The 489,496-nt window shown below is 39.1% G+C and overlaps 4 protein-coding genes and 1 long non-coding RNA gene across 17 annotated transcripts; 3 read left to right on the top strand and 2 right to left on the bottom strand.

Annotated features, from left to right (window-relative positions):
* Positions 1 to 4,078: 4,078 nt before the first annotated feature.
* Positions 4,079 to 333,936, bottom strand: dock4 (dedicator of cytokinesis 4). Of its 12 annotated transcripts, none has more exons than XM_062982447.1 (55): positions 333,605 to 333,930; positions 197,759 to 197,842; positions 196,634 to 196,674; positions 195,888 to 195,943; positions 192,607 to 192,703; positions 188,863 to 189,011; positions 183,878 to 183,962; positions 179,157 to 179,308; positions 146,954 to 147,035; positions 145,799 to 145,859; positions 140,987 to 141,119; positions 138,527 to 138,615; positions 133,477 to 133,602; positions 122,927 to 123,051; positions 122,027 to 122,189; positions 119,959 to 120,065; positions 118,102 to 118,258; positions 116,641 to 116,738; positions 116,461 to 116,544; positions 116,268 to 116,368; positions 115,191 to 115,272; positions 113,619 to 113,789; positions 112,669 to 112,861; positions 108,967 to 109,094; positions 106,048 to 106,176; positions 104,831 to 104,965; positions 98,846 to 98,944; positions 89,189 to 89,283; positions 84,078 to 84,153; positions 81,820 to 81,920; positions 80,703 to 80,761; positions 75,205 to 75,353; positions 71,849 to 71,934; positions 62,071 to 62,097; positions 61,801 to 61,896; positions 57,141 to 57,201; positions 45,107 to 45,200; positions 42,548 to 42,696; positions 40,602 to 40,688; positions 38,461 to 38,565; positions 34,351 to 34,492; positions 32,344 to 32,510; positions 28,711 to 28,797; positions 26,198 to 26,374; positions 23,741 to 23,824; positions 21,687 to 21,806; positions 21,166 to 21,287; positions 20,535 to 20,655; positions 18,219 to 18,300; positions 17,899 to 18,008; positions 16,857 to 17,024; positions 14,563 to 14,635; positions 14,073 to 14,186; positions 12,667 to 12,728; positions 4,079 to 11,100 (listed from the first exon to the last, which is right to left on the bottom strand). In XM_062982447.1, the coding sequence occupies exons 1-55, from the start codon at positions 333,639 to 333,641 to the stop codon at positions 10,675 to 10,677; spliced, it is 6,204 nt and encodes a 2,067-aa protein (XP_062838517.1). In that variant the 5' UTR covers positions 333,642 to 333,930; the 3' UTR covers positions 4,079 to 10,674. The 12 variants fall into 12 exon arrangements, 10 of the variants coding, with proteins under 10 accessions (XP_062838517.1, XP_062838519.1, XP_062838518.1 ...); XM_062982449.1 differs by lacking the exon at positions 333,605 to 333,930 and adding an exon at positions 266,202 to 268,233; XM_062982448.1 differs by lacking the exon at positions 62,071 to 62,097.
* A 169-nt stretch (positions 333,937 to 334,105) lies between these two features.
* Positions 334,106 to 388,591, top strand: znf277 (zinc finger protein 277). Its single transcript, XM_003221203.4, has 12 exons — positions 334,106 to 334,257; positions 351,713 to 351,914; positions 356,062 to 356,150; positions 358,870 to 358,952; positions 361,350 to 361,441; positions 364,714 to 364,824; positions 366,890 to 367,022; positions 372,411 to 372,478; positions 381,732 to 381,828; positions 382,613 to 382,655; positions 383,373 to 383,547; positions 385,352 to 388,591. Exons 1-12 carry the CDS (start codon positions 334,206 to 334,208, stop codon positions 385,548 to 385,550), a joined length of 1,344 nt encoding a protein of 447 aa, XP_003221251.3. The 5' UTR covers positions 334,106 to 334,205; the 3' UTR covers positions 385,551 to 388,591.
* A 32,155-nt stretch (positions 388,592 to 420,746) lies between these two features.
* Positions 420,747 to 451,650, bottom strand: LOC103278910 (uncharacterized). Its single transcript, XR_506413.3, has 3 exons — positions 451,394 to 451,650; positions 424,552 to 424,750; positions 420,747 to 421,066 (listed from the first exon to the last, which is right to left on the bottom strand). It is a non-coding gene; the product is annotated as an uncharacterized LOC103278910 (long non-coding RNA).
* Positions 451,651 to 451,981: 331 nt separating this feature from the next.
* On the top strand, positions 451,982 to 465,785 carry ifrd1 (interferon related developmental regulator 1). Its single transcript, XM_016993856.2, has 12 exons — positions 451,982 to 452,180; positions 456,091 to 456,195; positions 457,835 to 457,916; positions 459,208 to 459,332; positions 459,437 to 459,594; positions 460,324 to 460,374; positions 460,469 to 460,647; positions 461,005 to 461,113; positions 462,782 to 462,916; positions 463,670 to 463,798; positions 464,183 to 464,278; positions 465,147 to 465,785. Exons 1-12 carry the CDS (start codon positions 452,129 to 452,131, stop codon positions 465,234 to 465,236), a joined length of 1,311 nt encoding a protein of 436 aa, XP_016849345.2. The 5' UTR covers positions 451,982 to 452,128; the 3' UTR covers positions 465,237 to 465,785.
* A 3,188-nt stretch (positions 465,786 to 468,973) lies between these two features.
* On the top strand, positions 468,974 to 487,074 carry lsmem1 (leucine rich single-pass membrane protein 1). 2 transcript variants are annotated; one of them, XM_008111147.3, is made up of 4 exons: positions 468,974 to 469,423; positions 479,024 to 479,149; positions 484,646 to 484,789; positions 486,816 to 487,074. In XM_008111147.3, the coding sequence occupies exons 2-4, from the start codon at positions 479,029 to 479,031 to the stop codon at positions 486,965 to 486,967; spliced, it is 417 nt and encodes a 138-aa protein (XP_008109354.1). In that variant the 5' UTR covers positions 468,974 to 469,423; positions 479,024 to 479,028; the 3' UTR covers positions 486,968 to 487,074. The 2 variants fall into 2 exon arrangements, with proteins under 2 accessions (XP_008109354.1, XP_003221252.1); XM_003221204.4 differs by having other exon boundaries at positions 468,979 to 469,423; positions 484,643 to 484,789.
* Positions 487,075 to 489,496: the final 2,422 nt, after the last annotated feature.

Raw genomic sequence — 489,496 nt, 5'->3', positions numbered from 1 at the left:
ATGGTCATTAAGAGTTGGAACAGAGATGAGATAGGTGAGTTAGAATTACAGGCACCACTTCGGAACAATGAAGGAACAGGAGTGTTATAAATGGAAATATAAAAGCTTTCATTGTTTGGAAAGTGGCAAACACAAGAAAATTAATAAGGGGTTTGTTGAGAAGTATAAATGCAAGTAATAAGCGCGTGGGTGAGGTGTAAAAGGACAAATGGCACTGAAAGCCATTTCCAATGCAGAAACAATCAAGCCATATCATTACAGAAGATTGTGATTAGAGTCATGTGGAATTACCAGATGGACATTTGTCCTAAAAGTGGCATACAGTGTAGGAGGAGGACAGCTATGACTTTTCCATTCTTGCCTCTCTTTCAAAGCAGCAGATGTTCAGACTCTGCCATTGTTGTCGGCATTCATAAAACAATTGCTTTTTCCATTTTTCTCATAATATTAGTTAATCAGAACATTTGCAGAGCCAAAAGTACTGAGAGGATAAATATAATTATTTCACTAGTCAACAATGAGAAACACGGCACAGCTGTTGGTGTTACCAAAACGGGCCAAAGGCTTGTTTTCATTCACTTATTCTATACTAATGAGTGTTATTGTTTTGTGTGAAACTGCAGCAATTTTGTTTAATCAAGGAATCATGTACAATTCAAATACAGAACTTGGAAGAGTTTATCTTATGGACCACAACACACAATCCTCTAGACAGGATCACTAATGAGAATTCTTATATGTAAGATGAATTGTTCAGATACATGTTCAACCAGGTGAAGAAGGCCTCTGAAATTCGATTCTTTTTTAAAGGGAACTGGATCTTCTCCTCCTCTTCCTCCTCCTCCTCGGTCAAGAGTTATTTTCTAAGACCTGAGTCAAGAGACTAGTTCACCAGTTGGGTGTATTCTCTTTGGGTGTATTCTCTACCTAACAGAAACATATTTCAGTCATCAACTCGTCAGTTATAGCCCCTTCAGAGTTCTGAGCAAAACTTAGAAAGTTTATTTTTCTATGCTCCAACACACATAATCTTCTACCCAAAAGATTCCTGTACCATTACAGTGCACTCCAAACTAGTTCCAGCTCCTTCTTCAATTTCACCTAACCAAAATCTATCATATCATGTACATTCCCGCTTCTTCGGGAGATGATAAATTCCATTGGTGCTGTACTACCTAGTTGATTTTTTTTTCAAAGCAGAGTTAATAGATTTGGCTTTAAGGAGTATGGTATTTGCTCTCTTCTCCATCACCCTTGTTAAATATACCAGTTGAGGGTTGGTGGGATTCTTGGGATTCTTTTGAGCCATTTCAGCTTCCAATATTGTGTAGGAAGATTCTCATATAAATCGTGTTGTTCTTCTGTATTTCAGACATTCCTGAAATATTTAGTGCTCCAGGCCTATGCTGTTTGGAGATCTTACAGCTCATTAGTAAAGTTTGTTCATCTAAGCAAGTGCTGTTAATATACAAAAGCCAGAATCCCAGTCCTGACCGATATATCATGTTAACCTCTTCATTTATGAATGTCTCCTGATTTAGTTCTCTTCGATCCAGTGAGAACATGTCACATCTCACATGTTGAATTAGTGCATTAATTACACGATCAACACTAGCATATTGCTCTGAAGCAGAGTTATTTCGAAATATCAATTATGGGCAGGCAGAATTTCTGACATTGTGAGTAAAGGCTTTAATTAGTTAAATATACCTGACTTTTCCATCTCCTGCCAACTTGTTTCTTTGGGAGGGGGGTTCCTAAATAGTTAGAGCTTTGTAAAAATATGCCTGGTAGAGAATTAATCTCTTGTTCTTGGGAAGCAAGGGGAAAAGATGGGAGAATGTTCATTGTTGTGTAAGCTATTTGTGGCCTGCTGTGCATGAATCTGCAACCTGTAGTAGAGTGGTCAGATCTTAGAACTTGGCCTTGAGTACCAGGGTTTGGAGTATCTTCTCTGGTCCTCAGAGTTGGGAGAAAATGTCAGGATGAGAGCACTGCCTTAGAAAGTAAGTGGTTAGAGAATATGCGTACAGTATATAATATCTCATCTGGTGGGAGTTGGTGTCCTTCTTTTGAATGTCATCATCTGTATACCTTTGACAGATTCTGAATGTTAGAAGAGACAAGTAACAAATGAATTGTTGCTGTTGTTGTTGTTGTAGCATAATAATGACATCACCAAGATGCCTCTTTTGACATCACAAAGTGTCATCACTAGGCCTTTGGTACCTATCTTGAAATATCAGTGCTTGGGATAGATGCAGCTTCTGTGCTCACCACTGTTATCACATTCCCAACAAAATTCACATTTTTCCGTGAAATAAAGTGTTCAATAGCTACAAATCTTGTTTTAGAGAGGAATAATGATCCTAGAGGGCTCTTTGAAACATGATTGCCCTCTAATATAAGGTGTGTACCCTGATTCCCCTAAAATAAGACAGGGTCTTATGTTTATTTTTGCTCCAAAAGATGCTTTAGAGATTGTTTTCAGGGGCAGTCTTATTTTTCCAAATTGACTTTTTAAATGAACTATATCTAGGGCTTATTTTTGAAATAGGGCTAATATTTCGAGCATCCTCAGAAATGCTGAAAGATCATTATAGGTAATATTTTCAGGTAGGTCTTATTTTGGGGAAACAGGGTAATACCTAGATGACTTGTTTTAGTTTAGAATGTATTTTCCGAGCATGAAGGTTCCAGTTTTATTACTAATTTTAGGCAGTCATGTGACTTGAAGTTGGCCCTGAATCCACATAAGCTATTTAGCTGTAATGTATTCACTGGAGATTAGAAATGATTCTTGATGGAAAATTTTACAGAATACATGTCAGCAATCTACTGACCATATAGGAAAATGCAGAAACAGTATTTATTATCTCCATGTAGAAAATACCGAAACCAACAATGTAAAATGTATATGTGCCTTTATTACCTGTTGACTTATAGTGACTCCATAAATTTCACAGGGTTTTCTTAGCCAAAGAATCCTCAGGGGTAGTTTTGTTTGTTTCTTCCTCTTAACTTCCTGATATGGATTGGCAGTCTTCGATCCAAGTACTAAGCAAAGTTAAACCTGGTTAGCTTCCATGTTCAGACAAGATCTGACGTCTTTAGGGTATGTAGACCAGTGTATGGCATCTCAAAAAGCAATAGCCCCATCCAAATTTTGAGGGGGACCAAACTAATCAAAATCAGCCCAAAATGTAGTCAAAACGTTGTCAATTTTCCAGTCTTCTTATATAATTTTCCCCCACTATGGCCCATTTTTGTCTTTTCCCTCTCCCCAGTGAAAATTGTCTTACTCTAGATACCTGCTGGGAGGACTGGCACTAAGCTGAAAGGAAATAGGGAAACCCAGGGAGGGTGGAAAGTGCCTACGAATCGAAACACCAAGGCTTCACCCCTGGAAGCTCAGGGTCCATTACCCCACTGCCTTCATATCAAACAGATCTTCCGTCATAAAGTGCCATAGGGATACTTCTGTAACTGACAAGTAACAGAAGAAATATATATTCATCCCTCCCTGTTTAAAGATCAAGATTTGGGGGAATATGTTCACAATGCCTTCCACCACAGAGATACTTTCTAAGCCTCTGGAGCATACAAGGTATTCCATCACTGCTTTATAGCAAGGCATGTAAGGCAGGGTGCCATGTCAGTGCTGCTAACAGCAGTAGGGTGTCATAGAATGGTGTAATTTCTCCCTCTGCCAAGTGATTCTCAGATAAACTGAGCAAATGAAAAGTATACCAATGGTGCCAATATGAATATTAAATCAGTGATGCAAAACATGTATTTAAGTCGGCAATAGAAATTTCCATAGTTCATGAACTGTAGCATAGCAGTCATTTACAGTCATGGTTACTAGTCTCCTAATTTGTTCTTTAAAACCCATTATGTCAAAGGAAGACCATTCCATTCCAGATGGTACCGAAGGAGCAGTTAATATATTCAAATGCAAACATGCTGCTGATGTTATTTTGGGGACATTTTTACGAAACAAAAACATAAATATTCCCATACATTACATAGATAGTTTTCCAAAATGCTGAAAATCATTAGACAGTTCACTAAGCGCTGTTAGTAAGAAACACATTGTAGACAAGCTTTATTTACAAGTAGCCTTTCAAGCTGTGGGTGGTGATGCCAACATATTATTTTCCAAAATACACTTTTAAAAATCTAAATACAAGTGGTCCACAGAGATCGTGTGTTATAACTGGAAAAGAAAGCATGTTTGGGATTTGGTGTCAAAACCACAATACTTAATCATCTTCCTATTTATCCCTCAGTGCATTTCTGTTGTTTGTTATTTTAAAAATAGTTGGAAGAATTCCTGCTACTCCACATACTTATAGCAATACTTATATTTACCATCTGGTAAGATCAGTGCTTGGAAGAATTGCTGCCCATGTTGGCTGAAGGTTTCTGTGAGTGCTACTCCACAAAAACAACTTGTCCAAGTTGAGATACTAGAATAGTGTGATAAATAATCTTATCTGTTGTGCCCTGTTTTCCTTTCAATGACAAGGCCCACAATTTTATTCTTAGTGAAGCGCTTGCAGCATTTAGCAAGCCAGACTAGGTTTGTCACAGACCTATTTTCCAAACCCAATGCAAGCCCAGAGGCTATTGAATGATCTTGGTTCAATCCCTGATTTCCATCTCTCACAGGACAGTCATGAAGATAAAACAGAGGCTAAGATCCATCTATAGATGCTTGAAGGACAATATGAACGTTTATATTATTTATAAATATATCCAATCTAGTATCAAGGATGCAATATCTCACCCTGTGTAAAGCCTGGGAATATATAAAAGGTTTTGGGATGGAGAAAACAAATACAATTTCTAGACTTTTAGAGGGAGGAAGAAATGTGTACTCTGCTACAAACAGAAGTAAATACCTCCTGATCAAGCTAATGCAGGCAGTCCCCAAGTTACAAACAAGATAGGTTCTGTAGGTTTGTTCTTAAGTTGCATTTGTATGTAAGTTGTAACAGGTACATTTTTAAATATAACTCCAGCCAAATCTGTCTATAGCTTTGGATAGCATCGAGAAAGGTTAAGACTTCACTTTCTGTCCCTGTGATAATAGGATTTTGAAATGAGGATTGGTGAGAAAGCTTCAGTTGAGACACCTTTTCATTCTTTCAGGAGTGAATTTCCCTTCCGAGGGTTTTATTTCTTAACTACGTGTCATTTGTAAGTAAGTTTGTAACTCAGGGACTGCCTGTAAGTCAAAGTAGAAGCCAAGCAACATTCACCACAATGTTAAATCATTTTAGAGGGAATGTCAAACTTTAATGTTTGTTATATTTATTATATAAAGAGTATTGTAAGTTAAACTTTAATGCTTGTTACATGTTCTCCCATTTCTTCAACTGCTGTTGTATTTCTGTGTGCTTGTGTATTAAAAGATCAATAAAAGCTTTATAAGCACAACTAAGCTAAAATTGCACAAATATTTGTGTCACCCTCATACACACACACTTTTCCACACTACCTACTGATGCAATGCAAGCAAGGACAGCTAATTGCCAAGTTGGCAAAATTGAGGGTGGGTAGAATTAAGCATAAAATATTTGCTCTGGGTGTGAGTTTCAGTTATCTATAAATAAACATGTGTGCTTATGATGATATGTACACTCATTCTATACAATTTGCCACCATTCAGCCATGCAATGATAAATGCTATCTTAGTGCTACAATGCAAATGAAGTAATTGTGTCACCTACCGTGTTTCCCCGAAAATAAGACCTCCCCAAAGAATAAGACCTAGCAAGGGTTTGGGGGGATTGCCAAATATAAGGCCTCCCCTGAAAGTAAGACCTAGCAACTGAGGCTGCAGCAGAGTTCCATTGGGAAGCATGGCTGCAGGGCAGAAGCAGCACTCATTCATACACCGGAGGGAGGAAGGGAAAGTGCTTGCTTTCTGTGCCTCCCTCCCTCCCTCCCTGCCTTGCCTTTCCTTGCCTGTCCCCCAGCCGAGGCTTGAAGAACCTTCCGTGGCTGCTGCTGCGCTGCCGTTTCTTCCTTCCTTCCGTCTCCCTCCTGGCCATGCTGCCTTGCTTCCCTGAGGCTTCTGATTGGCTCCTGGAGCCAGGGCAAGGGAGGGTGGGAGGGAGGGAAGGAAGAGGGCTTTCGTCCTGCTGCTTTTGCTCCTTAAAGGTACAGGACGCATTGGGATTCTCCTCTCATCTTCCTATCCTATGCCATGAAACTGATTATTTTATACTATTATTCTATTGCCATATTATTATCATCATATTCTGTTACTATTATTATATCCCATTATTATATTATCCTATTAATATATTTTAAATCATTATATTATATTTTTCTACTATTATTATATCATATTATTATTCTATTATTATTCTATTATATTTTCATATTATTATATTATTATTCTGTTATTATTAAATTCCATTTTATATTACCCTATTAATATATTTTATATCATTATATTCTATACTATTATTCTATTATATTATTTTATTATTTTATTATTATTAGCATATTCTGTTATTATTATATTCCATTTTATATTATCCTATTAATATATTTTATATCATTCTATTCCATTCTATTATTCTATTATATTATCCTATTATTATTATATTATTATGCTATTCTGTTATTATATCCCATTATTATATTATCCTATTAATACCATATTATCATTTTCTGTTATTATTATATCCTATATTATATTATCTCATTAATATATTGTATATCATTATATTATTATTATATTATCATATTATTATTATAGTATATTATATTATTCATCATTCATGACTACATTGAAACTAGAATAGAGAGAAATCAGCGTGGAAACCTTGTGAAACCTAAATTGCAAGAGGTACCATAGATTGTTGTACATGTAAATAATGGTAGTAACAAGAAATTCTTGATAGGATTCATAGTTTGTCTGGTTATGCTGGTTTGTGATGACAACTACTTTACAGTATATAATAAATGTTCATTTTGTTGTTCAACAATAAATGTGAGCTCTTCTTCATGGAAAAATAAGACATCCCCTGAAAATAAGACCTAGTGCATCTTTGGGAGCAAAAATTAATATAAGACCCTGTCTTATTTTCGGGGAAACAGGGTAGTAACAAACATGATTGTTAGAGACATGGAAAACATTAGGTACCCACAAAAGATATATCTTCTAAGACATATCCCAGAATCCACAGAAGTCAAGGAGGGACAGGAGATAGTGGAGAGGTCCTCCCGCTTTTCCACTAAAACCCATCTTAGGAGACTGCTTTTTGGGAAGCACAAAGGGCTGCGAGAGAGAGAAGTAAAAAAAAATTCTGTCCTGTTGGCAGTCAGCTGGCAAGAGTCTTGTCCTTGGGCTAAACCATTTCATGAGCAAAAAAAAATTATCTTCTGATATGCTGTTGCTAAATGTCTGAAAAAAGTATGCAGTTAAAGCTTGGGGTATAAAGGGAGGGAAAGTGCAAAGAAACCTGTTGATATCCTTTCCTCATTTTTTGGTCCAAAACAAAAATCAGAAATCAAGTTATATCCAAGTAGGGAATCTGAAGCTTTAATTCAATGGCAAACTGATATACAATGCAGCACTCAGTAGAAAACAGTGGTACAATGATGATCAATCCATTTTATTTTGTATTTACGTTTCTTCAGCAACCAGCATAACCATCTGTAAACATTTAACTACATTAAAATGTTTTGCTGCTAGCAGACATCAGTAATACGTGCACAGGAGTAAAACTTCTGCTTATTCTTGAATATATTTTTAAATGGACTTGAGGAGCAAATAACACTGATTCAGAGTAAGCTGAAGTACCAAGCAACACACTAATTCAGCTATATGTATAAACTAGGGAGGAATGAAAGTGGATTTGTTATCCAGTTTGTGACACTTTATTTAAATTACAATACCATTTTGTTTGTTTTTTTTTTAAAAAAAACATAAATATGTAACTAAGAGCTTCAAAAATCTGGTTAAGCAGACACATCAAAATGTTATGATCAAAAGCAAGAGCTAGTTCAAGAAATCTCAGGACTTCAAAATCAGCAAGGTACAAAGCTAAAATCCATATGCTCCTTTTCCAGTTATAAACACTTTTGCTAAACATAGATATTTCACCATATATTAATATATTTTTCTGACATTCAAAGTTGTAGAATCAATATGGCAGAATTGTTAAAAGCACATATGTACAAATAGTCTTCCCTGTGCCCCCACTTACATAAAGTATTTGGCATAATTATAACAATCATACTGCATACACAACTGTTCGCTTCTCCCCCCTCCCACCCGCCCCACATAGCTGTACTCCTTATTAAAATTAACCAGTTATATACAAAAATACTTGAACATTTATTATAGAAAACTTCTATAGCTACCATTAACAGCATATACCTGCTGAAGGTTTCAATGAAGGAATATAAAAAGTGGTCACTACGTTCCAGTTAAGCTATGAACAAGGCGAACGGTTAAATCAACACAAGCTTCCCAACAAAACAGGGAGATAACTTTATCATGGTATGACTGAAAATGACAGGTCATACATTAGGATATCAGAAACAGTACATATATGGGGAAACCAAGTTGTTTTAAGTTTTGACAGTCCTACAACTGAACATGAGTTTCTGAAAGGCTCTACAGGAGCATTCTAGACCCATCCAGACTGATTGAAAAGTTCCAGGTTTTGTTCTTGTTCTTTCCTATTTTACATTGGGTTAAAATAAAATGACCTGAGGCGCTAGTATAAAAAGTCTCTGATTGTACTGAGAATTGACAGAAAATATTCTGGAATAAATAAAATGTGTACAAATCAAAAAGAACAAGAACACAATCTGGTCTGTTTAATCAGTCTGGATGAACCTTAACTCTACCTAGAAAATATTATCTGGCAAGGACACTTCCAGATAACACACTGTACAGGAACAGGTCCAACGCAATGGAGCACTTCTTAATTATGGACAAATTTTCTGTTTGTACATATGTGGAACAGGTAGCAGCAGGGTGGAGAAATGCTATCTAATGAAAGGGGGGGGGGGGTCAAATAAATGTGTAGAGTCCATGTCTCAGTACTTTTGCTTTGGGAGATCTGGCTTTGCTTCTTGAGAGTCCAGAACTGCAAAGTTCCTTCATCCTGGATTTTTTTTCTTTCTGTTAGGCCAAGATGCCTAAAAGCAGTTTCATAATTTGCATTCCAATAAGATATACAACAATCATTGTAGACTTCGCAAGCATGTATTATATGCTGCTTCTTTAAAATATACAGGAAGATCTGCTTGGAAAAGCAGTGGAATCCTTAAATCTGCATATTTCAAAGGTTTTCACCATCTATTGAGAATGCCACACTAACAACCCTTTATTTGAACCTTTTGTAAGTTCTGATGCTAACTTACACTAGATAGAAAAAATATACCAATCAACACAGCATGCCATCTATGTTGAGAAAGTGTGCCAACTAGCATATGCCAAGAACCTCCTAAAAATCCTGCATGAGTTCCATGGTTGCTTGGAAGGAACTGAATTTGGGGGGAAAGCTTTTTCTCAGATGCTCCCAAAGCTTTTTGTCATGTACTGGACAAAAAAAGTTGCTATAAAGCTGTTTGAGTAACAAATATAATTCATCGTGTTCCTTTCTAAAAATTAAGACTGCTCTTATTTGAACCCTACATTTAATGCGCTTTCCAGTCAGATCTGATGAACACGTATTTGTACACAATTATCTCAATTCTTTACACTTCGTTTCCAGCACTGGCAATGGTCATTTATTGGTTCCCTAATGGACACAGACATTTGAACCACAAGAATAACTCAAGAATTAATTTCCTGTCTTGAAACAAAAGGTGCTTTTCTTAAATGAACCTTTATGTTGGGTACAGATTCAGCAACCAAATTCTATTCTATTTTATCAGCTATATGGAACTGTGAAGTAAATTGCACCTCAAGAAAATTAAAGTAAGTTCTGATGAAATTGTGCGACTCACATAGACAAATCAATAGCATAGTGCTAAACTTTTCTCCTTAAACAAAAAAGAAAATCTGAAAATGTATATCAATACATTTAATAAAATGCAGGAATATGTTCTTAGAAAGAAGGAACTTTGTTTCATGAAATCAGATACAACAATGTCTTTTAAATATTGTAATCTGATGATTTGACTTATCATCACTTTTGTTTGTGTACATGAATTAGCAGGCTCAAAAGAGAAGAGCTTTCAAACTATTTGCAAAAATTTAGAAATCATATCTTATTACAGGAGCCTTTTAATATACTTAGTTTAAACCATACTACTTTGCATGCTCTAAAAAGTACAGCATCATATAAACAAGGGGTTATGGAAGAGAAGTATAGTTTTGATTAAATTACATTTGGGAGGAAAAAACAAGCTCATTCAAATGAATATGCATCCGGTTTTCCAGTACTTAATACTAAGGTAATTATCTCAGTCTTTTTCCCTGTTTCTATAACATCTTGCATTCTGGGTTAATATTGTCATTTAACCAAAATGTGCAACATAATATTAAGCAATTAAAAAACCACTGTAAAGTATTTTTGTGAAAAATATTAAAGTGCCTATATTAGATGTGGTTTTCTTTTCCACTTGTCATTACAAAAATGACATTCTAGCTTCTCTTTTCTTCCTTTCCTTCCTTCTTCTTTTTCTTTCTTTCTATAATTGGGACACTTTTCGTGGCAGCGGCCTGGGACGTGGGACCTGTTCAGTTCTCTTGTTACTATTTTCCAGGTTGTTCGGTCGGACCAAGAGGGGTTTGGGGGGCAGTGCTGGTGGATCCGTAGGAATTGGGATGGTAAGACTGTGAGGTAGTGGGACGGGGCGCTTCAGTGTCCGTTCATACACGCTATAAGGTGGCGGAGTCTTACTTTCTTTTCTCACTGGTTCTTCAGAAATATTGCAGTTAGAAACTGGTATCGAGTGGTCAATGATGTGACTTTCAAAGCCAGACGTTTCCGATGTGCTACATCGACTAAGTGAGGAGATACCGCTGCTGTAACTTCCTGACAAGACTGGGGAGTTAGAGATGAGTCCGGAGGAATGGTAGTCCACAGGAGATGGAGTAAACGATTGTCCACAGTTCTGGATAAAATAATAATGATAATAATAGACACAGAAGAAATTAAAGCAAACATATGCAGAAGGGCAAGAAGTATTTTTTGCAGTAACATACCAATACATATGGATAAACAATCATTTACTTCTGTACAACTGTATTTGGAAACAAAGATTTCATATCTTCTAAACCAGTGGCTCTCAACCTGAGGTCCCCAGATGTTTTTGGCCTACAACTCCCAGAAATCCCAGCCAGTTTACCAGCTGTTAAGATTTCTGGGAATTGAAGCCCAAAAACATCTGGGGACCCCAGGTTAGGAACCACTGTTCTAAACCAAAAACTGAATGGTGCTACTGTTTACACATATGCATGTATTCACTTGCCAAACTGTAAAACTTCTAAAACCTCAAAACCCAGTACATTCAGTCACAGAAGTGATAGCATTCTGCCCTCTAATGCCAAGCATGAGTACTTACATGACAGATTTTTATATTTCAAATCTTTGTTGTTGTCCTGTGCCTTCAAGTCATTTCTGAGTATGGTGAACCTAAGGCAGGATTTTCCATGCAAGATTTGTTAAAATCTTTTTGTCTTTTTCTCCCTCTGAGGCCAACAGGGTATGACTTCTCAAAGGTCACATATTGAGTTGCCAAGACTGAACCCTGGTCTCCAGAGTCATAGTCCAAATGCTTAAACCATTACACTGTACTAGTCCTCTACCTCCCTAAAGTTATGGCTTTCAAGAGTATAGGATAAGTAATGCCAATAAACAGATATTAGGTTGGCACTCCTCACTGAAAGGATAGTTCAATGTGATAATTAACATTACAACAAACTTTGCAAACAAATAGTTGAGGCAAGACCAAAAGATTATTTCTTCTGAATTTAATTTGATACCCTTAGCTAACATTCATGATATGGGGGAACGCGATTTATGTCTTTTCCCATGCCACAGTAAAAATCAGTAAAATCAGTGCTTTTTGTGAGCCATCCCGAGTCCCTTCAGAGAGATGGTGGTGAGGTATAAATAAAGTTTTATTATTATTTATAATGTATGAATGGAATCTGTGATGGATTGAGTATCCAATCCAATGATTCCCTTAGACGGACATACACTTGACAAATGTTTTTTTTTTTTCATTTCTTGCTCAGTATAATGGACTATGTTCTTTGAGTTGCCTGAATTATTTGTGGTTCTAAGGTCCACATGAATCCAAGTTTAACATGATTTACTTTCTTCTGTTTCAACACAAAGACCTTTAGCTATATTAATTTCAGTTGATCAAGCATATGTTTGTTGTTCAGCTAAAACACCAACACAACTAAGGAAAGTCATAATCCAGGGATCCACCAACCAGTAGGATTTGGACCTACATTTTCTGAATAGCTGCCATCCATTCTGCATGCTTTTGGAGCTCAGGGGAATTCATGGATATATGCCTGCCAGTGTTTCTCTCACTTCAGGTAGTATGTATATAAGAAATGTGTGTCAATATTATAGCAGAGAAAGAAAGCCACCTTCCACAAAAGTGAAAAAGGAAGAGTTCTAAACAGCCAGTATAGTTCAAAATCCAAGAAAAACAGGCCAATACCTTCATTGGAGATCTTCCAGCAGGAGAGGGGGAAACTGAGGTTAGGTGTCGAGCTGGTGATGCTGTAAAAAAAGAGGTTTGGATGAATCAGTTAACTTTTACTTTTCTTTACTCAGAAATATGATATTCCGTAATATTAACATAAAGGAAATACTGCTTGTATTATTTATTTATTTATTTCCATCATTTCTATGCCGCCCTTCTCACCCGAAGGGACTCAGGGCGGCTCACAATCTGGCAAAATTCAATGCCGTATATAGTATAAAAAATAAAATATAGGCAATTAAAACAATCAATTTAGCATAATACAATAAATACATTTAAAACAGTGCAATAAAAATACTTAAACCATTCGTCCACAAAAACCTTGCACGTAAACCTTAATCCGGACTGAGTCAAAGCCAACATAATTCATTCATTAAATGCTTGTTCACAAAGCCAGGTCTTCACCTTTTTCCTAAAACTCAGAAGGGATGTGGTCTGCCGGATGTCACTGGGGAAGGAGTTCCATAGCCAAGGAGCCACCACTGAGAAGACCCTATCTCTCGTTCCCACCAGCCGCACTTGTGAGGCAAGTGGGACCGAGAGCAGGGCCTCCCCAGACGATCTTAAAGTTCTCATAGGCTCATAGGAGGATACACGTTCGGATAGGTAAATTGGGCCGGAACCGTTTAGGGCTTTGTAGGCCAAGTATCGAGTAGCTTTGTGCCTTGGAGGGTTTTTTGGGGGGCGCGGGGTTGGAATTACAATGTCCATCAACTATCTTGCCCAGCCGTGAATAATAACCTAGGCCTTGAAATATCATCTGGAAGTCAATATGTTAAGGAAGGCTTCTAAAGATGGGTGGGCAATTGGATGGACACACGCACGCAGGCATATATAATCAAGCAAACAGGCTTGATTATATACAAATTCTAATGATTTTGTCTGGGCTTTTACTTTCCTCTTTACCTATTATTTTATCAACACAAGTAACATGGGACCTGTTGGCTGAATTCACTGCACCCCTGACTTTTTTGTGTCCCCTCCCAATCTGAACTTGGATGGCATGTTAGTAAAAAAATGTTTTTGATAAAACAAAGAGAATCACACTTTTGGAAATAGTTACTTATCCACTACTAGATTCTTAGTCACAGCCTAATATAAATCGTCTCTATCTTTGCTGGCTATCTCTCTGCTTGACTTCCCTCTCTCTCTACTGGACTGGGAACTATTGGAAGCTGGCAAATCTGAACAGTCATTATGGCAGGAGTCCATATCCTTAACTCATGTTCTATGATTAAATCTTGAGCTTCAAGAGCTCAAACCAGCATGTCTTTCTAATGGAAAACCAATAGTAATCAGAAATGGGTTCATTCAACAGGTTGCGTTTTTCACAGCAGAAAAACTGTGCTATCTGTACCTACCAGTTTGTGTGGGGCGTGGTGGCACAGGAGGAGACATTAGCTTCCCACAGTCTGACATGTTTCTGGCCTCCTTCCCACTATCTAGGCTCCAGCTGCTGGGAGTGCTGTTTACAGCTGAAAATAGTAAGAAAATAGGCATTAATGTTCCAAACTGTTGAGAGTTAACATACAACAGCTGGTCAATATATCACTGATTTGAGAACACTTAGATATGTTTTAATATCCCACTGGAATGTCATACAGTGGCAATGGCTATAATCGCCAATCTGATATTTTCCAGCTATGTTGGCACTGCAGTTTCCATTACAAGAGTTGTAGTAAGAAGTACTACAGTTAAATTGATTTATGCTCCATAATAACTTATATTTTTGTGTGCACAATCTTTACGTGATACCTTGGTTTTCATGGTACTGCATTGCTGCATATTTGGTTGGAACAGCTTAGGATATATTACAAGACACAAGAACAAATGACAAAATCAAATACTTACCTTTCTCAGGACCGGATAAATTAGGATCACTTCTAGGCAAAGCGCCATCTCCAATATGATTGTATAGAATTCTCTAAAAATTCAGAAGAATCTATTTTTAAAACAGCACTTTTATCAAATGTCAATCTTTGCCAAAGTAAAGTTAAATGTTGGAATGATAGCTATTAAAAAGAAAGGAATTAAATATTCAATTAAAAACCGCTTAAATGTGGCTAGCTGGCATGGATTTTCCAACTACAAATTGTAAGATCATTTCTATTAGAGACAAAACCAACAAATAGAGAAGCAAGTGACATTAAGCCTCTTCTCTGCTGAAAAACAAGCAGTAATTACTCCACAAAAAGATATGATATGTATTGAATGAGATGAGTACAAAGGGCCAAATTCCACCCTCCTTAAAAAACAAAACAAAACTATAATACAGGAATTGACAAAGTGTTGCCCAAAATTTCTCTGTCCCAGTGTTCCCCCAACCTAAAAAGCATTGTTCCAGAAGCCTATTATATCTGTTTTCTATGTGGTTCATTTTTTCATTTAAAAAAAGCAAGCCAAGCTCCTTTTCCTCCATTAAGCCACACTCCTCATAGTACATGGCCCATAAAAACCTGCCCAACCTTAAAAGTGGCACCAGCCCTACTTGTAGCAGAGTAGTATGCATCCCAATACAACTATAAAAACTCTTGAAGTATGAAAAAGGTGATAGGGAAAAAAGTTTTTCTGTTTTGCACAAGCCCTCTAATTGTTTCTTTGCTGAACAGAATTAATCTTTATCCTATTCTGGGTACATAGAGAATAATCAACTACATCTGACTCAGTGTAATGGAAGATTTTTCTAGGGTGCAGTAAGGCCTGACATTGTGTTTATGTTGCTTTATGTTGAACTATCTCCTCAAAGTGGACTAATCAAATCAAGTTTGCAAAAGCAGCAAAATTAAGCATTGTCTATGACTAAAAAATATTTCATCAATGACACCGGAAACATAAATAAATTTCTTCATTTTGTTCTGAAGGCAATTTTGGAATTCGGACTGTAAAAGATGAGTCAAAAGACACACAAATCCAATTCAGAGTTAATATGTGCAGGAGTACAAAACTGATTGACATGTTTATATGGTGACAACCTTGATAGACCTTTGCAAGGACTAGAGATAAAATTAAAAGGGGAAAAATGTATGGGTTACAAACGCTAAACTGTTACTCATGTCCATTTTAGATCATTGGAGTCTAGTCTATACTTCTATCCAAAGCTTTGAAAATCAGTTTGCAAATACAATACTGAACAGAACTAAGAACATAGTGATTTTTCTGTAAAATATAGGAGAACAAGCAAAAGAAATAAAGTCACAACTAAAGTGGTGGAAAGAGATTGCTAGGCAAAATTACCAAATATCAAAAACAAATATTAGCTTCATAAGTAGAAGAAAACATGGGATATTCAAGAAAAAAAGGAAACAATAAAAGACTGCAGCAACTACAGCTAATATAGAATAGATACTAAATGTAGCCCAAATTAGTCTATTAGCAAGCATGGAGGCATTTCAGCTTGAAGATGCTGAGTAAGACAAGAGTAACAGCTCAGCAAGCGTCTTTTTCAAAACAGAAAGCAATCAGTCAAACACAATGACAATTTGGTCTGATCACCCAACGTGTCCATTTGTTCAATAGGAGCCAAACGGAATGATAATGATGAGATATATGTAGATACTAGGTAACTAAAGTCACCATCCTATCCCATGCTTATAGAATCTCCCATTCAAAAACCAGGCAAGTCACTGATGTAAGAAGATCTGGACCAAGTTTTGTGAGATGGAGGAGGATGGAGATTTGTGGCTCCAGGAGCAGACCTGGAATAGCATGGAAAAGAATGAGACAGACAGGTAGCAATGATAGACGTGTGGCTCAAGTCTTGCTCCTACCTTTAAGTGCCCTCAGTAAATGTCTCCAGTGTTATGACAGTAACGGTTTAGATTTTCAGGTCTATTATAGCAACTTTTGATATGATAATTTTAGCATCCCATGTTTTTTGGTTCAGAATGTAGCAGCAGACAGACCCTTTCCCATGTGTGCAGTGAGTCCAAGGCAGTGCTCAAAGCCTTTGAAAAATAACTTCATAATCTCAGGCGTAACAGTGTGCCATTTCTCCTATGAGAACCCAGAAGACTTAGCAGTCCGTGGTATTCTACAGCACCAAACCCACCCTTGGATTCAGTTTAAGGAGATAGGGTGAAAAAGCGACTCCTTGAGTCACTCTCTTCATACTGTTTGCATGAGAAAAATGTTTTGTTGCTACTTACCCTGTCAGGGGCTACTGAGGATGTTGGTAGATTGGGAGATTTTCCCGTCAGGTAAGCCTCTGGCAGAGCAGATACTGGGCCTACATGCTCTTCAGCCTCCCTTGGTGAATCTCTGATGCAGCGCGGAATGGAGGCTTCATTCCACTTGGCAAAGCAAGAGTTTGCAGGCTGGGAGCAAAAAGGGCACATTTCTTTCTCTGTGGCATGTTTTAAAAAGCCACTTTACATACAGAACATTTTTCAGGAACCCCTTCTTGCTCCAAAGGTTGCTACACTGAATTCAGCATTAAGGTTTGCCAAGAAGTTGCTGTCATTGAACAAGCAGCAGCTTATTGCAGCAAGCAGCAAGTTAGACAACCAGGAGGGACCAACGCATAAAACTACAGAGAAGCATGTAAGCAAGTATTCCCTGTCCAAGAAAATTAATTACAAAGATCCAGTGGGTTGGGGAGAACCTATATTATGTCTAAGTTGAGATTCTTTAAACTAGTATAGTGATCTCCTAATAAGGCCAGAATTTTACAATTCGCAGGTAGTTGGACCAACCATTTCTCCAAGACTCAGCATTAGAATGAAGTTGTTAATGACATGATATGAAAATAAAATGGACTGCAAGAATTTTAAGAAATGTTCCAAGGGTAAATGTATTAGTTGAACAGAATGCCTGTTTATTAGAAATGATATATGTAAATGAAAAGGGGTGAGTAGATTGAACTCACTTTAAATTACATTGTAGTGTTACTAATAAAAAAGCCATTATCTACTAATCTTTTCCATCACAATCTTTCTCTAAGATTTCTTCCAAGGAATTCTAGGAGGCTGAAATTTTCAGATACCAAGCTATCTTTTAATTACTATCTCTAAGAATAAACACCTATGCATTAATATTTGCAAAGGACCTCTGGTTCAGTCGGGTCTATTGCATCTTCAAACACAGAAAGACACCAAAGTATGAACTGGTTGAAGGATCAATAACATTTCTGCCCCACAGCAGCCCATATGCTATAGGACCACCACAAAATGGGGCCCTGAGAACGCCTACCTGTGAAGGCTCAGCAGCATTAGAGTAAATGGCACTACAGGGCCTGTCCCTTGGAGATAGGCAAGAATTTTCTCTGGAATGTTTAAGCTTGTCAGACAACAGAGGTGAGCCTGGAATACAAGAGAAACCTACAGAATCAGTACAATTCTTCCCATCTTTGATCTGGTGGATTAGCTTGGTGCAGGCATATAGAGAAAAGACTTCACAGTGGTTCTCTCCCACTGTAGGCTTTCAAATGATATGATCAAGAAATAGCAGCATCAAGGGCATTCTGTGCCCAGGAAGCCTCCATAAGGACCTCTACGGAATGAAACACTAACCTCTGGCACTGGATGGAGCAGAGCTGGTCACATTAGGTGAAGCGGAATGAGTGGAACTCAGGCTTGAGGTAGATGGACTTGGCTGGAAATACACAAGAGCCACAAAATCTCAGTATCATGCAACTTGATGATGGAAGCAACAACAACAACAGCAACCACAACCAACAGACATGTTCCAGTTAATGATATGGTACATTGCAGCCAAAGCTCAACACATGGGCTTCCAGGATTTTTTGAACTGTAAAAGCAAAGAGTGTGAAGCAAGAATGATTGGATGATAAGTAGATGGCTTATAGCGCAATTCCAGACTTATCCTCTCAGTGTTTGGTGGAAATCATTTAGAGGTACATGTGAACAAGAGTGCAGCCTAGATTCGCTTCATATTGTTCCACAACCATTAACTCCCCATTTAATTCAGTTTACTGCCCTCACAAACTATTGCCCTAGTAGTTCATGATAACAGTGGACAAGATAATGGGAATTTTATTCAACAGAAAGGGACACAAAATTAATTAAAAAAATAAGAGTATGCTTATTTTTTATTTATTGAGACAGACTATTTATCTCTTAAATACAGCCCAGAAAAGGCTTCACAACAAAATATGCCTGAATGTCTTTAATGAAATACTACTGCTGGTTGTTAAAACTGACCTTTGACACTGTTATCTTTCAGATAAGCAGAGCAGAGCTTCCAGGCCCCAGCATTTGACTGGGTTTACTTTATTTTAGAATGACAACTTGGGAGTCTTAGGGTGTTTTGGGACATGAGCATTTATGAAGAAGGATACAGGTTAAGAAAAGATGGAAGCACGGTGAAACCACTGCAACAGACAAAGTCTGCTTCTAGCATGCTGAAACTCCAGAAAGAAGTACTGCCTTCCCAATGCTATTCAGTTACAAATCTCAAAGTTGCGTTCTCTGTTACTCTCTCTTCATTCCATTTGAAAACTGAAATACTGCTTCCAAACCCACAGTTAATCCCTGCCTATGGAAATTTTAGTGCTAAGGCTACTTTGTTGATATTTTAACAGCAGAACAGATATGCAAAGGGACAGCCTTTGAGACAAACTGAAAGTAGTTTGCTAGCGTAAGCTTTTTTAAATCTTAAATCTACTTCATCAGATGGAGATCAAATTTACTTATTTTCTGCTGCCCTGCAGACTAGGACACGGAACAATGGCTTCAAACTACAGGAAAGGAGATTCCACCTGAACATCAGGAAGAACTTCCTCACTGTGAGGGCTGTTCGGCAGTGGAACTCTCTCCCCCGGGCCGTGGTGGAGGCTCCTTCTTTGGAGGCTTTTAAGCAGAGGCTGGATGGCCATCTGTCGGGGGTGCTTTGAATGCGATTTCCTGCTTCTTAGCGGGGGGTTGGACTAGATGGCCCTTGAGGTCTCTTCCAACTCTACTATTCTATGATTCTATGATTCTATGATTCTACCAGTAAGTCTACAAAAGCTTATGCTATCAGCTTCTTTCCCTCCATCACAAATGTGCTACAAGATCGCTTTGCATCCTGATGCTGACTAACACGGCTGTGGCTTTGAGTCAGTGTGGATATTAATAAATCAGTATAGTTATATGATTTATTTGTTATGTTAGCAAATTAGCAATTACTAGTAGGTTAAAAATGAATTACAACTGGCCACAATGGGCAAAAGTAGGGAATCCCATAGATTACTACCAAAAAGAAACTGATTAAAATGATATAAAATAATGTGTTAATGTTGCCATTCAAAATTATTACACGTAGTGAATCTAGAAATCTTTTTCCAAGCTCTCAGGTCATTTTATTGTATTCAGAATTAATCTTGCAACCATTAACTCCCATAGAAATATTTCTTAGCCTGTGTGGTCCTTCACAAAGATAGTCCAGTTCAGAGTGATCAAGTAGTATCTTATCTTAAAAGTGAATTATAAGTGGACAGAGCACATATTTCCTTTGGAAATTCCACTATAAATTATTTTTTCTCCTCCAGAGATTGTGTAAGTCACATGGAATGTTTTTTCATAATCTCCTGAAAATTGTATTCGTTTTTGCTAATTTTTTTAATAAAAAAATGAAGTATTACTACCATGGATTTTGTTTTATATCTTAACGGGTATTTTGCATCATAACATTCATTGTTTCAGTGGTCATTACCCAATAGAACGACTCAAGCAGGGTGTAGCAGAAATCCAAAAGAAAAACAAAAAATGAAGTTCTTGGTATTTCAAACTTTTTCCTACTACTCCTTGAATTATCGTTGTTTTCCCATTAAAAAATGTGAAGAATATTATGAATTCATCCAGAGCAGATGAGAGAGCACTTATTACCTGCATGTTGAAAACTTCATCAGAACTTTCGGACTGTCCAGTTATATTGCTGACCTCTGCAGAAGCTTGAGAGGATAATGATGAGGAAGAGTATCTGTTGACAGCTGGGTAACTTAATGGGCTGTTACAATCAAAGACGAGAACAAATGCCATCAACTGGGACTCAAATTTCAGCTCATCAAATAGCAATGCTAATAATCCAGAAGGAATTCCAGTATATTAATGCACAGAGCCATATATTCCTGTCTTATTCATATTCATGCCATTTTTAGACTTCTTGTTGACCACAGCAAAGCTACTACTGTATAATAGCAGGCTATTCTAGTGGAGTACTATTCAAAGTGGGGGTCCATGGCACAGTGCCAGGCCGTGAGCCATCAGCTACCACAGAAGCAATTGTAGTCAATGGGCACAAATACGGTATCAGGAAGATGTATCTGTTCCCGAGCCTGTCCAAATTTGATGCCTTCCTAACTGTTTTTTAAATACCATCAAGGAAGATATCCAAATAATTTTTTTTTACAATCACAATCTTATCAGCTCATATTGTCAGATATCCTTTTCACAACTGTCAAAATTTGGTGAAAATTAGATCACCCTCAAAAAGAAATGGGACATTTTTACCACTTACCTACGTCTAGGAATTACTCTGGCACCCTCTGGGCTCATAGAAACAGGCATTGAATTTCTAGATACGCGGGGGCTCCCATTCGGAAAATGGACTGGACTGGACTGGATGCATGCAGCAAATTCCTAAGAACATATTTGCATTTTAAGTAATAGAGATAAGAATTAAGAAGAATATACTGTGATATTTTGAAGACAGATTTTATATTTGCAAAATACAGTGCTTCTCTCCTACCTAGTATGATCTCTGGTTGTAGCAATCCCCAAAAGTATTTTTTCCCAAACCTTAGCTAAATGTTTAGCAGGAACAATAACACAGTGTAAGCTAAAGAAACTAGATGTTTTCAGTGCTTTGCCTTGATATGCTCTTTTCTTTGAGATATGAAATTGGAAGCATAGCAATACAGCCATGCAGCCAGAAGATGTCAGCATTTGTTGCTTAATGAATGTATTAACCATGATTGTGCAAACAGCCACCGCCAGCAGAATGCATCACTTACACCTCACAATATTAGTCCCACCTACCTGTATTCCCAAACTTGATTTCATCACAAAGAACTGGTCCACTAGTTTTTTATGTAATGGCCTCATATCTTGAGGGACAAACTTTTCATGCACAGCTAGTCCAAATTCTAGAATCTGGGCCTTTATGCACAAAAAAAAAAACAAGGAGAAGAAAGGTTAATTTTCTTTATATTTTTATACTTGTTGTCATGTAATTATACAACTCAGCCATTTTATTGATATCTTTCAAGAATGAAGTGTTATTAACACCAGTGATTGGCAAGTAAGTCAACATCAGAAGGGAGGGGCAATTGATAGGTTTTGGGAGAGAAGGTTTAGCACTTTGGGTATGTATCTTCTTGAAAATCTGGATGAAAAACCGGGCTGCATTTATTGCCAGGGAGTAACACTATGCACTCAGACCACTGCAGAGGCATTTATGAGAGAGTTTTGTTTATACAGGCCAATTTGGAACTTCACAAGAAATTATGGTCTATCATGACATAAGTTATTTTCAATATACCGTATGTGAGGCTCATTCACTACACCCCCTTCTTCGTTGACATATCTGAAATGTGGAGGTTGATGGAAATTTCCATCTGGTTTAAATTAACTAAATTTCAGTATTACACCCTATACCTAAAACAGAAATGGGAATCACCTGATTCTGTCATTTGACTGCAAGTTCCAACAATTGCAAGGGGTGACAGGAGTTGCAAACCAAAGTCATCTGGAAAACTGCAGGTTGCCCATCCCTGCTCCAAAGACTCATTATTCTTAATTGCCAGTTGCTATAACAGCCGAGCTTCATAATTCAATTTCAAACCATAGATCATTTCAAGGAAAACGCATTTAACATTACATTGGAGGAAAAACCCCAACATGCAGAAGTGAATAAACAATGAAATCCAAAACATCTGCTCTACTGGTGAAGGGAAAGGGTGGACAATCTTTGGCCCTCCAAATAACTTGACTGCAGCTCTTGTCACTCTTTGTCACTGTCTGAATTAATTATGGTTGCCAGGACTTGCTCCAGCTAGCTAGTGCTGGTCTTCAGGGTCAAAGTGCGGAGCCCTATAGCCAAGAAGGCCACCAAGTAGAAACCTAGAAATAATCTGGCAGTGTCAGAAACAAGCAACATCAACATCCTAGCTGGCCCAGGGGTACTAGGAAATATTTGGAGGTCAACAGTGCTTTCTTGGTTACGCCTGCTTTTGTTATCTTTAAAGTACTGCACATAAAGGCATATAAAATATTACAGAGGGTTGTTTTACTATTTTGCCTTTAAAAGGTATTAGCTGTGTGTGTCATAATGAACGTGATACACTGATGTAATACATATAGTTATCTAAAGGAGGCTCCTTGTGATATTGAGTCTGGTGCTTAAATTACCTAGCTGTACCGATCAATCAAACCATGCTGCCCAGTTCAGTTCACTGTCCGTTACAAAATGCAGAGTTTAGCTTATATAGATCTTTGTTAAGTGCTATGCTTATGGATTATTATAGCTGACAATAAGCAAGCTGCATTACAAAGGCTACTTTTGGGGAGAGGGGATGAAACCCTTCAGAAACATTGGCATTTAAAGAGCAATGAACTGCAAAGATTTAGCATTCAGAATAAATTATTTTTTAAAAGGACAGAATTCACATTGTAATATCATCCTAGGAATTATTTCTTAAAAAGCAGCATTGGTCTGGAGCCTCTTCGCTCCTTAGTTGAAGCCAGATGGCATCATTGTGACAACGAATTTCAAGCAGCATATTTTTTTTAAGTGCAAGCAATCACATGGCAAAATCTGCCTGCCACCCACTCTTCCATTTAGTTTGTGCTCCTAAACCTGAGAGAAACAGCCATTTTAAAAGATCAGAGAGTTGAGGTTAATAACATTTAGCTTGCTTGCTCACCCCTATCATTGCTTTCTGAACAGTCTACGAATCGAGGAGCCCTATGACAGTGGAACATTTCCATGTTAACACTTTTTCCCAGGTGCATATGCCAATTTCTTGCTACAACAGAGACTGACAACCTCAGCCAGAAGAGATAGCACACAGGATGTTTGGCCCTTCCTTTACCTGTTCAAGCATCAGTTCTCTCAAGCATGCGATCTTCTCTCCATCCTCTGGGTGAGTCAGGACATATTCCTTCACAAAAAATGCCTGAGCAGAATACAAGGTCATCCATGTTAGTTCAAAGTACATTGTGCTTACAAGAGCTCTCAGCGAAACCCACTGATACATGCTCAATTTACCTCGGTGACGGTACATGTTTTCAAGATGCACTCATTACCATAGGGTGAGTCATTCATCTTGAAATCTTAAGGAGCCAGATCTTTGTGTTCTAAAACCAAGGCTCTGTTATGAACGTCAGTTTAACAAATGTGCATATTTTATGAAACTGTTCATAATGGTGTCAATGTTTCTAGTTTTAGTAGTGCAAGTGTTCACTATTTTCCATTCCTTCCATTATAGTATTTTTTTTTTTTTGAAATAACCTAAAGCTGGGTGAGGGCCATTTAACTTTATACATTTCTCTAAGGTAGACGAATTTACTGTAGGACTCCCTCCAGAAGGAAGTCAGACTAACCATCTCTTTAGTATGCTAAAGATAAGCATTAAGGATTGTGTTTTAATAATGCCTTAAAAGTATCTAATGTCATTCTGTTACATTAAACACATCAGAGTGTGTCTTTGCCCGTGGACAAGAAACAAGCCAGAAATAACAAGTTTGCAGGATACCAATAGGATATGTTTGTGGGTTCCCATTTTGGAAACCAGTGAGTCAACCTTCCATTGGGAAGAAATGATTGTACTTGCTTCTGAGCTTCCAAAGAGCATGTCAGCATTTCCTAGAGATCTTGCAGTCGGATTATTAGAAGACATAATGGTGGGACTGCTTTATCCATAGGTGCCAAAATTCGGTGACTAAAATCTCATCCAATATGGCTCAGTCTATGGCCCTCCCTGTGTATTAGATAGAGCTTTCTTGCAGCTGAGTTGGTCACCAAAGGAAAATCACAGCCCAGTCTATATTGTTGACTGTCTTCAATTAGGCAATTAATATATTAGAGTGCATAGTAGTATATATGTATTGTTGGGCTTTCACATTGTCACCATGTGGGACAAGCTTTAGAGAAGATCATCCTATCTTCACTACCTTGGCTTATCTTTGGTGACTTTTTAAAGAAACATGTGCCTTTTAAAAGGCTGTCCCTTCAGCTCTCCCTTCCTACTTGCCAGGTCTAATCGTATCCTTCCTAGGAATTAATCATTTGGGGAGTTTTTTTAGACATTTAAATATATGGGTTTTTTAAAAAAAAATCCCTTTCCATGTCATAACTTTGGTTAATTTAATTTAAGTGCTTATATATGTGTGTGTTATCATTTTGTTGATTAATTTAGAGAATGTTTGTGTTCTGGACAGGTGATCACTTTTTTCTATATATAAAATATAGTGCAAATGACATGGTTGGGCTTGAATTTTCATTTTCTCATAGGGAAATTTTGGCTCATTCAGACTTCACCATATTTTTATTTGAATTCTTGTATGCAGCTTAAAACAACCAACAAATGGAGAACAAGTTATAAGTAAATCCAAAAATCAAAAGAAAAATGCAGTGAATGAGCAGCAGGAGCAACTGCTACCAAATGTAGAATATTACTATTGGGCCTTAAGAAGATCTCACACTGTAGTCCACAGCATCATCTTAATTGTCATTAATTTATTCTAATAATCATTAATGAGGAAACTTCCTTTTAAACAAAGGAACCACATTTGATCATGGTACAGGTACAGAGGATTGCAATCATTGCGGTGGGCTCCCCACGAGCATACAAAACACTCAACATTGTTCAGGCCTCCTCCTTCTCATATTCACATACATTCAGTCTTACACATCTACACACAACACAGACTCCATCACTTGTGCCCATTTCAGAACCATTATTATAAATAACATCATGCACCCAACACAAACACTCAAAGCTAAAATTCAGCTTGGGAAAAGCCTTCTATTTGTATCAACAGAACAGAATTTCCAAGCCCAATTTCACTAAGGAACATGAGTGTGTGTGTGTGTGTGTGGGGGGGGGAGGTTGGAGACACCAGGGTGAGAAGGATTACGACCTTCCTTCACATCAGAAGTACCCTCTCTAAAACAAAAAAAAGCACAACTATTAATGTTTTTAAAAGCCTCCCGTGCTCACCAGTGTTGGTGAGCAGAACTGCTGCTGTGGACCACATCTGTCCGATAGGACCTTAATAAGGTTTAGGAAGTCCCCAGATTACAAACAAAGTAGATTCTTTAAGTTTGTTCTTACATCCATTTGTATGTAAATTAGAACAGATACATTTTTAAGTGTAACTCCAGCCGAAATATGTTTTTAAGTTTTGGATAGCATAGTTTGTTTAGCTGGCAAAGAACTTGTAGAAGAACAACTGCTATTCATCCAAACAAAGGGGGTAGTATGGGATAGAGATTAAAGTAAAAAATTCATAAGACTGTCCAAGCTCTATGTGTAAGAACATCTTACCTCTTGGTACCTGGCAACTCCACCATTCACAGCTGCATCAATGACCCCATTCAAGCACATTGTGAGAGGGTTAATATTCTGCATCTGTCGAGTCTGACACTGACTGATCAGTGTTCTCAGTTGCTGGTTTTTATTTTCCAGCACTTCAATAGCATTCTCCAGAGGGCTCATTTCCACCTGGAAAACAAAAATGCACCCACCAATCTGTCTCTGTGCCAGCTATTTAATTTCTCATTTGCAACCACCAAAGTTGAGCAACAAAATCTGATTTCTGACATTTCAGCAAATATGTAATTTCTTCTCACTTTTTTTCCCTTCAGCAAGATTCAAAGATGCTCTGGGTTTCTACTGAGGCACTAGCAACCTTGAAGGAAGCTAGAATGATATGTAAAGTTTCTGTTTATAAAGTTAAAGATGGTATTAAAACCAATATTCAGGGCAATTACAAATTACAATGATATACATTTTTCTGTGAGCCTTGAGTGATAAATAAGTAGCCAAGCTATCATGCTGAATTACAAATATTAGAATTTATGAGCTTTACAGAATACAGACTTGAACAGTGGTCTACTTTACATAAATAAATTGGGGTTCTCCCCTGAAAACCACACATGTACACAGACACACAGGCAGAAGGAATGGAAAGACCATTCACAGTTACTGGCCAGGAACTCTGTTCTGGGAATAATAATAGAACAACAAGGATTCTGTGCAATTTTCTCCTCATATGCAATGTCCAAAAGTATTCTGCAGGAATAATTCTATGAAGAAAAATGCTTTTGGGGAGGGGGGTTGGGCATTGCAGTTTCCAGAAAACATGTGTTTTTTCTTGTAAGAATAAATCATTTGTAACACTTAAGCAATTCAAATACAGGAGAATGTCTCAAGGGCATATTCATTTTGTAGCACTGCAGGGAGAAATCTAATTTAATTATTTGTCCTCACTTCTTCGTTCTTGTTCAAGGATGAAATAGTCAGAGATTTATATCTCTGACACATGTACATACTTTCAGATAAAAACTTCTCATTCACAGAGATCAACTTCTGAAGTTGCACTTAGTTTATGGCTTAGTTCCTTTGGAAATGACCTGAAGCTGTTCAAAATGTAAATCTGAAATTGTATAATTACATATTGTGAAAGAATGTAGCAAGTTAGCAACACGTCTCAACCTGGTGCTCTCCAGCTGTGTTGAATCACAGCTCTTATCACTGCCCATCTAGTAGGACTGTGCTTAAAGATCATAAATAGTCACATTCCTACTGTAAAATAGTATTCAATAGGCATGAGTATTAGTAGACTGAAGTATCTGATATGGAACATAAAACTGAAGTTTTGGTTAAATGCTAATGTTATATCCAATTGTCCATCTAGAGTAGATCCAGAGAACCAATGGGTCAGTGGTCTAATTCTAATCAGGATTAGAACACACAGATTTAGATCTTGCACTTTATAATGGGCTAGAGACCCTCAATGTTAAGAAGTTATTGTACTATGTGATTTATTTTTTTAATTCTCATGATTTATTACTCCATCTACTGGAGCATGTTCATCTAATAAATCAAGTACACACACACACCCCTTAGTATGTAACTTATTTATAGAAAGTAGGTAAGTTCTGTAAGTAAGAAACTTACTTATAGAAATCTTTATTAAAAACATATTCCATGACTAAGAGATTAAAGTAAAAAATTCCATGATTAAGAAGAATCCTGAAAACAAATTATTGGGCAGGTTCCTCCTAATGGAACCTGAGTGTGAATCTCTTAACTTCAGATCCCAAAATAAATATATCAAGTATTAGCAGTTTAGAACTTTATCTTTATATACATCATGCCTATAGACACATCTTTCTATATTTAAATTTATTTTTCTTTTGTTAGAAGTTATTATACTGAGAGGTGATAAATACCCAAAGGGCTGTAATGTGGACAATGCAGCAAGCTTGTTTTCTGTTATTGCATTCCAAAGGATTGGACCCAAAATCAAATTACAAAAAAGGGAAACATTAGGAAAAATACTAACTCACTGTAGAAGGTACTGGATAGTAGAAATCAGGCCAAACGGAGAAAGACAGCGGTTTGGCAGTGGACTACAATACCTTGGAAGGTGTTGGGCTCGCCTCCATTGATGCTTTTTACCAGAGAGTGGACTGACCTATCAGGCATGCATTGCCTGTGGCTTTCTTCCATTGGTAGGAGGTTGTAGTAAATGTTTCCTTCCAACTCTATGATTCAATTATATCTCTACAGAGTTTGTACAATGGTTTTATTTTTATTATTATTATTGTTTCCACACATTTTACATCTCAGGAAATTATATACCACCGTCTTTCTCTGTTTGGCTTAATTTTCTTCTATCCAATATCTTCTATATTGAGTTAACTCATAACTATTTCATTTGTCATTCACTACTTTGATATCCAGTTTAATGCAGTGTCCTGACTGTTAGGATCCCTGTTAAAAACTTACAGTAACACTATCCTCCCCCATTTCCCCCATCTCCCCATACTCACCACTTCACGTTTCTCCACTTCAAACCAACGGGAAATTCCAGGCAAACTCTGCACCAAGATCAATGTAGTCCTCTCTACCCACAAACTCTGAGACAAAGAAAAACAAATTGCTTATCAGTTCGCTTGTTTTAATAAGAGAAAAGAGTGCCCACTGCTACCACACCTTCATTTCATTGCATTTAGAAACTATATTCCTTTCTCAAGGCATGTTATTTTTCTACTCAAGATGACAAAATGTAATAAGAGTTACAGAAAGAATGATTAAACAAAAAGAGAGACATAAACCAGCTCTTCTTATTCTATTGCTCTTCAGATATGTTGATGGAAAATTGAGATCCTGGCCGGAACGATGAAAATTAATGTCCAACATCTTTAGAGGGCACTGTTTTTTGGGAAGACTAATTCCCTTCCACTAAACATATAAAAAAGTACAAGGGAGTCCAGAGAAATGGACTAAAAAGAGGGGTCTTGCTTTCCATCCTAAACAGAACAGGAAGCAAAATAACAGTTTCGATGGAAATGTACAAGAGAAGATGATCTTCAGACAATGTTATTTGCCTTATGTATCTTTCCACTCAATAGCAGCAGCTAATATGAATAAGCACTAAGGCAAATATATTTACTTGCTAGATCTTCATTAAAGATGGTACAGTGTTCCCTCACTACTTCGCGGTTCACTTTTCACAGATTCGCTGTTTTGCAATTTTTCAATAAACTCTAAGAGACTATTATAAATAATAAAAAAATACAATTTACAGCCTAAAGAAGGGAGGAAGGAGAAGCCAAAGGGAAAGAAAAGGAGCCCAAGCAGCAATAGGAGGAGAAGGAGGCGATTTATCAACACACAATTGGTTGATAAAGACTTAAAATAGTGTATAACTACTAAAATAATGTATAAATACACTATTAAAATAATTATAGTGTCCCTACTTCACGGATTTTCACTTATTGCGGGTGGTTCTGGAACCTAACCCCCGCGATAAGTGAGGGAACACTGTTTTTAAAAATACAACTACTTCTGCACACTAAAGGGAGGTTTACATTGGTGGAGGCTAGTCCATTATGATAAGTGGTACTGTGTCATCCAGGGTCAGGTTAATTCCAACCTACCATATTACATAAAATCTAAAAACAACACTTACAATTACCACAACTTATTACTTATAACAAGCCAGGGTGGTGCTGCCACTGGCAATAGCTTATTTCTAAAATGGACTTACACTGCCTTATATCCAAGGATTATATCCCAGATTATCTGTTTCCAATTGGATTATATGAGTCTACAGTGTACATAATCTGGGATAAGCAGATAATCTGGGATCAGATCCTGGGATATAGGACAGTATAGATGCAGCCTTAGTTACTCATCCAATCTTGCCTTTGTAAAACTCAGCAGGCATGTTCTTCCCCACAAATATGTGTAAGCAAGCATACACATATTTTTCTCCTCCCTTTAGTGTGTTTTCATGAAATTCCAGCAGCCATAGAATCTATCTACCTCAGGCTCCACACAGAGGCCGGTAAAGTCCCTACGAGCCATTTAGGAAAGGAGGAACAATGAGAGTTAGGAAGGAAACATTGACAGACCTAATTATATTGAATTGTCTAATGAGCGACTTAAAGGAGGAGCAAGTAGCTAGCATGCTGGTGCCTGGGCTGGGCGGGGGGGATTGCTAATTTGCTAGTTTTGCAGTGATACTTCCGATATTTCTTTCACCGCAGCTCTGGTAGGGAAGGGAAGAAGAGACACATGGTTTGTTTTACTTGATTGGGAAATGTAATAGTGCAGACAGCAAAAAAGCTGTCTTGAAGAATGACTCATTATTTTATTTGCACACAATTCCGAGGCGCAGAAAACTAGTTGCTGTTCACTCCCCAGGAGTACTTTCTACCCTGGGATTCACTTTGTTATGCACCTAACTTTATTTGCATGCCATTTGGACTGAGTTGCAGCAGACAGGAGTGAGACAGCGATTATATTAATGTGTGCTTGATCTACTGATTTCGCTTGGACTTCATAACTCGGGACCAAAAAGAGCAGTAATTTGATGGATGGGCTTTAGAAGGGACTTTTGTGCTGTCAGCTTTGAAGATCGGTAATAATGGTGGTGGGTTGGAAAGGCCTGAGTGGCTGTGGGACAAAACGAGGACAATTAAGAGAAAGTGTGGCCACGAGTTGCGTATTGATTTTACATCTCACTACATCTGCATAAGACCAGACAAAAGCTGCTGGTCAAAGTCCACTTTAACAGAGGAAAAGGTTTGCAGAGCTGAAGGCAAATGTAGGTATGAAAAGTAGATTTAGCTGCTAATGATGTGATTATTATGTGCCTTCTGGTTATTAACATCTTATGGCAACCATAACATAAATGAAGTTTTCTTGGCAAGATTTGATCAGAATAGGTCTTTGCTTTCTTCTAAGCCTGAAAGAGGGTGACCTGGTGAAAATTATCAGCTGGGTTTCCATGCATTCAAATGCTGTTCTCCAGGGTCATAATCCAATACTCAAACCACTACACCATAAACCACTACACTATTTACTTTCTGCTGCTACCTGAGGATCTTATATGTTATTGATGTTAACATGTTATTACTATTTTAAAAGACAACCTCTGAGGATGCCTGCCATAGATGTGGGCGAAACGTCAGGAGAGAATGCTTCTGGAACATGGCCACACAGCCCGAAAGACATACAACAACCCTATTTTAAAAGATGTTGACAAGGAGAAAAATACAGACCTAGGACAGTTGTGTTTGCAGCCTTTGTAGACAGCTATGTCTTAGTTCACTGCCAAACTATAGGAGATGAGTCTCCTCCATAAAGCTGAATTTGTTTGCTTCTAGAGTGATGTGTATTATAACAGAGAAACACACTATGTGGTGCTGATTTAGATCTGAGAAAATTTGCACAAGTGCTGCATCCTCAAAAAATGGTTTCCCTCCTAACCCCACTTCTAATACACTTGGATATGGATTTCAATGTTTAAATTTGCATTTACAGAACTTCAGATTTCCCATTTAAACCAAATTAAGTGTAATAAAAAGCACTTTTATCTAGAAAACCATGTTAAATGTATGAACCCATACATTTAAAATTGGAGCAAAGGACTGTTTATTTGTGCTAAACTGACTTGCCAAAATATCAAACTCATTTTTCAAGTACTCATTCTCTCATTGGCTATTTTCTATGCTTTTAAACAAAATATATGCCTATATGTTTTCTCCAAGACTTCTAAAAGACAAATGGACAAACAAGCTACTTCTAGAGAGGCCTTACTTTCATTTCCCCCCTTGAAAATCAATTATAACTTTCTTTGAAATACAATATTTCCAGTATTTGTCTCATTTCTTATATGTGGCACAGATCTTAAATGTGTGTTTAGGGCATGTATCAAGTGGCATATAGGGATGTGAAGTATCCGTACCAAGCCTACATTCCAGACAGGGTGTAAGGTATAAGCTTCTACTGGTGAGAGGAAAATTAAAGTAACTTTCCACTAGGGATATTTGTACAAATCCAGTGACATGTAGGCAACTCTGCCACATGATCTGGTTTCCTACGACATCTCTATTCAAATAAAATATAGGAAATAAATCAAATGCATGTTAATTAAAGCTGAGAAAATGACTTACCTTGAATTCATTGTCCTTGTCTTTGGTCCCTTTGTGGAATGGCCTGTCATATCGGAATCGCCAGATGTGATTAACTTTATAAAAACTTTTGATGTTATCCGGAATGCCTTCTCTCTGCAATACTTCTTGGCTTTCCGGAATTGGTGTCACAGCATAGATTTGCAGATCTGTGTATTTGTTGTAGGTTAAGGACAAAGCAAGCTTACTACAAGCAAAGCTAAACCAACAATGCATGAGTCCAAAAAGGACAGTGAAACTGTACAAATAATGGACAGGCAAGTTTCTAAACTGCCCTGTTGGGAAAAAAGTCAAATTGCAAAAAAACAAAAATAAAAAAAACTTCTGGAAGCCTCCAGGAACAGTATTTTTTTTAAAAAAGCCTTATTTTGAGATGTACACATGGGTACATTTCTGTTTTGTTTTGCTTAATACCAGAAAATGGCCTGTCACTTCCATGTTCTGAAAAAAGCATGGGAGAAAATACATTTTGGGATGGGGTAATTCTAGGAACAGCCATTCTTTCCCTAAAGCAAAGTATAGAGCATTGTTTTGGTATGTCATGTATGTTTCAGTACTTATCCATTGGGATGTATTCCAAGAATACCCTGTGAATAACAAACCCTATGTTTTGACTACATGTGGACTTGAAGCATACCAGAAAAAAGCACTGGAGGACTAGAGAGGTTCACAATAACTTCCAGGAAGGAATATTTTTTGGCGTATGAGTAAGTAAAATCATGGATATGGAGTCCATGGAAAAAGGAGGATGGAATCAAAATCACAAATATTTGTATTGCGTCCTAATTTGAAAAAAAAAAAAAACATTGTGGAAGAAGTCTCTCTGTGGCTGTGCCTGAAGAAGGCAACATTGGCCCTAGATTCCTAGAGGTGACCCATCCCTATCTTTGACCCTATTACTTAGGATCACTAAGAACCATGGCAAATATATTTCTCGCCATGGCTTCTGGTATATCCAGATCAGTACAACGTCACCACTTGGGTGAAAATATAAACTGAATCATATATATGACATTATAGTAAAAATCAAATCTTTCCAGTCTAGCCCTCTTATCTGGTTGTTTTCTTAGACCAGGGGTCCCCAAACTAAGGCCCGGGGGCCGGATGCGGCCCTCCAAGGTCATTTACCTGGCCCCCGCCCTCAGTTTTATAATATAATATTTTATATCAGTTTTAATAATATAATATATTGTATATACATATAATATTGATGATAATCATATGTTATACAATATAATACTAGTAGTAATACCATATAATAATATTAATTATATGTTATATATTACATATTATTAGTAGTATAGTGGTATAGTTCAATATAGTAATATATAATGCTAATATTGTGTTACACTTTCCATTGAAATTCTAATAGGTTTATGTTGGTTAAAATTGTTTTCATTTTTAAATATTGTATTGTTCTTTCATTGTTGTTGTTGCACTACCATTGTGCAGTATGCATAGGAATTTGTTTGTATTTTTTTTTTCAAATGATAATTCAGCCCCTCAACAGTCTGAAGGATTGTGGACCGGCCCTCGGCTTAAAAAGTTTGGGGACCCCTGTCTTAGACCCTCTCTCCCATTTCTGCAAGCCTGGCGTTTCCCCCAAACATCCTGACACCTCATTCTGGTTTCTCAGTGATGCTACAGCTATCACAACTCAGCATCTGACTTTGTTGTTAGCATACACAATTGTATTTTCAATCATTTTTAAAAGGATGCTACTGTCTGAATTTGACTTTTATACGCATTCCACTTATTTAAATAACAAATGGATCTCTCCCCCACGGCCCCCTCCAGCAATTTGTGTGTATATGAGGCAGTGGATCCTAAAGTTAGGCCTCCAAATATGACTGGGCCACAACTCCCACCATCCCTGACCATTGGCCATTTTAGCTGAGATCTCTGGGAGCTGACATCCAATAACATCTGGCATAACAAAATTGGGAATCTTTAGTTTACAGTGCATTTTACTGTCAGTGAAGTAGATACATTGTGCCTCCGCTTGAAAGATGGTTTCATCGGGCTGATTGGCATGTTGCATAGCAATGGCATGTGGGAACTCATTTAACATCCGCTGCTGAAAGGCCTCCAGACGCTCATAGTCATGGCCTCGGCAAACAAACTCTTTGTTCTGGACAGAATAAAAAAGACAGCAAAGGGGATTCTATGAACGTGATACAATATTTGGAGGGGGGGGGGGCAGGAGTAATCAGCATTTGCTTTGGTATTTCTTTAGCTGCTTGAGCACAACCCACACTGCAAAATACAAGTTCGAGATCAAAACGTGGAAACATTTTCCCACTTAAAGTAAAATGCTTTCCACTTATATTCGATCGCTCAGATGTCCCATTACTGCATTCTTTTTGTTATGTTCGGCATGCTTCTAATTACTGCCTGTGATCATCCCTTGAACTTATTATGGTGCACAATTTTGTTCTGCATGATTACTTCATAAAAGAACTACTCTTAAAAGAAAGCTCGAAAGAAAGATAATGAGCTATATTCATAATCAATAAAACATGAAACATAACAGCAATCTACACTACTGGAGAGAAAGTGGCCAACAAGCCGTGAAGATATAAATAAGAGGAAAATAACCACAGGGGCTACAAAACAACACACTTATTCTCAGAAGAAACCCAATATATTTCCAGCTTCTTCTGCTTTGTCTCTCTTCTTCCTTTTGTAACTCTCTCTAAAGGATAATTACTTTTACCTCATCTCCATTCTTTGCTGTCTCATAGCCACCAAAATAAAATAAAAGCCACTCTATTTGGGAAGAATTGCAGAAGAGGAATCTTTAAAAGGAGTTGGAGAAGCACTAGTATTAGTTGCAAGGTGGGAGGACCCTTTAGAGCACCTGTGGATGTTTTCATCTATTGACTCATGAGACAATAATGTTTATGAATTCTAAAGACAATCCATGTTATTGATTGTGGAAGTTGTATCAGCTTTTTCTTTAGCTGAATACTTGAAAGACCCACACAAAAACTGCATAGATTACGGGCCTCTCTGTCAAATGAACTGGTTAAAACTAAACATTTATGAAATTGCATTGTATATTTGTAGTTTTATGTAAATTAACGTGTTATTGATTTTTAATGTATTTTATGTGTTGCATGGCACCATCATGTGCTATTTTGGAAGCCGCCCCGAGTCCCTATGGGAGATGGTGGAGTATAAATAAAGATTATTATTTTATTGTATGACACAGCAAACAAGATAGACATGCTGGATTTCATATCACAAAATCACAAGTCGAACACTTCCCAAGTGTCTAGGACTGTGTGATGTATTTTCGGATGATGCGCGCAGATCCCAGTAGGGTGGCCTTTTGCAGTTGGCCGATTGTAATTTTGTCAATGTCTATTGTTTCCAAATGCCAGCTGAGATCTTTTGGCACGGCACCCAGTGTGCCCATCACCACCGGGACCACCTGCACTGGTTTCTGCTAGAGTCTTTGAAGTTCAATCTTGAGGTCCTGATAGCGGCTGAGTTTTTCCTGTTGTTTTTCGTCAATGCGACTGTCACCTGGGATGGCAACATCAATGATCCAAACCTTTTCCTTTTCCACAACTGTGATGTCTGGTGTGTTGTGTTCCAGAACTTTATCAGTCTGGATTCAGAAGTCCCACAGTATCTTTGCGTGCTCATTTTCCACTACCTTTGCAGGTTTGTGATCCCACCAGTTCTTTACTGCAAGGAGTTGGTACTTGAGGCATAGGTTCCAATGAATCATTTGCACCACATAGTTGTGCCTCTGTTTGTAGTCTGTCTGTGCAATTTTCTTACAGCAGCTGAGGATATGATCAATGGTTTCGTCGGTTTCCATGCACAGTCTGCATTTTGGGTCATCAGCTGATTTTTCGATCTTGGCCATAATTGCATTTGTTCTGATGGCTTGCTCTTGGGCTGCCTTCTGTCTCCTTCATTATTATTATTATTATTATTGATGAGTTTTGCCCCCAAATATTATAGATTACAACAGGACTTTTAATTGTTCCTGGGAAAATCTAACCATTGTGCTGATTGCCACTAAAATCATAGAGAATAAGGGAGTCCAAAGTGAAGAGGCAGATTATAAAATAATACCAGGGCTTTGATTCTGTGGTCTCAACTGTATATCCATTTATGGAGCAGTCTATGTTGTACATTAATCAGAAGTTGTCAATGAAATAATAGGATGGCTAGGAAGGAGCATTAAAAAACCCATTATCACTTAAAAGTGATGTAAAGAAAGAGGAAAAGAGAGAAGATGAAAGTCTTATGATTTTGCAGGCCAACCACATGGGGGTGGGGGGCACTGGGGGGGCTATACACAGAACCGTCCTAATATATCCCAGACCCCAAGAGACACTCTTTGGTAATCTTACATTGTTTATTTATCTCAACCACATCAGACTTGTCCTACTAACATCAAAGGGGTCTTCTTCCACTCAACAGCGGCATCCTCTTCCTATGATTTTTGAGACATGGCTATGCCACCAGCGACCACTACTGCCAGGAATTGCAAATCCTACCACCGCACGAATTGTGAACTGAATCTTCTTCACAAGAACCCACCATTTCTGTATAATTTCCCTACTGCCTGTGGCAATTCCTATTTTCCTTCTTGCAAAAAGACATCAAGGGATGTACCTACTCATCCCATCCCATCGCCCTCTACTATATACCTTTGGGCTGGTTTGCTGCAATCTGATTATGCAATCTACTTAAAAGCAACCAGATACAAACAATTACCACCTTGACAACGACAGGAGCGTGAACTGTGCAGAATTTTCATCATGTACGACTGAGCCACTTTGTGTTGCTATGGTAGCAGAAAACATTTGGGGAAGCAGATATAAATACTGTACCTTAAGTCAACTTTAGATTCCAGGAATGGCTTTTTAAAAGGACTCTTAAATGGGCATTTGGCCTAGAAGCTTGGGTTTGATGGACCAAAAGGACACTGTCAATTGCTGTTAGATGAACTCACTGTATATGGGACAATTTTATCTATTTTTAGTTGCTTTTAAGGAATGAATTGGATTATCCTCCCAAGCTCCAAATCCCACCCCATGGATTGCTTCCTGAACAGCAAGCTCAAATACATCCATTAACATCAGCAGTCCTTCTCAAAATGGTTACAGGGAGTGAAGTCATGCCACTTCTTGATGTTATTTTGAGAGGGACTGTAAAGAAAAATTGAGGTATTTAGGGATAGTACAAGATTCTCCAATGCTTTAGGAATGAGGGAATATTTTTATGTATGGAGGGCTTGTCCACAATTGCCCACAAAAATTGTCCACAATTTGTCCCATTATCATTTTAAAATTAAGAAACGAGGGAGGCTGGTAGGAGCTCGAAGGGCCAAAAAAGTAGGATTTAGTAGAGATACGCTGCCCATAATCTACAATTTGAGTTAACCTCACCTGAAAGGTGAGCGTCAAAGCTTTCAGATTCCATTTTGGGACCTTGGCTAAAGATCGTGTGGCTTCAATATCCACCCAATATGCTTTCTGGCATATTCTATTTCTATCCCAATCCTATCTTCCATATCTCGCCTGACAAAGAATCCTGAAAAACTTGAAGGCTCCTCTTTTTAATGATATTTTGGAGGGCCTAATAAAGGTGTTACCTAAATCTCATTTCAGATTTTGCATTTTTGGACTCTCTTGAGACTTGTATCATTGATAACTATGCCACTACAATAAAATTCATGTTCGGCTTTCCCATAAAAACTACCAGTCAAAATCAAAAAGAAAATGTAAGGGAGCCACTGTTTGAATCAAACACAAGGTTGTAAAATTAATTTGAGCCCGAGAGTCATACCAGTGACATGAAGAATGATTACAGAATTATAAAATAATATGAATCTGGAAGACCTCACAAACTAAGGGCAATCCAGCTACGTTTAAATGTGAATCAAGCTGTTTTAAGTGACAAAATGGGGAGAGGCAGAAAGAGACTGACATTTGAATGGTGCAGAAAGAATTTCTCAGGCATCAGCACTAGAATTTGGGAGGCAGGGGAAGAAGCATTTGGCACTTGCAGAACATAATATTATGCTAAACTTAGTAGTGCCACAAAAAACAAGTTTAAAAATGAGATACTTACTCGTAAGAAAAAAGGAAACTTTTTCCCGTAAAACCCAACCCGGAAAAACTCTGGCTCCAAACGCTGCTGATCCATTATTTTGTCATACAAAGAGGCTTCCATCACCTGCATAAGATGCAATACAGTTTGAAAAACATCTACACATACTGTACTTCTATAAAGAACAGAATTCAATTGTATTGTTCATGTAAGCAGTCCCATACTATATATATTAAAATGCTTGTGAGCGGACATAACAATGCAAACATTAATAAGTTCTGATGATCACAAAATAATTAGAAAATTGAGGTGAAGACGGTAGTTGTACTTCTCTTATTTTATATCTATGATGAATTATAGACATGTTTGCTGTTTTCTTTCTCCCTCCTACACCCATGTTTGGTATATTTTGCTATTTTCCTTCTACCCTCCTACGTCCTTTACTTTTTGCAGTTCTACTTTGTCAGCTGAAAACACTTTATGACTGTTTTTTGCAAGCCATTCTATCAGCCTTTGTGGAGACAAGGAACAAAGAGAAGGACTAAAATCCCTCCTGCAAAAATTAATTTAACCCAAGAAATCTAAAAAAGACTATAGACTATCTTATCAACTCAGTCTCTTAACTCTGTAGAGCTGGAAACCACCCCCATCTAAAACTCCCAATGACTATACTGGGGTGGAGTCCCAGATGGTGCAGTGGGTTAAACCCTTGTGCCGGCAGGACCGATGACATGAAGTTTGGGTTGCTGACCTGAAGGTTGCCGATTCAAATCCAACCCAGGGAGAGTGTGGATGAGCTCCCTCTATTAGCTCCAACTCCATATGGGGACATGAGAGAAGCCTCCCACAAGGATGGTAAGTAAAGGTAAAGGTTTCCCCTGTCATTAAGTCCATTTGTGTCCGACTCTGGGGGTTGGTGCTCATCTCCATTTCTAAGCTTAAGAGCTGGCGTCCATAGACACCTCCTAGGTCGCCAGCATGACTGCATGGAGCGCTGTTACCTTCCTGCAGAAGCGGTACCTATTGATCTACTCATAGTGCAAATATTAAGACACAAATAGTGTTCAATTCAGCAAGTACTGCAGAATGTCATGCCACAGTCCACTTCAAAGAGGGTCATGACATGCAGCTGTTAATAAAATGCTGTAGTATATAAAAAGCTAGATTGCTAGATTGGCAGAAGCTGGGGCTAATAGCGGGAGCTCATTCCGCTCCCCAGATTCAAACCACCAACCTTGAAGCCAGCAATTTCAGCAGGTTTAACCTGCTGCTCCAAGGATAGAAAGTAAAACATCCGGGTGTTCCCTGGACAACATCCTTGTAGATGGCCAATTCTCTCAGACCAGAAGCAACTTGCAGTTTTTCAAGTCACTCCTGACACACACACACACACACACACACACAAAACTAAACTGGGGTGAACAATTATTGGGGATTATGAGGATCTTGGAGGGATGCACTCTCCTGCATCATCCAATGAACCCCAAGATTTTAAGATAAATCACCACTTATAGAGGGGGGGGGAGTCAATATTAAAGTGAAGATGTGGGGAGCTATAGTCCAAAAAGTAAGTTTTTCAAGCTATGAAAGTAAGATAGCTCTGCGTTTACCACGGAATCACATTTTAATTTATCAACAAGATTCAGAAAAGAGAAATGCATTAAGTTCTCTAATTGTTTAGTGAAACTATGCGTTTGCACAAAACAGTTCACTCCCATACAGTTTATATACAAACCATACAGCTACAGCTCTTTGTTTATTAAGAAAAAGTAAAATGTGTCTGCCTAAAAGTCCCACTGTCTTTAGTATGGATTGTTCTCAGGGGAGAGAACACAGAATTACTGCCTCAATATAATATAGCAAATAAACTGCATCCATTAAGAGTATCAGGTACCAAACAACAGAGCATCAGAATAATTTGGAAACAGAAGTTTCACGTTTCTGGGGCAACCAAACCAAAAAAGATGTTGAATCTACAATTTACTTTTTCTACATGTACTTATCTAGAACTGGATTTGATGTTTCCCTCTTGGTTAAGGAAAAGAGCATCATTGTTTTGATATGAAAGGTACCTTGAGAAAATTAAATGTTTGCCTTGTTGACTACCCAAAGCTGTTTTTATATTTATTCTTAATGACTCATAATACACCGAGCTTTATTACCCGCATCTTGCTGAGGTTTCTGTAGTCATAATAGCTTTCATACTGCTCAGCAATCTTCCTGCACAAGATTATGCCATTCTCCCAGCACTGTAGACAAACAAGGAAGAGGAACGTTCAACACAGAGAAGAAACCTAATGCTTTTTATTTGTTTCAAACAGATTTTCATGTGTCTCCAGTTGGCATTACATGCTAACATTAACCAGTACTTTCAAGTAACATTAACCAAATGGCAGAAAACATCTGCTTATGAGAACTGACAAGTGCCATCCTCTTTGGGAACATTGAACTGCATGTATTCACAAGTGCTGAGAATGCTTGCTGATAAACCACACCAGTGGAGAATACCTGGGATCCTTTCATACTGGACAGTTACGATATTATGATTCCACTTTAACTGACATTGTTTCATCCTATGGCATCCTGGCATTCACGGTTTAGGGAAGAATATTTACAATTCTAAGTGAGAAAGCTCTAGTACCTCACTAGTCTACAAATACCAGATTCTGTAGGAAGGATCAATGGAACTTCAAGTGAATCTCGCTGTATTAGTTCCCTATCTCCCTATACAAGTCCCACAACCTTCAGAGTTACAGCTGGTGAGAACCTTGGAAAATGCTTTCTCTGTGGCTGTTCCCATGTTATGGAATGATCTCCTAAGAAAGGTTTGGTTGACCCATTCCTTGCACTCCTCCTATGCTTTATATTGAATTTTATTTAAATTCTGAATAGCCTTATCTGTATTGATAAATATATGTGTGAGATGTCGTCTGTAAAGGCATTATGCCAGGCCCTATCATACATTATTGGCGTGAAGGAGCATAATGCAACTGCATACACAACAATTTGCCTTGGGTCTCATTCTACCATGCTGCTCCCCAAAGTTCAAGCCATTACACTGGGCTTGAGCTTTGGGCACCAATGTGTGAGGCACTAACATAAATTTTGGTGCCTCAAACATTAACCCTGGTCCTGAGTGGATATGACCTGCTGATTTCAAAAATGGCACCAGTTTTCCCCTATCAGCTCAAGTTTCTGAGATACAGAACATATGCCACATCCCAAATGCCATCTGCACCCATAGAAATCCATGCTAACCATATCATGGTTATCCATGAAATCCATGAAATCCATGATAACCATATGTTCTATTCAATACAATTTTCTGAATCAGCATCTCATAGAATCATAGAGTTGGAAGAGACCTCATGGGCCATCTAGTCCAATCCCCTGCCAAGAAGCAGGAAATTACATTCAAAGCACCCCCGACAGATGGCCATCCAGCCTCTGCTTAAAAGCCTCCTAAAAAAGGAACCTCCACCACAGACCGGGGCAGAAAATTCCACTGCTGAACAGCTCTCACAGTTCAGGTGATGTTCAGGTGGAATCTCATTTCTTGTATTTAAAGCCATTGTTCCACATCCTAGTCTCCAGGGCAGCAGAAAAATCTCAAACAGGCCAAAAAACCAAGGCACCAAGAATTTTTGAAGAGTTGGGCTGTGTTATCCACATAATAGGATAAATATCTGAGGCATGCAATTGTTTGCATCAGTCATGTGGTGTTCCAGGATGTGAAGATGCCTAAATTGATAGATGTCTATGTTTACAGTAAGGCATCAGTGGAAGTGGAAGGGCTAGAAGTTGAGAAGCTGGGCATTTCTATCCATAGTGGCTTCAATATCAAGGGAAGAAACCAGAGTTCTACTGTTAGACACATTCAAGGACTGGCTATCCAGTAAGATCCCTAACCTTGTTTTAGAAAAATATAGCATGAAGTGCTTTTCAAAGTCAATTCAGTTTCAGAACATTTTTCCATGGAGCATGTGATCCCCTCATTAAAAGAAAAGCTCAATATTTTTGTGGGCATATGGGAAAAATATTATATGGCATAAATGAAAAAAATCAACCCAAATAAATTACTTGAATGGAATATATAATTAAAACTTACTTTTCCTCTGTCAAAGTTCTGAATTATAGTGAGATGAAGATATTCTTTACGTTGCCACTCGGTCTGCATGGGATAGTTCAGAAATTCTCGCAGCGGCCGGTCTGACCATTCCAATAGTTCATCATATAATAACAGTGTATAAGCAGCTTCTGCCATGTGTTACAAGTAAACAAGCAAAACATTTGGTATAAAAATATCAACAGAAGAAAATAGCAATTTTTAAATAAAACAAAACATCATTGATTTACTCTGGCACATGTAAGACTATGGTTCCGTTTGGGCCTCATCTACACTGACCATGTAATCCGGTTTCTGAATGCAGATTATCTGCTTTAAACAGAGTTATATGAGTCTGCCACATATTCCAGTGTAAAGCAGATAATCTGCACGCAGAAACGTCTCTCCTTCCCATCAACATCTGACAGCATAACCAATGACATGGAAAAATAGTATTTCAATCCAATGGCTTTTAAATGGAGATAAATTGTCCACCTTGCCTTAAAATGTGGGATTTAGAGGCATGCCACTTTATTGATTCTGACCTTTTATAATGTAGAACACAAATATACCCCCCCAAGGAAATGATATGGGACGAGAATGTAATTAATTATAAAAACACAACTTGTAGTTATAAATATCACTATGCATCCAAAGAAAGTCAAAAGAAACCTGAGAATAATCAATCATAAAGTGGGGTATAATTTATTACTCATTTTCTTCTTTTAAAAAATAACAAGCAATTTCAGCAAATTTTCCCAGTGTAAAAAAACACATAGTTTTGGAAGCTAATTCACAATTCAAGACATTTTTTGTGCAAACTTCAAACATGGTTATTTTACACACACAAACACAAATCTTTCTACATGGAAATAATATTTTTTGTGCAGGAACAACCTCTGCAAATTTTGTACAAAATATGTCTCATACTATAAAGAATCTTCTCAGTCCAGAATTCTTCTTGACAGGGTATCTCAATACACAATAAAGATAGTACTCTAAATATAATTATTGTGTATTTCTAAATATTATTTCCACCCTTAATCAAGATATAGAAACCCTTATAAGGAAAAGGTTCAAAAATATGCCTTCTGAAAACAAAACATTTATGGAGGCAGGCAAAGAAATGGTGATCCAAACAACATTCATGTTTCTGAAAGAGGTCAATGAATGCCATCTAGGTCAAATTATGAAACACCATCCCTGTTACGAAGCTACTGATTTTAGTCCTATATCAAGTCTTTTAATTTGCATGAAAGATGCAAAGCAATCTAATTTGCAATTGTCACCAAGAAGCAGTATTGGTTGCCAGCTGTTCAGGAGAAGATTTAAAACTGACATTAAAAGTGAGGAGGTTTTGCCAAAAAAAATTGGAACACAAAACTGGCCAGGAAAAAAACCCTAGAAAGTAGGGCATAACAAGCAGCACTTGCACAGTCAAAATTAGTCATTTCTGCCCAAGAAGATTGCTAATGAGATTGTTTAACATTTCTTGATTTTTAACATCAGACAGGAAATGGGAAGAGGAGAGTAACATCATTCTATTACAACTAGTGGCAGGAGAACATTTGTCAGCATGTTTATAAACAATGCAATTCCTGAAGGAAGGTCTGCTCTCTCCCAACTGTTTGGGGGGTGGTGAGTTGGGTGATCCAGAAACCACATATACAAAAGCAACTCATTCACTCTCTAAGTCAGTGGTTGTCTGTTGGCCCTACACATGTTATGGACTTCAGCTTCCAGAATTTCATCCTGAATATTTCCGTGGTGGCTTGGGGCTCCAGAGAGGTGGAGTCAAAAATATCTGGAAAACCGAAAGGTTCAAACCACTGCTGTACAAGAAAGAATAAGTGACCAAATGTCTTGCCTGAGCTTCCTCAACCTATGTTGAGGATGTTTTGGAATCTAAGTCCCACTGGCATGGTTAATATTCAAGGATGCTAGAAGCTAGAATCCAAAACATTCAGAAGGTACTCAATTGAAGAAGCCAAGTCTCCAGAGCTATCCTCAAGTAATAAGTTACCACTGTGGTTTGTTACAAAGGCGATTTTACTATGTATCAATATTAAATAGACCTTAGTGCTATAGAATGCTGCTTGTTAAACTGTGGGTCCTGATCCCAAATGGGGACCCTTTGCCTCAATGTTGGGGTCACAAAAAATAGCAACACTAAAAGGTTTCTGAACTTCACCCATTTACACAAACCTGTTAGCAACAACATGCGGTGTTTACAGTGAACTCTCTAGAAATTGCTTCAATTATAGTCCACAAAAAGGGAGACCAGCCTATTTAGCATGCCTTGCAAATGCTGATTTATGTTTGATGGTTTAAAATCTATTTTATATACCAATACACCGGAGGTCGCATAAATATTTCTTGAGCCGAAAGAGGCTGCGAGTGAGAAAGGTTTAAGAAGTCCTGATATTGAAAACACCTCATTAATATTTTCCTTATAGAGGATTGAATGATTCAAAAGACCAGCCCCTTTCTTGTTGGATTTGCTTCTTTGTTGAGAAAAAAATGAGAAAAGTATTTTCGCCCATCATATGACAAAAGGTTTACCTGTAAAATTTTGTGCTTTTAAATGTAGATCATACAATTTATGTATATACCGAATATACATCTCCTCCTTGTTCAGTTCTGTTTTGTAGAAATTCTGTAATAAAAGGACATCGCAAAACACAACATGGTTACAAAAAAGAGTGAAACACTAAAATGCTTCCTAATTTACAATATTATTGCCCATCAGAAAGGCTGTTTTCCTGGAGAAAGGGATGCAAATGATTGTTTTTGTGTAGTTCTCTAATGAGTCTTATGAAATAATTACAGATATGAAAATAAAGTGCTGTTTTTTCTTTAAAAGATCATGTTGTATGAGAGGCTATATGTGGATTTGTCCAAACACAACAACTTTATACCACAGTAAATCAAACCACAGAATTAAAAACGTTTGGTATAAAAATATTATTCTGCATAGATCACTTTAAGTATTTTTTTCCTGATGGGAGAACTGGCTCATACTTGCTGTGTTCTGTGAGTGCGAAAGAGTACATATACTTATGTGTGTTCCTGTGTGTGGGTGTGTGTACAAAACTCTGCTACATAGCATATTTGCGCCTTTATGCACACACACACTGCAAGAATGACAGGCAGTTCGCAGCACTACATGCTGACATTAATATAATATGGTAAGAAGCCAGTCGAGGAAGCTAAACATGATATGTTTAGTCATCACCGGGGCTCAAGGCTGAAAATGGAAACACTGCTACTTAATAACTTGTCTGTGTCAAGGTGTAACGATTAATGTTCATCGAGTTTCATGTCTGCATGGAATGATTAAGTGTTACATATCTGAGACAAATAGTTTTGTGTGGGACTCCGGATTTAATATTATTTTAAACTCATGTTTTTTTCTCGTTTTATTGTTCTTTATCATCTATTGTTGGCTGCCGAAACAGAGTCACACAGAAGAGGAAAACAAATTGTAAAACAAACAGTTCAATGAAGACACATGAATTCTGAAGATCTGGTATTTCCAGAAAAAAGAGATCCAGTGAATAGTACAGAAGTGGAATATGGGAAACAAAATCAGTATTCAAGTTTCAGTTAAACTGGATTGCAAATGTATATAGGAATGGCTTGAATGACTCTTTATGGTTATAGATAGAGACTATATGAGTTAGGAGAATAGTGCTATATTTGCCGAAACAACCAATATCACTATACAAAGGGATCTTGTAGCATCTTTGAGATCAACTAAGAGGAAGAAGTTGTAGCACAAGCTTTTGTAGACCATCTACTTCATCAGGTGCATGGAGTAGAATCAGCTAATAGTATATACCTGTCCCAGCTTTGTACAACTTGCTAGCTCTTGCGTTGAACATAATGGCTATAGCATCAAAGAAGATGTGAGGATATTACACCTTTAGGATCCTACAGTACCCATCCATTAAAAAATGTTACCCTCAAAATCTTCCAGAGGGTGTAGAGATCAATTTCACAGTGTTTGGTGGCATTTTAGGTTGACAAGGGGTCCAGAACAATGTCACTTTCTTTCTTTGAAAAAGACGTTTCCTATACCGAGAACAGTAGTCAGGGATATATTGAGCCCCCCAAGTTCTGGGGACAGGACACTTAATAGTTGCATATCCCTGGCCTAAAGCAACATGCAAAGGACTAAAGCATACATTCCCTGGATCCTATTCAGCCCTTGGTCATAAATGGAGACCAAGTGGAGTGGGTGGCCAGTTTTAAGTTCCTAGGTATCATTGTTAAGGAGGATATGCCTGGGGCACCCATATGGCAGTGTTGGTTGGTTTTTATCCATAGTAGTTGATGTTTGTATCATTATTTTGCTTGGTCATTATTTGTTTTATTGTATGTTATGTTTTAACCGATTATTTTATTTGATTGTTGTTTCATTGCTTTTAGTTATTGATATGTGTTTTAAATTGTTATACAGTAGAGTCTTACTTATCCAACATAAACAGGCTGGCAGAATGATGGATAAGCAAATATGTTGGATAATAAGGAGGGATTAAGGAAAAGCCTATTAAACATCAAATTACATTATGATTTTACAAATTAAGCACCAAAACATCATGTTTTACAATAAATTTGACAGAAAAAGCAGTTCAATACACAGCAATGTTATGTAGTAATTACTATACTTAGGAATTCAGCACCAATGTATTGAAAAGATTGACTACAAAAACATTGACTACTAAAAGGCCGACTGCGTTGGATAATCCAGAACGTTGGATAAGCGAATGTTGGATAAGTAAGACTTTACTGTACTTTGTTTCTGTTTTTGGCTCCGCCCCATGTTAGCCACCCTGAGTCCCTTTGGGGAGATGGTGGCGGGATAGAAAAATCTATTGTTGTTGTTGTTATTATTATTATTATTATTATTATTATTATTATTATTATTATTATTATTATAAGAGGGCCCAGCAGAGACTGTACTACCTGAGACTTCTAAGGAACCAACAACTGAATGAAAAACTGCTCGTGACTTTCTACCGCTACGCTATAGAGTCTCCTAACCTACTACATCTGTGTGTGGTTTGGCAACTGCACAGATAGGAAGGTGCTCCAAAGGGTCACCACTTCTGCACGTAGAGAATCATTGGTTGCCCTCTCCTCTCTTTGGAAGAACTTTACAGGTCCCACAGCATTAAGAAAGATCAGAGCATTCTCACCCAGCATATTCTTTAAAAAAAAATTGCCATCTAGCAGATGGTACAAGGTGACAAAGACAAGGACAAACAGACTGAGAAATAGCTTTTATCCTAGAGTTGTGGCTATGCTGAACTCCATGGTTTCGTATTGATGTGGCATTAGGGGCTGTGTGGTGGTTGTTGGGATGTGGAGGGATGGGTGTGTTGTTTTGCGGTATGTACAGGGGAAGGCATTTAATTTCATTGCGCAATAGCACAATGACAATAAAGCTATTCTATTAAAGACTGTGCTAATAAGGCATATGCTAAGGTTGAGACATAATTTTCAATTAAAATATATTTTGAAGAAAACATGGGGGGTGAGGATACTCCTAATCCCATTATCAATTGCAACCTCTTCCCAAATGGAGACATGTCAAAATTGAACCATGGATTTTTAAAAATTAATCCCTGACCAAGAATTGTTTGGGGTCTTTTTTAAGTGAACTCCCAGCAAAATGTAGCATTCTGATTTTGTGTTTTTCATGACTACAAGAGAAAAAGAACTGCATCAATGGCATATTTAGAGCTAGCTCACACATACATGTATGCCAGCTGATGAGAATAAACTAACTCTTTTATTCAACCACATTTGATGACTGCCATCCCAAGCATTTCCACGGGCCCTTTCAGACTACATAATTGCAACACTGTGATTCTACTTTAACTGCCATTGTTTCTTGGAATCTGTAGTTTTGTGAGACACAAGAGCTCTCTAGGTGAGGATTTTGAACCCTCCTCCATAACCTACATATCACAGGATTCCACAGGACATTAATAAAGTGGAATCATAGAACTATTATTACATATGAAAACAAACAATGGCAAATAAAACAGTACATTGTTTGAGAAATGATACACATAATGAGTTATAAGGGACCAGTATCTCAAATTCATTTATGAGCCTATTGCAATACTTTTTTTGTTCTAGCTGTACAATTGTTTATCTTTTTGGGACATAGGGGAAGGGAATGTGTGCAAATCCATACCACAGGAAATGCTGCAAGTGAAAAGCATTGCTGAAATTTGTATTGGACTACCTTGTCTAAAGGGAGGAAGAGGTAAAGGCAGAAATACAGCTGTGCACAGAGAAACTAAGCAAACCTGGTTGGTACCAGTTCATCACAGTTTATGGGGAGATAAAAAACTGAAGTTTGTCTCAGACAGAAGGAAATAGGGTAAAAGATGAAACAGAGATAGTGAAAAGTTGTAATAAGATAGGTTTGGGGGAGTGTGAATGATCACATAGCATGGGTAAATGTGCTATTTAAGTGTGTCTTAATAAAGTTATTCTTTTCTTTACAACTGTACTTGGCTATTCCTATGAAGTTTGAATGTGCATCTATCTCAGTGGTTCTCAACCTGTTTTGGCCTTCAACTCCCAGAAATCCTAACAGCTGGTAAACTGGCTGGGATTTCTGGGAGTTGTAGGCCAAAACACCTGGGGACCTACAGGTTGAGAACCATTGATCTATCTAGTCATGCTTAGCACAGCAAACCCACAGAATAAAACCTCTTCTGGTCACCATGAAGCCCGAGTACACAATCCAGGGAGAGATTAAGAGGGGAAAGTGAGTAACGGGAGCCCAAGATCAACCTGGTGAGGAAGTCCATCAAAACAGAATTTGAAATCACCAAATCTGCACCCAGATTATACTTTCCTCTAGTTACATTCTAAAGAAGGCTCCTTCCGTTTTTTTCCCCAAACATTGCTTGCTTTGAAAGATCAATGACTTATCACTCCAGCTGGTGATATTTACAGAAATTCCCAGCTTATATGAGTTCCATATGAACCCCAACCAGCACTAGAGAGCATTTATGACAAGTTTTTGATAGGTTTAGGAGAAGCTAAATTGCACCATGTCATGAATAAATCAAGACTTGCAGAGGTAAATTGCTCTAAGCCAGGACAGCAAGCAATTCAGTCATCTAGATGTTTTGGACTAGAAGTCCTACAGATTCTTAACACTGCATGGGGCTTCCAGGACTTAAGAGTTGAAAGCATTTCAGGAGACTCCTTTGCTATGCCAAAACTAACACTGCAGCCAGCCCCTTCGTTTTGGCAAGGACAATACTATGGCAGTATTTGAAAGTATTTGAATCATTTTACTACATTTAAACGCATTTCAAAAGTTTAATCTGAAACAACTGGGGATCAGAAAAAGTTTTCAAGAATTTCATTGAATTCTAAAGCATAGTCCACATTGATGGTTAAAAGGCAGAGAAATTAAAACAATAGAGCAGTCTGAACCTATGGAGAACGGGTTTTTAACACAACAGTCCTACAATTAAACTGTCACTTCACCTTTCATACTCTGACAAGCTCTTGCTGTTAAGAAAAAGGTAAAGAGCCTATTTTTGCTCTTCAAATAAAATGCACAAGTTTGGCCTTTTCATAGCCCTTGTTCCTTGAACTCCACACACCCCATCTTTTGTATCATTCGTTCTACTCAAGCTTAGTATATTGCCTTCAATAGATTATTCTCCATCTTCTGCATTATTTTTTCTTCTCAAGCTTTTTATATTGCTTTCAATAGATTAATTTGAACATTAGTATCACTATGCTAACATAAGGCCCAGTGTGTCTGTGTGCATGTTCAGGGTTAACACAAGGCTTAAAGAACTGTATATAGGTGTATTTAGCCTGCAGAAGAGAAGGCTGAGAGGAGACATGATAGCCATGTATAAATATGTGAGAGGAAGTCACTGGGAGGAGGGAACAATGGCCTCAAACTACAGGAAAGGAGATTCCACCTGAACATTAGGAAGAACTTCCTCACTATGAGAGCTGTTCGGCAGTGGAACTCTCTGCCCAGGAGTGTGGTGGAGGTCCCTTCTTTGGAGGCTTTTAAACAGAAGCTAGATGGCCATCTGTCAGGGGTGCTTTGAATGTGATTTTCCTGTTTCCTGGCAGGAGGTTGAACTGGATGGTCCATGAGGTCTCTTCCAACTCTATGATTCTATGATTCTAATAGTGAAAGGGTGGTGTCCAACACAGCTTTTATTAACAAAGTGTTACACAAATTGATAAGCAGTTGTGCAAAGTCTTACATATCCATTCATGACACATCTAAGTGGCATAACTGTGTAGACAAAGGTGAAGGACAGCTCTGTTAATGGGGATTTTTTTATTCTACTAATGTTAAACTGGATTTAAGCCTATGATGAACATTTGGACGAGAGGGTAGAAATCATGAGCATTCATTTTGGAAACTAGGATGACAACTCCTGTTCAGCCAACAAGAAATTGGAGTTATGATGTTTAGACTAACAGCAAAATCCTACATAAGTCTATTTTGTGTAAGAGATGAATTCTAAATCATAATTTATTTGCTGGTTCAACATTTTGTTATTACCCTGTTTCCCCTAAAATAAGACATCCCCAGAAAATAAGACCTAGTAGAGGTTTGCTGAATTGCTAAATATAAGGCCTCTCCCAAAAGTAAAACCTAGCAAAGTTTTTGTTTGGAAGCATGCCCACTGAACAGAACACCAGAGCATGCAGGATTGGTAAATGTACATACCATAGAGTGTTGTACATGGAAATAATGTTAGTATCAAAAAATTCTTGATAGGATTCAGTTTGTCTGGTTATACTGGTTTGTGATGACAACTACTGTACAGTATATAATAAATGTTCATTTTTTTGTTTAACAATAAGTGTGAATTCTTCTTCATGGAAAAATGACATCCCCTGAAAATAAGACCTAGCGCATCTTTGGGAGCAAAAATTAATATAAGACACTGTCTTATTTTCGGGGAAACACGGTAGTAAATATGTTTTTTATTTTCCTTGTAGATTTTTTATTGTTTTGAACTACCCTCAAGGATTATTTATTAATTAATTTATTTATTTACTATATTTCTACCCCGCTCTTCTCACCCCGAAGGGGACTCAAGAATGGCTTACAATATGTCAAGATTCAATGCCGCACTACAATGTAAATAAACACATAGAAACATAAATGATAAAAACAGTTAAAATATATAAATGCAATTAAAACAGTTACAAAGAAATAAAAAAAAAACAGTGCCTCAACGCATTGTCATAATTAGTGCTGCATTCCATATGGCACTATTTCCCAAAGGCCTGGTGCCAGTCAGGTCTTTAGCTTTTTCCTGAATGTAAGGAGGGCCAGTCTAATGTCATTAGGAAGTGAATTCTATAGGTGAGGATCCACCACTGAAAAGGCCCTGTCTCTCATCCCCAGCAATCGTGCCTGTGAGGGGGTGGGATCCAGAGCAGGGCCTCATCGGCAGATCTTAACGCTCTAACCAGTTCATAGAGAGAGATATGTTCAGACAGGTAAGTTGGGCCAGAACTGTTTAGGGCTTTATAGGCCAAGCCAGCACCTTGAATTGTGCTCAGTAGCAGACTGGCAGCCAGTGGAACTGATGCAACATAATGCATTAAATGCTACTGGTAAACAAATAAGTACACCCATATAGAAAGAACAGTCATGTAACAATGGAGCCTTTCTGTTCACCAAGTATTTTATCATCACCCTGCTTCAATCACCATGGTGATTAAGCATATCCGTTAACCTTTACAGAAAAGAGAATTATAACTTTGCTTATCATTTGATAACAAAGAAAGATTTCTTTTATAGGCAGGTAAGACCATTGACCCGAACATTTAAAGCTTCAATTTTCTGCAGGGGGACAAACCCAACTGATCACAGCAGGACCTAATATCCAAGCAACATGCATAGGGTCACATATACGCTGCTATGATACAACCCTACAATCTGATATAGTTCAAGAACACCACTGGGATCTTTGGTAAGTTAATTCTGTCAGTTTAAATCTACATATATATCCTAAACTGAAGGTCTTTGCTATAACTGTCCATGTGGTTTAAACACGCAGGCAAACTTAGAATAAATATGAAGTTACTAAGTAATTTTCTGATTTGCTGGTTAGACTACTAATATAAGAAATGGTGTGAACAACTCTGCTAGATGAAACAATACTTACCCTCTGCTAAGTTTCAGTTTTTATGGAAAAGAGATTTTTTCCCCCTAAAAATAGGAAATGCAGAACAACCCTGTTTCCCCAAAAATAAGACAGTCTTAATTTTTTTTGCTCCAACAGATATTACTTTTTAAAATGTATAGCTAAATGTATAATTCATTAAATTGACTTTTAATGAACTGTAGGGGTTTTTAATTAACCGAGCATCTTCAAAAATCCTGAAAAATCATGATAGGTCTTATTTTTGGAGTAGGTCTTCTTTCCAGGGGAATTGATAGCTAACTTAGATTGACTTTTAGTGATTTTATTCGGAATTATCAACTGTTCTTTTCATAGGTGGACATTTAGCATCATTGTTTTTCGAAACTATACTTTCAGCATTATACCAACGATGTCATCACAAAGCTTTGTCATGTTTTCTTGAGGTTTTCACAAGGTTTTCTAAATGTTTGTAATTTCTGCCCTTTGGAAAAGGCAGTGGATCTTATAAAGCTAGCATGATGTAATTTATACATCTTAATTGGCTAATAAAGATATTGGGCTTCTTAAAAATGAATTTTGTATTTTGTTATATTGAGCTAAAGGGAGACATCTTTGACAGAAAAGCTTAAAAGGATTCCTAAATAGGACATGCTAAAATGTTCCTGGGAGTACATCATGATTCGTGACAACCTATCATTTCTTTTATTCAGAAACAGCTGTAAAAAGGAGATCCACTAGCAGGGAAAGTCTCCCATCTCCCACTTCCTTTATAAATACAGTAGAGTCTCACTTATCCAACATAAACGGGCCGGCAGAACGTTGGATAAGTGAATATGTTGGACAATAAGGAGAGATTAAGGAAAGGCCTATTAAACATCAAATAAGGTTATGATTTTACAAATTAAGCACCAAAACATCATGTTATACAACAAATTTGACAGAAAAGTAGTTCAATACGCAGTAATGCTATGTAGTAATTACTGTATTTATGAATTTATCACCAAAATATCACAATGTTTTGAAATCATTGACTACAAAAATGCATTGGATAATCCAGAACATTGGATAAGTGAGTGTTGGATAAGTGAGACTCTACTGTACTTCTTAATTTCAAATTTACTTTGAAACCACTTGACACTTTTATTTTGCCTTGGTGATTGGGCCATCTGCTACTGTATGCTAGTTATTTTCTGTTACATTTATCATTACATAACTGTAATCACTCCATCCTATAGAATCTTGTGATCTAAAGTTTGGTGAGGCTATACGAATCCTCTGCTGCAGCGCTGTGGTAAAATCCCCTGTACTACACCACCATAATTCTCTGGCCGATCATTTTAAATACTCCCCAAACATCAACCTAGGGTGGAGTCATGATTGTTGTATCAGAGAACTATAGCTTGCGAATGTGGAATCACTGATAACAATCTCTTTAATTTAACTTCTGATGGTGGGAAAGCTAACTGTGGTCCCAATAGTGACTTTTTCCAAAAAGCAGGCAGGCAGGAAATCACATCCTACAACTAGTAGAGGTAAATCTTCTTCTCCATAGATCTACGCTCTCCAAATCAACTACTTTTATTAGACAAGTCATGGCGACTTGCACATTTCCTGGCAAGCATTCAGGCTCTTGCCATACTCTTAGTTCCTTGGACAAGGGCCAGTGACTCTAATGAACAAGTGCATCATTCCCTTTTCTATGTATAAAATGCCACTGGTAACCATGGCCCCCGCTGACGGATGAGAGCTCTGCACAAGAACTGTCTAAAATTAGGCACAGCTTAGAGAATTTGCCAGTTCTGGGAGCTGGAGACAGTAAGGTACCCAAGCTCTGTCAACATAATAGCAATTCATTGGCATTTTAAATTCAAAGCACTTATCGTACTAGGAAAGCTAAAGAAATCTACTCTAACCTAATTTAATTTTAATTTGGAAAAAAACAGATGCAGCAATTAATGTTTTGCTAAGAACTAGCATTGTGTAGCAATTTTGGCACTGGCCTATGACTCTGCAAGCCAAGATATGAATCTCCGTTCAACCATAAAGTCACTGGTTGACTTTAGGCAAGTCACAGTCTCTCAGCCACAGGGAAGGGCAATAGTAAACTTCTTCTGAACATATCCTGCCAAGAAAACCCTAGAATAGGTTTATCTAAGGGTCACCTAGATCAGGGCTGTCTTAACAGCATTATAGGCCCCCCAGGCAAAGTGTTGAACTGGGATCTGCCTACACCAACTCACGGTAATACAAATATATTATTAATAAAATAAACTGTTATTTATTGGTACCACATAATAAGTCTACATTTTCTTTTTTTCCTCATTTCACTTTTTAAAGAACCTTAACCCTTCACCACACAAATAGAATTCTTGGAACACAAATAGCAGAGGCTCTGCTTCCAATAATGGAGATGAACACTCTCAGCAATCGTTGTCCCCAGCCATTAATTGCCTCCAGCGAATCCATTACAATATTTTGCTTCCACAACATTGCAAGTAATAAAACAGTAATATTTCTCTTGCAAATGCAAACATGCCAACTTTCCGCTACAAGTCATTATTTTTCTCCTTCTACCAAGTTAGCAGAAGATTTGACTGCTGCGTGATCAGAAAATTGGTGTTCAATTCTGGTCTGTGTATAGATTAGCATGGGCCCCCTATGCTCCTGGGTGCCTCTGGGCAATTGCCCAGCGTGTTACGACAGCACTGTCCTAGGTGGGAAATGGTTTGAAGGCACACAATAACAACAACAACAAAAGGCAGAATGGTATAGTGCTTAGAGTGTTACACTAGGACTCTGCCAGACCATAGTTTGAATCCCTGCTCAGCTTTGAAACCCACTGAGTGAGCTTCACCAAGTCAAACCCTCAGCCTGAGAGATAGACAATAGCAAACCTGCTCTGAATAATTTTTCTGATGATAGTATCAGTAGAGGTCAGAGTTGACTTGAAGGCATCTAGCAAATCATGTATAAGTTAACCTCTTATATAAGTCAAGGGCAGATTTTGGGTCAAAATTATGGTTTTGATATGACCCATGAATAGGCTGAGGGTTATTCAACAGAGAGGGGAGAGCAGCAATACCACCCAAGGGCTAGCCACCCCTGGCTACTGCGGTACCCCACCTAGGTGTTCAAAAAGGCCAGAATTAACTCCAAGGCAGAAAGAAAAGGGAGACAGTGCTTCTTTTAGGTTCTCCTAGTATAGAATAAGGAGTTTCCTTTTTTAATATAACACAGTGGTTCTCAACTTCGGGTCCCCAGATGTTTTTAGCCTACAACTCCCAGAAATCCCAGCCAGTTTACCAGCTGTTAGGATTTCTGAGAGTTGAAGGCCAAAAACATGAGGACACACAGGTTGAAAACCACTGATTACAGTTAAGTTACAGTACTTACATCGACTCATGGATAAGTAGACACAGGTTTTTTATTTACTAAAATATCAAGATTTATACAAGAGTATATAGGGCATTTTTGCTATATGTACATAGTTACATTACAGTGAAATTTATAAATATTCATGTTTATCCCAATAAGGGAACTAAAGGTGGCTAGCAACATATTGAAAAGCAATACAGATTAAGTTGAAAGTTTAAATGTTAAAATGTTAGGAGAGAGCGACGCAGCGCAGCTCCCACTATTCCTTTTCCACTTGGCCATTTTCCTGTGCTCATCAAGCCTCCCAGCCCTGAGTGAAATTAAGTTGGCCGATGGTAGAGTCAATACTGAAAGCCAAAGTCTGCCTGAAAACCATGTTGCAATTGCAAAGATACAGGCAGCTCAATAGAATGCTCAATGCTTGATTGTTCTTGCATTGGTGATAACTCAGTGGATGAAAGGTATCTTTTTCACATATGTTCATAGCTTTACTATTATTCAGTGATTATTCAGTGCATAAGAAGAAGCAGTTGACAATGAGGAATTAGAAGCTGGACAATGCTCTATGCCAAATACATACAGAAGAGCCTTGAAAAAATCAGGAGGGTTTTGAACTCCAAAGTTCCAAAATCCTCCATATAGCACAGGCACTATCTATGCTGCTTATGGGATTCTGGGAATTGTGCTGCAAAACAGATTTCTGCAAGCTCTGCAGTACAATAAGGAGGAGACTCAAGAACCATTTCTGCTCTCTTTCCCACTCCAGTGCATGTGCTTAGATGTATCTTCCCACGACTCAGGCTATTATTTATTTCCTGCAGTCTAGTTCATATGATATAGATCCATCCCCCAAAAATACAGACCGAGAGAACATGAACATTTGATGATTTTAAAATAGACTTTGAATGTATTGGCACACATTAATCCTGCAGCAGAATGTGTACTTTAAACCACAATCAGGAAAGCAGGGTATTAAAAATACACTCTTATCTAAACATTCGATCTTCAATGTGAAACAGAAATGATCTTCCAAGTCAGATACGTACCAACAAGCTGACAGTACAGCCAATCTTTTTTCCATCTACTTCTCCCATTTTCATGCAGTCCCTGGAGGCAATGAGAGAGAGAAAGAAAAATCATCAGACCAAACAGCGTGTGAATATTGTGCCAAATAATTAATTATGCACATCAGATAAAATTATGTTTTCAAGAGAAAATCTGTATTAACAGATTCAAATACACCATTGATTCTAGACTGTGCAGCAGCTGGTAGTCTAATGCAAAATAAGATTGTTGATGGACCAAGGAATGAATTAGAACAAATCAACCTGAAACTGAATGTTTATATAACTGCAATTATTGCACATTCTTCCCATGTCCATTCTCGCCTCCAGTTCCCTCTCCTTCTCTGTCCCTCTTGAGTTTCATTCTGTAGAATGTGATCCCCCTGAACCAAGGACTTATATTCCCTGGTCACATATGCTCTTTTATATGGAACATAATCATCACCACCCGTCAACAATCAGCATCATCTGGACTATCATTGACATTTCGCCACAAAGTCTACACTGAATTGGTGTGTCCCTGGGGTCAATTGCAACATTTGAATTGCTCCACCACAGACTGGCCAGTGTGTAGAAATACAGACTGGGATCCTCTAACATGTGGAAAGAACATGTTTTTATAAAGCTTGCTTGTGATAATGATAGCTCCTCGTGGCACAGTGCATTAAACCCTTGTACCGGCAGGACTGTTGACTTCAAGGTTGGGTTGCTGACCTAAAGGTTGCCAGTTCAAATCCAACCCAGGGAGACCATAGGTGAGCTCCCTCTATCTCAGTGGTTCTCAACCTTCCTAATGCTACAACCCTTTAATACGACTGGGGGTCATGTTGTGGTGACCCCCAATCATAACATTATTTTCGTTGCTACTTCATAACTGTAATTTTGCTACTCTTATGAATCGTAATGTAAATATCTGATTTGCAGGATGTATTTTCATTCACCGGACCAAATTTGGCACAAATACCCGATACGCCCACATTTGAATAGTGGTGGGGTTGGGGGGGGGGGTGTGTGATTTTGTCATTTGGGAGTTGTAGTTGCTGGGATTTATAGTTCACCTACAATTAAAGCACATTATAAACTCCTCCAACAATGGAATTGAACTAAACTTGGCACACTGAACTCCCATAACCAATAGAAAATACTGGAAGGGTTTGGTGGGCATTGACCATGAGTTTTGGAGTTGTAGTTCACCTACATCCAGAGAGCACTGTGGACTGAAAACAATCATGGATCTGGACCAATATTGCCACAAATACTCAATATGTCCAAATTTGAACATTGGTGAAGTTTGGGGAAAACTGACCTTGGCATTTGGGAGTTGTAGTTGCTGGGATTTACAGTTCACCTACAATCAGAGAGCCGCTTGAACCCCACCAATGATAAAATTGGGCCAAACTTCCCACACAGAACCCCCATGACAAACAGAAGATACTGGTATTTGGCAACCCCTCTGATACCCCCCTTCGCGACCCCTTCAGGGGTTCCGACCCCCAGGTTGAGAAACACTGCTCTATCAGCTTCAGCTCCATGCAGGGACATGAGAGAAGCCTCCTTCAAGGATGGGAAAAACATCAAAACATCCAGGAGTCCCCTGGGCAACATCATTGCAGATAGCCAATTCTCTCACAGTTTCTCAAGTCGCTCCTGATACACACAAAAATGATGACGACGACGACGATGATGATTATTTGTTACCTGCCTCTCCTCATGGCTCAAGGCAGGGCACAACACATACACAGATACATACCATAAAACATACATTAAAACGAACCGCCACAAAATAAATATTTTAAATGCACACTTCAAGGATTAAAATGCAATATAAATGGAATGTACATTTAAAATTCACAGTTTAAAATTAACTGGTTAGCCCTGGAAGAAAATATAGGTCTTCAATTGTGTCTTGAATTCTGACAGCTTATTTAGCTGTTGAATCTCTTTCTGCAGGTCATTCCACCATTAAGGGGCATCTGATGAATTGGTCCTCTAGATGACAGTTACCAGTCGGGTTCTGGCTGGTTGGAGTAAGCATCCCCCAAAGGACCTAAGTGTATGGGCAGACCATATGGGAGAGAAGGTAATCCTGTAGGTAACCTCAACCCAAACCATGATAGATTAGAGAGGACAGCTGCTTAAAGGGGGATGGGAGAATGTTGCTGTTTCTAATTCTATCTGGCAGGCAAAGTCCTCTGCTGTGCTTAAATTAGCTTTCTGGTTCCAGAATCAAAGTCTGTGTAAAATATGTGCATTATGAAATTGAAAGCACATATACAGTAATCTTGAGCATTTACGGATTCTCAACAAGATTGCTTATAACCATTTAAACGATTTGAATCCAAGATGTATGTTTCTGGCAAAGATGCACAATCAAGTGCATGACAATCTTACATGTGTTCGTTCAAAAGTACATCCTATCGAGTTCAGGGATGCTTACGCCAAAGTGTCCATACAAAGATAGAAATCTTTCCCCTCCACTTTCTGTTCTTATCTCAGAAGGAACCATAGTGTGTGAACATATGCTTCAGTGCAAATGGTACTGTATCATAGCTAAGAATCAGAAAGATCGCAATTAGGATCTTGCTACTGTCATGGCTGGGGAAACCATTCACTCATGGCCTCAGTCATGCTTCCTCCCAGAAGAATGTGGGATATCGTAATAATGCTGATTTATGTTTTGGAGATTTGATGTAAGCCAGAGGTGAGAATCTGAGGCATTCCAGTTGTGTCATGGGAACTCCCATCAGTCCCTGGCCTGTACAGCCAATGGAGAAGAATGATGGGGTGACAGTCCAACAACACATCTTGTGCCACACTTGAATCACTGGTCCTATAATAAAGCACAATGTGATGGTTGCCTCTGATGTCAGATATAGAGGACAGCACTGGAAGCAATTTCCTGAAGACTGAACCATCCTGCATCCCTTAAAGCTGTTAATCTTTAAGGAGTTTTAAGGAGTGCACTCGAAAGCACAATACAAATGTTACATATTTAGCAACATTGTAATTGCCATTGTTATTCCTATTGCCGCCGCCACCTACGTGTACAGTTGGCTCTCCATATTCCCCAGTTTTCCATCCACAGATTTCACCATCCACAGCTTGATATGCTGCCTGATGAGCATCAACACAAATGTTTGGAATAGTCATCAGACAAATAGATTATATGGACAATTTGTAACAAGCACAGCTGGATAGATGTAAGTACCTTGGGACTATTCATATTCTTTGGATTCGAATCTCCTATGGTTTACAATGCAAAAAGTTGGCAAGTGTCACCTGTCTCCCAGATCTCTTGTCTGATATACCTATTTGGCTTTATGTTTTCAGACTGCAGATGATAGTAATAATGCCAAAAATACAGAATCTAAAACAATTACTGTATTATTATTATTGACACAACAACACTGCATGACACAGCAAACAAGATAGATATGCTACCGCCAACACAGCTCTCAGCATCATTGGAGCAGTTAAGCCCCCCCCCCCCCCACGACAAGGTGGCACCTACGGGGGGATTATTATTATTGCAACATTTATATCCCGCCCACCCACTCCTGAGGGGGGACTCATTGCCGCTTACAACCAACATAAACAGAGTATATAAAAACAATTACAGTACAACAATTATAGTTAAAATTGAATTAAGTTAAAACATCCATTCATTCAGAGGCATAATCCGAGTCACAATCCAAGTCTGTCCGTTCTTTGTCATGAGTTCATAATCATTAATGCTGCATCTATCCCTGCTCAACTGCAGCAGCTCATTCGGATGTTAAAACGGCAGAGGAGTTGCGCAACCTCCTGTTTGAGATCCATCAGAAATAAAACAGCAGGGAATGACCTGAACCCAACATCACTCCTGACACAGTACAACAAGTAAAATCAGGGCCAACCCAAGACATTTTCCCATCTGATACTGAGAAGCAAATGACTCCTCAGTCAAAGCTATACATTGAAAGACTGCCAAGTTTATTTCAGCACCTGAAACATACAGTCCCACAAGTACCTTTCACTGGCAGTAAAAATGCAATAATAATCAATCAAGTGGCTAACAATGTTCTGTCCATGCACTCACAACACTCAAAACCAATTGCGTGAAGCACAGTCCTAGTTTTAATGATAGGGCTGACCCTGATGTGATTCAGTGTGCTTGTGTATCGGATAGAAAAGTACAGTTTTTTACTCCCCCCATCCCAAAAAAAGAAGTCAAAATCAGAGATCCTGACATCACAAAATCTATGGAGAGAAATCTTTTTGGACATAGGAAGCTAGCGTATAATTCAGGAAAAAGGTTAGGGTAGATCTCCTGTCATTGATACGCCAGCTTTCAATGGACAGTTTTTGAACCTGGGCAACTATTTAAGCATATGATTTGCTCTATCTGCACCCTGCTTATAAAAAGGTATGCCATGCATTTTTTCTTAGCATGTAGTTTGGCCCTGAGTTTAGCTATATCATTATATTTCCCAAGATTGGTAATAAATGCTTAAAGACAGTTTTCCATTCATATTGCAACTCCTGAAAACTTTATATTTGCTCTCTGTATGCATTCATATTCGTGTTAATAACAATTCCATCTAGCATTCAACTTGCAGACAGTTGAGCATTCCTTGCTATAAAACATGCAACAATTGCTCACCTGTAGTCCAGCAGCCTCTCCATGAGACGGGTTACAGTGGCAATTAATGAAACACCACTTTCTCTCCATGTTTCACGTTCAATTTTCTTCAGCAGGCTGGAAGGAATGAACCCAGGGCAGAATATCAGGATTTATTTTTACCAGTCTCCATAACAACCAATTTGTACTCAATACCCAAAAATGCCTTAGCAATATCTGCTTATTCAGAGATTTAAATATATACATATATTTCCCCTTTCATACGAAGCCCAGTTGCAAATATTGTCTTACCTGGGATAAGGACCAAAGAGTGGAATTCTACTCCAGGAAGCATTGACAAGGCAAATTGATTTTTTTAGGTTAGCCAACTCCAAGACAACACACAGAGAGATAACAGCCTATTTTCCATAAATAGATACAGATACATATATACACATATATCAAGAGAGAGAAGACATTCTACAGCCCTTACAAACAGAAGATTTGGGCTTTTATTATATTCTTGCCCTGTTATGCTCTTTATTAGAGCTGCATTTCAGGATTAAGAAAAGAAATGGAAGGTTTTGTTACCTAGAGGAGAGCATTTCCCATCTCACTGTTCCCTTTCGTTGAGATTTCAAATCTTCTCAATGTAGGATTTTTTCCCCCGTACTTTAGTCGACAGTAGTTCTGCACCCACACAATTTACTGCATTGTAAGTGCCACAGGAAAAGCCTTTTCCTGGGATTTTTTTTTTGAAAAAAAATACTTCCCTTTCACTTGGTGTTATTTATGCATTTCAATCTCATTCATTTAACCATTAAATAATTGATGGGTTCTCTGTAGCAAGAATTAGTCCAGTTCTCCAAGTCAATTAGAATTATGGAAAATTATTATCAGATGTAGTACAGAAGTACAGAAATATAACCCCTGACAATACTTGTGATGGATACTAACTAGCATTTACTCCTTCTTTAAAATCCTGCGGGTATCACAAGACACCCTTTGCTTCAGAAGTCCTCTCCCCACCCCTTAGCAAGCTAGATTGCTATATGGCAATGAGGGAAAAGGCTCTTTGCATAAGCTAGAAGAGACTGTTTCCTTCCTTATCCTTCCCATATTCTATGGATGAACCCGAGGTTGCCACAGAAACAGATTCTTTAAGTACTAAACATGCTCAAGAGCCCAACACAACTCGTTCTTTTGCAGAAATTTAATGGGAAAGGTCCGAGGTTTTCTCTCAGGGCAAGGTGTGGGAGACACCGTCCAAACTCCAAAACAGAGTTGGGCAACTGCCAAAGGTTACTCGCCTTGCTCCTCCCTATGGGAGGGAGATGCTGGGCTGCTTTAGGCTAAGGAGAGGCCCTTTTTAATAAAGGGAAGAAAGCATGCAGTTTAGCTGGGAGATATATTTTTAGAAATAAAAGAGATGGACACTTTTTTGGCAGCTGGAGGGATGTAGGTGGGCTGTAAACTGCATTTTGCCCATCCCTGCTACCGGAGACTTCCACTAGCAATCCAAGTTTGAGGTTGGTATGGGAGGTGTCTGTGTGGGAGCACAAAAATATCCCAGGGGCTACAGAACAAGAAAAATATGGTTTGCACTTATGCATAATGCTGTTTTATGTAGCCATTCACAAAGTCCGACATCCAGTAGATTCATTATGAGATAGAAATGACGGCAAAAATAGGTAAAATACATTCCTTTTGTTTGCCTGTTCTCTTTGCTGAGCACAGCAGAGGAAAATTCAACATGACAAGGCAAAAGGCATAATCAGTATGAGAAGAAAAGGAACAGGATACAAGAAAGCTGTAGTAGTAAACTGCCACTTTTATAGCTCAAGTCAAAACATCAATAGCCAAAGAGAAAGGCCTAATAGCATAAGAATGGCAGGGAAACCATGTATATGGAGTCCACCAACTCACTGAAAACCAGTTTTGCACACCAAATAATGTGTGTGGGCTTTACCTTCCAGCATGCAATGGGAAATGCTAATTTTTGGCACTTCCAAAACAGAATCCTGATTGTAGTGACCGTATACAAGATTAAAAATAAAACAAACATGCATCATCTTTTCTGCAGAAGTCAAAAATTGGCATAACATTCACTTTTTGAGATCTTTCCTCATTACTAGTCATAACTACACAGCAGTTAAATAACACCCAGCTAATCCAAAACTATCCTGGGCATTCATCCTAGTATAATCATCTTTTAATGTTAGCAACAAATCAGGTAGCAGTAGTGGCAATGTAATTCTAACTCTGGTCTAATGCCTTTATGTGGACAATTCAAAGTAGCGTGTAAGTAGAGGAGTGAAGTCATTTAATTGCTGAAATATAAAATTATATTTTCCATTCCTGTACCTAAAACAGTAGAAGTCTACTTCTCAAATGAGAGGAAAGATTACCAAATGACAGATGAGACCAATTGCATATTGCTTCAGATGATAATGACTTAGGTGGTGTGACAGCTGTTTTATATTACATATACTATTTCTGAATTCCATATTGCATTATGACAATCTACTCTATCACATATGAAGGGAAGAAGCTCAACAAAGATGTTTAACCATATATGGAGAAAGAAATGCCAGGCATTCAAATTGGTTCAAAAAAGGAAGAGGCACTAGAGATCATATTGCACACATATAATGGCTAATGGAGGGCACCAAAGAATTTCAGAAGTAAAATGACCCGAACTTCATTGATTATAGAAAAGACTTTGATTGTGTAGATCATGAAAAGATAGGGGAGAAAGTCCTTCAAGTCCCAAAACAGTGAAGAAAGCTGAGGGGAGAGAATCAATGCATTTGAAGTGTGGTGCTAGATAAGAGTTCCACACGTACCATGATATCCCAAAACAACAAATAAATGAGTCCTAGAGCATATCAAGACATTGGAGTCTAATTACTGAACTACTACTAAATTACTACATTGGAGCTGGACATTTACTTCCTTTTTCCTACTGAAAGTCATAGGAAAAGAGGAAGGTCACAGAGCAGACTAATTAATTCAGTAAAACAAAAAAGAATATATCACAACTTAATTTTGCAACACCTGAACTGGGCTGTTAATACATGGGTTTTCCAGGTCTCTCAGTCATTCCGTAGGGTCACCAGTAGTCAAGTCAGCTTAATAACACATAACAACAACAGCACAGCCTACATCTGGAATCTCATATAAAAGTACAGGCAAGGTTGTTTCTTGGCATACAATCCTGTGTGTATGTAACAGGCAGCCATGTATTTCTACTTTAGATAGTCTGGAGTTTACCTGGGGACTTCCAGAAAACACATCTGCAGCATAAACATATAAAAACTCCAAGGAACATAAATGAGTTTCATTTTTTTACGGAAACAAATCCCATAAAAGGTGCTGCATTCATTCATTTGGTGAAAGATCAAGAAATGGTTAACAAACAAGGTGTACTCTAACCTGAAGTTTTCTCCATCACTAAATATAAAGATAGGTGGAAGGCGAGAGAGCATCTCAAAATAAGGGCTGCTAGAATCTCTCAGAACGGATGTAGATTAGTCAGTTTAAACACAGGGCGTACTTTCCATTTGAATTTTCATCTCAAATATGTATGTATAAAGAATGTTCACAAATTCCTACAAACCCTTTGCTTCGCTGACCTTTGAAAGATAATGCGCAAAGCAAACATTTATAACAAAATTCAGTTACCTCAAGCAAGAGCTAAAGGCAGAAAATTAAAGGGTATTTCCATCTCTGCTGGCATTCTCTCTTTGCATACTATAAGCCAGAAATGATATTACATGCATACTGTAATATTTTATCAAAATCTTTCTTTGACCCTTTTCTAGAAATGGTTCTCTTCTCCAAATATCCACACAGGAATGGAACTTGCTTCACCTGAGCCTTCAACACTAATCCTAGCTTGACAAAAAAAAAAAAAAAAGAAAGAAAGAAAATCAGATAGAACTCAGATCTGAACCTGGATATTCGAGGTTAGGTGTGGCCAGGAGAAAATTTTTACAGTTAGAACTTGTGCACCAACTGTACCTATTCTTTGAGAAGTTGGATCTGCCTAGGGTGACATGCCTTGATTATATATTGCCTTTGGACTACTGTAATGCACTCTACTTGGATGTACCCTCACAAAGTCTTCAGCAAGTCCAAAATGCATTGATCAGACTGTTGACTGAGGTTGGGTACAGGATCATCTAACTCCCCTATTGAAACAGTTCCACTGGCTATCAGAATTCAAAGTGATGGTTAAAAGCCCTCCATGACGGAGTCTAGACCACTGCTTCTCAAACTATGTTCCCCAACCCCAAATGGGGTCCCATAAGACAAAATTGGGATTATGAGAATATCCTATAAAAATACAACTATCATTAGTGTAATATGAGTAATAATACTACAATGATTATTAATTCTCATAGTAATACTATTGGCAATAGTAAAAGGTTTCTGAAAGCCACCCAGTGGCTGCTTCAGATATTTATATGAATCTGTTAGCAACAACATGCGATGTTTACAGTGGAGTCTGCAGAAGATGCTTCTGCTCTACTTCATAAAAAGGAAAATCTGGCTGTTTAGCAAGCATTATAAATGCTGGTTTATTATCAGTAAATATTTGATTTTTATACCCATTTATATACCTGGGGTCATGTAAAAATTCCTAGAGGTCTGGGAGTGGAAAAGGTTTAAGAAGCCCTGATTTGGACTATTTGAAATATCATATCTCCTAATATAAACCAACATGTTTTTTAAGCTCTTCAAGGGGAGGTCATCTTTCAGTTCCAGCATTCTTACAGGTTTGGTTGGTAAGGGGAGAAAATAAATAAATAAAATAAATGTATTTTCTGAATGTGTTTTAAAACTGTTTTGTAACTCTCAGATTAAAAAGGTAAAGGTAAAGGTTTCCCCTGACGTTAAGTCCAGTTGTGTCCGACTCTGGGGGTTGGTGCTCATCTCCATTTCTAAGCCGAAGAGCCGGCATTGTCCGTAGACACCTCCAAGGTCATGTGGCCAGCATGACTGCATGGAGCGGTACCTATTGATTTACTCACATTGGCATGTTTTCGAACTGCTAGGTTGGCAGGAGCTGGAGCTAACAGCGGCCGCTCCCGCCGCTCCCGGGGTTTGAACCTGGGACCTTTCGGTCTCCAGCTCAGTGCTTTAATGCACTTCGCCACCGGGACTCCAAACTTTCAGATTACTCCTAGGTAAACGTGAACTGTCTACAAACGTCATTCTCAACTTCTGGAACAAGTCCAGAAGCGTTGCCTCAGAAAAATCTTGCAAGTCTCTTGGGAACACAGGTGGACAAATATCAGTGTGCTGGAAGAAGCAAAGACCACCAGCGTCAACTTCGCTGGACTGGCCATGTTGTCTGATTGCCCGATCACCATCTCCTAAAGCAGTTACTATACTCCCAGCTCAAGAACAGAAAACGTAATGTTGGTGAATTGGAAAAGAGATTTAAAGATGGGCTTAAAGTTAACCTTAAAAACTGTGACACAGACACCGAGAACTGGAAAGCCCTGGCCCTTGAGCATTCTAAGTGGAGGTCAATTATTACCAACAGTGCTGTGGAATTAGAAGAGGCACGAATGGAGGGCAAAAAGGAGAAACGTGTCAAGAGGGAGGTCCATCAAGCCAACTCTTGTCAAGGCCATCTTCCATCTGGAAATAGATGCCCCCACTGTGGAACAACATGCAGGTCAAGAATAGGTCTCTACAGTCACCTACGGAACCACCGCCAAGACCCTACAATTGGAAAGCAATCATACTCGGCAACAAATGATAGCTTATGATGATGACAACTCCTATGTAATGTTAATGTAGGATTACTTGCTTTGAATAAAGACGTTCCTTAAAAAATCTCTTCCATTCTAACTCACACTCTATATGCCTTTACTTGGTGTGTGTGAATGGGAAAATAAAGTCTCTGTAGAGTAGGAGGTGGAAAGGGGGCAAATTAATCCTCTCAGTGACCTCCTACTAGGTCAATGAAACTTGGTGCAAATATAAGTGAGTGGTGTCAGCTGCTAAAAATGGGAATGGGGGTTCCAGCTCTCCTGCTAAAGAACAGGAGATGAACCAAACCCATGAACATGATGTAAAAGAACATTTACAGTTGCTTTCATCTACACGGAGAAAAAAGCATCAGTCACTAAGAGATTTTCGACATATATTTTTGCATACTGTTTTGTATCTGAAATTATTTTTTAAATGCTTGAAATGCTTTTAACAAGTTATAAAAATTTGCACAAAAGCATTTGTAATTTTTGCCAGCCAGAAGGAAACTTTTGATTTCTCCCATTTTTTCTGTGCAAGAGTTAAAGAAGGAAAGAGATTAACATCCCTACTCTGAGATACTGAGGAGGAGTGCTATTTTCACACCAAAAAAACCCCGCAACATATTGAAGGTGGCACCAATTATGCCTAGAAGAAAGACAAGCAAAGGCAAGACCAGCTAGGATATGGAATAGTCAGTCCTTCAAGAAATAAAGCCTATTTGGCTAGGGATTTTTCAAATTATACAAATCAGAACTGGCACACAGTCAAATGTTTATATCCTGTTATCTTGCAATACATTCAGAAGCTGTAATAACATATTTAAGAAGGTGTAATAAATCTTTCAAAGTCTACTGATACTCTGATAGCAATTTGGTGCGGGCTATTCTTCTGTTTGTCAGACCATAAAGCAGTTTAACCATTTCATTATATTGTATTTCTCTATTGTATTTTGAACCATATGTCACTTGCTTTAGTCCTGTTTTACTTAATAACTAGCTGCCTGTTTGCAGTCTACAATTTAGGTTAATCATGCAGGGGAGAATGATAAAAAGGTTGTTTTACTTCATTTTCTAGGAGCCCCCAATAGTGCAGTGGGTTAAACCCTTGTGCCGGCAGGACTGATGACTTGAAGGTTGGGTTGCTGACCTGAAGGTTGCTGGTTTGAATCCAACCCGGGGAGAGCGCAGATGAGCTCCCTCTGTCAGTTCCAGCTCCCCATGCGGAGATATGAGAGAAGCCTCCCTCAAGGATGGTAAAACATCAAAACATCCAGGCGTCTTCTAGTCAACGTCCTTGCAAACAGCCAATTCTCTCACACCAGAAGCGACTTGTAGTTTCTCAAGTCGCTCCTGACATGAAAAAAAACCTCAATTTTTAGGGTCACCTGAACCTAAAGTTGATCTGGGCAGTTTTCAAGGTTACAGATTATTTATATAAAGAGAAAATGTTTTTAAAAGACAAAGAGAAGATTTGTAGTTTGAAATATTCTAATTTAATAACACTACATAACACGATTTTTGTTCCTGGGTTATAAATGTCATTTCCTAATTGGTTCTATTATTTTAAAAAATTGGAAAAGTTTATTAAATTGCAAAAACTTTGTTTTTGCTGGGCATCCTACCACACATTTTGCTATAGTTTTTCAATGAGTATCTCAGAGTTTCAACCAATTCAACATAGTTTGTGGCAGCTATATAAACTAAATTTCTGAAGTATTACAACTACTTTCAAAGTAAGTACCGCACAATTAAATAGGAAATAACACTTTTTTGTTACATAGTGTAATTTCAATAATTAAATACTCATGTACTTCCACTATTTTTATGTCAGAGTGATATTGTTTTCAAATGGCTATGTTTCAATTTAAAAAGTGGTAAAGTGAAACAACACCAAATGACGAAAGTGAAAGGAATAAACCATTCATTCCTCCAATTTTAGTGCCAATCTTAAAGAGATATCTCTGTTCCAAGTGAGATATATCTGTTACTCTTCTGAACTCTTTTGGTGACGACTGCCAGAAGATTGATAGCTGCAATTTTATAGGGTATTTCATTGCAGCAGAATCTAAGCAGTAGTATTCTCCAACCTTAATGTTTTAAAATAAAAATGAAGATGGCATCTGTGATTTGTTTCTGAGATCAATAAGTACTTCTAGTGAACAAGTGCTTAAAACAGAATTGCTGCAGGAAGATGGAAAATATAATGTGGTATATTATACCTTCACACTGGTCTGAAATGGCAGAGAAAAAAAGAAAGTCTGTGTGGTGTAGTGATGTGAGTGTTGGACTATGACTCTGGAGACCAGGGTTCGATTTCCCACTTGGCCATGGAAACCCACTGGGTGGCCCGGAGCAAATCATACATTCTCAGCCCCAAAAAGCTCTGTGATAGGTTTGCCTTAGGGTCACCATGAACTGAAAATGAGGTGAAGGCACACAAAAACAAAAACAACAACAGAGCACAGGGGAGGCTAACTGAACCATTCTCTGTGCTGTTAAATTACTTTATCTACACATGTACAACTCTAGAAATTTCGGTAAAAATATGACCCCAACAGCCTGGATCAACTTATGTAAATAGTGTGCTCTAACTCTGATCACAAAAGGAACCATGGCCTTCTCTGAGTACAGCAATGAAAAGCAAGAGCTTAGACCATCCTGGGAGAACCTAAAAGAAGCAATAGCCTTCTTTACTGTCTCCATTGTGGGCCTACTTCTGAACTTTTCCAATGAATGAGCAAGGAAATGGTGGGGTGTTTTTCCTTTTCCATAGTATGACCCTTGATTTATATGTGGGTCACCTCCAAATCCATAATTCCACCCCCCACCCAAACCTGTCCTCAACCTATTCATGAAGTTGACATACATATCAGTATATACAATACATTAGAGAAGATGATACTACGGAAATATGCCCCCTCTTGTTTTACAACTGGTTCTATACTCTCCTCGCCCCTTCATAGTTTTGCTCTTTGAGGCCCTCAGAGCAAACTTGAAGTTTAAATTTAAACAGATTTTGTGTAAATGCAAAAACTAAGCTATTCACTGGTTTCTAGAAAATGGCTCCAAATAGCTCTATCTTCCCATTAGTGAATCTGAGCATAAAGATATCTGGATGGCCTCTAGCCTTCTTGGTCTACTGACATTTGGCTGAGTCAGAATATCTGTTTCTATTTCTGCTATAAGGTTAAAGGTAAAGGTTTTCCCCTGGCGTTAGGTCCAGTCATGTCTGACTCTGGGGGTTGGTGCTCATCTCCATTTCTAAGCCGAAGAGCCGGCGTTGTCCGTAGACACCTCCAAGGTCATGTGGCCGGCATGACTGCATGGAACGCCGTTACCTTCCTGCCGGAGTGGTACTATTGATCTACTTACATTGGCATGTTTTTAAACTGCTAGGTTAGCAGAAGCTGGAGCTAACAGCGGCCGCTCATGCCGCTCCCGGGGTTTGAACCTGGGACCTTTCGGTCTCCAGCTCAGTGCTTTTACACACTCCGCCACCGGGGCTCCATTTCTGCAATACTTTCTTAAAATATTACAAACTATGATGATTTTTGGTGGTCTTTAAATTAAATGGATATAAGACAGGGGAAAAAGCTTTTGTAGTACTCCTATTCATTTCTTTCTGTTAAACTATTTTAAGAAAAATCATATAAGGCATATTTTGATTAGTCTAAACATATCACTGATTCATTCAAGGGGAAAACTGAAATTATTAAACCAATAAAGTTATGGTCATAATCCAATGCAGAGAAAATCTTTTTAGACCCAGTTATTTAAAACTTCCTACCCCCTCAGTTGAAATCAAAATACTTTGTACAGCCATTCTTTCGTTTATCCCAAGGACTGAATAACTGTATCTTCTGTGACGACACTACATTACAATCACATTAGTGTATATTCTATGGTGACATACTTAGATAATTTTAATACAGATGTTTTAGGTCAGAGAACTGGACCAAAATCAAAATCCAATTTATCTATTATTATATTTTGCTGTGAAATGCCTTCCTGAATTATATATCTTGCTTTATTTTCTTGTTTTAATATACACGCTATTATTTGAAATCTGGTTTAAGCATTTCTATTTTCAGCTTCCCCAAATGTAACAATTAAATGAATGAGAAAAGAACATCATACAATCCCTCCCACAGATCCTTGTAATTAAAAACAGAGGACTTGTTCATTTATTTCGATAATTAACCCTGATTAAAGAGACCCAAAGAGACAAAGCATCGCCTTCAGAACATTAAGCGATATCTCCAGTTCCTCTGTATAGAAAAATAATTCTCCAAGCTGACTTTTAAAGCATATATATTACTCACATACTATTGAAGAGTTCCCGGTATGTTTCATCACCTTTTCCTTCTGACATTAAGCTATCCAATTTGTCAATCAATTTTGCTTCTACCTGTAAGGAACATATATTGACGCTTAAGATGTTTTGTGGATACAAACCAACCTCTTGATTAACATACTGAAAAAATAAGATTTCTGCAAAGGATGTTACTAAATAATTACCCATATATGAAAAATTAAAGTGTTGCCACAATGTTTCCTCTTCTGCATAGGGCAGGTAGATACCCTATAAATAGGTTAAATAAACAAATAAATGTATATGTTGCTTTAAGTGGAATAATGTGCTTTTAGCTACAGGCATTTGCTGTCACTAAAAGGAGGCCAAGTAAGAGCAGCAAGCCTAATTCTTCATCTTGATAATCCTATGCCAATATTGGAAACAAATGGTGTAATATACATCCCAGCACAAAAGCACTATTTTTGCCTTTCCTTTTTTCCCCCATTAAGCATTATGTTGAAGTGAATTTCTTCCATGCTGCTTGATGGTCCAATACCGACACTTACTCTGTCTCCAGTTATATTTGGACAAGTGAGAAAATGTATTTAATTTTAATTCTAGGAAATGAGAGCAGTTGGGGACTACGAGTTCAGCAGCTGATGCTCATTGCTTAAACACGCTTGGGGTTGCGTTTTGTTATCAAGGAAATGTAACAAGGTGGCTGCGTGTAGTTAATATTGTACGGGGAAATCGTCTCCTCTGCAGTAATAGAGATAATTAGTGAATGAAAAACTAAAGGGGAGGCCTGCCATACAGTTATTAAAGAATGAATGATAGCTAATGCCTCTAATGAGAATTCATAATGCAAAGAGAAATCAGAATGTCTCTACACTGCTTATATGAGAACTGTTTTTCCATTAAACGATCATAAAATTACTGACAGTCTATGGTAGCCTATTTATCTGACATTTACTGCTCCACTTTTGTGCCTTTTTAGCCCCCTCCCCAGTTATTCTACTCCTGCTATTTTGCCATTTCACCTCATTCATTTAGATGCTTTTGCTTTGCTTCATTGGCAGCAGCAGGAAAGGGAACTCAGAAAAATGGCTTGAAGCGACACCAAGAAGCAAAAAAAAAAAAAAAAAAGCTGCAATAGCAGATGGTGCATTTAGTACTTTCTTACTTGGCGTCTCTAAGGCTGCATCAGTAGCAGGAGAGAAAGAAAAGATTCAAACTGTGGTAGGGCTTGGCAAGTCACAAGGGTCATCCTCCGGAAATGGGAATCTTAAAGTATGTTAATGATCATGGCAGACCTTTATCTTCACAATGCCGTTCCCACTAGTACAGTTCATAAGCGATATTCCTTGCATCATAAACATTTCAAGGTGGGCCTTTTGGAAGAATCATTGTTGTGGGATATTACATTCTTATTTCAGTTGCTCTTTCAGATGTGACTTTCCTAGTGGAAGAAATACCACTATTTTCTAAGAATATATGAAGAGCTATGCTGGATTTGATTTAAGACTTCTGCAGTTCAGCATTGTAACTACACAATGGCCTATGGGAAGCCTACCAGAAGGACACAAGTACAACTGCATCTGTTTTATGTTTTGGAGCACTGTGCATGAGAAAAGGCTGAACACGTCTTTCACACTACGCAGTAACTGCACTTACTGCATAGTATGGAATCCTGGGTTTGTAGTTTTGTAGTTTATGAGAAATTCTAAAGGCCTCTTCCTAAACTATACATTTTGGGAAGAATAAGATCCTGATAGATCAAAGAATACTTAATAAAAAATACTTCAGAATTCTGATACTGGTCTGTATTTTGTAACCATAGGAGTTATGTGACCAACTCAATAGCTCCTAGAAAATCTAAACAGATTCATACCAACAAGTATAAAGCAAAAAGTCTTTCATTTCCAAGATGTAGGGATGGAGGAGCCATCCCTGTGCATAATAATACAAAATAAACGGAATAGGAAATTGTTTAAAAATGGTTTGTTAAAAAAACTTTACTTTTGTAGGGTTGTTGTGTGTCTTCCGGGCTGTATAGCCATGTTCCAGAAGTATTCTCTCCTGACGTTTCACCCACATCTATGGCAGGCATCCTCAGAGGCTATGAGGTACCGCACAACCTCTGAGGATGCCTGCCGTAGATGTGGGCAAAACATCAGGAGAGAATACTTCTGGAGCATGGCCATACAGCTCGGAAAACACACAATAACCCTGTGATTCCAGCCATGAAAGCCTTCGACAACACATTTAATTTTGTATCTTATTCTTTTAATTATTGTTTTGTGGCTTTTTTTTACACAATTTTATAATTTATATTTTCAATACACGTCAATTAACAGAGCCCTAGTACATGTTTCTGTATGGTCTTTGCTTTAATTGAAACCTGGATGGCAGATTGATGGCAATATAGCTGTATACCCCAAGGTTTATACACATACACATACATACATACATACACACACACAAACACACACAGATTTAGGACATCTAGGTTTTGACAACAGAAGTCTGAACAATTTAAAAAGGAGACATTAAAGAGGTTATTAACGTTTGTGTTACAGTAATTAACCAATACATTTTCACTGGAGTCGTGTAAACTTAACAAATATGCAAAAATTTGGTCAGAAAAATGACTTCATTCCTTGCAGCAAAGGATAGGTATAGTCGTGTGCTTCTCTTTCTGTTCTGCTTTGATATTTTTAGCAATTTGATATGTGCGTGGGCCATCTCTCAAGATGGAGAGACATACAATTTTACTGATTCTTACAAGCTATATTTTTGTTTCCCTTTTATCACCAACAATTTTATTTTATGACAATTCAAAAGCCTCTCTCTTAAATATGCTTGTTCATTTTTTGCTGAGCTTTAAATAACTTTAAATGTTTCTTGTGTACCATTTGTCATCTGTTATGCTTTAATTAGTTGTGCAGTTAGGTTTACTGTGTCCTCACTGCCTTTTCTGTTAGTCAGAGCACAACTGCTTCATTCCTTACACTCAAATCAAAACTAATATTTTAATACAATATATTTTGTATTTTCAATGTTCTTATGAATATCCATAACCTTTCACTACCCTGTTGTTTCAATACATTTCAAATGATGATGATTAAACTACTCATTATGGTCTGGTTTTGACTAAATGGTCACTCTATAATATCACTGGAGCAAAATAAAATAGTAATAAAGATCTGATTTTTCAACTGTATGCCACAGGCACTTGTTGAACATTAACTGAAGCAAATGATTGGCATAGGCAAGGCATCCAGTTTGCTAAAACTGTTACAAATTGGATGCCTTACTTGTGGAAGCAAATTAAATAGTTTTAAGTGCAGTTGGTATTAATAAATAAACAAGAACAACAAATACCTGTTTAAAGTTGCCACTTCGCCTTTGTTCCCAGTCCATCATATCATGGAAAATAGGAATCATTACATTCCTAAGGTCAGACTGAGGTATCAGGGTCACTTCTAAAAAAGGCCCAATCAATGCTGGGATGAAATGGACTTTGTGTTCCCCTAAAATGAAAATGAAACCAAAGTGAATGAAACCATCTTTGTAAATCAAAATACTAGAAAACAGAAATTTTAAACCTATGAAAAACTGATCCATGTAGTCTACACATCTAGACCATACATACCATTCCTAGAATGGCTGATTTCGGAAACACACATAAGGAAGAAACAAGGAAAAGCAGAAGGAACAGCTAAATTATATCCAATGCTGTTAATCCGCTGGAGAAGTGGTTCTCAACCTGTGGGTCCCCAGGTGTTTTGGCCTACAACTCCCAGAAATCCCAGCCAGTTTACCAGCTGTTAGGATTTCTGGGAGTTGAAGGCCAAAACATCTGGGGACCCACAGATTGAGAACCACTGCACTGGAGGAATCAAAACCATCTATTGGAATTGATTCCTTTCTTCCCTTGCCATCTTTCCTTTCATGTCCTTTAATTGAGAGAATGGAAGTATAATAAAGGGCAAACCTATGTATATAGTTTATTCACATAACATAGACCAGTATACCTAATCCTACACATGTTCAAAAAGAAATACATTGAGCTGGTTATGTATTTAATGTTTTGGAGGAGAACAATACAACTATTCTGCCTTGGTCAGACCACACCTGGAATACTGTGTCCAATTCTGGGCACTGCAGTTGAAGGGAGATGTTGACAAATCGGAAAGCGTCCAGAGGAGGGCGACTAAAACGATTAAGGGTCTGGAGAACAAGCCCTATGAGGAGCGGCTTAAAGAGCTGGGCATGTTTAGCCTGCAGAAGAGAAGGCTGAGGGGAGACATGATAGCCATGTACAAATATGTGAGGGGAAGTCATAGGGAGGAGGGAGCAAGCTTGTTTGCTGCTGCCCTGGAGACTAGGACATGGAACAATGGCTTCAAACTACAGGAAAGGAGATTCCAGATGAATATTAGGAAGAAATTCTCACTGTGAGAGCTGTTCGGCAGTGGAACTCTCTGCCCCGGAATGTGGTGGAGGCTCCTTCTTTGGAGGCTTTAAAGCAGAGGCTGGGTGGCCTTCTGTCAGGGGTGCTTTGAATGAGATTTTCCTGCTTCTTGAAGGGAGTTGGACTAGATGGCCCGTGAGGTCTCTTCCAACTCTACGATTCTATGACTCTACATTGTGAAAGAATATCTGGACTTTCTTGCAGGCTCCTTGAGAAGATTCCCATCAATAAACAAAATACAACTTCTTAAGGGAAAGATGCCAAGACTGCAAACCACAATATACAGTTCAGGTTTTTTATGAAAGCTATGTTAGTCTTTGAGACCTAAGGAGCACTAGTGTGTTTGCATAATTCTCTTGAGAGACTCATGCAAGTAGTTACCCATCTGATTGCATACACGCATCACATAGAAGCAAAAATGCCCAAATACACACCTATCCTCTATTTCATGGACACAACAAAGGGAGTATAAAATTCACCTATAAGTAGGAAAGCTTGAACTTAGCTTCCATGAGCGGGGAAAACGGAATGTTTTAGAAAAAGAAAATGAACCATTAACAGCTAGTTTTATGGGCTTGCTACGGTGTATTCACTCCTAAACACACTGTGGGGTTTAAAGTGGTAACAACTTTTAACTTGCTTATGGCATGAGATAGGTTTTTTGGAAGAATCATTGTCATGGGATAAGAATTCTCCCTTCCCATGAAATTTGGCTCCATCCCCAAACTGTTAATATGGCAGCAACTTAAAGCCTCAGTTGAGCAGTTGGAAATATAGTTTAGATATCCAAAGAAAAGCACCAGGCAGTTACAAAGATAATGCAAACACGGTAAATAAGAGTTCTAGGTATGAATAGTTTTCCTTATCTCACTCTTTCCAAAGTAAAACAATGTGAGGAACGAAGGGAAATTTCATTTGGGTGAGTAGAATTTTTATTTGAGGGGTAGAAACTTCACCACCACCACCCCACTAGCTACCACTCCTTGTCGCAGTTCTGCACACTGCAAATTGTTATTGAACATTCAGACAGAAACTACTGTCATGGCATTTACTGATAAATCATCCATAACAAAAAGTAGATAATGTTAAAAGCATATTTTATTCAACAACTGGAATGTGCAACAATAAAGATACAGGAAGATGAAGTCATGCAATGGTCTAGTACACAAGGAACAAAAGTCAACTAGAAGTAGTAGGGATTAGCAAAAAAAATTGTGTATCACACACAAGATACGCTTCCAGTCCATTTGATGCTTTTTCTGCAGGTGCAATATTTTTCCATTTTCTATTTATTTATTTCCAATGTTTCTACCCTGCCCTTTTCCCCAAATTTTCTATACCACAGGTCAAACTCTTCCATTAGTATTTCAGGATCTGGAAGGCATTCATTGTAAAGTTCTGTACACTTGTTCAAGTTGGATTTTAAATGGCCACAATTAATAGGGAGGAACACTTGCAGACCTGAACTACTTCCCTGCACCTTGTAAACCTTTCTTGAAGCTGACTGTATAAAAAGTCCAGAAACGGGATGTACACATTTAGCCTAAAATATTCCATTGATGTTGGTGAAGTTGCCCGGATGTTGCTTTTACAAGTTTGCCTTGAACAGATGCGAGGAATCCTAACTTCTCCACCCATAGACTCCACCACTAATCTTGCTGTGTCAAAGATTTCCTGAAATTCTTTCACAGATTCTGTGCCTATCTCCCCGGCTTTTTCGAAGAGATTGTCGATATGTTGCAGACTACAAAATGTCCATATCTATTCTTTGTAATGTTTTGCTAAACTGAAGGGATAACGACAGAAGTTTTCTTTGAATGTGTATGGTTATTACATTCAGAACACCTAAAAGAAGGTGTCCAGCTTGAGAAAAAGTCTCACTGTTGTACAGAGGACTCTCTTTAGTCCTTCAGGTGTTCCCACCACCACACTGTTAAACTGTATCATGTTGCTCAATCCAATGGATTTCACAAAGTAGCAACAGGTTGTTTGCTCTTGACTCAGGGAAACAGTCTTTTATATTTTTCTTCAACAGTTCCAGCCTGATGGATGATGCTCTGAAGAAATTACATACAGATGATATTGTTCCTTAACAGATTCTGGCAGGTAGAAAGCTGCAAGTCTTTCCTAAGGCTAGATTTAATGAATGAGCACTGCAGTGGATGTAGACAGCCATTGGACACTTCTGCAATATAATTTCCTGTGCACCACTACTATGACCACTCATATTAGCAACTCCATCATAACCCTGTCTACACAAGTATTGCAAGTATTCAGCCCATATTTTCCAGTGTTTTCAAAATAAATCCTGCAAGTCCACCTCCTGCCATATTATTTATCTTACAAATCCTATAAGGTCTTCACTTATTCCTGCAGTTTCAACATCAACGTACCTTACCGAGAACACTAACTGTTCTGAGGTACTCACAACCAGGGCCATAACCAGAGGGTGAGTTTTAAGGGTTCAACCCCCCTGAAAGGGTTCAACCCCCCCCCCCCCCCCGAAACCCGGTTTACTCATGAATGAGTTGAGATAGTGCTTACAGTTCTGGAGGAACTCTAACTTTTGCTTCTCATAGATTTAGCATGGGGATTTAGTTAACAAGTTAAAATTCAGGGTTTTTTTTAAACCTGAAATTTGGGAGGGGGGGAGGAAGGAGGCTGTGCCTGTATACCTTCCCCTCCACGGCTGCAGGCTAAGTAGTGAATGTGTACTGATCCTTTAACAGCCAATATTGTAGAACCAATAATTGAATATAGGTTCTCCCTTTTTTCAACTAACGCTCAAGTTCCTTTGATGCCTATTATGAAGAAATTTCTGAATTTTGGCAAATAATTAACCAAATAAAAATAAAATTCTCAGCAATGTTTTGTTGAATTATCACACTCATAATAGATCAGCCTACTATGGGAGTAGAAATAATAATAATAATAATAATAATAATGATGATGATGATGACATCTGGCACAACAAAACATTGTATGGAAAATTCCTTGACAAAATTGAAGGAAAAGCTGACAAGGAGAAGACCTGGCTATGGCTCATGAATGGGACACTGAAGAAGGAGACAGAAGGCCTGATCCTTGCAGCCCAGGAGCAAGCCATCAGAACAAATGCAATTAAGGCCAAGATCGAAAAATCAGCTGATGACCCAAAATGCAGACTGTGCAAGGAAGCTGACGAAACCATTGATCATATCCTCAGCTGCTGTAAGAAAATCGCACAGACAGACTACAAACAGAGGCACAACTATGTGACCCAAATGATTCATTGGAACCTATGCCTCAAGTACCACCTCCCAGCAGTAAAGAACTGGTGGGATCACAAACCTGCAAAAGTATTGGAAAATGAGCACGCAAAGATACCGTGGGACTTCCGAATCCAGACTGACAAAGTTCTGGAACACAACACACCAGACATCACAGTTGTGGAAAAGAAAAAGGTTTGGATCATTGATGTTGCCATCCCAGGTGACAGTCGCATTGACGAAAAACAACAGGAAAAACTCAGCCGCTATCAGGACCTCAAGATTGAACTTCAAAGACTCTGGCAGAAACCAGTGCAGGTGGTCCCGGTGGTGATGGGCACATTGGGTCCCATGCCAAAAGATCTCAGCCGGCATTTGGAAACAATAGACATTGACAAAATAATGATCTGCCAACTGCAAAAGGCCACCCTACTGGGATCTGCGCGCATCATCCGAAAATACATCACACAGTCCTAGACACTTGGGAAGTGTTCGACTTGTGATTTTATGATACGAAATCCAGCATATCTATCTTGTTTGCTGTGTCATGATAATAATAATAATAATAATAATAATAATAATAATAATAATAATATCTGCACGCATCATCCGAAAATACATCACACAGTCCTAAATGCTTGGGAAGTGTTCGACTTGTGATTTTGTAATATGAAATCCAACATATCTATCTTGTTTGCTGTGTCATACTATGTTGTTGTATCAATAATAATAATAAACATAATAATAAACTTATACATTTATATACCGCTCCATCTCCCCGAGAGGACTCAGGGCAGTTTCCAACATGAACATAAATAACATTCAATTGTAAATAAAAACACCATACAATGAAGTTAAACATAGTAAACATAATAAACAACATCATAAAACAAAAACAAAACAATTCTATTAAAAACAGACACAACCTTACAAATCCAAATCAATATACTCCATCAAGGATTCAAATACCAGTAAACAAGACTTCAAGGTAGACATGGTCAATTATAAGGGATAGTTAACTTGTGCATTAGAAAACCAACATATCTGAAAGGCATCAGGCTAAGCAAAACTGATATAGATTGGCATGTGATTAAAAAAATATCTTTAAACAAATTAAAGATATATATCGGGATCCTAAGAATTACAAATAAGCTTACCTAAATTTTGCCACATGCTGAAGATCTCACATCCCATTGTCACTCGCATATCACCGTATCTGTGATTTTTTTTAAAAAAAAAAAAACAATCAAAGATTAGTTAATGGATAACATTACTCCATATATGTCTGCAATGAAGGTAATTTCTGTTCACACGTAGAATATAATAATAGTTTTAACCCAGAAGCATTTTAGGTAGCAACGAGGAAAGGGAAAAACAGATCGGGGGGGGGGGGGGGGGGGAGAGAGAGAGAGAGAGAAGTCATGTTCATGGGAAATAGTAAAAAAGCAGAGAAGCAGTGGTCTGAATATATGATCCAATGAATCATAAAAATATTTTTGATTAAAAAAAACTTGACATTGCATTACAAGTTGTAATGCCTCATTAATATCAGTAATAAACATGAAGACTAATACAAAATGAGACATAACATTGGCACTTACTAATGCTTCATTCATACTTTCAATAATAGAATTATTAATTTATCACATTTTACTAATGCCAACTTCCTACATCATTTTCCATATCCATGTTGTGTAGCTGTGAGACGACACCAGCATTAGAATTCAAATAGGAGCACAACTATGCAGAAGAGAATGCCAAATGTATCTGAAGCTTCCCTTGCAGCTTGCCTATTACTAAAGAAGCATGCTGCTGGCAAGGGACCATGTTACGCATTCATTCTTTGAATCTTGACTAATTCTTCCTCCCACTTAATCTCCATTAATTTGAATTAAATTATTTAAATTAAATTAAATAAGTTAGAATCAAGATATTTTAGAATTTATTTAGAACCGAAGTAGGCCAGAGACAATGTACTGGAAAGACTGTGTAGGTTTACAGAATTACCAAAATGCCAAGTTGTTTGCTGACACAAGTCATTCAGCCATGTGAAAGAACTACTAGTTAAATGTTAATAACTCACTTTTTATGACTAGTTCTCTATCAATATGTAAATAAATTATCTTTTGTACCCAGCACAAAAGAAGCTAAAGAAGCTAAAATATCACATAATGCTCTTCTCCGTTCTCTCATAATATTCTCTTCCCAAAATATAACATACACTTTAGTTGTTGGATGCTCTCTATTTTTATGGGAGACAATGATAATACTTACTTTTCCAATACCTTTTTCTTCTTCGAAGGTGTGAACATCTCTAATTGCAGACACAACTGGTTTATAAAAATGACAGCAAGATAAAAGTAGGAATCCCATATCTAAAAGCAAATTAAATTGGGTAATTTTCATTCTTTATAGTGACACTATTCATTAAACAGATAGTGTGGTTACTGATTTTCAGAGTGCAAAGCAATTTATATCACTGTCATCAAAACTACAGCTGCTATATCTTTTATGTCTATGTTATTACAAGCTAGGAACAGTCTAATGCTGTCACGGTAATTATTTGTTAAAATCAACAAAGCTCTTCATTTGAACTCTGGTTTGTAATGAAACACACATGACTGTTCCCATATGAAACTTTTAGATATCAGTATCAGAGGAAATATCAGAATCCTTGTTAGCTATAGTGATCCAACACAACAGAAATTAATTCATGATGCTATGCTTCATAGTACATAAACCACAGGACCAATATCCATGGTTTCATCTACCCACATCCATCAAAATATGTTCCTAGTAGGAATTTTCTATATTTTTCAGATAATTGGATAGTGTGCTTCCCCTGAAAGTCCCCCTAGAGTTGCTCTAGAAGACCTAGTGAAAGGATACTCTACGGCAGTGTTTCTCAAACTCTTCTCCTCCAGATGTTTTCGAACATCAACTCCCACAATTCCTAACAGCTGGAATCTTTGGGAGCTGGAATCCAAAACACGTGGAGGAACAGAGTTTGAGAAACACGGCTCTATCAAAACTTCTGCCAGAAGTCATTGTTTCAATAAGATTTGCTGTTATCCATGGTTTCTTATTTTCATATGACCAGGAATGCATCCCCTGTAAATATGGGATTGAATTGTACTAGCAATGAGGGTTAGGACTCTGCATGATTCCCTCACCCTTTATTTAATTTAACTCTTCATGCACTAGCAAGTAGTTATGGTTAAACTGACAAACAGCATTCCCTTTTATCCTTATCATATGGGGAAATATTTGGGTAACTATAACCTTAAGCTCAGTTACTTAGAAGCACTCCCTCCAACCAAACACAACTGGACTTAATTCTAGGAGAAAAGACACAGGGCTAAGACTTTCACGCTAATTTACTCATCTCTACACATTTATGATGGGATGAGGTACTGAGGTACTGTGTACAAAAGTCATTTTGATCTATTAGTAGCAAAGTAAACTACAGAGAAAGAATAAAAAGCATTTCCACTGGACAAGGTAAGAAGAGACTTAACCGTCTTTATGATCTCCAATAGAGTTATGACCAGCTATGGCACAATTCCTGGATTTATTTTCACTTTTGCAGGAGCACCTCTGTCGTCAGTGAAGTGTTTAAGCACTTTTGATTTAGAATGCATCTCTTGAGCTAGTGAGTTCAACTGCAATTCTCACACAATCAACGCAGGCTCCATTTGTGTCAGATGGTTTGAATGGAGGCACATAGCTCTATCTATATGGCAATCGAATTGAACATCTGCTGTGACACAGCAAAACGGGGCGATGCTCTTGTTCTTCTTGCTCTAACACAGTGCCATTTCTGATACAGTAAAGTGATTAAACGGTTGTTCCTGTTAGCTACTTTCAAAAACCTAAATTTAAGGCAACCCTAGTAAGAAATTGGACAGTGATGCCTCCAAGTCACCCCATCCTCAACCTGAAGACCATTTTGCCTTTCTTGCCTTAATCTATCCATCTGTAATGTGGTCTTTCTCTTTTCCAACTGCCCTCAACCATCCCAAACATCTTTTCTGCCGACTCAAGTCTCCTCATGCTATGTAGAAGCACAGAGGGACCACATGGCAGAATGGAAGAAACAGAGACTGCAGAAGAGAAGGCTGAGAGGAGACATGATAGCCATGTACAAATACGTGAAGGGAAGTCATAGGGAGGAGGGAGCAAGCTTGTTTTCTGCTGCCCTGCAGACTAGGACACGGAACAATGGCTTCAAACTACAGGAAAGGAGATTCCACCTGAACATCAGGAAGAACTTCCTCACTGTGAGAGCTGTTCGACAGTGGAACTCTCTCCCCAGGGCCGTGGTGGAGGCTCCTTCCTTGGAGGCTTTTAAGCCGAGGCTGGATGGCCATCAGTCGGGGGTGCTTTGAATGCGATTTCCTGCTTCTTGGCAGGGGGTTGGACTGGATGGCCCATGAGGTCTCTTCCAACTCTACTATTCTATGATTCTATGATTCTATGAGACATTTCAGATACAGAGTTATCCACAGTACAGGGCAACTATCAGTGCTTACCTTGTAATCAAAGCTCTCATTTAAAAAGTTTTTACGAAGGGCATCCGAAAGATACAACACTGTTGTAATGATAACACTATGAAAAGAACAAAAGAATTACAAGTTAAAAGAATTACAATGAAATTTGGATAACGACTAAATTATAAAAATCTATGCATTGTGTGAGTTTATATTCTTTTTTTATTCTGAAAAACGTTTATTCAGGCAACAAAACTAATTGAAAAGTGCAAGATGCACATAATAAAATCTTTAATATCTTGTGAAACAATTTACCAGATGCTGCAATGTGTATTTTGCTTCTAGCTCTTTGGTGTGACATATGATATATGCTGATTAATACATGTTTTCACGTCAATGAATTATGAATCAGAGTAATGGAAAAAAGCTATTCAATAAATACCTGAAAACGCTTTGTGCATCTGTCCCAACTCTAGATTTCCAGATGTTAGGCTTTGGCCATAAATCTCAGGTCCTGGACACTCTTCTCTGACCCTTAGAGTAGGGATTAGGGCAGGATGACTCTTAGGGCAGGATGAGATTGCTGCTTTAAAATGTGTGTGTGTGTGTGTGTGTTAGACTTGGTGTTCGAATGCCATCCTATGGGCAATTCTAGTTGATGGTTCAGGTGTTATGATTAATTGAATATACTTAATACCAAAGCATGATCTCAGACTCTAATTTGCCAGATATTATCAAAAGGCTGAGTTCAAACTGAAACACAGAACTGGCAGGTGTGGATTTCTCTGCTGCCCCTTAGGCATCTCAAAAATGTTACACAGTCAGCTGAATGCTATGGTGGATGAAAAGGGGAGAATTCACAAGAAGTAACATATTTGCTTCCAGATTTAAGAAACTGTGATTTAAATTTGAAAATTTTGTCAACATGATATATCATAGACAGAGGTAATGTTCAGGAGTGCTTATTATAAGCTTTGGCTGATACACCAGCTGCATCCCTTCCTAGAACTGGAATACCTAAAGATGATAGTGTACATGTGGTAACCTCATGGTTGGATTTCTGCGATTGGGCTACCTCTGTACCAAGATCAGAAACTCCAGTTAGTTCAAAACATGGCAGCCAGAGTGGTTATGGGTACATCTAGGAGTGAGCATATTACAATCATATTACAATGATTCCACTGGCTGCCAATTAGTTTCCAAGCTACAGCTCCTTTTCATTTTTGTTTCATTTCTTGCAGTCCATTATTTTATTTTATTTTATTTATATTTCACTTTTTCCAGAACTGGGTTTCAAGGTATCTTGCAACAAGTCCTTTTTCCGGATGTGATGCAAGATACCTTGGCTCAAGTTCTTTTCAATTACTTTCTTCATTTGAAACTGGGAAAAGGCCAATCCCAGTGGTTTTTTGCAATTTCCATCATCTGGGAAAGGAGATGCTATGCTATACTCGCTCATTACTATTGTCCCTAAGTAAAAATAGTCATCTTGTTAGTTGAGACGCAAGATCTGCCCTGCACTGTCCCCTGGGAAGCAATGAGGAACCTCTTCTTGACAAAACAAGACTTCTGGAAACCTACTCTCTTTATATGGAGAATCAATATAGAAGTCAGCAGTGCTTTACTTCTCCAAGCAAGAAGGTGAAATACTTCACCACATGTCTACCAATGACACAGACTGAATAAGATGCATGTCTTTCCTGTGAATATTATTTCGGTGGCTATCTCATTTACACAAAAATGATGGAATGTGTAACATGGCACACACATTTATGGGAACTAAATTCATTCATATTATTATCTTATTTAAATCCTGTTTTTCTCCTGAGATTGAAATTCAAGTCAGCTCATAACAAGATGCAATGTGTAGCATGGTGCATATGTATATATATGGTCGGCCAAAAGTCACAAAAACAGCTGATGTTTTAATAACTTTTACAAAATTGTACATGGAATGGAATTTCCTATATATACTGTATATGATGCTATGGTATTATAAATTAAAAACAGAAAAGTAAAGGAGTTAATAAATATTGAACGCTTTTGTGACTTTTGGTCCACCTTGTATATGTGTGGACTGTTTTGTGCCTTCCAATAATTTCAGAGTTATGATGACCATAAGGCAAAATATCAAGGTTTTTCAGGGTCTGGAAATGCATTGCTTGCTCAAGGTCACACAGTGGCAGGCATGTAGCTGGCGGGGGGGGGGGGGGGGGGGGCTTGAGGGGCTTCATTCCCCCCCCCCGAAATTCTCTGGGTGGTCCGCAAGAAGGCCTTAATAAATGTTATGTTTATTCATATCATGATCTGATCATCATGCTCAATATATCCCATATGGATGGGGATACTGGGATAACGATACAAAAGGTTTGCTAGGGTAGATCCTCTCTCACTCAGACTCAACCCCCCCGTGCCCCCAGGCCTGCACAGTGGATTTCTATGGCTGAGCGGGGAATCAAACCCTGGTCTCTAGAGTTGTAGTCCAATATTCAAACTATTACATCATGCTGTACAATACAGTACAGTTTCAATTTTCCACTTGTATATGCTGCTTTTCTCACAGGACCAAAACTCCAGTTAACTCACAACAGTATTAAGACACAGACAAGAGCACACACGCACACACAGAATATCAAAACACCATCAAATAAATTATAATATTAATCCACAGTTGGGTTAAAACTACAGCAGTCTTTGCCCAACGGTGGAAGGAAATTCCACAAATTGAAAGAAGGTCTTTATCTTGCACCCCTATTCTCTAATCATGCTGTTAATGTGGTGGTACTAAGAGGAGAGGGATCACAAAATCTGGATATACTCATGATTTTTCCAATATCCAGGACTTTAAAAAGCCCACTATCTTTATGTTTTAATACTGCAGTCCTATGCTAACAAATGCTATGTACAACAATTATGTAATAGATGTAATGATTAGTACTCATATACCGTATATACTCGAGTATAAGCCGAACCTAATATAAGCCGAGGTACCTAATTTTACCACAAAAAAGTGGGGAAACTTATTGACTCGAGTATAAGCCGAGGGTGGAAAATGCAGCAGCTACTGGTAAATTTCAAAATGAAAATAGATCCCAATGAAATTATATTGAGGCATCAGTAGGTTAAAGGTTTTTCAATATTTATCGTATTTCAAAGAAAAACAGTAAGCTAACTCTGTAAGTGGAAACGTAGGGTCAACAAAAACAATATGGTAATAATAATAATAATAATAATAATAATAATAATAATAATAATAATAATAGTTTTATTTGTACCCTGTCCTATCTCCCATGGGGACTCAGGCCAGCTTCCAACATAGTAACAGGCAAACATTCAGTGCCTATATAAACAATGCAGAGCTAGATATAGATCTATAATTATATATACTAATTTCACATATGCATTTCCCCTGAAAGTTTGCAAATCCACTCTATATATATGTACATTTCCCTCCAGCAATATTTGCAAGCCCTATATATTTATGTTTATATCTATCTAGAAATCTCTATGTGTGTGCGTGCGCATTTCCCCTGCAATATTTACAAGCCCTACATATCTATATTCATATATATCTATCTAGACATCTCTCTATATATAGATAATTATATCTGTATAGGATTTGCAAAGACTTGCGAACATATTGTTGTATCCCAGCCACAGGCTGGGTCACATTCAAGATGATGACACTGAAGGGGATTTTGGTTTCCAAGATGGAACAGAAGAGGATTCTGGTTTAGGGATTTTGCATCAGTCTGAGCCTCCTGTTAAAGACATGCAGTTTCACTTTCAGCAAGATGACCTGTTGGCTCCAGAAGAGTCAGATACCGGTCAAGCTGACATTCTTCCTTTGGGAGTTTTTGAGGAGGATTCGGCAGCTATGAGAAATAATGAGGAGGTAACTGGAGAACTAACAAATAATGACGGAGCCGGGGCAACTGAAGACCAGGTGCGAGATAACAGTGACCCTGAGCTGTCCAGGCAAGACCGTTTGTCTTGGCGGGGCTCTGAGCTCCGCAGAAGCGCTCGTTTGGCACGCAAAAGTCAGCTCTCGAAAGATTCAAGCTGTGGCAAAAGAAACGCCTTCTTAGGTTGCTTTTAAAAGCAGCTTGTTCGGACCATGCCCTTTGTCAGAGCAATTTCATCGCTTCATCCTTGTGCTGTGATTTCTAAGGACTACACTTTGCCCCTGGGATTTCCTGCATTCTTGGACCCTGTTTCTTGCTTTTGGAATCTGTATATTGGATCCTGTGGAGTAAGACTTTGTGCTCTGAACTTCATGTTCTTGGATTTTATGGATTAAGATCTTATGCTTTGGATTTCTTGGACTAACTCGGTGCCTCATGGATTCTTACTATTATTTTGCCTTTGAATCAATGGACCTTGCCTTTTGAACTGTTGGACATTTATGCATTATTGATTCCCTGCTACTTTTGGACATTTCCTTTATAACTTGGAATTATCATTGATTGCTTGCTTCATCTATATTGCTTTGCTTTAATAAAGACTTTAAAAGACTATTGTGTGTTGACTGGGTATCCTAGCAAGGTGAACTTAGCCTGAGGTGCGACACATATGAGGCGAAAATTCATATATAAAATAATGTATACACACAGATACAGATATACAGGTACATGGAAATCTCTAGATATCTATATGTTTATAGGATTTGCAAAGACTTGCAAACATATGAGGGGGAAATTCATATATAAAATTTATGTATATAGATAGATACAAATATAAAGGTACATAGGGATTGCAAAGGCTTGCAGGGGAAATGCCTATATATCTGTAGCAGAGATTAACAAATATTTCAGGGAAAAATGCTTCTATAAGATTAATGGGTATATATATATTCTTCCTGACTTGCAAGGGCTTCATTCCCTTTTCAAAATATTTCCTTGGTTAAGAGCGAGGGAGGCTTTGGAAAAGAAAACACTGATAAGGGAGGGTAAGATGAGAGATAAATATATAATATATTGCAAGCAACAGCCTTCAGGCTCCGCTGCCGGCTTGACCTTGACCCGATTATAAGCCGGGGGAGGCTTTTTCAGCTTATAAATAAGGGCTGAAAAACTCGGCTTATCTTCGAGTATATACAGTATATCAACATTTATTCTATGATTATAATAGTAATTATATTCAAACAGTCTTACTTGTTAGCAACTAAACGCATCACTGTCCAATCTTTTGGGAACATTTCTGGCCGTATTAATATCCGAAAGACAGTAAATATCTGTAACAAGAAATCCTAGGACAAAGAAAAATAACATATCTTAAACAAGAGGGAAAAGGCAACACATTTTATTGGCAACAAAACCATAACACTTGCAATGAAAAAGGAAATCAGATTGTCTAATTGCTTCTTTAAAAAACTTCATTGGTTTAGCTTTGCAAGAAAACGCAACAGAATAATGTCTTTTTAAGCGAGACATAGAAAGTTGAGCATGTTGTCAAGAAACCCATTAAAATCATATGATACAAACTAAATGACATTCAATCGAGCCTATCTTTATACAACACATCAGAATTTTTCACACTTTGGAGGGTATTGCATAGGTGGATCTTTATCCTGACAAACACCTTTATTTTTAAACTAATTAAGTTGTATAAACAGACATGCTTAAAATAGGTTTTAGGCTGTGAGATTAATTTCTACTGGATCTGGCTACCAAAAAACTCCAGCACATTGCAGCATATTGTGGAGAAGCCAAACATAAGCAGTATATGGGGGAGGGGGATCTTCAACCACAGCATCATTTCTCCAAAACTGTAAGCTGCAAAATAGGCCCATCATTCTCCTTGTTGCTTAGTGCTTCAGAGGAAGACTGGCAAATGAATAAACTTTGGTTGAACCTTTCCCACCATTACTGACCTTCTCATTGGGGATAACCTTTACTGGCTTCCAGTAAAGGTTCCCCATAACCATAAGTAGTAATAATAATAATAATTATTATTATTATTATTATTTTATCCACCTCTTCTCATAGCTCGAGGCGGCTTACAACATTGCTAAAGCACATAATCATTTAAAAACACTCTGTAGAATACCCATATTAAAACGTATTTCCATAAAATACGTATTAAAATATACAAAACCACCCCAGTGATTCTGTCTGCAAAAGCCTACTACAATATTAAACTAATTTCTAAAAACCCACAATAAACAAAGCCCCCCTCATTATTATAAGTAGTAAATTAGTAAGTCAAATCTTGCTTGTAGTTGTACAAATATTTCCCTTCATCAACTTAGTATACTTGTCCATCTCAATAGATTCATGAATTTTCAACAGCTGTTTTCATCATTCTTTATTTTCCATTCTTTGCAGTTAAGGAGAAATGCTGTGTAGCCTACTGGACCCTTTGCCAATGGTAGTGCTTAAACAGTCTCACCAACTACAGGGAGTTCACTCTAAGCAGAGATAAATATACACAAAGCAAAAGTGATGGTCTTGTGGTCCATTAAACAAAGACAAGGTAAGACAAGGCCGCATTTACTTACAAGAAAACAAAAGTCTTGAATCTTTTCAAGGTCTGGCTAAAGTAAGGAAATGGTAGCACACAGCTGGAGTAACATGAACACAAACCGAGGACAAGAGTCCAATCAATGCAGACAACCAAAGTACTACAGAGCCAGGTCAGGTGCAAGAATAAATCTAGACTTCATCTACACAGTCTGAAGTATGGTACATTGTATTTGCTGTTAAATATAAGGGCTGAGAATAAACTTCTGCTAGAATAATTTAACCAAAGTCATACATGCTTTTAAAAATTGCAAATGTCAGTTGCTAAGGCTATGTGATAATCATTCAAACCCTTAGAAATAGCTGTTTGCATTGGAAGGAAATCACTAACACAATTTTCATTGGTGAAATTTTCATCAAGCCTAGAGAAGAAAGGAAAGTGTTTTTAATATTTTGACTAGCTTGGCATGGACAAAGAAAATACTATAATTTAATAGTTAATACTAAGTTATTACATGTAAATCTTAACATTGGAGTCAAAATCTGGCGATTGAACCAGATTTTAATCACAATCTAAAATTTAACTAAGTGTGCTTTGCTTTGAGAAGGGTTTCTGTAGTAAACAATAGGGGGCAATATTTGCTCATTCTTTTCGTCCAGACAGAGCTTGATTAATTTTCATCCATGTTCCTTAATCACACTGAAGGATTCCTGTGGCTCTGCTTCCAATTTTGGATCCCTGGAAATGCAATTTCTCTTTATGTGCCTATTACATGTTTAAAATGGAGTTAGTGAACTCTGAAATTTTAAGAGAAAAGAAGTATTAGGGGAAAAAATCTCATAAAATTGAGCATACGTTTGGAAACAGCAACCTCCCAAGCCTTTCACTAATTATTTGTTAATGTATATATTTGCTAACCTTTATTCTATGTGTTTGTTGATTTGCCAGTTTGTATTTCTTTGGTGTGGGAGGGGTTATAGACATGTGATTGTACTGAGCACGTTTAGACTCCAGACTCCATTTTGTATTCAGCATGTAAGTAAGGTAAAGGTTTTCCCCTGACATTAAGTCCAGTCATGTCTGACTCTGGGGTGTGGTGCTCATCTCCATTTCTAAGCCGAAGAGCCGGCGCTGTCCGTAGACACCTCCAAGCTCATGTGGCCAGCATGACAGCATGGAGCGCCGTTACCTTCCCGCCGGAGGGGTACCTATTGATCTACTCATTGGCATGTTTTCGAACTGCTAGGTTGGCAGAAGCTGGAGCTAACAGCAGCCGCTCCCACCGCTCCCGGGGCTTGAACCTGGGACCTTTCGGTCTGCAGCTCAGTGCTTTAATGCACTTTGCCACCAGGGCTCCATTCAGCATGTGTTTGGTCTTTAATGAAAGCAGGTTGCTGTTTGGAATTGAATAGATAAGTATACTTCAATGGATACAGTATGATTATGGACTTCAATGAGTACAACTATACTTAAAGAATATGGACCATTGATTAAGAATGATACCCTGTGTACTCATAGAAGCTATATCCTATCTGTAACTGAACTTCAATAAGAAATGTGCTTGTATGATATCATAATACAAGATGTTTTTGAGTAAACAAGATATGTTATTTTTCAAAGACTTTGTTTTTTATTTCTGACAGCATACTTTAAACTAAAAGGTTTTAAAGGGGTGTATATGTTTTGGGCAATTACAACTGCAAAGAAACAACCATCCTCTGCTAATCAAATATATTTTTGTAGTGGCATGTCTTTATCCTTGGCAGTTTAAAAACATGGTTCTTCAGTTTAACAGCTGAGTTACCTGTGTGCCATTACATGAATGCCTGTGAATATCACTTGTATAAAGAGTTGACTTCTAACAAGGTCATGCTTTTCTTGACTAGTGGTTTTCAAAAGGTAATCTCCACATATTCATGGAGATTCACTTTTGCCAAAAGGATATGTGCCCAGAAACTGGGTGCAGTTATTTTTCAATAGGTTATGCAACAATACCTTTAAAAGAATTTTCAAGGTAAAGATGGAGTTCATCGCAACCAATCTCTATGATCAATACTGATTTAACTGATCAGTATCGGGAGAATGCTAAATATAATCTTAAGGAAGCCCTATGTTGTTTTAATCATGAAGGCTATTCTGTCTTCTATGATTTCAACCTAACTATGAACTTTTAAAAAACCTGCCCCATCCATCTCTTCCTCCCACTCCCTCTCCTCCTCTCTCTTCATTTTTCTATGTTGTCACTCATTTGGGCTTCCCTGTACATACAATTATCTCATTGTACAGAGAATGCTGGTTGAACAAAAGACCTTTTGAAAATCTGTATTTTTCAAGTTACATAAACGATCCAAATAATTTGCTGTTTCAAGAGGTGTGCTGAAGACAGGGTAAAGCAGTGGTTCTCAACATGGGGTCCCCAGATGTTTTTGGCCTACAACCCCCAGAAATCCCATCCAGTTTACTAGCTGTTAGGATTTCTGGGAATTGAAGGCCAAAAAACATCTGGGGACCCCAGGTTGAGAAACACTGGGGTAGAGGTTAGGGTAAAAGGTGCCTTGGGGAAGACAAAGTTTAGAACGTTAGGTTTGAAAATTAATTCACCAGTGTTAAGTATTAGAAACTAGAAGCATAAAAACTAGTTTAAATTTGTTTTGGTTATCATCAATTATCAGTTATCATTGCTGATCAAACAATTCATTTTGAACCAAACCTTGGGATTTACAGAGAATAATATGGAGGTTGTCACTGCTGACATGAGAATATATTTTGTTGTTGTTGTCATGTGCCTTCAAGTTATTTCTGATTTATGGTGACCACAAGGTGAGCTTATTTTATTTATTTATTTATTTATCTATCTATCATGCCAGAAGCGAACCAAGGGTACAGTTTCTAATGTATTTGTAAACACAGACGAAGTTAAATACTTGGCATTATACTAAATGTCCTTTGACCAGTAGCTGGCTACTTGGAGTGCCTCTGGTGTTGCTATGAGAAGGTCCTCCATTGTGCATGTGGCAGGGCTCAGACTGCATTGTAATTGTGATCTGTGGTTTGCTCTTCTCCACACTCGCATGTTGTGGACTCCACTTTGTGGCTTCATTTCTTAATGTTGGGTCAACATCTCATGGTGCCAGAGAGCAGTCTGTTTATCACCTTCCAAATCGTCCAGTCTTCTGTGTGCTTATTACCAAGATTTGTCTTGTTGCCTTGCTGTTAGGCTAAGTTAGTGTGGCTTGCCCAAAGTTATCCAGTGGGTTTTCATGGCCAAGTGAGGGATCTCTACCTGCTCAAAACACTACACCATCAGTACACATAGGTGCTTTTCTGTAATTTGGGATCACTACAAGGTCTATCGTGAGATCATTGGCTGAATGAGGTAGAAGTCTAAGGTGCATGGCAATTATCAAGTTGGGGAGGTTTTCCCAAAGCAGGGGATCTCATCCTACAACTTCTTCAATTTGATTTGTCTCTTCCTTTTTTCCTTTCCAGCCCAACCAACACAGGCACTTCAGTCATTCTTCAAATGCCTCCTTTGTAAAAGGCTTATAAGGAGTGATTTATTTCAGCTAAAGGATGTAGACCCCAAGTACAGCAATAAATGGATAGCTACAAAGATCAGGCAATGAATCCAGAGTGGAAAATTCATAACCTTAAAGTTTTGAGAGTTTCTACACAATTGAATCAATGTATACTTTTTTCCTCCCCATCCCCAATCAAAAATGCATTCTGCAAAGTTCAGTGGCAGAGCATGGGTTTTGCATGCTTTTTTATTGTGTCAGAAGCGACTTAAGAACTTACTGCAAGTCGCTTCTGGTGTGAAAGAATTGACCGTCTACAGAGACGTTGCCCAGGGGACCAGGATGTGTTAGCTGGGAGGCTTCTCTCATGTTCCCGCAAGCTAGAGCTGACAGACAGGAGCACACCCGGTCTCACAGATTTGAACCAGCAACTTTCAGGTCAGCAACCCAACCTTCAGGTCAGCAGTTCAGCCAGCACAAGGGTTTAACCCATTGCTCCATGTTTTGCATGCTGAACCCAAGGATTTCAAAATAATCAATGGCAAGTATCTAACAATATCATTCTTCTCTGAATCCATCTCACTGTAATTAAATAATTCAAAATATAAGGAGGAAAATGAAGAGGGACTGGTAAAAACAAAATGGGGAGATGGGGATGGGAGAAGGAGGGCAAAGCCAAGAGAAAAAGGTTTAGGAAAACTTTTCAATTACCCTATTATGTGATAATCCTTAAATGGGTTCATAGTAGCTAAACCCCAAAATACTATATAATCAATGTATATAGTATTATATATGCATACAATTACATGCAATATAACTCATTACATAATATAATCAACATGTAGGAAAAGTTAATAAAGAGATTCATAAAGTATCTCCAACATCTCCCCAGTTACCATGTTATTGAGCCTAACACATTCCTTGTATATCAACAAGATCTATACTACAAATGATGTTGTTACTAGCATATCAGCCATTATAGTGAAACATATAGAAGCATCTGCATTGCAGTATTTGTGAAAATGTATTCTAAAACATTGCTATGCAAAGTACCAGTCCCTGATGGGTTTCCAGGAAATAAAGAAACAACTGTAGTTAATGGGCACAAATAGAATACCAGTTGCTGGTGGATTAGAGAAATAATAATAAGCCAGTCTCACATGTCGGATAGTTTATGATGCACTATTCTTGAAAATATTGAAAGATGGAGGAGTCTATCGCTGCTTTGAGAAGTAGCTGAGATGAATTCAATATCCTTAGACAAAAATTGATCTATATGTTACATCTACAAAGCCCAAAATTTCAGGCTTGGGCCGATGACGGGAAGGAACCTTTGAGTCTCCTTTGTGGAGAGAAAATGGGGTATAAATAAATATAATAAATGATAACAACAATAACAACAACCACCTCCAGCTATAATGTAACTTGCTTTCTTTCCAAATAAATACATTCTCAGAACTAGCTTCTGTAATAATGGAACTGAGAGACTGAAATAGAGTAAGTGATGCATCTGTTGTGTGAACATCAATGTCTCTGCTTCAAGAAACAAAGCAGGGGAGGAAACTTTGCTGGACTGAGTCTTGATGGCATAAATCCAATATTATTGTAACTTGTAATAAATCATGATATCATAATGGATATAATGAAATGACTCTGTCTGGTGAAGCAAAGTCTGTAGCAGTTATGCTTCAAGTTCCAAAGATAATATCTACTCATGGGACCTCATGGGCCATCAAGTCCAACCCACTGCCAAGAAGAAGGAAAATCAAATTAAAAGCACCCCTGACAGATGGCCATCCAGCCTCTGCTTAAAAGCCTCCAAAAAAGGAGCCTCCACCACACTCTGAGGCGGAGAGTTCCACTGCTGAACAGCTCTCACAGTGAGGAAGTTCTTCCTAATGTTCAGATGGCATTTCCTTTTCTGTAGTTTGAAGCTGTTGTTCTGGGTCCTAGTCTCCAGCAGAAAACAAGCTTGCTCCTTCCTCCTATGATTTCCCCTTTCATATTTATACATGGCCATCATGTCTCCTCTCAGCCTTCTCTTCTGCAGGCTAACAATGCCCAGTTCTTTAAGCCGATTATTCTCCAGACCCTTTATCATTTTAGTCACCCTAATGTATATAATAATACTATGTAGTATTAATAACACTGTAGATCAGGGGTCCCCAAACTTTTTAAACAGGGGGCCAGTTCACGGTTCCTCCGACTGTTGTAGGGCTGGATTATAGTTGAAAAAAAAACTATAAACAAATTCCTATGTACACTGCATGTCTCTTATTTTGAAGTTAAAAAAAGCCAAACGGGAACAAATACAGCCTCAATGTTAATCATAATCATAATAAAAATAATAAAGAGGGTTGGAAGATACTCCTTAGGCCACTGAGTCCAACCCTCTTCTACCTTTGTGCACCAAAAGCACAAGCAAAGCACTCCTGACAGATGGCCACCCAGCCTCAATGTTGTTAATAATGATAATAATAATAATGCATCACACAGCCCTAAACGCTTGGGAACTTGTGATTTGTGATATGAAATCCAGCATATATATCTCGTTTGCTGTGTTATACTGTGTCTTTGTGTCAATAATAATACAGTAGAGTCTCACTTATCCAAGCCTCGCTTATCCAAGCCTCTGGATAATCCAAGCCATTTTTATCGTCAATGTTTTCAATATATCGTGATATTTTGGTGCTAAATTCGTAAATACAGTAATTACAACATAACATTACTGCGTATTACACTACTTTTTCTGTCAAATTTGTTGTATAACATGAAATTTTGGTGCTTAATTTGTAAAATCATAACCTAATTTGATGTTTAATAGGCTTTTCCTTAATCCCTCCTTGTTATCCAAGATATTCGCTTATACAAGCTTCTGCCGACCCGTTTAGCTTGGATAAGTGAGATTCTACTGTAATAATAATAATGAGGATTGGAAGAGACCCCTTGGGCCACTTAGTCCACCCCCCTTCTGCCTTTGTGCACCACAAGCTCTAGCAAAGCATCCCTTGATAATTAATTAATTAATTATTAAATAATAATTAAAATACCATTATAAACAAGCAAAGCTCTGGAAGGCGTGCACCGGGCAAGGGAGGAGGCGGGGGCCAGATAAATGGCTTCAATGGGCCGCATGTGGTCCCCGGGCCTTAGTTTGGGGACCTCTGCTGTAGATGTAATTATACTCTGGAGCAGTGGTTCTCAACCTGGGGTCCCCAGGTGTTTTTGGCCTACAACTCTGAGAAATCCCAGTCAGTTTACCAGCTGTTAGGATTTCTGGAAGTTGAAGGCAAAAAACATCTGGGGACCCACAGGTTGAGAACCACTGCTCTGGAGAATTTGATGTGTGTGTTGAACTTTGTCATTAAAATGGGCTTGCAGTCTTCTATGAGATGGGAAATACCATAGAAATAGCAATGCTACATTGTTTCAACACCTGTTCCCTACTATCGTTGTTGTTCAAATAGTTTCTATGGCAAACCTAAGGTGAATTGATCACAGCACCTTCTTGGAAAGATCTTTTCCAAAGAAGTTTGCTATTGCCATCCTCTGAGAAAATGTGACTTGTCCAAGATCACCCAGTGAGTTTCATGGCGGAGTGGAGATTTGACCCTGGTCTCCAGAGTTGTAGTCCAAGGCACAAAATTCTGTGAAAATAACATGGGTTTTCTTTTTTTTTCATGGGGGAGGGGAATAATACCAAATACATTATTGCCAAAGCTCAAAATGGTTATTGGAATTACAGTAGAGTCTCACTTATCCAACATTCGCTTATCCAATGTTCTGGATTATCCAACACAGTTGGCCTTTTAGTAGTCAATGTTTTTGTAGTCAATCTTTTCAATACATTGGTGCTAAATTCGTAAATACAGTAATTACTACATAACATTGCTGTGTATTGAACTGCTTTTTCTGTCAAATTTGTTGTAAAATATGATGTTTTGGTGCTTAATTTGTAAAATCATAATGTAATTTGATGTTTAATAGGCTTTTCCTTAATCCCTCGTTATTATCCAACATATTCGCTTATCCAACGTTCTGCCGGCCCGTTTATGTTGGATAAGTGATACTCTACTGTAATTTAAAAGATATTCATTTCTTGCTGCGTTTTAAAAAAATCATTAGTCACCATTACTCATAACTCAAGAAAGTGGTGTATTAATGGTGTGTTACTCATATAATGCCTTTAAGTTAACTCTTGATTTTTTTTAATACATTAAAATATTTAAAAACTATCTAAATTCCCTCAAAACAATGTTTGGGACATATTGAGTAAAATGGTAACTTTGTCATCATGGATCTTTTTTCACAAAAAGACTGCTATTATTGCCTCTTTACTCCCCTCTAGAGTATTGTGCTGTACTTACCATTTCTCTGAGTTCTCTGAGTTCTAATGTTATCACTTGGCCGTCTACTTGCATGAATCTGTGAACTATTGTTTATCATTTCTACAGCCATTTCCAATATAGCACAGACATTGTTTTGAATTTTTATTGCTTTATCCTGGTGAGATCACTGGCAAAGTGGAGATTTGTTTCTGCATCTTACACAGCCAAGACCAGCATACAGTTCAATGCATCATACTAATAGTGCCACATGGATGAGAAAGCATGCACTGCAGGTTTGAGATTTTCCATTAACTTTGCGGGATCTGTATTTAAAGTGTGCCAGGTCCCCCTAAGAGTAAATTAATTCCTTTCACTTTTTGAAAACCATACCTTGGATATTTAATTCAGTGATGGTTTAGGTGAGATCGTACAAACATGACCAAGAAAGGAAGCAGTAGCAGGAAATATTTACTAGAGGCAATACATATGCCTTAATACTTACTCTTAGCTCATCCTTTGTCTTGAATCTGTCCAGAAGTTGCTGATAATGCCTGTCTGTCATTTGTCGTAATAATGACAATAGACACGAAACAAATTCTCCCTAAAAGAAACAGATTTTTTCTTTTAAAAAAGGGCAAATATTGCATCTGAAATGAATGACAAATGGCAGAAGGACCTCCTGAAAATAATTACTTTTAACCATACATATTTGGTTTTTAGTTATAAGATAGTATTTTCCCAGAGTTTAAGGGAAAACCCTCAGTATCAAATCCTTCATTCACTTCCTGGCTGGAACAAATGAACACAATGGTTCTACCAAGCAAACATACATAGGAGTATGTTATTAAAAAGGAATTTATTTGGGCTTTTAACTTCAAAAGAATTTCCATGTCGCAACCCTAAGCACAATTTCCCAGCTGAGCAAATATCTCCCTGTGTTCTGATCTCATCCTTGCCTTTTAAAACAATGTTAGCATGACACATATGTCAATACTAATGCGGAAGTTGAAGCAAACCTCTTGCCATATGGAAGAAAAAAAGGGCTCTTTTTAAAATAAAGTCAGTTTAAATAAACTTGACTATGTCTATAACTATAACCTATTTGGATTTCACTCATGAAAGACCATCTTTCAGCTTGAAAATCAACATGCAACTTATACGAAATGCAAATGGACATCAGTTGTATTTGAATTCCACCAAAATAAATGCAACCTTATAAGAAGGGAGGTAACTGTGCCTTTTGGTTGTCATGCTGATATAACAGCAGAAGTGGTGTGAGAACATTTATAGAACGTCTTAGGTTGCAATCTGAAAGTCCCATTGGAAAGAATGGGATTTGCTTCTGAGAAAACAGGCTCAGTATTAAGCTACAGTGTTCCCTCATTTATTGCGGGGGTTAGGTTCCAGGACCACCCGCAATAAGTGAAAATCCGCGAAGTAGGGAAGCTATATTAATATCAATATTTATACATTATTTTAGTAGTTATACACTATTTTAAGTCTTTATCAACCCATCGTATGTTGATAAATCGCCTCCGTCTCCTCCCGTTGCCACCTGGGCTCCTTTTCTTTCCCTTTGGCTTCTCCTTCCTCCCTTCCTTAGACTGTAAATTGTAATTTTTTATAATTTATAATAGTCTTTTAGAGTTTATTGAAAAACCGTGAAACACCGAATCCGCAAAAAGTGAACGGCAAAGTAGTGAGAGAACACTGTATATGTTTCATTAAGGCTGTGCGCAGCATTAGACTTGAATACTGTGATGATAGAAACACCCCTTTCCTTAGTCTTGTACCCATAGCTAGACCACCTTTGTTTCCGAGATAGAAAGTTAAATCTGATGTTTCATTATAAGTCCACCTACGTATCATGGAAATGTACTTATTTTTTTTCCCATTCTGATCGAATTGAATGGGTCCCTGACAACACATGGGGATAGAACCTGCCACCTACACTCAAACTGGGTGGTATCTTTCTTCACAAATAACTCGAGAGCATTTGGCTCAGTATGTTGCCATAAGCAAACACAGTACTGCGTGAACTTGCTACATAGGAGTATATAATTGCCTTATGCTGTGCAATGAGTCACTTAAAAATTAAGTATTTTGATGTGGGATTTGAAACTTCCCTGCACAATGGTTTGCTAGATATTGTGCAAGGACCCCGAGAGACTATTCTTCTGTATTATAAATGAACATAGAGCTTTGTTAAAAGCAAAGACATGGGCAAAGGCAAACCCATTAAAATGAAACTTATTCAATGTAAGGCTATACTTAATTCCACAAGCCATATTTCAGCACTTCCACATGGAATCTATTAAATGAAACTAAATTAACTAACGTTCCAACAACAGGAAAAATGCATTGTAGAATTTAGCAAGTTTTCATAACTTAAATATAATAAAGTAGGAAATCGTAGAAGGACATCTTCTCAGAGCCAGACTCTGTATGCTCTTAAAGTACGTTCATTAATTAATGCATACACTACATTAAGACATAATTAATTAATGTCTTAATGTAGTGTATGCATGAATTCTGTCAATTTTTTTTCTGGTAGTAAGGAGTGAAAATTAAGGTGTTTTATTAGATTACTCAGCCCCACTCCAAAAAAGTATCTTGGTTTTTAGGCCTGTTCCTGGGGTTATTTGGGGCTCTGATTCAGAAGATTGCATTGGATAGATCTCATCAGTTATAGTTTCTTAGATATGGTTATCATGTTTTTTTTTAATGGGTGAACAGATGGTAGCTGGTAGATGTATCTCAAAAAATACAGCTTATAGGGAGAAACTGGAGCCATTTTTGGAACCAGCAGGTCAAATATACCCAGAAACAGGGCTAATATTTCAGGTAGAAAAATGTGTGCTGGCTAGTGTTATCTATTAAATGTTGACCTCTAATTTAGAGAATTTTAGATATATTCATTTTTCATATTTTTATGAAAAGATTTCTTTTAAAAAGGACTCAGTGACGCTAGGGCAGAACTAATACGTCTGCAAATCAGGGAATGAATGTGCTAAATGTATCCCTCAAAACCTTTGTTGAATGAACAAAAATAGGTCACTTGCTCTTTTAAAATTCTTATGTGCCTCCCACTGTGTAAAGTCCCTACTATTTTCGACAAAAGCAGAGAGCACAACCTGACATTATTTCACTTACACGGTTTTCACGCTGTTCTCAAAGAAATGAGATTGCAACCTTCTAACTCTCATTAACTACAACGTACAACGGAATGAAGGAGGACATATTATGCTATTTATACCTTGGGAAAAACTATTGGGACACATAATGTGGGAGATGCATGAACAGTCTCCCAACAGTTTCTCTATAAAAAAAAATAGGAAAGACCATTAGTTGTGAGAGCCACTAGACCAAATTCAACAGAGGAACAGCAAGGCAGGAGGGGGGCTGTTTAACTCCCCCCCACTTGATTATTTGTTCACTGAAAATTGCCCTGCCCAAATGGCTTTCCTTCCTCATGGAGAGAGATCCCACATATTTCTTCTGCCTGGTGTAGGAAACAATTGAGGGGAATTTTAAAAAAATGGTAGTGACTGAAATTACATCCAATGCTCCTTTTCAGTACAGCACACATATACCTGCATGTATGCATGCACAGATATAAATGCATAGGAAATTAAAGAATTTCATGTTTGTATCAAGAACTCATAGTCTTGAGATTGGATCATGTGCATTGGAATTCATATTCACTACCAAATCATGGCAACAGAAGATGAGGAATATCTACTACTTTCATATTTTCTAGGTAAAAGACATTCAAACCAGTGGTAACTGGTGACTTCCATGTAAGGCAGTGGTTCTCAATCTGTGGGTCCCTAGATGTTTTGGCCTTCAACTCCCAGAAATCCTAACAGCTGGTAAACTGGCTGGTATTTCTTGGAGTTGTAGACCAAAATGCCTGGGGACCCACAGGTTGAGAACCACTGATGTAAGGGGAATAGTGAATCTACTCCTGTGTTAGCCTGTGTTAGTGTTTTTGTGATATGGGGTGAAATGTATAATCTATTGTTGCTGTGGAAATGTATGCATTTCGTTTTGGCAAGCATTCCAGCAGTCAAGAGGTTAATTGCAGCCGAGCCCTGATTGACTGCTGGAAGGGCAAAGACTTCTGTTTGTGCTATGTGACAAGAAGATATATCACAGGTTGTGGAATGCAGAGGAGGTGCTTTGGTGTATAGTGAACGGACTCTGAGATGAAAAAGTTCCATATTTGATCTTGTGGATGCAAGATGTGTCCTGACAGCTCTGGAATTTAGCACTGTAAATATTAATGTAAATAAAGCTTTCAGTGCCGCTGAGATTCAGCAGATATAATCAATGAAGTTGTTGTGCTTTGTTGGTGCCACTTTCGCCGTTTGCAGAGTGGTCTGAAGGGTGAGCAGAGGTGAGACCTGGCTCATCAATCAGTCAGGGTCTCCAGTTCCCAGACAGCCTGAACATGGACTGATCTAGGTTGCTGAATGATGTTTCCAAAAAATTTTCATTAACTTGGATAGTGTCTTTAAATTTCCGACCAAAGCTAGAATTATTTCACCATCTCACTCACATGACAACCACCAGTACATCTTGTGGACTAGTAATGAATAACATGATGTTAAACTAGCTAGATCCTTTTAGCTATTTATTTCCCTGTTAGAATGTTTCTACCACATTTTTTCCCTTTACAGCAAAACAAGAGAGATATAAACTGGGTTGGCCTTACAGACTGATAGCCTGCACTTCTCACAGGTCTGATCCATCACAATTAAACGTGAGATATAATGGAAGAACCAGTCCAATCACATTTGGAGAATCATCCTTGTTTTTTTTTAATGTGTACTGTGATCCAGCAGTTTTTTATATTCACAATTTTAATGGTTTAAATGAATATTGAATATATCTCATTGCAAAGTCAATTTGTACCAGTTTTGGTAAGTGATTACTAGTTCCTTAGAGGAAAATCTAGTTAGGGGGATCTCTGTTTGGTGCTAACTACAGTTAAAAACAGCCATAAGAATTCTTAAAAGCCAGACAATGAAGAGGAAGAGGAATTTTCCTTTGGAAAAGGTTAAGCATTAGGTTAATGGATTTGCCTTCTGTTTCCCACCTCACTACATAAGCATTCACTGAAGCTCAGCAGGCTCTTTTTGTTCTAGAAGCCCGGTCTGACAGAATGCTTTGAACTAGTGACTTTCAAAGACATTTTTAGTCTAACCATATGTTTTTTGGAAACAGGTTTTTGCTGAAAAATGTTCCAGGCTGGCTGGGGGCTTTCAGTAACCTGGTTCAAAGAAATGTCTGTGTGATGTGGCTGTTCTGATGATATTAGCCACCTAAATCAAAGAAAGTGGAACTAATTAATCCTTGCTTAGATCCAGCTATGATCTAGCTCTTAAGAGGGTGAAGCAGAGTGCAACATACAATGTAGAGAACCTGCTTTTATTACTGGAATTCAGAACACTTAGAATGAGGCCATTGGTAAACTAAGACTCAACATGTCCATTTCATGCAAATTCATGTCTGCCTTTTTTAATATATGTGGCTACATCAACTAAATATTTAAATATTTCTGTCTGATTGTATATTATGGCACCTCACAGCACTGTAGAAATAAGCAATGTAACTATTTAAATATTTTAGAACAAAACAATTTACATTCGTAAAAATATTAAAACAAGTTAAGAGAAATAGGCGTTTGTAAAGAGCTATGCTTTAACTTGATGCTGGAATGAAGTCAATGTTGGAGCCAATTAGGTCTCCAAAGGAAGAGCCTTCCACAAACAGTGCATAATTGAGAAGGCTTCTCTCACTGATAAGTGAGACAAAAGGAGCCCATAGCATGCCCCTGGGAGGCAGAGAGAGAAAGAGATGTTACTTCAAATATGGGCATCCTAAGTCATTTAGAGCTTTGAACACCATCATCAGCAGTTTACAATCAGATCAAATTAGTAGCCAGTACAATTCCTTCAAGATCAGTGTTCTGTGGGTTAAAAAAAATAGTTTATCACAATCTAATTCACGATCGAAGTAATATGCATTAAGGGAAAAAATCAGCAAAAAAATATATTAAAATCCATCAGTTTGACCCAAAACCTTCCTTTGACTTAGACACTAGGTCAACTTATACATGATTATGTATGGTAGTAACCATAGCAGGTTTATTACATTGTTAGATTTCTTATTCTTCAAAAAGTTCATAAATGAATTCTAATCCTTTCTTTAAAAATGCTGAATTTAAACTCACATTTTGGCCATTTCTGCTAACTCAAGGTCAGCATTGTGTGGTTTTGATATGGGACTCTAGTCAGCATCCTCACTGCTGTGCTTAGAACTAGTGAGTTGTGATGTTGAAATACAACAGGAAGACCAAATTCACATGGACGCTGCTCCATTTATGCATTAGAGTAAGCTCACACACATACTTTGAAACAAAAGAAGTTCTCTACTTTTTATGTACTCATGTGCAAGAAGCAGTTTTTTTCTGAACACTTACTGTAACATCCTGAAACTGTAGCCTTGTCGCAGTCCCTGCTGGTTGAGGGCGGCTCGTGATCTCCAGGATGGTCCTCAGCAGCACATCTAGCAAACTATTGACTATGACATCTATTTCTTCCAAAATTGACTTTTCCTTTGATTTATTGAATAGGAGGAAGAAAGGGGGTGTTCATGTTGGTATTAAAAAGAAACAAAATAAGGTTTACATCAACCCAATTATAACCAACTGAATTTCTTGTCTTATTTCAGGAACATGTTAAACATTTCATTATGGCAAAGTTTCCCAAACTGTGCTCTTCCAAATGTTTTGGACTTCAGATCACTCAAATCCTAACAACTGGTTAGTTGGTTGGGATTTCTGGGAGCTGAAGTTCAAAACACCTGGAGGAGCACATTTTGAGAAACACTGCATGATGGATTTACTAACTACTGAAATATACTCTAACAAAAAAGCTGCAGAGCCATTCTCCAGACCTTGATGATTGTCCCATTCTGAATTAACTACCTGGTGTTTAAGAAAAATAGGAAAGAGAACCAAACAGGCAGATGTTTGACATAATTACCCACAATGAAATCCCTTTTGAGGACTTTAGTGTGGATGCAATTATTTAAATCCAACTCGTTGTCCTAACTATAGAAAATCCATTGAATCAACAAATGTTGACTTCATGTTTAGCAATTGATTCATAGGGGAGACTAGTTGAGACTAGGAAATAGATTTCAACCAATGCATTCATGCACAGGATAGGACAGGCTCCATCCCAACATATACTCGTACATCTGCAGGAGAATCCTGCAGATGCAGCTGTCCTAAGGAAAATATCTCTGAAGCAGGTAGTTTCCACAAGATGCTTTTCATATGTTCATTGCACTTACTTAGAATATCTGAGGAATGCTAGAGCTTCAGAAAATCACCACTGTAGTTATGATTCCCAGAATGCATTAGCTGGAAGAATTCTAAGAGCTGGGGTTCTCAAAAACTTAATATAAGGTGCTATTTTCTGAGATAGGTTTCAGAGGCAAAATGCAATTAAAGTTCACGACGAATACAAAGATAAGACTGTGCATGGACACACAACACAGTAGCAAAGCCAGAGGAACATTTAGGTCTATACAAAATGAGAAAAAGCTGATCTTCATTTATGAGAGCTAGCCGGAAAGCCATTGACAGACAGCTTATATTTTGCAAGCACGTATATGCTGCCTTGCACTCACTAATTTCTCTTTTCTTCCTCTTTGTGGATTGTTAAAGCGTGCGAAAGGGAATGCCCCATGATGTGAGGCTTCTCCATTTTCAGACTGGTTTCTACAAGTTCTGTCTCCTTCACATCCACAGGGGTGTAGCTATATGGAGGGGGCAAAAATGAAGGCATTGCTTCCCCGAAGAAGAATTGAAATTATCCTTTATTCCCCAAACATTTATCATCATAAACTTCTAGATAATCATTTATTGTGTTTGCATTCCCGTGGTGACTTTGCTTGCCTTTTTCTTGGTATGCCTAAACTGCATTTAAGGCTAGAATTTCATGGATACAATTATTATGGGGGGAGAGCAGTTCCCATTTTGCTCTCTTCCCAAATAGCTGTATCTTGAATCCAATGCTACTAAGTATTTCTAGGAACAAGCCCAATTTTCTATTTGACATGTACCACGGATTTCTGTGTTGGATGCTGAAGTAATTTATCATCATCATCATCATCATCATCATCATCATCATCTAGCAGCCAAGACTTTTAGGAATAACTTATCTGAGAATATCTGATATGTTGTTCTTTTTTTCAGTTTTACACAGAATGATCACTGCTATCTGAAAGCAAATTCAAATATAGGTAGGGGGAATTCTAATTTCTGCATACTTTTAACAGGGAAGGGCATTTAAAATGGCATTTTTAAACCACACATTTTTATTTTTAAGAAATTCAGCTACAAAGTGGAACATTAAAACATTCACTCCACAGATTTGGAATGCACTTTCTCATAAAGATCACCTTCAAGTGTCAGCCAGGAAATAGAATTTCAGCCAAGAAGGGTGGGAGGACAAGAACACAAGGAACATGTTCTTCACTGAGGCCCTGCATAACGGCTTTTTCTTCGAAAGCAATGGCATATTTAAACACTTTCTGAAAAGTATGAGTAACCTACAGGTTTACTTGGTCCTTAGAAACAGGTAAAATGAACTAAGCAACAGGAGCAGAATAGGTTATAAAAAGAAAAGGGGAAAGATTAATGGAGGCCAAATTAGCAGTCTTCAAACTACTCAAGAGCAGAAGGAGTAAGAGAGTTGTTTTCTCTGGCTGTAAAAGGTAGGGATATAACTAATGGGTATAAGTACAGTAGAGTCTCACTTATCCAAGCCTCACTTATCCAAGCCTCTGGATAATCCAAGCCACTTTTGCAGTCAATGTTTTCAATATATCGTGATATTTTGGTGCTAAATTCGTAAATACAGTAATTACAACACAACATTACTGCGTATTGAACTACTTTTTCTGTCAAATTTGTTGTATAACATGAAGGTTTGGTGCTTAATTTGTAAAATCATAATGTAATTTGATGTTTAATAGGCTTTTCCTTAATCCCTCCTTATTATCCAAGATATTCGCTTATCCAAGCTTCTGCTGGCCCGTTTAGCTTGGATAAGTGAGACTCTACTGTATAAGCATTTTAAGACCTCATCAGACCGACTTCTGGTGCGGTTTCCATGCGCTGGGGAAACTGAGCCCCATGGAAGTTCCACGGATGCCATCACATGATGTAAGGTCACTTCTGGTGAGTCTCCATGGGGCTCCTTTTCTGCAGCACATGGAAACAGAGCCAAAGGTTCTCCTTCAAGAGTTGGGTATTACCCGACTCCAAGCCTGAGAAAGTGGGGAAAAGTAGGTAAAAGATGGGGAAAAAACGTGGGATGGCTGGCCTTAGGATGGGGAAAGATGGTAGGGAATAGGTTAAGATGGTTCACTTCTATCCCCCTCTTTCTCCCCATCTGTCTAATGAAGTCCTTGGCCAATGTTGGAAGAAACTAACTTCCTAACTATAAAGCCATTTGTACATGAACACCAGACTGGCTTAAGAGACATAAGTTCTACTTCTCTCGAAGAACTTAAGCAAAGGTCACAGCAAAAGTCTCTGGGATTTTGTACTTACATCATTTACTGCAGAATCTGCAGAAGGTGAACTCCAAAATTCGTTTTAAATCTATGATAGCAAGTGAAACTGCAGGAACAAACCAACTCAACCTGTAGCAGTTCAAGAACTCTCTGCACCTCTCAATTTTTTCTGGAAATGCATCTCTTGCTAAAGACCTCACATCTGACCAATTCAAATAATTTTCATTGGGTCATAAAAAATAAGCACATATTATTTGTGATTTTAATAGCAGGGAACTTGTCCATCATTTGTCAAAATAAAAACTGCACATAATTATTTCTCTTCTTTTAACATCTTATATGTTCCTTTTTCTGTGTGGGATATTCAGAATGCATGAAAAAATAACAGGTTTTAAACACTTGTGAGATCTTAACCAAATAGAAATAAAGAAATATAGTAGTTGGAAGATACAACACTTGAAGAAAATATTGAGTGGGGGGAGGATGACAACTCTCAGCATTCCACAGCACTCTTTATGCTGCCTGACGGATTTGGGGAGTGCTACTTTAAAAGTAACAATTCCAAATTCTTTAAACAGAATGGAAATACACTGTAAATAGGGAGGTCAAAATAAGGATCCCACAAATGACATTATACTTCAATCTTCAATTTTCTAGCACAACATAGAATGAGGCACTGAAAACTAGCAAACAGTGTGCATAGGTGTTACCAGAGATGCATTTTTGGCATTATAGAAAATGAAACATTGAAAATCATTTACACCTAGAAATGTCATATTTGCTGTGTTTGCATTCCTTTGGTAATCTTGCCGGTTCTTTTTTTTTTTTTTTTGAATGCCTAAACTGTATTTCTAAAGGATTTTAGAAGTGTTAAATTACTGTAATTCTAAAAATTTGGGGACTGGTTGAAAATTTTGAAGAGGGGGAGATTTTATTATTGGGGGCGTAATATTCTCATTTTGCCTTCCCCTCAGTAGATACATCACTTCACTTGCTTTCCAGACATATTATTAAGCTTCTACTTACAGAACTATTTTTCTTTATGAAGCAAAATATGTTGCTAAGGATGCGTGCGCACATGATCAGGTCCTTCTGCTCTTGCAGATGCACGTAGAGGTGATGTAAAACTACAGGCAGCAGGATATATCTGGACTCTGTAAACACAAAAGAACAATATGAACACTCTTCTTCTATGAGATTTTTTTCTCCAGTCATTTAAAGTAATTAACAGAACAATTTAATCACATTGTCCTTTTATAGTGAAGAACACTTCAAAGACCGTTCAGAGCCAGTTCTATCATTAGGCAGACTGAAGCAGCCATGTCAAATATATTTCAGGTATCATGACAGGGCAGCAAATTACTAGTTGTTTACTTTGTTATTAAGAGTGTTTTTAATGGCAGAAGAGAAGTGAAGATACTGGTAGGCGTCTCTGGCTCATACACTGAAATATATTCTCAATATCTACCTTTAAGTGTTGTGTTATGTACCTTAGTTTAGGATGGATCAGACAAAATATAGCTAATATGGTACATGTACCCCTTAAAGCCCCCCAAAAGCATGCAGACCTTTATTACAAATCACCTGCAAATGCAGTAGTGTCTTTCCCCAGGGTGTTTTTCCTAGTCTCTCCAAAAAAAACAACAAACGCACAGCAAAAATGGAAGTCAGAAGCAACGTTATAACTCATTTGATGCTCCAAAATGTGTCAGAACAGATAGGCAGGCTTAGAGGAGAAAATGTCACTCTCTCCCTCTGCAATTGGCTACTCCTGAATGGGAGGTGCAATTTGATAAGGTGGCAAAGGCAACAAGATATCAGACCAGTCCAGCAGAGAACTGCATCCATATTAATTTTCACATAAGGAATTAGTTGACAAAAACCAACCAAACCCTACCAGATACGGTAGGCTTCTCATGAATTCACACATTCTCCATTTACTCCACACCTCTGGAATTTGGTAGCATTTACTTATGTTTCTGAGCAACCTGAACTAGAAATGCCCAAAACTAGATAAAATATGGAAGACGGTAACAACGGGAAATGGAAACGAGGTGACTTCAAAATCACCATTTATGAAACTAACTTCTCACTTGTCAGCTGAAATCAACCATTCTTTAGGTGACAAGCTGAACTACAATTGGTCTAATCTGCATCAGCAAGATCTTCATATCTCCTCCTGAAAGCCATGCCACATGATCCTAGGGGAAAGAACAATTTTGCATCTTGTAACACCAGTTGCAAAATAGTTCTTTACTATAGAATGGATTAGGAAGAGTGTGGCTTTTTTTTTGGGGGGGGGGGAGCTTCCAGATGGAGAATTCTTTCTGCTAGCATCCAAAAGGCAGTTATTCCACTTTTAAAAACTTAAAATGTAATGGTTGCAAAATGAAGTCAACACTTTCCACACCTCTGATAAAATTCTACGAGTTAGGCCTACTTGTTCAGTAAAGTTTTTTCTATAAGCATATAGAGAACAAAAATTGATAGGCTGAAAGATGGGGGACATGTGACTTCTAGGTGCTTGCTACCACTGGTTAGAGCTGAATGTGAGTTACACTTTCATAACATCAGTAAGACCACACATTGCCACTTCTTCTCTGGGTCCATTAAGACTACAGAATTGTAGTGCCATGATCCCACTTTAACTGCCATAAATCCATCTTATGGATTCTTGGAATTGGCAGTTTAGGAAAGAGCATATAGATTTCTCAGCCATAGAGCTCTAGAACATTGGTTCCCAAAATTTCCTGATCATGGAACCCTTCAGAAGACTCCCCCACTTTGGAAAATAGGAAAAGCCTGATTTCCATCTATAGGATCTATAGGTGGATGTGAAGAGGAGCATTGATCAGATAGCCTTTTGGGTTAGTGACAGCTATACATCTATCAGTCATACTTAAAAGTCATTCAGTGGCACAGATTCAAATTTCATTTTTAAATTGGAAGTACACTGAGTCTCACTAAAATCTTCATATTCTGGCATGGATGATTCAAAAAGATTTTATTAAAAAATCTTTAAGATTTTTTATGGAACCCCTCTGATATTTTTGAGGAACCTTAGGGTTTTGCAGGACACAGTTTGGGAACTTCTGCTCTAGAGACTCAGCAGCCTACAAATCCCAGAATTTCATAGAATGAAGACATGGCAATTAAAGTAGAATAACAGTGGACGAAGAAAACATTTTGTGGATGTGATTTCAGCATCTTAGAAACACCATGAGACTTAGTATTAGTCACTTTAGCATAAAACTTTTTCAGAATCCCCCAAAGGATGTAGGGAATACTATATCCAGACTAAAGTAATGAAGACTCAAGCAGGTACCATGAAACGCTGTACAACCATACAAACTCAGCTTAGTGCTGGGGGTGGCATTAAATGCCACCCCCAGCAACACTACATGTCTCTGCTTTTGTATCACAAAACATGAAACCCCCTCAGTGCTATACAAAAGTGATTAGCAGGTAAACCTAGCTTCGGAACAGAAAGTTATTTGTCACAGAAAGCTTCTTTTGTCTTAGAAGTTTGAAGCAATCTATTTTCTCAGCCTACGAATCCTTCCCTTGCCATGCTATTTTTCTATATTCAATAGCAAAGCATGTTATAATATTCAGAAGTGTTCCTTTTCACCCTCTGAGACAGGGGAGTTTAATTACATTTCACATCACAATGAGTATCAGCTTTACCTCAGGATATCATGCTTTATTTTTCCAGACCATAACATTTTAGACAAAGTGCTTCCTTTAAGTTTTTATAAGGCCAGGGCAGGAAGAAATGAGAAAGGCATTTTTTCCAGTTGGGGCTAATGGAACGTAAACTTTTAAAAGGGAGAGGGAGAATAACAGATCAGACTGATCAGCAGTTTCCAAACTTTTTTGAGTCATGACCCCATTTAATAGAGGCAAAGTATAATATACACAAACAAATCTCTGTACAGGACATGATGTGTGATTTTTTTTGTTTTCACTTTTTTAAATTTTCATAGTTCAACGTTTTCCGGTAACCCTACAAAAAACCTTGACAACCTCTTTGGGGTTGGGAACAACTATGATAAATCCCCCCTCCCCCCCCCCCTGCAAAGAAAGAAAGAAAGAAATGTAACAGTGTTTTCTTGAACAATGTGAAACAAACAGAATGTTGTCCATGGAACTGAGAGTCCTTCACATTCACTGAGGTTAGGGACACAGGCCCCCACAAAAGTGGGGGAAATGCTGTTTTTTTAACTCAAAGGAAATCCAATCTAGGAATTGGAGTCCTATATGGTCAACTTGCAGCAGAAGCTGGTTATGGAATCATACAGAAGGACCTAAAGATTCCTAGAGAGAACATTTTAATCAAATTGCTGAATGGTAAGAAAGCAAAATAATGACTACAGATTATGTATATGACTAAAATAGACAATAAGGCAATTGAGACAGTGAAAGATTTCTTATACTTTGGCTCAGATATTAATCAGAATGGAGACTGCAGTCAAGGAATGAGAAGATAACTAGGAATTGGAACGGCAGCTATGAATGAACTAGACAACATACTGAATTGTTAAAATATATCATTGAATACCCAAGTCAGGATTGGCTATGCCAGTGTATTTCCAAATTCTATGTATAGTTGTGAAAGCTGGACAGTGGTAGTAAGAAATTAAGCTCTTTAGGTGTATAACGTCTAAAGGAGCTGGTAGATCTCCTTTCTTCATGCTGTTTTAGCTAAAGAGTATTTGCCCTTCCTACCTGGATTGGTGTACAGTTCGCTCTCAACTGTCTTTCCAATGCACTGGAGTTTCACAGCTTGAAGGGATTCATCTGAATTTGTGATTGTTGGCAAGCTTCCTAGGGTATCACGCACCAAATTTGCCACCTCTCTCACATCAAAAAGCTTCAATAACTCTGAGTATACAGCTGGGAAGGAATTCAGAAAGACCACCTAAGAAAGCAAGAAGGAGGAGAAATAATGTGTTATGAACTTCAAAAGGGCAAGGATATGGGACACAAATATTCAGGGGATGGAGAATGGGACTATATCCTTAAATGTTCTTAGTTTGGGTTGTTATGAGTTTTCCGGGCTGTATGGCCATGTTCCAGAAGCTCAGGAGAAAATGCTTCTGAACCATGGCCATACAGCCTGGAAAACTCACAGCAACCCATGATTCCGGCCATGAAAGCTTTCGACAACACATTGTTCTTAGTTTCATTTATCAGAATAACCCAACTTTGGAGATTTCTCTCTTCTCCTCTTTTCTTTTTAATGTAAATGGTTCTAAATTCCATTATTGCTAATTAGCTAGTTTTGAAAAGGAACAGAAATACAAAATGATAATGGTTAAGAGGAACGATGGAGACTGCAGACTTTTTTTAATGTTAATAGAAGTATAATAGGGTGGAAGACTGGCAATATTCTTGGAAAACACTGAGGAACAAAATGAACCCATAGCTCTGTAAGCCCGGCCAAAAGCTTGACAGTGCTTGATTACTGCCAGACGTCTAATCCATCTTCTGCCATCAGCAAATTGATGGAACAAGATGACAGTAAATTGTGTCATTATAGCTAAAAGCAAACCAGCAGTATTGATTTATCATATTAGAAGCAAATCTATGTTTATATTTAAAAAAACACACACACATATATGTAATGTCGGCATAGTAGCAGCAGCATGATAAGGCAACAACCTGAAAAAACTTACTTGGGCCTGAGATAAAGCACTAGTCCCTTTGGTTTCTTGGGAAAGGAAGAATCGCACAGACATTAGCAGCTCTTGGATACAACAGCAGAATTCCTCTTCATTTTGTCCACCAGTAGCAAGCGAGAACAGCTTCCGAGACTGGACTATATACTTAAATATATATTCTTGTGCCTATGAATGTCAAAACATACATACAACAAATGTCACTATTACTTTTTAAAGCAAACTATTTTTTCCAGACCACCCAGAATGCTCAGTATTGTGAGCAAAAATAAGAGAGAGAATGAAATGGTGCATATAAAATAAAATGTTTTAGTTTCTGTCTTCTAAAAATGAAAACTACTAATTGTACTCTCTAAAAATGAACACATCTATCACTAAAAGGGATTACTCACTCGATAGATACTTGTTTAATTATGCCCCCATACTTGTGATATGATTTTTTTACATAATTATGCAATGTGTTAGCCCGTACTAATGGGACTTACTAAGACCAAAGAAAGATTCAAATTGAGAATGTTTTGGGGGTGGTCTGTCAGGAGGGAAGTGAGAAAGTATTTTCTCATGAGAATATGCAGCTTTATGCTGTTTTTAGTTCCATTCATGCTAGCATCTTCTAGCATGAGTTAATATTTGAATAGAAATGTTCTTGGAATCCTCAAATATAAGTGCTAGACTACATTAGTGTTCATGAAGAGATCATCGAAGTTGTACTAAAACACATCTGAACAAGACTTCCATGTTACAGAAGACTGAGTAAGATAATAGTACAATAGATAGATATAGTAGATCCAATTAATAAAGATGTGATGTAGCAGCTACCACTTATGTATTTCCCACTGAATTCCATAAGTCTAGTTTTGTTGGAACTAACCCTTGATTTAACACATTTCGCCTTGGGCATATCTTTGGAACATTTCAAAGCATATGTTTTTTAATAACATGTATATACATTTTAACGTATACATTTTAATGTGTTCATTTTAAAGCACTTTTTCAAATGTAAGCATTTTTCAACTGACAAGTATTAAATATTTTCTGTATTTTCAAAACATACACACGTCTTACATGCACTGTTTCAGACATACAAGTTTTGTGAACTACAGGGTGTTTCAAAAAGATGGACCTGATTTGAAATTGCTGTATCTCTGCAACCATGAATAGATCAAGAATGAAACTATTATCATTTGAAAAAGTGGGGTATGGAGTCTCAAATGATTACTGCTAGATGCCTCACCTAGTGCACAAACAGTTCCTAGCATCAGTCATTCGCAAGATGGTGACCCTGCAATATAAGGCCTGATGATATATTTGTGGAGTTATTTTTAGATTTGTGTCTCACTCAAAATGGTTAATACAACTTGATAACTCATTAAATAATTTTTGTGCAATTGTAACCTACTGCCATCATGAAATATATTACTTTGAAATTGTGCCCATCATTTTGAAACACGCTGTACATTGCTGACTAAAAAGGGCTAGTTTACGTAGTCTATGTTTAGATTCGGAAAATGTGAATCTTAAAAGTTTGTACTGGAATCCAACCTGAACTGACTTTTCATCCCTAGTTACCTTTAATACTTCCTGGTTGTGTGTTTGTCTTTCCAGTTCTGTTATTCGATCTACATGCCACTTCAACACCTTTATGAGGTCTCTAGAAAATAAAATGAAACTTACTTCCAAGATGAACGGTTGAATGCAATGCAGAAAATCATGAAGCCCACGTTAGATTATAAACATTTAATTTTTAGTGCTGCTTTACATATTTATGTTATTGTATATACAAATCACCTTTCTTCTCAACATATGCTTGAAGCACTTTACAATAAAACCATGAAAATAATAAAAAAATGAAATTAAAGCAACTGACAACGTGTATCCCTCCTAAAATCAAATGGCATTACATTTACATCCGTAAATGCTCAACAGAAAATATAGTTATTTTACTAACCATCTAAAAGCTAACAAAGGAATCAACCAAGCCTCACTTAGCAAAGTGTTTCATAAACAGAACTAATACACAGAATGGACAATTTTGGATTTCTATCAACTTCTTTTATGTATGTCATGTAATGTGGCATCTCGATTTACTCAGTGTATACAGTCTCAGACTCCTTTTGGTATTACTATGTAGCTAGCTCTTTAATATAAGTGGGAATTAATTTAAGCAATGTACATGAAGATAAAGGAATCTCTTTCCAAAGTTTAAGACATGTAGGGTAACTGGACTAAAGGAAAATTTGGCACACAAGGGTTCTTGACAATTTAATTATATTTTTATTATCTCTATGCCTCAAAAGTTATTTTTAAACTATGTTTGTAAGCCACCTTGAGTCTCAAAGTGGGGAAGAGGTGGCATATAAATAAATATCACATCTCATCATACTCTTGTTTAAAGGTTACATATAATCACTTTGCTTTAGGGGCAGATGCCTGCTTGACATGAAATGGCATTATGAGAACTGGGTTCACTGAAAAGTTTGTAGTGCAGTTTTTCTCAAGAGAAAGCAATTAATTTTGATGAATATGTTTGGCCTTCCTTCAGCCATTTAAAGATCACTCATAATTGCCCAAACCAAAGCTACTAAGATAGATAGATAGATAGATAGATAGATAGATAGATAGATAGATAGATAGATATAGTTCTACCTGTATGCAAGTGCTCCTGCAAAATGACTTTCAATGTAGGTGTCCATAACTGGCTTAAAATGATGAAATTTGCTGTCCTGCAGCAAGTTAATTATGTGGACCTAAGAATAACAAAAAAGTTAATGAATTTCATTTCTTTAACGTGTCAGTCATCAAAATTAAAATAAGACCAAAAAGATGAATAATGTCTTACCAAACAATCAAATACTTGGGAGCCATACTTTTGAGAATTTTCATCTAAAATTCCAAATAAAGTGTCCAGTGTATCTTGAAGAAACTAGATGAAATGAAAATTTAAGAAATACATTAGTCTACAAACATTCTTTATTTGTTGTTATGGGCAAAATAAAATAAAAGGTTAAAAAGACTATACCTTGACAATTTCTGACCCATCGATTTCCTTCAATTTGGAGAGGCAGCCTGCAATTTTTTCTGGATGGGCTCGCCATTTGAGAAGGTCTAGCATGTCCCCTGCATCGCAAACATTCAAAATGGCATAAATAGCACTGGGTTAAAAATATAATATTAATTTTAGAAATAACTGGTAGACAGAGGGGAGAAACATACATTCTCTCAGAAGTGAAGCCATGAAATTGTAATACAGTATTGATTGACGGTATTTATCTAATCAGTCCACTACATTTATGTGTGTGGGACCACAAGTTTTTTAAAAAAAACATTAGCTGATTATTCTCAGATTTGATTAACATGTTCTCTCTAAGAATCTAAAGGCCCTCCAGCACACCTCGATGGTCACCTTCTGTCTAGAGCAGTGGTTCTCAATCTGTGGGTGCCCAGGTGCTTTGGCCTACAACTCCCAGAAATGTCAGCCAGTTTACCGGCTGTTAAGATTTCTGGGAGTTGAAGGCCAAAACATCTGGGGACCCACAGACTGAGAACCACTGCTCTAGAAGACCAAGGTCTGAGAACCTTGGCTAAACAGTACAACCCCCTCTCCACGGAGATGAGTTCCAAAACACATACACTATGAATGCCTGAAATGATGGAAAATAAATAACCTTATACTTTAACTATATTTGGGTCAAAAGTGTACCACAGAACTGCACTGGAAGATCTAGAGAGACCCACAAATACTTTCACGGGGGGGGGGGGGGAAGGACAGTATTTTTTGAGAATATGAGTTTATCTTCTCTATATTAGAATGTGTTAAGTGTTAATTTTCATTATCTCATTAGTCAAATGCTACTAACACGTTGTTTTTTAATTAATACTTTTTATACTTCAAAGCCTTATAAAATAGAAAATGGCTAATATCTCCATAGCTAGTATGTAACAATAACACCCAGAATATGACCCACAAAGTAACATGTTGCTTTCTAACATCTTGCTTCTAAGTCAGTGGTTCTCAACCTGTGCGTTTTGGCCTTCAACTCCCAGAAATCCTAACAACAACTGGCTAGGATATCTGGGAGTCGTAGGCCAAAACACTGGGCACCCACAGGTTGAGCACCACTGTTCTAAGGTCTTAGCACATCACAGTATCTTCTCGTCTATCTGAATATTTGTCTCTCACTAAACCAAGTTTTAAAATAAAACTAAAATTAGATAACAATAAATGAGCAATTCTAATATTAGTATCTGTATTCATAATTGTAGTAGTTTAAAAATGTGTCCCACTATACTAAACCCATGCCAATTTGAGTTCTATGCACCAGTAGTCTTACAAATCTCTTTCTCCGCTAGCTGATGAACCAATGGTTTGCATCTTTCTAAGGTTAATAACAGAACACCTTACAGAGCATCTTAATGTTAACAAGCCCAGCATTGCATTACTGTTGTTTACACTGTTTTAATAATCAACATGTTGTGTTACCATTCTGAGTGAGTTTAGTTGAGCACAGGAAAGACGTAATCCAGAAGGACTCCTTAGTGGTTTTTACTACTTGGTGGTTGTTTGTAAGAAGATGTCCCTTTGAAAAGGGGAATTTGAGGTAGCGACTAGAATCCTGAAGACTTACATTTTCTTCACACTGCGAGAACAATTAAATTAAATGTGCACTTTAGCTCACTTCATAAAAATGAAATAAAAGGAGGAATAAAACTGTCACGTAAAACTATGTTTCATTGGAAAGCAATAAAATCTGATAATTACCTCTCTCCACCGGGTTCTGTCAGCGTACTGTTCTGAATCTTTACTATTCTCTTTCAGACATACTGGCCCTAAGTGACCTCAAATCCAATGACTTTCAGTACATTTACACATTGAAAACAATCAGTTCCTTATTCAACCCCCATCCAGTTCCCATGGTCAACTTCTACAATGACTTCCCAATGTGACATAACTGATGTCTCACAATTGCCCTCAAAAAGTCCTTTCCATGGCACTAAAACCCAAACCCTTGACTACTGCATCTAAATAGTAGTGCCATTAGATGATTTAATTGTTTTATCTCATACTTATATATATGAACCAGCCCTGTTACTTTTTCTCTCTGTTGAGTGGGGTCATCTGTCCCAAGGTCCTGCTTCGATATGCCCACTTTTATAACCCAAGTATAGTGAATTGCAATAATTACTTCTTCTCTTAATTTCTGCCTTCATTTCCTTCCCCTTCTTCATTCTTCTCCCTTATCTTCAAACCTAGCATCAAAGTCACTTTAGGAAATGGACATTCATTATTCGTTGAACATCACATCCATGGTGCTAAGTGCTAAATAAAACAGTGGTTCAAGTGTTCTGAACTTTAAAAAAGAAACAGTAATAAAGGTTAATGTTGCTTCTTCTATCACATGATGTTATATGACTGGAAGATGTAAACCTTTTGAAAGCATTTGAACCAGGCTTTTAAAAGATTCTATACAGAGAGACTGTCAATAAAGTACAGAGCATAGAGTCAAAAGAACAATACAATTTAAATGAATGAGCTACTAGCTGACAGTCTACTTGCAAAAACATCATATTGTTTTTTTTAAAGAAGTAACTCATTCTAGAAAATATTTATAAAAGTATTTCAGTATTTAATGTCTAATACTAGGTTTTGGTAGTTGGAAAATGCATTTTTTCCAGGTTATGCTTAAGCATAATTTAGGCCTGTAACAAATCACAAATTTTTGCATGGTGAAACTGATGCTTTGTGTGATCTCACTTGCTGTTGCCATATGTCCTTAAATATTTTTATTTTATTTCAACAACATGTTCAAAAACACAACATGATAAGGGAAGTGACATGCATGCTTTCAATTTAAAACCCCTTCAAACATCTTAAAATACTGAGGTCAGGTCCAGCCTAAAACATTCAATAACCCTTTTTAATAAAGGGAAAATACAATCACCTTTCATGTAATTCATATAACTAATAAAAGGAGATCATATATAATAGAAGTGCTTTTTATATACCTTTTTAAAATCACATAGTCATTTAAAGGGGAGGGGGGAGAAAGTAAGGATTTGCTTGCCCTCCCAGCTGAGTGTCTAGATATAGCAAATGATGCGATTGAAGAACAAGGGAAATTATTCACAGCACAAGATATGGCATTGAAAAACAAGAATTAGAGAACCAACAACATAAGCTTGAAACGACATGATGAAAGGCTATTTTACACAATAACAAGTATAGTATAGTATAGTATTCTGGGAGCTACTTCAATCTGCGTGAATCTAAGGGCAGCCTTAGGCATTTGGAGTATTCCTGCAAATAAACTTCATTTCTCTGATTTCTTACTGAAATTACCTTGTGAACAATGAGCTCGTGAGTGCCATCTGGCAGCGTCCTTCCATTTTCCTGCATCAGAGGAACGAAAGAAAAACCAAACAACTTCTTCTCCCCCTTTTCTTTTGCTGAAACACACATATACATTAAAAATCCACCACATTCCGAGCTGGAAATGATAAATGCACAGATTTAGTGAATATAAGGTTACACATACACTACGACACTCGCTCACAGTTAATAACCAAGATATCATAGCTACTAGGATGCTGGCAAAATAACTTCTTCTTGGTGAGCAATACCTAATTTGACTTCAAAACCCCCCAAAACACTTACAGGACACACTCCTAATATAATGATGATGATGATTTATAGACCGCCCTCTTTCCCCGAGGGGACTCAGAGCAATTATAACAGTCAAAACTAAGGATGGATCTAATGAGGATGTTCTTTTGATGGAATGACCTCTATCAGAAGAACTGGAGGAAGGGTGAATCTGCCCTCCCACTGCAACCTGGCAACCCTTCCCCATATTCTTTCTCCCCAAAGAAATTTGGAAAGGCTGTGGCAAGCAAAATTATAGCAGGGGAGGCAAGAGGAAGAAAGCTCAACTTTAGTAGCAGACCTTCATTGGCATTGCGTTACCTGTAGCCTAGCACTCACCGCATTGTTGTTATTCAAGTTAGTTCTGAATAATTATTTTATTTTATTTTAACTTCTGGTTGTATGTTGTATGTCAATGTGTTACATTTTTTGATACGGCCGATGGGCTAATCAATAAAACGTGTTGTCACTGCCTAGCACTCACAAATAACAATGAACAGCACCAATATATGCACATAAGTCTTCTTGATTTCAGTAAAATTTGAAATCCACTAGAGACCACCAGAGGCACAATATAGGAATATAGAGACTCACAATATAGTTTAAAAAAAAAAAAACTATACAAAGAATAATTCTATAATTCTATGTGGCCAGGATAAGAATTTCTCCTCTTGGCAGAAGTTCTTTGTCTTCTGTGTATGTTTTCCTAATACACATGTTCACATTGTTGTAGTAAATAAAGTTAATAATATATTCCTAGATACATCCATATTAAAGAATCATGTCACTTACTTAGGAAAAACATATACCTTGATTTCAAACAAATATACAGTGGACAAAAACTGAATATGCCTCAAGATAATGTGCTTTCAAGAATGCTTAGGAGGTACTGTCTCATAAGAACAAAACTTTTTATTGATATCTCTACCTGCAATGTTTTTATACAAAAATCTGATGAATAGCAAAGCTTTTGATTGTAACCAAATCCAAAACTACATCACATTTGAGTCTTGAGATCATGAAACATTAGTATCTAATTCATCCAGTGGTTTTTGCATAAAACCTTGCCAGGCATGTGTAGTATAAATTAAAAGGAGAATCAAGTCATGTTGATAAACTATTTTCCCCATAGACTACCATATGAAGGAAGGCATGGATTTCTAAAAGCTCATCATCTATGAATTGTTACTGTTTTCCATCACCACTTTGCCCAGGATTGAAGCAAAATTAGAAGACATTCTTGCCAATATATCTTCTCCCCCCCCCCCCCCTTTCTATAATTTGTCTTATCACACTGGATAAAAGTCTGGCAATTCATCAAGTTTCAGATAGTTTGGATTTCATTTCTCAGGGGTCCCAAATCAACATTGTCATTGGCCAGGGGCAGTGAGAGCTATAGATCATAACCCTTGGAGGGCCAATGTTGCATTCTGTTTGATAGGTCTGCCATTTGCATCCTGTCCTCATGAAAGTTAAGAAAATGTAAATCAAATACTATCAAAAGAAAAAGCAGCACAAAGATTAAGGAAAACTTCACAGCTACTTCCATGGAATGTTGCTAAGGCATAACTGTTCATGCCAACTGATAGATGGTGTTTGTAAGGTGGCAGCTGAACGAGCTCCTACTCAACCCCAACCCCAACCCCCTCAGACTGCGAATACTAGAAGCTTCATTATAACTCAGCCGGTATGAAAAGCATTTCATAAGTCCTCTGACACAGTGTAATACAACGTCAAAGAACTATCACTTATGAATAGGTCTTACTGGAACAGTGTCGGAATTCAAAGCGAAGGTGTGCTCCCCTGAATTTATCCACAGGAATGGGAAGTTTCAGCAGCTCAGCCCATCTAGGACTGTTGTTGTGGTACAACACAAATGAGTGGAATTCAGTGGCGGGTGGTTCTCCAGAGCCAAAGGAAATAAAATCCTAATGAAGAAAACAAATACGTTAAAGGTTTTGCTTCACTGGTAAAACAGATGGGCAATCTCTTTGAAAACAAGACACAAATGGTTTCTGTAAACCACAAGAAAACCATTCTCCATAACTCCCATAATGGGAGAAGGATAGGTAAGCCGAGCATCACCACTTTCATGATTAAGCAAAAATTGATCATTAACATTTTTAGGTAATTAAGCTCCCTTAGGATTTAGCAACTAAATGTGTATTATCAAGCACTAAGAAATTTTAAGACAGCTCTTGTTATTGAACCATCCCAGGAATACCAAATGCTGTCTGCAAACTACCTTTAAGAGCAGCTACCTGGGATTAAGCTACATAAAATACATGAAGGAGACTTATAAAATGTTTGAAACTGGACTGTTTGAAACAGCATGGGAAGTAGGCCGAAAGGTTGCAAGGGAAACATGTTATTAGCAGCAGCAGCAACAAAAAATGCTGGTGTTCATCTCAACTGAAATGAAAATATTCCATCTGCATTGCATTTTCATTTCACTTTCCTTGGCTGACCAAGTGGAATCCTAATGCTATACTTGTCCATTGCGGAAAAGACCCAGCTTAAATTTACTACTATTTTTACCCAATTAATATCTACATTATACATTTCTTTCAACGAAACAGCTGAATATTTGTCCCCAAGCTATAGAATGGAACTATTTGGAATAAAGTATAGGGAAGTTGAAGAAGAAAGTCTAGAGAAACATTACCTTTAAAATTTGACCACCACAGTCTACAATGTACATTGTTACTTCCACATTCCGGGCCACACTTTTTCCTCCTTTTTCAAATTCTCCTCTTTCTATCGTGATATATAAATCATTTCTCATTTCACCTATGGGAGATGGGGACAAAATCAAAAACAACATACTCTCAATCTTTCTTTCTTTCTTTCTAAAAACAAAACAAAAAAACAACAGAAGCAACAACAAAAATTGGACACAGTGCTTCTGATATACTCTGGCTTTCACTATTTTTGAAGCATGCAATTAAGTAGAGCTGGCTGAAAAAAAATGAAGAATGTTCACAGTACAATTAAATTTGTATTATGACAGTCACATTATCAGAACACAAGCTCTATCGGATAAGTATTTCATATTTCAGTGTTTTCCTAGTAGCACAACATTATGATGCGTTTATTCCAATCATTGGAGATCTATCTATCTATCTATCTATCTATCTATCTATCTATCTATCTATCTATCTATCTATCTATCTATCCATCTGAGGTTGAGTGGAGCCCCTGATGGTGTGACAGGTTAAACTGCTGAACTGCTGAACTTGCGGGCCGAAAGGTCAGCGGTTTGAATGTGGGAAGCAGGGTGAGCTCTAGGTTCTGCCAACCTAGCAGTTTGAAAACATGTAAATGTGAGTAGTTCAATAGGTACTGCTCTGGAGGGAAGGTAACAGTGCTCCATAAAGTCATGCCGGCCACATGATCTTGGAGGCATCTACGGACAATGCCGACTCTTCGGCTTAGAAATGGAAATGAGCACCAACCCCCAGAATCGGACATGACTAGACGTAACGTCAGGGGAAACCTTTACCTATACAGATTAGTTATGCTATGGCATTGTGTTTTTTACATGTGTTTTGTAGTATCTTCCTTACATTGCTGTCATGAGAAATAATTATTTCATCCCATCACCAATAATTGGGGCGGGGGAGGCTTGATAGTGAGGTTGTATGTGAAACGATTACGTTCCTGTAGCATTGGGAGTACAACTGTGGGTAAAACCTATGCTTGTAGTTATTGTATTGTTGAGATTCCTGCTGTGAGTACACTGAATTGTAACTGTGCTACCTTAGCATAAATCCTGCAAAATGCAAGGATTTGTAGTTTGGTGAGCAGCTGCAGTTCTATAACAGAGAATTTTCAAAGCTGTTTCTCAATTAGCAAATCTTAGGATGCTATATGATGGAACCTTGATGTTAAAGTGGAATCATCATGCTATAACAGTGTGGTATGACATTTTTGAAGAATGTTGATATTTAGTAATACCATCAGATGGCAGATTTTCTTAGCAACTATATAACTTTGCAATCAATACATATCAAATCAGAAAAGAATAGAATCATAGAATAAAAGAGTTGGAAGAGACCACATGGGCCATCTAGTCCAACCCCTCCCTGCCATGCAGGAAAAGCATAATTAAAGTACCCCTGACAGATGGCCATTCAATAGTTCATGAGTCTAGGTTAAATGGTTCTTTCTGCTGAGGGGCAGGCACAAGCGGTAAACACAGTCTCCTTTGCACAAAGCTTTTTGTAAAGACCTAAAAACGTGGATGTTCCACTGTGCCCTTGATTAAAACGTTAATGAGATAATATTTATTATTAAGCTATTGCAATAAGCTATGGCAAGAGGCATGCTTAGAAGCTCCAGAGGGCATAGCCTCATACATGATGGGCAATTGGGCACCATAACTTCCCTAAAGACTTCAAGGGATCGAATTAATCCCTATTCTGACTTTTTCCATCAGTGAAAAGCTGAATATTTTTGCTTAATATGTCATCAAAGGCATTATGAACATAAACAAAAAGTCAAGAATGAAGCAATTTGCTTTTTATACCTTTAGGAAATATTTTGAAACCAAATGCAAAACAGCACCAATCGCAACATTATACACTAGTTGCTAATTTTAAAGTATTAAACCATGTTAATGAATGTTACAGATAACATGAAAATGACGGTGAATGTTACATTTAAAGACAAAAAGCAAGCAAGGTTAGTTCAACCTAGCAATTAATTCCTAATTCATCCTTCCTGTAAATGTGTCAGACCTATTCTAGATTCTAAACATAGAGGATTCATTCAACTGTAGACGCAAAAGGGTAACATATTTCAATCTGGCGTCCAAGTAATTAAAGTGAAATGATTTGCTAATCTGTAATGTAGAAAGATAAAGGAGAAGGTTCTGTTGGGATGCAGAATGACAGCCGACACAAAAGACTCATTAATTGAAACTACTGGAAACAAAGGAACAGATTGGATCACGGGACAACACATATTTTGGCGGTCTTTTTCTGTCTGCATCCACACCAGCTTGCATGGCAAGGTTTAGAAAAAAATGGCTGGAGATGCCCTATGAGCATCCAACCAGTGAAAAGTGGCTGATGATGCCTGTGTCTAGGCTATAGAAAGAATCAGGATCATACCGCAAATACGGAGCGAAAGAATAAATTGCTGTTTTAATCAGAAGAACTCTGATATAGTTTGTAGTCACAATGGAACGTCCTACCTGAAAATACCTGAATATTTACTATATGTCTGTATGAAAGAGAGATTCCCAAACATATGGAGCAAGTTGCTGGGGTGCAGAGAAAGTTACAGCATACCCTTCCTGCTGTTTCATCAGCAGAAATGCAGAACTGGTCCCTCTCATGTACAAGACATTTGAGCAATCTTGAAATTCTACTCTTGGTAAGATTAGCTAGTAAAAATTCTGCATGATTCAAAGTATTGCTTCAAGTGTGAGGATGGCATTCCTGTGGCCAATTATGTTTCCCAGCACATGGACACAGATGCAATCAAGACACAGAATGGTCTACATGTATACTTCTTTTCATGAGAGTCTCTCGTGGTTGCAAATTAAACATATTTCAAAGGGGGAGACAGGAACTCAGATAATGGAATGCTTTTTGTCAGCTACCCAATTATTGCGTTCTAAAAAAATGGAATAGCGTGAAGGAGTTTCTTATTAGAAAAGAAATCAACAAACCTTGAAAAATGGGTGCTTCATATACAATATAAAAGGAGCTAAATACTCTAATTATAAAGAAATCTTCTTAAGAACAGTATTTCTAAGAGTGGTGTTTTAAAAACCACTTTCCAGGAAAATCACAACCAGTTCATGAGAATCCACATATTTTCACCCTTTATTCTTGGAATCAATGGTCCTTGCAATTTCATTTAAAAAAATAAGTAGAAGATAAAAGTACTGTATAACCAATTATTCAGTTCAATATTTCTTCTGAAACTCTAATACCAGAGTTATAGAGTTGTTATGATCATGGAGTTGGCCCTCATCACGTCCAACACTCTGCTCAATGTAGAATCTCCATCTAAAGTATCCCCATTAGGTACTGGTCAAGCTTCATCTAGAGATGGAGAACCCACCACCTCTCTCTCTCTAAGCCAGGGGTTCTTCCTAATACACATGTTCACATTATTGTAGGGTCAATTCATGATCCCTTAGACCGTTGGGAGGCCGGACTATAGTTTGAAAAACAAAAAGAACTGTGCATATCTTATTTGTAGTGCAAATATAAATGAAAAAATAGCACAATATTTAAAATGAAGAACAATTTTAAGCAACATATATTTATCAGTATTTCAATGGGAAGTGTGGGCCTGCTTTTGACTGATGTGAAAGTCAAGTTAAATAAGATTCTTGTTGTTGTGTGCCTTCAAGTCATTTCGGACTTAGGGCAACTCTAAGTCTAAAGTTTAGGGCAGGGGACAGAGAAATGACCTTGGAGGCCTTAAGTTTATGGACCCCTGTTCTAAGCAACAGGTTCCATTTTAAAACTGCTCTTAAGGTCAAGTTCCATCTACTATTCAATAGAAAACTACTGTATATTATCATGTATAAGTCTACAAAGTTTAGTCAAAAATCAATTTAAAAAAATGGGTCAACCTATCCATAGATCAATGTCAGTATAAATATTGTATCTTAACTCTTATCAAAAAAGGAACTACCCTTTTCTGAGTAGAGGGTTGAAAATCAAGGACTTAGTCCATCATTGGAGAAATTTTAAAAAGAATGGACCACCGATACTATCTTCATTGTGGCACCACCTCTGGCCTTTTTGAATGCATTGGTAGGGAAATGGCAGCAGTAGTGGCTAAAGGTAGTGAGCACCACAGAATAGCACTTCTTATCTATGGATCGGATAAAATCCACTATTTAAGTCCTAAACCTGTCTGTCTGTCTGTCTGTCTGTCTGTCTGTCTGTCTGTCTGTCTATCTATCTATCTATCTATCTATCTATCTATCTATCTATCTATCTATATGGCACTGTCTTGTAATTTCAAACTATTAGATCTGGTCCTACCCCCTGGGGCACCACAGAATGTTGCCAGCTCTCTCTTCGTGAGGTATTTAAAGCATACAATCATGTTACCCCTCATTCTTCTCTTCACCAAACTCATCATCATTATCCATGATACCAAAGGAAAAGATAGCACAGTGGGAAAGATTAAACCCAGGACATACTACCTCTACTTCTCTCCCTCTGCAACCAGGATCTAAATAAGATCTTGCCTTGGTTTCTACTTGGGATGGGGAATGGCAGGTGCCATAGGCCACCAGAACAAGGAAACGGCAAACCACACATGAGCATTTATTTCCCAACACTATAAAACTCATGTGGTCACTGTAAGTCATCAGGTGACCCGAAAGCACACATACACACACAATCCAACTGATAGTTCCAACTAGAGCAGACTCACTGAATCAATTGATTCAGTTGGTCTACTTTAGTGAGGGTGAACAATCAGATTAAGAACACAAATAATAAACCCAATTTCCTTGAACTAAATGAAATCTATTCTATGATGGGCATGATAACCATTCTAAACAATGTCCCTTATCTTGCAGCAATTCTTTATCCTATTGGGTCAAATTAGTAAGAAATAATTGCTATAACAATTCACTGGAGAAATAATTCATCCCAATGTTGTTACAGTGATCATTATACAGCAGGTGCTTTTTTAGCCAGCAATTCACATGTTAAAGTAGATTCAGTTCCAGCAACAAAGCTGAAGTTACTAAGACCTCTTTAAATATAATTCTGTTAGTAATACCTCATGTACAGGGATTGAACAAGGAGTTCTCTACTGAATTCCTGGGATGTTATACTTGATATCAGTTGTGTGGACCATCACTGATGACAGTGAACTAAATGTAGCCCTAAATCATTCTCAAGCTGAAGTGACCTTGGATAGAAAATGATTCCCCACTCCTGCTACAGAGTAAAGGTAGCAGAAATACCTGTTGTCTGTTCCGCACATTATTTTATCTAACTTCCCATCCTGTCAGAGAAGCAGGGCAGGGATCAAGTAGAGTTATAGTGAGCATTTCATCAACCCTGTCATTCAAACACACCCCTTTATTGCCCCATTTCTTATCACAACAAATAAATCAAGGCCATGGGGGGGAAAAAGAATGGAAGGGGTGGGTAAGATAAAAACAATTATGTATGTATTGAACCTACTAGCCACAAATGATCAGACACTCGCTCATGTGCTACTTCATCTTTCTGGCACACAGAGGGGCTTTTTTCAAAGAAAAACAATAAAAACCAGGAACTAAACACAGAGCATTATAGGTGGCATTACAGTTTCATGTGTGTTTATATTTCAGGTCTGATTTACTTAACTATAATATTCCGAACTTATTTCCTGTTGCTAACAGAATTAGAAAATCTTTGCAACAAAAGCATCAGGTAAGAAGAATGTAAAAGGTCTCTAATTCATTGTATATACTTCGCAATCATCATCATCAACAACAACAAGAAATACTTCCTAGAAACACCAAATAATATTACTGTTGTGAGAACAGTACTGGGTTGCATCATCAAAGTTATGACTTTCTCAGTGCTTTTGTATAGCCTGATTGGTCAAAAATGATAGATACTTTCTATTAGATTTGTAAGAAATCTACTAGGACAGGGAAAGAGGCTGAAACAAGTGCCCTGCAGCTTCTATGTGAATATTGTAGAAAAGAATGTCTGGTAGTTTTGAATTGAACAGCAAAGACAAAGAAAATCGAGATTTGCCAAAGATTTTTAAAAAGATGCAACAGATGCAATTGGTAATTGTGTGGAAGATTTTTTTTAGCAACAAACAATATCATTATCAGGATTCCTGATATTAATTGAGGCCCAGGGCTTTTAACTTTTCAGCTCTAGCTGCAAACCCATTCTCATACTCCCATTTTCAGTTTTTTTTGGAAAACACTCCTATTTGTTCAAATTGAGAGCAACTATTCTGACCTCCTAGTATAGTTTGCCCACTTGTTATGGATAGAAGTTTAAAATGAATGTGGTGATTTTAAAATTATTTTACTGCTTTGTGTTATTAATGTGTTAAGGTGGTTTAAGCATTGGACTATGATTCTGGAGACCAGGATTCAAATCCCTGCTCAGCAATGGAAACCGAATGTGTAGCCTCGGGCAAGGCACACTCTCTTAGCCTCAGAGGAAGGCAAAGGGAAATCCCCTCTGAACAAATCTTGTATAAATGGTTTCTAATCCAGTTTTGTTCTTAGAGACCCACATGTGAAACCATTAACCATAGTGTGTTATTTAAAAATTGTATTGATTTATGAAACATTCTCTTTCTGGAGGGAGAGGAGAGTGAACTGTATGTTCTGACAAGATTCAGAGAAGTCTGTTTTCTGTGGAAAAACAAACAAGCAGAAACATGTCAATTTTGTCCTCCTTCCCAAATTTCCTTTTGCCAGTAGGCAGAGATCTCTATTCAAGTAGAGTTTTAATCTTTAATTACCTTCATAGAGGAAACTCGAATGCACAGTCTGTTTTTTACTTTTACATTTTGTAACAACATTATACTGGTTTTGTTTTGTTTTCCTTTGTATTGTTTTAACTAATTATATCTATGAGTAGCTTCGACTCCCACTTTGGCAGACAGGTGGCATATAAATATAAATAACATGAATACCGTATATAATCAAGTATAAGTTGAGTTTTTCAGCCCTTTTTAGGGCCGATCCCGCCCCCCTCAGCTTAATTCTCGAGTGAGGGTCCTGGCTGGCTTATACTCACATATATACTGTAATCAAAGTTGGACAGTCTTATCTTAAATTACAGTGTTATGTAAATATTCAAAAACATTTAACCTAGTGATGCCTCCATTAATGTAATTTAGTTGGTATGTATTTTTATTTTTGAAATTTACCAGTAGCTGCTGCATTTCTCACCCTCGTCTTATACTCGTGTCAATAAGTTTTCCCAGGTTTTTGTGGTAAAATTAGGTGCCTCGGCTTATACTTGAGTCTATATGGTACATAAATTTAGTTACATTATTTTTTTTGTTGGTGGTATATAGTAACATGTTGGAAATGAATGAAAAATAATAATAATGATACAAAACATTTAATATCTCACCAATTGCCTAAAAAGAAATTCAGTCTCCTAACTCAAACATGTTGACTTAGAAATAAGTTGTGTGCCTTTACTTCTATGGAAGTGGGCACAGTTGTTAACCAGTAGAAACTTGGAAGGAGAAAAATGTAAAGTAAGTACAGTGAATATCAGGCAATGTATTTCATTATTGACACTTAATGTTAAGTCCCAAAAGCATTATTCATACATTCCAAGCTTCGGCCTGATCTCAAAATCGGAAGCCTTTTAAAACAAGTACCTACAATTAACAGAAATGTAAGAAAACACTTTCTTTTTACCTTTTGGGTAAACTGGCACAATCACATAGTTAAACTTAAACAATACAGGATCTGATTTCCGAAGGAGCATATTTTCTGTTGAAAATGCTTCCCTGTAGATGGTGCTCACATCCAACATCTGAACTATGCTGCATTGCTTAATTACATGGGTTCCTCGGCAGAAAATGAAAGTATGTGCTTCGGATATTGGAAAATAGTGTCCCACCCCTACCCTTCAGATTTCTTTTGTGATCCCATAAAAAAAGTTAAGCGTGAGATCTGGGAGGAGTAAATTCCTAGAGAGAATTTTTTTTAGATAAATTCCTTTCCCCAGATAAAACTGGGAATTTTCACTCAAGTTATTAGTGAGCACTACTTTTCAAAGCTTTGTGCAGATGGGGTCCCATTCCAGGTAAAACAGCACACCTTTTAATGGTATGATGCATTATTTATGGAATCTAGATATACATGGCACCCTTCTATTTTATTTTATTTCCTATATATATTGTCTGGCTGTGATTAGCAACATGAAATTCATGAGTGTTATGGCAGGAAAGAACCATTCAATAAAAATCTCATTTGCAGCCCTTTGTGGTATTCAAACAAAAGCATGAAGCCAATTATGGAGTTGATGAACTACTACGCTGAAATCTATATTTAAGAAAAATCTATTACAGCCTAAGCTGCACAGCCCCAAGCAGCAGAAATCCGCTGGTGGTTGGTCAGCTACTCACTGTTTGACTGTAATGTACATTTTCATAGTGGTGGAGCACACTATTTTGTCTCACAATGGGAAGTCGAGAGAAGGAAAATTATTTATAGCAGTCAAAGAAAAATGTGCTATATCATGTACTGCTAGAAAAGAATAGGACAATGCTAATAAGGATGCCTGGCGTTCGGTAAAAGGTATTACTTGTTAGCATTGGTTATATCAGTTTTCAGTCTGCTTGACATTATTATCTCATAGAGAGAACAAAACAAAATCAAGATGAACTGAGGATATGAACTAAATTAAGATGGGAGCACTTGACTCAGAGTCACAATTTATGTCTGCTTGACTCAGTGAGGTTTACTCTCAAGTAACTGGATACAAGATAATATTCTCATTGTAATATTTTATTAAATAAATCTCTTTTTTTCTTTGAGTACTCAGTGGAGGAAACTTGACTCTAGGAAATAAGATGAGAATGCAGCTATACAAATTAACCAGAGGTTTTGACAATTTAATTATTATTGACTGTAAGAAATAAACCGCTTCATCTATAAAGAATTTCATCCAGAATCAAACAAGCATCAGGAATTGATTATGGGGTAACAATATGAATTTTGCATAAGATTCTGGATAGATTAATCTGGGAATATTGCAAAGGGAATGAACCTGAACAACAAATAGGTAACTTACATGAAACACTAAGAAAGGAATCCTTTTTGGCTGCAAGATCTCAAGCAAAAAATCAAGCCCAAAAGATTATCTATTAACAATTACACAATTGTTTTATGTAAAACTGCCACCTGTGTGATTCACAGAAGTAAAATTCTCACTCACACTTCCATCTATACAGACCAGATGCTGCATATTCTCCTAAATCAAGGTGCTTTCATATTTTGCTCCCTTACCCTTCTGCCAACTGTCCTGTGAGCTTTCTTCATTCTAAACCCAACTATTCCCTCTTGGGAGGCCACTGCTACCTACCTAGATTTAGTTGGTTCCTCTCTAGGGTTTGCTTGGTTTGACATTCTGTGCAATTTTCTCCCACCCCATATTAGAAAGATACAAACTAAACATTATTGACAGAATCTCAGGGGATGGGAAACAGATTCTGTGCTCTTATCATTCACAGACTGGAAGTTTATTGATCGACAATAAGGACTGCAAGATAATGAAATTTCAAGACCAAAGGCTAAGAAAACCTGGCAAGAAAACCTGGACTCACCCTGAATTCACTTCTGCCTGTCTCCACCATATTTGACCAATTCCAAATTGCCTCACTGCAGCTTTGGGGCAATCTGGATTGCTGGATCAGATCAATTTGGACCAGCTCACTATCCTGACAGGACACTGACACTATCACCCTGTTTCTGCTCAGGGAAAAGGGATGGATTGTGCCAATGTCAACAGAAGGGTTCATGTGACCAGTAAGAAGATGGGAGATCCCCTTGCTTCTTCTTCCTAATCATGTGGGAACTTTTGTTGATGTCAGGATGGGGTGCCTGCAATGGCTAGGAAATGAATCTTAGGGTATTGCCACTTATCTCGGATCTGTATGCCAGAGCAAAGAACCTCAAGTCAAGGGAACTGCCAGAGATGATGCCCTGAGATTCAAAGCAATGGCATTAGATTTGGAAACCCAACAGCTGACTACTATGTGGTCCAGCTGGAGTTTCTTCTTCATTTGTGTTCTAATTGAAACTGCTCTTCATTCAGTTGTCGTTTTAGGAGTTCATGATCTCAGCAGAATCCCCCTCAAATACCATGTTTCAAATCGGCAGGTTATTTTCCTGTCAGCTTTTTTCAGTGTTCAGCTTTTACAACGAAACATAAAAATCAACTATGACACAGTTGATTCTGACTTTGGTATTTAATTATATAATCTTTATAATATAACATTCCACAGACATATGTATAAACCCCACTTGCCTAGTTTCCAACAGACCTCACAAACCTCTGAGGATGCCTGCCATAGATGTGGGTGAAACATCAGGAGAGAATGCTTCTGGAACATGGCCATACAATCCGGAAAACTCACAGCAACCCAGTGATTCTGGCCATGAAAGCCTTCGACAACACAGTTTCTTCATAGCTACCTTTCTATCGATATTATCTATCTATCTTGCATTCTTCTTTAACCTACCTGGCATAATAATATTGGAAAAGCCCAACTTCCTTGTTATAGAAACTCCATGGGTAAACATGGATGTGTAGTCCCTCCTGATTTGTTCAATGTCTCCATGTAGCAGTTGAAGAGAGACAGCCAGGCCTATAGAGGAAAAAGAGGGAAAGAAAAATGAGAACCATATATATAATGTATACAAGAATGGTCAGATGTGGAGTATATAAGGAGGGTACTCATGAAAAGCAGAAACAGTATTCCAGACTAACATCAGAAACTTGCAGGGTTGTGCTCATACAATATCCAATTTCTATGTCGGCATAGTCTTTACTACAAGAAAGGTGAGTGTCACTTTGTGCCAACATTTTTCAAGGGACTTGTGCAAACATTAATAGCAATGGCTGATACACCCACAGATTACAGCAACTTCATGTACCTACTCCAAACCATAGCTTACATTACATGAAAATAGAACTGGGTCTAAATAAATGGGCAATTCTTCCTTTGCATTCCTTAAGATCCTAAATATTCTCAAACTCTTTCGGTTAAGGGTACTACTGGCTATTTGGAGGACACAAACCTGATAAAATTGTAAATTTTGGGCTATGGATATAAGAAGATACATGGCTGAAATTCTCCAGAGTTCCACAGATGTGCAGCATCCACCAAACCCTGGCAATTGGCTACATCTGTATTACATCCTTTAACATCAAAGACCTGATCATGTGCTTCTCAATGCATTCCCAAATAATGGAAACCTTCCCCAGCCTATTGCTTTCTAAATGTTTTGGACAGCAACTCCTATGAGTCAGCACTAATGGACAACTATCATCAGGATTATAGTTCAAAACATCTGGAGAGCACTGTATTAGAAAATGCAGATGTGAACCAAAAAAAGTGTAGGACAGTGTAGACACCAGCACTATTGCACATCCCTAAAAGAAGTTGATGACTGTCCTTCACTTCTTACCATCTAACAGATAAATCTAGATGAGTAATTTCATTGGCTGAAAAAATGCCTTCTCAGAGACAATATAATTGCTATACAAACAATTTCTTTCTAAATATAAGAAATCTGCTAAAATAATAAGAAAGTCTGCACTTCCTGGTGCCATTTAATCCTGTTATTTCTCTTAAATACTTAAAAATTCAAAACCTTAAACATAATTAACATTTAAAGGTTTTTCCAGCCTCTTGCTTTCAGCTGTTTCAGGTTCCCATTGGAACCTCTTTTGTCCAGGAAGCAGGAGTATAACTATCATAAAGGCAGCTTTTAGCCTAGGACTAAATATTAGCAGCCAAGCATTTTAAAATACTTGTTTAAATACCCATTCCTTCAATATATGTTGTAGATAGTGGGCACAGCTAGAATGTGTTGGAAGTATAGTACTAGGATTTTCCAATGATGTCAGCCAGGTCATTCTTTTATGTAATTTGAAAAAACGTATTATGATGATAACTGCCTAATGGCAACAAACATACAAATAACCTTGCTGTCCCAAATTATACTTGGAATATGATGTGCTCCCGAGGAAAGAAAGTTGTGAATTTCCCCATTGGGAGTTCCCTTGTCTAAATGTATAACATGAATGCCAAGGGCATCCTCAAAGCATAGTTTGTTGAGAGAGGTGTGATGCCATGTAACAGCTACCTGAATACAAAATAGTGATTTATGGGTGAATGCAACTGCCATAGTATATGTCTGCAAGGAAATATGATCTTAGCATTGATGCTGTAGCACTAGAATAGTCTGACAGCCCAGTTTCCATTTGAAGAGGACTCATCAACCTCTTCAACAAACAAAGCTTCTTCATGACCACAAGAAACCATCTCACATATGGATTGAAAAGAATTCCAAGAGATGCACAGTTCTGTATCCAAATATTTATTTTGTCAGTGCAAGATATCATTGCAATGATTGTAACTTACATACATGGGTATATTAGAATACTTTGGCATTTATTAGAATACTTCAGAGTCCCCTTTGGGAAGATAAAGTGCGGAATAAATAAATAAATATAATACAGTAGAGTCTCACTTATCCGACAATCAGTGACACAACTTCATATATTTTATTTCCTTTGGTACTTCTTCTATCGAGGAGATATAATCCTTTTCACAGGCCATGCTGCTATGCCCAAATAAGTACTCAATTTCTCTTTGTTGATGTGTGACAATCCCTTTTTTACTTAAGACACTACTCAGGATCTTCCAAGTGCTGCAGTTTTTAAAAATTTATAAATAGGAAAATCTAAACATTTGAACCTAAAACATATTTCTATTCCACTATCGAGCAATAAATTAAACCTAATTGAGCAATAATTGCTGCACAAAAATTGTCTCCGCCAAAGTTTGATTGTGCTGGCTTTTCATTTATTGAGAACAAAGAGGGATGCATTCACGCTGTGTGTATTTATGTTAAATCACCAGATCTCAGCATCATTCCTTCTCTGAATTTCTTTCAGAGTGAAACCTTCAGTGACAATTGATACTTAAACACATCAAAATATAATATACATAATCTCTTTGCCCCAGAAGTGTAATGAAGGATTTAAAATGGCAGATTAATATCCTGCCACAAGAGTGTAAAGTAATTAAACAAAGGCACTCTACGGATGTTAGTCAGGGATAGTATAAACTACTAAGCAGTGTTGATATATTGCTGAACCTGGACAGTGAGTGAAGCAAGATAGCCTGATTGAAGATAGTCTGAAATTATTTAAAATGGAGCAACCACTTTAGGCAGCTAACGTTAGGTTTTGCAAAATGTCAAGACATGGTTAATTATGTGATTGTGGTATTTGCATTGTGAAGTCTCTGAAGAAGCCTTCATGATTTTCACTTTCAACTGCGAAATAAACTAGCTTTGCAGAATTTTGAGAATAGAGCAGTCAAGGTGGTTGCCTTTTGCTAATCAGTTGCAGACTGATTAGCAAAAGGCCCATATATGTTGGATAAGCGAGATTGTACTGTTCATAGATTAGAAAAAGGATAACCTTGGGCAGCACAGTCCTGAACATCTGTATGCATCAATAGAAACTAAAATATTACATTAAGAAATATTGTACTGACTAAATGCATGTAAATGGGCCAGAAATACATTGTTTACTAATGTGAATGAGAGAAACTTCTGTATGGTCTGCTTCACAATTGAAAACCAAATGGAAAACACAAGTTGAGAGTTTATTATAATGGCTGGGAAAGATTTGTGAACTAATTGAGATGGACACATTGAGTATTCTGATAGAAGAGGAATATTGGGATTTAGCAATGCTATAACTATAATGAGGAAGATTCATCAATTGTGGGATTTGTGAACAAGTAGTATGTTATTAAAAGTAGAAGTAGAAGGCTGAAGAAGCAACTAATCTCTGATAGGGATATCACTTGAAACTATGTAGATGTATCTTGTACAATGAACTTCTCCTGAGATGGGAGAATTCAAAATGACTGTTTGTTATCTGATGGGTCTATGGACCATAATAGATGTTGTTATTAAAAGTAGAAGTGTGACTATATAATATTTCTTAAAAGGAGCAGACTATAGTAGTTAGATTTTTTTAAAAAAAACAGAGTGTGAAAGGTCTGCAGATTAGTTTCTATGTTTGCTCGATAGTCCTATTTTAGCATGTATGTTTTGTATGTATGTATGTGTATTGATTTGTTTTATTTTCTGTGTTGATTTTTGTGTGGGTTGTCATCTGTAGTGGATATTTACTTATACTGTAGTTGTATTTGTTAAAAAGAGAGAGGTGTGTATCACTCTGTAAGGAAAATAATGTCACTAAGAAAATTTCAATAAACGCCATTCACAGTTCTATTCTACATTTCCCTCCGGATATGCCCCATTGAATTCAATGGAGCTTACATCTTCTAGGGTTAATTAAGTAAAGATATCTTAATTTATAAAGATAAAATAATGGAAAACTATATATAAAATTAGAAGTGTGAAGCAAAGGCTTGCATAGAGTTGATTCAAACTCTTCCAGATTTTCCATAATGCAAGCACACCTGAAGGTATAAGCTGAGACTCATTCCATTTCTCCTTACTTTGGTCATATGGTATACAAATGATATAAGGAATATTGTGAGTGTCAAGAGCAGCTCTATCTATAACTGAGATATATATTTCCATGAGATGCTAGAAAAATCCATACCAATGTTTTGTTTGTTTAAAACTTCTCCCCTCTCATTTCCAGCAAAAAAAAATCAAATGTAGTCAATTTGGTGTGAAGTTATTTTAGGGTTATAATTTAATAAGAATATACATGCCATATAAATCAAGTTATAGCTTGATTCTGGCTTACATTAAGCATCATATGTCTCCTGGGAGCACACATGCATTCTCAGCATTATAATGATAGTTCCAATTATAGCAGAAAAATTATCTACATCTCATCCAGTGAACTCTTAGTTATTGAACAGAAGCATTACTGGCATGAAAAATTCACATAAATTACCCACATCTATCTACCAGCCTCTGTGACATTTGGCTAATTAAAGGTAGTCATAGAATACTATTTTAGATTAGCGGTATATAATATAGAAGTCAATTTAGTGCACATCAAAGTTTAAATGCAATGCATATAACATATCCTTGACATGTTTTAAGATTTCAGTATATTAACTCTACAGGAGCATTAACTCTTTCCAACCTCTCATATCACCAGAGTTCACTGGTATTGGGCATTCCCATATATTCAGGGTTATATCATGGACAGCAATCCTACTCACTTCTACTCAATGTACTTATATTCTAATCCTATTAAATGTACTAACATCCAGAAAACAGACATAGGATTCCTACCCTATTCTCTTAAAGTCCATATGAGGTAGTTCACCATGCAAGACAGTAACTATATCATCTTATTTACATTTACTTTCTACTCATTCTCATTGTCAACTGTGGAATTTTAAATAAATACACGTAGAATTGTAAAGCAATCAAGAGAGCATCAAAGTTGAGGAGGGATTTGGAGGAATATGCAATTTCATGCTGCTTGCCAATGTGCACTTATGGCATCAGAGTAGCATTTCAATTTTTTCCAAGAAAACCAAGAAAGGGATTTACCAGCATTGGATCCAGTTAGGTTGTAACGAGCATTTAATTTTTTGATGATGTTTTCATGGATCTGATACCAATCACTTTCTGTGTTGCACCTGCAAAAGAAGGAATGTTTTAAACATTTTATAAACCAGAGTATGTATTTAATGTTCTAAATTTAGGTCTCTCTCCAATTAGGTAACACATATCAATACTATATCTTCTCAATTGCAAAACAGAAGTAATATCCATTTGTATGTGGAGTATTCTGACAATAGGGCTAAGGTAACATGCTTAAGTGAAGTGTTATACAAATATAAAATCTAAGAATGTATCCAAAGTCCAAGTTTGGGACTGGTTGAAAGCAACAAAAACCAACCAAAAAGTGCAATATACATCATATTGGTTTTTGATGTTTGACAGCCTTCTGATTAGACAAAGAGATTAGCAATAGAGAGGAATGGGTAGAAATTATAACAATGTGAGACTTGCAGAGCAACATCTTGCTTAAGCTGTTTGTTTAAGGTTTAAGAGCTTTGAGGAAGATTCAATGCAGGTAGTGGCCACTTTGAAGATCCTTTAAGGCTTTCAGAGAAGTTTCTTTTGTGTCAGGAGCAACTTGAGAAACTACAAGTTACTTCTGGTGTGAGAAAACTGGCCGTCTGCAAGGACGTTGCCCGGGGGATTCCCTGCTGTTTTGATGTTTTTACTATCCTTGTGGGAGGTTTCTCTCATGTCCTCGTATGAAGCTGGAACTGATAGAAGGAGCTCATCCACACTCTCCCTGGGTTGAATTCAAACCGGCAACTTTCAGGTCAGCAACCCAACCTTCAAGTCAGCAATTCTGCTGGAATCAGGGTTTAACCCACTGGGCCACCAGGTTCAGAGGAATTGAATCCCAAAGCCAAAAGGAATACAAGGAATCCTACTCCATTAGTAGGTCAGAGTAACTTCCTTTTAGATCTGGCACTGTCATCTAAGGGACTTAGAGATTCCTACAGAAATCATATTAGTCAAAACTGCAAATAATTAAACCTGCAAAAGTTAAACCTACACTGTTATTTATTTATTTTTTATTTGCAACATTTATATCCCGCCCTTCTCACCCCAAAGGGGACTCAGGGCAGTTTACAAGTATATATATACATACACTATATTATATTAAATGACTGTATTGCAATATTATTAGTAATATTGCATGTAATATAAATATACAATTATAATAGTGAATTATAATTATCATTACATTGTATTACATCATAATATTATTATTATTACATGTATATACAATATATTATAATATTAGTATAGTATAATATTATTATATATTATTATATCATTAAATTGATACAGGAGACATGGTGGAAAGATGCCTTCTTCATTCTGGTCCACTGTTGCACCATGATGCATATTTTAGATTTTGTACTTTATTTCCCAAAGCAACTTTTCCTTTGGTTGACTTCCAGGCAGCAGAAGTCATACTGTCTGTACTATCTATAGATATGAAGTAACTAAAGGTTTAAAATGTAATGGACTTTCTGTGGTGGGTTTACTAAAAATAGGACACTACTGGAAGCTAGCTGCTAACACCAATTCAAGCTAGAGAAATAGCTACATGGAGGGAAAATTCAATTGTTTTTACAACAAAACTTACTCAAATTTGACAATCCAGTTAAATAAAAAAATTCTATTTAGAATGTAATTACAATCCAAATTTCATGTGTGGTCTGCTAAAGAGAAAAGAATGCTATCCTTTTTAAAAATAAATAAACAGGTACATTTACAAAAGCAGAATGCAATTGCCAAGTAAACCTCTCTACTGCTGAGGAATCCAGCAGAGAACACTTTCAACTGAACTGTCAGAAAATTAAAGTAAAATAAGAGCACACTAAATTGCTCCCAAAACTATTGCTTCCAGCAGCTATAATTCAACACACCAAGGGAGGGGAACAGGCTTCTGCAGTATTGACCTTGAGACATTGAGGTGATTTGTAATCCAAGTACTAACCCTGAAAACAACAAAAGTTCTCCCTGAGTGTAGATGATATCTCACTTTGTGGTTTTCTATTACTTCCCAAAACATTATTTCCTGCTTCCAAAGAAACTAGTTCAAAAATACACACATTATAAAAATATGTAGAAACCTCGAAAGTTGTCTTAATCTGAGTCTATCTGAGTCCTTGGCCTCAGCTCGCACTGACTCTCCAGGGATGCGGATGAAAGTCTTTGCCTGGGATTGAATTTGGGATCTCTGCTAGCAAAACATGTACTACACAGCTCAGCTACAGTCTCATTGTTGGCCTATGATCATTTTTCAATACAGAATTGAAACTTAGCACGCAAATACAGCTGAAAATAAATACACATTAATTCTTTAATGAAATTTTGATAAAAAGAACAATGGTCTTCTGAGAAATACAAAGTTAGGGATCAAAACTACTTCCTACAGGCTCTGTTGCGATGAATTTCAAATAAACTTTTTCTTACATGTATACTTTTAAAACAAGGTCATCTTTTGTATCACCGGCTAGTAGGTCTGCTATGCTGAGGACTGCACAACCAAAAGGTCTTCGGTACTGTACATTGCAAGAATTTTTCTTTTCGCCAGCTCCCATTCGACCTGTAGAAACAACATAAGAAGGGTAGATAAAAGGTAAAGGTATCCCCCTGACATTAAGTCAAATCGAATCAGATTCTGGGGGGGGGGGGGTGCTCATCTCCATTTCTAAGCCAAAGAGCCAGTGTTGTCTGTAGACATCTTCTAGTTCATTTTCCCACTGAAGTAGTATCTATTGATCTACTGCTAGGTTGGCAAAAGCTGGGGCTAACAATGGGAGCTCACCCCATCCCACAGATTCAAACTGCTAACCTTCCGGTCAGCAAGTTCTGCAGCTTAGCGGTTTAACCCGCAGCCCCTTAGAGGGGTAGATAGCATTTTTCAAATGAGTACTCAAGAAAGAAAACAATAATATCGGCTGGCATCTAAAAAAACATTCATGATCTTATCAGATTGTACCTGAAGAAAGAGCACAGCATATTCACAAACCACTCCCAACAGACCTGTTCACAACTGCAATTTGTACTAGAGGTTTCATAGCTACCAGCCGCATGCTCTAACTAAAACTTTTCTTAGGAAAAGAGAATGCCAGCCTCCAAACATTAAAGGATGGGTTCATCTTTCTTCTAAACCAGGGTTGAGCAACTATGGGCCCACCAAGCCTATCCAGCAAGGTAAATAGTAACAGATTATGGGAGATGCAGTCCAAAACCAGCAACAGGAGTACCTCACTTACCCACTCCTGCCCTAGAAAAACCATCTGAAGGGACAAAAAGCAAGATGTATGCATACAACAATGTCAAAGCAAATATGTTTTGGATCTGTTGCAACATTAGGTCAGAGACGTGGCTCTTGACAGACACCATTTGCGCTTACTCTTATCTGAGAAATGGTCTTTACCAGAGCAGTCTCTGACATTCATGGAGCTCTCCATGGTGCTATCTTAGCATTATCTACATTTTCTGCCTACTGTGTGCTATCTCTACAACCCTGATAGACATTATGATTCCCCACTTGGCTGGTAACAGAAAACTCCTACCACAATTGAACAAGAAAGTCTATATGACAGCAAGTACAGGAAAAGAACTAGAAAAAAGGGAAGAAACAAAAGATTCTCAGAAGCGAAAAAGAAAAAAACCCAAGAATTTAAGAAACAACTTAAAAACAAGAACTATATCATTTTGCATATTCTTTGTGTGAGAACGGATACAGACATCTGCTGATTTTCATCCCTGTGCTCTCCAAACTTTTCACTGCTACTGCTTTGACAATTTTTCAGCAGCTTGTCTGCTCCCTGCCTCAATCTTTCCCTTTTCTAAAACCCCATGAGCTATATGTTTAATTTATGTGGTGACAAAAGGCACATTATTCCTAACAATCTCTGTTTTTGCTTGCTTCTTTTGCCTGCCATGTCTTCTTTGTGTTAAAATAAGCTGTGCTGCATGGCCATAAAAATGCATTGCGGTCCAACTGGTGTAATGAAAACACACAAATACGGAGTGTCTATTCCAGGCTTTGCAAGATCTGAAATCATAAGCAGCTGAGCAGATGCAACTCAAACAGAAAATGTGGTGAACGGAATACTAAGTCTTCCATTTAACATTCATAGCTAACATCTCTAGAATCTAAAACAGCAATCAAAGGGTGAATTCACAGTTATCTTCTACTCCAAGGTGACTTTGCCACCATCTCATAGTAGAGATGAAAACCCTCAATTAATATGCAGTCTAGTCTGTGGCCCACATTGGTGCTGTCATATTCTGAATAATCTTTAATTCTGGTCCAGTGTCTATTGGAAGGCCTGCATCACACTACAGCTCAGCCCTTTAAAATGTGACAAGCCAATGATGTAGAAGAAAGACCTATTTTAATTCACACCCAAACATCTGACTATACCTATAAGCAAACTATCTACCTGGAAAGACACAGAGGTCTTTAATTTATCCTCACAACAACACAATGAGACAGTACGTGTTGAAAAATGAACATCAAAATAGTATGCAGAAAATTTTGTCATGAGTCCAGATTTAGACATACCCTTCACACCTAAGTCTTCTAAACCACTGCTTCTTAAACTGTGGGTTCTGACAGCCTCTTTAGCAAGCCTTGTAAATACTAATTTGTTATAAGTAAATGTTTCATTATAATAGCTATTTTATATACACATATCTGGGGTCACATAAAAATCTCTGGGAAGGAAAAAGGTCATGAATAGAAAAAAAAAGAAAAGAAGTCGTGTTCTAAATGAGGTATGGAAACAGAAGATATGAAATATATTGGTAGATCACCAGGTGATTTCTAGATTTGTGTAGAATTTGATTAGAAGGACGTTCTGACTGCTATTTGTTTCAATCACCAGCACCAGCACTGAATTATACGGCTTATTATGAAGCAAAGAAATCTTGGGATACCCAAGGGTGGATTTTCACAGGGACTCAGAATGAATTTAATTCATTTCTGGTGCTCACTTGACCCTAAAGCAATCCTATCACAGAGTTTCCTTGGCAAGATTTGTTCAAAAGAGGTTTGCCACTGCCTTCCTCTGAGGCTGAGAGAGCATAACTTGCCCCAAGTCACTCAGTGGTTTTTAATGTTGGAGCAGGAATTCAAACCCTGGTCTCCAAAGTCATAGTCCAGTGATCAAACCATTACACCAAATTGCCTCACAATGCTCTATTATATTATTGCTTTTTTCTCTGACCCTTCTTTCTATCCCTTTTTCTTCTTTCCAGGTCACTCAGCTGCCTTGCTTCTGATTTTCTACTAAAATATTTTCTTTGCCTTTGAAATACTAAGAACAACTCGGCCTGGATTTCCCAGAATAACATTGGAGGACGGTTTTGCTTCCTTCTCAAGAAGTTTCTCATCAGTCTTACCAGCGAAACTGCTCAAAGTTTCCAGAAGAACACTATAATATTGCTTAAAAGGCTAATAATGTCATTTTGTAATTTGGCAAACTCCCATAGCAAAGACAAATACTGACTACTATCAATTAACATGCATTGAACAGTAGTTATGAATAGATAAAGGTGCATTCAGCATTCCACTATAGAAAGCACAAGATGCAACTATAGCTTTAAAGGCCAAGCTGGCAATATGTGGGGGGAAAGAAAAGAGAAAGAGAAACCCACTATGAATGACAGGTAAGGATTTCACCACTTAATTCAGTGAAGCCCACATGACAGCTTCTTTACATAAGAAGATTAACAACTCTTCTCTTCTATACTACCTCAACATTGTCTGTAGATTAAATCAGATTTGTCTAGAATAACGTTTACCATTGTGTTAAATCATCCTGGGAAGGGAATAATGTCTTTATTCATGTGCATTCTTGTATCAGCACTGAATGTTACAAAACTAAAGAAATGAAAGGCAAATTCAGGAACCAAAGCTGGTCTAGGATAAATGGAGGGGAAGATGGAAAGGTACATTAATTGCAATCAACATTGATTAATAATTTTAAAAAACCCCGGTTGTTTAGTAATCACTTATCAGTTACAATTAAAAAAGAAAGAAACAAAGACTGGTTACAAATAATGTGTCATTCTGACCTTTCCCTCCAGAAGATGCCCGGACTAGAAAAATACATTAACATACAATACAAATTGCTGCAGGACTGTGTCATTTCAAACTACAAGTAGATCCCGCATGTTTGATACCTCTCTGGTGGCAGAGAGCAAAGGACAGAGCAAGACATCAAGAGAGAGAGAAAGGTGTATATATGTAAGAAAATCCTCATATTTCCTAGAGAAGCAGAGATCAGGAGCTTTTACCCAGATACTGAGAATCAGGGTGAAATTCACTGGATAACAGTACATGTACCTGATGAGGTGGATTATACTGCACCACAACTCCGGCTATACTAAATGTGTACATCGTCAAGTGATATAGGAGTTTTTATTCTTTTTTTACAGCAACAGATGGTCATGGCTACCTAACAGAATATTATGTTGGTTATGACGAGAATTATTCTGTTATGCAAATATTGATACCTTTGAACAATATAGTGTTGTATAAACATAGTATATAAATAAACAGAGCGACTGCTTTCAAAGCACTGTATGGAGAGAATGCATTGCTGAATCATGAGACCTTCCCCATACAGTCTGAGACATAGTCCCGTTTTACAACTTGTATCTAGACCAGCCCTAAAATTCTTCCTAGGCCAACTCTGTGCATATTACTAATTGTTTAAACATAAGCAAAAGTACTACTTGTTTTTTATAGTATCAGAAGCTAATTGAGAATATACTGCAAGTCGCTTTTGGTGTGAGAGAATTGGCTGCCTACAGAGACATTGCCCAGGGGATGCCTGAATGTGTTACCATCCTGTGAGACTTCTCTCATATCCCCACATGGAAGCTGGGGCTGATAGATGGGAGCTCACCCCATCTCGCGGATCTGAACCGCCAACCTTCAAATCTTCAGGTCAGCAGTTCGGCCAGCACCATGGCTCCTGGTGGTACTACCTGGTGGTCCTAAAGAACTAACAACAATAATAGCAACTACTAAAACACCAAACCATTTACCTAGCTTAATTACATTTTATTGTTAATTGTTATTCATTTCCATCAATTCCAACTGATTGTGATCCCATGAATGAAAGTTGTCCCTATTATCAACAGTCCTGCTCACATCCTGAAAATCCAGAGATGTGGCTTCCTTGATTGAGTCTATCCACCAATAATGCAGTCCTTAATCTTTTTTTTAACATAAAGCTATGGGGAAATAAATGTACCTACCAATGCGTATAATGTGGACAGTGATGTAGATGTCCTTCCTGAGTTCACTGCTTCCCAAATCCTAGGGAAAAATGAAAATAATGTATAATTAATATGTGACACTTTTTTGTTATGTAATTAATGTATAGCAATATGATTTACAGATGTTAAAGGCTGAGCATCCATATCCAGAATTATGAAATCTGAAATATTCCAAAATCCAAAACTATACACACAGGTGGCTGAGATAGTGACACTTTTGCTTTCTGATGGTTCTGTGTGCATAAACTTTGTTTCAAGCACAATTATTAAAAATATTGTATAAATTACCTTCAATCTATGTGTACACGATTTATATGAAACGTAAATAAATTTTGTATTTAGACATCAGCTTTATTTCCATTTTTTTTCATCATATGCATATATGCAAATACGGGCATTCCTATATATATATATATATATATATATATATATATATATATTCAAATCCCAAAATCCAAAACACTTCTGAATGGATAAGGGATATTCAACTGATACTTTAAAATGTAAGAGAATGTGCTGATTTATTCATTTTATATTTCGTTCATTGTATTTAACCTCACATGAAATTCAAGACACCTAACAATAAGATAATATAGTAATATAAAGCTAAAATCCCGATGATATCAAGTTAATAGACAATGCACTTCCATCTAGGAAGTAGAAGACCAATCAATAAACAAGGAGATAAAGGATTGATTCAATATATTTTAATTGCCTAACCTTAGTGATTAACCACATGTTTAACCAGGATGATTCTGAGAGACATTAGAAGAAACTTGAGGATAATAGTTCTTCAAAACAAATTAAATATAGATGCCCAAACTATGTGATTGTGTGTATTAAGCTTGCAATCTATTCAACCTGATTATCTGTATGTTTACTTGTAAATAAGTCTTGTGTTTAAAGTTTAACTAAAAAGCCATTATACCCAGTGAAAAGAAACCGAGTCAAAAGAACAATGTCTCTAAAACATTAAACTGTTTTGTTTTTGGAACTTTCTCTTGGACATGACATTTCTATTTTTCCCTCCTCTGATTTGCACTTGAATTTTATAGCTGGGCAACTGGAAAAGAGACAAAGCTGCAATAAATAAATAAATAAATGATAAATAAATGAACAAGTGGAATGACTCACCACGAAAAGAGAACAATGTCTTTCTGGCTTCTCTGGACATTTTGGTAAACCATTCCGATTAAGCCTTAAAAAAAATCTCTCACTGCAAAGAGAAAAACAACATAACATAACTGCAACATTAAGACAATTTTGACATTATTATGCACATAAAGGAGCAAATATATTCAGCACTTTTGTTTATGTCATTATTTCCAAATCAACTCTTTCCATATTCCAAAGTGACAATAACTTTTCTTTTCATATTTTTTTTAAAAAGTTTAATACTTTTGGTATGCAGTTAAAATACAAAATTTCATGAAGCTAGGGTCATAGCTGAGAGCAATATTGACTTTAAATCAAAATCAGATGGTACTGCTAAGGAGAACTGCTGTATAAAGTACCGTGTATACTAATGTATAAGTCTACCTAATGAATGAGTTGATGGCAGATTTGGGGGCCAAAATTATGGATTTTGATGCAACTTAATGGATAAGCTGAAGGTCATTCCATAGAGAGAGGAAAGAACCAAGGCCGACTTCAGGGGACAGACAGCTCTGGCCACCACCGCTGCTATTTTCCTGTCCAGGTATTCAAAAAGTGGCAACATCACAGAGAGAGTAGAGGGGGTTGATGCTTCTTTTAGGGTCTCCCTGAATAGACAAAGCCCTCACCTTTCTCTACTCTACTCAGAGAAAGACATGGATCATTTTTTAAATATGAATTAAGGTACAATATTCACAACAACCTATGGATACGTTACCCCAGTTTTGGGGTGGTATTTTTAACTAGAATTTCTAGATTTAAACATGCATATATGTTAGGTACGTAATTCAATAACAATGAGAACTACAGTAGGATCCCCATATCCAAGACTTCATGTGGATACTCAGAACTGCAGATAACATATCTCTATTGAAATGAAAGACTTCAAGCCAAGAATACCAGAGTTGCACTGGAGGACCTAGAAAATACCTCGAGAGGACATATTTGGTCAGATATTGTTAAATGAAACTGTAGATACTGGTCCTGTAGATACAGGGGTTGTACTGTACTAAAAGACTATTTAACAGCTATTACAATATGAGTACATGTAGCCCTGTGTAAAACATCAGTCAGATAGGCCATTGTGATCTCATAAGATAAAAATATTCTAAAATAGAAAAATCAACATGGAGTAACAATGTACATGAGAGCATGTAAGTCATCCTGAGTTGGCTGTAAGCCGCCCCAAGTCCCTTTGGGGAGAGAGGGATATAAATAAAGATGATGATGACGACGACGATTATTATTAATATTATTATTATTATTATTATTATTATTATTATTATTATTATCATCAGAAGAAGAAGAACTCTGATGGAACAGATGAAATGCTGATGTTTTTCACCTTTCTGTTCCAACAGTAGGGACTCAATTTTTTGTGGAAAGCCCCAAATGCAACAGTACCCACCCAATTATTAGTACCAAAGCATATCTATGCTGTAGCCTACTGGAAATGTTTCTGACCAGAGATGACCATATCACGCTGTTTGCCTCCAGTTTACTACTTTTTTATAATGTACAAAACCAAGCACTAGAACTTCAGTAGGTATCTTGGCTCAGAGACCACTATCAACTTTCCTCATGATCAGCAAGGAGAAAATATATAGCAGTATAGTCAGGGTCTGCTCATAAGACACAGGGAACATGGCATCTTCCATATGCATTTCATCACAACTCCCATAATGAACAGACAGTATGGCCAATGGTCAAGGATAGGAGAACTTTACTCTGTAGTAATGTGATTTTTTTGAGGGCGTGATAAAGATTCTAAGTCAGAGGTTCCCCAGGTGTTTTGACCTACAACTCCCAGAAATCCCAGTCAGTTTACCAGCTGTTGGGATTTCTGGGAGTTGAAGGCCAAAACATGTTGGGGACCCACAGGTTGAAAACCACTGTTCGAAGGAAACCAAAGTTCAAATCCCCACTCATCTATGGTAACCTACTGGCTTGGTCAAGTCATGCTCTCTCAGCCTAAGAAGAGGCAATGGCAAGCCTCCTCTGAATAAATTTTAGCTAGAAAACCTTGTGACAGAATTGTCTTGAAGATGACAAATAACTGAGAAATAAGTGAGCAATTTACACAATAATCGTAGAGCTGAAGGACTTCTAACATCCAGTTGCATGCAGCATGTCACTAAATTTTGGGTGCTTCCAGAGGATGTTTTGTTTTGCAGACACTACCATGGGGCCCTTCTACACAGCCATATAACCCAGAATATTAAGATAGGTAATCCACAATATCTGCTTTGAGCTGGGTTATCTGAGTCCACACTGCCATATAATCCATTTCAATGTGGATTTTATACAGCCTTGTGGAAGAGGTCTTAGTCATAGAATTTTACAGGGCTACAGACATGGTTGCGTTTCATATTTTGCAGCTACATACCTCATACCTTCTTTTTACACTCCTAAAGATGTACATAGACAGCAAGACCGACACTCTCTCTCTCTCTCTCTCACACACACACACAAATTACACACAGAGAAAACACAAACTGAGAACAGTATAATAGTTTCACAGGTGTCTTTTGACTGCGAGTGCTAGGAGTCATCAAGCTAGAAGAATTATTATTTTGGCAAAACATAGCCATAGAAGCTGCAAGCTAAAGGCAGATAGACGTCTTCTTCCATTCGTGCTTTCGGCCATGCTATAACCCTTCCAAAAAAGAACATGGCCAGAAAAAAAGAGGAAGACTCTGTTGCCTTTTCCTTGACTGGCTAAGAATAGCTAGGGTTGAACAAATTTTATGGAAGAAAACAGCACAGAAGAAAAGATTTAAGATGGTCCCCATTTCCTCTTTAGTTGTAGATTTGGCAGCTGTACTTTGTCAAACGAAGCAAACAAGGACAAACTACTCAAGAGGAAGAATTGAATGTAGCTTCTGGCCCTCAGTCATCAACTATACACTCCATAGCATCAGTTTTATGAAAATGACAGGTGGCTCAGTAAACAATGCTGATAGGGGCAAACTGACAAATGTGAGAGCAAGCAGATCCCACATACAACACCTTTCGCATTTCTTTACTTTCCAATTCTCTTAAGAAGTGATGCCAAAGCAAACAAGAACCCCTTCTGGACATTCTTTTTTAAAGTATAGCTTTCTCAGCTGTTTCCTTGGCCTTTGTCAAGGTCAAGTGATTGTTAAACATATGTTTGATTCTATGTACAACAGTAAAAATAGCCAGTATGTCTATGCTAGTTTATTCAAAGGCACAAGAGAAGGGACATTGTTTTATTCTTTATATATTCCGTAACCCTGAGCACCCTCTAGTAAAAGTTAAGTTCTTCTGGGATGCATTTTAATGAAATATTTAACAAGCTTATGCTCCACTCCGGATATTCACAGCAAGTAGAAACACTTTTGTAACTTTGCTCTAAACAAGTCAAAACTAGCATGTTTAATTTCTAACTTTGGGGCAGTAACAGCTGTCAGAGCCTGGCAGGAGGTCATACCCCAGTTGATCAAGTTTCAGAGTTCAGAGGAGAGTAAATGTCACTTTGAAGGGGTCAGGTGAGCAACAGAGACCAGGACAGGCAAGGGTCAAGCCCTCTAAGCAACAGCCATAGATCAGAAGGACAAGAAGAAAGAAAAACAATCCAAGGCAGCATACAATTAAAATTGCTGAAGTAGCATTTGCATTGGGGTATGTGGGAATATGCCACAGGCATGATTTCTGAATAAGGAACTGACAAAACTACCTCTGATTATTCCTTGCCTAATAAAACTCCAGAAATTAATGGAATTGCCATTGATCAACAGGCAACTTGAAGGCAGATACACAAACATATGGGAAGAGTGAGAGAAAAGAACAAGACCTTACACTGACAGAATCCTCACATTGGAAGAAACCTAAATTCACACTGGCTGGGTTTTCTCACTGTGAATTAACAGAAGAGCTGTCACTTCTCACAGCAAGTGAAGAATTCTTGGTTCGATTCCTGAACATTGTAATGCTCCAAACATTCTGCTTTACCAGTAGGGCTCTTATCAAGAGCATACTTCCTAATTCAGGACTACGTGATGTATGCATATTGTACTTCTAGGTCCAGGCCTGCACATGGTTCCAATATCATATGTATTTGTGGGGATGGTCCTAATAGGCCTGAGTAGAGCAAGGAAACCTTTAGGACCATTGAAGCTTCCAAAGGCATAAACATCTAGCCTGATATCACAACCACTGATGGTCTTTGGATGGTCATCAGTATCCTTTTACTCCCCTCAACCTTGCACAACACCCCTCTTGGTGCTAGAAAACTCAACCATGTTTCTGTTAGGACTGTTGTGATTATGACCGTTCTATATCCAGTTTGCAGATCCAAGTGTACAATGCTTGTGATCCCGCCTACTTTAGTGCTACATGGAGGCCCAGTCACCACTCAATTTTAAATCTATATACTTTTATATAGATGTCTTATGTTTTACCAAGATGGTTGGATGTATTTGTATGAATTTTATATGTTGTATGCCACTTTGAATCCCACTCACGGGAGAAAAGTGGGATAGAAATGAATAATAATAATAATTAATAATAATAATAATAATAATAATAATATTACAGCAGAGTAATTTTCTCATGTAGCTTGTAGATCTGCAGAGTTAACAACCAAGAGAGAAATAAGTAGAAATCCCTGAAATTAATTAATAAAAAATACCTAAGTATAGCAATTAACAAAAAAAAGCATTATGGTTTTTGTAAAGTTGGCACTTCACAAATGACTTTTGAAGATTACATTTTTCACATATTTGATTTAAAAGTCTTCTCTAGGAATCTTTAGGTCCTTCGTTGTGATTTTTGGTCAACTTCTGAAGGTTGAAATTGAAGGTTGATCATAATCTTATACTGGAAAACCTAGAGATTTCTCAAGTCGTTCTGTGTTTTTTCTACTTTTATGAGGGTCTTGTGCCCCTAACCCCAATGAATGTGGAGGGCTGACTGCATCGTACTGACTTCAGTTTTCCATAAAAGGGGAGATGAATTTCCCCTCAAAATAGAAACAGTTACTGTAAATGCCTGCAATACTATCTACTGAATAATTTGATTCTGTGAAAGCAAAAGCACACATGTGCATCTACACTGCAAAATCAACTAAAAGGTGTCAAGCTTAATCTGTACATTTATTTTTCCAGATTAAAAATACTTAATCTATCACATTTCTGAACAGTCAACACTACTGCCATTCAAAACGATAGTCTCTGCAAGTTAAAGAAACAAAACTCATGCCCTTTTATTTAGGTATTCAAATTTGACTGATCGTCTAGCACACTTGTTTTTAAATACATTTACTAAAACAGAATGAACCACCCCCCAGAGTAACACTCTTGTCACAAATGTCACTTCCAAATTGTTACTGTCATCCAGCCCAACTTCACTATCTTCTAGAGTGCATCGTGGGTCTCCATATAAGGTCCAAAATGATTCAGATATGAAGATTACTAAGACAATTATCTGGGCAAGAGTCCCCCCCCCCCCCATGGTTGCATTTAATGTCCTGGCAGAATCGTGGAACACTGGGATTTGTAGTTTTGAACAATTTATTTAACATTCTTAACTAGAGAGAATTAGTGCCTTGGCAATGTAAAAACTGCAGGTTTCTGCAGGAGATGACAGATAGATAGATAGATAGATAGATAGATAGATAGATAGATAGATAGATAGATAGATAGATAGATAGCTGGCTGTTAATTTGAAATCATAGTGCTATAATTATCTAAAATGAAAAGACAGAAAAGGGCCAGCCCAAGAAATGTTGATATCTGAGGCAAAGGACTGGATGATACTTTTCATTTTGAAAAAAAATATTGTTGAGCGAACTGGAAGTAGAATCAATTGTAACAAGACAGCAATGATCCCCTGCAGCTAGAAGTATAGCAATGGAGATGCAGGACACAACTCTATTCTCCATCACTTTACCACTTTTCTCCATTGGGTTACCCAGGATTCACCACTTGAGATGTCTGGCTTCCTCCTAGGACTTACTGTGCTGTGAAAAATTCATAGTTTGAAACCTTAGAGAAACATATTGTCAGTTAGTATGTACAAAGCTAAACCAGAGGACCAGAATTATAGCAGTGTGACACTACTTCAGCTTCTATAGCTCGATCGTATGGAATACACAGATTTGTAGTTTGTTGTGGAACCAGAGCAGAAGTAGGGTAAATCACATATCAAAATACAAATTCCAAAATTTCATAGCATTGCGCATTGGCAGTTAATTATTTGATATCAAACTGCTATAATTTTGCAGTATGGATAGACAACATCCTGATATGGGATACAGCAGCTTCCCGAGCCAAGGAGAAAACACTCAAGAATTGCTGTGGTTTTGTAAAAGCTGCAAATATGTAAGAAAACAGATGCATAAACAGTGCAATCAGTTTCAGAACTCTGTGTTTTATCTGAATATCCTTTTCTTATTATTACTATTTACCCCATGTCAAAATTCAAATGGTTTCATTTGCTCCAGAGATAAGGATGTGTTTTCTATTGACTTTGACCTGCTATTAATGAGCATTTACTGTCAATGGCCAAAGCATATCCAAGTCAAGAATCAAGACAGCATGACATATAAGTCAGGACACATAAGAGTGTCTTGATTTTTCAAAAAAATACTCCATTTCACACTGCATCTCCTTAGTCCTGAACTACAGTCCTGATATCCCTAGAAACTAGGAATCTATTCAGCACCAGCTGTCTAAACAAAATGTTTTTCATTTTTACTGCTTGCTTCAAGAAAAAACCAAAACCACATGCAAGACAAAGCTAGTGTAAAAAATGCTGAAGAGAACTTTATTACTGGTCAACAAGAGTGGCCTGTGGTGTGATAAATTGCAGAAGTGGAAGCGTTTGTAGAAATCAGTTTCTAGGACATTTCAAATATCAGTAGCAAGTTACATCTCGAGTTCAAGAAATAGCTTCAAAAATTCGCAGTCTCAAGTGGCAACTACCAGCTACATACCCAAGAACACCATTTCCCTGAAGGTGACACATAACATTACATATAATTACATGCTTCTCTACACTCCAGCATTTTCACTGGCTTTGAGACATCAGAAATTGATTAGTTTTCCCAGTATCCACACAGCCCTAGAGAAAAGATATACATTCAGCCTTCCACATTTGCTGGAGTTATGGGCAAAAGCGTTTAAAAAGCAAATAATAAAATTACTATTTTTTAAACCTGAGAGACCATCTCTCTAGGAATATCTAGATCCTCCAGCATAGTCCTATGGTCAACTTCTGGCAGAAGCGTCATAATGAAAGACTTAGAGATTCTTAGAGACAATCAAATCCAGAAATAGTCAAATCCACAGATGTGGAGGATTGACTGTATGTGACTCCTCTAGCTGCCTACTCTGTTGAGGTGGGTTTTTGTGCACATAGTCCAATATTGCAAAGGAAAAGAGAATTTCCAGGACCTGGTCATCTCTTCTTTCACTTGTCCACTGATCAATTCCCTGTCCTTGGTCAACCAGGGCTTTCTGATAAGCCAATATGTCCAATGTATTGTATTTCAACAATGTTGCACATAGCTAAGAAAATAGGTGCTTTGGTTTACCAACACCACTGAAGACGCTCCATTAGCAGCACCTTCACATCTAAGTTTGTTTCTGTGGCAAGCATGTTTATAAGGCAATTTTCCCCCTTCTGTTGCTGGTCATGACGCACTTGTATCTAGTCAAGTTTTTGTAAAAAAATGCACTGAAGCTTCTAGAATACCATCTATTGCAATGAAATAATAACATCATTCTAACAGAAAAATTAGCTTCACAGTAATTAGGAAAAAGAACTGGATTAGTCTATCTATTGTGGAAAATTCCAGATATGTAAGAACAAGCCCACACATAAGCAGCAGTTCAGTAAGTGTGTGCTGATGGAGAACCATTCAGAATAGACAAATCTGTGCCCATGAGCACACACATTAGATAGGAAGGCATCCAGTGAGCTTAAAATCCCATATGCCTCTTCCCTGCTCAAAACTATAATTCATGTGTCATCAAGTTAGCATAAAGGAGTGTCAAGAAAGAAACTGGTTCAACCATTCCCTGGCACCTTTATGGGAGGAATCAGAAACACTGTTCCAAATCTCACAAAGTCAGGATAAGGAGGTATAATTCAAGGTAAAAAATACTACAATGCGGCACAGCATTAGTTATAGCTTCTTCACTGTTGCTGCAGAGCTAAAGGCTTCTTTTTCTACATTGAATACTGCAAGACTGCAAGGGATGCAACAGAATAAGAAAAACATAAGCAGGATTCAAACTGAAAAAAATCATAATGGATCAAGATAAATAAGATAAAAAATATCTCATATAAGGGAGTGTCTTAGCCTGGCCGATTTCATAGTTGAGGATATTAATTTCTAAACAGATTTAGGCATGACTTCAAAGCAAAGCAAAGAGGAAATTAGAAAATAAGCCTGTACATGTCTACTCAGAAGCAAGTCCCTTTAAGCTGCATGGAGCTTATCTATAGGAAAGCGTGCATAAGATTGCAATTGTTTCAATGATAATAATAATAAAATGCAGTATTGTTCCTACGGTTCTGAATGGGATGAGCAGGAAATCAAATCCAAATGTTGAGACTACAGTGAAGCACCTTTTCGAAGTCGATATGTATTGCAAGAACAAGTTTTCGAGGAACAAAACATTTCCTCTTTAGTAATGTCATTCAGTTTTATTTCACTCTCCCCAAGCATGTGACAGCTGAAATATGTCCTACGCAGTCTACTTCAGCTGCTTTGCAATGAAAAGTATTGGGGGAAGGGAGAGAACCCTAACACTAAGGAGATTAAGCCAAGCAGGTCAACAAGGGATTTGGGTGTTGAAATTTTGTGTCCATAACTAAAGCAACAGTATGCTTCCAACAGTGAAAGGTTCATCACAGAAATAATGTATTTCTCTATCTTTATCTACATCTGTGATGCCAGTTTAAATAGATTGTCTGAGACGGGGTAAACTATTCCTGTACTTGATATCTGTTATGCAAAATGCTTGTCTTCAAGGTAAAATATTAACCAACTAGTATTTTCTGTTATACTGTAATAAGACTTATTCCCATATTAACTCCATTGTGGTGTTGTTGTTGGTGGTGTTGTGTGCCTTCAAGTCATTTCTAATTTATGGTGAGCCTAAGGAGAACCTATGATGAAGTTTTCTTGGCAAGATTTGTTTAGAAGGAGTATTGCACTTGCCTATCTCTGAGGTTTAGAGAGAGAGTAACTTATCCAAGGATACCCAGTAGATTCCCATGGCTGAGCACGGGTTTGAACCCTCATCTCCAGAGTCATAGTCCAATGCTCAAACAACTACAGCACACTGTGTCTCGTACATATATCCACAAAAGGACCCTGAAGTGCAGACATGAGTAAGCTTGATCCTGTAGATCCTCATTACCAGCTAATATTCTTCTGTCCATGCGATCTTCCACCAAAGGAACCGTCGTACGCAATATGCTGTATCCATCTATGAATATGTTGTCTGCATAGGATGCACTATCCTCACACTGGACTGCACCACACAGCACCATCTTTGGGTGCATAACCAGCCTGATCACATACACTCTTGTTCACCCTTTGTGATATTTGCTACATGAAGGTTTACAGAACATCTTCAGCACAATTCAGTGGTTACATTCATGATTTGCTGACTACGTGAAGCCTATTAAACCTATTAAACATAAGCATTGATGCAATAACTTTATTAACACTACACAATTCTTCATGAAACAGGGTGTTAACTTCCCCTTAAAGCAAGGGAGACAAAGAAGAAACAAGGGGGGATGCTTTTGAGAAGGGCATAGTACCTACACAAAGAGCAATAAATGTGATAACCATGAAAGCTTTTAACTTCTGTTAAGAATGAGTTATCTTCACATGCACAAAAATATAATGAGCACTTTGCCCCAAATGTACTGTGTTTCAAGGATATTTTTAATTGGGAACTTTCAGTTGCTCCCAATTATGGTACTTTTAAAATCATTTCTAATGAGCAAACCAAACAGTCTGCTTTGGAGACTATGCGATCAATGAAGCATAAATTGAAATGGAAATTTCACCATTACATTACAGGAGTACTGCCAGTCCTATCGTGTGAGATTGTTAGCACAGCCTCTGATTTCCAGATGTTCAGACTGATACAAGCATCCTTTTTGTAAAAGCTTGTTCTCACCCAAGGCTGGCCCTACCGTTAAGCAGACTGAGGTAGACACTTCAGGAGACATATGTTGGATATCAAGAAAGAGCAACAAGTTACCAGTCTCATTATTATTGTATTTTTACTGCCAGAAATGGGGATGTGGAAGAGCATGTGTGGCATTTTTCAGTTCATTGGTGAAAACAACTTGCCCATCTTTAGTTTTCACATATTTTCGTTCAGGTTTCGAGGTTATACTGTGCCACCTTAGGCAGCAGAATGTTTTGGGTTGACTATCCTATTACCTTCTAAATACATGGAAGTCAGCGGGTGATGCCAGCAGATATGTGGAGGTGTGAAGCAGGCCTTTATTGTGATTGCCTTCCATCATACATGAAGGCAATACAACAGGAAAGGGTTTAGAGATGTTAAGTATAATCTTGCCATGTTATCCTTTCTCCCACTGGAGTACTCAAAGTGTCAGCTGCAGAACAGGGCGGCAGGTGTAGACTACCTTCCAATTTGCTAAAATGTAAATCAAGCGTGAAAAATATGGGTCACTGCTTTGAGCTGAAATATTTTTATCCTCTGGAATCTCAATTAATACACACACATTTCTTAAGGGAAGAGGGATCTTCTCCATGCAACTGAATATTCAAAATCCCAGTGTATACATTAGCTGAAAAATATTCATTTTAAAGCCATTTTTACTGTCTCTGTTTTGCTTTGTTTTAAAGGAAAGTAAGGGCAGTTTTTTGACCAAACAGCAGAGACAAAAGACTCTGGCACATCCTCCTATCTCTGCTTTCACGCTCTATAAATCACTCCTGCTTACACTACAGATGCTGACAACTACCAAGAGGAGCTGCCAGAAATAGCTTACCTGAGAGTTAGGAAAAAGAACAGAAGCTTCCAAACACGTTTTTGTTCCTAACCAGTTTAATTAAGCTGAGCATTGACATACGCAGCTGCCCTTCTGGCAAGAACCTGATGGATGGCAGTTTCACGCTCTGTGTGGAGAACATGTTTCCTGCATTTAGACTGCTTCCTACAGCAAATCATGGGCAGTGCGCTTTAAGAGTGGAAAACCTGTGATCCTCCAAAGGGTTTGGATTACAGATTCCACAGTCACTTTCCATTGTTCATGAGAGCTGGGGCTTCCAGCGCTGAACATCTGGATGGCCAAGGCTCCCCATCCCCCAATATAACATGAATGCAGACTAATCTTTAAAACCATCTGTGTACTTAGCGCCAGGAACCCTGAATGGCTATGGGTAAGCAGACACAAGTATACCTATATGTAATGATACATGTTAATGCTCACCCATCATTCACACAGGCATCCCTCACTTTTCACTGACCTGTTTTTAAACAGCCTGTTCTTTCGATCAACTTAAGTTATGCCCAAAACAGATGTCATATTTGCAGAATGCTTTCATGTTTTATTTTTTCTCTCAAGCAACTCAGTGCCATCTTATGACAATACTGCATAAAAATCATTCATGGTGCATCTCATCTTATATAATATTTGTGCTTATAATAACTTCGCATTGCAATCCGAGTTCTTTAAGACTACATTTCAGTTTTAAATCCACACTTACAATGCAAAAATACATTTGTAAGTTAAATCCAAGATTTGGTTCCATATTTCAACTATCTCCACTTTTTGACAGTATGCTGGTCCCAAACCCATTGACCAAGTGGGGGACGCCTTCATTTCTCTGCCGAATCCCCCAGCTCCACTATAATCCAATGATCTAGTGCAGCCAGAGTTTACAGGGTGAAAATGCCACCCACATCCCACTGGCTTTACTTTGGACAAAGGTACAGTTACCGGGTGGCGCAGCAGATTAAACCGATGAGTTGCTGAATGTGCTTACTGAAAAGTCAGTGATTTGAATCCGGAGAGTGGGGTGAGCTTCCGCTGTTAGCCCCAACTTCTGCCAACCTAGCAGTTCGAAAACATGCAAATGTGCATAGATCAATAGGTACCGCTTCGGCGGAAAGGTAATAACGCTCCATGCAGTCATGCCAGCCACATGACCTTGGAGGTGTCTACGGACAACGCCAGCTCTTTGGCTTAGAAATGGAGATGAGCACCAACCCCCAGAGTTGAACATGACTAAACTTAATATCATGGGAAACCTTTACATTTACCTTTTACAGTCCTCATAATAGCCAGAAATGGAAGAGGAAGGAATTTCCCCACAACAATATATTTTTATGAGCTTTCCCTTTGTGTAGTGAGGAGTTTCAGACAGCTTGGTTTTAGTATGTAATGAAGAGCTGTTAAACTTCAAAAAAGCTTGCTCTTGATACAGATAAGAAGCTCTAATATGGGATTGTTGATATAGATCAACTCCTCTGTCGGCATTTTTGGACTGTTCTTGAGAATCTGGCAATGAAAAGGTGTCAGGCTCACTTCAAAGGACCAGTCTGAACGCAGATCAAAGATAGCTGCTCTCAAATTCAATCTTTATTGAAGAATACATGACTTTGGAAAAGTCGAGAATGACCTAATGTTTACATACATCTAATTTTATCACTTCTGATGCAACGTAATATCACACGCAAATATCATCATCAAACCCCACCTTCGGGATCACATTTCTACCATGATTTCTATTCCCACACACTACAGCAATTATAATTGTTTATACTTTCAACTCTGAGTTCCCAGGCTCATTTTATCTTCTCCCGCCAGGTGCTTGCAGGGTTGTTTTATGTTATGAAGTCAGATTCAGGGCTTGGAAATTCAGCCCTGGGATCTGGCTCCATGACATGGCGCCCTCGTTTTCTTCGTCCTCCTCTTCGGTTCTTCTTTCATCATAGTTCTGAAACAAATCAAACAATAACTCTATGTGTCCATTTTGTCCAAAGTCCCCATATACTTTTTCAGTAAGCTGCGATGGAATACTGGGTGTACTTTCCCTAAACTTTTTGGCAATGCCAACTGGAAAGTCACTTCATTGATAACACCCTGTATTCTGAATGGTCCAATATATTTGGGGCCCAGTTTTTTTGAAGGTAGCCCCAATTTGATGTTTTGGGTACTTAACCACACTAGATCTCCTTTATTTAATTTATCGCCTTCCACCCTCTTTCTGTCTGCGAACGCTTTATACTTTTTGTGTGCTTCCTTTAAGGATGCAGTCACTTGACTCCAACATTCTAGCATTTGCGTTTTCCACTTCCCTGCCTCTGTTTCCTCATTTTCTGTCCACCTTGGCAACTGGGGTAAAGGCTGTATTTCATACCCGTAAACTACTTCAAAGGGGGTTTTATTTGTTGCTGAATGTATCGTTGAATTAAAGGCTAGTTCCGCAAAAGCCAACCACCTAGACCAGTCATTTTGTCTCACGTTAGAGTACATTCGAAGGAACTGCCCAAGCGTTTGCTGAGTACGTTCTACCGCCCCGTTTGTCATGGGGTGAAAAGCAGAACTTAGACTCCTTTCTGCTCCTAGCATTTCCAAGAATTTTTCCCAAAATTTTGCTGTGAACTGTACTCCTCTGTCACTGACTACTCTACTGGGACATCCATGTAGTTTGTAAATATGATTTATGTACAATTCAGCTAGTTTCTCAGCCGATGGTAGTTTCGTCAGCGCTATAAAGTGGGCCTGTTTAGAAAACAGGTCTAATACTGTCCAAATATAACGATGTCCTTTGCTAACCGGCAGTTCTCCCACAAAGTCCATAGCTACACATTCCCAAGGTCTGGTAGGTTCCGCTACTGTTTGTAACAATCCCATAGGCTTCCCTCCTCCCGATTTATTTCTGGCACAATCATCACATTGAACAACATGATTCTTTATGTCCTTCCTCATTCCTGGCCACCAACAATGTTTTACTATTGCCTTTGTTGTTTTTGTAATTCCTGTATGACCAGCGCTCTGGTTGTTGTGAAAACGATGCAGAATCTTAATCCTTAATATTGCTGGGATATACAGTTTCTTGTTTACAAACCAAAATCCCCCCTTCTGTTCCCCCTTTTCTGCGTTGGACGCGATCCATTGATCTCCTTCATAAGACTGTTTCAGTTCATTTCCCCAGTTTTCTTCCCCGCCGAGTTCAACAAAAGCCGTGTCCTCCTTTTGGGTTTGTGCTCTTGTCCTGACAGCTAAGCCCCATTGTTTGTCAGAGAATATTGTCCCCTCTTTTGCTGTGGTTATGCCTTCGTGTTGAGGCATGCGTGAAAGAGCATCTGCCAAGACGTTCTGCTTCCCTTGAAAAAACTTTAATTGGAAATCGAATCTGCTGAAGTATTGCGCCCATCTAATTTGTTTGGGGGACAATTTTCTAGGAGACTTTAAATACTGTAGGTTCTTATGGTCAGACCAAATTTCAAATGGGATTCCGCTTCCTTCGAGGAAGTGTCGCCAGCATTCTAAGGCTTTTAATATGGCTAATGCCTCTTTTTCCCATATTGGCCAACTTTTTTCAGTTTCGCTGAACTTCCGTGACAAATATCCACAGGGTTTTAAGTTCCCATTTTGATCTTTTTGCAATAGTACTGCCCCATACGCACAGTCTGAGGCATCGCAATGGATTATGAAAGGGCTCCTGATATCGGGGTGTTTTAGGATGGGTCCTTCAGTGAAGCATTCTTTTAAGGTTTCGAATGCCTTTTGGCATTCTGGCGTCCAACTCAGTTTGGCGCCAGGAGCTTTCACTTTTGCTGTCTCCCCTTTCCCTTTTGTTTTTAAAAGTTCTGTAAGGGGTGCGGTTATTTGCGCGAAACCTTTTATGAAGGATCTGTAAAAATTTGCAAACCCCAGAAATGATTGTAATTGCCTCCTTGTTTGAGGCACTCCCCATTCTTTCACATCTGCTACTTTAGCTGGATCCATAGCTAACCCTTCTGGAGATATCCGATACCCCAGAAAGTCAATTTGAGTTTTATTGAATTCACATTTGGACAGTTTTGCGTACAGCTTTGCTTCTCTTAGTCTCTGCAAAACTTCCCGGACCAATTTTACGTGCTTTTCCTTATCTTCAGTTACGATCAAGATATCATCAAGAAATATGAATACCCCTCTGTACAATAACGGGTGTAGTATTTCATTTATAAGCTGCATAAAGCAGCCGCCTCCGTTTTTTAACCCGAAAGGCAAAATTTCGTATTCAAAATGGCCGAATGCGCAGGAAAATGCAGTTTTCCAAGTATCCTCCGGTTTGATCCTTAATTTATGATACGCTTCAATTAAATCCAGTTTAGTAAATATGCTCCCTTTCTTCAATACGGTAATTAAATCCTTGACTAAGGGCATAGGGTATTTATTGTCCTTAGTAATTGCGTTTAAATTTCGATAATCAATGCACAATCTTAGGGAGTTGTCTTTCTTTCTCCTAAATAACACTGGGGCCCCGAGAGGAGAATTGGATGGCTTAATGAAGCCTCGCGCCAGGTTTTTATCAATGTATTTCCTCAATTCCTCCTTCTCCTGCACAGACATGGGATACACTTTTGGTTTGGGTAAGTTTGCTCCTGGGGTTATTTCAATTTCTACTTCTATATTCCTTTTGGGAGGCAATTTACTGGCCTCTTTCTGATTGAAAACATCCACAAAGTCTCTGTATTCAGGTGGCAATAGCTGTGGGTCTATTTCCCCTGCTTCCTCTTCCTCGTCCTCCTCTTCTGCAATTTTGCTTATCTCCCATTGCATCTGCTGTTCTTTGAATGCTAGGCTTTTTCCTCTCCAATCTACTTCAGGATTTGCCTGTTCGAGCCATGGTATCCCTAATATTACGTGGTATGTGGCAATAGGGGCTATCACAAAGGATATTCTTCCTTCCCATTTGCCTATTTTACATGGGATTTCCCGTATTTCCTTTGTAGATACTTCCCCAGCAGCGACTGATCCATCTAGCTGCGAAAATGCAATTGGGGAGTCAAGCGCCATCTGCTGGCATTTCAGCGCTCCTGCTAACTCCGGGGTTATAATATTTCTAGAACACCCACAATCCACAAATGCCTTGCAGGTGGCCCGATTTTCTAGCCCTGAGAGGCAGATTGGCACTACTATCATGCGGCTGTCCCGACTCACCAGTTTTTCTGAAGATTCTGGGGCCTGCACCTCCTCTTCCGCGCGCCTCCCGGTTGCTGGCTTGGGCTTTGGGGCTTTTGGCGGCTCCCCCTTCCGGGCCCAGCATTCTGCTGCTCGATGGCCCGTCTTCCCACATACAAAGCATCCCGGTTTAGGTTTGTTGTCGTCTCCTCTGGAGGGAATCCCCGGCCTCCCTCCGGGTCTTTCCTGCTTCCTCGTTTCTCCTCGACCCCTCGCCACCGGTCTTTGCTGGCCGCTGCCGCTCCTGAAGCGCTTTACTTGGGCCAGGGTGGATTCGACGCGCCCCGCTAGTTGAATCCATCCCTGGAGCGTTTCGGGGTCGTCTCTGTGCGCTGCCCAGCTGAAAATCTCGGGGCGTAGTCCCTCTTTAAATAATTCCACTTTGGTCACTTCAGACCATTCTGGTACCCTTTCCGCGAGGTGAAGGAATTCCTCTGCGTACTCGGGCACTGTTTTGTCCCTCTGCTTTATTCCTTTCAGCTGGTCTCGAGCCCTCAATTGCTCTAGCCGGTCTCTGAACCGGTTTTCCAGTGCGGCGAGGAAGCGGGGCACTGACCTCAGGCATGGGTCGCGTCTGGCATGAAGCTGCACATACCAGCTGGCTGCTCCTCGCTTTAGTGTGTTGCCGATGGCTCGAACCCTGCTTGCCTCGGAGGGGAATGTGTGTGCATTGTCTTCCATGTATCCTCTGATGCTAATTAGAAAAAAGTTCAGTTCATCTGATTCCCCTCCGTATTCTAGTTTGAGATCTTCCCTTCTAGGCATCCATTCTGCAGCCCGTTGATGCTGTCTGGGAGGCATGGGGAAGGGTTGCATCAGGTTTCCTCGGGCGGCTCCTTGGAACACGCCGCGCCCCACTCCGGTGGTCATTCTGCGCGGCTCCCGAAAGTCTGCCGCCGCTGTCGGCTCTTCCGCCCATCCGCATACTGGCCTTGCTGTAGCCCCCTCATCTCGCCTTTCCTCGTCGTACGGCACATCCTCCTCCTCTTCCTGGATCCCCCGCTCCTCTCCGCCTTCGTCTGCAAATCCACTGGACCCGATCCCTGGCCCCAGTGGCCTTTCCACCCCGACGCCCATTCGGGGGGTTGGGAGCTCTGTTGGAGATGGCGGCCTCAGAGTTCCCAGGGCTCGCTGACGCTCCACTTCTCGCGCCATTCTGTCCCGGAACTCCAGCTCCCGCCAGTATTCCTCATCTCCCTCGTCCCTTGCCGCCACGGGACTCTGCGTTGACGCTCGCTGGCCCCTCTGGCTCCAATCTCCTTCTTTACTTGGTTCTCTCTCGGCGCCATATCGGCTGGGCTCCTTTTGGAGATTCTCTTCCAATAATGGCACCAATCTCCCCACGGTTTCCGACAGCCTGGATAAATTAGTTTCCAGGATGGATAACCGCAGGGCCACGGTCTCCGGCATACTTCCTCCAGATCCCCAACTGGTTTCTGCAGCCGCAGAGACGCCTCTTCCTCCCCTGGGAATTCTCTGGGTCACGCCGTTCGGCCTGGGGTACCCCGTAGAGGAAGCTATGGCTTGCAGCGTTTCTTCTCTCTTCGGCCGGGCCCCTTGCAAAGGCCTCTCTGCCCCATTTGGGCTTTGATCTCCTTCTTCACTCATTATCACTTCACTGCGAATTCCGCAGGAGGGTGAGAAATGGATTCTCGACTTTAATGTCAGGCTCACTTCAAAGGACCAGTCTGAACGCAGATCAAAGATAGCTGCTCTCAAATTCAATCTTTATTGAAGAATACATGACTTTGGAAAAGTCGAGAATGACCTAATGTTTACATACATCTAATTTTATCACTTCTGATGCAACGTAATATCACACGCAAATATCATCATCAAACCCCACCTTCGGGATCACATTTCTACCATGATTTCTATTCCCACACACTACAGCAATTATAATTGTTTATACTTTCAACTCTGAGTTCCCAGGCTCATTTTATCTTCTCCCGCCAGGTGCTTGCAGGGTTGTTTTATGTTATGAAGTCAGATTCAGGGCTTGGAAATTCAGCCCTGGGATCTGGCTCCATGACAAAAAGGTTTTATCACAACTTCACCCTTGTTGGAGGGAGAGAAGCTGAAGGATGGGCATACTCTATTACTGTAGATCGGCAATTTCAAATCAGGATGGTGTGAATCAAGAAACTCATGTCCTCATATAGACTCACTAATTTGTTGGCTCCCTCTTTGACACACAAAAAGCAGTGAGAGCCTGTGATAGAGTCAGAACAATCAACTGTCTATCCTCTCTCCCTCCTGTCATGACATGAGAAAACACCTACTAAATCTTGACCCACTAAAGACCTGTTTTGCCTTTCTTTTTTCCTAGTGCCCCATTGCTACCAATGCATTTAACTCAACTTTTGCCCATATCTTGCAATGACATTCTTCAGTCCAGGTCCCAAATTCTTAACAGGAAATATATCATATTATCTACCCAGCAAAGTGTGAAAATAGACAGAAATCAATGTAAAGTACACTGGTGCCTCTTAACAACCCTTCCCCTCACACTCACTGCACTGTGTGTCATTTTTGCTGCTGTACAGCTTGCTTTCAGGGACAGAAGCAGGAAATGTCTGTCAAAAAGCTCCAAGCCCTAAGGCACTGGGACTTTTGCACGCTGAGACCTGTGATAACTCTGACAGCTCCATTCATGCCAATGCTGACTAATGGAGTACTGACAAGAGGTGTTCCCAGCCCACACACACACTTACATGAGACACTCTAATCCATGACTGTTTTCAATTTCTTTCTTGGGGAACCAGCTTGCTTCTAAAATGCCCAATATTTTCCACTTGCTTTAGACCCCAGAGGCCATCCTAAAGTAAAGGGTAGAAATTTCTCTCTGTTGTTTTAATTACAATACAACCTCTGTATTTACAGGATGAGTCCCTGTGGTTTCATTCATCCACATCCAACAAAATATATCCTCTCTAGGCATTTTTTAGATCAGTGGTTCCCAACCTGGGTCCCCAGATGTTTTGGCCTTCAACTCCCAGAAATCCTAACAGCTGATAAACTGGCTGGGATTTCTGGGAGCTGTAGGCCAAAAACATCTGGGGACCCCAGGTTGAGAACCACTGATCTAGATCCTACAGTGCAATTCTGTGGTATTCTTGGATGGGAAACCCTTCATTTAATCACTGTAGTTTTACAAGGTCTTTAGACTTTTCTGCCAAAGACTGCTGATGCCTCGTCAAACTACAGATCCCAGGTTTCCATACAATTGAGCCATGGTATCAAACTTATTAATTCTCTAGTATAGTGCCTGCCTCCGAAGAGGTTTTGTCAGTTTCCTTCTCTGAAATATAGCCTACAGAACCAGGTACTCATTGGCAGTCTCCCATCCAAGTACTAAACAGAGTTGACATGGGTTAGCTTCCAGGATCATATGGGAGCTGCTACATTTAGTGTATTTAGGTCCTAAACCTAAGAGATTGTCCCAGATGTGGGAGCGTCTGCCAGGATATCTGAACAGCTTGAATCAGAGTGGCTCAATTTGAAAAAGAAACTTACGAATAGGGATTTTTAAAATTTTGCATAATAGAGAGGTCAGAAAAAATCACTTTGTGGGAGACATTAAACTAATCATGTTAGTTCTTTGAAAGGGAAGAAAGAAACTGCAGTGACTATGCAGGCATAATAAATCTTGTTCTTTCTGTCTACATGGATGATATATCTGTGTTCATTTGAGGGCAGTGTGATATATGAAGGAAACAGCGTTTAAGTTGACAGAGAGCAGCAGATTAACCTGGTGCTGAACGAGCCAAGAACCGTCAGCCAGCCATAACAGGAGCCTCAAATCATATTGACACAGACCTGAAATATACACATACGAGCAGAATACCTTATCATAGCAACATCTTTTGCAAGAAGTGGCTGAGAATTTCCACAATTGTATCTGTCTTTCCAGGGAGATATGACAGAGTGATTTTTTAAAGTACTACACAGGAGTAAATTCTAAGGCACAGTGCAAGATAAGCCTTGGTACAGCAAATCTAATATACTATGCAAATATGCACTACGGATTTAGTAAACACCTGATGCCTGGAGTTTTCGTCAGATATTTGTAATTTAATGAGATGCTAGATGTGTGGTGGTTATTGGTGGCCAAGATTTTTGGTGCTGGTGATAAAAGATAGTATTTCAAAAATAAAAATAGACCATCAGCACCAGACAGCAGCCATTTTTACATGGTTCTAATATGCAATGCAATTTAAATAGCAGATACAAGAAACTCCCAACTATCTAAGTAATTAGGTACCAGAACACTGTCAACTGAAAAGTGGAACCCAGATCATGTTAGCTGGCAAATCCATTTGACCACTTTTTGTGTGTGTCAGGAGCGACTTTAACCCATTGCGCCCTCATGGACTCCATTTTGGCCATTGAACAATGAGATAGGGCTGAGAATCTATACCTCTCCTAAGGCGCTTGTTGGGACACAGAGGGCGGAGCTAGGGAAGGTGGCGGGGCCTCCTTCCAAGAGCCCGAGACAGTGCTGAGCCTCTATACCTCTCCTGAGAGGGCTTTTAGGACTAAACAGTGGGGCTAGGGGCAGGGCCTCTTCCCAAGAGAGCGAGACAGGGCTGAGCCTCTATATACCTCCCCTGAGGCCCTTGTAAGAACATGGGGGCGGGGTATAGAGGTTCAGCCCCAGCACTTGGGAAGAGGACCTTCCCCCTCCTCTAGCCCTGCCCCCTCCTCTAGCCCCACCCCCTGTGTCCTGGCAGGCACCGCAGGACAGGGATAGAAGCTTAGCCCTGCCTCAGAGCTCGTAACTCCGCCCATCCCAGTCCTGGCCACCCATTTGTGGCTCCACCCACCTCTCCCTCCCCCTCCCAGCCGTGCATCTTGGACTAGGGGAGAGGCTCACCCCGCCCTCTTGAGCAGGAGCCACGCCCACCCCTTTAAGCCACACCCCCTTTCCAGGGGGCACTGAGTAATATTTTTTCTGGAAAGGGGGCAGTAGGCCAAATAAGTTTGGGAACCACTGCTTTAAATCATGTTAATATTGTCAAAGGGTTGGTTGTATTTTAATTTTTACTTTTTTCGCTGCACTGGGTTTTTAAATTGTAAGGTGCCTTGAGTATAATTGTATATGGTAGGATGCAAACAAAAAGTGGAATGTAAATTAATCAGCACTGTCCCTGCCAAAGTGGTACGCCTTTAAGATAATTCACTATGATTCCGGTTTGCACACTAGAACATCAAACTACTATGCCCTACTCTCCAAAAAAAAATAATGTCCCTTGCTATTCTCTATGGAGACTGATGCATTAAAATAATAACTCTGTGTGTGTGCGCGCGTGCACGCACATGTGCGCACCTTCAAGTCATCATCGACTTATAGTGACCCTACAATACAATCTAATGAATATTTACACCCCAAGGTTCTGGAGTACCATTATCCCAAACTGACCCCCATTAATTAATTCTCTCTCAATGACACCATTATCCTGCCTATATAATGGAAACAGAAGTGAAGACTACTTCACCAAGTCCTCATGACAGATAATAAAATACAACAGCATTATTTTAATTACTGCAAAGTGTTATGTTGATGAAAAATAATAATTTTAAGGACAAGCAATACACCAGTAATTGACTTCTCTTTTTAACCACAGTGATGAGAATTCCTCTGGTGGGAATTCCTAAAGTGCACATAGACAAGCAGAATTTGTACGAGAACTGATAAAAACAATCAATACAGCTTTGATTAAAGAATCAGCTTTATCTGAGAAACACTATAATTGGGCCCTCCAGCAAATCCGAGGTCAAACTGCTTTAACACACTATTGCAAATGGCAAAATAATAGAGGTAAAGGTCTTCCAGTTTAAATGATGCATGTCAGTATGTGTGTGCATAATATGTAATAAGCATTAATAAAGGCCATCTCTTAACAAAGTCGTAGTTTTTCATAACCTTTGCATTTTTACATTAGACTAACACATAGAAGACCAAATACTATTAAAATACATTAGATCATATAACCTGCCTATAACATTGTAAATGGTACAGTAGAGTCTCGCTTATCCAACATAAATTGTCCGGCAGAGCGTTGGATAAGCAAAAATTTTGGATAATAAGGAGGGATTAAGGAAAAGCCTATTAAACGTCAAATTACGTTATGATTTTACAAATTAAGCATCAAAACATCATGTTTTACAATAATTTAACAGAAAAAGCAGTTCAATGCATGGTAACCTTATACAGTAATTACTGTATTTACAAATTTATCACCAAAACACTGCAATGTATTGAAAACAAGGACTACAAAAACACTGACTACTAAATGGCAGACTGTTTTGGATAATACAGAATGTTGGATAAGCAAAGGTTGGATAAGCGAGACTCTACTGTAATTCATACAACAGATATAAAACTATATATATTTGTATACACATACACACGAGCAGTATCACATTGGGAGATTAACACACAATAAGCCTTAACAACTATCCACCCTTCAATAAAACCAGCGGTACTTCTTCAGGAAGTCATCTTTTGGTCTTTACTAACATAATCTGAATATATAACATTAGTATCTGCAAATTTAAGATCATACAAATTGTTTCCAGTTTACATATGACTATGTCATAATTGCAACTAGAAATAAGAAAGAAAATTGCTTCTGCCTTATGGTATCATGCAGTTTTACAATAATCCAGGTCCCACTGACGACATCCAATGCAATACAGGTGTAATTATCTGCCATTATACTCAATGGGATTTGAAAAACTGTGACCAATGCTTGATAGTTGCTGTTGGATGCCTTCATTTCATTTCCAGTTCATTGCAACTATAAGGTGAATCTATCACAACGGGGGTTTTTTTGGCAACATTTGTTCAGGGGGTATTTGTTTTTCCCTTCCTCCGAGGCTGAGAAAGTGTGACTTGTATAGGGTCACCCAGTGGTTTTCCATGGCCGAACAGGGATTCAAACCCTGGTCTCCAGAATTCTAGTCTAATGTACAAACCACTGCTGGCTCTCATGCTTAGTTGTGAGGAACTGGCATTTATTTCAATCATTCAGACTAAATGTTACTGAATTGTACGCAGTGTTTATTTTTTGTAAAAATTACGGTAATTAGTGTTCTCGCTTAGTAACTCCACATAAACCTACAATATTATTACCATTATAGCTGCATTCAATGTTAAATGAGTTAATTAAGAATGTCATCAACACCAAATGAGGTAGACATTTCTCTTATGAGCTAGAAGGCACTGAACTGTGTAAGTGGTAACATTCAATCAGAAGTGAAATGAAGTTTTATGCACTCTTCTAAAGTATGCACTCATCTACGGCTCACATAATAGATCTACAACTCTCTGACTCCTCCAATCAGCATGATCAATATAAGAGCCAGTGGCCATGCTGGCTGGGGATTCTTGTTTATTCCCAGAGATGATAAGAATACAGAATGTCCCATCTACACTGCTGGCTTGTCACTCACAATGCTGGTAGATCCACTTCAAAGGACACTTAATATTTCTTTTAAAAATAATTTTATTGATGCAATTTCTAATACACAACAATTAAAATTCTAAGGGAGAGGTGGGGAGGGTAGTCAGATGGGTGAAGGGGATAGGATTCTGGGGGGGATTTGTTGGGGGGTGAATTTGGGTAGTTCCTGGGAAATAGGGGGGTCTGGCTTCGAGCCAGAGGGAAGCTAACTAAAACAGGGGGGAAGGGGGGTGACTTAAAGGACACTTAATATTTCTGACATTACTGTACTAGAATAGATGGTGCACAATATCATCCAACCAATTGAGATGTGTCTCAACATTCTCAGAATATTGTCTATACACCAGAAGTTCTACTTAATTGAACAATATTTAGATAAAACCATGAACACAGTAGGCCCAGGGTTTGTGGCAATGGACCGTGACTTTTGAAAAAATGCTATTTTTTAATCCTGAGAGAACAATCTCTCTAGGAATCTCTAGATACTCCAGAATGACTATGTTGTCAATTTCCAACAAAAGTTGACCACAGAATCACATGAGAGGATTTTCAAATGCCTAGAGAAGTGTTTTCACTGGGAATCTCTTGGTCATACAGTGCTACTCTATGGTCAACTTCCAGTGGAGTATATAGAGATTTTAAAGATAACATGTTAATTGAATTTGCAAATAATTAAATAGATAAAAGTCAAACCTGCAAATGTGGAGGACTGATTGCAACCTAAAAGTAAACAATGACAACTAAATGAGTTTGAAGGAAAATCCTCTGATTATATTGTGAGTCTACATTATATATCAATGAGTTGTTGAGGTTTCCACTATACCCAAAGATAGGTGTTTGTAGAGTATGGGGAAACTGCTGAATACTTTCTGTATTAGTTTTAGAAGCGGCAGATTGGTATGTATAGTATGAAAGTTTACTTGCCTTTTTTCCAACATTCCAATGTTGAAATCAGAGGGGCCCCTTTTATTTTCTTTATGTCTTTATTATCCATCCTGTCCTTTAAACACAAGCAATGACCCCACCATTTATTGATTTCTCGATTCTAGCCCATCTTTTTGACTCGCTAAGATCTAACTCCAGTACCTTCCCTAATTGGCAGGTCTCAAAATAATTTTGGAGGCTTGGTACTTCCCACCCCCCAAAGAGTAGAATGTCAAATTGGAAATACTTTTATTAGCTCCTACTACTCAAGTTTTAATTGAATCATCTCATTTCTTGATTATTTTGCTTGGAATACTGTATGGTACAGCTTGCAAAAGGAATGGAAACTTGGATAAAATGATCATCTTTACTATTTTAATTCTGTCTGATCTATCCCAGTTCCATTTTTTCCCACTTTGAATTTGCTTGTTGATGTTTTTCCAAAATTGGTTGTAGTTTATTAGTATTATATTGTTTAGATTCTTAGGGATGTAAACTCCCAAGTATTTTAACTTCTTCTTCTCAATTTTGTGCCCAGGGTGGTTTGCACTTCTTCTAACTCTTCCAGGGTAGGTTTTTGTGTAGAATTTCTGACTTTTCAATGTTTTTGAATTTTGAATTATTCTGGGGACTTCTTTTATAGATTTCTCTGGAGATCCTAGTACTGTCGTACCATGGCACTGTCTGCACAGATTGATCAATAGTATGATAAATCTTTGGTCAGTGCATAAGTTTGAAAAATAAATACATAAAAATCTACAGTTAGTCCTCCACATTTGTAAGTTTAACTTTTGGGATTTGATTAAGAAGTTCTCGCTATGAATCCATAAGTCCTCAGAAGCAACTCTGTAGTCAACATCTACTGAAAGTGAGCATAGTACCCCAATGAAAAAAATATAGATTTCCTAAGTCAACACTTCCCTAGGTATTTCTATGCCCTCCGGGATAATTATATGGTCAACATCTGCAGAAATAGGCTGTAGAATCATACTGGAGATCCTTAAAAGGGTATTGTCTTACGTAACGGTTTTCCAAATTTTACAGAGGTCTTGGGCCCCTGACCTCTGTGAAAGCAGATCTTTTGGGGGTTCTTTGCTATATACCTCTAGGTAAAGGTAAAGGTTTCCCCTGACGTTAAGTCCAGTTGTGTCCGACTCTGGGGGTTTGGTGCTCATCTCCAGTTCTAAGCCGAAGAGCCGGCGTTGTCCGTAGACACCTCCAAGGTCATGTGGCCAGCATGACTGCATGGAACGCCGTTACCTTCCCACCGGAGCAGTACCTATTGATCTACTCACATTGGCATGTTTTCGAACTGCTATACCTCTACACACTCAATTAATGTTGATTCTGAGCAAGAATTGGTGACCATAGCCTTCCAGATTTTTCACAGCTCCCGTGGCCCTAATGACTGTCTATGCTGGCTAGGGCTGCTGAAAGTTGCAGTTCAACAAATGACAAGTGCTAACATTTCTACCTCCCTGCTTTATCAAGTATTTCACGTGCTTCTTAGTAATTTGGGGACAGCGATATTTCACATACATAGCAAGCCATGCTGTGTAGACCCTAGCAGATGTGATTTGTTTTCTATTGCCCTTCTTGTACTTTACTTGCCTGGCTTAATTTGCTCCATTACTCTTTTGCTAATGGTAAAAAGTATTTCATTCCACCTTTCATAGGTCAAAGACTAAACCATCAAGGCATCAGAGTGATCTATGCCTACATCCTTCATGGGGGAAATGCAACAGCTCATTTATTCCTGCATGAATCACCATCTGTCTTTTCCCTCTTCTTCTATTGCTGTTACCGGGACACAGCTGCTAACACTACAATAGGATCTGATGCAATTACAGTTTTTTGGTAGAGCCTAAGGCTATATGACTTTTTGACTCTCTGAAACCATCTACTAAACAACTATTCTTTTTTTTCCCCAATGCTATTTTATCTCATTTTCATGTTTGCTTTATTGGTCTAAGTTCTCATAGAGTTTTCAAAACAATACATTTATGTGGCCCAAAGGGTTTTCTGGACCTGAGAGTATGTGACTTGTGCAAAACCAGCCAGGGATTCCCATGGTCAAGAGGGCAATTGATTTTTTGTCTCCAGAGTTGTAGTCTAATATTCAAACCAGTACATCATAGTGATTCACAAAGTAAGACCATGTAGGATATATTCCTTCATGCATGTGTTCCAAAACAAAGATAAATATTATCAGGGCTAGCTAGTAAAGTTTTTGTTAGTGCAGAAACCTCTACTACAATGAGCTGAAAGAAATTAATGGCTTCTCTACACTTTAGATTAAAAAGTATAACCAAAGTGATCTCAGTCCTGCCCTTTTGAATCTCAGCAAAGGATAGGAAAATATGGCATAGTTGCAAGAAAATTATGAAAGCAAACAGATAACACGTCTCTAATACAGGACAAAGGGGAAATTCTCACAAACATTAATAGGCAGTTTTCGGTGGCATGCCTTGGCACATATAATTCAATTCTTATATGTACCAGAAGTCACCACATCCTGAGAAATCTTTTTAAAAGGTTAAAGAGGTTAAAATCCACCAGAGAACAAAGTGAGAGGAGGGCATATTGCAAATAACACTCGTGGCAAACAATATAATCATTACAAATGTCATTATATTTATTTATATCCATCCTTTTTCCCAGTCCTGGACTCAACACTGGTTGAAAAGGTCAACACAGACACTGTTAAAAAATCACTTCATAAACAACACATTATGTTATATTATTACATAATAATCCAGTAGGCCCTCCACTTTTGTGGGGGTTAAGACCACAGGGCTCCTGCAAAAGTGGGGAATGTGTGAATTTAAAAAACTGTTCTTTTTTTTTTACTTGAGAGAATACCTCTCTAGGAATCTATAGCCTTCAGAATGAATTGATGGTCAACTTCCAGTGAAGGACCTAGAGATTTCTGGAGAGAACATACTACTATAGCTATTGCCACTGCTTTCTTCTATGGTTGAGAGAGTATGACTTGGCCAAGAGTTTCAGCAGTGCTTTGGGCCAGGTCTCCTGGGGGACATAGAAAGAGCCTCCTCAAAGACTGAGTGAATCCAGTCGGGTGTCCCCCAGGCAACGTTTCTTGTAAACGGCTAATCTTTCCAACCCGAAAGCATTGCTTTTAAACTTTTTTTATCCAATACTCAAAATACTCAAACCACTACACAATGTTGACTATTGGAAAATCAGTTGAAATCGAATGGCAATGAATTCTCTGTGTCATTTAGATAGGTAATAGATAGAAATTGCTGCATTAGAACACAAATACCCATCCTCTATTATTAAGTGGAAAAAGGACTCCATAAGCTTTTTAACAGTGTAACATGTGATACATAAGCATCAATACGGACTGGACACATATTTAGCTATTTTCTGAAAAGTTACACAAAAACACAGGTTGAGTATTCCTTATCTAAGATGCATTGGGCTAGAAATATTTTGGATTTCAGATTTTCTTTATGGATTTTGGAATATCTGTCTGTGTGTGAGAGAGAGAGAGCACACACACACACACACAAATCTATAACACTATGAAACACAATTATTGTTCCTGGATTATAGATGTCATTTCCTAATTGGTTCTATTATAAAAAACATGGAAAACATTAAGCTGCAAAAACTTTGTTTTTGTCTGCACATTGAAAGGTTAAAAATGGCATTAAGCAAAATGGCAGACAAAGAGCCTCGACTGAAAGAAATAATATTACTAGCTTCTGGAGTATAACAACTACTTTCAAAGCAAGTACCACACAATTAAACTGGAAATAACACTTTTAAAATAGGAACAGAATGTTTTTAAAATTTTGTTACATAGTGTAATGAAATAGCTTTTTTTATGAGATTTAAGTCTAACCAAAATTCAATCATGAGGACTCATGCACATGCATCAAGATTAACAGATGCCTCGATAACCTACTCTCCCGAAACATGGATTTATAGCCAAGCCAAAGGCTAAGAAAAAAAATAGGAAACTACCAAAATTCAATCATATTTCATATACATGTAATATTATACACAATATTTTGAATAATTGCCTGAAACAAAGATTTGATACATTGACTCATTCAAAAACAAAGTTGTCACTATCTCAGCCACCCATGTTGACAATTTTGGAGCATTTTCAGAAAAGGAATACTAAACATGTAATTATTGACTAGTGCATTTTCTGTTTAATATCTGTTTTTTAATGAAATAGTTTTCACTGTATTTCTTTTCTTCTTCTAAAAGTGCTCTTTGCATAATAAAAACAAATATGTGTTTACTAATGTACCTAAACGAATTCAAAGACAATAAAGTTGGAAGTTTAAAAAGATTTAAGCAAACAAATATATATTTACAGTGGCAGGAAACAATCACTGAATGAGAAACAGTGGCAAAGTTTGCTGTTAACAAGAAAGCTGAACAAGCTTACTGCTGTTGCTTTCACAAAGAAGGGATTAGGGCAGTGAGCCTGTGGTTTTTTTTATTCTATTTTACAGACCATGTGGTTCTAAGCACTGTGTAGTTCTGAGCACAACAATGGATAAGAGATGAGGCTTACTTTAATATGTTAATAATGGGTATTTTAGCTTCAGACAGCTGGTGAATTATTTATTTACAACTCAAAGTCTCCGTCTTCCTTCCCAAACATCGCACGAGTACATATCCATTATAAACAATTCCAGAAAGAAAATTCTCAGCAGGTAGCCATTGTAATGCAGCTTAAAATTCCACTAATGGCTTTTAATGCAGAAGATGCAAAGTCTGAAGAGCATTATAGATTTTCCTCCATTGTAGAAATAACTTCTTCCATGTTACAAATAATCTGGGCTCTCCCCTGATTTTCATGCCACATAATGCACAACTGAGTGTTATCCTTTGAACCTTACAAACAAAAGCATTGCTTCGTTGTAACAAAATAGACATTCTCAGACGTTCTGATAGTATGTTGGATAAACTTCTTCAACCTTTGGCACACCAGACACATTGGACTATAATTCTCATTCTCTCTACAGAAAGCAAAGTAGAAGTTAAACCTATCCCTTATAATAAATGCAGAAACATAAAAAAATGGAAACATCAAAATTTATGCGGATACAATGTATCTCATGGAAATGTGTTGTCGAAGGCTTTCATGGCCAGAATCACAGGGTTGTTGTGTGTTTTCCGGGCTATATGACCATGTTCCAGAAGCATTCTCTCCTGACGTTTCACCCACATCTATGGCAGGCATCCTCAGAGGTTGTGAGGGATACCTCACAACCTCTGAGAATGCTTGCCATAGAAGTGGGTGAAACATCAGGAGAGAATGCTTCTGGAACATGGCCATACAGCCCGGAAAGCACACAACAACCCTATCTCATGGAAACCTTTCATTTATATATTTTGAAAATATATGATTTATTGCTTTTTCACATAGGCTCAGAGGACTCTCATTATGTTTGTTCAACACAACTACACACTGCAGCAAACACACTAACATGTCGTGACACACCATTTGGAATCTCTGCTCTAACACAGCCAAAGGGCACAGAAGTAGATAAAGGTGGGAGGAAGTCACATCAGCTCAGTTATCCATCGCCACCATTTCCAAGTATTATGATCTCACAAAGTTTGGTGTCTTTTAATGTATATGCAAGCTTTAACAAAATGTAGCAGCACCTGTATGCCACAAGATATAACTGGTAATATGACTACCAGGCTCCTTAGACTAGCCACACAAAGATCACTTTTGTCAGAAGCTCAAAGAAACAGAGATGAGTGGAGAGAGAGCATATTATATTTCACCCTCTGACAATAGATACCTTTATGTGGTTTGAGTAAGGAGTCTGGCAAGATGCTAATTTGGGACAGGCAACTATTCTTTCCAGCTCAGTAGATAAATGCTCATCAATCAAAGCCATGTTTTACAGAAATACAGCCCACTGATCTAAATAGAACTTATTTCCAGACAAGTCTGGTTGTTGAAACTTTGCATAGCAATTCACAAAAAGTAATGACACTGAAAACCATCTCCTTTTTGCAAAACTTTTTCAAAATGATAAAGGAAATGTCCTCCTATCCTTGACTTTGCCTTTACTTCTCATTTAAATTGATTTCACCTGCCTTCGGAGATGTCATGTAGCAAAATTTGGTAGGGTAGATGGATTTATGATATCCTCTTCTACGCTTTCAGTTCTGATTAGCTGGTGAACCACTGCTCTATTCTAACTGTACTTAGTAACACATATCCACATGTACCTGTATAGCATCAGAAGCATCCCGTTTATATTACTGATACTCATTGGATGGAATCAGTATGAAGAATCAATGTAGAAGAACCAGTGGCAGCTGGGGGGGGGGGGGGGGGGGGGGCTGTCAAAACCAACAGTAGCCTGGAATACTAATGGCTGAGAACATGATCGGGATATGGTTAATATTTGTAATATTGGCATTACACATTCTTACTGTAGGCTGAAATTCACTTCTCTCCCTGCCCCTAGCATGCTCTTTAATGGAAGAGACATTTTGCTTTCCTTCTCATAGTGTAAGAATGGGGATTATTGGCAGTACATCAATGTGTAGGAAAGCCAACCAATTAGGAGTCGCTGCATTTTCCCAACATATTCTCTCTTAGGGACTATACTCTGAGCCAGAGCACTTTTCTGCAGAACTTCAGCTTCCCACCATTTTTTAACCACGACAACAAGAGTTTTCAGTCATTCCAATTGAAACTGAGCAGGAATGTTTTGGTGGCGTTGCAAGGATTCTATAGGATCACACTCTCCTTTGCCCACATCATGCTGCACTTAGTGAAAGGGGGCAAAAGTTCAGATAATCTTGATACGGCTGATTTGGCATTTAATTGTCTCTCGTTTGGATGTTTTGGCTTTTACTTAATCTATGCTCCATCTGTTTGGCATTTAATTATTTCCAATTTGGTTGCTTCGGCGTGCAGATCACTTTTTTGGAAGCACAGTGTGAGGTCGAAATATTTGCTTTGGGCTTTTGTGAGCATATGGATGCCTCCGTGCACGAGGGATTTGCTCATCCTGACCCTCCCTCACAGCCAGCAGGTCTGAAGAGCTTTGGAGAGGGAAATATCCTTGGGACTTGGCAGCCAATCAGCATTTAGGGGCTTAGCCATCATGGTGTGCTTTGGCTGCCAAGTCCTCTCTTCTGCTTACTCATTTGGGAATGAACAATGACAAGATGCATTGGGGATTTGCTTCAAGACGTTTCGCTCTATTGCAGGGTCAGCGGAATACATCCTAGCATCCACCTTAAGATCAGGATTCCTGCACTGTTTGAAATTATACTTGGTACTTATCCTCATTTCTGAATTTGTTGAATAATAAGGCTGAACCCTCCCTGAAAGCAAGTATACCCTCAACTGACTTCATTCCTGGTGGGAGGACTGTGCTTGTCCTTCCAGGACTTGAAAGAACTGACAGCACAATCACATCTTATATGCATCCACTTTTCAGGATCCCAGAATCAAAGTCAAAAAGCAAAATAATACAATCCTATGGGCCAAATATAGCGAAAGCAAAATGGGTGAAACAAAAACAGTTTTGAATTTTTTCTCTCCATGAAATTGGCAGCGCTACCTGATTGGACGATTCTCTTTGCTATCAAAAAGTGAGAAGATTACTTCCAGTTCTTCTCCCAAATTGGAACACATCAAGCTCTTCATCTGAACAAAGAGATGGTGGCTGCTTGCTGGAATAGGTGTGTCTTTCTTGCGATGACGGTGCTCCATCTAGGTATTGACATCAACAAAAAATAGCATTCAATTGATCATTACTTGAAATGAAAATATAGTACTATGGAGAATTGACAGCTGGTGGTTTCCATATCACTAAGTGATAGATACTTAACTTTAAAGGCACTATCTTTCAAGCAGCAGATGAAATCTGAACAGGTTCAGGATCTTGGATAGGCCTTTTTAAATTAAACTTAACAAATTACTACTGCCAAGGAGTAATATAAATTTAAGATTGCATTTTCTCACCATGTCATGGAATGTTTTGTTCACAAAACCTAAATGTTAACCTCACAAACTCATGTAATTTTAAGTGGCCGTCTTGTAAGGTTATACAGGGAATGGCTTGGCTTGTCCTTTGTAGGGGTCCTCAAGTTATGTCCAAGTTTGATCAATTTTAGTAAACAATATTAGCTCCATTGCATATATTATTTTTATTTACTTGCTTAACTTATATCCCATTTTCCTTCCAATAAGATACCAATTTATCTTAATTTGTCATTCCAGATTTAATAAATTCTTTTGTTCCATGGGGCTCACAGGTAACAAACATACAGTCGTCTCCTTTGACCCATGTTATCCTCACAATCTGTGGGGTTGAATGGATTGAAGGAAATGAAGGAACTGAGGAAGGAAATGCAGAGTAATTTGTCCAAAGTAAACTGTAATGCTTAACAGTGCTTTGTATCTTAACCATTTTTTTGTTTTAATTCTAAATCACACATGATAACAGAGACCAAGTTAGGGTAACTTTTTGCAACTGTTCCATTCCACAGGTTCTGAAAAGGAACAGCAATGTATGACTTAATTTCATTTAAGTTTGCCAACCCATGGATACTAAACCTCCATTTTGGCAGAAGACATTATTGGGTGCTATTTTGAAAAGGAAACACTGGCCTGCCTTGTATTTATGGGCCAATTTGTTTATAAAGCTTTGCTTAGTGTTCTGGCAAAATTATGGATTTCCCTCCACTATGGAAATTATCTTCCATGCCATGCTACAAATAATCTGGCTTCTTCTGCTGTTTTCATTACACATAATGCATATTTTAGTGATATATCTTTTCACCTTTGGAAAGAAAAGCATAGCTAGGCAGTAATGAAATGGAAGTTTGAAAAAGCATTTCATAATGTATACAAAAACCGTCACCTCAGCAATTTAGCTATTTAATACGGCTATTTCCAAGAATTCTCATCTGACATATTCTGATGCTTTAACATAAACATCATTTTTAAAAACAAAAACCAAACTGTGTGACTTAAAAAAAACACATTACTCTTCAACTAAACATACTAAAGGCATTTTCCTCTGTCAGGAATTGGATTCCTGAGTATGAGAGAATTAGACCTTTTGTAAATAATGCAATTTATTATTATTATTATTTCATTTTCACAGTTTTGTGACATAAAGGAAAGGGGAACAAAGGAAGAAGAAGAAGAAGAAGAAGAAGAAGAAGAAGAAGAAGAAGAAGAAGAAGAAGAAGAAGAAGAAGTAGTAGTAGTAGAAGAAGAAGAAAGGCAGGGATGGGAGATAGAAGAAAATGTAATATGTTAGCCACTGAGTTTTGTTAGTAAATTAATTCTAAACATGAGTCTATTGTATCATCAGGGGTGTGAAGAGAGGGTAATTATTATACAAATGTTTTAATATAGAAAGGAGTTCCGTCTATAATATCTTCTATTCCAAAAGCAAATAGATTATTGTCACCAGACATTCATATTAATCTTTCTGTCTTTTTATATTGCCCCATCTTTTCCTTATCTTCTCCTCTGAGCCTGTATAATAAGTGTTCCTTCTAATTGTTTTATCAGTTTACTTATACATACTCTATTTTCCCTTAGTTAGTTTTAATAATATCCACCATTTACATATCTTAGAGTCATTTCTTTTGTTAATACGTTGGTAATGCATATATAAGTACTAATTGTATTAATCCATCTTCTATGTATGTATGTATGTGTGTGTGTGTGTGTGTGTGTGTGTGTATATGCATGTATGTGTATGTGTGTATATATATATACAGTAGAGTCTCACTTATCCAACACTCACTTATCCAATGTTCTGGATTATCCAACGGATTTTTGTAGTCAAGGTTTTCAATAAATTGTGATATTTTGGTGCTAAATTCGTAAATACAGTAATTACTACATAGCATTACTGCATATTGAACCACTTCTTCTGTCAAATTTGTTGTATAACATGATGTTGGTGCTGAATTTGTAAAATCATAACCTAATTTGATGTTTAATAGGCTTCTCCTTAATCTCTCCTTATTATCCAACATATTACCTTATCCAACGTTCTGCCGGCCCGTTTATGTTGGATAAGTGACACTCTACGGTATATATTCTAGAATATCCACATAACTGAAATTATATACATTACTACTATGTTATAATTTCAGTTATGTGGATATTCTAGAATATATATACACACACATTACTATTATGTTATTCAAGGAACCCCGGTGGCGACGTCTGTTAAAGCACTGAGCTGCTGAACTTGCAGACCGAAAGGTCCCAGGTTCATAGCACTGGGCTATGATTCTGGAGACTACAGTTCGAATCCCCACTTAACATTTACATTGTGTAATGCAAAAGATGGTATTTATTTCCAAATAAGTTGTCAAGAATGTCTGTGTCCTTCAAATCCATGTCTCACATCAGTTGGGTGGGTGGTCAGAATTCTTTTGTGTTTTGGTTAATCTGTGACTAATTAAGTTGTGTTTATTGTAACAGAGTGGTATTTTAATAAGGTGTCATAATGTTAGGTTTGTGTCATTTAGTTAATACTATATATAGGCATCAGGGCCGGCCGGAGATTTTTTTTATGTAAAGCGGGGGTGCTGAAAAGCGCCCCCGCCACCGGCGCCCTGGCCCCGCCCAGCGTGCCCTGGCCCCGCCTCCCACGCTGCGTGGGAGGCGGGGCCAGGGCGAATAGCGAGGGGGCGGGGCCAGAGTTGGCCCCGCCCCCCGTGCCCTGGCCCCGCCTCCCACGCAGCGTGGGAGGCGGGGCCAGGGCACGCTGGGCGGGGGGCGGGGCCAGAGTTGGCCCCGCCTCCCACGCTACCCCCGCTCGCCCGTCTGGCCTTTTGTAGCAGGCCAGACTCAGTCTGGCCTGCTACACAAGGCCAGACGGGCGAGCGGGGGTAACGTGGGAGGCGGGGCCAGCTCTGACGCCGCTCCCCCCCCCCCGCCCAGCGTGCCTTGGCCCTGCCTCCCACGCAACGTGGGAGGCGGGGCCAGGGCACGCTGGGCGGGGGGGCGGCGTCAGAGCTGGCCCCGCCTCCCACGTTACCCCCGCTCGCCCGTCTGGCCTTGTGTAGCAGGCCAGACTTAGCGGAGGTTTCTCCAGGCCGCGATTGCGGCCTGGAGGAACCTCCGCTAAGTCTGGCCTGCTACACAAGGCCAGACGGGCGAGCGGGGGTAACGTGGGAGGCGGGGCCAGCTCTGACGCCGCTCCCCCCCCCCCGCCCAGCGTGCCTTGGCCCTGCCTCCCACGCAGCGTGGGAGGCGGGGCCAGGGCACGCTGGGCGGGGGGGGCGGCGTCAGAGCTGGCCCCGCCTCCCACGTTACCCCCGCTCGCCCGTCTGGCCTTGTGTAGCAGGCCAGACTTAGCGGAGGTTCCTCCAGGCCGCAATCGCGGCCTGGAGAAACCTCCGCTGAGTCTGGCCTGCTAGAAAAGGCCAGACGGGCGAGCGGGAGTAGCGTGGGAGGCGGGGCCAGCTCTGACGCCGCTCCCCCCCCCCCCCCGCCCAGCGTGCCTTGGCCCCGCCTCCCACGCTGCGTGGGAGGCAGGGCCAAGGCACGCTGGGCGGGGGGGGGGAGCGGCGTCAGAGCTGGCCCCGCCTCCCACGCTACTCCCGCTCGCCCGTCTGGCCTTTTCTAGCAGGCCAGACGGGCCAGGGCGCACTGGGCGGGAGGCGGGGCACCGTCAGGGCGGTGCCCCGCCTCCCGCCCAGCCTGACGGCGCCCCCCCGGGCCTGCGCCCGAGGCGGCGGCGTCAGCTGCCGCATGAGTGGGGCCGGCCCTGATAGGCATCATATGTGTATACAGTAGTTCTTTTTATTTTCTGTTTTGTATGTTGATGATTTGCTGTGAATTAATCTGCATGTTGTAACATATTTTAAAAAGAACTGCATTCTATGTTGGTTTTAATTATAATTAAGGATGATAAAGTAGAATATCTGCTCATTGTAAAGTGATGATACCCAGGGTACATTTACACAATTGAATTATTGCATCTTGACACCACCTTAAATGCTTTGGCTCAATACTATGGAATCCTGGGATTCGTTGTTTGATGAGGCATCAGCACTTTTTTGGCAGAGAAGGTTAAAGATCTTGTAAAACTACAACTCCAAGGATTCCATAGTATTATGCCTTGGCAGTTAAAATGGTGCCAAACTGCATTAAATCTAGAGTGTAAATGCAGTGTACAAGAAAGAGTGCATATTCCTATTACCCAATTCCAATTCCTTAATCAAAGTTAACAGCTAGGTTATATCTACTGCTGCTGCATCTACTGTGAAAATATCAATTAACTAAGAGAACTGGGGTACTTACAAGTCTATATAGCTCTGTAATACTGATTTCTTCTGGATCTACCATTGCATATTCCTTTCTTGGCACCAAGTCTAATCCCAGTTGCCTGTAAGTGAATATGGAAGATCTGGTTAGTGACGAACATTTGTATCTAATTTCAATGTGCTGCAATATTTCAAAATCAACAACGGTGGGAAAAACCAATATGCATTCTCTATGGGATGCAATCCAGCACAAGAACACTAAACAATCTCAGCTACTACTATTGTTTCACATGCAGTTATCTTGTAATCTTTACAAGAAAGAGAAGACCTAATTATTTTCTAATGTACAGACTCATTTCTGTTATAACAGAAAATGCAGCTGTAGGTTAAATAATAATACTGATGATGAGAAGTGACAGAGGAAATATCTGGAGAGGGAAACAATCATGATGAGAATATAATACATTTTGGAAATAACCATTCGTCTTTTGTCTATAATTCAAATGGTTCATCAGCTCTTTGTATTTCCCAAGACACATGGCTTTCTATGTCTTTTTTATATATCCTCTCACTTTTTTTGACCTTGCAGTTTACAATACATAGATTAAAAGTTCTGTATAGCTGAATAAAAGTCTGTGTGCTAAAGATTAAGGGGCCACCATTTCTGCAGCCCTTCATGATACATGGCAGGGTTATCTTATTATAGGAGTGGGTAGCTTCTAAGGAATTGTAATGAGAAGACAATTCAGAAGATGTTCATGCTTATTCTAGTACAGGTATGGGCAAACTTTTTTGCCTTGGGACCACATTGTGGGCCTAGCCAAGAGGGCCAGGTCAGGAGGGAGGGGGGCTGGGCTCACATTGGGTGGGGTGGGTCCAGGAAAGAGAGGGCCCCAGAGAAGTGAGGCCAGGAACCGGAAGGGCAAGACCCGAGTCATCCTCAGGTTGTTCTCCAAGCATAAGGATGGGGCTGCTTGCCCCAGTCTTATGCCGGGAGGAAGGCAGGACATCTGGCGACTGCCCCAATCATCACCCCTCCCCATCATTCTCCCTCGATCCTTGGGCTGTCCTTTTGGCATTATGCCGGGAGGAAGGTGAAACAAGTGGCAGCTCTGGAGAATGCTCTGGAGGGCTCTCATCCACTGCGTGCCTTCCTCAAGTTGTCCTCCCAGCATAAGGATGGGGCTGCTTGCACTGTCCTTATGCTAGGAGAGGAAGGAGGGCGAGACAAAGGGTGTCTAAGAGCACTCCAAAAGGTATGCGTTCCTCCCTTATCTTTTTGGCATTAGGAAGCGGCGGGCCAAGAGGAAAGGGAAAATGAAGAGGACCTGAAGTAAGCGCCCAGGGGGCTGCATCCGGTGCCCGGGCCTTAGTTTGCCCATCCCTGTTCTAGTAGTTTGACTCAACCTTCCTATAACTACAATATGACCCCATGTTTTCATAAGGCCAATACCCGTGATTTCATTTTTCAATTTCTTACAAAATATGACATCTTAAAGGCATTTTCTAAATCATCAATATATGTCTATAGGATATTCTTGGCTTGGAAGTCCTTCATTTCAATGGGTTTGCTATCTCCCTGTTTTGCATATCCCCCACAAATACAGGGAACATACTCTAAACAGTGCAACAGTTGCCTGAGTAAAAATAATGTTGCCAGATGGTATAAACATGATTAACTCACCTGTTAAATCTTTCAAAGCAGTAGAAACACTTTAAGCACCTTTGATTTTTAAACTGTACAAGGAGCTCCTTTGATTTAGTGGATTAAAGCTCTCACAGGAATGTCTACAGCTGCCTGTCACCTTACTTCTAAACAACCAGTCGGCAAACCGATTATGTAGAAAAAGATGCCAAATCTGTGTAGGAAATCTTTCTCCTTTTATAAAAATGCATCTCAAAAATCTCCTTGCTAACAAATTACATGCTATGTGAATTAATCTTCATCCATTAAACCACTTTCAAGGATGTCACATCATCATCCCAACTTTACTCCACATTCACTCTCAGTTCATTCAGCAAGGGCGCTTCCAGACAAGCATTTATCCCAGGAACATTCATGTTTAAAAATGCAAATGTTCCTGGGTGGGTATCCAGATGTTCTCCTGGAATTTTCTGGGAGAACACTGTAACCCCCTCCCCAAAAGCCCCCCAAACCCCTTTAAAAAGTAAAAAACTTACCGGGCCTCTATTACAGTGTTCCTGCAGCTCTTCTGGCGCATAGCAATGATGCACCAAGACAGTGGGAGGGAGCGATTTTCCTCCTCTTCCCTCCCCCCACTCTCCTGGCATGTCATTGCTACATGGCAGGAGAGCTGCAGGAACAATATAATGGAGGCCCAGTAAGTTTTTTTTTTACTTTTTAAAGGAGTTGGGGGGCTTTTGGGGAGGGGGTAGGTGTCCTCCCAGTTTTCCAGGCTAATTTAGCCCGGAAAACCGCGGGACTGTTGTCTGGACTGCAGTCCAGACAGCAGAAGTAGCGAGTTTATCCTGTGCCTTCCTGGAAGGCATGGAATAAACCCACTAACAAATTAATTAGCCACAATTAATTCATGTTTTCCGAAGTCGTCATCCAGACAGCCCCCTTTTTGTTGCAGGAACTCCCGCATTAAAGGGGCTGTCTGGATGGGCCTCAAGTGAAAGCAAAACTCCTTAGGCTATCAATGTGAGATTCGCCTAATATGCTAGGTACCAATACCATATTTAGGGCCACTGGCTACAACTGTTCTCTCTCCCCCCACCCAAAAAAAAAACCTTCTCCATGGACCAAAAACTGATAGTTCATAGACCAGTGTCAATCAAGCAACTACCACTTTAAGTAGCACTTACCTAAAAGATATTAATGTAAAAATTAGTTTCCTAAAGGTAAGAAGCCATAGAAAAATAATGTACACAGCCCACAACACATACCAGAAATATTGCAGAAAATATGATGACAATTGCACTAAGGTTTCTGTGTATTACTAAAGTTTCTGTGTAAATGTGTATGTATGTCTATCTCAAGACCTACTTTAGAATTCAGACTGAATTATTAGATACAGAAATACAAGGGTTAGTATTATCTCCACTTTTAAGAGAGGTTTGTGAGATCCCTAAGATAATGAAGGCACATATAAATGTATGGAACATAAGAATATACACAGTCCCGGCTCAATCATTACGCAGAGTAAGGCATTAGGCAAAAGACCTGGGTGTCCTGAAATAACATCAGATTGCTGGTTTGTTTTTATTAAATTTTTACTGTTAGGGATTGGGAGGAGGGTTTATGGGATTTTCATCTTCCCATACCATAATAATTTGCCTGCCTTTACCAGTGGAATGGGGGAGGGTGCCACCTCAGACAGCAAAATTTCTTGGGTTAGCCTTGAACATATTGTAAAATCAGAGTCAATGCAGGAATGTGACATTCATTTTCCATAATGCAAGCTTTTAAAATTCGAAATATACCCTCCAGGCCTGCTTCCTTCTCCAGCATCTGCTCCATTCATCTGCTAGGAGAGCAGATAACAAGGCCTCAACGGTTGGCATCATTCAAAGAATGACTCAGACAGGCCTTATGTCCCATCAGCTAACTGCAGGAACATATCCCTGAACTGGAATGCAAGTGCCAATGTGCTCCAAGTCTTATGTTGCCATTCTCCAAAGTAATATTGCACTAGAGAAGCCCATCATTTTGATTTCTTTCATCCTGACATGATGCATGAGTAGAATAGCAATGAGCTTGTTGGCTTTTCAAACCGCAAGGTATTGTCAAGAGCAGCAGGAGCCGTACCTGGCAAGATTCAGATCACAGTCAACGTCAACACATTCCTCGATGAATTTTTCATTTTCCCAAACAAGTGACAGTATTCTGCATTTAGTATCAGCAGAGCAAAAGCTTTGATAATGGCACGGATTCCACAAGCTCAAAGGCACAAAGAAAATGCTTGCTTACTGTAAAAACTCTAACAGGGAATGTCAATTTACTCAGCATTCTCAAAGCAAATATTCAGAAGGGAGAGAGAGAGAGAAAAAAAAAACAATGTTTTCTGAATGATTTTTGCCTATGGGTTTCCCCGCTCGTTTACATACACTGCTGGAAAGAAACTGATCTGGTTGTAGCTCTCGCAGGATAAAATGAAATCTTGCTGCAAGAATCTCTGCTGATACCAGAAGCAGAATCGAGGTGACTCACTAATTAGATTCAATCTAGAATACAAAAATGCCACCAGAAAAATCCAATATGGGTCAAGACAACACCAACAACAGTGTGGCTCCTCATACACTCATCTGGTGCACACAAGCTTCATGAAATAACCGGATGCTGCTCAGGACCACACACAAGTACACAGAGCTTGTCATACTTAATTTTTGCCGTAATTGCTCCCAGCAAGCCTGGCAAGCATGGTCAGTGAAGGATTCTGGGAGCGCTAGTACAGAATAGTACATTTTCTTAGAGAAGACATACATTAAGATCTTTGATAACCTCTTGTTAGGGTATTAGCTGGAAGATTCATACAATTCCCAGCCACATGAGATCACAGCATTGTAGAGTTTTTATGCTATGGATGAAGGATGGGCAGGGGGTGGGGATTGCAAAAGGTAGGTATGAGTTGTTTTTTGCTCATGTAATTGAACATTTTTGCCTTCTGTCTTGGATAGCCGCCTTTTACAGTGAATATAAAACGGCTCATGATAAGTCTCCCAACTTGACAAGGCTGAGCTTGTGGGGAGGAGGGGAAGGACACAACATCTGAAAAATGAGAGGAGGGGAGATAAGATCCTCATCTTTGCCCTTGAGGAAATACTTTCTCTTTACAGATCTTTCCGGATGCTATTCATTTGATTTCTAAAACTGGCTAGGAGAACAAAAATGTCTCAATGGTACCAATGATGGGATGGGGCTTTCTTAAGCTTTCGATCAGAAAATCAAGTTATTTTCAAGTTATTTATGTACTGCTCAGAGAATTCACCTTCCTTTTAATTACCATACTATTAACACAGTAACAGCAATAAAGATAATATAGTTTGTCTCTTACTCACTCGTTGCCCCAGTCCAGGCGGGCAGTGATGTGCCGTTTGACATCCTTCATCCTATCATGAGTGAGATGTCCCACCAAGACCTGCCGTCGCAGGTCTAGAATTTCATTCATTATGTGCCATAATCGGTGAAAGAGATCCCCTTCGTTTCTCTGTCAAATACATAATGACATTCTTAGATTCCCAAGCTCATTAAATTAGATATAAATGACTCTTACTGTGTTAGTTCCAAAACTTTTTATAAAAATGAGCTAAACTGAAGATCCATTTTATTGCTGTATGAGGCTATGACCTAAGTTAATTCCAACCAAATAAAGCCCATTTTTCATCTGTTCATAATCCATTACATCTTGGTGATGGTAATACTTATACTATAGTAGGTTTGCTTTCTCTTTCTTCTTTATTGTGTGTGTGTGTGTGTATGTGTGTATTTTACAGGGAAAAGGCAATATGTACTTACAGCAAATGTTTTTCCTGTTCCTGCCCTATCTAACCCTTTGTTGCAGTTGGCTTCCTCATTCAACCATTTGTTTATAGACCAAACTGATAACCAAGTACTTTGAAGTACTATGAAAAAATAAAAATAATTGATCTCTTCGCTTGGAATTCAATGGAAGGGCATATGCTTTGCATGCCAAAGGTCCAAAATTCAACCTTCACCTTTGAATGTGATTTTCCTGCTTCTTGGCAGGGGGTGGGACTGGATGATCCATGAAGTCTCTTCCAACTCTGTGATTCTATGAAACCCCATTCGACACAGACTGGGGGGAGAATCGTGTGGTCTTCCAGAAGTGATAAGTGTTCAGTTCCCAGCATTCTTCTGCAAAATGTATGCTAGCTAGGAATTGCAGTTCTGCAACATCTGAAGGACCATGTGATTCTCAATCAGTGTACATTGTGTTGGTGCTCAGCTAGAGGAAATCCTGCTCTGACTTTTAATACAGTCTCTGGCATTCTTACTTCTTTTGAAAGCAGATAAGCTACTTAATGCCTGTCATGCACTACCACTTGGTTAATCTATCTACTTTCTGCCTAAATATGAGTCAGTTCTAAATTGCAAAGGGGTACGTGGGCAAATAAATTTTGTTCTTATTGCTTTAAGTAGTTTCCAATCTGGGGAAACATTCAGAGGAACCTATCACAGGGTTTTCTTGGCAATTGCCTTCCTCTCATACTGAATATGATGTGCTCAGGGTCACCCACTGGGTTTCATGGTCAAGTGAGGATTTGAACCCTGGTCTCCAGTGCTGCAGTCAAGTGCTCAAACCACCATACCATGCTGGCTCTTACAAATTTGTCTCAGCTAAAAAAAGTTGTCATTAATCTCGGGATATCTGCAGGTGACATAGTAAGGAAAATAGATCAGGACACAACAGAAGCAAACATTTCTCCATACTGGGCCATTTTGATTTCAATCATATGATTCCATTCAGATGCAGCCATTGCCACCTGGTAATAAACATATAAGAAGGGCTGTGCATGAAATGACATAAAAAAAAACAACACTAACATGTCAGTTTGCTCTATTCCTATGATCGTCAATCTTTTATGGTAGGAATAAGAATAAAGGAAATGTGGTTATCCCCATTCTAGGCATCCACTATTGTAGTTGTGTGCCTTTAAGTCCTTTCTGACTTATAGCAACCTTAAAGCAGATCTATCATGGGGCTCTCTTGAAAAAGATATGTTCAAAGTGGGGCTGCCTTTGCGTCCTCTGAGGTTAACCGAGTATGACTTGCCTATGGGCACCAGCGGGTTTCCATGGCCAAACAGGAATTCAAACCCTGGTCTCCACAATCATTGTTCGATGCTCAAACTACCTGAGTATATTTGACTTTCCCAATGTACACTTGTGATACACTTGTATCATCTAGTGCAGGGACAGACAACTGCGCTGCGGGGTAGGACCCCCCCCCCAGAAAAAACTTTTTTAATCTTCTGTTTCTCCTACAAAATGACAACTAAAAGAGATATTGTATTACTTTTTCTTGTCATTTTGAAGGCACATCATAGGTACAGGAGAGAGAGAAACAAAAGAGTAGAAATTGGGGGTGGGGGTGTCACTGCTCCATGTTGTGGAATTCCCTTCCCTTCCTGCTATCTTTCCTTTTTATTTAAGAAGGCATTTATCTCTATGTACTATTTTCAAGCAACTTTCAGCTGGAAAAGTTCCTATTTTAATGTTTTTATATTTTGGGGATAATTCCAGAGGCTATGGGGGACTGCAGCATCCATAAATTGGAATGGCATGTGATCCTCAGGTCATACATTTTCCATACAAAATCTACCGTAGAGGCTTTCCCAAATCTGCTGCTGTATTTAAGCCTTTTCACAGAAACATGGCAAAATCAGAAAAGATTTACACCCATGGTTCAAGAAAAGGTCTATTTCCCAATGCCTGAAACCTACTTCCACTCACAATTCCAGCATATAATTTTGGGATACGCATGGGATTTGTACTTTTGATTTTTACTTCAAAATGTGTTAGGCGGTCATTCCTAAAAGCACCATGTCCCACTTTGAAGAATCAAGGACACTTTTTTCAAGCTACTTTTGTGCATCAAAGTGGGCTTTTTCTTTGTAAAAACATTTTCTTTATCTTGAATCAAAGTCCAAAGATGCAAGACACCATTAAAAATGCTTTTTGGTAACAAGTTCATTCCCTTGCCTACTACACCTAAATCAGCAGACTGCAATGTTAATTTCTTGACAATCTCATTAATATGCAGTTGAAATAGAAGATACCATACTTTTTTGTTGCTGTTATATTTCTTTCCCCCATTCATATTGTCTTCAATAAAATACACGTCATTCCAGACTTTTTGGAACAGGAATCATATATGTGAAGTGTTGCTGCATGTATAGCTACTTTTGCTGTTAGAGGTGTATTAACAATTCTATATGGTGGACAAAAGGCATATCTGTACTATACAGTTACATCAGTTTCATAAGAAATATCCCTTCCCTTTAAGTGTTTATGGGTCTCTCTAGGTTCTCCATTGTGATTCTATGGTATTCTTCTGTCCTAAATATGGTCAAAAAGCAGTTCCTATTATTCATAGTATCAAGTATCCACAGAGATTCTTGGACTGTATTCTATGTGGACACAGGGGTCATATTATACTCTGGGAATTGTGGTTCATGGGGTACAATAAGAGAATACTTTTATTCTTTATTATGGAACTTGACAGTTAAAGAAATATGGAACTGATATTTCTATACATTGTAGATATACTTAAAATATAGGACTCAACAAACTGGGAGAACTTCCCTTTCTTAAACCAGTAGTGTGTTAAAAATGTATGTGTTAAATTATATAACACTCAAAACAGGATATAAACAAATATAAGTATTCCATATCCACCATTCATTTGGGCACACCCTATTTCAAAATAGGAGGAAAAGAAAACACCTTTATGTATATCATGGACAATATTGCTAGTGAAATATGATGGTAAAAAGGAAAACTAAGTTTTTAAAAACACACAAACTGTTCTGATTAATTTTGGTGTGTAACTATGTTTGAGGAGCAAACTAGAATCTCAATTATCTTTCTGACCCTATCTCAAATTAAATCTCTTTAAAGGAAGACAAATATTTTAATAGGAGTATCTTGGGATTTGGACACATCCTAAACCGCAATCCTTAATTAGGCTCACTTAGACATAGATGTCTGATTCAAAGCCTAATTCCTCCAAATTGCCCTGAATCTAAACAATCTTGATATTTTAAACTATAATTATTTACCACATAAAGTTGTTTCCACATTGTGCCCCAATCTCTTAAAGTCGATGTCATCTCTGTAATGACAGAATCTTCTGTTGGAACAACCATTTCAAATTGCCTGTTAGAAACAAAAGATATAAGGTGTCTAAAAAGCATTTTAAGCAACATTGCTGCTATTAAACTTTAAAAAGAAACCTTTCAAACTGGGATTTCTGGTTCTACACGGAATTTCCTTCAATTCTCTGTCCTTTGAAAACAATATCAAAACCAACAAACAGTTCTGTTATGTGCGGTCAGGGAAGGACAAGAACATTTTGCTGCCTAGGGAAAAATTGTGCTTATACCCAGTCCGCATATAGCAGTTTAAATCATACTTCAACACAGCAGAGAAGACTACCATAGGATCATAGAAACATAGGGTTGGAAGAGACAACAAATGCCATTCAGTCCAATCTGCCATGCAGAAAAATATAATTTTAAAAAGTCCTGAAATATGGCCATCCAGTCTCTGTTTAAAACCTAGCAGAGAAGACTCCACCACACTAGGAAGATTTTGCTAATGTTCAGACGGAATCAAGATGTCATCCTTTCAAATATTTAAACATGGCTATCATGTCACCTTTTAGCCTTCTTTTCTCCAAGTGAAACATACCCAGCTACAATAGGTTTTCTTCACTGGGCATAGTTTCCAAATCTGTTCAACATTTTGGTCACTCTCCTCTGAATTTTGATACCCAGAACTGGACACAGCATTCCATTTGAGGTCAGACCAAAGCACAATAGATGGTACGATTACTTCCCCCAATCTAGACCAGAGGTTCTCAACCTGGCTTCCCCAGATGTTTTTGGCCTACAGCTCCCAGAAATACCAGCCAATTTACTAGTTATTAGGATTTCTAGGAGTTGAAAACCAAAAACATCTGAGCACCCCAGGTTGAGAACCACTGATCTAGACCAGGCATGGGCAAACTTTCTAACTTGGGGGGTCGCATGGTGGGCCGAAGTGGGGTGGGTGGGCCAGGAGGGAGGGGGCTCTCCCCAAGTCCCTTCACTGCCCTTTCTTCTCCTTCCTCTTCTCTTTTGAAGGCAGAAAGTGAAGGACAGACAGGAAATGTTTGGATCCCAAAAGGGTTGGCCTTGGTCAGGATGAGATGGTGGATGGGAAAAGAAAAGTGTATTCATGAGACCCCATATTGCCTACTCCTGATAGAGAAACTTAGTATCCTAGAGTTGGAAGATGCCCCCAAGGGCCATCCAGTCCAACCCCCTGCCATGCAGGAAGACACAACCAAAGCACTCCCGATAGAAGGCCTCTACGGAAAAGCCTCCAGAGAAGGAGACTTCATAATACTCCTAGACAGTCTATGCCATTCTCCAGGAAGTTCTTTTCAGTCAAATCTCTTTCTCTGCCATTTGAAACCATTGCTCCCTTGTTCCCTGGTCTTGAGAGCAGCAGAAAATCAGTTTTCCCCCTCCCTCCTCCTCCTCAATGAAACACGCTTTAAAATCCTGAAACATGGTTCTCATGTTCCCTTTCTACTGTAATAATAATAATAATAATAATAATAATAATAATAATAATAATAATAATAATTTTTTATAACTCTCCCTATTTCCCGAGGGGACTCCACTTTCTCTTTTAAACATCCCCCAGGAGGAAAGGAGGAAGGAAAAAGAGAAAGAAAGAAGGAAGGAAGGAAGGAAGGAAGGAAGGAAGGAAGGAAGGAAGGAAGGAAGGGAGAGAGGAAGTGAAGGATGGAAAGAAAGAAGGGTGGAAGGGAATGGAGGAAGGGAGGGAGGGAGGGAGGGAAGAGAGAAAGAAGGAAAGACAAAAGGGAAGGAGAAAGAGGGAGGGAAGGGGTGAGGAAAGAGGGAAAGAAGAAAGAAAAGGTAGAAGGGAAGGAAAGATGTACTGAAAAAGAGGGAAAGAAGGAAGGGAGGGAATGAAGGAGGAAATAGAGAATAAAGGAAGGATAGGATGGTGAGAGAGAGGAGGGTCTGAGAAAAGAGCCCAAGGGGCCGCATTCCCCCCCCCCCCAGCCTGGGTTTCCCCATACCTGATCTAGACACTATATTCCTACCAATGCAACCTAGAATCAAATTGGCTTTCATAGCTACTGCATCACACTGTTGACTAATTCAGTTTGCGGTCTACTAATACCCCTAGATCCTTTTCACATATACTATTCTCAAGACAAGTGTCACTCATCCTATATCTGTGCATTTCATTTCTTCAGCCTAAGTGTAAAACCTTACATTTTTCCCTGTTAAAATGCATTTTATTAGTTTTGACCCAAATCTCCAGTCGGTTTAGACCATTCTGAATTATAATCCTGTCTTCGAGATTAGCTACCCATCCTAATTCATATCATCTGCAAAATGTTGAATGTATTCCTCCAGATCTCAGAGAAGGAGGCTTGCTGATGCGATAATGGACTGGCACGTGAAACCACTCTGTGCCATTCAGTATCAGCCTGGGAAAGCTGTCTCACTTTTCCTCATGGTAAGGCCAGCCCAGTGCTGATGACTGCATAGCAAACAATCACTGTACTGAAACATCAAGCATTCTTCTAGGATCATCTTGGTTCATGCTGCCTTTCGGAAGTAGCATCAAGTAACGTCCCAATTTTGGGACTAAGCTACAAACTGTAATTAGTTAGAATTGACCCTTTCCCTTAACAAATATTGCAGAGTTGGCAAGCTATGGTCCATTCAGCTGCAGTCCATTTAGCCCTGAGTAAATTATGTTAATCACCAGTAATGCTTTAACTCCAGCAGGGCGGATGTATTCAGACTGTTGTAAGGAAAAGAAAGAAAGAATCCCGTGGCAGCTTAGAGATTAACATTTGTTGATCACACACCCATAGCAAACACAAGCTGCCTGCTTCTACTAGTCACGGATAGGGGATCAAGGGCTTGAAAACCCCTTCCCATCCCCCATATGAAATGCACCCACACACATATACATGCCTCATTTTTCAAGTTCAGCATTTTGCATTGCCACTGCTGTTGTTTTATCTATATGTGGTTAGGTATAAAAACCAATTTCCAATGTGTAACACAATTAATGGAAAAATATTGTCATTGAACTGTGGTTAGCTTCAAAAAATAGGAGATTAAGATGGGACGGAGAAGGCAAACCCACAGGACACTCCCTTCAGAAGTTCTTTGATGTGTCACAGGCATATTTTTCTTGGTCCAGTATTTTTATCTATCTCCAGCATGCTTACTTCATCAATTCACACTTTCCACACAGCCATTTAACATTTGCTAAAACCACAGAGCTCAGAATCTCAACCTACCCTTTGTTCTTAACACATGCATTTTTCAAGTGAATGTAACTGGATGGGAAGATACCCTGTAAGAGGAAAACAGTACAGTAAATGTAAGAAGCACCCAAAAGCAAAGAATGGAAATGGGCATAAATGAAACATATGCATATTTGTGAAAAACACAGACACACTCATTTATGACTGAAATAAAACACACTAGTGGAGAGCAAATTGCAATGGAACTTCATGTATTTACATCAAATAAGGAGACATTCAAAATATGTGGGTTTTTTTATGTGACTAAAACATCTTCCATTCTGGCAAATTAGTTACTGGTGAAAAGGAGATTGTATGCTCAGGGAAATGCTGAGCTTTACTTCACTCTCCTACTACTATGATTCCATTTTAGTGGCCAGGTATCCTCAGGTCTGCTGGTTGCTGAGGCATTAGTGAATTCTAAATACATCCCTCTAAATAGGTCCTCCAACACAACTCTATCATAACCTCCAGGGGAAGCATATTATAGAATCAACTAGAAGAACTAGGAATTCCTAGAAAGACCATTTCCCCCTAGATGCACTTAGGTAGAAACACAGATATGGTTTCCACAGTTACAGGAGTCTTATTGTACTTTGTTTCTCAGAAGTCTCTGTCTTTTGTGCCAGTTAACACCACTGGGCTACACCAATAACTTTATTTTTATATCCCGCCACCATCTCCACATCTCTCTACCTATTCATTGCATGAAAATTAAAATAAAAACAAGAATAGTTTACCTTGAGATTTGGATTTTTTAAGGCAAATCCTCTGTACCAGCCTACAAATAAATAACAATCATTATAAACTTGCATTTATCTTTAAATTAAAATTTCTCATAGATCTAAATATAATTCTTAATCCCACCTACAATAGATTCAGTAAAAAAAATGGAAAATGGATTAACAGAAACTTAGTGGTGTCTCTAAGACAAATGCTACCCAGTACAGTAACTCATCCTCCTCCTGTACCAAACATACAGAATCCATAGGAACATTCTTACATTATTCATAAACCATTACTCGTAAATTTGACAAAACTATCAACTATTAAAAACCAGGGGGAGGAGGGAAAGATTTGCTTTGGTTTTTGTTGTTGTTGTTGTTGTTGTTTTTAAACTAACTATCTGCTGTGATCACGAGGAGAAAAAAAACTAATTTGGTGATCAAAAAAGAGTGTGTGACGATTATGTGGTGGCAACAATAATGAGGTGAAACACTACCCCAGAGCAAGGGAAGGCTGAATCAAGAGATAAAATAAAATAATTCTTGAGGTTTGTGGAGTTCTAATTCTACACTTTTTTTAATCCAAAACAAATATGTGCTTAACGTTTTCTTGATATATATATTTTAATTAATTTACAAGTCTAGTTATGATTGATTTCTTGTCCCATGAGTCTTGAGACTTACATGGGAAAGAGGTGAGACATATATTAGGCTATATTTGGATATACATCTGGGCTGGTGACAATGTACAGATGTTGCTTTCCTCACATCACAGGAGCCATATGGTTCCCACAACAAGCATGGTTGCCTATTCCATAGCATACAGGGAGAACTGACTTGATCTGAAATGCTGGATGAATTTTATTACAGGATTATTGTTCTATTCATTCAATAACCTTTTGGTTATTGAAGCACAGTTTGCACAAAGCCTAGAAAAGCTACCAATTCCAAGAGTCCAGCAATCAGTATAGCTATTGGGTTTTGTAACTTTTACAAGCTCTGAGTCTTTTAGCTGCATTTTTCTATTTAGACAGATTATCCTCTACAACAAACATTTCATTCCTGCACTAGCATAATTACACAAGATGACCTTGAGCAATCTTCCCCACCTGACAATTGTATGCCAATGTCAACACTTACCATCACATTTCTCCAGTATTTGAACAGTGTCTCCAATCTCCAGTGATAAGCCATGTGGGACTGCTCCTCGAAAACTTGCAATTACTGAAAGAGATATTAAATTCCAATTAATCATAATGTTTTTAACAAGCTACATGTTTGCTATTATACATTCATACTGTAAGGAAAAGCACAACAATACTTCTATAAGCTGCACATTGCTGTAAGCTATATCAGTTATAAATATCACATCACAGGGCTTATTAGCAATAACCTATTTTTCCTCCTTATTCTTCACAATCTGGGACAAAGTGCTTAAGATTTGGAACAGGAATTAGTGTATATGGGATGGGTGGAAAAATTGTTATTCTGGAAACAGCTTCAAAAGTGCATGATATATTTTATAATGAAAGTCTTCAGCACTGTACTTGGATATATAGTGGCTCTTCTATGCATTTAGACAGGTTATATTTTATAGAATAATAAATAAGAGTAGGAACATTTCACAGAGCACCTCATGGAGCCTCCACATTCCCTGGGTTTAGGAGCACAGAACCCCCATAAAGTGAAAACTCAATGAAGAAATCCTATAGTAATTTCTAAGTCTTCTAGTAGGACGCTATGGTTGATGTCTGCTGGAAACTGACCACAGAACCACATTGGCAGACCTAGAGACTCTTAGAGAAGTGTTCTCTCTAGAAATCTTTAAGTCCTCCAGCATGACCACAGAAAGTTGACCGTAGAGTCACTCTATAGGACCTAGAGATTTCTAAAGAGAGCATTTTAATCAAATCCATTTACCAAATTAACAAAACTCAAAACCACAAATGTGGAGGGACAACTGTATATACCATGTCCCAAATCATGGATGTGATTTCTCCCATAAATACATTAGCCACATGTTTTACACCCTTCTATGTGGAAATAGCCACGTGCATATAAAATAAGATCGTATCAGGTCAAAAGGGTATAAGTACAGCTCTCTCCCAAAAATGTTCACATGCTAGTTTTTAGGTATAGACACAAAATCAGAATTAATTTCTGTAGTCTAAATAAAGGACAGTGCATCTCACCAAGGAGGGGAGGACTGCAGATAACTAGGTGATCTGAATGTTTGCTCTCTGCTCTCCAGTGTTAATGGTGGAGTACCTCAGGGCCCTTGGTCAATCTTTGTGTGGCCTTTATTCTTTAGATTAAGGGGCTCTTTTAAAAGAAAAAAAGTAGCATGCCTCAAACAATAGCCCATCTTCTGACAGTCCTTCCAACAGAGGCTTATCCAATGTAAAGCAGAATACACACCATGATGATGGATGTGGAGCCTGGGAAGATCTACTCTGCTCTCACCACTCACTGTCTTCTTTTGCAAGCTGGCAATGGCTTTCTGAGATACAAAAGCCTTTCCAGGCAAAACTGTACTATTTCCCTTCAATGCACTAATAAATGCTTGCTTTATCAGATTCCTTCTAGCAGTCTAAAATTAGCTAACATGGTGTTTTAGCTGTGATTTCAAGTACATCAGAAATCTTGACAGACTTTGTGGAAAATGAAGGCTTTTTCCAAAAATATAAACACAGGAACACAGGAGTAATATTAGTATCCAAAGTCTTGATACATATTGATATGTGATGTAGTGGTTTGCGTGTTGGACTAGTACGCTGGGTGTCCTTGGGGATGTCACACTCTATCAGCCTCAGGAGAAGGCAAAAACCCTCTGATTAAATCCCACCTAGAAAACCCTACAATATGTTCATCTTAGGGTCACCATAAATGAAGAATTATTTGTAAGCCCACACTATCAGCAACAACAAAATCTTGACACAGGAAGTTGGGGCTTTTGATTTGATAAATGCAGTAAGAGGTAAGATAATCTTAATCACCCTGTGCCTTTGCACAATTATTTCAAAGTACTGTGCAGTTACATGTATTTTAATATTTTCAACAAGATGAATGGAAGAGGACAAAGGGTGATCTTTGTTTGAAGATTAGGCAATATGTTTATTCTTAGGTTGGCCAAGGAGTGTGGTAACAGTCTGGACCAAGTGTTTTGCTAGCCTTCATAGTCTACAGAAGAGAGAACGGCCAGAAACCAAAATCAGTGACTATATGTTGCTCAATAGATGAAACATTGAGAGCTGGCAGAATGAAAGGAAATCCATCAGACTGGCTGAGAAAGCAAAACTCCAAGAAGGAGGAAGCAGCTGTGGAATTGCAGATGTGCCGGGAGAATTACTTATCAGCCCAATCAAGGAACTGCAATGATCTTTCAAGTCTCAGCTACATGACAAATTGTCTTTAAGATACCAGCTGCTCTCTCAAAGACACTGTTTGTAAGCCCCACAGTTGGAAGGGAAACTGGGCAGCACGCAAGGTCAGTGGCGCCCTTCAATTGTAATCCTGAAGGCACTTCCTCTTAAGACTCCCAGCTAAGAGCCAAGCAAAACAAGTACTTTTACAAAAAATGTCTTGGAAGAAACATGCTTGAAATTGCCCATTCTCAGTATAAACACAGTCATTACATTTACACATAGTAGCAATTTAAATGAATGCTTCTGTGCACGAAAATAGAAAGAAGGAAGGAAAAAAGTAAGTAAGTAAGTCGATACTTTTGAGGCTGTTGCCACTACTAATGAAGTGTGTCTGACATGATAATGAAAGCAGATCAAAATATAAATCTGCATGATATAACGGCAGAGTCTAATTTTTCAGCAATGGCAGAGGAGGTTAGATGCTAGGAAAAGGAAGATTTTTCAGCTGAGAAAGGATGGGTTCAAGGGCTTGCTCTTTGATGTCAAATTGTGAAAATACAGCAACTTGGACACTAAGATAAGTGAAAAGAGGAAGTTCATGGAAGTAACAATTTCTATTCTCTGTTTGCCCTTCAGCTGCCAGTGTAACCTTCACAATCACACACCACACAAAGCTTTTCCAGAGAATCAGGACAGGCCTCTTGAACAATGTGGATGGGGGGTGGATACCAATCCTTCCCTTGACTTCCTTCCATTCATTTATCTTAGGATTCATTCCAGGGCATTTCAAGAATGCTTGTTTTGTTTTTTCCTAGCCCACAAAAAAGTTGTTTAACCATGGAACTACAGGAGAGACACAGAACAACATATGATGGTGGTGGTGACTATCTGAACAGCAAAGGAATGCATGGATTGAACATGTTACCAGTCCATTTAATTTTTTATAACAGTTATCCTTCAGGATGCAGAGAAAGCCAAGAGAAGTTAAAATAATTCCTGGCATGCTGTTGGCCATCTAAGCTACTAGTTGTTCTATCTTCTGTCATATTATACTACTTTTTCAAAAAAAAATGTATTTAATATGTTCAACTGGCCCTATTTTTTTGGCTTCAGAATCAGCTTCAGTAATGTTCCAACTGCAATAAACCTTCTGTATCCAACAATTCTGCATCCACTGATTCCACCACCAATGGTTTGAAAATACCTTCCCTCCATAAGATACAAAAGAAAGCCTTAATTTTTTTCCATTTTATATAAGGAACACCATTTTATTATGTACCGTTTTACTATTGTACAATAGGTTTTCAGCATCAACAGATGTTGGTATCTATAGGGGGTTCTGGAACCAACCAACCTCTGATACCAATGACCCATTGCACTAGTATTGTTCAAGAACTCATCATCTGACAATTGCTTCATAAGGAATTCAATTCAAACACTCTACTAGTCATCATGGAAAATCGCTCATGACCAAGTATGATTGTCTTTCAGAGGTATAACCTTGACAAGAGATCCGTAAATGAGTGTGAAGACTTATTCTGGATTCACATGAGCTTTCACACTGAAGACATAGATTTCCAAATGGAAGGTGGTCATGATAAGGGTTTGCTTGACACAACTTCCTCTTGGCACATTCCTTTCTTTTGCCCTGTATTCCTGCCTCTTCAAAATCTATAGCACCATTAGTAACAGCTGACCTCCAGTTACATTGGTCAATACCAGGACTTCCCATTTCTTGGTGTACATACCACATTTTTTTAGGTTAGCTACAAGCCCATATTTAAATCTCTTTTGCTATCCAATGACATTCCATTTTCCATTCTTAAGTTGAGAATAAAGTAGCTGCTTTGGGATACAATGACCAGATATTCAGACAACGTGGCCAGTGATCACCCATGATTATGACCACCAAGAAAGTTCTGTCTAATGTTTGGATAGAATCTCTTTTTCTGTAATTTGAATCCATTGGTTCATCTTCTGGTCTCTAAAGCAGCTGAATAAATGATAAATGATACCCTCTTCAAATATTTAAAGACAGCTATCATAACACCTTTTTGTCTTCCCTTCTCAAAGCTAAACATACCCATCTTTCTGAGCTGTTTCTCATCGGGTTTGACTTCAAAATCTACCTGAATATGATCTACATGGTTCATCCCTTCTTTTGGTTTATTGTAAAAGATAAAATAAGATAACAGAACCCCCTCTTATTTAGATCCATTTGTATAAGCCTCGTTCATGCTAAATATCAGCAGATTACATGAACCTGAGGATCATTTTTGTACCTTGTTAAGTTTAGAAAATACATCTTTAATAAAGATATCAACATAAAAATATGAGTGTGAGTGTGGCTTTTTTTTAGCATAATAGCATACCTTATACATATCAGGTGCTATAGGCTATATTTCCGAGCAAGGAGACAGCAAAACCACCTCTATTTCCTGCCTAATAAAACCATATGAAATTCATGGGATTGCCATAAGTCAACAGGCCACTTGAAGGCACATACATAGATATTTCTACCTTTTAAGTTTTACCTTTAACTGTAAGAAACATGACAGACATCACTTCCATCACAAGCTTCCAGTATATGCCTAACAGGATTCATCTATCTGGATGCATTAGGACTCTCCAGAAGGCGGGAGATGGCATGTAATTACCTATTACTTTTGTGATACAAAAATATTCTGCTCATATAATGATTTCCTAGAAACACAAAGCTCTCAAGACCATATGCTCTGGGCATGAGATTTCCTGCAGCCTTTCACCTGGAGTCAAAAACAGCAAGCTTGTTATTTCATGCCACTTTAAAAAGCTACGTATGTAGTATACTAGTATAGCCTGGTTTGCTGCTTTCCAAATGTGGACTACCATACATAGAACCCTCAACCTCATCAATACTGAGGTGATGGGAGTTATAGTCCATTAGCTGGAGGAGCAATTGAGAAAAGTGGTGCATTCAAAATTTCAATCTGACTAATCTGGATTGCGCTCGCATACATTTGTATGGGAGTAAATCTTTCTAAAATCAATAGAGCTTGCTTTGTAATATATATATATGATTATGATATTAATTAATTTTATCTAATCTGTTATTCATAACATTCTTTATTTAAAAAGTACAGAAAAATACTTCCTACTCTTCGCTATTATTTTGAGCTGCTATCCAGTTGCAAACAAAAACAAATATGCGTTAACAGAAAAGATGAATTCTAAATTTTATTGTCATCTATACTTAATAACAGACACAACTAGATGCTGGGAGAGCAGTTCAAAACACTTTTATGCCATGGAAATCTACTGGATGACATTGGCTAAATCATATATGTCAGCCTCAGAGTAAAACAAAAGCAAACTCTCTCTGAAAAAGAAAACCTCATCATAGATTAAGTTTAATTTGCCATAATTTTTTTAAAATAAAAAGGCACAAAAGCAACTATCTCTGTAATGTGTGAAAACAAAGTACCTGGAACTAAATGTGCACATTAAGTGCTCCACTGAACGTGCACCCCAGGTTTATTTATCTTTTTAAGTCATCATAGTTCATTTTTTAATTGGTCAGTAGTCTGCAGTACTCTTCAGTCATTACCTGGAACAGTCCCTTATCTTTACCTAACAAGCTAAGAAAAATAGCAGTAAGGCCTGACTTATTAATTTCTTAAAAGGGCCTCTAGGCAGGTCTGTGTGGGCCAAAGACATGGAAAGGAAAGTGGTTCCTCTATCTACTGCTTTTATCTGCAGGGCTTCCAAACTCTAAACTGTTAAAAGAAAAAAAAAGAGCAAGATCCTATGTGGTAAGAGAGAGAAGAGTGTGAACAGAGGGAAAGGCTAAATCAGCACAGAAATAGTGTTAGGGAAAGATCAATGTTAGAGAAAGAATGGAATGGGCAGAGGCTGACAAGAGGAAAAGACAAAAGGTAGTAGAGGGAGAAGATCAACTAGGCATATTGGTGAGTATAGGAAGATATCCCTACAGACTGACATTTTAATACAGAGCTTTTCAAACATATCATGTTGGTAACACACTTTTAGACATGCATCATTTCATAACACAGTAATTCAGTTCTAGAAAACTAGAGGTTAAACCAACCCCTTTGAAATGAATGAGGACACAACATATTTCATGAAAACCTTCAATTTTATGTGTGTGTACGTGTGCGTGTGTATATGTATGCATATGTGTGTGTGTGTGTGTATATATATATATATATATGATTTGTAAGATAATTACATACAATTCCAAGACTTTTGTTGTTTCATGTTACGTTCGCGCGACACACCTACACACGAACGTGTTGTGACACACAGTTTGGAAAGCTGTGTACAGTACATTGGCACAGATCATATTGTATAGTAACCATGTAACAATTTAGACTCTACATTTCCTATAATTGAACCTACGTGCCTAAGCAGGTATACCTCTGCAGTTCAACCCACAATACTCAACAAAATTGTCCAGTAGAAGGAGGCCTTTGCTTTTTAAAAAGGAACAAAGCTAAATCAAAAGACAAAACTCCATTCACACAAACTTAAACTCAAAGCTGAATCATACATCACCTGTGAGCATTATGGAGAGATGACAATTTTAGCAAAGTTACTCACTATTTTCTCCATCATTTCTTGTATATGCTGGGTGGGGTGATAAGACCCTGGCCCTAGCAGATTGTTCTCAAAGTTAGAAGGCAAGAAACATTCTGTTTCAAGAAATTTTAGGACAACTGCAAAATAGTAAAAACTTCTAAAACTTCTTGAAACTCAGGCGATACTAGAATATAGGAACATCTGTCAAAGAGTGAGTGGACAAAAGGGCAAAATAAGAGAGCCATCATTTGATCCAGCACGTTCATAAGCACTGCTCCAAAAATACAGATGGAATTCTAAGAGACACCTGATGTCAAGGTCAGATTCAATACAACTACCCTACTGTCCAAGTAGAACTACTAAAAAGGCAGCAAGAGAACATAGCAGAAAGCAAAAGATATTTTGAGTTTGTCAAAGAAAACACACTGGACATAGGAGTGAGAAAGGGGGCAATCATGAAATACACTTAAGAAATTAAGACACTGCATTCTCAAATCCACTTTTGAGCAAACTACAGACAAGTGCTCATTGAACTTTAACTACAACTACAAAAGTGCTCCCAACCATCTGGTAAACAGGTTGCTTGATGACAGTCAACATTTAATTTCTTCTGCAATATCCAAGAAAGTAAATAGCCAGCATCAAACAATGGCTTGAGAATTTGATTATGACTCTGGAGACCTCCTGCTTGGCAATGGAAACCCACTGGGTGACATTGGACAAGTCATATTCTCTCAGAGGAAGGCAATGGCAACTACTTTATGAACAAATGCTGACAGGAAAATCACATTATAGGTTCAGCTTAGGGTTTCCACAAGTTGGAAATAACTCGAATACACATATAATATCAAAGGAATGGGAGTGTTCATTTTTAAGAAATGGGAAAACATCCTATCATTTCTTAGCTTTCCATCATTCACACAAGTTGATGCAAACACCATGCTTCCTGGTGCTAACAGAACAGCTGGTGTTGAAAACCTTTACTTTGTAGCATCTGTATGCATAAATAAGTACTAGATTTTTTAAAACAAAATCTTTGAAAGAAAGAATCAGAACTGTCTGGTTTGGAATACAATTCAATACATGTAACATTTGGAAGAAGTATCAATTTCTCTTCTATTTACATTAAATTTAATTTTCATATCAAATCCAGCACTTTCCAGTATACTTTGATAATTTCATATATTCATTTCTTAATAGTTTTGCGCTATACATATATATATAGGTTTGCTGAAAAAGACTCATGAAGTTTCCTGTGCATTTTGAGAGACAAATCCAACTTAGCCCATCAGAGCTTTTCTTCAGATCTGCTTGGATCCCAAATAAGTAGGCTCTGGGGTTACCTCATACCTTCTTTATCACACTGTAGCAGACAAATTCTTTTTTGTTCAACTGAAATCCTGCTTGTGGGTAGGAATGAGCAACAGCATATGTTTTTAAAATTGTCTCCAGACATTGCTTTTATGCCCTGTGATATTCTACTGTCCAATATGATGTGTACACACATATAGACAAACAGCCTGAATTGGTGAAGGAGACCTCTTCTGAAGATGACCTGGGAACATCACTGGTGCAAATGATCAATCCACAGTTCTGCATGCTTACTGCCCACATAATAAGCTATTAGAACTGTACTTACAACATTTTGCCAGTTAAATATTTTCCAGCTCTCAAAAGGACCTGCCAATTCAGGCAGGCCATTTGACAAGAAGGGCTATAAAAGGCTGCCTATTCAATTAGGAACATGTCTAAGCAACAAGGCTTTCCTGGATCTCGTTTGTTTCTGTGCATTTCTTGACTACCGACTTTTTTCCTCTGCCCTAATTTCTTGGCTCAACTTGCGAGCAAAACACTTGGTTCCTGGCTCATCTGGTAACTGCCAATATTAGTATCAACAGTGACTGATATAAGACATCTGAGAATTAAGTTGCCTCTTAGAACTACATCCAACATTTTGCTACGGCAAGATACAACCTCCCTGTTCCACTGTAAAAATCTATGTTGTCCCAAAACTACCATATATACTCGAAGATAAGCCGAGTTTTTCAGCCCTTTTAATGAGCTGAAAAAGCCTCCCCGGCTTATAATCGGGTCAAGGTCAAGGCGGCAGCGGAGCCTGGAGACCTTGCTTGCAATATATGATATATTTATCTCTCATCTTACCCTCCCTTATTAGTGTTTACTTTTCCAAAGCCTCCCTCACTCTTAACCAAGGGAATGTTTTGAAAAGGGAAAGAAACCCTTGAAAGTCAGGAAGAAGAATATATATATACCCATTAATTTTATAAAAGTATTTTCTCCTGAAATATTTGTTAATCTCTGTTACAGATATATAAGCATTTCCCCCTGCAAGTCTTTGTAATCCCTATGTACCTTTATATTTGTATCTATCTATCTACATTAATTTTATATATGAATTTCACCCTCATATGTTTGCAAGTCTTTGCAAATCCTATATACATATAGATATCTAGAGATTTCCATGTACCTGTATATATGTATCTATGTGTATACATTATTTTATATATGAATTTTCACCTCACATGTTTACAGGTCTTAGCAAATCCTATACAGATATAATTATCTATATACAGAGAGATGTCTAGATAGATATATATGAATATAGATATGTAGGACTTGCAAATATTGCAGGGGAAATGAGCGCGCGCACACAGAGGTTTCTAGATAGATATAAACATAAATATATAGGGCTTGCAAATATTGCAGGAGGAAAATGCACATATATAGAGAGAGAATTTGCAAACATTTCAGGGGGAAATTAGTGAAATTAGTATATATAATTATAGATCTATATCTAGCTCTGCATTGTTTATGTAAGCATTGAATGTTTGCCTGTTACTATGTTGGAAGCTGGCCTGAGTCCCCATCGGGATATAGGACTGGGTACAAATGAAGTTTTTATTATTATTATTATTATTGTTGTTGTTGTTGTTGTTGTTGTTGTTGTTAAGTTATTGTTAATACCATATTGTTTTTGTTGACCCTATTTTTCCATTTACAGAGCTAGTTTACTGTTTTTCTTTGAAATACGGTAAATATTCAAAAACCTTTAACCTACTGATTCCTCAAAATAATTTCATTGAGATATATTTTCATTTTGAAATTTACCAGTAGCTGCTGCATTTTCCACCCTCGGCTTATACTCAAGTCAATAAGTTTCCCCAGTTTTTTGTGGTAAAATTACGTGCCTCGGCTTATATTAGGGTCGGCTTATACTCGAGTATATATGGTAGTTCCAGAAAGTTTCTCTATGGGTGGGAAAGGTATATGAGTCTGGGTTGCAATAGCAGATATCACATCACTCCTGGTTCTGATGGCAGAAGCAATTATCTCAGTGCACTACTTTCTGGATCATGTCCTTAATCACAACTGAACTCTTGCACACAAAAGAAAATCACAAGCCAGAGGAATTTCTCAATTCCACAATAGAAGTGCTTAATTCAGTTCTCTGGATTCCTTAACAAGAACTCGAATCTTGTACAAATTGAAACTTCTAGCATATAAAATTGACCACTTGAATTGGTTATCACTTATATACTCACATAGAATTATATACTTTAAGGAGCTAGGCATAGGACTACAAATAGTAGACCTTCAATGAGTAAACGGAGAGGCTTTCCCCAATGCATGGGTTTGGGAATCCCTGGAAGTAGCATATTTCTGTATTACATATCATCAAGTTGAATGTATGTGACTTTGAAGCACAAACAAGAATTTACAGATCAGTGGTAGAGTATAAGCTCTACATTTAGAAAGTCTTAGATACAACCCACCAGTATATACAGATGGGAAAGTTCTAGGAAAAGGTATAAACTATGTACCTATCCACCTAACCTTGTTTTAAAATATAGAAATCAAAAAGAAAAAAAGAATATGTGGAGTGAAGAGTTGTAAAAATAATCTGTTAAATAGTGTGGTTTAAATGAGAAACTAAGTATACTTGCTGGAGGTGGCAAATAATTAGATTTATTTTACTACACAAAACAACTTGACTCAGGAAATCATCTAATTATAGATTTCTGTTGATTATACACAACATAAGACAGTTGGAATAATTATTATGTGCAGGACTATTAACCTCAGTAAAAATCTGAGTAGTTCTAGCACACACTTTTTCTATGTGTGTATGTGCACATCTGTATGTGTATATACCTACAAAAGAGTCTTGTGCAAGTTGACTTCTGGCATACAAAATTATACACCCCCTATGGTAGTAAAAGCCCAATGCCTGATTCTTTCCTGGCAAGCCACTGTATTAAACTATCAATGAACTGGATGACTACAGACATCTATTCACATTACACTGTATGAGCCACAATGATAAATCTCATATGCACTGTGAGAGGAAGCCTCATAGCAACTGCCCAAGGAAAAAAAAGGATAAGGTTTCCGTCCTCCACAAACGAACAAAGCTAAAGGCTCAAATGCCTATGAGGCTTTGGATATAATAAAAATTAATGAAGCCTTCCCAAGCATTCATAATCTTTAGCTGCCTCTCACTGCAGCAGAGAGAAATCTATCATACAGTGTGTGCATTTCTATACTGCAATCCAAATCGAACATAATGTGTGCTGCCTCCTGCATATCGTTTGAATGGATGGGTTTGGTTGCATGTTTCACCTACTTAAAAAGCAATTCCCATTGTATTTGTAGGTAACAAAGTACACACACAAGGAACGACTCTGATTTCCCTAAAAACACCCTTAACACTGGCATTCAAAAAGGCCAGAAGCTGTGTGACAGATAATAGAAATCACTAGTGCTTCTTTTAGGCTCCCCCAGGATTAACCAAGTTCACGCCTTGTGACATTCTACTCAGAGATGAGGATGGGTCATTTTTTATATGAGCTCGGGTACAGTCCTCACACTGCCCCATGATAAGTTGAGCCAGTTTTTTGGGGTTTAAGTCGTAGAAGTTAAAGTGGTGTCGCTGCACATTCAGTACTAATTAGTATGGAAGACGTAACAGTTTATGCTGTTTGACTAGGGTGGTAGTGGCAACATTTGGGCCACAAAAGCCCAAGCAATAAAGGAATGGCAATCTGAATTTCGAAGTAAAAAGGTAATCCTATACATTTAAAGTATCTATTTGAAACTCAAAAGCAAAATAGAGATGCAAAAGAAGTTAAACATGTAAGATGCGAATATTCATTTCAGCTCTAAATTCCACCAATCTTACAGCATCAAGGCACATAATCATAGTCCTGCCATGGAGGAGGCATGCAGAGGTCCACCATGCCTAGACCCAAATGCAGATGAAAAATCTCCATCCATTCAAGCTGCCACTGCTTTTGCCTTGGAGAGAGACAACAGGTAAGCAAACCTCTATCATGCTTAGACCAGAAACACTAAAAAAAAAAAGCTCCATTGACCCCAACTGCCACTGCCCTGGTAATGTAGAGAGGGAAGAGAAGGCAGTATGTGCTGGACCTAATCCCCTCCCACACTGCCACTTCCTTTTCTTTTCACGTGGTATCTTGATTAGATTGTAAACCAGAGGGGAGGGAATTGTTTTGTTGTTCTTTTACTCATAAAGAATCATACTGATAGTGATATGTAAATAAATGGCAACAACAATAACAGAGAGCAAGAAAATAACTATTGTCAGGCACTATGTACACTGTAATTGTGAAGACTGGGGGATGGGATCACAATAGCCATATTCTCCACACCTTGTATGCATTCAACTGCACATCTAGGAACAAATCATATATAGTATGTAGCTAGTGTAGTGTCATCTACAAATAGTTGTTTAAGTCTGGAGGAGGTTTCAAACCTGCAATTTTGAATCTGGAAGAGGTTTTGAATCAATGTTCATTCCTTTGGAAAAATATGTCATCTGAAGATGACTACGGTCATGTTCACAGTCGACAGAGTTGGTAGGGCTATCCCAAGTTCTGAGCTTTCAGAGCCTAAACCTAAGACTGATTGACAACCCTTGAGATGTCAAAGAGAGTAAGTATTTCAAATAAAAATAACAAAATCTAAAAAATGAGGGATACACACATGCACACTGAGTTTTTCAAAGCAGCGAGCTTCCCCTGAGATCCTTTACCCTCCCCATGAAGACCAGAAAAGAGTGTCCAGACCTTGAGATCTAGCAACTCTGGCTGTGGAAGGTAGTTCATATCATTTTAATTCAACCCACTGTTGCCAGCTGGTTGGAAACATAGGCTTGTTCCAAGGCTCTATAAACAAAAACATTCAGCTTCAGTTTCTGTTACCAAAACATACCTGGAAAAACAAATTTAAAAAAATCCTTCCTCATCAGTTTTGCATAAGTGTATCTGCCAAAGTAGGAATTCTCAATTCTAATTTTGTTCGGGCAATAGACAAGGGTGAAGGCTCCTTAAAACTTTATGCAATCAGGTTTAAGTGGCTGGCACTTTGCCTGCGGCCTCAAGTTTTAACACTGTTTCCTGGACTTCACATTTGCATTTCTAAAAGATCCACATATTCTTTTTAAAAACATCTCAGCGTTTGTTTACTAAAAGCCATCCAGACAGTAAAGCTGAATGATGGTGCATGCATCAATTGTCAGGATCATGCACAGGAGAGGTTATTAGCTTCTCTCTAAATCTGTCATCTGCTTGTCTGAGAAGGTGATATATCTCCTTCTCACCCTTCTGTTTCTTACAATGCTAACAAACATCCATAAAGATGAGTGCAGCAAGTAAGGATTTCACTTCCTCTCTCTCACATACACAAACACACACTCATTCGCTTTACCCATTCCTTTTTCATTGCTTGAATTCATGGGGTCATTATGTTCTTGTCAAAATCTTGGCAAACTTTTGGAGAGATTGAATAATTGCAATGAGGACTTGTAGCTCAAATCAACAAAAAAAAAAAGTTTAAAGAAGTCTGGGAAAGCACCACCCTGTTTTCCCGAAAATAAGACATCCCCAAAAAATAAGACCTAGCAGAGGTTTTGCTGAATTGCTAAATATAAGGCCTCCCTCGAAAGTAAGACCTAGCAAAGTTTTTGTTTGGAAGCATGCTCGGCGCCTGCCAAACAAAACACCAGAGCATGCAGGATTGGTAAATGCACATACGAGTTGTACATGGAAATATTGGTAATAACAAGAAATTCTTGACTGGAGTCACAGTTTGTCTGGTTATGTTGGTTTGTGATGAAAACTACTGTACAGTATATAATAAATGTTCATTTTTTGTTCAACAATAAATGTGAATTCTTTTTCATAGAAAAATAAGACATCCCCTGAAAATAAGACCTAGCGCATCTTTGGGAGCAAAAAATAATATAAGACACTGTCTTATTTTCGGGGAAACACGGTACCAAACTTAGAAGGCTGCACCTGATTGCCACCTTCTCTTAATCTCCAAGATATGAAAAAAAACATGACATTTCCCCCCACAGAAAAGGAGTGTTATATATAGCCTAGCCCAAATTCATTTATTACCTGCACGTTTTGTGTGCTCTCAAAGTTTATCTATACTCTTCTGAGACAGGCAACAGCAGTAAATTGGCATGGTTTGAAATCAATATACTGATTAGGGTGAGTGGCAGGGTTTAAAAAACAACAATAACAAGAGAGGAGAGAAACCCTTGAAGGTCCACAAAGGATGAAAATCTGTGACAAACCCTATAAAGGTAGGAAAGTCTGGTTAAGATTGATAATGGCTACAATGAGGCACAAGCAAGGCCAAATCATGGCTTTAAAAAACTAAGAAGAGAGGAAACATCTCTCCACTTCTCAACAGTATTATAGAAGCCCCAGGTCACAATGATTTCCCAAATAAATAATTTTCTTTGATTTCAGCTGGAGGCCTGACAGCAGAAACGTTAGCTCTCCCTGATCACAGCAGAAAGGAGAGCGCCCGCAGGAAAGAAAGAGAAAAACAGAAGTTTTGTTTGTGTTTATTTTAAGGAAACTACATTCCATCTTTGGTGAGGCAACTCACACTTGCTAACAATCAATGAATAAAACAATAAAGGTCATAAAACATAGCAGGAAAAATAAACCTACATAATCGAAAAAGAGTGAGCATTACTCATCAAAATATTCCACAGCTATCCAAAAAGCAAAATCCATAGAAAACTTGCCATGGCCACATCTATTCATTAAAAATGGTTTATTGCAAACAATGGGCAGTGTGGCCCTCCAGTTGTTGTTAGATTGCATTTCCCATTGACTTTTACTTGATGGCCATTACAATCCAAGAACAGCAAGAAGACTGCCCATCTTTGCCATGTGTATGCTTCAAGAAACCAGCTAAAATCTATGTCAAGATATGGCCCTCCCTAAGGAAGGCATTCTACAGTGTTGACAGCTGGTGCACATTACCCTAAGCCAAGAAAGTAAGTGAATAAGCTTCCTTTGGTGAGACTGGTTTCACACATGCTCACTGGAGCGGCGTACAGGGATCACACAACTCCGCTGCTGCAACAGCTCCACTGGCTGCCGGTCTGCTACCGAGCATAATTCAAAGTGCTGGTTTTAGACTATAAAACCCTAAACAGTTCTGGCCCAGCTTACCTGTTCGAATGTATCTTCCCCTATGAATCACCTCAGAGATATAGATTGTCTGGGGAGGCCCTGCTCTCAGTCTCGCCTCCTTTGCAGGCGTGACTAGCGGGGACGAGAGAGAGGGCCTTTTGAGTGGTGGCCCCTCAACAGTGGAACTCCCTGCCTAGTGACATTAGATCTGTCTCCTCCCTCCTAGCCTTCAGAAGGAAAGTAAAAACCTGGCTTTGGGATCAGGCTTTCAGAGAATAGTGAAGTGCAATAATAGATTTGGAATATGTGCAATGACAATGGAACAGCCTTAGACTACAATTTTTGGATGGCATGATTTTAATGCAATTTTGGAATATTTAATATGTATTAATTTTAATTTCATTTATTTTAAAGAAAGGCGGAGTATAAATAGGGTAAATAAATAAATACATTTCCCAAGGTGTTTCAGGAAATTATTCTGCTCAGAAATATTTGTGAGTTTTTTTGGGGGGTTTTTTGGTGGGGAAACAAATGAGCTTTGTGGGGAAATTGTGGGTTTTGCTGGAAAAACACAACTTCTAAAAAAAACCTGCATGTATATCAAGAAACAGTATTTTATTTTGTGTATATTTGTGTGTGTACAAGGATGAAATAGTCAAGATCTTGTCACTGTGTGCTTTCAAGTCATTTCTAACTTATGAAAACCTTAAGGAGACCCTACCACAGGGGTTTCCTTGACAAGAGTTGTTCAAACGGAATTTATATTTGCTTCCCTTATGATAATAGTATAACTTGTCCAAAGTCTCTGAGTTGGTTTCCACTGCTGAATGAAGCTTCAGACCCTGGTCTCCAAAGCCATAATCCAACACTGAAACCACTACATCACACTCGCTTTCAATCAAGATTTACTTCACTAATATTTATGATATCCCCCAAAATCCATACCTCTAGGCAGGGCTGTAGCCAAGGGGTGGGGTTAGGGGTTCAACCCACCGCTGAAAATTTTCAGGTTTTTAAAAAACCTGGTTTACTCATGAATTTTAACTGGTTAACCAATGAGTGTCCACTGAAGTTTATCTGTCTTGAGTGTCCACTGAAGTTTATCGATGGAGCCTGATTTCTAAATTATTTTGCATTATGGATCTACTCTTCATGATTATCTAAAAAAAAAAAAAATTTCACCCCCCCACCCCCCCATCCCGAATGTTTTTTTCTGATTATGGCCCTGACTCTAGATGCACCTTTTCTTTACTGAGTAAGACCTATTTAAGCTCTGGTCTGTTCCCATGCTGAAATTAAGTTATGCATCATACCAACTGTACACAAAAGCTACCGGAATGTGCAAAACTATATTTGGTTGTGAGTTTCCTTCTACTTCTGTTCAGCAGCAGCATCCATTTTCCTTTACAATGCCAAATGCATGCAAGTTTGAAGTCATTAGACATGCAGCAGCTATGTTCCCGCTTTCTAAAGTGTGAAATTTTGCTAATCACAGTTCTCACCCTAGCTGGTATATCACTTTTGTCTTAAAAGTAAAAGAAAATCTTTTCAGCTTTGCTCTTAAAGGCTGCTGATTAACTCAGCATTTTGTCCTGCTGAGACTGTGAAAGGCAAATGTCCTGTTTTGTATTTGTTCTACCAATGAGAATAACAACAACTTTCCTTGCAGCCCTTGACAATCAAAAAGCCTCTGGAGCCTATGCGCATGTTGATGAAGCTCATCACTGAGAAAGTCTTCTTGGGATCAGTTTCATCAAACACAGCAGGATTGATTCCACAGCCTGTTGAAATGTGTCTTTCAGAAATTTAATAGCAAAAGAGGGCATTTTTCTCTGGGGCAGGTAATGGAGTACTGGCTTGGCTTTTGAATTAAAAATGTAATATCATAACTTTTCAGAGTGCATGTGTAGGTGCCTTCAAGGCCTGCCTACTTGTGGCAACCCCATGATTCTCGTAGGGTGTTCTTAGGCAAATAATACTCAGAGGTGGTTTACTTCTGAAATATGCCCTACAACTCCTAGAATTTGTTAGGGGATTTCCATCCAAGTACTAACCAGACATGACTATGCTTAGTTTCCAAGATCAAACTGTATCTGATACCTTTGGATATGAAAATCCCAACTGGTGATTTTCTCTGAATCCCACCTGCACATCCATTTCACTTAGTTAGTTAGGCGATAAATAATTCTAATATTCACACTTTTTTAACTAGAGAAAGAAATCTTTAGCACCTTAGAAATTGAGAAAAGAAGTTGGTAGCATAAGCTTAGCTAAATCTGCTTCCTCAGATGCATTGGAGGAAACAGTTTACAAAAGCTTACATTACCAACTCCTCCAAAATGCCTCACTTGTAACTTAAAGAAATCTAGCAATTAACAAATTAATAGGATATAAAGGTGAGTTAGAGATGAGCTGGTTCAACTTCATCTTGTAGTTGAATTTGATGACTAATTTTACTTTTTACAAAATCTTTTAATTCCAGCCTTCCTCATTTCATTTGACTATGGTTTTTCAAAACAATAACAAATGTACACAATGTTCCTTGAGTAGTGAGGGCAAGATCCATGTTGTTTTTGTTATTCTCTTCAGTGACACCAAATCCGTCAAACACAACCCTGCAAGGTAGAATACCATACCAGGAAAAATGTCACTGTTAGCACATATATAACTCGAGTGACCTTCCATCTTGTGTAAAAAATAAAAAAAATAATCAAACTTGCTTGTCTGTTTGTCTTATCTCTTTCTTCTGAAGGGCAAGGTTTTGTTTTGGACTTGGCAAAGTCTCACTGGAATACTAATAGCAAGGAATCGGTGCTTCATAAACCTCTGAGTGACAACATTTTCCAGCTTTGCAAAGTGTTGTGTTGTGCTCTCTCTAACCTCATCCTCTCACTGTCTTGGGCTTATCTCTTTGACATTCAGCTTTTATTTCATTGGAAAGAAATGTGCACACAATGTTGTTTCACACAACACGGAAAGAGAGCAAGCCTTTAAAACATTTCCTCCATCAACAGGAAGTAGGAAAATATTTAGCTGAAGCTCAGTTTCATTCTCACAGCAACACTGCCAAATGAAAGATTTGTCCGGACTTCTTTGCTATTTTTTCATGCATATCTCAAGTACAATGTCATGGTGTGAACATTGGAAACTAAGGTTAAAATCTCAATTCAGCCATAAAACCAACAACTGGGAGAGCTTTGTCAGGATACAATCTCTCTTCCCATTCAGGCAATGGACCACTGTGAAGGAAGTATGATCATTCCCTTCTTAAAGAGGAACTCCAATCTTTTATGCAGGATCAGAAGATTGCAATGGTGGGGGGAAATCGCACACAATGCAAGTTTCATGATCTAAAAAAGCTTCTTCTTTTTAAAAGAAAGGTTATCTCAATATAAAAGGAAAACAGTATCTTGCATTTTGTTTCACATGATCCTGTAGCAACAATGACATTTTAGGAGAGGAAAGGGGAAATGGCCATATTCAGGCTAGACACAGTTATTCAGCCACCAAGTTCCTTCTGCCGTAATCTATTAGTGATATCTACCACTGCCTTAGGTGAAACCTACACTGCAGATTATAATAAAACTTTAATAATAAAACTTTATTTATATTCTGCCCTATCTCGCCGGAGGGTCTCAGGGCAGATTCCAAACATAAAAGGCAAACATTCAATGCCCAAACACAACAACAATACACCCATTATAATGAAAATTGACAACCCAACATATACAAACAAATTATGACTTAACAACTAAAATTAAATTAGAAATGCAACCTTTTATATTAGACAAAAAGCAAAACATTGAAACATCGAACAGAAGCCTTCCCAGTTCCTTGGGGGTAAACAGATTGATCATTGCTCAAGATTTCTATTGAGCTGGTGGGGCAAACAGGGTATGGATATGGATGGTAGCTATTAATCCAAGGAATAATGGTAGTATTACCATCTATTCCTCCTTCTCCTCGTAAGCCAGTAAGCAAAGGTATGTCTTCAGCTATTTCTTGAAGGCGGGGAGGGAGTTCCAGAGGTGGAGGGCAGTCATGGAGAAGGCCTTTTCTCTTGTTCTCACCAGCCGCGCTTGGGAGGGGGGTGGGACTGAGAGCAGAGCCTCCTCTGATCACCACAGTGCCTGAGTTGGTATATAGTGGGTGATGCTTTTCTTCAAATTGTCTGCTCCCGAGCTGTTTAGGGCTTTAAAGATAAGAACCATCACTCTGTATTTAGCCCAGAAGCAGACCGGCAGCCAGTGGAGCTGCCGCAGAATGATTCTCTCCCTGAACAGCCCTCCAGTTAGTAGCCTGGCTGCCGATCTCTGGACCATTTGAAGCTTCTGAACTATCTTCAAAGGCAGCCCCACGTAGAGAGCATTGCAGGAGTGCAAACAGGATGTGACTAAGGCATGGACTACCATGGCCAAGTCTGGCATCTCAAGGAACTAAAAATGTGGATGTTCTGCTGTGCATTTGACTAGACAATCCCCCAAATAGCTTGGCTCCAATCAGGACTTGAAATCTATTTGTTGCACTTTACTGTTGCCCTTTACCCAAAGATATTATTCCCTATCTTACATTGCTATCCTATCTTACATTGCTATCCTACTTATCGGACTTATGCACTTTATCCATTAGCCCTATTTTCAAATGTGAGTTGCACCAGCTTGCCCATCCATGCCTAGAAATGGACTTTATTACAGGTTCATTGGTGGTTGGTTTGAGATTGTTTTTATTCTATCACAACTGCTATGTTGTTTATAATTGTTGTTGTTTTATTCTGTTTTATGATACTGTGTATGTATTTTAATGTCATGATATTCTATGATGTTCACCGAGCTCGTCCCCATGTAAGCCGCTCTGAGTCCCCTTGGGGAGATGGCGGGGGACAAAAATAAAGTTGTTGTTGTTGTTGTTGTTGTTATTATTATTATTATTATCGGCACAGCTGGCACACAGGTTTTAACTGTGCAAAGGTGCTCCTGGTCACTGCTGACACCTGGGGTTCCAGGGTCGGTGATGAGTCCAGGAGCACCCCTACAGTCACCTACGTATCCACAGCCAAGACACCACACTTGGAAGGCTATCATTCTAGGACAACAAAGGATCGCCTAAGTAAGTAAGATCGTACTTCAACTACCATGACTCAGTGCTATGCAATCCAGGAGTTGCCGTTTTACAAGATCTTTAGCCTTCTATGTTAAAGAGTGCTGATGCTTCTGCAAACTACAAACCCCAGGATTTTACAACATTGAGCCATGGTAGTGAAAATGCATTAATTCTATTGTGCGTGCACCCTCAGATAGTGCACTTTCTGCATGCTGGTAAATAACCGGTTCTTTATTTTTGCAGATGAGGAACGTTGCCAGCAATGGTCCAGTTGCCAAATAGGTTGGTTCTGAATCCTACAGATGGTTGCATAACCATGAGATCAGCTTATTTTTAGGTCTAAGAGAAACAAACACACTTACTTGGACAGGCCCCAAATCTATGACACAGATCTAAACAACATTCCAACTGCAACCATTTAATCCGAATACCCTTAAATTGCCTATCCTTTCATCTTTCTTTCATTTCTAGTGCTTAAAAAATCCCTTATAACAGGTTCATATATCTCATTTCTCCACCCCCAAATTAAGTTGAATTTTAAAACACTGACTTAAAAGAGAAACAGAGGAGGGAAAAATGTTAAATGCATGCTGTTAAATAACGGTTTGTTCTTGTTAATTGCCCTTCTCCTTGTTGCTGTTACAATTACAACCAATGTATTTAACATAACAAATAGAACAAATATTGGTGGCAGGGAAATCCACATTTGCAAACTATTTCTCCCGAAGAGACTTACATCTATACAGGAAAGGATGAGGGAAAATCCCCATTCAGTCATATAAATAGCCAAATATTATAATGTTTGTTATTTTAAATATCTGTAAGAAATAGATCCAACATATAAAAACCATTAACTGATTGTTCTGTTTTTAAAAAGCAACGTTTTCCACTTCATTAGGATTATCTGAAAGGTCAGCCTGCAGTCACTTTCAGCAGGCATTGCAATTCATTAGTCCCAACAAACAGACGTGATAATTGTACTCCTTGGGTGGTTTGCCTGCTTGCAGTGAAAGAGAGAGATACCATTATATGGCCAACCTAATCCTGCCTAAATCCCTTAAGGCATATGTGTTAACCACCAATGTGTTGGTGGTGGGATTTATTTAAGAGAGATGGGGTGGGGGAGCAGTGGCGTAAATATATCTTTTAAATTACCTGTGTCACACTAATAACCACTGGGTTTTCAAAATGGCTATGAAAATTGACAGATCTTTAGAGCTGCCTTTGAGAAAATCTCCTTGGATGACAATTTAAGCTGATCTTATGCAAATGTACCTTGGAAAGACTCCATAGCCTTATGTTCCAACTACATGAGAGGGACAGGAAACCATTACGACACTGTTATTTGCAAGGGAAATAGCAGTGCTGACACTTCAACTTTTGTCTTGACCATAAAAGATTTCTGTTTGTCTACTACTAAAGAAGTCGGTTGTTTGCTTATATGAATACTCGCCTCTAGATAACTGCTTCTAGGCTTACACAGAAGACCACCAACACGGGCACCAGGAGAAAAAGGCTGCCAAATAATCCCCCCTACCCTGCAAAAGAAGGGGTCATCCTTAATACAGAAAGTTGAGAGAAACATGCATTAGAAAGTACTATAAAGAGACTTAAAGGAACAGGAGGAAAACAAGAAGAGGATGTAATTATTCTCCTTTACACTGATGTGATCCCAGAGAAGTAGGCACAATTATTGTGCACCAGTGCAAAACTAAGACTAACGAAAGAAAAAACAGAGTCCGTCTATCTGTGCGGGATATTCAATTCTATTATTGAACTGCTGCCAATTCAAGTACAGTGTTTTCCATCAGAATCTACAGATATTTCACATGTTTTTCAAAACTACTTTTGAAGAGTTCACATTAAAAGGCTATCCTTTCACATTCTCCAGATGACAGCAGGTAAACCCAGGTCATGGAGGAAAGAAAACCCTTGGCTACTGCTAAAGGCAGTACTCAGCTATGGGTCATAGCACACCTTCTTCAAAGCTCCTGCCAAATTTCCAGTTGGCAGCAGTGGAGTCTCTGAGGCTTGCTCCAAGCAGGTATCTATCTAATCAAGGAATGAAAGAAGACTGTGAATTACAGCAGCAGGTAAGGCTCCAGCAAACAGCAGATGAGGCTCAATGCTCGCAAAAAACAATTTCAAGATGTTCAAGTTCTGGAAGGATGATAAAGAGCTGCTTAGTGTCCGTTAAATAATTAATTAGAATATTTATATCCTGCTCGCTATCTTGCAACCTCAGGACAGCGTAAAATAAAACAAAACCGCATGGTCCAGCAACTTGATATTTGATGACAAAATTGGAAACCCAGGTCATGGAGGAAAAAAAACCCTTAACTACTGCTAAAGGCAGGGATGCATCTACACTGTAGAATTAATGCAGTTTGAATGCCCCACTTTAACTGCCACAGCTCAATGCTATGAAATCATGGGAGTTATAGTTTGGAGAGGCGTCAGTTCTCTTTGGCAAAGAAGGTGAAAGACAATTTCCATAGAAAGGAGGAAACCATGAAAATGAACAAAATCTGGTTACCGGTATTTTAAAAAACTCTAAAATCAGGACAGTAAATAAAGAACAACAGGGGAGTTCCAGACATGGAACAATCAGAGTCAGTTAACACCTCCCAACAAAAGATTCCCCCAGGCAGGAAGCAGCTAGGCTTTGAAGCTGCAAAGCTATTCAATACTAATCAAGGTGGCCAATTACGACATTCACACTTGCCTCAGGCAGACAAGAGTTCTTTCTCCCACTCTGGACCTTCCACAGATATATAAATCCCACTTGCCTAGTTTCCAACAGACCTCACAACCTCTGAGGATGTCTGCCATAGATGTGGCCAAAACAACAGGAGAGATTGCTTCTGGAACATGGTCATACAGTCCGGAAAACTCACAGCAAACCCAGTAATTCCGGCCATGAAAGCCTTTGACAACACAACAAATCCCAAACCAGACAAGATGATACATTATAAGTAGATTATGAACTTACTTTGGGTTTTGCGTTTCTTTTAGGTCATTAGAGGTGAGTTCAGAAAGCTTTACAGAGCATAGTAGGGGGTATCCAGGAAATTCATTCAAATACCTTATCATGAGAATTCAGTGTTGCTTGGGATAACTTAAGGATTATGCTACAGGGATCAAGTTAAGGACTATGTACAAGAAAGCTGAGTTCTAAGAATAAGAGGGAGAGAAAGAAAGGTAGGAACCAGGAAGGTGAGCTGCTAAGGAATTATAAAAATAAGAGGAAGCTAGAAGAACTGAGTAGACATGCCCACTGTCTCTTCATAAGCCCAGTGTTGTGGCCACTAGTACCACAGAAGTAGATCAGACTACTCTAACCAGGGTGAGCTTTAGGGAGCATACCATTCCCCTTTTAAAGCAGCTCCACTGACTTCTGACAAGTTTCCTGGCCCAATTCAAAGTGCAGGTGATTATCTATAAAACCCTATACTCTTCAGATCCAACCTATCTTCAAGACCGTATCTCCTTCTATGAACTGGCGAAAGAACTGAAATCTGCTGCAGAGCCCCTTCTCTTGGTCCCACCACTGTGTCAAGTACAGTTGGTGGGGACGGGAAAGAGAGCCTTCTTGGTGGTGGCTCCCTGGTTCTGGAATACCATCCCTAAACAAATTAGATTAGCTCTCACTCTTCAAGCCTTTTGGGTGAGTTTAAAAACATGGCTCTTCAGACAGGTCTTTGACCCTGTATAATCTATGGCCAGCTCGATGATGCACCAATTGTGCCACTCTGCACTTTGATTTGTTACTGCAGATAGTCAGTTTTATTCGCAGGTTCTACTGCATTTTAGGAAAACGTTACATTTTTATATTTCTTACAATTTTATTGGTGGGATTTATGTGCATTGTTTTTTATACTTAGGTCATTGTGTATATACTTATGTATTGTTGTTTATATGCACCACTTGGACTGCTTCTGTGAGCTGCCCCAAGTCTCTTTGGGGAGATGGTGGCAGGGTATAAATATAATTATAATTATTATTAGTAGTAGTAGTAGTAGTAGTAGTCTATAGTAAAAAGATAAGGGTTCCCCTGACGTTAAGTCCGGCCGTGACCGACTCTGGAGGTTGGTGCTCATCTCCATTTCTAAGCCGAAGAGCCGGCGAAGAGCACCGTTACCTTCCCACCAGAGTGGTACATATTGATCTACTCACATTTGCATGTTTTTGAACTGCTAGGTTGGCAGGAGCTGGGGCTAACAGCAGGCGCTCATTGGAAGGTGCCATCAGGACCCCTATGTAGTTTATAGAAGCAACCAATATTAACATCTGACTGACCTTATCTTTTGTAAGTACTTTCCCATGCTGAACCCTTGTTCCTGGTAGGGAGACCCCCTCCCCACCAATTTCCACAGTTTCAAAAGGTAGTTTGAAAGCAGAGAGGAGTGAGCAAGCTGGTAGTTTAGCATGTGTTGAATCAAACTGGAGGGGAAAATCTTTCAGCTCATGAAGGACAGCTTTTTTTTTAAAGACTCCTTTGCCTGTTCATTCTTACTCAGCGTTGGTCTAAATTTCATAGAGCTTTTACGGAGATCTCAAGATTTCATGGCGATTTAATTCCCTGCTTTTCAAACTTGGCAGGATTACCAGCCATGCAAGGGAAGAATGCAACATCTGGCAGGAATGGCAGCAAAAATGAAACATGAAGACTAGTCTCAAATGTTGGGCTGCAATCCTTCAAAATTTCAGCCATGTTGTGAGAATCAGCACAAGGACTAATAAAAACATTCTTAAATCATCCTGTTCTCCACTGGCTTTGATTTTATAAGTACTATGTGCCATAGCTTGGAAAACTTACTTTTCAAGACTATCAATATTCTCCAGCCTATTAGGAGGGTTCTAGGAGTTATTTCTTTATTTGATTATGACAGGGACAATTCCAGTTGGTTCTCTGTCACCTGACTTTTTTAGCTACGTTTTGAATGTCCCACTTTCTTGCTATTCCTTCCTTCATTTCCTTCCTTCGTCCCCGACTTGCTTACATTGCTGCAAACTGAATTATAAGTACAAAAGGAGCACTGCCCTTCCTGGTGGGCTCCTATCGTGCTGCAGTTTTCTTTTTAAACATTTCTTTAAAAATAGTTCTAAGACCATACAATTCAAAGCAGATGCAAAAGGAGCCAGAGCAGATAATCCCAATTTTAAGTACAAGTAAGCAAGATAACGGAGTCTTCACTGCTGCCAGAAGATCCAAAGGAACGAAGCCAACCTGGCCTGCCTTAGGAGGGAGTTCCACAGTCAGGGCGCTGCAACAGACAGACTTCTCCTGGGTCATGGACAGAGAGACACAAAACAGGATCTCTGCAGAGGAACTTAGGTTTTGAGCAAGATCCTATGACACAGAGGCAGGGAAGGTGCAGTCTGTGATTTGTATGATCCCCTGGTTCCCATTTTATGGTATCTGAAGCCTCCCTCCACCCCACAAATCCCCCTGAACCCCCATTTTTCCACTGTAGTTTTTGAGTGATTTCCACCCAAAAATCATGCCAAAATCTCCCCAAACAGGTCTCCACAATCATTAAAGCCATCTTGGAACTCTCCATCTCAAATACCTCCATATTTTCCAATACTCTGGCAACAGGAAGTATGACTTCTAGTAAATATCTTCCAGGAGAAAATGAGGAAAAGAGGAGTTTTTGGCACACTGAAGGGTGCAGCCAGCAGGAGGTTCCAGAGACATTCTCCCTGGCTCCCATGACTTAGCTTACCTTGTAATAGCCCACAAAAATAACTTTCCCATGGCTTATGAACCACAGAGCAGAAACCATTGTATTTCTGTTCTGGCAGTTGACTGTAAAACACTCCAATTTATGTCACTTTAGTTAACATGATATGTTTCCTAGTACAGGAATTAGTTTAACACCCTAAATCACAGCCATACACCAGCTTTAAGTACCAAACCCCAGATGATTTGAAGAAAGCTGGTAAGAAAGGAAGTTCAAACATTTTGCTTTGCAGATCTGTTCTAAATAATATAGTAACTTCTTTAAAGTGTAAACTGGGAAATGATTTCTGTAAATGTAACAAAAGCGCAAATTCTCCTATTCTGCAGTATACCAAATACAGAACAGTATACATTTTTAAAATTGCAACTACACACAGATACATGGTTGGTTCCCAGAGTATCTAGTTCCCCAAATTGTGAAGAAGAGTCACCTTTAGCTCAAATTTTTAAACCAAAAAATGCTTGCCCTACAAAACCAAGGGAAGGACTGGATTAAAGGAGTTTTGGTGTATGTTGCAAGTGTTCTGACCTACGCAGAGGAACCAGCTTTGACACTCACTTGCTTTACATTTAGTTTGGATGCCCCCCCCCCCAGATGTTTTGGACTATGGCTCCCACAATTCATAACAGCTGGTAATCTGGCTGGGTTTTCTGGGAGCTGAAGTCCAAAACACCTTGCGGAGCATAGTTTGAGAAACACTGGTCTAGACTTATATATATAAGCTTGAATTTTATGGTCTCTACTCCTTCAACATGAGCATGAAAGAAGATTGGAAGAGTTTATTTCCAAATATGATTTGCTTTGTTTTATTGTGATGTGGACACTTTCAACCATGGTTAATTGTAACTAGGGGTTAGGGCAAGGAATGGGTTACATGAAGCCTTCCAGATGTGGTGGGGTTTCAAATCCCATCATTTTTCAACTTTGCTAGCAGATCAATGGCCACATCTCCTCACATCCACAATAAAAAATAAGCCCAGAATCATGAATAAATGTCCAGACCTCCCAATTCTATTGAGTTGCAATTTATAGCAATTCAGTCAATAGCAATGAATGCTGGGTTGGTCCAGCACTTAGTGGAATACACTGGCCTGCATCATAGGTAAAATGAATCACTAGTTATTTAGACTGCATCCATTAAAAGATATCTTGTAGGCATCTGATTTAGAGATGGAGTGGTAAATTTATGTGAAGGCACCAACATGGTTTATAATTATTTCCAGAATTCAAGACATCCAGACCTACAGCAGACAAATTTGTCTGTCTTTAACTCTAAGCAAATGAAGGCAGTAAACTTAGTCCTGGAAATCGATGTTGATCACAAATGTAAGATCTGCTCTTGAAAAGTTCCTCCTCCAAACATGTTAAATGAAAAGCATAAATACACTAAAAACTAGCTTTTCTCTTGAGAAGCCAAAGAAAAGGAAATTGCTAAGATGAACAGTTAGTCATAGGCTTGCAAAATTCTGACCATTATCTCCATAGAAACAAAAGTGGAAATATACATAGGAATGCTTAAAAAGTAGTGCATGGAATTCACTGGAATTTTTAATCTTGTCATAAGACCCTTAAGTAGGTCACTGAAAGCTTAAAGATTTTTGACAGTAAGCAAAGAATGATGGTTAATGCCATGCAAATCACCTTGCTAGAAAAGTTGGTATTTTCTCCTCTCATTTTGGACCAAATCTCAGTTAGAGAAGGAAATCAATGCTCTAGAAAATGGGAGTATTAATTGGAAACAAAGTGGTATCAGTCAATCCCAGAAACTTCTTAAATCTTCACTGAAGGTCACTCTAATTTTTGCTGCTGCTTAATATAAAGTCAATGCAATGTAAAGACACTGAATTGTCATGTATATACTTAGAAGAGGGTGATATCAGCCCTCTTAGGGAAACCTTATGGGCTTAGGAAAACCATATTCCTTTAGAAAACACAGACAGGCCTCTGTCTTCCAACTATACCGTAAAGCAGTGGTTCTCAACCTGTGTGTCCCCAGGTGTTTTGATCTACAACTCCCAGAAACCCCACCCAGTTTACTAGCTGTTAGGATTTTTGGGGACTCACAGGATGAACCACTGCCCTAAAGTGATCTGAACATGTTCAGATGTCCTAAATGTCCTAAAATGCTGACTGGTTATCTGGAATGGACAAATGGATGGAAAACTTCAGAAAAGTGCCAATACTTCTGTAGTAATAGAGGGAAGGAGGGAGAAGAACTGAGGGAGACAGAAGGAAAGCACCCTCATGATTAGGTAAGGAAGACAAACAATTAGCGATGGCTCAATGAACACAAAATATGAGAGCATTAAACCTGGTAAAGAGAAATTATGCTTTCTAACTGATCAGATTTGGCAGAGCCTATTCTGAATAATTCTCTCTTGTCCCAGATTTCCAAATTTTAAAAGAAGTCTCAATGTATCTCTCCTCATCCGCCTTTCTAATTATCTTATTTTAGTTGCTGCAAACTAAGTTCAAAATACAAAAGTAATTTGCACTCAACTAGCTCAGTAGGGGGATGAATCTTGCCTTTCCCACTCAACTCAGGCAAAATCAAACTGCTACAGCATCTCCTTTCTTGTATATACTCCCTCCTTGCTTGAGCAATATGCTTGCCATCCTGACTACACTATGATGCTGCTTGGCCACATGTTCTGGTTTTAATATATGAGATACTGGAGAGCACTCTGAAGAATCCTTGGTGATCTGGCATTCTGAAAAACAGAGCCCTGTGCTGCACATTTTGTTGAAAGATTCTGTTGTAACATATATGAAAATCCTAATCTAGCTGAATATGATGGTATAATGTGAGAAATGGTTTGCTCAGGAAACATGTTCTCTTTCCCTCATCTAAGCCTTTCTAAAATAAGCACTGCTATTCTCTGTTGGTAAGAAGGAAACGGCGATTTACGTTTGTACATACTTTACAGAAGAGCTCTCTCAGTTCACTTGCCCATAATATACGTATTTCTGGATCACCCTTCTGAAACTCAGCAGGACAGTGTAGAGCAGTTCCCCAATAAACAATCACCACATAAAAACTGGAAAAAAATAATGATGTTTAAAGCAACTTTAAAATTGTACTGAGTTCCTCCATCATTCGAAATTCTTCACTAAGTTTACTTAACATACACTCTTAATAACCAGGTTTTTATCATTCTTTCAGTACTAACTGGGTTCCTCTTCAAGTATCGCATAGTGGTCCTTAGGGCGAGGAGTTTTCTGAGACACACTGTGTAATGTTTCTCTCCAACCGGTTTCTCCTTTCCACAGACAGATTATGCTTCTCAGTGGTTTCACTGCATAAAACATAAACTTTATCCTGTCTCCTCACTGACATAAACTCCTAGCACTGCAGAAGAGAAATGGAAGAAACAAATTCAATGCTGGATTTGTTCTCACAAGAAGGGTGGGTGAGGATGCAGTGTCAGGCTTCCACAACACGTTGATGACTATATAGCCCTGCTTCTTTTGGTGTGCATCTCTTGCACCCATCTCAGAGAAGCATATTGATGGTAAATGATACATTAGATTAGAGCCTTCCAAACTGTGTGTCATGAAATGTTAATGTGTCAGCTACAGTGTATGTGTCACATGAATGTAATAAGAAACCTCTGCATCTATGTGAAATAAGTAACAAATAATATGCTTTATATATATATATGTGTGTGTGTGTGTGTGTGTGTGTGTGTGAATCCTAAATGATGAGCCCAACTTTGAGGAATTGCTCAGTTCATGCTAGCAAGTTCATACACACCAGCAGGGCAATTTTCAACAAATCAGATTATGGATACTAACACTTTGTTGTGTGCCTTCCAAAAATGTATAGGATGAAGATCTGCAAGGGGCAAACGAAATCCATCATTTCATGTCTGATATAACAGGTTACATTTTTCATTTAATTTTTGTTGTTAAGCCATAATTCGTTTTTATATGTTGTGTTGTCAGTTTTCATTATTATGAGTTTATTGTTATTATGTTCAGGCATTGAATGTCTGCCTTTAATATTCTGAATCTGCCCCGAGTCCCTCCAGGGAGATAGGGCACAATATAAATAGATGATGATGATGATGATGATGATGATGATGATGATGATGATGATGATTGTTATTATTATTGAACCAAACTATGGAAGAATGGTGCACTACATACCCACACATTTTTTCTTAATCACATCACAATGCCTGGTGCAATGACAGAAGAAAATATTAGTGCCCTTAAAGATGGATGTGTGTTTTCACAACAAGAACCTTTAATTTCTCAAAATATATAAGCATCATCCTTTTTTGAAATGTGTAGAAGTACATCATGATAATTAGCCCATAATTTCCACCTCTAAATACATAATTTTTGCCCTATTAAATTAGTGACTTGAAAGCACAGGGTTTTAGAGTACAGAAACATTTATTCTCATATGAATTTTTCTTCTGAAAAGATCACCTTCACAGAATATCAAGTTCTTAGCTATTATTCAGTTCTTTTTGAATCAGTTCACACACATTATGCTTTCAATTCTTTTATCTAAAGAGCATTTAATTTAGTATTTCCAAAGAGTAACTTGGCTTTTTTTATGGAGATTAATTTTAGAAAGCTGCCTCTCTCTCCTCCCCCCCCCCCCCCTTCTCTCTTTACCTTTGAAAGGCTTCAGGTTTCTCTCTTTATGCTGAAGGATAGCAAACTTCATTGCCTATCTAGGTCAAGCCTGTCACTTATGAATGATCATAACCAAGGGCAAAATCAAGAGAAAATGAGTTCAGGAAAGAAGCTGTATTTTAAATATTGCTAGGAAAGAGAAACACAAAACAGAGAATACAGATTCCACTTGGTAGACAGAGGTAGTCCAAATTATTGCTTGGTTGACATTGGAATATGACTCTGGAGACAAGGGTTTGAGTGCCCATGCAGCCATGAAGCCTACTCAGCCTTGGAGGAAGGCAATGGCAAACCTCTTCTGAACAAATATCACCAAGAAAACCCTATGATAGGGACACTACAGGTCAGAAATTATTGGAAGGCACACCTTAGGAAAAACTGGTTGCTTAGAAGGACTCTTGTTAGCACCAGAATCCCACCACACAAAAAATAATTAAAAAAAAAAACACTTCCCCTGTGTACCAATGTTAACATTTGTTTGTTTTACCCTTTATCAGATGACTTTAAAAGTCATATTTTCAAATTGCCTATGAACATCATTTTTCTTTATCTTCTCATGTGTAGTGGATTACTCTTGGTTTTCTAGACACTCAGGTCATCAAAGTTCATTTCTTCAATGAGAATTCATTAGGACAACCTCAGCTGCACCACTCTGATGTTCACTATTGGCCTAACCACCTAATTCTTTAATCTATCAGAATGCATCCCCGTCCCTGCACATGCATTCAGCATGAGGCTGAGCACAGTAACTACTAGTCTTGTGCATTTGCATGCAATCGCTACCCATTTGTATTTATCCCATTTGTATGGCCCCGTTTTTGTTTCTGTCCGCTGCTTACAGAAACAGGTGCCTATACTAATGAGCTTATCTGCCCAAGGTCCAAAAAAACAAAGATTTGTCGGGCCTTGGGCGGCAAAGCGCCAGGGCCTTCCAGGGCCTACAACTGAGTGGACATGGCACTCGGCTGTAGGCCCATCCCACCGGGCCTACGAGCATGGAGCGCTCAGCTATATGCCTTGCCTACTGAGCTTATGAGCATAGAGCGCTCTCTGGGTAGGGCCTACAGCTGAGCGCTCAATGCTCGTAGGCCTGGCTTACAGGGCCTACAGCCAAGCGCCAAAAATCAGCCAACCTAACTGCTACCATTATCCCCTTTTCCCCGTTTCGCTGTTCTTTTCGTTCCGGAAGCAGTTATACCATTACATGCCATCTGAATAGACGGTACAAAACCATGAAAGAAAGAAACAAAATGGGATTCGGGCCCAACTCTAGTAACTACATTTTTTGTGAGCCCCCTAACCCACAACTGAAAACCATTTTTAAGTAACCAGAACATGTATGCAAACATGGTGAGGAGTTAATGAATAGGTATGAGATAGCTCAAACATTTCCAGATGAAAACTGAGACATGTGTGGAGAAGCAACATTACAATACAGTCAAGATGGTAGAAGTCTTCATGAGTATGAACAGAAATATCACACAGGCTTCAACAGTTTGGTTCTGCCACCTCCTCTCCTCTCTTGCTGAGTTAATTGACTGCAAACTATGTTGCATTTTGAACTATATCTGCAGTAATTGAAGTTAAGCTAAGAATAAAGGGGTGAGGTAGAAGGATCAGAGAAATTGGGAATTCTAAAACCACCTGAAAAAGTGGTACAACAGAGGATTAATAGGGGCTTTCCCTTCCAGATTCAGACTGTTGGAGGTACGATATCAGAGGGGAGAACAATCTACTCATGCCAAACGGTACTTTACAGATCAAATTGGGACATTACAATTACCTCCACAGAAATTGCTCAAAAATGCTTCTATGATCTGGCATAATGTAGAACTTTGTCCATATATTGTAACCAAAGAGTTAAGAGCGATAAAGAAATATGTCAAAATATGCTTTTCAGATCACAGTAAAGTAATCATTGGTGGCATCCATCTAAAAACTTATCTTAATTCTTCTTTAGGATCAACTAACGTAACCCCCACTACCAAGGCCTGAACAAGTATCATTTCTTTTACTGTAATTAATTAATTGAAAAATAAAAAAAACTGATTTTTTTAAAAAGGATTAACTAACTTAAAAGGCCAGTAACTCAATTACATCAAGAACCGGGATGAAAATTAGCATGACATTTCTGCTCCTACAAATGTTTCATTACAATGGTCAGCGTAAATTCATGGACACACCATATCCTCACCTAGAGTTTGTTTTTATTTGTAAAGCTTTAAAAAAGCTTTCTAAATTCAACATCTGAAACAGGAAAGGATGTTGGCAGATTCTTACTATGGGAGAATATCAATGGGTACTATTATCAGGCTAACACAAAGACAGTTAAAAATGAAAATAAAAATACTATTGCTATTGCACAATCGACACCAATGCATCTCTCATTCCCTGTAAGACATGACAGTCGAAGGTTTATCTCCATTACTGCATGATTTAATTCTGTCTGGTTTAAACAGGAACAATGAACATATGAAGCGACTCATTCAAAAATGTAAAAAAACACTACTTTCAACTTTCTATTTCCTGGAAGGAAATAAAGGAATCCTCAGGTGAGTCTGCTGCTCTCACATAGAATCACAGAGTTGGAAGAGACCACAAGCACTATCCAGTTCAATGCCCTACCATACAGGAAAATACAATCAAAGCACTCTTGACAAATGGCCATCCAGCCTCTGCTAAATAAAAAGCTCGAGAGAAGAGGCTCCACCACACTCCAAGGTAGCATATTCCACAGCCAAACAGCTCTTTCCATCAAGAAGTTCTTCCTAATGTTTAGATGTAATTGCTTTTCCTGCAATTTGAATTCATTGTTCCATGTCCTGGTCTCCAGAGCAACAGAAAACAATCTTGCCCCTCATCAATATGACATTCTTTCAAATATTTAAGCATAGCTACCAAGTCCCTCTCCCAGACTTCTTTTCTCAAAGATAAACATACCCAGCTGACTGAACTGATACTCAAAAGGCTAGGTTTTCAAACCTTTGATCATTTTGATCAGTCTTCTCTGGACACATTCTGTTGTTGTTTATTTGTTCAGTCACTTCCAACTCTTCATGACCTCATGGACCACCCCACGCCAGAGCTCCCTGTCAGCCATCACCACCCCCAGCTCCTTCAAGGTCAAGCCATTCCCTTCAAGGATACTATCCATCCATCTTGCCCTTGGTCGGCTTCTCTTCCTTTTTCCCCAGCATCATTATCTTCTCCAAGCTTTCCTGTCTTCTCATGATGTGGCCAAAGTACTTCATCTTCGTCTCTAATATCCTTCCCTCAAGTGAGCAGCCGGTCATTACTTCCTGGAGTATGGACTGGTTGGATCTTCTTGTGGTCCAAGGCACTCTCAAAATTTTCCTCCAACACCACAATTCAAAAGCGTCTACCTTCCTTTGCTCAGCATTCTTTACTGTCCAGCTCTCACATCCATAGGTTACTACGGTGAATACCATTGCTTTCAATATGCGGACCTTCATTGACAGTATGATGTCTCTACTCTTGAGTATTTTATCGAGATTCGTTATTGCTCCCAAGAAATAAACTTCTTCTTATTTCCTGGCTGCAGTCTGCATCTGCAGTAATCTTTGTGCCTAGAAATACAAAGTCTGTCACTGCCTCCATGTTTTCTCCCTCTATTTGCCAGTTATCAATCAGTCTGGTTGACATAATCTTGGCTTTCTTGATGTTTAACTGCAACTCAGCTTTTGCACTTTCTTCTTTCACCTTGGACACATTCTAGGTTGTCAATAACCCAGAACTGGACAAAGTATTCCAGGTGAGTTAAATACAGTTCAGACCAGTAAACCCCATTCATGTGAGCAGAATTGTGCAAATTGACCACTGAAGTCTTATAAAAACCAACTGAAATGCTGCACCAAGCCAAAAGCAACAGAAAAACACTATTTTTAATTAAATTAACTGTTGAGCTATCAACACAATAGAGAAGCAGCCACAACTGTACACATCTGGCTGAGGAAACAAAGCAGCTGTCACACCCATGAAAACTGTGTGAGGTTTTTAAAAAGAAATGAGACGATAAATTGTAAGGCTTGCTGGAAAACAAGTCTTAAAGGGATATTTATGTTAGTCTGTTTCAGCATCAGAGGGAGGGAGGGAGGGCTGGGAGAGGAGGAAAGAGACTTTTGCAGCATCCATAAAACAGTTTTATTTTAGCCGAGCGTCTGCGGATTACAATCCACTTCCTCCGATCGCTTGATAGAGACAGGCTAGGAAGCTAATTAGAAGCCGTTTCTCATCTCCAACATGCTCAGCAATTAACTTTACCCTCCTTGTGCACTTTAAATCTTACCAAAAGAGGGGAAAATTAAAAAGAAACCTTATGCTGGGATGTAGGGCAGTATTCTAGGTCAGTGTGCCAAGAGGCGCAGGGGAACGTTGCAGGCCGGACAACAGTGGTACTGTAATCTCACTGTTTGCCAGTGGGTGTTGCTATGGTTACAGAGCTCATTAAGGGGGTGAGACAGAGAGGGGAAAAATCCCTTTCAACAAGTGGAGAGCACAGGGATGGAACAATGCAATCCACCCATTTGGGATTCATCCTCACCAAGCACAAAACCTTTAGATTCAATCACCGGCTTGAACGAAACCCCATACACGCATGTTGGTCACAAGAACATTTTCCTGTTCCATAATAGTCATTTTGAGCTTTTATGTTTTAATTTGACCGTGTCAATTGGGAGAAATGCCCTGCGACATTCCCGCACAGACTATTTTAGTTCGGCGACCTGCCCTTTTCTCTCCGTCTCAAGGGATTGTTCTGCTCCAACCTTCTCTCTCTATCAGGCTGTTTACGTTTTCCTTTGGGGCTTTTAGCATTTTTTTCCCCCATCAGGGTTTCCCACCCCAACTTGGTATAGTCTTGGCTTGAGATTTTCAAACAGCTGCTGTCCAAGTCCTTTATTTTCTCATACATCCCTCAGTCCTCTTCGTTCCTGCCAATTTTGCTCTCAAATGTTGATTTCTTTTTGAAAAGGAAAGAGGGTTTGCAACCTGTTGTTCCCACTCGCTAAGACAAACAATTTGGGGAAGAAGATTGTAGCTGAAGGTGAGACTGGTTGCTACAGGATATACTTCATATTGTACCCTTCCCATGTTTTTCTGACAAACAGCTCGATCAGGGAGGTCTGGGGAGAAAAGGCCAACACACACAAAGTTCTTGAAGAAGGCAGTCATTGGTTTTAGACTGCTAAGTAAGTATGACTCTTTCACCATTTCATACCCACTGAGAGAAAAATGGTCTTGAGTTGTCAAAGGTTTTCATGGCCGGAATCACAGCGTTGTTGTGTGTGTTTCCGAGCTGTATAGCCATGTTCCAGAAGCCTTCTCTCCTGACGTTTTGCCCATATCTATGGCAGGCATCTTCAGAGGTTGGGAGGAAATTGTACCTCACAACCTCTGAGGATGCCTGCCATAGATGTGGGCAAAACATCAGGAGAGAATGCTTCTGGAACATAGCCATACAGCCCAGAAACACACACAATAACCCAAAATGGTCTTGGTCCTTTTTCAGTTCTTCAAGCTAAAGGAGATACTTGCGGCACACTTCTAAGAACCAGAATAACCCAGCTCCTCCTTGACTCAAATGGCACTATTTTTGGCATCACAGCTCACACCATGTTCTCATGATACATTCTGAGAATAATCTTCAACTGTGAATGCGGCATTGTCCTCATCAGAGAAAAGCCAGGGCTTCTCTTGTGTTGGCCCCTGTTCATCGGAGCACTTTGCCATACAAGTTTCACAGACACACAATTAAAACTATCTTAACCTGTCTTAGTCCTTAGTAATTAGATTTAATAAATTGTAATATTGAACCCATGGTGGGCCATCGGGTTAAACCGCTGAGCTACTGAATTTGATAACCGAAAGGTTGACGGTTCGAATCTGGGGAGCAAGGTGAGCTCCCACTGTTAGCCCCAGCTTCTGCCAATCTACCCATTCGAAAACATGCAAATGTGAGTAGATCAATAGGTATTGCTCTGATGGTGCTCCATGCAGTCATGACAAACAAATGATCTTGGAGAAGTCTACTCTGGCTCTTTGGTTTAGAAATGCAGATGAGCAACACTCCCTAGAGTCAGACACAACTAGACTTAATGTCAAGGGGAAACATCTCCATTTCTAAGCTGAAGAGCTGGCGTTGTCCATAGCCACCTCCAAGATCATGTGGCCGATATGACTGCATGGACTGCCGTTACCTCCCCACCAGAGTGGTACCTATTGATCTATTCATATTTGCATGTTTTTGAACTACTAGGTTGGCAGAAGCTGGGGCTAACAGCGGGAGCTCATCCTGCTCTCCAGAATCAAACCGCCAACCTTTAAGTCGGCAAGTTCCGCAGTTCAGAAGTTTAACCTGCTGCACCACTGTAGGCAATTACTTTAATTAGATTAAAAGACCTCACTTTCTCTTAAGGAAGCTGATGTATGCAGATTTAACCAATTGGTGACAAGTTATAAGATTAAGAGTTTGCTTGCTTTAACACAGACAAATAACAGTGAATGTTCAAGGAACTCCCCTGGAAACAACAGAATACAGTAATAGGTCAAAAAAGCAAGGGGAAGCTGAATCCCAAACAGATTTAAGAAAGGAAAATGAGTTATCTAGTCCCTTGCAGACCATAGAAACACTATACCAACTTATAAACATCAGCATATTTGAAAATACAACCACAGGATGTCTCAATTTCCAAATGCATTTCCAAGCAAAAACAAAACTAACACCCACGCCCTGAAATGTTACTCATCATTGGGCAAACATACCAATATGTACAGCTTTTTAAAAAATACATCCATCTGAAGAAAACAAGATAATTTCAAACTTTGTCTGAACACTGGTGTGATAATATCACTTTATGTCATTACTGATGACTATGAACCATTACTAATGACTATGATTCAGTTAATAAGTGGCTAATTTAACCACTTCGTAGACAAAGTTAAATAAGATCGCGGGAGATACCCTTTGCTCCATGGAAATTAAAAGGGTGTTAATTTATGTGGAACTTTTGTGGGCGGGGGGAGATAAGCTGGGGCTGGTGGAACCAGAAGAGAGCTTTCTAGCAATCAAATAACATCTCTCCCGTATAAGGAGCTGTTTAGTCAAAAACATCAGGATTTCTCTTACATTCTGTACCTGATTGTTGACTTCAAATGTATTCAGATGTAAATTGCTTTGTAACTTTTGTAACTTTTCAAATTTACACACACAGAGGCTTTACTAGATTGTATGATGTCTTGCTTGTCTAATGCAATTTTTATATATAAATTCTATTTATACTTACTATTAAACTGTGATTCACCGCAATAGCAGGATAACAGTCCTGATAGAGGGAAAGAAGTACCACTTGAATACCCCTTATCCAAAATGTCTAGTATTAGAAGTGTTTTGGATTTCAGATTTTTCTGGATTTTGGAACACCTGTATTTATATGTAGTATATATAGATATAGATAAGGAGTCCACAATGGTGCTGTGGGTTAAACTACTGAGCTGCTGAACTTGCTGACCGAAACGTCGGCGGTTTGAATCTGGAGAACGGGGTGAGCTCCCACTGTTAGCTCCAGCTTCTTCCAACCTAGCAGTTCAAAAACATGCAAATGTGAGTAGATCGATAGGTACCGCTCCAGTAGGAAGGTAACAGTACAGGCATGCTGGCCACATGACCTAGAAGGTGCCTACGGACAACATCGGCTCGTCAACTTAGAAATGCAGATGAACACCACACCCCAGAGTCGGATATGAATAGACTTAATGTCAGAGGAAAACCTTTACCTTTACTATATATAGATAAATCTTGGGAGATAGGACTCAAGTCTAAACACAAAATTAATTTATGCTTCATATACAGACAGCCTGAAAGTAATTTTATACAATATTTTAAATAGTTTTGTACATGAAAGAAAGTGTATACACACTGAAACATGAGAAAGCAAAGGTTTCACTACCTCAGACACCCATGTGGACAATTTCAGGTATTTTAGAATTCTAGATAACGGGTGCTCATCCTCCCTGTATTGTCCTGTTCACAAAGACATTTAATTTAAAACTATGGACAGTTTATCTAGAACAGTGGTTTTCAACCTGTGGGTCCCCAGGTGTTTTGGCCTACAACTCCCAAAAATCCCAGCCTGTTTACCAGCTGTTAGGACTTCTGGAAGTTAAAGGCCAAAACATCTGGAGACCCACAAGTTGAGAACCACTGCTCTAGAGCAATGATTGGGACAAACTTTGGATTTCTGGATATTTTAGACTCCAAGTCTAATCCCTTCCCAGGGCCATCCTCCTGAGGATCCTGGGAACTAAAGTTGAAAATATCTTGAGGGATTATACTTTCCCATCCAGACTTAAAAGAATATATAGCAAGAAGGCAGGAAGGAAATTAAGAATGTAAAGAAGACATTATAGCAAGAAAAACCCTTAAATTTCTAATTGTTAGGAGCTGTGATTCATAGTTCAGTAGCTTACATTTAAAAAAAAAACTTTTCCTCCTAGCAACTGGAATTTTGCCAAAGCAAGGGGACATATGAATTGTTTGTGCTTTAATAGACAAGAGTGATATTTATTATAGAGGAGAGCAACTCACTGTTTTGGGTGGGAGTAAATTGCAAACTCTCTTGCATGAAACATCACCACTGTCTTTGCTTATTAGCACAAGTTAATTCTAACTCTGAAATACTCAGGGAATAAACAATGAATCTTAGCTTACAGAAGCCTTTATGGCCAATAAAATTCTACAAAGCCAAATTTAAAACCTTTGCTATGTTTCTCCTCAGCAACCTAAGGATGTAATCTTTATTCATGGAGAATCCTTTTTGAGCACCTTGTTACGGTCAATATCATATGGTTCTTGTAAAATAACATTTACTGTGTAATGTACACCCCAAAACAAAACATTAAAAAGGCCACAATATGTGCACACAAGCACTGCAGACATCTCAAAGAGAGAACGACTAAGAAGAAGATAATGGGGAATACTACTCTGCATATTTTTCAGACAAATTAAAATGCACATTTGAGAATGAGGATGCTAATTTAAGTAAAACTACAATGCCTAAGAACTGTCCTTCTGGATTAGACCAAAGACCTGCCAGAATTAAGTATTTTGTGTTCCAACAGCATCAACAAAAGAACTATGAAATGACTTGGAAGGTTTTCTCCAATCTTAGGTCCTTAGGTGAAAGTGATAAGCTTCAATTTTGAGGTGTTCTGGACCTCTACTTAATGGCTAAGCTTACATATTTTTCCCTTTTGTGAGACATGTTGTCAGCAGACAGAAGGAACTGGCCACTGAAAGTCTGTTTTCACACTTACACACATAAATATCTGGGAGTCAGGAAGTCCTGGCACAATGAAGCAAACATTTTCTTCCTGAAGCTTTTCCCTTTCTTCAAGGTACAACTAATGCAATGGGCAGCTAATACACAACTTCAGGTGAAAAGGAAAAAATTGTAAGAAAGACATTTTGTGCCAGATAAGAAAGTGACTTGATAGTAGAAATCATCCTGTCTGTGAAGTCCTCCTCCAGGTACACAGAAATGTGACAAGAGGCACAAATATTAGCTGTATGACAACACTCAGCCAGACCCAAAACAAAGAGATTTTGTCCTGATACATCTAGGTATCACATTTTCTATTTTACTCACACTATTTTTGTAAAGAGAAGCTGGGGGTTTCAACCTTTTGTCTATACTCAGCTCTTGTTTACCCAGTCAGGAAAAACCAGTTAACAAAACCAACCCTCTGGCTCCAGTGGCTCTCTCATTGCACCCCCCTCAAATCCATTTACACACATGTCTTAGAGCTTTGCACTTTTAAAGCCATGGCTTTGAATGCCCCATCTCTGCCCATTTTTTTCCAACTTCCATGTAATAATAATAATAATAACAACAACAACAACAACAACAACAACAACAACAACAACAACTTTATTCTTATACCCTGCCACCATCTCCTAAGCAGGACTCAGGGCAGCTTACATATGGGACAATGCCCATAGACACAAATACAAACAACTCATCAAGGTAAAAACATAAATCAAAATATAGCCCCTCTGAGTAAGGGCCTCTCTCATTATCTTACATTTTACTGTTGCGTGTGTTGTTGATTTATTTTCTATGAAATAAAAGCCATTTTTCTTTCCTTAAGAGCTAAAGGGGAGGAGGAAAAGAAATCAAGAAGTTGCTTTACTCCCCATCCTGTTTGATCCAAATGGCAACCATACATCCTCCCTCAATAGAGTAAAGTATGCAGCAAACTGAGAAATTCTTATCTTATTTAGACAAGCAAAAGCAAAATGATTTCCCCAGATATGAAAAATTAGATTAGTTGCTAGTGAGTTGGAAGGTGTCCTTATAAGCCAGTGCTTGTTTAAGAGTAAGGAAAAATGGCACAAGACCAACACCAGAAAACTGTATTACTGAACAAAGGATGCCCCCCAGGCAAGAGACAAAACCTTTCCAATGCTAATTAGGGTGATTAACTGAAACATTAATGCTGGCTTCCCAGTAACAAAGGACTCTTGCCACACCCTGGACTCTCCACAGATATATATTTTTTCCTTTCCTTGCCTAGTTTATCCATGCCTCACAGCCTCTGAGGATGCCTGCCATAGATGTGGGCGAAACATCAGAGAGAATACTTCTGGAACATGGCCACACAGCCCGAAAGACATACAACAACCCTATATAGTACTTCTTATTATAGCTTCATCATCTTGCCCATGACCTGAAATCACATACTGATCCCCAGACTGATTCACAGGATTCACATTTGAAAGTACATACATACATATTCAAGACACATATTTAATTCTAGTGGTTTGAGTGTTAGACAAGGAAACCAGGAGACCAGTGTTCACATTCCAATGTGTCTATGGAAACCTACTGGTGATCATGGGGAAAACCATATTCTCTCTGCCTCAGAGGAAGGCAATGGCACCGATTTATTTATTTATTTATTTATTTATTTATTTATTACAATATTTATATCCCGCCCTTCTCACCCAATAGGGGACTCAGGGCGGCTTACAATAAAACACATTTGTGTATTCCTTCATGGCAGGGGGTTTCCCTAGATGGCCCTTGTAGTACATTTCAACTCTATGACTATATGACACTATCAGAACTGCAGCATGAACATGACATAGCTGGAACCAGCTCACCTTCTCAATATCTCAAATGGTGGGAAACATATGTCTTCCCTCACTACTATATTACTGGACTATAAGTCCCTTTAGGCATAGCCAGCATAGTAAGCATAGCTTAGAAGGACAAAAGAAGAAGTTGAATAGAATATTCCCAACTTAAAAAATAGGAAACTATTCTATACTTCAGCAGCCCATTGGTCTCTTGACCACAAAATTATCCACACCAGTGGTTCCTGTACTTAGGTTCCCAGATGTTTTTGAACTTCATCTTCCATAAGTGTCAGCTAGCATCATCAATGGAGAGGAAGTCTGAGGGTAGCAGTCTAATATCTGGGTATCGCTCGCTTTCACTCTAAATTTTCGGGCAGAAGCTTTTCTCAACTCCTATATGGAGACACTGGGAACTGAACCTGGGAATGATCATATAGGAATGTTTTAGTAATGAACTACACCGTTCCTCACAATACTAAAGAAGGAGGAAGCAGAGTGCATCCCCACTCTATCTTGTAGAAGTCTCCAATAGACCTCCAAAGCCATCAGATTTCCAATGTTTTTTTTTATTTAAAAAATCATAAAGAAATATTCACACCACCACAACTAAATGGCAGTTAATGTCTATTTTCTCCTCAATCCCTCTTCCCCACAAAACTGACAATTATCACCTGAAATTTAAACAAGAATCATGGCGATTCCAGTTTGGCCAAAACACAGCCACTAAAAGAAGCCAAGGGGATAAAAATTGGCCCTGTTCCTGGCAGAGCTGTCCATCCCAAAGTATAGGGTGCATATAAATGGTCACTTTCTCCATATTCAGCTATCCAGATTTTCTGAACAGTTTTGGTGACACCTTTTGAAATTACTTCCCAGAACCTATTCACTCGGCTTGATCGATCCATGAAAAATTTGATTCTAAACTCGTTTCAAAACTAGAGGGGGCAGTTTTTCGTTTTTGTTGCTAATAACGAATTTGGCCCCCAAAATTTTTCGAAATTAACGAAAATTCGTTATTTTCGAAATTAATTCGTTAATGGCGGACGCGCATGCGCGGTGGCCCAAAAACAGCCCGAAGGGGGGGGGGACTTAGGGGGCTCTCCCGCCCTCATTTTTTGAGTGATCTTCTTCAAACTTGGTACAGTGGTAGAACACATTTAACACTGATAGCTCACCAAAATGTGGAACGTTTCCCTTATCCTCTGATTTTTGGCAAATTTTCATAGCTTTTATAATAAACCATTTTTTAATAATTGCAGAAATCTGTTCCTGGTTTGAAAGTCTTATTTCCTGTTTCATTGGGTTGTCTTTACTGTGAAAGTCATTGTTCTACTTCAGAAACTTTGTTTTTGTGGCTGAAACTTTGTTAAATTGGTGGACCAAACCATAATATGTTCCATCCATGTCGCTTGCACAAAGTTCAGGCAGTGTCATAGATTTTGCCATGTTTCTATGACAGAACCAATTAGGAAATGACATTTATCACCCAGGAACAGAAATCGTAGTACACCATCAAATCATTCCTGACAGATGGCTATCAGCCTCTGAATAAGGAAATTAGTTCCTGGTTTGAAAGTGCTATTTCCTGTTCCATTGGCTTTTCTGGGCTGAGAGTGTGTGACTTGCCCAAGTGGGTGGCAGAGTGGGGAATCATGACACAATTGGAGTCCAAAATTCAAACATCTTCCTCCCTCCTTCTCTCTAAACTTCTCATACCTTCCAAGAATTCACATACTGTATGAAAGTTTGGTCAAGATGGTCAGAGGAGGGCAACTAAAATGATCTAGGGTCTGGAGAACAAGCCCTATGAGGAGTGGCTTGAAGAACTGGGCATGTTTAGCCTGCAGAAAAGAAGGCTGAGAGGAGACATGATGGCAATGTTTAAATATTTGAAAGGAGGAGGGATGAGGCTTGTTTTCTGCTGCCCTGCAGACTAGGACTCTGAACAATGGCTTTAAACTACAGGAAAGGAGATTTCACCTGAACATTAGGAAGAACTTCCTCACTGTGAGCTGTTCACCTGTGGAACTCTCTGCCCCGGACTGTGGTGGAGGCTCCTTCTTTGGAGGCTTTTAAGCAGAGGCTGGATGGCCATCTGTTGGGGGTGCTTTGAATGCGATTTCCTGCTTCTTGGCAGAATAGGGTTGGACTGGATGGCCCAAGAGGTCTCTTCCAACTCTACTGTTCAATGACTCTCTGATTCTAAGCGAGGACAAAAGGGGGTGGAGAATGTTAAGAGGAGAGAGGGCCTGGAACACCTGGGAATTGTAGTTTTAAAGCGGGCATAATACTATTGGAGAAACGTTTGCTTCAGCCCAATGCTTTTATAAATGGTCAATATTCAGAGGCTTCCTTCTCCTGCATTTTGAAAGCTATTATGATGAAATTTGCCAGAATGGAAGCAAAAATTAAGTACTCTTTGCCTATCAAGTTTCATAGTGTTTGACCCATCCACTGATTTTTGGGGATTTCTGAAGCAACATTTTTTTAAAATGTTAGCAGATCGATAGCCACGCCTCCCTGTCCTTCTTCCTTCCACTTTGATTGGCTTGCTAAGGCTTCTGGGAAATGGAGTTTTTTCTCTCGTTATGGCGAATTGCTTCATTAATGGTCAATATTCAGAGGCTTCCTTCTCCTGCATTTTGAAAGCTATTATGATGAAATTTGCCAGAATGGAAGCAAAAATTAAGTACTCTTTGCCTATCAAGTTTCATAATGTTTGACCCATCCACTGATTTTTGGGGATTTCTGAAGCAACATTTTTTTAAAATGTTAGCAGATCGATAGCCACGCCTCCCTGTCCTTCTTCCTTCCACTTTGATTGGCTTGCTAAGGCTTCTGGGAAATGGAGTTTTTTCTCTCGTTATGGCGAATTGCTTCATTAATGGTCAATATTCAGAGGCTTCGTTCTCCTGCATTATGAAAGCTATTATGATGAAATTTGCCAGAATGGAAGCAAAAATTAAGTACTCTTTGCCTATCAAGTTTCATAATGTTTGACCCATCCACTGATTTTTGGGGATTTTTGAAGCAACATTTTTTTTTTAAAATGCTAGCAGATCGATGTCCCATGCCTCTCCCTCCCTCCCTCTTCCGCTCTGATTGACTGAGAGGCATGCCAACATGGCTTCTCCTCTACAGCTTCATCCGAAGACATCAGAAACAAACGAAAAAAGGTACTTTTATTATTCAAATTCGTAATATTTGTAAGGGCAGTGAGCAGATGGTTCAATATTAATTCAAAATTGCTTACGAAACGAATTTTTAACGAATTTAACGAAATAACGAAAAATTTGCTCAAGCCTACTATTCACACTGCATAGATATAACAGTATATTTCACTTATTCCACTTTGAACTGTCATGACAACATCCTATGAAACCCCGGGATTTGGTGTTTAGGGGGGTTCTGGGGTAGAGAGCTCTAGTGTCTCATCAAACTACAAATTTCAGGATTCCAAGGAAAGCAACTTTGGCAGTTAAGGTGGAATCGCAGTCCTGTAATTTGGCGGCGTAAAAGGTTTTGCTCTCCATTTGTGAGCCAACTTTCCCTGAAAGCTCATCAGGCACCTACAGTGTTTTCTTTTCAGCATCAGGTGAAATTTGTTCTTTTAGGCTTTTAAAGGTTTAAACTCTTGGAACTCTGAAACTTTTTCAAATGTCTCTTCTCCTTCCTGGAGAATCTTAACTGTACTGCCAGCAACTCAGTGTACATTGCTATATAAAAATATCAGCAAAAAAATCAACAAATAAAAGTATCTGGACAATGTTAGCAAGCTAAAACACAGAAGCCTTTAGAAAATGTGCACATTGGTAGATATTTGCCCTAGTGAAATGGGGCTGGCTGAACTGATCTTGATAAGCTAAGAGGAATTATAGTTTTCATTCAAGCAGACTGCTCTTCGCCAACCCAACCAGACAAAAAAAAAAACACAATTTCAAGTTTATGTTTTTGATTTATTTAAATATTTATTTTTGCAGGCATGCATATTCTACACCAAAGAATCCCACAGTAAGAGGAAATATGTATCACACATGCTTCCTCCAGTCACCAAAAATGATTCACGACTTCCTTGAACAGCAAAGTGGACAAAGACAGGAGAAATGAAGGGTTTTACTCTGCTTTGCAGTCTTCAAGCAGATATTTAAGCTATATTTAACCCATAATCAGGCAGATAAACATGTCTGCTTCTTCTATCATGGTTTTCTATCACTATTCTGTTTTATTGATAGTTTTAAACACTATATTTGAGTTTTTGTGCTTGCTTTAGGAGTACTTAAGAATTCTCAACGGGAAAGCTCACCAATTGGAATTGCGGGTTTCCAAAGGATGTAGCTTTATTAGTTAAAATGGAATCGTCGTGCTGTATCAAATGTAATGCAAAAAGACCCCCATTGCCCTAAAAGTCTTGCTAAAAGGGAGGGAAAGTAACATTAGCCTGAAATATATTGTATGAAATCAACTGAAATAAATTTATGGAAGGAAAAGAAGTATCTCTGGAGTAATACGGGACCACCTTAACAATGTCAACAGAGTAGGAAGGAGACAAGACACTATCCTTCATTAAATTTTAAAGTTAAACATATTTCAGAAATCAAACTGGATTTAGGGAACTCATCCCCACATTGTTCAAGAAGCCTTCTCATCATTCCAGAATAACTGCAGGAGAAAAGAGAAGACAGAAACCTTTCCTACCATAAACCTCTTCAAAAATAAAATCAGGATGGAATGGTTAAAATCATGATGTAAATCACTGATGGAAATACTATTATTTAAGTCATTCATTTAAACAACCATTCATTCAGTGGCATAAAACTGATAGATCTTTACACATTAGGTGAACAACAGCAGAACTCTGATTATTTTAAGTTGATGTACAACTCCACAAGAAATGTAGTCTGCAAATTATATTGATAGTTTCAGGAGATATAGACTGTTCATATGAAGGCAATATTTTATAAATTCATGCAATAGTAGTGCATGATGGACCTAAAGGCACCTGTTGCCTTTTGAACTTAAAGGTTAGGTAGGATTAGCTCTGGTTTGTACTTGGGTAGGAGATGCCAGGTGAAAAAGAAGGAAATGACAAAACTATAACTGAATATTACTTGCCTACAAAAACCCTATGAAATTCATGGTGACACCATAAGTCAGCAGGCGATTTTAAAACACTTACACAAGGAGTTGAAGATATAATTATTCAATGGGTCAAGCTATGAATGCTTCATCAATACATGTAGAATAGTAACAGCACTTAGACCTAAATTATTATTCTCGGCTAGAGTAGATCCACTAAATAAATGGACATTTGGTCAGTCAACCAGTTCCATACATTTGCTGAGTTTGTTCTAATGGGAATAAGAATTTGAGTTAGTCTTGAACCAGACACCCAGTGACCACAAAGCCACCACTCTAATCTGTTTGCTTAAACAATGTTTGCTAGTGAGATACAATGCAGGATTTTGGCACTAAGATAGCAAAATCAGTATCCTACCCTGTTTCCCCGAAAATAAGACATCCCTGAAAAATAAGACCTAGTTGAAGTTTTGCTGAATTGCTAAATATAAGGCCTCCCCTGAAAGTAAGACCTAGCAAAGGTTTTGTTCAGAAGCATCTCCAGCGCCTGCCAAACAAAACACCAGAGCATGCAGGATTGGTAAATGTCCATACCAGTTGTACATGAAAATAATGGTAGTAACAGGAAATTTTTGATAGCATTCACAGTTTGTCTGGTTATGTTGGTTTGTGATGACAACTACTGTACAGTATATAATAAATGTTCACTTTTTGTTCAACAATAAATGTGAATTCTTCTTCATGGAAATATAAGACATCCCCTGAAAATAAGACCTAGCACAACTTTGGGAGCAAAAATTAATATAAGACACTGTCTTATTTTCGGGGAAACATGGTAGTATAGAAAAATATATTTCTATATAAAACATCAAGGATGTCTTACTTTTCATGTTTCACTAATTCTAAGATGGGTAACAAGATGTAATTTTCATGCAACATTAAAAACCATGTTAGAAGCCATCTCTGGCAATATGCACATATATGAGGAAACATTTGCATGGCTAGGAAAATATGGTTTGAAATTTCAATAACTATTTTCAAAATGGCTTAACGGCTGCCCTCTTTACTCTCACACTACAATAGCAAAAGCAGACATCCCAAGTAATGGCCTCAGGCCCACAACATTCATTCAATTTTTATGCATATATATATGCAAGTTTTATTGTGTCAATAAAACTATGCAAAATAATGGTTGCCTGCCAGCTCTCACTACATTTTAATATTGTTTTGTGGATAAACTACCCAACCAAGTCTATTTTCATTTGGCAGAGACCAAAAGAGACTGACTGGGCACATGGTATCTGAAATAATACTGTTTAGATACTGAATTAACAATTAACAGAGAAGCCCTTGCACACGATGCAAGTAGATATGAAATACAAAAACACCCACTACACTATACACTCTCTGTGTTTAGTAATATTCTTTTATCAATAAATGTTCAGGCAAGTGTTAAGACAACTGAATGACATGGTTCGAGGGTTCCTTATTATAGGTTGAACTGCCAAACTGCTTGGGACCAAAACTATTTTGACTTTTGTAATTTCTGGCATTTTAGAATCCTTGCATATGTATAATGAGATATCTTGGAGAGAGGACCCAAACCTAAACACAAAATTTCTTTTTGTTTCATATCCACCTTATACCTATAATAATAATTCTATGGAACATATTAGTAATTTTGTGCATGAAACAAAATTGTGTACACGGGACAACCAGAAAAACAAAGGTATCATTATCTGGGCTGGCTTTAACACAGTTCGAAAACATGCAAATGTGAGTAGATCAATAGGTACCGCACCAGCGGGAAGGTAACGGCGTTCCATGCAGTTATGTCGGCCACATGACCTTGGAGATATCTACGGACAACGCAGGCTCTTCAGCTTAGAAATGGAGATGAGCACCAACCCCCAGAGTCAGACATGACTGGACTTAACGTCAGCGGAAACCTTTACCTTTACCTTACCTTGCTAAAATTAGGGTGTGTATTAGATTAGCGTAATATGGTAATCTTAGTGCTGAACCAAAGCAAAAGAAGAAGCTGCTTCAGGAGTACCCGAAGACCCTATTTGAGGGATGTCATCTCTAATTTGCCATGGCTCAATGCTATGCAGTACTGCAATTTGTAGTTTGATGAGGCATCAGCATTCTTTGGCAGCTCCCATGATCCCAAACTACAGATTTCATAACTTCAAAATATTGAATGAAGGCAGTCAAAGTAGATTCATTCTACAGTATAGATATATTCCAAGGTTTTCTCTTCCATTGCTTAAAACTTTGGTATTCTAACACTTTTGTTTTTAAAAGAAGGAATTATAAACAAGCAGCCATTGTAATGCACACCTTTTTTGCCAAATAATAAAGTGTGAACTTTTTGCCACTGAGCATTACATTCACCAGCAAATACTTTTTTTGGTTTCAGGGTCTTGAAAATTGAGGTACTCCTTAGATTGGATTGCACATTAGAATCTAAAAACAAAGAAAATATTAAATGTATCAAAACATCTGTAAAATGTATTAAAGTTACTTTAAAAAAATCTATTGAATGCAAACCATTGAAAAGAATAACTGGAAACAGGATGTTAGAAAACAATCATGTACAGATGCACTTTTGATTATAACAAATGTAATTAGAAAACCCACACTTGAAATAAGGTGACAAGATATATGAGGTGCCTACTCACTTTGCCATCCAGATGCGTATCCTTCAATATTTTGCAAATCAAAACAAGGAGTAGAATCTGAGTTCGGTCAAGATAGCAATATAGTTCTGATTTCTTATACAGTGTTCCCTCACTACTTCGAGGTTCACTTTTTGCAGATTTGCTGTTTCACAGTTTTTCAATAAACTCTAAAACAATATTCTAAATAAGAAAAAAAATACAATTCACAACCTAAGGAAGGGAGGAAGGAGAAGCTGAAGGGAGAGAAAATGAGCCCAAGCGGCAACAGGAGAAGGAGGCGATTTATCAACACACGATTGGTTGATAAAGACTTAAAATAGTGTATAACTACTAAAATAATGTATAAATATTAAAATAAATATAGTGTCCCTACTTTGTGGATTTTCACTTATTGCGGGTAGTCCTGGAATGTAACCCCAGCGATAAGTGAGGGAACACTGTATATGTGTGTGTGATAAAGAACACACAAAGTAACAATAACAACAATAACTTTATTTTTGTACCCCGCCTCCATCTCCCCGAAGGAACTCAAGGCCACTTACATGGGGACTAAGAGAGACTGTAGCAGTTTGCTTTTGACTGAGACTACTGTGCAGGGAAATACTATGTTTGTACTTTGAAATTCAGTCTGCAGCAATGGAAGCAAGCCCAGGATGATAGGGGAAAGAGGCAGGTGGGGGAGTAGCAAGGAAGTGAGACATTTAAAAAGCAGCTTTAAACATGGAAAGACAAAAGCCTAATTTGAACTGTCCCTGTCAAATGGGGATAGTTGGAAGGCATAATACATGCAAGTAATAGAGTTTGAAGGCTCTGGCTCTCCCTTTCGCATTTCACCTGGTTTAAAGCTGTTTAGACAGAGGATTATGTCTAATTGGAAAAGCTATTTCCTGACCTGGCAACCCCATTTTGAACTCTGACGGTGGCTTTCCAGGGTTTCTGACATGATCCTTTCTTCCGTCTTCGAGATCCTTAATGATCTCTTGTGCAAGTACTAGCCAGATCCAACTAGGCTTAGCTTTTAAATCAGACAATATTGGTTATATCATGCTAGCATAATGGTACATGTATGGAGAATCTTTAGAAACAGGAGCATCCCTGAGAATGTTGACGCAGCTAAATAGGTGACATCAGCACTTTCAATTACATCTAGAAACTATATAGGAAATAGTAAAACATATGCAAACTAGCGATAATAAAAACTCTGTGGTCAGTAGGACTGTCACATTCTGAGTCAAAGCAGCATGATATTCTTCCCTTGTGCTAGGCTACAACTCCCATGGGAACTAAGCCGGGGCAGACTGCTTTGACAAGCTGTGTTCTTTTGAATCTCTCTCTACATTAAAAATCACCATAGCTTTTTTTCGTGTCAGGAGCAACCGGAGTTGCTTCTGGAGTGAGAGAATTGGCCGTCTGCAAGGACGTTGCCCAGGGGATGCCCGGATGTTTTGATGTTTGTACTATCCTTGTGGGAGGCTTCTCTCATGTCCCCGCATGGAGCTGGAGCTAATAGAGGGAGCATAGAATCAGACAGAATAGAAAACACAGACATGAAATCCATCTATGAAGATCAAGCCAAACAAAAAGCAGAAACCTTGCACACTGGTCAACACACATTTTGGGGCCTCAAATGTTCAACCTGTTTCTGGATATATTTGACCTGCTGAATCCAAAATTGTACTAGTTTTCCCATATCTGCCACCTACTGATCGCATCTGCTTACCAATAGAAACCATTACAAATATGTCAAAAAATCTAGAACTGATGCAGTCTATGCAATGATCAAGACACCAAGATTTTTTTTAGTGGGGTTGGGCTGTTTATACAAGGGGAGAGCTGTGAATCGTGATGATCTGGCAACAATTTGGGTTGAAGGAGAAAGTCTTCCTTTTCTCCCACTCTCTCTGAAATAAACAGATATACATTTATGCTCACAAATAAGTTCCTACCACATGTCTAACTCTTGTGACTTGCTGAAGATTTCCAAGCAACAACAGCCAACGATGCTTCCGAAGTAGGAAGAGAAATGGTGTATTACTGTGACTTGCCACCACCAAAAATAAAAGAATCAGCTGACAACTAAATCCCATTGATAGAACTTGATCTTCAAACATACTTGTTCCTTGCATGTATGGTAAATCCCACTCCAAAATAAAAGCACAGCATAATCCCATAAATACACCAGAAAAGAATTATAGCCATTATTTATAGCAAGCTTTAAAATGCAGAGTTTTCCTCCACTATTTACAGTGTTGCAACTTGTCTAATTCCTACAATTCCTTTTCCATGCTATTTCTGTCCAGCTTTTTGTTCCTTTCTAAGAACCTGGAAAAGTAAAACGAGGTGAGGAAAACAGTCCAATATAATTTTGGATTGGGTGATAAGTGATTTCAGTTCCAAGAAATGAATAAAAAATTACAGTCTATCAACTCAGAAAATAAAGGTAATTGAGGGACTCCACATTATTTCAGACCTTTCCAAACTTCTTAATAAGCCCCCTCCATGCATGGATTAGACAGTTACATTAAAGATATGAATATAATGACAAACTGAAGCCATCTATAAATGGACCGTGGTATGCTGCCAGCAGTTCATCAACATGCCATATATTCCTATTTAAAATAACTAGAAGACAATTACATTCCAGTTCAGTCTTTACTTCAAGAGGTATAGATTGTTAGCTCATAAAAACCAAACAAAATCTTCATCCCAAGACTAGAGTTCATTTGTACCCTGATTGGAGCTGATTATCTCTGGAGTTTATCTGTATAAACTGCGTACAATAGGCAAAATGTAATATTCTAATGATGCATATATTTTTTCTTCTTTACAGCCCCCCATCAGCTGAGAATGATCTCTGGTAGGTTTCCTAACTCTCCAAAGATGATTTGGGGCCACTTGGATGCTTCAACCAGGAGAAATGACCAATTTTGCTTTAAGGTGACATTCCAGTAGAAGAAGTTCGATGCCAGATGATGTTTAAAGTTTCATCTTACCAAGATGGCAAATGCAGACCTGAGATCCATAACTCAACAACAAATTTTCTAGGATTTTAATTTATTTCTATCCTACCTACCTCTCACCCAAAAACACACACAAGTTGAGCGCAAAAGTCATGGTTAAAAAGATACAAGTGGCTAGAATATGCATAACAAATTTTAAAATATATTTGGTCTGAAGTCAAACAACAAAGCAAACATACAAACAAAACCAAGAAGACATAGCAGAAGCTGGAATGTCTGAAGACAGTAACCAACTACAAAAAATTGATCAGGCAGGAAGCAGCCTTCAAAGGCTTTGAAGCTGCAAGGCCATTAAATGCTAATCAAGGTGATCAATTGCAACATTCACACTTGCCTCAAACAGACAAGAGTTCTTTCTCCCATCCTGGACTTTCCACAGAAATATAAATCCCACTTGCCTAATTTCCAACAGATCTCACACCTATGAGGATGCTTTGCCTGTGGGCAAAGCGCGAGGAGAGAATGCTTCTAGAACATGGCCATACAGTTTGGAAAACTCACAGCAACCTAGTGAAAGCCTTCAACAACACAAGAAATTGATTGTTTGAGGTTCCTTGTACCTTTGTTGGAGATCACTTCTAAAAAGCCATGATGGGTTTAAGGCAGTGATTCCCAAAGTGGGTGCTACCGCCCCTGGGTGGGCGCTGCAGCGATCCAGGGGGACGGTGATGGCCATAGGTGCATTTTTTTGTGTTACCTTTCTATTCTGAGTTCAAAAAATAGTTTCATAATTTCAAACTTCAATGTTTCTAATTTACACCTTTCTTTACTATATTTTACAAAAAAGGTAGAAACATTAATACATATATATTTCTGTTTAATTGCTATTAAAAATTTTAAAAAATAATTTCCAGGGGGCGCTGAGTAATATTTTTTCTGGAAAGGGGGCAGTAGGCCAAATAAGTTTGGGAACCACTGGTTTAAGATAAAGATTTTGTGATAGACTTTTAAAAATAAGGAAATTCCATGACAGAACCTTAGCTCTCCATTTCTGTTAGAGCAGTTTTTAGGTTCAAAGCCTGTGTTTTATTACTGTGAACACTTGGCAGGCAACAACTCTGCAAATGTGATCTTACCACATCCCTCTCATACAATTAAGACATCCCTGATTTTGAAATGAGGAAACACTGCTTTTCAGACAGGAAGTATATGATCAAATTTGGAACAGAATCACACATTCAGCAATATGTGACTGAAGTTTCCTTTCGTCATGTTAACCGTGATTCAGGGTTTTGTCTCTTGTGACAAATAAACAAAGGAAGTATTGGTTTGACCAGTCTGCATATCGCCAACTCTCAAGTAATCATGGACTTAGAATCATAGAGTAATAGGATTTGGAAGAGCCATCTAGTCCAACCCCCAGCCATGCAGGAAAAGCACAATCAAAACACCCTTGACCAGTGGTTCCCAACCTGTGGGTCCCCAGGTGTTTTGGCCTACAAGTCTCGGAAATCCCAGACAGTTTACCAGCCGTTAGGATTTCTGGGAGTTGAAGGCCAAAACAACTGGGGACCCACAGGTTGAGAACCACTGCCCTTGACAGATGGCCTTCCAGCATGAAGATGACTTTGGGCATGTTTGGCCATCTTATCTACCAAGGAACTGTGTTTCATTTTGCATAATTTCCCCGCCTTCAGTCTTGAAATGCGAATGATAAGAAATCATAATGTCATAGTTGGGCTGACAGAACAACCTGCCATCCAACAAAACAAATCAGCAGAAAGTTACATGAATCCAGCAGCTGTTTCAACTTGTGTTGTCATTCATTTCTGTGATACCCCTAATACTTGACACCACTCGAAAGAACTTGAGCAGAAATGCAAGACGAAGAGAAAATACGTGATTAGTTTGATAAGCGCTCATATAGCACACTGTATTAATATAACGTTAAAAGTTAGCTATTATTGTATTGTTGAAGGCTTTCATGGCTGGAATCACTGGGTTGCTGTGAGTCTTTCGGGCTGTATGAACATGTTCCAGAAGCTTTCTCTCAAAACCTCAGAGGTTTTGAGGAAACGTCACCTGACAGGATCAATTTTTAAATCATCAACTGGGAATCAATATTTATCCTTGACAAGCACACATCTGGAAAGATTTGATTACAGCATGCACACGTGCATTATCCAACACACAGAAACCTCACAACCTCTGAGGATGCCTGCCACAGATGTGGGCAAAACGTCAGGAGAGAAAACTTCTGGAACATGGCCATACAGCCTGAAACTCACAGAAACCTTAGCTATTAATCCTTGTTTCCAGAGTAATTCTTTTCTCTTTTTAGAATGCTCTGAAGAAGCAACCACTGTGTTTAAACAGGGATAGGATCTGCAAGCAAAGCAAATACATCATTCAGATAAGGAGAAGGGCTGTGCACAGAGTAGGAATACAGGTATCAGGAGAAACCCTGAAACGATTCCCATTCTAGACAGCCAAGATCAATGTGCCAAGAGACAGAAAGTAGCAAAAGAAAGCCGAAGAGGAAACATCAACTGACAGGATCAATTTGTAAATCATCAACTGGGTGTCAATATTTATCCTTGACTAGCACACATCTGGAAAGATTTGATTACGGCATGCACACGTGCATTATCCAACACTCAGAAAAAATTAATAAGATAAATTCGATGGCAAAGAAAAGTGAGCATTAAGCATGGAATAAAGGCATTCCTGTGCTGCTTGAAGGGGCATAAAATCTATTAATGTAATAGTAATCATCCATGCAGTAAAATGTTGTAGAACTTAGCCATGCAGGAAGCTGTTTGCTTCTTTTATATGAAGGCTGGCTAAACACAGTGTCCCCAGGACCACAGTTTAGTTTTCACCATGGAGACACTGTTTCACGCAGCCTCTTTATAAAAATTAGATGTGCTGAATATATCTAATTAGATACCAGATATGTTGAAAACCCCAAAATATTTCTAGAAAGCCACTAAAGCATTCATAACATATTACTGCCTTACTGCTTTCAGTGCACTTATGTTTATATGAACTGGAAATCAAAACATTTAAATGCTCTGTCTTTAGCATGCTGTGAACTGAGATAGGATACTAGAGCATTCTTTCTAGTAGATGTCCATCATCAGAGAAGCATAAAAAAGGGAAAATGCCATATACTGCTACACTCTGGTAAGTTCTACTCAAGAGTTCTGAGTTAAGGTCAGATAAAGCATCAGGCTATGAAAATGTTAACATTACAATGGAACCTTGACTTAAGGATGTCCCAACTTTAGCGTGTTTTGAGTTAAGAGCTGTTGCTTGGACGGTTTTGCTGTGACATATGAGCAGCATTTTGAGTTAAGAGCTTGCACCAGAGAGAGCACTAGCGAAAGAGTACAGGATTTTAGGGCTTCAAGGGAGCAGCCTCCATGCCTCATGCCCTTGTCCACTTTGGGAGATTGATGTCTGCTTTGCTTTTATATGCTTTGATGAACTTTGGGTTACTTGATTTTGTGTGGTTTTTATTCATATTTGGCTTCATGAAGAGAGAGCAAGAGAGGGAGAGAGGCTGGAATGAGTACAGTATGAAGGAAATGATGCTTTTGCCTCTTCACTTTGTGCTTCCTTGCCAAACTTTATGCTACTACCATTTTAAAGGTGATTTTTCTTTTTTATTGTTCTATGTGAATTGGGGGGGGGGGGCGCAGAACAGATTAATAGCATTTGAATGGGGATATTTGCTTTGAGGTAAGAGCAATTTGAGTTAAGAATTCAGTCACAGCACAAATTAAACTCTTAACTCAAGGTAACACAGTAATTCCAAGTGGATCAGTTTAAAAAATCAATTTAATTATTGAGTGTTTAATATTATTTTTAAATATATGGTCATTTTTAATGGGTTTTATCAGCAGGTTAAACCGCAGTTCGAATACGCAGGATGGGATGAGCTCCCATTGTTAGCCCCAGCTTTTGCCAACCTAGCAGTTTGAAAACATGCAAATGTGAGTAGTTCAATAGGTACTACTTCGGCGGGAAAATAACAGCTCTCCATGCAGTCATACTGGCCACATGGCTTTAGAAGCATCTATGGACAACGCTGGCTCTTTGGCTTAAAAATGGAGATGAGCACCACCACCAAAAGTCGGACTCAACTAGACTGAAGGGGAAACCTTAACCTTTTCTTTAATGTTTTAAGGACTGTCACCAGTGGCTGGGGGATTCTGGGAGTTTTATTCCAATTTTGTCTGAGTTCTTATTTAGATGCTAGGAGGAATCTTTCATTTTTAATTAGGATTTCTTGAGTCTCTTTTACCCAGTAATTTTATAACAGATTTCTTCTATCCTTCCTGAATCCCAGAGGATGTTCATGAATTTAGCAGCTGTCATGCATTCTCCTCAAACCTGGCAACTCCTCTTACATTTAGCTGGGGTCAGGCCAGGAGCTTCCTAAGCATTTGAGAGATCATAGCAACAGCTCCCCCCCCCCCCCCCCCCCCGCTGCCTAAAAACAGAAGCTGAAATGAGGTTATATTATAGGAAAATCACAATCAAGACACAAATATGCTTGAAAGGTAGTCTTGAAAACATAGAAGAAATAAATCACACAGAATATTTTCTGCATTTTCAAGAAGGAATCAGGTCTACATATACATGTATATAATGCAGAGTTTTGTGTGGTTTCTTTGCATGAGGCTATTAAAACAAGGTACACATATACATTCGTTTCATACATTTGTTGGAAAAGACAATACAGAGTCAGGATGGAAAAGAACGTCAGCAATTTTAAGATTCCCACCAAATTAACAATTCCTTCAGATCAGAGAAGGAAGGACATTTAGCCACATAAATGTATATATTTGTGGGCGTTACACTTACGACCTTGAGGGGGAAATATTGCAGAAGGCATTTTTATATCGAGGAGGTAGGTTTGGTGTGTCACAATTGTTCTTTCCATTCCTCTAAAGTGGAACCATAATCTACAATTTCACACTATACAATTATAGGACTATGGTTCCAGTTTAACTGCCATAGCAACATCCTATATCAGCCCAGGATTTGCAGTTTTAACAGAGGTATTTAAAATCCTCAGTCAGAGAGCTCGCATGGCCTCATCAGGCTAAAAATTCAGGAATTCTTTTGTCATGGCAGCAAAAGCAGAGTAATAGCATTACAATTGTGTAGTGGGAAAGTGTCCTCCTTCTCTCTTTTATGACCAGCAAACATTAAGTAAATACTTAAAGCCTGCATCTCCCAAAATCTTACTAGGGTTAGATCAAGTAGAATAGCCATAGGGACATCAATCTTGAACAAACATAGTGTTACCTCTAGGTCAGATATTTCTCTATACTTTGCCTGCCCTCATTTGTATTAATAAGACACACTATCTTGACTTTCCCATTCCTGCCATTTTCCATGTGTTTCTGATACAGTATACAACATGAGTAAATCCCAAATTAGCTACTGCAAAGATCTAGAAAACAACCATCCTATGAATGGTACAATTCCTGATTTAAGGATACTGCTATTCCCTTTAAGGCACTGGAAAAATAAATCAATGTGTATTGTATATAGAATAGAAAACGCAAACTGAATCTAGGTTATGTGCAGGTATAGTTTTTGTTGTCAACGGAAAGGGGTTCTTATTCATGAGAGTTGCCTTTCAAATAACCTGATGATCTGGCTGAAATTTATGTTAAAATGACAGCTAGAAAATATGCAAATCATGTTATCACATATGGTTTGCATAAATATGAAATCAGTCTGTCATAGAATTCTAACTTTGGAATTGAGGGCACATCATTTGAGGGATTGCTCACACCATTTAGCAAAATCTTACAATCTGTATTTCCACAAGTTTTAACTCTGCACTGACTTAGTCCTTATCCGCATGGATAAGGTACTTTACGAGGCTTTATCTAACTGTACTTTTTCCAGCATTTTTTCAAAAGTCTTCATATCTTTTCAGCCCCAAATATGATAAAATCAGTAATTGTATGTCCACGCTGAAATAAATAGCTCTCAATCATACCGTTCAAAACCAAAATGAAATAAATATCTCACCCATTTGTACTGATCTACTATACAATTATTTTAAGCATAAGGAAGCTTACATTATACTTTACCTCACACAAAGGTAACAAAATTTAGGAATTACTCAGAAAAAAAAGAGCTGGCAACCAGTGCGGAGCTATACCATCGCTAACAGTACAGGCACAATCCTGAACTGGCAACCCTACCGTATTGTGATGGTCATACCAAACTTACAGAATTAGATCAGAAGTGCATGAATTCTCCCTATCTCAAATGAACTAATTGTGCCTATTAATGGCCTAAGTAAATCATGAATCAGTCATATTGCATAGATGCTCTAGTATGAATTTCCACAATTGTTTAGTCCAACTCTTGCCTCCAAGTGTTTCAGACTTAAGCTTTCAGCACTGCTAATCATCTGCTATACTAGCTGGGGATTCTGGGAGTTGTTGTTGTTTTGTTGTTATTATTATTATTATTATTATTATTATTAAGCTTTATTTATATCCCACTCTTCTCAAGCTTGAAGGGGACTCAGAGTGGCATACAGAAGGCAATGATTCAATGCTGAACAGTTGACATTACTTTACATTACTCTCAGCACATAGAAACATTGTCTTTTTGGACTACAATTCCCAGATTCCCTTATCCAGCTAGCCCATGTTTGTTAGGGGATTCTGAACATTGCAAAGATCAGGCATCTTGAACAACTTTTCACACTCTCGCTCTCTCTCACACACACACACCCAAACATTGGCTTGTGTCACTTGCCATGTTACTTGTTTCTTACAGGGCATTAACTTCCAGCATGCTCCTCCACATTGGTCCTCTTGTTTTACACAAAGTGAACAATCAGTCAGTCATATAGGAACAAGCAAGCCAAGCGTGAGAGAGATTTCCATGGGGTTTGGTCACATGCCTGCCCTTGCCAAAAAGTGTTAACTTCAAAACAGACGTTTCCCTACAGTGTAGACATGGGTTACCAACTTTAACTGATGTTCAGGAATAAAAGCACAGTAAAGACTAACAGGACCAAAATATGAAATCCAAGAGGAAAATGCAATATAATGCTAACATTTTGAGAGCCATTAGAGGTGAAAGAAGCCATTAGAGGTGAAAGAAAATATATTTGAAAGCTTTTTCATCCTATTTCTGAATGCCATTTTGTTGCTTGATGGGGGTTGCAGACGTATTCTTACTTCTGCAAACCCCATCAAGCAACAAAACAGCAATACATAAAACAGAAACTGCTTCCCCAAAGATGAATTGCAGATCTCTAGCACTGAGCACAGGCCAAACACCCCAGACTCCATATTACAGCAATACTTTTGTTAGACCAAGCCAGAACCAACAAAGTGATGTCCATGCATTGAAAATGTCTCTTGAATTTGGCAAAAGATTAGAAAGAGCAGTTGGCAATAGGAAAGACAATGAGGAGACAAGGTGGAGTTAATGGTGAAATCTTCAACTTTGTGTAGACAAAGCTTTAAGAGGGAACAGTGGAGAACATTTCAAGACATCTCAATTAAACCATAATGATTTTAAGCCTATAGCTTGAGCCGTCCTTAGTTCTGATAAGAATGATTGTTCATTTTGAGAATATATCATCCAACTCAATAGAAACAGTCTCTATTCTTAATTGAAATATAGGAGCCCCTGGTGGCGCATTGGGTTAAATCTTTGTGCCGGCAGGACTGATAATTTGTAGGTTGAGTTGTTGACCTGAAGGTTGCTGGTTCGAATTCAACCTGGGGAGAGCACGGATGAGCTCCCTCTATCAGCTCCAGCTCTCCATGTGGGGACATGAGATAAGCCTCCCACAAGGATGGTAAAACATCTAAACATCCAGGCATCCCCTGGGCAATGTCCTAGCAGACGGCCAATTCTCTCACACCAGAAGCAACTTGCAGTTTCTCAAGTTGCTCCTGACACAAAAAAGTTGAAATATACAAGTTCCTATGTAGGTAGAAAATAAGCAGAAAGAAACTTTATTATCTTGAAAGCTTACATGGTAGACCATCAATGTAGAGTCATATTTGCTTTGTTAGGCTTGAGCTGAATGTATTTTTAATGTCAGCCACAAAAATTAGTGCTTCTTTAGCATTGTTGTCAATATTATTTATGTTTAAGCTAATACCAAGAAAGGTACTACCTCAGACAGAAATTATATTAAGTCTGTTAACTTCTCTAGAGAACAACTGTAACGCTGGGTTCTTATTTATTTGAAATGTATTTCTACTACTTTCTAGCTACATGTAGGAATCATACCTTACCCATTTTGTATTAATTTATGAATTTTCGGAAACCTTGCTTTTACACAGGCAAATCTTGAAAGGTTTCCTTGTTTTTGAAGCTATTACAGAAGCAATGCATTGATTAAAAAAATCTTATAGTTTATGCTGATGGGGGAAAATGCCCAAGCTTTTCTTAAATGTATTGGTTTTCTCCCTAAGTACAGACTCAGTAGCTCATATCTTAAATGCTTGAGACAAGAACGTAAGAGCCACAGTACCCATTTGACTAGCAATCTAGCAGCCACAAACCAGACAAAATGTAGTTCTTTTGGGGCCATCAGGTGTGTGTTCTCCAAAACCAAAGAGGTGGGAAGAGAATCTTAACAAGTTTTCTCACAGAATCCAATCTTTCTCATCAGAGCTATCACAGATACCAGAATGACAAGAGGGCCCCAAAATCTGTCAATTGTAATTCATTTCCCCGATGTCCATGAAGGGGAAGTACAAATTCTTAAGTTTGGCTTAAAGCTTTCACATGGGTACAACTTAATTTCATAATTTTATACCAGCTTTCTCATCCCACTTACTGAGATTGCCACACAAAATTCACCTACAAAGATCTGGGATACCGTTCCACTGAAAAATTTCAACCCTGAACTTCCTACCTCTAACACAACCCAAAAAAAGCTACCAGCAGAAGCCAATCATAACATTCCACACAGAGCTGTTTCACACTATTAAAACTGTCTAAGCCTCCGTGCTATCAGATTGCCACTGCAAATAAAATACAATGTTTAGAGGCTTAAAATGCTTATTTTTAATTATGAGTTGTGATCTAAAAATATTTTTCAGTAAGGAGATAGAAACGCAAGATGGAGAACCCAAATTAGTAAGTATTTTCATAGACACACAGATTCATAATTATTTGAACTAGTTTCCAGAGACACATACTGAGTATCTACCCATCACAAATACGTTTGTGTGATGAGTAGCACAGTGAAAACAACAAAAAAAGCCCCTGGAGCCTTAGAGACTAAGGACCTCATCTGATGGAGGTTTAGAAGCCAGGTGACAACAGGGAAAACCATGGGGAAGTGGGGGAAACTGTGAGACAGTGGCCAGCTTTGTCGCCTTGCTGTGGTTGGTCATGAGTTGCCATCCCACAATGTTTCCCAGCTGTTCCCGGTTTCCTCAAACACTGTCCCCAACTTCTTCAATGAGGATATGGTGTATCCTCTTTTCTTCCTTTTAGCACATTGCCATGACGGATCCCCACCGGAAGTAGCCCTGTGTCATATGATAAGCTCTGGCAGACTCCGTTCCGGCTCCATCCCAGCAGAGTGATAAAAGGAAGAAAAAATCTCATCTGATGATGTCCTAACACAACACTTGAGTTGCCACGGAAGTCTGTTTTTGCTGCAACAAACATGTCTTCCCCTTTAGAAACTCTTCCCTAGAAAGATGTTCTTGGACAACAACTCCTAAATATCACTACAGTCGTCAATTTGTCTGTGTGCTCAAAGAGAAGATACGATTCTAAAAAGATGGCATTGGCGGCAGGGACTGTTGGCCTTAAAAGATCTGAAGCATCACTTCTAATGTCACTGGATAGAGAACAATGCTAGTAGAAGGGTGATTTGATACAGCAGAAATCCCATAGGGTCTAAGATTAACTCAAATATCAGGTCTTCTTGTCCACACGAAGAAGTGCTAGTATCTCAGAACAGTCAGACTTCCACTCTTGACTGCAAAAACATATCAAAACAGGGAGAGGAAAAGGTGGCCTATAGGCTATCGGTGGCTGCTGAGTCCCTCCAATGTTTTAAAAGAACAGTTTTCAGGTATTTTCTCCTTTTCAAATGTCCCAAAAGTATGCAATGGTTTCACTTACCAAAGCCCCTAAACCCCAAACACCATCAAAATAGGCCAAAATAGGGGGAAAGGGCAATCCTAAATGCTATGTGCACTTCAAATGTGCCTAGCAGGCACCAGATCATCTGTGAAGGGGCAAAAGTGGAAAATTGGCTCCTGTCTCCCATACATAGAATCATAGAATCATAGAATAGTAGAGTTGGAAGAGACCACATGGGCCATCTAGTCCAACCCCCTGCTAAGAAGCAGGAAATCGCATTCAAAGCACCCCCGACAGATGGCCATCCAGCCTCTGCTTAAAAGCCTCCAAGGAAGGAGCCTCCACCACAGTCCGGGGGAGAGAGTTCCACTGTCGAACAGCTCTCACAGTGAGGAAGTTCTTCCTGATGTTCAGGTGGAATCTCCTTTCCTGTAGTTTGAAGCCATTGTTCCGTGTCCTAGTCTGCAGGGCAGCAGAAAACAAGCTTGCTCCCTCTTCCCTATGATTTCCCTTCACATATTTGTACATGGCTATCATTTCTCCTCTCAGCCTTCTCTTCTGCAGGCTAAACATGCCCAGCTCTTTAAGCCGCTCCTCATAGGGCTTGTTCTCCAGACCCTTAATCATTTTAGTCGCCCTCCTCTGGACGCTTTCCAGCTTGTCAACATCTCCCTTCAACTGTGGTGCCCAAAATTGGACACAGTATTCCAGGTGTGGTCTGACCAAGGCAGAATAGAGGGGGAGCATAACTTCCCTGGATCTAGACGCTATTCCCCTATTGATGCAGGCCAGAATCCCATTGGCTTTTTTAGCTGCCGCATCACATTGTTGGCTCATGTTTAACTTGTTGTCCACGAGGACTCCAAGGTCTTTTTCGCACACACTGCTATCAAGCCAGGCGTTCCCCATTCTGTATCTTTGATTTCCATTTTTTCTGCCGAAGTGAAGTATCTTGCATTTGTCCCTGTTGAACTTCATTTTGTTAGTTTTGGCCCATCTCTCTAGTCTGTCAAGATCGTTTTGAATTCTGCTCCTGTCTTCTGGAGTGTTAGCTATCCCTCCCAGTTTTGTGTCGTCTGCAAACTTGATGATCGTGCCTTCTAACCCTTCGTCTAAGTCGTTAATAAAGATGTTGAACAGAACCAGGCCCAGGACGGAGCCCTGCGGCACTCCACTTGTCACTTCTTTCCATGATGAAGACGACGCATTGGTGAGCACCCTTTGGGTTCGTTCGCTTAGCCAATTACAGATCCACCTAACCGTAGTTTTGTCTAGCCCACATTTTACTAGTTTGTTTGCCAGAAGGTCGTGGGGGACTTTGTCGAAGGCCTTACTGAAATCCAGGTACGCTACATCCACAGCATTCCCTGTATCGACCCAACTCGTAACTCTATCGAAAAAAGAGATCAGATTAGTCTGGCATGACTTGTTTTTGGTAAATCCGTGTTGACTATTAGCAATGACCGCATTTGTTTCTAAGTGTTCGCAGACCACTTCCTTAATGATCTTTTCCAGAATTTTGCCTGGTATTGATGTGAGGCTGACCGGACAGTAATTGTTTGGGTCGTTCTTTTTTCCCTTCTTGAAGATAGGGACCACATTCGCCCTCCTCCAATCTGCTGGGACTTCTCCCGTTCTCCAAGAACTCTCGAAGATAATTGCCAGTGGTTCTGAAATAACTTCCGCTAGTTCCTTCAGTACTCTTGGGTATAGCTGATCTGGCCCTGGGGACTTGAATTCGTTTAGAGAGGCCAAGTGTTCCTGGACAACTTGTTTCCCTATTTGGGGTTGGATTTCCCCCAATCCTTCGTCCATTCCGTGTTGCTGAGGTTGAAGATGGCTTTCTTTTTCTGAGAAGACCGAGGCAAAGAAGGCATTAAGTAGTTCTGCCTTTTCCCTGTCTCCTGTCGCCATCACCCCATCTTCTCCTTGCAATGGCCCTATCGCCTCCTTTTTCTTCCTTTTTCTACCAACGTAAGCAAAAAAACCTTTTTTGGTCACTTGCCCCTAAGGATCCAACCACTTCAACTGTATTGATCAGGTCTTCCACATTTGTTAAGATTAGATCAAGAGTTGCTGATCCCCTTGTTGCCTCTTCTACCTTCTGGACCATAAAATTATCTGCAAGGCAAGTGAGGAATTTGTTGGACTTTGTACTCTTGGCTGAGTTTGTTTTCCAGCAGATATCGGGATAATTGAAATCGCCCATGACTACTATATCTCTTCTTTGTGCCTGTTTGGTCAGCTGTTGACAGAAGGCTTCATCAAGTCCTTCATCCTGACTCGGAGGTCTGTAGTAGACACCCACGACAAGATCTTTTTGAGTCCCGGTTCCCTTGATTCTTATCCAGATGCTTTCAAGCTGATTTCCCGGATTACAGTCTTGCATTTCTTCTGCAACGTAACTGTTTTTGACATATAAAGCTACTCCCCCTCCTCTCCCCTTTGTTCTATTTCTGTGAAAGAGGTTATAGCCCTCAATGGTTAAATTCCAGTGATGGGAGTCATCCCACCAGGTTTCAGTGATGCCTATGACATCGTATGTGTGGTGCTGTGCTAGGAGTTGGAGTTCGTCTTGCTTATTTCCCATGCTCTGAGCATTAGTGTAAAGACATGTAAGCCCCTGTGACCTCCCCTCGAACTGTTTATTTGGGATTATTGTGCTCTCTGTACTTGGTCCTTGCTGTGTTTGTGCAGCCCTCCGTTTAGCCTTTCGGCGGTTCTCTGTGGTCGTGGGTAATATAGTGTTCGCCAGGCTGTTGTTCCCCTCCCCCAGTGGATCTAGTTTACAGTTCTTTGCTACTGCCTTAAAATATGTTGTTGGGCCATAAATAGACCATATTAATCCTAATTTAAATTGATTGCATTTCCTACCCATGTAATTAAATGAGATCATAAAATTAATAACGTAGTCTGGACTAGCCCATCACATTTATATTCCATGACCTCAAACAGCTTCTTGGGTTGTATCAATCAAGTTAGAAAGTATGCTCATCTTAAGTCAGAAATTTAATTAATGAGACAAGCATTTCCATCTCTCAAGATCTTACCTTTGAGTTAAAATGAAAGAGAAAATAGCATTACGGTGTATGTCATATAAAAATACTAATCTAATTTTAATCAACAAACAATCACAAAACTCAAATACAAGCAGCAAAGTCTTTGTTTCAGAACCACCATACAGATAGCACTTGGGTATCTGATTTTATTGAATTCAAAGCCAAAGGGGTAAAAAAAACAAGTCAATAGGACAGTGAGGGTAATGAGTTAACTGAACTTTGTCCCATATTCAAAATGGAATTAGGTTATCACAGCAGTTATAGTCCAATTCGTAAAATGCTTTAGGATTCATCCAGATAATCATGGCCTTTCCTCCCATTTTAGCCTTAACAGGAATTGGGAACTACTATAATTTGAAATCCATGCCTATCGGCCTCCCTTGCATCCCAAAAACCGGTTGCCTTCCAATGTAGAGGAAATGTTCAGTATGGAAAATCTGCCTTTTAGGGTGGACAGCTTTTGTACATGAAATAGGAGAAGAGGAAGCACACATCTTGTTTTCACCCTCACAAAGCCAAATGACTCCAGTAGAGATGGGAAGGGCTGGAAAGAAACTGGAAAAATGGGGGGACCAGGTACTGAAAAAATTGGGGAAAATCCTGCCTTTTCACCATTTTTCCTGTTTTTTCCCAGGTCTTCCCATCTTTAGTCTCAATACAACTCTGAAGTCTTGAGAGGTTGTTCCTAAATAGGAAAAAACAGAACTTCACTCATTGCCGTTCCCAACACATCCATCCTTTATGACTCTTGGGTTTTTGTTATTAGGTTCTTGTTGACTGAGACCAACACAGACAAAATATCCTGGAAAGCAATGCACATAACATTCCAAATATAAAACTCTGAAATGTATTCTGTAAGGGTAGATCACTTGGGATGACGAAAGGCATCTTTCTAACAATAAAGTGATTAGCAAGAAATCCACACAGAGCTCACATATGCACCCCTATTAGCAAGCACGAGTGCCTGACAATTAGTACTTAAATCGATGGAAACTGGGGAAAGGTTTGCACTAATAAACAGAATACAGTGACAGCTTTACATACTGTTATATGTAATACAAGTTCGTTTCCCAGTGCTAGGAGGAGAGGAACAGAGAATAGCAGCAAGTATATTTTCCCTGCTTTTACCACACAGCAACCGATAAGAAACACTTTTCTTGCAATACCGCCATACACACTTTAATGCTGCCTTTATCACCTTGCTTCACTATGGTCTGCTCAGACAACAAGCAGTTCTGCATGTAAAGCTCACGATAACCCAGCAAAAGAATGTTAAACAGACTTCTGAAGTGAGAAGATTTAGAAAGATGCTTGACTATATTTGTAAATATGTGAAGCTTGCACCAAGTAGAGCATCTGTGACTTATCACAACTGGAGCAGAGCTCTTATTTTCTGAGCCAATGGTACAATGCTCATCCTGGCACAGAAGTTATTTCCGCAAGCTCAAAAGGTTCCAGTCTTGCATGGTGTCAAGCACTTCTTGCTTCTATTGAATTCCATGACTTTACCAGATAAACTGGAATTGTGAGAGACCAAGTCAAGAGAAACATTAGCCTTATTCAAGATTATAAATGGCAGACTATATAAGCCAGTCAATTATATGTTGTTCAAAAGCACTCTAATATAAAGATTAATTCCTTTCCTTGCTTCATATATACAATCTTAAAACATGTCAATTGAAACTAGCATTCAGCTCATTAAATCTCCAAAAAGAAAATTTGAATGTTTATTTGAACGCTTTACATGAAAGTTAAATTTTATCTTACCTTTTCATTCAAAAGCCAATAATTTTGGATCAGTTCTGATCAACATAATCATCTTCAAGTACTTTTTGTCACAAAATGTATTTTATATTTTTAATAGTTCTTAGTCACATCCCATTTGGATTACAGTAACACACTCTACATGGGACTGCTTTTGGAGACTCTTTGAAAACTTCAAGTGCTCCAAAGAGTTGCAACCAGACCGCTGACTGGGGCTGAGTACAAGTAATAATTTATTACAACAGCTCCACAATTCAAAATGATTGTTATGATTTATAAACCCTTATAGGACTCAGCTATCTAAAACACTCATATTTTTACATATAAATCTCCCTGAGTTTCCATCCATTGTCCACAAACTGGGTCAATAAGATGGAGGAAGCTGATCCAAATAACCTGGGCCTAGGGATATGGAAGGCAGGCCTAGACCAATTTATTTATTTATTTATTTACAGCATTTATATTCCGCCCTTCTCACCCCGAAGGGGACTCAGGGCGGATCACATTACACATATAGGCAAACATTCAATGCCTTTTAACGTAGAACAAAGACAAGATAAACATAGGCTCCGAGCGGGCCTCGAACCCATGACCTCCTGGTCAGAGTGATTCATTGCAGCTGGTTTCAGCTGGCTTGCTCTCCAGCCTGCGCCACAGCCCGGGCCTATTGAGGCAATTATGTTTTTGTCTTTGGGATAGAGCAGATCACATACTTTTTTGATCCAGTGAGAGTAACAAGCATTGACACAGACTGATCCCAAGCATTTGCTCTGCAGTAAAATGGCCTCAAATTACATGTACTGTAGTACAACCCTTGTATCTGCAGGACCAGTACCCAGTTTCACTTACCCATATTTGACCAAATATGTCCTCTTTAGGAATTTTCCAGCTTCTCTAGGAAATTCTATATTATGCTTTTGCCAGAGGTGACCAGAGTTTTGTGTTGAAGGACCTAGCAATTGCAAGCAAGGATACATGTGATGTGTTTCTGGGTTTCTCTCCCTTGCTTATTTCCTGCTTTGCTGTTCTTGGGTGGAATGTTCCATTGGCTCTTGTTTTGGGGGTGGAGCTTGGGACTCCCCTGTAGGATTGGATGAGATGGTTCAGCCTGTGAACTAGTCTCTAAAGGCTTTTTTTCCCTCCTTTTGCATTCCAGAGCAAGAGTTCGGTCAAAAGAATTGTCTGGGTTTCTTTTGGCCTGGCAAACCAATACAGGCAATTATATCACGTAATTACCACATAGGTCATAGTTTAGGTACTTACCCATAGCTTGTATTTACCTATAGCTTGTACTTCTCACAAAGATAATAGCTTTAGGTATTTACCATTATAGATAGTGCTTATAGTTTCCTCATAGCTTGTGTAATTACCACATAGTTATTACTAGCTATGCCCGGCCACGCGTTGCTGTGGCGAAGTATGGTGGTATGGGAAATAAAGTACAGTAGAGTCTCACTTATCCAACACTCGCTTATCCAACGTTCTGGATTATCCAACGCATTTTTGTAGTCAATGTTTTCAATATATCATGATATTTTGGTGCGAAATTCGTAAATATAGTAATTACTATGTAGCATTACTGCGTATTGAACTACTTTTTCTGCCAGATTTGTTGTATAACATGATGTTTTGGTGCTTAATTTGTAAAATCATAACCTAATTTGATGTTTAATAGGCTTCTCCTTAATCTCTCCTTATTATCCAACATATTCGCTTATCCAACGTTCTGCCGACCCGTTTATGTTGGATAAGTGAGACTCTGCTGTATTGAGGAATTGGTGGTAGTTAAGGTAAAGGGTAAAGCAGATAATATAAGATTATAAATGAGTTATATAGCTGTGTGGAAGGGCCTTGAGTCTACACTGCCATATAATCCAGTTCAAATCTGATAATCTGTATTTTATAGGAAGTGTGGAAGAGGCCTAAGTGAGGCCTAACTCTGCCTGTCCCCTGGGCTGATTGGGTTGCTAGGAGACCAAGTGGGTGGAGCTTAGCCTTCTAACTGGCAGCAATTGGATAAAAACAATTATTCCTCTCCCTGTAATTAGGACTTTATTTTTCTTTTCTTTTTGTTGTATCAACCTAGAAGCGTGGATGAGGGGTTGTGCTGTCAATTTTCGAGGTTGTGAGGTGTTTAGTTTTGTTGTTTTGTTGGTTGCCGGGATTCCATCACTCTTTTATATATATAGATTGCCTAAAGTATTTATCAAGAGCATAGCTTATAGTTTACCTCATAGCCTTGTATTTAGCTTATAGTTTCCTCATAGCTTTAGGTACTTAACACCATAGTTGGTACTTACCTCAAAGATATCTTAGCTTATAGTTACCATCATAGCCTATAGAATATACCACCACTGCTTGTACTTACATTATAGAAAGCTTTCACCTCACAGCGGGTACTTACCTCACCTCACAGCCTAGTACCTACCTTAGCTTATAGTTTCCTCATAGCTTGTGTGCTTATCTTTTATAGTCTTTATACCCTTCATTCTCAATCAATATAGTTTTATTTTTTTATAATTTCAGTGATTTTACCTCATATTGTTTCTAATACAGTAAAGGTTTATTTTCTGTGTAATTAAACCCAATCTACAATCTCTGTTTTCTATTATATGTTCAAGAATCCTGCCTAAATTTACCATTTCCTGTGTTCAATAAACATATTTTTGGTTATCTTTAACCAGCTTCAATAGTGTTTACTTTAAGGTTTGAGGTACAATAAAAGGGTAAACCAATCGCCACTTGGGTAGCCAGACACAATAGCCTTCCCTTCCCCTAGCGTGCTGTCACAATACACCTCTAGGAGTTTTCTAGGTCCTCCAAGAGAAGTAATTCATTTCAATAGGGTTTGCTGTTATCTAGGGTTTCTTGCTTCCTTGGTAAGTTCAGGAACATATCTCCCACAAATAAAGTACTGGCTAAAGTATCCATATCAAAATCCGCTTCTGAAAAAAAATACTCTTACTTATTTCAAATTTCATTTTTACAGATTTTAACCATTTATCCAACCCATTATTTATATACAGCTGCAATCCTTTGTGCTTGGGAGTAAGTCGTATTGAACACTTAGAATTGGGAGTTGTAAATGCTGTGTATGTCCTAAAAATTATATGTAGAACTGGCATATGAGTTAACACACTTAAAATCTAGCTATAAATATTGATGTCCTAATTAGTTTACAGATCATGATATCAACTGAAGACCTCTGAAGTGCTTTTCAGACTTAATGTTGTCTACACAGAAATATTTCTGAAACAATTAATCATACTCACTTCTCAAGAGAGATGCACCTAGCATAATTTTAAGAACATGCTTGATATTCATTCTCCAGAGACAGAAATGCAGGGAACTCTTTGAAGAGGAAATAAGTACTTAATGATCAAGGTTTGTCAAAGTGACAAGCGGGGGTGGTGGATATAAATGAAATATTTGTGAAGATGCCGTTGTTCCTGTATTTAATGTATTTTCTTTGGTTTTGTCATCCTTTAAGAACTACATTGTCCTGTAAGTACAGTAGGCTTTCCTGATGTGCAGGCTCCTGGTCCATGGTTTCAACCATCATAGCCTGTAGCTAAAATGGGGGCGATGCACAACTGCAGGTGCAGATACGCACATGTTACTGCGGTTTAATAATCTCGGATATGGCCATCCATGTTTCTGCCACATTCGGGGGAGACAGGGGGAACAGAATTGCCATGGAGCCAGTGAACCCACTATAATGAGTCATCTTCTCTTTCTTCTCCAGAGACAGCAAATGTTGTGGTTCATGTGCTAATACAGATACATACACAGCTATGTGTATACACACTCAGTCTTTCTTTCACACTTCAAGATAGTAATTAATTCTTTCAGGCCAAGCCATTCTTCTTGCTTTCAATAAAATGTTAATTGAACAAGCTAGTATATCCCAGGAAAGTTAAATTTTATCTTACCTTTTCATTCAAAAGCCAATAATTTTGGATCAGTTCTGATCAACATAATCATCTTCAAGTACTTTTTGTCACAAAATGTATTTTATATTTTTAATAGTTCTTAGTCACATCCCATTTGGATTACAGTAACACACTCTACATGGGACTGCTTTTGGAGACTCTTTGAAAACTTCAAGTGCTCCAAAGAGTTGCAACCAGACCGCTGACTGGGGCTGAGTACAAGTAATAATTTATTACAACAGCTCCACAATTCAAAATGATTGTTATGATTTATAAACCCTTATAGGACTCAGCTATCTAAAACACTCATATTTTTACATATAAATCTCCCTGAGTTTCCATCCATTGTCCACAAACTGGGTCAATAAGATGGAGGAAGCTGATCCAAATAACCTGGGCCTAGGGATATGGAAGGCAGGCCTAGACCAATTTATTTATTTATTTATTTACAGCATTTATATTCCGCCCTTCTCACCCCGAAGGGGACTCAGGGCGGATCACATTACACATATAGGCAAACATTCAATGCCTTTTAACGTAGAACAAAGACAAGATAAACATAGGCTCCGAGCGGGCCTCGAACCCATGACCTCCTGGTCAGAGTGATTCATTGCAGCTGGTTTCAGCTGGCTTGCTCTCCAGCCTGCGCCACAGCCCGGGCCTATTGAGGCAATTATGTTTTTGTCTTTGGGATAGAGCAGATCACATACTTTTTTGATCCAGTGAGAGTAACAAGCATTGACACAGACTGATCCCAAGCATTTGCTCTGCAGTAAAATGGCCTCAAATTACATGTACTGTAGTACAACCCTTGTATCTGCAGGACCAGTACCCAGTTTCACTTACCCATATTTGACCAAATATGTCCTCTTTAGGAATTTTCCAGCTTCTCTAGGAAATTCTATATTATGCTTTTGCCAGAGGTGACCAGAGTTTTGTGTTGAAGGACCTAGCAATTGCAAGCAAGGATACATGTGATGTGTTTCTGGGTTTCTCTCCCTTGCTTATTTCCTGCTTTGCTGTTCTTGGGTGGAATGTTCCATTGGCTCTTGTTTTGGGGGTGGAGCTTGGGACTCCCCTGTAGGATTGGATGAGATGGTTCAGCCTGTGAACTAGTCTCTAAAGGCTTTTTTTCCCTCCTTTTGCATTCCAGAGCAAGAGTTCGGTCAAAAGAATTGTCTGGGTTTCTTTTGGCCTGGCAAACCAATACAGGCAATTATATCACGTAATTACCACATAGGTCATAGTTTAGGTACTTACCCATAGCTTGTATTTACCTATAGCTTGTACTTCTCACAAAGATAATAGCTTTAGGTATTTACCATTATAGATAGTGCTTATAGTTTCCTCATAGCTTGTGTAATTACCACATAGTTATTACTAGCTATGCCCGGCCACGCGTTGCTGTGGCGAAGTATGGTGGTATGGGAAATAAAGTACAGTAGAGTCTCACTTATCCAACACTCGCTTATCCAACGTTCTGGATTATCCAACGCATTTTTGTAGTCAATGTTTTCAATATATCATGATATTTTGGTGCGAAATTCGTAAATATAGTAATTACTATGTAGCATTACTGCGTATTGAACTACTTTTTCTGCCAGATTTGTTGTATAACATGATGTTTTGGTGCTTAATTTGTAAAATCATAACCTAATTTGATGTTTAATAGGCTTCTCCTTAATCTCTCCTTATTATCCAACATATTCGCTTATCCAACGTTCTGCCGACCCGTTTATGTTGGATAAGTGAGACTCTGCTGTATTGAGGAATTGGTGGTAGTTAAGGTAAAGGGTAAAGCAGATAATATAAGATTATAAATGAGTTATATAGCTGTGTGGAAGGGCCTTGAGTCTACACTGCCATATAATCCAGTTCAAATCTGATAATCTGTATTTTATAGGAAGTGTGGAAGAGGCCTAAGTGAGGCCTAACTCTGCCTGTCCCCTGGGCTGATTGGGTTGCTAGGAGACCAAGTGGGTGGAGCTTAGCCTTCTAACTGGCAGCAATTGGATAAAAACAATTATTCCTCTCCCTGTAATTAGGACTTTATTTTTCTTTTCTTTTTGTTGTATCAACCTAGAAGCGTGGATGAAGGGTTGTGCTGTCAATTTTCGAGGTTGTGAGGTGTTTAGTTTTGTTGTTTTGTTGGTTGCCGGGATTCCATCACTCTTTTATATATATAGATTGCCTAAAGTATTTATCAAGAGCATAGCTTATAGTTTACCTCATAGCCTTGTATTTAGCTTATAGTTTCCTCATAGCTTTAGGTACTTAACACCATAGTTGGTACTTACCTCAAAGATATCTTAGCTTATAGTTACCATCATAGCCTATAGAATATACCACCACTGCTTGTACTTACATTATAGAAAGCTTTCACCTCACAGCGGGTACTTACCTCACCTCACAGCCTAGTACCTACCTTAGCTTATAGTTTCCTCATAGCTTGTGTGCTTATCTTTTATAGTCTTTATACCCTTCATTCTCAATCAATATAGTTTTATTTTTTTATAATTTCAGTGATTTTACCTCATATTGTTTCTAATACAGTAAAGGTTTATTTTCTGTGTAATTAAACCCAATCTACAATCTCTGTTTTCTATTATATGTTCAAGAATCCTGCCTAAATTTACCATTTCCTGTGTTCAATAAACATATTTTTGGTTATCTTTAACCAGCTTCAATAGTGTTTACTTTAAGGTTTGAGGTACAATAAAAGGGTAAACCAATCGCCACTTGGGTAGCCAGACACAATAGCCTTCCCTTCCCCTAGCGTGCTGTCACAATACACCTCTAGGAGTTTTCTAGGTCCTCCAAGAGAAGTAATTCATTTCAATAGGGTTTGCTGTTATCTAGGGTTTCTTGCTTCCTTGGTAAGTTCAGGAACATATCTCCCACAAATAAAGTACTGGCTAAAGTATCCATATCAAAATCCGCTTCTGAAAAAAAATACTCTTACTTATTTCAAATTTCATTTTTACAGATTTTAACCATTTATCCAACCCATTATTTATATACAGCTGCAGTCCTTTGTGCTTGGGAGTAAGTCGTATTGAACACTTAGAATTGGGAGTTGTAAATGCTGTGTATGTCCTAAAAATTATATGTAGAACTGGCATATGAGTTAACACACTTAAAATCTAGCTATAAATATTGATGTCCTAATTAGTTTACAGATCATGATATCAACTGAAGACCTCTGAAGTGCTTTTCAGACTTAATGTTGTCTACACAGAAATATTTCTGAAACAATTAATCATACTCACTTCTCAAGAGAGATGCACCTAGCATAATTTTAAGAACATGCTTGATATTCATTCTCCAGAGACAGAAATGCAGGGAACTCTTTGAAGAGGAAATAAGTACTTAATGATCAAGGTTTGTCAAAGTGACAAGCGGGGGTGGTGGATATAAATGAAATATTTGTGAAGATGCCGTTGTTCCTGTATTTAATGTATTTTCTTTGGTTTTGTCATCCTTTAAGAACTACATTGTCCTGTAAGTACAGTAGGCTTTCCTGATGTGCAGGCTCCTGGTCCATGGTTTCAACCATCATAGCCTGTAGCTAAAATGGGGGCGATGCACAACTGCAGGTGCAGATACGCACATGTTACTGCGGTTTAATAATCTCGGATATGGCCATCCATGTTTCTGCCACATTCGGGGGAGACAGGGGGAACAGAATTGCCATGGAGCCAGTGAACCCACTATAATGAGTCATCTTCTCTTTCTTCTCCAGAGACAGCAAATGTTGTGGTTCATGTGCTAATACAGATACATACACAGCTATGTGTATACACACTCAGTCTTTCTTTCACACTTCAAGATAGTAATTAATTCTTTCAGGCCAAGCCATTCTTCTTGCTTTCAATAAAATGTTAATTGAACAAGCTAGTATATCCCAGGAGCTTGCCACTTACTACATGTACTTCAAAGCTCATTGATATTGATCTGTTGCGGATTGAATTAACAATGGATTATGCAATTAAAGGAGAACCAATTATTAACAACACAACTGAGTTAACTGCAGCCTTTTACAACACTGCATCCTCCAGATGTGTTAGACCACAGCTCCCATTGCTTTGGCTGAAAGCAGCAACTGGTGTAGTCCAAGAAATCTATTTGGGAATTATTGGTATGGTTCTGGATACAGAACAGCAGTAAATGAAGGGCAATAAGCCATAAAAGGGACCCATGTACTTTGATAAAAGGGAGAAGTCCTTTCAGGAATACAGATGTGACAATGTATACTGTTCATCTCTCTTCTGGCCATTTTCTCTTAATGCTGTTGCAGGTGTAGCTATTGCATTTTTAAATCCTAGGTTGCAAGTTACAGATTTAGGTACTTTTGAATATTTCACTCCATTACGGGGAAAAAATCACCTTTTAATTTCAGTTGGCTGGATGCAAAAGAAGGAACAGGCGAACAGAAAAAGAGCCATGCTGGTTGAGACCAAAAGCCTATTGACTTTAGTGTTTGGCTCACACAGTGCCCATGCGTTACGTCTGGGAAACCTGCCAGCAGGATATGTGCAAAGGTATTCCCACAGATTATCTCGATTTCATTTCCATTTTTACTTTTGCAGACAGGATCAAAGTAATTACTGGAAGGGAGGGGTGCACTAAACCACAAGGTATCTATCAGGCATTTCCTTTTGTTCAGAATGGCACTTCCTCTTGACCCCCATTAAGCACTTCAACACTTGGCAGGGGAGAAGAGGTATATTCAGAAGATCAATTCACACTCAATGATATTATGCAATTTTAAGCCTGTCTCATTCCTCAAAATGTGATAGATTCAAGGAACGGGGGAGGCATAAGGACCCTTGAAACTATCAACAAGCCATCTTGTTCATTACACTAGCAAAAGCACTCTGGCTTTGAAGAACATGTTATTCCCTCAAAAATTGCAATTTTCTCCAAAGTTTAATCAGCATGTAGCGCAAGAAGTACACCAGGAATGGGTTGAAATGACCTGCAGGCCATATACGACCACACTGTTTAGTTTTGTAGTTCCCCCACTAATCCCCTGCTGCTACAACAGTGAAGAAATCATCATTTTCTCTTTAGAGGTGGCTATTTTCTTTTGAAACAAAGTTCATATTCTCTGCAAAGGACAAAGAAAGGACAACATGTCATTTTTAGTGGGAAAATGCTGATTTTTGCTTCTAAAGGTGGGAAATTGGGTAGTATAGGGTAGTGCTCATTCTATTGGAGATGCCATCATGGTCCCGATAACCAAAGATTGATCAACCCTGACCTAGGCCATGTGTCTATAGAGAAAGCATTAGAACCCATTAGAGTAGCCTTAGGCTCAATGGTTCTTTGGACTCACTCAAATAAAAGTGCAACTAAGCATGTGAGAAGTCCAATCCAGCAGGATGTATGGAACTTCAACTTCGAATGTTTTATTGCCACAATGAAACAAACCACTACATCTGGCAAACAGGAGAAAGGTGAGAGCTCTCCCTATGCATGTTAAGGAAGGATACTGTATCTCATGCAAGCATGTACAGAGGAAGCTGTGACACTACAGTAGAATCTCACTTATCTAACATAAATGGGCCGGCAGAATGTTGGATAAGCAAAAATGTTGGATAATGAGGGATTAAAGAAAAGCCTATTAAACATCAAATTACATTATATGATTTTACAAACTAAATACCAAAACATCATGTTTTACAACAAGTCTGCCACTTGTTTGGGAGTGTGGTTGCACTTATGTTGTTGTTGGATGTGTTGGCCGGCTACGCGTTGCTGCCTAGAGAAACAGCTATGGATCCGAGTAGGAGGCAGACTGCATTGGATAATACAGAATGTTGGATAAGCGAAGGTTGGATAAACAAGAGTCTACTTATTAACTTTTTTAAAGTACAGTAGAGTCTCACTTATCCAACATAAATGGGCCGGCAGAATGTTGGATAAGCGAATATGTTGGATAATAAAGAGGGATTAAGGAAAAGCCTATTAAACATCAAATTAGGTTATGATTTTACAAATTAAGCACCAAAACATCATGTTATACAACAGATTTGACAGAAAAAGTAGTTCAATATGCAGTAATGCTATGTAGTAATTACTGTATTTACGAATTTAGCACCAAAATATCATGATGTATTGAAAACATTGACTACAAAAATGCGTTGGATAATCCAGAACGTTGGATAAACGAGTGTTGGATAAGTGAGACTCTACTGTACTCTAAAGCCGTGTAGTTCAGAGTGATGGGCAATAGACTAGTTCATCACTCCCATGTCAGAGTTCAGAGAAATAAAGAAACCTCAGTTGCCAGTGGAGGCAAATGTGGCACCAGCCCCTGGGATATTAAAGGGGGAAAAGATTCTTAGTCTCTCAAGTCTGAACATCATGACACTAGTTCTCAAAAAAAATCAACAACATATTATTAAAATCTTCTTCTCCTGTCATCGGGTCATAAACAACTTTTTGCCAGCTCTTACTAATCTTTCCAATTGCCCTTTTCTTCTTTTCATGTTTGTCTTCTCAGTTTTCTGTATGATTATTACATTTCCCATTACAGCAAACGGAAAAAAGTGATATAATATTGATCCCTACCATAGTATAATCAGTACAAAGTAGGTCACATGCAAATGACTGTCGGCTTGAATGGGACAAATCATCTGTATTACTTTGCCTGTTTGCAGCATCTGTTATAGTCATAAGCTAGTACGAGAGATCGATGAGAAAAGAGTATGACGTTTGAAAACAAAATCACTTATGATTCAAAAACTGAATGGCTGGTGCCAATGGAAAAGCTTATTTCCTTGGACTGGTTGGCTGCTTATGAAGGCTACTCATTCAATCTGTTCTTTTAATTTTGTATTCCCCATGTTGCATACTTATTGCAGTGTTCTCAATTAGCTGAAAAATACCATAGCAGAATACGTAAACATATTTATATCACTCTAAAGACCCCCACGTGTCAGTAAGCCCCACTAATGTATCCATGCAAGAAAATGTGAATATAATTGTTCTCAGAGCTTGGGGAAAGATACTTTTTAACTCCTCAGAATACTCAGCCAGTAAAACCATTGAGAAGCTATAGTCCAAAAAAGGAACTTGTCTAAGTTGTCACTGTGTTCCATGTGTCTTTCTTCAATTGTTTCAGAGAATAAATTCAAATATTAGAGAAGCAAACACGGAACTGTAGATTTACAAAACACATTATGCCAGTACCATCACCGAATGTCATTTGAATCTTCAGGAATTTTGACAGAAACTAAACAACAACCAACATTGATAGCTAAATGTGGGTAGTTAATGTTGACTTTAAAAAGAAAAAAAAATCAAACGTTATTTCCTCTCTAGCATTTTACTAAAGACTGCACCAGGATTGCAAATGCTCGGAGAGACATTTAAAACAATATAAAAGTAATATTAACACAATTATAATTCACTGGGCTTCTCTCCAAAACTATGGGCAAACTGTCTCCAGTTAATGGGCTCCTTAATGAGTCTGGAAAGCACAAGAGCAAGTTGATTTCCATTTCTAATTCCAAGATACTATAAAATCACTTCCAATTAAAAAATAGTTCACTTTCTCAGTGTAAAGAAAGCCAAGTTGGACACGTATTTTGACAACATATTTGAGGTGAGAAGAGAGGGCCCATGGAAACAGGCAATGGTAAGTGAAGCTGTTATCTATAATCCCCATTAGAGACCCAATTTCAGATTTTTTTAAAAGGAGTCATTTCATTTTTTTAAAAAAAGCAAATCTTTCTATATCCAGGAAGCTAGAAACATTAGAATTTTTTTGTTTTTGTTTAAACTGCCCCAGGAATCATGTTTTCACTCATACTTGTCTGGCTGGATCTACATTATATAAACCAGTTCAATGCAGTTAATATGCATTCTGAAACTGGATTATGTGGAAATGTAGATCTAGCATCCCTATATATCTCCTGCTCTAAACAAAACTCATTTTGACTGGAGAGAAAGGGGAACTGAAGGTTAGAGCAGCGGAAGAGGGCATTTGGCACTTCCATTTAGTGCTTTAAGATCTGTCTCATTTAATCCATCTCTCCCTCAACAATTTTAGCCTAATTTTAGAGATTTCAAATGATATTTTAAGGACTTAATATGTTAGTAATTAAGTGGATTATTTTATGTCTTGTTTATTTATGTGAATTTATAATTTACTGAGTTGTTCTTGTTTTGTTTATTGATTTGTTTACATATTACCACTGGCATTGAATGTTTGCCATTGTGTATTTTGTTGTGAACTACCCTGAGTCCCTTCAGGGAGACAGGGTGGGCTATAAATAAAGTTTCATTTAATTTCATTTCATCCTATTTTATAAGGAACTGGAACATATCTATTTCTGAGGACACAATATGTGCATTTTGAGCCACAAAAGAATACTACATATAGTCTTTACAAGGCAGTGTGGTTCTCAACCAAGAAACATCACTTACATTTTGGTGGTGGTCCCATTAGCTCTGGGTTTAAGCAGGCTGTGAATAGGGAATGATATGGCAAAGACTGGGAATAGTCATGGTATGGAGGTTTCATTAAGGAAGGAACCATAATAATATATAATAATATTATACTATACTAATATTATAATATATTGTATATACATGTAATATTAATAATAATATTATGATGTAATACAATGTAATAATAATTATAATTCACTATTATAATTGTATATTTATATTGCAATGTAGTCATATAATATAATATAATATATTGTATGTATATATACTTGTAAACCGCCCTGAGTCTCCTTTGGGGTGAGAAGGGTGGGATATAAATGTCACTAATAATAATAATAATAATAATAATAATAATAATAATAATAATAATAATAATAATAACCACTCTACCAGCTCACAGTATATAAGCACAAGAAATAAAATTAGCAGTACAAGAGATCACCTCTATTAAAATGATTTATTTAGACAAACCAAGACACCTACTTTTTATGTCACTCATTGCTTCATTTTACTGACTGCACATTCAAAATGGCACAAAGAAAACTGATGTCCCCGTAAGACATTTTCTATAATGGCTTGACATGTTATTTATCTTTATGTGCACTCTGCACATTGAAAGTCTAAGCAGCAGCTGTGATCACGGCAAACACAGCCAGTTCCTGAAAATTAAAGCACTACTCATTAAAACCTCCACTTCCAATATAACTGCAAGCATTGAGCACCACATGCAATTTTAGATGGTGCTTTATTGTTGAAGTGAGACAGGAGAAAGAAAATAAACACTGATACCATTTTAGTTTAATGGCATCTTGATTCAGGTGCTACATCCCTGGCTTCAGGTTATTCCAGTTGCATAAGGAACCACAGCAGGAACATGCTCCTTTTACCACATTTCTCTCCATAAACTAGGGTCTAAACGCCTGCAAAAGGGAGCACCCAGATAAAGACTGCTTAAATGTAGCCCACAATGCACTGAGAGCTGCAGGGCTGACCGTGGGATGTGATGGAGAACTGAGTTCAAAAAGAGTACCCTGTCGCTCTCCGTGGATTTTCAAAGGACTAGACTGCAACCAGAGAACAGTCGTGATTCCACTTTGTGTCACTTCCCATGGAACTCAAGTGATTCTATTTTATTTGAATATCACTAGAAACATTTGATGTTTTACAAGACAAATTAAGCTGTAAATTTCTGTTGATACTATGGGATAAGAGGGCAGAATTATATAACTAGCCAGACAACCAACATTTTGGTTAATAATAATAATAATCCCTTATTTGTAGCCCACCTTATCTCCCCAAGGGGATTTGTGTCTTCAAAGAGTTACAATCATAGAGCAGTGGGGGCCTTGCAGACATATGTGTCCTATTTAAATATGCAATTGAATGGCTATACTGCTTATCAAAAAGAATAAAGCAAAACGTCTAGTTACTTTTTAAAGCTGCCAGGATTCTCCATAATTGAAAGGCAGCAAGTAATCTAAAAAAAACTGGAACCAGAAATGAAAAATGGGTTGGACAAGGGGTTTCACAGATCCCTACTATCTGCACCCATAGCATTAGCTGAGGGAACACTTTGAAACATGGACAAGGGAGAAAGAAGTCATCACTCACTATTCAGCTCGTATGGGTATATGATCACATATTCTCAATCTTCCTCTGATAGAATGAAATCTCACTGTACTGCCTATTAAATCACAAACTAGATCTCTTTAGAAATATGGAGTAGGAAGGAGCTTCAAAGGCAATGCAGTAATAATAAACTAAAGCAGTCTTAAACAAGAAAGTATGAAACAATATAATCACATTTTTGTTGTTGTATAGCTTCAAGTCATTTCTGACTTATGGTGACAATAAGGACAACCTATCATGAGATTTTGTTGGTGAGATTTGTCCAGGACTTTCTCTAAGACTGAAAGAGTGTGACTAGTCCAAGGTCACCTAGAGGGTTTCCACAGCCAAGCAGAAATTGGAACAATGGCTTCTAAACTCATCATCTATTGCTCAAACCTACTTTGCTGAAAAGTAAAATACTAGGTAGGGGTAGTGATAGTGTAGCTCTGAGTCATCATTTCAAGATGACATCCCATTCTTTTGTAGGATCTTCAACACTCAGACTAACAAGTGCCACAGCATGTCAGAAAACTGGGAAGTCTCCCTCTTACCTCCAGAAGTTCTTTCCTCTCTTAAACTTTGGGAATCCTTTCTTCTCTTCTCATAAGAGAAGAAAGGCTTCCCATGAACTTCACAAATTGCAGATCACACATTGTTGGTCCTTTCACTACTTTCAACACATAATGGTAAGATTTGGTGGTAACTTTCCTTTCTTCTCTTCCAGCCATTTCCCCAAACTCTTCAAACTATTCCTGCAACTTCTCCACCCTTCTGCCTCCCCTGAAGCCAGTCAGAAGACATATCTACATCATTATCTCAGAACTCCTATTCAATTTTAAATCCTTCCATCGCCATTATTTATTTTTTGTTTTTTAAAGTAACTTGTCCATGTGTTGTTCTACTATACTAAAGAGCCAGAATGGTGCTTGGCTCCTTTGTGTTCCTGCTGAATCGTGCTTGTTTGGACCAGTTATACCAAAGATAGCAGAATATCTCCAAACAAAATAAAAACAGACGGCATAGGAACAATTATCCTAGTGCTACACTTCTGAGCTACGTTCTTCCATTCAGTAATTTTCTCAAACTGTTTATACTTCAGATTTGGAGTCTACGCACACATTTAATCACATGGATCTCAAGAAAATGTTGTATCAAGATAGGTAGGAATCCAGATTTCTTTCCTCTTCTGCACCCTACACAAAAAGATTCCTTCATCACCTTTCAGAGTTTATAAGAGTATTTTATTTAAGAGCATGTTGTACCATCTTAGACAGAATTGAACGCAAGGTATGAAGTACATTTCGTGATTACTGCCTGTTTCCCAAGTACCATGCATGTGTTCATACACTTTTTAACATGAATGTCAACAGGTCACAACAGAAAGACATACATGTCGAACCCAGACTTTATGATAAACTATTGTTATAGAAAACCTGGAAACAGAGGGAAAAAATCTGTGTATAGTATGAGGTATGACAGTCTACAAGATATTTCTGATCTTCTAAAATCACTATAGTAGAGTCTCACTTATCCAACATTCGCTTATCCAACACTCTGGGTTATCCAACACAGTCTGTCTCCTGCCCTGATCCACAGCTGTTTCTCTAGGCAGCAAGGACTGAACTTTTTATGGATTTAATTTCCGACAATGTTGTTACTGTAAGTTCATTTTATGCAATTCTATCTTTATTTGTAGTCAATTTATTAGTAGCCAAATTTTTTGTAGTCAATGTTTTTCATACATTGCAATGTTTTGGTGCTAAATTCGTAAATACAGTAATTACTACATAAAGTTACTGTGTATTGAACTGCTTTTTTCTGTCAATTTGTTGTAAAACATAATGTTTTTGTGCTTAATTTATAATGTAATTTGACGTTTAACAGGCTTTTCCTTAACCTCTCCTTATTATCCAATATTTTTGCTTATCCAACGTTCTGCTGGCCCGTTTAAGTTGGATAAGTGAGACTCTACTGTATTTGGAAAATTGGAATGTGTCATCTAAATTGGGACACCATCTCAAGGCATAAGCATGAGAAAGAATACTGATCAATATTACAGTACTTACTAATCTTATCTGCCAGGGGAAAAAACAAAAAAAGTCACAAACACAGATGTTTTTCTCTTTTCCAAGATACTGAAAAGTGCTTTCCCCAAGGTGTTCTAGAAAAGAACTGATCTGTTGATAGACACCATTAACCTAAGCTGCCTTTGCAGCAAAAGAAAACCACTACTGCAGTGGTAATTCATCTTTTATTTCTCTAAGTACTGATCTTGCCATGAAAGCAAACTGAAAAGTGAAACTGGAATAATACAAAAGTCACATCTTTACAATAAAATATTCTAGTCCAAACACTTCAGCTACAATTATCTTGACTTTTTCTATTACCTCTGAAACTGTTCAGGAAAGTAATTGAAAATCTACTTGATACCAATCTATTTTCCTGTGGTTTCAACTCATTAAAAGACCAGACATTTCCATTTCCATATATCTGTCACTCTGTCAGAATCATTTTGGGGATGTTCAGAAACACAACATACATTTGCTTTTCAAGTATGCATTATTAAATAATGCTAAAAAACCTCAGGCTGGTGACTTTCAATCTCAGGGGTAGGGATCATATGATTTACTAGCCTCATGTGGAATTCATATACAATTTGCATCCTGCCTATTTACGTGACTGCATGTCTCCTTATGAACCTGTTCGGTCTTTAAAATCAGCCGGGGAGGCCCTCCTCTCAATCCCACCTCCCTCACAAGTGACGTTGGTGGGGATGCGGGAGAGGGCCTTCTCGGTAGTGGCCCCCCAAACTTTGGAATGCCCTCCCCAAGGAAATTAGACAAGCACTCACTCCCATAACTTTTAGGTAGGAGTTGAAAACCTAGCTAGTTAAGCAGGCTTTTGATAACAACTAAGAGTATTAAGCACCTTATCAAACAGCATTTGAAATGGTAATTAGAACTATAACTCATAATGCTGGACACTCTGAACATAAGTATTGCTTGGTTTTAAACAGCGTTTTATATATATACTGTTTTAGTGGGCTAAATAATCTTTTAAACTGTTTATTTATTTTACAATATTGTACCACTTTGTTTTATTAATTGATATGTAATTATTGTTTGCTATATCATTTACTGCATTTGTTGTTTTGTTGTAAACTGCCCCAAGTACCTTGGAGAAGAAGGGGCGGGATATAAATAAAGCTTGTTGTTGTTGTTGTTGTTGTTGTTGTTGTTGTTGTTGTTGTTGTTGTTGTTATGGGCCTCAGATCCTAGCCATCATCCACCAGCATCTCCAGAGTACATTTAAAGTCATATCCAGAGCTGGCATCCTTTCACATATTAAGAGTACCATCTTTCAGGCTGTTGAATGTCAACAAAGACCAGACTTTCACTGTTAACATATGCAAACAGGTAATCTTCTGTTTGACAACTGCGATCTAATGCTGGGGATATTACTACTGAAGTGACAGAAATAATGTCATTGCCTTCCAAATAAGAACGCCATCCACCTTGTGATATTTTACTCCACCCACCAAAATTTCTAGCATGGCAGAGGGTGATTTTTGCTACTGCTTTTAAGCCATTTCTGATTAATGGCAACCCTGTTACTGGGTTCTATTAGCAAGCTTTTTCTAAAGTGGTTTGCTTTTGCCTTCCCTCTGCGACTGAGAGAGTGTGACCCCCCAGGGTTTTCCAGTAGGGTTTCCATGACCAACAAGGGATCCGAATTCAGGTCCCCAGTGCCGGAATCTAATCTCCAACCACTGCATCATCCTGGTTTTCCCATATTTGCTGTGCTCCCTCCATAACTTTGCCTGCTGTATTTGTGGGGATACCTAAACGATATTATAAATGATCAGTTAGAGTCTCTGCAAAACTAGAAAAGTGAAGGCTGAAGGAAAATTTCACTGGGGTGCAGAAATGTTATTTGGATTTTCAGCTCACCGTAGCTACACCCCTAGATGCTTTGTATCAGCTCAGATAATTTGCCTGTCTAACCAGCATGATGAGCATTACAAGGTCTTGGCCTCTCTAGTTAAGAGGAGCAGATCATGAGAAAGACATCCCATCTCTGATGTTGACAGTTGCTAGAATGTGATTCTGAGCAATGAAAAATGGAGTCAGCTGTGTTTTCCCTGTCTTTACCATCTCTTAGCCAGACATATCCAATATTAAGCCTAGAAACTTCAGCATTCGGCTTATGTGCTCTCTCCCAGAGTTATCAGACTGCCACTACTTGCCCTTAAGCAAATGGCAGTCAGTCTGAGAAAGATCAGACAAAGAGCAGAACACAACAGGCTCATTAGTCCACAACCAATGGTCGGTCGGTCAGCTCTAACTCAATTTAAATAAGATTATTAAGCGAACAGAAGGGTTGAGGGGAACAACTGTGCTTGGAGTAGAAAGGAAGAAATTTGTGCTTTTTCAATTTTTTTTTCATGACCCTATGTACAGGCATATTAGAAATCTTCAATACACGTGTGGATAAAGCATTTATCTGCACTTGTCCTTAGAAATTACCAACTAACAGAGAGAATCTAAAGACTCTCTGAGACAGCAGAGAACAAACCTGCCCCATCCTTTGTGACAGCCCTCAAGGTATTAAGGAGTGCAGTCATGTTACTTCTCAGATGCCCAGCTCCTTCAACCTCATATGTTTTGCTCGCCATACCTCTTATCATCCTCTTTGCTTCCCTTTGAACCTCTCCATGGCTGTCTACTTTGTTCTTCAACTGAAGCACCCAGGTCTGAATGCAACACTCAGCTGAGACTTGACCAGCACAGATAGTGGGACTATTATTTGCATTGACTGGAAACAATGTTTCTATTAATCCAGGATAAAATAGCATATTACTTCTTTGATGCAGTATCCACACTGCTGTCTTATTTCTAACTTATAACAAACCATAATCCAAAAATCCTTTCTGCATGTAGCTGAACCATACAGCCCATCCCATACTTCTGCATCTGTTATTTGTGTGTGTGTGGTCTAAATATAAAATTTTGCACTTGTCTCTACTGAACTTCATTGTATTGATATCTGGTCAACATTCTAACTTTTTTTTAAGTTTAGGTCCTTTTGAATTCTGTTTCTGCTTCAAATGTGAAGCTGCCTCTACCAGTGTAACAATAGGCTATATACAACCTTGACATAGATTTCCTTTCCTCCATCATCTAAGTAAGTGGTTCTCAACCTGTGGGTGCCTAGATGTTTTGGCATTCAGCTCCCAAAAATCCTAACAGCTGGTAAAATGGCTGGGATTTCTGGGAGTTGTAGGACAAAACACCTGGGGACCCACAGGTTGAGAACCACTTATCTAAGTCATTAATAAAATTGTTGAAGAGTAATGCCAAAGGAAAGCACCACTTGAGACCTCTTTCCAGTTTGAAGTGCAGCCCTTGATGATGACACTTTGAAAAGTTTTCCAAACAACTATTCGCCCATCTGATAGTGTTCCCTTCTATTTCACATTTAATCAGTTTGCTTAAAAAATGTTATAGAGACCTTGTCAAATGTTTTGGTGAAATCCAGATAACTCCACCATCAACTAAACGAATAATCTGATTTTTTTTAAATTAAGATTTGTTGATGGTTGTAGAAATAAATAGAAGTTTCACCACAGTTTCTGAATCAAGATAAATCCTGCAGTATAATAAAATGTTACTCAGGATTGTGCAACAAATAACTGTATCTTTATTTCAGTTCAAACGTTCAAACAGGGCAACAATATATACAACAGTCTTTTGAATTCACACAGAGAACATTGGAGAAAACAGTCTCTTTAAATATGCCTCATTAGCCTTATAAATAGTCAGGCTTCGGAGAGTATGGCAGCCATTTCCTTCCTGACTATTTTCAGTCAGCGCTCTCCTCTCTCTCCTAGAAGAAAGTGGCAATTAAACCATTTGCTTCAACACCAAGCTAGAGGCAGCAAGCAATCGGAATTCTGGCTCCTAGTTGGCTCAGCCAATCAGCTGTTGCCACATGGCTTTCCAGTCAACTCATTCAATCATGGTGTCTTTTTACAAACCCTCCCAAGATCAGTTTGGCAGGATTTCGTCTTGACAAACCCATGCTGCCCCCTTACTACAGAAACAGTGAGCATTCATTCAACTACAGGTTGATTTAAAAGTCTGATCAGGATTATGCAAGATTCATTCTTGCACAGGTTAGTTCTAATGTTTTTCTTCAGCGGAAAGAACTTGCTCAAGTATCCACAAGCCCATATAATTTCAAATCCCACTGTGCTAAGAGACTCACCGATGCTTACTGCATGCAAAAAAAAATACCCAAATAGTGCCATGTGTAACTCAAGTGGACCTTAACCACATTCAAATAAAGGCAGACAGTAAGACAAACAGTCTCATTGAAACGGATTTCCTTTCAGTCTGAACAATTGAAAGTACTGATAGACTCTGGAGCTACACCAAACTGTATTTAAACTCTTACCCAATTTAAGGACAAAAACAAACAGCCTCAAATCAGAACTGCTCTTGTGTTACGGAAGTCTCCTCTGATTACTCAGCATGCATTATTTGTAGCGCGGAAATTGTTCTTTTTCTTTATGTTGGTCCCTCAAATCAAGGTACATGTAACTCAGTCTAGCAAAAACCACTTGGATCAGCCTTTATAGTACAAAAATGCCAACAACAGGCAAGTCAACCAGACATAGACAGATTCTGTAAACCAGACACTTAAATCAGAATATTTCCTTCATAGCACTTTTTTCCCTTTGCCTATGTTAATACACCTGTATTTTTGGCATTTATGCATACCTTTACATCTATCTTTCCCATTCACTACAGCATTTTGTGCACATTTGTCAAAGATACATGTTTTTAATTTAACTCTTTATGCTGTCATTTGTACATATTTGAAAAGAGCCTGATACTTAGGGTTTCCTTCCCATGAAGGTCTTGCAAATCCAGAAATAGAGGAGAGAGGAACCATTTCTTCTATTCAAAGTATACATCGCAATCTAAACTCACAATGAAATTTTATTATTTACACATTTCACCTAAATTTTGTAAAAAAAATCTGTTTTTTTCAAGATCAGATGAAGCATCAAATTGTGCCTCCATTGATATAAAATGTATGAATGTCCTACAAAACATTAAGAATAAATTCTAGTTGTCACTTTTGAGACACTCTGATAAGCATTAGATTTTGGAGCGCACACACATTATTATTGTTGTTCCCAAACATAATGGTTATGCCACAAATTAACACAACAAAAATCAGTAACATGTGTCTGTATAGGCCTCTATCTGTGAACTTACACTTCCCATACAAAGCAAAGAAAGACCACCAATTATGTTACTTAGGGAATAGGATTCTGAATGATATTCCGAACCTTTTTGCGCTATGCAATATGTTGTAATTCCAATTTAATTGCCATGGTTCTATCCTAAGGAATACGGAAATATGCAATTTAGGGAGGAGTACTTAGAATATCCTGCCAAACTACAAACCCCAGGATTCAACCATGGCAATTAAACATGAATTATATAATATGAAAGTCCCCTTTTTTCTCTCTACTGGGGATTTACTACTCAAGAAACTCACCTCTTGCTAATGGGGTTGTAATTTAATTACCTGTCTTTTATTATTATTCTTTGTCTCTAGTCCACTTATGGCCAATAAGGGGACTGGCCTAAACTGAAATCCCTCAATATTAAGCCTGTGATTCTAACATGATTGCCATTTTTTTCCTCCTGTATTTTTTTCAATATATTTGCCTGATGAATAAGCCAATGAAGCTTCAAAAGCTTGCATAATGTATTTGATGCTTTGGAATTGGCCCAAAAAGGGCATCGCTGCTTGCAGATTTAGTGTTTTGTTGTATTCTATTCGAAACTCTTTTGTTTTATCAGAGGTTTAAAATTGCTATATTTAATAAAATCAAATATGAAGATTTGACACAAAGAGTAGAAAAATAGAATGTCATTGCATGAACAAAATCCTATCTCATGTACCTTTGAGAACAGTGATATTAATATCTTAATTGGATTGACTGTATTTTTTTTAAACCTTTTGTGCCACATAGTGTTTTAGCTATATTGTTTCAATGTACATTGTAAGTTACCTTGGAAGCCATAGTGGGAAAGTATAGTGAAGAAATAAAGAAAAAAATGTATTTACTTTAGAGTTCATATGAACATTTTCCATTTCAGGTACTCAAGTGACAAGAAAAATCAGGCTATTCATAACCAGAAAAATATGCAACGTTTTTTTTTTTTGAAGACTTGAAAATATTGGAGCAAAGACCCCTTTTTATTCATGACTGCTGCTGTCAAGAAGGAAGATAGAAACTTGAAAACAAAATTAAACGGAGAGGTATAAAAAGAAACTTTAACATTAAGGTATCTTATAAACCTATGAAATCCTCAAAGAGTACACATGGTACATCTTGAATGTGAAAATTCCATCCCTCCTGTTCCATTTAACACTAATATGTACTGAAAATTCTCAATAATATTCATATTTTCAACATCTCTCTAGCAACTGAATCCAAAATTCTACTTTCCCTTTGTTGTTTATTTGTTCAATCGCTTCCAACTCTTCGTGACCTCATGGACCAGACTATGCCAGAGCTTCCTGTCAGCCATCGCCATTCCCAGCTCCTTCAAGGTCAAGCCAGACACTTCAAAGATACCATCCACCCATCTTGCCCTTGGTCAGCCCCTCTTCCTTTTTCCTTCCATTTTCCCCAGCATCATTATCTTCTCCAAGCTTTCAGAATAACCACCAATGGATCAAAGGCAACGGTGATACCAACAATAATTTCCATTATCTTATCTGAGAACCGGGACCCCTACATGCTTAAGACTTACATGAATATCACCAACAGCTCGGTGATAACAGCAGAGATGACCCTACCATTATGCAAAGGGAGACAGGAGTCTCCGGGAACAGATGTGGGATATCATAAAAGAGCAGCAAAAATATTATCTCCAAGTAACAGAAGAAGGGTTTGAGGAACTTTCTGCTTCAAGTAGCAAAGTAAACTGGCTGGATTTGTTTACTATGCATCTTAACTTAGGATGCATCTACCTTGCAGTATTGACACCGCTTTAACTGCATGTCTCCATGGTATAGAATAGTTGGAGTTGTAGTTTCATGAGTGTACTGGTATTTCACCAAACTGCAAATACCAGGGTTCCACAGCATTGACCCATGACAGTTCAGTTGGTGTCAAATTGCATAAATTCTACAGTGTAGAGGTACTCTTGGACGCCTGAGTAGACACTGCCATTTCTTGGACAGCAAAATGAACTGGGCTCACCTTGTTGGTTGTAACTTCCAAGATGACGTGCCATCATTTTGTAATCATTTTGAATAGGACTTAACAAAGAAATATCTTCAGTCCTTTCTTCCAAATGGATGTTCAGACTTCGCTATAATTTCTCTTTGTAAAGCATTTTCTTCTACGCTGTAAATGGAACATTATAATGCTTGTAGCAAAACTGCAAATTCATCTTGATCCAAATTCATAAGTAGGACCGTGGCAACCAAATTAAGATATTTGAACAGTTTTATGTTGTGACTACTATGAAACTAGAAAGTGTTCTGTCAACAATTAAGATTTCCCATCAGACAGCTACCTTGTAAATGCCTTTGAGCATACAAAAGCATAAGGCAAACAAGAATTCCTCACTTCCAGTTTCATGTCATTTGCTTTGTGATCTAAGCAGTTAGTTGTCTGTATCAGGCAAGCCTTTCAAAAATACTGAATCTCATCATATCTTTGAGGATGCAAGCATTGACTGTCATACAACATGCTCATAAGCTGCTTTAGTTCATATCTTGCGTTACATCATAGTTTGACAGAAGAGATGGGGTTTTCCCATATCGACAGCTGTTTGTATTAACCCAGCAACCAGGAATGGCAGTTCTGTGTTGGAGACATGCTTTTCTGTCAGATTTTTTAAATGAACACATGTTCAGATGTTTTACAGTGATATTATGAAATAAATTCCTACAATTACAGAAGCTGCAAACCCACAGGATTCAAAAGCACAGAAGGAGTATTGGGGAAACAAATTCTAGTAGGTGAATATCATAAGGAGGAAATAATATCTTTCTGATTTGTTAGTGGCAGTCCCAGATTTATGCAAAAGATAAATGAACTACATCTTAGAGTCTCAGATTATGAAGAGCCTTGGTATTAAAAAAAACACTGCATCAAGTTTTGATAATATGTGGGATTTCCTTAAACTTAGGGATATTGTAAGCTTTGAAGCCAGAGCACTGGTCCATCTAAGCCAATACTGTAAATTCAGGCTAGCAAAGGTGGTCTGGTTTTCAAGTAGGTTTTGTTCCTAGTCCTATGTGGGAATCACTGCTATGTCTGGTGATCTCCCATCCAAGTACAAACCATCTCCAAGAAGCTTCAAAAATCAGATCAAAGGGGTTCAGGGTTATATGGTATTCCTAGGGCTCATTATGTCTTAATCTGACTTTAATTGTCTGGAGAGTTTACATCTTGCATTACAGTTGGCCCTCTGTATCCACAGATTCAACCATGAATACAGAATTGAAAATTTGTTTGTTTGTTTTTTAAATCCAAAATCAAACCTTGATTCTCATAAGGGAAATGTATTTAATGGGACATAAACATCTATAAATCTTGTTATCCACTGGGGGATACTGGAATCAAACTGCAGCAGATACCAAGGGGACGCTGTACACATACGTCCTCTAACTATGTGTGGTTTATATTGCATTACTTGTTGATAATCTATCAAGGAATTCTAGAGGGTAAGTACCATGGTAGCTCCAAATAGAGTAGATCTATTTAAATGAATGGGACCTATCGTGCCCCATGAAGACCCTCACTATTTACCCCTAATTAAGCCCTTTTTAATTAGAGGAATTAATATTTTATGTACAGTTTCTGGGGGTCTGTCTAGACAGCCTCTTAGCATTTGAAGTCTCTGTCATCCTACCCCTTTAAGGATCCCCTCAGGCAACACACTTCTGGTTTTGGAAGAGTCAGCCTTTTCATGTCTAGAAGGTGAAGAGAGAGGAAGGCCGGAAGGTGTACAGAACAGTACATCCAGTCAGAGCTATATGAGTTGTATTCAAGTCCAGTCAGAGTTAAATATTAAGACTATCTTAGAGATAGTTGAACACCATATAAGAAAGAGACAATAAGAAGAAATAAAGATTCAAGAGCCTTAGTTTGGCCAGAACTGTGTCTTTCGGCCAAAGATTTTACCTCTTCTCATAAAGACTCTATAGTGAAACTCAGGAGGACAGAAAGTCTAAAATTCTTGTCAGTTAATAAATTATTGTTTGATTCAACTATATCATCTCCAATCTGTTCCCTGTACAGCCAGTTCACCTTCCAAGTAGTTAAGATAGTGTGGGGGCAGAACAGGACCTATTACTCATCACTTAATAAGTCACATTCTTTTTTTAATGTATCTGCTCTTTCTGGAAATAAAACCAGATCCAGTGCATTAGCTCTAAGCAAAAAATCACTTATAGCACTGTTTATCATACTATCAGCTATTTTTTTTCTCTGCTGTACTAGCGACCAGTCCCAACCATCAACAGTTGACTACAAATATCTTTTTATGTTCTTTGGAAACATAAAAAACAGCCAATCATTAATGGACCAGCATAATCCATAGGCCAAAACTTTGCATAGCAATGTCTTATAGAACAAATAACTGACAGAAATTTGCAAATTTTCCCACCAAAAGCAAAGTAACTTTGCATTCCAGTTTAATCATAGTTTATTTACAAGTATTTCAAACTTTCTTTAATGTCATCATTGTTCAAATTGGTTGAAAAATGTTCATATCACAAGCCAAAAACTGTTCATTTTGTATGTGTCTTTGTGATTTCCAGAAAAAAATTACTGATGAAGCAAATGGACCATTACATTCCTTTGTATTTTACATTAAATTGAAATGTACTGTGTCTAATTATTACAGAACACTGGATGATTACTTTTGTTACTAATTGTTCTACGCGGAGGCATAATTCTCCATGCCTGTAAAGCAGAAAGCAGCAGTGTAGTCAAAGGATCCATCCTACACACTTTTCTGGATATTAGGCTGAAAATATTCTAAAAATTGTTTACTTATTTGTGTCTGATATATTTTCTGCAGGTCATGCCCATGAGTAAATGAAGAAAAATGCTGCTGATAGCTGGGGGGCATAAACAAATTCTTGGATGTACAAGACAGCAGTTCACCTAAACAGCTATGCACTGAGCAAGTGGATACAGATTATTTACACTGTAAAATGAGAATTCATCAAGATGCACATGTAATTACCTATGCTAGCATGTTCTCTAACATTGCACAGTTAATGCAAATATTTAATAGATACTTAAATATTTGCAGGGCACTTATCTACATTTTGAGAGACAGTGTGGTGTTTTAGTTCAAGTGTTGGACTATGACTCTATGGACCCGGGTTCAAATCCTCACTCAGCCATTAAGACCCACTAGATGACATTAGGCAAGTCACATTCCCTTAGCAAAGGCAAACCCTTTCTCTGAACTAATTTTGGCAAGAAATCCCTGTGATGGTTTCACCCTTGGGTCGCCATAATTCAGAAATGATTCAAAGGCATACGACAATAACAATACCTTCGCACTAAGGTCATTATTGTAGTGTATCCATTACTGATGGAGTTAGGGGCAGATGATTCAGGCCGTTATCTGGGGCACCAGGCTTCAAATATCCCTATGAGAAATTGTCTACTCAATCCTACTTAGCAACAAAAGCAAACAGTACAGAGTAATTTTTTCTCTTTTAAATCGATTGTTGAGCATGTACACCAAGGTTAGGAGTCGTACAGTTGTCCAGATGTTGATGAACTGCAATTAAAACTACAGGAAAAGAAATTCCACCTAACTATTTGGAATAACTTTCTAATGGAAAGAGCGGTTCAACTGTGGAATACACTGCCTCTGAATGTAGTGGAATCTCCTCCCTTGGAGGATTTTAAACAGAAACCATCTGCCAGGAGTGCTTTCACTGTGTGTTTCTACATGGCAGGGGATTGAATTAGATTGCCCTTGTGGTCTCTTCCAACTCTATGATCCTAATTGCCTGGAAACTATAGCCAGAAATGATTATTGACTCTATGGTTGACTTCCTCCAGGTATGTTGGAGGACCTAGAGATTTCTAGAGAGAATACCCACAAATGTGATTCTGTTCAGCTTCTAACGGAAATTGACCACAGACTTGTGCTGGAGAATTTAGAAATTCCTAGAGAAATGTTCTCTCGGGTATAAGAGAGCAATTTCTTTATTTGTGGTTACATGAGAATCCTGTGTCCCTAGCCTCAGAGAATGTGGACAGCTGACTGTATTAATTAACATTGCAGCACTCTGACATGCTGTATCTCAGAAACAAAGCAGATTTGAAATTGGATGACAGCATATATCTGGCTATAATTCTAGACCCGTTCAGTTCAAACACACATTCAGTAGCTTCTACTGGATAGGTTGTCATGGTTAAAACCACAAATAATGTGTGGAAAACCAAGGGTTTTAAAAAAAAAAATTGTGGTTTTTCTACTTTCAAGAGAGTCCTGTACACACAACCCTAGTGAAAGTTGGATAATAGTGGGCAATAGTGAACACAGTATGACCTTCATATCCACAGGAGATAAATTCCTGAACTGTAGAACCAGAAAACCATGGATAATAGTGAACTTTATTACAATGAAAACTTCCACTTGAAGTTACAAAAGAGTTGCATTTCTGGATGCAGATCTGTTTCATGGATATAAGGGTCATACTATAGAGAGGGTTTTTTGTATATCACCTGCTCACTATCAGCAGATAAGAAAGTTCCTCCCAACCACTTGGCAAGGCACAAGGCAGAGATCAGAGATCATCAAGTCACCAGGCAGAGATCACCAAAGATCAAACAACATGATCAATATAAATAGTTGTCTGTATACATGTTAAGAAAACCAATAAAATATAATGTGAATACAGAAGTCTTTACATTTATTGAGTGAAAGGGAAGCAGGAGTGCTGCTAGCAGAAAATGGCAGATTAAGCGCTGAAACCAAAAAAAGCTCCAAGGACAATTGAGAGAAAATAGAATGAAAGTCAACAAACATGTTTCTTCACTAAATTGTTCAATAACATTCAGCTAAAGTATTCAATCTTTATTGTACATTGCTCTGTGTTGTGAATGTACTTTTTTCCTTCTTTCAGAACAGATTCTTCCCAGAGTCTATGAATCTGCATATAATGAAGGAGTCTATGCCTGAGCCACTCAATTTCAAAAAAATTAATTGTTGTTCTTTATTTATTTTTACTGAAATGAAGTCAAGCATACTGATTTGCTAAATGCAATGATATTGTTGTACCGGACAGAAACAAAAATGTATACACACAAAAACTCTTAAGAACAAAATATAAATTTATTTGCAAATATATTATCATTGTTTAGCAGAGAAGAAGAGGCAGGCACCGCTCCATCATGCCTTGGCTCTGAAGCTGATCTCAATTGCCCCTGCCCTGGCCTTGGAGAGAGTGGAGAAAGAGACAGCTTCATCATGTCAAGGCTCAGAAACAGATGAAAAGACCTTTATCCATCCCAACTGCCACAGCCTTTGAGAAAGTGAAGAAACAGGCACAACTCCATCATACCTTGGCTCAGAGACAGATGAAGAACCCTTCATCCATCACAACTGCTACTGTCCTGACCTAGAGGGAAGAGAAGAAGCAGGCATAGTTCTCCCATGCCTAGATCCAGAAGTAGATGAAAGGTACTCCTTCCATTCCAACTGCCTTGGAGAAGAGAAGAAACAGTCACAGCTCCAACAAGACCCAGAATCTGTTGAAAAGCCCTCTCTATCCTGTCTGCCACTGCTGTGGCCTCGGAGAGAAAGAAGAAGGGGTAGTACTAGTGGACCTAGTCCCCTATGGCCACTGCCATTCCCTTTTTTCTCATGTCTTATTTAAATTGTCGTTCCAAGGGGAGGGAATTGTCAGAGTAACTATTTGTAAGCTGCTCTGAGAACCTTTGTGACTGAAGAACAGGCTATAAATACTCCAAATTAACTACAGTAATTTAATAGTCATTTCCAGACTACAGGTGTGGAAATGATACCTTTTTGCAATTGTTAACCTGTTAAAATATTACCTTCCAAAAGTATAAAACCAAAATATATCAACACAGGAGCAAATCTCAAAGGTTTGGAACAAACTGCATTTTCTAAATTTCTTTTTGTCCATATCTATATTCTTTTTTTTAATCACTCAGACACAACTTCCACATGACACCAGTCCATATTCTACCTTCTTCCATAATGTCCAGGACAAATTACTTGGGTTTTGACATCATAGCTTTTCCCCATCAACAGCAGACAAGAAGTACAATGCAATGCACCAATACTCCGAAGTAACAACACAGGTACATTATTATGGAGTATCTAGAGAAGGAAAATGAATTATCCATATTGTGTGCTTTTTTGTAGGCATGCATATGTGTTCTAACTTCAGTGTCTGGTCTGCTCAGTCTCAGCTATACACCAGTGGTTATTATATCCCAAAATGCTCTGAATATGAATGTTGCACCAAGCTTTTAAAATGTGAAGGCTTGTAGAAGGAAAAGAATGTATGCTAATGACAATGACGATGTGCCTCCATATATTTAACAAGGACATTTTTTAATAGTCTCCCCTCAAATACTGGATTTTCTATTCCTATAGAATAATAATCCTAATAATCTTCTAAATTCTCATGGCTCTATTGTGCTTGGTTTTGACAAGGAGGGCTATACTATAGAACAGTCACAATATACAAATACTTCTTAAAACTGAGAATTTCTTGTCTAACAATAACACCACCACCACCACATTTCCTAAGTCTTTGGGAAGGGCCAGCTAGATATAAATAGCCAAATAAATATCCTGTTAGGAATATATACAGATAATTTGAACACGACTTAAAACCCAACTCAAGAAAGAATGCTGAGTTAGTGCTTTTGAAAAGTGTTACATGTCTACTCACATTTGATCATTGCATGATGCAGTTTTATACAAACTGAAAGATCAGCGGGGAAGGCAAATACAATTTAAATATGCCAAATCTTTTCTCTACCTGATATATTTGTACTAAAGTTATAAAAATGTTTTCAAAGATTCTGTGTCACTCAAAAGTTTAGAGAAGTTATCAGTAAAACCCCTAAGACAAACATCTCCATTTCTGAGCAGGATTTGTTGGCACTTGATTTGGAAAGAGGCACCTGGAAAAAAAACATCAATGCAAGATAATATAGCTTCAGCCTCCTCCTGTTATACAAAACCTACACCATACCATAAGTTTAAACAGGACAGAGGCTGGAAAATGTAGGAGCAGGAATTTATTTTTAAAAAGGGTTAGTTTCCATACTTATTGAGATGTAATGCATAGCCTGTCACAGCCCGAGGCTTCAAGCAATTGTGTGTGACAGTTGTAAGTCTGTTTCATTTGGAATAAATTTTCTTTTATACTGATTAGTATTCTTCTATCCAAACATGGATAAGTGGGAGGGCATATAGTGAGGTGTGGAAAGACATGTATTCAGTTAAGTAGTAGTAGTAGTAGTAGTAGTAGTAGTAGTAGTAGTTGTTATATTTATTTCTTTTCTTTTTTTAAATTTCTTTTTATTAGTGATTTTCTAAGAAAGTGACACACAAATAAAATTGAAAATATAAAAATACATATAAAAACAATAACAGACCTAGATTTCATGCTCTCCACAATGAATTAGACAATAGAAAAACAAAAGCAAAAATCAAACAAAGAACAAAAAAGGAGACTCAAAGAGGCTTAACATCAAAGCATTAGCATACAATTTAAAATATACAAATATGCAAACACTGAAACAGAATAAAATGTAAGCAATATTTTAAAAAGTCACAGTTAATTTTTTTCAAATAGAGTCTACAATTCAGCAGCAGAAAACAAGCTCCCCATCATGATGGTCCCAGGTTCAATTTTCAGTAAATTTCAGACACATAGAGGATGCTGTATTCAATATTTTAAAAGCTTAATATGAAAGAATGATGTAACTACAAGTTACAATATCAGCAATCTATGCAACTTCTTGGTCACACACACACATATACATACATACAAACTAATGTGTGCATATCTACAAAATTCTGGAACAGATGATTTAAAAATCTAGATAGGACTTATATATTGACGGCATACACAGGGAGATACAAGTAGGCAGGGAAGTTTGCAAAGTATCTCCAGTACAAACTGCATTCAGACTCCAAGGTTATCTTAACTATTTTAAGCTCTCACATTAAAGTGCATGGCTTTCCATCTTTAATATTTTAAAACCGAGGTTCTTGGTGTCTGACAAACATTCCAGTTATTATACTGAATATCAGATTTTTGGATTTGCCCTGTAATTGTGCCTGTGTTGTAACTGAGTGGAATTTCAAGTTACTGAGCCTTTATATGAATAGCAGTTAAGATAATCACCCAGTATTTTGAAGAGTGAAACAAGTAATTTACTAGATACAGTTAACATTGAAAACTGTGGTTTTCAAACTGTTTAAAGACAACTTGCATTGCTTTCGATTTTGCCCTTTAATGTATAGCCAAAGGGACATGTCTGGTGAAATTTAGGATGTAGCATTGGTTCAGGAATAAAACAAGCCAATTCAATAGTGAGTGTTCAGCATAGAAATTCAAATCTTTGAAATACATAGAGATTCCTCAGTAAGAACCTCAAGGAAAAGTATATAAAGTTTGCAACTGCTCCCCCATTGTTAGCATTTCTAGGGTGTTTTTTACTGTAATTACATACATTATCTTAGTGATTCCTACGAACATATAATTTGAGGACAATCAGTGTTGTTATATTCATGAAATCCTCAAGGTGATAAGAAGTAACAAGAATTGTCACCAGCCTGCAAACAGTAAACCACTCCAGCCACAACCTGATTCAAATTAACACGTAGCTCACTGGCTAGTCCTAAAGATTGATCAAAGTGGGACACAATATGCATGAAAGTAAGATAAGATACAAAATAAATAAGGAATACAATGGGGAAACCATGAGTCTTTGTTTCAGCACTGGACTACAATTGAAATCCATTGGGTGACCTTGAGCAAGTCATACTTTCTCGGTCGCAGAGAAAGCCAAAGGCAACGCCCCTCTGAACAAATAATGCTAAAAAAAAACCCATGTGATCGGGTCACGATAATTCAGAAACAACTCAAAGGAACACAACAAAAGTGGTACAGTACTTTCAATACACGAAAAAGAAATTACAGTCAACTCTGAATATTACTTAGTTTCCTAGTCAACTCACTGCATACAGGCAGGAAACACAACATATAGCACCCAGACCATCACGTAAGGTACTCCAGCACAGAGCTGAACAGCTCTACTGAGAAGCAGTATGTTGATTAACACATCTGGCAGATTACCTGTATAGGATACTTTGGGGGCTGCTTCTGAATCTTAGCCATTCAGTATGCAAGGAGGCCTTCTGTAGCTCAGAGTAACAGAATTCTTTAATGTACCAGATGACAGTACTGCAAATCTATTTTCATCTGTCTTTCAATATCCAAAGGATTATGACAGCAGGCTCGGGATTAAGATATATTTCTAGCTGGCTGTCTTTCACCACTTCCCGCGAATATGCTGATAGCCAGTTGCAAGTTTTAATTCCCATGGGCCAGATCAATTGATAAAAGAGTGTACAGTATTAGATTGCTGTTGCCTACTGTTGCCTGATGTTTATTGTTGAAGATCAGCTTTCATTAGAGTTTGCTTGGGGTTTTTTTCCTCCATGAAGACTGTCAAAGAGAATGCAACACACACTAATACAATAGAGTCTCAATTATCCGACTTAAACTGGTGGGCAGATTGTCGGATAATCAAAACTGTCGGATAATAGGGAGGATGGCAGAAGAAGGAGCCTCTTCCCCTGTTGCTCCTTCCTCCTCCTCTCCCTCCAGAGCCAGCCTGCCAGAGGAAGAGGACAAGCGAGACTTGGAAGATGCCCCGCCACTGTTCCTCGCGATCCCCCTATGCTTCTCCCTCGGCAGGCTGGCTCTAGAGGAAGAGGAGGAGGAAAAGGACAAACGGCAGGGGCTGTGTTGCCGCTGCTCCTTTGCTTCCCACCCGCCCTGCCTCGCTCGTTGGCTCACTCACCGGGCCAGGTCCTGGCAGCAAGGGCAGAACCAGGACCCAGCCTGGTGAGCAAGTGAATGAGGCCCTCCTTCCCTCACTAGGCTAGTCCCGGCAGCAACAGCGGCAGTAGCAGCAGACCCAGGACCCAGCCTGGTGAGTGAGCAAGAGAGCAGTGGAAAATGGCTGCCGCCACCTTTGCTGCACTGGCCCGGGAGGGGGCAAGCGAGGGAGGGAGGGCACCCCAGGCATCGGATAATGCGGAGTGTTAGATAAAAGGAAGTCGGATAAGCGGGACTCTACTGTACATAGAACTATGCTCAAAAGTCTAAAAAGATAAGTTTGAGAACTGGGTACTCTCATAACATTGTACAAACACATTTTGAATCTGAATTTACATAATTATGAAACCAAGTTTAAGGTGTGGCGCTACTTGAAATTTGTAAGTCAGTTATTATTTACCTTCTTGCTGATTAAAGTTATTTTGCCTTAGTTCAGAAACTTATCTTCTGCTGGAGGTCAAAGTTCTCAGTCAGCTCAAAATGTTTAACATTTGTACAGTCAGCATGAAAACAAAAATCAGAAAATAAAGAAATTGCTCAATGTTTCTTTTGCTTTGTGAAAATACCTCTTTAGGAATTTCTCAATTTTCCAACATGAATTCATAGTTAATTTTTGCTGGAAGCTTAACACAAAATGACACTGGAGGACTCAGAGTCACAGTAGATCTAAAGATTTCTAGAGATAAGATTTTAAATCAAATCCATAAAGAAAATCCGTAAAAGTCAAAACCACAAATGTGGAGGGATCATTGTACTAGTGTCTCTGCTACATGCAAGTAACTGTATGTCATAACAATCCCACTGAGCATCCCAATGGAGCATTGCAGCACACCAAATTACTTGGGAATTACCCTGGATTGTGCCATGACTTACAAGAAGCATATCATACAAAAGCTGACTGGCACAACCTGGGGATTACAACCAGACACAGTGAAGACACCTGCATTGCGCTTTGCTACTCTGCTGCTGAATATGCATGCCCAGTGTGGAATACATTTCACCACGTTAAAACAGTGGATGTGGCTCTTAATGAGACATGCCGCATCATCACAGGATGTCTACATCCCACACCACTGGATAAATTATACTGTTTAGCCGGCATTGCACCACCTGACATCCCCTGGGAAGTAGCAGCCAGCAATGAAAGGACTAAGGCATTGACATTTCCTGTTCAGGTATCAGCCAGCACGCCAATGCCTTAAGATCTACAAAATCACAGGAACACCTCAGCAAGCGAGAGTCCAAAAGTGGCAGGCTAAAACCTGGAACTCAATCAGTGGCTGACACCAGATGAGTGACTCCCTCCTGGGCACACAGAAGACTGGGTGACTTGAAGGCACTCAACAGACTACGCACGAGATGCAGAGCTACCCTTAAGAAATGGGGCTACAAAGTGGAATCCACAATATGCGAGTGTGGAGAATAGCAAACCACAGACCACCTATTACAATGCTGTCTGAGCCCTGCCACATGCACTATGGAGGGCCTTCTTAAGGCAACACCAGAGGCATTCCAAGTGGCCAGCTACAGGTCAAAAGACATTTAGTATAATGCCAAGTTGTTGATTTTTTTAAAAAAAACGTGTTTTCAAATACATTGCAACTTGTACCCCCAGTTTGCTTCTGACACGATAAACATAGCAATGACATCCTTCTAGTCAGTTAGTGCTAACTCTATCTAAGAGCCTATGAGAATATATAACTTGCCTAAGGTCACTCAATGAGTTTGTAGAGGAAGCAGCTGTCAAAACGACCTCTGAATATTATTTGCCTAGGAAAACCCTATGAAATTCATGGGGTCCCTATAAATGAATAGGCGACTTGTAGGCGTATGCACATGCAGCCTCTATAAAACGTGACAGGCCACGCTGAAAATTACTTTAGAATTGAATTGTAGGAGGGAAAGAGAAGACTACATTAGGAAAAAGGGCGACAGGAAAGGCTTCCTGTGACTGTAACAGCAAACTGATGAGAAAAACATAGGCAGGTGGCCAAGCAACTAACCAAGCTAGCAAAGTATTTCAAGGGTAGCTGAATGGCTTGAATTCCATCATTTGTGGAGTCATTATTACCTCATCTAACATACACAGCTTTATTATGGCAACTAAACTTGACAGCAAACTTCAAAATAAATCATTAGAAAATAGGTGATAAATTAAAAGCAGTCTAGAAAGGAATACCCACAGGGGAAAAAAATCCAGGCTTTTAAATGGCACTTCTTATTATGCTCCCATTCACAATACACAATAATGCAAGTTCTCATTTTCCATTGCATTGGCTATAAAGGTCTTTTGTTCTGTTATTTATAATGGTAGTGGCACATTAAGGCACGCTCTCACACTCTTCTGTTTTCTGAATAAAATTGCCTGCCAACTCTCTAAGCCTCCAGAATGCTCTATAAACAGCAACCTCGGGAGCCTTTGGAAGCACAAAACATTTTATAAGCCAAATACAGTCAAACATGGATCTACCTCAATGAGAGAGTTAAAGCAGTTCAGGCTTCCCAGGGAAAAACAAGTTGTCACTGCAGCTTCGACCAAGGCAGGTGCGACCAGAAAGTAGCACCTGCAGTTTACCATTTGGATGCCCACTAACCACTAAAGAGCTGAGCAAGCATTCCATCAAGCACAGTTTATAGCAGGTTCATGCATTCGTGCAACTAACACCATGTCATCCCAGCTTTACCTCCCTGCTGGAGTTCTTAAGATCCCCTTATCTCAAAGTCTGAAACTGAATTGACCCCTATCTGCCAATGATGATGCAAAGGAGCAAAGAAGAGACAGTGTGATGCAGAACTGAGATTTCCACAGTTCAATTCTAATCAGCACTGAACCATGGAACTCACTCTGTGACCTTTGGTGACCATGATGCATTTCAGCATGTTCTTGTGGAGGGGATGATCGACATAAGTACTTTGAGCTCTCAGTGGAAGTGGCGGGGAATATATTTAAATAAACGTGTCTTTCAAAAGACTACATTCCCAGCATCTTTAACTATTACATGTTGATGGATCCAGCACCGAGTGATGTTTCGTATATTTCTACAAACTAATACAGGTCAAAATTAAACATTCTAAGAATCCCCATTACAAAACTGTTTGAAGTAGCAAGCAGAATAAGAACAGGGGGCTGTTCTTCTAATTATACTGGGCCCTTGGTATCTGCTGGGGTATTATAGGATTTCAAATTCCATGGATGCTCAAGTCCCATGATAAATTTATCAGTAAATTTTAAGCTGCATTTTACCTGTGTGTATTTGTTATACATATTGTAACACTGCTTTGTTCTACCTCGCTTTTTAAACTAGGTTGTACCCCGCCTCGAGCTACAAGGAAAGGTGGGTAATAAATAAATTTAATATTATTATTATTAATCTCCTGCCCAACTCACTGGGCTAGGTGACTGCTAGGGGGTGAGGCGGTGCAAGTGTCCCAGTATGGAACTGGATGGGAACCTGCACTGCACCCCCTATCGTATACTTGGATCGGTCAACAGCAGGCTGTCAATTCCTGGTCCAGGACCCATACATGGTTGCCAAGCCTGTTCCATTGTAGCCAATAAATAAGTTGTGGCCTTCGGTTATCCTAACATCTTGTGTAAAGACTATTTCTTCTGAGCTGGCGGAGGAGGAGGGTGGTCACCCCTGCCCACGCTATTATTATTAATATTATTATAATAGACAATGGCATAGTAAAATAACACTTCTTATAAAATGGCAAACAACTAAAATAAGTGCAGGAGAGAGCCTAAGGACTTGTAAAGTGCCTACACACTAGCATCGAAATTAAGGTGTGTGTTTTAGATTTTGTAAAATATATAAATATTTGAACCATAGTCGGATTCAGAACCCATGGATAGGGAGGGCCAATTACATAGTGGTATATTTTTGGTGAACTGCCACTAGAAACATGCACACACACATACTTTGATATTCTATCTGCAAATGACAAATTAATTATTTATTATTTATTTACCTTATTTTTACCCCGCCTTTCTCTACCCCGAAGGGGACTCAAGGCGGCTTATATTTGGCAACCATTAGATGCCTTAAAATACATCCAGAGACTTAAAATCAATTAAATTTAAAATTAATACATATTAAACATTTAAAACATTATATTCAATATTAAAATCACCTCATTCTTATTGCACTGTATTAATCACCAAAAGCCTGATCCCAGAGCCAAGTTTTTACTTTCCTTCTGAAGGCTAGAAGGGAGGGGGCTGATCTAATGTTGCTGAGGAGGGAGTTCCACAGCCAAGCAGCCACCACTGAGAAGGCCCTGTCTCTCGTCCCCACCAGCCGCGCTTGCAAAGCAGGCGGGACTAAGAGCAGGGCCAAGAGCAAATACCACATTACAGTCCTTCCCAATATGTTTGCAGTTTAAAATCAGAAAAGAAGCTGCTTTATCTTTTTCTCACTTCTGTCTTCAACATTTTTGCTAATAGAGCAGTAGTAGTATCCCTCGGGTCATATTAACAAGAAGAGTTGAAATTTCCCTTCAGTATAGTTGAATCTATTAGCACTTCTTGGCACATTCAACTGTTTTAAGTAAAGGTCAAGAGATAGACATATTATGTTAAAGTTATGAAATGTTCAAAATGTCAGATGCAAGATACAAAATCAGTTTTTAGGATTCTATATTCTATTTGCTTTTTAGCAATCAAAAAATAACAAATTGCAATATGCTATTGGTAGTATTTTGTATCAATTCTGGATCAAGAAATTTCCTTTCTTGAAATTCAATAAATTTTAAATGGATGATATTTTCTTAAGTTCCTCCTTTCAAAATGCTATCACTTTCTAACTAAATTCTGAGTTTTGTTTTCCTTCATGAACACACTCAGCAAAGAAAAACACCACCCACTTTTGAAGAAATGGTACATAGTCAAAATGATGCCGAGTTCACAGTACAATCTCAGACACACTGGATTCAGGAGTTAACCCATTATATCTGTGAATCTTCATTAAAAACATATGCAGCATATGAATGAAATACTTAGTATGACATATTGTTTGGAAATTAAAAAATACATGGCTAATGGATAGTCAATATGGGCTAGATCCAGGCTACACTTAGTTATGTGTTAGTCCCATTGACATGAATGAGAGAAGTGAATAACAGACTCAAAACTCCATTGGTTCCAAAGAAAATTATATGTAACTAAGTTAATAGAGCTACACACCAAGCCACCTTGATCCATTTTATAACCAGTTATGTTGAAAAAGGTGATAAACAATAAATAAATAAATAAATAAAATTACTTGTATACGCAGGGTGTGTCATATAGAACACCTTGAGATGATTCAATGATGAAGTTTGCCTTTGTCTTCATTTGAATCGCCTTTTTAATCTAACAGCAAAGAAATCAAACAGATTCTACAGCTATATGATAGCATCTTAACACTATATTTCATCTCATACTTTCAATCATCATATAACAATTGTTCTGCAAAGTTTTACTATATATTTAACAATCACTATATATTTAACTAAGGCAGCGGTTCTCAACCTGGGGTCCCCAGATGTTTTGGGCCATCAACTCCCAGAAATCCTAACCGCTGGTAAACTGGCTGGAATTTCTGGGAGTTATTGGCCAAAGACATCTGGGGACCCCAGGTTGAGAACCACTGAACTAACGCATCTGATAGCAGCTCAGCCCTCAAAATTAAGTTGGACTGATCTCATTATTTCATTTCCACTGTTCCCTCAATCAACCCGCCCTTTTACAGACTGAAGACACAACCAACTCTTATGTCTGTGTTACATTTCTATGGATATGAAAGAGCTAAACTGACATATTCTGACACTTCCCAAACCATTTCACCAATTCAAACATCAAAGCATATCCCCCTTATCTCCAACACACTATATACTCTGTGTATTATAAGCATTTTGGTAACTTATTTCTTTTCAGTACTCCCCCAATAGGCAACTGGTCAGCATCATCCATTCTAATTTGCATCGAAGGTTTAAATTGTTAATTCCCAGCACTCTTAAGCCAGCATGGCATTCACTTTAGAAACAGAGTTATATGAACAACTACAGTACTAAAATATTATTCCTAAATTGTGAACAGCAACAACTATTCGCCATATCCAACTTACTCTGTTGCAACAAGACTTCCCTTATATAAAAATGGGGAATTCCACTATTGCTGCGGGACTAGCACTTGTACCAATAACTTACGGGTAAAGTATAGTTCAGGCTGTTTTATGACTTTTTGATTGTTTCCCATATCTAACAATCTCTCAAAGCAGTGTACATTTTTAAACAAAACAGTGAAACGCCTCTTCCCAGGCAGCTACTCTAGTCATGCTAGTTTGACAGATCATGCAGCAAGATCTACTATCAATACCCTAAAGTCTTCATAGTAGATTCACTCACTGAATGAAGACCAAGATGGGAAAATAATCCAATGCAAGATCAATCAGTAATGGCACATGCATTTTTCTCTATATCTTCTACTCTGGCCTTCTTTTGCAGGTTATTTTGTATGCAAGATCTACCTATCCTAAAAGTCATCCTTGTCTCATCTGAATTCTTCCAGATGTTTTGGCCTACAGCCCTTCTTATTCATAACCAGCATTTGTAATGATCAGGTGTGGCAGCTAAAGGTTCAAACATGTAGAGGAATTCAAGTTGGAAGGAAGCTGCATCTTAATAGTCATCCAGGCACTCTCTCAAGGAATCATGGGTATTGTAGTCTGAGGAACCGGACACTTAAATATCTAGTATTCCCCCAGAACCACCATTCTGACACATTCTGGGAAGAGACAACCACTTTAAACAGTTTGATGCAATGAACAAAGATACGTCCTTTGGGAGTTGAGATATATAATCAACTCCCACAGGCAGGAGATTGCAATATTTTTTTTAAAATAAAATGTTGTACTCAGAGTAACATTCATTAGGATTTGTTTGGATCCATTTCCAGTCATTAGTGCATTCTTTGGATTGGATTTCCCAAAAGAGAAGGTTTTTAATCAGGTCAGTTAAGTTCATGTTGTCACAAAATACATTCAAGACAGACTAATCACAACCTACTAATACCAGGCACAGGCTACTTATCAAGGCTTTAAAAAGCTGTCTCCATCTGAGTAAAAATTAACCACAAAACCCCAAAGGTCTCCTCAATTGCTCTAAGGCTACCGAAAAATGTGCTTCTTTGTTGCAAAAGAACAAAAAGGAAAGAAAACAGTGTTGTGATTGTGAGTCATTGAACTGATCTTTGCCAGCGCATCAGAAAAAAACTAACCCAAACACCCTCTCCTAGCTACCTTCAGGCAGTAAAAGAAAAACACTGAAGATTCCCCCCCCCCTAAAAAAGGGAGCAAATTACAGGCTATGTCTCAGTGACAATCCCCAATGATACCTTTCATCTCCATCTTTCTGCATCCAAGCTCTCATTATTAGCCATCTAAGGAACAACAGCAATTAAGAAGGCTTTCAGCCATTTCTCTGCTCTCTCACAACACAACGTACAGTTAGACAAATCCTAGTACAGTTTTACAAACAGTGAAAACTTTTCTTTAAAAAAAAAACCCTAGGGATTACAGTGGAATACAGTGGACAGCTCCTGACTTCAGGCAGAAAATACTTTGAAACACTTGTCAATAAATTACACAGCACTATTTTGTCCTCCACCCACCACAATGTATTGACTTTACTCCACTCTACTCCTGTTGTGGGAAATATACAGTATGTACAACAATGAAGTAGTTGGCCCAAGATATAAGCTGTCAAAAAAAAAGACAAAAATAAATTTCTGATTTCACAGTCAGACTTTGATGTTGTTCTTGTTGTGCGTCTTTAAGTCATTTCCAACTTATGGCAACTATAACATCATGGCTTTTCTTGGCAAGATTTCTTTGGAGGGGTTTGCCATGGCTTCCTCTGAGTCTGCGTATGTTTGACTTGCCCAGATGGGTTTTCATGACCAAGCAGGGATTTGAACTCTCGTCTCCAGGTTCCTATTCCAACAAACAAAAAACCCACACCAAGATGAAAAGAGAACTGTATTTCACAACTGAGTATCCATCTAAAGTTCTCTCACCACATCCAAGAACAGCAGCCTAGTTTGAAGACATGTAACAGAATATGCAAGGCACACAACTACGTCCTCCAATATCTTGTTTTACTCTGCCCCCTGTGCATCTATTTCTTGAAACTTCCTCTTATAATATTCAGGACAGCACTAGAAATGGGGGGGAAAGCTGCTGCCAAGAGGAATTACAAGTTCCCTTAGCGTCCTCCTGCCACAACTTTCTGAAGCCAGGGAAGCTAGAAGATGCCCCTATGGGAGCATACGCTGAATAGATCTGAGACCTACATGACATCTCTTGAATGAATGAATTGTTTATTGTACCAGCCATAGGCCATGGCATCACATAATATACAATTTTAAAAGCACAATAAGCACTTTCCAATATAAACAGTAAAACTTATCCATATACTGGCTCTTTAAAATTACAGTAGCAGTGCCATGATAACAATAACTCTGATTTGTATCACCCCAAACAATCTCCATTTCCATATCTCTAATTCTAATTTGTACAGCCAATTCCACTGACAGCTCTGTTTACCATGTGATCATTGTTATGAACAAAATTAACCATCATTCTAACAATGGAAGAAGTTATACATTGAAGTGTCTTTCCCCCTCATACTGTCACGACCCAGGCTGCAGAGCACCAATAACCAAACACAGAGGCCAGAATCTATCTAATATCTTTATTGAGGAAATATATAAAGTTAATAAAAGCAAGTGTATGAAATAGTCCAGAAGTAGACCTTTCAGGAAAGGTCAAAATTAGTCCAAAGAAACAATGTCCAATATGAAATATTAAGGTCCAAAGTTGTAATCCAATAACCGAAACACTCACTTTGCCAAGCAAAGTGAGGGGAGATGACAAGGTCCTTAGTCCATGAAACTTGAGCAAGGCTAGGAAGTAACTTGATTCTTGGAACACAAGGCTTGATTCAAGGCAACAAGAAAACGAGGAGCAAGAACAAGATCCGTGGTAATTACTTGGCGAGGTCCGGGAAACAAGGCAAGATCCGGGGAGTAAACAAGGCTGGAAACGAAGGCTTGGAACAGGAACAAAGGCTTGGAAGCGGGAGTAGCTGTCCACATACGCTACTCCAGTAGCTGACGAATTGACTCCGCAAGATTCCAAACGGGGCAAGGAACCTAAATAGGGCCTCGTTTTCCCACCAAAGAACACTTCGCTGGGGAAACCAGAACCGAAAGTCAATCTCTGTATGACTCCCTAAAATTTCTCATGGAAGCAGGCTTAATCATCTGAATGCTTTGCTGCAATTCTCAGGCTTCTGCGATTAGCCTGCTGCACTCCTTTTTGCTGTAGATAATAATTACGGCGAGAAAATGGGGAGAATTTGACTCAGGGCTTGTTTGGCAGATTTCTGGAAGACAAACCTCCTGCAGGTGCAAGGGTTCCAATTCTGGCTGGGAAAGTTCCCTTTCTGGCTGAAATGGTGGAAAACCCCAGTTTTCCTCTTCATCTGTCACAACAGCACTAGGAACGGGACTACATGGCCCATGAGTCATCACACTATCCCCCTCCTCAAGCCCCCTCTCAAACTGGGACTCTCTCCCCGAGGCGCGAGGCCGCGGCTTGGCGGGATAGGTCTGATGGAAGCGGCGGGTTAAATCGGGGGCATGGACTGTGGAAGCGTCTTCCCAAGAGCGTTCTTCGGGCCCAAAACCTACCCAGTCAATGAGATATTGCAGGCGGCGGCGGTGAAAGCGAGAATCCAAAATGTCCTGAACCTCGAATTCCTCCTCCCCATCCACCAAAACAGGAGTGGGGGCCGGCCGGTCTGCATCAGGGCGCACACCATCCGCCGGAAGGAGCAGGGAGCGATGAAACACTGGATGAATGCGCATAGAGCGCGGAAGTTGGAGTTTGAAAGTCACGGGGTTAAGTTGCGCCACCACTGGATAGGGGCCAATGAAACGGGCATCTAACTTCCGGCAAGGGCGATGGGAGGGCAAAAAGCGAGTGGACAGAAAAACCCGGTCTCCTACCTTGATTTCGGGGCCCGGCTGGCGATGTTTGTCCGCGTGACGTTTATAGTCCTCCTTGGCTTGGTCTAGTTGCTGGAGCAAAAGTTGTTGCACCGCTGTGAGTTCCTGCAGCCAGTCCTCGGCTGCGGGAACTTCTGAGGTTTCAATGACAGGAGGAAAGAAACGTGGATGGAAGCCGTAGTTTGCAAAGAACGGGGTTTCTTTAGTTGAAGCCTGGACCCCATTGTTGTAGGCAAACTCTGTCAGCGGTAACAGGGAAGCCCAATTGTCCTGCTGGTAGTTCACATAACAGCGAAGGTATTGTTCCAAAGTGGCATTGGTGCGCTCAGTTTGCCCATCCGTTTGGGGATGGTGAGCCGAAGATAAACGAGAGTCTATGCCCAATAGTTTTTGTAGTGCTTTCCAGAAACGAGAGGTGAATTGGGACCCACGGTCCGTGACCAAACTCTTGGGCAATCCATGCAATCTGAAAACATGTTGAAGGAATAAATCTGCAGTCTCTTTGGCCGTGGGAAGGCCATCGCAGGGAATGAAATGGGCTAACTTGGTAAAAAGGTCCACCACCACTAGGATCGTGGTGAATCCACAGGAAGGTGGTAGATCAGTGATAAAATCCGCAGAGATTATTTCCCATGGGCGAGATGGGGTAGGGAGGGGACGCAGAAGCCCTGAGGGCTTTTCCCTTCTTGTCTTGGAGCTCTGGCATACTGGGCAGGTGTTGACATATTTTTCCACATCCTTGCGGATCTTGGGCCACCAGAAATCTCTTAGGATCAAATGCATGGTTTTAAATAGTCCGAAATGCCCTGCTGGCTTGCAGTCATGACACAGACGAAGTGCTTTTTCCCTGCCCGGTCCTGGAGGAATGTAGACATGATTTCTATAGCAAAGTAGCCCATCCTTAAGCGAAAAGGGGAAATGTAGTCCTTGGCGAAGTTGGTCCTGTGCCCAGGCATCTGCTTGCTGACTAGCCCTGATTTCCTGAGCACAAAGGGGCCCTGGAGTAGAGGGAGTTGATTCAATGGGAGTGGATTTGGTGTTTCCCACTGTGAGCGTGGCAAAGTTCTCGGGCTGTAGCAGCTGGGACTCAAAGGTCTCTTTGCGCCCTGCAGCATATTCCGGTTTCCGTGACAGAGCATCTGCTTGCTTGGTCTGGGCTGGGGTTACATAATGGATTTGGAAGTTAAAACGTTCAAAGAATAAAGCCCAGCGTTGTTGCCTCTGATTTAGCTTGCGGGCAGTTCTTAGATGCTCTAGATTCCGATGATCAGTATGGACTTCAATGGGAAATTTGGCCCCTTCTAACCAATGTCTCCAAGTTTCAAAGGCTGCCTTTATGGCCAAAAGTTCCTTTTCCCAAATAGTGTAATTTCTCTCTGGTGCGGTCAATTGACGGGAATAAAAGGCACAAGGGTGAAGATGATCTCCCACTGGTTGTAGGAGTACAGCCCCAATCGCCACATCGGAGGCGTCCGCCTGCACGACAAAAGGGGTTTCAGGATCTGGGTGCTGAAGGATTGGCTGGGACGTGAATAATTTCTTTAGTTGTTGGAAACCTTTCTCAGCTTGCTCTGTCCAGCGGAAAGGCTGTTTCCTCGGATGCAGCTGGTGATTGGATCAGACCAGCGGGCAAAGTCTGGAATAAACTTGCGGTAGTAGTTCGCGAACCCCAAGAAGCGTTGCACCTCTTTCTTGTTGGTTGGCGCCCGCCATTCCAATACTGCTGAAACCTTTGCCGGGTCCATGGTGAGCCCTTGTGGCGAGACACGATATCCCAGGAAATCTACCTCTTGTAGATCAAAGGCGCATTTTTCCAGCTTGGCATAGAGTCCATGATCCCGCAATCGTTGTAACACCATTCTGACGTGGTTCTCATGTTCTGATTGTGATCTAGAAAACACCAAAAAATCGTCCAGGTAGATAATCAAGAACCGGTCTAGATAATCCTGAAAGATATCGTTGACAAAATGTTGAAACGTTGCGGGAGCTCCACACAAACCGAAATTCATGACCAGGGTTTCGAATAAACCGAATTTAGTCTGGAAGGCGGTCTTCCACTCGTCCCCTTCCCTGATGCGAACTAGATTATAAGCTCCTCGAAGATCCAGTTTGGTGTAAACCTTGGCCCCTCGAAGCCGGTCTAAGAGGTCCGAGATCAAAGGCAGGGGATACCGGTTTCGCTTAGTGATATTGTTCAATGCCCTATAGTCCACCACCAAGCGTAGGTCCCCTGACTTCTTTTTCACAAACATCACTGGGGAAGCGGCTGGGGATTGAGAGGGTCTGATGAACCCCTTGCGGAGGTTTGTCTCTAAGAACTCCCTGAGAGCTTCTTGCTCTGGTTCAGTCAGGGAGTAGAGGTGTCCTCGCGGGATTGGGGCCCCCTCCACCAAGTCAATGGCACAGTCATAAGGTCTATGTGGGGGTAGTCTCTCGGCTTCTTTTTCATTGAATACATCCCAATACTCTGAGTACTTCTTGGGCAAGGTGATGATGGGTTCAGCGTCTGTGGCATGGCAGACCTTGGCTACAAGGCAATGGTTTTGGCAATATTTTGAAGCAAACTGCAGTTCTCTGTTGGACCAGGAGATGCTTGGGTCGTGGAGTGTCAGCCATGGAATTCCCAAAATCACAGGGAAGTGGGGAACCTCGGTAACAAAGAAGGAAATCTCTTCCATGTGTTCCCTTATCCACATTCTGGTGGGTTCTGACCACTGGCTCACTGGACCTGTCTTGAGGGGGCGGCCGTCTATGGCCTGCACCACACGGGCGTTCTTGAAATCGTGATATTGTAATCCCAGAGAGTCGGCATACTCTCTATCAATGAAATTGTTTGTGGCTCCGGAGTCTATCATGGCATGGACCATGACGGGTCCTTTTTTCACTGACCACAAGGTGACCACTAGGAGAAATAGGACCCCGGTTGGCGGCTCTTGAGTGGGGTTTTTGACCGGGTTGGCGAGCCTCTCTACGCCCGGTCGCTGGCTTCCCCCGCCGGCTGCGCGCCAGCCGCCTCAGACGTCTTCGTCTCCGTGGAGGACGCCGCCGCCAGGCGAGCGGCGGGCTTCCCTTTGGCTGGACACTCTCTGGCAAAATGGCCCCCGTTTCCGCAGTACCAACAGAGATTTAGGCGTTGGCGGCGGGCCTTCTCGGCGGCATCTAATCTGGGACGCACATTGCCCAACTGCATCGGCACCTCCTCGCTTCCTCTGGGGTATGGGGCTGGTGGCGGGGGTCTCCATACTGGACGCGGCTGGACGCCGGTAGGAGCGGGAGGTTTCGCCCCAGCTCTACCGCTCTGGCCTCGGATCCATTGTTTTCTGTTGGCAAGCATGACTTCAGCTCGTAAACATTGATCAATGAGTGCTTCAAGAGAGTGTGGGGGATCCACCTTGGAGATTTCCTCCAACATCTCGATGTTGAGACCCTCCCGAAATTGACCTCTGAGGGCTACGTCGTTCCATCCGGTGTTGTGGGCCAGCACTCGGAACTCGGCTATGTACTGGGACAAGGGTCTGTCCCCTTGGGAGAGGCGCCGGAGTTTGTGGCCGGCTGCCTCCAAATTGTCCTCGATCCCCCAGGTCGCCTTAAGGTGGTCCAAGAAGTGTTGCGCTGATCTCAGATGTGGGGAGACTTGGTCGAACAGTGCCGTCGCCCAGTTGGCCGCTGGCCCGTCTAGGAGACTGTAAATCCACGCCACCTTGATGTCTTCTTGGGGAAACTCGGCAGCACGGGCCTCTAGATAAGCCTGGCATTGGCGACGGAAAACATGAACCTTAGAAGCTTCTCCAGAAAACTTGGTTGGCAACGCCATGGCCGGGAGACGGATTCCGCGTTCCTTCAAACCCCTTATTTCCCCATCCTGCGCATTGAGCTTATCACGGATTCGGTCCACCTCATCCTTGTCGATGGTGTAGCTGAGCGGCTGGCCACCCGGCCCGGCTCCGGTAGACATTCTGGCCTAGGTTAATTGGTGCTTAGGGTGGCGGAGTCAAACTGTCACGACCCAGGCTGCAGAGCACCAATAACCAAACACAGAGGCCAGAATCTATCTAATATCTTTATTGAGGAAATATATAAAGTTAATAAAAGCAAGTGTATGAAATAGTCCAGAAGTAGACCTTTCAGGAAAGGTCAAAATTAGTCCAAAGAAACAATGTCCAATATGAAATATTAAGGTCCAAAGTTGTAATCCAATAACCGAAACACTCACTTTGCCAAGCAAAGTGAGGGGAGATGACAAGGTCCTTAGTCCATGAAACTTGAGCAAGGCTAGGAAGTAACTTGATTCTTGGAACATAAGGCTTGATTCAAGGCAACAAGAAAACGAGGAGCAAGAACAAGATCCGTGGTAATTACTTGGCGAGGTCCGGGAAACAAGGCAAGATCCGGGGAGTAAACAAGGCTGGAAACGAAGGCTTGGAACAGGAACAAAGGCTTGGAAGCGGGAGTAGCTGTCCACATACGCTACTCCAGTAGCTGACGAATTGACTCCGCAAGATTCCAAACGGGGCAAGGAACCTAAATAGGGCCTCATTTTCCCACCAAAGAACACTTCTCTGGGGAAACCAGAACCGAAAGTCAATCTCTGTCCAGATGTATGACTCCCTAAAATTTCTCATGGAAGCAGGCTTAATCATCTGAATGCTTTGCTGCAATTCTCAGGCTTCTGCGATTAGCCTGCTGCACTCCTTTTTGCTGTAGATAATAATTACGGCGAGAAAATGGGGGAGAATTTGACTCAGGGCTTGTTTGGCAGATTTCTGGAAGACAAACCTCCTGCAGGTGCAAGGGTTCCAATTCTGGCTGGGAAAGTTCCCTTTCTGGCTGAAATGGTGGAAAACCCCAGTTTTCCTCTTCATCTGTCACAACAGCACTAGGAACGGGACTACATGGCCCATGAGTCATCACACATACTTGGAAAAAGGTGACACGAATTTTTGCAAAAGCTATCGTTTACCTTGATAACCAGGACATTAATTTAAGCAAATAAACAAATAATGTTAATGCCATAGCTACTTCTTATATAAAGTTGTGTACTTATGAGCAAATATTACAATGTTGAGAGAAAGTCTCACTCAGGATAAAACGTGCCCATTGAATTGTATGCCCAGTTGTTAAAATATAAGCAGAAGGCAATGGAAGTAGAGTCAATGTGTTTGAGTGATGTGAGTTTTGGACTGGAAGTCTTGAGATACCAGGAGTCAAATCCCTGCTCTGCAATGAAAACTCACTGAATGACTTTGTTCTCTAAAACTTAGAAGAAGGTAAATATCCTCTGAATAAATCTTGTCAAGAAAATCTATACAGGGCTACCAAAAGATGGAATCAGTTTGAAGACATGCAGTTAGGACAAAAGACAGTGCCAACTTTTGCTACTGGTACCAGGCTTCATTACCCCAGGTCCACCTACTAAAAATCATCAGATTGAGAGAGATGCTCATAGTTCTCCTTCACTATTTGCAAACATACTTTTTTGGAGAATGTGGGAAAGTCACTTCCACCACCTTATGAAGCAGTAACTGAAAACACCATGCCCACAATATAGTTGACACAGAAATCAGCAAAACAGACAGGGGATATGTACATTAAAAAGTGGCAACTCTTAACAAACTGTAATTATACCTGACTGAATACGATCAAGACGTGTAAAAAGTAACACTGACATAGCAGCTTGGGGTACCTTATTTCTTGGATTTGATCTCCTCACTACACTGAAAATATATATTCACTCAACAGCAAACTCTTCTTTTAATGAGACAATAAACTAGTGGGAAATGATGCCAGGGGCACTGTTCCCTCCTTTGCATAATAGACATTTTGTACAGCTCTCATGATTAAAGATTCTGTGGACGTTTCACGCACACACACACACATAGGCAGAGACCAAGAGCAAACATGTTAGCCTCAATGCACTGATCTACCTTTAAACCAGGCAATTACATCAACCTGTTGTATGATCAAAACAGAATATATACTTTTGAACTCCCCACCGTTTTGTCCTTATGTATAGGGAAATCAATACCAGCATCTCCCCTGAGTAATAGCTTTTCTTAAAAATATGGGCTGAAGGAAACTACATTTAACCCTTTCAAGACAAGTTGTAGTACTGAGGTGCTATTTATAAAAAAAATAATTGAATGTGCAACATAGGCTTGTTCAGGGTTAGCTTTAAGAGTGTAGACCCCCAACTGAAGTAGGATTTGGGCTCAGCTTGGTGGTGTTATATTTAATCAGTACAGTGTTCCCTCACTTATCGCTAGGGTTAGGTTCCAAGACCACCCGCAATAACTGAAAATCCGCAAACTAGGGATATTATATTTATTTTAATATTTATACATTATTTTAGTAGTTATACACTATTTTAAGTCTTTATCAACCAATTGTGTATTGATAAATCGCCTCCTCCTCCTCCCGCTGCCGCTTGGTCTCCTTTTCCCTCCCTTCGGCTTCTCCTTCCTCCCTTCCTTAGGCTATAAATTGTAATTTTTATGATTTATAATAGTCTTTTAGAGTTTATTGAAAAACCGCGAAAGAGCGAATCCGCGAAAAGTGAACTGCAAAGTAGTGGGGGAACACTGTATACATTTTGGAAGGAAAAAGGAAGATGGGATGACCAAGGGCAAGATGGATGGATGGTATCCTTGAAGTGACTGGCTTGACCTTGAAGGAGCTGAGGGTGGTGATGGCCGACAGGGAGCTCTGCCATGGGCTGGTCCATGAGGTCACAAAGAATCGGAAGCGACTGAACGAATAAAAAACAAACATACAGTAGCGTCTCACTTATCCAACATAAACGGGCCGGCAGAATGTTGGATAAGCTAATATCTTGGATAATAAGGAGAGATTAAGGAAAAGCCTATTAAACATCAAATTAGGTTATGATTTTACAAATTAAGCACCAAAACATCATGTTATACAACAAATTTGACAGAAAAAGTAGTTCAATACGCAGTAATGCTATGTAGTAATTACTGTATTTACAAATTTAGCACCAAAATACCACGATGTATTGAAAACATTGACTACAAAAATGTGTTGGATAATCCAGAATATTGGATAAGTGAGTGTTGGATAAGTGAGACTCTACTGTATATGGGTCTGTTCACAACTTCAGAATTCATCCAACATAAGTCCTCCAGAAGCAGTCATGACTTCGTATGTCACTTCATCAGTCTTCACATATGGGATACACTCGATTGATTTTCTATTACCCTGTTTCCCCTAAAATAAGACATCCCCAGAAAATAAGACCTAGTAGAGGTTTTGCTGAATTGCTAAATATAAGGCCTCCCCCGAAAGTAAGACCTAGCAAAGTTTTTGTTTGGAAGCATGCCCAACGAACAGAACACCAGAGCATGCAGGATCTGTAAATGTACGTACCATAAAGTGTTGTACATGGAAATATTGGTAGTAACAAGAAATTCTTGATAGGATTCACAGTTTGTCTGGTTATGCTGGTTTATGATGACAGCTACTGTACAGTATATAATAAATGTTCATTTTTTGTTCAACAATAAATGTGAATTCTTCTTCATGGAAAAATAAGACATCCCCTGAAAATAAGACCTAGAGCATCTTTGGGAGCAAAAATTAATATAAGACACTGTCTTATTTTCGGGGAAACACGGTACTCAAATTCAATCTGGAACAAATTTCATCTAACTTACCACCTTCTAGTCCAGGGGTCCCCAAACTAAGGCCCGGGGGCCGGATGCGGCCCTCCAAGGTCATTTACCTGGCTCCTGCCCTCAGTTTTATAATATAATATTTTTATATCAGTTTTAATAATATAATATATTGTATATACATATAATATTGATAATAATCTTATGTTATACAATATAATACTAATAGTAATACCATATAATAATATAAATTGTATGTTATATATTACATATTATATAATAGTATAGTGGTATAGTTCAATACAGTAATATATAATGCTAATATTGTGTTATGCTAATAATATAATATATTGTATGTACATACAGCTGCTCTGAGTCCCCTTCGGGGTGAGAAGGGTGGAATATAACTGTAGTAAATAAATGCAGTAAATAAATAATTAATTTTAGACTTAGGCTCAGCCAAAGTCTGACATGACTTGAAGGCACACAACAACAACAACAACAACAACAACAACAATCCTAATTAACTTGACTATCTCATTGGCCAGTAGCAGGCCCACACTTTCCATTGAAATCCTAATAGGTTTATGTTGGTTAAAATTGTTTTCATTTTTAAATATTGTATTGTTCTTTCATTGTTGTTGTTGTTGCACTACAAATAAGACATGTGCAGTATGCATAGGAATTTGTTTGTATTTTTTTTTCAAATGATAATTCGGCCCCTCGACAGTCTGAAGGATTGTGGACCGGCCCTCTGCTTAAAAAGTTTGGGGACCCCTGTTCTAGTCAGTAAAGCTGATAGTAAAAAAATATGGGTGGATAAAGCAGGGTCAAAGCACATGCTGCTTTCATTACTGAAAAATGAACAACAGCAGTCTGTAAAAGCCAACTACAAAACTGCTCAATGTAAGAATAGATGACTTAATATATTGCAACTGCATGTAACACAACTGTTAAAAGTCTACAAATCACATCTCCCATTGTTAAATTTTCCATGCACCTCTGGCTCTGTTTAATAAAACACAATATTAGAATGCTAAGAGGCTGTCAATACCCTCCGGCCTGCCTCCCTCCTATTCCCTTCCCATTGCCAGATTTTTTTTTTCAATCAGATATTGGACAATGCAATAAAATTGAACTATGTGCTACCCTTTCATATTTGCAGGGTCGTATTTTTTCATTGGTTTGCATACTAGCAAACCATGTGTTATGTTACTTAAGCAGAACAGATTTTATATTCATTGTGTTTTGCCTAAGCTTCCCCTTCTCTTTAGCTAAAAGGTTTTACCTGGTTTGCATGTATAATTACAGCAGCAGAAAGATGAACTGCCATGTGCCATATCAAGTGTGCAGACCAGATTCCCACTAAATGAAGCTTCCTGACATTTCAGTAAACCTGTGACGCCTCAGGCAGTGTGAGCACTGGGAACCAGACACGGAGGCCAATAAACAATCTAATATCTTTATTAAAGATATAAAGGAGACTAACAAAAATAAGCAGAGTATATAGTCCAGCAATAGTCCTTTCAGAAAAGGTCAAATATAGTCCAGTAATGTGAAAGTAGATGTCCAGTATTAGAGTTCAAAGTTTTAAATCCGATAACCGAAACACACTCAAACTTCTAGGCTGTTTGAGTGGGGATTATAGCAAGGTCTGTCAAAGAGTTCCAGGTTTCAATTCCGAGGCTAGGATACAAGGCAAGGCAAAGTTAGTCGTGGTAGAGCTGAATCGCTGTCCAGGCTTGGCAGGGAGACAAGATGCAACGCCCAGTCTACTCGAGAGTAGCGCGCTGCAGAAACTAAAGTCGATGTGAATTCCTCAACTGACACGTTGACACCGCAAAGGTCAGTCTGCGCCCAGAACTTTTATGGGACTACAAACTCCCCTCAAGCCAGGTGTCTGAACACTCTTTCCCAAGGGAAAGTGGACTAAAGTCAACAACTTGCCAGATGCAACCCTCCCGGGAAACTCTCAAGGGAACTGGCCTAATAAGCGATTGCTTTCTCCGCTAATCTAGCGCTTTTTCTCTTATTCTGCTTCTCCGAGCGAGATGTTTCCCAAAACAATCTTCGGTCAAAAGGAGCGCTCTCTGGAGAACCGGGCTCTGGCTCAAGGGCCTTTGTAATTTGTGGGCTAAAACTGTCAACAGGGGACATCTGGAAGGGGGCAGAATCTTGCGGAATCGGCACCAACCCCATATCTTCTTCGCTCTGATCCATAATGGCGACAGGGTCATGACTTGAGGGTCTCTGAGACACTACAAAACCTCTGGTTTCTTATATGAACAGACGAGCAAGCACAATCTTGGCAAAGTATAAATCTGGTGGGCTAAATATATATTAGTGACAGACCTTAAAGCAGTGGGTCACACATTGCATAGATAAATTGTGGCAAGTCGTCCACTCCAAATCAGTAAGTAATTTCTCATTCCTTTAAGAAGCAATAAATGCTCTTTTCTTTTATGGACATATGAACTATAATTTAACACAAAAGGTGAAACTCATTATTAAAACAGACAAGAACATGAGAACTTGTCTTGTACAAAACCCAGTCAACATTTTGTCTAGCTCAGTATTTACACTAACTGGAAGCAGGTTTCCAGAATTTTGTCCAAAAACCTCCTATTTTGCTTAGATAAGCAGAAATTAAAACACTGAGTTTCTGCAAGATCTCTATGTCCCATCTATATCTATACACATAATAAAAGTAAAAATCTGTATGTGTGTATATGGCACAGGTGTCCATTTACACAAACAAGCTCCCACTTTCACAAACAGCTATAGCTCCCGGTATCAGGAGACATAAATGGCCCTCCCTCCAATTACATTGTTGGTTATAGTGAGCACCATGAACATGTCCAAGTGCCCTGCCAATGTCCCCCACAAACACCATTCTGCTCCCCACCTGTTGTGACTTAGCCTTTGTGTGACTCTGATGAGGATTCTGGAATGCAGTTTCAAGATGATGGGATTCAGGTGCAGGATGTCTCTGCTGTGGGAGATGAGGAGCAGGGACGCTTTCCCACGGGAAGAAATGTTGTTACTGATTATGGTTTTCAGGTGCAAGAAGCACAAAGGGAGAGTAGCTCCCAACCTGATAACACTAACAAGCCCTGTGGCCTTGAAAGCGATGATGAGGCCACATCTCTAGATCGGGCTAGTTGTTTGGAATTTCGGGGGTTGCGGAGAAGCCTCAGAATAGCAAATAAGAGGGAGATCAAAGGGCAAAGAAATGCCTTAATAGTATGCTATTAAAACAGTCTGCTGGGGGGAACTGACCTTTCTACCTGGGAGTTGTAGTTCAATCACAACCAGAGAAACGATGATGGATCTGGACCAAACTTGGCACACAGAATCCCCATGACTAACAAAAAATACTGGCAAGGCTTGGGGTGGAATTAACCTTGATGCATAAGAGTTGCAGGTACTGGGATTGATAGTTCGCCTGCAATCAAAGAGCACCACCAACAATAAACCTGGAACTAACACAGCACACAGATTCCCCATGACCAACAAAAGATATTGGAGGTCTTTGGGGAAATATATAGGAGTTGTAGTTCACCTACAACCAGAGAGCACTGTGAATCGAATCTGGACCAAACTTGCCACACAGATCCAACTTGGTCAAGTTTGAATTTTTGGGAATTGCAGTTCACTCATATCCGTATGCATTTTCTAATGGTAGTACAGTAGAGTCTCACTTATCCAAGCTATACGGGCCAGCAGAAGCTTGGATAAGCGAATATCTTGGATGATAAGGAGGGATTAAGGAAAAGTCTATTAAACATCAAATTAGGTTATGATTTTACAAATTAAGCACCAAAACATCATGTTATACAACAAATTTGACAGAAAAAGTAGTTCAATACGCAGTAATGTTATGTTGTAATTACTGTATTTACGAATTTAGCACCAAAATATCACAATATATTGAAAACATTGACTACAAAAATGGCTTGGATTATCCAGAGACTTGGATAAGTGAGGCTTGGATTAGTGAGACTCTACTGTATTTGTAAAAAAAAACAAAAATGAAGACTGGCTTTTTTCCCTAATATATAAAATTTCAACTTAACTAACTGATATTACCTAACATCCAAAAACAAACAATGCCTTTTTCAAATAACCCAGGCATCACCGAGTACCCAAGCTAGTACGCTATAAAAAGAAATTGTTTAAGTAACCTCCCAGAGAGAATTACAGTATTCAAAAGTTTGATTTCTTGGTAGGATTGAAAGTGGCCAGTTTTAACTGACCACATTTTATCTGTGCCACAATATTGAGGATAAGATGGGTATGTGTTTAATGTGGAAAAGGTTTGCCCTACCATTAGGTAGAGCAGGCAGCTGCTTTAGGCTGATCATTTTGGATGTCATGAAAAGACCGCAGATTGTCATTTGACTTACTATGATGTATTGGTGCAAGGAGAGCGTTCCTTAGATGTTCTACCTTAGCTACCAAAGTGACTTGGCTAGGTTTGAGTAATATTGTACATCCTATCACTACAGACCTACTAAATCAACTACTAACTCATATGTCAACATCTATATAAATGTTGTTGATTCAATGGGTTAACTGTAGTTGAGATTCACAACTGAATCTATACATCTAGTCTTGCAGGGAAGGCACAATAGACAGCAAATGCCTTGGTATAGTCTACTTCTTTAATATCAGAAAGACTATCCCTTATGTTTATCCATCCCCTCCTCTCTGTTCCAAGCACAAAAATAGAATATAATATAATAACAGGATCAATGGAACACAAAGCATCAAAGAGCTCAGCTCAACCGGAATATTATCAAAGCAATATACCTATAAGGAACAGTTGCAAAATATTGCTTCTCTCATACATACTTATTTTGCCTCTACAAACAATCTTCTTTACTGAAATGCAATCCATACAGTTTGAAATAGTATCAAAAAACAATTTGAAAAAAATATATCCCCTGACTGAAAAGATGTAGGACACCCTGAATAAGCACACCAACAATTGAAGAGAATAGAGCTCTTGATTTGGACAGCATAGTTCCTTAAGAAATTAAAATGACATGCATTAGCCTTAGAAGAACCCATACCTCACATTTGACATAATCATATATTTATTCCTAATTCATCTCATCTTCAGAAACAATTGGACTGACTGCTATTTCATTTTCGCCTAAGTGAGTTATCTATACACATAATAAAAGTGAAAAATGTGTATGTGGAGGAGGTTGTCCACTTACACAGACAGACTCCCACCTCCACAAACAGGTTGTAGTTTCCACTGAGAAGGAGACACCAATGCCCCCGCCCCTCCACTGACATGCAGGTTATAGTGAGCAGTGCACCATGAACATGTAGCCCAAGCCCTGCCAATGTCCTCCACAAACACCATTCTGTCCCCCAACCCAAGTGAAGACTTTCATGCAGGGACAATTTCATCCTAGATGTTCTGCTTTTCCTCTAGAATGGATATCCCAGGGTTTCTTAATTTGCATGAGCCCGCCCACTGCCTCTACCTTAACCCTTACCTATCCTTTCCTATGGAACACAGTTAACAGAGGAATTGATCAGCAACTGAACAAGAGGTTTGGGGAGAATTCACCATGATTTACAGGAGTTGTCCTTGACCTACATCCAGAGAGCATTGTTAACCCAACCAACGATGGATCTGGACCCAACTTGCCATTGATAATGGGACTTGCAGTACTTTCACTGATACTCTGACCTCTTCCAACAAGGGGCCGGGACCAAACTTGGCACAGAGAATCCCCAGCTACTGCCAACCTAGAAGTTCAAAAACATGCAAATGTAAGTAGATCAATAGGTACCGCTCCAGTGGGAAAGTAACGGCGCTCCATGCAGTCATGACCTTGGAGATGTCTACGGAAAACGCCAGCTCTTCGGCTTAGAAATGGAGATGAGCACCAACCCCCAGAGTCGGATTCGACTAGACTTAATGTCAGGGGGAAACCTTTACCTTTATCTAACCACTATGATCTTCTAAGGGTGCAATCTACACTGTAAAATTAATACAGTTTGACACTCCTTTAACCCATGGCCCAATCCTACAGAATTGTAGCCATTGTATCTTTACAATGCCTTTATCCTCTTCAGCCAATAGGTGTTGGTTCCTCACCAAACTACATCCCCCATGATCCCACAGTATTAATCAATAGTAGTTAGATAGAAAGTGGTGTCAAACTGCAATGTAAATGCACCCTAAGTATCCTCTTATCCTTATTTCTACAATAACGGGCAGGATAAATGATTTTGACCACAGGAACGTTTATGTAATTCAAGTCAATACATTTAATAACTAGAATTAGTGTGCTAGAGAAGGCTTCCAGCCCAGCTGGAGTTAAAGCAATGTATGGCGCATTCAATTATCACGATTTATATTATGATACATTCTGAATCAGCTGAAGTGTAAGGGATTTGGGGCTGCTGCTTCCATTTGGCAAAATAAACATGGACAGATGAATCTCTTCTCACTTTTGATAGATACAATTTAATCCTTTAATCTATGAGGAGGAGATGTACTCCTCATAGTCTATATCCCACTTGCCTAGGTTTTGCCTTTAGCTTGCAAAATCAGCTTTCTCCAGTATGTGTCTTTGCTGCCAAGATCAAAACTAAACTGATTAGATAAAGCCATTATGGGCCAGAAGATATTTAGCCCAACTCTGATAAGACACAGTGAACCAATCATAAATTGTGGAAGTTAAAAAGACAGACACTGTCCATATTCAACTAGGTTTAATCACTGTACATTCCACCTTTCCTGCTAGTGACATTGTTTCAAATATTCTTTCATCTGTTTAATACTCAGGAGCTGCTGCGGTGCAATGGGTTAAATGCTTGTGCCGGCTGGACTGCTGACCTGAAGGTTGCCGGTTCAAATCCACGAGACGACTGTCAATTCTATCTTGCGGGGACGTGAGAGAAGCCTCCCGGCAAGATGGTAATACATCCGGGCGTCCCCTGGGCAACATCTCTGTAGATGCCCAATTCCCTCACACCAGAAGCGACTTGCAGTATGTTCTCAAGTCGCTTTTGTCACAATTTTAAAAATCTGTTTAATATTTGTCTGGCATAAATTGATCTTACATGTTGAATATCCCTTATCTGAAATGCTTGGGAGACTAGAAATATTTTCGATTTTTGAATTTCTATATTTACATATATTTACATCAATAAGGTATTTTGAACATGGAACCCAACTCTAAACATGAAATTAATTGATATTTCATATGCACCTTATACATATAGCCTGAAGGTAAATTTTACACAATATTTTAAATAATAGTGTCCTCACAACAAAGTCTATATATGTCAGAAAGCAAAAATGGTTCCTCGGCCACTCGTTTGGACAATTCTGGAGTATTTTGAATAACAGATGCTCAACCTTTAATGACGTTATGGCACGCTGCACTAACATCTTTAAATATAGGGCAATTATTCAAATATTAAGATTTCAATAAATAATTAACTCTGGAGTTTGTTAACTGGCTTCCAGTGAAAGATCATGATTTATTTACAGACTTATCTCGACATGTTGTGTCATTTTGATATTGTGAAAATGAACCTCACAAGCAGCCTGCATGAAGGCCTCCTGACATGCTAGGTTTCCTTGGGACAACAATATCTGATTTCATGCCATCTCCCCATCAGTTTGTATTAAAATAAATGATAGAGCTTGTTATGGCTTGAAGGACCATTAAATTCCTTGCCAGTGTTGCTGATTTCTAGGTTTCTTGCAGGAAAGATGGCTGAAGATACTTTGATATGGAGTCCCCCTTCCCTTCCATGGACAAAAGGCCATCATATTGGCAATGAGATCCTACGAGTAGGTAGTCATCTCCAATATCTCAAAGCAAACGTCTTTCACCAGAGTTAAAGGACAACCAAAACTCAATCCACACCATTGCCCCTGAAGATCTACTATCTGACGCAGCTACTTCACTTTGCCTAATAGTAGCACCCGTCCTTATAGTTGGGAGTTCCATATTAGACACACAATTTGGGGGAATCTATTCAGAATTTCAAGTGGAAAATGTTGAAGTATCAAGCTTATGTTAATAGGAAAATTCTAAATGATAGTGTTTGATATAAACCTTGAACTTTACAAAGAATTAGTGTAGCATTTTTAACCAAGTTTTCAGAATATGTAAAAAGTGCTTACTTTTCCTTAGGTTGTCAATGGCTCAAACATACAGACCTGTGCTCATGTCTTTAGAAATCTGAATGTTCAGCAGGGTTTAGGAAAGGAACACATTCTTAGAATGTAATACAAAAAATTCTCTTACTTTGAAGGATGTCTGATAATGGGCCTTATATATGTTCAGGATTAGCATTTTAGTGTGTTCACTGGTTTTCACTACCGGCTAAGCAAGTCCAGGGTTGACTGACACTGGGACTCTCTTCCCAGCAAATATGATCAGATGTTAAACTAAAATCATTTGCCAAGGCACATAAACATTGATTCCTAGGAGCTTAACTGCACAAGATGAAGCTACATGACAGGAATCCTATGCAACCTTATTGGAAATTCCAGTATCATCAAACAACTGAACAAACATACCTAAGATCATACTGTAAGGCTGTTTTACCTTTGTTTATCTGTGGGTTAGGCCCCTATGAACTCACCAAGCTTACTTTTGAGAAAACAAGATTAGAATCAGACTGCATACCAAGAATCAGGTAAAAATCTACTGAGAATTTCCAGGACTGGCGATGGCTTTGTCATCTCTTACCGTTGGATGTAATAAAGGACCACACATGATTTCCTTTCACTTCTATTTTATATGTCCTAGATTAGAATCATAGAGTTGGAAGAGACCTCTCCTCCACATCTCATCCTTCTGAATAACTTCAACACCAACTTCTTGAGGAAGAATCTCCCTGTAATTGACTGTGTGGTTGTCCTAAATGTCCTAGCCTAGGATGTCAATACTTAACTCAGTGCCTCTCCCTATAAATATCTTCTTAAAGAGTCCCATCCTCTCTGTCCCATAAATGGGAGCAATATGCTATCTATAAATATAGGTCTTCTGTGCTATGGCTCCCCACTACAAAGGGCTTAAGTTCTGGCTTATTTTAGCACCAGTGTAGATCTTTACCAAAGTTTTGGTATCCCATTATTGCAACTTAATTATAGCTGTGGATTTTTGTTTGCACCCTTTTAAGTAGGTTAAACCTGTTCTCAGTATTGTTTTTCATGGTTCTAACTGCTCTAAAAGGTAAAGTTAAAGGTTTCCCCTGACATTAAGACTCTGGGGGTTGGTGCTCATCTCCATGTCTAAGCCAAAGAGGGGGAGGGGAACAACAGCCTGGCAAACACTATATTACCCACGACCACAGGGAACTGCCAAAAGGCTAAATGGGGGGCTGCACAAACACGGCAAGGACCAATTACCGAGAGCACAATAATCCCAAATAAACAGCTCAAGGGGAGGTCACAGGGGCTTACATGTCTTTACACTAATGCACAGAGCATGGGAAATAAGCAAGACGAACTCCAACTTTTAGCACAGCACCACACGTACGACGTCATAGGCATCACTGAAACCTGGTGGGATGACTCCCATCACTGGAATGTAGCCATTGAGGGCTATAACCTCTTTCACAGAAATAGAACAAAGGGGAGAGGAGGGGGAGTAGTTTTATATGTCAAAAACAGTTACATTGCAGAAGAAATGCAAGACTGTAATCTGGGAAACCAGCTTGAAAGCATCTGGATAAGAATCAAGGGAACCAGGACTCAAAAAGATCTTGTCGTGGGTGTCTACTACAGACCTCCAAACCAGGATATAGAAGTTGATGAAGCCTTTTGTCAACAGCTGACCAAACAGACACAAAGAAGAGATGTAGTAGTCATGGGCGACTTCAATTATCCTGATATCTGCTGGAAAACAAACTCGGCCAAGAGCACTAAGTCCAACAAATTCCTCACTTGCCTTGCAGACAATTTTATGGTCCAGAAGGTAGAGGAGGCAACAAGGGGATCAGCAACTCTTGATCTAATCTTAACAAATGTGGAAGACCTGATCAATACAGTAGAAGTCGTCGGATCCTGAGGGGCAAGTGACCATGTGCTCCTACAGTTTGTGATAGAATGGAAGGCTGAAACTAAGACAAGTCAAACACGCATTCTGGACTTTAAGAGAGCTGACTTCCAAAAAATGAAGGAAATACTGAGCGGCATTCCATGGACGCCAATATTAAAAGACAAGGGAGTTAACGATGGATGGGAGTTTTTTAAAAGTGAAATACTCAAGGCGCAAATGCAAACAGTGCCAACAAAGAAAAAAAATATGGCACGTGCGAAGAAGCCAGAATGGATGTCCAAAGAACTTCTAACTGAGCTAAAACTCAAAAGTGACATGCACAAGAAGTGGAAAAGGGGAGAAATCACCAAAGAAGAATTCAAACGTATAGCCAACTCCTGTAGGGAAAAGGTTCTCAAGGCTAAAGCGCAAAATGAGCTCAGGCTTGCCAGGGACATTAAAAACAACAAAAAAGGTTTTTTTGCTTACGTTGGTAGAAAAAGGAAGAAAAAGGAGGCGATAGGGCCTCTGCAAGGAGAAGATGGGGTGATGGCGACAGGGGACAGCGAAAGGCAGAACTGCTTAATGCCTTCTTTGCTTCGGTCTTCTCACAAAAAGAAAGCCATCTTCAACCTCAGCAACATGAAATGGACGAAGGATTTGGGGAAATCCAACCCCAAATAGGGAAACAAGTTGTCCAGGAGCACCTGGCCGCTCTAAATGAATTCAAGTCGCCAGGGCCAGATCAACTACATCCAAGAGTACTGAAGGAACTAGCGGAAGTTATTTCAGAACCACTGGCGATCATATTTGAGAGTTCTTGGAGAACGGGAGAAGTCCCAGCAGATTGGAGGAGGGCGAATGTGGTCCCTATCTTCAAGAAGGGAAAAAAGAACGACCCAAACAATTACCGTCCAGTCAGCCTCACGTCGATACCAGGCAAGATTCTGGAAAAGATCATTAAGGAAGTGGTCTGCAAACACTTAGAAACAGATGCAGTCATTGCTAATAGTCAACACGGATTTACCAAAAACAAGTCATGCCAGACTAATCTGATCTCTTTTTTTGACAGAGTTACGAGTTGGGTCGATACAGGGAATGCCGTGGATGTCGCGTACCTGGATTTCAGTAAGGCCTTCGACAAAGTCCCCCACGACCTTCTGGCAAACAAACTAGTAAAATGTGGGCTAGACAAAACTACAGTTAGGTGGATCTGTAATTGGCTAAGCGAACGAACCCAAAGGGTGCTCACCAATGCGTCGTCCTCATCTTGGAAAGAAGTCACGAGTGGAGTGCCGCAGGGCTCCGTCCTGGGCCCGGTTCTGTTCAACATCTTTATTAATGACTTAGACGAAGGGTTAGAAGGCACGATCATCAAGTTTGCAGACGACACCAAACTGGGAGGGATAGCCAACACTCCAGAAGAAAGGAGCAGAATTCAAAACGATCTTGACAGACTAGAGAGATGGGCTGAAACTAACAAAATGAAGTTCAACAGGGACAAATGCAGGATACTTCACTTCGGCAGAAAAAATGGAATGCAAAGATACAGAATGGGGGACACCTGGCTAGACAGCAGTACATGTGAAAAAGATCTTGGAGTCCTTGTGGACAACAAGTTAAACATGAGCCAGCAATGTCATGCGGCTGCTAAAAAAGCCAACGGGATTCTGGCCTGCATCAATAGGGGAATAGCGTCTAGATCCAGGGAAGTTATGCTCCCCCTCTATTCTGCCTTGGTCAGACCACACCTGGAATACTGTGTCCAATTCTGGGCACCACAGTTGAAGGGAGAAGTTGACAAGCTGGAAAGCGTCCAGAGGAGGGCGACTAAAATGATTAAGGGTCTGGAGAACAAGCCCTATGAGGAGCGGCTTAAAGAGCTGGGCATGTTTAGCCTGCAGAAGAGAAGGCTGAGAGGAGACATGATAGCCATGTACAAATATGTGAGGGGAAGTCATAGGGAGGAGGGAGCAAGCTTGTTTTCTGCTGCCCTACAGACTAGGACACGGAACAATGGCTTCAAACTACAGGAAAGGAGATTCCACCTGAACATTAGGAAGAACTTCCTCACAGTGAGGGCTGTTCGGCAGTGGAACTCTCTCCCCCGGACTGTGGTGGAGGCTCCTTCTTTGGAGGCTTTTAAACAGAGGCTGGATGGCCATCTGTCGGGGGTGCTATGAATGTGATTTCCTGCTTCTTAGCAGGGGGTTGGACTGGATGGCCCATGAGGTCTCTTCCAACTCTACTATTCTATGATTCTATGATTGTCCATAGACACCTCCAAGATCATGTGGCCAATATGACTGCATGGAGTGCCATTACCTTCCCACCGAAGCAGTACCTATTGATCTACTCACATTTGCATGTTTTTGAACTGCTAGGTTGGCAGAATCTGTGGCTAATAGTGGGAGCTCACCTCGCTCTCCGGATCTGAATCGCTAACCTTTCGGTCAGCAAGTTCAGCAGATCAGCGGTTATTGTCTGTATTCTATCCTGTGATCACTAAATACAGGGCAGAATATATAGACAGACAGACAGACAGATAGATAGATAGATAGATAGAAACACACACACACACACACACACACATATATATATATATATATATAGAGAGAGAGAGAGAGAGAGAGAGAGATACCCATTTCCCAGAAAATAAGACATCCCCTGAAAATAAGACCTAGTAGAGGGTTTGCTGAATTGTTAAATATAAGGCCTACCCCGAAAGTAAGACCTAGCAAAGTTTTTGTTTGGAAGTATGCCCGCCGAACAGAACACCAGAGCATGCAGGATTGGTAAATGTATGTACCATAGATTGTTGTACATGGAAGTAATGGTATTAACAAGAAATTCTTGATAGGGTTCACAGTTTCTCTGGTTATGCCGGTTTGTGATGACAACTACTGTAAAGTATATAATAAATGGGGTTTTTGTTCAACAACGAATGTGAAATCTTCTTCTTGGAAAAATATGGTATCGCTTGAAAATAAGATCTAGTGCATCTTTGGGAGCAAAAACTGATATAAAACACTGTCTTACTTTCGGGGAAACAGGGTACACATACATACATACAAAACAAACACTATCTTAATATTGAATTCATTTATAACACACCAAGTGTACAACCGATATTGTAATACAGTGACAATAGAGTTGTTCACAGTGATTTATATTTAGAGCAATTCAGAAAAGGGTACCAATAGTTAGATAAGTAAAGGCTATGTTCAAAGCTTTGCATTTCGCCCCTCAGTAAAGAACATGTTCTCTCTTCTCTATGATTACAACAATAATAGTTTAGCCTCTCAAGTCACTCCTCTTCCACAGAAAAGGCAGCAATCTGAAAAGGGAGCAACAAGCAGAGCTCAGTACAAAGTTAATCAGGTAGGCACATCTTTTATACAAAAGGCTATGATTCAACAACACTAAGGTGGCAATTCAGTTAGGAATTCTATTACTTCTCCTCCCCAATTTTTTTTTAAAAGAAGCAATCATCTTGTTCTTTGGTTACTGAAAATAGGCTTCAGTTGAGAAATTATGCTGTCTTTCAGAGAGAGTGCTGGTTTAAAAGCAAGCATGCATTATGGCTGGAAATACTTGACCAGTTATATCCCACATGCCATTCCAGGAAATACCAGAGTGGCTTTAAAAATCCATGTCCACAGCTCTGTATCTATATCTGTGTGTTCATTCCTCTCAAAGGCCAACAAGAGGACTAATCAATATCTGGCAACCCAGCTGGGACTGGGCGCATGAGGAAGTCAAGAAAATAAACCCCTGACTGATCTCTGTAATGTAACCCTTGGGTCAGAGAGCAGCATCTGGGATCATTTCTAAATGACTGCATGCAGTAGATCTGGTGTTCCAATGAGAATGGTTAAAGACAGAGAGATCAGCACCAAAGTCTTTGCATTCCAGCTGGATTCGGTGTGACATCCGCAACTAAATAGCACAGGCATATCTCAATGCAGAACAAACAACATTCCTGCAATACCCTTTACCTGAAAAGACAGGGAAAACACCTACGAACATTTTATTATAGGTTCCAAACCTTTGAAAGTCTTCCAAATACTTGCAATCTGAAACACATCTATATAGATATAAATCAGTGGGGATATTCCCATAGATATGGGTACAAGGTTGCAACCTTTATCACTTTGCCATCTGAAAAATCCCTGTATTTGATCTCCAAAATAGGGAAATTATCCCAGCTATCCAAAGACAGAGGCACATCCTTGATCTTTGCACCATTTCAAAGTTGGGGGGGGGGGGGGGTCTGAGAAATGTGCATCTCAAGCTAAAAGGAAAGATGGGTCACACGATATACAGAAATGAATAATCCAAAGTACGATCATCAGAAGGATCTGGGTGTAAAGTGTCTGGAGGCAGAAATAAAATCCAAGTTTTAAAATATTCAGTAAGGGATGAAGGCAGGGGAGGGAGTCAGAAGCAATGCTGGGCTTCATGGCGGGGAGGAGGCGGGTGAAGGGGGAGATGAGAAACCCCACATTCATCCGTCAACATCTAACCTCCTTTGTTGTTCACCTTTTGCAGAGAGGAGGGAGGCAGCTTTCTCCTCCGCCCCAAAGAGGAGGGCAAGTTTCCCCCAACTGATCCCACATCGGCCTTGTCTGCTTCCTTGTGTAATAAGCTGGATACCTTTGTACTCAATTCAACCAGAGAACAAAAACAACACGGCTGGAAGTAGGTTACTATCCAAATTAAAACAAAAACACTACGCACACTGATGGAGAGAGAGATGCACACTGAACTGCACATTGGTGCCTCTCTCGGTTTACACGAAAGATGGCAGTTTAGCCCCGATTTCAAAACCTTGTGCCAAAACATACAGTTTTAAACAATCGTGGGAGATTGCTTAGTCTGCTCTTTTTTTTAGGTGAATGGGTTGATGGGGTTCCTTTGCGTTAGAAGATGATGCTTAATGAGAGACAGTCTCTATTATAAAATCTACTATCGGCTCTTCACTATTCATGACATCCAATTTGGGGAAGGGGAAAAAGCCCTCATCCTTTTCCTTTATGCCACATTTTAAAACACTATCCAAATGACACTTGGTGCGGAAAGGGGGGGGGGTTGAAGGAGGAAGATGGGAAACAGATAAGTGGCAATAAATGTACATTTTTATACCAAAAAATGGAATACTTAATCCTTAACCTGCCTCCACTTGAAGACAATGAATGTATTTTTTAAATGGAGCCTCTTAACCTACCTTCATTTGAAGACAATTTTAAAAATGGATACTTTAACTTCCCTTCACATGAAGACAATAAGTGTAATGTATTCATTTTGGGGAAAGCCTTCATTTGCCTCCATTGACAAAAATCATTTAAAAAATTCAATACCTTAACCACTCTCTACTTGAAGACAATCAATGCAATGTATCCATATTGGGAGAGCTGTAATATTGCTACTCTTAAAATCAATAACATTATAAGGTTGCTGTGAGTTTTCCGGGCTGTTTGGCCATGTTCCAGAAACATTCTCTCCTGATGTTTTGCCCACATCTATGTCAGGCATCCTCAGAGGTTGTGAGGTATGGAGAAATTAAGCAAGGAAGGTTTATATATCTGTGTAAGGTCCAGGATGGGAGAAAGAACTCTTATCTGTTGGAGGCAAGTGTGAATGCTGCAATTAATCACCAACAGACAAGAGTTCTTTCTCCCACCCTGGACCTTCCACAGATATATAAACCCCACTTGCCTAATTTCCAACAGACCTTGCAACCTCTGAGGATGCCTGCCACAGATGTGGGCGAAACGTCAGAAGAGAATGCTTCAGGAACATGGCCATACTGCCTGGAAAACTCACAGCAACCCAATGATTCTGGCCATGAAAGCCTTCAACAACACCATAACATTATATATGTGTGTAAGTCTGTATGAAACCTTACACTGCCCCAAAAATTTATTTGTTTTGGGGAAAATTTTTACCTGCTTCCAGTTGAATCATAGAGTTGGAAGAGACCACAAGAGCCAACCAGTCCAACCTCCTTGAAAACAAAACATGTATTCCTTTTGAAAAAACTGGATATCTTAACCTGCCTCTACTTGAAGACAATCAATATAATCCGCAAACATGTGGACAATTTCAACAGAAAGGAGGAAACCATGCAAATGAACAAAACCTAGCAACCAGTATTTTAAAAAAACTCTAAAATCAGGACAGTAAATAAAGAATAACATTCTGAAAACGGGGATTCCAGACATGAAACAATCAGTGCCAGCTAACACCTCCCAACAAAGGATTCCCCCAGGGAGGAATCAGCAAGGCTTTGAAGCTGTAAGGCTTTTCAATGCTAATCAAGGTGATTAATTGCAACATTCACTCTTGACTCCAGCAAACAAGAGTTCTTTCTCCCACCCTGGACCTTCCACAGATATATAAACTCCACTTGCCTAGTTTCTAACAAACCTCACAACCTCTGAGGATACCTGCCATAGATGTGGGAGAAACGTCAGGAGAGAATGCTTCTGGAACATGACCATACAGCCCGAAAAACTCACAGCAACTCAGTGATTCTGGCCATGAAAGCTGCCCCAAAATGTATTTATTTTGCAGAAAACCTTTACTTGCTTCCAGTTGAAACACAGAATCATAGAGTTGGAAGAGACCACAAGGGCCATCCAGTCCAACCCCCTTAAATACAATACAGTACATTTGCTTAACCTGCCTCTACTTGAAGACAATCAAGATCATGTATCAATTTCCAGAGAAACCTTAAGCTGCATAGACTTGAAAGGCAATTAATGCAATTTAGTTATTTTGAGGGTAAACCTTAACCTCCCTCCAATTACATTATTATAGATTTATTTGTACGTACATAGCAACACAGCACACATGCACATTATTAATTATTATTATTATTATTACCATCATTAAAAAAAACTGGACATCTTAAACTGCCTCTACTTGAAAACAAGCAATATAATGTATTTGTTTTGAAGGGAATCCTTAACCTGGCCCAACCTGAAGACTATCCATCCATGTATATTTTAATGAACACCTTAATCCTTCCTCCACTGGAAGGCAACCAATGCAATCTAATTATTTTGAAGGGAAACTTGAACCTTCTTCCACTTGAAGACAATGCATTCATTTTTGTTTAACCTGCCTCCAACCAAAGTAATTTAGCAATCTGGGTGGAAACCTGAACCAGTTGAAGAGTCAAGCCAGACAAATGCAAAACTGCCATGAAGATAAGAATACAAGAACTCAGGTTGGAGGAGCAGAAGGATGTGCAAAAGAGAAGTCCCGTTGGATCAGCCCCCCCCCCCCCCCCCCCCCTTCATCTTTCTTTCCTTCCCTGACTTCGGTCTCTGGCACTCACCCACTCCGTATTTCTCGTGCTCTGTAGGAATCCACATGCTCAGTGTTCCCCCTTGTTTTGTTTATTTGTTTGTTTTGTCCCCAAAGAGTGACAGTAGCAGCTCCTCACTGCTTCCCGAAGCTTTGCAAAAATCCAGAGAAGGAATGAAGGAAGACACAGCGCAGAGGCTGCAGCAGAGCTTGCTTGCTTGCTTGCTTGCTGCTGCCTCCGTCGCGCGCGCTCTTTCCCTCAGCCCCGCTCCTCGTCGCGCGCCGGCAGCAGCGGAGAAGGCATTGTTCGGATTGACGAAGCCTCAGCTCGCGCGCTGGGGACTGCCAGCCAAGCCAGCCCCGCCCACTTCGCTCCTCCCCCCTCCTCTCCTACCCCCTCCCTTCCCCTAAGTCAGGAATCCCGATGCACGACGGGAAGTGTAGTCTTTATTTTTGTCCCCCCTTCCCAGAATGAAAGCCGCGCCTCCTCGCTTGTCAGACAAAAGAGGGCCCGCTCCAACTCTCCCGACATGCTCACAGAGTGGGCGGGGCAAGTAGGGAGGGAAGACGAGAGGGGGCGGGGTCTCGTCGCTCCCCATTGGTCCAAGGAGTGGGAATGGAAGCCTGGCGGCATGGCAGCTCAAGCAGGAGGCGGAGGAGAGGGAGAGGCGCGAGGCGGGAAAGGTGAGTCCTCGCGCTGCCTGTGGAGCAGGCTTCCCCTCTCACGAGCAGACCATAGAGAACGGCTGTACACTGCCAGCCTAGTGTGCCCATTCTTCAGTTCACTACCACGTCTCTTCCGGGATTTCCTTTTCGTTTCTCAGGGTTCCACAGCACTGAACAGTTCAAGGGGTTTCAAACTGTATTAATTCTACACAGTGTTAGGAATTGTGGGAGTTGAAGTCCAAAACACCTGGAGGGCCGAAATTTGCCCATGCCTGGTGTAGATCATAGAATAATAGAGTTGGAAGAGACCACATGGGCCATCTAGTCCATGCCTGGTGTAGATCATATTTATTTATTTATTTACTACAGTAGAGTCTCACATATCCAAGCCTCGCTTATCCAAGCCTCTAGATCAGGGGTCCTCAAACTTTTAAACCAGAGGGCCGGTCCACAATCCTTCAGACTGTGGAGGGGCCGAATTATCATTTGGAAAAAAACAAAAAAAACCAATTCCTTATGCACACTGCACATGTCTTATTTGTAGTGCAAAACAACAACAACAATGAAAGAACAATACAATATTTAAAAATGAAATAATTGTAACCAGCATAAACCTATCAGGATTTCAATGGGAAGTGTGGGCCTGCTTCTGGCCAATGAGATAGTCAAGTGAATTAGGATTGTTGTTGTTGTGTGCCTTCAAGTCATTTCAGACTTTGGGCGAGCCTAAGTCTAAAATTATTTATTTATTCATTTACTACATTTATTTATTACATTTATATCCTGCCCTTCTCACCCTGAAGGGGACTCGGAGCAGCTGTATGTACATACAATATATTATATTATTAACATAGCACAATATTAGCATTATATATTACTATATTGAACTATACCACTATACTGTAATATTATATGTAATATATAACATATAATTAATATTATTATATGGTATTGTTATCAATATTATATGTATATACAATATATTATATTATTAAAATGATATAAAATATTATATTATAAAACTGAGGGCGGGGGCCAGATAAATGACCTTGGAGGGCCGCATCCGGCCCCCGGGCCTTAGTTTGGGGACCCCTACTCTAGATTATCCAAGCCATTTTTGTAGTCAGTGTTTTCAATACAGTAGAGTCTCACTTATCCAACGTTCTGGATTATCCAACTCATTTTTGTAGTCAATGTTTTCAATAGATCGAGATATTTTGGTGCTAAATTCATAAATACAGTAATTACTACGTAGCATTACTGTGTATTGAACTACTTTTTCTGTCAAATGTATTGTATAACATGATGTTTTGGTGCTTAATTTGTAAAATCATAACCTAATTTGATGTTTAATAGGCTTTTCCTTAATCTCTCCTTATTATCCAACATATTCACTTATCCAACATTCTGCCGCCCCATTTACGTTGGATAAGTGAGACTCTACTGTATATCGTGATATTTTCTCTTATCCAAGGTTCTGCAGGCCCATTTAGCTTGGATAAGTGAGACTGTACTGTACATGTATATCCCACCCTTCTCACGCTGAAGGGGACTCAGAGCGGCTTACAAATTATATGTACAGCAGAGCTTCACTTATCCAATCACGATATATTGAAAACATTGACTACAAAAATGCATTGGATAATCCAGAACCTTGGATAAGTGAGACTCAACTGTACATACAATATATTATATTATTAGCATTATATACAGTGTTCCCTCACTACTTCGTGGTTCACTTTTCGCAGATTCACTGTTTCGTGGTTTTTCAATAAACTCTAAAAGACTATTATAAATCATAAAAAATTACAATTTACAGCCTAAGGAAGGGAGGAAGGAGAAGTCGGGAGTCCCGTTGAGATGTCATATAACACCAATCCTACTACAGCTGCACTGGTTACCAATTGAGCACCAGATCACTTTCAAAGTGATGGTGCTTACCTTTAAGGCCTTACATGGTCTAGGGCCAATGTACCTGAAGGACCACCTCACCCCCTACCAACCCCAGAGATCCCTCCTGTCGGAGGACCAAGATCTATTGGAAGTTCCCAGTTTTAAGACCTTGCACCTAACAGCAACTAGATTAGAGCTTTTACGGGACTTATCAGTCTTCCACAGGGCATTTAAGACACACCTGTTTCGGCAGGCTTTTGATCTCTGCTATTGCTGTTTTTAAATTGCTTAGATTTTAGCTGTTTTTGTAAGCCACTCCAAGCCCTGAAGGAGTGTTTTTAAGATGCTTTTTAAAGATATTTTAAAGATGTTTTTAAATTGTTAGATTTTAGCCTTTCTTATAAGCCGCCCCGAGCCCTAGGGGAGTGGCGGCATATAAGTTTAAATAATAAATAAATAAATAAGCCAAAGGGAGAGAAAAGGAGCCCAAGCGGCAACGGGAGGAGAAGGAGGCGATTTATCAACACACGATTGGTTGATACAGAACGTATGCCATCCAGTAGTCGCCATCTGCTCACCAACAGAAAACCATATTTAATAATCTAGAGCTGATGTGGTCTATCCAATGCAATTTTCTTAATCAACACCCCAAATAACCCCAGGAACAGGCCTAAAAATGAAGTGCCCCCGCTTCTAGGTGCCACATGGAATGGTTCTGCTCAAGGGGAGGGAGGAGGAGGAGAAACAGCAGTTAGGAGGCTTGTTGTCTTGCTTTTCGTGGGTAGTCAGCTTCTCCACTCCTGACATCCCCGTTGCCTTGGCACTATAAGAAGGTTTCACGAGACCAGTCGCTCTCGTTGCAACAGTGTAGTAAAGATGAGGCTGCGGACCATATTTTAGTTCTTGGGGACCACTGGTGGTCCACAGACCACAAGTTGGGAACCACTTTCATAGGGTATGGTCCCCCCTCAGACCTTTGATCATTTTAGTTGCCCTCTGGACACCTTCCAACTTGTTAGTATCTCTTTTAAACTGTGGTGTCCAGAATTGGACAGAGTATTCCAGGTGAGGTCAGACCAAAGCAGAATACAAAGGCACTTCCCTCTATCTAGACACTATACTCCCTGTGATACAGCCCATTGGCTTTTTTAGCTGCTACACCACACTGTTGGCTGATGTTCAACTTGTTGTCCACTAAGTTTCCAAGATCTTTTTCACATGGACCCTTGTCGAGCCAGGCATCACCCATTCTGTATATTTGCATTTCATTTTTTTCTGCCGAAGTGTAGTATCTTACATTTCTCCTTGTTGAAATTAATTTTGTTAGTTTTGGCCCAACTCTCTAATCTGTTAAGGTTATTTTGAGTTCTGATCTTTGCTTCTGGATTATTAGCTATCCCTCCTAATTAATCCCATGCCCTCTAAACCTTCATCCAAGTCATTAATACAAATATTGAACAGTACTGGGCCCAGAACCAAACCCTGTGGCATGCCATTAGTCATTTCTTTCCAGAATGAAGTTATTGGTGAGCACCCTTTGGGTTCAATCACTTAACCAATACTAGCATTGCTTAGCCCATATTTGACTACTTTGCTTGCAAGGAGGTCATGGGGAACTTTGTCAAAGGCCTTACTAAAATAAAGATATGCTATATCCACAGCATTTCCTGCATCTATCAAGCTTGTAACTCTGTTGATAAACTCTGTTGCCCTCCTCCAAGATGCACCAAGAGAAGAAGAATATATGTATATGTGCACATTGTATGTCAAGGACAGAACGCCACAAGGGGCATATCTACACCGTTGAATTAATTCTGTTTGCCACCACTTTAACTGCAATGGCTCAATGCTATGGAATCCTTGGAGGTGTCATTTTGCAAGGTCTTTAGCCCTCCCTGATAAAAAAAAAATGCTGCTTCCTGGCCAAACTACAACTCCCAGGATTCAGTAGCATTATAGATGTGCCCATGGATAGACTCAATAAAATATATGCTCAACATACACTGCCATATAATCCAGTTTCTTAATCCAGATAATGTACTCTGAACTGAATATGAGTCTACATTGCCATATAATCCAGCTCAAGGCAGATAATCTGGATTCAGAAATTGGATTATATGGCACTGTAGATGGGCCCTGGGTTTGCAGTGTCTGAGCAGGTTGTGTGATATGGTGACTTGTGCCCCCCTCTCCACACTGACCATTTAATGCAGATGGACAGTGTAGATATACAGTATATCATTTAGCTTAATGCAGTTAAATGAGCCTACACACTGACCATATAATGTAGTTTGATCTGTGTTAAAGTGTAGATGGGACCTTGGAGTTGTATGAATATTATACATGCTGGCAGTCTTCAAGTTACAAAAGCAGATTATTAGAATCAATGTGCTTCTAGAAAATCCCCCATATATACATGTTCATAATAGCAATCGTAGAAAAAATAGAGTAAAGCAACGTGTAAATATTCATTTAGATACAAAATAGCCTTGTGTTGTTATTCTAGCAGTTCAGTTTTTAAGAAGCAACATGAGATATGTTGCCATCATGATCTATTTGAGCATCTGGTTAGCCATTAGCTACTGTGATAAACAGGATGCTGGACTAGATAGGTCTGGTCCATCTGAGCTCTTCTTATGTTCTCAACTGACGGAAAACAAGTTGTAGTTATGCCAGTGGGACTTCTAATGAGAAAAGAACCAGAGCCAGAATGATGAATTACAGATAATATTGACCTTGGACCAGAACTCTTATTCACTTTCTAATTGCCAATGAATAATCCATCTTCTAAAATCATGGAATATATAGTTTGGTGGAGGAGTAGAGCTTTTTGGCTGGCAATTATAAATACTCCTCGCTAAAACTTACAAGTAGCAGGATTCTATGAGATGTTGCCATGACACTTGAGATGGACATATAGTGCTATAGTTGTGAAATGTGAAAGGGCTCCTGGAACAATTTGATTTCGCCCTTGTTCAACCATAGTAGTATTGAAGAAGTTTTTTTCCCCCTAAACTTAATCTACCTGGGAATTGGTGGGGCTAAGAGTTGACTAGGAGGTTTCCCCCTTCAAATATTGCCTCAGCCATGAATACACAAGAAGTCAGGAGTCGCAGTGGTGCAATGGGTTAAATGCAGTTTCTCAAGTTGTTTCTCCTGACACAAAAAAAACCCTATCAAATAAATTATATCTAACATAAAACTAAACATCAAACATAAACATCAGTCTTCTTCAATCAACCTTTTGGGAGTTAAAGAAAGGAGTTCAAGGTGTCAATACTTTGAATTCCTGTTTCATCAGCCAGCCATCTCTCCGCTCATTTGAAGCAATCAGCTGGGTGAGTCTCGGTTGGTGATAAGATCTAGAATGGTTGGTCTGTGCATGTACACAATGGACCTTGATTGTCACCTTTGTAGGGTGGGGGTGCTGCATTCGACAACACTTCTACATACATAACACCCCAAGTATAAGAACTATGAAGCAGTGTTCCTATACACTTTGAAAGTTTTCTTTAAATTGTAAATATTATTTGGAAAGGAAAGGGGTCAGTGTGCTCATCTACTTCAGATGTTATCAAAATCATGAGCTCTGTCTAGGCCTTGAGCAAAGTCATTGAATGCTCTGAAATTCCAAAAATCTGTTGTTTCATCCATTAGGATTCCTTAAAATATCTAGTGATAGTTGCAACTGACATTTCCATTTTTCAAAATTGATTTTACAAGTCAAAACAAAGACTTTCTTACTAAAAGTCTTAGCAGGTGTTTTAAGAAAATTCTTCCAGTGCAGCTCTGTTACAAGGGTAATGATTACAAGCACATGTGATTATGTCTGCAATAGCTTTACTAATTAAATTCCAAGCTCCAGTTATTATCACTACCAAAATTGAGCATCTTAAAATAGTAAATTCTAATTACATGGAATTAAAATTGTATGAATAAATCTAAGTAAAACCTTTTAAAGTTATTATCTGATAACCGTACTATATGTTATAGGTGGCTGAAAGCAGGAGCTTTGAAAGTCTACTAGATTGCTTGGGAGGAGGGTCCACTTTATACATATACAAATTGCATTCACATGTTCCAAACATTCCAACTTTGATTCCATAATAGTCCACAAGACACTGTACAGACATTAACCTTTCCTCAATCAATGGGATAGAAGGACTGCCAAAAATCTGAAGATAATAGAGTATCATTTCAGGTCCTGATAGGTAGGTCTAGTATGTGTATGCATGCTTCATAGCCACATCATGTTTCATAGCTTCATGAGCAAAAGCTTCCTATACAAGACAGTCATATTTGCCCTATGCATACCTGATTCCCCAGAAACCTCAAGTCCATCTATTGTATATTCTTATGTATAGGTCATGTACAAATCAAGGACAGGATTTGGGACCAAAATTAAGGATGTTGATATGGTTCATTGTTAAGTTGAGTCATTCCACTGAGAGGGGAAAGCACTAGAATAATAGAATCATAGAGTTGGAAGAGGCCTTGTGGGCCATCCAGTCCAACCCCCTGCCAAGTATCAGGAAAATCACATTCAAAGCAACCCCGACAGATGGCAATCCTGCCTCTATTTAAAAGCCTCCTAAGAAGGAGCCTTCACCACACTCTGGGGCAGAGAGTTCCACTGCTAAACAGCTCTCATAGTAAGTTCTAATGTTCAGGTGGAATCTCCTTTCCTGTAGCTTGAAGTCATTGTTCTACATCCTAGTGTCCAGGGCAGCAGAAAACAAGCTTGCTCCCTCCTCCCTATGACTCATCCTCACATATTCATACATGGCTATCATGTCTCCTCTCAGTCTTCTCTTCTGCAGGCTAAACATGCCCAGCTCTTTAAGCTGCTCCTCATAGGGCTTGTTCTTCAGACCCTTGATCATTTTAGTCACCCTCTTCTGGACACCTTCCAGCTTGTCAACATCTCCCTTAAATTATGGTGCCCATTCATTTCAAAGTGTTTTCTGACCACTTCCTTAGTTATCTTTTCCAGAATCTTGCTGGTATTGACATGAGGCTGACTGGACAGTAATTGTTTGGGTTGTCCTTTTTTCCCTTCTTGAAAGTAGGGATCACATTTGCCCTCCTCCAATCTGCTGGAACTTGTCCTGTTCTCCAAGAACTCTCAAAGATGATTGCTAGTGGTTCCAAAAATGACTTTTGCTAGTTCCTTCAATACTCTTGGGTGTAGTTGATCTGTCCCTGGAGACTTGAATTCCTTTAGAGCGGCCAGGTATTCCTGGATGACTTGTTTCCCTATTTGGGGTTGGAATTCCCCTAATTCTTCATCCACTCCATGTTGCTGAGGTTGAGGATGGCTTTCTTTTTGTGAGAAGACTGAGGCAAAGAAGGCATTAAGTAGTTCTACCTTTTCCCTATCCCCTGTCTGCATTACCCCATCTTCTCCTTGCAGAGGCCTTAATGGCACTAATGCCATTCAAGAGGCAAGCTGCCCTTGGCTTGCTCTGCCATATCTTCACCCAAGTATTTTAAAAGGACAGAAGCCATGGCAGAGAGAGTAGATAGGGTGGTGCTTCTTTTAGGATCTCCCAGGACAGACTATTGCCTTTTTGCTACTCTATCCAGAGAAAAGGATGGGTCTGTTTTTGGTAAGGGTTAAGGTGCAGTACTACCATGGACTCATGGATAAGTCAACCCAGGATTTGGGGGTTGATTTTTTGACTAGATTTTCTAGACAAATATATGAGTATATAGGGTATATAAAAATTCAAATAGCCTTTATTTTTGACAAGTTATATTGTGTGAATCCTAAATTAGGGACACTTTGATTTTAATAATAATAATAATAACTTTATTTATACCCCGCCACCATCTCCCCACGGGGACTCGGGGCGACTCACATGGGGCAAGGCCCAACCAGCATAATTTACAAAAACAACAGCATAAAAACATTGTACAATATACAAAAAAATAAAACACAGTAAGGCAATAAAACAGGAGTTAATATAGCGGTAATTTTGGCACCACTATTATGAAACATCTACGGTAGGGACATTACAGTATTAGACTGTTTTATAGATTAATTCCTGACAGGCTATTGAAACAAGCCGGTATTTTCTGGAGTATGCAGTGGTTGTCCATTTCCCAGAACCATCTGTTGCAAGTTCTTGAAGAGTTTCCAGAAAAAAAGAAATAGAGGTAGCTAATGGATATAAATACGGTAACAATCCCCAGCATACTGGGAAACCATTGTCAGTCCCCCATATTAGATCGTTTAGGAAGCACTGAACTTAATACATGCAAATTCAGATAAGTACAGTATTGTTAAATATAGTAGAACTCAGGGCTGCAATCACAATGTGGCAAAGTTTATTTCTCTTTTTCTATCTCACTCTATAGAGTGACACATTGTAGCTTTGTGATATCTCGCCTTTATTTTAGAAATTATTAATAGCTGTAAGTTTCACCAAGGACCACACTTTCTTTTAAGACAGTATTAGTTAGCCAGTTCTGAAACAACTGGTAGCGTGTAACAGTGCTTTTTTTTTTTTTGGTAGAAAAGTACTGGAGAGGAATCTTTTGTGTTTCTTAAATTTTATTGAAGGTGCCAAAAGAGCTGACTTGAGAATGAGGTGCCAGACTTGAAACAGCTACCAGTCTTGTTTCCTAATGAAGCAGAAATTAGTCTTGTGCGCATATTAACTAAGGGGGAAAGTTGCTAGAATTGCTACTGTGAAACAAAGATGCTCAAGATTGGAATGAAGAGAGCATAATAGCATGCCAATAAAATATTTGGCTGCATTGAAAGCCTCTCTGACAGGGAATTCAACAAGATCTATGCTTCTTTCGGAGAGAGCTGGATCATTCATGCTGAAAGGCTAAACCTTCTTAATTCAGTTTAACATTTGCTTTGAGAAACAAAAATGATCCTCCTCCTTTGTATTCTATATAATTTAAGACTATGGGAAGAGGGGAGGAACTAGAATGATAAAGTGAAGTTTCCTTCGATAAACAGAGTGATAAGCATATCTAAAGATAAGTAGATATGTGTGTATGCGCCTTCAAGTTGCCTGTTGATTTTTGGCAACTCCATCAATTTTATACAGTTTCTTAAGGCATATTCAAAGGTAGTTTTCCCAGTTCCTTCATACAGCACCCGGTATTCATCGATGGCCTGTAATCCAAGTACTAAGAGGGCGAAACAATATAGTGTATATCATAAAGCTTGGTGGCTCATATGCATTGGACTTAATTACTTTAACAAGTATTTCTGGCCTGGAACATTTATTCTTCTTACTCTACTCAGTGGGACCTTTCTACCCCAAAGTCCTAACCTGGCATTTTTATAAATATTTTGAAGATTAAATTAGAAACGAGAGGAAATAGATTTGCTATAGCTTGTATTTTGGGAAGCCTTCGGTGGTGCATTGTCTTAAAGCGCTTAGCTACTGAACTTGAGGACCGAAAGGTTGCAGGTTCGAATTTGAGTAACGGAGTGAGCACCCGCTCTTAGCCCCAGCTTCTGCCAACCTAGCAGTTTGAAAACATGCAAAATGTGAGTAGATCAATAGGTACCGCTCCGGCAGGAAGGTAACGGCGCTCCATGCAGTCATGCTGGCCACATGACCCTGGAGATGTCTACGGACAACACCGGCTCTTCGGCTTAGAAATGGAGATGAGCACCAACCCCAAGAGTCGGACACGACTGGACTTAATGTCAGGGGGAAACCTTTACCTATAGCTTGTATTTGCCATCAAGTCAGCTTTGACTTATGATGATCATATGAATGGGAGATCCCAAAGATCATCAACAGCCCTGCTGTTGCAAACTCTGTACCTGAGGTAAGTCAATGGCAACCTAATAAACCAACATGTACATCAGTTCCTTCGATTCATTAGATCTAAACTTGTTAGACCTAAAACCTGTTGTTAGTCTCATGTGCAAAGTACATTGCGTGCAGAAAGCTGGGTGTCTGCAATAGAAACATTGGGATAAGAATCCTTTAAGACACGCATTACTTTCAACGTGTGACCCTGTATTCAGGGAAGAGAACTCTATGGCCCATAAAAAGCGCTTTCGAATGGAATGCTACTGTCTAGTCAGTAATACAATTTCTTACTGCAGATCTCAATTATTCAAAACAATTATTCAAAACAAAATCATTTAATAGAGATTTTCCAGTAATAACCACACATCCAAGGAACTGTTTCATGCTTTTCATATCTGAAAGTTTGGCCCATTCAGTCCTGCACTTTAGATTGTATTTTAAATGCCAGCTTCTGTTTGTTAAGTTTCATTTCTGTTTGTTCAGTGCTTGGTTGGTATTTTAATTAGACTACCCCTCTTGGGTTTGCGGTATTGATGACTGTAAGAAGGTGATACAATTTATATAATAGTGCATTTGATAGAATTTAAAGGAGTCAGTTTTATATCACTAAAAAAGATTGAAGAAATCATTTGTTATTTTTAAAAATAAAAGCAGATAACAAATTATACATATACATATAAACATGTTTTCAGAGGTAGTTGGTCTCAGTAGTAGGATTGTGCTCTTCTTGGCTGTACTGAGCATAGATATGTTTGTCTTCCATGTTTGGTACCATGGTTTTGTGATAAGAAAGGAAGAAATGTGATATGCTAATAACTTTGGGAACTTGCAGAACTAAAAAAAGAGAGAATACTTTAAAAGTTGTAAGAAGTGTTTGTTCCAGAGTTGGCAGTTTCCCAGGGAAAGAAAATAATTTTGAATATGATAAATGGCAAGGAAGGTAAAAACTTGAAACTGCATATATTTTCTTGAGCTCATGGCTCAGCTATATCTTCATCAGTGTCCAAATAAATAAATGTGGGATGATTTTTTATTCTCTCTGTCAACTTAAAATTCAAGCAATAACACTGGCCTCTTTGTGGAAGAAACATAAGTATTTTGTTATAGAGGAAGTGGAAATCATGCAAGTCCAAGGAAGTTTAGCTAGCGTAACTGGCAACATCTGGAGGGCTACGTGTGTTATGGAGTGATTCTTGTCATTTTGTACTAGATGGATCTACCTGTCTTCTCTCATTTTGGAACATTCTGAGAAAGAGAGAATGAGTTGATAGAATTATTATGATGTGTTTGGCAGATTCTTTCAAACATACTTCATCACACAACTAATAGTTTATTACTTTTATAATACAAAGCAGAAATATTTGTTGTACATTTGTTTCAACCTTTGCCAATAATATTGCAAAATACATTACAGTCTTAATTGTGTAGTCTTTCTACATTATATATTTGGTGAGATAAATTTTGATAAAGACTTGTCTGTGACAAAAAGAGGATATAGTAGGAATGTAGTTCCATCTAGCTGACTTCAATCCCCTCATACATATTCTTATTATTTGACTTTCATTCAAATATTTCTGAATCTTCTGAAACTACTGTAAAAAAAGCAACCTTAATTTGATTTATTATTTGCAGTCCATAAAATGAAATATGACAGAAATGAAATGAATAATAACAGAAGATACTAATGATAATATTTCTTTTAAAAATGCACACACACACCCCAAGATTTTTATCTTGTGTTTTTCTGTAACTGGGATAGGGCACAGAAACTATTCTTTCCACTAAATGAAAGCCAGCATTACAGTGTTCCTGTAACATTCTATATGCCACGACTTGCAAAGCATTATAAATCCATTTGTGTTGTTTTTAAAGAGCACTGGAATAGTTTCAGCAAAAGTTACATATGTGCGATCATTCCATTTTCAAGGACTTTGCGTGTACTAATGTACCCACTTTAGTTTATTTCAAAAGAGCAAATTACTGTATTGTTTTTTTCCCAAAAGGACCTGTGTAGTGACAGGGCCTCACCAGGAGGCTAAGGGAAAATATCTTGTTTTAAGCCTGTCCCAATTTGGGCTGTTTCCTTCCAACTGTTAAGATTTTTGTTCATCTGCTTGCTATTTCTTCCATTCCCTTATATTCCAACGCCTCCACTCTGGTACCCATAGCAACACTTGCTAATGCTAATGAAACTGCAGTATCTAAAGCCCCTTTACCGAACAATGCTGTTAAATGTAGCTGTTAAACACAGTTGCATTTCTTTATGCCTGAGGTTCCAGCTTGGAGCAAATTCTTAAGATGCTATGATCTGGTTACTTGCTACTGTATTTCACCCTCCCCAGTTATGCCTTGATGCCATGAAGTCTTGCATTGATGACTGCAGATGCTCAAGGAGATTTATTATATTGCTCTTGTAAAACATACACAGTTTAGCTGTAGGATTTTTGAAGTATTAAATTTACCTTTGGTTGACCACTTAAGAATACTGAGGATGATTAAATTCTGGGATGGGCAGTCTCAGAACCCATGGGTGATTTGGCTAATGTAGCATTAATAGCATATTAATGAGCCAAATAATAAGTAAATGGTTCCTGTGAACTTGAACCAAATAGTTTAGTACATTGGGAGAATCTAAAACATTTTACCGAGTATCTGCAGGTCTGATTCCTTTCATTGTGAAATCTGTAGTTTGAAAAAAGAAAAACTGTTGGTTCCCTTACTCTGTCTCTGTTGTTGGCTTTGACGTAAAAGCCTTGTTTGTACCTAGGACATCTATGATCATGACATCATATGAAATAAGTAATGTAGTAATAATCTATTTTCAGCATGTGCCCCCTTCTCAGATGCCAGAGAAATCTAACATATTCACAACCATGATTAGATGAACCGTTTGACCAAGTTATTTATTTATTTATTTATATACCACTCTTCTCCCCCAGGGGGACCCAGAGCGGTCTTAGGCAGTGGCAGAATAAATGCCACATATAATACAACATGTAGTAAAAACCAAACATAAAACACAAATAAAAGCTGGTATCCAAATCAAATTAAAACAATTAAAACCATGTGACCATTAAAACAGGGGAAGTTTCGAGCCAAAGTCAGAGCCAATCTGTGTTCAACTTAATATTAATTCACAGAATTCATCAGGTCATATCAACTCATATCTTAGGATGGGCCAAAAGCTTGGTCCCACACCCAGGTCGTCAGCTGCTTCCTGAACTACATGAGTGAAGGGGCTTCCCTAATCTCCCTTGGCAAGGAGTTTCACAGCCACGGAGCCACCACTGAAAAAGCCCTGTCTCTCGTCTCCGTCAACTGCACCTGTGACGACGGTGGGACCAAGAGCAGGGCCTCACTCGAAGATCTTAATCTGCAGGATGGCCCATAGGAGGAGATATGTTCTGGACCAAAGCCGTTTAAGGTTTTGTAGGCCAAAGTCACCACTTTGAATTATACCCGGAAGCTAACAGGCAGCCAGTGGAGCTGCTTCAACAGAGTTGTATGCTCCCTGAATGGCGTTCCAGTTAGTAACCTGGCTGCAGAACGTTGGATTAGTTCCAGTTTCCGAACAGTCTTCAAACGCAACCCAACGTAGAGTGCGTTGCAGTAGTCCAAACGAGATGTAACATGAGCGTGGACCACTGTGGCCAAGTCAGGCTTCCCAAGGTACGGGCTCAGTTGGCACGCAAGTTTGAGTTGTGCAAAGGCCCCCCTGGCCACTGCCAAATCCTGGGGTTCCAGACTCACCGATGAGTCCAGGAGGACTCCCAAACTGCAAACCTGCGCCTTTAGAGGGAGTGCGAACCCATCCAGCACAGGCTGTAACCCTATGCCCTGTTCGGCCTTGTGACTGACCAGGAGTACCTCTGTCTTGTCTGGATTCAACTTCAATTTGTTCTTTCTCATCCAGTCCGACACAGCAGCCAGGGACCGATTCAGGGTTTGGACGGCCTCCTTGGACGCTGGAAAAATGGAGTGATAGAGTTGGACATCATCCGCGTACGGATGACACCGAACTCCGAAACTCTGGATGATCTCACCCAGCGGCTTCATGTAGATGTTAAACAACAAGGGGGACAATATTGACCCCTGCGGGACCCCACAAGTCAGTGGTTGCTTATCAACGCCTTCTGGGTACAGTCCTTAAGGAAGGACTGGAGCCATTGCAGAACAGTGCCCCCAAGCCCTATTCCAGCAAGGCGACACAGAAGGATACCATGGAAGATCTTACTCCAGGGAAAACTAGATGCTTCAGTGTTATTTGTATGTTCACACATACAAATAACAATATTATTAGGCCAATGGATGAATGAGAGGACATCAGGATCATAAATCCTTCATATCTGCACACGTGGTATAATGATCTCAGTTCTATTCATAGTTCCAACTAGATTAAGAACTACAATACTGAACAAATTATTGAATGGTCAGCAAACATGTCAAGTCCATTGGATAGTTCCTTTACTCAGTAGGATAGTTCCTTTACTCAGTAGGATTCAAGACAATGCTGGATGTCTGCTTGTGTGGAATGTAGGTCTAAAATCTATAGTATTTCCCACCTGGAGGGCAAGAAGTAAACATAATGCACATTGTACTGTATACATATTGATATCAGTACATCAACAGTCATCATTCTTTCTGTTCTTGAAAGTTGGGTGCAATATATGCCACACTCCCAGCTTGGGGGAAGGACAAAGGAAAACCCCTTCTGAACAAATCTTGCCAAGAAAACTCCATGATAGGTTCGTCTTAAGGTTGCCGTAAATTGGAAATTACTTGAAGTGGCATTTACAAATTTTTCCCTTATGTATTAACGGTGTTAGAGCTAGACATGTTCACTTATTGATTTCTAATAATCTGTCCTATATAGCCACTATGCTGCAAATGATATTCGTGTCTGTATGCAAGGGCTAACTTTTAAGCTTTATACAAAAATAGAACAAATATTGTATTTTCTGTTTTAACATTTTGTGGGAGCTGTGGGTTTGGTAAGTAATATTCTAGAATTCAAGGTAGTTTCACTGTTTAATAGCAATCCTAATTCAACATGGTAGCTAAAAGTGTTCCCATCGGTGTTTCAGATGCCAGTATCTTTTGAAGGAGCAATGACAGAAATCACGAGATACAATCCCTTGGAGGGTGTTAGTAGTACTGGCTGCCACACTTTCCCCCTTTCAAATATAGTTTAGATTGTCTTCATTTGCATATAATTTGCATCTAATACATGGTACTCTAAGGGACGTAATCACAAAATAATGCTCCATTTATTTCTGGTTTTGTCGTTCTGTGCCATACGTATTATGTACACATAGTACTTGGGGATTTTCATTTTGTTAGTTAAAATATCTCTATCATTATTCTGATATGCTTTCTTGGTTGTACTGTTTTACTGTTGTTGTTGCTGCTGCTGCTGCTGCATTGCTTCTTGTTTGGGAATTGTAGTCAAGTTCTTCATCTAAACTCATATTAGCCAGCTGTATTAATGAGATAATAAACCAGGCTTGTTGCTAATGAATTGATTCATTCAACTGCTGAATTTAATTAGAAAGACACTTTACATTCCAGCAGATGTTCTTATTTTGTTTCGGTACACTTGTATTTCCACACAATGAGCTGACAAACACATCAGCATCCATATTCATATGCCATACTTTTGAAGTCATGTTGTGTCATAAATCATATGATACTGACAGCTCCTGAAGTCACAGACAACGAAGAAAGGAAGATCTTACTCCAGGGAAAACTGGATGCTTCAGTGTTATTTGTATATTCACACAAATAACACTGGCTGTAGACCAAATCAATGGAAACTTGGGATATTAATTCCACTTTTTTTTAAAAAAAGGAAATAGTAGGAATCTTTAAAAAAATCATCTTTTTTTCTTAATTAACAAGTTAGAGGATTGGGACAGAATTTTCTTACGTTTTTGTAAAGGAGCCATCTTGTTCCAGACCAGAAGAGAAGAGTTTGATCCAATCCCATTTGGTATTAAAATATTAATCAGCTGTATGCCTTCATTGATTTAAATACTGAATTTGATTCTATAGGTAGAAATTTAATATGGGCCAAATTGGCTAAAACATACATTGACAAAAAGCTTCTTTTTCTTACAGAAGCACTGGGCTAAAGCACACATTATCTTTAAAAACTCCAGTTGATATGTGGGTCGACCAGGACTGTAGCTTTGCTCCATTTCTTTTTGATTTTCTTTTTAATGATTTGGTTTCTATAGTTCAGGAGTTTCATATGCCAAAAGTATTTGATACCAAAATGATTACCCTTTTATATGTAAGATTATATGATAATATCATCTGCTACACAGGTTGGTTTGTGTAGGTTTCTAAGGAAATTGAGCTCATTCTATAGAGAGAATGATGTGGAAATTATAAGAAATTTAAGGTCTTAATTTTTGGAAAGAAAATAGTCACTACAGATGGTTCCTTGGTGCCAATTAAATTGAAGAGGTGAATTTCCTTACATACCTTGAGCCACTCTTCTCATCTACAGGTTTCCTGGTCATTGCAGATCAAAAGAAATGAGCTAAAAGCCATAGCCTGTTCTCAGTCTCTGAAATGTCCTTTGAATTATATCTGTCTGGGATCCCTTTTACCAGTACTCAAAGGTCTGGTCAACTTGACATATAGTGGAGAGATTGAAGTGTGTTCTGATCCCATGAATTTAGAAAGGGCCCCAAACTACTTTTTGTGTAATATTTTGAGAGTGCTTCCTGTTTGTTCAGCCTATGTGTGTACATTTGAAGTTGGAATTATGGCAATTTCAGACCAGTTTCAGCTAAGTTTGTATAACTACTAGTTCAAACTAGCATCAATGAATGAAAATAGGGTTCTAATTAAATGTCTACAATAAGTACTAGTTAACAAACGAAATGATTGTAACTATGTTGTAATATTTACAATTGCATTGTTTTATCATTTGTAATTGTTTGAAATAGTAAATAGGCTAATTCAGTTAATTAATCTAATCTAAATATTGTTCACCTGTTGTAAGAAGTTTGATATTTCTTTGCATTCTGCCGGATAGCTAATATATAATCATTTGAGCCTAAAAATTTGCTAATCCCAACTAGAGCAAATCCAGTGAATTGAAAGTTAACTTTCCATTTCACTATTAGATTTTGTCTTGGCATGTAGAATGGTATAAATTAATCTTGTAAAATAACAATTACCAGTTGTGAAGATGATACAGAGACATATCTTTTCAAGTAATATGTGCAGTACATATGTAGTACAATAGGTCGTCTTTTGTCACCCAGTGAGATGAATTGCATAATGGATATGTAAGCAGTCTGCAAGGCTGACTATGGGTAGTTCCTCAGTTCAGATCAAACATAGACCAAAGCTGGAATGTACCAGTCCAAACTAGCTAAGTGTAGCCACTACTCTCTACTACCATACTGATCCCTTATTAATAGTGATTGTTCAGAAAGACAGCATTACTGACAAGTGTGTTTCTTTTGATGGTAGAAACTATACTGTGAGCCCTTGATACCTGCTGGATTTGGTTCCAGGCCCCCTGTGGATATCAAAATCTGTGCATACTCCAGTCCTATTATATAAAGTGACGTAGTAAAATGGCATCCCTTATACAAAATGGCATAATCAAACTTTGGGGGGGGGGGGTTGAATTCTCATAACATATTTTCAAGCCATGGATGGTTGGATCTGGGAATGCAGAATCCATGGATATGGTACAACCTCAATCTTTTTCTGAAATTTGATAGCATCCATACTAGCCTTAATGTTATATGTATATTTGTCTCCTTCAGAGCATAAAGACTGCATTTTGGAGCCACTCTCTCTGCCAGAAAACCCAGGTGGCATTTCTGCTGTAGAAGGATCTCCATCTGTGACTTGTCTATTCTGTGAAGAATGTTCACCAGTATCAGAACAAAACCAGCTTCTGAAGCACATGATTATAGAGCACAAGCTTGTCATAGCAGACATCAAGCTGGTTGCCGATTTCAAGAGGTATGTTATTATGCTTGCTTTAAATTAGATAACGCATTCAAACTCAAAAGGTGCTGTTTTCCAGCACCAAGGACAATCTTTTTGTTGATATATCTACTGCAGTGGTTCCCAACCTGTGGTCCATGGACCACCAGTGGTCCCCAAGAACTAAAATATGGTCTGCAACCTCACCATTACTACACCATTGCAACGAGAGTAACTGGACTCACAAAACCCTCTTATAGTGCCGAGACAACAGGGATGTCAGGAGGGGAGAGGCTGACTGCCCACAAAAAGCACAACAACAAGCCTCCTGACTGCTGCTTCTCCTCCTTCCTCCCCCTGAGTGGAGCCATTCCATATGGCGCTTGGAGGTGGGAGCGCCTTGGTGCCTTTGTTTTTAGGCCTGTTCCTGGGGTTATTTGGGGTGCTGATTCAAAATATTGCATTGGATAGACCACATCAGCTCTAGATTATTAAATACGGTTTTCTGTGGGCGAGCAGATGGTGACTACTGGCTGGCATATGTTCTGTATCAGAAACTAGACCTGATGATGTCTATCCAGTGCAGTTTTCTGAATCAGCACTCCAAATAACCAATTCTAAAGTAGACCAAAAAACGATTCATATCCCTTTTAGTACTAATGTTGGAGAGTAATCCCTGGTCAAATTTTTCCTGGTCAAAAAAAGGTTGGAAGCCACTGGTCTACTGGATACCACTAGGAAGTGGAAGGCCTTTTATGTTGTTTTATTGATGAAAAACATTGGGAGACAAACAAGGAAAAAGTCAAGTGAATATATAATGTGTTTCAGAGTAAATATATCATGTGTTTCCCAATCTGTGTGACAAGGATTGTCCAATAGTACCTGGGAACCCAAGGTCAGAAACCCTCGTAGCAGCCTACGTTCAGTATTCAGTCAAGAGGAAATTATGTAGACACAAAAGGCAGGTTTGCTAGGTGTTCTAGCAACAACTATGAGAGCAGAACTCAGATACTGCAGATATAACCCCTGCATTGTCTGCAGGAATAAACATAGGTACAAAGATATCTTGAACAAAAGAGAGAGAGAGGAATAAACAATTATTCAAAAGTATGGTAGCATTGGCCATGAAGCTGGACTTTTAAGGAACTACAATCAGACATTAAAGACCCAAATTACAGGCAGATCTTTAAAATTGAAATAGTTTATTCCTTAAATAACTGTTGCATGAACAAGCAGCATAGATTATGTTGCATAAATAGCTACGATAGAAAAAAAAATCAGAATATCCACCACAGATTTTGGCATATTTGCCCATTTTGTGTCTGTAATTGTACTGTTATTATCATTGTCTTCTGCTGCTGCTACTGCTAAACCTGTTGAAGAAATATTATAAAATGGGTACATCTTTCCCCTTGGGTTGATTTACACTTGCATGATGGCAGACATCTACAGATTGAAATATACTGCTAAAAAGCAGATTGTGTGATACCTCCCTTCTTCAGGAATACCATTTTGGTTGTCTTTCTGAGTTTTCCATGATACACTCAGGTCTTGACAACTCACTGCAGAATTTCCCACTCTTACAATTTCTACATCTTGTAGTCATGAAGTGATAGCCATGGATGTGTGAACTTGTTCTTCTAGAAAAAAAATGTACACTCTGCCAACGAAAGGTTCAGAACAAGTAGATGGAAACTAATAGATCCTGTGCCAAATAAACCAATCCCTCTGTTCTAGAGCCATGTGCAATTTCATAAGGTGCTCTAATAGACAAGCCTAATTCAAAGCATGAAACACTGTTGCTTAGCAATTCCATATACTATAGCATGTGTTCCAGTCTGCCCATATGTTCTGTTTGTCAGTGTCTTTCAAGCCTGGTATTTGTAAAGTTTTTTTCCTCCTGGTTCAATATTTCTTGCTTCTGATAGCAGAAATCAAGCTCTTCCCTAAAGTAATTGTGTACCATGCATTAGTGTCAGATTTGCTATGCACAAAAATAAGTCTGTGATTCTTTTTCCACTGGCAACATTGATGAGAGTTAGAGTCTTGTGTGGTTTCTGGGCTGTATGGCTGTGTTCTAGCAGTGTTTTCTCCTGACGTTTCACCTGCACTTGTGGCTGTCATCTTTAAAGGATCTGATGGTGGTAAAGCAAGTATACCTGTGATTTGTCCAGAGTGAGAAAAAGGCCTTTGTTACCTTGGAGTGTTTATTGCCTGGAGGCATTTTTTGTCTTGGTGATGTTCACTGGCCCTTTGGGAGATCAACGTCTCCCAAAGCAGTTACTATAATCTCAACTCAAGAACGGAAAATGGAATGTTGGTGGACAGGAAAAGATATTTAAAGATGGACTCAAAGCTAACCTTAAAAACTGGCATAAACACTGAGAACTGGAAAACTTTGGCCTTCGAGTGTTCTAGGTGGAGGTCAGCTATTACCAACACTGCTGTGAAATTCGAAGAGGCACGAATGGAGGGTGAAAGGAAAAAATGTGTCAAGAGGGAGGCACGTCAAGGCAACCCTGACTGGGACCACCTTCCATCTGTAAACTGATGTCCCACTGCTAAAGAACATGCAGATCAAGCCACCTACGGACCCACCGCCAATTGGAAGGCACTCAGACACAAGGGATTTTTTGCTACCTGGGGGCTCCCTGTGTCTCGGTGGTGTTCATTAGTTACGGTCTTGATTTTGGTGTTTCGCAATACTGGTAACCAGATTTTGTTCATAAAAATATTAAAGATCTGGAATCCCAGCCTTATGAAGAATGTTTAAAAACGGAGTATGTTTAACTTGGAAAAGAGAAGGCTGAGCAATGACATGATTGTTGGTGAGTACCTTCATGTCATTTATGACATAAGGCAACCCTATAACAATCTTATCCTTTTTTTACAAGATTTGTTCAAAGCTTTGCCTCTTATTGAGGCTGGGAGAGTACAGTTTCTGCAAGATCACCCAGTAGGTTTCTGTAGCTGACGAGATTCGAAGGATCACAGTCCAGTGCTCTAACCATGCTGCATCTCAGTGATTGCTATCTTTAAATATTTGAAGGATATCATAAAGCATTTGTAGCATGCTTGTTTTTTTACAGTTATAGACACTAGAAGATAAACATGTGGATTGAAATGATGTGAAAACAGATTCTACCTAAACGTTGAGAAGAACATTCTTACTGTGCAAGTTGATTGACAAAGGAAAAGATTGCGCTGGAATGTGTATCTTTAGAAGTTCTGTATAAAGAGGTTAGATAGATCTTATGGTCCTTCCCACTTCTGAAGCTTCTGGAGTTCTGTGGTTTGAAGTGAAATCGCTGTATTCACTTTTGATGTGTTCCACAGCAAGCACACTATATTTATTCAACAGGTGAAATGTATCTTACTGCCATTGATAAGTCGGCTTGAACAAAGTTCATTCTGCAACTTCTCTAAGCACAGGATGTCAACTTTTTGTGATTCTTCAAGCACATGATTGACTGCAGGGACTTCAGTTTTCAGCCTCTCTAATAAATTAATGTCTATATCTATCTTCCATGTCAGTTCACCATTTAAGCTTTCATCATTCAATTCCTTTTCTTGCCAAATAGAAGTTCTAGTGTGCACAGATCCAGAAATTGACGTCTTTGATAGAAATGCCATATGGTAGTCATGGTCCTGTGCCATTGGACTGTCTCACGCTGAATGGCGTTTTTGTGACAACACACTTTACTGTCAGTTTGATAATCAAACATCTAAGTAATATCAGCATTCATGCAATATGCATTTTACAGCACGCACAAAGCATTCATTTATGTCTTGGTAAGTATAATGTTTTAAAGCCAAAAAAAAGCAAAGAAATAAGAAGGGCAACTAAAACCCTTACTTTAAAAAATGTTGGCTCAATCAGTAGCATTAGTTTGGTTACTTTGACTGTTTTATATACACACACACACACACATACAAACACACATACATACGTTGGACAGCTGGTTAGCAATGAATTTCCAATTTGTATGTATTTGTGCTGGGGAGATTGCTCCATCTAAATATCAATGTCATGAAAAAACAATATTCGCAGAAGACCAGAAATATTGATGAATGATGGAAATGCTAATATGAGCATTACATACTAAGAATGTAATGAAATAAAAACTGTTTGGAAAAGTTTTGTGATAACTTCTTACAGTGTAACTTCTCCCCCTCTTTAAAGATATATGCAGTACTGGAAGAAAAGATTCGCAGAGCAGCCGACTACAGACTTCTGCCCAGTAATAAAAACAAATTCTGAAGCACCTCTAGGTAGGTATAGTTGGTAATTTAACCCAAGTAATACAACCTGTAATGCAGGTTATAGGGTGCTGTTAGATCACCCAACTGATGACATGATTTTGTTTAGTGTGGGGTCCTGGAACATGTGTCTTTTTTTTCAATTGTTGGATTGCATTTAGCCCTTGCAACATTGCTTTTGGTGAAAGATAACATGGGCATTGTAGTTCTACAATATCTGAAATATTGTGCTTCCCCCACCCTTGACTCAATTGTCATAGCCTGTAGTCAGTGGATATTTTGATTTACTTTGAATACACCATTTGCATGATGTTTTAAGAAGATCGTGTTACATTTTAGATGATAAATTTAACCATAATCTATACATATGGGCAAAATAATAAAGCTTTTAATTTTTATAGTTTCTAGGTGTTTTATGTCCTCATCAATTGACAGGGACTTAATCTGCATCTTTCATCAGCATCTGCAATTGAAGTTAGAAGTGTAATATCACATTTTATTATAGACATAGATTATGAGCAAGACTACCTTTTAAAGGTTTTATGGTTTCTATAAAATATAATGTCTTTATAAATTATCATCACCATCCATAGCCATCTGCATTAATCGCCAGTCTCTGCAGTTGTTATGCACAAAACTAAAAGTACCCTGTTTTGGTTGGGTTCAAACCTGCTATCTCACCCTTACTGTATTGCTATTCTCCACCCCAGTAATCATTTAGCTCATACCAAATTTGCCTGGGATAGAAGCTATTTCAATGCCTGTGTGTTTTCTTTTGTCCCTGGTTTCATCTTCTCTCCCTAACCTGACCAAGGCTGTTTTCTTTCTTCCAGTTCCTTTTCTCCTCCCTCCCATGCTCATTCACGCTTTCCTTCTCTTCGTGGCTCTCTTCCTCCCCCTGCATCACTCTTAGGGTTGCCATATTCTAGTCTCCAACATCTAGGTAGCCTCTTTTGTGAAGTATGCACTCATTTCAAATGATCAAACAGTGCCTATGCTCAGCCTCTTACCAATTTGCAAAAAGGAAATAATCATACTGATCTGATTAGGTTTACTGTAAGGATTAGAGAGTTTATAGAATAAACGTTCTTTGTGTGCCCAGCAGCAGGAACTTGGAACATTACTGTTTTGGACTACAACTCAAGAATCCTCTAGCCAGCATACTAGTGTAACACAGTGATTTATAGTTTTAAATTTTTCAAAAGAGGCTGTGTCACAGGCTTCATTTGTTAGTTCTTAATTCATTGTTTCTTACATAACAGTTGAGTAGAATAGTAACTCCGGCCTTGTTTCTTATCTAAAATCTTACAAATAGTCTCTCATTAAAACTAACCCTTTTATAAAACTACTTCAAACAAATGCTGGAAATGTGGCAAAAAGGAAAACACCTATTTCCACTGCTGGTGGACCTGTGTAAAGGCTAGGGAATTTTGGAAAGAAATACATCAAAGAATACAAAAAATGTTACTAATTAAGATTAATTTGGACCCCAAACTGCTTCTCCTAGGTATATGTGATATTGTAGAAGACAAAAACCAAGAAATATTATTTAGCTATCTGGTAATAGCTGCGAGAATGATATACGCTAAAGAGTGGAGGGAAAAGAATAGACCAGACATAAAAAAAAGGTTTAACAAAATCTTGGAAATTATGATCATGGTTAAACTTACTATCAAACACCCAAGGCAAACCAAAAAAAAGAGAGAGAGAGAGAGATTGGGAACTAATTAAAATTATTTTAAAAATGAGAAATTCAAAATAATAATATAATGAGATACTAGACAAGGATAAGAGGCCAAACAACTGTCTCAGATTTAGCACTAAAGGAAGAAGAATTATTGTAATGGACAAAGAGGAGATGAGATATAAGGGTACTATAGGTACCAAGAGAACATCACATAAAACAACACAATAGATGGAAGTCAATTTTATTTGTCTATAGTATATGTAAGTAACTATGTTGTGTCTTTTTTTATGTGGGTGAAGGTGTTGGGATATTCCTTTTATTTTTTGTTTCTCTATTTGTGTTTATGTTTGTGTCAATTGTCACCTCTTATTTCCCCGTTTAGCTTCCCTGTACTATCCCCTCACTGTGAGTAATTGTCGTTGAGATTCACATTCCTTGAGAAATGATTTCAATAAAAATATTATTTAAAATCTTACAAATGCTGCCGATAAAGGTATTATGTGCATTATACCATTATCCATTTCATACTATGCATCAGTTAATAGAGTGGATGTGTTCCTGGACATTATTTCTTTGATAGAAAATTTGGTATCAAAGGCAGAAATAACATGGGAAGAATAAGTATATGATTCTAAACCACAAAAAGAGCGGCATGTTTCAGCAACTTTTTATTCAAAACAACATACACATATGAAATGCAACTACCGAGTCATATAAGCATTGCATAGGTAAACAAAAACATTTTGAATGATCGACTTCAAATTTCCCTCCAAAATGAATGCAGGGATTGTTTTTTATTTCACCAGCTGCCAGTTTTCTGATTATTTTTATTTTTCCATCTGGCATTAATAGAGATATGTCTACCTTCTTCAGTGTTAACTTGTCTAGTATATTTGTGAACAATCCTCTTAAACATTAATATGCACTTGTTCTGACTGACTGGGATTGTCATATAGACCTGAAATATAAATAAAAGTCGGCATGTTAAGGGGCTGTACTATATGTGCAAAAGTGATTAACTTTCATTCTGTAATCTTCTAACAGAGGACCAGGACAGTTATTTTCTTTTATGTGATGCTTTGCCTGAAGATAGGGAACTGAGGGAGAAGCTCCAACAACAGAGACTGGTAAGGTGTATTTTGCTTTCTAATGATTTCAGAGGTTATAAGTCTCAATTTTTCAATATTTTTTCCTAGCTAGAAGATGGAGAGAACTTCATACTGCTCTTTGACTACCAGTTCATGCATAGTAGGACTTAGGAGGAGAGGGAAAACCAGCACTTGGGTTCAGATTGGATCCTAGCAGTTGGCTTGCTGGATCACCTTGGGATGTTATGTACCATTCTTAGAGAAAGTGAGATTGCAAGTGCTTAATGGTAGTGGTTACCTGTGGATGCAGAACCATCAAATATCAGAACTTGGACAATAAATCCAAAACCCCTTGAAGGAGCAAGAGCTAAAACTAGATAAAGCTTGAGAAAGTTCTCTTCTCTCAACTACTCATAGAAACTTGTGTAGCTTTTCCTTGGTGTGTCTTTATCACTTTGTGACTTCCAATGGAATGGGAAGATTACGAGGAAAATTCAGGGAAAGATTACGAGGAAACCTATAAACTTTGGTGTCATTTTGCCACAGATATAACGTAGTAATTGCACCTCTGATCCATGAATTGGTTGTGATGAAATAGTGCTAGAATTGATGGGCAGTAAGAAAACTCGATGGTGGTTATTTTTCTTTCAGAGTGACCAGTTCCCCACTTTTTGCATATGCTGAGAACGGGCAAGAATAGGTTGTTATTTAGCAGGTTATCCATCTTCTTTGAAAAGAAATGGAGGCTATCAAAACAAACAAGTTGAATATTAGAGTACGGGTTGGGCAGAAGGTAGATTAGGATATGCTAAAAGTCGTGTGACTGAATGTCAGTATATTGTTAATGGAATCCAACCCCTAGCTGTTTTAATAATAACAATTGTCAGGTCTAATTTACATTCTTAAGATTCTCTAATCTGTCAAGTGTAATTTGGAATGTGCAAACTATACCCACTATGGCAAAAAGAAATGAGTACTTATTTGGCTGAACTACTGATGTTCTACGAAAAGTACAGAGGAGATCCTGCAATTCTGAAGTCTGTATTCTGCATTAGAGGGCAGAATATGTGACTTTTTTTTAAAAGGAGAGCAAAAGCTGTGGCCACAACACTGGAGAGTTTTATTTAACTACCTATTTCCTGCCAAAGTGCTTAACAATGTGTGAGAATGAACAAATTTCAAGCCTTAAAAGAGAAGGTCTTGCTCGATTTAATGGCCCTGGGACACAAAACAACTGGATCTTTCCCCAAGTGTATAATATACTTTTTTTTTTGTCCAAAGCAATTTTCAGTCACAAATACTGTACAGTTCTCATTTCATTCATTTCCTCATGGTGACAAGGAAACTAAATATCTTCTCAGCTCCCATTTTCCCACTTCAAGCCCTCTTGTATTACCTTACCGGTAAGTGTAAAATATAAATGATTTCTTGCTTCATTTTTTCTTTTGGAGAGGATACCCTAGACTCTCTCTTACTCACTTGCCTGAAGCAATATAGAGCTGCATACTAGAAGCACTCAACAGTAAAAATGCAGCTTTTATTTAAATTGGAGGAGAAAATCCCCAGAAACAGATATGGAAATATGATCTGTTTTAAAATACAGTAGGAGTTCTGTTGGGAATATGGTAAGTGATAAAATATGTTTTTTTGCTGTAGGCTTTAAACCTATATTTAAATTTATCCTTTTTTTTTTCAGGAAAAAAAGGTTTGATCTTTTCATTAATCTATTCCTCAAGGAACCCATAACAGTCATATTTGACCTATCAAGGAAAAAATATGCTATACTTTTATAGACGAAGTCATTATATCTCATCTAGATTTTTCTAATACTATTTTTATGGCACTCGTTTTGGGGAAACCCATACTTTTGAGATTAAATGAAAATTGCTCTAGGTTAGATAATCTTTCAAAACTTTCTGTTTTTGTTACTATCCTTCCTTCTTGCCATGAGAATATTTAAATTAATAAATGAAATAATGCTTTGAAATGACTCACATACCTATTGCTCATTACTTGGAGAAATGGTGACCATAGTTGCAAACATGTTAATACAGAGAACTGAAGGGATTTTTGGCTCACTAGGGAAAATCGGTGTGCGGATTGAATGGTTTCTTTATTGTGTCCCCCGGATATAAATGTTTTTTTTTTCCCATGGGTTGTTTCCCTCCTAACAATCCAGGGAAAGAAACCTTGCATGTTATGAGAGAAACAAACCTCTAACTTTTTAGCAAAGAAATGAAGCAGCAAACAGAAAGCACCCATTTTAGAGTAGATTTTTCTAATTCCCCATTGCAATGTAAGCCAAGGTTCACACCTTTCTTTTTAGGTTACTGTATTGTGCATGTATAGTGTGGTCAATATAAAATCACTGGGAATAACTTTCTACAAAGTTTTACCGTTTCTTTTTTTCTTCCCCATCATCATCCTCTTTAATAGAGAGAAATTCTGGAGCAACAGCAGCAAGAACGATATGATAAAGATTTCCATGGTATATGTATGTTCTGCGACAAAGAATATACTGGCAATAGGTTGGTATTGAATGACTGTATCTACTTACATTCATATGTCTCAATCCAATAGAAGTAGATGATGTGTCCTAAAATGCCTTATGCTGACATAACTGAAACAAGTTTTTATAGGTTGCTGTGGGTTTTCTTGACTGTATGGCCATGTTCCAGAAGCATTCTTTCCTGACGTTTCACCTGCATCTATGACAGGCATCCTCAGAGGTTGTGAGGTAAGTTGGAAACTAGGCAAGTGGGTGTTATATATCTGTGGAATGTTCAGGGTGGGAGAAAGAACTCTTGTCTGTTTGAGGCAGGTGTGGATGTTGCAATTGGCCACCTTCATTAGCATTGAATAGCCTCTCAGCTTCAAGATCTGGCTGCGTACTGTCTGGGGGAATCCTTTGTTGGGAGGTGTTAACTGGCCCTGATTGATTCATGTCTGGAATTCCTCTATTTTCTGAGAGGTGTATTTACTTACTGTCCTGATTTTAGAGTTTTTAAATGCCGGCAGCCAGATTTTGTTCATTTTCATGGTTTCTTCCCTTCTGTTAAAATTGTCCACATGCTTGTGGAGTTCAATGGCTTCTCTGTGTAGTCTGACATGTCAAGGTGGCCAATTGAAGCATTCACACCTGCCTCAAACAGACAAAAGTTCTTTGTCCCACCCAGGACATTCCACAGATATATAAACCCCACTTGACTAGTTTCCAACAGACCTCACAACCTCTGAGAATGCCTGCCATAGATGCAAGTGAAACATCAGGAAAGAATGCTTCTGGAACATGACAATGCAGCCCGGAAAATTCACAGCAACCCAGTGATTCCAGCCATGAAAGCCTTCAACAACACATTTTAAAATATTTTATTGATTATTAGATGTGAGATGGATAACCCGACAGCTCTCCTGGATGAATTCATTTAGCCTGGGATTCCCTAATGTAATATCCTCTAAAAATGGGGTTGCAGCCCATGTCATCCCCCAACATCATGGTCCTGTTGTCTGCAGATGGTATGAGTTGTAATCCAACACATTGGGAAGGTTCCAGATTAGAGAAGACATATATGGTCCAGCCAAATAATTCTTTAGAGCCAACTGCAAAGCATGATTGCAGTCTATATCTTCTATACTTCTCGATACCTCCCCAGTAAATAGTTAAAGAAAAGGATATTAAAGCAGATGATTTAGAAGACAACTCAAATCAGAATAGCAATATTGCTAATAGTCCAAGATGATTGGATTCATAATCTGTAATATCTAAAGCAGAGGTCTTCAAGCTTTTTAAACAGAGGACCAGTTCACAATCCCTCAGACTGTTGAACTATAGTTTGGGGAAAAAATCAAATTCCTATAAACAGTGCACATACCTTATGTATAATGTAAAACAACCATGAACGAACAATACAGTATTTAAAATGAAGAACAATTTTAACCAATGTAAATTTACCAGTATTTCAGTGGGAAGTGTAGGCCTGGTTTGAGTTGATGAAACAGTCAAGTCAATTAGGATTGTTGTTATAGTGTGCTTTTAAGCTGTTTCAGCCTTAGGCTGGCCCTAAGTCTAAAGTTTAGGGTAGGGGCCAAGTAAATGATCTTGGGAGGGCCAAATCCAGCCCAGAGGCTTTAGTTTACAGACCATTGATCTAAAGGCATTAGGTTGCTTACTTCTTGGTAGCCTTTGAAACTAGAGTTTCCCTTTCATTACAATCTATGTTTTGTGGCAAGAAACTTCATACATTTAATGACATGGCATGGGAAAAAAGAGTGTTCATTTTCCATGTTCCAGATTTATAGAAATCAATTGGAGGACCTCAAATTTTATGTTCTACCGGTTTGGGGGGGGGGGGGGTGAAAAAGAGAGAACTCTCTCATTACCATGTGTAGTTTTGTAAATTTCTGTTGTGTTGTCATTTTGACCTAAGTCATGTTTCCTTAACTAAAAAGTTCCAAATTAGTTTAGCAGATGGAGAAAATGCTGAACACCTTTTACCTCCTCTTAATCCTCTCCTTCCTAGCGAACTGATTTTTAGGCTGCACATTACAACATAAGCATACATAGGCAGATGTACTGATATATTTGTGGAGTCATAAATTTTTTGCCGATTGGTACATGTGAGCATCATTTTCTTGTTCAAAATGGGAATGCTATGCACTTAAATTGTGTGGATTTGCATTTGATTTAAGTAGCATTTTTATAGTTGATTTTACTAGTTACCCAGTAGCTCAAGAATGCATGTCTTTTTTATGTATTAAATAGAAATTCAAGCCTATACCCAGCACTCCATAAAGGTCAGCTTCAGTTGGAAACTAAATGTAGACTTGCATTGGAGGACCTAGAGTTTCCAAGAGAAGTGAATTCTCTAAAAAATCTCTAGGTCCTCCCACATGACAGGAGAAAGTTGGCCATAGAATCATACTAGAGAACCTACAGATTCTTATAGAGAACTTTTTAATCAGACCCATAAATAATCACACCTGTAAAAGTCAAATCCACAAATGTAGAGGCACAATTGTATTTCTCTTATTTTCTATTGACCTACCAGAAGTAATCGGTTTAAATCAGTGGTTCTCAACTTGTGGGCCATGGCCCAGCAGTGAGCCGCAAAAATGAAAATCCAGTCCGCAAACCCTCTTCCTCTTTATTTATTTTATTAATTTTATTTCTATTCCTTTCTGCAGAGCTGACCATTGCATTGGCTCGACACATTATCTCTAGATTATTAAATATGGTTTTCTGTGGGCGAGCAGATGGTGACTACTGAATGGCATATGTTCTGTTTCAGAAACTAGAGCTGATGTGGTCTATCCAATGCATTTTTCTGAATCAGCACCCCAAATAACCAAACTGAATGTAAAGTTGACCAAAAACAGATTCGTAATCCTTTTGGTACTAATGTTGGAGAGTGGCCCCTGGTCAAAGTGGTCCCTGGTCAAAAAAAGATTGAGAACCACTTATTTAAATAATGATATCCTAATATAATAATGAGATAGCATACCAGGCCTGTCCTGAATTCCACTTCTGTTCTACACATTAAATTAATTCAGAAGTTTAAAAACCTTAATCTGGTTAACCTTCTGTCTAAGAACAGAAACGAGCTGCATGATACTGCATTCTATCTTCCCCTTTCCTCTGTTGTCTCTACAATGAAAAAATAACAATCGCAAAAGGGAAAATCAGAATTTTTTTCCAGTGCTGTCATTTTCAGCACTAGCCTTTAACTCAAACACATGTTTCAAGCATCCCTAAAAGTGCCTTGAAGGAAGTATCTGTTTCTTATTTTGAAATGTTTTGCAGGTCAATCCTTCTCAATCACATGGCAAAGGATCATGCATTCAATATTGGATTGCCAGACAACATTGTAAACTGTAAGGAATTTTTGGATCTTCTACAGAAGAAACTTGATAGGTACATGAGCATCCTGCTTTACTGTCTTTTAAAAAACATTTTAAAGTGTTAGATTTATATTGGTTGCAATTACCCCTCACCCTTCTCTCACTGTTCCTGTTTACAACAACGTCCAGTAGGTAGTCTCCATATAAATAGTAAAATCAATCAGAGTCCACAACTTGAGGTGGGATGATGGCGCAAGGACCAAACTTGGCACACAGACCTGATATGCCAAAATTTGATTACAGAAGGGGTTTGGGGGGAACCGACCTTCCTTTCTGGGAGTTGTAGTTCACACACACCAGGGAAACTTGACCTCCACCAATGATGGACCTGGACCAAACTTGACACACAGAACCCCCATGACTAACTCAGCCTACTGGAGAGGTTTGAGGGACTGACTTACCATAGTGGGAGTTGTAGTTTACCCTAAAGCCAGAGAGCACTCTGAGTCCCACCGATGATGCTCTAGAGCAAACTTGCCCAACATAACAAACTTTAGGTACTTTTTGGAGTTTCAGGGGGTTAACCTGGCATGATGTCAATTGTATTTAATCCACAAGTTTATGCATTTTGTACAATTAAGAAACTGACTTTTTCAAGTAATAATAAAAATTAAAAAATTAAGAAAAAGAAAAGAAAACAGCTTCTGCTTTCTGGATTCTCCCTTACCTGGGGGAGAATTTGATGTTTTTCCCCAAATTTGTTTAATCTGGAGTAAAACTGTGTTATGTAGCATTGCCCTGGGTTAATTCAGATCAGTCCTGTGCAGGGTTTAGCCGCTGCAGGGCTGATCAATTTCCACATCAACCTAAGTGGCCTTAGAAATAGGTTTGAATCATGGAAGCGTTCTAGAGCATTGCTGTAGAAAGAAAGATGATTTGAGGAAATAAATGAAAAGAACGCTAGGGAAGGAGGGCCAAGCAATGAGGAAATGAGACAGTGTTGAAGATAGGCCTACTCTAATTATGACTCAACCGGTGTCTTTTGTATCTAGCAAGAAGCCTGAAAATAGCTTCAGGTCAGAGGCACAGTCTAAGGCTTCATTGCAAGCACCTGCTGGGTATTTGTAATGCTGGATATGAACTATATTGTGGTTTTGTGTTGCTATACTAGAATTAGGTGGGTTTAGAAGAGCGCATGAAATTTTATTGAAGACCTTTTTATATAAGCAGGTTTTTAAGGTATGACCAGAGAGAGTTCTTATTAGGGAGTGCTCTTTATTTATTTGTAACACTTTTAAATTATTTTATGCTGGTGATGTGATTTTTAATTGTTTGCAAAGTTTTGCTGTTCTTTTAAATCATTCTCTTTGGGAGCCAATTATCAAATTCTCCCATTTAGGGAGAAAGGTAGCATACCAATTAAATAACTAACTCAGTAACATATTTTGAAGTTAGTAGTAACTTAAAATTTCATTGTGATTCATGCTCAGACAATAAAAACAGAGTGATAGAGAGGGTGTTTTTCATTTGGCATTCTTTTAATGCCAAGCAGGGTCATTCTGCCCGAAAGTATCTACAGTGTGTATTACTAAACTTCTTGATGTTCTTCCACAGCATAACACTCTTACAATAAGCAGCCTTTTTCATAAGACTCGTTACATGCTTTATCTGCGTGCTTTTTCAGCATGGAAGCTCAGTAGTTCTGCCCGTTGAACTTCTAAGAGTTTTAATCTCTGAAATAAGACTCTTGTAAATTAAATATATCCTTTTCCCTGGATTTCCCTCCTTTTGAGTGTACTTTGCCTCTTTGATTCCCTGTGCTGAGCTGTACAACTTAAACACTACACAAGGATGTAATACAGAAAAAAATACTTAAAATAATTAGAGTTATGTAACTAAAATGCCCAATTCCAATAAATCAGCAATCCCATAATCTCTGTAAAACCAGATAACAAATAACAATGATGTTTTGATTTTATATACTTGCATCCAATCTGTCTTTGTATACTCCTCAAGTAATTATTTTCCTTCTTTTAAAAAAAATTTTTTTGAATTATCATACAATTTTGACACTGCATTAGTCTTTATCTGGCTGATTAGCATTGCTTCCATAGTCATTTGCTTTCCTTCCTCCTTAGTTTGCAGTGCTTATACTGCGAAAAGATATTTCGTGATAAGAACACACTCAAGGATCACATGAGAAAGAAGCAGCATCGCAGAATCAATGCCAAAAACAGAGAATATGACAGATTTTATATTATTAATTATCTGGTAAGATATTTATTTGTTTTTAATAAAATAAATGATGAATTTTTTTGCAAGTAGAAATTCTCCTTAAGGTGGTATAAACAAATAGCAGCAGCAACTGCAAAAATGAAATGTTGCATATAAAACGGAACATGTTAACAGTAAAAGATCCTCAGTCATGAAAATTGTTCATTTTGTTACTTAATTCACAACAGATTCTGTTAAAAGCAGATTCAAGCAACCGGTTCTTAAAGCCCCGTTGAAAAACGTAGCCTGCTAGGAAGCCAGATTTACTTCTTGAAGGAAAAATGTCATAACAAGCTTCTTTGGATCTTGCCAGAGAGAAGAAAGTCTGGCTGATCATGAAGTCTGTTCATATTCCTTTAGATGTGACAATGAGCTACAGGTAAACTTGGGTCCAAAGCCCAGGACATTGAAATCTGGGAGAGAGCAAGAAATACCACCCAGAAAATAGCAGGAAATGTGAATGCAATGCTGCATAGGCTAAAATAGTGTGCAATAACGTGGTTGTATATTGGGTGTTATCTTCTGGGGCTGGAGCTTTTTTTGTCATTTTCTCCCTGCTTGAAGGGGAAAAGAACATTATAGTCAAGATTCAGGGTGTGGTGGCTTCTTCTTTGGAGGCTTTTTAGGAGAGGTTGGATGGCCATCTGTCGGGAGTGCTTTGAATGCAATTTTCCTGCTTCTTGGCAGAGGCTTGGACTGGATGGCCCACAAGGTCTCTTCCAACTCCATGATTATTTGATTCTAGGGGGACTTCACAGGGAATGCAACCTGCCCAAGACTGGTTGACCCACGTATATCCCATTCCCTACCTATGTCTAGATAAAGTTTTGGTTTGTTTGGCATCACAAAGCTGGCTTGAGGCACCTAATTCAGCTTTCCAAGTTTCTAGAATATACAGTTGAATAGGAGAGGTAGAACTGTGTGTCAACTGTGCATTTAGGTTAAACCTCCATATGCATTTTCCCAGTAAATATGTGTAGCTATTGGAGATAGGTTGAAGAGGGCAATGTCCATGGTGAAGAACAGAAATTCTTCAGCACTGTTAAACATGGCTAAAGGAGCCGTTTTGGTAGATAAAGGTTTAACTGTGCTAAATTTTAAAAGACAACTTGTTTCCCTTCTTCCCACCTATTAACCATACAAAGCTATCTTTTGTTTGATCTTCCTCCCCCTTAAGTTTCCATACATTAGTAATGGGTAGTGTGTTGTAAATCAACCTCATCTTCCTTTACCATTGGCATTTTGGTTAGAACTGATTAGATGCATCATTCTAAGAATAGAGCACCACGGTTTTTCCCATTCTTGCCGTAAGTGGTGTTTATCCAAGCAAGCCTTAATGATGATAATATTAACTTGGCTCACCTGAGGCAAACAGCTCTAAGCCGTATCAGATTCCAAGTTACTAGTATTTTTTTTCTCTTCTACTGAATATGGGCCATTACCTTGAAATTAGAAATGTGTAACCTCTTATCCTTCAGGATTGCTCAGCTGCAAGCATTCAGTGGCCATGAACCGTTCATGAGGTCTTTCCAAGAAGGCAGAAATGCAATAAACTACAGTACAAGCCCTATACCCAAATAAGTTTTCTCTAAACATTTTCTAGGTCTTTTAATGATGCTATGATATGCTTCTGCCAGATGTTGACTATAGAATGGAGGATCTAGAAATATGTTCTCTACCTTAGGTTCCCCAGTGCAATATTATGGTATGCATCTGCCAGACCTTGATCATAGCCACTTGGGTGGATTTAGAGAGGTGTTCAAGCTCCTTCAGTGTGATTTTATGGAATGCCTCCACTGGAAGTAATTGGTTTCAGTAGAGTTTACTATTATCTCTTGATTTCCCATTTCCAAAAGTATCTCAGGAATGAAGATCATGTTGTATTGGTTTCCAACAATGTTTGTTTTGAAAGTAAATATTGTCAAAACAAATAGCCATTACTGTAACTCTGGTAATCAACTTTCTTAACATTATAGCTGTTCTAGAATGCAGCTTAATACGATTATTTGTGGCTTATAGCTTAGGAGAGCCTGTTGTTGTTCTGAAGCGGTTTTGTGTGTGTGTGTCATAGTTTCAGTGCTCTCTTTGCATTAGCACTCCCTGAAGGCCAATTTGCAAACAGCTTAGATGTCAGGTCACAAAACAAGCCTAAAATAAGAGCCCAAACCTCCACACACACAAGCCCTGTATTCCTCGCCATGTATCTGCCCCATTTATAAGCATGATGAAAAATATCTAGCCTTTGGGTCCCTGCCTCTTTCCCTCTACTTGGATACTCCTATGGGACCAGACTGTCTGGCTGAATTGGTCCTAGTAGCCTTTTCATTTCTCTAGTGGTGGGCAGACTCAAGCCATTTAGCAGATTTGCTTGCAGTGGAAATAGCTGGCAAAATTCCCAAGGTTTTTAAAGCAGCTGGAAATTGCTAAAATTAAACACAGCTCAAACATATATGCACACACATCAGTATCCATTGCCTATTTTAAACTTGTGGATCACTTTGTAGTATTAAGTGTAGAAGGAGAGAAATCTTTTCCCCCTTCACTTTATTTTTACCCAGCTGTTGGCTTTGCATTAAAATCTAGCAACTAATTTGCTAGAAGCAGCCATTTCCATAAGAAACGGTGCAATAATCTTGAGGGAGAAAAGAGAAGCTGGAATGGTGTTAACTGCCTTGCATTATCTCACAATCCTGGCAATGTTAATGAATCCAACTGCACTTGGAAAGCGCACCCTAGAGAGTAACATCTCTCTGAATTAATTACAAGACTTTAATTCCCTAATCTGTAATGACATCTTGTTAAAGGCTATTCCTGTACTGTATGCCAGGACGCCACTTACCTGACATCGTGTAACAGTTCAGATATAAGATGGATCCCTGTTGTTGTTTTAATCTCTTTTGATATAAAATACTTATACCTTTACCATTTTGTTGTATACACTCCATTTATTTATTTCTCCCCTTTTGCTCTGATGTTTTTTACAAAGATATATTAGGATGATCACTGCCACTGAATGCCTACTAGCACTAATTGCTACTATATGCCTTCATGTTGACTCTGACATATGGAAACTTTTATCATAGGGTTGTTGTGTGTTTTCTGGGCTGTATGGCCATGTTCCAGAAGTATTCTCTCCTGATGTTTTGCCCACATCTATGGCAGGTGTCCTCAGAGGTTGTGAGGTATCATTGGATTTAATAGGATTTCCTTGGCAGGATGTATTCAAGAAAGGTACCATTGTGTTCCTTTAAAGCTGGAGAAATGTGGCTGGTGAAAAATAGAATTTAGTATGATGATTACAATATTGGTTTAGGAGTGGAGAGGACTTTTCAGATCTTCACGTAGCCATATCGATTAGTGGATGGTTTCACCTTTTCAGCCTAACCTGCCTCACAGGGTTCTTATGAGGATGGATATGGGAAGTAGGCTCATGTGTGTTGCTTGCACTGTTTGGAAGAAATGTAACACATGAATGCGCAATATTAAAGACATAAGCTAGGTCTTCAGCTAGACAGCAATAGCAAAATAATAGACAAGTTCAGGTGCTGTAGGCTACATTTCAGAGGAAGAAACTAGCAAAACAATTTCTGACTTTTCTTGCCTTAGAAAAACTTCTGAAATTCATGGGATCACTATAAGTTAACATGTGACTTGAACTTCCATAGACACAAACCATTCCTCTGGAAGTTAACTGCAGTCAAATAGTTAATTGACATCAAATGGCATTCTAGATTCTAGAACTACAAGCAGTTCCCTGGTTATGGACAAGATAGGTTCTACAGATTTGTTCTTAAATGGAATTTGTGTGTAAGTCAAAATACATACATTTTTCAACATAACTTCAGCCAAAATTATTTTTAAAAGCACATTTGGATAGCATAGGGAAGAGTTAACACCACTGTAAGGTTTGCTTTGCTGTCTGTGTTCAGAAGATTTCATTTCATGTTCTGTCCCTGTGAGAACTGGATTTGAAATTTTGGGCTTGTTATGGAAACAAGGATGGGTGATAAAACTTCAATGAAGACACCTTCCCCATGATAACTATTTCAGGAGTGATTTTCCCTTCAGAGGGGTAGACTTCTTCTCACTTGCTGTTGTCTCACCCCCGTTCTTAACTATGAGCCATTTGCAAGCCACTCTGAGTCTCCTTGTGGAGTGAAAAAGGGGGTATAAATTAACAGAAACACCATAATAATAACAATGTCATGGACTGCCAGTATTGACTGATAACCCACAAATGACAAGTTCGTAACATTTTGTGACCCATTATTGGTACAGTTCTTTATTAAATTTCTTGATCCTTTCCACAACCATTCCATCAAACTAACTTGTGACAGTTTGCATCCCCAAGAAAAATATTATTTTCACACAGTAACACCTTGAAATCTCAAATAATATAACCATAATAGGCAAGTACTGTAGGCTATATTTCAGAGGAAGAAACTAAGAAAACCACCTCTGAAGATCCCTATGACAGTTATGAGGTCACCGTAAGTCAGCAGGTGCTATCAAGACACAGTAGATAGCACCTTAACTTTTTATCGGCATACTAACAAAACAACCCCAATGCCATGCTGAAAAGGAAAGTTACTGTGAAATGTGGGAGTTTGTTCATTTGTTTGTCTTTAAATCCATCATCTAAAGATCTGGATATCTTGCCTGGTCTTAAAGGAATTCTGTTTGAACACACACACATTCAAATAAAAACAGACAACTTACCAGGACAGGTTTTTTTCCCAATGAACATCCCTATCTGAAGAATAATTCAAAGGAATCCATAGGCATCACACAAATAAGCAATAGCAACCTTGACAAAATGCAGGAGATCTGATAACTGTTCAAGGTTGCATCATAAAATAGGAACGGAGGTCTGAGCTGCAATGTCTTGTGTACAGTCTTATACATATTGTACAGCCTTGATGAAGCTATTTCTATCTTTGTGTAATTGTTGAATTCTGAAAGGTTGCTAAGAGTTATATTATGTGAAATACATGTATACAAAGGGAAATGAATTGATTTCTGTTTTTCTGTTGCCCTATACATTAGATAGATGTTTAGAACGTGGAATGAGTAGTTGAATACAGTACACCCCCTCGTATCCATGGGAGAAACATTCTGAAACTTCCATGGATCCCTGAAACTATAGATAATAGCAAACTATACTTTGGCCAGAAGTATACCATAGAACCACACTGGAGGACCTAGTGAGGTCCAGAAACACTTCCAGGAGGTGGAGGGTTGAGCATGGATAAATGAAATTGTGGACATCAAACCTTTGGCAAAGGGGATTGTACTGGATTTACTTTTACCACCAAGACTATAGAATAATTTAAAATGTAGGCTCTTCTTGTGGTAAAGTGGATTTCCATTTGCATTTTTCTTCAGGAATTTGGAAAGTCCTGGGAAGAAGTTCAATCAGAAGATGACCGTGAATTGTTGTCCAACCAGGAAGAGTAATTGGAATCTTTATTCTATTTATGGACTGAGGAAGTGAAAAATCTGCCCTATAAGCCTGATATATCATATGTAAAGTCCTGATTTTCAGGGACAAAGCAGACAGGATAGAAAAGACTTATGATCTGGATTTCCATCATTTTTAAATGTGAATAATGTCCAAACGTAAGAGGGTTTTGAACTAGGGTCCATGGGACTATTAAAGACAGACTTCAGCTTTCCTCCACATCGTTGTTTTTAATCATTATTTTACCAGCAGCAGATACAATTTCCCCAAAGAGTAAAATATATAGATTCTTATATCCTATGAGAAAAATAAATTTAGGCTGTCACCTTGCCTCCTTACTTCATGATTGCTTGCTCATATTTTAAAATGCTGCACACGTATGGCAACTTTTAGTGGCTCTTCTCGTATTTAATCTCCTCCTTCTGTTAGTTTTCATAAAGGTGTGCTCAGTTACTGTGCCTGCCTGCCCCTAGAGAAAGTTCCAGTCCAAAACATGGAGAGGTAGTTGCCAAAGGAGTTGAAATATCTCATTTCTTATTACTAGAGTGCTGACAGTAGTGAATGAACAATGGTCCCCACCTCTGTTACTGTTCGCTTTGTAAAGCAATCATTCCTCAACTGGTGTTCTCCAGAGGTATTGACCATAATGGTTGGGGATGAACAGACATCTGGAGTGGCCTTCCAGTTGAAGAAGGCCGCTCTAGGGCTAGAAAATAAGTCAACTACCCAAGGGTGCCATTGGGATAATGTCTGATAAGAGTGGATTTTTACCAACATGCAGTAGTATTCACCTTACCTATTTGTATTGAACTGTACACTCTCCAAAACTTTGCACCACTTTCTTAAGCCTTTATTTGATGTTCTTCTAAACAATTTGTGATGGAAGAGGAAAGGAAACAAGATGAAGAGGTAAAACCGAGTGCCATTCCATCCCTAGGTATTATTACATATGAATTTATTAGTGTCAGGAGCAACTTGAAAAACTGCTTCTGGTGTGAGAGAACTGCCCATCTGCAAGGATGTTGTTCAGGGGATGCCCGACTGTTTGATGTTTTACCATCCTGTGGGAAGCTTCTCTCATGTCCCCGCATGGGGAGCTGGAGCTGACAGAGGAAGCTCATCCTGCGCTCCCCATATTCAAACCTCTGACCTGTCAGTCAGCAGTCCTGCTGGTACAAGGGTTTAACCCATTGCGTCACCGGGGGCTCCATTACATACAATGATAAATTGCCAATAATTTGAAATTATTATAGAAATTATTACCCAATTTTATTGGATTGCAAAAGGGGGGAGATCTGTTCATATGTGTGATGAGTCATGGGCCATGTAGTCCCGTTCAAGGCACTGTAGTCCCAGATGAAGAGGAGAACTTGGGTTTTTTACCGTCTCAGTCAGAATTGGAACCTTCCCAGCCAGATTTGGGAACCTTGCACCTGCAAGAGATTTGTCTTCCAGAAATCTGTCAAACAAACCCTGAGCCTAAATCTCCTGTGTTTTCTCGCCACGAGTTTTGTAAACATCAGAGAGCTGTTCAAGCGGCCTCTCGTAGGAGTGCTAGGATAGCTGCTAAGAATTCAGCTGATTAAGCCTGCTTTCCATGGGAAACCTTAAGGAGTCATGCATCTGGACTCAGAGATTAGCTTTCGTTTCTAGTTCCCCAGAGAACTGCTCTTTGGTGGGAAAACTAGACCCTATTTAGGTGTTTTACCCACAAAGACATCTTGCGGAGTCAATTCGTCAGCTACTGGAGTAAGTTGTGTGTGGACAGCGCGCTCCGTTTCCAAGCCTCGTTCCTGTTTCAAGCCTTGTCCCTGATTTCAAGCCTTCGCTCCTGTTTCCAGCCTTGTTTACCTTCGCGGACCTTGCCTTGTTTTCCAGGATTCAGCCTCGCTTTGCTTCCCGGATTTTACCAAGTAATTCCACGGATCTTGTTCCTGCTCCTCGTTACCTTGTTGTCTTGAATCAAGCCTTGTGTTCCAAGTATCAAGTTATTTCCTAGCCTTGCTCAAGTTCATGGACTAAAGGACCTTGTCATCTCCCCTCACTTGCTTGGCAAGTGAGTGTTTCGGTTATTGGATTACAACTTTGGACCTTAATATTTCATATTGGACATTGTTTCTTTGGACTAATTTTGACCTTTCCTGAAAGGTCTAACTCTGGACTATTTTCTACACTTGTTTTTATTAACTTTATATACTCCTTCAATAAAGATATTAGATAGATTCTGGCCTCTGTGTATGGTTATTGGTGCCCTGCAGCCTGGGTCCTGACAGTTTGACTCCGCCACCCTAAGCACCAATTAACCTAGGCCAGAATGTCTACCGGAACCGTGCCGGGTGGCCAGCCACTTAGCTACACCATCGACAAGGAGGAAGTGGACCGCATCCGTGATAAGCTCAATGCGCAGGAGGGAGAAATAAAGGGATTGAAGGAACGCGGAATCCGTCTCCCAGCCTTGGCATTGCCAACCAAGTTTTCTGGAGAAGCTTCTAAGGTTCATGTTTTCCGTCGCCAATGCCAAGCTTATCTAGAGGCCCGCAATGCCGAGTTTCCCCAAGAAGACATCAAAGTGGCGTGGATCTATAGCCTTTTAGACGGGCCAGCGGCCAACTGGGCGACGGCGCTGTTCGACCAAGGTTCCCCACACCTAAGATCAGCGCAACATTTCTTGGATCACATTAAGGCGACTTGGGGGATCGAAGACAATTTGGAGGCAGCCGGCCATAAACTCCGGCGCCTCTCTCAGGGGGACAGACCCTTGTCCCAGTACATAGCCGAGTTCCGAGTGCTGGCCCACAGCACCGGATGGAATGATATAGCCCTCAGAGGACAATTTCGGGAGGGTCTCAACATCGAGATGTTGGAAGAAATTTCCAAAGTGGATCCCCCCCATTCTCTTGAAGCACTCATTGATCAATGTTTACGAGCTGAAGTCATGCTTGCCAACAGAAAACAATGGGTCCGAGGCCAGAGCGGTAGAGCTGGGGTGAAACCTCCCGCTCCCACCAGCGTCCAGCTGCGTCCAGTATGGAGACCCCCGCCACCAGCCCCATACCCCAGGGGGAACGAGGAGGTGCCGATGCAGTTGGGCAACGTGCGTCCCAGGTTAGATGCCGCCGAGAAGGCCCGCCGCCAACGCCTAAATCTCTGTTGGTACTGCGGAAACGGGGGCCACTTCGCTAGAGAGTGCCCAGCCAAAGGGAAGCCCCCCGCCCGTCTGGCGGCGGCGTCCTCCACGGAGATGAAGACGTCTGAGGCGGCTGGCACACAGCCGGCGGGGGAAGCCAGCGACCGGGCGTAGAGAGGCTCGCCAACCCGGTCAAAAAACCCACTCAAGAGCCGCCAACCGGAGTCCTATTTCTTCTAGTGGTCACCTTGTGGTCAGCTAAAAAGGGGCCAGTCATGGTCCATGCCATGATAGACTCAGGAGCTACAAACAATTTCATTGATAGAGAGTATGCCGACTCTCTGGGATTACAATACCATGACTTCAAGAATGCCCGTGTGGTGCAAGCCATCGATGGCCGCCCCCTCAAGACGGGTCCCGTAAGCCAGTGGTCGGAACCCACCAGAATGTGGATAAGGGAACATATGGAAGAAATTTCCTTCTTTGTTACCGAGGTTCCCCATTTCCCTGTAATTTTGGGAATTCCATGGCTGACACTTCACGACCCAAGCATCTCCTGGTCCAACAGAGAACTGCAGTTTGCTTCAAAATATTGCCAAAACCATTGCCTTGTAGCCAAGGTCTGCCATGCCACAGACACTGAACCCATTATCACCTTGCCCAAGAAGTACTCAGAATATTGGGATGTATTCAATGAAAAGGAAGCCGAGAGATTACCCCCACATAGACCTTATGACTGTGCCATTGACTTGGTGGAGGGGGCCCCGATCCCGCGAGGACATCTCTACTCCCTGACTGAACCGGAGCAAGAAGCTCTCAGGGAGTTCATAGAGTCAAACCTTCGCAAGGGATTCATCAGACCCTCTCAATCCCCAGCCGCTTCCCCAGTGATGTTTGTGAAAAAGAAATCAGGGGACTTACGCTTGGTGGTGGACTATAGAGCATTGAACAATATCACTAAGCGGAACAGCTATCCCCTGCCCTTGATCTCGGACCTACTAGACCGACTTCGGGGAGCCAAGGTCTACACCAAGCTGGATCTTCGGGGGGCTTATAATCTAGTTCGCATCAGAGAAGGGGACGAGTGGAAGACCGCCTTCCAGACTAAATTCGGATTATTCGAGTCCCGAGTTATGAATTATGGATTATGTGGAGCTCCCGCAACGTTCCAGCATTTTGTCAATGACATCTTTCAGGATTATCTAGATCGGTTCTTGATCATCTACCTGGACGATTTTTTGGTGTTTTCTAGATCACAATCAGAGCATGAGAACCACGTAAGAATGGTGTTACAACGATTGCGGGATCATGGACTTTATGCCAAGCTGGAAAAATGTGCTTTTGATCTACAAGAGGTAGATTTCCTGGGATACCGCGTCTCACCACTAGGGCTCTCCATGGACCCGGCTAAGGTTTCAGCAGTATTGGAATGGCGGGCGCCAACCAACAAGAAAGAGGTGCAACGATTCTTGGGGTTCGCGAACTATTACCGCAAGTTCATTCCAGATTTTGCCCGCTGGTCTGACCCAATCACCAGCTGCATCCGTGGGAAACAGCCTTTCCGCTGGACAGATCAAGCAGAGAAAGGGTTCCAGCAACTAAAGAAATTATTCACGTCCCAGCCAATCCTTCAGCATCCAGATCCTGAAACCCCTTTCGTTGTGCAGGCGGATGCCTCCGATGTGGCAATTGGGGCTGTACTCCTACAACCAGTGGGAGACCATCTTCATCCTTGTGCCTTTTATTCCCGTCAATTGACCGCGCCAGAGAGAAATTACACCATTTGGGAAAAGGAACTATTGGCCATAAAGGCAGCCTTTGAAACTTGGAGACATTGGCTAGAAGGAGCCAAATTTCCCATTGAAGTCCATACTGATCATCGAAATCTAGAGCATCTAAGAACTGCCCGCAAGCTAAATCAAAGGCAACAACGCTGGGCTTTATTCTTTGAATGTTTTAACTTTCAAATTCATTATGTAACCCCAGCCCAGACCAAGCAAGCAGATGCTCTGTCACGAAAACCGGAATACGCTGCAGGGCGCAAGGAGTCCTTTGAGTCCCAGCTGCTACAACCCGAAAACTTTGCCACGCTCACAGTGGGAAACACCAAATCCACTTCCATGGAATCAACTTCCCCTACTCCAGGACCCCTTTGTGCTCAGGAAATCAGGGCTAGTCAGCAAGCAGACGCCTGGGCACAGGACCAACTTCGCCAAGGACTACGTTTTCCCTTTTCGCTTAAGGATGGGCTACTTTGCTATAGAAATCATGTTTACATCCCCCCAGGACCGGGCAGGGAAAAAACACTTCGTCTGTGTCATGGCTGCAAGCCAGCAGGGCATTTCGGGCTATTTAAAACCATGCATTTGATCCTAAGAGATTTCTGGTGGCCCAAGATCCGCAAGGATGTGGAAAAATATGTCAACACCTGCCCAGTATGCCAGCGCTCCAAGACAAGAAGAGAAAAGCCCTCAGGGCTCCTGCATCCCCTCCCTACACCATCCCGCCCATGGGAAATAATCTCTGCGGATTTTATCACTGATCTACCACCTTCCTGTGGATTCACCACGATCCTAGTGGTGGTGGACCTTTTCACCAAGTTAGCCCATTTCATTCCCTGTGATGGCCTTCCCACGGCCAAAGAAACTGCAGATCTATTCCTCCAACATGTTTTCAGATTGCATGGATTGCCCAAGAGTTTGGTCACAGACCAGGGGTCCCAATTCACCTCTCGTTTCTGGAAGGCACTACAAAAACTATTGGGCATAGACTCTCGTTTATCTTCGGCTCATCATCCCCAAACAGATGGGCAAACTGAGCGCACCAATGCCACTTTAGAACAATACCTTCGCTGTTATGTGAACTACCAGCAAGACAATTGGGCTTCCCTGTTATCGCTGTCAGAGTTTGCCTACAACAATGGGGTCCAGGCTTCTACTAAAGAAACGCCGTTCTTTGCAAACTATGGCTTCCATCCACGTTTCTTTCCCCCTGTCATTGAAACCTCAGAAGTTCCCGCAGCAGAGGACTGGCTGCAGGAACTCGCAGCGGTGCAACAACTCTTGCTCCAGCAATTAAACCAAGCCAAGGAGGACTATAAACGTCACGCGGACAAACACCGCCAACCGGGCCCCGAAATCAAGGTAGGAGACCGGGTTCTTCTGTCCACTCGCTTTTTGCCCTCCCATCGCCCTTGCCGGAAGTTAGATGCCCGTTTCATTGGCCCCTATCCAGTGGTGGCGCAACTTAACCCCGTGACTTTCAAACTCCAAGTTCCGCGCTCAATGCGCATTCATCCGGTGTTCCACCGCTCCCTACTCCTTCCGGCGGATGGTGTGCGTCCTGATACAGACCGACCGGCCCCCCCTCCTGTTTTGATGAATGGGGAGGAGGAGTTCGAGGTTGAGGACATTTTGGATTCTCGCTTTCACCGCCGTCGCCTACAATATCTCATTGACTGGGTGGGTTTTGGCCCTGAGGAACGCTCTTGGGAAGACGCTTCCACAGTCCATGCTCCTGATCTAACCCGCCGCTTCCATCAGACCTATCCCGCCAAGCCGCGGCCCCGCGCCTCGGGGAGAGAGTCCCGGTTTGAGAGGGGGCTTGAGGAGGGGGATAGTGTGATGAGTCATGGGCCATGTAGTCCCGTTCAAGGCACTGTAGTCCCAGATGAAGAGGAGAACTTGGGTTTTTTACCGTCTCAGTCAGAATTGGAACCTTCCCAGCCAGATTTGGGAACCTTGCACCTGCAAGAGATTTGTCTTCCAGAAATCTGTCAAACAAACCCTGAGCCTAAATCTCCTGTGTTTTCTCGCCACGAGTTTTGTAAACATCAGAGAGCTGTTCAAGCGGCCTCTCGTAGGAGTGCTAGGATAGCTGCTAAGAATTCAGCTGATTAAGCCTGCTTTCCATGGGAAACCTTAAGGAGTCATGCATCTGGACTCAGAGATTAGCTTTCGTTTCTAGTTCCCCAGAGAACTGCTCTTTGGTGGGAAAACTAGACCCTATTTAGGTGTTTTACCCACAAAGACATCTTGCGGAGTCAATTCGTCAGCTACTGGAGTAAGTTGTGTGTGGACAGCGCGCTCCGTTTCCAAGCCTCGTTCCTGTTTCAAGCCTTGTCCCTGATTTCAAGCCTTCGCTCCTGTTTCCAGCCTTGTTTACCTTCGCGGACCTTGCCTTGTTTTCCAGGATTCAGCCTCGCTTTGCTTCCCGGATTTTACCAAGTAATTCCACGGATCTTGTTCCTGCTCCTCGTTACCTTGTTGTCTTGAATCAAGCCTTGTGTTCCAAGTATCAAGTTATTTCCTAGCCTTGCTCAAGTTCATGGACTAAAGGACCTTGTCATCTCCCCTCACTTGCTTGGCAAGTGAGTGTTTCGGTTATTGGATTACAACTTTGGACCTTAATATTTCATATTGGACATTGTTTCTTTGGACTAATTTTGATCTTTCCTGAAAGGTCTAACTCTGGACTATTTTCTACACTTGTTTTTATTAACTTTATATACTCCTTCAATAAAGATATTAGATAGATTCTGGCCTCTGTGTATGGTTATTGGTGCCCTGCAGCCTGGGTCCTGACAATATGTGATATTGCTATATGTGTAGCTACAAGGGTGCCAAAATGAGGGCACTGCTCCCCCCAAATTCCAACCCCCCAAGATATTTTCCTCAAGTTTGCAAATTTCTCACATTGAAATCACTTAAAATTTCAGTTGAGCATTTAGAAGTGCAGTGTCAGCATCCAGAGAAAAGGGGCAGGCAAAAATAATGGAATGCAAATGCAGCAAATAAAATTAATGTTAAGTGTGAATGATTTTCAATATCTCACTCCCTGGAGTGCTATAAATTTGAGGACTGAAGAGAATTTCTACGTGGTGGGATAGAATTCTTAGTATGGGTTGTAATGGCTTTTTTGCTCCCCTGTAGCAACACACCTTACATTTTTGATATAGAGAGGCAGGGATATGACTTCACAAGTATCCCGTTAAAATAAGCACACTCATAATCATATGCTGCACATGAAACATTCAGCAGTTGTTTATTTTAAGAATAATATATGTTAGCTAGGTCTCTCTAAACAAGGAGATTGGATATTGCTGATTTTTGGGTATACTGTGTCTGGATGATAGCGTTATACTCATTCAGTAATAATTTAACGGTCAAGGTTCCTTACTACAGACTCTTGGGATCTGTAGTTTGAGGAGGCATTGAGAATTGCCTATTGACAGGCACTAAAGCATTTTAGCATAGCATCTCATTCAACTACACATCCCAGGTTCTGCAGTTTTATTTAACTGTGACTTGTTACTGCATAATATGGTGACACAATGGGTTAAACCTTTGTGCCAACAGAACTCTTGACCATAAGGTCGGCGGTTTGAATCCAGGGAGTAGGGTGAGCTCCCATCTGTCAACTCCAGCTTTCCATGCGGGAACTGGAGAGAAGCCTCCCACAGGATGATAAAACATCTGGGTGTTCCCTAGGCAATGTCCTTGCAGACAGCCAATTCTCTCACACCAGAAGTGGCTTGCAGTTTCTCAAGTCATTCCTGACAGGAAAAAAAATCTATAATACAGATGCACCACCTGTTCATTTTCAATAAATAATAGCAAACCAAAGATTTGAGGGAGAGCAATTGAGAGGATATATGTAAAGGCCGTGGAAGTCCAGTGTGTTTTGTATATATGGCAAGCCTACAACAAAGAAGGTCCTATAAAATTCTGATTTCTTCCAATATTATATACATCATTATACTATCAGTCCCAATAATTGCAAACCTGTGTTCTGAGTGCAGTAATGATTTAACCAAAATAGAGGTAATGAGAAACAGCAGGGGGGAAAAACTAAGGGGGCAAAACATATTTTAAGAAATAGCTTCATTTGGAGTGAGCACATTCTTTGGCTACAAAATGCTGAGTATCTGATGGGTACATAAACTAAACAGTTTTAGCGATAAAAAGTTGATGTCTTTATAAACAAAAGACTGGGGATTCCTTAGCAGCATCACTTCACACTTCCAAGTAGACACGATATAGCAGAATTTATCTACAGCTACAGGCATAGACCCCAAACACCAGTTAAGGTGGCTTCTTGTATAATTTTTCCCCAACAGAGACTGGTCTGACTGGGAAGAACATCCTGTTTGTGCAGTCTGCCTCTTCTGTGAGAAGCAGACAGACACCACAGAAAAGCTTTATGTTCACATGGAGGTAAGAAGGATGTATGCTTTATATTAGATTGGAAGAAAAACCTTATGGATGTTGCTGTACTGCAGCTCCCAGCAGCGCTGGTAAACATAGTCATTGGCAAGAAATGTTGAGAGATTTGTTCCAGCAATGTCTAGAGGGTGACATGATTCTACTTGCTGTGTTATATTTTGCTTTGGAAAATAAATTGGATAAACGCTGGGTTGTCTTATTTTAATGCTGATATCACATTCGTCTGGGTGCTGAAAAGGCCAACATTGATGTCTAATAGTGTTGTAAACAGTCAGGGATCTGGATACTTAGTAAGCTAGACTCATCATGAATAATAATAATAAATAAAATAAAACTTTATTTATATCCCGCCACCATCTCCCCACGGGGACTCGGGGTGGCTTACATGGGGCAGTGGCCCAAACAACATAAGAACAAAATATAAGCAACACAATACAATCACAATATAAAAAGATAAAACAATAATGCAATATATCAATATAAACAACAATACAAGATAAAAAAAAACTTCTCTAGATGTTAAGATCTTCAGGAGAATGTCTCTATCCATATTGGATTGGGCTTTATCCAGTTGCTGCCAGACTGATAAAATTATGACAACTCCAGGTACAGGGCAAAGAGGAAAACAAAATCAAGACCACTGGATATGCTTTGTGTGTGTTTATGTATATGTGCCCTATTTGCTTATAGTGTAACTATTTATACAGATTGTGTTTAATTCTATTTAATACATTTATTCTCTCTCTCTTTTCTTTAAAAAAAATCCCAATACCAGGAAGCTCATGGATTTGACCTGTTAAAAATTAAGTCTGAGCATGGTAAGTAAATGTTTCTCTGTAATGGAGACGTCCATTGTCAATGCAAATATGGCCTTTTAGAGATATAGAACCAAACTCCAAGTAATATAAAAAAATGGTGGCCTTGTTCCCGACTGAATGTCAACGTAGTATCAACTGGTTGCAGTGGCTCTCAAAAAAGATGTGAAAATCCAGGCTTCTTGCTATAAATCTTGGATATAAAGACAGTCCTCATGCTAAATAAAACCATGTCACCCTATTAAATGTGCTATCCCTCCCTTTTTTAACAAAAAAATTGTGCAGTCAGTCTTCCTGGCCATGGATTCTCCATCAAGAGATGGCCATCCAGCCTCTACTTAAAAGCCTCCGAAGAAGGAGCCTCCACCACACTTCAGGGCAGAGAGTTCCACTGCTGAACAGTGGAAACCGCCTTGAGTCCCATTGGGAAGATAGGGCGTTCTACAAATAAATTATTATTATTATTATTATTATTATTATTATTATTATTATTATTATTATTATTATTTGAATTGTTTGTCATTGTATATAATGGGACTTGAACATCCATTTAGTATCTTGCGAAGTCTGGGAACCAAATCTCAGTGGATACTGAGATCACTTACCATTTTCACATTCAGATTTTAATTCTTTTATCCTTTTATTGAACACTCGTTTCAGCTATGTCTCTTCCACTTTTTAAATTTAATACTTGGTTTAATTGCTTGATTCGATTGCTAGGTTTGAATTACTATCAGCAAGTAAAAGTGGTGAACTTCATTAGGAGAGAGATCCATCAGTGTCAATGTTACATTTGCCAGGAAAAATTCCCATCAAAAAAAGACTTGGTAAATCATATGGAAGAAACCAAACATATAACATCACTGTCTGCCCGATCTATGTGGGACCAACCACAGTAAGACTGTTTTTCTTTGTTATTATGGTTTATGCATTATAGCATCTGATAAGTCATAGCTGTGTTTTACATTCTTTGCCATTGCTGTATAACTGAGGACTTGTTTTCTTTTCTGCCAACCAATTGGAAATTTTGCTTTTCTGAGCTATACCTTCCAGAATCCACATCTAGCAAAATCAGTTATAGGCCGAGCAAGTAAGGAGAATTCTGAGAGATGTAAACCCAAAAGCGTTTTTTCAAGCTTTTTCATATAGATACATACCTTTGGATTAAAAGGATTGTTCTCCTTGGTTGAAATATGGACATTTCATGGTATGCTCATTAGGCAGGGCATAGAACTTAGCAAGTTACCTGTATGTTCAATAGGCAACTCATTTTCTGTCACAAAGCACATTTTAATTGTGTTTGTGGATGTAAGGTGACCCAATGTCTTCAGAAGTTAGTTCTGTTGCATTTGCAGCAATATCCACAATGCAGTGAAGTGGAAACAGGTTAAGGGTTAGGGTTAATCACCCCAAACAGAATAAATCAAGTCCAGCCTTTCTTGAAATGTCACTTTGCATTGTTATTAGGTATAATGAAAAAGCCTGTGAAATCCAACTAGAATTCCTAATGATGGATGTATAGGGAACAAACAGATTATAAGGTTTGCATTAGCCACTTCCAAATAGTTTCCATGCCACTGGAAAATATGCGTCCATGCTGCAACCACATTCGACAAGTCAATCACACAGTTCGTTTTCACAGCAATGTGGATACTTGTGGCTTGTAGGTCAGATTCTCTCTGCTAGACTTAAGGCTACAATTCAGTCTTCATTCCTCAAGAAATAGGAGCATAAGGATAAGATATAGGTATACCGTGAGACATTAGTTGACTGGGCTTCTTCCACCAACAGGGCCTTAACCTGTTTAAAAGCAGATTACAGCAGATATCCTATATTTCAGGGCATAGAGTAAATGTGCTCCAGATGTGTCTCATCTGAACCCCACACAGACTCACAGTTGAACTGCTACAGTCTTCCTCCATGGAAATTCATTGGGTGTCATGGATAGATAGATAGATAGATAGATAGATAGATAGATAGATAGATAGATAGATAGATAGATAGATAGATAGATAGATAGATTGTCGAAGTACTGTGTCCCTGCAGCAACATTCATACTGATGGTATCTTACATTAAGATTGCCTAGGGTCCTACAAAGATCTTGGCATTCTGCATCAAATTTAGAGACATAGCTTTTCCAGTCTCCCCAGCTTTCCACCAGCCACAAATAGCTATGGAAAGAAGGCAAAAATTGTGGCAAAAATAAGTCCAGTGAGGGCTTTGATCATTACGGATGGAAGAAGGAAATGCCCAAACATACATAGGCATATGTGACAGATCTTTCCTAGCAGGCATCACATTTCATACTCTTGGATCCTGTCATTGTGCCTTCTTTCCCCTCAAGATCCTTCCCTGTTTAAGTACTTGGGCCTGAAGGCGATACCAGTGTGGACCAGTGGATGTGTTGTTCTGTAGGTTTGCTGTGATAAGCGTGATCAGGCTAACAGAACTCAATTGGAAAGCCAGATACAGTTGTAAGGGTTCCATCGATGTAGAATTGTATCATGAGCAAAGCTTGAAAAAATACTTTTGAGTATTACAGTTCTCATAAATTTGCTAGCTGGAGTAGTCTGGGAATTGCAATCTAAAAATGTAACTAGACCAAGTGATGGGGAAGCAGTGAAATTCCTGTGCTTGGTATGTACAGAAAGAAAGCCTTTGACTGATCAGGGATTATATTTCTCTTCCTCTGTTTTAGGTATTATTTTCCTACCTATGAAAACGATACTCTCCTCTGTACACTTTCGGACAGTGAGGATGAACTGTCATCTGAGAAGCCAAAAGAGGATATCCCTGTCATTAGTGAGGACGTTTCTAACATAGAGGCTTTGAAACAGAGCAGTGTGTTAAATCAGCTTCTTCGTGAGGTGATGAATAATGAAGGACCTGGAAGTTGAGTGTATTTTCTCTTTTTAATATGGAAACAATTACCTTCCAGCAGTGGAAAACTGATTTGGTAATTTACCAGTGTAATTTGAGTCAGTGACTATAATAAAACAAATTCCTTTAGAAGGGGACTCAAATAAAAATCAGCATTTTGAGAGGGGACAATCTTCCTTTTTTGTTTTGTTTGTTTATTTTTCTGCACTTAAAGAGTTCTATTCATGCATACTCAAGGAGCAGTCATAGGAGGTGGAGAAATCCCAGTTGCACCTCCTAGGGTGGAAGATACGGGAGTATTTTTCTTTTCACTTTTCCTGCTCAATCACGACACTAGTTCCAGATCTGGACAAAGAAGAAAAAGAGGGCTTTGAATTCTACAGCTCCAAGGCTGCCTAAAATCCCAGTATACTATAGGAATGTCCCTGTTGCCCTTACTCCTCATGATACACACATGGCACAGAGAGGTTCCATGTCTTCCTACAGCCCATCAGAGACTACCTGGTCCAAAATTCATTTGTTTAAGCTTAAACCTAGGAGAACAAAAATAGTATGGCAGTGATAGCGCTAAATATATTCATAATTTGTTTAGTTACTCATAGAACCAGAGTAAGCATGGTAGCAGTTTGAGTGTTGGACTATTATTATGGAGACCTCAGGTTCAAACTGTTGCCCAGCCATGAGGCTTGGACAAGTCCCATTTTCTCAGCTTCAGAGGGAAGCAAAGGCAACCCCCCTCTTAACAAATCTTATTAAGATCCCATAAAAGATTTGCCTTTGGGTTGACATAACTTGGAATGACCTGAAGGTACACAACCACAATTATTAGAAACAACTGCAGGGGTTGCCATAATAGCCTGCCTTCTCATCTTTGTCTGTGCCATTGCTTGGAATCAGTTTAAGAGAATGGGCCTTCAGTTTCCATTCAGATCAAATCTCTTGTTTAAAGTCAATGTAATATTTATGAGGAAAAAAGCAGTGAATTATTCATGTGGAGACTAAACTCAACATTGAATGCTCCTGTAGGCCAGCTAATAACTTGTTAGCACAGTGTTTGTGATGTGAGCTGCTGCTTTGTGCTTCCTTCCCTTCCTTGGATGCAGAAATCATGCTGGCAAGGACTATGATGTGATAAACCAATTACAATTTGAATTAGGAGAATAAGTGCCTTCACAGCATAAGTGACACCTTGATCTGGGGCACTGAAATGTAGAGGGAGAGAGAAGAACGTTTAGGGTTCACAGGATGGGAGGTCATTAAAAAAGGATAGGTGAAAAGGCTGAAACATTACAGCAAAAGGACCTAAATGCTCCAGATCCCTTCTCATCTTGGAAGCAAAGCAGGGTTGGCTCTGGCTAGTATTTGGGTGGGAGACAGCCAGTGACTTTCAGATACTATATGCTATATTTCCAAGGAAAGAACTGGCAAAGCCACCTTGAGTGTTCCTTGCTACAAACACCTTATGAAATTCACAGGGTCGCTACAAATTAACAAGTGACTTGTAGGCATGCTGAAAACAAAAGGATTTGGCAATAACGCACTCAGAAAAATATGGTAATAATAGTGTGAGGACTGCTGCAAAGAAAAGATTTGGAAATAACAATCATAGGAATGTTGCTGGGAAAGGCAGTAGGCAAAAGAGCTGAAAAGAAAGCAGTTTGAGAGCATGGAATAAGATGGAGAAAGGAAGGAAAGAAGAACTAGCTTAAGGGTGTCTGGAGGCCATGTACTGAACTGAGATGACAGAAACTTGCCAATCAAAGCAATTCATCAGCCAGCAAATAAAATTAAAAATGAAGGAATCCTGGACGAGACTGAACAGTGAGAAGGGCAACATTATATATGTCACAGAATAGCACTGCTGAGCAAGGGAATGGGAATTCACCTACTATTTCAGAATGGTTAGCGCTCTGCTTCAAGTACATGATTTTGTTAAGAGAACAGTTTGCGCATTAGCCTTTGCCTGGGCAATTTCATATTCCTGCCCAAGTGAACTTAATTTGTTTGCAAGGAGAAGAGAGATGAGTGGCTAAGGCTAAGAAATAGTAAGGCCACCTGACTACTTCTTGACTGGGCTGAGATTTAGAATTGGGTATTGTATTAATCTAGGTGCTGATTATTGACCTATATATATATGTGTGTGTATTAGTTTTAATCTATGTTGTTATCTGATTTATATCTTACCTTCTTTCATAAATAGTGCAAATACAATTAAAACATGTAATTAATAAAAGCATGGAAATTGTAAGTCAATATATAGCATCCTTTTCACAATTAATGAGGTCAGTTGCCTGTCAGTAGAAAGAGAACAATTCAGTCCCTTTCAGTCTATAATAACTGGTTTTTTTCATTTTTTTAATTTCCAGTTAATAGCTTTGTTTTATTGCATCTCAGTAAAGCCAAACTAGGCTCTCTTTATAAGGGCATTCCATGACAGGCAACCAAGAACATCCTTTCTTGCATCCATACTATCCAGTTAATAACGCCTCTGACAAAGACTTTTAACATTTAAATGGTCTGTAGAAAGTCCAAGCAGTCCCTGAGTTACAAACATCCAACTTACAAATGACTCATAGTTAAGAACATGGGGTGAGACAACAGGAAGTGAGAGAAATCTACCCCTTGGAAGAGAAATTCACTCCTGGAAGAGTTATCATGGGGAAAATGGGTCTCCACTGAAGCTGTATCACCAATCTTTGTTTCCATAACAAACCGATTTTTTCAAAATCCAGTGATCATGGAGAGAAAGGGAGGTGAAATCTTCTGAACAGGGACACCGACAGCAAAAACAAGCACCACACTTCCCTATGCAATACAAAGCATTCATATTATCTATCTATCTATTTGGAGTTAAAAATGTACCTGTTTTGATTTACATACCAATTCAACTCAAGAACAAACCTACAGAACTTATGTTGTTTCTAATTTGGAGACTACCTGTGGGAAGTTCAAAAGGCTTTAGTCTACTTGTGCAAGTCTTATGTGACCTGGTTGTTTTATTCCATGTGTACATACTAACCGTACTGTTAGTTCTGAATAAAAACTTTGGTGAAATATATTGAACCAGTCTTTTTGTGTTATAAGATTCCATCCATATTCTTTCCATATTATTTCAACCTTTGGTACTAATTTATCTGTTAAAGAAGTAACATCCCGGGAATACATGTACTTCATTAGCTGAGGTACATGCCACAGAAGGTAGTAAAAACCACAGAATGATCTGTCCTGAACACAACTGCAGGCAAGTCTGGACTCAAAGTTTTCTAATCATTTTTGAGTAGTGGCTAAGATAGCACAGATATAAAGAATGCTTATTTTAACTGAGAACGCATGAATGAACACTTGAAAAAATTGAGAAAATGATCAACCAATAACATTGTTTGAAATTCTCATTTGGGCAAAAATATCTGTTTTCTGTACATTTTTTTTGATATATAAACATTTTATTTCTGCACATCATTCTGTACATCAAGCATAGGCTGAGCGAGCTCCAGTTGATCTGCCCTATCTTCTGCCTCAGAGGACTAAGGTGGCAGATGGTGGCCCAAAACATTTGACACCAGGGACAACCAAGAATATGGAAAGAAATGAAGAATCCTGCCATCATATGGACATTAGATAATTTCCGCCTCTGTAGCAGAGTTTAGGTATAGTTTTATTCATGAGCTAGCCAGTGTGGTTATAGTAGTTTGAGTGTATGACTATGGATGGATTTACACTGCCATATAATGCAATTTCAGAATGCAGATTAACTGCATTGAATTAGATTATAATGCAGTGTAGGCTCATATAATCCAGTTCAATGCAGTTAATCTGCATTCTGAAACCGCATTCATTATATGGCAGTGTAGATCCAGTCTTTGACTCTGGAGTCTGGGATTTGAATGGAAACATGCTGGATAACTTTGGGCAAGTCACACTGTCTGCCTGAGGAAGGCAAAGGCAACCCCTTCTGAACAAATTTTAATAATGTTATTTCTTATCCACCTCTCCTCATGGCTCGAGGCAGGACAGAATAATTCAAACACATAAAAGTTGTAAAGGTACCACAAATACATAAATTAAAATGCATTTCTATAAAAGATGCATATTAAAAGTTATTTCTATAAAATACATAGTAAAATACACAAAACAGAGATAAAACAAAGGACACACATTTAACATGCATGCTTAAAAACTGGCTGGGTAGGTCTTTAGATCGTTTTAAAACTCTGATAGCTCAATTAGCTATCAGAGCTCTTCCGGCAGGTCATTCCATAGTCTTGGGGCGGCCACTGAAAATGTCCTCTGGGTGACAGTTGCCATTCAGGTTCTGCTGGTTGGAGTAACTGGCCCCCAGAGGACCTCAGTGTTCAGGACAGATTTGTACAGGAGAAGGTGATCCTTTAGATAACCTGGACCCAAACCATGTAGGGCTTTAAAAGTCAAAACTAACACCTTGTAGTACAGGAACAAGGCTTGTACTTTGCCCAAAAACTAATTGGCAGCCATTGGAGTGACTTTAGGTTAAGTGTAATATGTTCACTCCTAGATATTCCTGTAACCCAGTGGTACTCAACCTGTGAGTCTGTTTTGGCCTACAATTCCCAGTAATCCCAGCCAGTTCTCAAACCACAGGTTAAGAACCACTGCTGTAGCCAATCTGATTGCCATATTTTGAACCAATTGGAGTTTCCGAACTCGGTACAAAGGTACCTCAATGTAAAGCGCATTTCAGAAGTCCAATCTTGAGGTTACCAGTGTGTGCACTACCATATTTAGGTCCTCTAAATCTAAGAAGGGGCACAGCTGGAATATCAGCCGAAGCTGGTAGTACGGAGTGCACTCCTAACCATCACATCTACCTGGGCTGACATTTGGAGAGACAAATCCAGGAGCATTCCCAAGCTGCAAACATAGTCTTTCAGGGAGAGTATAACTCCATCCAGAACTGGTTGACACACCTCCACCCTCAGATTAGGACCCTTGATGGCAAGCACCTCTGTTTTGTCTGGATTCAGTTTTGCTTTGTTTTTCTTCATCCAGCCCATTACCTCCAGGCATTCATTCAGATGACACACATTATCCTTAGTTGAAGCTATTTTTGAGAGCAAGGAGAAATATCTTGCCAAGGAAATCCTATGATATGCTTGTTATGGGGAGCATAAATGGGAAATGACATGGAAGCAGACAATATCAACAACAGCCCATTTTGTAGTGTTGTTGTATGTCTTTCGGGCTGTGTGGCCATGTTCCAGAAGTATTCTCTCCTGATGTTTCGCCCACATCTATGGCAGGCATCCTCAGAGGTTGTGAGGTATGGATGATATCTCACAACCTCTGAGGATGCCTGCCATAGATGTGGGCGAAACGTCAGGAGAGAATACTTCTGGAACATGGCCACACAGCCCGAAAGACATACAACAACCCTGTGATCCCGGCCATGAAAGCTTTCGACAACATATTTTGTAGTGGTTGTGTTTTTAAAAAAGTTAAACCAGGGCATGTGTGGAGGAGAAGCGGGCTAGTCTCCTTGTCAACTTCTCTTGTTTCTAAAAAAAAAAAAAGTTTTCAGATAGTTAAGAAAAGTGAGGGTTTTTTTTCAGGATCCCCATTGCAGAGAGAACCTGCAATGTAGAATTTAACCACATCAATGTGCTGCTTTTGACAAAAATATGAAAATGGAGGGGACAGAGGTATCATATGAGTCGAAATTAACATTAAGAAAACACCTAGATATGCATCCTTCCCAATAGATTTTGAGAGCTTCTTGAGTCTATAAAGCAGACTATTACAAAGAAAGAATCTCAAAGACACAGTAGGGGAAAATATCATATATTCATTTTTGGAGATGCTCAAAGTAATATATCAGTGTAGGTCAACCCAAAAACATTTTATTGCCTAACCAAACCCACTCAAGTGAAAGTACATATTCCACCAAGGCATTAAAATTGTTCTTGTTTGGCATTTGAGGTAGTAAATCCCCCACACACCTTTTCCATCTGATAACGATAAAAATATTGTCCTATGCGTTATAAAAAAAAGAAACTAAAGAAATGGTTTGCTCTCTGTCCTTCCATGATGCCCAAAATCTGCTGCCTTAGGCAAATGTCTCACTTTGCTGAATGGTTGGACCACTCTGGTAAGAATGACTTTGCCCTTTAATGTCTGAAGTTGACTTCAGGAAAATCATTTTGTGTGACTGGAATTTGGGACCAGTACAGCATCAAACTCAAATGTAAGGGATGATGTATTTTATTTCAGTGAGAAATTTCCAGCACACTCACATACCAGCAGGGCCGGCCGGAGATATTTTTTGATGTAAAGCGGGGGTGCTGAAAAGCGCCCCCGCCACCGGCGCCCTGGCCCCGCCCAGCGTGCCCTGGCCCCGCCTCCCACGCTGCGTGGGAGGCGGGGCCAGGGCGAATAGTGAGGGGGCGGGGCCAGAGTTGGCCCCGCCCCCCGTGCCCTGGCCCCGCCTCCCACGCAACGTGGGAGGCGGGCCAGGGCACGCTGGGCGGGGGGGGCGGCGTCAGAGCTGGCCCCGCCTCCCACGTTACCCCCGCTCGCCCGTCTGGCCTTTTGTAGCAGGCCAGACTCAGCGGAGGTTCCTCCAGGCCGCAATCGCAGCCTGGAGAAACCTCCGCTGAGTCTGGCCTGCTACAAAAGGCCAGACGGGCGAGCGGGGGTAGCGTGGGAGGCGGGGCCAGCTCTGACGCCGCTCCCCCCCCCCCCGCCCAGCGTGCCTTGGCCCCGCCTCCCACGCTGCGTGGGAGGCAGGGCCAAGGCACGCTGGGCGGGGGGGGGGAGCGGCGTCAGAGCTGGCCCCGCCTCCCACGCTACTCCCGCTCGCCCGTCTGGCCTTTTCTAGCAGGCCAGACAGGCCAGGGCGCACTGGGCGGGAGGCAGGGCACCGTCAGGGCGGTGCCCCGCCTCCCGCCCAGCCTGACGGCGCCCCCCCGGGCCTGCGCCCGAGGCGGCGGCGTCAGGTGCCTCATTAGTGGGGCCGGCCCTGCATACCAGTTGCCTTCAGGCATGCAATCTCATTTTAAGACGATCCAGGCAGTCCTTGCAAAGCTGATAAGTCCTGTTTGGAGGCACAGGAAAAAAAAGTCAAGCAGTCCAATGGCATGACAGAGGAAATAAAGTCTAGAATGAAATGTAAGTGAGTTATTAATGAGTCAGTTTTGTAAATTGTGGAGGTAATCAAAGGTAGGGATCATACAGCCTTTCAGATTTTATTTAAATACAATTCTCAGCATTTTTGCAATGCAAAATTTGCTTATATCTGATTATCTCAAAATCATGTCTCATCTATATTTACTAAGTTATCTGAAGTATGGGAAGTAATTCTCAATTTTATGGGTCTGATTAGACATGATTGAGTATGCTGGAAAAGTATTATTATATGTTTATAACATGTTAAATCCACATATAGCTTCAACCGTGCTATCAACTCTATTGACAACTATATCCAAAAAAAGGCTAATGGGTTCTCAAAACTATTTCAGTTTGATATAACTTCAACCAACATTAATTCAGTTTCAGGAGGCAAAATATTTGAAAGCACTGAAAGCACAAATTACTCTGGATGTGTACACGAGGGGAATATGGGACTCTGTAATATCGGGCTTTCAAAAGAAACTCATTTCAGAGAGATAAGTGATAAATTTTAAGTTCAAATACATAGCAGGAAATGAAAAGGCCACAAACCTAAAGGCGTGAACTCAAACATGGAGATTAAGATGATATGAATAGAATGGTGTGAAACCCGATCTGGATATTAGTCATCCCTAATTAAAATTAAAGATGACCACAAAATGGAGCAAATTCTGACACAAGGAAAAAGAAAAAGAGAGAGCTACATCAATAAGAGTAAAAAGACATAGTAGTCCATGGCATTCTTGGTTTCCACATGGCCTCAGGGGAAGTCAGGCAAAGTTGTCTCTGTTGCTATTGTCAGCCAGCTCCTAGCTGACTGTAAGAAAATATAAAATTATTATTATTGTTGTTGCTGCAAGTGGTGGTATTATTATTATTATTTTCTCTAATATCTGTTTTTGGAAGCAGGATCTTCAAATGGAAGGTATTCTCAAAAGGCTGCCTGGATAAATTGCTTTCTACTAGATTCCTGTAAATGTCTAAAACAGCCACTAGGTGGCATTCAGTAAACTTTTACTGTTGCCAATTTTTTTTTTTTTGCGATGCCAACATTGAACTAAGGAGACCCCATTTAATGTCAGGATTCACAATTTAAGAAGCAGTAGCCTACAGCACCTGGTATTCATTACCAGTCTTCGATCCAAGTACTAACCAGAACTTACTCTGCTTAATAATAAGTATTATTATTATTGCTGACACAAAGACATTGTATGACACAGCAAACAAGATATATATATGCTGGATTATTATTATTACAGTAGAGTTCTAGTTAACTGAGTTCCAATTAACCAAGAGTCGCATTATCCGAGGTGCGGGCGCTTGGCTAGGCAGCGGGGGGAAGGTGCCTCGGGGGGGGGAGGCAGGCTCCAGAGGAAGTTCCAAGAAGTTCCAATGGAAGATTTCTCACCTTTGAGGAGCTCAAAGGCTCCAAACAGCTGCTCAGAGGTGGCGGACGGCAAGGTGGGCTCCATGCAGAAGAGGGCACAGAGCTGCAAGGAGACCTGAGAGGAAGCCACCACCACCTCAGCTCGAGAGAAGGAGATGGAGAGGAGAGGGAGGAGGACTTCTCTCTCTCTTCCTCCGGCTGGAAGATGCGAAGGAGGAGAAGGCAGCGGAGGGGGAAGCAGAGGCACCCATGAGCACAGCGGCGGTGGCGGCTTCCTCTCGGGCCTCCTTGAAGCTCCATGCCCTCTTCTGCATGGAGCCTGCCCTGCCGTCCGCCACCTCAGAGCAGCTGGTGAGAGCCTTTGTGCTCCTCAAAGGTGAAAAATCTTCCATTGGAACTTCTTGAAATTCCTCTGGAGCCTGCTTCCCTCCCTCCCTAGAGGACCTTCCCCGCTATCCGTCAGTTTTGGTTATCAAAGAATGGGCCTGCCCGTTTATCTTGGATAACCGGAACTCTACTGTATTATTATTATTATTATTATTATTATTATTATTATTATTATTATTATTATTGTGTTGTCGAAGGCTTTCATGGCTGGGATCACAGAGTTGTTGTATGTCTTTTGGACTGTGTGGCCATGTTCCAGAAGTATTCTCTCCTTATGTCTCTCCTAAGGAGAGAATACTTCTGGAACATGGCCACACAGCCCGAAAGACATACAACAATCCTATTATTATTATTATTATTATTATTATTATTATTATTATTATTATTATTATTATTAACCACCATGGCTCATGGCTCAAGGCTTAGGTTATTATCACATACTTAATACATTCATTTTAATACATTACTTCCAAGTCTTATTTATTTTATTTATTTACAGCATTTATATTCCGCCCTTCTCACCCCGAAGGGGACTCAGGGCGGATCACATTGCACACATAAAGGCAAACATTCAATGCCATAACATAGAACAGAGACAGAGACAAGACGCAGGCACCGGGCTGGCCTCGAACTCATGACCTCTTGGTCAGTGATTTGATGCAGCTGGCTTGCTATCCAGCCTGCGCCACAGCCCGGTGTTTGCAAAATTCATTTGGTTGCCTTTTTGAAAAAGCAACATTGTGAAAAGTGAAATATGCAGTTTGGTCAGTCTGAAGTCAATCAACGTTATGTCCATTTCCTTCACCTGAATGATGTATTATGATCTTAGCGTTTGAGAGTTCCCATTGCAGGTGCTTCTTGGTGCATTGCAGAAAACATGTTGGTTAATCCCAATCCTATCATGAAAACCCCTGTAGTCCCATCACTGTCGCCGTACAGTGATCCACTTACTTACTGTGCAGATATGTGTACCATTGTGGCCGGAGGCAGCTGGCTTGTGACAAATTGATGGCAACTTCCAGAAACCCAGTGAGTAATTACTGAGCAGTTACAAAGAAATTGTCGTGCAACTGCCTGTCAGCGGGCTGTTATTTCCTGATTAATGAACTTCAGGCAACCTTTGGGGGATGTTCGCATTTGTTCCAGTTTAAAAAATAGCTTTTGGCACCTGTGACAAGTTGCAGGAAACTCTCTTCCTTGAATGCCGGCATTGTGTCACAGGTTTTCGGCATCAATTGCTGTCATTTAACACACTGGCAGAAGCCCCCAAACCATAGAAGGGGAGAGAGTGTTTCTGCTAAACTCTGCAGCCTAGACATGAAAAATTAAAAGGGATATTGAGACAGGAAATGTTATTTAGCTTCCAAGACTCCCCAAATGGAAACATTTAAATACAGTACCTTCAAATGGCAAATTATAAATAGCTCCTTACAAAAAGATTGCAGTCAATGCATGCCTTTACTTTTCATGGGCATATTTTTTCTTACTCCTTAAAAGTGACTGTCAAGAGCAAGGTGCTAGCAAAAATTTGGGTGGTTTTTCAACAAAAGAGCTGGCACCAAGCAGCTATTCCCTCTGAAGACTCATATTTTACACTAGTGCTAGAAAGAGTAAATAGGGACATGGCAGACCATTTACTCAGAAAACTCCCGAGCTTGTTTCCATGGAAATCCACTGGACTTTTGCCACTTTCTTCAGGTGTAAGTCCCAGGTGAAGGTGCATAAATACAGCTAAAACATAAATATGGCCAAAGCAGGAAACTGGAATGTCTTAACAACACTTTAACAGCACAGGTGCCAAACCTTTGCAATGAGTAGATTCATTTCCCGCTCTGGTGTCTTTGATACAAGATGCAGTCTCAGAATGGGAAAAATGCATGAATGAACACCAAACACCTTTAGTGGCATATATATATATATATATATATATATATATATATATATATATAGAGAGAGAGAGAGAGAGAGAGAGAGAGAGAGAGAGAGAGAGAGAGAGAGGAGAGAGGGGGGGGGGAGATCGGACTATTCTGCTATAAACAGTGGTTTCAAATCCACTTAGGTAAGTAGTTAGATAAGAGTTTGTAACTGTTCCCATTCTCTATATTAGTGACAGATTCTGGAGCTTATTTGTTGGAATGTCTCTGTTACCTTTTGTGACATTTAAAATATGGGCTTACAAATTAGCAGACATGATGAAAAAGAGATAGGAGAGGAAATGAAAAATCAAGTAATTGGGAGACCCATGGCCATTGCTGGAAAACGGGAGTCAAAGTAGCCACTGTGTTGTCAAAGGCTTTCATTGCCGGAATCACTGGGTTGCTGTGAGTTTTCGGAGCTGTGTGGCCATGTTCCAGAAGCATTATCTCCTGATGTTTTGCCCACATCTATGGCAGGTATCCTCAGAGACCTCACAACTTCTGAGGATGCCTGCCATAGATGTGGGCGAAACATAAGGAGAGAATGGTTCTGGAACATGGCCATACAGCCTGGAAAACTCACAGCAACCCAAAGTAGCCACTGATTTTAGGTGGACCAGTGGTAAAAGCTGAGCTGGAGCCACTCTTGAGCAAAGAGATATAGTAGTAAGATCTGGAGAAGAGACCATATTGTGTTGCATGGCCTGTTCTGAACTCCCTAAATTGGCCTGTTACATTGAAGTTGGCTTTTGTACATCAAAAAGAGAATGATTTTACTCTTGGCCTTGGTAGCAACATGTATTAAAGCATCCCTGTTGTTTCAGCTATCCCCCCGGTGAAATCCTTACAGGTAGCAACCATTCTAGGAGTAGAAAAGCAAATAGCACTTGTTCTCAGCTGAGCTGAAGAAGAAGGCACAATAACACAAAATGGCACCATTGTTATGTGAAAAATTTCAACCTTTACTGGCCGAACTCCAGGATGGATGCCTAAATGCAGAGGTAGCTCTGTGTCTTACAGTTTCCCTTGGGGTCCCTACAGTACATACAATATTCTTCGATGCAAAGAACATGGTGTCTGTAATATAGGACTTATTGTTAAATAGACAGCTCTCTCGAAACATCTCCATGCTTGTGTAACTGAAACTGGCAGTGAAGGAGAGTGGGAACGTCTTTGGGTGCATCTAGACACCACTTTAACTACCATGACTCAAAGCTATGAAATCCTAGAAGTTGCTGTTAGGTGAAACACCAGCCTTTTTTTTGGCAGGGAAGGCTAAAGGTTTTGCAAATTGGCATCTCCTATCTTTTTATAGCATTGATTCATGACAGCTAAAGTGCTGTCAAACTGTGTTAATTCTATAGTGTAGATGCACCCTCTGAGCTACATTTCCAGATATCTTTGCAGTCTCATGAAGAAAGAAAGTTAATTATTTTCCCCAATAAATTTTGAAAGGCATTTTATTCACTGTTTTTCTTATTTAGAAATGGTGCCATTTGTCCTTCCTGCAGGTTCGCTGTCTGGGTGTTCTCCTGGACTCATCACAGAGCCTGGAACCCCAGGTCTCAGCAGTGGCCAGGGGAGCATTTGCACAACTAAGACTTGTGCGCCAGCTGCGCCCGTACCTTGGGAAGTCTGACTTGGCCACGGTGGTCCACGCTCTGGTTACATCCCGTCTGGACTACTGCAATGCTCTCTACATGGGGTTGCCTTTGAAGATGGCCCGGAAGCTCAAATTAGTACAACGGGCGGCAGCCAGATTAATAACTGGGGCGGCATACAGGGAGCGCACCACTCCCCATTAAGCTAGCTCCACTGGCTGCTGATATGCTGATATGCTGGTTTTGACCTATAAAGCCCTAAAGGATTGTTACTTTGTCGCGGTGCTGAAGCTTGGGTGCTTCAATGATGCCATGAGTGAAACCATGTAGGGGCTTGATGAATCCAAGGCTGGAGTTAAAATTGCTGGAAGAAACATTAACCTTAAATATGCAGATGATACTACTTTGATGGCTGAAAGCGAGGAGGAGCTGAGGAGCCTTATCACCAAGATGAAAGAAGAAAGTGCAAAAGCTAGGTTGCAGTTAAACATCAAGAAAACCACGATTATGGCAACCAGACTGATTGTTAACTGGCAAATAGAAGAAGAAAATGCGGAGGCAGTGACAGACTTTTTATTTCAAAGTGTGAAGATTACTGCAGACGCAGACTGCAGCCAGGAAATCAGAAGACGTTTACTTCTTCTTTTTCTGTCTTTAGGCTGCTTTGGGGTCTGTCTTTAGGCTGCTTTTTCCGCCGTTTCTGTTGCCATTCGTTTTGTGTAAGCGAACGGTCAAAACAAAATGACAGCACAAAGGAAACAAAGGAAAAATTTTCACGCAAACCTCTAGTCTCCAGACCTTTGATCATTTTAGTCTCTCTCTTCTGGACACATTGTGACTTGTCAATATCTCTCTTAAACTGGGGGCCCAGAACTGAACATACAGTAGAGTCTCACTTATCCAACATAAATGGGCCGGCAGAATGTTGGATAAGTGAATATGTTGGATAATAAGGAGAGATTAAGAAAAAGCCTATTAAACATCAAAATAGGTTATGATTTTACAAATTAAGCATCAAAACATCGTGTTATACAACAAATTTGACAGAAAGAGTAGTTCATTACACATTAATGCTATGTAATAATTACTGTATTTACGAATTTAGCACCAAAATATCATGATATATTGAAAACATTGACTACAAAAATACGTTGGATAATCCAGAACGTTGGATAAGTGAGTGTTGGGTAAGTGAGACTCTACTGTAGTATTCCAGGTGAGGGCTAACAAAATCAGAATAGAGAAGCACCATTATGCCCCTTGATCTCTAGACACTATACTCCTTTTGATGCAGCCCCAAATCCCATTGCCTTTTTTAGCTGCTGCATCACCCTGTTGGCTCATGTTTAACTTGTGGTCCAATAAGATTCCAAGCTTTTTCACATGTACTGTTTTCAGGCCAGGCATCACCCATCCTGTATGTGTGCATTTCATTTTTATTTTTTTACCAAAGTGTAGTATTTTACATTTGTCCTTTCATTTTGTTAGTTTGAAATTCATTTTGTTACTTTTGGCCCAACTCTATAATTTTTTATCAAAATATCAAAAATTTCTATAACTTAAAACTTCATCTGATCATTTAGAAATGCTGTCACCCTTTCATATTCCCTGGTTCAAATGACATAGGAAAGTGAAAAACCTGCCAAAAATAGAAGTTGACTATAAAGTCACCTAGAGATTCCTAGAGATAACATTTTATTTGTGTTTTTAAATGTGTTTTTATTTGGTTGACTCTGTTTTATTGTGCTTGGTTCTGCTTGAGTCCCTTCGGGGAGATGATGGCGGGATACAAAAATAGTTATTACTAGCTGTGCCTGGCCACGCGTTGCTGTGGCGAAGTATGGTGGTATGGGAAATAGTCAAGATAATCCAGTTCAAAGCAGATAAAATAAGATTATAAATGGGTTATATAGCTGTATGGAAGGGCCTTGAGTCTACATTGCTATATAATCCAGTTAAAATCAGATAATCTGTATCTTATAGGCAGTGTGGAAGAGGCCTAAGTGAGGCCTAACTCTGCCTGTCCCCTGGGCTGAGTGGGTTGCTAGGAGACCAAGTGGGCGGAACTTAGCCTTCTAACTGGCAGCAATTGGATAAAAACAATTATTCCCCTCCCTCTAATTAGGACTTTATTTTTCTTTTATTTTTGTTGAATGAACGTAGAGGCATGGATGAGGGGTTGTGCTGCCAAGTTTAGTGTTTCTGGAATGTGTAGTTTTGTTGTTTTGTCCTAGGCCGAAATTTCATTACCCTTTTATATATATAGATTATTATAATCATTTTAGTGGATAATCAAATCTGCAAAAGTCAAACCCACAAGTGTGGAGGGCCGTTTGTTTAGACATCCGAAGAGAAGAGAAAGGCAAAATTAGCAAGGGAATACTGTGTGCTTCTCAGTATTTCACTCTAATGCTAGTAATTTGGAAACTGAAGGAAGATTTCAAGAAGGGGTCAGGATTCTAAATGAGGGGGAAACAGATTCATTTTGCTTCCATCTGTAGTCACATTACTGCTCCATCAACTATTACAGAGTAAAAAGCTCTAGTGGGGATCATGGGAGGCAAAAATAAGGGGAACAACGTGGCAACAAAAACACTATTCCCAGCTCATTATCATATCCAAGAAAATGTCCTCAAAAATAAACTAAATTTCATTAGAAAAGGGATATTTTACAATCTGTTTTTTATGTAATTTATATGAATTCCTGGATTGCAATTTCTGTATGTATGCTTGTGCCCATACAGCTATGATTAATAATAGTCCATTCCCTTTGTGTTTTTGCATTCTGTGTCCATTTCACGCTGCCCCGTTATCCTCCCCGCTGCCGAAATTAAAGAACAGAAATCCTTATTCCTATATCACCAGATGGGTCTCTGATATCCTGCACAAGGCATAGGCACAGTGGGTACCAAATTATGCTCTGCTACAAAGCAAACAGGGATGGTACACATTGCAGAGACGGAGGTTTATTAATCTCACAGGTGCATCTCCAGCCAGATGGATCAAGAACAGAAGTTTGTTCAAGAAAGCAAAATTGCCAACAACATGAATTCAGCTGAATATATGAATAGACAAGTTGTTCTGTTGGCTTGTTCACTGAAAAACTCTAAATTTGTAGCAAATAATATCCAGTGCAATTATCACCAGAATCCATGTGATCTGTCATGTCAGGCAAATTTACATACAGCTAGGTATATAGCAGAGGAACTAAGAAATCCCTTTACTTGAAGTGCAAAGATGTGTAAAAAAAATACAAAACAACACAGAAGACAATGCAATGGAATATAGTGGGTCATTGGAAAATACATTTTCTGGATTTTCCTTTTTCAAAAGTGAGTGAATGAAAACAGGCTAAAACAGAACGTCTGCTTTTGCATTTAAAGATGTAGTCATTACAATTGCTTTAGAACCCGTGGGCTGGATACACTGGATGCAAGAAAATAAATAAAATCCTCGGCTTCAATTATGCGGCTAATTGTTTGCTGCACCAGTTTAGCTGTTCCTGTAATCGTGCTTGCAAATGAGAAGCACCATGTATACCATTTGCCTTGAACCTACGTTGTTTCACAAAACAGGCTTCCTGAGTCCAAAAGCTACTTAGGAAAACAAGTGAGAAAGGGGAACAAACTAGAGAGCTGTTTGTTCGGCCCTTCTATTGAAACAAGGCTCTTCGCCAGCTTCTTGTTTTCCCTGGCGTTTTCTTTTCAAGTCTGGTTTCACCATTTACTTCTTTTGATGGTTTTTCTCTTTGAACATTGTGTTCTCCTGTGTTTTTTCTCCAGGGAAGCAAAGAGAGGCGAAGAAAGGCAGGACATCTTTAGCAACTCGCACCAGCACTTCACGCTTCATGGTTCTTTAGGGTCCCTCCTGCCAGATTCATTGATCAGCTGGGGCTGCATTCTTAAACAGCTGCTTAAAACCTATTACTGGATACATAGCCTTTCCCAGCACATCATAATTATTTTGTTTTCTGTATTATTCTTGAGAGGTTTGAAAATATTTATTACATTTTATATTGATGTTAAACTACATTATGTTTTTAGCTTGTAAACTATTTTGAAATGTAATTGTATCAAGCAGATACACCTCGTATGATTAACAAGGAAAACCATCAAACAATCAATAAATAGAATTCAAAACAACAAAAACATGAGTTGCTGTAAAAAAGAAAACAGAAACAGCATAGCAACACACCAATTTTAAACTAGGGCCAGAGGCATAAAACAGGATATTATGATCCGGGGGACTTGTATGTGCCATTTCATCAATAATATATGTCTTCTCCAGGAATTTTCAAGGCCCTCTGAGTGATTCTCTGGCATGCTTCCATGAGACATTACCATAGGATCACACCGGAAGACACAGAAAATTCCAAGACAGAATACCGTCCTAGGAATTTTATAGGTCTATAGCAGTGGTTCCTAAACTTATTTGGCCTTCCGCCCCCTTTCCAGAAAAAATATTACTCAGCGCCCCTGGAAAGGGGGCGTGGCTTAGAGGGGGTGGGCGTGGCTCAAGAGGGCAGGGCTGAGCCTCTCCCCTAGTCCAAGATGCAGGGCTGGGAGGGGGAGGGGGAGGGGGCGGGGCCATAAATGGGTGGCCAGGACTGGGATGGGCGGAGTTATGAGCTCTGAGGCAGGGCTGAGCTTCTATCCCTGTCCTGCGGCGCCTGCCAGGACACGGGGTGGGGCTAGAGGAGGGGGCAGGGCCTCTTCCCAAGTGCCTGAAGGGGCTGAACTTCTATACCCCGTCCCCGTGTTCTAACAAGCACCTCAGGGGAGGCATACAGAGGCTCATCCATGTCTTGTGCTCTTGGGAAGAGGCTCCGCCCCTGCCCCTACCCTTCCCTTTAATCCTAAAAGTCCTCTCAGGAGAGGTATAGAGGCTCAGCCCTGTCTCAGGCTCTTGGAAGGAGGCCCTGTCCCTTTCACTAGTTCTGCCCTCTGTGTCCAAACAAGCGCCTCAGGAGAGGTATAGATTCTCAGCCCTGTCTCGGGCTCTTGGGAAGAAGCCATGCCCACTCCTCTAGCTCCGGCCCCTGTGTCCTGACAGGCGCCTCTGGGGCTCAGCCCTGTCTCCAGCACTTCGGAAGAGGCCCCGCCCCTCCCCTGGGCCCCACCCCATCTCCTAATAGGTGCCATCACCACCCCTCTGGATTGCTGCAACACCCACCAGGGGGCAGTAGCGCCCACTTTGGGAATCACTGGTCTATAGTATGTTCCTCTCCCATAACATATTCCTCTCCCCAATGACTTTGGTACTTCTGCCAATGTCAGCACTTGCAATGAGCGACAACCACCAGTAATTTCACACCGACCTATTTCCCCCTGGCAAAATCACTTCGGTGTAAGGCAAAAGTCTACATTTCCATTTTTTCACATTACACAATGTAAGAAAATTCGGAACATTTTCTGTCCTTGGTTTGAAAGTGTTATTTCCTGTTTCATTTTGCAGCACTTACTTTGAAAGTAGTTGTTATACTCCAGAAACGTCATTTTTGTGACTGCCACAAACTATATTGAATTGGTTGAGACTATATGGAATATTCATTGAAAACCTATAGCAAAATGTGCTGCAGGGTGTCCTGAAAAAAAAACATTTTTGCAATTTAATACATTTTCCCATGTTATGATAGAACCAATTAGGAAATGACATTTATAACCCAGTAACAAAGATTGTGTTACATAGTGTTTTGTTTTTTTTTACCATTTTGCTTCCTTCCCCCATCATGCATGCAAATATACATTTTTCCTTCTAAGCAGGAGTGTTCTAATAATGATATAGAAGTATACACACTTACCTTCATTAAAAAAAAAACTAAACATGCCAGAAAATTTAAATTTCACACTGGAAAAGAACCACTTGTTGGGAATAATCAGCCTAATCGTTATTAAATAAGGCTACTCCCTGGCACAGATCACCTCCCCAAAACCTTGTTCCACACATCACTAATTCCTCTCCCCATCCCCACAGTGATGTAATGCTACTACGAGAATGGGACTGTGATGATAAGTAGTGGATTTGGCACTACTGGGCTCCCTCTCACCGCCAGGCTGGTTTGGTAGCATGCTAGGCAGGCATTCTTCTCTCCTGTTGCCAAGCCAGTTTGGAGGCTGACTGCACAGACTTCCCTGAACTGATCCAGAGTATAATAATAATAATAATAATAATAATAATAATAATAATAATAATAATTATTATTATTATTATTATTCATTGGAACTTATGCCTCAAATACCACCTCCCAGCAGCAAAGAACTGGTGGGATCACAAACCTGCAAAAGTATTGGAGAATGAGCATGCAAAAATACTGTGGGACTTTCGAATCCAGACTGACAAAGTTCTGGAACACAACACACCAGACATCACAGTTGTGGAAAAGAAAAACGTTTGGCTCATTGATGTCGCCATCCCAGGTGACAGTCGCATTGACGAAAAACAACAGGAAAAACACAGCCGCTATTTGAACCTCAAGATTGAACTTCAAAGACTCTGGCAGAAACCAGTGCAGGTGGTCCCGGTGGTGATGGGCACATTAGGTGCCGTGCCAAAAGATCTCAGCTGGCATTTGGAAACAATAGACATTGACAAAATTACGATCTGCCAGCTGCAAAAGGCCACCCTGCTGGGATCTGCGCGCATCATCCGAAAATACATCACACAGTCCTAGACACTTGGGAAGTGTTCGACTTGTGATTTTGTGATATGAAATCCAGCATATCTATCTTGTTTGCTGTGTCATAATAAAATAATAATAATAATAATAATAATAATAATAATAATTATTATTATTATTATTATTATTATTATTATTATTATTATTATTATTATTATTCCAGTTGCCCTACAAGCCCATGCCCTGGTTGCTCAGCAATGGGTCCTGTTTCCTGTAGCCCACTTGTCGACGAGTGCCCAAGAATAGCACTCGTAGTGGTCGTTATTATCCTGGATGACGACCAAGCCAGTATAGACTTCTTTAGAGTTTGTTTCACCATATTTAAATGGGTTGGGTGCACTTAGTTCTACTTCTCAGTTGAGACCACTCTGGCTTGGTTGAACCTGCTGGTAGTTTACACTACCGCCAGCACAGCTCTCAACATCATAGAAGCAGCTAAGCCCCCCGCCAACAAAAAAGCAGCACCCAATGGGGGGGGGGGGTCAAGAACCAAAAATGAGGGAAGTCAACAGTAGTTAACTGCTTCAAGTTCAAAATACAAAGAGTGAATACCGTAAAAACACAATCCAGAGCAGAAGAGAAAATTGGCAAAAAAAAGGCTCTCCATGGACAGTTCCTGGGAAAAATTGAGAGTCAAATTGACAAAGAAAAAACATGGCTGTGGCTCACAAATGGAACTTTGAAAAAGGAGACGGAGGGCCTGATTCTGGCAGCCCAAGAACAAGCCATTAGAACCAATGCCATCAAAGCCAAAATTGAAAAGTCGACAACAGATCCCAAATGTAGACTCTACAAGGAAGCAGATGAAACAATAGATCACGTCCTCAGCTGCTGCAAGAAGGTCGCAAAGCCAGACTACAAGCAGAGGCATAACACCGTTGCTCAGATGATTCATTGGAACTTGTGCCACAAATACCATCTGCCTGTGACAAAGAACTGGTGGGATCACAAGCCGGAAAAAGTTACAGAGAATGAACATGTCAAGCTACTCTGGGACTTCCGAATTCAGACAGACAGGGTTTTGGAGCACAATACTCCTGACCTCACGATCATGTTAAAAAACAAAGTATGGATTGTTGATGTCGCAATCCCAGGTGACGGCAGGATTGAGGAGAAACAACTGGAAAAGTTGACACAATATGAGGATTTAAAGATCGAACTACAAAGACTCTGGCACAAGCCAGTCAAGGTGGTCCCAGTGGTGATCGGCACACTGGGTGCAGTGCCTAAAGGCCTTGGCCTGCACTTAAACACAATCAGCGCTGACAAAATTACCATCTGCCAGCTGCAGAAAGCCACCTTACTGGGATTTGCTTGCATTATTTGCGGATACATCACACAGTCCTAGACACTTGGGAAGTGTCCGACGTGTGATCCAATTCAACAGCCAGCAGAGTGTCTGCTGTGGACTCATCTTGTTGTGTTTCAAATATAATCATCATCATCATCATCATCATCATCATCTTTTCAAGGCTTGAGTATTGAGTATCCCACTATGGGATACTCCAGTGTAAGTTGCGTGTGTAAACATGCCCAAAATGTCTTGGACTCCCATTACAAAGTGATAAATTCCTTTGAAAGCCAAAAGAAGCATTTTGAAGTAGGGCCAGAAACAGATCCACTGAAAGGGAGGTATTAACTCATGTCAATACTGCTCCTCTAGTGCTTGTATTTAAGTCTCTGGACCATTTCTAAATACAAAACAAAGCAAAGCTCCTAAAGGATGTGTACCTGCATTAACTGTAGAAGCATATTTCGCCTCTGCTAGATTGAGGGTATGAGTGGGAATGCTGAATTCACTGCCTGTTCCTGCAGGAAAACTGGATATTATAATGAAAATGCACACAATCATTACAACTTAATTTCTTCATGAAAATGATTCTAGTTTTTTTTTCTTTACTGAAACAGGATCACAGCTGGAGATTGCTGCAGAAATTTTTGAAATCCCTCATCAGGTAGCTGATACACAGGAGACTAAATTAAATTCTCTGCAGGCTGTAATGGAAGCATGGAAGCATATTATCTTTCTTTGAGGAGTGAATTGGGAAGCAGTCTCATTATGTTTAAAATGATGGTGATATTCTGCATTTGGCCCAATGGGATGGACATTTTCATTTATTTATTGTTTAAAATGCATATCCCCTCTTTCTGCTTGTAAAAGGATCCTAGGCGAAAATTCAGTTTACAAAGGAATTGAAGATACTTTTAGGTACTTAAGTTTCATGGCTGCTAGTAAAACTGGTAGCCTCACATTAAGGCATCCTATACAATACAAAAGAAAGTCTTTTGTGTATACCACTGCAATATCTTGAGTTCTATAAGCAATAATGTATGTTAAGAGAGAATGACATCTGTTGATGGATGACTGGACCATGGTTTTACCTATAGGGTCATTCATGTAAACCTGTTTATTACTTAATTGCAAACTATCAATTCACGTAGTGAGTTGTAAGATGTCAATACTGAGCAATTACAGTAAGTGCACAGATAGTAAGTCCTTTAATTATATGCAAGAATATTTTTCTTACCTATATCAAATGTTGGGAGTTAGTGATTTAGAACAAATCAGTGGCCTACATGCAATCCTACTCACACAAAAAAAGAATTCCTCTACATTCAATTCATAGTAAACATATAGAGGATTGCTGACCCAGCTATGATTTCCAGGTTTAAGTATTTATCAGGGATGGTGCTTTTGACTAAATATTTAAATTGCCAATACAACATTAATAATATTGTGAATTATTTACCGATATAAGCATAGCTTAGTTCTTTCTGCTCTGTGTAATCTTAATTCTTTATTATAACCAAATAAGTACAGCTCCATTGTCAAATTATAAGAGATTATGACCGTCACAGTGGAAACATTGATTTGTTATGCTGGAAACGGCAAAATAAATGACATAATCAGAATCTTTAAGAGACTACTTGATCTCAAGAACAGAAATATAATACTCTGAGTAGAATAAATCAACTCTAGCAGGGGGAAAACAAATCTTAAATATTGGGGGAAATGTGCTATAGCTTGCATATTTATGCCTTAAGAAAACCCCTTTGAAAATCACGGAAACTCCATAGGTTGACAGGTGAGCTGAAGATATGCAAATATGCACACACACACCTTTGAGATTTGTCGGAAATATTAAAAGTTAACTAGGTATTATTAATTACAAAAATGTGAGCAAAGCACTAAAAGGGTTAAATAAGCAAGTGTTACCAGAGGAGCCTGTTAGAGTTAGTGGGCCAAAGCTAGTGTCGTCCTGAGGAGTGTGAGAAGGCCTTGGTGTGAGAAGCTTCAGGGAGAGAAGCCCCAGTGTAAAGGTTGCTGTGTGTAAAGCTACTGTATGAAGCTCCTGGGTAAGTTCAGTGTGAGAGGAGGCTCTGTGAGAGCGAAGCTGTTTATCTGCATGAGAAATAAACCCAGCATGGAAGCAAAGAAGGAAGTATAAAGAATTTCATTTGTGTTATGGAAACCTTGTTTTTGTAAATACTGCAATCATATTATTTTGCAACAAAGAACAACCTCCTAAGGAAGAGATAACATTGGTCTGTGTGTTTTTGTTCTTTTTATCACTTTTGGCTACTGGTGCTGGATCACGCAGCTGCTAATAAATTACTCTGCTATAAGTTGATAGAGAGGGTCTTTTGTCAAGAAGACCACTCGCCCAACATGAGATTCACTGTTCGATTCTACTATGTGGGCTACACTTCTCTAGATTCTTGGAAGATCTTCAAAACTGTAGTGACCTTGAATCCAATGAGATCATAGTAGAGGCTGAGTTGTACTGTCCTATCTCCCAATTAAACCAGGATAATAAACAATTCTTCAGATGGTTCTTGTATGTTTTCCGGGCTGTATGGCCATGTTCCAGAAGTATTATCTCCTGACGTTTCGCCCACATCTATGGCAGGCATCCTCAGAGGTTACCTCACAACTTCTGAGGATGCCTGCCATAGATGTGGGCGAAACGTCAGGAGAGAATACTTCTGGAACATGGCCATACAGCCCGGAAAACATACAAGAACCCTGTGATCCTGGCCATGAAAGCCTTCGACAACACAATTCTTCAGATCACAAGAGATTTTGAAGAACTTACATTGAATTTTAAAGAAAAAAATCCTTTCATTCCCAGATATATTGCATTTTACTTGACAACTTATTTAGAATTTTTGTAAAGGTGAAACAAGCTTGAGGAAAAGATTTAGAAACATATATAGAAAAGGATGTTTGAGTTCCCATGTGAATTAAAGCTCCACTGAAATCTTCATAATGTTTAAAAACGATGAACACATTTAAAACCATGTATCTTACCCCTATATGTTTACAGCCTCAAACATTGCATTAAATTCCATATAACTTTTGTGACATTTTGTGGTTTCTCATGCCCAGTGTCAGCAGGTAGCTGATGGAGAAATTGCAATTTATTCAATTTGAAGGAAAATATGATATGTAGTCCATTCCTGCTGGTTCAGCATATGCCTGGCAGCCATTTACGGACAGGCATAACCAATGGGGCTTGGCAGAGGCAATCAAGCACAGAATTCAAGAATGTTTTGTGATAATTAGGTAGCTTTAGAAAAATAATCTATCATAAATTACCCACAGAGACAAATCAGATGGCTTGTACGTGCTTGGACCATCAGCAGTAAAAAAAAAAAAAAAAGATTATTATCCCTTGAGTTATAACCAGGGAAACTGCTGAACTGTATAGCAGTGTTGGCATTTTCTAACATATCCGAGTTGGTTATTTAAGATAAATGAATAGATATAACTTCAATTAGAATTTCCATGAGTCAAGGTGGGACTCTTGGTTTGCGAGGTAAATTAAGAAAACGAGATATCACAGACATCATGCCAAGGTTTATTAGTTTCCCACCCCAACACTGCATGTAGACTTACCAGTTCCATAACTTCATCCATCCATCAGCCACCTACCCAAAAAAGAAAGGGGGAATCTGTATGTTTATCCTGACCATGGAGATTTCCCATTTGGCTTTTCAATATCATATTGCAGGGTCACGTACCCATGCCATACATGTCTTCCTCTAAGAGAGGCATTAGGGGTGCGGTACCCATGAGAGATTCTCAACTTGCAACCTCCAAGTATTGGTCTGGGAGTAGTTCGTGCTGGGTGAGATATCAAGGAGATGAAGTCCAAAGCCCTTCCACACAGCCATATAACCCAGAATATCAAGGCAGAATATCTGCATTGAACTGGGTTATCTGAGTTCACACTGCCATATATCCCAGTTCAAAGAAGATAATGTAGGACTTTATTCAACTGTGTGGAAGGGACCCAAAATATCTGAATAACAAACCATATAGAACCACAGGATTAGACAAACCTAGAATTTTTTTTCTGAAAGCAGCCTAAGGCTTCTTCATACATTACCCACTCTCTGTATGGAAAAAATGAATATGTGCAAGAGAAATGTATAGGTAACTAGCTGTGCCCGGCCACGCGTTGCTGTGGCGAAGTCTGGTGGTATGGGAAATAAAGTATTGAGGAATTGGTGGTAGTTAAGGTCAAGGGTAAAGGTTTTCCCCAGAAATTAAGTCCAGTCGTGTCTTACTCTGGAGGTTGGTGCTCATCTCCATTTCTAAGCCGAAGAGCCAGCGTTGTCCGTAGACTCCTCCAAGGTCATGTGGGATGACTGCATGGAGCGCTGTTACCTTCCCGCCGGAGCAGTACCTATTGATGCACTCACATTTGCATGTTTTCGAACTTCTGGGTTGGCAGAAGCTGGGGCTAACAGTGGGGGCTCTCTCCGCTCCCCCAATTCAAACCTGTGGCCTTTCGGTCCAGAAGTTCAGCAGCTCAGCGCTTTAACACGCTACGCCATCAGGGGATATTATTTCCTAAAGGTTGTGAATATACAATATTTCTGATTGGTTTTGTTTGTTTGTTGGAGGCAAGTATGAATGCTGCAATTAAGAAAAATGATTAGGATGTAATGGCCTTGCAGCTTTAAAGCCTGGCTGTTTCCTCCCTGAGTAAATTTTTTGTTGGGAGATGTTAGCTGGCCCTGATTCTTTCCTGTTTGAAATTCCCTTGTTTTCAGAGTGGTGTTGTTTGCGATATTTTATGTGCTTCTACTGTCTGTGGCCCTGAGAAAACAGAGGATTTTCCAGACTTTGATGATGGGAATACTTTGTTGGGAGGTGTTAGCTGGCCCTGATTCTTTCCTGTCTGGAATTCCCTTGTTTTCAGAGTGGTGTTGTTTGCGATATTTTATGTGCTTCTACTGTCTGTGGCCCTGAGAAAACAGGATTTGCCAGACTTTGATGATGGGAATACTTTGTTGGGAGGTGTTAGCTGGCCCTGATTGTTTCCTGTGTGGGATTCCCCTGTTTATTTACTGTCCTGGTTTTAGAGATTATATTGTTCTGCATTATTCTATCCCAGTAATTATTTCATATTAAAGAAGAATCTCACTTATCCAACATTCGCTTATACAATGTTCTGGATTATCCAACGCAGTCTGCCTTTTCATATCAATGTTTTTTGTAGTCAGTGTTTTAAATTCATTGTGATATTTTAGTGGTAAATTTGTAAATACAGTACAGTAGAGTCTCACTTATCCAACATAAACGGGCCGGCAGAACGTTGGATAATGAGGAATTAAGGATAACCCTATTAAACATCAAATTAAGTTATGATTTTACAAATGAAGCACCAAAACATCATGTTAGACAACAAATTTGTCAGAAAAAGTAGTTCAGTACACAGTAATGCTATATAGTAATTACTGTATTTATGAATTTAGCACCAAAATATCACGATATATTGAAAGCATTGACTACAAAAATGTGTTGGATAATCCAGAACGTTGGATAAGCGAGTGTTGGATAAGTGAGACTCTACTGTATATTTCTAATCTTATATTATCTGCTCAGAACTGGATTATATGAGGCTCCTTCTTCACAGCTGTATAAAATGCACACTGAAGTGGATTATATGGTAGTGTGGAGTCAAGATAATCCAGTTCAAAGCAGATAATATAAGATTATAAATGGGTTATATAGCTGTGTGGAAGGGCCTTGAGTCTACACTGCCATATAATCCAGTGTAAATTAGATAATCTGTGGAAGAAGTCTAAGTGAGGCCTAAATCTGCCTGTCCCCTAACTGAAACCTGGCTGTCCCTTGGTTGCTAGGCAACCAAGTGGGCAGAGATTAGCCCTCTAAACTGGCAGCAATTGGATAAAAAAAATTATTGCTCTCCCTCTAATTAGGACTTTATTTTTCTTTTCTTTTTGTTGTATCAACCTTGAGGCATGGATGATGGGTTGTGTTGTCAAATTTTGAGGTTGGGGGGCCTGTACTTTTGTTGTTTTGTGAATTGCCGTGATGCCATCACTCTTTTATATATATAGATTAACTGGTTTATGGAACGCTGAAATATGTAGCAGATGAATTCTTTTATTCAACACAGGTCTTTTTGCCAAACGTACTTTTTGTAGAAATGGAACAAAAATGTGGTATTTTTGAATGTATGACATCAGGCTGCCAACAGATCTAATTTCGTTTCTTGCTTATCCATGTACACCTTTAAGTTTTTCTTGTACACCTTTAGGTTACACTCATTCAGAAAGATTAATTTGTGTCACCTACACCATGTGCACACAAGCACACTCCTTTAAAATATTGCTGGCTGAAGAGGAAGAAAAGTCTACAAAAGTGCAAGAGCAGAGTGTAAGAAATAATTAGATGAGCACTCAAAGGCGCACCTCATTTGTGCATGTCTCATGGTACGCTGGTGAGTTTTTGCACTTGAAATTTGCCCTGGGCTGTTCTATCAAGATGGTGTTGTTGGAAATAGCAACCTTCTACAAGCTTCCTATACTAGTTATTTCTTATGTATATAATTGAGATTGCTTTCTATAGGTAAAGGTAAAGGTTTCCCCTGACGTTAAGTCCAGTCATGACCGACTCTGGGGGTTGGTGCTCATCTCCATTTCGAAGCCGAAGAGCCGACGTTGTCCATAGACACCTCCTGGTCATTTGACCGGCATGACTGCATGGTGCGCTGTTACCTTCCCTCCGGAGCGGTACCTATTGATCTACTCACATTTGCATGTTTTCGAACTGCTAGGTTGGCAGGAGCTGGGGCTAACAGCAGCCGCTCATTCCGCTCCCGAGATTTGAACCTGGGACCTTTTGGTCCACAAGTTCAGCAGCTCAGTGCTTTGACACATTGTGCCACCACACTGCTTTCTATATTGTATGCATATATTGATATGCAGTTTTCCCTTAACTCTATGTTGTTTGAGGTTGTGGGAGGGACTACAGACCATGTGACCAGCTCTGGGACTATTCTGACTGAGATTCCATTTTCAAAGCTTTTTTTTTTTTACCTCCTTGTGTGTTAGAGTTTACCTCAGAAGCAGTACAGTTTAGAAGTCAGTCAGTGCCAGTATGCTGCAGTGTATGGTTAGTCTTTATTGCATCAGTAATGTATTAGACTGAAGACTATGTTAGTCTATATGCAATAGAGAAGAGACAAACAGAATGCTTAAAGAACAGATTGTTTAAACTTTGAACCAATAAGTACTGCACCTGTATGCTTAATACATGACTTTTGTAAGTAAATCAACTAAGTTAACTTTTAACAAAGACTACTTATTTTTTGGTCTCGTGAGAACATGATTTAAAAGCAATATATTTTATGGGAGGAGCCCCTGGTGGCGCAGTGGATTAAACTGCTGAGCTGCTGGACTTGCTGACTGAAAGGTTGGTAGTTCGGACCCAGAGAGCGAGGTGAGCTCCCACTGTTAGCCCCAGCTTCTGCCGACCTAGAAGTTCGAAAACATGCAAATGTGAGTTGATCAAAGAATACCACTCTGGTGGGAAGGTAATCAAAAGGTACCGCTCCAGCACTCCATGCAGTCATGCTGGCCACATGACCTTGGAGGTGTCACGGACAACACCAGCTCTTCAGCTTAAAAATGGAGATTACCACTACTAACCCCCAAAGTCAAACATGACTAGACTTAATGTCAGGGGAAAACCTTCACCTTTACCTATATTTTATGGGAGAATAGATGTTATTTTTGGCAAATGAAATAATACTTCTGAAGATCTGCTATATATTTTATGCATTGGCTTATCTTTGTTCCTAACAGTTCAAAGAGAAAACCAGGAATATCAGTCTAACACAGTGGTTCTCAAACTGTGGGTCCCCAGATGTTTTGGCCTTCAACTCCTAGAAATCCTAACAGCTGGTGAACTGGCTGGGATTTCTGGGAATTGTAGGCCAAAAACACGAGGGGACCGAAAAGTTGAGAACCACTGGTCTAACAGCTGAGAACCCAAAATTACCTTGCATGAATACTAGTGGATATTTACCATTAAGAAGATTGACTCAAGCGAGTTTTTAACTCTTCTCAGGAAGAGCATACTTTACAAAAGGTTATGATCATTCCAAATAGTGGAAAATACACAAAATAATAAAGACAGCCACAGTTAGAAATTCTGAGGCACAGCTATTACAAGCACATCCTGAAGATCATTTATCAACTAAATTTGACAAGGAAAATCCCAATTAATAATCTGTCATCACACTTTTCTTCTGCTTTTACAATGTCGGTTTCTCGCTTCTCCTCCCACTTTCCCCATTTGTCTTCAGTCTACTTAATTGCTGCAAAGTGAGTTCAAAGTAACACAAAAGTAGTTTGTGCTCAGTTAATTCAGCAGTGAGGAAAGGAGACAGCATTATCTTGCTCTTTCCAGTGGGCTGAAGCAAAAGCAAACTATAGCTGCCACTTCTAGCTTGTGCATTCTTCCTTATTTATTACTTTTGCCATCTTGACCAAACTTTGATGATGCGTCCCGGTTTTCATTTTTGAAGCACTGGAAGGTATGAGATCAGCCTAATTTGCAGATTTCTTTAGAAAAGTAAACAAAAAAAACCCCTAGACGTGAAAAAGTTAGATTTTATATTTAAATTATTTGTATTGTCTTATATTTATAAGTGGCTCAGTGTATTAAAGTGCTGAGCTGCTGAACTTGCAGACCGAAAGGTCCTAGGTTCAAATCCGGTGAGCGGAGTGAACGCCCGCTGTTAGCTCTAACTTCTGCCAACCTAGCAGTTCGAATACATGCAAATGTGAGTAGATCAATAGGTACAGCTCCGGTGGGAAGGTAATGGCGTTCCATGCAGTCATGCCGGCCACATGACCTTGGAGGTGTCTATAGACAATGCTGGCTCTTCGGCTTAGAAGTGGAGACTTAACGTCAGGGGAAACCTTTACCTTTACTATATTTATTGTTCCCCTTCCTGGAAACCGATATTGGGAGAAAGGCAGAATAAAAATAAAGTAAGTAAATGAATAAAAATTAGCTTATGCAGAACTATTGTTGAGTCCAAACTAGCTTAAATGCCTTGAACTTTAATCCTGACCATCAAAAATAGCATTTCGTTTTAAAAGATGTAAGTAATGGAATGGTTCCATGAGAAACAAGACGAGGAGGAGAGGAAGGAGATGAAGAAATAACAACATGAACATCATCATCATCAACAACAACAACACATTACTTCTGAGCTCTGGACTCTAATTAACTCCTTCAGGCAGCCAGGCAGACTTATGCACAATTATCCAAATATATTTTAAAAAGAACAAAAGGTAACATTCAAAACAACAATGGCAAAAGTGATCATTGAAGTCAAAGGCTTTGGACCCTTTCTGGCTGAAATTACTCTACTAGAAGCAGACAACTCTTTCGTTTATTTTATGTCTCTCTGGTCCTGTGTACAAACTACACATCTCCCTCCTGTATTTAAAGTGTGAGCGGTTTGCCCGGCAGAAGCAAACAGTTCACACAAACTGTGAAGCAGAGAGCAGGATGGTACTGCACCCTGTTGGCCTGTTGCATTATAGACGTTTATGCAGCTCCCATTATTCCAACAGAACTAGAAAAATATGTTGGAAGTGTTAAAGAAATGTTTGCAATAGATACAAGAATAAAACAACAGCAAAGAAAGATGGTTGAGAAAAATTAGCAGGATACCAGGAACAAAAGCAAAAACTCTATTATGAAGTGTACGATGTATAGTCTTACGGATTGCATAGCTTTCAACATTTCACAGATGAAACTAGGACACATGTCGCCAAGCAACATCAGAACATGATCCAGATGATGTCAGGAAGAATACACAAGCTAAGGGAGGCTGGAGCAGGCTGCTTTTCCGTGAACCTACTGAGAAGATTTCATCCCCTTCGCTCTCTTTCTCCCCTGCTGCGTTGAGTGCTTTTGCACTTTGGACTCAATTTGCAGCAATTAAAATAAGGCAAGAATGAAGAGGGAAAGTGTGGGGAAGAAAGAAAACCTAGAACATTTTAAGAACAACGGAAAAACATGTGACAGCAAAGGATTATGGTGGGCTCTTTGTATCTGCTGAGGTTTGGTTCCAGGACTCTCCCGTGGACGCCAAAATTGTCGGATCCTCATAAATCCCATAATTTACGATGGGATGGTAGAATGGTATCTCTTATATAAAATGGTGAAATCATTTTTTCCCCTTTGAGGTTTGGTGTTATTGAAATATTTTAAAGCCATGGATGGTTGAATCTGTGGATATAGAGGGTGAACTGTAATTGGAATTGTTCCTGACAAAAGGGAATCGTTGGAGGGTATATAATTCTTCTTTAGGAAATAGTGGGAAAAGAAGATGTGTGTTCTGCTGTGTGTTCAAGGGGTAGAGCTTCAGCTATGTCAACTGTCCTTTTTGGGGGTGGAGTCAGCAGTTGAGCTTTCTGCTGCCCTTGAAACTAGGACTCGAAGCAATGGGTTCAAATTACAGGCAAGGAGATTCCACTTGAACATTAGGAAGAACTTCCTGACCGTACAAACTATTCAAAAGTGGAACTCCCTGCCTCGGAGTGTGGTGGAAGAAGCTCCTTCCTTGGAAACTTTTAAACAGAGGCTGCATGGCCATCTGTCATGGATATTTTGACTGTGCTTTCCTGCATAGCAGGGGGTTGGACTAGATGGCCCATGTGGTCTCTTCCATTATTCTATGATTCTAGGATGACATTTCTCTTTGACGTATACAAGACCGATAAAACATATTTTGCAACCTGAAGCAAAGCACAAAATCACATCGTTTTCCCATTCCACATAGAGAAGTAGACAGGAGTGTGAGCTGGACCTTAAGATAACAGCTTTTTCAATGGTGATGCTGATCTGGAGTGGGGTACTCTGGATCAGCATTGCTGGAGGCTACACTTCATCCCCTTGAATTGGCTTGGGAGCTGAATTAAGGCTACACACCATGCCCCCAAACCATCCAGGCAGTTGAATGGCTGCTAGATGGTGGCTGCATGACTAGGCTGCATCAGAAACAGTTTGGCATTGATTGCCCATAAGCCTTGCTTGCCTCCATTGAGCTGCAATTTGAGGTGCCCACCTGCCATGGAAACAGAGCTGGACACTACTCAGTGTCTAGAGTGACAATATCCAGAGAGATGAAGTGATGTGTGTGTGTGTGTGTGGGGGGGGGGGGGGAGAGTAATTCCCTCCATTCACCCCTCCTTTCTCTGCTCATCTTGTCGCTCTGGATATCATTACTCCTGGTGCTGAGCACAGTCCTGTTCCATTTTTGTGTTCAGTGGACACTGCAAATTACAGACTGAAAGAGCAAGATAGGTGCCATACCCTGTTCCCGGGAAAGTGTGAAGGTGGTGTAACCAATCGCAACTGCTTCCTGAATAGGATCAAATGTTCCCAGCTGTGGGTTAATTTGGAGTTCTGAGAAAACTCCAGAACATCCAGAGATATTTATTTTATTATTTATTTATTTACATCATTTTCTACCCCGCCCTTCTCACCCGTAGGGACTCAGGGCGGCTTACGAAAGTCGGCAATTCCATTGCCCCAAAAACACATTCAATAAACAATGGCAGTTCAATAAAACAATAACAATACCAAAATCAATTAAAAGTTCTATTAACTCTATTAAAACATGAATTATAAAAAAATATTAAAATGCATGAGTAGATTCCGCCGCTGATGCCTTTCATGTACGCCTTGATTCGGCCATATCATCTCAGATATTTATTCCTCAAATGCTTAAGTACACAGCCATGTCTTGAGATTTCTATTAACACAGTCCAACTCCGCATTAAGTTTCTGTGGCCTGCACTACACCAGCTCCGTGCCTCATGCAACTGCCATGGAGCTAATTCAGTCCCCCTTCATCTTAAAGTGCCAGTGAAGATACTGCCATCCCAAGAGCCTATTACCTGAGGTATTTAGCAGGGCGTGACAGCAACAGTAAAGCAACACTAAAGGAAAAGTAGCCCTGGGCACAGCAAAGAGACAGAATGAGAGGAACTGGCTGCAAAATCTGTCTCTTTAAGAAAATTAAGTTATCCTGCAGGCTCACAGCCAGTGCAAGAGTTAGCAGGAAAAATCCTTTATCCCTAGATGGAGATGAATTTTGCTGCTTGGCTCTCTTCTCTGTCAGGCATTGCTCAAAAACATGATTTACACTAAACTAACAGTGTAGCTTGTCACCAAGAGGATCCCAGCTTCGGGTTGTTGTGAGTTTCCAGAATCCCAGCCTTACTTTCCACTTCTTTCAGCTGAGTTTGGAGGTTACATTTGTGAATGTATCATCCACATGAAATGTGTTTCCTAATCCATAACTGCAAGGTCTTTGAGGAGTACAACAAACATCTGAAATAAGGATTGGTGGATCCACAGCAACGAACCAAAGCACATCAAAATTGTCCAATGCAGCTTCACTAATTTGCTGCATGTAACCATTGGCCCTATTATCTCTGAGAAAGAGAATTTGGTATTGGCAAGGAATAACATATAGATGAATACATCCTGTCTGTAGCAATCATGATAACAAGCGGATGCTACTGGAGTGATTCAATTATTCATGAAGATCCAGTGAACCTGAAACATACTCTTTGCTTTAGATGGGACTGAAGACCTTGGCCTGTTCTCTCTTTCTGATAAACATCTATTATATCCTCTGTGTTTTTTCACACTCCATAGACTCTAAAGCAATTTAATTGTGACTGTGAAGGGGAGATTAAAGCTTAGTTGTGTTAAGTAACTATTAATGGAACTAGCTTCATGATTTCCACTAACTCAGTTTACCCCCTGGTCTTTTTTCATTATCTACCAAAGTGTACCTGTGTAAAGACTGAGCAGTTTTACTCCTATTAGTCAAGGCGTTTCCTCTTTTTCCGCCAAGGTGTCTTTTTCTGATTAGAGTTTTAATGTACTCCATTGGCTTGTTATCTCTGTGTAGCTGTGCAGAATCTGGCACTGATTTCTCATTCTTGTCTTCCGCCCACCTTCACATCTCTACTATCTCCCCTTGCTGTTTGTATTGAGCAAAACTAATATTTTCTGTCAACCACAGAGTTTATTGCACACCCTCTCTGTTGCAATGAATGTTTATAATCTTTCCGGAAGAGAACGATTATTGCTCAGTGTCTTGCTTCTTGCAAATAACTTCTCTGTGCTCCACATCCCTGGTAAGAGATAAGCATACGGGGGTCCCTATGCAGTACCAGATTGTGACTCTTTTCACTGGGGTGATGAATCCATTTTTCGTTTTAGTCTCAACTGTAAAAGAGCTTTTCAAGGTTTTAAATCAAGTTTGAGGAGAGGATTCAAGAAACTGAATAATACTTTTAAAGTCTGGACAAAAACCGACTGGATTCACCATCCCGCTGACATAAAAGCCACCATCCGTCACTGACCATACTCTGAAAAATAATAATCCTAATTAAGAGGTCACTCCTTTTGCTTTCTATCACCTACAATCCTGCCCTTTGAGGGCGGCAGATGAAACAGTGGCTTTGCTCTTGACCATTTCTAGCTCTTGATGTGAATAGAACATGACAGCTTCCCGCAGTTGTCCATAATTTAAAGCCAAACTTGATTTACTTATCCATGCATTGCAGCCTAGCTCAAGGCAGTTCACTGCTTATTCTTGCATGGGCTTTGTATATAGGAGATGACTGAGGACGCTTGCTGGAGGGGCTTATGATAATCATAGTTGTAACTTTTGCGTTCTAAAACTACACTTTGAAGGCTGGGGGCAGCAAAAGAAATGAAACTTATCCCTTTGCTTTGGACACCAGGTTTCTGACTTTTTTTACTCTGTATTATTAAACTTTTTACTCCCCCATCCTAAATTATAATCTATATAAATACTTTTTAAAAAAAGTTCATGCAACATCCACATCACTACCTATTTCTGAAAGTATAAGGATTGGTGCTCCCATTGGCTACACCAGGGCTTCTTAAACTTTTCCACTCACAACCCCTTCCAGCCTAAGAAATGTTTTCATGACACTGAATCTATTGGTATATAAAATAGTTATAAAAATGAAATGTTTACTAATAACAAATCAGCATTTGCAAGGCCTGTGTGAAGTACAAGTGAAACATCTTCTGCAGAATCTACTGTAAAAAACTGCACAACTGATTGTTGTAAACGTTTAAAACAGCCACTAGGTAACATTTAGAAAACTTCTATTTTCACTAATTTTTTCAGAATCCCAACATTGAGCTGGGGAGGCCTATCTGGGGTCAGGATCCGCAAATTAAAATGCCATGAATTAGACAGTAACTAAAGGAACAGCAACCTTCATATCCCAAAATTGTGGTTTTCTACATCACATTTCATTTCAAACAGATTACCGCCACAGTTACTGCCTCATTTGATTAAATATGCAAATAGCCTATGATAACCGAGTACAGCAGTTGGCAATTAATACTTGGCTACCAAGTGTTTCATATAGATGAGAGGTCACCGCGTATGTAGATTAAAGGCTTAACAAACTGAAAGAGAGCATGGGACCATGTTATCTGTCATGGTCATGATACAGGTTGAGTATCTTATCTGCAATTCTGAAATATTAAAAATTCCAAATATGGCTACGCCCATAACGGAGATGGTGAAACTTTTGCTTTCTGATGGTTCAGTGTACACAAACTTTGTTTTGTGCACAAATTTATTCAAAATATTGCATATAAAATTACTTTCAGGCTATGTATATATATAAGTTGTATATGAAACATAAATGAATTTCGTGTTTTAGACTTATTGTTGGAATCACAGAGGCCTTAAAAGTGACTTCAAAACAGAATTTATTAAAACAAAAGAAAAGGGATGCAGAGATACTAAAGTGCAGTTCCACTGGTCAAAACTAAAGAAACCAAACCAGACCTGGTCCAAAAGGTTAACAGAAATATAATCCAGATTAACTGGATGCAAAGAGCAAAAAGTCAAACAAAACGCTCTGAGGCAAAACAAAAAGGCACAGTACACAAATGGTTAACAAAAGGAGTCGCAGGAAGAGAAGCGTTGTCAGCCGAAGTCCAGGGTCGAAGTGGGAGAAATCCAAAGCAGCGTCGCTCCAGTGTCCGCAGAAGCAGCGTCTTTAGCCAAACCTGTCCAGGTCCAGAAAGAGAGAAGTCCACATTCACGAGAAACCGATTTGTGTCAAAAAACATGCAAATGATCAGGCGGTCCAAACTGCAGATCCAAATCCAAAACCAAACACGAAACAGGCAACAGCAAGTCTACAAGAATTTTTACCAATACACAGCACCCAGCACACAAACACACATCAACACCTTGCCTTCTGCAAAGACCCCTCACCCCTGAACCCACTTTTATCTACAAATCATCATCAGAAGATGAACTGACCACAGCCCCATCACTATCCCCTGCAGCTGCTCCCAGCTCTTCACGTGAATTCCCTTGACTTTCCCTCCAATTCCTCCATCTCCTGTCAAGACTTAGATCCCCCCAAGACTCAGTTGGATTCCCTGATTGCCAGTCTTCACCCCCAGAGAACCCCACTAGTTGTTGGCGCCTCACAAATAGCTTGCACTTCTCTTATCTTAGTCCAATCCATGGTGTCTCCTTCTTCTCCTTCACTCATTGACCCATCGTCCCCAGATAATCCCTCAAACGACTCCTCATCTGTAGGTGCTGTAAGTATGTCCCGGATCCTCTTTCTCTGCTGCTCATCATCAGATTCCTGCTCCCGAGTAACCCTTTCCCCCTTCTGGCACCCATACTACTATTTGTAACATTACTCACAGGCTCTACTATAACACTTATGTTTTAGACTCTGAATTTCATGTTTTAGACATTTCCAAGATAGCTCATTATGTATATGCAAGTAACCAAAATATGGAATATGAAATATCTGGGAATATTGTCCCAAGTATTTCAGATAAAGGATTTTCAACCTGCATATCTTGTTGAAGCTTCAGTGATTTCATATGTATAGTCAAGAGTGTTGGGATATCTTGAATTCAGTTCATAAGAACAGGAAGAAAGTGATGAAATCTATGAGAACTAGTTACCATTTACAAGCTTTATGCAAAGAAGATACCAAATATTATATTTGGCTGTTGAACATTTTATATAAGTCACTTAGAAAATAGTTAGGGACAAACAGCATATAATGGACTTGAAGGTGAGTTATGTGATGCCTAAAAGCTTGCTTTCAACATGTAAAAATAGTAAAATAAACACTTGCCTTTGCCTGCTCTTTAGTGCATCACATGATCAGAATTGATTTTGGCATCAATTCTATACACGCTTATCTGGGAAGTCTTTATTGAATTCTGTGGAATTTCCTTCTGAGAAAATATATGAAGAATTGCACTATTTAACAGGTAAACATACTCTAAGTCTAGATAAGATAAGCTATAATTCCCTGTCCCTTGTGTCAGTCTTACCCTGTATCATTAATTTAACCCTTTTATTTCAATTTTATATAAAACTAGCTTGGGGTCCCGGCGGTGCCCGGGTTATTAGTAGACGGCATTGAGTTGTTTGGGGATGTGAGGAAATATCACTTAAGTTTGGTCCAGATCCGTCATCAGCTGGGTGAACTACAACTCCCAGAGCCAAAGGAGAATCACCCCAAAACCCTGCCTGTATGCTCAGTTGGACATGATGAGGCAGTGTGCCAAGTTTGGTCTAGATCCGAAGTCGGCTGGGTTTAGTGCTAACTATATAAGGGTGAACTACAACTCCCAGAGCCAAAGGAGAATCACCCCGAAACCCGAGGCAGTGTGCCAAGTTTGGTCCAGATCCGAAGTTGGCTGGGTTCAGTGCTGTCTATATAAGGGTGAACTACAACTCCCAGAGCCAAAGGAGAATCACCCCGAAACCCTGCCTGTATGCTCAGTTGGACATGATGAGGCAGTGTGCCAAGTTTGGTCCAGGTCCGAAGTCGGCTGGGTTCAGTGCTAACTATATAAGGGTGAACTACAATTCCCAGAACCAAAGGAGAATCACCCCGAAACCCTGCCTGTATGCTCAGTTGGACATGATGAGGCAGTGTGCCAAGTTTGGTCCAGATCCGAAGTTGGCTGGGTTCAGTGCTGTCTATATAAGGGTGAACTACAACTCCCAGAGCCAAAGGAGAATCACCCCGAAACCCTGCCTGTATGCTCAGTTGGACATGATGAGGCAGTGTGCCAAGTTTGGTCCAGATCCGAAGTTGGCTGGGTTCAGTGCTGTCTATATAAGGGTGAACTATAACTCCCAGAGCCAAAGGACCTAGCAACCCGAAAGATAGTTGCATCTATCAAGTAGGAAATAAGGTACCACTTATAAAGTGGGGAGGCAAATTTAACTAATTTATGACGTTGGAATGAGGAAGTGCCGTCACAGTGGATCAACCTATTTACGTACTGCCGCCTGACCTTGTTGAAGGAGAGTGCTGTATCCAAAAGACACAGGCAAAAGCTGCTCTGTTTGGAACAGGGAAAATGGCCGCCTCTTTTGCGGCCTAGCACAATGGAGCCAGGCTGCAAGGCCTGAAACGTGTTAGCAAAATGATCAAAGGAGGCTTGGATTGGGGCTTTGGGGGCTAGAAGTGTTCATAAGCATATCATTAAAAAGATAATAACAATGTTCTCTGCTGTCTTTTGAGGCAAGTAGGGCCTTCCAAAGAAGTTGAAAGCTGAGGCAAGATGGCGTCTTCCTTTTCGGCCTAGCAGCGAGGGGCCAGCCTGGAAGGCCTTAAACATGTCAGCAGAGGGGCCAAAGGGGGCCATCCGTTGTCAGTGGGTTCATGGGGTGATGTGTGTCAAGTTTGGTCCAGGTCCGGCCTTTCTGGTGGTGGCAGTGGTGTTTTGGATTACCAAAGTGTAGGCCGAGGCTGTTAACTCTCCCAAAGCTAGCATCGTTCTGAGGAGAGAAGTAGGCCGAACGAAGCCAGTTGGTAGTAGTTTTTCCCTCAGCGATCCCAGTGGCCTGTGAAAGTGGCGGCCAATCAGAGCTGGCCCATATTCCGGCTGGCCAATTAGAAAGCTGATCCATATTCTGCGAGGCCAATCAAAACGCGAGCACATATTCCGCCAGGCCAATCAAAACGCTGATACATACTCCGATTTCACTTTTATTATATAGATAGATAGAACCATATAAAATGGTATTTTTAAAAAACCCTGTGTTGTAGAACCACCCCAGGCATTGACTATTAAGTTCCTTTTTCAATCCCTATGTACCTAAAAGAACTGTTAATGTATGATGAGCATGGCTTATCATTCTTTGTATTATTACTTTTGTAAGTATTTAAACATTTCCAATGTGAGCAGGCAGCAAGCGATTGCCTGTGATTAGCCTGGCAATTGACAAAAGATTGTATTGTGGGTATTGTGACTTTTTAGCAATTCAGAATTTTCTTCACTGTCTCCTGCAGCGTTTTATAAATGACAGAATTTGCCGCATGTGGGGATGCTGGGCAGAAATGACACCACCTTTTTTAAACCGCAGGGCTGTGGCAGTTAAGAAAAAAGTACTTCCTTCTTTTCAACCTTTGCAAATTTGCACAGTAAAGCTGTGGGTGAGCTGCAGTGTTGAATGTGAGGAAAGTGTTGCTGCTACAAGACACACCCACACTCACCTTGTTGCATTTGTATTAGTAATTGACAAGTGGAAGGATTCTTTTCATGGTGTGGATCAGATTGTGACGTCTCAAATTGCCCATTTAGAGCTGAGAAAAAGGCATTGCTGTTAGACTGTAGTGTCCATTCATTCTATTTTCAGCGGTGTGGAATGCTGGGAGTTGATGTCTCAACAATATCTGGACTGAATTGTGTTGCCTAAAAAGTTGGGAAACACAAAAGGAATGTTTGAGAAAAGAGCCTATATAAGTTTCTCACTGATAAAGGCAACTTAACTGATCTCATTGGATCATTTTAAGGCTATCCCTCTTCATTCCTAGGGAAATGCAAAACACAGTAACAATCGTAAGTACACATAGCTGTAAAAATAATGAACTCAGGATCATCAATTTAATCCTGAGAGGAGGATTCAGAGGCTGAACTATGAGACCCTATGACATCTACGTAGGTATCCACACACACATACTCCAACACAGAAATTCTCCTGGAGACTCTAGACAAAGACCTCAGCAATAGCAGACTTGAAGAACTCATCTTCCCAATGAAGACTCAAGAGGCTGAGCAACTACTCAGTATGAGAGGGCACTGGAGCTAGAAAGTACAGTAGCAGCTTGCCTAAATGAAGAAGCTATTGAAGTTCCAACAAGGGTGTGAGAGCTCCTCCAAAGAAAGGACTCTGTAGTAGCGCTTTACCATCAGATTTGTTTCCAATGCTTGTATCTGGTTTCATGTGAGGCTCTTCAACTAATGGACAGCATGGGAAATTGTTAGCAATCCTGTCTAAGGAGCAAAGACATCACCAGTTTGGAAAGAAGGGAAAGTAAAGCATTTGTTATAGGAATACAACTACAGTAGAGTCTCATTTATCCAACATAAACGGGCCGGCAGAATGTTGGATAAGCGAATATGTTGGATAATAAGGAGGCATTAAGGAAAAGCCTATTAAACATCAAATTAGGTTGATTTTACAAATTAAGAACCAAAACATCATGTTATACAACAAATTTGACAGAAAAGGTAGTTCAATACACAGTAGTGCTATGTAGTAATTACTGTATTTACTAATTTAGCACCAAAATATCACGATATATTGAAAACATTGACTACAAAAATTCATTGGATAATCCAAAACGTTGGATAAGCGAGTGTTGGATAAGTGAGACTCTACTGTATAAGATTTAAAAAGTTACTTAGGGGGCACTAACCTCGATGAACTCTGCTGAAGAGTTAAAAGAGGACAGATGGCAAGAGGTTTTTTAAAAAAATCCCTGGGGGTTCAAAGAAAGCACAGTTGGGTTAGGAGATAGATAGTGGTCTTTTTCCCCTTATCTATCATCTATATATATAAAAGAGTAATGGCATCAGGGCAGTGGACAAAACAACAAAAGTACAGGCCCCCCAACCTCAAAATTTGACAACACAACCCATCATCCACGGCACTAGGTTGATACAACAAAAACAAAAGAAAAATAAAGTCCTAATGAGAGAGAGAGTAATAATTGTTTTAATCCAATTGCTGCCAGTTAGAGTGCTAAGCTCCGCCCACTTGGTTTCCTAGCAACCTACTCAGCTCACGGGACAGGCACAGTTAGGCCTCACTTAGGCATTTTCCATAGATTATCTGATTTTAACTGGATTAAATGGCAGTGTAGACTCAAGGCCCTTCCACACAGCTATATTACCCATTTATAATCTTATATTATCTGCTTTGAACTGGATTATCTTGAGTCCACACTGCCAGATAATTCACTTCAGTGTGCATTTTATACAGCTGTGTAGAAGGGCCTCATATAATCCAGTTCTAAGCAGATATAAGATTATAAATATACAGTAGAGTCTCACTTATCCAACATAAACAGGCCGGCAGAACATTGGATAAGTGAATATGTTGGATAATAAGAAGAGATTCAGAAAAAGCCTATTAAACATCAAATTAGGTAATGATTATACAAATTAAGCACCAAATATCATGTTATACAACAAATCTGACAGAAAATGTAGTTCAATACTCAGTAATGCTATGTTGTAATTACTGTATTTACAAATTTAGCACCAAAATATCACAATGAATTTAAAACACTGACTACAAAACATTGACTACTAAAAGGCAGACTGCGTTGGATAATCCAGAACTTTGGATAAGCGAATGTTGGATAAGTGAGATTCTACTGTAATATGAAATAATTACTGTGGTAATCCAGAACAACCCAATTCTGCCATGGAGGACACAATCCAAGCACTCCCAACAGATGGCCACCCAGCCTCTCAATAATAATAAGAATAAGAATATTGTACAATCCTAAGGTTAGCAGATACCCCTAAGGATCATCCAGTTCAACTTCCTTATATCATGCAGGAGGACACAATCCAACCACTCCTGACAGATGGCCATCCAATATCTGCACAATAATAACACACATCGAATCATAGCATCAGACAGGAGACACACCTAAAGGCCATCCACTCCAACTCAACTCTGCCATGGAGGACACAATCCAAGCACTTCCAACAGATGGCCACCCAGCCTCTCAATACTAATACTACTACTAATAATAATAATAACAACATCATACAATCCTAAGGTTTGGAGTTACCCCTAAGGTTCATCCAGATCAACTTCCTTCTACCATGCAGGAGGACACAATCCAAGCGCTCCTGACAGATGGCCATCCAGCCTCTACATAATAATGATGATGAAGAAGATGATGATAATAATAATAATAATAATAATAATAATAATAATAATAATAATAATAGAAGCATAGAATCCAAGAGTTTGGAGAGACTCCTAGGGGCCATCCAGCCCAACCCTTTCTACTATGCAGCTGGACACAACCCAAGCTTTCACAATACATGGACAACATATAAATACTATACAATACTAAAGGTAAAGGTAAAGGTTTCCCCCTGACGTTAAGTCCAGTCATGTCTGACTCTGGGGCCTGGTGCTCATCTCCATTTCTAAGCCGAAGAGCCGGCGTTGTCCGTAGACACCTCTAAGGTCATGTGGCCGGCATGACTGCATGGAGTGCCCTTACTTTCCCGCCGGAGCGGTACCTATTAATCTATTCACATTTGCATGTTTTTGAACTGTTAGGTTGGCAGGAGCTGGAGCTAACAGCAGCCGCTCACGCCGCTCCCGGGGTTTGAACCAGGGACCTTTTGGTCTCCAGCTCAGTGCTTTAACGCACTTCGCCACCGGGGCTCCTTATACAATACTACACAGGGACATAGACCCCCTCTATCCTCACCACTTTCACAGTACACAAATAACCAAATGCATACTAAACATAAACCATACAACAGACATTCAATACCACCACTACCTCAACAAGTTCTCACCAACACCACCAGACAACGCCACAGCAACGCGTGGCCGGGCACAGCTAGTCTATATATATAAAAGGATAAAGTTGCGGGCGCAGTGACTATAACAACAAAACTAAACATCCCAGAAATATGAAACTTGGCAACACAATGCAAAAGCCTTGCCTCCTGGTTACAACAACACAATCACACCACAAAACCACAATCCGGACCCACAAAACTCACAACAACGCATCGTGACTATAACAACACAACTAAACGCCCTAGAAATACAAAACTTGGCAACATAATGCAAAAGCCTTGCCTCCCGGTTGTAACAACACAATCACACCACAAAACCACACTGGACCCACAAAACTCACAACAACGCATTGTGACTATAACAACACAACTAAACGCCCCAGAAATACGAAACTTGGCGACACAACGCAAAAGCCTTCCCTCCCGGTTGGAACAACACAACCACACCACAAAACCACAATCCGGACCCACAAAACTCACAACAACGCATCGTGACTACAACAACACAACTAAACGCCCTAGAAATACAAAACTTGGCACACAACTAAATGCCCCAGAAATACAAAACTTGACAATACAACGCAAAAGCCTTGCCTCCTGGTTGTAACAACACAACCACACCACAAAACCACAATCCGGATGCACAAAACTCACAACAATGCATCGTGACTATAACAACACAACTAAACGCCCCAGAAATACAAAACTTGGCAACACAACACAAAAGCCTCCCCTCCTGGTTGTAACAACACAACCACACCACAAAACTACAATCTGGACCCAAAAAACTCACAACAACGCATTGTGACTATAACAACACAACTAAACCGGATGGCTATCTGTCTGAAAGGTTTGGGTGGGTTCTTCCTCCATGACAAAAAGAAAGAAAGGGGTTGGACTGGATGCAAACTACAAATTCCAGTACCCCATGGCATGGAGTCCATGCATTTCAATTAAAGGCCTCTTCCTTTTCCCTTTCCCCGCCATCCAACCCATTGACCCAGTTCCATGGCTCCGCAGGCAGGAAAGGCTGGGACGAATAGAACGAAGGAAGGAGGGAGGGAAGGGAAGCAAAGGAACGCCAAGTACAAGAGCCCTCCCTCTCTGCCCAGAAGGCCAAGAGCAAAATGGAGAGAAAGGCCATAGATCTGGTTATATTTACTCTCCTTTCTGACCAGTGTGTTCTTATCAGCGAGCTCAGGATTGGAGCAGAGAAAGGGAACAGCATAGGAATAAAGGAAACAAGGAGAGCACCCACTCTATCTATCCATCCAGTCATCTATCCATCCACTCACCCACTAATAATAAACACCTACACAGGCATGAATCAGCCATGCACTGAGTCTACAAGGCCATTCAGTGCTCATCCACCTCCCCAATCCCTACATTCACACTTGGCCTCCAAAAAAAAAAACAATTACAATAATAACAATGACAACAACAACAATAAGAATCAACACCATCACCGGCAAGAAGCAGCCAGGCACTGAGGCTGAGAGGCCAGTCAGTGCTACACTGGGCCTCCAAAAAACAATACAGTAGCATCTAACTTATCCAGCCTTCATGACCTCTACAACAACAATAATAATAAACACGTACAACAGGCAAAACAAAAAAAACACTATTGTACCACAATAAGATGTAAACCGCACTCAGCAGAATCAGACGTCACGATTAACAACAAACCAAAGACAACAGGGATCTCAAGCAATTATCAATCAACACAAAAATTGAAGAAGGTAACAGACTTCAAATACTACTACTAATGTGAGTATAAAGAAGGGTGGAGGTCACAGCATAAATACAACCTAATGTAGACTGACCAACACCACCAGACTAAGCCACAGCAACGCGTGGCCGGGCACAGCTAGTTTTATTATAATTTTCTACCCTGCCCTGTATCCAAAGATCTCAGGGTCCTTCTACACATGCTATAAAACCCATAAGAAACCAGGATAAATGGGGTGGGAAGTGTGTGGCTAAATGACGTTTCGCAAAAGTGCAGGCTGAATTGGGTTAATAGCTGAAAAGCATGTTTAAAAGATGCATTTAAAACCCTATTCAACCCCAAATGTGCATATTTTCTTGCTCTGCAAGCACAACTGGCAGGGACGAGAGACAGGGCTTTCTCAGTAGTGGCCCTCGGCTGTGGAACTCCCTCCCTAGTGACATTAGAACAGCCCCGTCCCTTCTATCCTTCAGAAAGAACGTAAAAACTTGGTTTTGGCACCAGGCTTTTGGAGAACAGCTTAGTGCAATAATCGATTTAGCACATGTGCAATGACTATGGAATTGCCTCGAATTACAGTTTTTGGATGATGTGATTTTAATGCTGAATGTAATATTTTTAATGTTAATATATATTAATTTTAATTAATCTATTTCAAGCTTATTTTGTATGTGTTAAGGCATTGAATTAATTGCCATTTGTAAGCTGCCTTGAGTCCCCTTCAGGGTCAAGAAAGGTGGGGTATAAATAAGGTAAATAAATAAATAAATATTCACGTGACTGCATATCCCTGCAGTCATGGAAAAGATATGACTTTCTTCCTATACCCTGATGTGGACTGCTCCAGCATGTGTATGTATAAACAGAATGAAATCTGGATGAAATCAATTGGCTCCATCACAAAAAGGCACATCTCTTGTTGGTGCTGAAATGAATCAGTGTTGGTGCCAATTGAGGGAAGGTATTCCATAACTGGAATGCCACAGCAGAGAATGTGACTACTGATTCCTACTGCCAATATTATTATCATACTATCACACCTATTTTATTATTACCTTCCTCCTTGAAGCGATGTATCTCTCTGTCAAACCTTGCTTGCTCCTGACTCCACTCTTCTAGACCCCTTATTCTTGAACTGTCTGGTGTTTCATGTCCTCCAACCATCCCAGTTTAGCCGGGACACTCCCAATGAAACTTCTGTACCTCTATGTTTCTAGCTGGTATTAAAATTCCCCAGTTGCAAAATTAGTTTGCATTCAGTTTACCCTGTGAGGAAGAGGAAATTTTGCCCTTCCCAATGGCAGAAACAAACTGCTGCAACCTCTCCTAGCTTCTCTCAGTACTCCTAGCTTCTATCTCCTATCTTAGTTATGAGGCAGGAAACTATTAACTTTGGACAGTTAGTGATGTTAATTAGCAAAGTATTATTTCATAACTAATATTTTCCACATCCTTTTTTTTAGCCTTTTTACATCCAAAAGAAAATGAGGATATTAACATCTTGTCCATGCGAGGTGTCTTGCACTAGATTCCTGCTACACATTTTTGTTTTTTCCCTCTACACTATTTGCCGACAAATATACTTCTCCTCTCTTCCCCCCCCCCCCCCAAAAAAATAATTTCCTCGCTCATATTATATACATCACTAGTTACAAGAAATTAAAATCTGTGTAATTTCCATGCTATAAGAAGACAGATACCTTTAACATAAGGGTTTTTTTAGAAGATGTAGTTATAGCCATTAACAAGCTGCCATTTAATCATTTATCTGTCTGAAAGTTCCTAGCCCCCAGCTATTAACAGCTGCCTTATATCTCCATTGGCAGCTTGTTTATATTAGTCAGTTTTCTGTACATCACTTTTATTGTGAGCTCTAAGGCATAAAGGAGTGTGAAGAAACTAAAGCTATTGCACTGCAATAGCTCCCTTGTCTATAATGTTGGCTGGAATGGCTCTGAAGTCACAAAAAGCATCTAACTCTCCATCCTTCTTCATTACTGGTTAAATGGGTACTTGGAATTTATTTAAGTATCACAGCATTGTGTGGTTCCTCAGTGTGCCTTATATCAGACCAATGGCATGCCATGCATGTCTAAATTGATAATTTGGACATATTTTCTCCACTGGGACAACGACAGTGAAAATTTCTCATATAATAAAGATCTCCATGGGAGCTCTAACAGTTTGTATTCTTTACTGACCACAGTTTTCACATGTTCATGCTTGATTTTGTCCAGCTGTAATATGCCAAGATATTTATAGGCCTCTGGTGGGTGACACTTTATTGTTTGGCCATTAGGCATATTTATGCCCTCATTTTCAATGATTTTTCCCTTCTTCAATGCCACTGTCGAACATTTGTCCAAACCAAACTCCATGCTGGTATCAGTGCTAAAAATTCGGACAGTCTTAGTCAGAGACTGGATTTCAGTTTCCGTTTTCCCATACAGCTTCAGGTCATCCATTTATTATTAATCCATTATTATTATTATTATTATTATTATTATTATTATTATTATTATTATTATTATTATTATTATTTAGTTGGATTTACAATTATAAAGACACACTATATATTTCCCCCTCTTTTATTTTCTTTCACTCCTGTGCTCCCCCTCTCCAGAGCCAACTCTTCTTCTTAAGTCCCAGCAGAAGCTAAATTATTCATTCTGGAGGTAAATTCCCATCTTCTTTTTTCCAAAACCTTTTCTAAGAATTTTCTCCGAATTCTTTCAAAGTCATTTTTCCATAGTCCCTACTTTACTTTTAAGTTTGATGCTAGCTTATCATTCAGCACCATTTTCCAAACTTCTTTATACTATTCATTAATTTGCATTTTCATTTTTCCTTTCCAATATTTTGATATTAATAATCTAGCTGCTGTTATAGCATGTCCATTTAAAAAATTCCCTCTTGTCTTTCCCATCTTCTCTTTTAATTAATAGCAATATTTCTACCGGATTCCTTCTCATTTTTGTATTCATAGTATTTTCTATTTCCCTTATAACCATTTCCCAAAAATTTTGTACATATTTACAATCCCACCACATATGCATACAAATTCATTTCCTGGCACCCTCTCCAACATTTTTCATTATTTTTCCTATTCATAAAGTTTAACCACTTCTATTGTTAAATACCACTTCTAAATTAATTTATATTTTCTTTTATTCTGATTGACTTTTTAGTTGTCTTGCTTTCCATATCTCTTCCCATTCAAAGGTATGCTTTTGTGATTCTTTGCTGCTAACACTAGATAAAAATGGCTTAAATAAAAATGTTTTGATTACATTTCTTTTCAATCCAGGAGAGAGGAATTTACGTCTAATATATTAACTGATTCGTTGCTTGGAAAGCACCTTTATTTTAATTAATGCATATCTATATTTGTTCAAAAGTAATTTACTCATAAGTGTATTTATTGCTTTCGGCCAGTATTCTGTATTAGCTCCTTAGTTAGATATACTTCACTAGGTCACTTTTCCTTGTCTGACTCCCCAACCAAAATTTTATTTTTACAAACATTCATTCATTCATGTTCCAATTATCAGAACAATAAATCTCCTTCTCCCCATGCAGTAAATGGTAAAGCAGTTTGAGGACTGAGTTATGATTGTGGCAATACTGTCACAACTGAAGTGGTTATTAGCATGGAACTATTGTTATTGTACACCATTAGATTGTTTGCAACATATGTTGACCCTATGGCACATGTGTCAAATGCAAGGCCCACAGACTGAATCCAATCCGCCACGTTACTGTATGTGGCCCAAAAGGCTTTCAATGCCAGGGCAACATAGTAATATTTGTACAGTCTTACAATTACAAACTGTCCTTTGAGGGCATCCTTAAGACTGATGTAGCCCTTGGTGAAATTGAGTTTGACACTACTGTCCTAAGGCAATCCTATCACAGTGTTTTCTTGACAGGGTTTACTGAGAAATTATTGGGGCAGTTACCAGTAAGTAAATTTAAGCAATTACTCTGCATTCAGGATCACTACTTCTATGCAATTGTGAACCTATTGCCAAAACCTACTTTATCAGGCTTTATCTGCATGGGGAGGAGATACGTTCTGCTACTGAAGGTTAACTCAGATTTGGGTTTCAGATCGCCAAAAGAGGCTACTTAAATTATATTCTAAACAAATGATAAAGAATACTTGCCTTCGTCTGATAAACATACACATTATTTTAGTAGCCTACTTGATCCTCTTATACAGAGCTGGAATTAATATGAGCAGATCTTGGAAAAATTACTTTTTGGACTGCTGATTCACAAATCCTTGTCAGCCTGGTCACTGCTGGGAAACTTTAATGACTGTAATTCAAAAAAGTAACTTCCAGCCTAGTCACCACCAACTACATCTCTTTTTTTAAAATGTAATTTAACTCATCCCTCCTGTTTTGGCATTACACAACATATGTGGTCAATTCCTAATTTGATATCACAACGATCCTGGGAATTAGCTTAGTCAAAGACAGTGTCTCCCAAACTCTAGCCTTACAGATGTTTTGAATTTCAGCTCCCAGAATTCCGGATCATTGGCCAAGGCATCTGAGAAGTAAAGACCAAAACACCTGTAGGACTAGGGTTTGGGAATTAGTAAGAGATACTGTCAAGCCTATGATCACCCAGTAAAATCTCCAGGCTAGAACAAGACAGTTTGTTGACCGAGATGATGGCATTTTGAGAGACTAGTGCAGTGGCAATTACTGGTGAAGGCGCACCATCTTCTACCAAGCTAGAGGGCAGAAGACTAGCTTAGAAGGCACAACTCCATCTTCCAGCAGTAGTTAACAGCGATGGGACTCATAAAGATGCTGCCACAATTTAACACCAACCACTTGAGGCAGTTTGTCTCAGCCAGTTTAATGAGCTCCCTAGGTGATTCTTGAACCAAAGTTTCCCTAAGTCCAGTCTCTCCATTGGGTCCTCCTTACGTGACTCTGTAATTGCCTGGTCAAAATGTCCCTTCTAGCTTGTGAGAAGACAGAATGGTTTAGTGCAGGGGTCCTCAAACTTTTAAAGTCAAAAGTCAGTTCACAGTACCTCAAACTGTTGAAAAAAACATGAACAAATTCCTATGCACAAAATATGAAAGAACAATACCATATTTAAAAAGAACCATTTTAGAACATAAACATGCCAGTATTTCAATAGGAAGTATGGGCCTGCTTTTGGCTGATGAGATAGTCAAGTTAATTAGGATAGTTGTTGTGGGCCTTCAAGTTGTTTCAGGCTTAAGGGTGACCCTAAGTCTGAAGTTTAGGGTGGGGGTGCATAAATTACCTTGGATGGTCACATGCGGCCTGTGGGTCGTAGTTTGGGGACTTCTGGTTTAATGACATTCATCCACATGCTCGCTCCATTCTCATTTTATTATTTATTATATTTTGTTATTTTAATAGTTTCATAGCTTCATTTTTAATTCTATTTTAGTTTTTATATATTGAAGGCTTTACATTGTACATTATATGTTTTTTAGTATTATTAGCTGCTTTGAGTGTCTTTTGAGAAAGTGGGATGATGATAATAATAATAATAATAATAATAATAATAATAATAATAATAATAATAATTTTCTCATATCCTCAGCTGCTGTAAGAAAATCGCACAGACTGACTACAAACAGAGGCACAACTATGTGGCCCAAATGATTTATTGGAACTTATGCCTCAAGTACCACCTCCCTGCAGTAAAGAACTGGTGGGATCACAAACCTGCAAAGGTAATGGAAAATGAACACGCAAAGATACTGTGGGACTTCAGAATCCAGACTGACAAAGTTCTGGAACACAACACACCAGACATCACAGTTGTGTAAAGGAAAAAGGTTTGGATTGTTGATGTCGCCATACCAGGTGACAGTCACATTGACGAAAAATAACAGGAAAAACTCAGCCGCTATCAGGACCTCAAGATTGAACTTCAAAGACTCTGGCAGAAACCAATACAGGTGGTCCCGGTGGTGATTGGCACATTGGGTGCCATGCCAAAAGATCTCAGCTGGCATTTGGAAACAATAGACATTGACAAAATTACGATCTGCCAACTGCAAAAAGCCACCCTACTGGGATCAGCACGCATCATCTGAAAATACATCACACAGTCCTAAACGCTTGGGAAGTGTTTGACTTGTGATTTTGTGATACAAAATCCAGCATATCTATCTTGTTTGCTGTGTCATACAGTGTCGTTGTGTCAATAATAATAATAATAATAATAATAATAATAATAATAATAATAATGACTCTGGCACAAGCCAGTAAAGGTGACCCCTGAGTGCAGTGCCTAAAGACCTTGGCCAGCACTTAAAAACAATTGGTGCTGACAAAATTACCATCTGTCAGCTGCAAAAGGCAACCTTACTTGGATCCACACACATTATTCGTTGATAAATCACATAGTCCTAGACACTTGAGAAGTGTTCAACGTGTGATGCAATACAAAAGTCAGCATAGTTATCTTGTTTGCTGTGTACTCATCTTGTTGTGTATCTAATAATAATAATAATAATAATAATAATAATAATAATAATAATAATAATAATAATACCTGCCCAGAAAATCAGGAGGCAGAGGGCTTCTGCAAGTGAAACAAATGGTAGAAGAAGAGAAACATGCCCTGGCAGATTATGTGAAAGGCAGTCAAGAACCAACATTGAGGGAAGTCAATAGTAGTAAACTGCTTCAAGTGCAAAAGACAAAGAGTAAATACCATAAAAATACAATCCAGAGCAGAAGAGAAAACTGGCGAAAGAAGGCTCTCCATGAACAGTTCCTGGGAAAAATTGAGAGCCAAATTGACAAAGAAAAAACATGGCTGTGGCTTATAAATGGAACTTTGAAAAAGGAGATGGAGGGCCTGATTCTGGCAGCCCAAGAACTAATGCCATTAAAAGATCAAATTGCAAAGACTCTGGCACAAGCCAGTCAAAATGGTCCCAGTGGTGATGCAGATATTTGATCTGGATGGGATCTTGTTAACAGCTTGTTTATTTTAACTTCTTTTGTACTGCGGGTTGTATGTTGTATGTATGTCTATGTATTAAATGTTTTGATACGTCTGATGGGCTAATCAATAAAACGTGACTACACTGGAGTTGTAGCTAAAGGTAGGAAGGCAAGAGGACACAGTCCTTAATGTCTGGTTTGTTTATCTATGGCACCCTACAAGAAACACTAGAACTTAGAAGGAGCATTGAATAGAGAGGGCTTCAGTTCATGAAACTCCTTCTCTGGAGTCTTTTCAGCAGATGTCTATCTGCTGTGAGTGCTTTAACTGTGTTTTCCTGCATGGCAGTGGGTGGGACCAGATGGCCTTTGGGGTCTCCTCCAAATCTATGATCCTATGACTACTTATCCAAGAAATATAGACAAATGTAAGGCCTTGGTCAAGAGAAGAAGGGAACAAAAGACTTCTGTGTTTGGATCTAATTGTGACAAGAGAACCTCTCTGAAGACAGACCACTATGGATCAAGATACTACAGTTGGTTCTCTGTATCCACAGATTTTGCATCCATGGATTCAAACATCTATGGCTTAAAAATATTGTTTTAAAAATCCAAAAGATAAACCTTGATTTTGCCACTGTATATAATGAGACTTGAGCAACCACAGATTTTGATATCTATGGGGGGATACAAAGGGCCCAGTAATATATAAGGCATAATTGCCACTTGTGAAGTTTTTTCTTTTAATCAGTAGGTGGCAGCAATGCGGCCTCTTTAATATTATTCATGAGGATCTCATTAATTTATTGCTAAGCAACAAAGCAATCATGGGTGAAAGGGCCTGGCTGGAAACCTTAACAGGAAAGCACTATAAATACCCAGAGGAAACCACTTCTTTCACAGTATCATAGTCATACCCTTAGGAATGTATAAATGAAGCAGTATTATTATTATTATTATTATTAGTAGTAGTAGTAGTAGTAGTAGTGGTAGTACCATTATCGCTACTACTATTTCAGTGTTATGATTGGGGCACATACATACCCTTTTAAACAGCCAAATCACAATGATCTTGTACTCTTTCCATTTTACCTACAGAAACGTTGAATTACAACCTTATTGAATTGGTCTTGTGTTGACACAGCCTAAATACAATTTCAGTTGTATGAAACTATGGCCATACCCCCGTAAGGTAAAAGATAAAGGTTTCCCCTGACATTAAGTCCAGTCGTGTTTGACTCTGGGGGTTGGTGCTCATCTCCATTTCTAAGCTAAAGAGCCGCCGTTGTCTGTAGACACCTCCAAGGTCATGTGGCCAGCATGACTGCATGGGATGCCATTAGTTTCCCGCCGTAACGGTACCTATTGATCTACTCACATTTGCATGTTTTCAAACTGCTAGGTTGGCAGAAGCTGGAGCTAACAGCGGGCGCTCACTCCGCTCCCCAGGTTTGAACCTGGGACCTTTAGGTCTGCATGTTCAGCAGCTCAATGCTTTAAAACACTGAGCCACCGGAGGCTTCATACCCCCGTATGAGATATTTAAATCAGTCACCCATCAGCCTTCTTAAAACATACAAATTGTATGCTATGAGTGCACCTACATTGTAGATTTAAAGCAGTTTTACACTGTTTGAACTCCTCCCCCCCCCCCCCCCATGGTTCAATGCAATGGAAATCCTGGAATTAGCAGCTTCATGAGGCATCAGTACTCTTTGGCAGAGAAGGCTAAAGATCATGTAAAACGGCAGCTCTCAGGATCCCACAGCACTGAACTATGGAGGATCAAGTGGTGTCAAACTGAATTAATTATACAATGTAAATGCACCCTACATGTACCGTTCTCTTCCTGCCTCATGTTTCCCACTGGCCACTTTGTTGATAATCTAAGCCAAGCTTATCACGGGGCTTGCCACTCAAAATTTGTTGTTGAAGGCTTTCATGGCAGGGATCACAGAATTTTTTCAGAAGTGGGTTGCCATTGCCTTCCCTTGAGGCTGAGAGAATGTGACTTGCCCAAGATCACCCAGTGGATTTCAGCGCACAAGGTCCTTAAAGTTGCAATCCAAACCTCCTCTAGATGTTTTAGCACACAATTCCCATAATCCCTTGTCAGTACTGCCATTGGATGACCAAATACAACGTTGGCTATGTGGGATGGAGACAAGGAGTTGTAACCCTAGAGAAAGGGTTATGAGACTGGGGAGGGCTAAAACAAAGAGTTGTTTTAGCCCATACATTTTATATTTTGCAATTAATGTTTGATCTGTGCTTTTGGGGGAAATGGTATGTATGAGTTGGAACTGGAGGTATTTGAGATTTGAGATTTTTTTCAGATTTTGGAATATTTACATTTGGATATATGCAATGGAGATGAGACCCAAGTCTAAACACGAAATCCATTTACATTTGATATACACCTTATTCACAGAGCCTTAAGATAATCTTACATTCAATACTTCTAATAATTTTGCATGTGAAATTAAGTTTCTGCATGCTGAAGCATCAGAAGGCAAGGGTGTGACTATGGTTCCCTCTACTCTTCCAAGTAATGCACTTTGAAAATGTATTATATGGTCAATGTAGACTCACATAATACAACTTCATTGACCTGCATTACATGAGTATACTGACAATTTAATGCAGTTTCAAATAGCATTATATGACATTGTGGATGGGGCCTATCTCAGCCACCCATGTAGACAATTTTGGATTATTTGGGGTTTCAGCATTCCAGATGTAGGATTCTCAGCCTGTACTCAAATAATGTAAATATAACAATGTAAATCAATGTCTGTGACCTGAATCCTATTGATAGTCTCAGTTACCTGAATTAAATTAATTTGTAATCAATGCACATTTGATCTTAATTGATTCAATGTCTCTGTTTTCGTTGGGACTCCCAATAGGACTGAGGCCAGTGCTTTTACCTCCTAGCAAGTTTCTGCCTAAACTACTAAAAAGAAGAGACAACTGAATTTCAAAATTCAGAAATACTGTCTAGAAATGTTCAGGATGTCCTTCCTGCCATTTATACCAGAACTCTCTGAGACCTAGATAGGATTACTCAGTAGCAAATCTTAAAGCTGAGTTCACATGATCACTGTTTTATTTCCTTCAAAAATGGGCCATAGGTTTCCTTGATGTATGTTGACATGATGCAAAATAAATGCAGTGCAGTGGAAACTTCAGCAAATCATGAACATGAAATATTGCATCTCCACATTAAAAATTCAGTGTTGCTTCTTCATGATCTGCCACTAAATATATGTAATACTACCAAATCAGTACTTAGAAAAAATTGCATTTTTTAACTGTAACTTCTCACAAGTGAAATGCCCACAATGTCATTCTGGCTGGATGATTTGGGGAATTGTTGCCTATCTTCATATCAGATATAATCTAATGCACAAGAACACTGCTATGTAGAGTGTATTTTTGGATGCCAATTTTAAATGTCTACGTCTGTCTCTTTCCATCTACTGTTAAATCACAGCATAACATACATTTATACTGGACTGTAGACAGCCAATTCTCTCACACCAGAAGCGACTTGCAGTATGCGCTCAATGCGCTTCTGACACAATTAAAGAAACACATTTATACTACACTCCTATACACACATCCCCTTTAAGTTCAAGAAGCATATTCCAACAGTAAGTAAGTATTGTATAGGATTGCATCAAACATATGTCAAGTTAGAACAGTGAGTATTTTTGGAACCATATTTGGGGTTATTGCAATCTTCATTAGAGTCAAAATAACACTTTCATCACTTGCAGCTCAAGACAGTGTCCACAAATGGCCTGTTTTGATGGCTTCCACTCGAGCCAGCCCTCATGAGAAAAGGAACCTTTTGAGGATACAAATTACATTACCAATGGTTGTTGTCCAAAAAAAACAAACCTATCATGATGCAGAGTCAGGTAGCAGCCTCATCCACTGTTAGGTTATTTCAAAGTGTGTGTCTCTCAGTTATATTCTTTTTCATACTGGAATTAAGCTCCACATTCCAGCAGATATATGGCTGAAGGGAAAGGAAGCACTAGCAAGGTAGAGGGACAATGGTGTATTTTTGAAATCTTCACCTGGTCCAACATGTCGCAAACAGAAGTTAGAATCCTAATGGTACACTTGTGTGCCTTCAAGTTGTTTCTGATTTATGGTGACACTAAGGCAATCCTATCACAGGATTTTCTGGGGCCAATGATGTGTGACCCAGCCAAGGTCACCAGTGGGTTGTTAAGACAAGTGGAGAACTGAACCTTGTTCAGGGCAAAATCTGAAGTATTGTTTGTAACTTGTCAAGTCTTATATGACTTGGAAACAGGCTACCTGAAACTACTGGCAGACTGAGGCTATATAACGTATGCATTAGCCTCATATAACCCAAATCAGATTTTTTCCAGAGTTATTTCCTAAATGAATTTCTCTAGGCTTCTAAGTCCCACCATCCTCAGAAGTTTTTCTGATAGATGTACCAGAGTAGTTTAATGGCGAGTCACTGCCTGTCTTGAAATCTCAACAGGAAGCTAGGATCACTTTCCCCACTGTCCTTCCATAGGCAGGAAAAATATTTTTATTCTTATACAGCCGGGTCTTTGATACTCAAGCTGACTTCTACGAAAGGTCATCAGAGTGGATGCTTTTAAAAAACTGTATAGTTTAAACTGCTTTTAAAATATAAGTATCTTTTAATATTACTGTTTCTTTGTGGTTTGATATTATAACTTTTTGTTACTGTGTATAGTTAATATTGTTATAATTATCTAACTATAGGGAAAAAGTGGAATTAAAAAATGAAAGAAAGTGATAAAAATAGAAGGAGTTTGACTGATGAGCAAGAGTATGGTCCATACAGAGGGGGACTGAATTGAAAATTTTTAGTTGGTAAAAATATTGGTAAATGAAAATTTTTAAAAAATACATAAGTGGGAAAAGGTACAATTAAAATATTGTGAAATAAATGTATATTTTTAGTAATTACAGTATACATATATTGTACATATTATGAAACATATACAGTAGATAAATGTAAAGACAGAGTATTATAATCGAATAATAATATCTGAACTTCTATGATCTTTTCAAGCTCCAAAATGGCCATTAACATTTTTTACACATTGTCTAATGTTGCCATTGGGCAAGCTGGCACCCTGGTCAGTCCTCCACTGGGTTCATAGGAAGTTGACTTATATTGAGTCATCTACCCTGATGTTGTTTACACCAGGGATTAGTACTGTTGTACTACAGCTCCAATAATTCCTGGCAATTGGCTACACTGGGTCTAGCATCTTTTGATGAGCCATACATATCCTCCAACCTGGAACACGTTTACCTAAGCTTCATTACTTTTGTTTATATTAATTCTTACTGGAAGGAGCACAAAAAGTACAAGTTCAACAGAGCAAAAGACATTCCTAACCTTTCTTCTATATAGAGAGCTGGTTTTTGATCATTCTCTTTTAGTAATCCATATTAAATACTGTGGTGCATTCCTTTTCTCCCTTGTGGACTATATTTCAGAGTGAATGTATATTTGAAGATCTTTACATCTGACTTGCCTTGACATAGGCAGAGAAGATATCTGGCTAAATGCCAATATTTGTCTCATTATTTGGTAATGTTGAGGTCAGAGTGAAAAGTACCATAAATTCCATGTTTGTTGGTGTGTGAGTCAGCATTCACGTGTTAACAAAGGTTACATGCTTCTTGTAACTTGGAATGATTCATTGATCTCATGTCATGCAGAGTGCTTTTAATTGTATGCCAGAGCTATTACAAATGTGTGTATACAGTGATTAGAAACTCAAGTCTAAGGAAATATACTCTATCATGAAAAGGAAATTGCATCTTTCAATCTGAAATAATCACCACATATTGAAGCTCATTACCACTGTTATTTTATTCAGCTTCCAATTATATTGTAATGTCTATTTGTTTTGCCTCCAGTGTATCAGTTAGTTACAGACAAATTGTAGGCAGTTACTTAGAGGTATGTCCCACAGAGTAAGTGTGCACAGGAATGCAAAATGTATTTCTCGGTTGTCCATAAACAACCACAAATGCTTAAATGTGTCACATACATACATACTGTAACACCAATGTAGATATAACTGTATGGACTGAAGTTATTAGAGATTATAGGACTAATTGTTGGTATATGGTTGTTTGTTATGTAATTAATCATGTAAAAATATAAAGAAGGTGAATCTAATAGGATAACAAGAATGTTAAAAGACTGTTGATTTTATTGATACATTAATATTTTCATAGTACTGAAAAGAATGCTTCATGGCTTGGGACCTTAGAACTTGGATGACCACCTCTTTTCATAGGTATCCACCCAGATTTTTAGCTCTTTTTCTGATATGCCCCTAATGAACAAAGTACTGTACAATTTCTGTATCCATAGGAAAAACGTTCCAACAAACACATGCAATGTGGATACCTGAAACCATGGATAATAGCAAATCCTATATTTTAAGCTATGGTTGGACCAGAAGCACATCACAGAATCAGACTGGAAGACCTGGGAGATAATTCTTTTTTGAAGTGTGGGTAAGTGAAATGGTGGATATCAGATCTGTGGATAAATGGTAATAATTTACCACATATAAAAGGGCAGTGGTAAGCAACCTGGTGTATACAATGTCTTTTCCAGAAAAAAGTGAACTGTCTTCTAGCTTTAAGTCTTTTTAGTGTAGAACAAAGATGTTTGCTTATTTCTAGACCCTTTCCAATATTGTTGTAACTCTAAATGCTGATTTATCTTTATTGATTACAAGAAATATGCTGTTTTCTTCGGTCTTTTTTTTAAATTGTGTTTTGATGCCAAGTTTGATCTCTTTGGATTTGTATTGTGTTGTTGTATTTTAATTTTTTTCTATTTCCACAAGAAGCCAAGACAACTTCTTTTGCTGTAAGGCACCCTTTAAATAATGAAATTAAAACATTATACAATCCCTATCTCTTTAATATGCGCACCGCAAAACCTCCTGAGCCAGTTTTACTTCCAGTGAATAAAACAGTATAAAAGATCTTCAATGTAAGATTGTTCTGGAATCTGTGGCATGTCCCCATAAAGTATATTATGTGCATTGAAGAGAAATACACTATAGTTATAAAATGCATTTCCTGCCCAACTTGTTTCTCCTGAGGAATAATTACAGGCCTAAGCCAAGAATTAGTCACTGGAATAGTGTTTAATGTCACACTCCCTAAAAATCCTAGAGCAAGCAAAATATGTGATGCAGCGCACAAAGGAATGTGCATAGTTACATTATGTTCACTGTGCCATAGGGATATTTTCATTCTCTCAAGATTTCAGATTTTCCTAAAAAACACTCAATTCAGATGGCAGCTGCAATGGCACCAGAACTTGCTCTCTCTGTTTCTGATTGTTTGTGGGAATAACAAACTTGTGTTGTCAAAGGCTTTCATGGCCATAATCACTGGGTTGCTGTGAGTTTTCCGAGCTGTATGGCCATGTTCTAGAAGCATTCTGCCCTGACGTTTCGCCCACATCACACTTGCCTTAAATAGACAAGTATTCTTTCTCCCACTCTGGACATTCCACAGATAAATAAACCCCACTTGCCTAGTTTCCAACAGACTTCACAACCTCTGAGGATGCCTAAAATAGATATGGGCGAAATGTCAGGAAAGAATGCTTTTGGAACATGTCCATACAGTCCAGAAAACTCACAACAACCCAATAACGAACTTGTTGGAGTGTTATGTGGTTTCTGAATATGCCAGTCATAGATGCAAGCAAAACCTCAGCATATAGCCCGAAAACCACACAACACCCCAGTGATTCCAGTCATGAACGCCTTCAACAATACAACAAACTTGTTGTTCACTAATCAAGCATTAATGGCTCTTTGATGGTTTCTTGGGTACATCTTGTCTGAAGAATTCATGCAGTTTGACACTATGGGCCATGGGGAGAAGTCAGCTATCTTCAAAATGGAATTGATAAGGCCCACTAAGGGTGCATCTACACTGTAGAATTAGTGAAGTCTGACATCACTTTAACTGCCATGACCGAATGTTCTGAAATCCTGGTAACTGTAGTATGGTGAGGCACTAGCACTCTTTGGCAGAGAAGGATAAAACTAGAATTTTCACAATAAAACATTGAGCAATGGCAGTGAAAGTGGTGCCTAATGGCATTAATTCTACAGTGTGGATGCTTCCTGGAGAGAGTGGAGGTTTTTTTCTTTTATGCTCATCATTTGTATCTAGCTAGTCTTCCTTGAGTTTACCATTTTGGTCACCTGGGCTCCAAAGGTTATAAACAACAGTGTTGTCTAGTAGATATAGCAACATAAATATTCCTTTAGAAATAGTTTAAAGTTTAGAGTATCAGGTCTACACGTTACACTTTAAATGAATAATTATGCATGTTTTAAATTAGCTTATGCAATAATACTTTGGTTATTTCCAGTTTAGTTACAATCTATAACATTGCTTTTTTTTTCTTAGCAGCAGCAGTTTTCATACATATAAGGCATATGGTTCTTGTAGTACATTTTAGCATTATATGCTATAATGCATGTAAATCTAACTTCTTAGAAAATATGATCCAGATACTTTTCAGCATTGTGTAACATTTCCAATATATTACATTATATCAGAATAGATATAATGTTTCTTCCAGAAAGTATTTATGACTCTGTGCAGAAAATATTTCTAACGCTTTCTGCAAATCAGCATTTCAGGCAGAGTATTACAGATCAATATACCCAACAAACAACACAGAAGACGGCTTCTTCCAGCATGTTTGCCCAAGGTCTAACCAGCTGTTAACTGCTGCAGTCTAATAGCTGTTTTATAGCTGTTAAAGACATTTACCTCTTCTTTACTCAGTGACACATTGGAACCATTGATCGTCAAACTAGCCTGGTTTAAGAAGTTCAAAATATCTAGCTGGGCTTCCTTCTCAGACTTCCAGTTACCCTTATATAGTTTTTCCTTTACCTTTTTCAAGAGGGCAAGCTGTGCGAGTTGGCTGGATTATCTCTTCATCTGGATTTGTTTTACCTAGTTATGCTTTTGAACATTAAGTTATGTTTGTTTTTATTCACCTTAATTTGCTTTCAATTACTATATTTCAATATTGATCTCAAGTCAATACAGAGTTTATGATATGGTATAGGGTAGGGTGTAGTAGTTAAGTCTATTTTTAACAGTAATTCTCAAGCAACTAAAAATTTCACTAATCTAGCATGAGTGCCAGTTTAACTGAGAGTCTACTGTATTATTATTTCTCCATTTGAAAGACAATTTGAATACTGGTTTTATTTGATGATTTACTCTTCTACTTTACCATTCAATAAAGCTTGAGTAGAACTTAAAACCATATAAAATAATAAACAATATAGGAAGAGGGAGGACTTAAAAGGGGATAGCTTAACCTCCAGTTTGCTAGTAAAACTGAATTACTGTGTTGCTAAATGATGTATGTCTTAAAGGTTTGTCATCAACATTATATGTTTGAAAAGCTCTGTTTTAGAAATAAATTCTAAAAGAAAAACACACAGATTTTTCCTGGGTTGAGAATTTCCCATGAAAATAAGGTTTCAGGCAGGTCATTGCTTCTTAGAATTGAATTGTGAAAGTTTCAAGGTTTCACACATACCAGGTTTTTGTTACGCTGCTGTTTTCATCTGTCATACTTTGGATCAGAGCAAGGTAATTATTATACAAAAGCGAAAACATGAGATAAAGAAGCTTTATAACAAGGAATGACACACAGTATGCAATAATTATTTCCAAGCAGTTGTCATCAGGTTGAGAAATCTATGTACTAAGTAGTTGTATACAACAGATTCATTAGCATGACCTCAGCCTCTTACATCATGTATATATTACTCAGTATAATCTCATAGCAACCACAGAGATTGTTTATGTGGTAGAAATAACAGAAATATATTCTATTCTTAGTTGCATCCAGTGAACTGAAATAGCTAAAAATAGAAACTGAGTGTCAATCAACATGCTTTACAGACCATCAAAAATGCCAGGGATAATATACATAGTGAATTTTAGAAGCCAATGTGATATTATTAACAGTAATCGTATTTGCACTATTTTATTTAGTGTATCGATTCCAAATGGAAAACTATAAAACATATTAGGAACCCAACAAGTATAAACACTGATAAATACCAAAGTACTTAAGGCCTCTAAATAATGTTCTGGGAAACTATTCCTATGTTGAATGTCTTGGCTTCTCGTTGACATAAAATGAAAACCTTTTCATTAGTAAATTATTTTAGAATACAAGGCAGCAATTAGGAGAAGGGGGTATGGTATAGATTTATAGTATGCTAAACAAGGATGTAAAATTAGAAAAAGTTTTCAACTTCCCTCATAACCTACAAAATTGAAATGATCCACTGAATTTGATTGACAGTCAATTTTGGACAGGAAAATAGAATACTTTTTCAAATAATGCATTATTACAGTTAAGGAATTCACAATTACCGACCACAAGAGTAAGAAATGTAAGGACTATGAGTTCAGCAATTAATAATTAAACCAGAAAGCTACAGAAAGATCTTTAAAGGGATGGTAAAATGTATTAATCAATTTATATCATCCGTGTGTATGCCTTTGTGCAAGAAGCCAGCTACCACTATATTTAGTGAAGATTTGTTGGTGGCCACTAGATTAGATGGCATTAAAAAGAGATTAGGCAAATTCACAACTGATACAAATAGCTGTAAAGAATAAGAGTGAATTTTACTTTCAATTGTGAATAGAGAAGCAATTCTAAATAAGGAAGGGCTATCACTTTCAGATTTTAAATTCCAGTAAACAAGAGACTGATGGTAGAATTAATGAAATTTGACTACTCTTTACCTGCCATAGCTCAATTCTATGGAATCCTGGGATTTGTAGTTTTTGATGTCTTTATCCTTCTCTGGCAAATGAATGCTAGTGCCTCACTAGACTACAACTCACAGCGTTCCACAGCATTGAGCTACAGCAGTTAAAGAGGTGTCAAAGTGCATTAATCTGACTGTGTATATGTATCACTTGGTTTAATCTAGTCAGACTCTTCAGTATGGATAGGTGTCTTTTCCATAGAGAAAAGTCATGCTATTATAAAAACTGAACATAGCTAAGGTCCAACTCTATGAAAGCTGATATTTTTCTTGTTACAGGTGCTTTCATTCAGATTGTAGCCATAAAACAGATTCATGGATTAGGATTTCGCAGTAAAAGTTCTACTATCGCAAAGGTCATGGTAACAGGTTGAGTATCCCTTATCCAAAATGTTTGGGACCAGAAATTTTGGATTTTTATTTTTGGATTTTGGAATACCTGCATGTGCATATATGTACATAATAAAACAGGACCCAAGTCTAAACACAAGATTCATTTAGGTTTCACATATATTTATACACATAGCCTGAAAGTAACTTTATATACAATATAATTTTGCACATGGAACAATGTGTGTGTACATTGAAGCATCAGAAAGCAAAGGTGTCACTCTGTTAGACACCTACATTGACAGTTTTGGTGTGTCTGAGATTTTGGAATTCTGGATAAAGAGTACTCAGCCTGTCATAATAATATAAACTCCAGAATCCCGGAGCTGTAGAATTCATGCTGTCTGACACCACTTTGAAAGCAACTGTGTCTTAGTATAAGATTCGTTTAGGCTTCACATACACTTTATACACACAGTCTGAAGTAATTTTATACACAGTAGTTTGTGTACACTGAAACAACAGAAAGCTAAAGTGTTACTATCTTAGCCATTCATATAGACTATTTGGGTTTTAGAGTATTTTGATTTTCTACACAAGGGATTGCTCAACCTGTATTTAGAGAGAGATGACTCTATGGAACTATTTTTAATGAGCAGGTGAATCATCTACCTTATGCACGCCGAGACATTATTAATCGCTATTTGACTGTATCATTGTACTATCATATATACTGGGTGTTGCCAGTATATTGTGGCTCTCTTTCCTTCCTTCGTTTCCCTCATAACCTTCTCCCTCTTTCCTTTTGTCCCTTGCTTTCTCTCATACACCTTTTTTCTTTCTCTTCACTTCCCTTCTCCTTTCTTCTCTTCCTTTCTCTTCCCTCCTTTCATCTCCTCATATCTTTTCACTTTCCTTTCTCTTCCTTCTTTCCCTCCTCAAGTAGGCCCAGCCCAGCCCAGCATCTCCTCCTACCAGCCCACTTGAGCCCTAAGACCAACAAGAGAGGCCCTTCTCTTGGTCCCACCACCGTCACAAGCGCAGTTGGTGGGAATGAGAGAGGGGGCCTTTTCGGTGAGGGCCCCACGGCTCTGGAACTCCTTACCTAGAGGGGTGCAATCGGCCCCCTCCTCAATGACCTTTCAATCACAAATTAAAACCCTTTTGTGGCCTTCTTCGATTAATTATAATAGGCAACTGCCAGATAGCTGTTGGTAAAATTCACCTCTGAATGTTATATTGAACCTGGCAATGTTGTGGCACGGCCTTATGAAAACGAAGGTTTTTTTAGATCTTACTATAACTTGTTTTACGAATAACCTCAGTGGCCTGAGGTTGGTGAATGTTTTAATGGTATATGTTGTAATTTATTAATTTATTATATATGGTTCAGGTAATTGGGTTATCTGCTTTAGTTGGCTTATGCTTTTTGTTGAATGTGTATTTTATGTAAATTCTGTTTTTTAACCACTGTAAGCTGCTTTGAATCCCACCTATGGGAGATAAATGGGATATAAATAAATAAATAAATAAATAAATGTTTTCTTCATGCCAGGCTAAATGGAGCTGGACTGGATGGCCCTCTCTGGCTTCCCTTCCAACTCTTCCAACTTCCTATTGTTTTATATAATTACTGTTTATTTAGGGGCGATGGTCTTGTATTAATTTAATATGTTTGCTATACTTCATACTGATTTTGTTTTGTTTATTTTGTGTTTAATTTAACTTGGTTTATTGGTTATTATTCAAATACATTTTATTCAAAGCATGTGACAAACACATTTAACACATACAACCCACATTACAACCAAAGTTAAAATAAACAAGCTGTTAACAAGGGGTCAAGACCCAAATCCAGATCAAATATCTGCATCACCCCTATTGACTCCAAATATCCAGTTCTCAGCTGAGTTGCTTTAAATAGAAAAAGGGCCATTTTGTATCCTGGCCGGTCAATAAAAATGTAGTTTTAATATAATGGTTCCAATGCGTCTTTTTAGAATGTATGGTCAAAAATATTAGTTTCTATTTTTCTTATAGAAGTTACAACAGTACATGTGTGATATCTTCTATCTCTGATGCTCTAGATACAAAATTGTTTATTATATGCAACTTGGTTAACCTTCCATGTTCGACCATTGTATCCAACTAGTTCTGGTAAATACCCTCCGGAGGTATTTAGGCATTTCTATTTTTAGATATTGGGTTGTTTGAAAAGCATGTTTAAAATGACTTAGGAATTTCAATGAGTCAACTTTACTGAGGGTAGCAATGTCTTTCTGAGCTTCTATATCCAATATTCATTGTGCAATAAGTTTTGGATATAGTTCTTAGGAGATTTGAATGTAAGGTTGGAAGTCCACAACTCCTAATGTGTTTTATCAATTGAACTGGGCCAAGAGGTCTGATGTTGATTTTTTGTCTGCTCTAACAGGCAGTTTTGGTACCTTTAAAAAAACCTTTGTTTTTTTTAAAAAATACATAATTTATTGCTTATTTTGTACAGACTCAAGAGGTTTCTTGTTGCATTCATGCAACACACCTATATGTGCTGCGGTCAACACACAAACATGTGATGTACAGTTTGGAAAGTTTGGATGTTGATTTTTTGTGTACTCGAACAAGCACAATTTTGGTAGTCTGTCATTTACCATGGTTATTATTGTTTTAGTGTGTACCATTTTATGTTGTAAACCGTCCAAGTCCCTTCAGGGAGATGAGGAGGGATATAAATAAAGATTATTATTATTATTTCTACCATCCCTTCTTCATTCCTTTCCCTTTTTTCTTCTTTCCATTCATGCTTCACCTCATACAGGTCACCTCATCCACTTCACTGCCTTTCTGACCTGGTCACATGACAGAGGGTCACTTCACCTAGCCACAGCATTGCTCCTTACCTTCCCCTCTGTTCTGAGCCCAAATGGGGTAATTATTTAAAACCCAAACCCCTCAATTATTTTAAATTAGATAATGAAGGATATGTGTGCCAAGTTTGGTCCAGATCCACCAAGCCATGAAGGAGCCTTTGTGGTACAAACCAACAAAAATACATAGACACATACACAGTCTTTTATATATACAGATAGATCAGACATGGGCAAACTTGGGCCCTCCAGGTGCAAAACACCTGGAGGGCCCAAGTTTGCCCATGCCCGATATAAAGTGTGCATGTGTGTGTGTGTATATATATGTGTGTGTGTGTGTATGTATATGTATATAGACTCTCACTTATCCAAGCTAAGCGGGCCGGCAGAAGCTTGGATAAGCGAATATCTTTGATAATATGGAGGCATTAAGGAAAAGCCTATTAAACATCAAATTAGGTTATGATTTTACAAATTAAGCACTAAAACATCATGTTATACAACAAATTTGACAGAAAAAGTAGTTCAATACGCAGTAAGGTTATGTTGTAATTACTGTATTTATGAATTTAGCACCAAAATATCACGGCATATTGAAGACATTGACTACAAAAATGGCTTGGATAATCCAGAAGCTTGGATAAGTGAGACTCTACTGTATATATATGAAGGTAACGTGCGTATATAAAAGCTTCTAAAAAGTAACTCGTTACTTGACATGAATTTCTGGGCCGCCCTGAGAGCCCTTCTCCTGCTGCCGTCAGAGGAGGAGGTCGCCTGAGGACAAGGAGAGAGGCGAGGCACGCGACGTGAGGCCTTTGTGTACCGTAATGGCCTCCAGGCCGCAGACCACATTTCCCAGCATGCACCGCACCCTCAGCCGACTCCTATGTCTGGCGAGCGGAGCACCGAGGCATCTCAGGCGAGAACCACAGCGTCACTCGGCCCGCGAGGAGAAAAAACTACCAGCCCCACAATGCGTCGCGCGACTTCCCGCCCTTACGCCGGCGGGCCATTGGCGGCTTCGAAGCCCCGCCCCTATACGTCATCGTCCCCCACCCTTCCCGCCGCCAGACGGGCTATATAAGTCGCGTCAGCGGCCGCTCTCCGCCTTTAGTTCCTGGCGTCTGAGAGGAGAAAGATGTATCGTTTCCGTTCACGGGCCTCCACGGGGATTTCTGCCGCTGCTACAGCTTTGCCTATTATCGCTCGCCTGCCTCAATCACATCCGCTGCCTCGGTCCGGGAAGCCGGCCTCACAAAGACGTTTCTATAGTAAAAAGCGCTCCTGCTCGTCTATCGGCTGATTGTCACTGAGGCCCGAGCGAGGGGTTCTATACACAGGCCAGGCCGGAGGGAGACAAGGGCCGCGCCTCGGGGCCAGGAGTGCTAGGAGGAGCCGCGAGCGCGGGAGAGAGAGCGGACGCCGCCTGACAGGCCGACGCCGCCATGCCGAAATCGAAGCGGCGGGGAGGAGGGGGCAACCCGCGCGGGACAGCAGGTGAGGCCGCCCAGCGCGCATGCGCCTCCGCGCCACGGAGCACCCTGGGAGCTGTGGTGCTTCTGCGTGGCAGGGGTGGTGGTGTTGTGTTACGTGATGCGAGGAGCGGGTTTAGGACCTTCTTGTTTGTGTTTATTGCAATATATTGATAGATAATATAAAGCATAAAATATATATAAAGTAAGACATGTCTGTTGTGTATCTATATATACAGATATATAAAAGATATATAAAGATTCAAAAGTGGACTGTCTGGTCATATCATAGGCGAGGGTAATTTTGGGTTATTGTCCGGAAGCGTTCTTGATCAGCTGCATCCCACACCTGTCTCTTGATCTTTTAGATACAGTGGAGTCTCACTTATCCAACATTCGCTTAGCCAACGTTCTGGATTATCCAATGCATTTTTATAGTCGATGTTTTCAATAAATCGTGGTATTTTGGTGCTAAATTCTTAAATAAAGTAATTACTACATAGCATTATTTTGTATTGAACTACTTTTTCTGTCAAATTTGTTGTATAACATGATGTTTTGGTGCTTAATTTGTAAAATCAACCTAATTTGATGTTTAATAGGCTTTTCCTTAATCCCTCCTTATTATCCAACATATTTGCTTATCCAAGCTTCTGCCGGCCCGTTTAGCTTGGATAAGTGAGAGACTACTGTATATTGATTGATAGGCTGCTTTATCTTTCCAAAATGAAGACTCAAAGTGGCCCACAATCAAAAACATTACAACAGTGGTTCTTAACCTTCCTAATGCTGCGACCCCTTAATACAGTTCCATTTGGGAATTGTAGCTGCTGGAATTTATAGTTCACCTACAATCAAAGAGCATTTTTAACTCTACCAATGATGGAATTGAACAAAACTTGTCACACAGAATTCCCATGATCAACAGAAAATATTGGAAGGGTTTGGAGGGCCTACAACTCCCAGAAATCCCAGCCAGTTTACCAGCTGTTAGGATTTCTGGGAGTCGAAGGCCAAAACATCTTGGGGAGGGAAGGGGGCACAGGTTGAGAACTACTGAGGTAGAAATTTCCAACATAGAAAGTTGGTATCTTGCCACCAAATCAGAAGTAAAGCCAAGATTGGTGTGAAACCTTTTGGTTTAAAGCAATTTTCCAAGCTTTTCATGTCAGTAACTCACTTTTTAGATGTGTCAGTTTGCAATAAACTCATTTTTATAGCAAATTGGAGGTTAAAACAGCCCTTTATAAAAGATAGGGAGACATACTTATGAAATATAATGCGTGGTGGCACACCATATCTCATGAAGACCTTTCATTCGGTTTAAAAAAAAATACATAATGCCTATTTCACACAGACTCAGATTTCTAGTTGCATCTGTGCAACACGCTGTGGCCAACACACAAACTTGTGTTACAGTTTGGAAGGCTCTGATTCAAGGGGTCTTCTGATTTTAAATTCTAGTTTCTTTGGATATAATGGAAGCAGCCTGGGAAAGTGGACGGACAGGAATTTAAATCGGATACTCAACTAGAAGACATGATAGTGCTGAAAAAGTCACAACACTGAAACAGACACAATAATTCTTGGTGAGGGCACTGCATTGTTAACTGCTGCCAAGTTGAATTTGAGTTATGGCAAAACTAGGAATAAGAGACCTCCAGGTCACTGTATCACCAAGGTGTTACAGTCTTAAGACCATGACTTTCTTGACGGAGTCTCTCCATCTAAAATATTGTCTTTTTTCCTTTTGCCTTCCACTTTATTTATATTACTGCTTTTTATAGTGAATCATCTCTTTTGTGTTCCAACAGCGTTTGTCTCAATTTAGTCATCTTGACTTTTAGGGCAAAGTTGAAGCTTGATATGCTCTACAACTTATTTATTTTCTTTTAGTTCATTGTATCTGGAGTGGAGTTTCTCCAGTGCAAACAAGTTGCTTTTATTCCTACCACTTTTTTCAGTATCTTGATTTTACAAGGATATATATAATCATAGGCCCTAGGGCACACAAACCCTCCTTCTTGCCTTGGGATTTCCTGTGTAAGGTCAATAATCATAGTAAAATATATTTGTAACCTGTAATATGCTCATTCCAAGATGTCCTATACACAATGTGTGGTCATGAGAGCAGCATACAGTCTGAATGGGTCCTCCAACCCATTCAAGTTATCTCTGCCTTAGAGAGATGTTTTAACCTGGATCCATGTCAGGAAATTATGATGTTGCTGTTTGCCTTCATGTATATACTCTGGTTTATCTGCTGATTGTATAAATCTTTTGCCTTTCTCTACAATAATGCTCTACAAAACTGCTCAGAAATAATTGACAACTTACTGTACTAGCTGCTAGCTTTTTTACTCAGTAGCTCAAAAATAAGCAGTATAATGGAACATAATCTAAAGTTATCAACACAGTCCTCTGGTTCTGATAATTGGGAAGTGATTTTGGTGTTATAATGTGCCACAGAGAAAAATGAAACTCTGAAAAGTTGTGTATTCCAATCTATGCTTTCTAGACAATCTTGGGAACAATTCATCAGTAATCATTTAAAGAAACGTAATAAGACATTACTTGCTGGCATTGTTATTATACATAGTAGAAAATAAACCTTACAATGCAGTGCACATGTGGCAGGTCTTACCTGGTGATAATAGTTTGCTTTTTAAAATTTTCATTTTTTTTGCTATTGAATTTGATACTACTTGTTAATTATTTGTGCTACTCATTACCTTTGGATATTTGGGTAAGAGGGCCAGTTGCCACACATTAGCAATAATACTTAAGTGTTTATCGCCAACATCAGGAGGCAATATGGCAGTTTATTGATCATTGGAGAACAGAAGGGCACATTTGCGCTTGCATCTTGGTGGTGACCTTGTTGGTTATGTGGACAGTAATTAGTTTAGTTCATGAATTAAATTGATCTCACCCAACATAATCTGTTCTATTTGTTGAAAAGGCCAGACATAGATTAAAAGTCAAAGGATGCAAGATCCAATAAGCAGAACCAATGACTATGAAAGGATGTAGTGTATCAATCAAAAATCTGCTTAAACTCCTCCTTGCTTCAGCTGTATGCTGAATAGGAACATTTGTACATTTAAAACAAAGATGGTGAATTATTTTACCAGACTCTTGGTTAATCCTGGTTTATAGGAAATTCTAGTTTGCTTAATAAATAAAAAAGCCCACAAGTTTATTATTTTGCTAAAGTTTGGGGAAAGTCACATACTTTCACCCTCAGATGAAGCAAAGGCAAACCTGCTTGAAAAAATCTTGCCAAGGAACCCGAGTGATTGGTTTGCCTTAGGGTCACCACAAGCTCTAAATGACTTGATGTTGCCCAGTTATTTTTCAACCATAATTCCTGTTTGAAGTGAAAATGCATTCTGGTTTATTTCTGTTTCCAGGTGCACAAGATAATGAAGGGGGGATTGAATAATAGTTATACTTTGGTCAAGTTCTTTTTTACCATATGTTAAAATATGTTTTATCATATGTGTGATCACAGACTCTTTTTTGGCCATAAAAGTTCCTTCTGAATAACATGTTGCAAATGGTTGAGGACAGGTTTTCAGCAGTCTGGAGATGAGTGATAGGTTCCTGTTTCTAATGAGCCCCATTTGTCTCCTGCATATATATTGCTATGTCTTCTGTATAGCTTCTGCATGTTAGGATTCTGCAATTATGAACTAATAGAATCACTTTATTGAGAAGTGGGCTGATCCAGGTAAATTAATGCAGATTTTGTGGTTCACATAAATGTGTGTATCATCTGGATGCAGCCGGTGTATGTCTTCCTTCCTGTCTATAGTAGAGCCAGAACTCTATGGTTTAGTAGCAGAACGTTATGACAGTATATTAGACTTGAGTAAAATCAATCTATCAAAGCATTTCCCAGTGTTAACATGACCTAACCATATTTTTCTCAGGTGCTCAGCACAGAAATGTACAGCCTTTTAGTGATGAAGATGCATCTATTGAAACCATGAGCCACTGTAGTGGCTTCAGTGATCCTGCTAGCTTCACCGAGGAGGGTAAGTCAGCTGCTGAGTCTTTATTGAAAGACTGCTGCAGAAATGAAAGATCAATGCAGATTATTTTAATGTATCTTTCTTTGGCAAAAATAAATTGTGTTGTGACTCAAGTGTGCCCTAACATAAGGGCCATTTGTAGTTACAACATGGCTCTTGCTCTGTTTGCTGAACTCTAGGAGAATGGCAGATAAGATTTTTTTGCATTTTGGTGAGAATGTTCCACTTCATTTCAGGCCTGTCAGGCTTGGGTGAGAGAGTAGATAAGTGACTGCTATCTCACCCCAATAGCATTGCTTTATGTGTTTCCTAGCTTCATATTTACGAGATAGAAATTACCCCTGTTTTCCCAACATGTTACAGTTGACTAGAAACACTTCCATGGCTCACCTGTGCCTGACAGACTGATACCGTTGCTTCAGGGTCCAAAATCCTGTGTGATTTTGCCACCAAACTCAGTAGAGGGGGAATGTGGGTGGGGATGGATGACAGAATGAAAATGGACTAAAGAAAAAGAAAGATATTGAACAGATGGTGCTGTGGCGAGGAATCGTGTGGAGGAACGCAGGGAAAGAAATGAAAATATAGCTGGTGAAACAGGACTGTAGAAAGACCTGTGGGTGGAGAAACAGCTGAAAGGTGGAAGTGTAAGCATTGAATCACAGGGGAATGAGGGCATGATTGGGGAATAGATGGGTTTTGCAATATAGACAAAGAGGATGATTGAGGGAAGAATGCAAAAAGGGGCCTACAAGAATATGAGATATGTTATGAGATGCCTTATAATGCCTTCTAAATTTTCAATAAAACAAGTTGACAGTTTTATTAATAGAGCATTCTTATTTATAAAGCGTGGGAAATAGTATGTTCGAAGTTAAGGTTTTACCATGTGTTACTTGCCCTTGATTATGATTATGAAGGACTTGCTGCCTCTTCTCTTGAGAGTAATCATGTGGGTGTGAAGCATTGACTGCTTGTGCCTTAAACAGTGTATGACACCTTCAGCTAGCAATATTCCAACAGAACTTGCTTCCCATCTAATTGTAGAGATCAAACACTGTCTTCTTCGGGATTGCAGGAATAGTTAAATCAGATGTAGTTTAAAATATATCTATGTTTCAGATAGGGTAGGGTGAGGAAATGCCATTTAAATCACCAAGGATTATTATGTTTATTATGTTTATACCACGCTTTTCTCTCCAACAAGGACACTCAAAGTGGCTGACACAGTCATCACTTGTATAGCTCTGTTAAAGCCACACATAAAAGTCCATTGCTTTTGTTAGTTACAGGGTAGTTACTTTTTGCTGTCAATAAAAATGTTCATGGGATAGTGTTACAACTTGGCATCAGTTCATGGGAAGGGACAGTAGGCTCCTGTACTTCTAGAATTTTTCCGTCTCTTTCCTATGGTGAAGCTACAGTAGAATACATTTATAACTATCAAAATACTACTCCAAATCACCTCCCACAATGGTGAAAAACAGAGCAGAGCAGCTTGTAAAGAGTTGACCAGGCAGATTTAGAACCAAAATTAACGTGATTAAATCAAAGGCAGATGATTTCCACAAGACTCACAACAGCTAGTAGTGAGTTTCTCTAGATTAACATTTCTGGTCGTTATATTATTATGTATGACTAGGGGCTGAAGTTGATGAAGAAGCAACCCAAGAAGACATTGAGTACAAGCTGAAGGGATTCATTGACCTTACATTGGACAAGAGGTATGGGTGGCCTGAGAACTTAAGGGGTTTTCAAAATGTGTCTTGGAACTCATTGTGTATTAGGGACAAAATACTTCCACAATTAGTGTTTCTGTACTACATGGCACTACTACTGCCTTTAAAAACTTAAGGGAAAAGTTCTTTGCTATGTTTGTGGCAGTAATTGACAGTATTGTGCAGGTGCTCAATTCAAAGATGTATTGGGCAACTAATTCTCTTTCAATATATTTACTTTTGATTACCATGTCTTCCTCTTTTGCTGGATATATTGGATTAGAAGTCTCCCCATTTATCACGGAAATTGAAAAGACTGAGGGAGGAATATACAATTTAGAAAGTGGTCATCTCCTTTTAGTGGCCACTGGAAACATTAAGAAATCAATAGAATGACATTGGATATGTCACAACTGTCACATATCCAAGTTGAATGGGATATTATTATTAAATGTTCTTATTCAAAAAGTGATGGTAAACGTGGTTTTCAAGTGCAGTGGGAATTCAGCTCTTATCAACCTAGTAATTGAACTAGCTACTCGAGCATAATTCAGAGTTCTGTCTTTAGCCTATAAAGCCCTAAACGGTCCTGGCCCAGCTTACTTGTCCGAACATATCTCCCTCTGAACCATCTCAGAGTTTAAGATCATCTGGAGAGGCCCTGCTCTCGGCTCCGCCTTCTTCGTAGGTGCGATTGGTAGAGACGAGAAACAAAGCCTTTCCGGTGGTGGCCCCTCGGCTATGGAACTTCCCAGAGAGATTCGATCAGCTCCCTCCTTCCTGAACTTCCGCAAAAAAGACGTGGCTCTTTGACCAAGCTTTTGAAAATGTAGTGCAATAATTAATACAAAAGATGTGTAACTGACTTATGGAATGGCCCTGGACTACGCCTATGGATCACGTAATTTAACTTGTTGTATGGATTCAATTGCTTTTAATTGTTTTAATGGTGCAGTTGTTTATATTGTACAATCTTTTTAAAGGCTTTGCCTATGTTGTGAAGCTGCCTTGAGTCCCCTCCGGGGTTGAGAAAGGCGGGATAAAAGAGCCATAAATTAATAATAAATAAGTAATTGTTTTATTTGGGACTGATGGGAGTTGCAATCCCAGAACATCTGGCTAGGCAGAGTTCCTTACCCCTCCCACAACTGTTCTGTAACACTAGTTTACTAGGTTCAAAATAGGTAACAGTGACTCTAAACCAACATTTCTTAAAAAAAATAACTAGTCTGGAAGCGTGGCATCATTTTCAACAGACCATTAACAAGGAATTGTTCCACGTTTTTTTTCCTAATAGTGCGAAGACAAGGCAGTCAGCTCTTGAAGGTCTTAAAAATGCCATGACCTCAAAAATACTCTATGAGTTCATCCTGGAAAGGAGAATGACACTAACAGATAGCATTGAACGCTGTATTAAGAAAGGTAAACCCAGCTATAGCTTTCTTCAAAGGTCATTTATCTTATTGTCAAGATTAATTCCTTCCAGATACAGTTTTATAGCAAGCTTTTATTGGCTGTCTTTGTAGGCAAGAGCGATGAGCAGCGTGCAGCAGCGGGATTGGCTTGCTTACTTTGTGTGCAGCTCGGGTCAGGAATTGAAAGCGAAGAAGTCTTCAAAACCCTTGCACCAATTCTGAAGAAGATACTTAGTGATGGGTCAGCTAGTGTACAAGCAAGGCAAGCTGTAAGTATAGGAAGAATATCTGACTGTATAAGAAAAGGTTCTGATAGATGTTATTTGTCCTTGTAATTGAAGCTAAGTAGTCAAATGTTTCAGCTGTGAACTGATTCCATATTTTTGGACGGACTGACTTTGCATAATCTCCTGTGGTCTAAAATAGAGAAGAAACATGCCTACTTTGTCACTGTTTGACTATAGCTATTGGCTGCAAAAAAAGTATAAATTGATATCAAAATTCTTGTCCTTCCCTGGTAAACAAATCATGCAGATATTGGAGTGAGACAGCCAGTAGGCAGAGAGCACTAGGAAATTTGGAGTTTCCTGAAGTACATTAAATAACATTACTGGTTTACTAGTGTTACTCTTACTAATATTGTTATAAGTGACTATCTGTATTATTATTTGCCACAATCTGTAAATAACCTTTTGTTGCTGGTGAAATCATTTGATATTGGTGTGGTCAGGCAGGACATGCTCAAACTGTTAATTAAAAGAAAGTCTTATCAGGAACGTTGCTATTGCTAAGCATATTGACTTTTCCAAATGTAAAAGGTGGTTGAATATGAGGTGACTGGACTTAAGCCAATGCCAATTAGACTTAAGTCAATAGAACTGAAGCAGCTGCGTTGGCCAATAGAAGTTGGCGAATCACTGAGTATAAAAGGTTAAGTAAATGCTAATAAACCAAAGATCAAACATCCTAACTTGCTTTTTTCCTTCCTTTTAACTCAGTGTGCCACCTGTTTAGGAGTCTGTTGCTTTATTGCCACTGATGACATCACGGTAAGGAAGGTTTTCTGATTAATTATTCCTGCTTAATGATTGGTTCAAGTGAATCTGCTTAGCACCTTACTTAGGCTGTTGTTTTTAAAACCAGGAGTTATATTCAACGATGGAATGCCTGGAGAATATCTTCACAAAATCTTATCAGAAGGAGAGAAATTCAAGCGGCATTTCAAGCACCCAGAACACAGTTCTTCACATCAGTTCTCTATTGGCCTGGACCCTTTTGTTGACCATTTGTCCAATGAATGAAGTGAAGAAAAAACTTGAAATGTAAGCATTCTGTCCCATAGAGAATTACTTGAGAACAGTAATAGGAAAGACCAAATATCACCCAGCCCCCCAGGTTTTTTTTTTTTTTTAAGGTGGAGGGGTCTTGTAATTTTGCAATGGTGGGTAAAATATTCTAGTTGTGAGTGCCATTTTCTCTGGAGTGTATTGAAAGTATTTGGAACTCAACATACCCTGTGAAATCATGCCTTTACTGTAATATACTCAAAAAGCATCCATCCCCTTCTGCCTCTTTGAGTCCCCGAAAAAGTAGATCTAAAATTTCAGAGGCCCAATGTTGCATTCTGTAAAATATGTCTGTCTTTATGGATAAGTAAGATGCCTCTCCTTTTCTCCTAGGCACTTACATAAATTTCCTGTCCTGCTCTCTTGTGATGATGTAAACATGAGGATTGCTGCAGGAGAAACATTGGCTCTTCTGTTTGAACTGGCAAGAGAAACAGATGCAGTAAGTCCAAAAGAGCAGAATGTTGAAAAATGAAGGTGGCACATTCTTTGTCTTGATTTTTACAACCTATATCTCATTCTGATGGAGCAATATAGTGTGTGTAAATAACCATCCACACAGTATACTAGCCTGAAATATTACTACCCTGTTACCTTTATACCATTATACACTATAATGTTATTTTTCAATATGCTGTTGGGTTAATCATATGCCAACGGTGATAGTACAGGCAATCCCAGAGTTACAAATATCTGACTTATAAACTACTCTTAGTTCAGAATGAGGATGAGACAACAGAAAGTGAGACAAATCTTCCCCTCAGAAGAGAAATTCACTCCCGGAAGAGTTATTGGGGGAAACTATCTCAGCTGAAGTTTTAGCACGATTCCTTGTTTCTACAAATCACATTTTTCAAAATCCAATTATCACAAGGACAGAAAGTGAGGTGAAATATTCTGAACAGGGGCACAGGCAGCAAAACAAACATCACAGGGGTGTTAACCCTTCCCAATGCTATCCAAAGCTAGAAAATACATATTTTTGGCTGGAGTTGTACTTAAAAATGTACCTGTTCTGACTTGCAAACAAATTCAACTTAAGAACAAACCTGCGGAACTTATCTTGTTCATAACTTAGGAGCTGCCTGAGTTGTAAACTTGAGGTACTTCAGGGATTTATACCGTAAGACAGCTTTCACTTGGTTGGTTTGAATTGCTTCTGAACTCATTTGCTTTATGGGTTTTTTTTAATATTCCTTCATTAATGTATTTTACTGTTTCCTTTGACAGTGTGGAAGAATAGTATCAACTTACCTGGGTGCCTGTCTTGGGAAGGCAGCCAGAAAAACCTTTGGCAACATAAGATTACAGAATGAGCCAAGGATCTGTTCTGATTCACATGATAGAATCATTTCCTGCAGTTTGATTTTGAGCTTTTGAAATTTAGTTTTAGGGGGAAAAATGCTGGACTTCGATGCACTTAATCCGTTGCCAGATTTTGTATTGACCCCATTAACTTTAATTTCTTCATTCTTACTCAAACTGCAAGCTGTTCTTCGGCCTGTTTATTGTTTCAGTGACTGACTGCGTGCGTACAACTATCCCTAGTATTCATAGGAATGGATGGTGTTACGTTACACATGCTTATGGGATAAATAACTTATGTTGGCTGAGTTTACATCAGAGGAGAAAATGGGACAGAGGGAAGAGAAGGGAACATTCAGATATTAAACATCATCATAGAAACAGTGATAATAAATAGTTTGGAAGTTGAAAATAATCTAGTTTTTACAGTTACAAACGAAGTGAATGCTATTTTCAGAGGATTTTTTGCTACTTTTCAAGTAGCAAAACAGTTGAAACTGATGGCTGATCACTCACATATATTATTATGCTGTGCCAATAGTTGTTACTCCAAGGTTCTGCAAAGGAATGAACAAGTTTGTATTTCAGAAAGGATCACTCAAAAGTTCCTTAAAGTTCCTTGATTTCCAAATTGTGATAGACTTGATCACCCAGTTTGTATAATAATGGCCTATGCTGCTCCTTTCAACGTTTTGACCAAAATGTATGGGTTTATGAAATATTCAACTTCAGCATTGTGGGGGTATCTGAAACTTGAGTCTTCAAAAGCAGCATCATGAACAAATGTTTCTTTTTCTTTGACAAGGATTTCTTTTATGAAGATATGGAGGTCCTGACCCAGAAATTGAAGGCTCTGGCTACAGATGGGAATAAGCACCGGGCAAAAGTGGACAAAAGGAAACAGCGATCTGTCTTTAGAGATGTTTTGCGAGCGGTAGAGGTAAGCAGTTAAGAGAGAAACAATGTCCAGTGAACCTGTGGTGTCCTCTGGGATTCGGTTCCAGAATCTGTGCATGTTCAAGTCTTATCACATACTTGGTATTTTATGCCATAAACATGACAAAATTTATTTTTGGAATTACGTTTTCGAGCTGTGGGTGGTTGAGTCCGTGAATAAGGAAGATCAACTAATTAAGACTTTCAACAAATAGTTTTATTAGCAGTGCAAGTCAATTGGGGGTGGGGTTTCAAGTCTTCACTAGAGGTTTATGCAGGCAGCTGTTAAAAAGGCAAACCTGTTCTAAACGTGAAATGAGTAAGAATCAAGTCGTGATTGCTTTGCCTAAAGAAAAGCACAGATACTGAATTTTAGAGTGTTCTTCGTTTTAATCTTACATGCACAATGTTTACCGGCTCTTTAAAAATAGGAGGAAAGATGTTAACAATTGTCAGTCTGGGTCAGTGGTTCTCCACCTGGGGTCCCCAGGTGTTTTGGTCTACAACTCCCAGAAATCCCAGTCGGTTTATGATCTGTAAGGGGTTTCTGGGAGTTGAAGGCCAAAACACCCGGGGACCTACAGGTTGAGAACCACTGCTCTAGGTGATGTTTTCTTCAACAGGCTTTCCCAGTCTTTGGTCATGGCTGGAGAATATTGTGGTTTGCTCTTCCTAATTGACTATTGTTTGCCTTTACAATATGATTTATCATTTTAAAATCTCACTCAGCATTGATTGTATCTTGTTTGTTTTTCAGGAACATGATTTTCCTACAGAGACAGTCAAATTTGGACCAGAGCGCATGTACATCGACTGCTGGGTTAAAAAACAAACGTACGATGCTTTCAAGGAAATCTTAGGGTCAGGGATGCAATACCACTTGCAGGTAAGTTGTCGAGCCAAAGCATTTTCCTTTACTAATTAACACAGCTCTTTTCTTTCTTTTTTCAAAAAGACAATTCACTGTAGAAAAAGGAGCTGGAGACCACTTGGTTTTATTTATTGTGTATCAAAATCATTGCATAAATAAGTATAAAACTGATAAAAACAGAGGGAACACAAGTGGTTAAATAATTTTTGACCAAAAACTGGCAATAGCGACTACATTGTCTGTAGCTTTTTCACCACTTGGTAATATAATGCTTCCATTTTAGTAGGGTATACCTACATTTTTATCTGTAGAAACAAGTTCAGGGCTATGCCTCCAGTTGGGAGTCTATGAAATTATTTGTTAAATAAGACTCATTGAATACTATTGTATCCTGTACAGTCCAACGAACTCCTCCGGAATGTGTTTGAACTTGGGCCACCACTGATGCTTGATGAAGCAGCTCTTAAAACCATGAAGATACCCCGTTTTGAAAGGGTATGTTGGTTACCTTTACTTGAAGCTGAATTACCAGGGTTTTTTTCCTGCTAAATGTTGCTTCTGCCTCATGTTTTTTTAGGGCAGTGGTTCTCAACCTGGGGTCCCCAGATGTTTTTGGCCTACAACTCCCAGAAATCCTAACAGCTGGTAAACTGGCTAGGATTCCTGGGAGTTTTAGGCCAAAAACATCTGGGGACCCCAGGTTTTGAACCATTGTTTTAGAGGCACTTAACGATCTGTTGGCAAAAGCAGAAATTAAACAGGACCTGTACAAATTGTTTTTGCTTTACTTCTCACACAGGCTAGGGGTTAGCTAAGTAACACAATAAAAGTTATGTGGCTATTTTGGATCACTGTTGCCAAATGTGGGTTTCCCTCCCAAAATGTGGTAGATGAATTTAGGCTCGTTGGGGGGGAAAACATTAGGAGTGCATTGGGCATGCAAACAAGCTGGAAAAGGAGGGTAATTTGAAAACTTTCTAAACTTATGTTTTCTAAATACTTCCCTGGCCAGTTTTTGTAATGTTTTTGATCACTTTTTGGAGCTTCTCAAAGATTTAAGCTTATGAAAGAATATTTCACTGTGAAACCCATTAACTGTGCATAAATATGTCAAAAATAACAAATATGTTTTGTTTAACACAACTTCTTTTGTTCTGTCCTTTTTCCTACTTTGGGAACAGGATATTGGCCTTAAAAAGGAATTCGAATCGATCTAGCTGGACTTTTACAGTCCTTTAGTGATACATTCTGTTGCCTTGTAAGACTGGAAGACTGTATGACATCCAGAGTTAATACATGAGAGACTAGCATTGGCTTAGCTATATTAAGTTGTGTCATTGCTGTTTCTCTCTTTCATTTACAGCATCTGTACAACTCTGCGGCATTCAAGGCTCGGACAAAAGCTCGAAGCAAATGTCGTGACAAAAGGGCAGATGTGGGCGAAGTGTTCTAGAGCAATTATTGAAGATTGTTAGCTTTGGTTAAAATCCAGTTCCTGTTTAGTATAATGAACTTCAGTGTTTATAATGAAATGAGGCTTTTTTAACTGTTTGACTTTGTACCTTTTAGGTATATTCTTGTGCATATTTAGATTAATTGATGTAACATATGTGGAAATGTAATGTGTGTAGGTTAAAATGTAGAAAGGTGGGAGGGAAGCTTCTGACACTTTAAAATTGGCTCTTGAATCTGGCATAATTCTTCCATCACTATTAGTTACATGGTGCTGAGGCCTGTTTTGATTCTGCTCTTTGTTTTAGCAAACTAAAGAACTAGATACTGCATTCTCAGAAGAATACTCTGCAGGGCAAAACAAGCCTCCAAACAAGCTGCTATTTTTTTTAGTCAACAGAGCATTTTTAAAATATAAAATTGTCATGGTATACCACATGAGGGGACCTTGAAGCTCAGCCTGTATTTACGGTGAAGTAGCACAAATGTTAAAGGAAAAGTTACACATTGTATGCCAAAACCTGGATAATAAAGCTTGTTATCACTGAAAGCTGCTTTTTGTGTACACTGTCTGAAATGGGTTGTGTCAAAGAATATGCATTTTGACCTTGGAAATCCCAATATACTAAGCAGGTCTGCCTGTGATGGTCAGATAAGGTTTCAGGACTTTACCCTTGTTTTTTATATTAAAAGGTCTTTAAAGCCCATTCTACACTGCCCTATATCCCAGGATCTGATCCCAGATTTCTGCTTTAAACTGGATTATATGAGTATCCATTGCCAGATAGTCTGGAATAAGAACATAATCTGAGATCAGATCCTGGGATATAGGGACATTGTGGAAGGGGCCTAAGATACTATTCACCCCTTTTTGGTTGGTCAGGAATAAATATGAATATATATTGCCTCATGCTTATTTCCACAATGCTATAAATTTCATTCAAATGTGAGTAGATCAATAGGAACCACTCCCAACGGGAAGGTAATGCACTCCGTGCACTCACGCCGGCCACATCACCTGGGAGGTGTCTACGGACAACGCTGGCTCTTCGGTTTAAAAATGGAGATGAGCACCAACCCCCAGAGTAGGGGAGAACCTTTACCTTATTAATTTCATGACACTGGATTTGAAGTCATTGTTATGCATTCTGGTCTCGATACAAGGCTGTTTTGAGTAGCCATTTAATTGGTATTTGTTTCATGCTTTACTTGAATTTCTCTAAGCTTGATTGATTTCTCAAATAGTAACATTTAGATGTTTTCAAACTTTCATACAGATAGCCAGTCTCATCAGAAATGGGAATTGTGTAGCTAGCTAAATGTTGCTCCACTGGAACCCCCAGCATCCTTCATTATTAGGCTAGTTATGGTGTGTGAGAGTGCAGCTCAACATCTGGAGGACTACATAATTCTCACCCATCTATGTATTCAGTATCTAAAAATATGGGAAGACAGATAAGGAACATGCATTCCAGATGTTGGATTGCTGCTCCTGCTAATAATGGAAGTTGCAGATTAACACATGGAGTGCTACATATACCCTATCCACGCCTTATGATCAGGGATGGTATAATTATTTTAGAATGTATACAGGGGCACTCAAACATTTGGATGATTTCTTTCAACCTGTTGCTGTGTTGCCTTCATATCATTTCCAACTTATGGTGACCCTAAGGTCAACCTATCACTGGGGCTTCATGGCAAGATTTGTTCAGATGTTTGTTTTTCCTTTCTGCTGAAGTTCAGAGACGATGACTGGACCAAGGTCACCTAGGTCTCATGGACAAATGTGGAATTGAACTCTCGTCGTAGTCCGGCACACAAACCAACACAGCACACTGAGTTCTCATATTTGTTCGGGCCTATCAAGTCAGTTCTGATCTATGGCAGTTTCAAGATGAGCTTACTATTTCTCTTGACAAGATTGCTTTTGCCTTCTGAAGCAGAGAGAACGTGACTTGCCTAGCAGGTTTCATGGCCAAGCAGAGGTTTGAACCCTAGTCTGCACAGCTGCAGTCCAACACTCAGATCACTATACCATAGAATCATAGAGTTAGAAGAGAATATTAAGGCTATCCAGTCCAACCCCTGTGCCATATAGGACCACCCAGTCCAAGCACTTTGACAGATGGCCATCCAGCCTCTGCTTAAAATTCTCCAGAGAAGGAGGCCGCCCCACTCTGAGGCAGCATATTCCACTGTCAAACAGCTCTGATGATCAGGAAGGTCTTCCTAATGTATAGGTGGAATCTCTTTTCTTGCTATTTGACTCTTGTTGCGTCCTAGTCTCTAAAATAGCAGAAAACAGCCCTGCTCTCTCCTCAATGTGACGTCCATTCAAATGCTTAAACATGGCTATCATGTCTCCTCTCAGCCATTTTTTCACCAAGCTAAACACACCCAGCTCCCTACGGGTCTCCTGATAGAGCTTGGCTTCCAGACCCATGTTGGCTTACTTACAGAGAAACTGCCCCAGTGTTTCTGAAACTACAAGAAGAATTTTCCACTCCAGCCTTAGTTTTTCTGAAAGTACAGAAAAGTCAATAAATTGAGATCTAGATCAGGGGTCCCCAAACTACGGCCCGTGGGCTTCATGCAGCCCATCGGAGCCATTTATCCGGCCCCCGCTGCGGTGGCTCCCTCCTTTTCCGCCATGGAAGGTATGTGTGGTGCGAAGGAGAAGGAGGGAAAGGCGCACACCTTTCCTCCCTCGCCCCTTGCGCACCTTTCCTGCCGCCGCCGCCAAGGAAGGCACACACAGGGCGAGGGACGCACTCCTTTCCCGCCTCTTCTCTCACCCGGTGTGCGCCTTCCTCGGCAATGGAGGAGGCGAAACAACAATGGAGGTGTTCCTATGGCGAAAGGAAGAGGCCTCCCGTTTTATCTTGCCACGCAGATTCCCTCCTTGTGGATGCGCACGTGCGCGTATCAAAACAAGGAGGGAGTCGGCGCAGCGAGATAAAGTGGGAGGCCTCTTCCTTTCGCCACAGGCAGGCTTCCATTGTTGTTTTGCCATGTACACATGCGCGCATCCACAAGGCAGGAGTCTGCACAGCGAGAGTTAGAGTGAGACACGTGCATACGCAGTGAAACAAGCAGGGAGTCCAGGTGTGCCTCTCTCCCTCCTCCTCAGTCATTCCAATGTGAATGACTAAAAGAAAACTCCTCAGCCCTGTTGTGGATTCATTCGTCTTGAAGACTAGCAGTCTCTTTCAACCCTGATTATTACAGTGTTGTTGTTGTTATTGTTGGTTAGAGGTGCTTTGATTATGTTTTGGTGCAAAAAGGCAGAAGGGGGTTGGACTAGATGGCCCGAGGGGTCTCTTCCAACCATGTTTATTATGATATTATTGTTGTTGTTGTTGTTATTGGGTGGCTATCTGTCAGGAGTGCTTTGATTATGTTTTGGTGAACAAAAGTAGAAGGGGGTTGGAGCTGATGGCCCAAGAGGTCTCTTCCAACCCTCTTTATTATTTTTATGATGATGATGATTATTATTATTAATAATATTAACATTGAGGCTGTATTTGTTCCCTTTTTGTTTTGTTTTTTACTTCAAAATATATGTGCAGTGTGCAAAGGAATTTGTTCATAGTTTTTAAAAAAACTATAGTCTGGCTCTCCTACGGTCCGAGAGACCGTGAACTGGCCCCTGATTTTAAAAGTTTGGGGACTCCTGATCTAGATATAAAATCTACATGACGGGTAGCATCTTTGCTCCAACTTCTGTCCTAAGAACATCCTTAGCGAATTTAACCAAAGTCTTTCTTAGTCCAGCATTTCTTTCCTACAGTGGCCAACCAAATGGGCAGGATATGAATCAACCCTGATAATATTTAATTCTCTGCAGGGGATACTGTATACATTTTATGCTAGCTCTGTGTATACGAGGAGAAAAACACAACACGAAAGAGAATGTAGTCAGTGTTTTTTATTAAGATGGAGGGCTTCATATCTATTAAATTACTGTCCCTAATCAAATATGTGAAACCTGACAACTTGGCTGAATGGAATACTAAATATAGATAGAAAGGACACACTGTTTCAGAGCTGAGCTTGTGCTTTTAGTGGAGGCACTCCAATGGATTTTCAGAGGAGAAGGAGAATAACAAACTGTACATTTTCTGCTGGAACTTAACGCTGGAATTGTGCACCAGAAGTTTAGCTAAGATGTAGCATGCCTAAAATGTAAGTAATTTTCAGCTTCATATGACTTTAAATCAGTAAAGAATTACTACTCCCATTCTGGCAAGGGGGGCATTTCCTGGTCACTATTGTATTTTTTTTTAAAAAAAATTAAAATTATAAAGCAGTAACTAAACTAAGATACTGGTTTCTGCTCAAGCAGTAGAAAAGTAGTACAGTGTTCCCTCACTTATCGCGGGGGTTAGGTTCCAGGACGACCCGCAATAAGTGAAAATCCGCGAAGTAGGGTCACTATATATTTATACATTATTTTAGTAGTTATACACTATTTTATGTCTTTATCAACCAATCATGTGTTGATAAATTGCCGCCTCCTCCCGTTGCCGCTTGGGCTCCTTTTCTCTCCCTTTAGCTTCTTCTTCCTCCCTTCCTTAGGCTGTAAATTGTAATTTTTTTATTATTTATAATATTATTTTAGAGTTTATTGAAAAACCGTGAAACAGCAAATCCGTAAAAAGTGAAACGCGAAGTAATGAGGGAACAATGTACTAAAGACCAGCGATCTTATTTCTGTTATTGTATGTATTATTATTATCTGCTTGAGCAATAGGTCAAATTGATATGATTTCTTGTTCTTTAAATCTTTTGTAAAGCTCAAGTACATAATGGGACAGAATGGTGCTTTAGACTTAAACCCATCAGTCAAAGCCAATTACTTTTACTAGAGCTGAGTTAATTTTGCAAGCTTTTACTAGTTTTTATTTGCTTATTTCTGTCGCACGGAAGAAAACATGTTCCTTAAAAACAGAAAGGAAAGGCCCTCAGTATTGAAGGTCAATTTTTAGAAGCTCAAACAATTCTTGAAATGGTGTATCCAGTCCTGTGATAAGTAAATGGTACAGCTGGCTGTGAATGTTTTCATGGGGGAATCCAAAAATAGCAATAATGTCAAAGCTGCTGGTTATTGCTCCCGTCCCCATGTGTTAGATTCCCAAGGGAGCAATAGTCCACCTGTCCTAAACTCTGTTTTGCTTGGTGGTGGTGTTTGTCAAATATTTTATATCAAATAAGACTTTGTCCTTTTGCAACTGGAGCTTTTCCTTGTACTTTTTAGAACTGAACGTATGATCACTACTGCTGTTTCTGCTTTCCTTTATTACTTAAGTTTCTCTTTCATTCCACAGCCCCTATATTCTAGCACTTGCAACTTAATATCAGATAAAAAACATTCAGCAAATAAGCAAGCAAAATATAATCAGGCACATGAATGTAGGCTGATCTACTAAGTCAGAAAGAGATTGTAAGCCTGAAGGCAGGGAACTACTTTATTCTTGTAAAGTGCCATATATAGTGATGGTGCAATTAATTAATCAATCAATCAAATAATAATCACTTGTGAAGGTACATGCTCCAAAAGCTGGTGGTTGTTGGGCTGTTAGTCAACAATGTATTTGCAAGACCATATCTTACTTACTTAGGCGATCTCTCGTTGTCCAAGTATGATAGCCTTCCAAGTAAGATGTCTTAGCAGTGAGTACGTAGAGTCCTATTTTTGACCCGCATCTTCTTCCACATTGAGAACATTGGTTTCCAGATGGAAGGCAGTCCGGGTCAGGGTTGACCTCTTCGGCTTAGAAATGGAGGTGAGCACCAACCCCCAGAGTCAGACATGACTGGACTTAACGTCAGGGGAAACCTTTACCTTTACCTTTAAGGCCATCTGTTAATCTCTTTTCCTGTCCATTCTCAAGTTGGGGGTATAGTAACTGCTTTGCAAGACAGTGATCGGGCATTTGGACAAAGTGGCCAGTCCAGCAGAGTTGATGGCGTAGGAGCATTGCATCAATGCTAGTTGTCTTTGCTTCTTCCAGCACGCTGACATTTGTCCTGTCTTCCCAAGAGATTTGCAGGATTTTCAGAGGCAATGCTGGTGGAATCATTCCCGGATCTGAGTATGACGTCTGTAGACAGTCCATATCATGCTTAAGCCATTCTAATTATTCCCCAATTCAACTATGTACACAGTACTATAAGTTTCAATTAAATATGGCTATCTACGCAAGTAGCAGAGTAATAGATCTGCTCCAGTTGTCTTAACAATGATGCTGTTTAGGCAACACAACATTGTCTTCCCAAAATCAGCATCTACTGAGATGACATGTTTATTTATTTTATTAAGGTCCTTCCTTTCTCCCAACATGGGCTCACAATTTGAGTTAAAATGAAACACAGTTAAAACAGATATTAAATAAAAATGGCAAAAAAACCCAAATTTAAAATGGCTCTTAAAATACAGTTAAAATACAATGATTATAAACATATCAGTGCAAATATAGGTATAATTTGCCACAGACATTACCTTTCAAAAGCCTGGTGCTCGCATTGAGGCATGCAGAAAGAAGCAAGGGGGGCAACCAAGCTTCCCATGGGAGACTAATCCCACAGTCTAGCATTCACAAAGAGGGCTCTCTCTCACATCCTCATCAAACCTGTTTGTGATGGTGATGTCACCAAGACAAAGGCGAGAAAAATAAGATTATGTTATGCATCAGCTCACTGCCTATGTTAGGAAGAACATGCCTGAATTTTACACACTAGAGACAGAAACCGAACTATAAAAATATTTTGTAGAAATGTTTAAAAAGTTGGATTTTGTGAGAAATACCGGGAAAGTATGTGAAATAACAGGGGTGCTATTAAAGATTACAGAAACAGGAAGACCAGTGAGATTATGCTGGCTGCAAGGAATTCATTATTCTTTTATTATAAATTTATATTTGTTCCCCACCACCATCTCTCTGAAGGGACTTGGGCGGCTCACAGAAACACGAAGTGCTGCATATAAAAACAGTACATAAGCATATAAACAGCAACAACACACATAAAACACATAAAATCCATCTAATAAAATTATAAAATTCCTAAAATGAAGTAGAACCTGCGAACCAAGCTGGCTATCTGTAGTAACAAATCAAAGGGTGGAGTGACGCAATTGGTGGATCCTCAAGTCTGACCATAGATAACACAAGGTCAAAAGCCTGTCTAAAAAAACATGTTTTAAACTAGCCCGAAAGGCTTGGAGAGTGGCGGTTAACCTAATCTCTCTAGGGAAGGTATTCCAGATCGGGGGGGGGGGGGGGGGCACCGAGAAAGCCCTCTCTCGTCCCCACCAACCATGCTTGAGATGGTAGTGGGACCAAGAGAAGGCCTCCCTGACAGATCTCAAAGCCCATGTCGGTTCAAAGAAGGAGATGTGCGGTCTCTAAGATAGATTGGACCCAAAGCATATAGGGCTTTATAGATAATAACCTGCACTTCGAATTGGGCCCTGAAAATTATTAGTAGCCAGTGGAACTGTTTTAAAAGGGGCATGGTATACTCCCTAAAGCTAGTCTCATTTAGTAACCTGGCCAACCTTTGCACTAATTGCAGTTTCCAAGTTGTCTTCAAAGGCAGCTCCATGTAGAGTGCATTACAGTAGTCTATTCTGGATGTAACTAAGGCGATCACAGATTCTCCAGTCCGGCTTGGAAGTTTCAGCACCCGCCCTATAAGACGACACCCAGTGTATAAGATGACCCCTGACTTTTGAGAAGATTTTCCTGGGTTAAAAGGTTATCTTATATGTCAGAAAATACAGTACTTTCTTAGATCATTAGGACACAAGATCAAGAAATGGATCAATATTTTTCTCCTCTCTTAACTCTGATTCTCAGAAACAATGGAAAGTCTGTTTCTGGACTGTGCCACTCCAAGTAAAATGTCATATGGCTAAATGGTCATCCAATATAGTATGATTATTACTAATAAAAGCTGTTATATATATGAAGAAATTGATGCCAAATAATCTGTTTGGGGTTATTCCCCAGGTAGGACAGAATATTCAGTCATTCCGCTTCCAACTTCAGGCTACAGTGTTGCCATCCACAGGTCTACCACACTGTCTGCTGCTTTCCAATAGGCTTTAGGAGAAATGTGGAGCAATTTCTGGCTGCATTGCAAGGCACGTTCAACAGAGGAAGTTGCATCTTGTGAAAGGAAATGTCTTAATTTGTTCATCCTTTTGTTAGCTGCTCCAGAACAAATGTAGCACATAAATGAAATAAACAAATTTTTAAAGTGTAAGGGCATGGTAGAGTTCTGAGGAAAGTATGACTCAGGAAATGTGTGCTCAGTGACACAGAAACCAAGGCCAGGGAAGGACACTTGGCAAGTTATCTTCATGCCCTTCAGGATGTCCTTGGTGAAATGCCAAAAGGGTAAAGGCTGACACTGAACAGATTTATAAACAATGACAGAACAGGATAAAGAAGGGGGGATTAACTCCTCATAACATTAAACTAATGTCCACATCCTCCCCCACTCCATTTTTCTTCAATTTCTAGTGTCATTCTAGGTTTCTTCTATAAGTCTCTAGGATTAAAATAGGATTACAACTTTCCAGAGATAGATTCCCCCTGAAGATCAAAAGCCATGCCCATAACCCACAGATAAGTAAATGCACACACACTTCCTAGCAGTTTATCACTTATAGTGGGTCTTTTAGAGAGCTAATGGGTCTTGTCCATAGAAGACCTTGCCAGCCCAAAATACTAGAAACTGATAAACTAAACAGATATAGCTAATTACACTAAACATTGTTGCAGGGAGATAATTTTATCACCAGGGGAAGCAAAATTTGGTGCAACTAGAAAAGTCAGGGACTTGCACATCAAAAAGTTCATAGGACTTGCACATCAAAAAGTCTGTCACGTTGTCTTTGGAAGCCCTGGAGTCACTAAATTATTAGGTACTGCAAAGGCACTTCATTACATGAACCCTCTTTTTTTAAATTCCTATCTCATTTGAAGCCCTTTCTGTTCTGATTCTGCCATTATTACATGAGATGAAAGAAGCATCAAATACTATGTTTTGATTTTAGATGCTTTGCCAATACCCTAAATGCACCAGATCTTGTCTGATCTTAGAAGCTAAGCAGGATCAACCCTGGTCAGTACTTGAATCAGTGGTTCTCAATCTGTGGATCCCCAGATGTTTTGGCCTTTAACTCCCAGAAATCCCAACAGCTGGTAAACTGATTGGGATTTCTGGGAGTTGTAGGCCAAAACACCCGGGGATTCATAGGTTGAGAACCACTGTGCTAAATTGTAGGCCACCAATTAATACCGGATGCTGTAGGCTGTATTTCAGAGGAAGGCAATGTCAAAACTACCTTTGAGTATTCCTTGCCTATGACAGCTCTACAAAATTCATGAGATCTCCTTAAGTCAACAAATGACTTAATGGCATGTATACACAGACATACTTTGCCAAAATTCTTGTATCATAAGGCATGTTTCAGTTTGATGAGACAGCCTACTTATGCACAGGGTTGCAAACTTTTCAGGAAAGCTGAGTGAAAATTGACCAAAGCTACAAGCTAGAGATTACATTGTAGGCACAGTTAGCCACACTTAATCTCAAAAAATTAGACCAACCTAATCACCTACCTGTGAATGTCAATAAGGTCTAAAACCACTAAGGACTTTCAAGAGCAAAAAAGAAGGTCTTTAAACATATTATGTCGATTAATACAGATCATTGCATGACCTACAAAGCAGCTATTGTTTAGCTTTCTATAACAATAAGATTGCCGGAAAATCTGATTAAGCTGATATACTTTAATTAAGATTGTCATAATATAGGCAAAGCTCATAGGACCTCATCAGGTGCAAAGTTGCCACCTCCCCTGCCCCATTTCTACACCCTTTAAGAACAGTTTAAAGACAGAGCTCCACGGAGCCCATGATACAATGCCAGACTACTTCCGATGGTTCCCTGTGAGACTCCCTGGGTCTTTAAACTGTTTTTAAAGTGTGTAGAAATAGAGGTTTTGGAGTTTTGGAGGTTTTGGAGCAACTGACTTCTGAGCTTTCAATTTGTGCAGAAACTGCTAAAGAGGCTTATTTTGACGTGGGATGGGAACTGTCAGATTCCCCGTGTTAGATTGTTTTAGTGACATTAAAAGAGTTCCTGTGGGCGGTCTCAAAATGTGCCTCGATGCTCCTTTTCTCACCATTAATCCTTTTGCATAAAAAGTTTACTGTAATTTTTAAAAATATTTTTTCTTCTGGAAGTGCACAATTTTCATATATTTCCAGTTTGCTGTAGTTATATTTTATCCTTTTTTAGACCTAGATCCTGGACTTCAGCAATTCTGAGGTTTTCCCTTCTATATATATAAAAGAGTGATGGCATCAGGGCAGTGGACAAAACAACAAAAGTACAAGTCCCCCAACCTCGAAATTTGACAACACAACCCATCATCCATGCCTCCAGGTTGATACAACAAAAAGAAAAGAAAAATAAAGTCCTAATTAGAGGGAGAGCAATAATTTTTTTGATCCAATTGCTGCCAGTTTAGAGGGCTAATCTCTGCCCACTTGGTTGCCTAGCAACCAGCCAAGGGACAGCCAGGCTTCAGTTAGGGGACAGGCTGATTTAGGCCTCACTTAGACTCCTTCCACAGATTATCTGATTTTAACTGGATTATATGGCAGTGTAGACTCAAGGCCCTTCTACACAGCTCTATAACCCATTTATAATCTTACATTATCTGCTTTGCACTGGATTATCTTGACTCCACACTGCCATATAATCCACTTCAGTGGGCATTTTATACAGCTGTGAAGAAGGGGCCTCAGATAATCCAGTTCTAAGCAGATAATTTAAGATTATCAATATACAGTAGAGTCTCACTTATCCAACATAAACAGGCCGGCAGGATAAGTGAATATGTTGGATAATAAGAAGGGATTCAGGAAAAGCCGATTAAACATCAAATTAGGTAATCGTTTTACAAATTAAGCACCAAAACATCATATTATACAACAAATTTGACAGAAAAAGTAGTTCCATGCGCAGTAATGCTATGTAGTAATTACAGTAGAGTCTCACTTATCCAACACTCGCTTATCCAATGTTCTGGATTATCCAATGCATTTTTGTAGTCAATGTTTTCAATATATTGTGATATTTTGGTGCTAAATTCATAAATACAGTAATTACTACATAGCATTACTGTGTATTGAACTACTTTTTCTGCCAAATTTGTTGTCTAAGATGATATTTTGGTGCTTCATTTGTAAAATCATAACCTAATTTGATGTTTAATAGGCTTATCCTTAATGCCTCCTTATTATCCAACATATTCGCTTATCCAATATTCTGCCAGCCTGTTTATGTTGGATAAGTGAGACTCTACTGTATTTACAAATTTACCACTACAATATCACAATGAATTTAAAACACTGACTACAAAAACATTGATTATGAAAAGGCAGACTGCGTTGGATAATCCAGAACATTATATACGTGAATGTTGGATAAGTGAGATTCTACTTTAATATGAAATAATTACTGGGATAGAATAATGCAGAACAATATAATCTCTAAAACCAGGACAGTAAATAAACAGGGGAATTCCACACAGGAAACAATCAGGGCCAGCTAACACCTCCCAACAAAGTATTCCCATCATCAAAGTCTGGCAAATCCTCTGTTTTCTCAGGGCCACAGACAATAGAAGCACATAAAATATCGCAAACAACACCACTCTGAAAACAAGGGAATTCCAGACAGGAAAGAATCAGGGCCAGCTAACACCTCCCAACAAAAAATTCACTCAGGGAGGAAGCAGCCAGGCTTTAAAGCTGCAAGACCATTACAACCTAATCATTTTTCCCAATTGCAGCATTCATACTTGCCTCCAACAGACAAAAAAAACCAATCAGAAATATTGTATATTCACAACCTTTAGGAAATAATATCCCCTGATGGCGCAGCGTGTTAAAGCGCTGAGCTGCTGAACTTCTGGACCGAAAGGCTGCAGGTTTGAATTGGGGGAGTGGAGAGCCCCCACTGTTAGCCCCAGCTTCTGCCAACCCAGAAGTTCAAAAACATGCAAATGTGAGTGCATCAATAGGTACTGCTCTGGCGGGAAGGTAACGCCGCTCTATGCAGTCATCCCACATGACCTTGGAGGAGTCTATGGACAACGCTGGCTCTTCGGCTTAGAAATGGAGACGAGCACCAACACTCTGAGTCAGACACGACTGGACTTAATGTCAGGGGAAAACCTTTACCCTTTACCTTAACTACCACCAGTTCCTCAATACTTTATTTCCCATACCACCATATTTTGCCACAGCAACGCGTGGCCGGGCACAGCTAGTTTTTTAATAAAAAAAGAAAGAAAACGGTATAGGCAGGGACTACACTAGCCTGTGTGATAGCTCAGAACATAAAGGATAACTGTAGAAACGGATAAAAGTACATCCAATGGGGTGAATGTAATATCTATTTTCCTTGTATTTATTTATCGTGTCAGAAGCAGACCAAGGGTACGGTTGTATTGTATTTAAAAACACAAACTAGGTTAAAAACTTGGCATTATACTAAATGTCCTTTGACCAGTAGCTGGCCACTTGGAGTGCCTCTGGTGTTGCTATAAGAAGGTCCTCCATTGTGCATGTGGCAGGGCTCAGACTGCATTGTAGTAGGTGGTCTGTGGTTTGCTCTTCTCCACACTCGCATGTCGTGGACTCCACTTTATAGCCCCATTTATGAAGATTGGCTCTGCATCTCATGGTGCCAGAGCACAGTCTGTTCAATGCCTTCCAAGTCACCCAGTCTTCTGTGTCCCCAGGGGAGAGTCTCTCATTCGAAATCAGCCATGGCTTCAGATTCTGGGTTTTAGCCTGCCACTTTTGGACTCTCACTTGCTAGTATCTCTGTAGATCTTAAAACTATTTCTTGATTTAAGGCATTGGCTTGCTGGATGATAACCGAACAGGGGATGAGCCGTAGATGTCACTGCCTTGGTCATTTCATTGTTCGCTACTACTTCCCGGCGGATGTCAGGTGGTGCAATACCGGCTAAACAGTATAATTTCTGTAATGGTGTGGGGCATAGACATCCTGTGATAATGTGTTATGTCTCATTAAGAGCCATATCCACTGTTTTAACGTGATATGTGTTCCACACTGGACATGCGTATTCAGCAGCAGAGCAGCAAAGCGCAAAGGCAGATGTCTTCACTGTGTCTTCACTGTGCTTTGTTCCAGTCCATTTATAAGAAAAATCAGGAGTATATTCCTGATAATCAAGAGTATATTTCTGATACTCCTGATTTTCCTTATAAATGGACTGGAACAAAATGCAATGGTAAAGAAGACAATTCCCCCTCCCCACTTCTCTCCCCTCATGGAATGAGGTTCTTAGTGGAAAGAACTTCTATATCCAATTACATACTTTTGTAGCAACCTCTAGTGGAATTGGGACATTCTTCTTCTCCCACTCTCAACTTCCATAGTACCCAAATGTTCCCCAAATTTCTAGAACAGTTTTTTCAGGTGCACCAGGGCAGAAAGGGATAGGAGGGATCACCAATTTGGATATACAGAGTGGGACCCAGGAGATGTAACACCAATAAACCCAGACAAATGAAATAAACATCTCCCACTGGTGCACTTTCTTGCCAAATAAAACTTGATCTCTCAACTTCTCTCTTCGAATTGTGATGTCAAGTGGTAGCTTTCACACTGTCATATACCTTTCACTCATGTTTTACATGTTTGTTTTCTCATGCTGTTATCTCATAGGTATAATGGAAAGTTCTTCTGATGAAAATGACATAGAAAACTCTCAGGATCAAGAAGGAAAACTTTATGTTGTTGATTCCTTAAACAACTTAAATGAACATTGTATGATGCATTCTCATCACCCAGGTATGTATCAACCAATGTAAAAAACCCCCACTATTTTGTGATATTTACAAGTGTACTGTGAATACTTTAGACAAAAGAAACAAGCCATTAAGTAGGTAAACCCTTTTTGGTTGAGGGATGTACTCAGCTGAATGTGATATTCTCTTGACAAGGCAAGAGTTCCTTCATACCATGTATGTTTGTCAATTATTCTGTCCTAATTTTATTATCGTATATATTTGCCTCTAAAGTACACATGGCAACAAGACTATTTTTAGCTATCTAAGCCCAACTCCCTTGCTATGTTCTCAGAGCTCTTTGGAAATTATACTTATCTGGTGATATTCCACATTTTTTGCTTGAATACAGACAGAGTCTTGTGATACGTTCTAAACTTGATGAAGTATACAGATAAGAAATTAGACTGAAGGTTACCCACTTCACCAGTTTACAGACTAGTTTATGTTTTGATCACATCAATGAAGTCATCGGGGAGGCTCCAATTACAGTTAAGGTTCTAAGCCCTGATTGAATTTAACAGGGACATTTAGACACAAATTCCCCCATATAAAAATCAAACTAAACCCATTATATTTAACATTTGGCATAACTGATTTCAAAGGGGGGAGAAATTCTAAAGATGACATTATCATTATTTCTCATGCAATGGTACAAGTCTGTTGCAGAATTAACATGGTGTAGTGGTTTGAGCATTGGATTACAACTCTGGAAACCCTTTGGAAAGTCACACTCTCTCAGTCTCTGAGGAAGGCAGAAGCAAACCTCCTCTGAACAAATCTTGCCAAGCAATCCCTCGGCTAGAAAATGTTAGCCATGGTGTGTTGGGGGTCAGGGGTGAGATGGCAGAAATGGTCTAAAGTAAGGATTCATGCAATCTACAGCTCTAAATTGTGTCAAATATGATACCTCTTGTGCTGCTATGCGCCTTCAAGTCATTTCTTACCTATCCCATCACCCACAGTGGGTAGGAATCTATTCTTGGCCCCTTCTTATTCCTGTGGAGACTCAATAGTGAACCAATTTGGTAGTGTTCCTTCAACTGATGCACAGTATCAAGCAGTTAATTTTCCCCAAATGCCCTCAATATGAATTGATCTTAGGCAGTGTGAGAATTTAAATTAGTGGCTGCCTGGCACTGCGTGTGTGTTATTTTTTTAAGACAGGTGTCCAAAATAAACATCAGTTGTGGCAGCTGTCCATTTGATGAGGCTAGGTATGGACTGTAATGATATCCGCTTACTAAAACATAAGAGAGTGACAGAGGAATATCACTTCATTATCTGGAGCCACTCAGTCCAATTTAGACTTGATGCTGGCATTCAGTACAGTCATTCATTTTCAGTAGTAGAATTTGCAAGCCATTGCAGTCTGGAAGGGTTTAAAAGGCTGCAATAGAGAGCTATTTGTTTTCCTTTTTTTTTTTTTTTTTTTTTTGCTGTCTAGCATGTGGTTCCCGAAAGTCATCCATAGAGAGGAATGCCGTTGCCCTCTAACACTGAGTCAGATGCACTCTTTATAGTTGGCAGCTGTTTTGCCAAGGAATCTGTAGTCAGATTTCTAAATCACAAAAAAATTTAGGGGAGGCAGGGGTGGAGAACACCTGTCTGGAAGCCATCATTTTACCATTTCATATGAATAATTTTACCTGAATATCCCAACTGGTCATTGCATGCCTTAGTATGTGATAAACCAAAATAAAAAATACAAGAACTCGTGTTTCTGCATTATATCCTGCAGCTAACTATTTTGTGGTGACCAAACTTGTAGTTGGTAATTGGTTTTGGCAGTAGTTAAATTGCATTTCCATTTAAAGCTCTTATTTTGAAAAAACAACCTAGCCGGGTTCTTTGCCACTGAAGATTGTACATGTCAAGGACAGAACGCCACAAGATTCAAAGTAACAGAGTTTATTAGATTACAGAACTCAAAAATGCCCGTAAAACACAAGGGCCAGGCAGTTTTTGCCTTTAGGAGCAAAAAGGGGCAAAAGTAAATGTTCAAAAGATAAACCGGATTAAACCGGAGTTTAATCCGGGTAAAAACAAACTGCTTGCGTCAGCCTGGGTATAAACGAAACGAAAGCCAAGGAACAAAAGATACAAAGAATGCAACTAATTGGCAGCAGATTCCTCTCTGCTGCCAACACTGTGCTTAGAGTAACTTGCGTCGCTCCCCCACACACACAGCAGACAGGATCTCCAACACGAGTAAATCAGCCAAGGATTGTAGCAGTTGAGTAGACCAGTTCCGTTCCGTAGATCAAAGCCAGAAGCAGACGTTTGTAGTTTTTCCAAGTCCAAGAAGGGGGAAAGACAAGCCGTGGTCAGTTCAGTCCGAGTTCTCAAAGCAGGAGATGGCGTCCGTCAAGAAGACGACGGAAGGTCAAGCTAATAAGAGTAAGCACAGGTTTGCACAAACAAATGCCCACACAATCCCTCCCGCCGTCTGACCCTGGATTCCAATCAACTTACGTCACAGCACAGGAAAGCACACAAGTCTTCAGGGAAGCGTCCCACACACACACGGATCCCAAGCGTTTGCCCAGATTACCTTGCCCAACGCAACTTGCAATTGCTCTCAAGCCCCATTTTATGCCAGTTACAAATCTTCATCACTGTCAGCTGTCCTCCTTAACCCGGGCGTTTCCTCATCACTTTCCTCGTCAGAGCTGGAACACCTCTGACTACGCCCAACAGCATCTCCAGCTGTGGATCCCGTCCCATCCCTCCAGCTAAACCATGGGTCTAATCCTGAAGGTCCCCATTCATCTTCTGTCCCATCATAGCCAGTGGCACCCACTTCCTCCCTTACCCGAGTCCAATCCATCTCATCCTCCTCTGAGCTAACCAGCCCCTCCTCCATTCTCTCCGTAAACCCTTCGAAAGACTCCTCGTCAGATGGTGCTGCAAATATGTCTCGCAGTCTTTTTCTCTCTCGCTCCTCGAGAGTATCTGACTCTCGAGGAGTCTTACGCCCACGTCTGTCAGTAACAGAGCCATGAGGCTCAATCATAACAGTACAGTACCTCCATCTAATATTCTCAGCCAGCTCACTTAGCGAAAACTGTTCATTAGGCAGAGTGGACAAGAAATATTTGCTCGGCACTCAGCCGATAGCTTACTGTGCTTGAAAGCTTGTGCCGTCAGTAGCTGTTTAGTGTATTTCAGAAGCAGCATCAGTTGTAGTGGATCTTAATAAACTCAATACATAATGCAGTTCTAACAAAGGAGATTGATGGGTTGGAAGGGAGGAGAGGATTGGTTAAAAAAAAGAGTATGTTTGGATTTCTGCTCTGGAAGGGAGATTGTCAGACTAGATCAAAGTTGAAGGTTTACATGGGCCAAGAAAGCTTAAATTTATATTTAGCATGCATTATAATTTATAATATATGTTGATGCTCATTATAAACAGAAACTAGACGAAAATCTGAGAATACCAATTCCAGTGTTTACAATATTGGGCTCTGGAAACCCAAGAAGTTTTTCTCCAGAGACATAAAGGAGGCCCATGGGAGCCAATTAATAGCAATTTGTCATTAGAGAAGTTTCCCTTCACAGTTATCAATTATTCCTCACAGCTCCTGTTTACTGATCCCCGGTCATCCTTGCCTGAGGCATTTGTTTCTGGTCATGTCTAACACCCTGTTGAAATATAAAATATTTAAAAGTAATATACAGTATGACTAGTTAGGTTTTTAGTAGCCAGTAATGCATTTAAGATGTGTGTGGTATACACAAAAATATTCAATTGATGCTGTCATTATAATGTGTATTCAATTTATCCCCCATCGACTGTCACTTTTTTCCAACTTTCCCTTTAAACAAACCTTTAAACTTATCAGAGTATGATGTTTTTGATATGCATTATTTATTTCTAAGCTTGAAAACTTGTGAGATGAAGGACAAGTACCAGTTTTTGTCTACAAATTAACTGGTGTTGACACTGGTTTGATGCTGTTCAGAGTGGAGTGTGGAATATGTCGCTCTTGGGGTGTGTCTTGGAGGACGGCATCTGCCTCCATCCTCCTCCCCAGCTCTCCTGATTATCGAAGCAGATAATCTGGATTGCATATAGCAGTGTAGAAGAGGCCCTTGTCAGATACTCTAGAAATCGTTCTTCTGTGGTTCTTTCCATTTTTGGCAGAAAGAACATGGGTCAAGAATGGGATTCTTTGGCCTCCAGGTATCAATGCTTGGCAAGTCCCAGAAGTTATTTGACATTACAGACCTCATAGACAGGATTATAAATATAATGAAGCATATCTTGATTGTAAGAACTGTTTGATAAGGCAATAGACTGCCCGCGGGGTGTGGGGTATGGATTCTTCTTCTTTGGAGGTTTTTAAGCAGAGATTGGATAACCATCTTTCAGAAGTTCTGTATAATAAGTGGTTGGGTCAGATGATGCTCATCATCCCTATTAGTGATAGCCAATTGAGAGCCACATGATCCTCAGACTTGACTTAAGAATTGTTGAATGTCACCTGGTTGGTACATTTCTACAGCATTCTTTATGGCAACCAGTCAAGAGTGAGCAAGAACCAGTCAGAGGGATGCAGAGAAACCCATCACAGTCTTTTCAAGCAAGGAAGCCGTTGATATCACTTTTTGTCAATGACTGGCCAGCCTAGGGGCCAGAACAAAGATAAACCATTCTTCACAATATTATTAATTTTTTAAATCCCAAACTAAATTGTATACAGAAAGTGATTTGCAAAAATTATTTGAATGAAACATGCTAAAGACACTATTTCCATCCTAATGTTCTACGAGTATTATAGCAGTGGTTCCCAACCCGTGAGTTGAGAATGAAAATCCAGTCCATGAACCTCCTTCCTCTTTATTTTATCTTATCTTATCTTATCTTATCTTATTTTATTTATTTTATTTCCTCTCCTTTCTGAATCAGCACCCCAAATAACCAAACCGAATCTAAAGTTGACCAAAAACTGATTTGTAACCCTTTTAGTACTAATGTTGTAAAGTGGTCTCTGGTCAAAGTGGTCCATGGTCCCTGGTCAAGTGATCTCTGGTCAAAGTGGTCCTTGGGCCCTGGTCAAATGGGCCCTGGTCAAAAAAAGGCTGGGAACCACTGCATTATAGCCTCACTTTATTACTACAATAACCCTCTGACACAGACCAGGCTGAGAGATAAAGCAACTGGCTCCAAGTCACAACCAGTCCCAAGTCAACCAACAAGACCCATCAAACCTGGATCTCACAAATTCAGTTTCAACACTTTAAACCCCTTCACCACATGGGGTTTAATATATAATTTACACATCAATTTCTTACTATAGCAGTTATAATTTGCTTCAAGCTTTTTTGGGCGAGGCAATATGTGCTCCTAGGAAGAGGGGAGACAGATAGGCTCAATATCAAAGACATGAATGTTTTGTGGTATTCATAGAAGCAGAATACTTTGCCATGACAATTATCTTTAAGTGTCTCCAAATCTTAGAATCTTGGCAGGTTTTTCTTCTTTTCTTTGCAGCAGTCTGGGAATACAGAGAGGATACAGAGAGCCCTGGCTGTTTGATGATGCAGAGCAGCCTGAGATGCCAAAGCTGGTTCTTTGTCACATCTATCATTACTTTAATTGTCAGCCTGGCACTTGTTTCTTTTGTAATAATCTTAATAGGTAAGTGAGGGCACTCTTTAGTGCTTAGGATATTGGCTGCAGTGAAGTTTAATGGCATAATATGTTTTGTAGCATGCTTTTATTTTTAATACAGCAAAATAGATATAATCAATGCAAGAACAATACACGCTATAACAAAAGTATGTTAGTAAGTAAGGAGCCCCAGAAGGAGAATAGAAGCTAATTTTTACATCAGTGGCAATCTAAAAACCAGCCGCCAATTCAACATTGGCTTATTTCCCAGATGGCAGGAAAGAACAGGTGATTCATATGAAAAGAGACGGGTCATACCATTGGATTATCTATCCCTATGGTGTTCAGTAAACGCTGTTTGGCTTGCATAATGCATATGCTGTTCCTCGAACATATTCTGCTTTTACCTCTTCCATCAGTCTCTAAAGAATGCCAAATAGAGAACGAATTTGTTTATCCCAGATAATCTGGCAGTGTAGACTCATATAATCCAATTCAAAGCAGATAATCTGGGTTCAGATCCTGGGATATAATGCAGTGTAGATCTAGCCTCAACCCCGGTGGTGAAGTATGTTAAAGCACTGAGCTGATGAACTTGCAGACCCAAAGGTCCCAGGTTCAAATCCGGTGAGCGGAGTGAGAGCCCGCTGTTAGCTCCAGCTTCTGCCAACCTAGCAGTTTGACAACATGCCAATGTGAGTAAATCAATAGGTACCGCTCCGGCAGGAAGGTAACGACGCTCCATGCAGTCATGCCAGCCACATGACCTTGGAGGTGTCTACAGACAACGCTGCCTCTTCGGTTTAGAAATGAAGATGAGCACCAACCCCCAGAGTCAGACATGACTGGACTTAACGTCAAGGGAAACCTTTACCCTTTTTAGATCTAGCCTCAGTGATGAGTATTTATGTATTTGTTTTATTTGGATTTTCTGTTGGCTCCAATGACTAAGCCTAGTTAAATTTGGTTTGGGAAATATAGCAGATATAGATGCAGCCGAAGTATTGTAAATGGTAGCAGTGGGTGAGGAGAAGCAAAAACTGGAGTAATCCATATACAGTAGAGTCCCACTTATCCAACACTCGCTTATCCAATGTTCTGGATTATCCAATGCATTTTTCTAGTCAATGTTTTCAATATATCGTGATATTTGGTGCTAAATTCATAAATACAGTAATTACTACATAGCATTACTGTGTATTGAACTACTTTTTCTGCCAAATTTGTTGTCTAATATGATGTTTTGGTGCTTCATTTGTAAAATCATAACCTAATTTGATGTTTAATAGGCTTTTCCTTAATGCCTCCTTATTATCCAACATATTCGCTTATCCAACATTCTGCCGGCCCGTTTATGTTGGATAAGTGAGACTCTACTGTATATATAAAGGAATTTTGTTTCAGGATCCTAAAAAGATGGTATTTATTTGCTAAAACAACCTGAAGTGTTTTGGCCTTCTTCATGGGAGGCTACTTTAAATCAAACCTGCAAATCTGGGCCTGAAAACACAAAATAATTTATTGAAATAGGTTTTCATCCAAAATCATTTACTCCCACTAGGACGGTAAAACATCAAAATATCTGGGCATCCCCTGGGCAACGTTCTTGCAGATGGCCATTTCTCTCACATCAGAAGCGACTTGCATTTCTCAAGTCACTCCTGACATGAAATATTTTTACTAGCAAACAACTATGCACAATGTTATCGTGTTGCTGCAAAGACATACAGAACAGAAGTGTCAGAAGTAGGTTAAATTGCAAATCCGCTTTGTACAATAGCAGTTGCACATGTTTTCCACTAAATGTCTATATATCTGTCTATAATATTATGCTGTTCAAAGTGAGGCACAAAAAAGGCCCAACCTCTGCAATGGCCAACCATTTAAGAAGTTCAGACACTTACCTCCTTCCTCTTGATGCCACCCGTATGTTGCTTCATCCTGTTTTGTGGCAGAACCATTCCTAGTTATTAAATATATTATCCGGGAATGTATTGTATTTAACTTCATACGTCTAAAAAAGTCTAAACAATTCGTCTTCTTTCTTTTGCAGTTCACACTGGAGATAAGATAGATGAACTTTCAAGAAAAATTGTCTTAGAAAGGAAGAGCATTGGAGATCTTGTGAAATTTAATTATATGGTTTTACAGCACCTCAACCAGACCGAATTAATGGACAATATAGAAAACATTATCACAGTGTAAACAAGACAAGCAAATCCTGATTTTTCCGGCCTATTAACTGAAAAATGCTGAGCTCAAAGCCTCAGGGTGGTGGGCCATTCTGTGTAATAAAATGAGATCTCAGTTCACTCTTTTAATTTCAGAAAATTTTGGTGCAACATGGCCTTTTATTCATAATTCTGTATGTTCCGCAGTTCTTAGAAAACCTTCAAGGAACAGCATGCTGAACACTTTAATGTAGAATCTCTATTGATGGATTTCATTTTCTTATTTTCTACAGTTGCTAAGTTCTTCATCATTTTTGTGGGTGCTGACAGATGGACAGATGAGCTTGGTAAACACATTTTATTTGAACATGGTGCATCTCCACTTATATGCAGAAGGTGCAGAATATTGTATTATGATTCATTTTCTAGTGAAGCATAAATAGAAAACAGAAGAAGCAGCATTACCGTGTTTCCCCGAAAATAAGACAGTGTCTTATATTAATTTTTGCTCCCAAAGATGCGCTAGGTCTTACTTTCAGAGGATGTCTTATTTTTCCATGAATAAGAATTCACATTTATTGTTGATCAAAAAAATGAACGTATTATATACTGTACAGTAGTTGTCATCACAAACCAGCATGACCAGACAAACTGTGAATCCTATCACGAATTTCTTGTTACTACTGATATTTCCATGTACAACACTCTATGGTACGTACATTTACCAATCCTGCATGCTCTGGTGTTCTGTTTGGTGGGCATGCTTCCAAACAAAAACTTTGCTAGGTCTTACTTTTGGGGGAGGCCTTATATTTAGCAATTCAGCAAAACCTCTACTAGGGCTTATTTTCTGGGGATGTCTTATTTTAGGGGAAACAGGGTAGGTTTTGCACAGGGCTCTATGTATTCATTTTTGAAACCATTGATAGTTAAAACAGTGTAAAGGCTTGGACACTATGTTTCTCTTCCACAAATGGGAGGTCCATTTCCATTTGCAGAAGGCTTTAAATCCTTTGATAAGTATATGGCATGCTGTTTCAAAAGGTGCACAACTCATGCATCAAGCAAAGAGTTCAAAGCAAATTCACTGGAAGGTACAATATAGCATTAGAATTATGGTGAAGCACTTCCTTTCCTTGGATGTCTAAATGGGCAAAAACACAGCGATTGTTAGTCTCTTTAAGTTGGGTAAGGATTGATGCAAAAGTTGTGGACCAAAAATTGAATTCCTTTAGGCAGGAAGAGATTCTGGTCCTGCCTACACAGGCATATAAAATCCAGATTATTTTATTTGAATGGGGTTATATGGCACTGTGGATCCAGCCTCTGCGATTCTATAGATGTTCCCAGAAGTCACTCCTTGATGTCTACATGATGTCTAGTGCCTTCTAGTCCTTAACACTGGGCCCCTTCTATACTGCCTTATAAAATCCAGATTATCTGCTTTGAACTTGATTATATGGCAGTGTGGACTCTTATAATCCAGTTTAAAGCAAATAATGTGCTCCATCATCTTTGATAATCCAGATTATGTGGCACTGTCAATCCAACCTGGGTAAGACAGTTGAAGTGGTTTAGCTCCATGCTGAGGAGAGTCAGAAAATGTTCTAAGTTTCAGAATGTGGGGAACAAGACTGGGTTTTATGCACACCCAAGGCTGCCGCTATCCCCATTTTCCTGTGCTTGTCAGAGGTGGGAAAGGGGACAAATTGTCCCCATTTTGCCCTTATCACTACTGCTGAACAACCACAGGACCCCAGGAGAATTGACTGTTGTGTGTGATCTATGCGAACATCAGAAAAGGCACTCATATTAATAGGGAAAAGATCCCTCTTCTTTTTCCTAGTCATACAGGAGTCTCTGCCTGTGACAGCATGGGGTGCTTGAAACACCCAGGAGCTTTCCTGGAGCATTGCAGTCATCAGGTTGTAGCAGCAGCTATAGGAAAGTAAAGTGATTCGACTGAATTGTTCTTGGCCGGTTTGAGTGTGTAAACTCTTCCCTATTGTTGGCTGGACATGGAGCATACAGACACATCCAGAGCCAGTCAATGTAGACAAGCTCTTGGATTCCCAACTCCCATCAACCTCACTCAGCACAGATGAATGCTGAAGATTTGTTTGTGTGTGTGTGTGTGTGTCAGGAGGAACTTGAGTCGCTTCTGGAGTGAGAGAATTGGCCGTCTGCAAGGACGTTGCCCAGGAAACGCCCGGATGTTTTTGATGTTTTTACCATCCTTGTGGGAGGCTTCTCTCATGTCCCCGCATGGAGCTGGAGCTGATAGAGGGAGCTCATCTGCACTCTCCCCGGGTGGGATTCGAACCTGGCAGCTTTCAAGTCAGCAACCCAACCTTCAAGTCACGAGACTTTAGTCCACTACGCCATCATGCTGAAGATGATAAAAGCTACAGTAGGTTGTAATCTAACAGCATCTGGAGAGCATTGCTTCTGATATCAGTGTTCTATGAATGCCAGGTCAATTGTGGCCTGTTCCAAAAGTATTGAGAATGACTTTTTTTCTTAAACACACATGCAATTACAGTTTATGTTCTTTAATACAGGC

This window comes from Anolis carolinensis, chromosome 5 (assembly GCF_035594765.1).
Source record: "Anolis carolinensis isolate JA03-04 chromosome 5, rAnoCar3.1.pri, whole genome shotgun sequence".
Taxonomy (NCBI): Eukaryota; Metazoa; Chordata; class Lepidosauria; order Squamata; family Dactyloidae; genus Anolis; species Anolis carolinensis.
This window is presented reverse-complemented; position numbering and strand designations above follow the sequence as displayed.

Excerpts from the sequence above, each read along its gene's own strand:
- dock4 (XM_062982447.1), bottom strand. The coding sequence starts at position 333,641 with ATGTGGATTCCTACAGAGCACGAGAAATACGGAGTGG. Across the intron at positions 81,921-84,077 it reads ATGAGAGCTTTGATTACAAG|ATATGGGATTCCTACTTTTA; the intron begins GTAAGCACTGAT and ends ATTTGCTTTTAG. Across the intron at positions 75,354-80,702 it reads CAGCATGTGGCAAAATTTAG|GGGAACACAAAGTCCATTTC; the intron begins GTAAGCTTATTT and ends TTTTCATTTTAG.
- znf277 (XM_003221203.4), top strand. The coding sequence starts at position 334,206 with ATGGCAGCTCAAGCAGGAGGCGGAGGAGAGGGAGAGGCGCGAGGCGGG. Across the intron at positions 334,258-351,712 it reads AGAGGCGCGAGGCGGGAAAG|AGCATAAAGACTGCATTTTG; the intron begins GTGAGTCCTCGC and ends TGTCTCCTTCAG. Across the intron at positions 381,829-382,612 it reads AGCTTTATGTTCACATGGAG|GAAGCTCATGGATTTGACCT; the intron begins GTAAGAAGGATG and ends TCCCAATACCAG.
- ifrd1 (XM_016993856.2), top strand. The coding sequence starts at position 452,129 with ATGCCGAAATCGAAGCGGCGGGGAGGAGGGGGCAACCCGCGCGGGACA. Across the intron at positions 452,181-456,090 it reads CAACCCGCGCGGGACAGCAG|GTGCTCAGCACAGAAATGTA; the intron begins GTGAGGCCGCCC and ends TATTTTTCTCAG. Across the intron at positions 462,917-463,669 it reads ATGTTTTGCGAGCGGTAGAG|GAACATGATTTTCCTACAGA; the intron begins GTAAGCAGTTAA and ends TTTGTTTTTCAG.
- lsmem1 (XM_003221204.4), top strand. The coding sequence starts at position 479,029 with ATGGAAAGTTCTTCTGATGAAAATGACATAGAAAACTCTCAGGATCAA. Across the intron at positions 479,150-484,642 it reads GATGCATTCTCATCACCCAG|CAGTCTGGGAATACAGAGAG; the intron begins GTATGTATCAAC and ends TTTTCTTTGCAG. Across the intron at positions 484,790-486,815 it reads TTTTGTAATAATCTTAATAG|TTCACACTGGAGATAAGATA; the intron begins GTAAGTGAGGGC and ends TTTCTTTTGCAG.